The 497,446-nt window shown below is 40.6% G+C and overlaps 5 protein-coding genes and 5 long non-coding RNA genes across 23 annotated transcripts; 4 read left to right on the top strand and 6 right to left on the bottom strand.

The window, feature by feature from the left end:
* The first annotated feature begins 36,763 nt into the window (after nucleotides 1-36,763).
* GREB1L (GREB1 like retinoic acid receptor coactivator) lies at nucleotides 36,764-175,110 on the top strand. 10 transcript variants are annotated; one of them, XM_032708562.1, is made up of 34 exons: nucleotides 36,765-37,015; nucleotides 95,502-95,604; nucleotides 111,142-111,301; nucleotides 111,607-111,804; nucleotides 119,234-119,410; nucleotides 123,431-123,607; nucleotides 125,499-125,621; nucleotides 128,761-128,895; nucleotides 130,744-130,881; nucleotides 131,218-131,337; nucleotides 133,439-133,576; nucleotides 135,334-135,519; nucleotides 141,244-141,570; nucleotides 142,387-142,515; nucleotides 143,118-143,252; nucleotides 145,615-145,812; nucleotides 147,251-147,431; nucleotides 148,852-149,044; nucleotides 150,424-150,557; nucleotides 151,925-152,264; nucleotides 155,327-155,442; nucleotides 155,815-156,059; nucleotides 157,074-157,636; nucleotides 158,121-158,223; nucleotides 161,150-161,305; nucleotides 161,514-161,653; nucleotides 163,404-163,565; nucleotides 163,869-164,076; nucleotides 164,744-164,909; nucleotides 165,870-166,097; nucleotides 167,519-167,660; nucleotides 168,754-168,954; nucleotides 170,580-170,718; nucleotides 172,354-175,110. In XM_032708562.1, the coding sequence occupies exons 3-34, from the start codon at nucleotides 111,145-111,147 to the stop codon at nucleotides 172,515-172,517; spliced, it is 5,919 nt and encodes a 1,972-aa protein (XP_032564453.1). In that variant the 5' UTR covers nucleotides 36,765-37,015; nucleotides 95,502-95,604; nucleotides 111,142-111,144; the 3' UTR covers nucleotides 172,518-175,110. The 10 variants fall into 10 exon arrangements, with proteins under 10 accessions (XP_032564419.1, XP_032564453.1, XP_032564435.1 ...); XM_032708544.1 differs by having other exon boundaries at nucleotides 125,484-125,621; XM_032708555.1 differs by having other exon boundaries at nucleotides 111,142-111,313.
* A 650-nt stretch (nucleotides 175,111-175,760) lies between these two features.
* Nucleotides 175,761-209,290, bottom strand: ESCO1 (establishment of sister chromatid cohesion N-acetyltransferase 1). Of its 5 annotated transcripts, XR_004360598.1 has the most exons (13): nucleotides 209,181-209,289; nucleotides 206,786-206,887; nucleotides 206,444-206,642; nucleotides 204,524-205,895; nucleotides 203,758-203,869; nucleotides 202,520-202,583; nucleotides 200,282-200,396; nucleotides 190,944-191,075; nucleotides 183,061-183,150; nucleotides 180,295-180,438; nucleotides 179,264-179,451; nucleotides 177,753-177,910; nucleotides 176,651-176,756 (listed from the first exon to the last, which is right to left on the bottom strand). XR_004360598.1 is itself a non-coding variant. In XM_032708596.1 (12 exons), the coding sequence occupies exons 3-12, from the start codon at nucleotides 206,638-206,640 to the stop codon at nucleotides 176,609-176,611; spliced, it is 2,562 nt and encodes an 853-aa protein (XP_032564487.1). In that variant the 5' UTR covers nucleotides 206,641-206,642; nucleotides 206,786-206,887; nucleotides 209,181-209,289; the 3' UTR covers nucleotides 175,761-176,608. The 5 variants fall into 5 exon arrangements, 3 of the variants coding, with proteins under 3 accessions (XP_032564487.1, XP_032564495.1, XP_032564505.1); XM_032708596.1 differs by lacking the exon at nucleotides 177,753-177,910 and having other exon boundaries at nucleotides 175,761-176,756; XM_032708604.1 differs by lacking the exons at nucleotides 177,753-177,910; nucleotides 209,181-209,289 and adding an exon at nucleotides 208,683-208,888 and having other exon boundaries at nucleotides 175,761-176,756.
* Nucleotides 209,291-215,607: 6,317 nt separating this feature from the next.
* ABHD3 (abhydrolase domain containing 3, phospholipase) lies at nucleotides 215,608-240,208 on the bottom strand. The gene is made up of 10 exons (XM_032680371.1): nucleotides 240,186-240,208; nucleotides 239,697-240,108; nucleotides 237,966-238,129; nucleotides 235,305-235,487; nucleotides 233,538-233,583; nucleotides 230,630-230,742; nucleotides 226,769-226,942; nucleotides 226,060-226,108; nucleotides 225,810-225,975; nucleotides 215,608-217,706 (listed from the first exon to the last, which is right to left on the bottom strand). Exons 1-10 carry the CDS (start codon nucleotides 240,206-240,208, stop codon nucleotides 217,528-217,530), a joined length of 1,509 nt encoding a protein of 502 aa, XP_032536262.1. The 3' UTR covers nucleotides 215,608-217,527.
* An 11-nt stretch (nucleotides 240,209-240,219) lies between these two features.
* Nucleotides 240,220-242,213, top strand: LOC116789897. Its single transcript, XR_004358190.1, has 2 exons — nucleotides 240,220-240,836; nucleotides 241,605-242,213. It is a non-coding gene; the product is annotated as an uncharacterized LOC116789897 (long non-coding RNA).
* A 3,602-nt stretch (nucleotides 242,214-245,815) lies between these two features.
* LOC116780651 lies at nucleotides 245,816-251,870 on the bottom strand. The gene is made up of 3 exons (XR_004354554.1): nucleotides 251,850-251,870; nucleotides 246,591-246,662; nucleotides 245,816-246,458 (listed from the first exon to the last, which is right to left on the bottom strand). It is a non-coding gene; the product is annotated as an uncharacterized LOC116780651 (long non-coding RNA).
* A 416-nt stretch (nucleotides 251,871-252,286) lies between these two features.
* MIB1 (mindbomb E3 ubiquitin protein ligase 1) lies at nucleotides 252,287-325,839 on the top strand. Its single transcript, XM_032678674.1, is given in 22 exon segments — nucleotides 252,287-252,768; nucleotides 261,708-261,879; nucleotides 263,417-263,546; nucleotides 265,371-265,475; nucleotides 273,061-273,127; nucleotides 276,900-277,104; nucleotides 278,505-278,688; nucleotides 279,002-279,146; nucleotides 280,282-280,415; nucleotides 281,432-281,539; nucleotides 285,167-285,364; nucleotides 287,289-287,440; nucleotides 306,090-306,222; nucleotides 306,606-306,692; nucleotides 309,443-309,604; nucleotides 314,605-314,786; nucleotides 316,058-316,250; nucleotides 318,277-318,355; nucleotides 319,888-319,971; nucleotides 319,974-320,000; nucleotides 320,503-320,603; nucleotides 325,507-325,839. Coding segments are annotated over 22 exon segments (3,015 nt in total). The 5' UTR covers nucleotides 252,287-252,542; the 3' UTR covers nucleotides 325,648-325,839.
* On the bottom strand, nucleotides 295,349-298,858 carry LOC116782271. The gene is made up of 3 exons (XR_004355192.1): nucleotides 298,240-298,858; nucleotides 297,947-298,140; nucleotides 295,349-296,632 (listed from the first exon to the last, which is right to left on the bottom strand). It is a non-coding gene; the product is annotated as an uncharacterized LOC116782271 (long non-coding RNA).
* Nucleotides 325,840-386,018: 60,179 nt separating the features above from the next.
* On the bottom strand, nucleotides 386,019-392,845 carry LOC116780637. Its single transcript, XR_004354548.1, has 3 exons — nucleotides 392,682-392,845; nucleotides 391,947-392,021; nucleotides 386,019-386,675 (listed from the first exon to the last, which is right to left on the bottom strand). It is a non-coding gene; the product is annotated as an uncharacterized LOC116780637 (long non-coding RNA).
* Nucleotides 392,846-408,245: 15,400 nt separating this feature from the next.
* LOC116780634 lies at nucleotides 408,246-421,179 on the bottom strand. Its single transcript, XR_004354547.1, has 3 exons — nucleotides 421,020-421,179; nucleotides 411,178-411,368; nucleotides 408,246-408,751 (listed from the first exon to the last, which is right to left on the bottom strand). It is a non-coding gene; the product is annotated as an uncharacterized LOC116780634 (long non-coding RNA).
* A 741-nt stretch (nucleotides 421,180-421,920) lies between these two features.
* On the top strand, nucleotides 421,921-447,099 carry GATA6 (GATA binding protein 6). Its single transcript, XM_032699340.1, has 7 exons — nucleotides 421,921-422,037; nucleotides 423,371-424,299; nucleotides 427,647-427,813; nucleotides 431,108-431,233; nucleotides 432,622-432,709; nucleotides 432,845-432,951; nucleotides 441,018-447,099. Exons 2-7 carry the CDS (start codon nucleotides 423,390-423,392, stop codon nucleotides 441,183-441,185), a joined length of 1,566 nt encoding a protein of 521 aa, XP_032555231.1. The 5' UTR covers nucleotides 421,921-422,037; nucleotides 423,371-423,389; the 3' UTR covers nucleotides 441,186-447,099.
* Nucleotides 447,100-497,446: the final 50,347 nt, after the last annotated feature.

Raw genomic sequence — 497,446 nt, 5'->3', positions numbered from 1 at the left:
CGAAAAGTATTGGCTCGGCTCTCTCTGAGCAGGTACTGTTACTCCAATCCTCTTGTGAAAAAGCTAAGAAAGATTAAGCAAGAGAGATTGTTACTGAGCGTACATCTTTAAAAGGCATACAGTCTCAGAAAGAGAGAAAAGGCTAGGAAACCAGAGTTCCTGAAGTAACTACTGGCTTCAGAAGAGTTGCACAAGAGAGAAATGAGACTATATCCTGTTCACCATATTAGGCCAAGTTAGTAATGCATGAGCTCCCCTCACATTCAACTTCCGATTTAGTCATCATGAAACCTACAGGAGTTAAATCACATTAATTTAAGCCTGCCTTTGGTTCACCACGCTCTCTCCTTCTTTGCCATACACAACTGGCTCAGTTTAGCCTCAGCTCTAGTCCTCCAGACAGTTAATAGCACAGGCCAGTGCAGCTCAAAGCTCTGAGATTAAAACTGTGGTCAACAAATCCAGTCCGTGGGCAAAACATTTTACCATTGCTAAAGCTCATCTATGCAATAGGCTATTTGCAGGAGCTCCCTGCTTAAGGCAAGGTGTGATGGATGCTAAATCAGAGGTGATGATAAAAGTCACACTAGAATTGATCTCAGTGTGCTTGCAAAATCTGAAAAAAAGCTGCATTAGGTGATGAGTGCTGGTGGCTGTAAGCAGCTGATTTAAAGCTTCAGTCACAGTGGTGACTGCGGTGCAACCCCCTCACCTCCCTTGGGGGCTCAACTATGCACTGAAAAGGCTCCTCAAGAAATTCCAGACAGTAAGCTTGAGGTGCAAGGTGCTCTGAGTAGTGAACACATTAAAATGCTCTACTAATGGGAGAGACAAAGCAAAGAAACGTGAAAGATATAAGTCATATCATTTACCATGCTGAGAAAAGGCATCTCGGTACCTGATGAGGCAAAGCAGGAACTATAACAGAAGTAGAATAGAAATTACCTAGGCAATAAGAATTGCTAGCACAAGAAGACAATTTCGTATATAATAGATCAAAAGAGAATTTCACATGGATAGACTCAACAGAAGTAGTATCTTTCAAATATCTGTTGCCAAACATATGTTTGATATTGAAACATATATAAATATGTTTTTCCTGCATGTCACTAACTGTAATAAAGACGTGAGGCCTCAGGCATATGGCTTTGTCTATTACAATGTATCTCAGCTCCCCAACAAAGGGCATTTTATGCTGTTCCCTATTACAGAGCATTTTCGGGCACCGTAGTACTTCTTTTTGCTTACAGCGTGGGAAATTTCAGGAAAAACTGCTCCTGCTGCCTGTGAGTGGTGAGTGATGAGTAAGAAATGGAGCACCATTCCTGAATCTTTGTTGTATTTTCTTGAACAGGCTAGAAATAGGAAAAAAAGAATCACGTCTTGGAACTTCTGCAATGGCTCAGTTTGATGGAGAGGATCCGGTCTGAAAACAAACTTGTTGCAAGGCAGGAAGTAAACTGGATGACATTGTCTGTTCCAGTGCAAACACAGATGCATTTGCTGCCAGCAGACAAGGGCACAGTTGTATAAACAGCATAGGCAGTCCCAAAGTAACATCTGCTGTATCTGGAAAGGAGGAGACTGTGACCCCAGTGACAGATACCAATCCACATATCTGGTCACCATATGGTTCAGGCCAACATCAACCTCAAGTGCATATACAGCACAGGCTCCCTCTGCTTTTATGCTTTAAAAGTGCAGAAAAAATCCTCTAACCAACCTATGGCCAAAGCTCACAAAGTAATTTGAAATCAAAACATAACAAAATTCCACTGAAATGCTGAAAGCTTCATACCTCAGTAAGGACCATTTCCGTGGCAAATACTATTTTCCCATTAAAGCCACTTGGTGGGTACAGAAAATGTCAAGATGCCAGAAATTCTTCTTTTATCCTGGGAAAAAGCTTTTTATTTTCCCTATCCCAGAGCTTAAAAATGGCCCAAGTGCTTCTTGTTTGAAATCTTCAAAAAGCCAAACAAACTCCACTCGAAGTCAAAGAAAAACCATAGGAAAAAAATAGCCTGAAAAAAATTAAGGTTTCAGAAAGGTAGGAGTATATTAAAGCAGGAGCTAAAAATCATCTCCTGATGGTCGCATCTGTAAGGATATAAACATAAATAATGTATATTTTGTATCTATATATTTCCATTATATAAATGGAAATATAAATAAATAGATATATCAATTAGAAGTAGAGTGATTTCCATGATTTTAGATCTCTTTACAGATTAAGCTGTCATGAATCTGTCTTTCTACACTGCTATTGGTTTGTTAGCTATGAATGACCTATGAGATTAAGAAGTTTTCTTCTTATTTCACCAGTTCATAACCCTAAGTGCTCTCTCTTAGAACAAATTTTTCCCACCCCACCTTACTACTGCTTCCCTGACTTACACATATCACATTTCCTGTGATTGGATTCGTTTTGCAGTCCTTGCTCAAATAGTTCTTCTGAAGACAAAAGTTAAAAGTAAACTGGGCTGAGTTTAAAAGTAAACTAACTTTAATTCTCCTGGCTTTGGTTTTATGTATGCTGTCCTAAATATCTACACTCCCTGTAAATGCTTTCCTCTGCTGAAGAGTATGACAAATCCATAAAAAGCTGTGGTTTTTATCTTGGTCCTGGGAAATATTTAACAGTTTCAGGCTTTAACAGATAATTAACTTCTCATAACTTTGCTGGTATAAACAGAGAGGGCTTCATATGATCCTTTTCTGGGCAGAACAGCAGAAGTTGCTGTTCTTGCCACAGTGTAAAGTTTTGCAACACGAGTTATGTACAGCTACTTTTATACCATGAAGCTTCATGTGATTCTACATGGCTTGTCTTAAATTTAAGGCATTCAAATGCTACTAAATATTCAGTTTCTAAAAACTCATGTGTTTCATATCGCTGTCTTCCAGATATTAAAAAATAAATTAAAAAGTTTAGTTACTGAAAAAGAATTCAAATTCAGTGCAATTGCAGGAATTATAAATTAGTCAACTTAATTATTTTTGGTGAATTTTAGTAACTAAATCACAGATACTGAATTACTGATTTTGTTCACACTCGAGACATTTTCAAATTCTTCTATTAATCTCATGCCACTAGGCAATGGGTTAACTGTTATTTTATACTAACACTACTACTGTTGTTTTGTTTGTAGAGCTCTACTACTCTAAGAACACATCTGTAAGGTTTAAGATAGTCTAACTTTAGAGGACAGAGAGAATTTATATTTGATTTTTGTTATAATTCTGTTTTCATTTGGCCACAACAACCCAAAACCCAGAAATGAAAGTTTTATAGGTGTGATCATAGACAGAAAACTGCATGTATGAAAATGTGAGAAAGCTCTTTCTCAGGTTTAGAGTCAAAGTCCTCTTATTCTTATCTCCCTCCCTTCTTGAAGATAAAAGACACCAAACTTCCTGTGGTAAAATGCTATGCAAGTCTGTTGGGTAATTCAGCTCTTGATACTCAGAAGGTGGCAATTTTCTATCAGTTTTACCCCATTATTGTACTTTGTTATTATTGTTGTTAATACTATTACTACTAGTAGTAGTAGTACTAATATTATTATTACTATTAATTATAATTATTGTTACTTCAGGTAACTGCCTTAAACTGTTTTGAGGTGGAGAAGGGAGATGGGACAAGAGCAAATGCCCTCAAGTTACAGCAGGGAAGGTTTAGATTGGTTATTGGGAAAGGGTTCTTCACCAACAGGGTTGTCAAGCGTTGGAACAGGCTGCCCAGGGATGTGTTTGAGTCACCAACCTTGGAGATATCTAAAGCCATGCAGATGGGGCACTTAGGGACATGATTTAGTAGTGGACTTGGCAGTGCTGGGTTAACAGTTGGATTCGTTGATCTTAAAAGTCTTTTCCAACTGAAACCATTCCATGATTCTATAGACTCCTAGTTTGATGAAAGCAAAAATAATCTGACAAAGAGACAAACTAAAGGCCAGGAACAGGCCATTTCAAAACTTTGCTAGGTGCTAAGTAATACCTTCTCGATGGTGAGTTTTCAGGCAGAAGGGAAAAAAGAGCCAACTCAGTCTCCTTCTTCCACAGAGTCAAATTTAGCCCATCCACCAGGACTAAAGAATGTCAGCATTGTCCAAAGCTGCCTCTGTGATATAAGAATAGATGAGGCTCCTCTGTAAAGCACTGAATTAAAAAAAGTACAAGGTGATTGACTCATCTGTGGCCTGTAGCTATATGGATGTGTACAAAATTGCTTCCAGCCAATGGTCTAGAGCCTTTACCATAGAAACAAAAGGTAACATGGCAAACTAAGCTGTCCCTCAAGTCTCATACAATGAAAAAACATCACTGTGAAAATGTATATGCAAAGCAGTATTTGTAAAGAGTTACATCATCGCACCTTTGCAATCACTCCTCTTTGTGTGCCAAATTTTGGTGAAACTATGGAATAACTCAGAACTAAAGTGCTTTTAAAGAAATTATTGAAACTACAAGTACTATGTCCAAATTATTATGGAGTTTGAGTTTGTTTTAATGAAAACCTCTTGCTTACCTGATTTTATGTACATCCCAGCACTCCTCTGAGGTGGCCATGCCATCATTTTATATTCCTATGAAGGCAGCAACGATATGCTGCCTGCACTGTAAAATGTCCACAGCAACTTAGACCACATTCCCACCATGCTGACAGATGTAATGGTATAATCCAGCTGGCTGAAGCTTATCCCTTTGCCTGTCAATGTGCATACAGAAAAGGGACATACAACCCCACACCTACAGACCTACCTGAGTTAGTTTCTAGCCAGCCAGCTGAGGCACCTATAGTGGCACAGTCAGCCTACACTGGCCATCATGTTACTTGCCCAGGCCCTAAAAGCCTGTGTTGCTGCAGCTTCGTGCAGCTGTTCTTCATCCAGCTGGATGACACCATCACATCTGCTGAGCATGGCACAGACATGGTCTAAGTTGCTGTGGGCATTTCATGGCACAGGCAGCATAATGCTACCACCTTCACATGTGTAGAAAATGATGGCACCATCACCACAGGAGCATGCTGGGAACTACTTCAATTTGGATAGACACAAGATTTTTTCATTGAAACAAACCTGAACTCTTTAATAATTTGGATATGGTACTTGTAGTTTCAGTAATTTGAATATAGGAATCCATCCAATTATAAAAAATGATGCAGTTATAACAGTCAGTGGTCAGTGAAGTTATCTGTACTGTAGGCAAATATGGCAAGAATTTCATGTGGTCAGTATTTCTACTATTTGATGACCACATGATTATTTTTGGTTAGCTGTTACTATTTCTTTTTTGACTCACTCCTAAAAGGCACTGAAGCATCACAGTCTTATCACTCAGGCAGCAATAACTGCAACCATCTCTAAATCAGTTTTGCAAACCTGCATCCAGGGCATCCCCTCCCAGAAGGGTGTGTGCTCTGCATCTTGACTTCGAATCCCCCCCTGTCATGAGCCATGTGATCCAGCCTTTCATTTGGGCTTGTTGAGACTGGACCGAGTCCGAGGGGAAGTGTCTGCAATGCACAGGAAGTAATGCCACACCATGGGAAAATGAGGAAAGAAACATGTGTCTTGTGCAGTGGAGGAGACAATCAGCTATTAGCCACCATTCTTCTCAGCTGGGTGAAGGTTTTAATTCCCCACACCTCACTCTGGGCGGCCAACAGATCATTTCACAGCAGTCATCTTCATAACATCTATGTGAACATGATGGGGTGCCTTGTACTTCTGAACACACACTTCATTACTGTCTTTTCTCTGATCAGACTATTGCAAAACCCCATACGCAGACTCCCCAAAATGAGTCATGTCTGCCGGCAGGGATGTCTGCAAGATGTCTCTGCACAGAGGTGTGGAGCCATGTGGAAAGCGTGGGAGAAGACCACCCTGGCACAGCACAACAGCTTATTTATTAGGGAGAATGCCTTAGTGGATCAGAGAGGGGCTAGTGGGTCTGCCCCAGGCGGCAGTTGATTAGCTTCTAGGTAAAATGCAACTGGTTCATTGTGACTTCTAAAGCCCTACATACCAGTCTGGCTGCCATGGGGGCTGCTCCCCTATGAAATATGTCCCCCCTTGCATCTGCAGAGAGATGAAGCTATGCTCTGGAAGGGTAATCCTTCCAGAGGGACTCGGGACACCTGGAACATGATCTGCTCCGCACCTATGGGTCCCCCTCCCTTGTGACATGTTCTGATTTGTCTGATTTTAGACCTGCCATCTGTGAGACTTTTCCTGTATATCAAATCTGACACTGGAAGAAGGAGCTGCTTTACTCATACATAGTTCCAAAATCGTGAGTAAACTGGATGGTTTTTTGGCCCTATAGACATATGACTTTGTGCTCTCTATCTTCCCAACTTCATACACTAGCACAGCTAGATTTATAAGATGATCCTCTTTGCTTCAGACGCCTTATCACCAGCTGAACAAGAATTCCTTCCTTATCACCTGTTAAGCTGAAGGATCAATGTGTGTTGAAGTAGAGCAGCTATGTGGCATCTCTTGATTTCTGTCTGCCAGTAAATTAGCTGCATTCAGTTTCAATAACTTGGCTTTTCTCGTTATTTAAACGAGAAAAAATAGGTTGGTATGGCAAAATTCAAACCCTCTAAAGCATAATAGACTTATAAATAATGTCTCTATATTGAACAAGTGAAAAATATTTTTTTTGATTCCAGATTCCCTTTGATTCCAGAGCCTTCCACAACACGGTTACCTGAGCAATTCATGAGGAAGTTGTGATTAGCAGTGTGCTATTAATTGCTGAAACCCTCTGGTTTGCTGCTATTGTCCATAAAAGATAAAAAAATCTTAGGCAGCCCAGTCCATTTCTAGCCCTACAATTTAAACTCACTAAATTACTAGGACCAAATCTATATTCAGAAATTGTTCCATCCTACTCTATGTGCTTCCTCACTCTGTTTCCTAGCATCTCTTTCCAAGCATCTATTGGACAACTTACATGCAGAAAATAACATCTGTAAGACTTAGCTTGATTTTTTAAATGTTTATTCTCCTGTCAATAAAAAAAAAAGTTATAAAATTACAAAGGTCTGTGCAAACTGATATAGAGAAATGGTAATGCAAATTCACCTATCTTTCACACTCAATAGCTGTTTCTAGTACTCTGCCTTTGTCCTTAGGATTTAATTAAATCTCTCACAGAAAACAGAATTTGCTAGTACTTGACCTTTATTTTCAGAGCCCTGAAACACAAAAGGCATTTAGAACCAATGACAATGCACAAAACACAACGCACTCCATTTAGCGCTCAGGGCGACACAATGCTTATCCTTTATATGGAGAGACCCTGGGCTAAAAAAAGGATTAAAATTAAGCCACAGTATTCTTTTCTAGGTTGTCTCCTGAAGAATCACAACTGCTGCTTCAAGCTGATTATGCAGTCCCCACCAGCACATGATGCCCAGTGCTACCACTAAAGAAATCTTTTTCTCACTACATAAACTATATTGCCCTGCACTCTTTCTTTCCCTTCACTGGCTTCCTTCCTGTTGTTTAACTCCTCACTTCAAGCTCTTCACCCTCTGCTTAAAGACCAAACATAATCTCCCTGTTCCCATTTCTGCTCCCACTTCCCCTTCCTCCCATCCGGGCCGCCCACAGCCTACTTTGCTCCAGCAGCCTTTCTGCTTTTGTTTCCCAGCTGCTCTCTCCTGCATCCCTTGAGCTGCTCTTAACACCACTTTATATCCCTTTCCTACGTGGCTTTTTGCAGAGACACTTCACACTTTTTCTTCCTTTCCTGTCGCAGACTTCTTGCAGGGTTTTTTTTTTCTTCTTCACTTTGGTGTTAGTGGCAGAGATTAGGTGGATTTATAATAAATAGTGAGTAAAATTTTAATTCTTGCAGAACTCATTGAAACAAATCTGAAAACTAACACTCAGCTAAAGCAAAAACTGGTAGGAATCTAATTGAGGGAAACCATGATGCTCAATGGCCTTGAACTATGTAGAAGATGGTAATTGAATGAGGAGCTACAGAGAATAACTTTGCTTCTGGTCATGTTAACAAAGGAACAGTAAGCCATATATTAAATATGTTCCTTGAATTAGGAGGAGTTTCAAGGCTGAAACTCTTCTTAGCCCTTGCAGGGGTGACCCACAGTAGGAGAGAGGTGTGCTCTGCCTATAGCACACCAGCCTGGGCCCATAACTTTCCCTCCTGTTACTCTCTTACTCATTTACCATCCCACAAGCCTCAAGGAAGCCCAGTCATAGCTTCTTTTCCACCCAGTGGTGGGCTGCACCTCTGCCTGCTATTCATGCAGCTGGGAAAAGTTTGTCTGCTTCCCTAAGCAAAAAACAGTCATTCTTTTTGCCTTTTAGAGCACTGTTGCTCAGCACAGCTTGAAGTTCCAGGGTTCACAGCCTGGCTTTTACTTTAACTAGAACCTGTGCTTTTTTTTTTTTTTTTTTTTTTTTGTTATGTGGGAATAGAAGAAGCAACAAATACAAGCTAATATATTTGAGGGAAATACTTGAAATAATTTAAATTATATTATAACTGATTTTTTTTGCCACCAGTATCCTGCAGAAGGATCACCAGGTTTGTTTTGGCATTTTCAAACCCACTGTAATATCGCTCCGAATTTACACTGCTGAGGGGCCTCCTACCTTCTGGAATGCCTTCAGGGATGCCTGGTTCTAGCCCATATGGTACAAATCACATATTTTGAAGCCTTCTGTAGGGAAAGCAGAAGGTGTTCAAAACTTATGAAAATGAAGAAGACTGAGGGCAATGAATTTCACAGACAGGGTGGCACTGGTCCCATTTCCATCCTCCCTATTGGTTAAACTGGAAAAGACTATATATATTATATATATATATAATATATATTATATATATATATGTATATACATTATTCTGTAGGTCATTAAACAAATCCCCATGATCTGCACAAAATCTGAGGACTCTTAAAGGTCCCTTCCAACCCAAAATATTCTATGATTTTATGACTGGCTGTGGCCCTACACATATACACACATGTATATATGAATGACAGAATCCACCTCTGCCTCTTCTGGGGCCTCTTCAGCTGCTCTGCTGGCAGGAGCTGCTTTGAGGATGTGTGAATCACTAAGGTGTTCCCAATTTCTGCAGGCTGTTTTACCAGGTGCCAGGTAAGTTGCAAGGCTACAATCCCCAGCCTCGGGGACTCTCTCTTGCTCATGGCCCTCTGTCAGGCTCTGCACAAGCAGGGGCCCGACTCCACAGATGGATGAAGGAGGGAAAGGCAGATGTTCTCTTGAAGGAAAAAATGAAGTGTGAACTGAAGACACATCCTGTACCACGACTGCACATGCCTGCAGAAAATGCTCCACATTGCTCTGCTACAGAAGCTACCTCTCCAGGACTTGCATTTCCTTTGATTTTCCTACGACCAGAAATAGCAAATAACAAATTGGGAATCAAAACCTATACCCACCCCTGAATGCCTCTGCATTCAACAGAAACCAGTTGTTTTTCACCAGCATTTTTATGGTAATCTATTAAGCTATTTCTAGATTGCTTGAACCAAGAATAGCCAGGGAATGTCAAGTCCTTCTGTACATGGCCGTACCCTTCTTTCTTCTGTGAGAGACACACTTCCAGGCAACCATACAGGCCTCAACAACTACATCAAGTGTTCAGATCAGGAAATGTTATGTCCAAGAGGTAGATCACTTCCCCCCCTGCTGTGTCCAGAAACACGCAGTATTCTACAACCCAGCTCCTCTGCTTCTTCCCATCACATACGCCAGTCACCGTTGTTTTCCTTATTCTGTCTTTGTCCAGAGTTTTGACCTCTGATTGACTTTGAAGTTTACATACGAGAAAAAACAGTCAGGCAGCTGCTAAAACAAGTGAGGAGAGATCAAACGTTTCTGAAAGAATTAAAAACAAACAACTTTTATCTTTTTCTTTTGTGTTTACCAATACATTAACAGATCCAGATAGATGGAGAGATACACAAATGTGCATACATATATATTCAAATGATAACATTTAAAAATTACATTAAAAGAATATTGTTTAGATTAGGGCAGCATTGAAGGATAAGGAAATTAGGAAAATTAGGAAATACCAGATTAAGAGTGCTGTGCTAATTTATTTCTGCCACTGGGTGTGATTATCCTGTGTTGTACAGAATGAGGCATGCATCCTGTGGGAAAGTCTAAAATATGACTGTGTCATGGAAGGGTTTGTAAGAAAGCATATGCACATGGGGAGGGACAAAAAAAGATTGCCTAGAGAGTCTTAAATCTGCCATTTTCTAATGTATCTGGAACTGACACTGTAGCTTAAATTATACTATTTACTGACTGGGGCTTAGGGAATTGGATGTCCTAGCTTGTTTTCTAGGGAGAAAAAAGCCATTTACTGAGTAACACAAGCTGTCATTGCAGGTATAGGCTTTGGAGTGGGGGTACAATGTCAGGCATAAATAGGAGTTATTTGGTCCAGTTCCTGGAGCTGAAAGACCACTTGGTAGAAATTAACTTCTATTTCCTCTACCTTACTAAACCTTCTTAACCCTCATCTCTGTTAAATCCACTCCAGAAATTTCATTCTGCTTCTGCTGTACAATTTCTCCTAATGCTTCATCTACTATTACTGTGTCAGTGTCAGTGAGAACTTGGGTCTTTAAAACGGTGATGTTGCCCAATTACTATGTTGGCAGACTGCCCTGACCTTTCCTGGAGAAACCCAACAAGAGAAAAGCAGTGGTAGTTCCCAACAGTTTCCATTTCAATGACTCTCACACAGAAATTCACAGAATACAGAAAAATGTTGTCTCTGAGATGAATGACTTTAACTTCCAAAGGTCTGCCGAAAGTAATAAAGACATTAAACTTTCCTAAAGATGTCAAATTTCACAAATACCTAAAAAATATTTCTACAAATACCACATAAGTATGACTAATAATCTAAACCAGAATGTTTAAATTGACAATAAAGTTCTATTTGCTTCCTCAGGAGCTTCCTTTTCTTTTATTTTTTTGACTAAATAAGATTATTCTATCCTGTATAATGTGAACTCTAAAGTGCTCTAGAATTTGTGACAGAGACCAACAGTCTGTGCACTCTCCTGCCCCTTGATAATGCTCGTTTGCTTAAGATAATCTCCACAGTCAGCTAATTCAAATTTGCTTTCCTAAATGCTTAAATAGTGCCAAATTATAGGATAGAAATTCCACCAAATCACAACTCTCTGTGTATCATTTTGCCTTTTTGCCATAGATAAGCCATTGTCTCTTACATAGGCCATAATAAACTATAAAAGAGTCAGTTTGGATAAATGGAAATACATTTTCTTTTGTTTGGGTTTTTTTTAATGCTGAATTTCACAGATTGTTAACATAGTCTTTGTAGAGCAAAGTAGCAGTATAAACAGAAGTAGAATTAACTTTTCAGTATTAGCTTCAGAGCTGAAGCAGTTTGTGTACAGCTATCTTTTCCATCTATCCCTTGGGCATAAAGGCAGCAAAAGAATTCCTAAAGAAGGGAAGGAAATTGCGTTGGTCAAGATCAAATTGCAAGCATGCATAATTTGGTGTACTGATGACTGTCCACAAGATATCGCTGCAGGAGACTTGCCAAAATGTTAATTGTCCCAAGGACTGGAGTTTGATGCTTAACAAACATCTCCTCAGTTTCATTGTGGACGAAAGTTATGACAGCTGCAAAGACTGCTTGTCTTAGTTGAATGTGCAATAATGAGATAAATCCATGATTTTAAATGAAAATCTTCTCTGCTTGCAAGTAGAGATTATTGGTAGGGTTGTTGCAGAGATAGGGAGTGTCACTCCAAAGTTTCAGTATGTGGAGTCAGCGCAAGACTCCAAGGTTAGCTTTGTGGCTTCAAATTAACTCAGACTCTAGAGGAGCATGTAATTTTGTGTAGTTCTTTCCACTTTTGAAAATGTTGGGTTGTATGTTATAGACAGTCTCACAGTAGCACAGTGAAATCCTTGTGTCAAACAACTCAAAGCTGTTTTCATGGTCTTTATATGGAAGTCTGCAGGTTGCAAACCTGGCAATATTGCAAGTTGCAAGATGTCATTTGTCACCCCTCATCTCCAGATATATGAGCCAACAAACAGACAAGCTACTTGGTTTACTGTTTTCTGAAGCAAAGAGGTTGGTCAACAGCCCATTAAAAAGACTTATGGTGAATAAAATATTCCTAAGCACTGCAAATCCAACTTCTGTTAAGCAAGCCTGATATTTATCACCCTAGTGCTGAGCAATATACATACTGAGAAGAAATACCTCTCCATATGGGAAGAAAATTTTCTCACTTTGATAGCTAAGATTTCATCCCAGATATTAAGAAAACTGACTGTACCAATTTCTATCTTCACAGACCTAGACCTGCTGCTCGTGGAGAGAGTGTTATCCTCATAGCAGCCTAGTAATGGTCGTTCAGTTGGTCAATGATACAGGGCCTTTGTCTCTCATATTCCCTTTTCCACCAGATGAAGAAAAATCCTTCCAAATATATGTCAATGCATCTGATTCGCTGTAGTTGTTACTGTGGAAATTGTACCCATGGGATTGGATTCTGCTTTTGGCTGAAGAAGATTAAACTGCAGAGGGAATAATTGCAATTACTCGACAGCTATCATACATATGCTGAATTCCTGAAGCATGTAGGTGGTCAGCATTTCCCATGGGCACCAGTAAAAAGAAGTCAAGTCCTTTTCCTGTGATAATCCTAACTTCCTCCCAATATTCTTCTGAAATAAAATTTTGTAGCTAATGTTTACCCACAGCCTAAATCCATGATATATTCAGTTTCTTCTCTGTGTAAAAGTACAAAGAAAAAAATTATCCAGTATGGGATATATGAATTACTTTCTTGGCTGGTAATACTGGTATTTTTGCTATATTCCTAGACAGAGTTCTTGGAAACAAATGTAAGGTCAAATAATAATAAATAATGTTGAGAAAAAATAAATATATCAAACCAGAAGAATTACTGTGGCTGAAAGCTGAATCTTCATCAGGAATACATTCAGATATCTAAAAATAGTGTGCACTTCAATGTCTGTACATCTGTTTTGATGATGAGAAGTAACAGTCATATTATGGTCGTTCAATAATTGCTACTGGTTCCTGAAATGCTTGTGTATCTACAAAAGTTGCTGTCCAGCAATCTCAGTTGATTAAACAGTTAAACATTTTCTTCCAAAGCAAGAGAACTTGGCATCAGCCTGGAGCTCAACCTGGAGTAGGCAGGACAAGTTGTGAGGTGGGAGAGCAGCTGTTGATCCTGTTTTTGTTTCGACTTCTGTTTGCAAGGAGTTATTTATCCTACTACACTTCACAGGCTGCTCCAACTTGCCATAAGGCTTTTCTTTCTGTAGCATTCAAAAGAGGCAGGTCTGTAAGTTGTCTTCTCTGACTATTCTGACTAGCCTGCTCTTTTTTTTGTAAGCATACCCCATAGTGACAAAAGAGCTTGGGGTGGCTTTACTGGGCAGAACACATAGCTGTGCCTGCTCTTTCCCATGTGCATGCATGTCCCTGTGTTCAGCACTTCTTGGGGAGCTCATACCAGGGAGCAGCTTTACCCCCAGCACCAGAGCAGCTCTTAGGGCTCCCCTGCTGCAATTGCAGGGAGGAAAATCCCTCTCACCTCCTCTCTGGGGAATGCACAGGCAGCAGAAAGCAGAACCAGTGAGAAACTTACACAGCAGGGAGGCCATCCTCTAAGAGAAAAGTCTCCTTGGACACTTGGAAACATTTTCTTTCTAACCGCCAGGAAAAATACCAACATTTATCTATGGCACTGGTGCCAAGTTACATTTTGGCTTGCTCATGCTTAGGAACTTTCTGGCTTGGAGAAAGAAGGAAAGGAAAGCAGGTAGGCCACAAGGCTCCTTGTTGCCTTTTATTTTGTCCACCTTTGGGCTGTTGTCTTTCTCCTTACTCTGCAGCAATTCATATGGAGGGGGGGAAAGAAGTGATTGTGGCAGCAAAGCACAACAGAAACTGGAAGCAAGAACCTTCCTATTGGGGCAGAGTGACCAGCAACTCTGCCGAGAGCTGGGGATAATAGCTAGGGCATGGTAACCCACGCTAACAGCTTGGAAAACTACTTGATGTGCTTCCAGTTTTGCTGGCCTGTTCCTCCTCTTACACCTTCCTGGAGAAAGTGTGGATCTGCTGCTTGCTATCAGCTCTGCTGTGCACCTTGCAAGTGTTTCTCCATGCGCTGAATACTTGCCTCTGGGAGATTAAGAATTTTGGTTTGCATAAATAGTTCATATTTTATTACTATAACTTACCCAATCATAAATTGCACTCATTATTTATTTTATTATTATAATGCATTATGTATTTTATGTAAATATATTTGATTCTTTAACTCCAGTTTAGACTACTGGCTTTGCTTTCCCAGGAAGGGAGAATCCTTGTTTTGGGAGAATATACATTCACCCTCAGAGGAATTGCCAGAGGCTTGAAACCCAGTTGCTCTCCTCCTGCACCGTACAAAGTGAGGAAAATGCCATTATTCCCTTGTGCTGAACTGAGGATGAACAATAAAATCTGAGGAACACAGCCTGAAAAGGGGTGCATTTGTTTGCTCTCCTGTCCTAGTTTCCTCTTTGCTCTCTCTTACAGAAGATGTTGGTCTGGATCAGTTTCTGTTTTTCTGAAGGGAGCTTACCCTGGGACACCGAGGTAGCTGAGAACAACTGCTGAGCAAGGACATTCCCCACTTCAGTTTGAGCAAAATACTGTTTACCTCTTTCTCACTCATTTGCCTCTCCCATTTCCCTGTTTCTCACTGGAGGCAATGGCTGCCCGAGGCATGGGAGTAACAGCAGATCCCACAGCTGCAAGGGCTGTCAGACGAGGAAGGGCACACCAAGCCCCACAGACCATATCCAGGACCCTTGGAAGTCTGCCACGTTGTCCTGTTACCATGCCCAAAGCCCCTTAAACACAAAGAGATGCCACTGCATGGTCTGACATTCTTTGTACACATATCCCACGCTGACTAGGGCACTCTGGCATTTACTTTCAGGGGCCACTGCACAGCATGCTTATGAATAGCAGGAGATGATCCTCTTCTTACCACCACCACGTCCCTGCTTTGAGACACAAACAGAGGATCCCTTTGGATATCTGAAGAGGGGCGTCTCTAATTGTGGTTTCTGGTTCTAGATATGCTGGTGCCAGCACAAGTGTCCTTCATTCATGGGAAAGCAAAGCAGCAAGAGGCTCAGCAACTAGACCTGTAGCCTCCTGAGCTCAGAAAGTCTCAGTGGCTCAACTGTTAGCACTCTGACTTGGTTTTCTCTGTGTGTGTGGCCCCCTTCTGCTTGCCCACAGTTCTTTTCAGTCTTGCCTGTCTTCTTTGCAGGAGAGACCAGGAGGCTTAGATTAACAAGTTCTGCTTACACTTGGTGACATGGCTTGAGTGCTGGTTCATCAGGACTGGTTTCTGCCTATCTGCAAGGTTCCTTACTCATCACAGACACCACCACCCATGGTGAAACTCCAGGTTCTCACAGTGGACCATAAAGGAAACTACAGCTTGCCACTGGCCAGGCCAGATTCATCAGTGAGACACTTGATAGCAACAAAAGTAGGAGAGCTCAGGAAGGGGAGCCCAGCTAAGCAGCCCTGGGCATGGTACATGTATGAAGGTGACTGACCTGTATGCACAAAGCATCCTGACTCCCCATACTTGTATTTTTTGAGTCGTCCCAGTTTTAAATTTGACGTGTAAGATTTGCTGCACCTGTCTGTGCCAGTGTCATAGTGTGCACACAGTGAATCCAGCCCACCTATCATCAAACGTGCTATCCACTGCCAGCTGCTTTTGGGGCCTGCCTTTCCAATTGGGAGCCAGATGCTTTTGTCTGTGCACACTTGTGCCTTAAGATGGCATTAGAGCCAATGTGCTAAGGGTTGTTTGTGGTGGAGCTACTTTTCCTTTGAGTTGGTTACAAGACTGTTTCCTCAGATGGAACAGAAGCCAAACATCAGGAGATAGTTCCTTTTTTTATTCTTACCAGCTCCTGCCACCCAGAGCTCACCTTAAGAGCCTCTTAATTTCAGTGTTCATCAGAGGCACATTCCCCGGTTTCCTTCCAGACCAGAGGATCGACTATTCTTTTGTTCCTTTGTTTTACAGTTTCTCCAACTTTTCTGGTTTCCTTTTATATATTTCCTGAATATATGCACTGAATGTTGGCCATAGTTGTTTCTTCTCTCACACGTCTTGCATGTCTGCTTTGCTACAGTAGCTTGTAGACATGCTTGCATGTCTACTTGCTCCCGTATTTGGGATGGAGATTGCTACTCTTTGTATGGTCTAGCTACAGGGAGGTCCCCTATGGAACTGTCTTAAATGAAGGACAGCAGTTAGTCAAATACAGAGCTATTTAAAGTAAAAAAAGCCAAGTTATTTGAAAACTGGGGGAACAAGAGGGTGGAGAGCAGCACCCTGGAAAGGGACTTGGAGGTCCTGGTTGACGGCAAGTTGAACATGAGTCAGCAGTGCTCTGGCAGCTGGAAAGGCCAGCTGTGTTCTGGGGGGCATCAGGCAAAACATCGCCAGCCAGTCGAGGGAGGGGATTGTCCCTCTCTGCTCTGCACTGGTGCGGCCTCACCTTGAATAGTGTGTGCACTTTTGGGTGCCATCCTATAAGAAAGATGTTAAGCTATTAGAGAGTGTCCAAAGGAGGGCTAAGAAGATGGTGAAGGGCCAAGAGATAAAGCCATATGAGGAGCAGCTGAGGTCACTTGGTCTGTTCAGCCTGGAGAATGGGAGGTGGAGGGGAGACCTAACAGCAGCTTACAGCTTCCTCCCAAGGGGAAGCTGAGGAGCAGGTGCTTGATCTCTCCTCTCTGGTGACCAGTGGCAGGACCCAAGGGAATGGTAGGGAGTTGTGTCAGGGAGGTTTTAGGCTGTATATCAGGAAAAAGTTTTTTACCTGGAGAGTGGCTGGGCGCTGGAACAGGCTCCTCAGAGAAGTGGTCACAGCACCAAGCCTGCCAGAGTGCGAGAAGCATTTCAGCAATGCCCTTGGAGTTGTCCTGACCAGGAGTTGGACTCGATGATCTTTGTGGGTTCCTTCCAACTCAGGACATTCTATGACTCTATGATTCTAAAAGTCCGCTCACAACTGTCCCAGACTGCTCAGCCAAAGTTAAAAGAAACTTTTTGCTTTGATAACCCTGTTCTGTTTCACATATAGGGATGGCAACCTTTCACTGGAATAGAAAGATAAAGAAATATGTGTATGTGAAGCCCTCACATATTATAATGCTAAGAAGCATAGAAAGCCCTAGGAAGAAGCTACTGCTTTGTCCTCTGAAAATGGGACTGGGGTCGGGGAAAAATCTGATGCATTAAAACTCACTTCTACCCAACCTTGTCTTTCTTTTCCTACCAAACATTCAGCCCATCTCCGGATACTGTGGGACATGAGAGAACAGTTGTGACAGAAGTGGTCCCACCACCTCTAATGGATTACAGCAGCAGAGATCCCCTATTCACTGGGGAGAATCTACTGTGGGAATCTCCAGTTGGTTTAAGTTCACACTCTCATGCATAAGCAGAGCAAACTTGGCAGGCTGATCAGTCTGTCCCTTAGGAATATTGACAGATGAATGTAAACTCAACTACCTTGCTTTTTCATTCCAGTTGGGGAACTTGTGCTGTGTACTAAGTACATCAGCATCTGGAGTCACTTTGAACAACAGGAGAAAGCATTTTCCGGTGTCAAAAGTAAAATTTTGTACAGCATTTATAACTTGTAGAAAGTCAGGGGGCTGGCTGTGCTTCATTTCCCACCATCCTGAAAAAAACCAAATGAAACAAAACCAGTGTGGGAGCTTCACAATCTATAAGGGCTGGGGTTTCTTTTTTGTATAGCTAAATGGCTGATAGCTCTTTTGCCTCTGAGCCTGCAAAACTCAAAGATGTAAAATCAGCTCCTGAATTTTCCTTACTGTTCTCCCCACCACCGCCGTCTTCACTATCCTTTAACCCGGCTCATTACTGAAAGCTGAAAACACAAAAGTAAACATTAGTTAATGAGGTTCGCACCTGGGGGTGGTAAACAAAGCTGCTCTCCATGCCTGTGAGCTCTTGAAAGGAAACTCGCTGCTGTAGGAAAACAAATCTCAGCATAGTAAGAACAGGTCTGCCTGGGGTACAGAATGTGTGCAGAGAATAGGAAGAATATTTTCATTTTTCTGATTTCATAATTAGACAGGGAATGATGAGATACAAAATCTTTCCTAAATTTGTCCCTCCAATTAAAAAAATACATATTTGCCTTATCTTTGTTTTCATTATAGTTAGAAGCAGAAATTCATACTAATCTGATTCCTTACTCCTCTGTAGTTCGGGACATTTCAAATCCATATTTTTTATCCTGAGATTTTGTCTCAAATGGAGAGAATTGAGACTTTGTCTTGGACTTAGAGAATCAAGACTTTGTCTGAAATGCAATAATATGGCGTGTGCTAAACAAAACAAGTCTTTGTGTACCATTGTTATCAAAACATTGTAGCAGCAGGAAACAGCTAGACATGGACTTTCCTTTGCTAGTTAACTGCTACTACAGATCTGTTAAAGTTCAACTCATACTTTTAAATCCTATTGCAGTAGCCGAATGCTTTAGTAGAGGAAAAAAACAGTATTTGAGATGGTTCTTTGCAAAATAGTAATGCCTATATCAAATCCGTACATTTTCACCTTACCATTTCCTTCATTCAATCCTCACTTCTCTGAATGTGACTTTCACTCCTGCATCCAGGCATGACCTGCTTCCCATCTGCTTGGTGGAGCATAGCCGGCAACCAGGCGTGAGACCCCCGGGCAAACTGTCCTTCTTGGGAGTAGTCCATCAGGGCCAGGTTCACCCCTTCTGACATTGCTCACCACAGACAGACTCAGTCCCAGTCTTGAAGAAGCTGCTGTGAATTCATCAGAAGAATCACACTGCACAGTTTAATACCCATGGCAGAATCTGGTCTCTCTTGCAGTGCTCTCCCCTGCGCAGGACTATGGTTTGAAAGAAAAGCAATGTCTATAAAAGCAGACGTCCCTAGGCATGCATTCAGGGATGGATTTTCTTCTCTTCTTCTTGTGCCCAAATCAGAGTGAGGACTAAGTCCACCTGAAGACAAAGGAGCCAAAGGAGAATCAGACTGTAGCTCTGAGAAACACCTATTCCTATTGCTTCTCAGACTTTTATTACTGCAAATACATAAATCTTTTTATTAACTGACTTCAAAGATCATAAAGCCCTAATTGTGTGTGCAGACTAGTAATGCAGTGTGCTGCTGATGCATAAAACACGCCTAGATAGTACACAAATACACTCAGGCTGGGCTTAAATTTAGCTTCAACCACACAAAAGATATCTTTATAACTAAGAATGATGGGAAGAAAGATCTCATTCCAGACCAGATGAACAACTCATTTTTTCACTGATCCTGGATTTGGCTGACCTGACTTAAATGTGACCTAAGACATTTTTTAATGCTTTGGAAATTGCATCAACATACTTGGGTTGGAGATGCCACAGTCAGGGAAAAAAAAACAACAGGGATTCTATTTTTAAAATTCTGCTGTTCCTTTTTAAAATAGGTCAGTCAAGCATAACTTTTCCTATAGCTGTAATTTTTCAGGCTAAGCAAACTCCAGTAATTTCAAAAGCAGTGGGAACAGAGGGTCACTTGGGGCCAGCCAGAAAAAAATTAACTCTTTTTTCTTTTCCAGTAAAAGTTTTCATCAGGTTATTATTGGTGAAAAGAGTCAGCTTATAAATGAAAAGGTAAGCTTTTCCTTGCAAGAAAACACAAACCGAAAAGATATGTAACAGGAGCGGTTTCGGAGCTGTAAGGGAACATTAATGAGGGAAGAGAAACACCCAGGGGAGTTCAGCTGTGCATTTTCTTGGTACCTAGAAAGGATACTGAGAACTACATTTTGCTAAATGATAGCCTGACTCCCTTGAAAATTTAACATGAATAGTATAGATCTTTGTTTTGTGATTGTTTTGTATTGGGCAGCTAGACTTTTATGAGCTAGTGTATTAGATGATTTTTAGATCATACATTTTATACAAATATACAAATAACCCTGAAACACTGAAAACCCCAAGCTTAGGTGGATAGGCTGTCTTTGCCATTAGAATGTGTTTAGCACTCCCCTAGCCCAAATTCACACCTTTGAGCATTGGACATCCCACAGATAAAATCCCTTGGAGTAAAATGCCTTCTTTACTTAACCTGTCAGTTGCAGCTCAGATTTACTGATTTCAGTGGGGACTCCATCCACTTTTATCTAAAAGTTATTTGCTGTCCTCTTGGCAAGTCATAGGGTAGGTGACTTTTTTTCCCCACTACTTTTCAGTTATGGGAATGGCATTAAGAAGACCCAAACAAATCCCAAGTGGCTCCTAATGGGGTGAAGTAATGATAGTTTGGAACTGGAAAGACTTAGCCTCTGTAGTTTGAGAACCAAACTGGGGAAGCTAGGATGGACGTTCAGGCTTTGAAAACATCAGCTATCTTCTGTTTGTTTGTATCTACATTTACGTTGGGATAAACAGCTCTCAGCAGAAGAAAATGCAATTTGTTTAGGTATTTCAGCCAAAGGACAGCAGTTATAACAAGTCACTCCTTTCTCTACCTTCAAAGCCTTTGCTAGTATCAACAACGGACCTGAGATCAAGTCCTGATGCTTACATATCTTCTAACTGAGCCAACTTGACATTTAAGAGTTCTACTATTATGCATTAGACATTGTGAAATGTTGCAAACAGTTTCTAGTTAGAGCTTTTTTATCCCATTGATTATGAACAACAGTTACTTTGTTACACTGCAATGATGTTGCAAAGTCCTCCTTGAGAAATAAGCTACCTCATGTTGCAACTGCAGAGTGCCATCAGTGGATGGACAGGACACCAATGAATCTCAGGCCATCCAAACAGTTCAGTAGTGCCCTCTGAAACATCTACAGTTCCTTACTTGTAAAGAATTGTGTTACCTTAATAAATCACATAAAAAATGTTTAATGATATTTTAACTTAGACAACACTGAGCATGCATTGTTTCTAGGAAAAAACCAACCCAACAAAACGAAGCAAAACAAAGACCCAAACCAATCAACCAACAAAAAAAACAACAACAACAAAAAAAACAAAACAAAACAAAACAAAAAAAACCCCAACAACCAGATGTAAGGATTTGAAATAAAAAAACTTTGGTTGTCTGGAATGTATACCAGGAAGGAACACCTTGTGGATACAACTACGGTAGCTTCTGATGTTGACATTGACAAAACCAAAGGGAACCTTCTCCAATGTAACTAAGATTTCTACAAGTTGATCAAAACATGAAGAACTCTATGAGCAAAAATGTCTTTTAATTAATAAACAAATGTCTGCAGTATATAAGCTATTATAAAGAATAATTTTTAAGGGCTCAGTCAAATATGAATTTATTTCATGGTTTAAAATTGCTAAAGATAACTTTTAAATGAGAATGGTGTGTTTCATTTATGCAATACCATTTGATCAATGCAGTAATATGTTTTGATCCTTACTGGGGTCTAAGGACCATAGAGAGTGTTCTTTCACCTTTCTGACTCAGTACAGACCACATAGATCACAGCAGTTAGAGCCTGTGCAGAGAATTAAGAGATAAGGCAGTTAATAGCTTTTAATTCTGCTTTTGCCTCTTTGGCAGAGCTACAACAAGTAATTCCACTGGGCTTGATTCAGATTTCTTGCCAGTGATACTTGAGCACTTTTGTAAAATATCTTAATAGCAGAGGTTGAAAAGTGCAATATAAAGGTTAATTGTTCATTTTGTGTCTGTTACTGGAAAAGTTCTCCTGCTAAAAGAGAAAAGAAATAAAAACAATAATGCCTTCATACTTTTTTTCTTCCTTTTACTTTTTAAGTATTTATAAATTTTCATTTTTGGATTTTGTTTCTAAAAAAGCAGGTTAAATATTGTTCCATAACTACACTTGTGAATGACCCTAATTGGTGCAATTGAGCAGCTCAATGCAAACTAGTATTCAAAGACTGCAGAGGAATCCTACATGAAACACTTCCCTGAAAATCTAGTCACCTCAGGCAATGGCTAGTTTGACTTGTATAACCCAAATAGCACCAGACCACCAGTCAGATGAGAAATATGCAAAGAAAAATCCTGAAGATATTTTAAGGAGCTGTAGTATGGGGACAAAGTAAATTTGGCTTGAACACTTCTTGAATCAGATCAGAAGTTGGCAGTGACATACTGTTAAACATTGTGGTAAAAAAGTCACCCTTTTGGCTGAATTATGTTTTAAGCAATCTTAACTCTGTTTAGGTGGGTCTTGGGCTTGTTCTGATACTGTCAGAACAAGCGTTATCAGCCAGTTCTCAACTTCTTGTCATTTTTTAATTTCCAGGTTGTTGTTGCCAGTCACTGATGTCCTTTAACTAGACATTCAAATCAGAGCCCTTTTAATCTCTGTATTGCAGCCATTTCCAGCTACCTACCTCATTTTGCCTCAGATATCTTGCACCTCTTCTTTTGCATCCACCCTTTGCCTCCATCCTCATATGCTGGAGATGGTGAAGAAACACAAGATTATCACAGAGTCAGAGGCAGGTTTCTATCCACAAAGAGGCACACTACAAGTCACATGCACTTTTTGTATTTCCCTAGCCCTGTCTGCCAAAATCCAACCTGGACCCAGATGAGGAACTGCACACATGTTGGCAGCATACATCATGATATAGTTTACAAAGCCATTTCCATGTGAATATTACAGGGTAGACACCAAAGAGAACCTGAGCTGTGCAAGGACAGATCTTTGAAATGTGACTACAAGAAGTCTAGTGATAGGAATGGATGGCCTGATGCAATAGGGTGCTGCTGGTTCCTGAGGTGACCAGCTTATCCAGAGCCAGCAGGTACAATGGCAACTTGAGGGAAGATTCCAAGCCCAAATTTTGAGGCTAAATACTCTCTTATTAGAAAAAAAAAATCAAGGGATGTGAGTGGACAGTCCTAGGAGATGCAGCCAAAGAGGAGATAAGTGGGCATGCAGTGCTTTCTCTGTCTTTGGCTGTTGCCTACAGGAGGATGTCAAGATAAAAAAAAAAATGTATATAACCTGCCTCTGGTCCAAGGAAGGAAGCCTGTTTGAGAGCTCTTTTCTGCTTGCATTTGTTTGTTTGTTTGTTTTATTTCTTTTGTGGGGTGCTCTAGTTTTCTGGGCATATTGCCAGGGGTTGTGTGCTTTGCCAAGCGGCAGCTTCGCATTCTCAGGCAGGCAACATCCTGGTTCCGCCCTATCCTGAATGGGGTGTGCTCAAACACCTGCATGTACCGTCAAGAACGCTTTATTTCAGACAGAAGTTTGGAGAAAAGAAGCTAAACTAAACCTGTATTTCTCCCATGAACTGGCCTTATTTAGTGTACTGGCACCTATAAAAACAAGCAGTAGCTGGACACAGCAGTGTTGTATCCTTTGGAAAGATCCCAGGAGAAGAGATGCTCCCCCAGAGGTTCACAGGCTCTTTCCATGGTCAGGTTCACAATGTCCCCTCAGGCATCATTTGCTGTTGCTGCGTTGTGGCGTGTAGTTTGACTTGAGTGACAAGGGACTTCAACCGATTAGAAACAACGTGGATCTCTCACATTCTCCAGCAGGGCAGAGATGTCACCTGTGGACCGTCGCCCACAAACATTTACTGTCTCCAGGACTGGCCCAGTCAGGGAAAGAAAAAAACCAGCGATGCAAGGGTCGAAACAGAAAGGAAAATGGTTACTTGTTTAAGAAGCAGAGAAGAAAATAAAAACTGCTTAAATTTTACACCACCGCCCCGAAACAGGGACATGTAATTCAAAGGAAAGATGACAGATTTGCAGGAGTGAAAGCCAGGGAGCAGGGGAAGGCAGCTGGGGCGACAAGGGGAGGGCTCAGCCCAGCACACACGCAGCCCCTGGCCACCGCAGGGCTCTCTTCCCGCGCAGACGTGGGCAGCGGCCGGCTCGCTCCCACGAGGGGAGGAGTGCAACCAGCATGTTCAGGGGAGCGAAACTCACTCCGGTTACTGCCGCGGGCTCCTCACCCCCCGCCCCCGGGCGCTCAGAGCAGGGCGGCGGCGGGACGGGCCGAGCACCCCCCGGTCCTCCGCTGGGCGGCACTGCGGCAGCGCGGGTCCGGCCCCGGCGGGCTGCTCCCTTCCGAGGCGCTGACGCTTGTGGGAAGCTGTGAAAATTATATATATATATATACATATATGTGTGTGTGTGTGTGTATGTATGCATATATCTATAGAAAACCCCAAGCAAAAACCTGTACCAAAAAAAAAAAAAACAAAAAGTTTTTAGGGATCAGAGGGCAAGTTCCGTGGGAGGATGACGTCCATGGCGCTCCTTGCGTACGGCAGCGAATCCCCGGAGGCCCCGTCCGTTTGCCGCGGGAGCCCGGGCCGCGGGGGCGGCAGCCAGTGCCAATGGATCCCCCCGGCTCCCAAGGGCCTCCCCCCGGAGCGCTGGAAGCACTTTCTAATATGTCTCCCACACTGAGGCAGTGCCGATACTGGAGGGTATGTCAGGATTTCCACGGGAAGGACAGGATGACAGGCGGCACGCAGCCAGGAGAGGCGGCTGCCATGTAGCACCACAGAAGGGCAAGAACGCCGTAGAGATGAAAAGCAGCAGAAATACAGATAATAAGCATTTCAGGAAAAGGCTTCTCTGAAATGATAGGGAGAAAGGGATGTTAATAGTGTATTAATTGCTGTATGGGGTCGATAGAAGTGCCACCAGTGACTTAGGCAGGGGAGAAGCTTCAAGCAACCTAACTGTGCTCTAGTTAGGAAGCAGGTCAAGGCAATTTTTAAGACTTGGCCTCAGTTTTGACTCAGATTTGCCAGGGATTTTTGACTATGCACAATATAAACTGAACAAAGATTTGCAGTGGACCTATTTTGGGAATTTCAATGGATACCCTAGTTCTGCGTTTGGGAGAAAAAGCAATGGTGTCACTGCTGTGGAGGAAAGAGTAGGTGCATCCAAAGGCTCTGAACAACAGCCACTGATACCAGACATCCTAACATCAGAAAATGTGTCTTGTTAGCACCCCAGAACTTTCTAAGAGCTGACAGAAGAGTGCTTTGTCACTGAAACTCACTTTCAGAACTGGAAGTCCACGGGATCTCCAGGGGGTGAGAAAGAAGTTTATGCTGGAACAATAATTTGAAAGGTATACAGAACAACATGGGAAGTTCAGGCAGTGAACATCTGTCTGGCCTGTAGCTGGACATTGCCTGGATTCTTCTGGCCATGGGCCTGATGTAAGTCCATAGCCTGAAATCAGCGCTGCCCAAAATGACTGTGTTAATAAATACGAAGATAAAAGGAAGTATGTTATTTATGGCAAGTGACATGGATTTAAAGAAAGCAGATTTTGCTGAGATAATCTGTTACCTTTCTCAGAAGAGTACAAGTTATTTTCATATAAAACTGCTAGAAGCATGAGGCTTACAGTTTTGCGCAGCCCTTTGATGGAGATGTTGTAGCATATCAATATATCAGATAGTTCAAAATCCAGTAGTTAACTCAATCATTAGTCTCAATGCTAAACAATCATTGTTCAGTATCATTCATTGTTCAGGGGTGTTAACTGATGGAGCTCCACCTGGATTGTTTCTTGGCGATTTTCCATTTTGATCTGTGATACAGAAGAAAATGTAAACTCATCATATGGCAACAGACCAGAGGAACAGAAACGAAAATAGGTCACTGATGTAATCAGATGGTAAACAAAAAGCAAGCGTATAATATACTACTTTATTACAGGTAAACATGAATCTATATGTCTATGAACAGAGAATAAAGACAGCGATATCAAGATAGGAAATGATACTTTGAAGCAGTGGCTCTGGAAAAAAATCAGAAAAGAGGGGCACAGCAAACGAACAGAAACTCACACAACAAACAGAAACTCCCACTGAAAGGGGACCTAGAGGGATAACGTAATCTTCAGAAGTACAGGCAGAGGAGTTCTTGGTTGGGGCTAATGAAGATTTTGAGATTTGGCAGTAATCTTGCTGTTACGCTGAAATGTTGGGTCTAGTTCTTCTACGCTTGGGTCAGGGAGGACATTGCCACATTAGTGGAGGGAGAGGTCATTTTGCTGTGTTAGACCCAAAGCACGTGTGATGGAGCTCCTAATGGTCCGGGGACTTCCCTTATGGACAAGAAAATGGTATAACACAGCAAACATGATGCTGAAGTTTGTGAAAGCAGAGTTTTTTATATCTGGAAGACTGATTTCTGATAGTTATCAAGTATAACTTTCCTGGAACTGAAACCATTCAATATAACTAAATTCAATGAATAGAATAGAATAGAATAGAATAGAATAGAATAGAATAGAATAGAATAGAATAGAATGATTTTTCTTCCTAGATGGAAGTAAGTACCTTTGAGATGAAGGTTTCCATGCTTCACCCTGTGGCTGGGGACAAAATTATGTCCCTTAGGATAGTTATGTGAAACAGGAACACCTTATACACTTCTGAGGATAAATGCAGGATTATTTCTTTTACCAGACTTCTGAAAATACCAGATTAAATCATAGAATCATTAAGGCTGTTAAAAGACCTCTAAGATCATGGAGTCCAACCATCAACCCAGTACTGCCAAGTCTGCCATTAAGTGACCTGATGGAGTTTCCCTCCATTCAGGAGAGACAATGTATTTTGTCCATCAGGCACTTCTTGGAAAGGAGGTGCAGAAGGGTTTAGCATGTACATGTATTTTGCAAACAGCTCTCAATGATGATTTAATTACCTTCCATTAATTCAGAGCTCTTGCTCAGTTTGCTGCTGGGTCTTGATTCGAACACCGTGGAAACAAAATTGGGCAAGAACAGGAGTTCATGCTTTTTTCAAGGCTTTCCTCAACTTCAAGCACCCTTCCCTCTGCCCACATATCTTGCTGTTGGTCTGCTTTTGCACAGAGCAGCTAATGTTAATGCTTGCCTGTGTCCCTGTGGTCTGTGTCCCTCTGTGAGATCTACTTATATGCAAGGTCCTGCCTACATCTTAACACCTCACCACTGTGTTTTTTGTTTTTTGTTTTTTGTTTTTTTTTTCAGTTTAGGTACAGCAGCACAGCCTGTATTACTGAGAATTAAAAGTACCTAAAAATGTCCATTCTTTCTTACAGAGTCAGTATGCAGTTGCTTACTGACAATAGAACAAAGGGACAACTGGAGTGCACCTGCTCCAACCCCCTGCTCAAGACCAGCCGATTTAGCACATGCTACTCTGTGTCTTTTCCAGTCAAGTTGTAAATATGCCCAAGGATGGAGATTCCTCGGTCCCTCCGGGCAACCAGTGCTTGAAAGGCTTTTTTACCTAATGTTGTGATAGAATTTCCATTCTTGTTCCCCAACAGGCAAGTAAGTGTCAACTGGTGTTTACAAGGGAAGGCAGTATGCTTGATGGCGATGTGAGGAAGGACAAACGTCTTTGCAGGGAGGTGGCATTTACATTCCTTGGCTTGCTCTTGGTCTAACTGGTTGCTCAGCAACTCGTCTCCAGTGAAACCAGATAAGATTTGAGTAGCAACATTGTTCTCCCAGTCAGCAGGCAGTTAAATGACCAGGTAGTTGACCAAAGTGTTTGATGAAGTCAAAGTAGATTCTGTTTCAACCAGTACTTTAGTGATCATTGTGTTTGCCTGTCTCCATTTCATGTCCATCTTCTCGTGCCAGTTCTAGTACTTTCTGGTTTCCTCTCCCATAACATCTCGTGAAGGATTTTATAAACTATTCCTAATATCTCTCTGCATTTAGCTCTAACTTGCTGATAGCAGTGGACTCCTTCCTCAAGTCTTCCCCTCACAAGTGGGGGCTTTTTCTCCTACCCTCAGCTTAATTTGGAACTGAAAAGTTCGAGGTCTTGTGATTTTCAAGTTTACTTTTGCATAATGTTCACATTCCTGGTGCTGATGATCACATCAGATGTAGACAGGACCCAAGCATCAAGAGTATCCATGTCTGGCAACACTAAAAGTTCCCACCACAGCTTGGAGCCACCATCTGTAAGACTGCACATTTGGTACGTTAGGAAAAGTGTTACTCTCGGGCAGTCTCTTGAGGAAGTTCCTGCTGAGCTAGACAGCTGTATGCCCTATTTGAATTTGGGGGTGTCAAAACCCAAGAGGAATCTTCTGACTTTCAACTACAAAATGTTACATAAAACTGAACTTACCTATAAGGAAAAGCTTTCCTCATGGGCTAAGGGAAAACAAAACAAACTAATAAACAAAGCCCCAAACCAAACAAGGCAAAAACCAAACAAACGAAACAACAAAAAACCCAAACCCAAACAAAATACAACACAACAAAACAACAACGACAAAAAAACCAAACAAAAACCAACCAACCAACCAAAAAGCAAAGGAAGACAGAAATACTATACAAGTTCATAGATTGCTAAATATCATTAGTCAACACTGTAAGAGACTTAGATGGCTTTTTTTACTTCAGATGAACAGAAAGTCTTTTAAACAAACTGGACAATGCAGAGGGATTTGTTTTGCATAACCTGGATATGCCCTTTCTCTGGAGCTGCTGGAACACGGGCGATTCTATACAATAAACACATAACAAGGGAAATTAATAGAGATTAATTATTTTTATGTTTAAAATAATCCACAGCATTAATGAGTTTATGTTTTGTAGCCCTCAGGATTTTCTTGCTCCTTTTAGCTAACTGGACAGCAGCTGTTTTTGGAACTGTTTCTAAGTACAAGCAGACAGGTTTCCTTCCATCCAGACAGCAATTACAATCCTGTTTGTTTCGCTGTCAGGAGGTACCAAGAAATGTGTACAAAAAGTAATATGTAAATAAAACATGACCTGAAGCCCTGTGTTGCAGTCATGAGGATCCAAACATGTCTGAGCTGGGACTGGGGGTCATATTAGCTATTGTGGGCTCCAGGGAGAAGCGATTTAGGGAGTTAGTGCAGCAGCTTCCCCTGCTGACCAACCCACGTACAAATCTCATCCCAGTTTGCTTTCAAGATATAAGTAGGGACTCTCCACCAATTCCCTTTCATTGATGCCACCACAAGATGCACAGAAATGCAAAAGCCGTACAGCAAGTTGTTAGCAAAGGTAACTCACTGTGCATTTGGTAGTACCATGGGCTTGAGAGGTGGTAATATAGTAAAAGACAGCAAATGAAACTAATCCGAAAAAACAGCTGATTTCCTTGACACCTCGATGAATGTAACACAGTATTGAAACCAGTAGCTTTGTGAGGCATTAACCTAAATTAATCTCACAGGAAAGTTACACACAGATAAAGAAAAAAAAGAGGGGTGGTTGGACCAAAGTATTTATAATTAATACATTATAACCTATACAGAAATTTATTTTTACAAGGAGGTTTGTAAGCATATAGATACTGCAGCATTTAACTTGGTTTTTTGTTGTTTCTTTTTTCTTTTTTTTTTGTGTGTAGGGGAAGGTTTCTTTGTTGTTGTTTTTTTAAATTTTATTTTCTTTGGGAAAAAAGAGAAACATCTGGGAGATGAGTAGGTAAAATATTCTCTGTCTGCACACCTGCAGAATGCAGGTTAAGACAGCTCAACGCCAAGATCCTGGAAGCTGCCCAAGAGAGGTGTGGTGGGTATCAGACATGTTTCTGAAGTGCTGTGGGAAATATTCACTGTGGAAAAGCCATCTGCTGGCAGGTCACACCTCACGGCACACACCTACTTTTCTTTCTACGCCTTGAGAGAACTAAGACATCTCTCTGTATTCACATATCTCTGTAAATTCTTTTGGAGAACGTGGAGAATTTATAAATATGGGAGTAGATGTCTGCGTAGGCTCAGAGGTTTGCATCTGCAAGGCTAAGTGATCTGCTGTTGACAGCACTTGAGCCTGTTAAGAAACAGTGAATGCTGGACTGACTTCATTTACCAACTAAGCTTTTCATTAGCATAAAGTCTGGTCTACCATAATGTTGTGGACCTGGTTGGCAAACTGGGAAGGGAGTGACTGTTACTTCTGGCAGCTGCACAAGCCCAGGGAATTTACTGTAAGCTGCTTAAAGTAGGAATTTTGTCTGTGTAAAGGGATCAGTGACAAAATCGAGAATGGTTAGGGCTTGTGCAGTCTTATCCACCTCACCTCAAAAATATTTTCCATTTGTAAAAACCCTAAAAACTCAAACACATCTGTGACTTTCTGGCAAAAAAACCAAAACAAAATCACAAACCAAGATGAAGGTTTGATACTCTCCATAGATTCTAGGTAGTGAAAAACACTAAAAATGCTTTGCACTATAAACATTACACTTACGCCATGTGTAACTTTACACTAAAGCCATGGGTGCTGTAACTGTTAACATACTTGTTAGCTCATGTGCAGCCCCTCCTATGAAGTGCAGATAGCTATTTCATAAAAGGGCAACAAAAGTAAAGTAGCAAATGAACTCAATGCCATTCCCCCGCTGGATTCAGAATAAGTATCCCAACAAACATCAGCCGACACTGACCAGGACAGCTTGGATGAGGCTCTAAGAAACCTGGTCTAGTGGAATGTGTCCTTGCCCACGGCAGGGAGGTTGGAACTAGGTGATCTTTAATGTCCCTTCCAACCCAGACATTCTATGATTCTATGATTCTATACCAACTTTGATGAGATTCACTGCTCTTACTGATAACAGCTACAGAAAACCTTGCAAATTAGGAATTTTAAAAACTTTTACCATTGAGCTTCACTCATCAAGCCATGTCAGTGCCATGAAAAAAATCTACTCTGTAAGCTCTAAGTTTAAATGCTTATATGAAACTGCCACTTGTCCTTTTCTTGTACATAACTAGCAAACCAGGGGACTTACAATGCCTGCAAGTGGTTCTGTTGTTCATGTCAAATGGGGAACAATGGAGAAAATCTTTTTTACATCCCTGTGATATATGATCACAAGGAGACAGCCACCCAGTATTGGTGGTGTATAACTGTGCAGACTAATCTAGGACTCTTAGCTCCTTCAGAAGTCTATGAGGGGAATGAGGGAAGAGGTGTTGCCTTTTGAAGGTGTTCATTTAAGAATGGGTTGAAACTGCCAAGTCATTTTCACTGTCTATAAATAAAGACAGATTAGATCTTGAGTTTTAGACAGCTTAAAATTAGGCAAGACTGCCTCCTCTGTAAGTGAGCCCTATTTAAAAGGATTATTTCACTCTAGGCTATAAAATAATTTGATTAGATTATGTGTTTGGCGATGGAGAAGTCATTCAGGCATAAAGGCTCTAAGTTTCTGCAGTGTCCCTGAGGAGGCAACCCATGGTGAAAAATCCAGAGTAGAGCTGAGTATTTTATCAAATAGTCAGTATTATGCATACTTTTCCATTTTGTTGAGATTGTTTTTTCATATGGTCTTACACTTTAAAAAAAATTACTCCTTCTAATTACACACAATTATCTAAGTAGCTGTGGCAAAATTATTATTATTTTTTTTTCATATAATATTTCCTGATGAACAAAAGACTAGCCTATATCTAGATATCCATGAGGGGAGAAAGGAGTCATCAGATCTATGTACCTCATGAGTGTTGTACCTATGCATTCAAAGATACATGGAAATTCTTTATAATCTAGGTAAAGTGAACAAATCCAACTACAATCAGAAAACTCTTCTTAAATGATTTCAAGCAATCTGTCACCACACTTTTAATTTTCTTTTTAAAAGTGATGGGAGTATTGATAACATTTTGTTGTATAGTAAAAAATCAGTATGCATCTTCCCACTGAAAGAGGTCAAAATGGATTGTGCTAATTCCATAGTGTATAAAAACTATGCTCCAGTCATAAAACCTGAATTCATGCTGTATAATTAATTTAAATCAGAGACATTCAAAAGTAATGCACAGATTAGTTAATAAAAATAATTCAACTGAAAAATCAGTGAATTCTGAAAATGAAATATGAAATAAAAATTTGTACAAGAAAAAAGAAAACATGAAAACATAATAACTATGCAGATGGTCAGCTTTGACAAGTGGTAGCTTACAGAGTTTTCCTTAACAGAGAATATACTTTTTCACAGTAGATCTGATAGTACTAAATAGAGGGTGTCCTCTTACATTTACCTGAAACAAAATTGAATGTAACAAATTATTTAGAAAATTATAAAGAGAAACACTGTTGCAGCCTCTCATGCAGCACAACTACACAGGTGCCAAAAAGTTCTTCCTGTTCAAAGAATGCCTTTGATTTAGGCAGGGTAGCACATTTTCCCTTTAGCTGGCATACAGGCTGCTGTTAAGGACAGGTTTCTTAGCAAAGGAAATGACATCTTATTGTGTCTTGCATGATGGATGATGTACAGTTGCACATGCCTGTCACTGACTAGGTACTTATGCTGAATTTCCAGAAAAGCCTGCTGATGAGTTGCTCAATTTCTGTGGAGTGAGTAACAGAAAGATAAAGCAAGTATGCTCTTACATTGTAAGAAACACTCCTGTCTCTTTCTTCTTACTGTGCACCATCAAATTTTTTTTGTAGTAGTTGTGCTAAATACTCATGCTAAAAACATCGATGCCAAAATATGGATTTTAAAAATATTTCTGTAAAAGAATAGAGATAAGAAAGCTGACATTAGAATTACAGAATCAGGAGATCTGAATCAGGAGATCTGAATTCAGTTCCTAGCTCTGCCCTCAGACTGTCTGCATTAAAAACATCCAATTTTATGTACTTTGGCTCCCCATCTCCAGCACTGCATCTTGTTTAATCCTGTCCACCTGTTTCATGTATTTAGAATAAATGTTTTTTAGGAAATAACTAATTTCATAGATGCCTAGACATTAAATAGACTGAATAGAACTTTACAATATTACAACTAGGGAAAGGATAATTCACATCACAATAAAAAAAGGATAAAGTATAGTGAATCTTAAAAGATCATGGGTGATTCATACAGAAGGATGAAAGTTATTTGGAAGGCTCAAACCAGAATTACCCATCAGGATAGTGGGATTCACTTTAGCCCCAGAAAGAGAAGTTAAAACAAAGTCTGCAATCAGATTTTAACAATGACAACAGCAGGTCTGTGGAATTCAGATGCTTGATTCGGGCAAAGTTTAATACCAGAGGTTTGGTAGGCTGGATCAAATAAAGTATTGATATTAATGTTTCTAGGACAGAAATTACTGGGTTTAGTATGTATGAAATCAGTAATTCATGAATAACAAGAAATTAAAGCAGAGAGTTCTCTTGTGGGACTATTTGTTTATATTTGTTTATGTTTTTGAAACCTAATTTCTGAGGTAGGATACATCAGATTATCTGTGAGTATTTAAATGTAGCAGGCATGACAACTATAAATACAAGCTGGCGTTCAGAGAATGATCTAAGGTGAACTGACAACCTTCACTTGCAGGAGAAAAAAAGGTTGAAATCTGTTAGGAAGTTTGCCTTCATGGCTTGGAAGTGGGAAATGGTCAATTCCTACTATCCACAGTATTTAGAACACTGTATCCTGAAGGATCTTATCTCTGTTGCACTCAAAACCAGAAAACATGAAGTGAAGAGACTTTCATTTGAAGGCAGGGTGAAATGCAATACACAATGAAAGCTCAAGACTCAATGATGCCTATCAACTTCTGTAGTTCCACTGGTGGCCCATCAATCTTTGCACAAAATGTAGTATCATATAATATTCTTATATAGTCCTTTACAACAGAATATAGGTGATGGTATCTTGCCTTGTGAATATGAAAATGGCCAAAACCCAACCTATGATCAACAACTTTCTTCTATGTTGCCTAGTCAGTGATCAGAAAATGCTGTTTGCTAAACCAGGTGCTTTTTTTGATGCTGCCTCTTTATCACAATATTAATTGACCTTGCTTCCCAAAGTGAACCTCTAATTGCTGTGTGACTGCATGTCTGCTGTCAATAATTCCTAATGATTGATTCCAACTGCTCACTGCTTGAAGTTGTGCTTTCTTGTTCTTTCAAATGTTCTTTTGTTCTCAATGCCTGTATGTTCCCCAAACTGTGTGGTCTCTTCTTTATTTCACTCCAGCAGCTGCTTTGGCATTCTGCATCTTCTGTTTCAGATACTTGAACGGCTCCACACATTTGTGTTGTGAATATCATGGCTTCAAACCCTGAAAGACTTTTATGTCCCTGAATGTTCTTGTTACAGATTTTATCCTGCCATCTGATGTGCAATATGGCCCACAGATGGTACAGATGAAACCACCCTAAAAGCTGTAAATGTTGGTAGTCAAAATAGAAAGTTAGAAGAAAACATATAGTTAATCTCTTCCTTTTTGAAAAAAGCAAAAAAAATAAGTCCAAATAGGAAAAGAGTTACTGCATTAAAGCTACCAGAATAATTCTCAGTCATTCGGTAGATACCTCTAATTAAAATCAAAGAGTTTGAAGTTTCAAGGGAAATCTAGACTGCAATTACTGGGATTGCAGATATATATTAATCTAGATATAACTAAGTAATCTGGGTTAGAATTATCATATGCCATAGTAGGTGTTATACAGGCACCTTATATACTTTCAAATCTCTCACTAACCTTTAACAGTAATAATAGTTACTGTCTAGATCTGTCCAGAGTCCCATGGCAACATTATCTCGAAGAACTGATATTGCTTAATTCCATTATATTTTGCAGAGTATCAGTATTGGAGTTGACATACACAGCAAACACATATACCACTTAGAACTGACAAAGTGACAAAGTTTGATCCTAATGCCTGACCTGACCTGTCTCTTAAACTCTGCTTCAACCAAACTTCTAGCTTCCTGTTGTTAAGAGTCATATTCTTAGCAACTTTATAAATACAGATACCAAGATGGTTAGACTAATGGAGGTAGCATGTCTTAGGTGATCCATAGGTGAAGCCCAGCCTTAAGTATTCAAGAATGTAATTAGCCCAGTCAAAGCCAACTGATGTAGCTATTCACATAAAAATTGCATGATCTCAGAATCAAAGTAGCAAAACAACCTAGTTGCAATGCTTTATTTCTGAGGTACCTTGGTTTTTGAGAAGAACTGTGACATGACAATAAACATAAGGAAGTTCTGGAGCTCATGGTTATGACCAAGAGTGTGATTAATGCAGAAAAAGGCGAAGTTTGTTTAATGTTCAAAACCATCTATGTTATCTGTTAGACACCCATTTCTCATTTATGGATCAAGCAGCATTACTGCAGTGCCACACTGTTACTGTGCCATCTCTGCTTTCTCAGAATCACAGAATATTCTGTGTTGGAAGGGACCCACAAGGATCATTGAGTCCAACTCTTAAGCAAATGGCCCATACAGGGATGAAACCCATAACCTTGGCATTATTAGCACCACGCTCTAACTACTGAGCTACCTCCAAGAGGTGTGGACAGTTTTTCCCCTTCTACTTTTTAACGGGAAGTCTCATTATGTCTAGTAATAAGAACACTCACTATGTGAGTGCCAGATGGATGCTGGAACTTAATATTTTAACTAGCAAGTACAACAGAAAAAGATGTGAGAAAAGTACTGGACATCTTTTTCTCAGTGTCACACTGCAGCAGGTTACTGTCAAAGAAAATGAACAACACTACCACTTTTTTGTCACTCTGCTTTTTGTTTTTTTCCTCAGCTGTTGAGGCAGAAAGATAGGACACTGCATAGGATTGAGCCCTACGGTCCCGAGAGATGAAAAAGGCTTTTTGAAAGGCTCTCAAGAAATATGTCCTTTGAAAAGTGAAAAAGAGAGGAGATGGTTCATATAGTCACTTAATCAAAGGTAAAAGGAAGAAATGCAAAAGCATTTTTTCCCCATTTCAGTGGATATTTACCCTCAGAGCATCTGGTCGTATTTCTAGTCTCCTTCCCATGCTCCTGATAACTCTGAGCTTCATCTTTACACACACTAAGAATCCAAACCCACTGCTTCCCCACACACTCGGGCTCCATTTACAGCTGTAAATGTTCCAGATCCTTCTGTTTCCATTCCCTCTGACACACTTGGATCCTCTCATCTTTACCCGCCTTTCTTTGAGCCCTGTTCAATTAAATATCGGACACAAGTATAGTCAGAGCACCCTTCTCCATTTTGTCTCCAGCATCCTCCTAGCGTGCTAGGCCCCATCGGCTTCTACTTCACCACTCCTAGACCAGCTCCATTGCTAACTAAACTCAAACTCAACATAAGGGTATCCCCCTGCCCAAATTTCAGCTCTACCCACAGCCCTGACGAGCCCTCACCACAGGGCAATCTCTCATAGGGCAGAGCAGATGGCACTCCCAGTGCCATCTACTGCTGCCCCAGCCATTGAGCCATGCTGGACATCTGACAGGGTTTTGATGCTTCCCAGCTTGGCTCCCCTCTGTGCAGGGCCTCGTCCCTTCCTTCTCAGACTGGAACCACCCCAGTTCACTCTCTCCTCACCGAGCCCCGGCTGTCACGTCCCGGGCCTCACTGCTCTCCACCTGCCTCCTCCACTAACTCGCGTCCGCACCAGGGCCCGTTCCATCACTTCAGTCCCTGGCACGGCGCGGCAGCCTCCCTTCCCAGCCCTGCCGCCCTGGGGCACGGCCCGGACCGCCGCTGGACACCCCCGCACCTGAGCACCGCGCCCGCCGCCCCCCGACCCCTCTGCCCCGGCTGTCAGAGCAGGAGGGGCGGCACCTGCGGGTCCGCCCCATTCTCCTCCCCTCCCCTCCTCCCGCCGAGAGAGAGAGAGAGAGAGAAACCGAGACCCGGAGGGAGGGAGGGAGACGGTGGCACCGAAGGCGCCGGGCGGGACTGCCTGAGCGCAGTGCTCGGTGTGTGGGGAGGGAGGGGGAAATTAAAACAAAAAAAAATAATAAAAAAATTAAAACATTTAAATTAAAAAAAAAAAAAAAAAAGAAGAAGAAGAAGTGAGGGAGGGTTAGAAGGAGAGCGCTTCAACTTTTTCTCTCTCTGTCCAGCAAGGTAAGGGAGCGGCGTGGGGCTTTGCTTCGCCTTCTCGCCGGTTTCTGTGAGGGCACAAAGGTAGCGGGTCGGGCGGCGGCGGCTCCGCTCGCCGGGTCGCGCTCGGTGTTGTCACCCCGCGGGGCGCAGCGGCGGCACCGGTGGGCTGCGGGCTGCCAGCGGCACCGCGGGCAGCGCCCTTGTCACCGCCGGGCTGCGGGTGCCCACCCCCGGACGGGCTCCAGCCCTTTGTTACCGGCGTTTTGGTCCGGGGCCGGGGGAGACGTGACCCCGAGCCCACGGGGTAGGGTGGGGGTGGGAGAGCCTCGGCCGGGGGGCTGTGGGAGCAAAGCAGGCGCTGTGGGCGGACGGGCGGCGGGCAGCAGAGCCCGGGGGCGAGGCGGGGGCGGGCGCGGGGGGTGCAGGTGGCTGTGGCGGGGAGCGGGCGGGCGGCGAGCTCTCTCCCCAGCCCGGCGCTGCCGTGCCCGCCGCCGCCGGCAGAGGGGGCTCGGCCGCCTCGCCCTCCGCGCCCGCGGGACTCTTCGCCCGGCGTGAGGAGAGCCGGCCGTGGGCGGCCCGCGGGATGGGGTGTTTGGGGGCACTGCTGGACATGGGCAGGCTGGTTTTGAGGAGGCGAGGTCTCCTTCCCGGGCGTGGGGGGCTGTCCGTATGGCTAAGGGGCGGCTGTGTCCTCTGGGTACGCGGCAGCCCAGCGGGGGTCGGCTGCCCCTCGGGCCGTGTCACCGGCGGCCCGCTGGTGATGCTTTCACCGCGGTGGCGGCCGATCGGCAAAGCTTATTTGCTGTTGGGAAGTAAAGATAGAGGGGGAAGAAGCGGCCAGGATGGAGCCGGCTCCCCGCGGCAGCTGACAGATGTACGCAGGGGCCGTGAGGTACCGCTGGCGTCTGGCCCTTCCCTCCCGGCGCTTCCCCGGGCTTTTCCGAAACCTCCGAAAGACGAAAACTTTGCGTGAACCATAGGATTTCGGCCTGCCCAGCGGGTGGGCCGAGGGTTGCTGTTTGTTTAGGCCCCAAGCCTGCAAATATTTATCCGTATTCTGAAATTTAGGAATTATCAATTGTCAGATGTGTTTGAAGTGCAGGAGACTCCTTAAGTTAGCCGATGGAAAAATACTTCCCATGTCTGCTGCTTGTCAGCGTGTTTGCTTCAAATACTCTGAAGATACAAACTTTTCTACATAATTCCATTTGATTTTCTTTGAAACAGTGTCTCTTCCAACTTTTCCACTGACTGATATTTTAAGTATTAGTAAAATAATATTTCGTATTCTTCTTACTTCACTAATACTTTGTTATAAAGAGCTTTTTAAAAGACTGAAATAAAAGGCTGTTGAGAAGAAAGTGCTGTCTCTTATTTCCTGAGTAGGAATAACTGAAGCTTTATTTATTTATTTACCTTTACTACCGTTGTTTTAGCTGAGAGTGAAGCAAATAGGTGCATATTTCAGTTGCGGGTATAGTTACACATATGACTTCTGAGAAGACATCTAAGGCTTTCCACACTTTTAAATACTGTAATGCACACTTAAATTTGATTTTTGTTAAGGGATATACCCTCTAAAAGAAACAAGAGTGTGTCTTATACTGATTGAAAAATTTTTTACATGTGTGCTAGTGGGATTAAAAAAACAATCTTTACAAATATTAAACCTCATCCTGAAGAATATGTTTGTGAATAGGACAAAAGCGCTTATGGAACTGGTGGATTAACTTTTTAAATACCCTTTTGCAAAGGAATAAGGATTTGTGAGCATTCTGAGAGCTGTTGAGAAATATTTAGTTATTTCTTATTTTTAGCATTTGTAGATTTTGAATATGTGCCTACTTTTTCTTACATATTCTCGAGTATTTACAAAAAAATGCTCCAGAAAGTCGATGAATAGTGTTCAAAATGTGCTTACCTGTTTAAAGAGTTGGGGTCCAAGCCCTGAAAGTTATCTGTTAATACATGTAACAAATACTGTGTATGTTTCTGCTTACTATCAGTAGTGTTCGTACAAAACAAATTTTTGGCTAAGGTGTTTAACAGAAAAAAGAAACTTAATTGTAAAATCCAGTTTGTACATACTAGGAATTTTTATTAGTTGGGTTTGGCTGTAGATAATGTAACAATTAGAATTTGTGAGGGTTTTTTTTTGGTAAGGCAGTTTTTAAGCTCAGGATGTAATACTAAAGGAAATAAGCAGTAATAGACAACCGGATTACCAAGATTTACTGGGATAATTAAAATATGTGAAGTTTAAGATCTCATGAGGGCATCACAGATGAAAGGAGAGGTGATCTGACTGTGTGAAAAGTTTGTCTAGAATTCAAAAAAGCACATTTGGTTCAAGGTCTTCTTAAACTCATAGCTATTGGCATTGATATTTGGCAGTTCAACAAGTCATGTCCAAAGTATTTTGCAGATACAAGGGAAAAGAAAACTTGGAGTGTAATTTAGGACAGTCTAATTAGTTGCTATGGGATATAGAGAATGAAACAATCTTTTAAGGGAAATCTGTACCGTGAAGCCTATCAAATTATGAACACTGGACTGCTTATTCAATGTAAAACTAGACTCAATATAATGTCAAAAATATACTCTAGAAAATCTTATCATTGCAAGTTAAAAAAAAAAATTAAATGCATTTCTCTCTAATTTTCACTATTTCTAGGAAATTTGAAGTGGGCATAGGACTGTAAGGATTTTACTTTCAGTGGTGTAACCGATTTTGTAGTACCTTTCATTTTAAGCATTTTAGACTCGTTTAAAAAGTGCTTTTGTGCTTCGTGTGGTTCTGTACCATATGTTTTGTATTTAATTCTTTGAATGACTACTGAAGTGCGGCCAACTTTTGGTGAATGTGGCAACTGTTAACTAGCGCTTAGCAACAGTGCACAATAATCAAGACGGGAAGTGAGAAGAATACCGTGTCTAATTGAAACTACAGGGGGCATTTAGCTAGGTAGGACGTAATTAACAAAACGTGGAGCTTGGACATGATATTAAGGCATCACGTCTTGACTTGTAAAAGAGGATTGTGAAATCATTAAGGTAAAAAATATTTCAGATTTTTGGCTTTGTAACTCAGATGGATAGCCTCTTTGAGATGTGTGTGTTTTTCCTATTCCTGCATAATCATTTCTTGCACGCAATGCAGAAGACTCATTTTCTTTCGCTTCTGAAACAGAATTGTGAGAAGGATGACTGTTGGGAAGACCAACAAATGAAGGAGTAATAAGCTGTGACATTCTGACAATCATGTCTTTTAGAGAATTAGTCCTGTGAACTAGAGTTCATTAGATATAGTAAGCAATTAAGATATCTCTAATATTCTGGAACAGATTACAGTGGCAGTCATAAAACAACACTAAATTTTTACAGTTAATGTGTTATTTTCTCTGGGAATAATTGATTTTCTGCAAATCCTGTCTTGTCATTATGTTCCTTAAAGTGTTGAGAAAAGTATTGCTTGTAAGAATATGTTTTGAAAACACTTTGGCCTAATGTAATTTCAGTTTTATTTATTTAAAAATTCCAAACCTGATCATTTTGTTTCATGCTATTTTCTGTGTGGAGATACATTCATAGACCAATTTTATATCTTGTATATCCCAAATACATTTTACTTCTAAGAACTCTGAAAATATCCTTGTATAATAAGGAGGGAACTAGTAAGTTAAGTTTCAGTGAGTCATTGCAAAGGCTTATCTGCAACTGTGAGCAGGGCTAGTATAGCCTCTGTTAATGGATTTGAACTTGCTGGTAGGTAGTAGAGATGACCCAAAACCAAGGAGCCATTCTGTGAAGATGCTTGCGGTGGCAAACAATCAAGTAACATTAGATTCTTAATAATTAAATAGGATAATTAATGTTTTTGTCATCCAGAAGAAAAAATACAGAGTGTATATTGGAGGAACATGTGGATGCCAGTGTTTTTAATCACTGCAGGAACAGCCAAATTTTGTACACTGTTGTTGTTGGCTTGGAAGTAACAAATGGAATTATGGAGTTCTTATAGAAATGACAGACTGGATTGGTGGGCTGAGGCCAATTGTATGAGGTTTAATCAGGCAAAGTGCCTAGTCCTGCACTTGGGTCACAACAACCCCATGCGGCTCTACAGCCTTGGAAAGAATGGCTGGAAAGCTGCCTGGTGGAAAAGGACCTAGGGGTGCTGGTCAACAGCAACTGAACACGAGCCAGCAGTGTGCCCAGGTGGCCAACAAGACCAGTGACATCCTGGCTTGGATCAGAAATAATGTGGCCAGCAGGACTAGGGTAGTGATTGTCCCCTTGTACTCAGCACTGGTGAGGCTGCACCTTGAATCCTGTGCTCGGTTTTGGGACCCTCACTACAAGAAGGCCACTGAGGTACTAGAGCGTGTCCAGAGAATGGAAATGAAGCTGGTGAAGAGTCTGGAGCACCAGTCTTGTGAGGAATGGATGAGAGAGGTGGGATTGCTTAGCCTGAAGAAAAGGAGGCTCAGGAGGGACCACCTCACCCTCTACAACTACCTGAAAGGAGGTCATGGTGAGATGGGGGGCAATCTCTTTTGCCAGTTGACAAGATATAGGACAAGAGGAAATGTTCTCATGTTCTACCAGGGAAGATTTAGGTTGGATATTGGGGAAAATTTCTCCATGGAAGGGGCTGTTAAACATCGTTAACAGGCTGTAAGGGAAGTGGTGGATTCACCGTTCCTGGAGGTATTTAGAAGATGTGTAGATGTGACATGTAGGGACATGGTTTATTTGTGGACTTGGCAGTGTTGGGTTAATGGTTAGACTCAGTGATCTTAAAGGTCTTTTTCAGCCTAAATGATTCTGTGATGTTAAAATGTGGTTTAGTTTGCATGACTCCTGAAGTCTTGTCATATGGTTTCTGTTGTCTTGCTCTGTCACACAGTAATGTCACAACTTGTGTGAAATATTTTTGGGACATGAGAGACCATAAAGGATTGTGTAAATCATGGCTTTCATTGAATTGTATTTAATGTAATTCTCATTGAGTTAACATTAAGTTCCATGGCACTTCAGAGGTTTAAGAAAAAAAACCACATAGATCTGAAAATTTTGCATCATATACTGTCAAATGCTTTGGTTAATTTGCATTTAAATTCTTTTTTTTAGCAGTTATACTTCACTAGATAATAAAATATTCATAAAATACAAAAGATAGGAACAACCATATGTGGTGACATAAAATCACAGGAAGAGTAAAATGGTAGTCAATATGACAAGATCTGATAGAAACCTTCGATTAATACTCCTCATGTAAGGTTTTGGAGAGGTTATTTTGAGGTAGGTTTTTGAACTGATGGAGCTATGAACAGCAAAACAGTGTGGGTAGACCTAAGATACTGTTACTTAAGAGATTACCAGACATCTGTTGCATTGGTTCCATGAACAAGCCTGGGGTGACGGATTTTATAAAATGCTGTGCAGAGATCCTTCTGTTCTGTCTCCTGTCTCCATCATTGTATGTAATTAGCTCTTTTCAAGACCCTTGGCATGATCTTACCAGAGCACTTTGAAGCAAGTGAACAAGTTAGTTACTGAATGTAACTGCGGTCTGAAAAACCCCCCTATTAATAGTGGTGTTTTTCTTTTTTAAATGAAGACTTATCTGTACGTCTCACCAAAAGTAATAGGACTTCCCTAGAACATAAAGTGGGAAATTGTTACTTCGATGGCTGACTATTTTCAGCTGTTGAACATTTTACTAGTACTTCTGTCTTTTGCACTGAGTTCTGCTGCACATCCCTCTGCAGCACTGATTTCTCTGTTGAATGACGTGTACAGCTCCAAAACTTCAGAGAAATAAGTAGCTTTCTTTGGAAGACCATGTTTTTCCATAGAACCATACTAATTTTACATTTGGCTTCATAAAAAAGTATTAGTGTGAATAAGAAACACTTTTTTCCTCTTATGTTCTATGTATTTGAGAGATATTAGGATTTGGCCCTGCCCCTTTCTTTTACAATGCAACCTCCAACTTCAAAACTTGCTAAGGAGAATTTTTCTGGGAGTTTGATAGTTAAAATATGCTTTTAATTTGGTAGAATTCTCTTTCATGCCCTCTTTTATTTCTAGCTGCCTTTTAAAAGATAGAGATGGTTCACATGCAATTGTAATGCCAATGCTCAGTGAGACTGTGTATACTCAGGGTTGTATGGTCCCTTGTTGTGTCATCAGTCAAGAGTAATTGAGTAAGTAGAGTGCTTGGAAATCACTGTGTGCCTGATCCTCCACAGTCTTCCTAGTAAAGAGGAAATAATCACTTCTTTAGAAAGTGAAGTGTGGCACAGCATTCTGGCCTTAGTGAGATCCAAGCTCTTTGGAGCTTTCTCCATCATACCCCCTTCAGAGAGATGCTGTACTGGTAAGGGAGTGCAGATCCAAAAAGTTGAGTTCAGCTGCTTCTGATGATGTAAGGAATCTGGGCAACTACTTCTTTACACTGGCGTCACTGGTGAAATGGGGACATTCACAGCAGTTTTATGAGCATTCCTGTTGCCTGCCCATGCTACTGATTTCACAGAATGAAGAGCATCTGCGAGAAAACCTCATCTTGATGGCTGTCAGTTCAGGATTTGCAGAGAGCCAAGTGCTCCATTTCCTGTCCTGAGCCTTGTGTCCTTCTACTGCTGATTCAGTATTTTGTTGCTGTTAGTTCTCTACTTACTATCTCCTTGGTGATACTGTGTGGTTGTAACATGTTTTACAGTGTACGATTGCATCTCAGTTTTGCCATTCAGGAGAACAAGCTCTACTTTTACTGCTACAGATGATCCTGTCTCATTGATCATCTCCCTGTGGCTTGCCAGGAAGCCTCCCAAATACTGTGTTGCTTTGGAGCATTAGGTGGCTTTATTCTCCTGCCCTTTTACACTTTCAGTCCACATGGATAAAAGCTGTTTCATAAAGGAAGCTAAATCTTGTAATTTCTTTAAGCCACTTACATAGAATCAAATTCTTAATGCAACTAGGTGATGCCTTTGAGAAGACTGGGAAGAAGGTCTTAACCTTCTACAGTGCACTGCACCAAGAAGAGGGAAACAGCTTCCTACCAGTCATGTTGTATGTGACATTTAAGAACATTTCCTATTCTCATAAAAATACTTTCAAATATTTATTTGTATAGATGAAATGTTAAGACATTGTCACTCTTCCTAATCCTAGTCTCTTAGAGGGAAATTTCTGACTGTGAGAACAGTAAGAAATTAGGTGGATTAGCCAAGTGATCAGTACCATCCCACAGAGAAGCAATTTTGAAGAAAAACCTAAGGAGAAGGGAGGAAAAGGCAAAGCCATCCAAGAAGACTTTAATGCCTTGGATAGAGACACACAGAACTAACTACCAATGGGGTATTTAAAGCAGAAGTTCAGAGTGAAAAATGTGCATCTCCTCACAGTCCTTTTTGCAGCAGTTTCAGCAAATTTTGGAGGTTAGTTCCTGCCATTTTTTTTTTTCATTAGGAGAGTCAGCACGTGGTTTCTAAGACTCTTGAGGAGGATGAAGAGGACTTGCCTGCCACGTTGTTATTTCACCTTTCTCCTCCAAGTCCACAACCATGGTTACAGCAGATATGGGAGGCAAGGAGGATTTCAAGGGCAGGAAGATTAAAATGTTAGCTGTTACAAGCTTTTGTGTCAAGAGCTATGGAATATTTTCTATGAAATGATAGGACATTTAAACATACAGAGGGTTTTTTTTGTTTATGGCATTAACTTAGTAATGTTTTTCTTTCTTACTGTATGCCTGTGAGTGTTTTGGGTGCTACATGGGAAAATACATGGGCAGTTGCCTCCTCCAGAAACCTTCCAAGCTGTAGATTTGACAAACTAGAGAGGATAGTGTGTATATTTGTACATGTCCACATACATATATGTGTATATACGAAAGAGAAATGGACACGCTGGCATCTAATATCACACTGGTCAAGTATCTTAATGGGTCTTTAAATGATTCTTTTTCTTTAATGATTGATTGGCTGAGATAGTTTATACTGGTCTGAACTCTAACGTTGTGTTCACACTTTGCCTTTATAGACCAGAAGTTGTTAGTGTATAGTAGATGTACCATTAATAATGTTATTAAAAACAGTATGCCTTGGAAGATCTTAAACAAAGGCCATCACCAAAAAAAACCACTTTTATTTTAAACAGCAGATGTGACCTTGTGGCAGAAAAGCCTGAGAAGGAAGGAAAAATAAAAGGCATTCTTCTGGCTGCTCTCAGATATCATAATGAACAGTGTTTGCTTGCTGACTGTCCAGCTTGGTTGTTTTATTGAGAGATGTCTGGTGACTGTGCAGATGGATGCTCAATTTTCATCTACAGCAAAGCTGACTGGCTTTCTGACAAGCTTGGCTTTGGGGTGATTCCACTTGTCATGTGGATTTGGTGTAGAAAGAGGGAGGCTGTATTTGAGATAGGGGTTAAGCACTCCCCTAGACAGTGCAGTGTAGGTTTTCAGCTCCATTTGCTGTCACTGTAGTAAATCCATTTCTGATTATGTGCTAAGTCCAGACAGATTAACTGCTGAGTTGAACTTGTGAAGTTGCATGTGTGTGTTGCCAGAGTTCCTTCTGCTGAAAAAGGCAGATCTATATAACCTGTAGGTTCAGAACAGTTGAAAATTCATCCTAACATTGTTGCTTTGATGTCTGTTTGAAAGCAAAAAAAAAAAAAACCCAAACAAAAAAAGCAGGTTTACATCACTGTGTTTAAAGGATGCTGTCCCAACAGTGTTGGATCTGGGACTTATTTCAGTAAAAGACAGTATTCTTCCAGATGCTTTTCAATTGAATTTTCCTGTGAAAGTGACCTCAACTTTGAATTCAACAACATGCAGTTGAGGCTTTTAGGGCTGAAAAAGAGAAGGGAATGCAACAGATACTGCATAGTTTTGATACTTCTGATGTCTGATGATACTGGTATCACAAGCTTGTATTCTCTATTCTGATTCACTGTATAAACAAGTATGGCATGAACCTCAGTGTATAACCTTGACATGGCTGGATCTTTGCTTTGTAGGTCCCAGTGGTTTGTCCAAATTGCAAAAACTGCATATTGAGAAACAGATAAAGTATTTGCATTGATAAAACATTTAATTTTCTTTGAGAAAAACTGTTTTGTGCCTCAGCCTTTTTATTTCAAGAAAGAGACCTTTAGTTCTTGTTTCATTGTAGTCTGAGAACTATTGAGAATCTCACATTTAGATTTGACAGGATAATAAGTCAAAACTATCAGTGCAGATCAGCCATGAACCAAAATACACCAGAATAGTGTGTTGATTTCCAATGTGACCCTGCGAGAGTATGAGGTTGGACTTGTTGATCTTCAGAGGTCCCTTCCAACCCGAATTATTCTGTGATTTTTGTTGTTTGTTGTAAAGTGGGGCAGTACAAAAACCATAAAACTTGGCGGTATTCCCTATTGGTAAGATACAGCTTCCTGAGACAATTCATCTGGCGCAGTGATTTTGCAAAGATACTCAAGGAATTGGCAGCATGAACTGTTTTGATAACCTGATTCCCCCTGTCTTCTTTCTGGTCATTTTTCCACTGTGTGCCAGATGTACTTTCTGTATATTGTTAGAAATTAATGCTGATTGCAGATCCAGTCGCACACATCAGTGGAGGGGCCCTCTGAGTTCTGCTGCTGGCAGCTCTCTGCTGGTCTTGTCATGTTAGTTGATGGCAACACAGAAATGGTCTGGTGATTGAGGCATTGCTGGGCACATGTTAATAGGAAGGCTGCAAAGCTTGAGTGATTCTGTAAGAGATTGTTTGACCTGTCTGGGATGGAAGATTGAGCATCAAAGGGTAATAACGATACCCGGTAGATTGACATTGTTGCATTGTCTAAAATCTGTCTGTCTAGATTATTACTCATAATCAAACATTTTACTCTAAGGAAGCTTGAAATAAGCCCAGTACTATTACTTTTAAACCTTTTTCAGGACTAAAATAAAGCATGCATTAAAAGGAGATATTTGTTTGTTATTTCAATCAATTTTTTCTACTTCTTATTTTGTTAATTGGCAAGGTTTGGGAACTGGAGTTCTCAATGACGTGCCCTTGAGCATCTTTCTGATAACTGAGTTGCATATGTGTCCATATGTTTTATATTTCTGGACACAGTGGTTCTTATGTGATGATTCAGTGTGTGGGCAGCAGTTTTGCTCTAGCTGAACATGCTCCATGTGTAGAGGAAAAACAGCCAAGTGTGGAAAGAAGAGGGTTGTGCTTTTTGGTTCCAGTTATGAAGAGAGGAATAGAGTCTGGATGATAACATACCTTTTCCTGCTCCAAATGATTATCTGAATAAATTGTGGGAAATTGAGGTTTTACAAAAAACGCAGCAAGAAGGAAAGAACTAGAAATTGGCAACTGCATGTTGAATGTTCTTTGAGAAACTCCATCTTAGAAAGAAGTTGACTGGCAAGTTAACAAGGGTCAGAAAGCATAACTGTTTTATGATTCATAACTAATCCTTTGCCCCAAGGACAGAAACAAGTGTATTTGAGACCATATGCCTGGAAGGAGGTTAAATTCATTAAAACAAATCTGTCCTACCTGTTCCAAAGTGGAGTTCATGCTGAGAGGGACTGATAAATTTCTCCTTTAAAAATGCATGTTGAAAATGAGGTCTATTCTGTGTGTTGTCACAATGTCTTTCGATCTGGAATAAATCACATAAACTGTGTTTCTTTCAGCCAGTGTGCAAATATGAGAGAATATTATATAAGAGAATCTTATGTCCATACTGTCGTTTTGTGCGCCAGGAAAAATAGCCCCAAACTATTAATACATAAGGAGAAAATAGTTTTAAGAGAAAGGACCTCTTTTGAAATAGGTTGATATCAAAATGGTGAGTAAACAGTTAAATGCAATGTCACCATATAGGCTCATGAAGAATAATATTCAGATTGAGATTTTCTTTGTTTTGGAAATGAGGCTGGCAGTGTTCTATTTGCAGTTATTACTGACTTACCTATCCCTGATCTTTTGTAATTCCTTCTCTGTTTCTACAGATAAACTTATTTTTACTTAGCAGAAGTTTTAACTGAGGATCACTGTTCTTTATCATTCTATTCCTATTCCTAGGAGAGGAGGACTACTATGATTTGAATAAGATTCTTTTATTCAATTCATGTTTGGGTCCCACTTCTGCTACTACTGAATTACTCGTTATTAAGAAAACATGTTTTTGTAACTTTAGCTTAAGCTTGATATATCTGACCAGAGCAAGTCAGAGGTAACTGAAGAATATTCTCACGTTCCGAACACAGCCAATTGCTATTATGTTCCATGGCAAAAAAGATGGGGATTTGTTTGGATCACTTACAGAGACATGCTTTTTTTTACTGAAGAATGGCTTAGTTCAAGGTAAAGAGTCAAGTTAAAGTTAATACAATAATAGACTGAGTTAGAAGACCTAGAGTTCTAAACTAGCAGTTTGAGAGCTAGAGAATCTAAAGAAAATCTCTTGTGATTTTTCTAAGAAAAAGATACTGGAAAGCAGGTTTATCAAACCTCATTTAATAGAATCATGGAATTATTGAGGGAAATTTAAGTTAAACTTGTGTCCCTTTACATTTCAACCAAAAAACGTGCAATGTATCGAGGGATTTCACTTTGGCCAAGGAATAAGGAAGTTTCTTTGGTCACTGAAAAGCATGACAGTTTACTTAAGAGGGGAAATGGAAACAACTTCCCTTTCCCATCTTAGGTGGTTCTCTCTCTCTTACCATGGCAGAACAGTGTAAAGGACATATATGTGAATGTAAGAGAAAAAGCCTCTTCTAAAACTATGATAAATGCTTATGCAAAATTACAGTGTAGATTTTTCTCCTGGATAATGGTCGATATACTAGCATGTAAAGAGTATGGGGCTTTTGTTGCCATGGTACATTTCATGCCATTTACACTGATGTTCAAAAGAAACAAAACTCTTGTAGTCCGTAATTCATTTAATGTTAATGAGAAATTACGAACATGCATTAGAGAAGCATTGTAGGTCCATGTCTTATTTAGTCCAATTCTGACTGTGTTAGAAAAACAAGTATATTTATTCCTGAAGAACTCTGGGATAACTATCATTGCCTGCCTTATCAGAGAGACTAATTTCGGTGAAGAATTGGATTTCAACTACAGGTCTCTTGCTAAGCTGTGAAGAGGCCAGGAAAAACAGCTGTAAAAATGTTGATGTTGGCCATGAATTTACGTAAATAACAACTTGCTTTCCTTTGAATGCTCAGGGTGATATTACAATGTGGACTTGGGTCTGCAGAAGATCTTGTTACTTCTACATTCTGCCACTGAGAAATTGCGCGTGGCTTCTACACGCCTCAGTTTCCCTATCTCTAAACCAAGAGCGGTGTTTTTCCTGGGAGTTTTTGAAGCACTATATGACAGTAATGATTTGCTCTATGGCTGAGCCTACAGGGTTCTGAGTTCAAGTCTCCTGGTCAGATTTATGCTTCTGTCAGTAAGCTTCAGACCTCAAGGAACAAATTGTTTTTCTTGTCATACGTACAAACAGTTATTTTGCTTTTATGTTCAAACCTTCTGTTTAATTTCAATCAACTTAATTTCAGTTAATTGAATTTAAACATCGCAGTCTCCGGTTTCCCTGTGAGAACTGTTTGCCATTTGTAGAGAGCCAGGGCAGAGTCTCCACTGAGGTGGCTTTGCAGCGAAATGGATTCGAAAGTCCAAGGCCTGTCCAAGGCCCTTGGTCAGTTCAGCAGCCCGTGGCCAAGGCTCTGTTTACCCACCACCGAGGTGCTAAGCGGTATCTGCGTTGGTGTTACAGGAGCGTATGAAATACCCAGTGAAAATAGCCTAGGCTGTGCCTCGCAGTAGGTCTTCAGCTGGTTAAAGCAAGTAATAGCTGAAGAGAGAGCAAATAAAGCCCTTGCAGACCACATGCTGTCACAACCTTTCCCCTCCCCCCATACCCTCTCTCCTTTTTTTTTTTTTTTTTTTTTATTGGCCATATGTTTTAGTAGTCTAAGTATGTGTCAGTGGTAATCCAGGCTCTGCGCTTTTAAAGGATGATTACCCAGTTTGTTGCCGAAGTGAGACTTTTTCTTCCTCTTAATTTTTGTGAGGGTTGTAATTGTAAACCTTTTTTTTTTTTTTTTTGTAATTTTGTTGCAGATTACTCTTTGTATGGCTAAATTTAACTCCATCTGTTTTTGCAGACTGCTGGTCTGTTTCCAGTTTGTATGATAGGGGGGTCAAGAAAACCGGTTTGTTCTCTGGATGCTAATCTGAATTTCAGAGGCGCTGTCCTTCACCCCCGGGCTCTGTTCCCCTCCCCCTCTTCCCTGCTTTCTGCACGCAGCCTCTTCGGGTCTCTTTCTCCCCTCCATTCCCCACCACACTTCTTTCTCCCCCAGCCTTCCAGAACAGTAAATTTTGATTACCCTTTCCTACTCTTCCCATACTCCAATTATCACTTAAGGTGGTTGATGTACTAGATAATTAATGCTCTGAAAATTCTAATGGTTTGAAAGTCCTGTGGTCTGTATGCTATATTAAAGGTACCACAGTGCTTTTTTTTTGGGAATTAAGTTTTATGGATTTTTAGGAGTTAAAGCAAGTACAGGGTTTCATGATGAGTTTTAAAAAATGATAACCTCTCTTGTCAGGGTGTGATGAGGGTCTGTTGGTTTTATATAAAATAGTCATCGAGAATTCCCCTCTTTGGGGAGTCATTTCTCAGGTCTCCAGTGAACCTTGGCCAAACACAGAGGGGTTTCTAACTACCATTGGATCCCTGCTTGTAACCCAGGTTCAGGGTAGCTCTCATAGCATGGTTATGGTTAACCTCCTTTTTGCCTTAAAAAAGAGAAATATATCTAGCGGGCATGCAGAAACACGTTGTCATCACAGGGAATAAACCCTCCTACCTGTTATGTGGAAAATAAACAAACCCACAAATGTACCGCCCTACTAGACTGAAATGTGTGTGTGTGTTGGGGAGGAGGGGAATAATACGTAGGAAAAGATTTATGCCTTCCTTTGGGCTGTTGCTTGGTAACAGAAAATGCCTCTTAAGCCTATTTTTGGAGAGGGGAGGGGTGAAACTTGATTCAGTGACCATCTGTCCCAAACTGGTTGATTTCCTGTTGAGCTCTCCTTTGTTTCTGTCAAACAATTGATTCTTACCCTTTACAGATAAGAGTACTGTTGGTGACATTGCCCTGAATCAGCAGGTTGGCTTGTGGCAACCAAAAACCAGACCTATTAATTTTAATTTTCTTTTTTTGATTTTTAAGGGATTTTGGTTTTTCTGAGGGTACTAACTGTGGTTTTACTGGGGTTTATTTATCTGTGTGGTGGTTTGGGTCTTTGGTTTTTGTTTTCTTTCCTCTTGGGAAATGCCTGCATTAGAGAAGGCAAGTGTAATAAATGTAATTGAAACATTTTAAAAGAAGATGTAATAAGGCATTTTTTCAGCCTGAAATTGTTGGGAAAAAGCAGCCATGGTTTCGAGCCCATTAAACCTTGTGATGGTGGGGGGGAGCAGAAGTTAATTGAAGTTACTATTGAAGAAATCCCCACTGTTTCTGTGAAAACAAACCCCAGATTCTTAATTACAAATGGAATATTTGCTATTGTTCTTGCTTAATTGTCAGAAAATCATTCTCTGTTTGAGTACCTCCTGATGTTTGCTTAGTGGTAGGGTGATCGATAGATTTGAATTCAGATTATTTTTAAGTCATCTGTTTTATTAATGTTCCAGAAGCCCATATTTTTCCACAAAAGCAAGAGTGTTTTATGCATGCAAGGTACAAGGTGCACGCACATGAAAATCTCTGTGTGTCCTCTGTAGCTGTGATTATTTATTAAGCATTCCAGTACCATTATCTTCCCTGCCATGAATTTCAGCATTCAGAAAGCAGTTCATAGTTCCAAGTATCTGATAAGGGAAAATAAGGCATGTGTGACACAAGGAGACAGGTAATATCTGCCAAAAGATAGTGAAGTTCCCCAGTGAAATAGGAAAATGATGGTCACTGTTACTTCCTTCAGTCAGTGAAATTCTTTCCAGGAGCATTTACACAATGCTGTGTTATGGAGGAGTGTGAGAAGGAAAGACCTTCCATACAAATGTCTTGGCATCTTACAAGTCTTTGCTTATTTGAGTTTAGCCTACTTGTCACTCAGTAGATGAAATTTGGAGGTAATTCCCAAAAGTCACTTCACAGTCTTGAAGGTGTTAGAAAAGTTAATTTCCTTTTCTCTTCTCTTTTTCCCACATGCTTTCCAGATTGTTTTCCACCGGCAGGAGAGCTGTTGTCTGCCGCTTTCCAGCATGGTCCTGGATGTATGCGGGATTCAGCTCTTTTTGAATTTGGTGGCAAAGTGCCTACTGAACATTCATTTGGTGAAGTGTTGGGTCAGGGATACTTGTCAGATTTTTGTCCTATTAAAAGAAAGTTGCATCTGTGATTTGGCTTAATAAGCAAGGTTCATGTGAAACCATGTGAACAAGCCTGTGTGACAGTGCTGTGGCTCGCTGGTCGATCAGCCCTTACATCCTCCTTGTTGGTTGCCCATTTCCTCATCCCACCCTCAGCCTTTCCCCCCTGTTTTGCTGCTGTTTGTTTGGCATATGCTGGGATCTGGCAGAGGAACTTATCCACTTAAAAAATGATGTCTTTTTCTAGGTTGCTTTTTAGATCGGTGAATCCCTTGATCTAGCGCAGTGTAACACAATAGGGTGGAAGTGATCAGTACTGACTAGATTTTGTTTTTTCCCAAATCATTAATGTCAAATATACTGTGAAGTCTTTTTAAACATGCATCCTCTGTTAGGTAGAGAAATCCTGCTTTGGGATTGGTTTGGAAATTTTGTAAACTGGACAAGTGTACAGACATCGCTTCTGTAAAATTAATTGAATGTTCATATGTGCTGCTTTTTGCCCTTCTTTTGGTAGAAAGTGATAGGTACCACCAACATGCCTTTTGGGCATTTTCAGTCTGTTTTGAAATTACACTGAGATAAAAAAATCACTTGTAGAACTAGTGCCAACTAGGTTGATGTTGGCCTGGGAGCTTAAACTTGGCAGCGAAGGAACTGTTCTGAACTGGTTTGAGTACTGGTTAAATTCTATTTCTTCCTGCAGAATGAGTTTCTGTGAGATGGGGGAAAAAACCCACAACTTGGGAATTTTATTTCAGGTTTGAAAACCCTGTTGTAGATATTTAGAACACATTTTTGTATCTGGCATAGAGAAACTGATGAGTGGTTGTTCTGATCCAGGTTTTTTCTATTCCCGTAAAAGAGCATTACTAAGGTGTATAGCTCAAGTTGTAGGGAACTGACAAAAAGTCCAGTTCTTTCAGCATCTGGGGAAAGTAGCTGAGTTCATGGTGTGTGTAGATGACAGAGCAGTGAGAATACAGGCCCGCACTTATCTTTGTGCTTTCTCTGCTTGGGTTGTACTGTACTTCTCCCATTAGAACAGGTCTGGTGTGTCCTTTGTTCCCAGATAAAAGCATCTACAGATCTGCCAGTCAGAAGGCATAGCACCTGTGGCTTGCTTTACAGATGGGAGGGCAGTAATTCTAGAAAGGGAGGTCTGTACAAGACTGGCATCTGCTTGCATTCACCTTCTCGTGTTGCTGCTACAAGGATGGAATTATTTATGTGCATTTTTTCCCTTCTGAATGCAGTCAACTAGAGTCAGAGGAACTCTATTCAGTGTCAGGGTGTTGGGCAGGGGTTTTCTTTTGGGAAGGGTAGCACAGGGGTAGGATCATGATAACTACTTTTCATGTATGCTCTTCACGGATGTCATTGTTACAGTGTTCCTATTCTGACCCAGCCTCCATTTACAGAACTGGCATCTGTGTCATCCTTAATACCAGTTTGAGAAATCTTCCTCTCCTGTGATAAAAAGGCCTGTTTGTGGTATGCAGGACAAAGATTGGACACTGTAGCAATGTTACTCTTTTCACCCCAGCCCACATCCCCAACTCCAAAATCACCTGCATCAAAGCTGAAAATGCCAAGCTTCCCTTCTTGTAGGAAGGTCTGGCCATCAGCACCACTGACAGGCTTTCCAGGGAATAAGCGCAAAGCAAAGGTTTTTAGGGAGCCCTCTGTTTCCAACAAACAGCTTTCCGAAGCCACAAAGTTGAAACTTTGACTTTGGAAAAAAAACCAAAACAAACCCAAACACATGTCCTCACTGGAGTTACATGGCCGACTGTGTCATAGTCCATTAGAGCCCTCTTTTGTGTTTAGAAGTTATTGCTCAGGTAAACACTCACCTTTAGAAGAGCTCCGGGCCTTGGGCGTACTGGGCTGCTCTCATCCTTTTATCTTTGCTTTATGTTGGGTTGGCTACTGGCTCATCTGCTCTACTTAGGTCACTTCTGGAAGCTTTATTTACTTTTCACTCTCTGGAAGTGTGTTGCAGAAGAACAGTTGTTATGGTCCCTTCTGCCCTGTGGTCTTCCAGTCCTCTAATGTGCCTATTGGATAATTGCTGTGGGCGATGGGACTGATTAGTAGTTAGCAGCACTCTCTGTAAAAGATGGAAGTTTCTGGGGCTGCTTGTGACTGCTGCTTTAGCTGTTTTTTCATCTTCTTCATTAAAGAAGTGGGATGCAGGGAGAATATTCATGATGGTTAGATGAAATTGACTGATTTTAGGTTAACTTTGGTTCCATTTCTGCTTCTTCACTGTAGAATCTTTCTGGGTGTAGATACTGCTGGGAGAGAATCTGCCTTCTTCCTTGCTGGAGGAACCCTTTCAACGGCTGGCCAAGCAGTGGCAAGCAAGCCAACTCTGCTCAGGTTGGCAGTCAAGGCTATGCCAGGCCAGACAGAAACTCTGTGTGCCACCAGTCTTAAAGAAATGAAGCAAGATGGGGTAGATTAGAGGGAAACTTGGAAAGAAATTTTTTTATTATATATGCAAACTCATACCTGGTTTTTAATAATATTCTGAATTTTGTTTGTATACTAAAGAAATTAATTTAAATAAATCTTTTTAGGAAACTTTTTTTTATTTCTTAGAACTTATCATTTCCTCTGACATCCTTTCCTCCTAAGAAATATTTTATGGTTGTGCTTAGTTTTCCTCGTTGTCTCAGAGAACTGAGCCACCAAAAAAACCCGAGCAGGTGGCAGGTGGTTGACCTGAAAGCTGGACTTCTGAGGCCTAAGCTAACATCTCAAAACCTGGGACGGCCTTGGTTCTGCACATATCTGAATAAAATGTTCTGTTTTGTAACCTGCTGGCTCATTGCTGCTATGGATGTCCTTACCATTGTGGACGTGAGCTTGTTTCCCACTCAGGAACGGGGAATAGCAACTCCTTCATATATATATATATATATATATATATATATATATATATATGCAAAATGTTTGAGTGGATCATGCAGAAAGTGTTCTTCCAAATATAATAAATATATATATATATATTCCATGTATAATAACTGATTTGGTTTAATCTAGATATTCTGTTTGATTTAACTTGGAAGTTGCAGGAAGTTGCCTGGAGATACACTGCTGTTTTGCTCTATAAGCAGTACTTTGAGGGTGTAACTTTGGTGTTTATTAATGATGACATTAATATGATCCAATGTAGTGTAAAAAAAAAAAAAAGACAATCTGGACTATTGCATGTAAAACAAGTGTTGCCACAGTGTGATACTACTTTATATATGTATGTAAATGACTGCAGAAGACTGCAAATATGTGGAGGCTGTAGCTCTTGCATATATCAGTGCTGTCCTGGAATGGTAATTTCTGTGAATGGAAAAGAAATACTTTATCCATCGAAAAAGAAGTGAACCAATGTAAGGCAAGGTAAGGCTAGTGTCTCTGAACTACAATCTTTTTGATGTAAGTATTTTTGTCATCACATGATGACCAAGTAGGCCATTATTTTTACTTTTTTTTTTCTTTTAATCCCCTCCTGAGCAAAAGTATGTTCTTTTCCTTCCCTACTGTTTTCCTCACAAGTTTGAGTTTCTTGCTCATTTTTCCAATGGTTTTGACTGGAGCTTTTTTCCAGATGGTTTTCCTGAGTGACTAGATAGCAGCAAAGAGTAAGGGGATGGACCCAAAATTAAGCCAGTTAAAGCCAGCAGTTGGGAGATCTTTGTTCTGTTCTGTCTTGACCACAGGACTCCCAACAGACATTGGTGGGGGAGGGCATGGATCTCAATTCTTTATCTTCAATTTCTTTTCCTCCTCTATGAGTAAAGTGTAAATATAGTATTACTTAAATGAACAGCTAAATTCTACTTAGTGTTAGTGTTGAATTAATGTACTTTGTAAAGCCTGTAAATAAACTGTGGGTTTATGAAAATATCCTGGGAAGATATGCTGACTTTTTATTTTTCTTGCAGTATGCTTGTTTAAAGTGAATTAAGTCCCATGAAAGTGGCTCTTCATTTTACTCTTCTTTTTGGAATGCAATTTATTAGTGATATCCAGAGGGGTCAGCAGCATAAATAATGTTTGTTTCGAGGCTTGTTGGGTGCAAAGGAGGGGGGTTCATAGCGAAAAGACCTATTTTGTTTGGTGTGGCTGATCAGGAGTGAGGCTGGAATTGCTCATAGTTGTCATTCAGGTTTTGTTTCAAAGTCCAAGGACCTACTGGGAAAAACAAAAAGCTAATGAAAGCTGACTGTATTTCAACTCAAACCCTGTGGAATCCAGAATGATGTCCTGACACTCCTCGTATTCTTATTCTCCTGCATTCCCATGGTTACTAAGGTAACAGGTTTTTAGAGGCTTTACATCTTCATTGTCAAGTATTTGCTACACTTATTGTTGCTGTTTGCAGATTAGGGCAATTTAAAGAATGCCTTTTGAAATGGGGACCAAAAAATACAAAAAGAAATATAGTAGAAATAGATGTAATTAATCAATTACCTTCTCTTGTTTAAATTTTCACTGCTACTTATCAGAAGCTACATACAAAATGTCACACTGGTTTAGTGCTGGGATTTTAGGCATGGGAAAATGCTTTTTCAAGGCATGTTCATTACAGAACTCTGAATACAGATGTGAGGACTACCAGATGTGACTTAGTGCCTTTTCTGAGAACAGAATCATGGATAAATTGAAGTTCGTGTTTGCATCAGGGTATTGCCTCTCTGCTTATAGTACATATGAGACAGTTACCTGAGTCTCGTAAGCTGTGTTACTGCATCTATGAAATCATACTTTAAAAATTAAGCATCTGGGGAAAATTAGGAAATGATGTTTCCTAACAAAATTTGGCTTCATGCAGAACTCTTGTAGTCAAACACACTTATTGATGCTCCTCGGTGTCCATTTAGCTCAAGCAGAAACCTGATTGTTCACATCTTCCCTGGAAAACTTGTTTACAGAGGAGATACTCCGACTTGTAAATATATTCCAGGAATATGACATTTAAATTGATTTAATACCTGCTCTGGCTTCTTGAAAGTTAGTGCATTGCTGCAGCAAGCATCTTTGGCATCTGTGCTAGGAGAACTGTTTTTTAAAAAATTGGTGTAAATGTTGACTCTTGAATGTAGTGAGGTCTTTACATCATGATAATTTGTGCTGTGTGGCAGAGTTATGGTATGTAATGAGTCCTTTTTGCCTGACAGAAACGAAATGTTTCTAGTTGAGAATAATCCTGCCAGACCAAATATAGGTGTTGTTCTCCCTGTGTGTCTTTGAAATGAGTCTGTTGTCATATAATCCAGAGCCCTTTATTGGACAAACCCACGTAGTGGGTGAGATCCCCATGCTGCTGAAATAAATCACCACCAGTGTTCCTGCTGCCTTAAATTAGGCAAGACTGAGAGTATGCTCTTAGATTACTTTCTTTATAAAAGTAAGTTGTATAATACAACTTTATTGCTGCTCATTTGCAGCTAAATACAGTTTCTTTGGAGTCACAAGCAGGAGGGGCCCTGTTGAGCACCATTTTATTACAGTTTTGCAGATGCTGCTGACAGTGGTTTGTGCTCAGCCAGGCAAGTGTTTACCCATGTTGGTTATGACTCTCACTACACCCAATATCAGCAAGAGGCAACTTTTTTGAGAAAGGCAAGACTTAGTGTGCAGACAAGTACAGAGCAGATTACCCCAGAAAAAGAGAGGTAACAGATGGGTGGCTGACGCCACAGGGGTGAAGCCAAATGCAGACTGAATTACTCCCTGCAATGAAGGACAGAAAGTGCTTGGCATGCATCTCTCACAAATTATCATTTTTAGGTGTTTGTAGGGAAGCCTTTAATTTGATTAGGTCCTTTTCTTAACAGTTCTGCACTTGTGGTTGTTACATTGCCCTGGGCAAAGATGTGATTTGGCATCAAAATGTCTGTCAATATTTAACTTTATAATAAGCTGTTTATAATAAGATTTAAATCTTCCTGATACATACAAAACACTGAATGAAGGAATATATATGCATGTATGAAAATATGGATACTTCTGTGAGGTTACAGAAGGAAAAATCATCTTCTATCTCACTTAAAAATGTGTATAATGCATGAGAAATAAAGTATGCAACTCAAAAACATTACGCCGTGCACATAGAATTATAATTGTTTATTAAATTTTGAATTTTGTTTTCATGATTCTTTTCAAACTTTTTTAAACCTGTTGTCACACTTTCAGTGCTTCTTTTATTTCAATATCCTGAAGGTTGTAGAACAAGAGGGAAAACAAATTCTTTATACCTTGTGTAGCTTTTGAGAACCAAAACTGCTAGTATTCAATGTGTTGTAAGCTTACTAGGGGTGCTTGTAAATTCCTTAGTTGAAAAAAAAAAGTCACTAAAGCGTAAGCTTTTTAAGGACAGACTTGAATGCGGAAGGGTCCACAAGAACTTGTTTTTTTTAAAAAAAATAAACCAGAAAATTCAGCATGCTCTTTCACAAACTTGAAATAACCATTGAAAGTTAATGTGGAAGGAGGCTGTAGTACCCCTCCGGTAGAGTTTTTCCATTCTGTAATTTGTACCTTCCTTTCCTGTTGGAGCAGGGATGAACACCCACCCACCTCTAAGGTGCAGAGCCCTTCAGAGGAGTCCAGAGGGGGCCTCCACTATGGGGAGCAGGGAGGGTATCAGAGTACTTTGTGCATACTTTGGCATTCCAACTATAATCAAATATAATTTAAAAGCTGGACCTCAAGGAATCCTTGCACTTTGTGAATGAAAACCAACCTTGCTCCTTCCTTATTCTTCTACACCATCCTAAAAGCAGGAACAAGTCTTGCACAAAAATGTATTTTTCAATGTATTTTCTTGCTTTGATTCTACCTCTTCTTGTAATTTTAACATGATTTTTATCCCTTTTGCTCAGATTTTTCCATTATGTTTTTAATTTCTTCTGAAAACTTCTCTTTCATCATAATCTTAAGAAAGGAGTCTATCCAACAGAAACCTTTCTCTTCAAAATAATTGTTTTGGACAAACTGAAATATGTTAATACAATCATATGAAAGTTAAACTTCCATGAGTCATATGGGACATGGTCTTGCCTTCAACGTGCTGGTCACTGAGATTCCAGGACATTCTACTAAGTGCTTCGTAAGCAAGGGTGCCAGCCTTGACAGTGAATTTGAGATCAGAATTTTGCAACTTTGATTTAATTTTTTTGCTAAAATCTGTTGTTTGTTGTTGGGGTTTTGTTGTTTTTGTTGGTTTTGGTTTTGTTTTTTCAATGAATGATGTTTGAATGGCCTTATTTTTAAATAGCAGTCAAAAGGATTTAGTTGTTACATACCTTTAGATCTTCCAATATCCTTTAGTGGGGTAGAGTGAAAACAGAGAAAACAGGTGTTTGGGGTTTTTTTCATATAGTTGGGCTGTTAAAAGCAAATTAAACTTTGACTTGACTTAGCTGTTTGCATTCTTACATATCGCATGCATTTCTTCAGTTCTCTTAAAAGATTTTGAAGACTGGAAGTATGGGTAGAACCAACAAGATGAATTAGTTGCTGGAATGTTTAGTGTGTGCCAAGTTCAAACAAGGGAATAATTTTTATTCTTTGTGGATAAAAAAACCCTAATGCTTTAGCGGGTATATGATTTCTAGATTAATAGCACACTATGAAGCAGGTATGGGTTATAAATTTGCATAATCTGGACAAGATGCAAATTCTATTCTACTGACCCATCAGGCAGCCTAGCAGTTTGTTCCCATTAACAAAAATGGCTGATGAAGAGGCACAGACATTACAGGATCAAGCTATAAACTTAATTTCTTGTGCACTGGCAGCTCTTCAAAATGTTTTTTGTTGGCAAACAGGAAAGCTATTGCAGTGTAAATTAGTGTTTTGTCTTGCAGAGATGGAATGAAATGTAAGAATATTCTTTGGGTTTTGATGAAGTGGTTTTCTCGGGGGCACAGAAAACAGAAATAATTCATGAACCCTTTTAAGGCTGCAGCTGCATGATTTTAACCACTTTATATCTTCTTAAAGCAGCCTGAGATGAACACCATTTGCTGTAAGAAACAGCGATTGAATAAGATGGGGGGGCTTTCCTAATAACTACATAAAAGAGGGATTGATAGCAACCAGTACAAAACTATTCTTTTCTCATCCACTTTCTTTCCTATAAACTGACTTTGTGGAATTTCCACACACAGCCCTTGTAATGAGATGGTCTGTGGACTCACAAAGTGTAGAGCAGATTTCCTTTTCACCCTGAACATGCGTTGCCCGGGGTGGCTTTACAATCTGCATCCTTGGAGATTTTCAAGGCTTGACTGGGCAAAGCCTTGAGCAGCCAGGTTTGCTGTCACAGCTGATCCTGCTGTTAGTAGGAGGTTGGAACAGAGACCTTCTGACACCCATCCCTACCTGAATTATTCTTCTGTTATTGCTTCTATAATTCTGTTATTGCTTCTGTTGTGGTTCTGCAAGCAATGGTCTTGGATCTTCAGCATAGTAACGTTGAGGTGGATTAGAATTGGAATGACCCAATGTTATTGGTGGAACAGAATTTCTGTGTATTGTGAAGGATCTTTGTAAAGTATTAAAGTTTTGGGAAAATTCTTGAGGAATGTCCCATTTTTGACATGGCAGCTCTCAAGGCTGAGTAGAAAAACTGTAGGCTATTTAGTAGATATAAAGTAAATTATTTGTTGAGTACCCTCCTCTCTGACATTTAGTGTTATAATAGAAAAATTATTATAATGTCTCATTTATTCTGACTATCCAAACTTAATGTATCCAGTGATAATTATATAGACAATTTTAGTAATATTTACATTAACCTATTAATCTTTTTCATCGAGTATGTGGAGTGCTACAGCTTCTGGTTAGAGAGATATTGCTTGAATAACCTGAAAGGAGGAAAATTTGCTCTTTTTCAGCTTTGTTTCACAAAAATAAAATTCTCGTAAGGCCAAATAAGTACAAAAGTTTTGTTGCAGCTAACTTTGGTTTGTAGCAAGGGATACGGTGGAAAGCAGAAGGCCAAAGGGGTTGTCTTCCATCTGTGCTGAAGATGCGAAGTCATGCTATCTATAGGAAAAGAGAGATGACATTGCCCTTTAGCCTGGACTTAATGTAGGTCAGTTGGGTCACCAGATGACATGACTTTAATGGCCAAACTGCTTTTAACAATTGCCTTGGGCAGTGTTTAGTTTCACTGATCTTTGCCAGCCTTCGGCAGAAGAGAGAAAAATCCACCTTATCTTCTGTTTTTCACACGGTGATGGTTTAATCCCCTTTTGTACTGAAATTTCTCTAATGAAACCTACTACCTAGTACACACTTTCTTGTTATAGTTAAACACAGCATTGGTTTGTATGAAATTTCAGAATGAGTTGCCTGTGAGGTTTGTTAGTGTTCTTGGGCTGTTCAGCTACCATATGCGGAATTTCTAGTCTGCTTAAGACGACCTATGGTTTATTATCTCTGTTTCATGTGCAGCATCTTCCTTCTCGCTGCAAAGCACTGCAACAGAATCACTCACATACCATAGCAGCAGAAGAGGAAGGACAGAGCTGATTTCAGACTGTTCTACTACTTTTCCATCCTGATGATGGACTGGGAATATTCAATGTCTCTTTCTGAAATACCTCAGTATATATCTTAGAAAGTGCACGAGTGTGTGTCAGTTTTGTATAGATACGGTGAATGGGCTGTTGCTCAGAAACAATGTCTCAAGGTTGTAATGGAGAGTACTATTAACATACTAGCTTAATGGCCTGTGATGATGTGGGGGGAAAGACAAAGGAAAGCAAATATTGAGTCATTGGGGGGAAAAAAAAGAAGGAAACCAAAGCAAAAACAATGATTATACCAATCACATGCATCTTTAGTATACCTACATCTTGAAGGTCGTTTGCAGTTTGTCTACTTCCTCTTGTTTCTTCAATAACAGATACTAAAATTTGAAAAAATTAAGAGAAAGAAAATAAGGTGATCCAAGTGCTCTTATGTAGGGAACAACTACACTGACTAGACTACAGCCTGGGAGTAAGACATTTGAGGTCCATAAAATACTGTGGGGCAGAAGGCGATAGCTGTTGATGTCTTCTGGAGAGAAAGAACTGAGGAGCATCAATTGAAATTATCAGGAGCCATGCTGAATGCAAATAAAGTGTGATAACTGCCAGTGTGAGGTGGGTTGTGGTACACCTTTCTCTGGACTGTGCTGAAAGCTTAGGTGGTTTCTAAAGCAGCTGGATAAATTTATGGTTGCTGTTAAATGAGCCTTGAGTTGCAGGTCAGTGGAGACTGGGAGAACATTTTGGGTTCTTATTACTGCAGGAACATCATCAAGTCTGTATTATTCTCTGAAGATCTGTTGTTGGCCATTGTGACTTAGGGAAAGCAGCTTGTGGTTTGACACACCATGTCTGTTTTTAGGTTGTTCCAACCACCCTTTTGTTCTTCTTTGATTGCTGTGGGACACTGGATTGGACGAGGTGGGCTGCAGTAAGTGTTCCAGTTCTGTCCTTTGCTCACAGTGCATTTTCTGCAGGCAGTGAGCCAGATGAAACAACATATGGGTTTCTTTTCTGCACCATATTGGTTTTATAGGTAATAAAACTAAGTATTAACAAGCAATTCCAGGAGTGCCAGAATTGAAGAAGCCTGGTTTCCGATAGATTTGGATTTTTTGATTTATGAACTCTGATTTAAAATGTTTTCCTTACTTGGGATGTTGTTAGGATCAGCCCTTCCAATAGCTTGCTTTTGTACTGCTGTTACCTGTAGCTGAGACATGGTTGAATGTCCTGCCTAACTGGCTAAGTTTCCTCTTCAATACTGAGAGGCTGAAATATCTTTCAAACCTCTGTTCCTCTGTCTCATTTGCATGGAATTTTGTGTTTAAGAGGTGCTTGACAGAAAACATGTAATATGAGCCGTGTTTCTCTTGGAAACCAGACAAAATGAAATAGAACAAAATAAATAAAAATAATATGAATAAGCCAAATAATCCTTCATCTTGCCCCAAAGTAGTAATAATATAGTCCAAAAAGTCCCGTGAATATCAAAAGTAGGTTAATTATAATCTTCCTAAAGTTTTGAGTGTAATACAGGTTAGCTTCAGTGCTCATGGCTGTGCACAGGAACAGTGGGGTATGAGTGTGACATCCAATTTTTCTTACATTATTTAGTAAGCGACATGCATGCTGTGTTCTTGCTGGTTGTTAACAGCATGTGAATTATGAGGCCAAAGGGGTCTTCCTCATGACAATGGCTAATGTCTGTAGAAATGCAAAGGTCATGGTCATGACCACTTTTTTTTAATGCCAACTGGATACCAACGACAATTACTGAACTAGGCAGATCTTAAAGGGTCAGTTTATTGACTTACCTTCCCTGCTTTGGGAGGGGTGATGGAGTCAATGCAACTGTGACTTCTGGGCCGTGCCAGTTTGAGTTTGGCTCTGGATGGTTTTCCTTCATATTTCCATGAAAAATAGGTGCTACTGGTTCACTAGCTTTATTTTTCTGTGAGATGCTACTTGATTAGCAATATTATTACCATCTTTAAAAGAGAGAAAAAACTCAACTTCTTAAAACACATTTTGTGCTTTTGAGATAACTTTCTTTTCCTTCTAACCTGTAGTTTAAACTTTAACGGAGAAAAAAAATGGTGGTTTTGTACTTTCAGACTACGTGTATTAATGGTGACTGTAATATTTTTGAAAAATAATTTTTTAATCAAATTTCAATACAGACATCTTTGAGGTAAGATAAGGCATTGAAAACAAAGCTCTTTACTTACCCTTGGCTGAAAATATACTGGCTTTTAAACAGACATGATGTGTTTGGAGGGAATTGCAGCTGTAGGACATGTGGCTATGGGTTGTAGCTTCTCTATCCCAGCTCAAAATTGAATGTCTATAAACTTCAAATTGATCCTGAACCAATTCCTCTGTAATACAATGACCTTACATCTGTGGGGTGTTGAAAGTCTGCACTGCACACTGAAGTGTGTTTAGTCACCCCTTGTGATGATTAAAAATTAGAAATGGAGACACAAAAGCCATTATTTGTCTCTTTGGAAACCATACTTTCCAATTACTGTACTGGGTGCTTTTCTGGAGTAGTAAAATACTAAACTAGTATTTTGAGAGAGGGCAGGTCATACATCAGGAAGCTGAGTCACAGCTGGAATGGATACAGCACTAGGAAGTATCTTCCTTAATAGCCTGAGAAAACAAGAGCTATTAGATGACCTAATCTTTTTAATGTGAAACTTCTGCTCCTGTGACTTTATTTTCCTAGTTGCCAAGATTAAGTGTGGAGGTCATCTTCCTCCTCCCCCTCCCCCTTACACAGGAAAGTTTCCTAAGTGTAGAGATGATTAATTTGAACCTTGCCTGAATTTGTGGCCTTCTGATGCAGGTATGGTAGGATGTGATGGATGGTGGATATGATACTATAAAGTAATTTTATCGGTTTACAAAACTGTTGATTTATTACTGAAAAGAGGAACTTCTCTTTGTGATGAGAATCTTTGTCTTGAAAGAAGCTGGAAATTATGCAGGCAATGACTTTGTGTTTGGTAATAGCAAATCCATATGAACTTTGAAGTTAAAGGAGTTGGTCTAAAGCCAGATGTATCAATGAGATAGTCAAGTGTAAGCTTAAAAGTTCTTGTTTGAATCTTCTTGGAAGCTGGAGGGTAGTGGTGGCAAGACAAAGGTTAAAAGTCTTGCTGAGATTAAAGTTGGCAGTGAAGGAAGAGCAACTTTTAGAAACAAATGAGGAGAAATAGCAAATACTTTTGGACAGATTATTTTATTGTATTGCTTTAAGTAACTATAGATGAAACTTTTAATGTAATCTACTGAGATTTACAAGTGGTTTCTGTTACACAATTTGCTATTCCAGTGCTTTACCAGACTTCAGTCATTTGTGTGAAACTTGGGCTTGTTAAACAGCTGTTGCAGACTACTTTTTCCCCTTATTTCAGGCTGAAGTAGTAGGCAGTTTTTGGCGTCAGATACACATATGGAGCAATTGCTTTGTTTGCAGAAGGGAAGATATTAGGAAAGTGTTGCTCTTGCTTTTTTTTTTCTAACATCCTTGCTGTCTAATTATTTTGTGCTTGGCAGGAGGAGATTTAATCTCAAGATTGCATCTTTGCTGTCCCTTCAGAAGTCAGCCAAAGCTATCTCAGTTAAGAGCCAAAACTTCTAGTTTATTCAGGCTCAGAAACTTGCTAGGGCTTCACTGCTAAAATTCTGCCTCCCCCATGGTTCTGTTACAGCTTGTAGCTGTGCAACATTTAGTCATACTCCCTGATCGTTGCAACCCCTCTGAAGATCAGGCACTGAAACTGAGGGGGGTTTTAGGGTTGATGTTGTGTGTGTGGCTGCGTGACTTTACTGGTTGGATTTCAGCAATGTGCAGGTGGAAGCTACTTGGTTTATATGGTGGGGAAATGGAAATAATCATGGGGGGAGTAAACAAGGAGGCTGAGAAAGATAGGGAAGCTTGGAGTGAAGCATGTAGAACAAGTTGAGAAGCAGATTGGACTGGCCATAAAAGAATCTGAGGGCTTGCACATATTAAAAGAAACCAAGATAGGCTTCATGAGAAAGAAGTGTATGAGAATCAGAAATGGAAGTGAAGGGGCATTAAAGGCAAAGGCGGGCAATGACACTGAGAATATGTTGGCAAGGAGCCTGAGAACTGCTGAGGTGAGGGAAAAAGATATGATGAAACAAAATGTTTCTGACAAATTCATATACAAATATGGGATGTGGTTTGTAAGGAGTCTTTGGATGATGGAAGAGAGTTGCTGTGCTGGGATAAAACTTTAGGAGTGGGATGAAAATCCTATGGGATGATGAGAATTAACCCAGTATGGGCTAGTAACATGACTCAGATTAGAGAAAGGAACTAGTCTGGAGTTGGACAAAACAGCTGGGAGCAGAGACAGTAGGGTTAGATCAGACTAATATGTTTCCCCAGAAGTTTCTCCATTGTAATGCCTAAAATAGAACCAGAGGGTTTTTTAACATTGTTGCTTTTCTGCTGTGTGTTGACCCTGACTGGACACCAGATGCCCATCAAAACTGCTCTATCACTCCCTTACTCAGCTGGACAGGAGAGAGAAAATACAGCAAAAGGCTTGTGGGTGGAGATAAGGATAAGAGGAGAGATCACTTACCCATTACCTTCATGGGCAAAACAGACTCAACTTGGTAACTTAGTTTCAATTTATTACCAGTGGAATCAGAGTAGGTTAATAAGAAAGGAAACCATCCTTTTCCAGCGTTCCCATGTTCTGGTGCAGAGTTTGAGTCCAGTCTCAGCCCAGTCTATGGGCTTTGATGCATACTCTAGCACACCAGCACTTCCCACGTTCCACATTGCAGCCTGGCGTCCACATACCTACCTTGTCCTCAAAATTATTGTGTTTTTACTTCTTTGGTCTCTGACTTTGTGTTTTCCTGACCCTGACCATGACCTGTTTGTATCCCAGCAGCAGCCTGACCCAACCACTAAGCCAAACCCACTCATGTCCTAGCCACAGCAATATGTGATCACATTGCTGTGAGTATCTGTGGGAATAATCAAGCCCCAGATGGGGGGAGGAGGTGGGCATTGGTGAAGACAAGCAGCAGTCAAGCAGCACTGTCGGTATTCCTACAGATCAGTGAGAACCCTCACTTTTCCCATGTCTACTTTGCAAACGGGAGCAGGAAAGGTCTTTGGAGTTCCTCCCCTCAAATCACAGTGCTCCATGGGGAACACTGGCAACGAGGCAAGACCCTGTCAGTCAAAAGATTTATGATATTTACTGACAGTATGCATTTGGTTTGTGTGGAAAGGTTTTGGTGGTGGAGGGGTACAGGGGTGTCTTCTGTGAGAAGCTGCTAGAAGCTTCCCCTGTGTTCAGCAGAGCCAATGCCAGCTGACTCCAGCAGACCAACTGCTGATCAAGGCCAACATCAGTGACCGTGGTGGTGTCTCTGGGATAACAGAGCTGAAAAGGGGAAAAAGTTGCTGTGCAACAGCAACTTAAGTCGGAGAGAGGACTGAGGATATGTGAAAGAACTCTGCAGGCACCAAAGTCAGTGAAGAAGTAGGAGAAGGAAGGAGGTGCTCCAGGTTCTGGAGCAGACATTGCCCTGCAGCCTGTAATGCAGACCATGGTGAGGTAGGCTGTGCCTCTGAAGACCATGGAGGTCCAGAGCTCAGCAGATATGCACCTGCAGGCCATGGAGGACCCAACACAGGCGGAGGGAGATGCCCAAAGGAGGCTGTGACCCCATGGAAAGCCCGCCCTGGAGCAGGCTCCTGGTAGGACTTATGGCCCCATGGAGAGAGAAGCTCAGGCCGGAGCAGGTCTTCTGTCAGGACTTGTGACCCCATAAGGGACCCACGCTGGAGCAGTCTGTTCCTGAAGGACTGCACCCTGTGAAAGGGACTCTATGGTGGAACAGAGGAAGAGTGTGAGAAGTCCCACCTGAAGGAGGAAGGAATGGCAAAGACAATGAGTGATGAGCTGACAGTGCTGCTGGAGGGCGGGGAGGAGGCAGAGAAATCAGGAGTGAAGTTGAGTCCAGGAAGAAGGGAGGGGTGCAGTGAAGGTGCCTAGGTTTCACTCTGTAAGGAGAGACTGTGCCACAAATATGTTTGTAGTGTGTGGTGGTACCCTTGTGTTGTTCTGAGTATAGCAGGTACACTGGCACAGAGGGAAGAAAAATACTGTTGTGGTGAAATCACATTCTGAGCTGTGATTTTACAGAGTTTAATGAAGAAGGTCCTGAGAGCGCTGTTAGGAGACTAAAATCAGCTGGGAAACAGCTAAAGCTCTAAATTATTACAATGATACACTCAACTATTTCAGAAAATCAGAATTTCTAATTTTTTGTTGAGGAAAAGGAGGTGTGTGTGAAAGCTGATCTGAAATGTTAAAAGAAAAAAAAGTAGTTAGTGAGCTTTCATGTAGGTGAAACCAATCTCACTTACGAGGGCTAACTAGCCCCTCACTTTCATGACTGTAAGAACACTCATTTGATCTCCGCTGCTGGGAACAGAAAGTAGCTTAACAATTAGTGTGGGATGGGCTCATCTGTGGGTGGCATGTGAGGTAATAACAGCTATTGCTGAGGGGAAAATTCATGCCTAGTTATCTAGGCTGTTTTATTTTTACCACCACTATCAGAGTCAGTGGACCAGAGTCCTGGCTGGTAGACTCACTTATTGCTCCAGTTTAACCATGATGGACTGAATGTAGGATTTTGAATCTGAATTTCTATAGGACTACAGCTCAAACAAATCAAGTGGCTTGCAGTGTCTTCTGAAAGGTGGAAACTTGGGTAGAACTAAGCTCAAAGACTTGCATAAATAAATACTGATGTGCAGTTCTTTAGCTGTGGTGAATTCTGTTGAAATATTTAGTGTTAATTCAGTCCTGTGTGTGTGGAAGGGGAGGAAGTAGGAAAAAAAGTGACTTGATGTTCCTTCAGATTGTCTTAATGTCTAACATGGTCAGAGGATTTTCAGTGGTTTTCACAGTAGACCTTGGGTCACAGGAGATGCATAATCATTTTATTTGATTTAATTTGGTTTTCTATCCCTTAAACTTGATCATTGTCATTGGATAGTTTTTTGCATGTTTTGTTCAATTTTGAGGCACACACAAGGTGCTTTCCTACAATTTGTTTCACAAAACTGGATGATGTTCTGGTGTATGGACTTTAAAATTTTCTGGATTTAGGGTGAGATTGCCTTAAAAATGTAATCTCTTACCAGTATGTCAGATAGAATCTGAGAGGCATTTCTATGTTACATACAGAAAAATTCATTGAGGGAATATTTGAAAATAAAGCTATTTCTTTTCTTTTCTCCTCCTCCCAACCCCACTCTCAGCACTCTAGAGAAAGCCTATTCATGTATAAAGCTTCATTGTTCTTTCAGGACTGTATTTGGTCATATTGTCAATTGTGAAGGGACACATCAAACCCTACAATTTTTATTTCTTTTTTTCTACTTAGTGTGTCCATCTCTCCATGGAGAGAGCATAGAGCGTTGCACAGGATGGGATAGGGAAGGTAAACAGGGCTAAGGGAAAATGGAGTGCTTGATTAAATAAAATTTACTTTTCTTTTTTAAAGCCTGAATCTTTATTTCATGTTTTGTGTAACACTGGATTTAGAGGAACATTCAAAAAAAGTAAAAGAGAATCCATTCCCTAGGTTGTAAAAAAAAAAAAAAAAGAAAAAAAAAAGAAAAAAAAAGTGCTGTTTGCTAGGCAGCAGTCACAGGAAATGGTAGCAATTTTTTTTGAGCCTACATTCATATGCAATATAATAAGGTTCCAATGACAGTAAAATTTACTACAATATTCAGAAAACTGCCAATCCACAAATTTCTTAAGTATGAACATGTGCAGTTGATGGTGCTGTTACTTGCTGTATCTCTCCCTCCCCCTGCCCTTTGATTTACGAATAACTCTGATTCTCTTGAAAATTTTCTTCCTACCCCACCCAACAACTGCTTTATAGCTGACAAAAATAAGCCATTTCCTAACCTTATCCTCTACCTATAGAGGTCATAAAAATTGCTAATGGAAACGCTGTTGCCTTCTGTTGTGTGATTCTAATAGGAAACGGATCACTGCAATTTATGGGGTACTTACCCTTTTCGGTACGTGATGAATGGCTCACTTCAAATGATGTTTCCTCATTGATTTCCTAGTATTTATCAGCAGAAACGACAGAGCAGGAAGAACAGCATTTAAACATGAAGTTGATTTTGAAGATGTCATCTTTTCACTACAGTGTGAATTCATGGCAATATAGCATTTGCTGTAGTAGAGTAGCGAAAGAAGTGAAGTCAGTTTTTTACATTACTCTTAAGATTAGGTCTCTAAACCTACTTTTTGTTATGCTGTATTAGCTTTCTTGCCTGTTCTTTGGTAGGGAGAGTAAGAGGCTTACTCTATGTACAGGTTTTCCTCACACTGCCTATTTGTTGCCATGTTCTTGAGAAAGTACATGTGATATTTGTATGTGAGTAGTCTTTTTGTCTATGTTGTCAAGCTTTTTGGGATATTTACATTTAATTCACATGAAAATCTATATTCAAATAAATTCTATGTGATGTTTAGCAGATGTCTGAAATATTTGTATTACTGTGGCATTGTTTTATTTTACTGCATGGGAGTACATGAAGTATTAGAAGAATCCCTCTGAATCTGCTCAGTTTCTCTCTATTTGGGCTGGATTGACTCAAAATGAAAACTATCACTTCAGTTTCTTCAGTGTCCATACAACCTTTTTCTCTGTGTGTTGCTATGTGAATCACTGGGCAAGACCACATGTAACAAAGCTGGATGAGGGGCAGATATAGTCCTTCAAAACATGTTGGTGTTTTGTTTTGTTTTGTTTTTTAATTGCCAAGAGTAGAAAATTGATACATCCCCTCGCCAAGTAGGATGGCTTGTTTTATTTTAGAAGGATATTGCAGTTTTGCTGCTTATAAAACTGGCTTAAATGTCATTGACTTGACAATCTTTAAATACTGCAAATGGTTATAGCTCTGCAGTAAATAAAATTTTCATCTTCTTTAAATGATAGTGTTAAAACTTGTTTGCATTCTTCATTTTCAGTGAGTCCAATGTTAGCTAGCAAAAATGAGGTTACATTGGTTAGAGATAAAAGCATGGAATTTCAAAAGTCACTTTGATAGCTACTACTGCAATTAGGTTTACTTTTAAATGGATATAAATGGATATTTATTTTTTAAAAAGGCACTATGTGAAACCATTGAGATAAAATGTACCTATTCCAGAGAACTTGTAATAATTTTAACTTTCACTGTGTAACAGCAAATCTGTTGATCATTTTGTTACATTATTTATCTGTTTCTTGAGATTTGTAATTATAACTTTGCTATTTTCTTTCTTATTGTAGTGTGCTTTATAGATTTTTTGTTTCAACCCATGATGCAAACAATGCCAGTGAAGAACAAACTCTGCTGACTTTGAAGCCTCTGCAGTTTCCATTTTTTTCTCTTTTCCTGAGAACTGTTGCATAAAACTGCAAACAAGCAATCAGGCTGCATGCAGATGATTGACAAAGAATATTTCGTATTGTCTACTTCCATTGCTAAGCATTATAAATTGGCCTTCAAATGTCTCTAGTGTAAACATGCTGGATGTCGAACAAAAACGAGTGAAGACTATCATACCTTTCTGATCATATTTGCTCTGAAATGGGCTTCATATAAAGCATAAATTCTTTCTAAATGAAAAGGCACTTTTCTTTAAAAACATCACTTCCAACTGTCCTTTCCAAAATTAGTATTTTCAAATGTTCTGCACTTAACTTTGACAGTTTTTTCATGTCACACTGCAATTACTTTGAAAGAAAGAGCTCTGAGATTTTTGTGAGATGTCTCACATAAAAGAACAACAAAGAAAATATTTACAGGCTTTGCAGAACACTAGATAATATGTTAATTCTTATTCTGGGCTAAAAGTTGTCTTACAAAGGGTTACCTCCATTTCCATGGTGTTCAAGTGGAGCCACCACAGTTAGTGATTAATCTGTGCTCTCTTTGGAAGAGTATTAATAGGTTGGACACTGAGTAATGTGTGATTGTGTGAAGAATAGGTGCAGTTTTAGATCTTTGTAATGTTGCAACTTAAAAGATAATTGGAACTATATCTTTGAAACATGAAAATATTATCTAACTTGTTAGAAGGCAAGGAATAAACTATATTCTTTACCTTGGGTATGTGTAAGGATATGGGTGGAGAAAGGGAAGGAAAAAATATAGTTGGTTTTCTTTACTGTACTTTATCTCAATGAAAAACAACCATAATTCCTTTCAACATATCTACTTTTCTTTGTAACTTAGTGTTTGGTGTGCATGCTTGAGTGGCAGAGAACAAAATGTACTTTTTGAAGATAGAAGTGTTCTAAATGTTCATGATGAGAACAACATGGACTGAACAAGCACAAATCATTCAGACACCGCTTTAGACTTCACATGTTGAATTTAAGTGACTTAAAATTGGGCCGAAGTAATAATCTAAAAATACATGGAGCTTTTTTTTTTCTAAATCCAGCTTTTAGAATTTATGTTCTTATTGTATATCAAACAGCTGTTGATGACAAGTCTCTAAGTGACTGACCCAAATCTGAGTTTGATAGTATTTTGAGATGAACTGTTCCCAGTCTAAACCAGCCTTGTCTCTGACAATGATAAACATCTATATTTACAGTGTTGGCTTTTCTATTGCTGGTGGCATGGTCTGCATTGAAAATCTGCTGTCTAGAGATCCTGACGTTTTGGTGCAGCTAGACAACAGCATCTGAATCCTGATAGGCACAGAGCTGCAATGGGCACATTTGTAAGGTTGGAACAATGCTGGTTTTGAATAGTGTGAGTTGCTGGAAGACCTGTCAGGAAATTTCAAAACAAGGGAAATATGATAAAACTTTGATGGAATTATAATAAAGTTGCAATGGCTAAAGATATTCAAACCAATTTAGCTTGTATTTCTACCTTTTTATTTTCTGCCTCACATTGTCAGTATACGAATGGTAGAACTGATTACAAAATATGTGGTGTGGGTTCATGAAGTATTTTAGCAATGCTACTCAATTCTTTCATTACCTTTGCAGTAACTTTTGACAGAGCTTCATGGAAATGTAGGCCTCACTGAAAAATATTTACCTGAATTATTAAAATACTGTATAGCTAATAATAGTCTTATGAGAGTTTTGGATATGATTTGGATCTTCTGTATTCAAATAACTTGTATCAATCATCTTCAATTATAAATCAGTAGTTTGTAGAGAACTTTGAAAAAAAATTTGTATTATATTGCTGTTTGTCTTTTAGAGGATAGGTGAGAGAGACTCTTGTAATTGAGAGGAGTCGTGTTTTCATCAGTAATTCTACTGGGGGTTATTTTTTGGTTTGTTTTTTTTTTTTTTTCTGGGGAGAGAAATTAAATGGGTGATTAATAAGGCTGTGTTCTCTCTAAAAGCGATTATACTTTACTACCGGTCATGGTTGAAAGTCGTATTTTACAGTAATTTACAAAGCACTGGGTTTGGTTTTTTTTTCACTGAAGCTGAATATTTGAGGAGAAGATTCTGTTGTAAATGAGAATTGCATGTTGCTTGGAGTTCCAAAAGGGCAGGTTTCACTTAGTCAATGCTGGCTGTGTACCACAGAAGAGCACTCCACTGGGCTTCCTTTATCGGGTACCAGGTTCTGCATTGCCAGAAGGTGCAGCTGTGGCTGTAAGCAAAAAGTCAGAGGAACTGCATTAGACAGTGCTACCTTGCAGTTTGTTCCTTGCTACTTAGTGCTGTTAAATAAATATTGATTAGATTAGACCTGTTATATCTGCTGGGCTTTTATCTGTTTATTCTATGCCTTGTGTTTTCTTTCTGTGTTGTTTTCTGCTGTATCTGAAACAAGTGTTAGTTGTCTGTTGTTTAGTAACTTATAGTTTCCCAACTTTTTTTTTTTTGTAGACAATCAAAACTCCTGGCATATAAATGAGTTGGCAAAAAAAACCCGTTGCACAACCTGTCATGAAACTTTATCGCTCTCACTCACCTCTAGTACAGAAATACATGTTGTTTCCAAAAATGCAAGCTAACAAGTATTTGCATATTTAGTGCTCAGAGACATGACTTTTATTTTTGTGTATCAGAACTGTAATCATAAACTCTATAAAATTCTCTGCTTGGGTAAAGTTGATAGCAGCTTCTTGTCCACTAGTATAGGGATGGAGAGTCATGTCCTTTGCTCTATGAAGGGAAACAATTGGTAGCATCCCGCAAACAGATGACTGGTGAAACCCCCTTAGAAGGGTCAAGGTGGAGAAGCTGTCAGTCAAAATACTCTTTTTCAGTAATCTGAGTCATTTACCTTCAGGATGGAGCTTCTCCGCTGGAGTCAGCTTTCCCTTTAATGCCATTCCAGAGACTGACATATAGCTCCTGGTGTTAATAGGACTGCACCTCCATCTATCTGCAATTCAGACATCAGGATGGGAAGAAGTACTTGATCTGGTTAAAACTTGTCATGGTGCTCTAAATCATGACTTAGAGCCTTAAGCAAGTCACAAAGTACTAGTGGAGGTTGTTAATAAAGAGGGAAGCAAAGTTTCTATCAATAGCTTTTTCTTCACTGAGATATCTTTGTTGCCCAACTGCCCTTTGGTCTTCTCTTGCATGCTGTAATATGTGAAGAATACACCTCACTGTGTTATATGTTTTATACTCTGTTTGGGCCTGGCCAGGCTGGCCCTGCAGTCAGCTGCACAGCTATTGGGGAGGCTTTCTGCTGGAACTCCTTGCTTTGGCTGGTCTAAGAGATTGTGGGGCACTGCCACAGTGGGCTACTGCTGTTTTACTGCACTGCACCTTCTAGCCATGTCCAGCTGAGAGCAGCTATCCTTTGTTCAACACTCTGCCATGGGGTAGAGGCACACCTCGTGCCATACCTAAGTGCTTCTACTGATTAAAAATTGTCGTGCTGTACCTTGGATGAGCTTGTAATGGGGAAACCTGATGTATATTTGGGTCACTGGTATTAATCATCTTATATATTTTCTAGCAGAAGGATTTGATTAACAAATAATATTCTATTCACAATGGAACATTTTTCTGTCAGCACCAGAGATTAACTATTCCACGTAAATCCCTAGCATGGCACTGAAATTATTCTTGTATCGTATATCACAGCATCTATTGATAAGCCAAATGGGCCTCATCATTCCAAAGAAATTTCTTATTTCTATTGAAGAGTACCCTGCAATGCCTAAGAGGTATTTAGAATGGTGAGGAAAATGTTTGTACTCACTGTTGTGGCTATTACTTCCAAGAAGAAACCCTCAACATCTCTGCTCCATGAATTTGCTTTAAATGAATGTGCACATACTAACAATCTTCTATTTAATATGTACAGGGAGAAAGCATCAGTAACAAACGGATTGCCTTCTTTATAGTAGCAGTTTACTGTAAGGCATTTACAGTATGTAAATATCCTGATCCATTCTACCATCAAATAGAAACCCCATGTATTTCTACAGTTTTTTTCTGCAGTTCAATGCAAAGGTACCCAACCTTTGTCTGTTTAGAGAAGTATTGAACTTCGATAGACACTGACCCAAGATAGCAGGAGCTCCGTGTGAGCTATCCAGTCCACTGCTCAGAACACACTGCCCCACAAAGCTGCCTGCAGCTGTGGGTGGGCTCTTTCTGGTTCTTAAGCTGCCTCCTCCCTCCCCGATATCTTTGCTCTGCATGTGCTGGGAAGATACAGCCTGGTTTGGGCTGTATGTCAGCTGCATGCTATGTTAACAAAAGAAACAGATTCAATGGTACATCTTATCTTTGCAGGATCTGCTGCAGGTCCCAGTGCTCTCCCATTCTACCACCGGGGGGGAACTACTCCTTTACTTTCAGGCATGTAATGCAAAATTCATCATTCAGATACTGAAATTGTTATATTTGTTGTTAAACTTCACCTCTGATTGCCAGACCTCTAACTTGCTTTTGGCTTTTGCAAAAAGGAAGGGGAATAGAGACCTGTTAGATGAACGGTGCTTGCAATTCTTGCATAGTTGAAGTCTCGTTGAAATTATTCTTTGCAGTGCTCAGATGATCTTTAATGCCCTTATCTAGTTCCTGTGATGCAGTAATACTCTATATTGTGGCAGTAAACACAGTAAATTTTTGCCACTGACTTGGCAACAGAGAGAGGGAGTGTTCAGCTTAGGAGTAGAGAGCTTTTATGGCAGAAAGCTCTGTGATCTCCTTTACTCTGGGGAATTCACCTTTGGCTGGCCCGGGCATTTGCAAGGCTGCAACTTACCATTTATTGATCCACATTTTTTTCCCCCCTCTAGTTCTGACTCAGCATTTCCAATCTTAAGACAATGTGTGGGACTGCAATTCAGAAAAAAGCATCATTATTTCTGAGAGCAAACAAGGTGGCCTGGGTATGAATGAAAGCAGCTATTTTGGCAGCTCATACTGGGGGAGAGGGAAAGAAAAGGAGAGACAATCTTACATTTATTTTCACATCCCTTAAATGAAGATCTGCATTAATGGTGCTTGACATCTGCATCAGAGAATAACCTCAAATTTTGCACCCTGAGGTCCCCATATTCCTTTTGTTTCCTTTAGCCTTGTGTTCCACAGCCCTTTGTTCATGCTTGCCTTTCCTCTGGACTCAGATTGCCTAGCCTTGTGTCTCATCAACCCCAATCTGGTCCCTTCCAGTTTAGAAAGTCCACTTTCCTCTTTAGCAACATTCAGCAGAGACCTCCTTGCTTCTCCCACCTGTGACCCTTTTGCCTCTCTGCACTTAAGCACAGGTCTTTGGATTTGGATGGTTCTGTTCACCCATGCCAGTGTTCCCCATTTCTGCTACATGTATCATGTCCCAAGGACCAGAAGTTCTGTTGATTCCTGCAGCCAGATTGGGAAACAGCTTGAGGAAAAGTAGGAGACTGCAGATGGCTGTTCCTATTGCTGCCTTAACATCTGCAAGAATAAAATGCCAGTAAAGAGACAGGGAGATCTTTCTCTGGGTTGTGGCCTAGTCTTTTTGGCAGAAAGAACAAGTAGTTTTTTACATTTGCTGACGTAAACAATATTTAACTCCAGCTCCAGCCTAGCTGGTATCCCTTGGTATTTTGTGCAGTTTATGACAAGAACACTATGTTTGCTTTTTGAATGGCTAATTTTACTCACAGAGATAAATACTGGTAGTTTTTCTGGTGTAACTGAATGAAAGAAGACTGCTTGGAGAACTGGTCTGGGCCAGGTAGCGCAGGCAGTTATTTTTTCGGAGGGGTAAGTTCTGAATGAAATAGTCAAGGTCATAGTGGTGTAGCTACATCCAGAGTTACCAAGTTCCTGTGACTTGGATGAAGGTGTTTTTCTTGGCAACTTCAGTAAAAGAGCACTGGCTCTTGTACGCCTCATGTTGGTGAGGTAGAGGCCTGTAGAGTCTGTGGTCTAATTTAGTTCTTGGTCATCTATTTCAAATAATGAGTCAGACTTGCCCTGTCTGGCAGCAGTTCACAGAGTGCCATGCCCTGGTCCTCTCTGACCTGGAATGGTTCATGACCAGCAATTATCAAAGAATTAGAACTTTAAAAGGAGTGATTAACAGAATTTCTACTCTCTCTGTGAGTGCAGAAAATAACTGAGTGAACATATAATCATGCCCAAATATTTTGCTAATCTCTTTTTGGGAAGGTGAGGGAGATGACTGGAAAGAAACTACAAAAGAAATGTAAATATATATAATGTGTATGTAAGAAAAATATCTATATATTTTTTGAAATTTGCATATGAAGTATCTTTGTGAGAGGCATGCAAAATCTTCTTTACATCGGGACACCTGCACTTTGATTACACCAAATTGGCATCCTCAAAGATGTGTCAAAACTGCAGAGTTTGATGGGTTTTGCAGTATGTAGTATCCTCCTTTTAGAAGCCATTTTATAATGTTTTCTCCTTAGAAACTGAAATTCCTCACAATTTAACAGTCAAATATATTAGAACTTGGGGAAAGTAAGGAAAGAGGAGGAAATTTCAACTGCATTATAACAGAAAATGCCTTTATTTTGATTAATTTGAAATACCTAGCAGGCCCAGAATTGAGAGAGAAGGGAAATCTATGATCCTACTCATAAGGAAGAGTGAGAAGCAACCATAATTCAATTCACAAAGCATAATACGAGCAAAACTTTTTTTCCTTAACATTTTTTACTCTTTCAGTGCACATTAATGCTGACTATCTCTACAAATTGTCTGTATTTTAAATCAGATCAGTGTAATTAGCTAACTTTACTTATTAGCTTGAGCTGACTCTAGTGGTACAATGGTTGAATTGGTTGCCATTATACTTGTTAAACTGCTGTAAAGTAAGATTCTAACAATAGGTTCCTACACTTAAATAGCACTGTGAGCACTGGTGCCCTATCAATCAGCCAGACCTTTCCCTCCTGCTGTCTGCTCTGATAGACAGTTCTGCTGATGTGGGGACTCTGGAAGAAGAGATCAGGAAGAAGGGATGATGGATAAAGACCATCTCCTGTCTTGGGAGGAAATCAGAAAAATCCTTCCTTTGACTATCAACAAGCTGCTTTGTCAACATGTCAGAAGATTAATTATGCTCATGCAAGAAGTGAGAGCGACTGTTCTTCCCCCCTGGTTTTGGCGTAATGGGGTGGCATTCTTCTGAACTGTGGCAGAGAATTGCAAAGAAAGAGGCTTAAGAGATTTCAGTCCCCTAACATCACTGTTCCATAAGCGTTTGTAAAGCTCTTAGGCATACATCCATGGTACTGCGAAGTTCTGCCAGTAATTGATTAATCAAAGTGTTTGTTTCAAGTGCAGTATGGACTTGATCTCATGAAACATTTGGTGCCAACTGCTGTTAAAGTCTGTCAGCATTACGGGTAGTTAGGATTCTTTGTATAGAACAAACCTTCAACGAAAACAGATGTAGAAAAACTTTCCGCAGCATAACTGTGAATGTGAAAACACATAACCGTTCATTATTTTTTGAAGTTTATAAATCAATAAAAGGGAAAATCTTCAGTAAGTGTTTGGAGTATTTTATATTGAAGCTGAGCAAATCTGCTTCATGTTTTCTTTTACCCTTCATCCTTTTTTACATTTTTTAATAAATTAAGTATAAAGCATAATAAAAAATTAATGATCTTACCTTTTTAATTAATCTTTTGATAAATAAATTAAATGTGCTAACGAATTCTAACCAGATTAGGTTGAAGTAAAAAACAAAAAGTGTTTTTTCTTAGAAAAAAATATAAATCAGACACTTTAGGAGAAACGCTGTTTCAAATAGGAGGCTGTTTTGACTTAGCCACTCGATATCTTCAAAAGCTCCCTAAATCTTGAAGAAACTGTCATTAAAAGGACTCCTTCCATTTGGCCTGATCTTTCTAACTTAATCCCATGCTCAGATGGAGAGCATTTTTTGTAATCTGCTGATTTCACATAATTTTGTTTTTTTTCTTGAAAGGATCGAGTTTTGAGTTCATAAAAGGGAGAGTTAAAGAGCCACATCAGTTCATTAGTTTAGTTTCTTTGAAATAGTTTTTTCTGATTTTAATGTTTGCAATGCTAAACTATCAACGGGGGTGTTAGGGTTTAAGGGGTTTTTGTGCTTCTGTGCAGCCTTCCTTGAGATTAACATCACTTTAAGATATGTTGAACTCTAATAGGTTGTTGTTGAAACTGTAACAAACCCAAACATTTTGAACATGGATGTGCCTGACCTTGAAATGCTGCTGATAAAAGCTAATGCTGTTAAATTGCATGCCAAATTAACCCTCATTTCCAAATGCTTTGTGTGTGTGTTTCCTGTAGGATATGCTTTGATCCTGCCAAGCAACACTTCTTTTACAATCAGTTATTTTTTAATGAAGGAAAATCAATGAACAAGTTTCAGTACCTGATTTCAGCAGTAGTGAAATGAAATGTTTTCTTTTGTATCCTTCTACCACTATGCTTTGTCTACCGTATCAGATGTCTGACATGATATAGTGTTTTCGTGTAGAGGTAATGATGATTTTTAGCTTAAAACTTTATTTTCACATGTGTAAACCTCATCAAGGATTACAAGTTCATGTGAGAAAGGCACAGGAAACTGGCTAATGGAGTAGGCAAGGAATGCTTTCTGAAGCAGTTGTTTTGTTTGGTTTTTTTTTAAATCTTACTGAGGCTTAGCATCAATAAAGACAGGTTTTGATCTAAATCAAGATAAAAAAATGTTATTTTCCTCGCGAATACTTTTCCTTGAAGTATGCAGGTTCACATGTAGCAGTTGTCCGTTTTGGAGCACACCTGGTACTGTTTTGTGTTTGTTTTCAATTCAGAAATTATGTTACAGGGACATGTGCCTGTACAATGTACTTTTTTTTTCATTTGCATCTTTTGAGAAGTATGGACTTGGTACGGATTTAACGTGCCTTTTTGGATCAGCAGGCCTGTGTAACTCGGATGGTGTAAACTCCCACTGAAATTAGAAAACAGGCATGAGCAGAAACCACTCACATAAAGACACTGGCTTTTTGCTTGGTTTTATCTGCTGAGGACCTCGAGTGTTCTCATTTAAAATGAAAGTGCATCTTTTTATCCTCTGACAAATGAACTGCCATCTGCATAAATTCATTTGAAGGGGACATTATCTTCCTGTGTGAACTTTGGTGGGAAGTGCTTGCAGGCCATAAAGTGAATCATTAGTCTCCCTGGGCTGAAGCTGATATCTTGACCTCTCTCTCTGGCATCTCCTTCAGGATGTTTAGCTCCTGGTCCTCCCTCCTCTGTCCTTTCTCTGCTACTGTGTCTGGGCCACACTGTCAGCTGGACCCGTTCTTGTGCCCACCCACCTGCCCAGGCCAGGGCTGTGTCCTCTGTAAGGCCTCTGTAGCAGTATTACTCTTTCTTTTGGAGAGGGAAATACCACTATCCAAGTTTTCACCTTCCATCTTCACCATATCAGGAATGCGTTCACTGGACTGAGCAAACTTATGCCTGGTCTGTGTGAAAATTGTTTTCTGAGCCTGTCATCTTGACTGTGTTACCTTTCCTTTTGCATTCCTCTGCCAGCATTTTCTTGACTTTATAGCATTGGACCTAAGCTCTTTATCTTTTCTTTCAGGGCCCTCAAAAAAAAAAAACCCTGAGGGTTGTTTCTCTCCATTATCTACCCCTTGTGTTCCCTTGTTATTGAGATGTCAGCCCCAGGACCCAATCTGCCTAATGGGGCAGATGCAGCTGTCCTTGATCTAGGGCCAGCCCCATGCCAGTGAGCCCTGCTGGGTCTCAGCTCCCTGGCATGAGGTGCTCTTGCATCTGATGAGGCATTTTGGCTGCAGGAGTGAAAGTATGGCTGCATGGAGCCAGCTCAGCCAGCTTCCGAGCCAGGGTGGATGGGCCTTCTCCAAGCCAGAGGTGGCCAGTTGCTGTGCAGGCACCAGCTCTGCTCTGGGATGAGCCTTTTTTCCACCCTGGCTCTGACCTGACCTTACTGCTGTCAGGCAGAGCCACTCAAATGTCTCTGCTCTGTGGTCCCACTCTCGGGAGTTGGATTTTTCTGTTACCCAGTGTATTCCAGCACCTGCTTCTACACGGGGTAACTGTATTCCTCTGTGAAGCACGGTCTGGTGTGGATACTTTGGAAAGGAGCCAATCTGTAGGTCAGGGTATTGTCTTTCCTAGTATAAATACTCCCAACTCCAAGGCAACACAAACCATTACAAAAGTATATTGTGCTTTATGTACATGCTTTGGTGCAGGTGTTTGACCATTTTAGAGACTCAAGGGGGTGGGGTGGGGTGAAGGGTTGGGAGTGAGCAAGTCCAGAGCAAGAAGACTTTGGATTTTCCAAAGGCTCTGTTTTGTTTGTGAACTTTTAAAGCAGCATCCCCTTTCCACTCTAAATACAAGAATTAACGTTCCTTCAGTAAACCTTGATGCACAATTGTTTCTTTATGCAAGACCACATTGCTTTCCACCTACTTTGAAGGACCCTGGGTTTACCTCCAGGAAAAACCAGAGGCAAGGTTTCTAGTTTGTGCCTAATGGCGGGGTTTTGCAGTGGTGAATGGAAATGAGGGGAGGCCTTCCCTCCCAAGCAGCAACGGATGCAGATCGCGGGTGAGTGGATTGCTCATGGCAGTGCTGAAGGGGTGTCTGGAGGTCTAGTCCAGCTCCTGCTCTTAAGAGGTCTGCTGCCAGCATTCATATTACAATTAATTTTAGAGGAGGATGAAAAAGGTGATAGGGTATAACCAAAGGTATTGCTGTATTATAACTGAGAGAACCTTAGGAAATGCTAATAGTTAGAGGGAAAGGTGATGGATTTGTTTTTGCCACTTTTTAGCAGCATTTCTCTGAGAATTTAAGAGAAAATGAATTCTGCTGACGTGACCTTTTTTTCACCTCATACTGGCTCTCGAAAAGCCCGTGCTCCCAGAGCCGTCCACACAAACACTCACACAACTAATGAAAAATCCAAGTGCACATGCTCCAAGGGATACTTAAGCATCTCTAAAAAAGATTCTTGTTGCTGCTATTATGTTAGAGGGCCGTAGTTCCTAAGGAAAATTGATTTTTCTTCCCCGTTTTAATACCTTCCAAATGCTTTTAATCTGACCATAAGGAAAATGTGAGAAGTTCTAAATAACTAACTAGAGGCTTTTTGAAGCCAGGAATATCTTCGTTGTTCTCCTTTTGCATATGTTTTCCTGCCTCTAAGGGCTTTGTTAAAACTTAAAAATAATATTTAGAAAGTGATAAGGTATCTGATCTTGCCCAGTCCTGTACTTTTCTGTAGAAATTCAGGGTAATTGAAGATGCTACTTTTTTATTTTAAATTTGAGTGTGCAACAGATAAATGTGAGCTTTGAAAGAGGCTGTTCTGGAAAGGAAGTAACTTGAGAAAAATGGGCAACTTAGTAATTTTTTTTTTTAGCTTTCCTTTTAGTACAAAGTGTTCTTGTTACACTTGCTGACCTAGTTGTCTTACTGTTATTTCAGAGCGTACTTATTTTCTCTTTAGTATTTTTTTATTTCTATATTCTTGGAGGAGTAAGGTGCAGCAGTTGCCTTATACCTGACAGTAGATCAGTCATATTTCCTAAATGAGACAATTTCTGTCTAATACTATTTTATTTTTTTGAAAAAGGAGAACCTATATTTTTTTGTCTTGACAGATTAATGGCTGTGAATGACACCTTGCAATAAAATCAGCATTTTGGCACTGTCCCTGTTGGGTCTTTAGTATTTACAGGGGAGGAATCCTTGATCACCAGGTTGTTTTCTGTGCAAACACTGGGAGAATGCTGGGACCAACAAGGTTGAGCTGACCTTATGTGCTGGCCTGTTCCCTGCCACTGACTGTCATGTTTCAAAGGTTAAACTAACTGTGGATGAAATGTAATCAGTAGTGCACTGGATCCTTTCCAGAGCTCACTGGAGGAGTGCAATAACCGGCATTGTTAGCTCTGGGAGAGCAAGAGACAGAGGTCATTACCTGTGTGCGTCTGAGCATGAGGAACCAACTGCCTTTCCTGCTACCTCCCACATATGTTTACTTAAATCTTATCTGGAATTGTTATCCAGCTGGCCCCTGCTTTTTTTAAAAAATACATCTGTTTATTCTTTATACACTGTAATTTTCATCTTTCTGTTGCTTTCAGAGTTTCTGTGAGAAAAATACTTTTCTCTCAAATCCTATCATTAGATGGGATTTGAATCAATACCTGGGGAAGCAGAAAAGGCTGAAAGAAAGTACTGCTGTGTTTTTAGATGACAGTCCAACCTTGGCCAGGATAAACCAGACACAACCCTTAAGACAGAGATGTACTGCACCAGCAGAGGAAAGATGATCTCGGTAAATTTTTCTTCCTTCACTAGTGGGTAGCTAGGAAAAGAGCTGGTACAATAGAAAGCTGGCAAGGGACAGAGCAAGTGTGGGAGGAGGAGGTGAAACAGAAGCACTGAAGCAAAGATAGCAACTCTGAGAATTGATTTCCTGTTTCTTTCTATACTCAGCCACTCATTTTCCCCAACTCCATGTCTCATTTGTGCAGAACTTTCAGTCCTCGGCATTCAGATCTGCAGCAGGAGTCTGTTCTCAGCATGAGATAAAAAGGCTTTCTGAAAGGCACCAGAAGCATGTAGCATATGTAGGGGAAGTACTGTTGTTGTCACGTTAGGGACGTTGAAGCCAGTATTTGTTCTGCCTATTTAGTTTTTACACAATCTGCCCTCTGAAAATTTCTGTACAATAGCAATAGACTTAAGTGAGGAACAAAAAAAAAGTCTTCCTTTTGCATTCTGTGAAATATTCTTACTCCATCAAAGCATGTTGTTTTCTTTATAGATCAATGTATGGCCTTGAAAACCAATACATTTAGCAGAAATGGAGACTTTCCCCTTGAAAGAAGAGTGAGGCAGACTTCCGTTTCAGAGCTAGTCAGACTTTAAAGACCTGTATTATTTTAATATATGTTTTTGTATACACTCCTGATTGTTGTGCTATAATCAGCTGGTGGGAATATGAATGCCTTTTCCAGGATCTTTCTGTATTGGTTTTTCAGTTTATACTGTAGTTTCTAAAGAGACCCTGACAAAAGCAGGGGCCTGTACCGGTTTATGGGAAAGTCAGCTCTGTTTGGAGTAGCTCAGTATAAGTTGGTTATGATGTTGTGAAAAGAAAGTGCCATTATCCTCCTTAGTCCGCCTTTATCAGACTCTCTTAGATTTGTAATCACAAGCAGAGAGAGCTCTGGTGTTTCTATCAGTTTTCCTCTCCTGCACTTCAAGAGTAGAATGATCTTTTCCTTATTCTTAAGTCTTCATGAGATCTCTCTACTTCAGTGTGTGTGAGAGAGGACAAGGTGTTCTCTTTCTATTTACATTTCTTGTGAAATTCTTATTGTTGAAAGGCCTTTTCTTCCCTTGACCATTTTTTTTCCTTCATACCAGAGCACTGGAGAATGGGAAGAACTGAGTAAAAGTGCTAGCAACTGTCTTATCCTTGTGAATCCTGAGCAATATTATTTCCCAGTCCTGAGTCTTTAATTTGTCTTTCTCTATGCTAGATTTCTTTTTAATTATTCAAAGAGCAGCTTGGTTTCTCCACCAGCCTTTAGGTAAAACGCTTCAATGTCCGCTTTTGTAAATATTCCTGGACTTTTAGCATGACAAGTGGTGTCTGGATTAGGCATAATTTCTGTATGAATAGTTTCTGCTCTACTGACACAACTATTCTAAAGTTGGGTATTTGTGATCCAAAATTTTGCTCAAGTACAGCACTTCAGGGAACTCTGTGGGCATTGTGAAAGTCTTGATATAGAGAGCTTTTCAACAAAATCAGTTTTGATATGACAGAAGATGTAGAAGGTGATTAGCTCAGTTGGTTAGAGCATGGTGCTAATAGTGCCAAGGCTGGGGGTTTGATCCCTGCATGGGCCATTCAATAACAGTTGGACTTGATGATCCCTCTGGGTCCCTTCCAACTCAGAATATTCTGTGATTCTGTGATTCTGTAGGCCCAAACTGCAGTCACAGATGTTATAGATCAGCATGAGTAGTGAAGATGCCCAGATCTGTTTGTGGTTTTCCTATCAGGTCTGTAAGGACCCCGTCAATTTTCCAGCACATGTGGAGATCTTCTTTCTAGGGACCTTCTGTCAGCTCTGCTGAATGTCCTTACAAACAAGAAACCAATTTCCTCCACTTCCCAAGTGTTCAGTCAACTGCGTAGAACTGGGTCCATGGCAATCCCAGCAAAGGGAAGACTTGTGCTTGCTCCTGTGTAAAAATAACTAGAAATCCTCAAAGAGAGAAAAGCATTTTGGGAAGGCCAGGCCCCACTGTATCTTTATGCACAAGCAACAGCCGTTAAGCAGGAAGCTCTGAAAGAGTTTCTGTTTTGCTGGAATATTGTGGTGTTGAGGGAACCCAGACAACAAAACTGGAAATAGCCTTGCTTGGAAAAGCCCTTTGTAACTGAAAAACAAGGTCTGCTTGGATTAAATATTTAAAGATTTTTTCAATATTCTGAACTGATCAGCTTCTTTATTTAGAGTGCTCTTACATTTTTGTTAGAAAGATACTGTGAAAAATCTCTAACCATAATCTAACTTTTCATGACTAACAACCATATTATTTTCTCTTTGCTGTATAAAGGCCAACTGCATTGAAGCGGATCATTGTATGTGATTACTAGCTGCATCCATCTCTGTATTCAGGCTGGTAAATTGTTATAAATACAAATATTTAAGAGTTTTTCTGAATGGTGACAGGCTGAATCTCCTCAGTACAAGGATTCGAGATGAGCCTGATGTTCAACAGTATCTTGTGCTTCCCCTCCATGTAGATTTACACAGTATGTCTGTGTGCACATTTTGGCCACAAGTCATATCTCTTTTTGAAATCTCCTTCCTTCTTGATTCTGTTCCTCACACCTTTCACTGCGTTTTCCTTCTGTGAATTTATGAAGGCATGTTTGTGCGTGAGTGCTGTTTTGGATAAGAAGTTATCTTTAAAAGAACAGTAATAGAGAGAAGCTTCTACTCTATTTTCTCTCCATCCACCTTTGTACCCCTGGACATGTATGCAGCAAAAATACTAGGAGCAGTATGGATACCATAGTGGTACTCCAGAGCATACTGCTTTGGAACCAGGGGAAAAACACATGTGCACAGAATCTACTCTATATCAGTGAACTTCTGGGCTCTGATGTGAGTGTATTGGTACAGATGTCCTCGGAGATGCCCACACTCTATAAATAAAGGTCTGCATTATGTCTTTACCCTTTCAGATGTGTTTAATGGCTTTGTATTTTAAAAAGTCACCAAGTAGAAGAAGGTGTTTGCAAAACTTTTTAGCAAGATTTTGGAATCAGTGTATACCATATATTTGTATTTGGACACAGCTGTAGGTTGTCCTTTTATGCTGTCCCCATCAGACTCTGTTGAGCTGTTTTTCTGGGTATATTTTCTCTGCACTTGTCACTGAGAAGAATCAGCTCTGGATGCATATGCTTCATATGTGAAATCCCATCCTTGCTGAAACTAGCAAGTTTAGTTGCTGTATGTGTGCAAAAACCAGGGAAGAAACGTTGTGTTGCACCAAGGCCTGTTTCCTCATGTGTCAGGTTTCTGTGCTGTGTGCTAGCAATAGGAGATGGAAGGAGCACAGCTAGCAAGCTGAAATGTTCCCCGTGTGCCTCAACATTCCTCAGAAATTTCTTCTAGCTCATGGATATTTCACAGCAGGACAATTAACTGTCCTGTGAAGAAAGGTTTTGCGTATATAGAATTCTTAATTGTCTAAGACAAAATTGTAGCAGATTTTCCAATTTTAGCCTGGAAAGTTTTGCCTTCTCTCTCTCTAGTGTCTGTATATTCTTATGGACTTTCGTGTCTGAGTTTTGCAGTTTGGTCCTCTTGATTATAGTATGCCTAGACTTGTTTCAGGAAAAAAATCCTGGTTTAAGCTTCTGATAAGGAATATAATATGATCCTTTCTTTTCCCATATTGAACATGAGACATGAATGGGAGGAGATGGGGACTGTGGGGAGCACACAAGCTTTTTGTGTAATTACATGAGAATTTTATAATATGTGTGTTCTCTGCGTGAGACTTTTAAATACAGATAAAACTAATGAATCTTCTTTTTGTCAAACCTAGCAACACGTGTTAAGTCATCTAACTGAAATCTGTGCAACAGATGTAAAAATCATTATCAGACCTTTAAAATGTCATAAAGATTCAAAGACAAAGAGGCCAGTTTGCCTCTTTAAATTATATTGCGTTCAGGGATGTGTTATTTCAGGAGCTTTTCCAAGACATTGCACTGTCACAGCTTCATTGCTTCAAATGTCACTTCAAGTAAGAGCAGTTTTTATAGCTACACAGTAAACTCAAGATGGTTTAATGGAAATGATTTCTTCATGTGTCAAAATGACCCCTTTGTTTCTCATTTTACTCTTTTGTTGCCTGCAGCTAATCTGGTTTTTGGGTTATCAGATCTAAGCATCTTACAATGCTGACTCTAGCAGCGGCATTCAGCTGGAATGCTGCCTTTTGTTTACTGGTTTCACCAGGCCTCCAGTGCTTTCTTTGGTCATCTGGTGGCTCCACTAATGTGATTTGCACTCCCAGGCTCTGCAGGTAGTCATGGGCTTTTAAAGGGAATTAGTGGAAAGCCTGCCACCCTGGTTGCTAATGAATCCACAGGGTATTTCTTGTTTGTGTTTTGTTTTTCCAGATTCTTCTGGATGTTTTTTTTGTTTTGTTTGTTTGGGTTGGTTGGGGTTTTTTTTGTGGATTTATGGAATTTTTCTCCTCTCTGCTTGGACTTCAGTTTCTGAAGTCAATTTACCTGGCTGTGGTGTGGTGATACTTATTTTACTTTAAATGGAAGTACCAAATCCTATTATCACAGTATCCATTTGGGGTTTTCTCAGGAATTGTAATTAAGTATGGAAAAAATAGAGGGCTACACAAATACTCAAAACTTATTTGTTGCAATAAATGATACACAAAGCTTGTTCTTGGTAATAGTGGATGTGGTAAAAAGAGACAAACCTCCACCTTCATGAAAATTCTTACTATTAAAATAGCAAATGTTGGCATACATAGGGAAGTTAGTGTTTTGCTGATGAGACTTTCATTGGAATAATGAATTTTTGCAAGCACATCAGGAATAGACACAAGTTTATAAATGCCCTCAGCACGGTCTTATAAATTTGAGCCAGTGAAGGACAGTCAAATAAATAGTCTATTACAGTTTTTGCGAAAAAACAAGTTATACCGGAGGAGGTTTTTGTTATGAAAAGTGTATATACAAAAGAGGATATATACTCAAAACATGTGCTCTCTTTCTGAAGCAGAGGAGAGTTTCAGACTCTGAGGAGTTAAGTTGAGTAACCTGTCAGATGCTGAGTAAGATGCCATTCCTTCTTACATCCACAACCTCTTACTGAAGTATCCTTGTGGATTTGAGTGGGGATTAATAGAGTGATTAGGGTTTGTTTTTTTTTTCAGATTAGTCCTGCAGTTTTGTTAGGGCCAGTATTTGACTTGCACAAAAACAAGCACAATGTCAATGTTTTTGAAGCTTCAAAGTAGTCTAATTAAGACTCAATCTACAGTGGCAGGATGTCCATATTTCTATGTTTTCATAAAAGATTTTTCATCCATTTCTGTTTTTTTAGAATGGAAGATACCAGATCTGTGACAAAAGCAACATCTGAGTAGGACTTTGGAAATAAATGTGCCCTTTCCATGCAAAAATAGTTAATATAATTCTTACTCTTATTTACCTTGAGAGCAAATCTATCTGTTTACCCAAGTCTGAAGAATTTAGACTGATAAGAGTTGTGTCACTGATATATTGTTTATAGGGTTGGGTCTTAAGAGTAGAAGAAAGCTTTAGAAAAATTGAATTACAAAGGTGTGTTTCAGTCTTCACTTTGTGCTGTTCTGGGATCTTGGTGCTGAGGATTTATCTGTGCTGTTTGGAGAAGGTGTATGTTTAATTTATATATGTGTGTTTATGTTTTTAACATATTAACTGAATATCAGAGCACTAAATTCTGTTCAAGAATGTCAAGTTCCTGAATTGGTGTTTTTACTTCAGAAAAAATAATTTTGAAATTCAGGTGCAGGGGTTTTAATAGTGGACATATAAAGCAAGAGTATATCGATTGAGTTTTACTAGGCTGACAGCAGGACTGAAGGTCCTTGTGACCCAGAAGTTTGTGACCCATGAAATCTCCATTTTCCTTCTATTGGTAATGTATCTTGATGTACAGAGGACTACAAAATGCATCCTGGGTGACCTAACACATTGATTATCTACAAACAGAAAATTATTTTGGGCTTATTGCTAAAAATGTCTTTGAAACTAGTAAATATAAGGGATAGGCTTAAATTAGATTGTTTAAACAAGTGTTTCCTCAGCACAAATTCACTAAGGCAAGAGCTGATACTTACAGATATGAATAAGATTTGCCATATTTTCCTTTAAAATGCTGATTTCAGATGCTCGGCCATTTTGCTGATTCAGCTTCATCAGCTTGCATGCCAGTCCACAAAAATCAAAATTTCGCTCTGTAAATGGTACTTGCATCAGATTGAAGATGAAGGGCAGTAAGGAATTGGGCAGAGTTATTTCTAAAAGCAGCAAATAGCCAAGGTTCCTGAAAAGAAGCCTGTAGCACACAGGCACACCAGCAGGCAGATTTTACAGCTCTGTCCAGAGCACAGAAGGAAGATAAATCATTGCCATCCCCCTCTCATTTTTGAAATGGTTCAACCCTGGGGTTTAGCTGAAGGACTTAAAGAGTTTTTGAAGTGCAAATAGACTGGTGAAGGGTAAACCTTTTCAGAGTTTCATTTAGATGGATTTTTTTTTTCTATGTGGATTTCTGGCACCAGCTGAGATCTGGAAAGCCACAGGATTTTTTTTGTTTTTGATCAATCAAGCAAGCAGAACTTGCCATGGGGGTGTACATTCTCTGCATACATATTGATCCTATTGTGTTTAAAAGTAGTTAATTTAATCGGGGCTTTTTGAAACCTTCCCTGGTAAAACTTGCATTAATGAAGCTGTCATTTCAAGGTCATGTTTCAGTGTCAATAACTTAATGGTAATGACAGAAGTTACCTGTAAGTTTAGTATCAATATTTCAGTTATTCCATGATAAAATTGCATTGAATGAGGACTGATTTCATATGCATGCATGTGAAAATGTTCAGCTTAACTGAAAAATGTTACTTTCATTAAATGAGAGATTTTCAAAGCATTCTGGAGCTCCTAAACACATTAACACCAACAGTTGTGTTACTATTCACTGCTGTTTGGATCAGTACCCTTGGCCTGCCCTATTCCATAGGGAGTTTGACTCCAATAACCTATTTTACACCTTGTCTCTTCTAGCAAAATGGTTGTAATGTCGGAGGTTTTATTTAGGGCTCTTTCTGGTAGTTTTGGCCTTTTACCTCACATTTTGTTTTATTTAAAAGCAGCAGCATGCAGAAGACGGATTGCATATTAACTATAAACACTTCTCTCTACTGTGATAAATATTTGGAGATCCAGCCATGTACATCCGTGGCTGGATGTACGATAAGAAGACTGTTTGAGTGCAGAGTACAGATTTTATAAGGCAGGATGCAGTTTACTACTTTTTCCGTCCATATCTGATGCCAAAATCTTCAAGTATTTTGAATGAAAGCATTATATATTTTCAAGAGTTTTTCCTGTGAGGATGTGAAGTGCAGACTTTATTTCCTTTTTTGATTTGTTTGGGCTGGAAGGAGTTTCAGGAAATTTTTCTGGGCATCATGACACTCAAAGTACAGTAGAGTTGGTGGCGAAAATTGGATTCAGATACCATGGCAGAATGTGCTTGTACATCTCCCAAACTCATTCTCATTGCTTTTCTTCTTGGTAGTTGCAGTGTGCCTTGGACTCTGACATTTGCCGAGTACTGGAATTCCAGAGTAATGTGTGACTGAGCAGGCTGGCATGTGAAAAGGAAAGCAGAGTCTTGCACACAACTCTTTCAATCATGTATCAATAATGGTCTTCTGTAGAGTTTCCTATTTGTGTTTTCCCCAATTGAATGGTATTTTATCAAAGATTTCAGTGTCAGATCACTCAGTGGCTCAGAGAGGAACTCTAAAGGTGGTGTGAGGTCCAGAGCTGGGATTCTCTTTAGGAAGGACCAAACTGGTTGTTAGTTTATTTTCCTTATATTGGATGTCCAAAATGGTACAGTGTGGCATACTATGTGAAAACAGCCTATATCTAAAAATGGTGTATTTTTACCTTACTTCTGTATTTGCTCTGGTGGTTTGATGTTGTCTGTGGTATGACAGCACAATAGAAAGAACCCACATCAGAATAGGGACCTAAAATCGTAACATATCACAGATTAATAAATATGGCTAAATACAATCAGTAAATAAGGCTTAAGAAGTCCATGTTGTGATTTTTCGCAGACTTTACACTGAACAGAAGATGTTTGGTTAACAGGCCCCCTGTCTTGGTCTTTGTTTTACAACTCTAGCTTTTATGTCACATGCTGTCAGTCTCATGTACTGTAATGATGGTTATTAACGATGGTTATTTCCTGTAGTGTTTGAAAACTGAACATGAGATGCTTTTTAAAGCTTTACTGAGAGACAAGGGAATTCTTTGCATCTCACTGCAAAGAAGGGATGTCACTTCTGTGGTGCCACTTTTGCGAGCATGTTACTGGGAGAAGTTAATATCACGTTTCCTTTGTTGAGTAAGAGTTTTCTAGCAACAGCCAGGACTCTTCTCACTTCAGCAAGTCCCATTCCACCAGCTGTATAGAGAATTTCTGGACATATTTCAAGTCAGCAATCTTAGTTCAATCCTACTAGGCATAGAGGGCAGATTTTCATTTAGAAACAGACATTGTTCTGTAGATGGATATGTGGGTGTTGGCTGGAAAATCCATCATTCAAATTTAAATTTTTTCTAATTGGTATATGCTCAAATGTCAAAACACTGAGGGGTTGTTACCTGCAGATTGCAGATTTATCAAGCAGATGTGACATTAAAGTAATCTTACTCTGGTTACGGTATGTATTTGTCAAGGGCACAGACTTGCATGATGATTCTGAATTCCTGTGGAATTTAACTGAGCAACAGCTGGTCTGTAGGATGCGCAGATTTTAACAAGGTAACGTCTGTGTTTTGTCGAAGGACTTGTGTGACCTTCCACTGAAACTGTTCCAAAGGGCCTTCTTCCTCCATTCAAGTCTGTAGGATCCCAAAATAATTTTTGTGTGAAATTTCTCCATTCTCTCTGAGCCTCTTGATTTTATCATGGGTAAATTCTACAAAATTCTTCCATGGGCTATTAGGAAAAAAAAAAAAGGAAAATAAAAAGGCCACCAACATCACTGACTGCAGCTCAGGACAGAAAGGATACTATTTTTGGCCTTTAATTTTGTCAGATTCCTTTTCTCCACAGTCATTGGTTTTGTTTGGTTTGGTTTGGTGTTTTTCTTGGTTTGGTTTGGTTTGGGTTTTTTTCCACTTGGGAGACGTTTATGGTGCTGTGTCTGGCAGGATAACGGTGTCTTAGGGTTGAAGTTGTATTTCTTCCCGAGTTCTTAGAGGTGATGTTATCTTTTGTTCGCTCAACAGTATGGTCCTTCCTGAGAGCAAACTGTCACTTTAGGCACTGTAAGATGGATGAGTCTCAAGTGAACTGCTAGTTGAAGCAAATGGTGAAAATAAGAAAAGACAAGGGGGTTGGGGGTCTTCAGAGGGGACAGACAACAAGGAAGCACTGTTAGAAATCAAATGTAAGCCAGACGGTAGTGGGAAGAACGAGCCAAGATGTTAGCAGATCATATGTTAGCAGATCCTGCAGGTCTTGCAAATGAAGATTGGTGGCTGACAAATTCTGAAGAGAACTTCTGCATCTTGACAAAAATGCAGTTGGTTTGTTTCCTACTTCATTTGTAAATAAGAAAGGATCAGAAGGAGATGATCTGAACATCAGATGAAGAAATTTGTGTTTTTTTGTTTCATTGTATTGTAAGGTTAGGACAAAATAATCAGGAAAAGGATTAGTGATATTTTGTGTATCTTAAGTATTAGGTGACAGTCTGACAGTTTTGAATGGGCATGTAACAGAATAAAACCAAAGCAGTATATCAACAGTTTAGCTTTTGGAAAAAAAGTAAACTTAAAATTTATAGCTGATGGTGTTTCAGAAGCTACTTAATGTTTTTAAAGATTCACTGCATCTCTGATGTAGCTGAACTAACCAAGTGAGACTTTTTAACAGAATGAAAGTAGTGTAAAAAGCCCACATGTAAACCCTGAGAAAACTCCCTCGAATCCACTGACAAGCAGGTCCTTACCCCCCACCCCCAAGCTGAGCAAAGGTCTGTGTTTGCAAAAGCAGCCGGCAAAGGACAAAAGGCACTTACAGCCCAGTGTGTGTCAAGGTTTGGGAAGGGTCCAGGAGGATCTTGGCTTGAAAAATTATTTTGTCACACTGTTGGCATTGGTCCATAAGGGGAAGCACTGGTTGAAAGGCGAAGAAATTAAGATGATTAGAAGCTTTAAAGCTTCACAAATGGTAGAGTATCTCTCTTCTCAATGGATGTAAATAATAGATGAAAGACTGAGAGTGACAACAAAGGATCAGGGCCTTTAAGAGAATGTGTGCAGCCTGAATAGAGGTCTGTGGCCTAGGGCCAAAGGTCTTAGCTTTGAGTGTAATTAGAAGAAAATACAAAAATGTCATTACTAGCAGGTGAAATGTTCAGCACGTGTCTGAAAAATACCAATTTCAGAGCCAGGAGCTGTTGGAATTGGATTACTGACATTCTGCAATCGTTGGAGTCTCTGCAGAGCCCTACAGTTCGGTCGGGAGCTGCGTGTGTTAACCTTGTTGGCCATCTGTGATGGGTTCACTGTTAGCGGGGGTGCACAGGGCGGGGCAGCATCGGTGGTCCCTGGCAATAGAGTTGTTTAGAGTCTTGCTTCAGAACACCACAGTCCTACCTGAAACCTTGCCTGAGCCAGAGGTTATAGCTGCTCTCCTAAATAGACTGATTTTTGAAAATGAGACGAGGGGGAGGAAGCTTAAAGGCCTTTAATTTTAAAACCTGGAGTTTGAATTCTAGGTGTACAGCTGCTTTCTGGTTTTGACAGTGGGCCTGTGGCAGCAGTAAACCCTTAAAATCCCATTTGTGAGCAACAGAGAAATTTCCTTTAAATCTTTTGTCAAAATATGGTCTGTTTCTACTGAGAAATCAAATGAGTTTGTCTGCCTAGGAAAGTTTTGTCGAAGTCCAGCCAATGATAACTTAATTAAACCTTTTTTTGATGTTAATTACTATTCTGTACAGCCCTAGGTAATTTAGGCATTACTCTCCTGCCTGCTATACCATTTTTGCCATTCCTTGGGGTATTTCTGGTGTATTTTCTTTTAAAAACTGCAATTTCTATTAGCTATGTTTTCACTTCAATACTTTTATGGAAAGTCACATAGAAGAGCAAACAACCAAATCAGATTTAATTTTGAACACTAATCTCCAAGGTAGATAACTCCTCACCCATTTAGTTTGTTTCTTTTTAAATGAATAGTAAAATAATGACTTCTACTTTATAGTCTTTTTCTAAATGTTTCTGCAACAGTTAATTTTCTCATATTAATGTGCTAAATTCCTAATCTGTCGTAGTGACTGCAGTGCCAAAAATGTGTAAATTCTGTGATAAGCTTGTACTTCTGGTAGAATATAGAGAAGCAACCAAGCATTTTTCAACCAAATATTCCTATAAAGAAAAAAGTGCTTTTTGAAGTGGTTGGCCCTCCTTTCCCTATCCCAGTTCGGTTTTCACTCTAAACCAGGTTTCCACAGGCAGGTTTTGTTGGCTTGTTATAAACTATATGCTGGCATGAGTAATTCTAATTTTTTTCTCCCTTTTTATTTTTCAGGTGTTCTGGAGTTTTAAACGACTTTGCAGCAAGGCTTCACAAACTCTTAGCTGCATCCTTTAATCATGACTGCATTTCAAATAGGTTAAAAGGAATCTGAGAGGTACCGAGCTTGCACTTCCTAATAGGCAATATGTTGTGTGTTTGTTTTCAGCATCTGTGCTTTCATTTGCATTAACTGCATTTTAGGAACAATGTGGACTGTAAATAATGAATTTATTTTTGCTTAAAGCATATAAAAGATCCAAGTTCTTAAAAAAAAATCTTGAAATCCAGTTCATATAATTGAACAGCTTTCTCCGGAGAGGGCTGATTTGTGCTTCCATTTTTTCTTAAATGTTCACAATGAGGTCAATTTCATTATTTAATGACAGTTCTTTTGAAGCTGTAACAATTTTCTTCTGCTGTTTTACTTAGAGGCTCTGCAAATACCTAAGCCACTAGCTAAATATATGCTTTATGCTCTTGGAGGGTGAATGTTTGTTTGTTTATTTGTCCTCTCAAAGGGTTTAAAACAAACGGGAAGAAGAATGCAGATCTTTGTAATGATTGGGATAGATTTGCGCTTCCAACTGAGATTCTCACACGTCTTTTTTTTCCTGACTTCTACAAGGGGGGAGGCTTGTCTCAGTACACAATATTGGGCTCACATAGTTTCTTGTTGCATTTAAATAGCCAGCGAACCCAGAAGGCTGAAGATCTATTCCTGCTTTATGACCTGTTGTATCCCTGGGGCAAGGGCAGCCCTGAGCGGAGCAAGCGGGTCATGGCCACAGCCCGGGTTCTGAGTGGCGCTCGTGGGTTCCCAAAACCTGCCTGCCTGGCAACATCTGGAATATGGTATAAGTCTGGAAGAGGGGGGAACCTCTAGGATCTTGCTTCGCCAGGTGCTAGGAGGAAGCAACATTAGCCTTTTTGATAGGGGGGAGGCAGATTCTGTGGCCCTGAAGTTAGGCTAAACAATTGCAGAGGTCAAAGGACAGCTGAGTGCGGTCAATGAGACACCCTGGGGTGTATTTTGTTACTTAGTAAAAGGAGCAGCATCCTAAAACCCTAAAGGATTCTCTTGAAAATCTGTGTTGTGAAAAGGTTTTATGAGTCTGATGGCAAAAAGTGCTGATTTAGCTAAGGAATGCTTGCTTTTGTCTAAATGAAAGGCTAATCCTCACCAAATGTTGGCAGCTATTATAGTGCAGTCAATGCGGGTCTGAAAGGACAGTTAGAGTAGAAGTGTACTTTGGGAATCTCAAATGTTTATCGTTTTAATGGCTCTGAAAAGATTTCTGAGCTTTTACCTTTTATCCTAAAATTTATACCATGAGCAAAATATTTGAAAAAGTTAAATCTTCATTTATGATTTAAAAAGCTGCTCCTTAGGGAGCTGCACCTGCCCAGTTATTCTATATTCCCCGATAAATTTGCTTTTGATTTTCAGAGTACTGCCTGGCTCAAACTGTAACTTTTAATCTGCTGATACTTAGTAATTGTTTAAAAAAAAAGTGTGGGTTTTTTCCCGTCTTAAGTAATTTTTGCTGTTCTTGTTTCAGTGCTTACAAAAAAAAACCCAAAACCAACCAACCAACCAAAAAAAACCAAACCAAAAAAACCCAGAAAAGAATAGGTTTGGGGTAATTAATTCCTATAATTTGTTTAGCATTATCTTTCTTTAAAAGGGCAGCTTATTAACACTTAACATTTGTCATAGAAACAGATAAGAAATCAATGTCAGAGCCAAGACCTTGTAAATAACCCGCAAGGAAATGTAATAATGGCTGTCTTCACCGCAGAGTTGGTGGGGGAAGGACTGGGCATGTGGCAGAAAAGGTTCAGTGCTTTTTGTTTTCCTTTGAAAGGGGGGGTTGCTGCAAGGCACAGCCCGGGGCCTCCGAGTCTTTGGCCTTACTGTCTTACGAAAACACTCATTGTTGTATTAGGAAGAAAAAGGTGCTTGGGAGCCAGCAGTGGTGCCGTTTTTATAGCGACTAACCCGGTGTTTCATCATGATCTTTAAAAGGACTCTATAATAAGAGTGAAAAAGGAAAAAATTGTATAATTTTCAAGGGGTGGAGGAAAAGGAGCAAAAAAGTTGACAAGTAGGTTTGGTTTATTTTTGAAAGAAACCCACTTGCAAAATATAGCTCCTTGTTGAGCTTAATTTTTAAACTCTTCAGAAGTACTCTAACAGATGCTTAGCATTGATTTACATCAAGGTTAAGGCACCTTTAAACAAATAAAGTTGGGAATGGATAAACCTACTAAAACACAAATCGTCTATTAAACAAAGAAGATGTTTGTATAGCATTCAGGTTACTACAAAACTGACACATGTCTTGAAATTCTCCTGATAACCCCTTCTAAACTCATCAGGAAATGATAGCATGTGTGTTTGAGGGGTACACAAGGGAGCAGCCAGATAGGATAGAGATGGAAGGTCAGGCCATAACTTTGACTTTCTAGGCTTCAGCTTCATGCTTGTGCAATAAGGCAATAACAAATGAAGAAAGGACTAAGGTGATATACTTATCAATGAGGTTGGACTGGCATTTGCTATAGAAATTCAATGAGATGTCTCTTTGAGCCTATTTTTAGCTTTATCCCTGTAGATAATGACTGTCATATTTTACATATATATCAATATAAAATTAGGGGCCGTATAAAATAAACTGTCCAATAAAACTGCTTAGATAAGTACATATTGTGCTATAATGCTTAATTTTATTTGCAACTCCAGAATTTAACTACTCAAAGTATGTAAAATTAATTTAGATGGGTTTTTAAGATTTTTTTACTCATTTACCAGAAAAAAAATGTTCTGTACCTATAAAGTGTTTATTTATCTGGTGTTTGGTTGTTTTTTTTTCTTTCAAGTGGATTGTAGCCCACAGTGACACCTTTATGCATAAAATTTATAACCTGCTGTGGCAACAGTCACAGAGAAATATTTTGAGCCCTAGTTTCTTGAGAATCAGGATTTACTGGAAGTTTTATATGCATACTGTCAAGAATGCATAGAACTTGTGAATTTTTTGCGTTGCTTCCAGCTTTGGGAATCAGGATTGCCTCTGCTAGCATGTTTATGTTGCAGGTAAATTAAGCTCAGCCTGTAAACAACATTAATACTTTTGGGAGAAAAGAAAGTAGAGAAGCACATATAATGTCTACAAGAAGTCAAGTATTTTATGATCATAACCCCCATGTGACCAAAACCCCCATACACAATTGTTCTTGGTGGCTGATGAGTTGCATCACAGCAGAAGATAAGCATTAGAAATAGAAAATTACTTTCTTCTCCTACTAAGTGTTAATAGTATGTAATTTTGAATTTTTGCATTTCTAGTGGAGTAAAGATAAAGGTGGGGCTCTTTTTTTGACATAAATGGCATTATAAAAATGTCTTTTGTGGACATTTATCCTACAAATACGTTTTGAGATTCCTAAGTGTCTAGAAAAGGTAGTTTGAGTGTCAAAACTCTTCTTTTTAGATATATCCTTGAATATGATGTTCCAGTTCTGTTCTGTTGATTGCCTGTTTCTTGCAAATTTCATCTTAACTAAAATCTGGGATGTTGCAGAAGGCCCAGTAATGATGTGCATCTGTGATCTCAAACGTGGTTGCCTCTGGTAATTTCAGAGATTCTGGGCAGAGCTTTGTTTATTTTATAGAGGAATTTGTGGTATTCTGGGGAGGGGAGAAAGTAGAGTCAGCTTTGACACATGACAAACACATGTTGTGGAGAAGAAAGAACTCTACGAAGCACTCCACACTTGGAAGTTCATTTCCACTAAAATTATGTATGAGAAGCTCATTGGTTTTTCAAATAGAAATTCTATGAGCAATTTAGATACTGTTTCTCAGCAGCAGAGAAGTTGCAAAAAATGTCCGAATTGTATTAAATTGACATTACTTGTAGGTTTAAGCTGATAGTTATGGTTTTGACCAGTGCAGAGTTTGTACACTGCTTTGCTTTTTGCGCAGAAATGGCCATGAAAGCAGCTGGCTTCGCTGTGTTGGTTTTTTTTCTTGTCACTGCATCATGGGCTACAAGCGACTGCAGAAGAACAGTGTTAGGTATGCCTCTCTATCTAGAGACTACGTGGAAACTTCAGATAAGAAAATACTTGTTTGTTCCTTTCTAAAACATATTTAGAGTTCAAAAGAGCAGAAACATGATCATTTTGACTTATTTGAAAATGGTGGTTTTGGAAGAGCTGCGCAGGAATGTGCTCTGAGTAGACTTGACAGACATTTTGACACAACCCTCTGCAAAAGAAGAGGGTCTCGTTTCCACCTTTGCTGGTTCCTTTTTAGGGATGATGGTTTCCGAGCCTTGGAAACTAAAGGAGATTTATCTTTCAAACTTTCCTTGTTTTCAGACAGGGCTCTAGGGAGGAAAACAGTAATTTTTCAGAGAATGTGAGGAACAAACAACTTACCCAACCTTCTATCCAAGTGCATTAGTGAAGGCTAGTTTGATTACTTAAGACTGACTTTATTTCACCTTGATTTAATTTTATTTTTCAATCTAGAAATACGTGTTAGGGATTTGTTTAATAATCTTCCTGCAGAGGGAGAGGAACAAAAGTGGATGGTGCTTTTGGCAGGACTATGCACTCTACAGATGAAGGAAATGACATGTGAGAGGCATTTGGATGCAGGGTGTTATCTTTTATACAGAATCATGGATGCACTCTGGCTGCAGAGACCATTTTTTTTCTTTTTTTTTTTAATTGGTAGCCCTGAAATTACTTTCAGGTTGCATATTTGAAGAACTGCCATGGTACATCTCCAAATCTGCCAGCTTCGGAGTGGGGAAAAAAATTACTTGTAGCAAAATAAAAGGTTGAAGTTAACAAAGTTTTACTCCAGTGTTTCATTTTTACCCTATTATAGCTGTCAAAAACAAGAACATGCACCAGATAAGATGAATTCTGTGGAAAAAGAAAATACTAAGTGGATATTCCTGAAGAATTGGGTCATCTTTGTTTGGAAAGTTTTAAGAGCTAATATAATCTGTATTGCCATTATGCCTATTATTTCAAAAAGATTTATTTTTATTAGCATCAGTTAGTACATGCTTTTAGAGTTGAGAGTTTTCAGAACAAGTAACATCTCTGCAAAATTAATAGCAATTCATTTATATTGCTTGCAGTAAAAATTTCTTTGCCTCTCTTATTTAGTAGCTCTTCCACTTGAGAAAACTTTAAAGAGAAGAACATGGGGAAAACACCTTTATTGCAGACATAAATACCTAGGATGATCTTTCTTAAGAATTTTCTTGTTAATGCTCTACTTTACAGTCTGATGTTGAGATGTGTCAGAATGGATTACATTTTAGCTTCTATTTTCTGTATCTTAGTAGTGAATTTTTTGCTGCTTTCCTATCAAATAGCGTTATCTTGGTTAAAAAACTTTAAAAATGTCAAGCATAAATTCCTGTATAAATGGTAGCTTGTGCCTACAATAAATAAATAGCATAAGCTATGATGTTTAAATCTTAAGTTTGCATCCTAGTGGCCCAGGGATTTACAGTAATTTAGATACATGGTTTGCTAAGCCATAATGCACACTCCTAATCCACAGTCCTATTGAAGACAACACCAGGCAGGTGAATATGTACTTACAGTACTGAGTGATGAAGGAACTACAGGAGAAACAGTTAGAGAGAATTTGCAGGGAAAAAAATGAACACAAAGAAGTTGAGCAGACTCAGTGGTTAGAAATTACTTTAATATCATTAGCTTCATATGATGGTCTTTGTTAGTCCAGTCGTGTCGAAGATTTGGTCAGAAAATTCATTGAGAAAGCATTCAAAGTGTGCTTGGGATTGTAGGTGAAGTGCTCCTCTTCTACGTGCCCAGACCACATACGCTTAATAGGTCATTATCCCTTTCTTTTTCATGAGCAATGCCAATTGAGATGCCATTATTAATGCTCCTTTTTATGGCATTATATGGCTCTTTTGAAACACTGGTAACTTCCCCTGTCACTTTCTCAAGATAAAAGAAACCCCTCTGGAAACAAACAAACAAAAAAATCAAAAAAATAATTCATAACAGCAATCAGGGATAATTACCAGCATTAAAATGGTTGACAAATATGGACTTGTGTTTCATATTTAGAAAGATATGCTAAGACTATTCACTGAGCTTCCCAGTCATAGAAATTATTTTTTTTAAATGGTGTAATATTAAACAGTGTTCCATTGAAAGAAACTTTAAATCTCCATTGAAAACAGAGCTTTAAATCAACTGATGCATCTGAGATGATATAGTTTACTTTATAGATTATTGTAAACTACATAAATACACAGATTTTGTCTCTAATACTTCCGAATAATTTTTTTTAATTGGTGATATAATTGTTAGTCAATAGCTTGCAGTAAGATCTGCATATTAACAGAGTATGTGTTGTCAGTGAATGACTGTACACTTATGTATGAAAAGTATATAAAAATAGTAAAGTTTCAATAAAAATATGTTGGATTTGGGAACAGTTACCAATTTTGAATACATTATTTGGGAAACAACTTTGGGCTTATGTTATAACGTTAATTGCTTATATACTACATTAATTTTATCTTTTGTGTTATGAAGAGTGATAGCTGAATGAATTCATGGAATCACAGAATGGATTGGGTTGGAAGAGATCTTAAAGATCACGTAGTTCTAGCCATCTTGCCTCGGGCAGGGACACCTTACACTAGAGCAGGTTGCTCAGAGCCCCATCCAGCCTGGCCTTGAACATTTTCAGGAATGGGGCATCCACAGCTTCTTTGAGCAACCTGTTTCAGTGCCTCACCATCTTCATAGCGAAGAATTTTTTCCTAATGTCTAGCCTAACTCAATCCTCTTTCAGTTTAAAGCCACTCCTTGTTTTATCACTTCATACACTTGTGAAAGTCCCTCTCCAGCTTTCTTCTAGGCCCCTTTAGGGTGCTGGGGGTCTGCCTTGAGCCTTCTCCAGAATGAACAGCTTCAACTCTCTCAGTCTTTTCTCACAGTAGAAGTACTTCAGGCCTCTGATCTTCTCCATAGCCCTCCTCTGGACTTGATCCACAAGGTCCATATCTTTCCTGTGTTGGGGGCTCCAGAACTGGACACAGTTCTCCAGGTGGGGTCTCACAAGGGTGAAGGAGAAGGGCAGAATCACCTCCTTCGACCTGCAGACTGTGCTTCTTTTGATGCAGCCCAGGATACAGTTGGCTTTCTGGGCTGCGAGTGCACATGACTGGGTCATGCTGAGCTTCTTGTCCACCAAAATTTCCAGATGCTTCTCCTTGTAGGCACTCTCAATCCATTCTTCACCCAGCCTGTGTTTATGCCTGGGTTTGTCCCAATCCATGCGCAGGAACTTACACTTGGCCTTGTTGAATGTCATGAGGTTTGCATGGAATCACCTCTCAAGCCTGTTGAGGTCCCTTTGGATGACATCCCTTTCCACCATGGTAACCACATTGTAGGGTTACCTTCTACCAATGTAGAAGGTCACCAAATTTCAGGCACAATTTGCCCTAAGTGAAGCCATGTTGATTGTCACCGGTCACTTCCTTATTTTCCATGTGCCTGTTTCCAGGAGGATCTGTTCTCTGATCTTGCTGGGCGCAGAGGTGATTCAAATGCATAACTACCTGTCTGTGCTAACATGCTAAGTTGTTAGAAGAACAACTAAGTGCAAAATCAAAATTACACAATAAAAATATGCCTTGACCCTACAGCTAGGACTAAGTACCATTACTGATTTGGTTGTATTGCACTGACCTTAATAATGTGGTGAATAGTCATATTGATTTAGGGCAGAGAACATAAGTGGAGAAAGCTATGTGTGAGCATGCATGTTTTAAGGAAGCAGGCTGAGATTTTCAACAGTGCTCCTTAGTGATTTTCTTGTGCAGTCAGAATAGGCTAGATTCACGTAATTAACTCCTGAAAGCTTTTATATCATGAAGGATATAGACCTATACATGTAAGGTTTGTACTTCACTATATAATCTTCTCATTCTTAGTTATATACTAATGAACATTTCTTTTTGTGTTACTGGCAATTCAATTTTTATTAAGGCTTCTACTCTTTCATAGCCTTTATGGTCAGACAGTTACTTCCTGTCATTGTCTACAACCCTGTATCTTTGACATTTCGATGATAACAGTAGTGGATGCAATGGGAGAAAACTAAAAAAAATATATATTTTTCAATACTATAAATACAAAATATGGTTTATTTATGGTTTCTAATTAAGTTCCTTTTTCCATAGTAGGAAGGCAGAGGAGGAATAATTAGGTAAATGTTATATTCACAAAAGCTCAGGATTGAGGGGAGGGTTGTGTAAACAGATGCGGGTGAGTGAATGAGAGTGTAAAAGAGACAGTATTAATGTATGGGTGCGTGTTACTGGTGACAGAACATATAGTGCCTTTTTACACACAAATGCTCATTTGCATAAGTCAGCCTTTGCCCATGAAAATGAGCTATGCATTTAAAATAGTCATCAGAAGACATTCCTTTTTTCAAGTACCACACCAAATAGTATCAGCTACAATTTTGCTCCGTTAATGTTCCAGTCTCTTTATAGTATTTTTTTCATGTAGTTCACCATATCCAGGCAGGCATATATTACTTTAAATACTTCTAGCATAGCATCATTTATTCACAGAAACTAGTTCTCCATAATTTTTATGTATTGTGTAGTCAATGTAGCTGAGTTTGCATACATGAAATAGTGAAGTCACGTGTTTTCTTTCATCTGCTTGTTGCATCTGTTCTCTGAGGAAATGGCATCAAATGAAGTTTGGCACACACTTAATCTTAAATCATCTCAGACCTCGCTAGAGGAATGTGTTGAGCATCCCCAGTGCACAGACTACACTGTTCCATAAGTGTTCAACATACTTGGAATCCTTTTTTCTGAGTGAGAGTCATAACCTGGAAAAAAGTAAAGCAAGGTCTTTACAGTTCTTTTCACGAAGTCTCATGTGCAGCAATCTTGTCAAATGACTTGGAGCTCCATTTTGGGGATAAGAAGAGCTGACTTTTAGGTTTTAGATTTATGTAGTTTAACTATACAGACTTAACTCTAAAATAGTGTTTTAAAACTTCAGGCTTCGAAAAAGATCACAGCTAAAGATTCTGGGAGGGTATTATCAGAACACTTGAAAGATGAAGGAATATGCACTGTGTTAGGCAATAAACACAAGCGCTGACCTTGTAACTTAAAAATATTGAGCTGCCATTTTGTAAAACTTGATCTTAACTTGCTTAACTTCTGTACCATTGCACCTCTCAATATATTTTTTGATTCTATGATTCTATGATTTTGTGATCATTGCTGGTTTATTCTGCAAAGCTAAAAACTTCTAAATTACTGATTTTTTAAAAATGTAATCCAGACTTAATTTTTGTAGTATTTGGGGGTGATTCAAAATTGATAGCTACATTAATATAAGTTCAACTTAGTAACACCACCCTGTATTCAGGTGTTAATTTTACCTCTATTATGTTTATTGTTTTGTGAGCTGTGCCTGAGGACTGTGGGAATAGTCTTGGTGGGGAAGGGATGGAGCAATAAGAGCATAGCAACCTCCATGTTAACACCACTTTTGATTTGCTTTCTGTTTCATATTGTGGGTAAACAGCTGCCTTGTTCCACCATCCTGCATGTAGCTATGTTTTGTATGCATTTGTCTCTCTCTGTCCAAGAAAATTGTCCAAATTCCAGATAATCTGATGTAATACTTCAAGTACAGATACTATTGAACAGTAAGAGGAAGAATCTCGTCAGGAAAAAATAGGTGTTCTTGATCTTTCCCATTCCTCTGACGTAGCAGTGGCAACATCAGACTGAAAGAGGAGATTCTAAATTGTATTGGATGCTAATAATATTTTCTTCAAAATAAAATGAAAAATAAAAATGAAAGGAAACTGCACTGTAAATAGAGTCAGTGCAAACTACTAATTCATTTTTCTTGAAAGATGTTCTGAACGAGTTATTTGTCACTTGCAACATAAGATTGTAAGCTCTTTTAAATTTGAGTGTAAATATCCCTAACCAAGACAAAAGCGGGATCAGAATCTCAGGATCTTGAAAGAACTGGGTGGGGGGAGGAAGGGATCTTACAAAGGTTGTGAGATAATGGACCTGTTAAGGAGACTACTCCATCTTGCAGTCTTGTATTGACTCACACATAGGTCTTCCCCACTGAATGTTACAGTTAATGCTGTACATGGACTTCTGACTTTGAAGTCTATACTTGCAATTGCGTATACATTTGTTTTTGTCGTTATTAATTGACATCCTTTCTGCTACATGCATGTTCATGATACATCCCAGTGATACTCTAATGGGAAAAATAATACTACCAGAAACTGAATGAGAACGATGTAAAAAAAAAAAAATGCTAGTTGTACCTGAAGGAACCAGTTTCCAAACAATTCTACAGTGCAAAGAGATGCCTGGTCTCTCTTTGCCTGAGATAACCCTTTCAGATACAGGAGCTATGCTGGGCCCAGCAGTGCCTTTGTGAAGGAACTTGCTTTCTTTTCCTTTGAAGAGAAACTTTCCTGTGGGGTTAGGCCAGATCAGAAGCCAGATTATGTGTTTTGGAGGACACAATTACATTATTAGGTTAAACACAAAGTAAGGACTTGATAGAGCTGACTTAATGGAGGGTGTTTGCATCAGATTCATCATTCACTATCAGGTAATTGTGAAATTGCTTTAAGCCATAACAACAACACTCACCCCCTCCCTCATCCTCCAGTTCAGTTCCTCTCCTTTAAAGTCTCTGGGGTCATGACCCACCTGGAGGCCAAATATGTGGTATCTGGTGTACTGAATGATCTGCTTATATTTTTACTAGCAGAGCCTTCAACTCAGTGTGCAGTTCTGGCTCCGAAGAGTTACTGAGTAACAATCTGCTTTTCAGGGTTTACTTTTTTTTGTTTTTGTATGTATGTAAATGACCATAGTCACCTATTTTCTTAATTAGAAGTGGGTAGTGTTTACTGTACCAGTCTGCTGGACCTAGGCCCTGGTTCTTCTTGAGTATCCTGTGTCATGTTTCTGCGTACATCTCTTGAAACCTGGATGACTACAGGGAACAAGATTATTTGCTTGAATTGCCAGGGTTTTCTTGTACGTTCAGCTTCTGGGTTTGAACAAATGATCAGAATTTCCCTGGGTCCTTCACTGCACAGTTAAGTGATGCAGTATTAAAATCAATCCTCTTTGAAATTTTGCTTTTGTTACTTCTATTTCTGTCTACTTTGATGGAAGCTCACAGTAATCGTAGTTTTGCTTTCCAGAGTGAATGCCCATATTAGTTTTTTTTATTAAAAGCTATAACATGGATACTTTTTTACTTGTGGTCAGTAAATGATTGCCTTGTTCATGTATCTTTGTAAGGAGACAGACTGAAATGTGAGGGCTGCCTTCCAACTCTGTTGTAAGGCAGCTCTCACTCTAGCAAATCTCCTCTAGTTCAGTGATGGGCCACTGCAAAGAAGACTTGAAGTGGGATTGGGAAATTATCTTTGAAGAAGCATAGCAGTAGTGCAGATGTGTTGGGTGGTAATCAGGAGGCCTTAGTATCTGAATCATTGCAGAGTATTCTGAGTTGTGATAGAGCCTGGAGGTGCAGGTGATCTAAATTTTAGGAAATTCTCCTATTGTTATTTTATGTTCTACTGTAGATTTAATTCTGAAATTACTCTGTTTTAATAGTGTCTTCTAATCTCCATAGTAAGTTTTAAGGAAATTAAATAAAAAATGTCTGTATAGAGTGGCAAATTCGGTGAGGTAGAGGGGAAGCCTGAGAGTGGCCGTTACCAACTTGAACTTCCTTCCTTGTTATGGTGATGGGGAAGGAGAAGGTATAGCAGCTAAATACGTACGTACTTTGAGTATACTAAGATTCTGTGGAGTTCAATCCAAAACAGACCTCAAAAGGTTGCCGAGAGAAGTAGGCAACTTAAGAATTACACTGGTATCTTTCCAGTTGTACAGGTGAAAAAAGGAGAGGGTTGGAATATGGTATTACAGATGTACAGATTGCTCGTTGCTGGGAATCTAACCAGCTCTGTTCTGAGCTAGCTGCAATTAGTGCACATGTAGATATAGAAAAAATTATTTACCCTCATATCAAACCTCCTGCCCATTAGAAATCTCTCAGTGCATGAAGGCAGGCTCCAGCATAGTTTGGTGCAGTATTGTTGGGTATAGGACAGTGGACATGAGGGTGAGCACTGATGTGTCAGTGCTGATAGCATAAAAACAGGCGTGTGAGATCGGGGAGGAGCTGCTGAGTCAAGTCCAGCTCTGTTTTCTCTCAGACACTGCATCAGATTGTCTCAACTGCATTCAACCATGGAATGTCTCACATCCTCCCAAGCTCACTGATGCACCAGATGTGAAGAATTTTAAGAAAAACTTTCCTTAATTTTACTCTAGAAAGCAGCAGGGGTTGGTTTATTTGTTTCATTTTTACTAAACGACCTCATATAGGAATGTTGGATAGACAAATTATTTGGATAACTTTTAACAATGAGCATTAATTTAGTTATGTTAAATAATTGGGTTTGGTCACATTTAAATGTAGATATGGCAGATACATGTCTTAATAATAGAAATGGATTTTTCCTCTCTCTTCAAATTCCCCCAATTTATTTTTCCTCCAGACTCTTTGCTGCCTCCTCAAGCCCCCTCAAGTACATTTGAACATGTTTAAAACATATTCTGCTCTGCTATCTCCCCTGCTGCTGCTGAGGTGTGCTCACTGGGAGCTGCCTCCCGTTTGCACAGGGAGGAGGAAACTGAGGAGACTGAAGCACTTCCTAGTTGCACCAGGCGTTTAGGGATAGAATCAAAAGCAGAAACACTAAAGTGTTACTACCTTGAATTGGTGCTCCTGGCTTTTGGGGAGACTGGGTCAACATGGCACTACCTGAACCAGGCAGTAACTCAACCTGAACCAGGCAGTAGCTCATCGTTGGAGGGTCCTGCCACCTCCTCTCCCCCGCAGAAGGAGAACCCCCTACTCTCCCCCCCGCTCCCCACCTCCCCTGAACTCCAAATGAGGCCAGCTGCCCTAATGGCCTCAGGCGGTGTTAGGAAATCAGCTGGCCCATGCTGTTCTCCAGGGCTCCCAGCTTCCTCTGCCACACAGCGGGACCCGGGACCACTCTGCCCTCTGCTACCTCTGCCTGCCCCATCTTGCATAAGAATATCCCCGACAAGACTTCCTCCTGCTCTGCTTCCATGCTGCAGGCACAAGTGCTCACACAAGTTGTGGTTCTTGAGCTTTTCTTTACTTGATATTTCCACCTACAATCTTGTTTTCTCATGGCAAGCTAGAAACATCCTGCAGTGATATTAACCACCTTTCTCAGGCAAATCTGCGACAATCCCCATCCACAGGCAAATCTCCTTGTATAGATTCCAGGGAGGCAAATTAAATAGTCTTGCCTCACCAGCCTTTGTGCTGTGTGCATCCTATGTTTTATTAATAGTTTCCTGTCAAAATGAAAATTGTTGTCATGGATTGTATACAACACGTAGCTTGTAGAAAACACAGATGGATGAACAGACTTCAGGCAGATGATATGCTGTGGAAATTCTGATTCTTAAAGATTGATTAATTTTTATTATGGTATTTTAACTAAAGTCTTTTCATTTGAGTACATTCCCAAAATCTTAACTTAAGCACATCACAACTGACATAAATGGCACAGAAATGAGATTTTATGGCATGAAATTTATTGATGTAATAATTTGTCATGATTTCACTGACATTTACAGAAGTATCACTGATTTCCGTAAAATCAGGATTTCAGTCACTTAGCTGATTTTTATCAATTCTTTATTCAAAGGCATCTGACAGGCTTTAGTGTACTGCAGCCCTAATGATGCTTCAGCATAACCTTTCCCTACCTCACTTTGTAGTTGTGCATTTGTACACAGTCCCTACCATTTCCAAATTTAGTGAAAATTTATGGAAGAGAAAAGGGAATCTACTTTTCTTAAGTACTTTATTGCTGAAATGGCAGAATATGTCATGTAAAGAAATTGTGTTTATCTTGTATTGTCTCTGGTTGGGTTAGGTAATTGCAGTTGCCGTAAAATTTATTAAAAACCAGTCTAAATGAGAGATAGGGAATTATTTTCCTGAAGCTGCATGAAGTATCTGACTGAACAGGGAACTGAGCCTCTCTTCCAGGTTAGAGGTGAGGAATTAGATTTGTTTTGTGTCTATGTATCCAGTAGAATAGCAATATTTAGCTCTTAAATATTTGTCTATACCAGCAGACCTGAAATGCTTCTGGAAGTGGCTGTCATAATTATTGCCCTTTTCCAGGTGGCCCTGAGGACCTTGAGCAACTGAGTGATAAAGCAGAAGTGGAGCTGTAGTTATTCAAAATGCCAGCTTATCTTCTTGGCCAAGGTCTCTTCCTGGTCAGGGCTAGGTGACATCTAGTGAAGGGAAGTACAAAGATAATGTTATAAGGCTTTGTACTTTTCTATCTATTGATTTAGCCGGGAAAAACTTTGTTGAAATAAATTTCTCAGATAGTACAGTTTTGTATTCAGAATATTGAAAAATGTTAGATTACTGTTCTTTGGAACAAATGTCATATGGTATAATGATCTAGTAAACTGGAAAATTTCAGGTTTCAATGATTCTCTCTTAGCTCATTTTAAAACCTTCCATGGCCATCCTGTTACTAAATGTTTACATTTATGCGTCTGCATCCTAGTGCTGGGTGCAAAAATACAGCACTCAGTGGGCTGTGTAATGTCATCCAAGGAGAAGAAATGATCTGTTTGTGCTTGAATATTTAATGAAGTTCATAAATTCATCATTGATATAAACTTAAATATCTGCTTTAATGATTAATATTTCTGAGATTGCTATCACTATACTAGTGTAAAGCATAATTCAAAATAAAGACATTTCACTGTATTTGTTGCATATGGTTTAGAAGTTATTTATTTCTCTTTTTTTACTTACATCCTTTGTTGTAAGAGTATGATTAGATCCTTTGATGGATCAGACTACATGTAAATCATAGTGTTATACTGAAGACAAGAGGTGAAGACTCTGAAAGGACAGAGACTGACCTTCCACGTAATTTCAGTTAATATTAACAAGATCAAAAATTCAAGTTATTGGATGTCTCTGTGTATTGCTTCTCTAGAGATGATGGCATACTGACAAGTAAAATCATGTAAACGCACTGTTTGACAACAAGTGATGAAGCCCAACTTGATTTTTTAAATTTTCTTTTTTGTGTGTGTTATTGTGCCCCTCTGTATCCTGCTCCGAATACCCTAAAAAAACCCCTGACAATAATGGTTTTATCTACCCTCCATTAATTTTTATACCAGGCGGGTTCCTGAGGCTGTTGAGAGGCCGTGTATGAAAAGACACTGAGCAGCGTGTTGGAAATGTGCTAAAAGCTTGTTGGAACAGAAGGAGAGATTGAGAGAGAAATATGGATATGTAATACTAGTTAGAGGTGTTGTTTTCATAGCATATTTTCTTGCAAACTGTATATCACTGACATGATGGAAGATAGTAAGACCTCATTCTTCATTTGTGAATTGTGTATACACTTTCCCCTTATCAGCTGTTTCCTCTGTGTTTTTAGATCATGGGGAATTCATATGCAGGGCAACTAAAATCTGCCCGTTTTGAAGAAGCTCTTCATAACTCCATAGAAGCTTCTCTGCGATGTAGCAGCGTTGTCCCCCGACCAATCTTCTCACAGCTCTACCTGGATCCTGACCAGCCTCCTTTCTTGCCGGAAGGTAACCATGAAAGTATGGCACATTTCAGTTGTTTTTCTCTGTGTGAAAAGGGTGGGATGCGTTTTGGTTTGGTTGGTTTTTTGTTGCTTTTTGCTTTTTGTTTTTTTTTTTTTAAAAAAAAAAAAAAAAAAAGAAGCCAAAACTGCACAAAAGTTCAATTTGTGACACAAAATCTGAATCTGGGGCATCATTAAGGAGAAAAAACAGCATGCTGGTTATTTTAAAAGGAGATAAATGCAAGTACTGTTGAAAAGTTTAATTTTTGTTTTCTTAGCTTTTATTCTTTTTTAATTTTTCTTCTTCAGATGTGAAGCCAAAGGTGGAGGAGTTGGATAAAGAGTTAGTACATCGCTATTCACAAAATGGAAACCTGGACTTTTCTACCAACCAAGCTGTTAATGAAATGGAAGATGAAGAAGAGGATGAAGACATGTCAGATTCAAGTAGTCCACCAATCCCATATTCGCAAAAACCTGCCCCGGAAGGGTCTTGCACTACTGATGGTTGGTATCCTTTTCTTTATTGTACGATCTTTAAAACTAATTCTAATTATAATGTGCACTCTCCACAGTTAGAAACTCTTAAGCTAGAAGGCCTGAAAATACAGTTTATAGTCAAAGCCTTAAATCTGATGGGATATGGATTAGAAGGACTTGTTTCAGGACATAAAGTGTAATTTGTTATTTGAAAGCAGTGTCTAGGACTGACTGTGGCCCTTCATTAGTTTCTGAAAGCCCTTTATTTTCTGTGGTTATTGTTGGTTTACTGTCCTCAAAGAGGTTACCTAAGTTGGCGTCAATATGGCTGCTTCTCAGTCTATGCCTAAATTATTCTCAGAAACATTGGCAAAGCTGGATTTAATTACTTCCATGGGCAGAAGGAAGAGTTTGGAAAAAGAAAATGGAGAAAAAGCTTGCTGTACTTTGTGCTGCCAAGGTGATAAGAGGGGTTGGTAGCGGAAGCTTGTCTGTTTTGTTTTCCCCATATCCCTGTTGGCCATTGCTTGCTTACCTTGAGCTGACCTGATTGTTGCTCAAGATGAGCAAAATTGTTGACAGTACTATATTTTTTTTGGTTTTAAATTGTTAAAGAAAGGGTCAGGTCATTATGCATATACCTACTTGGACAAAGTAAAATTGATGTAATCAGTTTACCTTATCCTATAATTGTTCTATTCTGAAGATTTAACTTCCTCATAGAAGGAAGGTCTAGTTGTATTTATTAGATGTGTTTCTCATAAAAACATCCCCCTGTTCCCTTCAGACACTTGAAAACGAACATCTGTTCCCAACAGGTCCAAAAGCCCTTCTTGACATTTTGTTCAACATACCCCTAAATCATGGAATTCCTTGTGCAGAGTACATCAAAAGTTGTAATTTGTAAAATGGTTTTGTACCTTGCTGAAGCGTATGGTTATATGCAGTGATAGAAGTAAGAACTCATCAATGGTAATTCTTTGACATTTTTGGAGGGGAGAGAGAAGGAGAAAGTATGAAATTATGTATTCCTAGAAAAGTGTTCTCATTTGAGGACAAGTATCAGTCAAATCTACAAAATCTCCTGTGCAGAGCAGGAGCAGTACCTTTGCCACCTCTGCTCAGGATTGTTTTTTTCAGCTGCTCTTTCTGACAGGGTACTGCAAGGAGGTCCTCAGCTCTCATGGCAGTGCAGACTTCTCTCCTGTGGCTGCATATTGCATGTCACAACATTATGCCCAGTTACATTAATATGTACTCCACTATATATATATGTAATATTAAGCTTTTTAACATGTCCTGGAAAATCTGACCTTCCAGTGGGACTTCAGTGTTTTGATTTTTATCTATCAGTCTTTTATGATCAAAACACTCTAGAAGAAAGTTTCCTGTGTTACATCTCCAGAATTTCAGGATTGTTCTTTACTCGTTGTTAAGGTTACCATTCTGAATTTACAAAATCTGCCTTGCTCTTCAGTGTTGTCAAGGACCTGATTTAAAAAAGCAGTGGTTTTGTATATGTTTTTTTCCAAATACTGCTAGTGATCTGTTAGAACAGTTTTACATAAGTGCTCGAAACACACAGGTTCCCAAACATTGACACTGCAGACCGTATCTCAGCAAGATATTAATCTGATAGCTCATCTTTCATTGCATGAATATGCCCTTCCAGAGATGTAAGACAGGATCACTGCCATTGTTTACATCCCTTATCTCAGTTATTTAATTGGAAAGATAAATAATTTTATGAAAATATTAAAGAATGTTGATACAATAATTGAATTTGCTGTCCTTGGATACTTTAAGCTTGTCTAAGAGCAAAATATCGGTACTAGAACCTGCAGTTCATAGCTCTGGTTGCTGTAAACCCCGTCTCCCACCTTTTAGTGCAGATGGGGTGAAATCTTTTTTTGCTTTAAGGTATTTCTGCTGTTTGATTTTCCCGAGTTCAGGATGTGTGCCATAACCATCATATTATTTTCTGTGGTGACTTGTTCTGTTATTCAGATGGCTTTGTCAGTCACATGGGTGCAGAAAGTAGAACTTAATGTCTTTATTTGTGGGTTAAAAAAATAAGTGCCTCAAAAGTTACAGTTTGAGAATCCTTCTCAGCTGGTGACTATATTAGATCCCCTAATTCTCTTTAGCCCATTGGAAAGGGCAACTGCATTTGCCACTTGCCTTACTATTAGTCATACAAGGAATTCACTTATTTTCAGGGCCTTTTTTTTTCCTGCTCAACACAAACTTCTGTAACTAACTTACACCTTCCATGGAAATAGAATTTCAAGAAAAATAATTCTTCCTTTTCGTACAGGTACCTCAAATAGGTAACAAAATAATACAAGAAGCTGTTCTGAACCACTTGCTTGCTGTAGCTTTAAAAGAAGCTGTTTCTAATTTGTGGAATAACATTTTATGCAAGCTGTGGGAAGCAAAATAGTATCACCTTCCTTTTGTTAGTAAATCCTCAATTTACCTGATGCTTAAAGAAAGGCCAAGGTAGTTTCAGAAGCAATTAGGTAAGCAGGTACTTAACACCTGATCAGTTACTGTGAGGTAACAATGGCGAGTGACAGTGACCCGTAATTCGTATGCAATTCTTGGAAGCTAATTTCTTATGCAAATACCCCTTTATTGCAGTGCAACAACGGGCTGGTACCCCACCTGGAAACCTCTTCTTGTAATGGTGGGGAAAGGGAGGATATATGCAAATTTAATTTTTAAGAAGATTTCAGCATTTCTGGGTGTTGAGAGATGTGGGGATACATTTTAATTTTCAGAAAGATGGGACTGGATTACTTTATATGAAGTGATGCTAGAGAATGCAAATGTGCTTCTCAGAAGTAAAAACTAGTTAATTTTCCTTCAAAGAAATGCAGATAATGTCTGTAAAAGCCATTATGACTGTGGTTTTTTGGTGACTGCTCTTGGTATTTGCAAATCTTTAATCAGAATATAAGTGCCTGTTCTTAATTTGAAACAAAGCTGATGTCCTGTGAGAAGATGATTTATTTTTTTTAATGGAGCAGCTCAGCTTTGGGCTTTTGCTTTTTACTATTACATGTCAATAAAAAAATCTCATAAAGAGAAGTTGGTTTGGTTTAGTGGCTCATGAATTTTCTCCTCTTTGTGCTTGGATGTCCATAAACAATACACAAGTAAATGCAACACTAAAGTGCCATTCTTTCTTCTTAGGAGTTGGAAGTGTTAGTGCTGTTGACTTAGAAATTTAACACAATTATAAATGAATATTTATGAAATGTAAATGGATTTTGCACGTTCTAAGTGTTAAAAATGGACAATACAAGTTCTGCTAGTACTGAGGCACTGTGTCTTGTCTTTCCTAATGTGGAAATGGTTATTTCTAACAGATAAGTAACTATCAATGCAAAATCTTGCAAAACAGAAAAGTAAATAATGTTGAGGCCTCAGTGTTGCTTGCTAGTTAGAAAAAGACAGAGAGAGGAGTTAATCCCCCCTTTCTCTCCCCACAGTCAGTTACTTGCTTCCAAATCAATGTGTTTTGGATGGAATTTTGTCAATCAGTTTCAAAAAGCAGCAGAAACCTAAAAAAGTTCTTTTCAACCCTAAAAGCCAAGGGAAAGAATGATAACAAAGGTTCTTGAAGTGTACCATCTGCGTGTCTTTGAAGGAAAATTCAAGACTTTTACTGCACAGAAGCAGTATGCATCCTGTCCATATCTCCTGATGGAAGTAAGCCCCGGCTGTACCTGGCCAAGCTCTGTAGACCTCCCTGCTTCTCTTGTGGCAGCTGTTGACTAAACGAGAAGAGCTCATGGAGGCTCTGAGGGTCTGTCTGTGCTACGTCTCTCACCACTCACCTATCGGGATCCCTTTCCCTCTGCAGAAGGGGAACCAGAGGAAAGAGTTCAGTGTCAGCCCTGTTTCTTGTCATGTTCCCTCAGAAAACAAGGTTCTGGCAGTCACCTGTGAGTTCTGAGTGGGTAACTTCTTTTTGCTGGTGCTGGCAGAGAGGTAGAGATCCTAAAAGTAATGAATTTCAGCAAGATTTGTGAAGTTCAGGAGCTGGTTGTATGACATCAGTGTCCCCAGATATAAGGTCCCTCTGGCAGAAAAGTAATTATAACTCTCACACAGTCAGAACATTACAGAGGTATGTGCTGGCCAGCCAATCTACACATGCATACCTCTCTGATCCGGAGATGTCGCCAACAGCAAAGCAGAGGAGGATGCCAAAGGAGATTGTGCAAGGAGGAAGGGGAGCATGGAAGGAGTCTGAGAACACTTTCGATGAAGTAAAAGATGATGCAGAGGGTAAATCTCAGGTATTGTTTGCAGATTAGGTAGGATGCAGCATTTCTACAGCCCAGTCCTTCATATCCTAAACAATGGGAAATATGTAATATGTTCAGATCTACAGCCTCTCAGATAAGAAGCTGCTGTTTCCATGATAGCAGATTGAGATACATCAGTTTGTTTCAATGGCTACTGGTAAGATGTTACTGAGTAATGCTTGTAAATTGTTGAGATGTTGTGGTGCCTTTCTTAGGGTTTTGCTGTAGCTTCTCTCCTGAGGACTCAATGCAGAATGGTGATGTGCAGCTGTTCAAGTGTAGCTGAAGTTGTTTTGCTTCTAGGCTGGATATTAACTGAGTCTTTGTTTCCATTTCAGATGTTGTGGAGCACTGCTTAACTTCACTGGAACATCAAAAGAGGGCACAAAAGGGTGTCCTCTTGGGACACCCCAAGAGGCTCTAAGCTTCTTACAGGATATATGATATTCAGCCTTCTCACTGTTGTGTGCTCCTTCTGAAAGCAAGTCTCTATTGACACATAACAACACTGACAACCCAAATCTTGCTTTCTTTGGTGTCCTAGTATTGCTATTGCTAACAATTAATTCAAAAGCCTCACTGTTTGTGCTTCTAGGCATTTCCTGAATGTTTTTAGGTAGAGGCAGAGCTAGAAACTCATTGTGTAAAAGCACAGTTTTCAATCTGTCTTGAAATGTTATTGCACTTGCTGTTTCATAATACTTATCTGCAGATTTCCTGTTTACCCACATTGTCAGCAGTGGGTTTCTATTTTAAATCTAGATGTAGAGGGTTATTTTCTAAGCACGTCAACTACTTAGATTTCACTGAACGCCTAAAAATTTAAGGTCAGTTTTGAAAATTCTGGACATAATACATTTGAATAAGCAATTTTTATTTTGAATGTGGGGGAGTTTTTTTCCTAGGTTTATCTCTAACAGTTTCTTCTAAATTACATTGAAAAGTCTACATAATATTTAGCCTTGTACCTAGCCTTCTATTTGATCAAGGTGAATGTTCTTTTAAAGAATATACCTTAAAAAGAATTTACACAGAAAAATCAAGTGGCATCTAATAAGAAAAGAATAAATTTGACTTTAAATATTCTGGTTTAATACTTTCCCCGTAAAACACTTCTTAGTGACAAGTTATTGTTATAATCCTTTGATTAATACATGAAAATTTTAGGCGCTTCGTTTTAATTCCTGGAAAAAGGAATGTGTGAGGGGAAAATCCAAGACAACTTTCAGCTCAAATGAGCTGCTGCTGGAACTGAGCTGACTGAAGAATTGACCAGTCAAGAACTGGTTCAACAGACTCTGGGTGTAGGCACAAGACTGAACCTGTATTGGACCCTGTTTTCAGCAAGCTGCAGCTTGCCAAGAGATTCATGCTAGCTGCTTCTGTACTTTCCACTTCACACATGCTCTGTGCCTGGCACAGTTTTGAGATAAAACCAAAGAACATTAACTTTCATAATTTTTGAAGAAGTTTTAAACTAAGTTTTAGCATAGGAGCAGTGCAGACATACGTATTAATAACGGGTGACGTGGCTCTTGGTTAATCTGTGATCACATTGTGTTACCAGATGCTTAGGCAGTGTCTTTCTCCAGTGATTTGGTTTTGGGGTTTTTTTCCCTTAAAATTTCTGTGTTGAGTGAGGACTACATGAATAATATTTTCAGTTAAGTGTAAGTAAGATATATATTGATGATCAAAGTCTTAATAGATTTTACAGTAATCTCAAATTTAGTTTGATGTGTTTGCTTTTAACAGTAATATTGATTATTGTGATTATGATTTCCTTTATTTTGAAATATTGATTCATGCAGATACGTGCATGTGTTGTCTACATTACGATATTTCTATGCTTGTAGCAGAAGAGAGGTGGTCAGTGGGTAAATGTGTGATGCCTTTGGATATCCTGAAACATGGGGGGGATTCTGCCAGCTGCTGCTGGGAAATGTGTGCGGCCAGACTGTAGCACTGATCTTGCAGCTGGAGAAGTGTGAACTGGAGGAGAACACAACAAAAGAGTCTAGTTCTTCATAAAACTTGGTAGTACTTTCATTGACTTCTGCCTAAGGGAAATTAGAAAACCTAGTGTGATCATACCCATTCCTGTGGAGGAAGTCACATGACTGTTGCTTTCGCTCACACCTGTCCTTTCCTTTCTTGAGAGTAGAAATTACTCAATAAACTTGATAAGATGGAGTTTTACAAAAAAGTGGAATGTGATTTTGATCCTTGTAAGTCCAGTGTTTAAACTAATGGAAGAGTCTTTGAATGTTATTGTAAATTACTTAGTCAAAAAAATCTAACTTTGCAGTTGATTTTGGTTTGAGCAAAAGATTGGAACAGCTGGATACCCAGAAGTCCCACAATTGCACTAAGTTGTCCCATTCAACCTGCCCGGCTCACTCTGAGTCCTGAGCTCCCAGGGGCCCCACTGGGGTGCTGGATGGTGCTCTGGGCTGCCTTGCTGTGTTTTTTGTGCACCCCAGCCTGCTACCTGTTCATTGCAGGATGTGGAACAGCAGATGCTTGCTCAGGTCCCCAGTCTTGCCCGTGTCTGCTGCTGGCTTTAGCTCTACACTGACTAGAAGCACAAGGACCAACCCCACGTCCCTATTTCATGTGCATATGTGTATTTGGGTGGGGAAAAACCTAACTGGAGACTTGGAAGTCATGCAGTCCACTGAGACTTCAGGAGACTTAGTTGAAGACTTAGAAAAAACATGGTGTACATCTTTAAAACCAGTGAATTCTTCTTTTATTTGCTGGAATTTCATCATTTTTTATCATTCCTTTGTATTACTTACTGGTGTTTATGTATTGATGCCAGCCTGTTACAAGCAATAAAGACAGCATTGTTTCTCTTGAAAAGGCTGTAAACTAGTGTTTTGACACTTAAATATCTTCTGTGCCTGTATATGTTCAGGATCTCTTTAAAATAATATTATCTATTGTCTCTGAAACCCTGAGCTAGTAGATCTGATGCGATGTTATCTGAATTTCCTCTATTTCCCTTGAAAAGGGTATATTAAAATTCCCAGTTACAGTATCCATTTGTGAAGTCCCATTTGCTTTTTTAACTGATAAAAAGAAGAAAATGAAATCTTTTGAAGAGTAATCATTTGTTTTGCTTTGTTTTATAGGTTTTTGTCAAGCAGGCAAGGATTTACGTTTAGTATCTCTATGCATGGAGCAAATCGATATCCCAGCAGGCTTCCTGTTAGTAGGAGCCAAATCTCCCAACCTTCCTGAGCACATTCTAGTCTGCGCTGTTGACAAGCGGTTTTTGCCAGATGATCATGGAAAAAATGCACTTTTAGGTAAGAGATTTTTTTTTCTTTGTACCATAATAATTCAGAGAAAAAAGTCAGTTCAAAATTATCCAAAGTAATTTCAGCTAATAACCTTCTATTAGAAATGGTTGAGGAGAGGAGTGATATCATTAAATCTGTAGACGAACCCACCTTAAAAGCCCATTTTAAAACAAGTCCCTGATTCCACAATTAACCACAATTGACATCTCGGTGATTTCTGTGTGGGCAGAAGTCAACTGCAGCCCTGGCATTCTAAATGTGAACTATCCATATACTCTATCTCTACTGAAACTTACAGCTTTTTACTTTAAGAAGAAATATGCTCATGCAAGTATTGAAGAGGAACTATCAATTTTTCTGTGGATTAAGGGACGAATTCTGCCCTTGGCTCCACTGGGAACATTGTTCTTAGTAGGACCTTTGAGCGTAATTTGCTTCTCAGCATCCAATACATAAGGAAAAAACCCCCACCAATTATGTCATGATCGGTTACATTTATGAGCTTTAAAATTTTAATACAAAATGCTTCTTGGTGATTGAAGACAGGCATATGTGCACCTAGATTTCTTGCTGGGTCACAGCTGGTACACATCTGAAGAGGCTAGTAAAAGTGATTTAATGTGTTTTGGCTCCTTTAACCTGTTTTGAATTTACTCTCATTTCCCCCTGCAGTCATTGTGTTACCTAAAATATATTCAGAAAGACCTTTCAACAGAAAAGAAAGTACAGCAAAAGATAAATACTCTGATTTAACTACACTGCTCAAATTCTGGTCCAAGGCAGCAATTTTTTGTGTAACTATAGAAAACACCTTGGTTTTGTTACTTTAATGTTATTTCTCCCTTAAACCCATTTACTATGCTACTACACACTGTAACCTTTGGACTTATGACAGAAATCCCACGGGCCTGAGTTAGATAGAAGCTGTGGTGTGATATCCCCTCACTGGTTACGGCTGGGGATGTTGAATCATAGAATCAGCTGGTTTGGAAGGGACCTCTGAGATCATCAAGTCCAACCCTTGATCCACTACCACTGTGGTTACTAGACCATGGCACTAAGTGCCACATCCAGTCACATCTTAAAAACCTCCAGGGATGGAGAATCCGCCATTTCCCTGGGCAGCCCATTCCAATGTCTGATCACCCTCTCTGTAAAGAATTTCTTTCTAATATCCAACCTAAACCTCCCCTGGCAGAGCTTAAGATCGTGCCCTCTTGTCCTACTGATAACTGTCTGGGAGAAGAGACCAACCCCCACCTGGCTACAACCTCCTTTCAGGGAGTTGTAGAGAGTGAGGAGGTCTCCCCTGAGCCTCCTCTTTTCCAGACTGAACAACCCCAGCTCCCTCAGCCTCTCCTCATAGGACTTGTGCTTGAGTTCCTTCACCAGCCTTGTTGCTCTTCTCTGGACCTCTTCCAGCACCTCAATATCCTTCCTGAACTGAGGGGCCCAGCATTGGACACAGTACTCCAGGTGTGGCCTCACCAGCGCTGAGTACAGGGGGAGAATCACTTCCCTGGTCCTGTTGGCCACACTGCTCCTGATACAGGCCAGGATGCCATTGGCCTTCTTGACCACCTGGGTACACTGTTGGCTCATGTTCAGCTCTCTGTCAATCCAAACTCCCAGGTCCTTCTCTGTCTGACTGCTCTCCAGCCACTCTGTCCCCAGCCTGTAGCACTGTGTGGGGTTGTTGTGGCCAAAGTGCAGGACCCGGCACTTGGCCTTGTTGAACCTCATCCCGTTGGAATCAGCCCAACTCTCCAGCCTGTCCAGGTCCCTCTGCAGAGCACTCTTGCCTTCCAGCTGATCGACACTCCCCCAGTTTGGTGTCGTCTGCAAATTTGCTGATGGTGGACTCAGTCCCCTCATCTAAATCACCAATAAAGATATTAAACAGAACCGGGCCCAACACTGATCCCTGGGGGACACCACTAGTGACCGGCCATCACCTGGATGCAGCCCCGTTCACCAGCACTCTCTGGGCCCGGCCCTCCAGCCAGTTCCTAACTCATCACAGAGTACACCCATCCAAGCTGTGGGCTGCCAGCTTTTTCAGGAGTATGCTATGGGAGATGGTGTCAAAGGCATTGCTGAAATCCAGGTAGACCACATCCACAGCCTTCCCCTCAAGCATCAGGCGGGTCACCTGATCATAAAGGAGATCAGGTTGGTCAGACAGGACCTACCCTTCCTAAACCTGTACTGGCTGTGTCTGATCCCTTATCCATCCTATAGGTGCTGTGTGATTGCACTTAGGATGATCTGCTCCATAAGGGTACTCCATAAGGGATCATGGGGTGCTCTGGTGTATACTTCCAGGATTCAGAGGAGCTTCTCTCCTGAGTAGGGGAAGTGTCGGGAGTTGATCGATAAGAACTACCTGATAGACTGGTAGATGGTGTTTAGTCTGGTTAAATGTGGTACTACTTTCTTTGTTGGCACCTTCCTCGTGCCCAGCTTTTTATCTACCTACCATGTCTGGTATAATTTGATAATGAGCCTAGTGACTTACACCTCTGGCATTGCTGATGTTACGTATTTAAATGCCTCGGCTTTTCTAACTGGTACCTGTGAGCAAAGAACTGACTCAGTAGCTCTGTGAGACCCTGATAACTATTTCTAACAACTGTGGAGATGCACTAGTAGCTCCTGTGGGTTGCAAGGGAGAAGGGAAAGAATGATTCAGTCCAAGGAGAAATAGGATGAAGAAATCTGCTTCTTGGCACCCTCATCTAAGATGATAATGAAGCCTAGTAAGGCAAAAAACAGTTGCCTAATTAATGAGAGTTTTATGGAAAATGCATTTTGTCAAAAACACTGAATATCTTTCTCATAAAACAATGAATGTGGCTAACAGGTGAGTGTAGGAACCAGTATTCTCCAAGGTGCTTGGCCCTATGGAAATAATGGTGGTAGCAAGGATAAAAAACTGATTCTGTTACAGATCTTGAACTGATTCGTAAATGGAAAAGAACCCCAAACAAACAAAACTAAAGCATTTTCATGAGGGAATCTAATCTGCTAGTATTATTATAAATCATTATCGATGTTTCAGAGAGAATATTTCTTCATTAAGGGTTGAAAGAAATTCAGAGATGAGTAGAATGGCAAGTAAGCCAGACGAGTTTAATTGTTCAACATTAGATAATAGAGGGCTGATTCAAACAACAAAGGTTTTAAGGCAGACCCATTTCAGAATATGCCCTGTGCTTTGTTCTATGAAATTTTAGACTGGTGCCCTCTATATGCAACATTCCCATTAACATAGCTGTGAATGGCACTGGAAAACAAGGATGCTTAGAATGCTTAGTCTCCAGACCATAACTCAAAATTGCACCCCTTTCTGTGAAACCATCTTGGAAATACGGCAGAAAAGCCGTCTTCCGCCTTTGTTGCTAAATTTGTTACTTTCATGGGAGATTGTAAGTTTTTAAAACTATTCTGAAGCACTCCTAACTTTAGCCATGAAAATCTTGACATCAAATGATTGCTTTTAAGAATTTTATAAGATGTAAGGTCCAACTTACTTGGAAAATGCTTTGTGTAAGGAGTCTCAGAGAAAATTTATTAGAGGTTGATTTCAGTCACATGAAGTTGCTGCTATGGATTAGCCACTGTTTTGAGACACATGCATGCAGTTTGGAACCCATTGTTTTTTAATGTAGAAAAAACGTCTATTTTTTTGTCCTCATGGAAATTTCCTAGCCTGGCATCATAGCTCTCCCCCTGCCAAGTAATTATTCTCTGCACTGTGTGGAGTGGAAAATTTGTGGTAGGATTCTGTCATAAGTTAGTATGCCCCAGAAAGATGGAGGAGTTTCAGAAAAACTAAGACTAAAATCTGACTCTCTTTGGCCTCTTCCTGACACACATGTGCTGTGCAGGGTGTCTACAGCAGCTATCTGACTGAAGGCCTCCAGTCACTTTGAACTAGACGTGCAGGTAGGTTAAATGGCCTTATTCCTAGCAGATAGTACAAGACATTTAATCTGCATGTAATCTTCTGCTGCACTCTTCCAGGATTTTCCGGGAATTGTATAGGCTGTGGAGAAAGAGGATTTCGATACTTCACGGAATTTTCCAACCATATCAACCTGAAATTGACTACTCAGCCAAAGAAGCAGAAGCACTTAAAGTACTACCTAGTAAGAAGCTCCCAAGGCGTACTGTCAAAGGGACCCCTTATTTGCTGGAAAGGTAATAAAGGTACTCATTCAATTAGAGAGGTTTTTTTATATTATTGGTGTGATGTCGAATGAAAAATTGAAAGTTGTTGTTGAAAATGTATGCATTCAAAACTAACTGCTGAAGGAAAAATTCTCCCTGTTTTCACTGAAGTCTGGATTTTGCCAAAGAGGTTTATTTAAGTCTTAATAGTAGCCATGCAATTGTAAAAGTTCTTCTTCCATCTCCCATACTTTCAATGGGAGCCCTACATTTGCCTGTCTTAGGCTATGTAGTCATCTTTGTAGAATAAATAAGGTTATTCAATCAGATGATTCTTTTATGTGCCTGAAGCAAGGTGACTCACAGCCAGAGCTGCAACATTGGTTTTCCACTGATATTCATCTTAGCAGGTGCAATTCAATCTGTCTAATGCCTGAGGATAAGTAGCATGCCATAAGATTAAGAAAGTTCAGGTCACTGATCTCAGGGAAAGAAAAGACTTGCATGCTCCTGCCATTTACAGTGTTTTACACTTGGGCTTACCCTCTACCAGAGCAGCCTGTGCAATATTGTCACGTGCTAAAGAGATTACATTTGTGACCCCAAGGCAAGGTAGCCATGGGGTCTCTTATTGGAGGATGTAGGTATTTGGAGCTAGAGCCATGAAAAGACTCAAGGAGAGAATGGTTTACCTACTTGTTGTCTGCTAAGCTGGTTTGTATGCAGACTCCTGATTTTCTCAGCTGTGGTCTCACTCAGTAAAGACAGAGTTTGATCTGTTCCCTGTTGTTCCAAAAAGGTTGATGTGAGGAGAGGAGAAGCTCCACAGGAGGACTGACAGACATCTGAAGAGTCACATCCTCATGTGAATAGCAGCATGACACCAGAAAGAGATGGTTATCACCAAGCTGTATGAGTGATTATAGTTTGGATCAGTTAGTGGTTCAAAGTGAGCCTGCCTTCTGCTTCTTTTCTCTGTTACAAGTATAATTTACTACTGCTTTAGAGTGGATGTGGTTTTTCATCCGCATTTTTCACAAAAATGACATAAATATTTAATTTGGTAGTGAAGTTCCAAATACAGAAAAAGAAAACCTTATTTTACTTTTGCAGTTGGATTTCATATGTGTCCTGGTAAGTGCAGTCAGGAGTAATGCATATGTGGTAGAAGCAGATACTGGTTTCACTTTTGGTCATATGCTAATCCCAACTGTTCTGAGGTCCCATGAAAGTTTGGAAAATCAACCAAGAATCAGCCTCATGGGCATTATTTTGATAGGTTCTATCCACATATTGCTATCACCCATCTGGTAACCTTTCACCTGTTACTTCCATTATAGGTCTAATTAGAAGAAGAGAAATGCTTTTAAACACCCCCTTCTCTTCAAACAAAACCTGATTAGGTCTCAGCTTTAAAAATGGATTAATGTGTGATTTTCAAGGTCACTTTCTCCTCCTCCAATTCAGTTTTCATACAGACAGACACTCACAGCACTGAGATCTCCCTGAAGGTTTGTGGAGACCTACTACGAACCTGGGTTTCAGCACAATTTCTCCTTTTAAAGGGCAACCTGTATACAGGTTGTGCCACAGAAGTCACTGAGTGTTTCCTGGGACATCTCCAATACCTTTCAAATCTCTTGGAAGCTGTGAAATGAGGGCTCTTGCCATTTTGCAGCATCTGGTCTGTATTTGTTTGGCCCTCTGAGTGGCCCCCAGGGAAGTTTTCTTAATTAGAAGACAAAGTTGACTAAACTGCGAGATCCCTATTTTCACTGAATGCTGCCATTTGCCGCTGTTTGTTGTACGTGCTGTGTGTACGCTTCTAACATTTTGTCACCTTTTGCCACTGTGTTGCTGAACTTTGCTAGAACTGGAAGGCAGGCCTTGTTAATATGTACTGTAGCTGCTTCATTTGCAGAATGTAGAAGCAGGCAATCATCTGCTGCTAGCCTCTCTGCTAAACCAAATTCTTCGGTGTCACCGTCCACGACCCCAGAGGGTGGATCAGCTAATGGATACAAATCAGGGTTCACTCAGACAGGTAGGAGCTGAAAGTGCTGTAAAGATAACCATTGGGGGTGGTAAGTTACCTCAGATATTGGTGGTTCAGGGATGCTGTAAACAGCTGGGTATTTACCTCAAGCCATGTGTAGATTACAGTGGGGGCGATGCCTTTCAAAATTTGCTTTGGGAAAGATTAAGACCAGGTGAGGCTGAAGGTTAGCTTAGTCCTCATAACAACTGTTAGTTTAAAAGTATCAGATGATATTTTGATTAATTTATTTGATTCTGTGCCTCCCTGTGTTTCTTTCATTAATTTTTTTGTGGCTCTTAAAAAAACTTGAATTACACATTTATAAGGAGGTGTTTACTTGGTATGTAGACTAGGCTATTTATCTTGAGAAGGAAAATAATCTCCTTTTGGGGCTAGGGGAGCAGATTTTAGTTTATTTACTTGCTTATTTCTTTATTAAATTTTATTACACACAAAAGTGTACTTACAACAGCAATTTCCCTGTATGCATACAGTGGTTTTGTGTTATATGAGCTATTGTGTCTCACAACTATTCCAGAAAGCTCTTCATCATATACTTAAACAAGGAGAAGCTATAAAATCAAATAGACACTGACAAAGAAGCAACATCTTAATTTCGTGTATATATTTATTTATTGTGAATAGCCAAGGTGCTTTTCTTTGAGCTTTTTTTTCCTCATTGCTTTTTTGCAGCTTCATCTATGCTCCTGTATGTTTTTGTGTCTGTTTGTACTATTTCTTGAAAAATTAAAAACAGGAAAAAACTTCCTATTAATTGATATGTATGTCCCAGAACATTTATTTCTCTAGAGGAGTATGAAATGCAGATATAAAATAATATAGTTAAAAAATAATTTTTCCACTTAGAAAGTATGTTAAAAGGAATAACAAACAAAAGCTGAACATTCTTATGAAATTGTAATCACTGATTAGCATGTTCAGAGGCCCTTTCCCCAGGTGTCTCTGTTTAGGAAGCTATATGCTTCAGACTTTGGTTAAAATTAAATGAGAGTGTTGTTTAAACACATCTGCATTTCATTGCATGATCCCTGGGCTTCCAGATCCTGGCATGAGAACTGTGTAGATGCATGAGAACCTATTTATTTGAAACTAAAAGTAATCTAATATTTACACAACTTTGTCATCTATTGTACCTGCCAGGTTAATAGATACACCTTTTATATACTGCTTTCTCCTTATCACTCCCTGCGATTTTCAGTCTACTTGGTGTTTCTGTGTCACTGTTTGTACTCTTAGGTCATGCTTGTCACAATCTTTTCATCTCCTTCTACTGTTATCTTCTAGTGAAGATAATGCTACATTACATAAACATGAATCCCCTGTGTCCGGGAGAAGGGGGAAGAGCACCTTTTTTTCAGTGGCATGAATTCTGACGTGTCACCTACAATGGAGGTCTGATTTTTTCACTGCTAGGCTCTGCATAGCTCTTTGTACTTGAGTTTGCTTCTTGGTTGTTTTAAAACAGCACTTCTTATTAGCAGGTTGTTTTCTGAAATTGTTTTCAGTTCATTGTCAGCTCATATCCCTTTCTTCCTTAAAAATTGTGTAAATATTTCTGGTTTCTGCCCTTGTAAGTGAACAGTTCTAGAAGATACCTGTGGTAGACAGTTATGGGCACACAGGAACAAAAATTCAGTTTTAGGCAGACACGTGAGAGGGAAAACTTCAATTCAGGTGTTAAAAGAGTGTCAAGCAACTAGAAACAAGGTTTTACAGCAGCAAGATGAAGAATTTTAATAGCTGGTGGGACTACAAGTCCTGTTTAGGTACCGGTGTGATGTTTAAACATGTACCAGCCACATCTGCACTCACAGATAAAGTTTCAAGAAAACATATTAGAACCAGAGATAGGAAAAAACCCCACGACTTTAACACTACATATGAGCTACCTCATATTTAATGGCAGACCAGTGTTTTCCTCCAAATCTCCTGACCCGGTGGTCTATTTTGTTAGCCACTCGGCATATTTCCTGTGAACATGGACAAGATTTTCTGGTGGTGGAGCAGCAGCAGAGGCTTCTGTGTTTGTTCCTCATCTCAGTTACTCTGTCTGGCAAAGCAGACCTTCCTCCCCACCTTCCTTCCCCAAATGGTGTATGGCCTGAGGTTGAATGTATTTGGCAGATCAAGTTGCCCTTTGTCTTCTGTTTTCTTTAGCTGGCTGTTTTAGTGGGACTTCTGTAGGTGAACTTAGCCTATGTTGCCCACTTGTTGCAAACTACTTTCTGGACAGATCCTGAGTTAATATTCTTTAGCTCCAGTTATAAAAATTTGGATTTGTCACTGTATCAGCATCTGAATGTCAAAATTTTCTTGAAGTAAATTGTGAATATGAAATGCTTAATGTTAAAGTAGTGGCCTGCATGCGGAGAGGTTTGGAATCAGTTCTGATTTATGGGTTTATACTGCACAAGTATTAAAATTTGTTTGTTCTTCAGTTTATCCTTCTATAAAATAAGGTTTATAATTTTTAGCCTTGGTAAAGTGCTCTATGGAGTTGTCATTTGTTAATTCATGCAAAGTGTTTGGGCTCAGATACCTTCATTTTTAGCCAGATTTATAAATGGGCATACACTTTTCATAGCTTTATAGACAGTAATGCTTTAAGGAGGCTGTGGTTTTGGATCTGGTTTTTTCTGCCCCATGTCAAGCTCAGCTATGTCTGACAGATGCAGTAGCTTGTTCTTGAAAATATCAGGTGATGAGGATTCCATAACCTCTTTAGGGCAACTTATTCCAGTGCTTTTTCTCTATGCTTGCTGGTGGCAAGTTACATAAGCTCTTTGTCTTAGCTTTCTCATGTGAAACATGGGATAAATGTGTTTACTTGCCTATCCCACAAGGTTATTTTGAGGAGCAAAATGAATGAAAAATATTGTGGAAGAGATCAATCATGGATTCAGTAGATTATAAGATTCTATATAAACACCCAGCTAAATGTTTGTTACAACTCCTAAAAGACAGCAATACATAGTAATTTCTTAGGAGTGCAAAAAAGTTGTTTGCATTACATGCAGAGACGCGTTTAGATAAATGCATATGACTGCTCATGTGTATATAATAAATTTTATATATATGTGTGTGTATAATTTTTCATAATTAATTGAACAACTTCTATTCTCAGATTCTTCAGTATTCAGTCCAGCAAAATCATCTTCTGCTGTTAACTTAAGTGGAACGCAAGACCAATCCCGAAACAAGAACATTGTGAAGCCTCTAGCTCTGTCAGTTCAGCTTGTAGGAAAGACATTTACTGCAGGTATGGCTTTGCTTTCCACAGAGAAAGACAAGGGAATTATCAGCTTAACAGTCAAGAAAGGAGAGTGTCATCTTTTTGGTGGAAAAGAGAAGGGAAAACATTCACTAGCATCCTCCAGAACTCTCATATCTTGCAGTCTTTGGCACAGACATTTTTGCAGTTATTACTGTCCCCAAACTTGAGCCACACCTTGGCTTTCAGATTTGTCATTCTGGTAAGGATGCATGTGATATCCCTCTTTGTGCTTCCTAAGACATGTAAGAGAGCATAAATTTTACCTCTGGATATCCCACTGATTCTTGCCTTAGTAATTGAGAGCTGTGTGTACTTGTGCATTTCTAACAACTGTAGTTTTTCAACATACATTTAGTGGAATTTAATCTCATTTAGAGGAGTTTTAATATCTCTGCTGTTTTAATTACTTATTTCTGTATTTTGTGTTTAATGAATTAGAACATTCAACTGTGGCAACTAAATCCCTCGCTGATACTGTTGTGATATTCTGATTGTTTTTTACTTTAACTGGTTAGCCCTTTAAGCAATGAAACAAAAAAAATCATCACAGGTCAGTATACTTAAATAAGAATATATATCAATTTATTTGGTTTGTATATGCACATGAGCATTACATTTTATACATGATGTATTACATCTGCTATTTAATACAATATACATTGTTATGGTGCATAATATTATGTTGTATCTAATGAATCATTCTTTGTGTAAAATACCCTTTTCCCCTCCATATCTATGTAAGTGAATTTATTTTGTGCTGAAATTTCTTCCCACCATTTCAACCACTTCTGAGCCAGGTCCCCCATATCTGTCCATACTGAATTGTTGACTCAGAGTACAAATGGGAGCTACAATGGGCAAGTGAGGTTATTCATGTTTTGCAATTGGCAACCTGAGAATCTTGTGCCCAAATTTATTTGGATGTTGGCAGCTGGAGAGTTCCATGTGGCATTGTTTTAAGCCAAATACCCACATCTCTAACACTTCCTGCTGCAGCTGACATCAGCAAGCTGCTACATCGTCTCCTGATGTTGCTCCTGGAATATGCTCTTGGGAGCTAAATCCTTGTGGAACTGGCAGATAACAGCAAGGGGGTCCATGCCTGCTCTATGCAGTTTATTCCATTTTTTTCTTCTGCAAAAAGTAGGTTCTGAAAAAGAGTGAGAAGGAGCTCACATGAGAGAAGGTAACTTCTTGTGATCCTCCACTGTTATAGTTTCATTTCAAGGACTGGATGTAGAGGGTCTTGCCAGTCCTTGCTGGGACTGGAGGATTGTCTTAGGCAGAGGTAGCAAAATTAAGCATGGTTTGCCTCAGCGATGCTCAGACCATGTATACTTTATGGCAAACCGTCCTGTCTTCCCTGCACACTCTCCTTTGCTAAAGCATCAGATGAGAGCCCTGTTATGTAACACACTCCATGTGGATGACGGGAAAAAAGGTACACCAAAGTGGCTTAAAAATCTTTACAAACTCATTATGTGTATGTATTTTTTTAAATTTTCAGTGTCTAAAAGAAATGTATCATGAACTTCCCGATAATTTTTTGTGCGTGTAATGTCCTATTTAATTTTGGTGGGATTTGTTTTGGATTTTTTATTTTCCCCACCTATCCTCCTCACCGAGAAATCTGCACACCCTGTTTCAGGGCTAGGATTTTTCAGCCTGCCCCCAAATGTTTCTCTGCCAAGCGCGCTTCCTGCTTTCCCCGGAGTATGTTTCTTTCAGTCATGCATCGTGCCCTGTTCTTTTGTGTCTGCATGTGGCTGTATTATTTTGTTTGCTTTCAAGAGTGTCTCAAGCCATACACTCTCTGTATTTTATTATACTCAGCTCCTCTTTCATTGCGTGCCACTGATGTTGCTAATGGAAACGCTAATGGAGGAAGAAATAACGCACTGAATTCTACAGTCTCCCGGCCAATGCCTCACTCGACATCTCCAAGTCCTGGCTGTGCAGCTGGAGACCAAGGTAAAGAAAACCTCTCTGTTCTTTTATTCTAAGCTGCATTGGATGTTGAGCCTGAAATTTGTGATTTTGTTGTTCTTCCCGTCATAGCTGTTCCTACCATTCAGTCTTTACAGATCCATTTGCTTTTTGGCATGACCATTAATGATAATGCTGGAATTTTTAACACAGGTAACGATAATTTTCACATCATAGTCTGGCTTTGTGTAAATCTAGGTATGAACCTCTGGTGGTCTGTGATGTGACTCCAACTCAACACCAACGTGAAATGGCAATGTGGACTGAAATTCAGTCATTTGGGAGGGTGGGGTTTAGTTTAAATTTTTGCTTTCCTTCCAGCATCAATGTCCAGTACTGGACCACCAAAGAAACGTCACCGGGGCTGGTCTCCTGGGTCCCCAGTCCCACCTCCTGGTTTAGCAGTACCTGTTCCTACAATTCGACCTTCAACGAGAACAGGTAAAACTTGAATAATACTCAGATGTCATTTGTTAAAATGTGTTCTCAGCCAGACAAGTAACACTCTGCTGCGTTTCAAGTGTTGCACAGCAAACATAACTGAACTTGTTGAAGTAGTTAAGGGCACGATGGAGAGATTTTCAGATGCCCCAGAAAAGCACACATGTTGCCTGGTCCTTGTTATTGTAATCTAAGATGGGACACAGGGAAAGTAAAACTACTGGGGGAGAGAGAGGAAAGGAAGATGCAAATAATATTATTAAAATCCAAGGCTAAAAAGAAATCCAAAGTTCCCCAACTGTAATTCAGTTGTTCTAAAACTGTGCAGGTGTATGGATATATGAATACATTTCAAGGATTTTCATTAGCCTTCACCTTGAATGTTATGTCTCAGTCTGGTGTGGCATGCTACAGAAACTGTACACTCTGTTTCTGCACAGGAAAAACAGCTTTATATAATTTTGGCCTAACAAAGGACACTGATGTCCACTAGGTCATCTTCATTTAAAAGCACAAAGTGAAACCAAATGTTTGTTGTGCATGGAAAAGCTCTAGGAGGGGTATATAACATCATTACATGAAATAGAATTAATTACAGGTACTCACTAATATCCATGTTGGTACCTCTTTATACATAATTGTTAAGAAAACTGTTCATTATTTGAATACTTTTCAGTTCATAGAATCATAGAATCAGCTGGGTTGGAAGGGACCTTCGAGATTATCAAGTCCAACCCTTGATCCACTACTGCTGCGGTTACTAGACCATGGCACTAAGTGCCACATCCAGTCTCTTTCTAAAAATCTCCGGGGACGGAGAATCCACCATTTCCCTGGGCAGCCCATTCCAATGTCTGATCACCCTCTCTGTAAAGAAATTCTTTCCGATATCTAACCTAAACCTCCCCTGGCACAACTTGAGACCAGGCCCTCTTGTCTTGCTGATAGTTGCCTGGGAAAAGAGACCAATCCCCACCTGGCTACAACCTCCTTTCAGGTAGTTGTAGAGAGTGATGAAGTCTCCCCTGAGCCTCCTCTTCTCCGGTTGTGAGATTCAGCACACTTCGTAAAAGGGATTAATAAGTTACTTATTCTTACCTCTATAGAGTGAGATAATAAATATCCAAGGAAATAAAAGAGCCAACATGCCCAATGTATTTTTAACTATGCTTTGTAGAGCTTGGCTTTGAGATATTTTGGAATTGTTTTCAGAGATATTCATCATAGGAAGAAGGATTACATGGTAGTGCAGCCCTGTCTACCCGAACACCTCAAATCATAGCTTTTATCAGTTTCTAGCTTCAGAAACCTGCTGCAAATACATGATATAAGGCAATCTCCCCCTTTGCCTTGAGTTTGTCTTGAGTTTGCCTCCTCTAACCTTGTACCTCTGTTGTGTACTCCATTTTCCATGAGTTTTTAGTAGTGCTTTTTTTTCTGTTGGATAAACAAATTCCCCTGGAAAAACATATGCATTCAGTCATTCTGCCTTTGATGCTTTTTTGTTGATGGCATTGTTTGAAAAAACCACCAAATGAAGCCTGAGAAACTTGTGAAGCAGGCCTTACTTTGAAACCTGATTAGAGATGATGAAATTCTTGCACTTTGTTTCTTTTTACTTATGAAAGCTGCTCATGCTCTTTTGTGAGTAAAGCCTGATTTTTATTCTTGTAGCAACTATCTAAGGACAGCTTTGAGATTTTGTTTTTACTTTCCTTATCTACATATATTCCAGGTCAGAATTTGGAGCATTTTCTTCCCCTGTATTGAGAGGCAGTATTAAGGGGTGACCTACATCTTAGAGGTGCCCTTTTGGTTTAGTACTTGGCTTTGTTTAAAGATGCATATTCAAACTTGTGTTTTCCTCTCTCATTCTCACCAACAATACAGAGGCCAGAAAAAGTTTTATTTTAGGAATGGGGATACAGGAGGACATAGGCTCTTAATTTAAATTACTTAAAACTATAGCAGGAAATGCAGAGACCATTTGAATTTTATTACAGTTAGTGATTTGTGGTAATTTTTTTCTTATTTGTTCATACGGCCAAATCACAGTATGAGCCTTTTAGTAATGGAAGTTTCTCTTTTCTTTATTTTATAGAGCCTCTTTTGTCAGTCCCAGTTCCTCAATCCATGTTAACTGGAATTTTACAGCCTCAACCCATCCCAGCAGGGGAGACTGTAATAGTTCCTGAAAACCTGCTGAATAACTCAGGAGTTAGACCAGTGATTCTGATAGGTAAGTCTTACGCTGTGGATGAGATGCTGCATTTTGTGCTAATACACACTCCTTAGGAGAAAGAGGCTTTTTAAATTCCTTTTTGTTAGTTCTGGCATTCAGTACAATGCAAAGTCAGTTTGTCGCAGATAGTTTTCTTTGGTTACTCAACATTTGAAACTGAGAGTCAGGTGATTTCTGGAGACCTGATTTGCAAACAGGTCACAACTAGGTCAAATCTGTGCAGAACCACTGGCCAAATCAAGGTTTTATACAAATAAAATTTTTCTAAAATTCAAGAATAGAAATATTTCCAACTAGTGAAAATAGCTTTCCAGTATAAACAACTTATAAACCAAGTAAATATTTCCTGCAGCTTTTATAGTCCAGATCTTGAAGTCCCAGGATTTTACGTGAGAACTAGAAAATTGATTTGGACTGACTAAACAGAAATAAATCATACTAACTTTTTGTTATTTATAGTCCATACTTCTTGTAAGCAATTGAGATAACAGATCAGGCTTCAGGCTTTTAAAATCTTTTAGCTGTATAAAGTACATTTTTAACCCTTAGAAAGACGTTGGTTTTACTTTAAAAGTATGATTTGTAATGACAATATTCCTTTTAACCTCAACTATATGGGTATACTATGCAAAAAAATTTTGATGAGTGATTTTTTTTTTTTTACTATAAATTTCTTCTAGGTCCAGTATAGTACAGATGGTTGTATAAAGTAGCTTCAGTGTTAACAGAACATGCTTATCAATACAGTCTGTGGAAAAATTTAGCATTGCTGAAGAAATGGAGAAGTTCTCCAAGTCCTCACTTGCACAGATAATTCTAATACACACAATTCCTGGAGAACTAACTGGGTCATCTACTCTAGTAAATTTGTCAAGGATGGGGTTACACTTCTGGTTTGTTTTGCTTAGTGTTGTTTTCTGGAAGCCGATTTTAAAGCTCTAGCATGGCGCTCTAATGGTTTTCAGAGAAACATTTCCTTATTAAAGATGAGGGTGACTGCAGCCATCAGCTTAAGTGCAAATTGAATGCAGCCCTTAGGCTCTTGGAGAGCTGCCAGTAAGTCCTCAGTTAGGCTAAATGTTAGTGGCCCTGAAAAACAGTGTCCTATTAATAGTACAGAACCAGATGTACCCAAATGGATGGATTTGGCAAAATCTCTGTGGAAATTTTTTTTTTAAATGAGAAACATTTTGAAGGAAAAGATGAGTTAGCCTGTGCCCATGTGCTCTACCTTATAGAATAGCATGTTTAGTTGTTGATGTTTGTTTAACCTGCTTATGAAAACAGAATGGAAAGATGGCAAAAAAGTGAAATCAATCACAGCAATACCACAGTGGCTGAATCAATGCTAATGTGACTTATGCTGCTTTTATAATGTTAAGATCAATGTACTTTTACTTTCATTGATTTTTCTTCTTTGAACACTATATTATGGAGAATCTGTATTTAAAGGTCAGAATAAGACCCAAATAGATAATATTCTCATCTGTATTCAGATAACAATAATTATTATCCTGCTGGCACGCAGTTAGTGCTAGTTCTTGCAATCTGTGTGATCACTTGTTGTAAAAGACAACGAAGAATCCCTGGCCTATCTCATTTATTTTATAAGCAATTATAATGCCAAGAACAGCCATTGATGCAATGTGTTTTGCCAGACAACATTAAGTTCGGAAATGCAACACTGTGCAAGATTTCATACAGTGGCAAATTTCGTGAATTTCTGGGGGCTTTTTTGTTTCTTTTTTTCATAGGTTATGGCACTTTACCTTATTTCTATGGGAATGTTGGTGATATTGTTGTAAGTCCCTTGCTGGTGAATTGCTACAAGATTCCACAGCTGGAAAACAAGGATTTGGATCTCTTGGGTTTGTCCAGCAGTCAGCTTCTAAGTGTGGAGAATATGATACTCCTAACTATTCAATATCTTGTCCAACTAGGTAAGCAATTTGTCATAAGCACTTGGTTTTATTTGTAATAGTCCTTTTATTCTCCATACCGTCTTTCTGTCCCCTTCAAGGCCAATTTTCTGGCTACTTTTGTGGCTGGAAGAGGTTAAGTGGCTCCATCTAGCGTGTGTGACTTTGCTACTTTGTTCCTCAGATCGAAGAAGCAGAGTGAATTTAGAGGCTGATACTGCTTCTGCTCTCCATATGGGGATTGACCAGGTCACCTTTGTGAAATGGATTTGCAATGCAGATAACTCATTTGCTTAGGGTATCAAACCATCAGTTATCACAGCCCCTTCTAAGGACACTCGGTCTGTTTTATTCAGTTTTGTGACAAATGCTGGCAGATGTGTGATCGTTGTCATTGTTTTGGTGACAGCACTGTTTACATGAAAACCACATTTGTTATTCAGACTAAGGCAAGTGATTCAGTGAATATCTCATTCTTGTAAATGTTTTTGAAATGGACTCTTTGCAAGTTTGAGAGCAAACCAGCAAACCACATTTTCTTTCTCTTATTGCAGGCCCAGACATTTTCCTCTACCTTAAAGTAAAAAGAGCAGTGGTAACAGTAAGGTTTTAGAAGTTAATAATGCAGGATAGTGCTGGGAAACTTCCATGGCAGTCTCAGTCTTAACTTTTGTATTTAAAAAGATGCTACTTACCATGGAGGACTGTGAAATGACTTTTGTGAAGAGCATGCTGCATCTGTAATAGCTAATGGTATGAAATATGCAGATGTTTCAAAAGCAGCACAACTGGTGATAACCTTACAATTTGGGGAACAAATGTGCTCTGTGCAAGTTTCACCCATGAGTTTTTATGCCTTACTGCAGTACTGTAACAGACAGGAAGGAAGCCATGTTCTGTGTTGTAATACTCTCTAAGCAACATGATAGTTTTATCATTCTCTGTCTCAATAGTCCAGTGGATGCCATGTTAGACCTGACAGAGGGTTTATTTTTTACAGACTGAATGTTTTTCTGTTGCTCTTCTCTCAGTGGGCTTAAATCTCTAATTTGAGGTTTCAATCTCTGTAGTGCCTGCATGTTTAAACCAGCTGCTTCACACAGTTCTGGATTGATACAGGCAGCTTGCAAATTTCCTTCAGAGGAGCATGCAGCAAACTGATATAGCATGTCCAATTAAAAACAAACTCTTTATTGAAACTTATGAGTCAGTGAACCACATTCCATGAGCAAGTCTAACCTTAGATGGATGCAGCAAGTCTATACTTGCTGCAAACTAGAGCAGGCTTCATGCAAAGCTTCTGAAGCTGAGCTGTGTCTAGTGAGCACTATGCCTTCAGCATAAAGCAGTTCCCTTATTAGCAGGTGTTTAGTTTGGCTTTTGTTCTTAACTGTGCAAAGCTGAATAGTTTTTCATTTGACCTAATGTGGAAATGGGTGCCAGCACTGTAAGATGAAAGGACCTAACAAGGAGAAAAGTAAAAAACATTCTGCAGAGCATGGGGATGAAAACATGTTGCTGGTTTGAATATTGCTGTAAACTTAAAACTGTTGGAACTGTGACAGCTGTACTGAACTGTAGCCTTTGTCCCATTTTGTTACATCAAAGCAGATTAAAGATGATTGGAGGGCAGCCAGCTTCAAAAGTTTTTGATGAGAAGAAGAGACCAATACACACGTAAATTAACATTTATTCATGTGAGCCTCTTTTTTTTCTTGAGAAAATAGGACTAAAATATTTGGGTTTTTTTCCAGAGTATGTTGCGAAAGAATAAGATAAAAGCAAAGATAAAAAAGCAGGCAAAAGGATGAAAGATAGTCTTGCCTAATTTTTTCAGATCTCACTACTTCTACGAAATACGTTTGCAGATGACTGTGATCGTAGATCATAATAATACTACTTGTGAAAATGCTCCTTTTTTGAAAAAAGACATAGCTGAGAATTCCTTTCATTTTTCATGTAAAATTATGACAACATTATTGTAGGATGATGCTGTTGTGTTTTCAGAAATCAGCTGAGCAACTCATGATAATATTACGAATCAAAGCAAACAAAATAAATGCATTTCTGATGCTTTAGTCCTTTTACGAAGACTATACACAGTTAAAGCTGTGATTGCAAGCCATACCATTTCTATAAATAAATTCCACTGACTGTGATAAAGGAATAAGCAATAAAAGACAAAGAGATGTGTTTAAAATTAGTGGTTTTCTTAGTCTGCTTTCTGGACTTATTTGGATTTCACATTTGTTATCTTTGGCAGCATTCATGGTGAAGTATCCTCAAGGGTTTTTTTTATCATCAAAATGTCCATATTTGCAGTATGGGTTACATTTTATCATCTGTAATCATCAGCTTTTTACTATTGCACCACCATTTCTACAAACACAGTCTATACAGTGCTAAGGTCTGTGTTTTGGTTTTTCAGGAAGTTTCTGGACCTTCAGTTATACCACCTGTGTAGAATTACAAAATCATTCTCCCTCTTCTCTTGTTGTGGCATATTTGAATCACTTTGACTGTACATGTTGTATGTTGTGACACTCAGAGGTTTTTTGTAGTTTTAATATCTAAACGTATGCCCAGACTCAAAGCAAGAACAAGTCTCTGCCTTCAGTGGAAGGGATGGTCAGACACTTAAAGCAAGAGCTTATTCCAGGAATTCTCCTGGTCTGAGATGGTTGGAGGAGTAGTCTCTGTGAAGTTTGTCTACGCAGAAAAGTGTGTCATCCGGAAATGGATGATGCTTCAATATGTTGACTTAAACTGTACAGAATCATAGCACAGAATCATAGCAGCACAGAATAACTTAGGCTGAAAAAACTTTAACATCAGTGAGTCTGACTGTTAACCCAGCACTACCAAATTCACCACTAAACCATGGCCCCAAGTGCCACATCCACATGCCTTTTAAACACCTCCAGGGATGGTGACTCAACCACTTCCCTGGGCAGCCTGTTCCAATGCCTGACCACTCTTTCAGTGAAAAAATTTTTCCTAATATCCAACATAAACCTCCCCTGGCACAACTTGAGGCCTTCTCCGTTTGTCCTGTCACTTGTTATCTGGGAAAAGAGACCAACCTCCACCTGGCTACAACCTCCTTTCAGGGAGTTGTAGAGAGCCTCCTTTTCTCTAGCCTAAACAACCTCAGCTCCCTCAGCTGCTCCTCATAAGACTTGTGCTCCAGACCTTTCACCAGCTTCGTTGCCCTTTTCTGGTCCCACCTCATCACCTTAGTGTCTTTCTTGTAGTGAAGGGCCCAAAACTGAACACAGGATTTGAGGTGCAGCCTCACCAGTGCTGAGTACAAGGGGACAATCACTACCCTAGTCCTGCTGGCCACACTATTTCTGATCCGAGCCAGGATGCCATTGGCCTTCTTGGCCACCTTGGAACACTGCTGGCTCATGTTCAGCTGCTGTTGACCAGAACCCCCGGTCCTTTTCTGCTGGGCAGCTTTCCAGCCACTCTTCCCAAGGCTGTAGTTCTGCATGGGGTTGTTGTGACACAAGGGCAGGACTTGACACTTTACTTTGTCGAACCTCGTACAAGTTGGCCTTAGCCCATTGATCCAGCCTGTCCAGATTCCTCTGCAGAGCTTTCCTACCCTGTAGCAGATCAACACTCCCAGGCAACTTGGTGTCACCCACAAATTGCCTAAGGGTGCACTCACACAGAATCATGAATATTCTGAGTTGGAAAGGTCCTACAAGGATCACTGAGTCTAGCTCTTAAGGGAATGGCCCATTGGCATTCACTGCTAACTTGGCATTTTTAGCACTGTGCACTAACACATTGAGCTAGTCTCACTTGATCTGCTTGTCCAGACCATCAATTAAACAGACTGGCCCAAACACTGAGCCCTGGAGAACACCACTTGTGATAGGACACCAATTGGATGTAACTCAGATATTAATATTTTATGGTATTGTTTGCTTTGCAGTTTTGTTTTTTGAGGTCAAGATTATCATTTGTGTACTCATTTCTATACAGAAGCTTCCATGTTCCTTTTTAACTTTGACAGATACGTTTTTTAACCTTGACATATTTTTTTAGGAAACTATTCACAATCAATGTCAATATCTATCATTTTGTCTTCCATCTTATCTGATATTAGTTCCATTATTTTTCTGGATAGTTGTAGAGAAAGACTGCCACGACCCAAGTGTGGTATTAAGCACTTCACTAATTTCACAATATTTCCTTATCAGTGTCTTTCTGATAGCTAACCGTTTTTAAGTTTTTCTCATATAAATATTCTGAGGGAAATTCTGTGTGTTCCCATACAGGGAATCTGTCTTATCATTTGTACAATTATTTTAATGTTCTTGGTTTCATTTAATATTCTTGGACCCTTGTGTCTAAAAACCTTTCTCTTAGGTAGCCTCCCTCAATCAGCACAAGCTTGCTTTTATTTCTCTTTATTTCCCCTCACATTTTCGCGGGTTGAGATGTTGTAGATAAACTTCATTTCTGCAGAAGAACATTTTTCTCTGCCAATAAATGTCTAATTTTTTCTATTTTAATATCTTCAAAGACCTAGAAAGCATGTTTTCTTAGAAGGGAAAATATGTTTCCTAAAAAGAGAACTCTAAAGAGAGAATTATGACCATGCTGTGTTAAATTGGACTCTTCAGAATTTTTCAGTTTGCATCAAAAATGAAAACAGCCTTGCATTTACAAGTCTGTAGTTGTCCTACCATCCTATGATAATCAGATGGTGACACTTTCCATATGTTACTTCTCAAAAAGGCAAAATGACAACGGGCAGCAGTTTTTACAGATTCTGTTATTTACCCACAGCCTGCTTCTCACACAACCTTTCTGTTTCCTGCCTTGAAAGAAAACATAAAACCTAAACCAGCATTTCACATATCTCTGGTATTTAAGGCCCCCCCACCCCATTTTGTCATAGAAAAACAAGCTGCTGAAGTGTGAAGTTGCCTCCTTTGGCACTGATATGAGATCTTCGCAATTTAAGCTATGGTTACTTTTTACTCTGTGTTCATGAATGTTTTTATCTGTTCCTGAGTATCTTTTACAATGAGACAAATTTTCCTGAGCAAAATTTTAATTGAAATTGAGTTGGAGGACTGATGCTAAAATCGGATATCTTGTATTTCTGTTTTCCAATTCAAGTTCAAAATATAGTTTACAAAGTCTGGGGAATGTAAAGATCTAAAGTTGCATATTCTTCTTTATGTTGATGTTTGAAGATTTGCTAAATGAATTCACTTTAGCTAAAGAAGAGGTTAAACATGTTTATTTGCAACCATGCTTAGTTGATTAGTATGCATGATGAGAAAAACCAAAGCAAAGACCACTTGACAGGCTTTGTCCTGCTGCACAGTTGTGATTAGCCTACAAGTATAAGCATTTGTGTTTTCTGCTGTAAAAACATATGGCTGCAGGATTAATCCATCTGTTCCAGGCAAAAGGCACATATTTTCCCACTCCCTTGTTCATCCCACCACTTTCTGAATGCAGGAAAGCTAGGATTAAGATGGAATACTTCACTGTTACTTAAAAAAAAAAGGCGATGGTGGGAAAGAGTGGCTTCTAAAATGAAAAACCAAGAATAAGCTATGGGGTTAGATATCCATTGAGTAGTGAGTGTTTTTTAAAAGTATGAAAAATGTGGTTGAAGGAGCTTTTCAGATCAAGACAGACCTGTGATTATTCCTGGTTCAATAACATTTTGATATGAGATACTGTTCTTCTGTTTGTTTGTTTTCAATGTAGGTCCTGACCAGATACCCCTGAGGGAAGAATTTGAGCAGATCATGTTGAAAGCTATGCAGGAGTTCACTCTGAGAGAGCGATCCTTGCAAATGAGCGCACAGTGTATCTCTGTGTCACCAGGTCAACTCCCTTGGCTTGCCAGGTTAATCGCTAGCGTGTCTCGGGACCTCGTGCATGTGGTTGTTACCCAGAATTCCCTGGCAGAGGGCATCTCGGAGACCTTGAGGTCTCTCAATGAAATGAAACATCAGCAAAAGCTACCAGATTATGTAGTTGCCATTTGTGCATCAAAGATAAGAGGAAATGAGTTCTGTGTAGTAGTTCTAGGTGAGTATATTTGCAGATTGCTTACGATGCCAAATTAATTTTCTCGATTTATTGATCCAGTTTTTAAATCCCTTTTGTTCTTTTTGTTCTCCTTTGTGTTGTTACACTGCAATGTCACAGTTTATTGTTTCTCCATCAAAACCCGGAGTACTGATGTCCATGAGGATCTAGAAAAATATATTTATGCTACTCATCGCTGCTCTTTGAATGGCCTGAGACTTTGTTTGTGTGATTACCTTAGAAAATACCTTGAAGTGACCCAGGGACAAAGTAGTTGGTTTGTCTTTGTTTTGTGGAACAGCTGTGATATTGTACGTGGCAGAGTCTTCTGCAGACTGCTGTAAAGCAGAACATGCATTTTATCCTTTCTATCACCTTGATTTTAAATTCTGCATTGGTGACTGGCTCTGATGTTTGTGTGTGCATGAATGTGTCTGCACGGAAGTGAATTTTGACTAGTCATCTTTCCTTTGTAGGCAGATAAATCAATAATGCCAATTTTTTAAACTTTTTTTACTTTTTTTTTTCCCACACTAGGGATAATTACTTTTTCATATTTACCCTGAATCATATCATTTGTCACGCAAGTGTACAAAATGATGGGCAACAGTTTGCAAAGAGCGTGCTAAAATTATAGCAACTAATTCTTCAGTCACTAGTCAAGTAGACTTGAGACTACTCTCCCAGCCTTCTGGGTAAAGGCAGTGGAGATCCATGACTGAAGATCAGAGTGGCCCACATTTCTAGGATGAAATGATTGTACTGACAGTACACTGTATTAAGATTTGCTCTCACTTTTTCCCCCTTCTTCTCCAGGTCAGTATCAATCTCGGGCACTTGCAGAAAGCATGCTTACCACCAGTGAATTTTTAAAAGAGATCAGTTATGAGCTCATCACAGGGAAAGTTAGTTTCCTGGCATCACATTTCAAAAACACATCTTTAGGTGAGTGGTTCCAAGAAACAGAAATTCTAGCCAAGACAGTCATGTCATTAGGGTTGGTGTGTCTCCCGTCCAGCAGTTAAAATGCACTGAATACAGCTCTACCCTCTCCATCGAGAGCATTCTTTCCTTCTCTCCATTCCCTGTGTGTAAAGGAGTGCTTGTCTCCTTCACTTGTGTAGTGTCAGTTACTAATCCTGTAGCAAAATATTTTTAAGAGTTTCTGCTCTTGAATGTGATGGCAGGGCACCCATGAGTGCACAAGTTTTTGCCAAGGTTTTAGAGATTGTTTTATAATGTGTGTTTCTTTATAATCATCAGTTGTTATCAGCAGCTGTAAAGGCACAGAGCTGAAACTATTCAGCTGTGGTTCCTTTTTTTTGGAACCACAAAAAAATTCAACCATCAAATCAGTAAAATAAAGTAAAGAGAAAAATATTTTCCCTCCCTCTCTTCCCTGTATCTCCTCTCTTCTGTGTACCTCCATTCCCTTGCCCCTTCACAGATTTGACATCAGCTATGTGAGAACAGTTGTGTGTGTAATGTTCTACGTCCTTTGTCTGAAATGACTTCCAGATAATTTGGTGTTACTGATTCTGATCTAGGTGATGATTTGGACAAACTGCTGGAGAAGATGCTACAGCAGCGAGGGGAAAGTGTCATTATACCTTTTAATGGAGATGTTAGCGAGTGTGTGTCATCTCAGGAGGCGATTGCCATGGTTTCTACACAAGAACCAGGTAATTTCTCTTACGTGCAAGATGTGAAACAAGTAAGTAGCTTGTTAAATGTCAAAAGGCATACACCTCAGGGATACACCTCAGAAGAATCTAAGGGCATAATTGCAGTCAGTGTGTCAACCTTTAAAATACTAATACTGCCAGCTGAATGTAGCAATACAGCAGTCTCTCAGACAGAAAATCTCTGTAATAACCTTCAACAACTTTTTTTTTTTTAATAATTCCTAAGATAAAATATGGTATCTTCTGTTAGACGTTAGGCAGAGTAGAGATGTTTCTTTGTTACAGTGTGGATTCGTCTCACCCTTTTGCACCCAGAAGAATGTAACCTTGAGTTTGAGGCAGAGAGGAACTGTGTTCATGGCCTGATCTCCCAGGTGTCCTCCTGCTTCTTAACTTTTGATGCTCCTCACTTTCTGCATGTAAAATGGTAATACACACTACAGACCTGTGCTCTGGGGCTTAAACTTTTAGGGAATGTGTTTTAAGATCTTGGACTGAACATGCTAGGCAAGCATAATCTATAATTTGTTGATCTGTGTCTTATTCCACGTAATATGATGAGATGCTAAGGTGCAAAAGATGAGCTAGGATTTCTTGTCTAAAAATGCTTATTATAATTTCTCCATTTCATAATTATTTAATTATTCAAAGTTTTAACCATACTTTCCTTTTCGTGTCACAGAAATGGTAAAAGATGCACTGAGCTGTTGTGAACACTGAAATCCTTTTAGGTCTAGTATGAAAGAAAATTCAACCTCCAGTAAAGCCTTTTTTAATTTTTTTGTTGTTGTTGTTGTTTATGTTAGCTAGTTTAAATTCATTAGCTCAGTGCTAGGTCTGAATGAAAGCAAAATGGTTCATAGTCTCCACATGGATCAGGAGATCCAATTAGAAGGGCTGCCAGTTACTTTGATCTGGCACCCGCAGAAGGACAAGCCTTGAGCTTCCTCACAGGATTAATTTGAAGGGAGAATTATCTTTAGATTCTGAGGGTGTTTTTTCTTCTTACTGTTTGCTTTTATTAAAAGCTTTATGTTTTCTCAAACAATTATTCTGAGTTAGTTTTGTCTCTAAAATATGGCTGTACAATGTTTGAAGCCACTGAGAGTCTGTCTGAATAAAAATAAAAAAGCAGAAGTAAGTCTCCTAGGCAGCAAGATGAATATTTCTCCCATAGCAGATCTACTGCAATGGACACTAAGGCAGGTTTGAGCAGGAGATAAGTGTGTGCACATACACACACAAACACATGTGTCTATGTAAAACTAACATAGTAGAAAAAATTACTTAAAAAAACCCTGTAATGCCATTATAGGATTTAATTTGGTAATCTGCAGTTTGAAAATATTCAGTGGTTAATGAAACATGGACTGTTGGGCATAGAATTTACCTAGTGGAAATACTGTAATGGAAAATGCTTTTAATTATGAGGAAACATGAGTGCTCTGGTGCGTCCCTCAGTTCTCTGCATGTAGTGTTATACTGACATTTATTTAAGTATAAATAAATCTAAGACTAAAATTTTGTTAAAAGTCAAGGAACCTCCAAAGAAATAAATGCTCCCCTCCCCCAATAACTGAGATTTATTGCCTAGTTGTATTGCTCATTTTCCCCTCACAGCATGTATCACTACCAGTCAGTACAGAGACATATGGCTATCTTAGTCATGGCTTCGAGTGGGGCTCCGTACTTTAGAGCAGAGATGATGTACAAATGAACTTGCAACAGACCTGCTGCCCTGGTAGAGTCTTTTTGGCAGGATTATCAGCATAGGCTTGGTTTCCTCAAATTAATAGTGCTGGCTCTCAGCCCATTGTGCCCAGAGCACAGCAGCCTCAGCACCATGGCTGGTTCTCCCAGCAGGATTGATGGAGGGAAGCTCCTGAAAGAGAACTGCAAGTTTCAGGAGAATATTAGACTGTGCTCTCTCTCTCTCTCTCTCTCTCTCTCTCTCTGCTTTTTATTTATGTACACATGCACATCTTTACATATATATATATATGGATGCATATTATGTATGCATTGGTTCATTTAAGGGAATGCTTTTCACTACATTGGTATTAAGGCTTTCTTGGGTTGCACTGTTGAAAATCCTTGAAACACTTAGGGCATTTTAAAAAACAGGCAGTGCTGTGCTTTCGGTCATCTGATATATTACCACATTTTAATCAAAGAAAGAAAGTTGACATTTGTGATCTGGACCCAACTTTCCAGTGTTGAGATTTATTCTGGTGAGTGATTATTTTTTTTCTGATAATAGAGGGTGGGCTGTTTGGAGGGTCATGTTTATTGGGGGGGTGGGAAAGTAAACATGTTTCTTGTTGTGTTTTGTTTTCTTTTTCAAACAAACGCACTCCAGATTTGGATGTTGATACCTTCCAAATTTACCAGCCACAGCTTACAGTTGCCAGAAAGCTCTTGTCCCAGGTTTGTGCTATAGCAGACAGTGGCAATCAGAGCCTGGATCTGGGCCACTTCAGCAAAGTGGACTTCATCGTTATAGTTCCCCGTTCTGAAGTCCTGGTGCAGCAGACCCTTCAACGTATTCGACAATCAGGTAAAAGGGAGGGGAAAGAGACTGATAAACTAAAGTATGTGATGTTACTAAATCATAACTGGTACAAATGGGTTTGTATAAATGTATTTTGCATGTCCAGTATTAGCTTCATTAGTTGGTATAATTGATGAATTCTAAACATCTTCCTTTCATAAGAGAGGGGTCCAAGGTGTACCATGTAAGTGTCAAAAGAAATTGCCGTACTCATAGAAATCTAAGGAATGTGTGACCTGGAGAAGCATTAGCAAATGCCACTGTTCAGATCTTTTATCTCCTAGAGCTGTTAGTGCTGTTTGTTCTAGGTACACTTTTGTGCATACGCTCTCGTATGTATTAGCACAGATGTATGTGCAGGAAGATCTCTTATGAGTTAAATAAATGCCTGAGTGATACATGCAAATTGGCACACAATAATTGGCATCCTGGTTCAGATGGTGATTTTTCCTGTCTGGGCTTCTGTGTCAGGCCATGACTGGTGCCAAATGTTTCCAGAAAAAGAACAGGTTATGTTCCTCCTGAGAATGACCTCTGTCATCCACTCTGTTAGTGACTGACATGTTGAGATAAGCATAAGAGTTTCTCTGTGGAGAGAATTACTGTCTAACAAAACCAGGAACTATCTGTGTTAATATTTGGACCTTTGTTCCATTCCTTGTTTCTTCAGACATTGTACTTAATTTGCTGTTACACACTAAACCAGAGGTTTTCTGGTATCTATTTGCAGGTGTTCGCATCTACTTTATTTTTTTAAATGAATGAGTTTTATTTTACTTTTTTTGAAACTATTTTTTAAAATCATTAAGACCCTGGAAAATAAATCAGTGACTCAAATTTCAGAGTAGTTTGTTGCTACTTTAATTTAAATGCCATTCAAGGTTGTATAGATTATATCATGCCTACTTTTTGAATATGATGGCAATATAGCATTACAAAGACTGCTAAAGAGTAGTTGTATTGACACAAATGCTGCAGCATGAAATGCATGAGAGCGTGAAAAATATTATATGATACTAGCGAGAGCCAGTTTTATATAAATTTATGATTTTTGCAAAGGAAAGGTCAGGATAACTTCTTTTGACTCAAACAGTATTAATATATGAGCTAAATGTGGGCAGGTTTAGCCTAGAGTCATGGAGCATAGCCAACTGAGTGCTGCTCTGGAAATCTTCGTGGAGGCCTGATTTTTTTCCCCCCCTTTTTTGGCAAGGTGGTTTTTAAAGGTCTTCAGGTGGCTTTGGAGGAAATCCAGAAGCCAAGAAGTGCATTTTGGCCTCCACTATGAGTGAAAATGAATTTGGATAATCATCTCATTACTAGGGCTTATCAATGGTTTGGCTAAATCCTGATATTGGCAGACGAAGTGGCAACCTGCCATTGACCCTTCATATTTGGATGCAGTCAAAGGAAAAGATTTTTGTTGTATTCTTATTTTTGACAGGTGTCCTTGTGGACTTGGGCCTAGAAGACAATGGAACAGCGTATCAGAAAGCCGAGAAATACGTGGTTCGTTTAGACAATGAGATTCAAACAAAATTTGAAGTTTTCATGAGACGAGTGAAGCAGAATCCCTATACACTCTTTGTGCTGGTTCATGACAATGCCCACGTGGATTTAACAAGGTAGCTGCTTCAATCTACCAAAGGAAAACCCTCCTCTCCCAGTATCTTCAGTTAGGTTTTTCTAAAGACTTACCATCTTAGACACCCAGTGCTTTCTCTAGGCATTTTTAAGGTGGTTTGTGCCTTAAAATTGGAAATAATATTTTTTGTTTGCCCATGATATTTGCTAACTAATTCTGATTCAGATGAAGACAGGTGAGACTAGCTTCAGATTATTGGATCCCTAACAAGACTGTTTGTAGGAGTATGTGCTATGGTACTGAAGTCCAGGAAAAAGGGTTGAATTTTTCAACTTGCTTTGTTGTTCTTGTCTTTTGGTCCTATTCCTCTCCTTTTTCTGTGTTCAAACCCAAATGTCTCCCATGTTCACAAGCTGATCATGCTTTAATTCATGTTTTTATACTTGATGATAGTGTTGCTTGCAATATAAGGAGGCTTAGATAGATTTAACTCTTTTCATCATATGAAAGATGCCATATGCCATAAATACTGTAAGAAAAGGATTTTAAAAACCAGCTGTACTGAATTTGGCCAGCTTTAGGTCTAAACACAACACGTACACACATTGCAGAGACATTTCTTCACACTGAATCACAACCTTACCTTGGAAGAAGAAAGAAAGAAAGCAAGCTAATTATTCTGCTCTTTTTCCATGTGTAAACTTAGGAGAATAATCTTAATATGATTCAAACACAGTGTGTAAAGTTATGGGATTCATTTCAATATCAGAGATAGTGGAAGATATTCCTGCCCATGACAGAGGGGTTGGAACTAGGTGATCTTTAAGGTCCCTTCCAACCCAAACCATTCCATAGTTCTATAATAAACAAAATAATGTCCTTGAAGGACAGCTGAAAATAGACAAAAGCAAGCTGATTTTCCCCATCACATTTTTGTTACTGTCTTTGCTGTACTCTGAATTTGGAAGTCCTGAATATATCCTGGAAGTGAAGGTAGGTCCAGGAGCTGGAAATCAGGGCATCAGACTTTTAGGTTCCCCAGTCTTAGAGAAATTTGTTGTTTCAGGCTGGGAAAGCCACTGGATTTTGTAAAATCAGTACTATACCTCCACAGCTCATGGAACAGTGTTTTTCAGTGAAAGGGAGCTCATCACCTTTGGTTTACTTTTGGTTTCCTCTATCTGATGCTTTTTTTAAATTGGCACACTAATCTGCCTTCTCATCGTTGGCAGATTTTGATCCTTTGTTTAGGTGTTTGTTGGGGTTTTTTCCTTCTTTTGCCTGAGTCTACCCACAGAGGACACTCAAATGGTTTTTGACGTCTTTTACCCTTCCAAAGAGATTTTTTGAGCTGTGATTCTCAGTGGCATGGTTGATTGGAGATTTTTCTGCAGGAAGAGAGTAATCCATTGAATCTCAGGATGTCAGTAAGGCAATTCTTTGCATTTTTATTTCTACAGTGCCATTTCAAGTTCCCTGTCACATGGTGAGCCTAATCATGGTCTGGCTGATAGAGTTATTAATTGCAGGGAGGTGCTTGAAGCATTCAACCTCCTTGTTCTTCAGGTCAGCTCTTTTCCTTATGCCTTGCAAACTCAGCAGTCCAGGATCAGTTCTAGCAATGAGGTACATTGGATACAATCTGACACTGTGGTAAGTGCTCATTAATTTTAACTGTGAATTTTAATGTGGACTTTACACCTACCAGAAACTAGAAGACGTGTGTTTTAGGAGAGAGCTCCTCCTCTGCTGGAGTTTATTCTCTCAGATTCCAGATTCCCTGGGACACTGGTGGTAGAAGCAGCATTGACATGTAGGACCAGGAGCTACACATCTTTGTCCACTCACATAAGATGAGACCCTACTTTCTGTGCTTTGGTCAGACAAAGCTATGTGGACTTGCCATAAAGCTCTGGAGCTGACTTTCCCTTTTGAGGCAGTCTGACTTTTGACTGTAAGCTCTGTGTCACACAACCTGTCAAGTCTGCTCATTATCTTTCTGGTACTAATAAAATTTGTGTGCTAGGTTAACAAGTTTTGGTGTAGTGGGTGCTGTCATTATGCAGAGGAGAAAACCTGTTGGATATTCTGCACCATTAACTTCTTTTATACTTTCAGCTAGCTGATTTTGAGGATGTTTTGGCTAAATCTGCTTAAAAATAGCCTTTTTTCCTATTTCTTTTTTGGAATATTTATATCAAATTTGACTTTACTGTGCTGAGTGTACCATTGGTTTCTGTGAAGTGTATTAAAGTGATAGCTGTAAAAAAATAGTTAAAGTAAAATGAGGGAGTGAATGAATATTTTAAATTTGCTTTTTGGTTGATTTGGTTAATATATGCCATGAGGTGACCTTCTGTAAAATGGTCTAGACAATTTTTTGTTTCCCAAAATAAAAAATCAATAACTTTCAGTCTTCTGAAAAAAGGGGAGACTGTATGTGATTATTCATTCCTAGAAGTTACTGCTGATTTAAATGCACCAGAGAACATGCTGTGCTTCCAACAAAGACCTCATGAAATTTGAGACACAAATATTCTGCCTTTCTGATAGCTGTCTGCAGATTTACATTCCAGGAAAAAAATTATTAGTTTCTGGTTGCCATTAGAGGTGTATAGAATATGAAAATCGGGAACAACTTTGGAAATTAATAATCCTTCTCTTTTCAGGTTCTACTTTAAATAGAAATGAGATGACAGTTGTCAGTAAATATAAAGCCTGAGATAGGGAGTCAGAAAACAATTAGCAGGATTCTAGAAACCCCTGCAGTCACAGGTAGGAGATATGTTGAAAAATTTGCAAGGAGCAACACCTATCTTTGCTGGCCATAGACAAATAATAAGCTAAGTAAAAAAAAATTTGCATTTTATTGTATTCTTTGAAACAAATACATAGCATCACTAAGGCAGAATGGATAAAAGGAAAGGCTACTTTTGTTTGGGTTTGCTTTCCACCTATTTTTTTAAAATTAGACAAGAAATTAAATTTGTACCAGTTTTCCTTATATTTTTTGTTATTTGTGTATGGAACAGGATGATGCAGCAAGTGAAGACAAGCTATACTTTGGTTTGAATGAATACAGCAAATCCCTCCAGTGGGGAATCACAAGTCCCCTTCTGAGATGTGATGAAACTTTTGAAAAAATGGTCAACACACTTTTAGAAAGGTAAATAGTAACATGGGAACTTGGGATTCTGCTTATTTGGGATCTTAGATATCTTTATGAACCCCATAACAGGGGATGAAGACACGATGACCTTTGACACTGATCCTGGAATCCATGAATTATGTGCAATTTTTATTTTAGTGACAAATTTAGTGCTGTTGAAGAAGGAGGGGATATCCTTCATTTGTTTAGACAAGAGATTGGGCCTGTTCAGCAGCAATATGGTCTCAGCTGTGCTACTCTCCTCTTTTGGCTAAGCCCTGACTAAGCTGAGAAAGTACGAGAGGTTTCATAACTCACCATTTCTGGTGTCTCTCTTGTTGGGACTGCTAACACACTTGGCAGTGGTGGCCCAGGTGAGGCACGTAATTCCAAAAATGTCATTTTTGTTATTTCACTGGTTGGCTATGATTTTGGTCCCTGCAGCTCAGAGCTTGTTAGTACCCTGCAAATGCCCAAACAAGCTACTTTCCTGGCATATCTCCAAGGTATAATTTCAGTGCACACATTACAGGAATGAAGGAAACATTGTCATTTCCAGCAGTGTGGAGTTAATCAGCTCTGCATATCAGCAGGACAGATCCCTTCAATCCGTAGTTCTCATATCTTGATATTGTAACTGTAAGGCGATTGTTCTTTATGTCTACAATATCTACAATACTGGTTTTCCTGTTTTAATTAGGTCAACATAATAATTATAAATATACCTATATAAGTAAAATACAATATCAAATGTGTTAAATTTGCAACATAAATAAATAATTAAGCACACCATTAATATTTATTATTATCTAAAAATATGCAAGTAATTAATATGATGAGTAATAATAATAAGGTCAGTTCTTTAGGCTTCTAGTATTTCTGGTCAAATCCAACAGAAGTGGTCACAATGACTCTGTTTCTGTTCTTAAAATGTGGATGGGAGAAAGGGTGAAGGAGGATTTGTGTATGTACAAATAACAATATGAGATTAGGATGAGAGTAGAAATTGATGGCAGGATATGTTTTTGTGTCACAGTTTATCAATTCAGCCTCTGTTTTTAAGAAACTGGGCTATTCTGTCTGGGTGGGTGAGCCATTCAAGCCTACAAGCTGAAAACATTGCAGACATTTTTGTATAATAAGAAAGGCTCTATTTGTTTTAGTTGCAGAAGTGCAGTGGATACTTTTATGGCAGCAAGAGTAAAAAGTGTTTTAAAAATATATTGATTTAATGACTGGCTTATGGTATCCAAGGTGAATTACTGTACCTACTGGTTAACACAACACAAAACTTTCTTCAAAGCCATGCGGGCCTGGGCTTTGTCTGATTTTTAGACATTACTGTGATTTCGCATGTGCTAATGTAGAGCTGTATCTCCTCAAAGGTACCCCCGGCTGCACAGCATGGTGATTCGCTGCTACCTTCTCATTCAGCAGTATTCCCAAGCTCTGATGGCTCTCACCACCATGGCATCACTGAGAGATCACAGCACACCCGAAACGCTCAGCATAATGGATGACCTTATCACTTCTCCAGGAAAGGATAAGAATGGCTGTGGCCACATGCTTGTCATTAGGGTGCCGTCGGTGCAGCTGGCCATGCTGGCCAAGGAGAGGTTACAAGAAGTAAGAGACAAGTTGGGACTGCAGTATCGTTTTGAGATCCTCCTTGGGAATCCTGCCTCAGAGCTCACTGTTGCGAAACACTTCGTGACACGGCTGAAGGTAGGCAGAACCTAAATATTTGCTTGTATGCTCACTGTGGTCATCTGACTGTTGCAATTGCTTTGTTTATTCCCACATGTTTATAGGTTAATTATTCTATAGGAAAAGGATGCGTGTCCTGTATCTGTCTCTGTTGAATGTATTTCTGTACTTTTGAGCGTAAGTGATACAGAAACTTGTAACAAACCTGAATTGTTACTGGTCCATGGAGTCAAACACCAGATGTTATCTCACTTCTTAAAGTTGAATAACAGCATGCATCAGATAGGGCTCATCTCTGAAAGCAGAGCTCAGGTGTCTGTAGGCAAACTAACTATTTCCACCAACTTATCTGTCTGCCCAGTGTATCTGTTACCTGCTCTGTCCATCCATCTTCTGCCCTTCTGATAACTGGTAAAGTATGCTGTTTGTCATAGACTTCTTTTCTCAAACTCCTGCATGCTGAAAGCCTCTTCTGCCAGCATATATGCACCAGGCTAAACTTTTGCATGGATTTGCAGGAGCATGGTTTAACTAGCGAAACCCACTTCCTGAATGAACCTCACTACATTAAACAAAGTATGAATCGTTATATATTAATATTAGTATACATTAAATATGTAATAATAATATTAGTATACGTTAAACAAAGAAATGGGTTGCCTGCCTTAAGTATCAGGCTGCAAGTAGTACTGATTATCAGTCCTGAACCTTGCTCCGTCACAGAAAGATTCTGTTTCTACTCTAAGTTATACAGTGTATTCAAAACCACGCAGAAGAGGAATGAATTTTGTAAGCCTTTCTTAAAGAGCTTGGCTACAGCCAAAGGCAGATAAAATGTCCTTTAAAGAAGTTACAAATACTGCTTTATCAAACCTTATCTGCAGTGGGAGAGGGAAAAGAGGAAAGTGGTCATAAAATGAGAAAACGACAGATGAGATAGCAGCTCTGTGCTGATGGATTTTTTTGGGTAGGCATTAATTCCAACCTTAAATCATTCTGGATTGAGTTCTGTGAGGACTTCTTTGAAATCCTTTGCCGTAATGGGTTGCAACCCTTACATAATGCTGGAACAGCCTGTGAAACCTTTAGAGCAGATTGGGATTGACTGTGGAGCTGTTGCAGGTGAATATTCATGTAGATATTGGTCTGGAATAGAGGAATTTTATCAGAAAGAAAATGAAAAACCTTCTAAATAATTCTTCTTATTCCTCTCTCCAAAACATAAGATGCATTTTTGGACTAAAAAAAGCTGTAGGATTCTGGACTTGTTTCTTTCCTTGCAGGTTTCTAGGAAAAAAGCCCTCAAATCTGAACCATGCATTTGAAGGGAGTGAGGAATTTAGTTGCCCTAATATAAGCCTGTATTGTCTTTTTAAGTGGGGTGTCCCAGTAGCACTTCAATATTATAAAGGTTGCCTCTGAGTCCTGTGCTGTGCTACCATACCTGCTAGTCTGGTGCCTGAGATAGCACAGGATATCTGAAATGGTGTGAGCATATGTTTGGGAAACTGATTCCCATTATAAAATTCATCAGCCACGCTACTATTGAGTCTAATTTATTGCAGACAATTTTGGTTTAGTCTCCATGCTGCTTGGTATTTGTTCTGATGTCAGATGGATATTGAAGCTGGAGGACTAGAGCAGGTGGGGATATGATTGCTGCCTACTTTCACTACAAGCACCCGGACCCTTTTTTGGGTGTGTGTGGGGAGAGAGCAATACGAAGCTACTGAGTGCTTTCCAGTGAGGCCGAGGCTCAAAATGCTGGTCCCACCAATAAATGCTCTTGGCTTCAGGGAGGATGAGACTTCATCATAACCTTTTTCAGGGACAGGGAAGGAAACTTTATAGCTCTTAGTGACCCCAGTTGAAAAGTTTGACTTAACTTAACCTCCTTCTAAGAGGGCATTAGCAGGGTATGTGGTGTCACAGCAGGGCAGGGAGGGTGGGCAGCTGTCTCTGCAGTGCTAGTGGCTGGACTGTTCCCCTCTCAGTCAGATGAGCCTGCTGGCCAGCCAGACAGGTCATTCCTGTCCATCAGGGAGCCAGAGGTACAGAATGAAAGAAGAGATGGAAAACAATTTAAATAACTATTTTGCTGACTGGGGATGCTGTCATGGCGTAGCCTTTAACATGAATCAAACTGTTTGGGAGGAATTCAGAAGTGAGGAGCCCTGAGGGCTGCACCTCTCTGCCCTTCCTGAGTAAAATGGTCAAGAAATATATCTTCTGAATGCAAGTTTACAGCTCAAAGCTCCAGGCACTCAAGCTTCTTTTTAGGTCCTTATGCCAGCAAAAAGAAAATCAGTTTTGCATCTTCCTGTATTTCAATTTCTAATCATGCACTTTCACAGAAATTTCCATTATTGGAGAAGCAGGGTGACACACAGCCAGACTAACCTCATTGAGCCAGAAATTATCTCTCTGCTACCGAGGCTGCTTTACTGAGTCAGAAGATATTGCTAAGTCACTGGAGAAATAAATTTTTTCAGTAAGCTCTGCTGAACCAAGGGGACTGAAGGGTATAGTGACATGGGACCAACGCTACCAACCTTTCCAGTGCTAAGGGAAAATGCTGCAGTTTTGTGGTCTTGGGCCTTGGTAGACTGTAGGTGAGGAGTCCTTTCTGGTGGGATTAACCCCAGTGAAAGGTAAAATGTTTTTCTTTCATGCAATCTTTCATTATATATAATAATTAGGCAAGATTCTTTGAACCATTTTCACACTCCACTTGAAAGTCTTACTTTAGCTTTACATTAATTCAAAGACCTTTTGTCTGTGCCAGCTTGAAACTGAGGGCATCAACTGCATTTTTCTCTGACAGATCACACTAATACACCAGATGTATGTTTCCAGCAGTAAATAACATATGCTATACATCCTTTTGTTTTGTGTTTAATGCTTAGCTAACAGTTGGCTACCATAAAACAAATGCATGCCTGTACCCAAGGTCTCCTTCCAGTTGGCTGTTGAGTAAGCAAACCCTGCATACAAAGAAAAAAATCGAACTGATGAAAAAAACCCAGGCGAATATTTAGAAGAAGTCATTTAGAAGTCACTGGAATTTTCTCTGTTCACAGGCTTGGAGGGGCAATGAGCAGGATGACTGGATTCCTCGTACCTATCAGGATCTGGAAGGTCTACCTTGCATTGTTATTCTAACTGGCAAAGACCCTCTGGGAGAAACTTTCCCCAGGTGCTGTTATTACTCTTTCAGTATGATTGTTTTCTAGCATGTTTAGATGAGTTGGGGGGTGAATAAGTGGTTTGATACCATCTGGCTACTTTTTCACAAAAAAAGTGTATTTTTGAATACTTTATTTGGTAACTGTTTAAAGTTTTGGAAAGTGTAGTTTGTGAAAACTAATGCTACTATACTGTGTGGGTCAGTAAGTGTCTCTGCAAAGTACCAAGGAACATAACTTATGTGATGAATACTTAAAAATATTTTTATATTTATGGGATAATAAAATAGTTCGTGAATATTTAGTAAGCAATTACAAATAGGGAGTATTCTTCAAAGCCAGAGAAAACAAAATTTCATTTTTTCTTGTGTTGGGTTTTCTAGGTCGTTGAAATACTGCGACCTTCGGCTAATTGACTCAAGCTACTTAACTCGTACTGCCTTAGAGCAGGAAGTAGGCTTGGCATGCTGCTATGTCTCAAAGGAGGCAATTCGAGGGCCTATTGTTGCTCTTGACCTCAGTGAGAAGGAGCAGGAGAAGGCTAATGGTAGCGAGAATGACTCTGATGAGCTGCTGATAGACTTGGACCGACCCCAGAGTAATAGCAGCGCTGTCACTGGAACCTCAGGTCAGTTATTCTGCTGTTGGTCTGAAAAACAAGTTTTTATTCCTACATCACTGGAAGTTGAATGCAAAAATTAAGATGTTTACTCAAATGTGGGTTGCTTAGCTGTATCCTGCTGCAGGCTAGACAATGAAATGTTAGTTGCAGATTTTTCCCACGGTGAGCAAATTTCCCGTCTACTGCTAAAAGAAGATGGTGTTTCAGTGGGAGGGATGGTATGCCATAGTTAAGGGTGCCTTGTGATTTTTATTTTTAAACTTACATTTCACGTTTGGTGCTAGCTTTGTCCAATGGATCCTGAAAGGTCTTAAAAATCAGAATAAAAAAGGCTAGTATAAAATTCTAGCAATAGAAAAATGGTCTGTAACTGGAAGTAGCTATGGGTGAGAATGGATATTTGCCTCCTTGCCAAGACCAACAGAATGGTTGGGTCTTGCCCTACCTCTTCAGGCATCAGTGAAGCCTCACCTCTCATCGAGCTTTCTTTTCTTTGCATTCCACAAACACTTCTGGGTCCTTCCCTTTGTTTCCCTATGAGTTTGAGGTATTAAGACAGCTGAACTGGATCTTTGCCATGCATCAGATCTTCCCATGCACTAACTAAACCTGATTGGTATGGAGGAGGGAGCAAAGCCCAGTTCACATGAAATAAATGCTCTGTTCTTCATAGAAAGAAAGGTGAAATGGGTCCGTGTATACAGTGGTTTGTCAAACTTGACTTTCAGAAGGTTGTGCCATGAAATTCCAAATCCTAGATGCCAAATGATAGCTCTCATACAAAGCTTAGGATTGAAGCCTTGGACTCTGAACCTTGTAGCAGTAGGGCCTTTGCCTCTCCAGCAAGAGGGATAGATGGATGTCAATGATTTCTTTTTACATGGTGAAACGCTGACCTAAGCCCCAGCAGCACTCATTGAACAGAAGTATTTGTGGGTTAGCATTGTCTCACAGATCAAATGAATCATGGTTTTCTTATGTCAGTCACTATCTGTTCATTGTGTGCTCTTTGTTTCCCAGGTTCCCTGGCTGACAATGGCGTGAGCTCCTCAAGTGCGACAGACAAGTCTCAGAAGCAGGCACCATCGCTTAACTTTCAGGCTGTGGCACACAGCTCTGTAGATGAGGGAACTTACTCCAGTTTTACAGCTGGAGAGACCCTGAAACAAGAATGCGACTCCCTGGGTAACCAGATGGCGAGCAGCACCACTTCGAAACTGTCATCACTGTCTTCAGTCTCCCAAATGTTTCAGTGGCCTGCCCATTCCGCCAAAGACAGCAAGGCCCTTCGTGTTGCCCTGCCACGCATTGTCATCCTGTCCAAAGCTGCCTACTGTCTCCTGAGCTCGCAGAAAAGTGGGAATTTGCCTTCCTCCTCTTCCCTCCTGCCTCATGCTGATGTGTCTTGGCTGAGCTCTCTAAGGCCTCTGCTTCACAAGGACATGAACAGTGAAGAGCAGTCTCTGTACTACAGGCAGTGGACAACAGCCCGGCAGCACCACGCAGACTTCAGCAATCAGGGTGAGGCGTCTGGCGCCAGGAGCTTTCACCCCAGGCGACTGCTTTTGACAGGACCACCACAAGTAAGAGCACATCTCCTTCCTCTTGCCTTTTTAGCAGCCTGAGAGGGCCAGTGATGAGGACTGTAGGTCGTAGTGTAAAGTTACCCACAGTAATGTGTTTCAAGGTCAAAAGCCAAAGTCAAATTTTAAGGCTAAGTTCATGTTGGAAGTGTTAAGGAGAGGAAAGGTGATGCTGTATGTCATGTTTTAGCCTAAATGAAATACATGTGGATGGCACCTGGTGTAACATTGCCATGAGCAGGTCAGGAGAGAAGCAGTTATCACGACCAATTTCCCTGCATACAGAAGTGACACAGGCTGTGGACCAGTTTGTGCAATTGAGTAAAACTGTTCACCATAATGAGGAATATTATATCTTGCAATACTTTCAGGCAGAGCTGAAAACAGAGCTTTGGAGTAAGCCCAAAGGCATTTATCCCGAAATTTACCCTTCCATCGTAGTAGTTTGAGTTGGCATTTAGGCTTTTTTCCGTCTCTGGCTCAGGTTGGAAAGACTGGTTCATACTTGCAGTTCCTAAGGATTCTCTTCCGCATGCTGATCCGGTTGCTGGAAGTGGATGTGTATGATGAAGAAGAGATTAATGCCAGTAAGTATTTAGTAGGCATTCTTAACATGCATCATAAGGAGCCTGTGTTATGCATTATTTAGCAGTGAAATTTTTAGGCTTACTGAAAGACTATAAATTACACCTACTACATGTCCTGTCTATTGGTGTGTAGCTAGACTTGCTCTGGGTGTCTGCATATATTTCAATATAGATTAATAAAAAAATAAATTTTATATTTGACTTAGCTGAGAGCTATTAAATGTGTTTTGGATTGATATATTTGTATAGCACTAAAATGAAAGTGAGCACAAAACTGTGAATGTAAATGGGCATCTGCCCATGTTATCTCCCTTGCAAGTTTTTAAGAATTGAGTGCTTTTGAGCAGACAGGACATTTAACACTTGTGTTTATTTATAAATTATATACCAATTTTCAGTTAGACTATATCCTGTCTGCAATTTGCAGATCTTATGCTGAGGATAAAAGGCAAGAGGAGTCTCTTTGGATTTGTGCTCATTTGACAGATCTCACAGATCAACTAACTGCTGTGGCAGGACTTTCCTTGAGAAGAATAAAATCTTTTAAAAATTATTCCTCTTCATGGTGTTCTTTACAGAACTCTGTGGTTTTGTAGTGAAGTCTTTATGGTGTATAACTCTCATGACCATTAGACTGGCATCCTGAAAATGTATTGTTGTCAACTGGCATCCCGAAAATTTAGTTGTTGTCAAACCCTTGAAAAGGCTAATTTGTATTTCTCTTCATACAATGCTATTAAAGGGGGTGGCAAAGGGGGGAGGAGGGGGAAAAAAAAAAGTATTTTCCTTTGGTTTGGAGCTTTGGGGGTGGTTATTCTCTCATTATTTGAACTAAAGTACTCCAGAAACTTGGGATGAAATATCAAAATTTAAGAGACATTCTGCCTGTTGTGATCAGAGCAATGTGTCGCACCCCTACCAGGAATGCATGGAACTCCATCATGAGAGCAATTTGGGTTTGGTTGGGATTTTCGGCTGTGGTTTTTTTGCTCCCACTACTTCTGTTGGTATGCTTCTCCAGAGCACTATTTTCTCATTACTGAAAATATTATTTTATTCTCCAACCCAAAGACGTTTCTCTCCCAATTATAAACATTCTCCTTGGGACCAAAGAAAATATGAATTTAAATTAAAATACTTTTTCTCTTCTTTGAGGCTTGCTTCTTTGGTGTAGTCAGGCAGCTATCTTACCCTCTCTCAGCATTCATCTAGGTAGCCTGGATCTTCTTACAGGATCCTCACAAATGACAGGCCCTTTATTCTCCTTATCAGTTTGGTATTCTTGCCTGCATATCTATTTTCAATTTATCCTTCTGGTGCATGGGTGAGCAGAACTGAATGGGGTATTCTGAGGGATATTTAACCAACTCAGCCTACAACAGCTCATGTATTTCCCTGCCCCCACTGAAAGCCCTGTGATTGATGAAAGCTGTGATTGCGCTGGTCTTTTCCATTCTCCCATTTCACTGGCATTGATACATAGCTTGTACTACTACGTTCCCCAGCAACTCAGTCATTTCCAACTGAAGTGCTCCCAACCTGCTGCAGAAGTGCTTGCTATTAGTCCTTGATTGTACATAGGACTCACATTTTTTCTGCTAAATATCACCAAATTTTTGTTACAGTTTTTGAGGGCATTGAATTCTTTCTGGCTGATCTTTGATTCCTTCTCCATGTTGACAATGACTCTTAAGAGTGTGCCACCAGCAAACTTAAACAAATTTTTTGTTTAAGCTGGTGACATTAGTGGCAATATTAAACAGTGTGCCCCTCTACCAATCTTTTAACTTTGGTAATCTCCATCTGCCTTAACATTTATGATGTTACATGCTGCCATCTTCTGTTTAATCAACTCTTTCAATTCACTATCTTAATTTTCTTCAGTTGTATTAATAATTTGTCTTGTAGTATCATACCAAATACGTAAGTCCAGAAGGAGAAGATGCATTGCATTTCCTTTGTTCAGAGAAAAAGGTATCTTATAGCCATATAATGATAGTAACACAGGACTTCTTTAGTCAACTTGCGTTGAATTTTATCACATTTATCATTTACTTCAACAGCTTTAATTATTTCCTTCACCCTAATTTTGAATATTACCGAGGTCAAAGTAATGGACTCAGAGCTCTGTAGAATATTGTGACTTCTCTTGCATCAGACAGGGTAACATGAGCAGGTGCTCATCTGTAGACCCAACCTTCATTTCACCTGAATTCAGTTTTCTAAAATCACTAACTTCAGTTACACACCTACTTTTGTGTGTTCTTCCATCTCATTTTAAACTGAATTGGCTGATGTTCAAGCTGCATTCTGAACTTGTTTTCTTTAACCAGTGCTTTCTAATGTTCCCATTGCTTAAATTTGGTTTTCTACTTTGGACTTATCTCTGTTGGATCAAAGCAAAAACCTTTCAGATGATCCTTGGTGGCCACACCCTATTCTGTAATAGGAGCGTATTTTTAATGCCTTTATCGTGTACCACCAGCTACTAGTTCATATATTTATGCAGCCTCTTTCCTTGCTTTCATCCTTCTGTCTTTGAATATTTTGCTTCTCATTTACCTAGTGCTCTTAATTCCATCACAAAGAGGTTCAAAATTACACCTGTACCTTCTGCACAAATAGCACCATTCATTTGAGCATGTTATGCTTAAACCAGAGTGCATAATACTTCAGCTTGATGAGGGACAGAGCTGAAAAATACCTAGAAGGTTCCTTCACCTGCATGCAGTTTCTAAGAAATTGCCATTTCTTTGAAATGGCTTTGTATGGATTGTAATTTCAATGGTAACATTTATGATGTTCAAAGATGTTGCTGCATGTGTGTGTGTGTGGTAAGTTCCTGTGCAACTGAAAAGCAGCAAACATCACATAAATATCATTTGGTGGGTATCTGATACTGCTTACCTGAAGTGTGTTGTTGCAGATCATACAGAAAACAGTGAAATTACTCAGTCTAGCAATGACCACTGGCCAGACATTGAGATCTTCAGCAAAATATCTTTTGACCTGAGTGTACATGACCCCAAGTACAGAAATATAAGTCCTGTATACACAGAACAACTCTCAAGAGTGAAACAAGGTAAGCAAAATGCAAACTTTTTGAGGAATACTTTCCTACAAAGAATCAGTTTTTATTGGTTCAGTTGAACATATGAGATCACAGGAACCTTTAATCTCCAAAATTATATAGAACAAAACAATTTGTGGGTTCTTTACAGTTGCTCCTGGGATCACAATCTCTGGTTTTTTACCACTCTTAAATTTCTGTTTCTTTTCTTTGTGCACAGAAGCCAACAAAGAAGCAAAATCAGAGGAACCTAAGAAAAGGGAGACTGTGTCCATGATGCTGACTAAATACGCAGCTTACAATACGTTCCATCACTGTGAGCAGTGCCATCAGTACATGGACATTAATCCTGCTGCACAGGTTGGTGTTGAGGCCTAAAGGTAAATTGCATCCTCATTTTTTTTCTGTGGTCTCTCCAGGCATACTGCTCTTCTCTCAGGATTCGTGCTTCTACCTTCCCTGAGATGGAATTGTTTAATTCTTCCGTTCTCAGGGGACATATTGAGCTACAGACCCAGGAGCATTAACTGTGTTTGTTATGTTCTGAATGAGCAGTTCTCTCCAGCTGCCTCTGGCAAAGCGTGAATATTGTGACAAGTTGTCTCAAGCCAAAGCATTATTCAGCCTGCTCAGAGGGTTTGCAGTATCTCAGGGGAGAAGACTGTAAAATTAAGAGAGATACTTGTCTTACCTAAAAGCCAGCCATCCACATGTGTGATGGGACATGGGAAGGCCTTTCTTCCTCCTTTTGTAATTAACTGTGCAAGCTTCTCAACAGTAGCTTATGAGTCACTGCACATAAATAAAAATTTTTAACTGTTCAGTTAAAAAACTTCTGGTTTCTAAAAGTTACACTCGCAGGAGACTGGCAAGTAAGATTATTCCTGGTTAATAGCTCACACATTATTCCTTCACCACCACCAACAGTTTACTTGGAAGTTTCTTATCTCGAATCATTCTTTCCTTGCTTGCTAATCTTTTCCAACAGCTTGCTATTAAGCTATCACAGTGTGGACACACGGACATGGCAGGGTACAATGTCAGTTACCTCGGCGCAGCACCAGCAGGTCTGACTTAAACCTCATGCTTCATTATGTTGACAGAAGTAAATCCTCCCCAAGGACATCTGTTGTTCCCTCCACTTATCTTTGTGCATGTGGTCAAACATAACTAGTAGTAATAAATATAAACATCTATCTTATGTGCAAGTGTGAACTGTGTACATAGAGTCATGATAATTGAGCTCAGGGAAATTACACTTTCAAAGGGGAGATGCTGGACAGCAAGCATTATGAAGGGAGAGAGATTCTTAAATGCTTTAACAGAACCTAAATGAAGTCCCTTGCTTTTTCCACCTTTATTTAGACTAATTTCAGTTTTTCAGTAAAGATTATAGAAAACTCACTGGCAGGAGTAAATGATTCAACTTTGTAGTAAGATAGATGTTTCTGAAGGATGAAATCTTATCAGATATTTAGGCACTTTGTATACACTTACACGGTTCAGTGAAGCGCTGTGTAAACTTAAGCTCACCCAAATTCTCCATAGCCTTGTTAATGGCGTGGTCTGCTTTGGTCACTCAAAGGAGAGTATTGTCACAGGAAAGATACCATACTAATGCAGCTGTGCTGCTGCTGATCTGTCTGTATGGCAGTGCATGCTGCTTTGGGGGCACACCCCCATGCTACATTGGTCTTTGAATCTTTTGGGGAAATCAGTTTGGTCAGTTTGTTTCCTAGTATGTATGTGTGCATGTGTGTATGTGTGTGTGTGTATGTGTATTTATTTATTTATTTATTTATGCATATTTGACTTCTCCTTGTAAATATTGATAAATAATTCCTAGCTGAAACAGACTTCAGAGGAGCCCAGTTTGCCGAAGACAATTACTGGTACAGAAAGCTGATTCTTTCAATAGCAAGGCTGGTTACATGCTTAAATAATGTGTCTTATGGTGAGGAAAATAAGAATTCTGTAGAGTTAACTTCAGCTACTGAAAGAGAATGTTTTGGATGTTCTTCTCTGATGGCTTTCAGCACTGTGACTGTAAGAACAGGTTGCCATATACTCCTTATACCTGCTTGCAAATCTTTTTTTTTTTTGTATACAGGTATCTGATTCCACTCTGCATGCATTCACGTTTTCATCCTCGATGCTAGGAGAAGAGGTTCAACTGCATTTTATAATCCCGAAGTCGAAAGAGAACCACTTTGTCTTCAGCAAGCAGGGAAAACATCTAGAAAGCATGCGACTCCCACTCGTTTCTGACAAGGTGCATGTGCTGCTCTTATCCATCTGCTGAATGTAGTCAAGCAGAGATACATTTGCAAATTAATGGGGGGAGATTTTTTCCGTTTTCTTTTTGTTTTAAAGTTCTTTGTGTAATCCTTGCCTGACTGTCCTTAGAACTGGAGTTTTTGAGGACAATCATCCCTTTTTCCATTCCTAGTGTCCAGTTCATATGTGTTGCAATGATCAGTAGTATAAAATCTAGTATAAACAATAAGTAAATAAAAATCTCTATCAGGAATAGCCTGCCTTTTACCTAATGTTGCCAAAATATGTCCTGTTCCAGCAGAATTTGAATGCAGTCAAGAGTCCTATCTTCACTCCATCGAGTGGACGTCATGAACACGGCCTCTTGAACCTCTACCATGCCATGGAAGGCATCAGCCACCTGCACCTCCTTGTAGTCAAGGAGTATGAAATGCCTCTCTACCGTAAATACTGGCCCAACCACATCATGCTTGTCCTGCCAGGCATGTTCAACAATGCTGGAGTTGGTAAGAAACACTATCCGTGCATTGCTGTGAAGGTATCAAAATCCGTGTTGGACAATGGGGATCATGTTGTTGAAGGAAACATTGCAGCAGCTCTTCACATTCATGCTGTAATAATAGTGTGCAAAATACAGTGATGGGGAAGAACTGTCAGGGACATGTATTGATCACTGTTTTCTCAGTTTAAAATCTGATGTTTTATGGGCCATATTCACTCATTTTACTCAGGCCTGCTGTGTGATTGTCCATTCTATATGTTTTACACGTGATTTTTCAAATTGCAACTTTTTAGTTAGCTGAAGGTAAATATTAACTGCAACTGAACACTGGGGCTTGACCTTTGGAATTTGTTTTCATGGTTGCTGATTTTTTTCTGCAAAAAGTTTTAAGTAGCTTCAGCTTTAGAATCTCAGTCCCTTCTTGGTTTAAGTTACTTTATTAATGCCCACAAAATTGTGTTCTGCAGAGTGTCTTAAAGCATCCAGTCTTCTTGGCATCTGCCTTTTAGATTTACTCACACTGAAAAAGGGACATACTGATTTCTTCTTAAACTAAGATGTTAAGAGCACTAAAGTTCACAAAGGGTAATGACTGCAGATGTTCATGTAACCTTTCTCTGGGAAGAGTGATAAAATCTAATAAAGACGTCTTCTTTATGGTATTTTGTCAGGTGCTGCCAGGTTTCTCATTAAGGAACTTTCCTATCACAATCTAGAACTGGAACGAAACCGCTTGGAGGAACTGGGAGTCAAGCGCCAGTGTGTGTGGCCATTCATTGTGGTCATGGATGACTCCTGTGTCCTGTGGAACATGCACAGCGTCCACGAGCAGTCCAGGCAAGTAACCACCACGTTGGGGTCCTTGCACTGATCCAGCACAGAGAGCAGCACATCAGTGACTTAGGCGCGTCTCCAGCATCTGACAGGGTGTGAAAGAGCAGACAACTGGAAGAGCTGGGGAGCTGGAGCTGCTGGAAATGTACTCGAGATATTACCAAGCAAAAGCAGTTTTTGGCAGGGGCTTTGATGCAGTAACACCAGGCTGCCTGTCCAAAGGGCCTCACAAAGGTCATTATTCACTCAATCATTATTACTCAAGTAGCACAGGAATTGTACACTTACATGTATTTATGATGTATTTTAGATGTATTGTCTAAAATGCAAAAGTTCAGCTCTTTCACTCAGAGCAGGCTGTACCTTTGCCTTGCTGACCACCAACATTCAACCTCCTGCTGTTGAACACTTCCACCTGATTGTACCCTGACATCTGTGTCAGTACCATCAGCAAAGCTCTGCTTGTGTTTGTTCTTTGCTTAAAACCACTCTTGCTTTTAGTGACTACTTGAGTGATTTCTCAATATGTTACTTCCCTGATTTGTTTTGATTCAATTTATGTTTCTCAGCGAAAACAGGTATTTTGGGAACTTCAGCTTTTTAGAAGGCATTAAGCTCTTGCCCTTCTCAGCACTTGTACTGTCCATTACAGAGAAAATATCCTTCCAGAAATGATGTGTAAGGGGATTCCTTTTCCCTTCCTAAACTGCTGTGTAAGACCTTATTCTGCTGAAAGGTTGATTTTCTTAATGGCTACATTGATGGGATGGGATAAGATTAGTTGTCTGTTGTTTAAAAAGTCTGCATTTATGTATATATTTTTACAGCATTTGGAGTAAACATTCTTAACTGTTATTGGAATTTCCTGCTCCTTTTTTTACACATATATGTATATACATGCAGTGTATGTTATATAAAAATAATAAGGTATCTTTGTATGTTGTATATGATCATGTTTTGCAGCCGGTCCCTGGAACCTGGGAGTTTCAGCAAGAATGTGTCTCTGAAAAGTGTCCTCCAACACATTGAAGCCACCCCCAAAATTGTTCATTATGCAATACTGGGTGTTCAGAAATGGAACAGCAAGCTGAATACCAGGAAAGCAAAGGCTCCATTCTCTAGGTGCCATGTGCGTGATTTTATACTGCTCAACATAGACCTGACCCAGAATGTGCAATATGATCTAAAAAGGTAGGTAATACATATATATATTGGGAAAATAGTATGTTGACATGAGAAGAGTCTTGTCACAATATTTCTGAATGCTGTGGAGATAAACAGAAAGATCCTGTCTAGGTAATGAGTGCACAATCACAAAAATAAAACACAGAGTGATATACATTGCATCTGAATGAATAAGCCAAAAAAACCCTGGGAGAGACAGACCATGAGGCAAGGGCAGGGGAGGGTTTGAGAGAATTGAAAAGATGGGGGAAAGAACAAACTTCAGAAGGAAAAAGTAACCGGGAGACTAAAAGTAGAAGACAGGAGCCAAAATTACATCAGTTACAGAAGAGTGTGGAGCTTCCAGCATGCCTCTCTACCAGGCAAGAGCCTGTTGTGTCACTAATAACAAGCGTATAGGAAATATTTGAGCCATTCCTATGTCAAATGCTGTGAGGAGGGATTCCTTGTGTTTCCTGTAGAATCATCTATCCTCCCTGTTGCCACTTGGGTTTGCAAGAAAAGCAGATTAAAAAATAATTTTCCACTATTTCCTTCCTTCTTCTTCCCAGTCCTCACCTAACTTCATCCTAAAGCATTTGCAATAAAGCACTGACATAATGTGTCTTTACTGCTAGTTCTCATCACAGATTGAAGCAATAACCAATTCTTCTGCTCCCCAGATTAGTGAGTTCAAAATAAACTCTGTCTCTGCTGGCCACAGATGGCCCTGAGGCTTCTCACCCTGGGCTCCTGCAGCTGTTTTCAGGGATCCTGTATATTTGAGCAAGGAATCGTAGCCTGTCCATGCAAGCTGGTGTGGCTTCCAGAGCTCTTGATTTCACATTCTTTGTCAGGTTGAATCATGAGATGGGAATCAACCCACAGAAGTGAGCAATTACATTGTAAATAGCACAGGACAAATGTTACTTCTCAGCTGCTTTGTCTCCCATAGCTAAATATTTTTTAAAGCCACATTTATCCCCTGATTGCAGTTTATGAAGAAACATGTCATATCGAACTGGCTTGTTCAGAAATGGAGGTTGGTCACTGCAGAGCCTCGCTCAGTTCCAAAAAATATATATAAAAAACCAACAATTAAAAAGAAACAAAAAAGGAAAGGGTGGGCAGGAAATGGTTGATGTCGGTAAATGACGAGGATGAGAGGATGAGCCAGATTTGGTATGGGGAAGAACTATACAGGCACACTGCAAAGTGAAGACTAGTTTGATTTTAAGATGACCAGCAGTTGCTTTCCTACACCAGGAGCACATTGAAGGAATGAGTCTTCAGGGGTCCGTAGAGAATTTGTCCTGGCACCACATCAGATGGTCTCCAAAAATCTCTGCTGAGCCCATACCGGTGCATTTCAGCAGCGGGTGTGTGAATGCTTGCTCATGCACAGCAGCCACACAGCTGGTTTAGTGATCTTGTGTTTTAATGTCCAGGTATTTCTGTGAAGATGTAGATTTTAATCTGCGGACAAACAGCAGTGGCCTCCTCATCTGCCGCTTCAACAACTTCAGTGTCATGAAGAAACATATTCAGGTTGGAGGACAAAAGGACTTTGTCGTTAAGCCAAAAATCATGGTGAGTGTGGAAGTATGCTCCATAATACATAAGGGGTAAAATCAGGACCTGTTTCCCCTCAAAATAATGAATTTTCTAGTCTTTTAGATTTATTCTGTCCTTATTTGACATCTGACATTCATGGCTTGCTCTGTGGTAGGGCTGCCACATCAAAAATAGAAAATTATAAATATTTTGCCAATTATAAATTACTAACGAAAATCCTATTAGAAGATGGACTGGAATTGGAAAGGGTTTGGTCAAGCTATTCAGTGGTGTCTCTGATGGAGGAAGAATTTGCAGACATACACTCTGATCAAAAGCAGGTAAAGTGTACTGGACTCAGTTTAAAAAATGTTAGCACAGCCACTACCTTCTGGAGTTTGCTTGTTTGTGATGACTTTCAGTCCTTGCGCTTCCTGACAAGAAGAGGCCTGAAGAAAGGCTCTGAAAACTGGAACCTTTTGAAATCCACCCAAGAAATCCAAGTATTTATAAAAATATACCACATATTTTATGCAGAGTATGTTGCACCTATGCTAGCTTTGAACGGAGATGTATTTCAAAGGATTGGATTTTATCTAGGAATCTTGTAGTTTGTGTTCCTGGTAGTTTTAAACACATCCCACATCATCCCTCTTTTAAAAAATCACCTCCATACTTCAAAATTTAACTGACTAAACCCTGGTTTTGAATACTTTTGAAAGTAATTTTCTGATTTTCCTTTTTCTTGTGGTTGCAGTGGAATCTGTAGTGATGGATTGGCCTATGAGAAAACTCCATAGAAAACATTTTTTATGGATGACTCCACACAAGGAGTCTGTCATTTCCTGTAACACCCAGGAGTAAGACAGGATGAAGGCAATTTGAACTCCCTGTTTTCTATCCCTTTTTTAGGCAAGCAGATATCCACGGAAGTACTCAGCAAGCACAGAACAAGTAATTGATTTATTTCTATGCTGTGGTGCTGTCAAAATCGAGTGATGATTTTTGATCCTTTCCCCCAGCTTTCTCTCTCTACCTGCTCTGTCATGGTGATCCCTTCCCCAGGTAGAGGAACTCCTGCAGAGCAAATACACTGAGTTAAAAGGGGTTCCCCTTGGTTTCACTGCAGGTTTCGGACAGCGTGGCACCAATAATGCCTCTTCAGTATGTCTGTGCCCCTGACAGTGAGCATACATTGCTGGCAGCCCCATCTCAGTTCCTCCTGGAGAAATTCCTTCAACATGCGACATACAAACTCTTCCCAAAGGCCATTCATAACTTCAAGAACCCGGTATTGGCCATCGACTGCTACCTGAACATTGGGCTTGAGGTACAAAATATTTACAGGGATAATGGGGATGAGTAAATGCAAACTTTTACTTCAGTATCCTTCTTGTGTTGAAAGCCCCTTCTATTAGGAACCTTCAGCATCAAGGGGAGTGTTTGAAGACTTTGGTCTCCAACAGATTCTGCTGTTGGAGGTAAAGAACCAGTCCACTGGAGGAGCTGGTGATGAAGCCTCCAGCTGGCTGGTGTGGGTAGAGATGAGAGGTCTGTAATGAACTAATGTGACTGCTGGATCGTGCCAGGTCCTTCTCTTGGGTCACAACAACCCCATGCAACATTGCTATAGGCTTGGGGAAGAGTGTCTGGAAAGCTGACTGACGGAAAAGGACCTGGGGGTACTGGTCAACAGCCAGATGGAGATGAGCCAGCAGTGTGCCCAGTGGCATCCTGGCCTGTATCAAGAATAGTGTGGCTGACAGGATCCCTTGTACTTGGCATTGGTGAGGCCAAACCTTGAATCTTGTTTTCAGTTTTGGGCCCCTTACCACAAGAAAGACGTTGAGATGCTGGAGTGTGTCCAGAGAAGAGCAACAGAACTGGTGAAGGGTCTGAAGCACAAGTCCTGTGAGGAGAGGCTGAGGGAGCTGGGGTTGTTTAGCCTGGAGAAAAGGAGGCTCAGGGGAGACATTATTGCTCTCTACAACTATCTGAAAGGAGGTTGTAGTCAGGGGGGTGTCAGTCTTTTGTCTCTTTTGCCCGGTAGCAAGTGATATGACAAGAGGAAATGGCCTCAAGTTGTGCCAGGGGAGGTTTAGATTGGATATTGGGAAAAATTTCTCCATGGAAAGGGTTGTCAAGCATTGGAACAGTCTGCCCAGGGAAGTGGTGGATTCACCATTCCTGGAGGTATTCAAAAGATGTGTAGATGTTGCCCTTAGGGACACTGGTTTAGTGGTGGGCTTGGCAATGCTGGATTAACAGTTGGACTCTGATCTTGGATCTCAATGAGTTTTACCTAAACAATCCTATGATTGTATGATTTGTAAAGGAATTGTGTCTGTCTGAAATATTATTTCATACAAAGCAAAAACCTGAAAGCGATGCCATTCTTGACAGAACTTGGTATTCATCCTTTTTTGCTTCTCTTTTTATGAACACGGATTTCTAGGGAAACTAAGCTGCAAATACGTCTTAGATGTCTTTAGGTTGGGAGATTAGAATTTTTGAACCCAATGGTCAGTTCGAAGTGGGCCTGAAGCAGGGTGAAAATCTAGCAGGGGTATTGTTCTGACAAATTTTATGAAGGTCAGTGGCAACGTAGAGGAGATACACAACAGCTATCACAGCACTGAGACACAGGAGAGCTGCAGTGCTGCGAACCACAAGCTTCAGCAGTTTTAGTACTCATGGAGTTGCTTACTGTGTTTGACAAATGTATCCTTATTGGAGCAACCCATGCAGTCTTAACAGTCATTATAAGCAGGTAATTTTTAGAGAAGCAGAAAATGAAACTGAATTGCAGAGAGCCCTGAAATAACGTGTTGCAGACTTGGTGACCAAATCAGAATCTAGAAGTTTGTTATCACTAAGTTATATTCCATTCCACTTAAAGACATCCTTAGACCTTTCCAACATAAGTGCTTCCTTTCTTTCCCCTTTCTGTTCCAGGTGGCTATATGCTATATTAGTTCTCGCCCACACTCAGTCAATGTCAACTGTGAAGGGGTGTTCTTCAGTGGACTTCTGCTCTATCTCTGTGACTCCTTCGTTGGTGCAGACCTCCTCAAGCGGTTCAGGTTTCTGAAAGGTAATCTCATTGCTCTGCTGGGTATCCTGGGTGTTTTCCTGCCAAGTAATAATAGCATGGAGGAAAAGGGAAAGGCAGAGGAATAACCAGCTTTGTTAAACAGCTCCACTATTTTCACAGTTAGTGCTGCCATTGTTTTCAAAAGAAATAGATGGAGTGGTTTTTTTGGGAGTGTATCAAACCTGTTCCTGTTGGTAATAAGTGCAGGTAATTGAACCTTAGGTAAGCTTTGACAAAATACATTCATTAAGTTATAAGTGACATCAAATTAAATAGGTGCAGAAAAACCAGAATCCATGGAAATCAGGCAGTGAATTGTGCAGTCAGCAACCTGAGAGTTTAGAGCATAGGTGTTACTGATGAGGACAAGAAATTCTGCTCTGGCAGTCAGTCCATCTTCACTGCTGCAGATGAGGACAGCTCTTAACTGGAGGATTATAGGGTCTACCCCCACCAGAACTTAATAAACCTCATAAAAACCTTTCTTCATCTTTTTGTCTTAATACTAACGAAGAGCAAATTGCCATAGGTATTCAGTAATGCTGAAGTGTGTTGCAGAGCTCCAGTGCATTTGTGGTGCCACAGCTGACCTGTTTCCCATCTTGTGCTGACTGAGGATGGCGCGCATGCAGGGATGCCGTGGGGATGACCCTCAGCCAGTCCCAAGAACTAGCTTTCGAAGTTTGCTGCTGTACCCTCTTTGGCCCTCCAGGGCAGGGACAGAGGAGGAAGGCACAAAGATGTGGTGGGGGTTGGTGCTGGCCACTGCCAGTTTCCCAGAGCCGATGTGTGCCGAATGCAGCCAGAGAGGCCACTTTCTCTGTTGCTTCTTGGGCAAGAGGTGGTTTCTTCACAAAAATGGGCCATGGATGCTTGGTAAGAAGGACCTTCCCTTGCTTCAACTGAGCAGAGGAGGGATCCGAACCAAAACTTTCCGTGTGTCAGGTGCACGGGCTGGAGCACAGAACAGAGCAAGCCCTGAAGGTGTCCAGCCCTCCTGCTTATTAAATGTCTGTGTGTAACACCAGGAAGTTTGCACAATTGTTAGCCACAGAGAAATTAAGGACTCTTACAGTGCTTTACCAAGGGCAGCTCTCATACTTAAGGAAGTCATAGCAGATTTTTTTACGTCAGTTGTGGGACTGATTTGGCTTAGTAGAATTTCATTATTGACCTTGTACAAACCCATATGCCCCATGAAACAAACAAAAAGTAGGCTTTATTCTTTTGGCATAATTATCAGTAGTAATTATCAGTAGTAATAATCAGTAGTAATGTAAGGATCTTGGAGTCTGGTTAATGCTCTCTCTGATACTAGTAGTCGATGATATTAACACTGGCTGATTGTCAGACAGTGAAATTCTGTGATATGGAGCAGACCCAACACCATGTTTGCTTTTCCCTGTCTGCGCCTTCCTGCAAATTCACAGAATTCACAGATGGACATGATTTGCTGTTAGTCTTGAGGCTCACACAACTGATCCGAGCCTTGACTGGATGGTTATTGGTAGACCCTTCTAATACTACTTTTTTCCTACCTAGCAGCGGAGATTTCTTTAAAATATCTTAGGAAAATGAATGAAGGAAATGAGTTGTTATTGTACCCTGAGAACCTAATGTACTTTTCAATTGAAGGTGCCACCCTGTGTGTCATATGTCAAGACAGAAGCTCATTACGGCAGACGATAGTCCGGTTGGAGTTGGAGGATGAATGGCAGTTCCGACTTCGGGACGAGTTTCAAACTGCTAACAGTAGTGATGACGAACCACTCTATTTTCTTACTGGACGCCATATATAAGCCTTGCTAAGACACTGCTAAAGAAAAAAAGAACTTTTTTTTTTTTTAAAAAAAAAGTACAATCACTGTGGAGCAAAGTGCAACCGATATTTATCTAGACTGCTCTAAAGGATTCCCCACAATTCTGAAGTAGGCTTTATTCCTTGGGATAAATTACCACATCAGTTATGATTTAAAGGATCTTGGATTCCAGTTATTTTCACATCAGTCACAACTGCCAACACTAATCACACAGCCAACCAAGCTGTAGGATCTGGGAAGAAGATTTTGTTTGGTTGAAGAAGAATCCTTTTAATATTCAGCTGATTTAGGGGAAGAAGCTGCTCTCCTCTTGCAGCTGCTAGCTTGAATGTGTTACATGAAATGCACCCCAGCATGTGAGATTTATTGAAGATAGGTGGAGGAGAGCCCACCGTGTCTCTTCAGCTCTGTGCTGTGGTACAGGAATACTCAGGGGTTTGAAACTACAGTATAAAGTAGATATTTGTATTAAAAGGAATAGCCTTGTTCTCTGTGCAGTGTTAGTTTAAAATTTGTAATTGTGTACGTATTGAAACTGTCTTTGGCAAAATTTCCACAGGTGTTCAAAGTTTACTACTTAAACCTGAACAAATGGGCAAACACATGATAGGCACTGTGCACCCCAGTTCTCCTGGCAATGGTATTTTGCCCAGTAGGCGCCCCCTCCTCAACTCCAGGGATGAAGCAAAGGCTTCTCGTAGCTGCTCTCTCTTCACTTAGAGGCCAGAGTAACTTCCCAGCAAATCACCTTCAGTTTCTCACTCCCCTCAGAGCTTTGAAAACTTGCGGTCCATCCTCCTTTGCATATGGAAACGTGTCCTCCTGTCCGTCCGGTGCCTTTGTGGTGGGCTGTGCGCAACTCACTCTCCATTTCCTTTACACTCAGCTCCAGTTGGCTGCAGAACTGAGATTAGGTCTGTGGTACCCATAGATGAAGCAACATACCAAAAAACGTGCAGGACACTAATGATGCCTGAGCTGGATCCAAGGGAAACAGAAAGTATTCTATTAGTAGTTCCGAGGGGAGCAGGGGAGAAGTCCAAGGGAGCTGGGACTGCTCACGAGAGACTCTCCAGAAGCAAAGATGTGTAAATGCATCACCTAACACTGTCCTCCCTGTAAATCTGTAAATACTGGCTATGCAGCAGCCGCACATTATTCTACTTACAAGCGCAATACTCACTGATCCTTGTAAGGTGTTCTGGAAGGAACTTGGTGCCGTTGCATTTGTTTGTCAGGGTTAAATCGTAGCAGTCCCCTGTTCCCCTCGCACAATTGGCAGGCATTGCCTTGATGAGGTTTCCATACAAACACAACAATCTTTCTGCACATCATGGTCCCTTTATTAAAAGGAAAAATGCAGAGTGTTTTTTAAATGCTATTCATGAATACAAATTTACTCTCCAAAAAGCAATGAAATTACCACATCTTTATACCTGACCTGCAACTCATTGGAGAAGGACCTGCCAAAGCTGCATTTTTTTAACACATAGTGTTAATTAAGCAACTTTTTTTATCTTGTGAAAAGAGATGTTTACAGATGAAAAAACATAATATATTTGACAGAGGCCAAAGGAAAATGGTTTGCATATGTCTGTGTTGACGTAGCATATCTCCGATGCTGTAAATTTAGCAAATCTCAGATGAACATCCCATCTCTGTAAAGTTATTTTTTATTTTCCTTCAGACACAACCTGCCTTATCTATTTTAACACTGGGAAGAAGCAGGGATATAAAAGATACTTCTTGAAGCGCTTGATACACACATGAATGTATTCCAGTAGTTCTGGTTTTGCCAGAAAGGCTTAAGGCCAACCCCGACTCTTAGTGTGGTTTAGAAGTGTCAGGTATTACATGTTAAAAAATGGTTTTCTTTTTGTTTGTGTATTTGATGTTTGCACTAAGTTCTTAAAATTCCAGGTGCTGAGACTACTCGGAGGAATTAGCCTGCTGGTGAAGCAGTGCAAAATTTTCCTGAAGGTTGAGAGTGCATTTAGAAAATCAGCATATTTGCCTGCCTTTACCAACTAACAGTAAACCCGTTTCTTCAGTGCTCTCCCCTGCAGAAGCAAGGAGTTTTGGTAATGCTCTGGCCAGAGCACACTACACCAGCCCAAACAGCGCAGGCCTGTCCCATGGAACACTTTAACCGGCTGCCTATGAATTCCTGGGAAGGAGACCCTTGTTTGACAGCCAGATGATTGCTATCCATTTTGGTTTTAAGCCTCGCCATCAAGGCCATTCTTATGAATGTATTAAATTGGCTAGCATTATATCTTACCTGTAGATGTTCTTGTCTATTCACAGGTTAAAACTGAATGTAAACTAAGATTTAAAGAATCATATGCAGATGCTTTTTGCTTAACTTATGTAATTGCTTTTTGTGACTTTTGGAAGAGGGTTAAAAATGTTGCTTTCCTAGTGTAAAGTTTTCTTAACCAAAAACTTGGTGAATTTAGCTTCACTAGTCAGTCTACCTCATGTTATTGTTTATGAACTGAAACTGTCTGAAGTTGTGGCTATGGTATGTTTATAATGTGCTTTCATTAAATTTGATTATATTAAGTTACCATTTCAGACTGCCTCTCTCTTAATGGGTACTGCTCTTGCTTTCCAAGCCCGCCAGAGGATCACTTTTAGATTTCCAGTGAACTTGCTGCACCACTTTTCTGTCAAAGCCCTTTACAGGCTGCTCACAATCCCCTTGAAAATTACATGTGGCAGCTTGGAAACAAACAGACTCTACAGACCAGAATTCATCACCATTCTGCTACTCCAGCTTTAAGCACTCAAGTATTTTGTTTCGGAGGCAGTGCAAGTTCTTTACTTTAACTCTAGCCCAAGGTTAAGGACAGTACAACATAAACAAGTGTATCCCAATTGCACAGAGGTTCCAAAATTGAAACAAAGTGTAAGTTTAACCCTAATTCTTTCCCATCTCAGAGTTTTAAGCTATTACTCAAGGCTGAAGACATTCCCCTCTCACCTTACCACAAATCCTGTATAAGGACGGTATTGATCCGGAGCTACTGGGGCACTGATCCTTGGGGTTTGATACAAATGCATTGTCACTAAGGGAATTCCTATCCAAGCAGGTTTGAATGCCACAACTGTATTCTCCAGAGACTGCATCAAAACACACACTACCCTTAGCCACTTTTTTTCCCCCAGAAAAAGTATGAAATACACTAAAGATTCATTCACACTTAGTATCATACAGAGTAACTTTAAAAAAGCTATCAAGTATTTTATTTTTAATCTATCTACATTATGTACAGATCAAGAAAGGCCACAGCAGTTTTTCAACATACAAACCCTTTAAAAGAGAGATTTCTGAAGGAGTGACAAGTATCAAAGTGAAGTCCACTAACAAAGGTATATACTCAGTACAGTACTTGAAGAATGACGAGTACACCAGTCCTTGGGGTTTTCATTCCACCTTTTACTCCACAACTAGTCTGGGGGAGAAGCGGACAGAGGGCACAAGATTCTGATGCTGCTGACACCAAGCAGGTGCCCTGGCATCCAGCAGGGTACAGGATGCACCCCAGAAGCCACCGTGCAGTCCGTGAGGGTTGATGCCCACCACGACTGCACCGTAGCGCTTCTTGCCTCAATGCAACTGGGCACAGCCTTGAGCTCTGTCAAACAAGCAACGAGTAGCGGCTCCCCTGGCTGCGGGAGCTGGGGCAGGAGACCAGTTACAGTACCAGGAAGCACTGGTATATCACCTCATTAAGAACTTCAGCATGTACTCATCAGCGAGACTAGAGTCTTTGCATTAGTTTACAGTCCACTATGAACAATTTTCTGCTGCATGTAAACATGACTAACTAGATAAAATACAATCAAACTTCTGTAAAAGTTAATAAAATATCTTTCTTTTAAAAAAACAAAGTTAGCCTATTACTGCATTGTTTACAATTTTAATAAAATAGTACAACCTTTCGGTTGTTACCAGTCCTGAGTTCACTGTAATAAAAATGGCCCTGGCTTCTGCTGAAAGTCTGCACCCACTCAGCGCGGTTTGGCAGAAGTCTCCCAACAAAAATGGAATTCCTTCAGAGCAGTTAAGTCTGGTGCTGTCCATTGAGGAAGTTGTATACCAGGAACTGGCCGGTGCCACAGTACTGTGTTGCAAAGAGTTTTCCATCGGGAGTGGGGTCAGAGAAAGCGATTTCTTCCTTACTTAAGTATGAACCATATATGAAGTTGCTCCTGTTTAAAAGAGGGGAAAAAAGGGGGGGGAAGGAAAGGTTATTACCCTCAGGGAATAATAAAAAAATATTTATGCTACTAGGCCACAAACCATTAATGAAGTGACACAGACAATGAAAAGGAAGAAACTATTAGGAGGAGTTGGCTCTACTTATAGGATCTATCTCCTTCCAAACAGCAAGGAGGATCACTTGCTCTGGAAGGAGTTTTATAAGATTCTGGTGTTCTAGAAGGAATGCTTGTATAGAGTGATTGCATCAAGAGTTCAAATTCAGAGTTTTTTAAAAAAAAAATTTTAATTCATTCCAACTATTTTTGCATGGAAAAGAGACTGCTAGGGCTGTGACTACAATCACTAAGAACGAAAACACAAGCTACAAAACAAGTTGGGGTGATGATGGAGGGGGCTGAAAGACCAACCTCAAGGCATAATTCCTAAGTACACATTCAGTAATAACTATTTGCTGAACTTCATGAAAAATATTTTATGTTTTATTCTTATTTTAAGTAAGAATGGGAATCAAGAGATACTGTACTTCTCTGGCTCGCTATGTGAGCCAATTTAGAAAACTGCACTCAGGCTTTAAGACCTCGATTAGAGGAAGGAAGAGGTAATGTTTATCCTTGGAAACAGAAGAAACTCCCTTTAAACTTAAGGTTTTTAGTTTCTATAAAATAAACTTAAATGCAGTTGAAGACCAAGTATAAGGTTCACTCGTATGGACATCTCCATTAAATACTGAGGAAAACATAACAAGAACAAAATCTGTTTTAATCACTACCAGTTTTATTCCCTTCTCTTTCATATATTTAGAAAGATGATTTTTCAAGGTTCTTAGACTGTCTGACTGGGTTTTTGTGACTCCAAGTCAACTGTGAAAGCTTGAGTGAAATGGGGTAGACATTCTCAAAGTAGACCTAAAAGTCTGCTACAATGCCTTCAACATTTTGAAGTCAGGATTTAGATGGCTACTGGAATCATCCCATTCAAAGTACCTTTTGCTACCGAAGACATTTAAGTTGAAGTTTCACTGGCTGCTGAGCGGATCTAACTGCCTATTGCCATCCCAAATCAAGTCTCATTCCTTTCCTTTGCCTTCTGGAACTGTTTGGGCCCCCTTGTCTACACCAGCTCTAGAGCTCATCAGACCTTTCTACAAACCAAGAGAGCACCAGAGTAATGCAAAGCTCTTTTTGGTGAACTTGTTTTCTACTAATGCAGCAATGAGCTACTGGAAGGCCAAACAAGCACCAGAGCACAGCAAAAGATGAGGTGCAGTGCACAGCTAAGAACAAAACTGAGGCCTCACTAGCTGCAACAAACCATCAAAATTGATTGTAAAAATCCTTTAGGACTGTAGCTGAGGGAACAACTCCAGCATTGATTTGGGGGAGAAATCACAGAGTCACAGAGTATTCTGCTGGAAAGGACCCAACAAGGATCATCGAGTCCAACTCTTAAGTGAATGATCTCTATGGGGACTGAACCCGTGACCTTGGCATTATTAGCACCACGTTCTAAATCCTCCCTTTAGAAATAGTTTCTAGGAAGCTACTATTAAACACACTATTAAAAAGCTGTCAAAAATATAACCAAATAATCAAGTTACTACACTCATCTGAACACAGCTTTACAGTCAATAGTTCAGACAGAACATGATCTGATAAGAACTTTCTACTTGCTCCACCAGCCAGGGAAGATGCATTCTGCAGAGGAGAATAGCTTTGCTAAGCTCTCCAAATAATCAAGGGGCTGAGGACTGGCAGAGACATCAGTACCTGTGCTACAAAGTGCAGCAAGATGGCGCTTAACACAAACCTGACAGGAGAGCAATAGTAACATTTGGGTAGTTCTTGGCATTACTCAGAACTGATGTTTAAACTGCGAGGAAATGTCACTGAAAGAAACCTAAGGTTTGGAGAATCAGCATTTTTAACACAGATGTTTGAGTCCTTTTGTGGATCTAGCACTTAGCATTCAGTTGAATACACTCATCACTAGCTACTAAAGCTCCATGGAAATTGGACATATCTCATAAGGCTCAGTGAACAAACCACCAAACAACAATTGGAAGCCACCAAACTATATCAAATAGTTTGATGCACTGGGTCTCTGTTCCCTCCCTCTTTCTACCTCTAAGGAATGGACAATCACCAAGTGGTTCAGTCCCAGTCTGTAACACTTGGGTAATCTCACACTGACCAAAAACAGTCTTGCATCCTTTACTCATAACTACCCTGGAGGAACTTCCCCAAGCTCACTGGAAGTCTGCCAGGTGACTCATTACAATTGCACCTAAAGACTTCTGTTAAAGACAAGCTATTGCAGAATAATGATGTCAGTTTTTGAAATCTATCTAATACTGGAACTGTCAACTGTGCTCAAATCTACATCCTCAGTATCACCGGCAGCTTGAAAATACAAGTTTGAGACACACAAAGCAACAAATAGCTTGGACTGAGTTCTATCTAAACCACGTGTAACTGAGGAACTTTTTAAACATTACCTAAGACACTCTATCATCCGAGAAGCGATCTTCTTTCGACGCATCATGCTGAATACCCATATTCGACTAATCCCACAAATAGCAGGCTCTGGAGAGGTTGAACAGCACCATGCTTTCTGTCTTTCAAATATGACTTTCTCATTTTCTGAACTGACTTCTGGAACCTTCTCTTCTATAACTCTGTAGCCCTGCAAGTGATGTAAAAAAAAAATTGTGTCTTTATAAAAGCATCATTAATGACTTAAAAAAATAATTAATGTTATCAATGTTATTTCTTTCATACTTAGTTGCTAAAATGCCTTATTAAAAAGATTGTGTATTTGTGTCTCATTTAATTTCTCTTGATTGAATATTTGTGTCTCATTTAATTTGTCTTAACAATTTCAAAACAGGAAGAGATGACAGAGGTGAAACAAAAATACCCACCTCAAAAGCTTATCTGACTTAAAATAATAGCAACAAATAATCCATTTCTTACTACCACCTGTATTTAAGTGTTTGCCTCAATTTCTCTGACTTTGGCTAAGATTGTTGTCTGCTACTCCCAAGGGACACTAAAAAAGCAGTAGGACAGTTTACAAGGGAACAGACAGATTATGTTATGTGACAACGTTCTGACACTGCTGTTTAGTACTGCTGGTGGCAGCATGACTTCTTGTCCTGCCCTCTGCTTCTGTGTGCTGTGGAGCTGTTCAATCCCACTGTAATTCAACTCAATCATACAGAACACATGCTTTTTCATCCATACTGGGTAGGGAGCTGAACCTGCTTGTCAACAAGCAAGAGTAGAGCCAGAGCTAGCACAACATCTATAGCAAGTTCTTAGATGAGCAGGTCTGAGCCAAGTATGACACCATCCATGTGTCTCAGCTCAGAGTCAACCACATAAAAATGAGTAACTACATTTCAGAATAGTCTACCACCCAAAGTATCTTCCTCTGTGGAAAAGCCATACACAGAATGCTTATTTGCTATGAAGAACAATCACTAAGCACAGACACAGATTGCCTTCCTCCAATTCAGTCACTTACCCACTGGATATGTTCTGCAATTAAACAGCCGATAACTTTTTTGTCATTAGAAATAAAAAGAAGAGTTTTAGTTCTAGAGTAACACATGAGTGGAGCTTGCTGAAATCCCAAGTCATTGTCTACCATTTCTCTAATTTCTTCAACCTGTCAAAATAAGTTTAAATGCTGTGTAAGAAACACACATAAATGTACATTTCTATAAATTTACATTAAAATCACAGATTTGCGAAGATGGAGAATCTAGATCTAGAATACTGAAAGCTATTCCAGAAGTTTAGGATTATCCTAAGTAACTTGCAACACATTGGTCCACAAAAATGTTCCTTCAATAATACTCGTCTGGAAATAGGAAGAGTAGAGACCTCTCAGTCAACTTCCATTAAATTCAAACTTGAACGGTCAAAGGTTAATAGAGAAAATTCAGATAATCAAAGTGTGGAGTATGGTATTTTAGAAGTAAATGAGACCCACAGGAGAAGTTAAAAGAGTTTAGTTCACGATTTTCTGTTATTTTTAAAGTATTTAAAGAACTAATCCATTAAGGGTTTTGAGCACATGAAAGCTGACAGTGCCAAGGCAGGTAGAAAATGTATGCATTTGTTGTAAAGGAATAAGTAACTGTTGTCTCTTTCCCCCAGCTTCCTACTCTTCCACTGGGTTTGCAAAGAATAACTGAAACTAAAAATAAAATTTTGTTTATTATTAGCAAGTTTAGAAGAAACAGAAACTTCAGCATGAATGCAAACAAAAGCTTATGCATGAGCTGGTATTTTACTGGCGGATTCTTGTACCTACAACTGGATATTGGAAGCAGCCTCTATCATTCCTCTGTGAGACAGAAATAAGGTGGCCTTTCCCATGTGGTGCATTAAATGGCATAAGCTTCTTGAATGCATGTTGTAATTACATTAGTAACGCAAAAGTAGAATTACTGATGCTGTGAATATCACAGAATGGGTCAGGTTAGAAGGGACCACACTGGGTCATCTGGTCCAATCTCCCTGCTCAAGCAGGGTCATGCTAGAGCACATGGCACTGGATTGCAATCCAGATGGTTCTGGAATATCTCCAGTGAGGGAGACTCCACAGTCTCTCTGGGTGATCTTTTCCAGTGCAAGGTCACCCACAGAGTAAAGAAGTTCTTCCTCATGTTCATGTGGAATTTCCTGTGTATCAGTTTTTGCCCATTAGTACTGATAAAATGGAAATTGTGTAAAAAAAAAAAAGCTTTAAAAATAACTTTTAAAAGACATGGTATTAGTTACACTTGATTTTCTCATCTAACCTTCAGGTACCAACCACTTAATGACAAGTCCAATTACCCAGTTTGAAACAGTAAGTAACCATTCTTGAAATCAGGCATCCACAGTGGTGACAACTGTAAATTCTCTCAACTTTAGCCACACAGAACTATAGAGAACTCTATCCTAAATGGCTTAATTTGCTACAGTCTTCCTTTTTTCTGCACCACTTAGGTATTTTTTTTTCTTCAGCCATTATATTAAAAAATGAATGTGCAACAGATGTACTAAAATTAAGATTATACTACCAGAGAAGCAAACTTAAACAAAAAAACTTATCTGCATTAAATGTTGTAAAAAGAAAATTCATAGTTTCTTTTCAATTTAATAACTTGAAAAAATTCTTGTTAGACTAAAGAAAAACTCCTACAGTCATGCCACCAGCAAGAGCTCTCTTGGGCATCAATTCACCCTCCAGAGATCCCTTCCAACCTCAGCCATTCTGTGACCCTCTGATAGTAGTACTGTAAAAAAGTTCCTGTTAGTCACAGCAAATCCCAGGCTAACCAGAGTCAATGCCAGGCTACAAATGTAATGACATACTGAGATGTATGAACACAGGCCAGCCAGCAAGACACCAAAGTACCTTCCTGCTCTAAGTCTCTGCTAGAGTGCTGTGCACAGTTTTAGAGAGTTTCAAAAGAGACATGAGTCATGGTACAAATGGAAATAATCTAGAGGAGAGCATGACAATGAATAGAGCTCTAAAAAACATTACTTAGGAGTACTTAGGACATTACTTAAGACCCAGTACATCTGGTCCATTTCCTCAAAGTAAAAAAAGAATCAGAGTTTGTTCAGGCACAAAATAGCTGTGGCAAAGAGGGAAAGAAGGATGTTTTCCATAGCCACATCAGTATGATTAGTACTAATGAACTTAAACTGCAGTATGGAGATTATGGTGGACATTTAGGGAAAACTTCCTAAAATTATGGATGCACTGTAAGAGTCTGAAGAGGTCAGACAGATGCCTAGTAGTAAAACTTTTACAAAGTTGTCAGATGCAACATAACCTGAGCAGATCCTACTTTGAACATGGGAATGGACTAGACTTTGAGGTCACTTTCCATCTAAATCTGCTTTTATTAGAAAGTCACCTAGAGAATGGCGTCTGTATAATAAAGTTAATACATTTCAGTTCGTTTAAATACAGTAGGAAGTTTATATTACATAAAATATCTGCCAGACATTCAGCAAATATATTTAAAAAATGTATTTTAAAAAGTCAGTTGGTTAGTGCTGTTCCCACCCCTTACCCAGGCCCATCTCCTCTATGAACAGAGCAGCAGCACTTAAGAGACATATTTAACCTGTTTGTGGAAAAAGCTACAGAACCATTGCAGTTTTGAGTCCAACTTCAACTGTTCATGTGTAAATTATACAAAGTTTACCATTGACATTTTCATTATTTATATGAAAACATCAAACAAAGCAAAATATACAAGTCCAGTCCTTTTTGCCATACCTTTTTAAGTGCATACTTTGGGTCATCAGGAAGAACCATTATTATCTTTCCATCAGGATATTCAGCCAAAATTCTCTCCTTTTTCCAACCCTAAATAAAACAAACACTTATCTAAACCATATACAAGATATACTTTTACAAACAGAAATGGCAAATTATTGTTCTAGACACTGAATTTATGCAGAGACTTCACATTATTTAGCAGCTGCTTTGCTAGAGAAGGAAACTTCAGCTAGCTTTCTAAAAGAGCACAACAGATATAATATGATGTTACTTATACAATAATTTACACAGTAACCTAAGTTAATCTAAAAACAATTTGTGAAAGTGTCTTATAATTTCCCAACTAGATTTTTTTCCCCCAGGACTGCAACGCAAACTCAACTTTAAAACAGAAGTAGCAAAGTCAGCTCACATAACTGATTTCCAAACCTATGTAAATATTTTTTTCGAAGTCCAGTGAATGGGAAAACCCTAAGTTTTATTAAAAGATTTCTTTTTAACATAGTTACCTCCACAAATACACACTCAGTTTTAAAAGTTTGGCATGCGAAAGACCTCCAGGAGGTTCTAAGTGAACTGATTGGCATGCAGTTGCCCAAAATGTAAGGAATAGTTTATTTTGTTACTGATCATAACTGTTAAAGCCACAAGAAGGATACTAGAAAAAAATGTATAACTACCTTCTAAGAATCTAATAGGGAAGGAGACTACGTTGTGTGTATCTGAAGTATAAACATACTCAAAAAAATAGAGGTAATTAACTCTTCTTCAGATCCACACTCGTGGTGAATAATGAGCAGTACCTGCATGGAAAAAAACAAAACAAAAAAAGCCACTTAAATCTAGCAAGATGGGACTGGTAGATATTAGAACTCAAGTTGCTTTGATGGGACCTAAAAATACTGAACGCAGAAGTAACTTCAGCCACTAAAAAGGCTGATCTACAAGTCTTACTTCAAAGCAACTTTAAATAAAAAAGTTTTTGAAGAAACAATATTGATGGAATAATTCTCATTGAAATCTGTACCTTCCCACAAAATGATGTTTGACTAAAGACCAAACAGTGGAATTTGGCACTGTATGAATGCCATATATACTACCACAAAAAAATGTCAAGTTCAGTGTTATAATACTTGATCTGTACCTCATTTTATTCATCCTGATTTTACTCCCTTACCCCAAGCAAGACACGAAGAGAATAATTTTAGAAATTTACCTACTTGCTACTAGCCCTGGAACTATTTAAGTATTAGTTTAGCAGTTGGCATGGCAATGGTTCCAACACAGACACCATTTTAATCCTGTCTGCTTTTCTTCTCAGTAGCAGTTGCACAAATGAAGATCCTGCTTGAATTTATATACATTATGATCTGAACACAAAGGGCAGTAAACAGCAGTATTACAATATTCAGGGAAGTAGAAAAGTACAATTTGTGGGATTGTGACATGCCTCTTGAGACTATCAGAAAAGGCATCAAAAGGTTCAGGAAGGGATTACTGTTCTCCAATCTCAAACCCTACCTCTCTCAATTTTTGTATTTTTCTCTCTTTTGGCTTCCTGTTTGCCCTGCAAGAGCTTTTTATAGCCTATTTTAAACCAACTGTGACCATCACTCAGGAAATAAATACAACGTGTTGGATAATCCTGACAGTACAGCATCCAAACTGTTGCAAGCCTAATGCAGAAAATTCAACACTATATTTTAGATTAAGGTATCCTGTTAATGTTATAGCCAGGTATTTCCACAAAACGAAATCTGATAAAAAAATCAAACCACTTCTGAACATCATAGTGTTGTTATGCTTTTAAGCAACAGTATATTAGCACAAGTCTCAAAATAATTCTGTAAAATGCAATAATTGACTCTCTAATATGTAGGTTTCATTATTTTCATTATTGTCCACCTTTCATTATTGTCCATCTTCTTAAGTGCTTTGTATAATATGGGGACTGATGATATTCACAGGAAGGGTAGTTTCTAAATGGAAGTATTTTGGAATTTATTCAGAAATGTATCTTTTAGATGCAGCTTTCCAAAAAGTTTCTGCAAACTCTAAACTCATCCAAGATTTTTAGTGAAAACATTTTAAAGTCATATTGTGCTTTTATAGTCATATGCAGCTCTAATAATTTTAAAAAGAAAAACTATCACTTCACATATTTATCTGCACCTTTAGTGTCCTTACTGTTGAGTTTTTCTAAGCGATGAACTGTCCTTCCTTTAAACCAGACAAATGGAAGCAATGCATGAGACCAGTTACAGTTCTGTCATATTCTAACATTAAAGGAAAATGTGCTAAAGCTGCACAGTCCTATCTAATAGGACTGATCCTATTAGATACTCACAGTACACAAAATATGGTTTAGAACCAGTATATTGACTGTGGTCTGAAGATGATTGATAAGGTCTTATAACATACCTATTGACACTTTTTAAATAAAACCCCACTATTTTAACACTATTAAAACAAAATACTACAGTCTGCGAGATATTTCAATCACTGAGAAATAAAGTGATCTTTCACAGAGGCAGATGACAAGATCACCTTATTATAGTCTATGTCTACAATATATAATATTCTATTGCAGTGTCAGAAAAATTGCTTTTCCTTTCCTTTTAATTGATACTACTTTAGGACATTAAGACTTATTTACTGCTGAATCAGATGTCCAAACATTGACATATACTGCTTGTGATGAAATTAAAAGGAAAGCTACTGTTCCCACAAGGATACATGTTCTGCAAGGCCTGGAGTAAAAGACCATGATTACAGCACTCCTCCCTGATACTGGCAGTCTATGCCCAACAGCAGATTACCTCCAGACGGCAGCAGTAGGGCATATAGAGTCTAATCACCACAGCTGGGCAGACTGGTGTTGCATAGAGCCCTGATGGTATGTAATAGCTGTTGCAATACCCTCCTCCCCTCCATGTTAGGTCTATTTATCCTACAGGTATTTGTAATCCTCTGAGAACATAAGACCACTCTGCAAAACATAGTTAACACATTTTTAATCTACTTCTAACTCTTCCTACCAATTCAAACAAGAATAAAGGTTGCTTCTGCTTGTTTATTAAGGTGCAATGGTAAGAGAATTACAAAAGAAAGAAATCATTCCAAAAAGGGCAATACAGACAAGCAGTTGCTACTACATCATGAAATAGTACAGACAGTAGTTACCACTACAGTGTGTTGCTTTCACTGGGTATTGTGTACGTATATAATGAATGATGTACAATATAGTTGTAAAGACGGTTCCAACATTAATAGCCACTGTTCAGTGGTCTGTTTTTCATCACAGAATCAAAAAATGGCCTGGACTGGAAGGGACCTTAAAGATCACCTAGTTCCAACTCCCCTGACATGGGCAAGGACACCTTCCTCTAGATCGGATTGCTCAGAGCCTCATCCAGCCTGGCCTTGAACGCTTTCAGGGACAGGGCATCTGCCACTTCATTGGACAGCCTGTTCCAGTGCCTCACCACCCTCACAGTGAAGAATTTCTTCCTAATATCTAATCTAAACCTACTTTCTTTCAGTTTGAAGCCATTGCCCCTTGTCCTGTCACTGTATACTCTTGTAAATCATGACAAGCATGAAATCTTTCTAAAACTATATGAAGTTCAGCATCATCTCCAATTCCAGTATCCTATTAAACTTAGGTGCCAAGAAGTCAAATATTGCCTTTATTGTTTTTAACCTGAAAATCATAAGAAGCTCACAGATAGACTTGGGTGCAGTTACAACAAATAGTTGTAAACTTATCAATTAGACATTAGCTTTACAGAATCACAGCATGATGGGTCAGGTTGGAAAGGACCACAGTGGGTTACCTGGTCCAACCGCCCTCCTCAAGCAGGGTCATCCTACAGCAAACAGCATAGGATTGCATCCAGATGGTTCTTGAGTATCTCCAGCGAGGGAGTCTCCACAACCTCACTGGGCAGCCTGTTCCAGTGCCTGTCCACTCTCACAGTAAAGGAATTTCTTCCTCATATTCAGGTGGAACTTCCTGGCATCAGTTTCTGTCCATTGCCTCTTTTCCTATTGCTTGGCACCATTGAGAAGGCTCCATCCTCTTGGTACTGCCCCTTTAGATATTTATACACATTAATGAGGCCCCCTCTCAGTCACCTCTTCTCAGGGCTGAACAGGCCTAGCTCCCTCAGCCTTTCCTCATAAGACCCTTGACCAACTCAGTAGTTCTCTTCTGGACCTGCTCCAGGAGCTCCATGTCTCTCTTGTACTGTGGAACCCAAAACTGCACACAGTACTCCAAATTGTGGCCTTATCCGGGTTGAGGGGCAGGATCACCTTCCTCAACCTGCTGGAAGTGCTCTTTCTAATGCATCCCAGGATTCCGTTGACCTTCTTGGCCACAAGTGCACACTGCTGGCTCATGGACAGCTTGTCCACCAGGACCCCCAGGTCCTTCTCCACAGAGCTGCTTTTCAGCAGGTCGGTCCCCAGCCTGTAGTGGTGCCTGGAGTTGTTCCTCAAATAACAGTTTCTTCCACTTTCTTCAGCTCAAGATATAGGATGAGCTTGAAATGCAAACAGATTAACTGCATTCACATCAGGCATTTGAAGTTAGCAAATGCCCGTGGATTAAGTTTTTGGCTTTGCAACTTCAAAACATCATTAAAAATGCCTCGCTCTTACAAAAAAATTTACAGAAGTACTAAGTTGACATTATGAGGTATCACAGGGAGGGGACACAACTGATAGTGTGTGTATCACAGGAGATTTTATAAAACTGAACCATGTGTCAATCCCACAAAGCATCCATCCCAATGGAGTTAACACTTGATGTGTGTGTCATCACCCAATGCATGCACATGCTACGCAGGCATAACTTTTCTGGAGACTTTCAGATGTCTGATACCAGAAGAACCACGAGACAGATTGCTTCATTTGTCTGCAGTAGGAGACATCTCTCCAACTAATCTATTCCTGCTCCAGTGCTATCCTTGACCACCTTACCTTCTTGCTAATTCAGTTTGCACACTTCTATTAATAGCAAATGTCATCCTTCAGAAAAGCCATCAGTCTTTGCCAATCTTCTGTTCCCAAATTTAGAAGATGTCATTAAACTTGCCAAACTTCCCCTCTCTGCATGCAAGACCTACAATTTCCTTATTGTCTCTTATCAGCCATCCACGACAAAACAAGTGTCCCAATACCATCTCCCTGTTAGCCTGTCCTTCTTCTGGGGGCATAATGAAATTTCTAGAGACCTAAACAAAATTTTTTACTAAAAGAAGAAAGACACGTCTTTAAAAAAGAACAAGCAAAATTTTAATTTGTTGAAGGCAGTAAATAATTTACTATTTACAGGCAAACTACCTTCTGGCTACTCAATACTTTAAAAAAGCCACAAAGCAGCTGCATGCAGGTAGGCATGACACTAACAATAATGTCCATTTTCACAGTTCACAGCAAGAAGCATGATAATGCACAGAGACCCACTTTTTGTGAGTTTGTGAAACAAATCATTAATAGAACTACTAAGCACAAAATAGGAGACGCTCAAAAGAGAGAAAAACTGAGAAAAGTCTTCTCAAGTCAGACTGGGACCACATCATATGGCACGAAGAATGTGAATGACAAGAGAATGAAAAATGCTTGTAAGATACCTTAGAATGGCCTCCAAATCACAAATGATGCCAATGCCAAACATATTAACTACACAGAAAAGAGTATCTGGAGAGCTAATAAACTTAAATACCAACACCAGACGTTCCTGGACCAGAAAGTCTAACCAAGGAGTTACCGAGACTTTCTCTAGTACACTTTTTTTAATTCCATGATGCTATTGCCCAGTTAACACTCTGTCAGGGAAAGGAAGGCAGTTACAGCCTCAACACAGTAACTACATACAAATATCTAGAAACCTCTGAGCCATCCTCCCAACAATCCCCACCAGAAACCTCCTAGAAAAACCAGGATAAGTAGCAATCATTCTGGTATTTCTGGATGACTAAGAATTAACAAGTAATCACTTGGTGTACTAATTTACTGACAAGAAGGCTTATCTTAAATTGAAATTATTTTCCAAGAGGAGGTGAGAATGTTTCTGTCACAATACTATCAACCAAGAACCACTGACTGGATCAAATGACTAGTGACTTATCTATTTATCATGGTAAAAGTTACTCACCCACACAGAAAACTGAGTGTCAAACTGTTATGAGGAAAAAAAAAATCTGAGGGGAATTAAAGACTTAGAAGAACCCTTTTTTTGCCTTTTAGTCTACTGTTTCTACTCCATAATAACCATTTAAATCATTGCTCTGCAGCTGTCTAGAATGTCACAAAACACAACCAGAGTCTCAAAAGATTATAGAGATAGAGCTGACAATATAATATTTTGCTTGAGTACACATTGTTGGAACTTTTAAAAAGATGTCTAGCAACTGAGAAAACAATAGAAAAAGTTTTTCTCAAATTAAGAGCATACCTAATTTTATACAATGTTATTTATGACTGGTTTAATGCAGTCTGCTCTTTCACATTTATGTTAATTACGTTGTTACTCTAGACATGCATACAAGTGAGAAATTTCAGCTCTTCCGACTTCCAAAATATTCCAAACTTCAGTTCAGCTTCTTACCTACACGAACATAGCAGCTTTAAGCAGCTATTGAACTCATCTGCCAGCTTCTGTCCAAAAGAACTAACATCATCTTCTGTAAATTATGTTTACATCTTTGGTAACATTCAAGATCTGAAAGTACTTGGGCGGGAGGGGACAAACAGGAATAAAATGGGGAAACGTATTTTATGTTGCCATTATAATGTACTGCTTCCCATCACACTTTCTGCCCAGTCCCACCCTACAACGTAGCCAATGCGTATCAGACGAGATCTTTTAAGATGTCTGGACTATTCAGCAAAAACTAACCAAGAACAGAACAAATACCAGAACTATTTTACCAGACAGTTTCAAGCATGAAAGTTTTAGCTACGATGACATATCTTAGTATTTGCAAATAGTGAGATAAAATTGTGCTTGAGATTTAAGAGTAGCCCAACAGCCATTTGGTATCTATATGGAATGAATTGGTGGTCTCAGTTCAGTTATCCTGGAGGTCTTATCTACTCGAGTGTAGAGTACTGAAGGTAACATGTGTGATAAAGAAAACAGACTTTGTGGATTCTATTCTGGATTTCAGACATGTGAACAGGCATTTCCTATGTCTTGTAATATCAGCCACTGTGATGTAGCTGATTTTACAATATAATTGAAATTGTACACATTTTTTCCAATCTGAGCTTTAATATGAGAGATATACTCAGATATAGCATATATAATGAAGTTAATAAATAATAGTTTGTATTTTAGAGATTAAAATCTCACTATAAATTCAGTAAAGATTCAATATACTATGAAGTTGTATCAGCCGGATTTCTAGGCAGTCTCTCTTCAAACTACACATAATTAAAGGCAAAGTAATTTAGAAGTCATCTAAGATTACAAACATCATCTCAATTACAAAACCAGTACAATCAGCCCTTTATCTGGCTATTAAGTTAACTGCTGCAAACATCAGTTGTACTGAAACCTGTATTTAGTATTTTCAGAAGTGATGTTCCTTTGTTTTCCTATCACTACCCTGACACCTCCCCTAGATTAAGTAATTGTAGCAGAAATAATACAATGGTGATGAAACACCATTATCCTACTAACAATTTTTAAACATTACATATAACCTGTCTACCATGGCTGTTAAAAACATTTATTTCCCAAAGTGGATGATTTATGGCCTACTGCAATAATAATTTATTAAAACACAACTTAATGTAACATGAATTTTAACTAGTACACATCAAACAAAAGATACTGTTTATGCCTTTAAAAGAGAAGGTTTTCTTACCACATATCTAACAGCACTTATGAACTGGTTATGAAACAACAGGTGTTGGGTTTCATCCTCTGGATTTGACACGGTGTAAAGCATTCCACAAATATTACAGGAAATAGCACCAAATCTCTTCTGTCCTCCATCCTATTAAAAAAAAAACAAAACACCAAAACCAACAAATAACCCACAAAACAGGTATTTGTCCATTGCTTGCACAGTAAATACAGTTAAATAGAACTTTTATCTAATCAGATATCCCTTTTATAGCATGTCTCCTGGAAATTCAACACAAAGGCTAAATGGGGTGAACCAGGAGAACCAACAAGCACAGAACTTAGAATTCCATCTTTCAAAAACTAACACACCCTCAAAACGCACAGGCACCAATCACAGAGCAAACTCTACCTAAAAAAATTAGCTCCATCCCCCCCACTACTTTTGAACAAATGACTTTTATTTTATGAAACACAAAGAACAGAGAATTCTTCCTTCATTACACCATTTGCAGTAAATATCATCATCTTCCACAAAGAAAATTCCCGTATCCAGCCCCACACTCTTTGGTTTTCCCTACAGTTCTGCTGCTGCTGTTTTGGTTGTGAGTTGCTTTGAGGTGGGCCACAGGCGAGCCATTTTCCTGAAACTTTGGAAGGATATTATAAAAACCCAAAGGTTACAGAAATAATTGGTAAGATTAGCAATATATCTGCAACAGCTGATAACTAGCTTTACATTTTTTACGAAAACTAAATATTCCAAGGCAATTTTTCAGACACTGTATGGCAGCTACACTGCAAATGGAAAAATCATACCATTTTGCTCATGACCCTCTAGGTTATCCTCCTACTCTATAACCAACTGTTACCAAACTAAGGGCATCACTCAGTATGTATTGTTTTACTGTGTATTCATTACAAGTCTTACTAATTTGTAAGTATGCTCAGATTAAGGAGTCAGTGCCTAATAAAAAGTATCAGGTGCTGGGGTTGCCTCTTGTAAAGAGCAAAAGAATACCAGCTAGAATGAAGTCTCTATCCAAAAAGGAAAGTTTTAAGCTACAGCTTAATGTTCAACTACTTTTTTTTTTCTTTAACTACATTTGGAAATGGAGTTTATGTAACCAGCAAAAAATGTCACTTTTAATCTATTTTAACATATATCACAAGCAATGGAGAAACAAGAAATTATTCTATACTCTAAACAAGTATGCTACCTAAGCAAAAAAGATTTGAGAGTGTTTTTCAAAAGGAAATTGATCTGTGTGCACAACGCAGAAGAAAACAGATCACCTGAAATTAATTTTGTTTTCTAAGAGCTGAAAATATTCATAGCAAAAAAAGCCTACTTTCTAGAAGAAAGCATTTTGCAACGCAGGAAGAAGTGTTTACAAATCACTTCCTACTCCTTCCATCTTCAGAGATGTGTCTAAGGGCTAAGTGACTCTTCAATTCTCCACACAACAACAACCTATTTCAAACAGACATTAGTGTAATCTAAACTGCAGGTATCAGTTTCTTTCCAAGAAGAGACTGAAGGTACAACAGGTCAGACAAACTCAGAACTGAACTTCTCTTTAAGAGCACAAATGTGGAACTCAGCCAAAAGAAAGAAGATGAGTCTGAGAAGTCATTGCTTTAACTGTTTGTCAGTGAGTAGATTCCTACAGAAAGAGAAACAGGAGTAAGTTCATTTTCTGAAGGAAAAAGGAAAGATGAACCCTTAGGTTAGATTTGTAAAGTCAGATTAAGATGAGCTTTCTAAAAGTGCAAAAATTGAATGTAACACATTTTATTTTACCTGCAGATTTCCTTGAAAGCAGCAATACAGTTCAAAACAAAGCACCCATTCTGGCCACCAAAATATACTGTATTTTCAAGATTTATATGTGAAAGATGAAGAAAAGGCAGTTCAGCAGGAAGATGTATGCTGACTACTTAAAGATGAACCAACTGAACCAAACTTAGTAATCCTACCTTGAAGATGGGAAACATATCCCCTATATCTAGAGTAGGAAAAGTGAAAAGGACGTGTACTTCGATGCTTGGAATATATGCCAAAAAAGTCCACCATGTGAATTAGAAAATCAGCTACATAAAGCAAGTCTTAAAATAATTAGCACATGACAATACTGCATAAGTCTCATGAAACAATTTCTGTTCGAATCATCAAGAAGCTAAAGGTATTTAGGTCAACCCATCTATTAGTTTACTACCAAAAATCTCAAGCCCAAAAAAGCCCCCTAGCTATGCAGGAAGTCATCAAAAAGTTCAAGGCAAGGATATCCTCAAAGTTGTCTGACTGCTTATCCTATCTTGACTTGTAAACACATACGCTCTTTTGCAAGTTTCCAGGAACAGATTACTTCCCTGGAATAGTACTGTCATATTGTATTTTACAGTCTGACTTTCTCAGATGTTGCTAGTATCGGTGGCTTTGAGTTTTGGGGGTAGAATTTTTGTTTGGATTTTGGTTTTTAAGGATTTTACTGATGTTACTACTTTACACACATTCAGTTGTATCAATGGGCTACCCACAGAGGTTAATGCAAATGACATGCTATGTGAGTTATCAGAAAAACCACATTGTAGTATCTAAAGCAATCTTCTGAACTCTGTAGCCCTGACAAATGTGGACTATAGTTTAGGAAATACTTTACAGTATCCCAAGGGCAATAAAGAAGATTTTTGTATAACTGAAATACTATTTCAAAGCCACAGAACAGGACATAATGCTTCAGACAAAAATTAAAAGCAGCAGCTTTGGAAATCCAATGCAGATTACAACAACAACAAAAAAAGACATGCAAAATAATAAAGTTAGGAACTATGAAGAATGCACTTTTGTACTTCAACAAAACATCTAGAGGATCTGACTATTTTTAAACTGATGTCATTGCAAGAGCTAAAGTGGAAAGGGCATGTATCCAGAGGGAAAAAGAGCTCTCAAACAATAATACTGCATTAAGGGTTGCCAGTCCTTCCTAATGGGAAGAGATAAAAAACAAACACACAAACAAAAACAAAAACAAAAAAACACAACCAAAAAAACCCACCTAGGAGTACCTTATGCACCACATATGAGAGTAAATAAAGCTGGGATTTGAAAGGGGAGGGTTGGAATCTCCTCAGCAAACATCAGATATTGTGTACTGAAAAATAACCTGTTGACTTGCCAGAACTAGAAAAACATGTAAGAAGCTTGACTCTCAGAGAAATGTTTTTCAGAGCAATATTCAAGGAAACGTGCAATTTCAGGAACACAAATGTGTTACTCTGCTTAAAACTCAGTTTTCTAAAGAATAACAATAAAGAGCAAAGATACTTTCATTTCCTGAGCAAATTCTGCATGTGTAGATGGCAATTAAGTAAGCATTTCCAACATCTCAGGCAATCCTCAAATAAATACAGGATATCCACTGTTTCAAGGCTAACTGTAATTGAACATTGAGACAATATTGCCTTAATCTCCAGAAGGGCTTCTTAATTCTGTGTTAGACAGAAAGAAAAGTCTTACCAATATCTTCTTTGAGAAGGTGCATGTCTGCTGATCCTCCACATGTGGAGTAAGGAGCCCTGCAAGCAAAAAAGGCATTTGGTGCCTCTGTAGGAGATAAAAAGGGGCCCTTTTTGTTCTTTTTTTTTTTCCTTTCTCTTCAGGTACAGATTAGGTCATCTCCTTCTTGACTACTTAGTATTGGTTAGAGGAAGACTGTTTTTTCCCCCTAGTCTTTGCACAGAACAAAGAATAAATCCCAGCCACAGAAACAAGTGGGCTGGAAATACAAGAAGTGCAGAAAGAAACAACACAAAGATTTTGGGGCTCTCCACAGAAAATGAAAAGGTTAAAGAATTCTATTTCAATGAAAGATGCATTCAAGACTGAGGCTGCTAGGTAGATCCCCTTGCTGATCAGCAGAATCAGAAGACATGTCCCAACTCAGAAAAAAGTCCTGTCTTCATTTTGAACAAAAAACCAAATCAACAACAACAACAGAAAACAAACTCATTGCCAGTGTCCATCTTTCTGAAAAACTGTTTTAGCAAAAGGATACAAATCAACTTGAAACTTTCAAAACCGCAATGTATTTAATACTACTTAACATATTTCAAAAATGAAAATGGAGTCTTATTATTCATCATGAAATTATATCCTCACTGATCATTGGCTAAAGCAATATGAAAAAAAAAAAGGTAAAAAAAAAAAATCTGCACTGTATTTACAGTGGACTAGTAATCCACTCTCAATACATATGAAAATATTATTGAGGAATATAGCAGAGTGTGTTCTGATGCACACTGGTTTTAGCTGGGATAAGGTTAATTTCGTTCACAGCAGCTGCTGTGGTGCTGTGTACTGGATTTGTGACCAAAACGGGGCTGGTAACACAGGGAAATCTTAGCTATTGCTGCACCGTGCGTACACAGAATGCAAGGCCTTTTGGGTTTCTCACACTGCTGTGCCGGTGAGGAGGATGGGGGTGCCAAGAAGCTGGGAGGGGACAGAGCCAGGACAGTTGACCCCAACTGACTAGAGGGGTATCCTATGCCACCTGGCATCAAGTTGAACAGTAAGGGCCAGGGGAAAGAAGGAGAAAGGGGAGAGTGTTTGGAATTAATGGCATTTATCTTCCAACTGTTACACATGATGAATTCCTGTTTTCCTGGAGATGGCTAAACACCTGCAAGCCACTGGGCATTAGTGAGTTATTTCCTTATTTTGCTTTGCTTCGATGCACAGCTTTTGCTTTATCTGTGAAATTGTTCTCCCCCATCCTGCCTGGGGGAGCAGCTGCCTGGTGCTCAGTTGCCTGCCAGGGTCAACTCAAAACACCATGGTAATGGCCTTGGTGCCTGAATTCCTGTCTCAGCTCCCCAGCTAACCTCACAAAACATTCTCCCCCACCTTTGCCAGACAAAGCTGTGTTGCAGCAGTGAAGCAAAAATTGGAAGAAGTGATAATAAGAAAGGATGGCAGCCACTACCTCTCTGTTAGAGCAGAGGTATCCCAAGGGATAAGATTTGTGTTGCAAGAAAACTGACTGGTCTTAACACTTTTGCAGTAGTCACTGCCTTGTTTTCGCTGGGATTACAGGAAAGGAGAGAGGCAGTACTTAAGTAATGTGAACAATGAAATATTGCCCAAAAGCCATTCCCTAATTCTGCAGAGAAACTGCCCAACCAGACTGTACCAGTTTAGGGAAGAAAACAGAAACTTTAAATGATTGCTACGCAAATTTCTTCAGGCTCATAAGAAATCATTTTTACACTTATTATTTCCACTAACTTCTTTCACATATCACCTATTTCAGTCAAACAGGAAACCATATTCAAGTTAAACAAAAATATACGCATGGAGAAATTCAAGTATGATATCCAAATGTGTAAACTGAATTAGTGTGCACACCACTTCCATATATAGCCCCAATTCAAACCTCAGAATCAGAAGAACCTTCCATCAAGCCATCCTGATCCATGCATTTGCTGATACTTATAAAGATCAACTAAATTTAGTCACATTTGCTAGCATGCAGGCATTAACTCAGATCTCTAGACTAAAGGCAGACAAGTCTCCATAACTCTGTACTATCCTTTTATAACTTCAGTGACTTGTTTTCTCTGTTCATTCATTTTACACGATTTTTCATAAAACTGATTGCTATCATTTTCAAAATACTAGCTTAACTCAAAGGAACACATCTCCTCAGTGGCATAAAATGGAAGAAGTATCCCTGTATTTCATAGGTAATTATATATAACATTCCTTCATAGCATTATTGCTTTTATCAATCCTTATTTTTATGGTCAACATTTTGTTCTGACAGGGAAGCAGAATTTTTACAAGAAACAAGCAACTGACTTTCCTTGTCTTGAATGTAAAGCAAATCTCATTTTATGAAAATTGAAAACATATGCTTTGCATATTTGTATTTCTTTCCATTTCAGAAGTAAAAGGAACAGATGATTTCATATCCAAGTTCTCATATTTGCACATCAGACTGAAGTGAAAGTAAAGAACAATTTTAGCACATTACTCTATAAAACTTCCTAAGGAGCTTCATGCAATCTTTCAACCTACCAACTGAACATTTAAATGAAGTGTAAGAGGTTACAGTTCACAAATATTCAGAACAGACTACTCTCACAAACTCCAAGCCATGGATGTGGAACATAACATATTTTTAGCCTCAATCTTAAATTTCTTTCCCCTCATACTCTCTTCAGTCTGAAGCTAGATCTTTGCACATCACTTCAAACACCATTGTTTTCTGGCACTGTTTGCTTTGAAAAGTTTGTTGGAGCATTAGATTCTTTGCTGTTTTCAGCTGAAGTTCTACGCTCTGAACAGACCTGCTTTTTAAGATGTGTGACAGCAAACAAGTCTGAACAGAAACAACTCATCTTTTGTCTTAGTTGCACTTTTACAAAATGAAGATAATTTTATGTTTGAAAGCTGCTCAGGTAACTAGATGATGTGTATCAAGAAAGAGAATGGTGCAAGTGCAGCTATGAAGTATTTCTTCTACAAGAAGAATTTGTGTTATATCTGTTACAGTCAAATAGCCTTAAAGCTTGTTCAAGATTATATTACTTAAGAAAAAAAGAAAACTAATCTATTCATTATAGCAATCATAGGGGAGAAGAAGGAAATTCAGATGTATTTTTAAGGATTAAATATAAAAAACTCAAAGCATATTGTGAAAAACAAAGCCTAGTTTTACCATAACACCTCTCTAAATATAGCTCAGGAATGAAAAAGATTAGAACTCACAGACAATATTGTAACATTCCAGACTCTGAGCCTCAAATACTGTAAAGACAATTAAAAGGACGGATGCCAAACTTAAATACAAAAGACTAGGAAAACTCAGTAGCAAAAGAACAGCAAAAGATATTCCATCATGTGCTAGTCAAACAAAGCACAACTAGTTTTTCCGCTTTGGTTACAGAAAGAAAAAAGGATTCTGTACACACATCAAGATGGACTGGGTCGACAGATCTCCAAAGGAATCAGATCACACAGTAGAGAGCCCAAAATTGCACCTTTCAGGTATTTCATTTTTTGAAAAAGTGTAATAAAGTGCAAGTTAAATCTCTCTTGCTAAGAACAAAAGCATGACCTCCCAGCTTTGCTCAAGAAGGAATTGGAAGAATACGGAAGAATAATGAAACTGTTTCTCTTAAAACAACACGCCAGAAACTTGAAATAAAAATGATTTCTAGCTATTAACCATAAAAGTTTTTAGACACTATAAATGCTAATTTAAGTGATTTGACCTGCTCTCCAAAAAGGAGAAATGTCAACCTCAACAGTTTTTAAATCAAATTAATAATTTCTTCTTTCTCAGAGGATCATTAGGGAACTGCACAAACACCTTCGAAAATATTTATTACTACTAATAAAAAAAAAACTCAGCCATTCAGAATCCACATTTAAGAAAATCAGCATGGTTTTGCAAACAAAACTATTAATAACAAATTGTACCTTATTTTATTACATTTAATCCCAAATCTTTCAAGTATTTACCCTCCAAAAGCTAGAACAAACTATTCTAGGCATAACTATGTCTCATCTTCACAGTAACCAATGTCAAGGATAGTATTATACAAAAAAGCTTAAATAATACTTGAGTTCCTCTATATGTTTTGACAATGCTAAAAGAGCAGTTTACCCCAAGGTAAAAGAAAAACAAATCAGTATCTTTCCTAATGCTTTCTGTGTAAAGTGAAATACAGGCATTACCAAAATGCCTTATCAACACAATAAAAAGCCTGCTCTGAACTCAGTGAAATCAAAGTGAATTAAATTTGTATGAAGTGCTGAAATATATAAGATATTGTGAAGCTATTACTTTCACATTTACAATTGAAACACAGTGCTCAGTTGCGTTTTCCAAAAATACACATACAAAACCAGACACTAAATCTCTCCCATTTTTCCCAGTGTTCTTCATTGATGAATCTTTCTTTATACTCTGAAATTTTGCTTGGTAAATAACTTTTACTGTTGCATATCTAGGGAAAAGGAAATATTACTCTCCTAACTTGGGTGGAATACAAGGATACTACCAGCAGAGTCAGTAAGCTCCAAGAAATTTCTTTGTATGAACACCCCAGAGGAGAGCTACACAACCTCTCTTCAGTAACCAAGCGGGAAGTTCCATATTTCTTCTTGTCAAAGATCCTAGCAACTTTTCAGTCAAGTTCTATGACTCTACGAGCAAAAATTAAGTTAGCTTTACTGAAATGAAAAGGGATATTACTACATTCCTTTTAATATAGTTAAGATATTTAATAACTCACTTTAATTCTGTTGGTAAAATGAGTTTCAAAGAGGCAATAACTGAAATGTTAGATCCAGATCAGTTATCATCCTGTGGCTGGGCATTCACATGCCTAGATTTGTAACTTCAGGCAATTCAAGGACATGTTTATCCATTTAGCTCTTGGAAGCTCTGATTTTAAAATATTTCAGTATGGATATAAGAGTGTTCAGAATTCACCTGCTTCTATTTAGTCAATATTTTCATGTGTCTAATCCATTTATTACATGGAAAAATTACAATTTAGCATGACCTCCAATTATGTATGTGAGGGGTGTAATTTCCTAAGAAGCTTTCTTCCTTATGGCCTGTATTCCTCTTCCTCTGTAGCTTCCCAGCTCTACCCTTTCATTTCTCAAGGATTATCTGATATGTGGATGACTAAAAACACAAAACAAAACACAACAAAAACTCCAACTATCTCACGACCAAGTAGTGTGATTCTACAAGACAGAAAAACAACTGTCACTCCCTTCTCATTTTGCATTTTCTTGTTACCTGTATTTTGTAGCTAATAGCACAAAGGATAAGAATAAATAACCAAACCAGTATTGCTGCTAAATATTATGGTGAAAATAAGGACATCCACTGGAAAATCTTGAAGTGAATTTCAGAACAAAGGACATTTGAATGACACAGGAACAAATCCGTTGGTATTAATATTGCACGCAATCTGCCAGATGCAGCTCACCCTATAATTCTGAAATTTTAGGAAACCGTGATTTTACACATAAGTAAAGGTAAATTCATTATCCCTAAAGCAGCTGTATTTTCACTGAATAGCCATTCTATTTTAAAAATGTAGAAATTTGTTTTAACAAGAATCAGCTTAAGGCTGGTTGCCACCATTTTTCCATCAACATTGAATGACAATCTAGTACAGCTTCTACTTTCACCAGTCATTTACAATGGTAGTAAGTAGTAGGTATAAGCAATGATTTTTAGACAAGTCCATAAAGACCACAGCACTGCAAATTCAAAAGTAATTTCTTCCAGCCTCTATAAGCCTTACTAGAAGAGTATTACTTACTGTGATCAGCTGCTTATCACCATCTTTTCCTGCTTCTTTTAGCTTCTGAATATGTTCCTCAGAAGATGGTAAGTTACTGCATTTGGATGCTAATGAAGGATTTGACAATGGAACCCTTGAAATACAAATATATTTCATGTTAAAAATGGAACTGCTTATACATGTCATATTAGATATTCAAAGCCATTGTGGACAGTATAACTAAACTTTAATGAGATGCAAATCCAAATTTATTACCCAAAACATAGTCCTATATATTTTAATCTGCAATTCATATGAAAAATAAGGAAATAAAAAGATTAATCAAAAAATACAGTTTGCGACTAGACCAATTACAAAAGCTTTTGTTTTATTAAAAAATAAAAGAAAAATTATGATGGAGGGGGAGGTTAGTCACAACCATTAACACAAGCCTTTAACTGAGGCACTTTCAGAGCATGAGAAATGGTTCCTAACACTACATATTTCCTACATAAGGTCTAGGTATCATACACCAGGCTGATAAAGCAGACCATGTAAATATTCCCACAAATCTAAGTCAGATGTCAAATCTCTTCAATTCAAGTTTATTCCCTTCTTATGGCTAGCAGTGAAGGGCAGAAGAGGATCCATGGAACAAATGCATGGGTATCACTGGAATCTCCCTCGGTTTAAGCTTCCCCTTGTCACAGCTGGAAGAAACACTGGAAAGTACTATAACACATCAACAAAGTTACTCTATGAACTTGCTACTATATTTTGGGGGAAAAAAATGTCAGTAATTCCAGGTTTGGATAAAACTCGGGGAGATCACCAAAGCAAAACATACACAAAAATGCACACACTTCAACTAGGTATTTATGTATTTTCTGTTTCTGAGCAAACGAAGGGTATAGGACCGAACACTTAATTATGGCAGCTGCTGCAGCACAGGTAGCAGGTTAATCCAGTGAGCTTTTCAAAAAATAAAAATTCTTGCCACACATTTTTAAAACAGCATTTTTGTGCTAAATCAGAGCTAATTTTTTTATTCCTGTCATGTGCCCTAAAATTTGCATTTTTAAGTAGCTACTTCAAGGTTTGCCTTTTCCTGCTGCGACCTTTTCCTACAAAGCCCTAAAGAGAGCTACACTATAGATATGCACATAGGTAACATAGATTACTCTGTTATTGCAGGATTACCACAGAAAGAATGATGGCTTAAATCTTTGATAATGTGTGAAAAGTAGGGTAGGAAAGGTCTCAGAAGAAAAATATATATCCAAATAATAGTCAACCGATATGGGCTTGTTTAGATAACAAAGGTAACAAATTTAAGTAGATAACATAAAACTGTTCAACAGTTGAGAATAAAAATATGAAAAACCAAAAGTTACTGCAATGCTTATTGAAAATTCTTAAAAACCCCACTCATTTAACTAGTTTTGCATCTACCTTACCATCCACCTTATTGTGAAATCCCATAGTAGCAGAGTTTTTCAACATGTTCAAAAGGGTTGGTTAGTCAGAATTGTTTATCTGGCCTCGGATGGATGTATTGAAAATTAGCTCAAACATTCATTTTTGTCCCCATTATGAATATAGAAACCAGTAGCAATATACTAACCACTGTGCCAGCCAGCCTGTTGTTCAAGGTATCAGGTACAAAGAAGTTTTTGTATTTAGCTTGCAATTGGCTAAAACCAGAGACTGTGTCAGAACTGTTAAAAAATACAGCAGTCAACATGACCAACGACAAAACGCATATTTGAACTGTAAGAAAAATTTAGTTAACACTAAGAGCTTTTTTTTTTTTTAAATATGGCTGCTGATGACACCTTCATTTCACAGCAATCACAAAACAATTCCAAATTAAATCCCCTCTTCGCCACCTAAGAAGATTTCACATGATTTCACAGACTCCTATAATTTAAGGATAAGAAAACTCCTCCGGATGTAAGTGAAAACCATGTGGTAAACCCTTCCCATACTCTCTGGCTACGTGATTTAAGGAAGAGATCACTATAAAGGTTTTCCCAACTCTTAAATAATACTTTTAAAAATAAATGTGCAGTTAAAAATATCTTGTTTAATGATTTTCTTAGCAAAACAAAAACATTCCTTAACTACGGGGCAAAATGAAAGTCTGTTTTTACAAAGGACAAGTCACTTACTTGAAACTGAAAATTGAGCCTGGGAGACAACAGTTAGTCTTATAATAAATCCTCTCATAACTCTATGGAAGGTTACTGTAATTTCATAATATATGAAATACTATACCTGTTCTCAGTTTCAGAAGCTTGATTTGTAGATGAAGTTTGCGTCAACTGCGTGGGAGCCAAATCTACAATTAATCAAAGGTTATAACTTCATTATAAAGTTCTTAGTTGCAAAGGAAATTCAAGCTACACAAATAGTGATTTGCAAAAAACATATTCAAGACAATGCTGCAATTTGTTTGTGGCCAATAAAAAAAGATTCAACCCTGAGGCAGTCTTCAGATATTTCTCCACAATACTTAAAAAAAATACGATTTTCTTCAACATTTCCAGAGCAGTTCTGCAGAGCAGTTTGCCAGCAGCTAAACAAAGCCAGGAGTGAAACTACATAGGAGTTTAAATATGTTTATACTGACACACACATAATTAGCTCCATGTATAGTATTAGAATCATGTCCCCATCTGAGGCATGTTCTATAGCACTTAAGGAAAAGAAACAATCAGCAATAGCAGATGAAGGAAAAAATACTTTTTACATTCTCTAAGAGAACAAGTATATTATTCTGCCCTTCAAAAGTATCCTACAACAGCAGAAAAAAACCACCCAAATTAACTATTTAGCAAAGCTAAATAGTTAAACAGCGCACTCAAAATAAGGTTCAGACTAAAAAACAAAACTAAAACAAAACCCCAAAACAACCCTACCAACACCAGAAACAGAACAAAAAAGTTAATGAAGAGACAAGTTAGTGATCCATTGATAATATTTCTTAGTCAAATGTACTTCAGTCAAAATAGTCACGTTATACTCCTCATAAGCTTTGACAAACTGCATTCACGCGCGGGAGACTATGCAATAAAAACAAGAGAGTGATTACTCAATTAGTAATTTGGTCAAGATCAAGCAGAACAATTTAGAAGAAAGAAATGCAGATACTTATTCATAGGAACCAGAACAGAGAATTAAAAAAAAAAGCCAAGCCAAGAGAAGTCAACTGAAATATGGAAGTTTTACTTTAAGTTCTACTGCTTTATTACATGGAAAAGGAAAGAATTTGCTTGGGTTTCCCCTCTCTCTCCCACTTCACAGCCCAGAGATGAAAGAATATTTTGGTGCTGCTAAAGTGGTCTTGGGTGTGACACAAAACAATACAAAAACCCTGGTGAACAGTTCCAACTCCAGAAGTTTAGTTCTGCACCAGCTGTACCTTACTGTGTGAGATGCTCCTCTTAAAGAAAGGCTTATGCTTCCCATAGAACTGGTCAAAAGAAGTGGAGAAATTACTAGTAAACAGTTACCTTGAGGTTCACTTTCTCTGGGTTCTTTTTTAACTTGTTTTGGTGGTGTAGGAGCTGTAACACACTTTACTGGAGAACTTTCTGGACTTGATTCCAAGTGTAATCGAAAGTTCTAAACAAAGCAGGAAACGTTAAATAAAAAAAACCCCAAATTATTTAAGGCCTTTAACCTATTAACAAAACCACTAATTTAACTACGTATTAACATCTTGAATACAGCACCAGTTTTCTGATTCCTACATTATTTTAAGCAGACAAAATGCAACTGATTGGCTACTCCATATTGAAGTTTGTAGTACTAATTTAAAAAAAAATCTTTTTCATTTTATATATAAGCTTGTAAAATACTTCCTCTAGAACACAGCTGTCCTTAAAATCTTAAATTTTAATAGAAGCTCATTCAGATAAGGAAATGAGAGGGAAACAAATGTTCCTTTAATACACCTTTCCAGAACAGAATAGCTATGGAAGCTTAAGTCACGAAAAAGTATACATATCAATCTGTACAATCTCTGGCTCCAGCAGAAAATTTTACTGATCAACATTTAGCTAACAACAGAATTTAGGAGTGTGGAATCGATCATTTTTCAGCTTGCTATCATCCTATCTATGACCACACAACAGTAAATCTTTAATACATTTGAAAATTTTAAGTTATCGTAAAATAAAGTCATTGTTAAAATAAAGTTTCTGAATGCAGGATTCTCAGAAAACACAACAGATTTAGAACACCCTCCCACCATACACCATAATTAAAATAACTTACCTCATCTGGTCTTGGCTCACAGACATGTTTTGTCAAATTAGGCAACAAACCATTTTCTGCACCTTTCCTCGTGGGCTGTTTTGTTTCTAACGTCACTTCTTTAACTCCAGCTCTTTCAGCTGAAGGATCTGATTTCTCCTGCACACAAGTTGTATTTTCATTCTCAGAGAGTCTTGCTGACAGCTTGCTTTGTGCCTTCGAAAGCTCTGCTTCTGTAGCTATTTGACTTGCCTCTGAAACTTCAGGGAAATCTTTTAAGAAAGCAACCTTGGGGGCATTTGCAGAGTTTGAGTTGCTTTGCTTCATATTACTAGCTTTCAGCAACTTAATTTTGGTCCATTTAGAGTTTTTGTTTGAGGAGTTATTTCTACCATTCAGAGTACATTTGACGGGCATTCCTTTTTTGCTAGGGAAAAAACGTTTGCACTGAGTACTTTGACTAGGTTCTTTCTGAGCAAGCATTTCACTTTGTTGTAACTGCAGGTCATCCTGCTTTTCTTCTGTTTTGCTATCCTCGGCATTAGGGGAATCTTTTTTCACTTCTACTGTATCTGACTCAATCTCACCTGCAATTTCTTCACAAAGTTCAAGGATGCTCACCCTTTTGGATTTCACATCGTTCTCTGGTTGATCGGCCGCACTCGTTTCACTTACAGATGGCTGTGAAGTATTTTTTGGTTTTGTATGGGGTTTTATGTTCTGATGCGTTTGCTGCTTTTCCTTAGACACTGTCTTAGAATTTGGCTTAAGAGAATCAGTTTCCACTTTCTTTGTGTTGCTAGGATTAGGAGACACAGGGCCTGTTTGGTCTTTCTTAACTTCCTCAAGACTCTCGTCAGGACATAATGAGGACCCTTGAAGACTGCGTTGAAAGCTATTGGAACTATCCTTTTTATTGTCTGCTTTACATTTCTTCTCTTTCAGAGAGCTGGTCACCTCTACATGTATTTCTTTATTCTCATTAGTATTTTTTGGCTTTATCTTTGTGTTTTTCTGTTCCGTTTTCTCTCCAGCAGATTTAAGTGCTTTTGCTGGAACACTGTGACTGTTTCTTTTTGCCTGGCTACTGTGCTTAACTTCCAAAGCTTTTTCTTCTTTAACTTCTCTGTTGCGCAGGGATCTTGCTGGAACATGTACATGTGTTAACTGCTGCAGTCTCTGTGATCTCCTCATTACTGGCTCATTTGGCGCAATTATGCATTTTGACTTCGAAACTTCTTGCACAGATTTTTTCTGGCATGCCTCCTTATTTTTTGCAGATTTAGGCTGCTGCTGCTGGACTGTTTTGCCAGGTATTGTTTTATTATCTGAGTTGAATGCTGACGACCTTGTAGTCATGCGCATTCCTAGTTCAGGTTCATTGGTGTTATCACTGAAAGATTCAAGTAATTATTTTCTCAGCATCCAGAAAGTAGAATTTGTCATAAGATTCTTTTCATTCCTACTAACTTCTGCCTTATTTTTTATTTTCTTTCTTAAAACACTAGATCTTACATCCTCAATACTTTCAGAAGAATTTTCTCTGGAATCATTCTAAAAAGAGTTTGCTTCTACCTGGTTACTCTCAAGTGTACCCTTAATGGTTTTTATGCATGGCAAGACTGAACTATGAACCCCAGATGAATGACTTTTAACATCTCTAGCAGTTTTTAATAGTTGACACTTGTGGCTTTCAAAGGAAGCATTAGCTTAATTTTCACTTCAGAAACTTTTTTTGAGGAAGTCTTTCTGGATTTCAAGACACTTACAGGGTTCCAGAGAAAGATTACATAGCAGACAGCATAAGTCTGATCTCCCTACTAGTACTATTTAACTATTTAGCTGTATCTTTAACTCAGATTCCCTCTGCTTAGATTTCTTCCGCACCAATGTAACCTATGAAGATAACCTAGAACAATTACATAGTTTTTTGTCACTGACCTGTTTGATTTGACAGAGGTTTTGAGGACAGTTTTCTCCTGCACTGCACACTGATTAGGCTTTGACTTATTTGAGCCATGTTTTGTATCTGACACCTCCTTTTCCTTCTTTGCTGATGACTGTTTGCTGTTCTTGTCCAGCTTTGGACGTTTAGCAGAAGGCTCTACTAATGTAGACTTCCTTTTCTGAGCTGCCATTTCTGTAAAACACAACAGCTTTCAGAGTCTTTGTCAAAAGTTGTAACTTTTCACTTTCATATATTCACTTTTCCTTTTAGAGGCAGATCATGCTAACTGTGATCAGAAAGCAAATCTCAAATCATATTACACTTATTTTACTTACGTTTTTAAAAGAAGCAATTGATGTTTAGGCCAAAGTAACTTATCAAGGTGTGCCAAGAGCATTCCTTATGCATATGCTTACAAACAAGATGTTTCATGCCACCTATGAAAAATAAAAAATGTTTATGCAGTAAACACTTTATTAATTTCCTCCTCAGACTCTGAATTCCCACCTTCTTCCATCCCTTCAGACAATGCTTAGCTTTAAAGTTTCTTTGATATGGAATTAAAAAACAAACTAAGAAACATTCAAAAAACAACATATAAATTTTATTTTTTCTTTCCGTATCCATCAATTTTCAGCGTTTTGCTGTCTTAAGCATTACTCTTTTACCTTTCGAAAGGTGGCAGATAACAGCACCATTCGAAAGGAAGTTTCTCAGCCTTTCACCTTTTTCCAGAAAACAGTCTGCTGCTCTCTTTCACAGCCAACAAAAAAATGGGCCCACTGTCAATCCTGTGCCTCACGGCAACAGTGAATAAATCCATTAGACTCTACGAAGTTTTGTGGCTGCTACAACAGAACTTCACAGACATTAGCAACCATCTATAACTGTTCCTTCTAATATGACTTAAGCTACAAATCAGAAATGGAAAATGTAGAAAGTAGCATTGAGACATTTGCCTTGGGCAGTTAAAGACCATGTATGTCTTCATGAGAACTTCTACATCACCTTTTTCAATCAAGGATTACCTATTAATTTTTGTCACTGACAGATTGACAAAGAAATATTTCTGCAGCAGAACTATACTGCTTTTCAAATCTGAACTGACCTGATGTTAAATCTGACAAACTATTAAGGTCAAACAGGAACTTCGAGTTACCAGTTGCATAACACAGACCAGATACTTTCAGTTCATTACAACTACAGTACGACTTCCAGTATTGACAAATGCATGTCTTTCTCTAACAATTTGAAAGATACTTACATTCAGCTCCTCTCAATAATTATGCATTATCCAAAAGGAAAAAGTAAACAGCTGCGCTTCTCTTCTTTAGGCTTTAAATTGTCCTTAACCTCATTTGCATTTATCTGCTCATTTATGAAATGCATAACTAACCATGCAAAACTGATAATTTTCATTAAAAAACTGACAAAAACTCAGATTCCAGACACCGGTGCTGTCTGCCGACCTTTAAAGAAGCTGCATAGCAAGTAACTTATATTTAAGATATACTTTTTATTTCCATCCAGGGAGAAAATCTCTTAATAGCACTTTTCATGGTGCTATTTCCACATTTGTCCCTGAGGAGCAGGTAACAGAATTTGTGTGCCTAAATTCTAATAGCTCATGAGCTCCATGACACCTCGCAAGTCTACGGGTTTCCAGTAGTCGAAGCCAGTCCGTCAGAGCTGCGGCATGGCCACTTATCATGGAAATAACAGCTCTAGTTGCTGAATAAGCCTTTGGTCTTCTAGAGACTCTCGGAATTCGAGAACACCATGACACGTACTGCATATACCTGGACTTTCTTGGCTTTTTTCCAGAAATATACAGAGCTCTCAAACACATGACATGGCACACTCGGGAAAGACTTTCAAGTACAAACCAGAAAGTACAACCCTTCCCTCATCGACATCGCTTCTGAGGACACTGACAAATACACTCTCCTCCCACAAAGCTCTTCAACAGCAATTTCATTCCTACTAATACTTTGTACAACAGAGCAAAGTCGTTTCCAGACATTCCAGAACTGGCAGTCTCTGCCCTGGAGTAGTCGCCCTCTAGTAAAAGTCAGATCATGGAAAGAAGGGAAGACACAGAAGTGCAGGAACGAACTAGAACACGATCAAAGATTTTGGTGCAAGAAGTACAGAAGGAAAAAAACAAAGCCACAGAAACGCGAGTCCCACATCCTCCAGTCCTGACGGCAGGGGCTGAGGATGGATGCCCACCTGCTGGACAGGGCGCGGGGGTCTCGCACCTGAGCCGTCCCGGCTGACGGCCAAGGCAGAACTCGGGGGGACGGGAAGGGAAAGGCAGGGAAGGCCTCCAAGCGTGGCCCGGTGTCATCCGCCCCAGTGCCCCGCCGTGACACCCTCCTGGGGCAGGGCCTGGCGGGGAGACCGTAGCCCCGGCCAGGAGCTCCCGCGGCCAGCGCCGCCAGGGTAGGGCGGGGGTACCGGGATGGTGCCGGGATGGTGCCGGACGCCGCTGGGCGCCACCCTCCCCGGCTCCCTCCGGCGACAGGGCATGGCCGGCCCGCTCCCCCCGCGGCAGCGGCGGGCAGGCCTGGGGAGGAGCCGCCGCCGGGCTCTCGGTCCCGGGCGGGGGCGCGGGGGGCACCGGGCGCGGGGGGCCCGGGGGCCACGGGACCCGCCGGGGAGCGGGAGGGGCGGGGCGGGGTGTCCCAACTTCCTCACCCGTTCCCCGGTTTCCCGGCGGGCGCTTACCTCGCGAGGGTGTCAGGGACGTGCCGGCGGAGGCGGCGAGCCCGAGCCTCGAACCGCCCACAGCCGGGCACCGCCGCGGCACCGCCCCGTCCCGCCCGCCGCCGGTCCAACCTCCCGGCGGGGACGGGGCATCTTCCGGCGGGAATCGGAACGGGGAGGGGGGAGTGGCGCGGTTTGCGCGTGCGCGGCCGCCTGTGTGAGGGCGTCTCTGCCATATGGGAATGTTAAGCAAGGAATCCGGAGGCAGTGCTAATTAAAAAATGCATCCAAGGACTGGGGGATACTGACAACAGCATCTACTGGCAGGACAAGGGGGAATGGCTTCAAACTGAAAGTAGGTTTAGATTAGGTATTAGGAAGATTAGATTAGGTATTCTTTACTGTGAGGGGAGGTGAGGCACTGGAACAGGTTACCGCATCCCTGGAAGTGTTCAAGGCCGGGCTGGATGGGGCTCTGAACAACCTGGTCTAGTGGGAGGTCTTCTTGCCCATGGCACGGAGTTGGAACGGGATGATACTTAAGCTTTCCCCCGGGCGGCGATATCCCGGCGGCTCAGCCCGCTCGAACCGCCGTGCGTCCGGATGGGCTGTCCCAGGCTCGTCCCCTGGCATTTCCCTCTCCGCCTGCCAAAAACGAGGAGAGAAAGCGGCCCCGCATGCTGTGGGGCCAGCAGGAACATAGTGACTTCGGTGGCGGCCGGCGCTGTGTCAGTGACACCTCACAGCTGCAGCAACAGTGAAATGCAAAATGAAAAGTCGACTGAGAGGGGACCTCATCAATGTGTATAAATATCTAAAGAGGCGGTGCCAAGAGGATGGAGCCAGGCTCTTCTCCGCGGTGCCAGTCAATAGGACAAGAGGCAACGGGCAGGAACTGATGCACAGGAAGTTCCACCTGAATATGCGGAAGAACTTTACTGTGCGAGAGAACAGGCACTGGAACAGATTGGCCAGAGAAGCTGTGGAGTTTCCCTCACTGGAAATATTCCAGAACTGTCTGGGCACAGTTCTGTGCAATGTGCTTTGGGATGACCGTGCTTGATCAGAGAGGTTGGACCAGATGACCCACTGTGGTCCTTTCCAACCTGACCCCTTCTGTGATTCTGAGTCTCCCCAAGTCCCTGGTGGTGTTGCAGCAGTGTGTCCTCGCAGCAGCATTTCCTTAGCCAGCATTTCCTGCAGGCCCCTTCTCACAAGTATGTTTGGAAATGCCTCTAAAATAGGTTTGGTGCTGTACTGGAAGTGATCTTCTCTAACACGACCTTTGGAAACTTTAAAGATGCAAAGATACATTCTGGGGTTACTGGGGATTTCCTGCTGCTCAGCTGTGTTAGGTGTGCAGACAGCAGTCAGCTCCTTTGACATAGGTGCAGAACAGTGACAGCATGTGTCTCTTGGGTGTAAAAGCAGGACAGACGCTTGTCTGTGTCTTGGAGCCTAAAGATTATTGTTGGATGTGTCTTGGTCCTGTGCCATGTCCACTTCCATCTCCAGAGCACTGAATTCACTCACTGAGCTGCCTTTTTGAGTCCACTTGTCCAACTTGTTTTGCTTTCCTAAGTTCAGCAGTAACCTTGCAGGTGCCAGCTAGCTAGTTTTATTCTGTGTATTCTGCACAGTGTTTTATAACTCATTCTATGGCATAACCACGTATTTGTGATTTTTTCCATGGTCTGGGATATTTCAGTCCTTGCTACACTGGTAATGTGTTTATACCTCAACTAATGTTATGTTGTGGCTTCTTTGCCTCAGGTTGTTTCAGTGTCTGAGCCTGTGTCTACATTGGCAAATAAGAGAAGTTCTGAACAAGAGATGGGGAACTGAGGATCCAACATCCACACCACTGATGTGTCAGTCCAGACCAGCTTTAGTCTAGTCCTGTGGATGCAGTGACTGCTAGGGTTAGAAGATGTTGAGTATGTTCTGGGGATGTAACTGTTGGTTTGGTTTCCTTCAAAAGGAATCCATAATGAACACTCCAAGACCCTGCATGACAAGTGGGAGTGATCAGATGAATGCCTCATGCATACTTAGTGCGTTCCATCTGTTAGCACTAGGCTAGGGCTAACCTGAAGTAGGTCCTACCTGAAATGCATATAGTATGTGTGTCAGGATCTCAATATTCAGCAGCTTTGCTGTGCATATCCTCTCCTAGCAGTATGTTCTACTTGCCAATATAGACACAGTCTCAGTTTATTTGATCATGAATTCATACAGTGATGTGTATACCCCCCTGTGTCAGAACGACTGGAGAACAGCGTGATGAACCTCATCCAATAACTGCAGAAGATGGCAGAAGAAAAGGTTTTGAATGGTAGTAGGTGACAAAGTTTCTCTCAGAGATCTTTGATTTCCTGTACAGATTTCTGGTTACAGTTTGTTGATCTAACAAGACCACACAAGTATTTTAGCACTTGGTTCTGTAAATATTCGTTTGTTAATACCTGAAGACTTTAAAATGGGGTTATTTTTATAATATATATTTTATAATCTTCTAAATGTTTTAGTGATTTCTGTAGCTATCACATTCATGGGATTAATTGTTGGAAATTGCTGTCAAGTTTTCTGAATAGCATAAATTTGTATGCATAGAGCAAATGACCTGGAGATACTTTGTTCTGCATGTAAAGTTTTTTGTCTCTTTGTTAACTGAAACAAGGAACGGCCTGCTCGCTAAGTCCTGGATAGACTTCATTTAAGCACAGTTTGTACTGGACAAATGGAAATTTTCAGCAGCTGCAGTTTTTTTTAAAAGCTGATAGGAGGAGATGTTATTTATAACTCCCTGTAGCAGCTCCTCTTTAATGCATGATAATCTGCTGTGACTTTACAATGAAGGCAGCAACATGTGGTCTCCTGCTCTCCTACAGTAACCAACAGAATCCTTTCCAGATGAAGGGTATTTTAATCGCTGGGATGCCTGTAAATTTCCTGGAGGATGATAAAAGCATTTCTTTATGTTATCATTAACTTTACAAATTTAACATGATGTTTTCCCATCCCTCTTTCTTAGGAACAAGAAGCAAGTAAACATAGATTTTCTCACATCCTTCCACGAAATAGTAATTTGCTGTGCAGCAGGGAAGTAGTAAAGCAGCAGGCATTCTTATAAAGCATTAAATTCTGAAATTTGAAAAAATTCAGTCCATGGGATAGAATACCAGTAGATTTCCAGTTTTCCTCAGAAGGTGGCAGCATTTTGAAGCACTGATGTCAGTGTGAACTTGCTAGCAAATGTCACTTTGCTGAAAGAAACAACAGGAATTTACTGTCCTCGGAAGTTGTGGTGAATATGAACAGGAGTGCTCGGGCACAAATTTGCTGCAGAACTGGGAGGAGAAACTGCATTCACATAGGTGGAGTGTGTGGATAGGACAGATTTAACTCCAAAAGGATTTTTTGTTAATTTTGCCTTTTTTTAATTTACCAGTGCTGTAATACTGCTGGAGTGCTTCTTGTCTGCAGCTAAGTGAAAAATACTTGCTTCTAAGTTAGGCCTTTTTTCACATGAGCAATAACTCAGCTGATACATGGATCATCCCCACTAATTGCAGAGAGTGCCATGTGGCGCTACGGCTTCGGGAGGTGACTGTCTCCGAAAAGGGGAAATCTCTCCCACTATTTTCTCCACTTTCTTTCCCCACTCTCAGCAGTTTTCTCTAGCTTCTTACCTCATGCCAGCCTCCATCTAGTACCTCAGGGACTCCCATAGACAAGCAAATTTAACTTACTGAGCTAACAAAAAAAAAATAACCCAGTGGAAAAACTGAATCATATTCTGCCACAGTAAGAAAGGCTGAGGACCATATGACTGGAATCTGGGAGGATAAGAAAAGGCAGGGAGGAGCAAGATCAAGCCTTCTCCTTTTGGCAGGAGGGTGCTGTTAACATTGACAGCTGCTTGTGGAACTGCAGCCTTAGGGCGGGCTGCAGAATTACGGGATTGAGCTCTTGATCCCAAACTAAATCCCAGCGGTCCTGCTAGCACACAGATCTTGGAGCCCCAATTGACATGCGAACACACTCCCAGCCTGCCCTATTGCTTATCAGACATCTCATCTGAGCAAGGAAGCAGTGACAGACAACCAAGGGACAGTAGCTGCTTAAACCTTTCACCGGTAATTAACCTTGCAAGCACTGCCAGCACCTCAGAATGCCTCAGACAGGTGAGGTAAGGCCACATGGGAAGCTCATTTAAACCAGTGGGTTTCTAATCACTACATATATAGAACCTTTAAAGAACTGGAGGAGCAGCTGAGACAGCATAGGGCCCTTATTTGCCTCCCTTCAGCAGATTCAAAAAGTCCCTCTATCATCATCCAGGAAGAAGGGAGAGGCTGATTTTTGCATCTCCAATGGAAAGAATGAGACAGGAAAATTGGATCCCTCAGAGGAAGAGATGTTTGCCAATGAAGAACCGCTGTCTGTTTGGCAGATTTTTCCTTTTCTTCTGTTGGAATGAAAATGAAAAAAAAAATCCTCCAAACCAGGGAAAAAAAAAAAACAACAACCCCAAAAAAAAGTAGAAACATGGCTGAGATATTTCACAGCAGATTGGCTGCAGGAGTTATTTTGCTGGCTGTCAAGAACCACCACTAACCTGTTGTGGGGGGATCCAGCATGTATGCTGGAGGTCAGTGGCAAGGCCCCAGGGGAGTCTCTTGGGCTCTTTTATACATTTCTCTTTCTTATTCATTGTCTTGAGCATTCTAAGCATTTTTTGACCAGCTGTCATCCAGGGATGAGAACTATAGCAAGTGGCACAGGTTGAAGGGTGCCTGTGTGTGACAGCAACTTGATGACTTAGGGAACAAATGTTTCCTTTTTTTTCCTCAAGGCAATGATGTGTTGAGCTGAAGAGGCTTGGGGAGAGGTATGGTGTGCTTGCTCATGAGCACCATATGTACACTAAAAGTCCTCTTCCTTGCAGGTAGGAGTCATTGGCATGAGCCAGGTAGCTATAGGAGTTGTAGGGGAAGAGGCAGTTCCCCTCTGAAATTTCTATGTAGATAGCACATGGGACAATAGGGATTGGAGAGTGCCCTGACTGCCTGGAGTTAAAGAGCTTTACAGAGCATTTAGCTGAGAAAGCAGAGAGGCCATATTCAAAATGGGGAGTGTGTGGAATTTGAACAGCTCATTTTGTTTTGCTGTTTTTATTTTTGCAGAGAGGCAGGAAAAAAACTTGTCTGTTTTGCTCACATGCTGAATGTGAGAATTTTTTTTTAGGGGAATGGTGAGTCTAGGCCTCAGAGTGACTGCATCCTGCAACAGTCAGCATGTTAATGTCTGAAGGGTGACACTCAGTGCCATATTGACTGGACCATGTTGACCTGCCTGGAGTCACTGCTGCTTTATTGGCATTTTCTTGACACCAGTTCCTGTGGAGTTGTAGACTGTCCTCCATAGCCCTTTCTGCTAAGTCTTTTAAACTCTTCTGTTATGTGCCTGGGTTTCTAAAAAGAGCATTTATTCTTCTGTTGTGTGAAATATATGCCATGGGTTAGTTTCTCTGTATATAATCATAGGACCATATTTTGCTATTTCAAATTTTCGGTTCTCTCTTTTTTTTTCGCCAAGAGAGGATATAATAAATTATGCCTTAAAACTTTGCTCTTTATGGTCTGGTATTAAGACAGCTGAGATCACAGGTGGCTCTTGGATGACTGAAGGCCTCACAGATAAAAAGAACAGTACCATGCATTGACTCCAAGGGCAAAGTGAGAAGAGGTGGATGTTCTGGAGCACTTTTGTAATATGTCCTGTTTCAAGCAGGAGGGTTGAACTAGACAATCTCTAGAGATCCCTGCCAACTTCAGCTACTATAAGGTTCTGAATTAGGAAGAAAGTTTTCTTTAAGACATAGATGTCTGCAGCCCTTGTGGCTTGGAATTTCATCTTCATTCTACTCTACCTTTCCAGAGATGAGTACAATGATAACTAACAATTTCCTCCCACCTTCAACATTTCATATTCCTGTTGATGAATGGATACTCAGATCACATGAAAAGCCAAATTAAGACCCTGTAAATTCACACTGTTTTCAATAGAGGGCACATTGTGAATTTTGTCTCACTCCTGAAACTCTGTGTACAAGGTACACAGATGTTGCATAGCAAAAATATTTATGGCACTTGTTTCTAGCTTGTGTGTCCCTTGGAAGATCTGAGGTAAGTGACCGCATTATTTGTTTCAGAAAATCTGACTGGGAAAGCTTGAAGATACCCATAGTAAAACTGGATTGTTACCACTTTGTACACTGTATTTCTAACAATGCATTTTCCCTAATAGATTATAAGGAAAAACACTCGATATTTGAGGGGGAAAGAAACCAACTTTACAGATTTTTGTCAGATACACCTTTACAGATGGGGATTTGTATGTGGGATTGGACCTAAATGAAGACAATGCAGAGAGACAGAAATTCTGCCATTAATCATAGTACTTTTATTTAAACAGTAAGGTGTGATTCAATGTAAGTGGTTTTATTTTCATTCATACTTGATGGTGAGTTTTGAACAGTACTGTACCCCAACAATTTTACAAATATAATGCTAAATACACTATTTATTGCTCATTGTTTTTGCATGAACATAAAACCTGGAAATGAATACAAGAATAAATAAGGCACCCTACTAATATGCTTGATTTCATGTATTGTAGTAGCATGCACAAAATTTCATTTTGCTTTTGCAAGTCACTTTTCTCATTTTGCTTATTAAAGAAAAAATAAGAGTTCATTATCTGGGCAAGGACCAGCACTTGTCTTAAAAGTCAAAATTTTAAAATACTTTCCATTTTTTTTAATTCAACCGTCCACCTTATGAAACAGCTTTCGTATAGCATGTCCCAATTTCTTTTTCTAAAGACAAAAAGTATTTTTGTTCTTCCTTTGCTGTTACTAGGAAACATGCCTTGCAAGAGGAGTGTTCACGTACTGCTTGAGACAAAAGACCTGACTTGCTTTTTTTAGCCGCATTTTCTTCTTGTACTGACCCCGCTCAAAAGATAAAAATAAAAATGCAGAGGCATCTTTGCTGACTTCTCTTGTGTGGCTGGGCCCAAATCAGTGATCAGCAGAAGGCAGGAGCTCCATAGAAGCCGCTTAAGAGCCTTGTTTAAATTTTAGCATGCCCTAAATTTGGACTTCCCAACAGTTTCAGAATATATTCTGTCCAACTGTCCTTTTTCCTCACAGGCCCACGTTGGCTGTCACTGTACGTCAGGGCTGAGGAGAACAGCAATACCTCGGCCAACCTCACAGACCCATAAGCTGTGAGGGCAGAAATCGGTTTGCAGTGGCTTCAGTGATTTGACAACCTACTGCCAGAATGCTGACAAAATGATCAAATAAACAAACCAGAGCTGGGACTTTGACCTTCATCCCAACAGTTTGTTGCATTTTTTTCAGAAATGATATGAAACAGTACCAGAGACAAAAGGTTGGGATTTTTTTTTTTTTTTAATTTAAAGCAGATTATATAATAATTTCCCAATGCTCTAATGTTTATTCTTTAAAACTGAAATGTTCTTGCAGGGTAATATAAACATAGCAGGTTGAATCATCAAGTTTACCAGTTATATGAAGCATGTATTACTTATATGACAACACCCACGTTTACATAAAATTTGAAATGCATGATGTCTTTTAATTACATAAGTTATTACAGTACTGTTTTAAAGGAATATTTTGGTTATATGTAAACACTATAAATTAGCTCTTTAAAAAATAATCATATAAGACAAGGATGGCATTGACATAGTCTAAAAAACAATAACCAGCCCTAAATCTGAATATTCTCAGGGCAGAACAGCAAAAGCAGGTATCAATCTAATGCTATGGAATAACATGCTGAAATTTTGATTTATTTGCAGAATCGGTGCTTCTTTTTGTTCCCTCCTTTTGTTTTCATATTTTAAGATTTTCACTATCGGTGCCCTAAGGAATGGGCCAACTTGTACTATGAGTGACAGGATAATAGAAGCTATTTTGAGTGTTGCCATTCTAATATTAAAAGCCATCTAAATTAAGTCTCCTAAATATATATTGGTTTAAATTACAATCCTGAGGAATTATACTCTCTCTACTTGATAGTTTTGGTTAAGTGCAATTTGATGTATGCAGAATGCTGTTTCATTTAAGGTCATTCTTAGTAAGGCATATTAAAAATAAATATAAAAGTGACAACATAATATTTAGTTTTTTGCTACAAAATCTTAGGCAAAAATATTTTTGCATGTAGTAATGGACTTTATCCATTTGCTGGCTTACAGGAGTTAAAATTTGTGCACTAAGCTTAACTGCCCTTGTCAGAATGTGCCACTGTGCTATACTAGTGGTCCAAAGCTACATGCTTAAGATCTTATTTCCGTGCTCAAACATAGCTTGCACAAACTGCTTGAAGACTCTGTCCATGTAAGTGCACTTCCTTGGCCATATTCCTTCCAGAAAACCAATATGGCCTCCACACGAAGTCAGAACCAAAGCAACGTTTGCGTTTTGTTTGGCAGTTTCTACTGGTATAGCTAAAAGGGGGGGAAAAAGTTTTAAGTCCTTATCCTTCTGAGAAATGCCAGACATTGAATAATTTCTCTTAAACCTTTCTCATATTATGTCTGAATAAACAGGCACAACATGAACATAAGCTTAAATGTATCACAGGATTTAGAACCATAGCTGTGTTAAAAGCCATTTCTCTCTTCCTCATTAACTGACCTTACCTGTGTGATTTTTTTTTTTTTCTGGCTGCTGTAAAAGTTTCAGCTTCACCTTTCTTTCAGTCTGACTGATGAAACAGCACCCATGTTAATGCATACTTAGGATTTGCTGTAAACAGTGTAAGTAAAAGGACAATCAAGCCTGTAGTTTTTAACTGGTATTGCAATATTCAGTCTTGGAAAAGCTGAGGAACTGGGACCTTAATTGCAAATCCCATTCTTTTTGTATGAGACTCCAAACACAAAACCTTTAATGTCACAATAAGATTTGGTCTGTATGATATCCTATCAGCTAATATTAAGGATTATCCCGGGTTATTATCATTACATCTGATTTGCCATACATTTACACCTGCACATTTAGAGCACACAATGCAAACACACTGGGAGATGGTTCTTTTTCCCTGAGGAGCTCATAATCTAATACACAAGGTAAAGAGAAAAAGAGGAAGGGAAAACAATTGTACAAGGACACAGAAAGCTGCTCTGTGTCACCCAGTAGGTTAGTGGTTCTCTACTGAATAGTGACTGCTAGAAATTACTTAATTTAGAATTTAGATTATTAGAATGGGTATTACAAGGATTTTTCTTTTGCTGGGTTAGTTTTCTTGCTCAGCTTCCTGGTCTGGTTCCCTGTGTTAATACAAATATATGAATGGTGGCAGGCACAGTCAGATGAGACCTTCTATGAGGTGGCCATTTCAGTGGTGGCCTACAGTTAGCTCAGAACCATCAGTGAATGACACCTGAGATATGCACTGATCTGGAGGGGAGGCTTCAGTGCCTCCTGTTATGACCATGCATAAATGTGTGGCTTAACCAATGCTACACCTGAGCAGTTCCCTTTGTGAAGGAAAATAAAGGTCAGCTAGCACAGACTGACAACAGAGAAAGCATATGACTTTACAAATGGTGTTTTGGTGTGATGGAATGATCCTGTTACCATATGAAGTGCTTGACATAGCAGTGGAACTATATCAAGAGTGCAAACACCACAGATCCATAAAAATTAAGTTATTTAAGCAAATTCCTCTGGCATTTTAGGTATGTTAAATGTACTCCTGAACAAGCAGAAATCTCAATACATTTCAGTAAAGAATGCCTTACTAAGTTCCAGTTTTCAAGTAATATATGAAAGAGAAAAAAAACAAAAATCATAAAGATTTTTTGATTATTCAGGATTGACAGAAAAAAAAACAGCAAAAGAAAAATGAAGGGAGTAGCAGGAATTTCACTGTGTTGTCTAAAAAACCTTATGACTCCACAAGAAAATAAATCTCATTTTAAGTCATACACTGCTGAAGTAAAATTGCCTTGACACTACAACACAAAGGAGCAAGTTATTCAAAAAATCTCTATTGCTTCCTCAATTATTTTAAAGTATTTTTGAAGTGAGATTTTTAATCAGGTTCAGTCTGGGGGGGGCCCAGTTGTCCACATCCCTTCCTGACTGCAATTCCTTCAGAGACATCTCCCACTCACTCCTATTTCTAGGAGTCTATTCCTTTACCCCTTCATATATTTGCTATCTCAAAGGTCATTATCCTTGAATAGTCACTATCCCTGCATATTACTACCTTCTTTATAGATGTTCTTTACTTTCATTTGGATGTTGGCAGACTCACTGCTGTGTGCTTCAGATGCCTATTTGCCTTTGTTCTGAGCAAACTAGAGTAAGAGCAGAGAGTAACCCCTTCCTTAGCTGAAAAAGGACCCACAGCCAGAATAAGTCACACAAGAGCTTGAGTGCAGTGACTGTGGTGAACAGCTGTGCAACTTAAAATAGATCAGAGCAGAAGCACTGGACCCATAAAGTCAGGGGAGCGGTCTGTGCCTCAGAGGTCCTTACTAGCAGTGCCTGGAATGACATGCTCTGTTCCACTCCAGGGCCTCAGTATGAATGCTAAACCGACTGTCTGTGTAGCAGGGTTAGTGTCTTTTATGAATGTGTGTTACAAGGTTCCTGCCCATAATATAAGGTACGTGGCCGTGGCCTGGTGGAGCGCAGACTGGGCTCCAGAGAGCAATGGGGATTCCCTTGCGGAATACGTGAGGTTCTTTGCTAATCAGTGCTATCCATTTCTTCCACTTTGTCCCTCCTTTCAAAATTGTGTGCATTTTATAGATTCCAGCATTTACTAAGTGATTCTGATTCTTTAGTATGTGGAAGGAGCCACACTTCTTACTGCCTCTATAAGAAGTCCTTGGCTTTTCCTTTGTTCAGCTGGAAAATTGGAAATACTGTATACAGTATCTCAGTCTTTGAAAGCAGTGCTGAGGCAAGACTAAAAACAAAAGTCAATGAAGTAAAAGCCTAGGCTGAGGAATAGCACAGGCTGAAAACAAGAGATGCAGAAAACAGTGTATTATTTCTTGCAATCCAACACATGCATCATTTTCAGACTCAGAAAGTGCTCCTCTGGAGTTCTGCCTGAGTTAATCTGCTAAGCAAACTCTGATCAGCCTTTCTTGGATTCTGTGGATGAACACATTGCCATGCACAAAGAGAGTGGCTGCAATTCACGTCAGCTTCTGCCAACTGCATAGGGACTTGCCCACTTATCTGTACCAAGCCATCTGCTCCTCTTCCCTGCAGTAGCATGTGGGCCATGTTAAACAGAATCCCAACAGAGAAGTGGGGATCAGACACAAACCCCAATCCTGCTTCACGCAACGAATCAAACTTTCCACAACCATTCTGCAGCTCTCTCCCTGGTCACTGAGGGGACTAATAAAAAGGCTTTTGTGCAAGGGTATGGGGAGGAATGTGTGAGGAGGGACAGACTTGACCTCCAGTAATCAGAGAACTCCATCGGTCCTAATGGATTCAGGATCAACTGCTTACTGGTCTGAACATACCTCTTCACTGGCTAAGACTGTGCAAAGACATGACAAACACTCATTCTGGCAGACTAGTGTCAAAAGTGTAGAGAGAAACTGTTTTGCTGGGGGATGGGAAGGGAGATGATAATAAATATCCCCTCTGTTGTGCCAACTCAGCTGGGAAACCCCTTACAGGCAAAGATCACTGTGACCTCTGCAAAGCTGTCATTCAGAGGTTGCCAGCATAACCATACCTCCCAAATTGGTTTGCTGGTGGTTATTCATTCCTAAACTGCTTGGCAGTACTGCAGGGGGTGCCATGTGGTGCCTGCCTCCAAACAGCTACAGCAGCTCTTTCCTAGAAGCCTACCAATCCTGCACTAGGCTGCTAGTTATCTTCTGTGCCATGTAAGGTGCAAACCACACAGGTCTTCACAAATGTCATCTTCCATCATCCTATCCTGAAGTTGTCCCTATTCATCTGTGTAACTCCTCCCCAGCAGAGTTTCTTGCTCTGCAGCTTCTCGTGAGAGAACTGAATATGCTGTGTTGCTCTCCAGTGCCAAAATGCAAATGATGCTTGGCAGTGGTGTGGTACTTCCCTTAAGGCTGCTTCTAGGGACTGTTAGCCATCCAATAAATAAAAACACAGTGCAACAGAACAAATTCTGCAATGTAAAGGGCAGATGAATGGAGCACTGGATGTGATGCGCTCTAGGATATAGGATGGCATGCCAAAAGATACCACTGTTCATTGTTGTCAGCATGTAACCTTGTACTTCAGTTTCTACTGGCCAAAATTTGTACTGCTGTTTGATCCAGCAGGCACAGGTCTGTTATTTGTGATCACAGAACCACAATGTAAATACATATATGCAGAATTACTTAATTCAAAACAAAAACATACCTGTGAAGCTTAAATAAGTCACTGCTGTCAAACACTCCATTTTTTGATTGATTTCGCTCTATTCCTTAAACTTTTACCCTAATTGTTATCTGTCTGCCATTCCTTGGCCATTTCGTCTCTCCCAACAAATTCAATCAAATATGCTGTTTACATAACAGGATGCAAAATAACACCTAAGAGCAATTACTTCAAGTTTGGATTCAGAGGAACAGAAAAGGTTCAGAGAGTTCAATAAAATGTACAACTGAGCTTCAGACATGCACTTATTTGTCACAGTGGATCAGGAGGGAGCTGGCATGGTACCTAGCTTCAAGGGCAGGCTTCCAGCTCAGGCACAATGCTCACTAGCAGCAATTAGCTAGGCATTAGTATAGTGAAGTTTAAGTCAGATGCCTAATACACTGCATAAAGTTTCTGAGGAGAAAAATGCCACTTCGGATGAAAAGTTAAACGTGACACTGATAATGAATGCTATTGTTCCATCTTCCTGATTTATTTTTCACATTTACAAAATAAAAGGGCTTGACTTGGTTTTATTACATATTTCCTGCAACAATGGCTTGTTTAAATTAGTTATGGTGAGAGAAGTTTCATGCAATGAAGAAGGCATTTGTTTTTATTAGTTAGTATTATGCAATATGAGAACTGCATTCCAGAATTAAAACTACAGATACATCAGCTGCCAAGCTCTATGAACTTTAAACAGCAACATTAAGGAAATTAATGTTTATTAATTAATGCAAATTAATTGTTTCTTCCTAATACTGGATTGAGATCTAATGGTACATTTTCACAATATATTTAAAAATAACTGCTGAGAAGTACAAAGCGTACCAAAATGTACATGAGAAGAAATGATCAGGTTGTAAGAAGCAACTGAGGCAGCCTCTGCACTTTTTAAGGGAACTTCAGGTCCACATTGTGTAGTGACTTGGGTTTGTATCCCTCAAGCTCTGTTACAGGAAGATAGATGTGTCTGGCTTTATGGAGACTATTTAAACACAAAGGAATTCTGGCACGGCTTTCTCCCTGATGAGTTTTCTAGGCCTGTTTCCCAGCTCTTGGAAACTACAGCTATCTACAACAGAGGTGGAAGGTAGCTTAAAAGCTGGTAGGTATTACTGGGAGAGATGAGGAATGAAATGACCAGTTCCCAAAGTCAGTAAAAGGCTGGGGTCTGGATGAGAATGAATTTTGTGGCTTTGAGTCCATTATGCAGTTGTGAGTGGAAATTACCTCTGATTGTGACAGGCTTACATGTGTCCACACATTTTTAAGTCAGAAAAAAACAAGCCCGTTGCCAGAATAAAATCTCTTCCAAGAGTAACACCAGCCCTTTATGTTTGCTAACATAAAACAGTTCACAGAAGTGTCAAGATGAATGAACTCCAGTAACTAATGGCAGCAGATATAAACCCTAGGCTGCTAATCAGGGTGCTCTGTGTCTCCTATCAGTACAAGGATTCACATTGAGGGTGCCCAGCACAAACGAAAAAGGAGCCCAAGATAGACACACAGAAGTACTATTAGCCGTAAATCAACATTGCCTGGTGGCCCTTTCTAAGGGAAACTAGTCACCACAAGGACAAAGGGTTACGGCTAACAGCATTAACTCTGTGAACAAGGAACAAATGAATGGTTAACAACACAAATATTTTCAGGGAGAAAGGTTGCTTAGGGTCAGAGTTTAGGAGAAGATGGACAGTCATTAGAACAGATTCTAACACTTCTTGTTTCAGAGGTGCAGGTGCTCTACCTTACCTCCCTCTACACTGCGAGACTTCTAAGGCATTCTCATAATAGGTTTGATACTAATCTTACACAAGCAACCATCTCACTGTTCACCAAGAGTTGTGTTACTTTTAAAAACAGCTTCAAGGGTGGAAAGATCTGCTACAGCTGTACTTTAGGGCACTCATCTGTTGACTAGTCAAACTACACAGTTGCAGAACTTTTGAGGCTGTAGGAGACTTCTTTGAGGACATTTAGTCCAACACCCCTGCTCAAGCAGGGTTACCTAGAGCAGGTTTCCCAGGGCTGTGTCCAGTGAGGTTTTGACTATCTCCATAGATGGAGATCCCCCAATCTCTCTATGCCTCTCTATTTGACCACTCTCACAGTAAAAAAAAGTTTTCTAAGGTTCAGATTGAGTTTCATGGGATTGGATCAATACTTGGCTCTTGAGAGCTGGGGCTGTATTCTAAAATTAAAAGGGGCTGGAGAATCTGTACTAGCTTTCATCTAGCTAAGAAATGTCCCAGTCTCAGTGATAATAGGCTGGAAAAGGGACAGAGGCACACTGTCTGGTTCACTGCTGTTGTTACCATGCTAACTAGGTAGCTTACTCCTGCCACAGTTACTATTTCACTGCAGGACACAAACCACAAACTAAGCTAGAGCTAAGCATAGAGGTGAAGCCATTGTTCCCTCTCTCAGATACTTCATGAAAGAAACAAGGCACAGATCACCCACCTTGCAGTATGATGGGGAAAGTTATCCCCAGGGTCACAAGACCCATAAAATATTATCTTCAGAGTCACCAGTCAGATTTTATATCTGGACATAGATTTTAGGGTCACCCATCCATTCTTATTTCCAGGCCATTACAAGCTTATAAGAGAACTTGCAACTGTCCAATTTCAAGGAAAAAAAAATAAACCGCAGAGGCTTGTAAATACAAAGGGACTAATTCTGTCTCACAAAGTTCTTGAACCAGAAATTGTTAAAGGTGTATGTAGTATTCTGGAATAATACTGCTGTGTTGACTCAGATCTTACTGTTTTTTAAGCCTCTGTTTCAGCCAATGTAAGGGATAGGTAGTTTGGGTAATCCAGAGTTACCATTTTTTCCTTCATATTAGATGGCTGTCACCTCTTTATATTGTTCATGCTTTTTGTTCAAGAGGAGAAGAAATCAGACTGTTTTTTTCTAGTGCACACTACTGGAGTGGTCTTTTTCTCTTCATGTCATATTTGTCTCTAACAGGTCTTCGAACTATAAACAGTAACGCGTGTGCATGTTTCCGTATATGTTGTACATTTGCACGCAGATAAAACAGTACAACACACAAAGAGTCTCTTCCAATTCCTTCATTTTCCACTTGCTTAATATGTTTGCCTGCTTAAATTGGTTTCATGACTCACTGTGCAAGAATCTCACTTCACTTGTGGTGGCAGAAGAAAATTTCCCTGAAATAAATCAAGTGCCTTAACTAAGTTTTAAAGGTGTTAGGTGTTCACTGCTGAAGACTGTTGCCTCAACCAGCTGTTCATTTTACTGGATTTCCTCTACATTAGTTTCTGTTCCACCTCTCTTCTCAGACACTATAACCAACACACAAACTGCAGGAACTGGCATATCTTTTTAGGATAGGTAGCAACATGGCTTTGATCTACAGAGCAAAAGTAAAATGTTCATAATGATCACGTGTTTGGCAGAAAACAGAAGTCAAATGGAAAACAGAGTTTTCAGCCAGTTATTTAGCTAATATTGCTGGTTCATCTTCTAGTTAGATTCTTATTAATTTCAATGGGCCTCCTTCTAGGAGCTCACTTTGTGTATATCTCTTCCCTTACCCTAGATTTTGGCCTACATGCTAACTTAGATTTTTTCTTACTTTTAATTTTCAGGCACTGGAGGTGGCACTGTGAACAACAGCCGAGAATTTCATGTCATCTGAAACATAAGCGACTTCCAGATATTCTTTGTAGGGACTGATTAAAAAATAGCAATAAAAAACTTATTTTCACTTGCATGGAACTCTGAAAGTCTACAATCCAGACACCTGAATCTGAGTTCCTTTTCCTAGGTTCTCTTTGTACTTGATGAATAGAAATGGATGCTTCTGAGAGGGTACTACATCTGATATCTTCCTTACAGTGAGATAACTCACACCCTAAATATGCATATTTCTTTCTTTTGACTGTAAAGATTCCATTAATGGTTAATGAGGCCACCCCATATACTTTTGCATTTTGTACTAATCAGGTCTCTCCATCATCAGCTGTTTTATATGTGTCTTACACCTTAGGTAAACTGCAAATCTGTGGAAGTTTTGATCCTATGTACAAGTCACATTTAATAGACCTCTACATATAGGTCTGAGTTCATTCTCAAACCTATGTAGTTTGTCTTAATGACTGCATATACAGATAAATATATTTTAAAAAGCCTAAACTTACCATGACCTGGTGAGAAAACATCATCCACAGAGTTTAGACATAACACTGGAATTCCTACTGACTTCAGCTTGCGACATGGACTAGCATCTTCATAGTAATCATCAATTGAACGGTAGCCAAACATGACTGAAGTGAACTGCTTATCAAATTCTCTAACAGTTCTAGCCTGAAGTACAGAATTCAAATAGGGAACTATGTCAGCATTTTGAAAACAGCATCCAGCTAAAGCAGAAGTAACATTCTCACATACCTTCATCACAAGATCCATATCAAATAATTTCTCCAACATTTGTCGATGCCTAAAAAGAAGGAGAGAAAAATCAGAGGGCTTGTTTTTTGTTGTGTTAACAGATGTAGAAGTCCTCTGCTTTTCAGGTACATTATAGAAGTAACTTTCTAACAAGAACATGCTTGTTTTTAATTTTCTATCATAATAAAAATCTGTCAGGAATCCAAAAGCAGAAGAATTATTCATTCATATGCAGGCACATCTAGCAACATAGTAAAAGTCTGCATAAGCCATGAGAAAAATGCCATAGATAAGAGAACTTGATATTTGAGAACACAAAATACACTCTAGTTTTATAAAGCAAAAGATGAACTAGCCCTTTCTGTGCTTTTGCAGTCAGCATTGACTTAAAAGAATTAGTATATATACATATATACTCCTAAGTCAATATGTGCATGTCTAAAAATTTTAAAAATCCATTTACTTCATCTATAAATACAGAAGTACACTGGGCTTGTGCTGAGCCCCTTGAGAAGCAGATAAATTTAGCCATATTGATGACAATCTTTCTTGCAAAGATCCTTTTGACTTCAAAACTTACCGAAGAATGCACACAGAACAGCTATGCAAAGTGTTGTTACAGCATTAATTTTGCCAAGATTATTATACCTGCTGTAGATCTCATACTAACATCCTTCCACCTTTCTAAGTAGTTCAGAAGGCAACTCACCTGCTGATAGAGGACTGTAGACAAGTGGTCAAGTAATAGTTGAAAAGAAGCCAGTTTAGTGGCTTCTCCAGAGATTCTACAGATTCAAAAACATTCCAACCCGCAGAGAAAATTGCAGCTGCCATTAAAGGAGTGTCTCTGCCAGTTTTGCCCAGGTAATTTAAAAGAAGCATGCTACAAACAGAAATGAAAAACAGAAACATATATACTATCAAATTGTTTGCTTCAATTTAGAGTAAGTATAAGTCAGCCACCTTTTTGCCTGTTTTTCAATAGTTTCTTGTATCAGCCCTAAAGTTGTGCCTAATACAGCTAAAAGGTAGTCAATGTAATCAACACATGACTCATGAAGTTTACTTTCTCCTCAGAGAGGAGACTGGTGCACTGTATAGGGTGTGGGTAGGAATGCATTTAGAAATAAAGATGTACTAGTCTCATTTATATCACTAAAGGGATGAAAAGGTCAAACAAATGATTCTTACTCATGGAACAGGTATTCCCAAGTTGTTAGTAAGTTCTACCATCTTAAAAGGCCTTGGTCTTCCTGATGTGTTAAATCTGATAAATGTGCCTGAAAAATGCACTTCTCACTATGAAGAAGTCTCTTGAGTTGAAGGTAGTGCCATTACCCCACCTCACACACATGAGAGAACACAGTTGTTTTATAACACACAGTATGTAAAGAATGAAGTGTTGGACAACGAATGAAACTAGAGAAACAAACTTACGAGCCAAATAAATGACTCAGGTCTTGTCTTTCTGACCAATCGCAACTTACAGTCTCTACTGCTAATGTATACTTATGTTGAAAAACGGGAGAGTTCACAAGTATCTGACCCTTCAAATGTAGGAAAAATAAAATAGCAGGACACTGTAAAAGAAAAATACTAATAGAAAAGCTGTCTTTCTTTACTGCCTGAGACCTCAAAGTTTACAACCACCCTTCTAATACCAAGCCCTTAACACAAAGCATTACAGTTAATTGTTAATATAGCTCCCTGGACCACCAAGACTCTGTACCTTGGCTTCATCTTCTGTACTTTAGAAGACAGCAACCTTTAGCAAAGACATCATGAACCAGCCTGCTATCACAGAGACTTTGTCCCTGTGCACTACCTAGCAGATCATAAGACAGCAGTCCAACAAACCAATAAAAAAAAGTTGCAGTAGTAGAAGAATCCACTTCTCTAACAGAATGCACAGAGTGTATGTCATAGGGAGAAGGTTTAGGAATCTTTATGTTAGAAAATGAAGTCCCTTTCCAAAACAATTCATATTGAAGATCAATAGAACAAGTGGCCTTTAATTTACATTTATATGTCTGTGAATTGAATGTTTATTTTAATTCTTAACTGGACAAATCTGTCCTGTATAGATTATCACAGAATCACAGGATGTGCTGAGCTGGAAGGGACCCACGAGGATCATCGAGTCCCACTTGTAAGCCTCCACAAGCAAGGGATATGCTGGACTACAAAAGAAAGGTTTCTGCAACAAGAAAGGCTTCTCTAAATCTTTTGATACAAAAAATACTCAGAACAAACAGCATCCTCTTCTTTCTCCTCATCACTGAAGCCAGTCATTTCATCACAGAAGGCAATCAAATCACCTGGGCATGCTTTGTCCTTGATGAATGCAGTCACCTTCTTATCCTTCGTGTGCTTGCAGATGGCTTCCAGAGGATCTTTCCAAAGAACTGAAGGTAGGCTGACCAGCCTTTTGTCCTTCCTGGGATCACTATTCAATGGAGCAGGGAACCTACTGACTAAAGGTTTGTAAAAAAGGAGTGGCTACCTGTCTTCCCTGTCTTTACTGCTGAGCTCGGTTCTTAGGCCTACCAAGTCACTGTGCCTAGTGGCAGAGTATGGGAGAATGGCAGCAGAAGATTAAGTTAGGGCCCAAATTAGGGCCCAGTTATGCAAACCTGGCATAAACATGCCAATGGAACCAGTTGAAGTGCACCAAAGCTCCATGAGGTAGCCAATGTCATCATGAGACTGCTGTCTATCACTTTTGAAAGGTTGTGGCAATTGTTGAATATTTCTCATGCCTGGAAAAAAGAAGCACCCATCTACAAGAACTGCAAGGAGGAGGAAATACAGGCTGGAATGCCTAACCACAGCCCTTTGGGAATATCCTCTGGAAGCCATTTCTAAGCATGTAAAGGTAAAGAAGCTGACTAGTAACAGCCAGTATGGATTTATCAAGGACAAAGCATGCCTGAGCAACCTGATTGCCTTCCACGATGAGCTCATTGATCATTCGTTGATTAGGGCAAAGGAGTGGAAGTTGCTTATTTTGACTTTAGCAAGTCTTTTGACAGTCTCCATATAGTCAAATTGGAGGAGCATGGTTTGAATAGGTGACCTGCAACATGCATGGAAAACCAACTAGACCACTAGGCTCTGGGAGTTGTGATCAGGAACTTGAAGTGCAACTGGAGTGGTTGGTCCAGATACTAGTAGTGTTTCTCAGGAGGCAGTAATGGGGCCCATACTGTGTAAGTAAGTCTTCACTAACTGGATGATGAGATGGAATGCACCCTTAGGAAGCTTGCACCTCAAACTGTGGGGAACGGCTGCTGAACTGGAAGACAACGTTGACATTCTGAGGGACCTCAACAGGCAGAATGAGTTGGCAGAAACTTCATGAAGTTTGACACAGGAAAAATCAAAGTCCAGCACCTAAGTAAGACTAATGACAGGACAGAGAGCAGCTGAAGAAGACCTGGGCAAATAGAACAACGCATTCTTGCAGCAATGAAGACAACTAACGATATGCTGTGCTTTGTCAGTAAGAGCACAATGAGCAGGTCTGAGGAAATTATTTCTTTCCTGTATTTGACACTTATGAGACTGTGTTTGGAGTACTGTGCCAAATTTTGGGCTTCCCAGCAAATTTCTCACATACTGGAGAAAATTTATGTCTTCATACTGAAGACATTTGCAAAATCCCTGTAACATGAATGGAAAGGATTGGCCTGATTTAAAAGCTTCCAAGTTAATTATTTGGTTATCAATAACTATATTGCTTGAACAAACATTATTTATCCCAAAGCTCCTACAACTCATTAGTAGATTAATGTCAATATACAGGGCCATATCTGCCCACCCTCCATAAAATTTATCAGAGAGTGGGAAGTCTCAGGACTTTACCACTGTGTCTGTAGTATTTCTAATGAAAATTCTCCTCTTCTATGATTTCTCTTAAATAGGCTGCCTGAACATTTCTTCTAGATTCTAGCAGTGATTTTTTTTCTGAGAAACTGTGCTATCATTGTCTGTTCTAGCTGTGCTTTCTGGACAGCAGCCAGGACACAGCAAGTCTTAATGCCACATGCTCTATCAACCCATACTGGTTTCAATAACAATACTACTTCTTGCTTCTGAACCAGACAGAGCAGATACCCACATCTCTTCCAGCCTAATCTACCCACACACTGCAGAACCCAAACAGAGTGAAGACAAATCTTGTCATTTCATAGGTTGCTATGAAACATGGTATATTAGCTCTAGTTCCTATTTTTTATCCCTCTGTTCCAAAGACAGCCTCCATAGTTTCCAAAGATTGTACTGCCTACCTATTTGGCTGTCAATCTCTCTGCCATTGTTTCCTGTCTTTCTCCACCCCCCTCTAACTTTTGAATGTTGGCTAATTTTGACCTTCCCTGACACAGAGCTGAAAGGCTCAAAGACATCAAGAACTTTCTGAAAGTCTTCTGCATATTGACTGTTGGAGGCAGACCCAAGTTAGCTGCAGTTCAGTAAGTAATGCAAGTATTGCAGAGGAGTAATTTAAAAGGCTACAACAGTCTTATTTTACAACCACAGTTAAGCTGAGACTTGTGTTACATAACCTTACCCTCCCATAGAAACACCTGCTGCCATGAACGGAGCCGAGGGGTGCAAGCTGTGTACATGATGAATAACGGCCTCTAAATCCTCTGTGTTAGCTGCACAGTAAGTCCTTGGTGTCTATAAGAGGGGGAAAAAATGCCATCATAAGCTTTTGTATTATCCTTTAAGGGCAAAGCAAACTGAACAGTGGATCATTTATATAACAAGATAAATTTAGCATTTATCATGAAGCTTTGCTAAGTGGCAAATACAAACCCAGAGCGTTTCACGAGTAGATTGACAAAAAGTTATACATGTTATCATTACAAAATAAAAGAGATGACAGATATCTTCAGCATCTGCAACCTCCAGGTCATTAGATGAAATCTGAACAGAGAGCAGTGAGCTAAACTAGATAGAACTAGATCAGAACTAGATAGGCACTGATATTTTTAAAATACCCTGAGGAAATGGAAACATATCATAAAGGCTGCGATTTACAGAAAAGGAAGTTATAATGACAATTTTACCATCTTCACCCACATCCAAATGCAAAAGAAAATATTAGATTTCAAGTTCTGACAGCCAGCATTTAAAAAGTAACCAGTATTTAGATTCTACATCAAATACAACCAAACAAATAGATAAATAAATTCCCCTGTGACATTTACCTAATTTAGTAAAATATCCTATTAACTAAAGTAATGAAACACATATATTATCCCTTTTTTTGTCTATCATTTGCAACTCTGTAAATCCTGAATTGAGACTAGGAATGACTTCCACTGGCATCAGTAATATTTGGGTAACCCCTTCCCTGCTACTGAAGGATAAGCACAGCTTTTTAGCCTTATCTGCACAGACATCTGGAACAAGGCACAATTGAGGGACTATCTGGAGCAGTACAGGGGAGACAAGTCCATTTAGCTGCAATAAGAATCACAGTAAAACAAGTTTTTTTCTAACAGTGTTGTCCAGATTTCATCTACAGCAAAAGAAAGCTTTTAACTTAAGAGTTGTTAGTAACATGTTAATGATATTGATTTAACTATCGGCAGTGACTGACCTGCCAAACTTCAGTATAAACATTAAAACTAAGTATAAAAATACATAATTATGAATTAATGGAACTTATTTGTTGCCTGAAGCAACAATGTATTTCAAGGCCGGTTTTTAAAATTGTTTTCAGTTAAACAGCCAGGATATTTGTGGGTGATTTTAACAAGTTTAATGAGATGAAACTAATTACTTAAAATACATTTATCAAAAATATTGAAATGTTGAAGTCAAAGATCAAAAAACTTGAAAGAAAAGCTAAATCTGGATAATTAAAATTGAAGACATTTTTAATTTCCATTTATGTTGCATTGCCAGTTCTCATCCACATGAATCACTCTTCACTGTTTTACACCCTATTAATTATAAACAGTGTGAATGTGTTTTATTTTAATCAAATTGTCAAGTTTACATGGAAAAATAAATTATTTTTGGCAATTAGGGTCTAATCTATTCTAAGTGAAAGTGTATTTGATTAAAAGTTTATGGAACTAGAGAGACATCTTGCACTTTAACTTCAGTTAATTCCTGACAGTTTAACATCTCTCTCTCTCTCCTCATTGTATGAAGATATTTTAAAACACCACCTTAGCTGACACTGGCTGCGAGCAATCTAATACTTGATTATTCCACAGCAATAATTCACAGTAACTTTCAATAACCAATGAGAACAGCATTCTTTAAGTAACTATTTTTTGGTTTAAGTTTGAATCGATCTTTAAAGAGACTAGAAAAAGAACTGTTTACATAACTAATTTCTATTGCGGTGCTCAACCATGCTGCAAACTCATTAACTAGGGATTTTATATTAAAATGTAGAAACCCCTTTGCAGAAAATGTGATAATTTCAGCTGGTTTGCTTCACTGCAAGACCTTATAAAGCTTAAAGATGTAAATCCGATTACGGTAAAATACACACAATGCATCCAAACAAGAGATCTTTTCTCTTAATGATGCAGAAATTCATCAATAAGGACTTTGTGTGTCACAAAACTGCTTTGTAGATCCATCTGCAAAAGTATGCAGAAAACTACTCTTAACATGGCAATGTTTGCATTGAAATGCTTTATCTGATTATGGGAAAAAACATTCTGAGCTTTTTAAAGTTTGAAACTAGGGGATTAAAAAATGCAAAACAATACCAAGTATTATGCACATTCATTCCAGCTGCAGAACTGTCAACAAATCGCATATGAAGAAACAAAGCTTATTCAGCAATATTTCATCATGCCTTGTCCCTTGCTGCAGAAAATGTTTAGCTTCAAGACTTTTTCATCTGAGGAATGGCCAGTTATTTCTGAGCAAACATGATATGTCTGTCCCAAAGACAAAAATTTGTCTTCTGTAGCTGAGTTTCTGTCAGAATTGCTGAGAAAAATACAAGAACACATTTAAATTTTAGGATATGGCTATCCATATAAATCTGGTTCATTAATTCACTAACACACAGTATGGATTAATTTTAATGGCACAACTTTTTTACCATATCAAAATCTATTTTAAACTCATGTTGGCAACTGGGAAAGTAATTACAATTGCTTATATTTGGCTTTGTATGGTAAAATATACTGTAGTATTTTTTGAAAGAAAAACGTAAGGATTGTTCTTTTTAATGTTACAGATATTAGTAACTGAAAATATTTCATAAAATGAAACGCTCAGAAAAATTGTGTGTTGACCAGTTGACCTCTTAGAGTTTTAAAATAAAAGATGAATATTGGCACAACTGATCTACCAGATGGCTAGATTCTCTTCTCTGGATTTTCAACACATGCTGTGAGTTTCTCTCATTTAAATCCAGCTGTACAAATAGACACAAATGATTCCATATATACCACTTTTAAGTGAGAGATGTTTATCTCAGAAGTCATCCTTACCAAAAGATCCTCACCAGCAATTCCCCGGTTGTTAAAAACCACGCATCTAAAAATTGAGACAGTAAATTCAATTATACACATTGTATATTTCACTAAAAAGATAACTTAAACACACAAAAAAATGAAAATGCATAAAGAAAAATGAGCCAGTTCTATGAATAAGTTCAGCACATAAACATTTAAAGACCTACAGATCCTAGAGCCTGACCTGTGTAGAACAAGCTTTATAGCAAAATTGGGTTCACTGAGGTCAGTGGGACTCTATATGAGCTCCTTGATTTGCTGGTCAAGGTCAAACTGCAGGGTGAGAATCCCAGGGTTTACCTGAAGATGGTACAGACATGTCCTGCCTGCACTCTGCCATGAGCCAGTGCAGGGCTGAGCCTAAGCTGTGCTCTGAAAAAGAATGTCAGATATCCATGTGCAGACATCCTCCAAAGCTACATAATTGTATTAAATTGCAAGAAATGAGCCAAATCAAAATTATACTGAGAGCTGCATCTAAGTTGCAGGTTCTTGGGGATTTTTTTTGTCTGGTACAGCATAAGTTTCTGTTCTCTCCATGTTGGTGGGAGTCTCTGAATCTTCTAGCAGTATTACCATGATTTAAGGATCTATACTTTCTTAATAAATCTTTCTTTTCTATTACTCTAGCACCATCTCCCTGTAATAATGTTGTTAAATAATATATACATATTTTAGATGAGTTAAAGGTATGAAAAAATACTTTTTTTGGTATTTTTCTCAAATGTTGCTGATTAAAAATAAAATTATAGTATTCTCTTGAAATCTGACCTAAAGCTCTCCTTTTTAATGCTATACCTTCTTTTCTTAGGTGATCAAATGCAGATATTACTTTCAGGAATACTTTAAAACTTAATAGTAACAAGTTGTTGATTTCAGGGCTACCTCTGATATTTCTTACTGCTAAGTTTTAAAGTGATTTTAAAGGTACTTTGAACAGTCAAAGTGCTACTTTACTTTTATAATTTAGTAAAGCAGTTATCCAAACCTCCAAACAGAGAAGAGATAGCCAGACATAAAACCTCATATGTACATATTTGAAGAACTTATTATAGTCAGTACCAGAAGCCAATCTGCAAAGACAAAATGTAATATTCCAAATACAGGTTCTGGAACAATGACAACTTATTTTGACGTGCAGCAGCAGCAGCAATATGATTACATAAAGGAGTCTACTCATCGACTAATCCACTTATTTTACCCAACTCTGACCAGAAGCCTCAAGAACAAAACTAAATTACACTGTGACAATTAAGAAGCGACAGACCTCCTCCTTAAACACCAACAGTAAGAGCAGGCTAGCTCTCCTTTCTGCACGCAGGAATTTGAGGCTGCTGAATCAAGCAATTTTGGCATTCAGAAGCTGACCTCCTCCAAGGCCCACTGATAGCAACCCATCCATACAAGTTTTCTTGGAGCTGAATACAAACTCCTTCTCTAGAAGGTGTAAAGGTTAACACAAATGCTGATATCATAATTTAAGAAGCAGCAGTGAAAGCCCCATGCAGACTTAGCTTACTTTCACTGCACTCTCTCAGGCACATCTGTAGATACTAAAACAGCCCTTCCAAATGTACTGCCTGTTACATAATTCCACTGTGATTATTAATACTAATAACACTTTCTTACATAAACTATTGTATTTAGATCTCATTTGCCTTTGGAAGGCATCTTATACACATACATAATTATATTTGATCCTATTAGAAGCAGCAAAATACTAGCAATGAAATACAACAGCACCTATATCCCAGTGTTTCGCTTTGATGGATCATATGAAGAATGTAGGATTCCTTGCTCGTTCCTGTCAGGCCAGGCAATAACAGGACGGTGGGTCTTGTGCTGGCATCCGGATAATATAAGCTGTCATTATTATCAAACCAATCCAATGAAATCTGTCCTCCATCTGCTGTTTTAATGAGCTCACTGAAAGGCACATTTCAAGACAACACTGATTAGATTGAAAAATACATACACACTATTAAGAGTGCTTGCAGTGTACAAATTACCAGGTGTGAATTCTGCATTTTTCATTATGTTTTAATACTCAAAGTGCCACGTCTGCATGTTTACCATGCAGAAAGAGTCACACCTACAGCTGACTAGAGTTAGAACAGTCAATTTGTGGAGTAATTCCTGTTCACAGTAAATGAAGAGCTGGCCTTTTATAAACTGCTGCTGATGTACTGGAAGCCTGTTACTAATGTGATTTTTGGCACTGCCTTCTGTTTTATAAAGGCTTGTGTACTGCAGATTTCCTTTGGATCATCTGAGAATCTTTTGATAGCACACTGGACAATGAGATAAACATTTAACACATTTTTTTTCCTCTTTATCCAAAGAAGCAGAATATATAATGGATGGCACTTTGTTATGTTTTAAACATGTGGAGCACAGACACATACTACTGTATCTTCCACCCTGTATCTCCACAAACTTTGCTAGAATGCACTTTTAAGCCATATATGTTAAAAATGCAACAAATATTATAATATCTCAAGAAGTTAAGCATGCACTAAACAATGACAAAAAGGTTTCATTCCTTTTTTATAAACATACAGCATCTTCCCTCTTCCTAGCAATGAAGACACTGTTCGAGAGAGCTGGTGTAGCAACTACCAAAATGTATGCCTACCTTCCAATTGATTTTTCATTTTAAAGTCTTGGTAGCAACTACTCCAGATTTTAAAGGCAATCACCCTTGTTGGAATCTAGCTCAGCTTTGCCCTTTTTTGGTAATAGGAAGTAGATAAATGCTGGTGTGTACTGCCAACACAATCTCAAATGTGCAAAATAAGCATTGCCCCATGGAATTATTTCTTCCCTCACATACCTTGAAATAGAAATATGCAAGAAGGACTAGAAAAGTGGACATGGCCATGCCACTGAAATGTTCCCTAATTACTAAAACTAAGGGAAGCTGCTAAATGCTAAATCTATTCTACCATGCAAGCAGAGCTGAAACAACTTGTGTTGCATCCAGGTTCCGGCGCATAAAAGTACTTCTCCTTAGGTCTTGTGCCAAATGCCTCATTTGCCAGGCTAAGTCTCATTTCTCTGTGAGAGAGATCAGCTGAGGGCAAACAATAAATATAAGGGGTTTTTTCCCTCCTAGAATTTAGGCATCAAAGAACACAACATAAACCCCACAGGTAAAAGTTACTCTGAAAAATCCATGAAGTTTTGTATATTCAAAACAAGGCTGAATGTGGCCATGCTATGGTTAAGGTAGAATATGTTGGTTTAATGGACAGATACAGTGACTATATGACCTTTGCAAAATTACGGCGTTCAAACACCAGAATATTTGATACACCAGATAATTTGCTGACATCCAGAGAAACCCCAACAGGCTGCAGAAATGGATTAACAGGAGCTTCATGAAGTTCAATAAAGGGAAGTGCAAAGTTCTGTATCTGGGAAGGAACAACCTGTGTACTGGTACAGGGTGGAGGCTGACTATATGGAAAACAGCGTGGCAGAAAAGGACTTGGGGGTCCTGGTGGACACTGAGTTGAACATGAGCCAGCAGGAAAGAAGACCAACAGCCTGGAGGCTGTGGAGGCTTAGGAGTCTTGCCGCCAGGTCAAGGGAGGTGATCCTGCCCCTCTATGGAGCACTGGTGAGGCCACACCTGGAGAACTGTGTCCAGCTCCAGGCTCCCCAGTACAAGGAAGACATGGACATACTGGAGAGAGTCCAGCAAAGGGCCACAAAGATGATGAAGGAACTGGGGCCTATCTCCTCTGAGAAAATGCTGGGAGAGCTGGGACTGCTCAGCCTGGAGAAGAAAAGCAATGCGTTTACATACACGAAGGGAGGGTGCAAGGAAGATGGAGCCATGCTCCTTTCTGTGGTGCCCACTGACAGAACAAGAAGCAGTGGGAACAACCTGAAACACAGGAGCTTCCCTCTGAACATCAGGAAACAGTTTCAATGTGAGGGTGACTGAGCACTGGCACAGGCTGCCCAAGGATGTTGTGCAGTCACCATCCTGAGGGAAATCCGAAAACCATCTGGACATGGTCTGGGGCAACTGGCTCTGAGTGACCCTGCTTGAGCAGGGAAGTCAGACAAAGTGACCTCTGGAGGTCTTTTCTGACCTCAACCGCTGTGTAATCCTGTGAACATATAACCACATCAGTTTCTATATTGTCACTAATATTTCAGTGCTCCAAAACTCTCTGAGCTAAAATAGGGTCATTTGGAACACTGACCTTTTAAACCTACTGCATATTGAATCCATGATGAAGACAGTTTCAAGCCTATGATGGAGTTGTAAAGGTGGGCATAAAGCAAAAACACACAAGCACAAACTTGAGCAATGACAGTAGACGTGACATGATCAGAGTGAGGTAACAACTGGCTAGAAAATCAATCACTTAAAAAAAAAGGGGCACTTACTTCCTGTACTGTACTTGGGGTCTAGATGTGATAAAGGGGCGCAGGAGTGTCTGTACCCGACCTTCCCAGCACCAGATTGTGGGATAGTAAGTTTCTGTCACAACAGGGCAATATTCCTCGAGAAAGCGGCAGAAGCGGTCATTGCTGGCCACCAGCTGGGGTTTCTAGGAAGAGAGACTACAGTCAGGCATAGGCATTCATATAAAATAAACTAAAAAACAAATAAAGAAAGAAATTAACAATTGCTTAAATCCTCTCTGAGTAAACTGATTTCTTTCATAAAATCATTTGCAATGCTTTTTCCTTCCATGGTAAAGAGAAAAGAAAATGAAAATCAAATGAAATGCCAAGATGCCCGACGGAAAAGTGAAACCAAACCCACTAAACATAATGGACCCCTTACCTATTTCTAATAACATACTGATCTAGCTCTACTTTTACCAGCATTGTATCTTCACTGACAAATCAAAACCCCACCATCTCTCGGTAGGTGAGAAAGATTTTACCAAGTCCATTTTCTTGGTCTGCACAGCAATAACACTTAATTCGTGCATGCACTTTGACCGTGCACCTGCAGTACCTACTTTAACCTGGTAGGACACTCTCCTTCTATCTCATACTACAGTACAAGACTGCATCGGTTCTTCATCTCTGATAATGCTCTGCATGCAGAGAATTTCCTTACAGCTTCCATTTGTATACCAATTAATGTTAGCTATCTCTGTATAGCTAATATCTTATGTTTTAGCAATCATATTTCTTAAACTTCTATTTTACAGTGACTCTCCAACATGCAAGCATTCATACGGCAAAACCAGATACTCTGAGGAAAACCGTTACATATAAAGTGCAGTAGTGTCACATCCTCACTTCTTTTTTTCTCCTGTGACCAAAATCAAGTACCCTCTTCTCAATGAAGAGGAAGGCTATGTTCTCAGTGTTCTCTGAAGGACTGTGGCAATACTCAGGTCCTCAACAGTCAAAAACCTTTTGATATGCGTATTTTCAGCTGATTAAGCATTCAACGAGGCGCTCTCACCACGGGGCCACTTTAGATCTGATCAGGCTCACTGTATCCAAGTAATTTGCGATTGCCTAATTTACCTATGAAACCATTACTGATGAGAAGATGTACAAGAGTGCTCTAGCCCCCAAAACGCTGCCATAGTGGCTCCAGAGGTACTTAGGATGGTACCGACGGCAGTACAAGGACAGAAAAATTACTTTATCACCTGCCCTGCTAGTAAACCAAATAGGTCAGGTTTTTTTGTGGAAGGAGGGTTCCTGACCTCCCTTTCCAAACCATGGCATCCAGCCAAGCTCTCTCCCTGGTACAACTGCATTTTGGGGACGCACGAGGCCAGAGCCCCTTATCCTCCCAGATCACAGGAGCTGTCGCTCACCTCAGGCCGGTGGTCCCGGGGGTCACCGGAGGTCCTCGCGGAGGAAGCAGCCCCGGGGCGGGCGGGGGTGGGCTGCACTGGCCGGGGCCGTGCGGGGTTTTGGCCGGCCGGGGACCCCGAAGCGGCTCCTCCAGAGGATGGACGGCGGGTGTGAGGACGAGGTGGCCGCAGAACCCTACCCCCCAGCCATTCCAGATGCCGATCCCCTCGCCTGAAGGGCGGCCGGCGGCTCCCCTACGGGCGTGGGGTCGCGGTGACCTTCCCGGGACGGTTTCCCTGTCGGCGGGACACCTGCGGAGCCCGCCCCCCCGCCCGCCCTCCCGCTCACCTTGGCGATGCTGTTGAGGTAGTAGCAGGCGTAGGCGACGCCGAAGCCCAGCACCAGGGACAAGCCCACGCCAGAGCCGAAGAGCCCCACGCGGACCTGGCTCTCCAGGTAGAGGGAGAGCTCCCTGGTCAGCACCTTCCAGCCATCGCACACGGGGGGCGGCGCGGCACGGCGCAGCACGGCAGGGTAGCGCACACCGGCTGCCGCGGCCGAACCCACCCCACGGCCGAGGGAGGAGAAGGAGAGGAGGAGAAGGAGGAGCTGCCGCCTGCCTCCCGCTGCCGCTGCCCGCGGACCTCTCCGTGCTGCAGCGCCGCCGGCGGCATCCCCGCACCGCCCCCGCACCGCCCCCGCACTGCTGGCCGGGCCTGGGGCCGGCTCGGAGGGGTCACGACCGGGCTCGGTCGCAGCCCTGCCCGCAGGGGAGGCAATCCTGGGCGGCCTAGGGTGTCCCAGCGGCCGCCGCCAGCACCGGGTGCTCCGCGGCACGGCGGCCCCACGGCAGGTGCCATCCAGGGCCGCCCGCGGTGTCGCCTTGCCCCGGCTCTTTCCCTCAGGCAGGGAGGGTGTGGGGGGTCAGATAGGAGCAGCTGATGCAGGCGTGTGGAAACTCAGTCATTCCCGCGTAGGCAGCGTGTCCCCTTCCCAAACGCTGTTATTTGCGCAGGACAGGAGTTCTGTATAGTAGAGGAGGAAGAGGGGACATGGAGGCTTCCAAAGGCAGCACTGGTTAGTCAGCAATATCTCTCTGAATATTTTACGTGAGACTGAAGAGTGCAACTGCTTTTCCACTTACCACTGCTGTTATAAGGCATTAGTGAGGAACGGAGAGGTGTAGAGGTATGTCTAACTCCCAAGAGAATTTCTGCCTGCTCCCTTTTCAGCTATATGATTGTTGCTTGGAGGCCCTCATATGTTTACTAACTCAGATGCTCCCCCGTTCAGCTTCAGAAAAAGATGCACAGTATCTGCGTCTTTTCTTTGGCAAAGTCCTAGAGCACAGCTGATAACACAAAAATCTTGAACCGAGCATCTGCTATTTGAGATGTAGGCATGCAGCATGGGACACAGAAGTACTTTACCTCTCCTTATTTTATGGCTTGGCTCTATGAACTGCTGAAAGAAGACAAACCTTGCTTGGTGAGACTCTTCACTTCTTACCTTATCTGTGTTTTCTTGCTATAACGAAATTTTAAAATCTTAAAAAAAAAAAAAAAGAAAGGAAAAAGAGATATGGCCTTTTTCAGTTGTTCTCCCTTACTAGGACAGATCTTACCATAGAGATTCTGCTCTGACATAAAGCATTCTCAGCCCAACATTTTCTTGTTCACTATGAACAGGCACTTGGATATTGCACCACAGCTTAACATAGAGAAATACTGAAAGGGACTTCAGCTTTCCGTAGAGAAAAATGCTATCATCTTCATACTGTGTAACCAAACAGTCTGCTTGGTGCAGCAATGGGGGATTCCACTCCTGCTTTCACAACTATCATGGAACCCCATTGTAATATCTAAAGATTTTGCAACCAAATGGTTGTTTCTGATTGCTTTGCTTATTTGGATTTGGGATTTGAAACATCAAGCATGTTTTACTGTTCAATCCGACAAGCAGAAATCTTCTACTTATCACCTTCTTCTCAAGCAAAAGCAGTTTGTACAGTTTTAAGGATTTCTCATTAAAGAATCAGCATGATCAAAATATGCAGAGTACTTAATTGATGTGTTAAGAAAGTGAACTAATAAGAGCGTATTGCAGAGATCTGAAGAAATTTTAAAATATCTGTCCAGTCAGCCATCCAAAGCTTCTGGAAACATGGGGGCAGAGCTACTGCAGCCATTGAAAAGAGTATGGGAATTGGTAAGCAGAGGCACAAATGATCTAGGGTTTGTTTCTTTTTCCCTTCAGCTGTTACAAAAACAGGAATCCGAATGGGTGGAAAACCTACTGTCATCAACACGGTGCTTCCTCTGCTGATGGAGAGCATCCATATTCAGGTCTTGGTCCTGACTTGCTGGGAATGTGTGTTGGACTCCGCAGATAAAAGGATTTATCATGAAGGAACACTACAGTGTGAGCAGCTGGAGTGGATAGCTTAATTCACCGAACATGGAGGCTTCATCAACAACATGAATTTAGGAATCTTTGGAGAGACTAATTTGGCTGAACTGAGGACTAGACTTTAGGATGCAGAGGAACCTGCAATGTCCGAAGGAGGAAACTGGTTGTTCCTTGCAACAGATTGTTCTCCCGCATTCAAGTCCTATCCCCATTAAGCTGAAGAATCCTTGAGTCACCCAAAAACTAAAGAAAAGAAAAATCCCAAACATCTAAGAAAGAAGAGGACACAGACTGTCCTTGGGTCTAGAAGGCTTATAAGTGCATATACACGTTTGACTGAGAAGTGAAAGATGTGGCTGTTGATGATTAGAGAAAGCCTTTGGACATACAAACCAGTAGTTAATCAACAATTAAGAGAGATTGCATGCCTGAAAAAAAGATCCACTCGCAAAGGTTGATGAGGTTTGTCTTTGTATGTGACTCCTCCCTACCTTGTGTTGGTTACTCATGGGAATATTAACAAGGTCAGATATGTGACATGCCATAGGCAAACTGAAACAAATTACATGTACTGAGAAGTACTCAGCTTTTTTGGTTTGTTTTTTCTTCTACTATGTAATATGTTGCTACACTGGCAATAGCAATAATGTTAATAACTTCCTTCTATTTCAAGCAATCCCCATCAGATCCTCCAGTTCCAGTGTTGGGGGGTTTTTAAGTCTTAAAAGGTTGTCCTTTGACCTAGAATGCATTCTGCAGAGCTGATAAAGAAAAGGCTGTATGCTGCTCATATTACAAACACTTCCAAGCAATTGAGTAATTGCGTATTATATGTGTATGAAAAAAACAAGGTGGTCACTATGGTGTTTGAACTCTAACTGCATTTTTTTTCAGAGGAAGAGAGTTCTACATTCTCAGAGAGACTTGCTATTTGCACTGTGGTCTCTGCTCTCTAAGTGCTTCATGAAACGATTGCCTCAACCCACCAGTAATGGATTATAGATTAAGCAGAAACGAAAGGGCACGGGATTGTTCTTTCATGTTGTCTCCCAATTTATTTTGCTTAAGCAATAGATAATAATTGACAGAAGCAATTGAAGAGTTCACAGTTTGATTTGCCTTTTTTAACTAGGAGGCTGCACTAGGTTGTCTTTATGTTATTTTTTGTTAGGGGAGGCAGTTCTGTGATCATTTGGGGTTTGGAGTAGAGTCATTATGTTCTTACTGACATTCCAGTGGACAATTGCAAGCTGGTCCCACTGCAGTTCTCTGTAGTCCCGCTCTTGGAATGGATTTCAATAGGCAGCACTTCTGAGGTGGGGCAAAGTGACTTTAAACCTCAGGGTTTTAAATATGATGTTCTGTTTGATTTTATTTTTTTATATTTTTTTACCTTTAACATTCATATGACAAAATGGGGGAAATATCTTTTTTCAGTGTGACCTATCTTGGGAACATTTAAAAAGCTCCAAATCCATGCATAAAACATCTGAGAAGTTTTCCATTAAAGCAGGGAAGAAGGCTCTTAATGTTGCTAATATTTATTATCAGCAGGGGAACGGGAAAAAAATCGTGTTTGAAAAATTCAATTCAGCATTTCTTAAGCCTCCCTCATGTATATTATAGATTTTTCTTTCCTTAAAGTATGAATGAAGTAGGGAATTAATGAAGTCAGTGAAAATGTTCGATGTTGGAGGCTCTTCAAATTTCAGAGGAAGAAAGCCAGGCTGTCTTTATGTTGGTACTCTTAGTGCTCATGAAAAAAAAATCAGTAATTGTGGCACTAGGAATTACTGCTTCTGCTTGTCCCCTTCTTGAGCTTTGCTAGTCTTGCTATTATCTCTCTATTCCTATGCATCCTTATGTTTTTATTCCATGATTCTTCACTCCCTCATGAAATATTTCTCAGCCCTTTACAGTGGTAAAATTGGAAGGAACATAGGATTCAAAAGGAATTTTTTGGGTCATGTGTTGGCAGATGAGAAACTCAACATGACCTGGCAATCATTTGCATCCGAGAAGGCCAACAGCTTCCTGGACAGCACCAAAAGGATTGTGGCTAGCAGGGGAGATGGTTCTCCCCTCTACTTCGTCCCTTGTGAGACCCCACCTGGAGTACTGTGTCCAGCTCTGAGGTCCTCAGCACAGGAAAGATGTGGACCTGCTGGAGTGGGTCCAGAAAAAGGCCATGAAGATGATCAGAGGCTGAGCACTTCTCCTGTGAAGGCAGGCTGAGAGAGATGTTCATCCTGCAGAAGAGAAGGGTCTAGGGAGACCTTACAGCAGCCTTTCAGTACTTAAATGGGGGCTACTTAAAGAGAGCTGGAGAGGGACTTTTTACAAAGGCTAGTAGTGGTAGGACAAGGGGAAATTGGCTTTAAACTGAAAGAGGGTTGATTCAGAGATTTTAGTAAAGTTGTGGATGTTCCATCCCTGAAAGTGTTCAAGGCCAGGTTGGATGGGACTTCAGGCAACCTGGTCTGGTGGAAGGTGCCCCTGCCCATGGCAGGAGGGTTGAAACTGGATGATTTTCAAGGTCCCTTCCAACTCAGGTCATTCTAGGATTCTATGATAATTTGATTTAACTTCTTCCCTTAAACTTTGATTTAACTTCTTCCCAATTAAAATGTATTTCAATTCAGCAGGTGTAGCAGGTGTTGTTTCATTCTCTGTTTAGGTGGTTGAAGATATCTTCAACAGCTGCTGCAACAGGAAGTCTTCTCAATATTTGTCTCCCTTGGGATGACTCTTGCAGGATCTAATCTACATGAAACCAGTTCCCTGCCTTTGAATACAGGCGGAGAACTGCTAAATACAAAATTGTGGTTAGTAGAGCATCAGACCAATTTGGTTCATAATATAAAAATTCTAAAATATTTATTTAATATTAAATATTATTTAAATAATGTTTAAAAATTTAATATTTAAATAAAACTTTGTTTTGGGTAATGTAAAATGTTCACAGAAGAGTTACAAGGAATGTTAAAATGAGTTACAACGAATGTTTGCTATATAGCTGAGTGTAACTGTCACAAATGTCTATTAATTTAAAATTGATTGTTTTGTTCAGAAATCAAAGATCCAGGACATGTTGAAAACTGAGAATATGAGACAGTACAGTATAAAATAATTTGAAAGCGAGCAAATATATTGAGAGCATTTATCTTACCAATTTTTTTCATTAAAAATGTTAACGGAAGCTGCTACAGGACTTAGAGAACTTTTGTAGGAGTACAGTAGAGTACAGGGTGTTGAATCTAGGTTAAATTTCATCCTGTCTCCAAGGAATATTTACTGTAGCATAAAGTACATTTTCAGTTTTATTTACCTATTTTCATTCCTTCATAATCACTTCAAAGAGGATAAAAATTTGTATCTGGTATTTCAAACACAAACCCAAAGCATTTTAGAATGCTTTATAGTAATGTCACCCACGCCCAACCAAATAACTTCTATATACATTTGGTAAACTCTTGTTCTACCTACATCAACAGTATGGCTCCAGCTGAATTCAGCAGAGTCAGAAATATGTCCAGTTAATCTTTTTCCTTTAGAAAATTTCATACATTTTCTTTAGCATGTTAAGGGTGAAAATAATTTAGAAGTATTAGATACAAATTTAAATGAAACATATTTTAAAAATGTTTACTTTATGCAAAACATTTGGCCTTGTTCAGCAACAGATATTTTTTTTTAAATTTCTAGCTGTTCTTTTAATAAATACAGATTTCAACAAGTCTATTAGAGTGTACTGGAAATCTTACTTCTTAGAATTTAGAATTACATAATGATGTGACTGGGACTATTTTCTTGTGACAAAACATAGAACATTTAGATTCTGTTTGAGTTACTCGATGTTTGTTACCATTTTGGCAGATTATTAAAATTAAACATGGATATTATTCAGTGCTTAAGTCACCTTTTAGGTATTACTTAGTGCATATTGAGTGCCTTTGTAATACAAGACAGACCTGTACTTGACTGTAAGCACACAATCAGCCACAGTGACTGCAACAAATATTATCAAGCAAATGAATTAGGAACATTCTTAAAATATCTTGATGAGTCATGGAGACAGTTTATTTTCCTATCAGTCTAAAAATATAACCTAGCTGGTTCTGATTACATCTGAGAATTTTAAGTGAGTACTTTCTTTACAATCTTTGCAATCAGGAAATTTAATATCAGGAAGGAATTAATACCTTCTTTCAATGCATCAGTTAATTTAAAAATCGTCTATGAATAAAACACCAACATGTGGCTAGACCGTTGAAAATTACATTTTTTAATCCTCTGAGCTATGCTGAAGTAGGAGAATTTGTATAGATATTCAAACAGGGGTACATGGTATTGTAGTGTGTATGGCCTAGATTGCTACAGAATTTTTACTTTTATTTTGTCTTTGAATATCTAAACCCAAGCTTAACCTCACAGAGATGTTGTTTTCTCTCCACTTAAAATAGTTCAGCATAGTAAAACTTAAAGCATTAACCAAGGAAGAAGATTCCAGGATGCTCCTGTCACAGAAAAGTAATCTTCTTTATCCTAAAACACTTTTTTTTGACATGTGGAAGTTTTTAGCCAGATGCAGAAAAAAATTTCTTCTTTTTTAGCAGATCTCTGTGGGGTTACTGTTGTTTCACAGCAGGAAGATGAAGTGACGTATGTATTATCTGTTCTCTGCTCAGCTGTTTTTCCTTCCTAGAAAAGAAATAGCAGATAGAACCCCTTAGGGAAAGAAAGAGCATTATGGACAAGGTGGGTTAATACATTAACCCACTGATTACCAGTTTCATGGAGGGATACCAGTAGCAGAACGAAAACCAAACCCACCAAAGCAACTTGCTGTGTTGCATGACCGACTTGCTCACTATCTGGCATTAACAATATTTCAATCTGCAGAAACTAGGGAAAAAAAAATCAAAATCAATTACTCATGATATTTCTGAACATTGAGGAAGAAAATTAGATTGCGTTATGGGTAATGAACCTGGTAAATAAAGCTGAGGAAATACAGTGCAACAAGTTAAGAGGATTGGGTGAATTTTAGCATTAATGGATGGTTCATGGCCACGCGATGGCAGCAGAGGCTGAGGAATTAGGGTTGTTTTTGACTATAAACTACGGATAAACCGGATATGCCCTGAAGTTCCTAACTGGTACTTCGGGTTCCACAAAATTACATTATGTACATTACGTACATTTTCATTTTAAAAGATGTGGCATGTTCATCAGACCAGAAGTTTCTGTGGAGAGGGGTTACATACTTTTCTTAAAAAAAAGCCCACAAAAATTAAAGAAAAATACATTTGGGGCAATTTTTTTTTTTACAGTAAAACAGTATTTTTCATCTCATTTGCCAATAATTCCATCTTTCTTCCTCACTTGTTGAGTTAGTTCCACCCAGAAAAGTGGGTGTATTTCGATAAAAACAAGGCAGTTGCTTACTTTTTCCTAATTTCTTTTCCTGATACTTTTGTCCACAGGAAAAAACTCCATTATAAAACCCCCTTTGGGGAAACCATAAAATTAAAATCTAGAATGCCTTCATTTTTCAAGGAGAGGACTAAAAAAACTTGCTTGTTGAACTGAGGCGGCAGAATTTTTGGACTCAGAGCAGTATAAATAATTAAGCTCTTTGTATTTTAAAAAGAAAACGACAATCTTCTCATTATATGTAAACTAGATGCTCTTTCTCAACTCCTAGGAAGCTATTTATGTATGCCCTTCATATGAAAAATTATAAGAATTCAGGATTTGTGCAAGATAGTAAACAAAACCTCAGAACACCACAAGTTAAAAATTATCTTTCCAAGAAGTTGAGATTTATTTCTTCTGAAATATATAAAAGCAGGCCTTTCACATGGAATTCTCTACTGGAATAGGCACAGTTCCCTTTCTGCATTGCGTGTTCCAGATCCTACACTACAAGTTCGGGTTTAATCAAAAAAGACAGTCCAGAACTTCTACCAGCGTCTCTCTTCAATCCATGCAAATACTTATATTATGATTTTCTGCTGGAGCATGACATTTTACAGAAATCAAAGGCAACCAGGTAGAGTTTAGGCAAGCAGCCTTCTGGAACAGCTTAGATGGATAGAATCATAGACTGGATGTCCTCCAAGGTTCTATTTCCTGTGACTCTATGAGGATTGCCTTGAGGGCTGCCCTACCCTCTAGGAGGGTAGCAGCTGCTCTTACAAAAAGTCAATATGCTCTCCAACAATAACAAGATGTTTACAGGGATGTCATTAGGGTATGCACAGCACTGAATTCTGCATAAACCAGAGGTCTTCTCTCTTGGCCTCTCACTGGATTGCTCTAATATGGCAGGAAGTGGTGAGGAAGACCATAATCACCAGCTGGAGGATGGCATGACTCAGCAATATACACAATTTCGGGTAGCCAGAAGGGAATTCTGTTCAGTAGCTCATTTTGGGCATCCAGATTCCTGCACTGAATGCATGTGAGTGAGTCTTTGCAATTGCAGGCCAGTATGCCTAAAGCTCTCTGGACTCCCTTCCTCCAGCCTATGATTCAACTGCTCTGTCACAACTACCCGAGGTGTTCCAAGCGAGCCCTGCCTCACAGGGCAGGCAGCAGCACTGTTCAGGGAAATGCTTCTGCTGCAGCAGCTTCAGGCATTACTGCTCTGCCAGTCTGCCCTGGTGGCCTCCTCCTGTAACAGGAACGGTGGGAGAAAACCACGCAGTCCTATTCCTCTGCTGGTGCTAGGTTTGAGGAGGGTTATGAGCAAGTATGATTTCTAGACTGTAGACCCACAAAGCAAAGAAAGCAAAGAAAAAAACCCCATCTCCTAACTTTAGTAGTGAGGTTTTACATGGCATTTCACCCCCACAATCTGAGGACTGACAGATTAAATTACCTGGAGTATGAGCACATGGGTTCACAAGGGAAAGTCCTGTTTAACCAATTTGATACCTTTTTGTGATAAGGTCACACATCTAGTGAATGAAGGGAAGGTAATGGTTGCAGTTTTTCTGGATTTTAATAAGTCTTTTGATATTGTCCTTTACAGCATCCTTCTGGACAAGTTGTCCAATGGTGGGATGAGTAGGTTCACTACACACTGGGCAAGGAACTGGCTGAAGGACAGGGCTCAAAGAGTTGTGGCGAGTGAGGCCACATCTTGCTGGTGGCTGGTCACCAGCAACGTCCCTCAGAGCTCAATTCTCCTCCTGTGCAATGAGGGGCAAATGCAAGTTTAGGAGATGTGATAAGCTCTCAGCACACATCACGAGAAGAGAACAGTCCTAATGAGAGACCAGGGACTGAAAATCCACATGCATCTATTCTGTGTGCAACCAGCCAGCCAAGGAGCTAACCCTTTCTGCCTCACAAAAGGCCTTAAGCCAACAAGGGTTTTTCCAGCTGAAAAATTAATATGAGTTCTTTCCTAGAGGTGTTACTATGACTAGTTTCCCAGTCTAAAGAAAATGCTGATACATATCTGAAAATGCTGTATTTGTTACTTTTCTTGTCACAACATGTTAATCGGATCCAACTTCCTGTGGAATCTTCATCTTGTTTATACAGTTGCTTGTTTATTTATCTCTAATTTTACTTCAGCTTCTTTTCAAAAAGCTCAAAGCTCTCTTTTTTCTTTTTGCTATCATGTTCTGATTCTTCTATTTCCATCCTTCTGTGAATCTCAAATAATCTTCAGGTGCTTACTCAGAATTAGATTCTGTTGCTTATTATTCTAGTACGAATACTGATATATATTCTTGTGGCTGCTACCAGAAGAATATCATAAAGGACCACTAAATGCCCAACTTGACAAATAAATCTTTCCTCAAAGCTATATCCTTTTCCATTCTCTGTTGTCACTTTTTAAATCTCCATCTCAAACTGGTATTTATGGGTTATTTTGAAGGCTAATTCAAATAAAAGGTTTAAGAACTAAATACCCTTTTTTCTTACTGGCTGGTTAAAACCCAAGCAGGTCCACAGAATATATAATATAATGTCTGATTCAAAGAGATGACATTGTCAAATATTTGGGATTCTGGAAAACCTAATCATGTAGTCAATGAGAATTTTGCAACTTCCACAACTTTGTGGCTGTATAGGTCTAGAAATGACAGGAGATTAGAGTGCAGAAATCAGTCATGTAATCATTGGCAAGTGAATATATCGGATCAGTCTATCCAGTCTTTATTTTCCACCACACAAATAAAATGGTACAAGCCTCTGTATTTTGAGCAACAGAGGACTCCCTGTTAGCTGTTAGGGGAGCATTCACATTCAGTCCAAGAGATGCTGGGTTCCAGTTACTACCTATTTTTTTGTTTGTCTAAGACACCTCTGAAAAAATTCCAGGCATCTTTAGAGATTTTGTTTTTTGCAAGTAAATCATCGGATAGAAAAAGCAGGTGAGTAGGAGGAGACGCAGGGGATTTTGTGATAGACAGAGCATGAGTCGCTAGTAGGATTATCAGGAGAGAAGAAGCTCCAGGATAGTATCTACCCACATGCATGGCTGCTGAACTGCAGCAGCAGCAGCAGACTCTCTTGTGGTCTGTGATTTAGGAGATATTCTTCTTGGAAAAATAAATGTAACTCTTCTGATTCTCTCCAGGAGAACTAATTCCGATCTCAGACTTTGATGGGATTTTCTGGCATACATTTTTTATCCAACTGTATCAAAGAGTAATCAAAAAAACGTGCCCTGGGTTATCCTCAGATATGCATGAACCAAGGCATGAAAAAGTAGAATGAGGCAGATGGGAAAATTATGCCCATAAGAGCCTAGACAGATCCTTTGATAACCCAAGAACTGTCCAGAATTTCTGGGAAATTCTGCCATGCACCAGTGCAATAAGCTAGCACAAACTGTGGGTACCTTTACTATGAGGAGAAGCATATGCTAAAAAACCACACTGCCTGGCAATTGCATGCTCCTCTAGGGTGGTATCTGTGAAGTTCTGAGGTTTTCACTGCAGAAGCAGAAATTGGACACTGCTTGGGATCGCCCACTGTCAGGATACAATTTCATGTTTAAGGCAGCATTCTTTAGCCTTAGCATGGGTTAGGAAGGAATGAATTATGTGCGGAATGTGGTGGTAGTCTGGTGGTTACATGTTCATACTCTTCTTCTCTGCTATACAAGTGGTAAAAAACTACACAAAAGAAGTTAGAAAATGATCTCATAGACTCTTCTAGCCATATTAATAACTACAAAGGTGGAAGAAAGCATAGAACAGTAAAATACCCAGGACACGATGGTAGCTGGGCTGGGTTTTATCAGCCATATCCCTGATGACTAAGAAATGGTTTTCTTTTGTCTAGTTTATATTTGTCTGTCCTTTAAGATGGATGCTTTTAAAAAGGCGGCACAGAACATGGTTAGAGACAAAACAATTAGAGAACCCTTTTAAAAATGCAGAATCAGATTCTGTAAAAGATTTGTGAGGATATGTGCAGTTAAAGGAAATTCTTTAGTATCATGAAGCTAATAAAGAGGGTAGTTGATTAAGAATTGCATTGTAGGTATGTGCTTGACCTTTGAGCAGGTACATCATCCGGGAGAGATGCCCCACAGTGGGAAGGGAAGGTGGAGGTATCAGTTCCTCCCTTTGGCTGACTTGGGCACCTGAATACCAGCTAAAAATGCCCCTGAGCTACAGAAGCACAGCCTCCCCAGACTCACTCAACCTCAGTAGGAATGCAAGACTTCTGTCCACAGTTTGAAAAGAAAATGGGATTTCAGGACACAGAAGTAACTCAAAAAACACTACACAGATTTAGAATCACAGAATTGCAGAATCATAGAATGGTTTGGGTTGGAAGAGTCCTTAAAGATCATCTCGTTCCAGCCTGCCCTGCCATGGGCAGGGACACCTTCCACTACACCAGGTTGCTCAAAGTCCCATCAGGCCTGGCCTCGAACACTCCCAGGGATCGGGCATTCACAGCTTTTCTGGGCAGCCTGTTCCAGTGCCTCACTAGCCTCCCATAAAGAGTTTCTTCCGCATATCCAACCTAAACCTGCCCTCTTTTAGTTTAAAGCTTGCCATGGGTAGGGACACCTTTCACTAGACCTGGTTGTTCAGAGCCCCATCCATTTACCTAAGCTAGACCGCGCACGGCTTCGTTGATATAGTTTAATTGAAAATCCCTGTGCCGCTGTAGGAGAGGCGACACGAGCAACTTGTGGACGGAGGAGGAGGGCGGTACGGGAAGCCCGTCCGCAGGAACCGCTCCCGGCGCCGGCACCACCACATCGCCTCAGCGCCGGGCGGAGCGGCGCCGCAGCCCTGGACAGGACTCCGCGATTCCAGAAGGAATCGCCAGGCTGGCGAGCTGGAGAAGCCGCAGGTAGCCCTGCCGGTAGGGATAAACAACCCTCTGTTCCCTCCTCCGCTTCCTGCCGTTCCCGCGGGCGCAGCCCCGGGATCGGGGCATTTCCCGCCGCGGCTCCACAGGGGGCGCTCCAGCGCCGCGCCCGCCGCGGCGGCCGCGCATGCGCAGCGCGGTGGGGTGGAGGCGGCCCCGCCGGTCTCCCTGGAGCCGGCGCCGTTGCGGGCGCAGGTCCCGGATGTAGCGGCGGGAGCGGGGCCGCGGTGGGAGCGGGCGGGGGGTGCCACCGGGGCCTGGGAATGGGCGCGTAGGGAGGCGGGGAGGAAGGAAGGAAACGAGCGGGGAGAAGAGCCGGACGGAGACTCCCGCCCGGCGCCCGAGGCAGCCGCCCCCATCGGGGTCCCCCTCCGCCGCCTGCGGGCTGCGCGCCCCCTCCGCCCGCCCCGGGGCGCCGCCGCCGGGATGAGCAGCTCGCGGAACAACCGGGTGATGGAAGGGGTCGGGGCCCGGGTGGTGCGGGGCCCGGACTGGAAGTGGGGGAAGCAGGATGGCGGCGAGGGCCATGTGGGCACCGTGCGCAGCTTCGAGAGCCCCGAGGAGGTGGTCGTGGTGTGGGACAACGGCACCGCCGCCAACTACCGCTGCTCCGGGGCCTACGACCTGCGCATCCTCGACAGCGCGCCCACCGGTGAGCGGGGAGGGAGGGAGGGCGGGCAGGGACCCCCCGGCCGCGGCGGGTCCGGGGGCAGCGCCCCGGGGTGCTTTTGGGGGGGAGCTGGGGGTCCCCTCCCGGGGGCGGATGGCGCCCCTTCTTTCCCCTTTCCCGAGGTTTTGGGTGGAGGGCGGGAGTCATCCACCCTCCCCCTCCCTTCGCGTGGGTGTCCGTGTGTGTGTACACGCGAACTTGGGACAGATCGGTAGCGTGGGGCCAAGGGGAGAGGAGAAGTTGTCCTGGGACTGCTAAATTGGGGTAGACAAAGCAGAAGTGATCAGCCACAAACAGCGGGCTCTCGGTGTTCTTGGGGGGGCGGTGGAGAGAGGCAACAGAGAGGGGGATTCATCAAGGTTTGGGTTTGTTTTCAGAACCCCACCCTTCCCTTCTTGAATTTATGTTTTAGAGTGCTTTTGTGAAAGGGTGACAGTCATTCTTGAGTCCAGTATAGGGGGGGTTTGCAAAAGAGAAGTATAGCACCTTTTTGCTACAGATCACATTAAGTGGTTGAAACGCGGTTTTGTCTTGTAGTCTGCACGTTGCCTTTTATCTGTATTGCCAGACCAGCCGTAAAATAGCGAAGGTACTGGGGGGGGATGAAAGAGCACATTCGTTCATTCTTTTAACTATTTGACTGCTTGATATGTACGCTTTAAGTCCAGTCATTTTGGACAATGGATTTAGATCTGCACTGATACTATGCGGCAATGTTAGTGTTGAAAGCACTGCAGGGAAATGTTCGTTTTAGCACCTCTTTTTACGGTGAAAACTCACAAAGAAAAATATTTATGATGTTAAGTTTCATGAGAAATATAACAAGGCGATTTTCGGGCTAGACAGGATTGCCTCAGTGATGAAGTGATTGGACTGATTTATTGAGGTACTTGGTTGTACTGCTTTTCTAATATGTCTTTCATTTAGAACATCATGAAGAGACCATCTTTGTGCCAGCCATGTGTAGTATTACGGAAAGGAAAATTATAGCAGTGGGTTGAAGCTAAAGGACTTTTGAGGAGACAGAATCATGGAATTCACCCTAATTGATTACAAAAAGTATTGCTAAGAAAAAACCCTGCATATTGCATGGTGAACCTTTAATTTTTCTGTGGCTGGGCTTCTTCCTCTCTCCTGGATTCATGGTTGTTTTTTTGTTTTAAAACAAGAAGTTAAGAGTAGTCTTTCCAGTTGTCAGCCCTTGTCTTGCAGACATTTATGCTTTGAAAGTTTACTTGCATTTGATGTCCTGCAGAAACCAGCAGGACTGCTTCTGCTTAGAACTGAAGTATGTGCATAGATGTTGAATATGAGCCTTGAATGCTCATTGTTCTGGCTCTGCTGGATGTATTTGCAAGCAGACGGTATCCGGTTAACTGCATCTGGAAGCCTAGACTTAATACTCGGTTTTAACTGTTCTAACCCTGCTTTTTTTTTTTGTGGGGTTTTATTGCTTGTTTGGTGGTTTTTTGTTTTGTTGTTGTGTTTGTGGGTTTTTTTCCCCCAGTCTTTCTAATTTTCATTTCTGTTTATACTTTTGTATTAGAATTTTCACTTCTGTTTCAGGTAGGACTGTGTATATTGCTGTGTGGAAAACTCGTAAACACTGCTGTTGTCAGGCTTAGAAAAATGGTATTTCTCTTCCTGAGGTTTCTGGCCAACACGTGCATCATCCTTATGGAACTGTTGCATGGCACTACCCAGGGTTGCTTTTTGCTAGAGGGAGTTACTTTTGAGGTCATGGTTCCCTGGAGATAGGAAGAGTAAAAATGTGTGAAATAGTAGCACCAAAAGAGCAAAGTTAATGGAGTTAGGATGCTGTAAATTTGGATTGAAATCTTGGTTTTACTACTGATTCACTTTGTAGTCTTGTGCAAATCACTTCCCTTCTTCACCTTTTTGTAGTGACTTATGTTTTCTCCATGGTAGTTACTATCCATTGTTTGGATTAAAGGACTGACTTTGGATGATAGTTTGATACTATCTCTAGGGGCATTTACGTAAGTGGGATTAGGTGACAGGAATTTGTAATGGAAGTATTAATAATGATGCTGTTGAGCAAGGAAATATAGAATGTGGGGTGGCTTTTTGTTTGATGATACTTAGCAGGGTTTGAAATCAAGGCTCTTACAGTTTAAAATTAAAAAAAATTCTCTGGTTCACAAATTTACAGTCACGACATGATTGTAAGTTCATAGAGAAATTAGATATAAAAATATAGTAGTAAAAAGCAAAATTAAATTGACCGTTGTGGGGAGTTCGTTCTATGAGGTGTTAAAAATCGGTCTGGATTGTAAGTTCTTAAAAGTGGTGCTTGCAGACAGAGTTTGCTGCTTTGATGAGTTTGAGGCCTATGCAGCTGGAAACAGTAGTGATGGATCTGGAACTTTGTTACAGAAGTAGTGCTTGAAGCTCATTCTATTTAAAAAAAAAAAAAAGAAACTTGAGTTTCATACATGTCTTCATAAGTATGTATATGCCATAACAATGCTTCATAGACTTAAAAAATGTACTGTTCTTGTCTTTTAATGGTTGTAGGCTATTACTAGCATTGTGAGACTGTTAACTTCTTATAAAACTTAAATAGCCTTAGTACTAAGGTATTAGGACAGTCTTCTGAAAACTAAAAGCTCATTTATGATTTACATGAAGAATCTCTTGTAAGCTCTTTGCTCCAGATTTAGTCATCTGGGTAATGAGTGATTTGTGGTGTGAAGTTTTGTGGTGTTTTGGCTATGTCTGCTAAGGTAGCCATATTAGCTGCTTCTTAGTGTGGTCATATTTACATTGGCCAGCATTATTTTAAATGAGACAGAGTGATTGAGAGGGATTGGTAAACTAACGATCTGAATAGAAATGAGATTTCAGTTAGAAGAAAGGAAACTTCAGGTAGGTCCTCTATAGTGGGTTCCTCAATGGACAAGTGGTGGGATGTGATACATCAGCAGTGCAGTGTAGTTGCTTGATTACTTGCAAAGAAACCCTGTTATTTCTGTAACTTTTGCCAAGATCTAGGAGTCTTGAGTGTCCCCTTTTCCTGGTAGTTTTGTGGAAAAGAAACAGGAAGGAGTAGTTTTTGGAGTTGTTGAACAGAAACCAGAAGGATGTAAACTCAAGCTGTATATTTAGAAGGGAAGGCAGTCTTTTGCCAGTGGTAAAGGCCAGACAAGTAGCATGTTTGTAGAGAGCACGCCTGGCTACATTTGCATAACATTCATGAGCATTACAGGAACTCTTTTTTTATTGTCTTTCTGAAGATTTGCTTCCAGTAGAGCCTAGATCAAACTTTGTCATCCATTTCCTCTTTTATATGGTTGGTTCAAAGTAACAATGTTATTTTCTTACTGAAAATATTTACCCAATTGTGTTTGACCAAGGGAAGTTGGCATAGGAGGTCTGGAAATGGAATTTTGATGTGGAATTATCCCTCAACTAGAATGTGCATCAGTGCAGCGTGGAAAGCATTATGTGCTGTAGTCTGCTAATATTGAAAATTTAGGTGTTATGTGTTGAAGAGCTGAGTGGCTTTCTGTACTTGTATTAATGGTTTTTTGTAACCTGAAAAGTTGTATAATTCGTTATGAAGTCTTACATGTTGGAGTGTTTTAAAAAGCAGACCACCGTATATGACTTAGCCTGCATATTTGTTTATTTGTTCTTGCTTTTAGCACTTCAAGTGGAATTTAACGCAGATTGTCTTAGTCAAGATTTTTTTAGTGGCTATTTGTAAATACTTAAAGGAGCCCTCACAAGTTAAAAAATCTAATAGCTTCTTTAGTAGTGGTACTTGGGAGGCCTGTTTTTTTAATAAATATATTCTTTTACTGTGCCCTTCCCCCATGTCTCCTACACAGTAACCCTCTCCCTCCATGTGTATGTTGTGATACCCTTACAGATAAGACACATGCTTTAGCAAGTCTGGCATTTTGTGTTTATAATAATAATTGGTCAGCTGGCTGCTTCCAAACAGTGTATTTAATAGATTAGTTATGTTTGTGGGAACACTGATTTGAGTTTACATGCAGTTTGTCAAAATCTAACTGGTTAATCTCTTAAGAATTCTTTGTTTTCAGTTTGCCTGGACTCCGGCTGTAGTGTAAAAGTTGTCTGGAGTGGAAGAACAGGAAGAACAAAGCATTGCTATTTCTTTTTAAATTAGGATGGAGACGAATAAATTCTCTAAATAGTTCATGGTATCCCTTACCTGATGGTAGTGTTGTCATTATGATACGAAGGAATTTTGGCTTCTTAGAGTTCTGTAGAGAGTGGTAAGTCCATTGGAAAGCAGATTTTGTTGGTTCTCAGATGTAATTGGAGTCACTATTGGCGTCTTCTGTGCTTAAGAGTAAGTGATGTGGATACACCTTGTACATCTTATTTTACTGTTAAAATGTCCTTTTACTGGACAGCTGTATGTTGCCAGCTAATTCTGTTTAGTACAAAAGAGCTATTTGTAACAAATTCAAATAGCAATTTGAGCAGCATTGCTTCTATTTCTTTTCACATTTGCAAGAGTGAGCATGGATTTAAAAAAACTGTAGGAAAGGGCTGTAAAATTGATGTATAAATGAGAGGTGACAGAGGAATGGTGGGCTAAGTAATCCAGGGAGGATTTGGGAATAGATGACAAAAGTGAAGATAACCATGGCAGGGTAGAAAAGGTAGAAAACTAATATAACATTCAAATAGTAAAAAACATTAATGACAAATGGAGATCAGGAGTACTGGATTTTATGGTGTACTAGGGTTGGAGGGACCTTAGGAAATGGCAGCTATTTAAAAGTAATTAGGCACGGTAAAAGTACATTTCCTGTTATCTGGTTTCTTTTGGTTTTTTTAGTACAGATGATACAAAACCTGTTTCATTTTGAAATAGCCTACTTTGAGGAAATTTTGAAGAATAGTTAGAAGTTCAGTGTTTTCATTATCTCAGTTTAGAGAGCTAAAGTGCTGTTTTGGTGCACAGCTGGTCAGCTGCAGGGCTGCTGCTTGAATTCTGAAGTTTTTATGGCACTTTAATTTATTCCAGTAGTTTAATGAAGGCACTCTTTCCTAATATAAACTTTGTAAAGTTTGCACTTCTCAACCTTTCTTAAACAGCCTTGCTTTCAAAGAGCGGAAGCAGTTTGTGACAGATACTGTTTGCCTTTGGGTCAGGATTTTAGTTTGGCTTCAGAGCCCTACACTTCATCCAGTCTCCTGGTTGTTCTTGTATGTTGTGCTTTGATTTACGTCATGGGGTGGTTTGATAGCACATAAACTGCTTTGGTTTTTGGTGAAAGTAAAGTGAAATATATGATCTCAAGGCTGATCTCGGGTAGAGCCGATCTAGTCTGAAACACTAGGATTAAAGTTTCCTTCCCTCCCTCCAAGTGCATGTACTGCTGCCATGAGGTCCTCAGGAGTGAATTTTGGTGTGTAGATGGTTAGTGAGTAGGTGGAGACCACAGATGCAGGTTGTCCCCTTCCAGCCACAGTGCAGCAGGGATCCTCACTGCAGCTTGTGGGGGACCCCGTGCTGAAGCAGGTGGATGTGCCCTGAAGGAAGCTGCAGCCCAAAGAGAGCCCATGCTCGAGCAGTGTTTTCCTGAAAGACTGAAGCCTGTGGAAAGGACCTGTGCTGGGGCAGGTGAAAAGTATGAGGAGCTATAGACTGACCATAACCCTCCATTCCCCATCTTCACCAGAAGGGTTTTCAAGTGCTAGAACAGGCTGCCAAGGGAAGTGGTTGAGTAACCCTGCAGATATTTAAAAGACATGTCGGTGTGGTGCTTAGGGACATTTTTTAGTGGTGGACTTGTTGGTGTTAAGTTAATGGTTGGACTCGATGATCTTAAGGGTCTTCCAACCAAAATGATTGCATGATTTTGTCTACCGTGGGGAGAAACAGGGAGATAGAGGAGTTTGGAATGAAGGACTGCAGTTGTCTCTGTGAGGTAGGTAGAGTGTAGGGAGAAGATGTTTCAGTTTTTGTCTTCATCACCATCCTCTTTTTTTTTTTCCAATTAGCTATGAATTTAATTTTCACCAAGTCAAGTTTGTTTTACCTGTGATGGTAATTGGTAAATGATCTCACTTTTAGCTTGACCTAAGGTTTTTCATTTTATTTTCACTCCCTGTTCTGTTGAGGAGGGAGAGTGAGAGAGCAATTGAGTGGACATCTGACAGCCAGCCAAGGTTAACCAGACTTGTGTTCCTGTAATATCTTGTCAAACTTTAACCCAAATACGTTCTTTCAATCTTCTTGAACACTTGCTATTGATGTAAGTAACTTTGTATTATGACTGTGAATGAGAGTTTAGCTGTCACATTTTGTGATCCAATAGTAGCATCTTCTTTTACCCTCTTTTTTTTAAGCAGATGAAATTAAAAGTCTCTTAGTCCATTGTCACCAGAGGCATCCAAATCTACTTCTTCCTCCAGATCTCTAGAGCAGTGGTTAGACATTCTGTAACAGGATTACTTGCCTACTCCTGCTCTGCAGTTCTTTGTCATACCAGCAGTGTTGTGCAGCACCACGAAGAATGGGATTGGGAAACCAGTTCAGCTGAATATTTTTCCTCCTGACTGTTTTCCAGCCTGGTATGTTTCTTGATGCAGTTTACATCTCTGCTCTGCAAAAACCATTTACTGGCATAATGGAAAGAATGGAGGCATCATGGTCATGCGAGGCATGCACTGAAGTGGGTGTTGCTGCTGGAATCACATGTCAGGAAATGGATGAAGAAAGGCTGTATCTATCAGGGTGGTGTCTAGGGATCTGTGAGATACAGACATGCCCCTCTAGATCAGAGACTCCAAATACATTGTTCTCTTTTAAGTCTCAGGCTCTATGGCCAGTAAAATGACTTGAAACAAATATCTTTGTATGTTTTTTTTCCTTGATCTTTCCATAGTATCTTTGGCCTCTGGCTAGAAATATTTAGTTCTTATTTAAGTTTACATATTCTGTATTAAAGGACTCATGACTCCTGATTGATTCTTTTTTACCCTCTTTCCTGCTGCCTGGACAAACAGAAGAATCCTACAGCACCCAATTCCTTGATCCTTTCTCATCCAGAATAAATGTATTCCTTGGCCAATTGTCTTCCCCGAAATTCAGCAGACATTAAAAGAAATAAATTCCAAAGATGTGTAACTTCTCTGTTTATATGTGAAATACCAATTTAGCAATCAGTCAAAAATAAAAGCAAAACAAATACCACCCCTCAACCCCAAGCACCATAACTAGTTAGACTTTTAAAACAAGGTGACAAAAACACTAGCAGGATATCTCAGTCCTTTTAATGCACCTGTTCTTGAAGAGCACCAAAAAATAGTAAAATGCTTCAATACAATCCCCAATGCAAGAGAGACATGGACGTACTGAGTCAAGTGAAGGGCTGCAAATGTGTTTGCAGCAAAGGGATCTTAAGGCATATAGTACAAGGAAAGACTGAGGAATATGATGTTTAGCCTAGAGAAGAGAAGGCTCAGGGAGATATTAAGAAGGAATATAAATACCTGGTGGAGGTTGTAAAGAGGATGAAGCCAGGCTCTTTTCAGTATTGTCAACTGACAGGGCAGGAGACAATGGGCACAAATTGAAATACAGGAATTTCTATGGAAACATAAGAAGAAATATTTTTGCTATAGAGATGGTTGAACGCTGGAGTATGCTGCATTGTGAAGTCTGTTCTTGGTGGTGCTCAAAAAACTGACTGGATATGGTCCTGCGCAGTCAGCTCTAGTTTATCCTGCTTTGAGCAGCAATGGTTGGAAGAGACAATCTCCAGTGGTTACTTCCAATCTCAGCTATTATGTGATTCTGTGAAATGATCAAACAGGAAGGCATTTCCTTCAGTTTTGCCTCTCCAACTGTTAATTTTTCTTTGCTGCAGATGGTTCAGCTTTAGGACATAAGTGATTAATAGATTTATAGTGAATTTGGCAGTCATTTCTGAGAACATCCCTTCTGGAGGGGACAAAACCCATTCTTTTTCCTCACTGATTTCAGACTGATGTGGGTTTTTTGAAGGGGGAGTAACTGAAATATCTGTGTTACTCCAACTTTTTAGTGCTCATTTCTGTCTAGTGTTACTAGACTGAGTGCCAGTACTTCTTTCTTCTGTTGCTCAATTTTTTCCAAACAGCAGCAGAATTTGATTTTTTTAGAAATGAACTCGTGGCTGTTCACTGTATTCAGAATGCATGGATAGAAACTGTGACTGATCACTTTCACTCAGCTGTAGCTTGGCAAAGCTGTAGGAATAAGTAGTCTTGAGAACTCAGTTTTTGTGGAAGTTTGGGCAGAGCACATGCTGGTGGGTTACATTCAATCTGTCTTTGGCACATTCTTTTAAAAAAGAACAGCATAGCAATAAACTGCTTCAAAAATGGTAACAGGTTTTCATGAAGCTAATGGCATCTATCCAAGACAGCTTAATTTTTTTCCTGTATAAAAAAGAATGCAGATAAGCACTTATCTTTTCCACTGTGCAAAATGTGTAAGTCAGACTGTCACACAGTTTAACACAGTAGCCTTTGTGATATAAGGTGTGTTGATAGCCTTAATCCCGAAATAAAGTTCCAGATTGCCTGTATATTTTGATAAACGCACTTGTGACCCTTTAGCTTATAGCTAAAAGATTTCTTATTTTCTTTCTCTCCCTTGTATAGATGGAAGGAAACAAACATAGCTTTCTCAGCCTTTTAAGCTGAGAAAAGGTAGAGTGTTTCAGGAACAGTCTGACAACTGGAGATATGAAGCAAAGTCCACTATCTTTTCCCCTCAGTCATATAGGCCGATAGGGTATGACTAGCAGCATTTCTCTGTTGTTAACTTTTTAGTATGTAGTTTCACATTTTAATGGTGTGCAACAGAAATCTGTGTAGTGGTGTAGCGAAGTTGTTAGTCTTTTCATTTCCTTTTTCTCCCACAGGTATCAAGCATGATGGGACTATGTGTGATACTTGTCGGCAGCAACCTATCATTGGCATCAGATGGAAATGTGCTGAATGCACAAATTACGACTTGTGCACAGTTTGCTATCACGGGGACAAGCACCACCTGAGGCATCGCTTTTACAGAATTACCACACCGGGAAGTGAAAGGTAAAATGTAGCTTTTTCTTCATGAAATTAAGAAGGAACAGTTAATTAACTTTTCCGCTGCAGATTTGGTTACTTAAACTTGGATTAGGTAACACAGTGGCTTGAGGTTAGATTTGGTTACTGGTTGTCTGCCTTTGGGAGGGAAGGTAGCTAGGACAGATCCTGGGAGCTTGGAAAACATGGACATTTTAGAAACAACAGAGTACAGAAAAAAGGATATGATTATTCAGTTTTGCTGAACCTCATTGCAGTCTTCCTAGTGCTTGTCTGTAGCAAGCCAGTGTGAGAACAAGAAGAGAAAGGCCCGAGGAGTGTCTAGATGACCTTATATTGTTTTCTCTAAGCTGTGATTTACTGCCTAAAAAGTTAACTGTTTGAGGGAGGAGAAAGGGGCCAAGCAGTGTTATTGAATTTGAGGGATGTCCCATGGGAAAAATGGCAAGAGGCATCTAAGAACATTTGGATGAAGGGAAGCATAAGCTCTACCTATTTTAGTTTTGAGGCTGGGATATCGTATGGGTGGCATATCAATGTAATGTGTGCTGGTTTTTGTCTCAGTTTTGTACGTATTGAGAATTTCCTAAAAAGATGCTCCGAACAAGATTTCTTTGTGTTTTTGATAACTCTTATTTTACTTTGGAAAAAAATGGCCAACGTTTTTGTGTGCTCTTTGCATTCATTGTAACAATTTAACTTTTTCCCTTTGTGCCATCTGCTGGATGTTAAAAGTTCAGCAGGAGGCTGAGAGACTTCCTGAAGTGGTCAGGAAACAGTCTGAATGTCTGCTGAAAAATACTTTTGTCTGGCAACATTTTCCTGTCATGAAGTAAGAAGTCTTGTTGCATGAAAAGTGGTGGCTTTTGAGATGACAGAAACGGCAGGAAAATGTTTGTCTCTTTGTTTCTATTATTTCTAGTTAAATACTCATGAACTGTTCTGTTTGAGGTTTATCTACTTGAGTTCTGGTGAAAAGGAAGAAAGAAGTTTACCTTAGAAAAATCACATAATATGACAGAAAAAATGGATGCTGATATATTGACTTAAATAAACTAAGGCAAGGAGGGAAAAGAGATACAGCTCTTATTAGCATAATTCTGAATAAAAGTGGCAGGGCAATTGTGGGACAGAAGCATTGGCCTAGGGTGCATCTAAGAGAAAGAGAAGTGTGTTTATATGACTCTGCATGTTTCTTTAATGATTTTAATAATAACAGTACAGATCTATATATATATGTTTACAAGATGATTGCTGGTAGTAGGAAGTCTGGAGAAGGAATTGCTATTAGAATTAAAAAATAATTATAAACATAGAATAAATCAGACCTTGGAAGATCATGTTTTTTGTCTTGTATGCTGCTATTGAAGTTGAGAATTGAATGGATGTGATTCATGCACTGAAATCTGCAGATGTGGGGTTATTTTTTGTTTTATTTTGGAGTTATTTGCTTTCAAAATGCTCTCCTTCCTATCCCCAAAGATTTGTTTTGAACTTTCTTTATTATTTTGACATTTGTGGGTTCTTCTTTTAATAACTTCAGGGTATTGTTGGAGTCTCGACGTAAATCAAAGAAAATTACAGCAAGAGGGATCTTTGCAGGTGCCAGGGTAGTACGAGGAGTTGACTGGCAATGGGAAGATCAAGATGGTGGCAATGGGCGTAGAGGAAAGGTAAAAATAAAACTGGTTTTAATGAGATGCACCTTTGCATGCTCGTGTAATGGCCTCAGCAGCCTTTCTAATTGTAAAGTAAAAACATCATCATAAAAGTTACTATTTTAATTTGCTGGACATTTTTAAATCTTAACCTGTAATGCTCAAGCATTTAGAAAGAGGAGGGTATGTATACCGTAACAATTCTTTTACATTTAAATTTGCATTGTTATGATACCAGCACAAAATTTTTTTAATTACTAAATTTTTGTCATGGTGGTCTTTTAAGACTGACCTGTAAAAACATTAGGTCTTGAGCATATTTCAGCATTATTAGAGAGCTGGCATGAAAACAGAGCTCTCAAGAGTAGCCCTTTCTGGTCATCACTGCATTGTGTAGTCTTATTGCTCATGGGCCAGCGGTTTGTGTAACTCTTGCTCTTGGTTTTCAGTGCTGGCACCTGGGATTTTTGTTTTTCATCTAATAATTATAGGGACTTTTTCAGTTTAAAATTAAAAACTTCTCAAGTGTTGGATCTGGATATTAGATTCCTGGCTTAGGACAATATATGAGTGCTTTTGATGTAGTTCTATAGTAAAAATATTTGGATTTATTGAAAATAGTATGGAATGGTAAATTGCTAATTGTAACTTCTGCATATTTTCCATTTACAACTTCCATTTACCTTGAGAACTAATCAAGGTTTGTTGTAAGTATGAACATACAACAGGCAGTGTAAAATATACTGTACTTTATCACCACATTTAAGAATTGGATGCCCTTATGTCTTGGTGAACTGGTTTTGGGTTTTTTTTGGTTGAATTTGTTTTTAGTACACTTAAGCGGCATTTAAAAAACAGTGAAAAGTTCCTGGATATTATGTTTAGCTCATTTTATATTGTTGTTTAGCTTATCTTATATCCTAGACATTTAGGGAAGCTTTAGGACTTTTGGAGATTTCATTTTGAATTTTATTGAAAAGAAATAATAAGTTTAAATCTCTTAAAGCAAGGACTATTTAGATGCAGCTTTTTTCATCTTGATTATTTACCCCTTCTTGTGTCAAGATACTTTGAAATCTCTGAAACTTTGCAAAATAAGAGTCTTAGCCTTCATGGTCTTCTTTGTGTACTAAACTTGTATTAGAGGGATTACTTGCAAGCTGAAAATATGTATAAATGTACATAAATATTTTTAACAAGGAAAAGTATGTGGTAGATAGTAGAAACAGCTTTTAAATAAATACAAATAAGAATGGAGGCAAATTCTGGAACCTGATATTTTATTTCTTTTAATAATGGCAGTGTTCTCAGAATTTGGTGCATGGCCTCATGATTTCAGAAATGTCAGGGAAAGACATCTTCACTCTTCTTCTTTTGTACTGTTGCTAAACATATTGGCTCTGGAAATAAAACTTTGTCTCCTAACACAGTGCACAGCTACCAGGCTAATGCAGGTTAAGCCAGACAAATAGAAGCAATTAAAATAGTTTCCATCCTGTTTTTCATAGTAAAATGCTGCTTCTGATAAGAACATATCACAGTATTATAATATAATTTTTTACAGCTCAGATTTTGTTCTCTGCTTATGTAATCAGATTGCCTACCAAATATACAAAGAGAAAAATAGACCTACAAAGCATATATTCAATCTGCTCTCTTATTGAGATACCTGGGGAAGACTTGTATCAAACAGAAAACAGCTTTAGAATAAATTATATCAAATTCAGTAAAACTGCTATGTCTTGAATTATTTTGAAGAGATTAACAAGGTTTTAAGTTCAGATTGTGCTTCTAAGTCTTTGTTCTAGAAACAGTTTTCTTGTTTTTCAAACTGAATAGGTAACTGAAATCCAAGATTGGAGTGCGTCGAGTCCACACAGTGCAGCATATGTTCTCTGGGACAATGGTGCTAAAAACCTTTACAGAGTTGGCTTTGAGGGCATGGTAAGTGTAAAGGAGCACAAAGGGTAAGATGCATGGTGGGGGAAGGGCAGTAAGAATAACTTGTTGTGCTTTATGGTCCTGCTTTTGTAATATGCCTTGTCAGTTTGCATGCTGTTAGTCAGGTCATTGTGAATCCAGCTGTAAGGGTCATGCATATGTATTAGTAAGAAAGTCTGATCTGGGAATTTATATTTATAAAACATGTGAACAACTACAAGTTAGGAGCTGGTTTCAGCCATAGTAAATGTTTGCATCACATATGTGTTTATCTTACTGTGTTACTATTGTGCTTCAATTAAAATTCAGAAAAGAAGAACAAATGTAGTTATGAAATGTTTATAAAATTGATTGTTCAGCTCCTGATTTCTTCAGTAGACTTCAAATTTTGGTGTGACTACTGCAAAATTTACAATTTTTGAATTACTGTCAACACTTGAAATCCTATTGAGAGCAATTTTCTTTTTGTCAGTGGAAAGGTGTTGAATTAAATTACAACTTTATTTGCTTTAGCATTAAATTTTTCCGTTTCATTCTGAAGCTTCTCCAGCTACTTCTCCAGCTCTAGAGAAGAAATGGGTCAGACTCTAGCCTAAGTACCTTCTGTTGCTGGGTTTTCTTATCCTAATGTGGGTCAGGGAAAGGTTACTTCGATTATCAACTGCTTATAACGTCTAAATTAGCATTTTCTCTGCATATTTGTTTGTTAGTGCAGAGAAAGACCATGTTAACTTAACATTGAAGTACCATCTTGTCAGATGTGTAACAGTAATAATATGTTAAACAATGACTAGTTACTTTTTTGAATGTAAACTATTTGGCCTTATAGCCTCACTTAACATTTATTTTTATAATTAAAAAGAAAATCAATACCACTTTTGCAGTAAATATGTATTTTAGTGTCATGTTTAAAAAGCGTAAACGTATTTAGTGCAGGTCAGCTTTTCTGATGCATGAAGATGCTAAGGATAAAATATAAATCAGTATTGAATTATGTGCTTCATGGTGCCCAGGAGTTCTAAAGAAAATTCCTTATATACTGGCAAAAGGTAATTTAAAGTTGTATGTAGTATTCTATAGTATAACATTAAATCAATGTTTGATATCTTCCCTCCTATATTTGTTTGTAATACATGGAAAAGTAACACAGTTACAAAATCTACATGGAATGAGATACAAATCAGCTGTTGGGTTTTTTTGGGTTTGTGTTTTGTTTTGGTGGGGTTGGTTTTGTTTTGGGTTTTTTTTTTGTTTTGTTTTGTTTTTGTTGTTATGGCTTCTATATTACAGTGTTAAAATTTGTGGACTGCATAGTAGAAGTGCTGTGGAATCACTGAAGATTCCTTCTGGCCTCAGGAAAAAAATACATTTGAGATAAGTTATATTCTGTTTTGAAATAGTTATTCCCATAATAAAAAATACATTTTTTATTTGTAAATCAACTATATTCTGTTTCCAAACTTTTGCCACACACAGAAGTATAAAATATAAATCAAGTTTTGTAGAAAAACAAATATTTGGTCATTCAGTTAACAAAATAGCTTGTTAAAGTGTGTGTGAAACTACATCTATACACAGTATATTTAGGATAATATATAAAAATATATATGCAGATGTACAAAAGGGATAATTTGAGGCTTTTTATGTACTGCTTACATGATTGTAATCCATTCCTACAATAATTTTATATCTGATACTTTTATCAAATGCAAATTTCACTTCAGACAGACTGGATTCTTGGATGTCTGAGACAAAGTCATTTGAATGTAATGCTAAATTTTATAACTGATTAATAACTTGCTAAGTGTACAGTTCATTATGATTATTTACTCCTATTTATGTGCTATTATGTAAAGCTGACTAACAAGCTGTCAGCAAGTTCACATAAAGTTGGGGCAAACTTGTTTTGGTACTTGGAAATTGGTTGAAAAGGTCCAGAGAATGTCGAAAATCAACAATACTTGAGAGCGTGTGCCCATGTAAATACAGCTGGGAAGAGACCCCAACTTGCCAATGAATAACACTTGACTCATGCTAATGGAACTGATTAAAGAAACACAGCTCATTATTATAAGTCAGGGTTCTTGTTTGATAGCTGACAGGCTGCATCTGGTCCTCAAAATTAATCTATCTAGCCCGCCAGCTTTTCCTTGGGATAGATGAGGATTGGCTGGTGGGGCAGCAGGTGCTGGCTGAAAACTTGCATTTATTTCTGGTCAGATACTTGGAGTTTTTGAGTTTGTTGTTGCTGTGCTTACATATGAAGTGGTTGAGAGAGGTGTATCTTTTTTTTTTTTTTTGTGAAGTCTGGCATTTAAATCTGGGAGTTTCTGCTACCACAGGCCACAAATTCCCAAATTGAAATTTGTGTTTATGATGCTGTTAGGTCGAATGACATGTTTGATACATCCTTAGTAAAAAAGAAGTGTGGTTGGGTAATATGATTAATGACACTACTCACATTTCTATATGTACTCAGAATCTAGAGCCAAGCCAAGCTGTTAACCATGTTACCTGCTTTCGATATATGCGAATGTAGCCTTTTGCAATAAAGAGATACATCGTATAGAGTTGGAGAGTTAATGGGAAGATTGTGATGCAGCTTTTTGGGCTTGTGTCTAGGTTTTATTTCTTCATATCACACAGCTGAGAATGTAAAGCTGGTAACTTCTATTGGTTTTCAGTGGAAAATAGTTCCATCAGTAGGAGTGCCCTAAATTAATTTCATTTAGGAATCAGTTTTATGCTACCGAATTTCTTTGCCCTGTACCACTTCCCTTTATTTCTGTGATTAACCTCCCCTTCTTGTTTCTCATTATGGAGGATCATGCTTTCATTTATGTATCCTCTGAAAGAAGCAACTGTAGTTATCATCCATCACAGTGATCTGTAAGCCATCTGTGTTGGTCTGCTCTTTTCCATGAATTCCAAAATAGTTGAGTGCATAAGGGAAATTGAGAAGATTCCTTGTCCCTGTGTAATTGATACGTAATGTCTGTTCATCAGCTTTTATTTGGGTTACCCATAAAATTAATCTTTGAAATTACTCCAGAGGATTTTAAGAATTACTTGTTAACACTTCTTTTAAAAATAAAAACAAAGTAAGTGACTTGGTATACTAAACATTGTGAGTATTATAAAATAATAGAAATATATTTTCTGCTGCAGTTACAACTGTCAGATCTGTAGTGTCAGTCAAATCTTCAGCTCTCTAGTTTTTTGTCTCGTCCCCACTACATTGAAAATGAGGCATTTAGGAAGGAGCAACAAGGATTTTCATTATTTTACTAGTTTGGTGTCCTGTTGCTACTAGGTGCTGAACAAAATTGTTTTAAAACACAAAATCATGAATTTTTGGCCACCTTAATGCATGCAGCAGGTGTTTTTTATTACATGTGATGTAAATTAGGTGTCAGTAAAAAAGTTAAGTGGTCAGTTGTTTTGGAATTCAGAGAAGGATACATTTATGTATACCTTTGAGTATTTATTCTCCTGTAGTCTCAACCAAGTCAAGTTTTTCATCTCTCTGAATTGTGGAGAAAAATATTTCCATTGAGCAGAAATTTATTTACTGATCCTGTTCTGGTTTTATTTGTAGTATTTACTAACAAGGAGGACTGTATCTTCCTTTAAAAAAAAAGTTACACGTGCAAAGTTTTTATAAGTTTTAAATATGTATATTTTTGTATAATATGTATACTTCTATATACATATATATATAAGTATTTCTATTTATATAGTAGAAGGTTATAGACTACTCACTCAGGATTTGTCTGAGATCTGATTTCCTCTACAAGAAACTGATGTTATTGTTTCTGTAGCTCACACCTCCTTGTCATTTCAGTCACTGTCTACCGTCTTCTATTTTCTCCTTTCATTGCTTCACTTTCCTCAGCTTCTTGAAACCGAGAATGATTTGAGTTCATTAAATCTGAAATACAGCATGTCTTACAAACTTTTTGCTGAAACTTATGGATTTATGCAGTCCCTTTTTGCCTTAATCTGGTGCCAAAGGAGCATGCACTGGGCTTTCTCCATTTGCCTCCTAAGGACTGATTCCCTTGCCAAAAGCTGTTGTGAATTTAAAGACTTAAATTGACCTTTACTGGGTGTAGAGGTTTGCTACCTCAAACACCTGCAGCTATGTCACCATTCCTGCTGGTGTATCTGGAAGATCGGTATTAATTTCTCTCCTGATATTTGCTGCTGGTGTTATATGCTATATCAGCGCATCTAGATCAAACATTCCTCTCTTTCTTAGCAGCACACCTAGTTTTCTAGTTAAGTTTGTAGTCCCCCCTCCCTGTCTTTGATGGATGGCAATCTGTATTGATTGGAATAACTTAATAGTTATTCCAGGAGTCAGCTGTCCTTCAGCATCGTTTTTCTCTTCAAGGTCGGGGATGATGGTGCTATTACACCATCTGTCAGCACTGTTGACAGTGCTGTAATGTGCATTTTATCATTCTCTGAAGTTTTTATGAAGATGAATTACTGTTAGTTTTTTTCAGTGGTATAATTGGATGGTAAGTCCAAGTTAACTGTTATATTATCTGTATTTCCCATTTAATTGAGCAGGTCATGGTCTCTCTGTGATCCAGTCACGTAGTGCTGGAGTGCAGATTTTCAGCAAGTCAGAACGTAGGTGCTGGAAGACCAAAGTTCTCCACTGTAGGCAAAACCCATTATTACCCATTGCTGATGTGTATCAGCTGTTACTACTGACCTGCAGGTCCTGCTGTATAGTGTATGGCTCCCATGCTGTTCCTTGAGTTCTTATTATAATGATTTCCTGCTTAACTGGGGCTTCCATCTGTAACTACACAAATTCCATGAAATCTGTAGTTTATTTTTCTGTTTCTTGTTAGAATCCTATTTAGGATTCATTGAATGATTTCTCCACCAAGTTATTGTAGAAAAGCTGGTTTGTTCATCTCTACCTTGTATTTACATTAAACCCAGCCTCTAGTGGTTACGTTTTTTGGTGGTGTCCCCGTGAGTCTAAAACTTATATTTAACACTCTATTGTTTTGCTACATTCCCTTTTGCACTTGCATGTCTCATCTCCAAATAATCTGCTATTACAGTTCATTTAGAAGGCTCAGGGAGACTCATATAATTTGTAGAAATCCCAGTGGGGTTCTCTGATGTGCAAAGCCTGATGTGTCCAGGCTCTGATGTGCTTTTGCTCCGTCTGCACTAGGGGGGCCTCTTGCCATGCAGTCCCCAGGGTAGGATAATGAGGAACTTACCACCATCTCTGATTTTTTTACTTAAACTACTTGAACAGGAGAAAGCTTGGTTTCCTTTTCTGATAAATGTAATAACTGCGTTCTAGAAGGAAAATTGTAGTTGCTTACCCAGCTTTTGTGGTACTGTACAACTAAGTACAGTTTACTGTCTTAAAACTCCAGAATCTTGTTTGGATTTGGTTGTCTTTTTAAAGACATTTGCAGGCCTTTATCATGTTGTTATTACTTTTCTTAGTAGTACTGTTTGCCAAGGTGCTGAAGGAACTCTCTGTATATATAATATATAAGTTAGTTTTGTACTACCTAATCTCTGTCAGAGCCTCATCTTTCTGTGTGTTTTGGGTCCTCCGTCTTTGTTGAAGGCTTATGTAAACAAAGAAAAATACATGTTCCCTTTTTTGCAATACTTAGATCAGACTCTTGTTTTACTCCTTTGCAATATAACATTGACTGCATCATATAAGTGAAAGGAAGACAGATGTGAAGCTGAGGTTGAACACCAAGCTACCACTTGTTCGGAAAACTAAGTATATCATTATACTCCAGAAATAAACTGTGCATGAGGCACAGTAAAGGCAGGGTAAAATGTGAGTGCAGGTGTGTAGATTTCTGGGTTGGTTTTTTTCCTATAAGATTTAAGATACCTTAACCTGCTTCCTAATAATATCTACTGCAAGATAGTAATAAACCTTTTAATGAACATTTTGTTTCTTCTGTTAGGTTTTAGCCATCAGCCTACTCAGTGTATTAACACTTACTGTAACTCAAGCAATCTTTCACCCTGGTTTTGCCTGGCAGGGAGGAGAACCCTCTGTGCTCTATTATTAGTGCTCTGAAGAATGTGAAAGCAGCTCTTGCATGTGTACCCCTGCTCGTCTCCTTCACAGACAGCTGGTTGTTGCCTGACACGGAGGGTTTGTATTCAGTGGGTGACACCCAGTGCTCTCAGGCACATTCAATCCCTGTCTGTCCTGGGAAATGAATGAACTTGCCATCTGGGATGGTCAGCGCAGCCCCTTTGTCTGCGACTGAGTTAAACCCGGCACCTGCCCACCGGGTGGCAGCATCTTGTCACAGGCCTTCTGTGCTGGGCTGAGCAAGGTCTTTCTCTGGTTTCTCAGGGGATTTGAAGAGTGGCTAAATCTCATTATTTTCATCTGGCTGTTTTCACAATTTTTCCAAAGTGGCAGTTCATTCTTTGTAGATCAGGACATACACTGAATTTTGTATTGGTTCTGGCTGCTTAACAGTTAACAGTCACCAAGGGTAGTCTTGTGCTCATCAGTGCCTTGATGATTTGGAAGACTTCAGAGTTTTCATCTTAATGCTTTTGGAGGAGCGCAGTCTATCAATAAATCTGGGGCATGGGAAAAAGAATTGTTCAAGTATTTGTTTAGTTCTGGTTAATTATTTCATTACCACCACCTGTTCTCTACTTCCTCCCCCATCCCGTAGAATATTCTGACACATTTTGCGAACAGTTTCCTGTCTCCTCCTCAACTCATCGTGCAAAAAAATGCCCTTTGTTCAGTGAAAATTGTTATATAGGGAACAATAGCAAATGGAGGTCATTTGGATTTAAGGGTTACACAGGGAAAAGACCTAAAGGAAAGGAGAATTATAGAAACTCCTCTGGCTTTATGAATAGGAGTTGGTTATCACACTTGAAACTTCTTTTTCTCAGATAATATGAAGCAGTCTTTTTGGAGAATGAGCTTTAAAACTTTTCTCTTTAAAAAGATCATGTTTAGCTCAGCATAGTGGGAGGTTTGATTTGTTTTAAGTAATACCCTTGTATTCTGTGTATTCTTAATTGGAAGTTTTTCATTTTGTAGAATTTGAGTGCCAAGTTTTCTTCAAGTTAAACATGGATCTGTCAAAAAATGTTGAGAAGAATGGACAGCACTGGTAAACATTAAATGATCAGTACAGGAAAGGCTGTGCTCTTGAGCACTGACTGCAGATATTTGATTTATTTATTTTTTTGTTTCCTTCCTTGTGTTGACAGAATTCTTTTTAAAAGGAAAGATAACTTTATAGAACAATGCAAAGGAGCTTTGTGTTATTTTATTGTCTACCTTTGAGTTAAAAATGTCTCATCCTTTATAGCCTTTTATATTGGTAAAGATTATTTAAGTCTTGAGAATGTCAAGGCTGATAGATTGGAAAGTATTTGAGATTGTGTGCATCAGTAAGAAATTCATAGGACCTGGTTTTTGTACACATAATTTTCAGCCTTTCCTAATTAAATGTATTTCAGTTCTAGTTTCGTTGACTTGTGTTAACCTGAAGACTCAGTCAGTGAGGACTAAAGTTGTCTCAATCTCTCTCCATAGTCTGACCTGAAATGTGTCCAAGATGCAAAAGGAGGCTCTTTCTACAGAGACCATTGTCCTGTGTTAGGTAAGTTGAAGATTAATTATTAATGTATTATTAATTATTAATTTCTGAAGTGATGATAATTCTGTTTACAAGTCTTAATCTAATTCCTTGCACGAGTTCTTGAAGTATGACCAGCAAACACTATTGTTTTATTGACAGCATTGGTGAAAAGCAGAAAACAGTAAAGGTCTGTTTTGTTTAGAAAAATCACCAGTTGTCCAAGGTGTCCCTTAGCTATTTACTTTCCAACACTTCGTCTACTTGACAGTAAAAAGCGCAGCACTTTGACCTTTGTATCTTGCTTCTGTACTTAAAATTAATTTTGTCCTTTTACTCTGATTAAAAATAGAAAAGTAGTAATAAGGCCTCACTGGTTCTTTATTGTTGTGGAAGGATAGACCCACCCTAATAAGACCTAAAATCCAATCCAGCTATCATGCAAGAGGAACTGCTGGAGCCAAGGTGTTGTATTGGTGTTAATTATGCTAAAACCATCCTGGTTCACCAGACTTTGAATACACATCTGCTTTTTGAAGTCTGATTTGACAGATAAGCTGATAACTGGCCTGGAACTGTGTGATTAGCAGTCAATCACTTTATACTATAAAAGTATAAAGTCCCCTTTCATGCAGTCAGGTTCTCCTGACATAACCCTTCTTGGGATGTATTTGTGGAGATTCCTCCCTTGGGCTGGGGATGCCCCCCAAGGATAGTCCTCCAGGTAGAGAAAGAAAGCGATCTCCCCACAAGCATTGGTATGGATGAGTTACATTAGATCTCCACTTAATAATTACTTCTTTTTGCCCGCTTTAATATAACTGCTTTAATAATTGCTTTGTTGCAGTGTGCTGTACTACTTTATGCTATATTATACTCTACTAGGAGATTTTTAGCACTTACATTGTGTAGTAAATAGTTCTGATTAAGATCTTTTGTCTGATCATTTGTAATAATAAAATAGTTATTTTATATAAATATTCTCGTTTTGTCAATCATTAAAACCTGCAAGGCAGAAGTTGTTCAATCACACCTCTATAATCACTTAAATTTAAACCGTTGACATAATCCGAAGCTAAGATTGGATCCAGCTGCACCTAGACTCCTCTCTGAGAAGGGATGTAGAAAGCAAGGGAGTCCTTTCTGCACCTTGTGACTCAACAACAGGGCTTTTTAATAAATTTTGTCTAAACCCTCTACTCCCACATGCAACAATTGGGGAGGTAACCTTAGGTCCTTATTCAGGCTTACTTTTAGGGTGGCATTGTATTTGTATGCATGAATATTAATCACTAAAGATAGCAGATTATTCTTTGTTAAATTCTTCTCTTCCACTATATTAAGTTTCTCTTAATGGATAACAGTGAACTCAGTTCATCCTTCTTGGCACATGATGATCCATCTTCTCAGTCTGACTCTTTGTTATAACATCTTTTATTAGTTTTCTGAATGTAGTTCAGAGATACATTCAGGCTGGGATTTTAAATGTATGTTTGCATTAAAAACTAGAAAGTTATTTTTTAAACTTTATGATATTTGAAGTAGAGTGTAACTAATACTCCAGAAGGGACCTAATTAGTATGGAGTCATATGTATTTGGAGCAAACTACCGGAAATTGATTTTGTTCAATATGACATTGGTGACCTTGATGAGATAGAATACAATTCCAGATGATTTGCAGGTGATAGCAGGTTGACAGAGGGATGTGGTTGAGTAGAGCTTTATTCCCAAGAGCCTTGGGGAAGTGAAGAGTTTAGTGAATGGAGTTCAATCAGAAGTGTGTTTTTGCACTCTGGTTGAAATAAGCCTCTGTACCTGTAATTCCTAGACTGAGAAGTGAGAAGGCCTCAGTGAGCAGCCTTGCTGAGGACAACCTGGGTGTTGCACTGAATACCAAATTGAGTGAGACAGGAGTGTGCTGTCATTGCAAATAAGGCAAATTTCATAGTGTGCTATATTAGGAGTCTGGTGGGCAACAGAATAAGAAAAGTTGCTATCCTCCTTTTCTCAGTGGTGATGAAGCTGTGTGTAGAATTCCATGTCCTGTTTGTGTCGTTGTCTGGCCATTTCCTCTTCCCTCCTCTCCCAGTTTTTCGAAAACATAGGGAATCTAATGGTGTCCTGCTAAAGTGGTTAAAAGACTGAGAGTGCATGAATTGCTAGGAGAAGGAGCTGGGCTTCGTGAATCTGCTAGGAAGGAGGTTAAGAGGTAATGGACTCACCGCCTATGCCCGCTTGAAAGGGGATTGGAAATAATGGCACTGAAATGTCAGTGGTGGCAAATGTCATAAAACCAAATGGTTGTAGCCTTAAGGCCACCTTAAATGACTCAGGTACCCAAGCATTTTTCCTGTTACAATTACAGCTCTGTATTGCACCACTGGAAAAAGTTACTTGGTCAAGTTGTGGAACCTCAGTCCTTGAGAGCTTTCAGGACTCAGAAAAGCGAATCTACAGCTGTTCTCAGCTGGTTATTAGTTCAGCTTTGTGTGGGATATCAGACTGTGTGACCTCTAGAAATCAATTCCTCTAAATAATGCTTCAGTAATTATTTGCTGTGTTATATCTCTTCCCTTCTTAGGCTCCCCTGAGTCATCAGGGCTGTCGCTGGGATGTTTGCTGTCTAAGGTTTCCATCTAGCAAGTTCTATATCAATAGCTTTTCTGAAGAATTAGACTTTGACTTTGTCCTCTGCAGAAGGGACTGTTTTCCATGTTGTGTTTTTTGCTGTGAAGGCGAAGGTGTACCTTTCCATCTACTGTCAAGGAGTATTCTCTTCCAGGATACAAAGAAGTCAGTCATGGTCATAGAATTTGCAGTTATTGAACATGAGCATTTTTTCATGGCTGTGTTTTTTTTCTCAGCAGTTTCTTCTCCACAAAGGTGTCCCTGCTCATGATGGGAGGGTTGGAACTAGATAATCTTAGGGTCCCTTCTAATCCTAATGATTCTGTGATTCTATAATACTTTTCTTTGCATTCTGTCCTCTGGAGACTTTTAGTGGTGCAGCTAGTGCTGCCAGCATGTGGTGTGGACTTCATGCTCTGGAATCAGTCTCCTTCTAAATAATGTTTTTGTCTTTATATGTCAGGTATTTTGTTTGTACTTGCTTATTGTTATATACAAGGATCCTTTCTTCCTTATTACCTCTTGCTTGGAAGAGCCAAAGCAAGCAAACTCCTCTTGGAGACAGCAGTATTACTAAAGAAACTCTGCTCACCTACTCCTTTGCCACTGATGTTGCCATTGAACTCAATTTATGTGACTTCTGCCATTGTCTCTTCTGCTGTTCCATGGATGGCACCAGATACCATCTTTTGGTTCTGGCCGTGAGGGGGCCTGCAAGTGTGTTCTCTCATTAGTTAACACTGGTTGATATGTGTGAATGTATGCCATTTCCCTCCAGCTAGTGAATTTTTGCTGTGACATATCTTTTGAAAGCAAACGTTGTCCAGGGAGAAGGTTTTAATTTTAAATTTGCAGGATTTTTTTTTATGTTGTCACTTCCTCAGAAAGTTAAAAATTGTCGTCATTGGTCATTTTGGACATACTCGTTTAGCCAGTACTTTTTCCTTGCTCAGGTACTGACCCAATTCAAAACTTTCTGTGGACCTTCTGCTTATCTTTCAGTCTCTGAGTGGCACTCTGTGTATGACACTCTCAAAATTATCAGAGCTTTTAGGTATCTAGATGTCTAGCACCATATGATAGCTGTTACAATCTCAGTTAGAGCTCATAGTGTAGCATTTGCCGGTGTTGTAAACATTATTTTTTTTTTTTTGTATTCCATTTCAGGTGAGCAAAATGGTAACAGAAACCCTGGTGGCCTGCAAATAGGTGACCTTGTAAACATCGACCTTGACTTGGAAATTGTGCAGTCATTGCAACATGGTCACGGAGGGTGGACTGATGGCATGTTTGAAACTTTAACAACAACTGGAACAGTTTGTGGCATTGATGAGGATCATGACATTGTAGTGCAATATCCAAGTGGCAACAGGTTTGTTATATAGCCTTCGTCATTGCTTCTCACAAACTTCCTTTGTCTTCAGCAATTGTGGTCACTTGGTGTCAGAAACTTTCTCTGTTCCTTTTAGATCTGTTAAGATTTCCTTCTACAATGTGTAATGAGGAAATTTATCACCTTTAAAGATGCTCTAATGGGAAAAGGAAACTTGTTGACTCTCACTTGGTGAAAATTGAGTCCAAAATAAGAAATTATATTCTAGACTATCTCATTTCTAACATTTAGTGTTTTAGGCAGTAAATTCTATTTTAATTATGAAGTATCTATCCCATGGTTTCAAGCAGAATGGTAATAGCAATTCATTGTGGGTTTTCTGGAAAATTTGTTAAGAGAACAGGTGACAAACTTCCGGGGCATCTTGTCTAATACAGAGTCACCTTGGTGTGATCTATATCTAGCCTTTTATTATTCAAAGGAATGTTAGTTTATGTAAATAGAGACCAAGAACAGGAGGTCTTGATAAAGCCAAAACCACTTCCCGCAAGCAGTTTAGGTTGGAATTTTGATTAGATGCATCCACGCTAACAGGATTCAAACCCAGCTGTCCAGCTGGATCTAAGCTGATATGTCCACATGGTTTTGTATTGTCTCAAGTTATCTTTAAAAAGCAGCTGGTGAATGGAATATCATTTCAGTTGTATGTGATTGACCTGTTCAGTTTATCTAGAAAGGATTAACAGCGCATTATTCATTCAGGATTTCTCTCAAGATATTGTTTGTTAATATTGCAAACTAATGCAAAATAATGCTGTTTTCCCATCTAAAGGGAAGCAAGTGGCTTTTCTTCTGGCAGTCATGGCAGCAGAGCCAGTGAAAGGAGCCTCTCTGTATTGTGGTCTCCTCCCTGACTTAACAGCTAAATGCCTCTAAGTCACTAACATTTATAGTAAAAATTAGGATAGTTTGATTTAAAATTGAGGTGTATCTAGGATATCCATTTATCTGAAGAGTATTTTTAAAATTGAATGTTGCAGCTTTTGACCTGGGAGGGAGGGGCCAAAATTCCATGTTCTTCCCATGTTGTTTCCTGACAGTCCAGTCCTTTGCAAGACAGCTTGGATCTTCTGCTTTTCAACCAGAGTCTTTTCTCCCTGGAAAAACAAACAAACTGTATAGCTACTTGCTTGCCTTTAGGCAGGATATTTCTTAATTGCCTTTACAAATGTACATCTCTGAAGATTACCCTCGAAATATTCAATTAATGAGCTACAGACAAGTTCATGGACAAAAAAATGGTTAACAACAAATATGCCATAGTATGCAAGTGCAGAAAGTTTGTAGGCATACAAGCAGAAACTTGTCCAGCAGATAACTTTTAAGCATATATTTCACTTTATGTGTTTAAGTTCTACTTTAAATGATTCATTGTTTAGGTGGACATTTAATCCAGCTGTCCTCACCAAGGCCAACGTTGTCCGAAGTGGAGATGCTGCTCAAGGTGCAGAAGGAGGCACCTCTCAATTTCAAGTGGGTGACCTTGTTAAAGTGTGTTATGACTTAGAGCGAATCAAGCTTCTTCAGAGAGGCCATGGAGAGTGGGCTGAAGCAATGCTTCCAGTAAGTGGTTGTGTGTTTAGATTCGTAGAATGGTTAAAGCTTGTATGGTATTTCTAGTTATGATTGGTAATAATACCTGGAGGCTGTGGGAGTCTAAAAGTGATTTTCTTCTAAGTTAGAGAAAGTGTATTTCATCAAAGGCAGTGTAAAACTTGCTCAGATGTAGCAATCTGCTCAACCTGATGAAACTTAGCTAAAGGTATTAGCAACTGCACTATTAAACAATGGACTTCATGAAATTTATATAAAACGTTCAGATTTCTAACTATTTTACTTTTAACATTATTTGCATTTGATGTTTTCTTTAATGTAGACTTTAGGTAAAGTTGGTCGGGTCCAGCAGATCTATTCAGACAGCGACTTAAAGGTAGAGGTTTGTGGGACATCTTGGACCTATAATCCAGCAGCTGTCTCAAAGGTGGCATCAGCAGGATCTGCTATAAGTAATGCATCAGGTGGTAAGTTTGAAGAATAAACAGGAATGTATGTATGTCAAATAATTGTGTTTAATTAAAAATCTATTAATAAGTACTAGTCCATAGTTTGTATGCAAGGTTAATAATAGACTTGGAGTTGAGCTAATTGAAGTTGTACTTCAGAAAGATATAAAAAAAGTTTGCAGTCAATATGGAGATGTTTGTTGTTATTGTGATCAAGTACTTCTGTGTGGTCACAGTGCGGGTGTATCTTTGAAGGTTTGCTCTAAGGACTTAAAAATTTAAATAGTTGGAAGGGAGATTAGACTTAAATAGGGACCAAGGCATGAAGAGGGTATTACTGACAGTAGCAAGCAGACTCCTTGTTTAATAGGTGGTGTGAGATGGCAAGCATAGGTGAGGAATCTGTTACAGGTGGTTACTCGGAATAATTTTTCTTTGAAATTTCTATCTTAAAATCTAGTCAGATATCCTTTGACTAATTATAGTGGTAGTTTTTTGGGTCTGTGTAGTCTCATTCAGTTTTGTTTAACGTGCTCTCATTCATCTAATAAAAAGGCAGAGAGACTGTCCAATGTGTTTTATGTTCTGTTGGCTGTTTCACAGATCAATTAAACCAGAGTTTTTCCTTTTTTTGGTCATAGCTGGTTGTTTTTTCCTTTTCAGATATTTGCTTTAATGCCAAGAAACCTTTCTACATAGTTTTCTAGATTTTTTTTCTAGGGAGGCATAGATACAGTGAGTTTTCTGCAATAAAGGCAAAGTCACAGTGGCCATGAAACTAGCTAGAACAGTAATACAACTTAGTGTTTCAAATCACAGAGGACAGGATATACCTGAAGATAGAAAATATGTTATAGCAATACATAAATTCATGTTTTACTTCATCCATTCTGTATTTTGTGGGAGAGAAGCTATATGTAGTTCAATCAGCTTTGATTTGAAATGTCTGATGTGAAAGGCTCAGCTACCTAAAGAGTATAGCGGTCCAGTTCTTAGTTGGAACTCTGTGATATTTTACAGCTGCCATTTTATGGTAGTTTGTGTATTACTATGTATGTGTTGTTAGAAACATGACAAATGTGACTGGGTTTTTTTTTCTGTTCTTGTGGGATTATAATGGTAATCTTAGTTGTCCTTTGTTTAACAATTACAGAGAGATTGTCCCAGCTATTGAAAAAATTATTTGAAACTCAAGAATCTGGAGATCTTAATGAAGAATTGGTTAAAGCTGCTGCCAACGGAGATGTTGCTAAAGTGGAAGACTTGCTAAAGAGACCAGATGTAGATGTGAGTGGTCTGTTTTGGGAGTACCTCTTTTGGGGACCTGTAATACTAAGAGAAGTGAAGCTGTCCTGAATACTCCTTGCCAGTCAGTAGTGTGTCTGCTTAGAAGTAGTACAGTTAGTTCCAGTGTCTCTTTTCCCATTTGTTGACCTATGAAATGTGTGTGGGCTGTGTGAACATAGAGCTGTACATACTTTTTTGCTAGACAAACTTTGTGTTGTTCTGTCTGCAATGAATTAAAATACCTTTCAACCTCTGTCTGCCAGAGTTGGTTCAGAGAACCACTCACTCACCATTAGTGAGGGATCTTCAAATTCTTTTGTTTCAAGGGGGATAGAAGGAGGGTAGATTTGGGGGGATTTTTTTTTTTATGCTGCTGTTGTGAGTTTTCATCATGTTTTATTAACTCACAAGGTAGATCATCTAATCTGTTCTCTGTCAGATTCTTTTTACCAACTTGTCTAATCACCTAGTGTTGAAGAGTCTAAAAGAAAATGCTTAATAATTACAGGACTTGATTCAGGGAATTCAGATTTTAAAGTCACAATCAGGTATTTTTCTCACTACAGCAGTAGTAATTCTTGCAGATAAGAGACTTCTTCAGTTCTGAGGACTGATTTGTAAAGATTATGCAAAACACAGTATTTTGTTCTGACTGATTCCTGTTGCCATAAATTAGACAATGAAGTTAAATGTACTGTGGAGCAGAGGACTGGTATAAATCTCAGACCTGTTCTCAAAAATCTTGCCTTTACAGTAGCCCAAAGATGAAAGTTTTTAATCTGATTATCATTAATGTCTTAATGTTTGAAATAAATCCGTTTTTTCTTCTTTCCTTCAATCTAAAAATGAAATAGAGAAGACCTAGACCATCATCTGTATGTGCTAGAAAGGCAGCTAAAGATTGTTCATTCGATTCTGTGATATGTATGCTGTTGCTTTAAGTTTTGTACTGCTAGACAGTGTTGTGAGTATTTGTGTGTCTTACAACTTACCTCCGAGTACTGATACACTTCCAGGTGAACGGGCAGTGTGCTGGACACACAGCTATGCAAGCTGCTAGTCAGAACGGCCATGTCGACATTCTGAAGTTGCTTCTGAAACAGAACGTGGATGTAGAGGCAGAGGTAACCTAAATACTTCAAAATATACTTTGTGTGTCCTTAAACTTTAAACTTGGTTACGTACATAGCAATTCTAGTGGACTTGCCTTCTTTTTAAATGTCGGTGAGAGTGAAACCCTGATTTTATTACTGTGATTGTGTTCCCAAATTAGACTCCTACTAATGGTATTGTAAAGGGTTGGTATCTAATTCTGTAGCACTGCGGGAAAAAGCTGTTGTCAGATGCTGCATCTTCAGATGCTTGCTGTGCTTCTTATATACAGCGTCCAGTTAGGAGAACACTCTGAGTTCTTAACTAAGGCAAGTTTAAGCAGAAAGTAATAGCAGTATCTTTGAGTACAAACTGAAAACTCTGCTTCCAGGTTTTCAGTGCCTTTTCTTTTTTAACTTCACTGAAAATTGAAGGGTTTCTCTTGTTTAGGTGTTTTAGAATTATTGTTTATAAGAATTATCTGTCGGCCTACTGTGATATTTGCATTTTGAATTGATTTTGACTAACTTATTTACATGTTGAAATGTCACTGACATTGCAACCATTTCTTGTGAAGCACAAGAAGGATCTGTCAAATTTGATTTTCTAAGACTAAAAATTGAAGCCTAACAGAATGCTAAGAAACTAATTGTATGCCCAGTTATTGTTTGCATAACAGAAAAATAACGTTACATTCTTGGGCATTTGGCATTATATTGTATTTGATATACAGAAGTTATAAAATGTAAAAACATAAATGAAGCAATGATGTAATTCTTGGAACTAAAATTATTTTTATATTCACAGATACACCATTACTTTATAAAGATTTTTCTACCAAGTTCTAAAGATGGGTTAGATTCAATGCAGTACATACTTACTGTGGTCAGATTTTTGTGAAGTAGCTTTATTTTAGATAGAAGTAGTGCTTTCTCTGCAGTACATAGCATATACTATTAAAATTAGACTAAACTGCTTTTCATCTGTACTGTGGTATTCAGAGCTGCCATGTTAATCAAATGCTTTCTTCTTGGTATAAGGAAGGGTTAGAAGAATTAGGGAGGGAGGAAGAAGCACTGCTTAAATAGTGTCAAGACAATACACCTGGTAATCTGCTAGCACTGGAATTGTGAAGAGTTCATGTTTGCTTCATGAAGCACCATAACACTAGCATTAAAAAAAATTGCCAAGGATTTTATTTGAATTTTCAAGCCTTTTTCGTGTAACTTTGTGTTGCTTAAGTGAAGATGGTATTCCCACTCAATTATATAATTGCTCTAGATATTATAATATTAATAATTTACATAATATTATGAGATTAATAGTTATATTTTTCAGGCATTAAAAATATCAACTGTTTATAAGTTGTCATGCAAAGACTCAGCAGAGCCGTTACATTAAGGAGAGAGCAATAATTTAGCCTGTTTTCTTCACTGTTGTGGTCTGTGGTGTGAAAGCAATGGATAAAAATCCTTACTTTCCTTGCTTTATAGCTGAGTTGAATATATTTACACTTATAGTCATTACTGCAGTGTATTTATGTTCATGATTACGTTTTCTGGGGGTGCCCTCATGTTGTTGTCTCCTCAGTGTTTGTGTCTCTGAGGGCTTAATGTAGAATACAAGTGGCCTCTGTTTAGTCAGAAAACAGTTTGTTACTGACAGCTCAAAAAGCTTGATGTAGATAGTGCATAATAAAAATTTATAGCCTTCTAGTCTGCGGAAATTAATAGATATCAGATACTATATTGACAGTACCGACAACATTATATTGTTGGCATGTATAGAAATACAGTGTTTTTAATATTTTGATTTATATCTAAATATAAGTCTTAGGAGAGATGATTAACTAGTTGGTAGCTTTTTCTAGGTGTATTAATGCTACTGTGTAGTAACTACGTAGTGGGATTTAGCTCCTTAGACTATTTGTAGCTCCTTAGACTATTTGTTTTGATGCTGAGCTAAAAAAAAAGCCTGCACAATTTTGGACCTCTGCTCATTGAAGTAGGAATTCTGTACATTATGATTTAATAAAAGTCAGGGGTTTGTGTCTCAAAATTGGAATATGTTAAAACTAAAATATTCAATAATTATATGGGGTTTCATCAGTAAATATCTGTGTACTTTGCAGACTGCAAATATGAAAAGACAACTTACCATGTACCTGTGAAACCAAGTGCTCTGTAAATACAAATGTTGTAGCAGTTTAGCATTACTGTCACACTCTTGGTAAAGTTCACCTCATATTGATCCTTATAACCAGATGAAAAATCCAGAGAAGTTCCCATTTCTAATCCTTTCCCCTTCCAAATGGGCAAGCTTTGGCTTCTTTTGACTGTTTGTTCATGTTAGATGAACCTGAGAAGGAATCCTGCTATCTGAGAAGACAATTTGGTGGCATGAGTTGATTTGGAAGGCATAAAAGTATCTTTTCAAAAGCTGTTGAAACTGCTACATATTGCCCTGACCATCTTGAAAACTATATCCATGTTTTCAAAAACATAAATTTGATAATTAGGTGATAAGTCCTCTTCCACCATTTTAAATTCTGTGACTGGTCTCATTGGTAACTTGTAATTGTGCAAATACAGTTTATGCTAAGAGCTATTAATTTTTGCACTGATGTAAAATATATTAGAAATGTGTTATACATAATAAAAAGTACTTTTAAAAGATATTGTTGAAGAAGCAAATTGATAAGAGAACCTAAGCTTACTCAAGAGAGCTGTGATTTTTGACCAGCTTTGATTTTATCTTAAAATTTTCAGTGTTTCTCTGTTTTCAAAATTGAATCCTACAAATGCATAATAATATTAAACTGTGCACAAATAATCAGTTAGAAACTAGCTTATGGAAGTTACTTCATTGAAACCTGTTGTATAGCTTTGATTTTTACTTTTAGCTTTTGTGTACCATCATTAATGCTGAAATCACTTGATTAATATTCTAAAATGTTTCATGTACAGTCAACTTTTATGAATGTTAAAATAACCCAAACTGACAAATTTATTACTTTCATACCTTAATCCTCAGTTTGGATGAAACTGAAACAAACTGAATTAGAGTTTTAATTATCATCATAGAATCAGAGGTTCTATTTAATTTCAGCATCAGTTACAAATTTTCTTTGGAAAAGGTGGAAGAGAAAACTAAGACACATACAATAAACCCTAATAAATATTAACTTAGTTGTATGAACAAGGCAATTCTCATGTCTTACACCATGATTTGGAATCTGTAACAGCTCCTGGGTTACAGGAAGGACTACCCTGACTGTAATACTGTTTGGGGGTTGGATTTTGTTTGTGGATTTTTTTTGGTGGTTTTGATTTGGGCTTTTTTTGACAGTGGTTGTTTTGTAATAGAAACCCAAATGAATTGGTTTGAGTTTGATGAGCACATCACACAAAGATTCAGGGCAATTGTTGTATATGGTGTAGAATATTATATGTCGTAGAATATGTATATGTATATAGGAACAGATTCTTTATCCTCTATTGTGATTTGAGCAGTGATTTTAATTACGTATTTTGATGGGTGGTATGGTTGTCTAATTTTTCTTTTTGAATAAATATGTGCAATTGTTCAGTTTAAATTCACCTTCTTATTTAAATGCAAAGGAAATGTGAAATATACACACCTGAATGTTTCTGCCTCAGGACAAAGATGGAGACAGGGCCGTCCACCATGCAGCCTTTGGTGATGAGGGTGCTGTGATTGAGGTGTTGCACCGAGGCAGTGCTGATCTGAATGCTCGCAACAAGCGCAGGCAGACTCCGCTCCATATTGCTGTCAACAAAGGTCATCTGCAAGTTGTGAAGACTTTACTGGACTTCGGCTGCCATCCCAGTCTCCAGGTAAAGTAAATTTTAATGTGAGTTCACTTTGCGGCTGCTGAATTTTATGATTCGCTCCATGTAGGTGATAGAAAAATTATGGAAAGTGGAGTTGAAAGGAACAGACCTTGTAAAGTTGTCTGTCTCAACCTCTACCCCAAGGTGGGGATCAACTGTTATTAGATCTGTTTCTTTTCTTGATAGTTAGATTGGCACCTGATGTATTCTAGCCAGTTGATGTTAACTGGTATTTTCACATTGTAATTGTTAACTTTCCATCCAGATTAATTCCTCCTATATCAAAACCCACAACTACTTGCTCCTTCTGCAAACTACAGTTTAGCAGGTTGATGATATGGTGGAATGTTTCATTAAAAGAAGCCTTTTATTTTTTTCCCCAAATTGACCTATGATTAATAACTATTTAGCCGGATTCTTTTAAATGTTTAGCTTTTTATCTAGAAAGCCCTCATGCATAGGATCTCAAGTACCATATTTCACAGGTAGTTTTATCTATAATGAATGTGGTGGAAGCTGAAACAGAAGTGCAATGTCCTGTTGAGAAGGTAGAGTGGAAATGTGCTGTCAAATAAGCAGGTATCCATGCTCTGCATGAGCTGAATGCAGCTGCATCCTCTGCATTAGTAAAACTAATGAGAATGGGTAAGTTTGAAGAGGTTTGCATCAGGAAAAAACAGGTCTAATGGCGGCCTGGGCAAATACAGATATGCAGTAATAACACATTACCTCCTTGTTTTGCCATGTCCACAATCAGAGATTTTTTTTGAAGCTGTATATGCACATAAAAGAAGATGAGCAAAAACCTTCTAGAAATTAGTGAATATAGTGATTGCTTATTTATCTGTTTTCACCTGACTCTTTAAGTGCTGAAGTTGAACTTTATGTCCATCCAGACCCTATTTAGTATTTATTGAACAGTAAATATAATAAGGAATCTGATGTGCTGAGGCCAGTAAAGGGTGACTGCATATCGCTTAATGATGTATGAGTGGATTTTCCTGGCTTTAAATTATAGAGTTTTGTTGGAATTGAAAAATTCAATAGAATGGTGCTATGGTGCTCCATCTGGAAAATATAATTGTCATTGATAAGACTGCACTTTCAGATTCTACATGTGTGCTGAGGAACTGTGATGTGCAAGTGTGAATAGGTGATTGATTTGGTTGATGAGAGCACAGGTAATTCAGACTGAGGCATGACTGGAATTTAAATGGCCAACATTCTACTCCTCCAGTTAATTCACTGTGTAAATATTAGTCTGTTAACAATAAATTCAGAAAATATGATCAATTAAACCAAATAAAAGCTACAAAGCTACATAACTAAGTTTTGGCAAACTGGTTCATGCTGGTTCAAGTATTTCCATATTCTGGCACTTTTTCTTTGGCAGTTTTCGATTCTTACTGTAAAGATTTGTTTTTGTACTAGTGTATTGCTAAAATGTTCAGTTTCTGTGTTAGTCAGTTTGCAGCTGACTCAGTGTTGGTGACAAAAGGCTTCCTGACTTATATGGTGCAAGAATTTTACTGGAAGCATAAATGTAGAGATTTTGCCTTAATAGCTGCAAATAAGCTTAAATGGATGTGTCTTCTCACTGTTAGTCTAGGGCATAAATTGTAATATGGGCATCTGGATATGAGGCATGGAGAAGTCAATATCTACACCAGTGTGTTTAGTACTGTCGGATGGAAAGCGTAGTTCTGGCCGCAGTGTAGCTGTAGAATTCTGGAGCCCAAGGTAGGGTTACGCACTGAAGCATTTCCAAAACTAGAGCAAGACAAGAAGCAGCTTGCTCTGAACTCTGCAGTATAACAACATTTTCAGGTCTTGAAGAGCTGTTTTGTGTCTGTTTTCCTAGTGATATTAGCATTTTTTTTTAATGTGGATGCATGCAAAAATTGATGTAAATTATTTCTGGTTTTAGGATTCTGAAGGTGACACTCCACTTCATGATGCGATAAGTAAAAAGCGTGATGACATCCTTGCTGTACTGTTAGAAGCTGGAGCAGATGTTACTATCACCAACAACAATGGGTTTAATGCTCTTCACCATGCTGCCCTAAGAGGAAACCCTAGGTAAAGATTTCTTTTTAAGATTATTCTTTATCATTTGTAAAAGGAAACCAAGTGCACATGAAGGTAGAACTGTGGTATTCTTTCATCTTTGTAGTATTCTTTACATCTATGTAGTTGTATTTCTAAAATGTTGATGTTACTTAGCTGTGCATCTTTCTAATACTTGGATGCTGTTACCAGAATGAAGCTACTAGTCTGCTCAGTTTAATGCTGTATTCAGGTAACTCCAAATTCCTGGGGAATTTCTTGTCATGGCTGTAAAATTTGGCCAATAAAAGTTTTGGTAAGTTATGAAGTAAGATCTTAAAGATGGAATCTTGAGATAAGATTTATAAAAATGTTTCCCTTCTTGAATATTGGAATTGGCAAAGGGATTTGAGGTTTTTAGGAATACTTATTTGTGAGTAATTATTAAGCATACCACACAGTTACAAAGCGATCTGAGGATTGTTGCATTAAATTGTACTTGACAGATAAGAAACAGTTAATTACATTTTCTTACAAGTATGTATAGAAGGAAGTTCCTATTTTAGCTTTTATATAGCAACTCAACTGAAAAAGTTTGTTTTAAGGCATAGTTTGTTTTATGCTAGCGGCATACTATATGTCTACATTCAATCTTCAGTTAGGGTAGCTTTAAAAAACTATTGCGTAGGTAGAACTTAATGGAATAGTTGTGTTGCTGGTTTGTCATAGCTTTATACTTTTTTATTTTTTCCTAGTGAATTTTCCTATACCAACCGCTTCTTGCTAGTAAGCTAAGACTCCATTGTTAGGCGAGTCTGGGACTTCACAGCCACTTCATTGAAATGCTAAATAACCTCAGCACACCAGCTAAATTGCATAAGGGAAACTCCATCCCCCCTGTATCCAATGTTGGGGAGAAGGGAGAGATCAGGTTTTTTTCCTCTGGGGGTGAGACTTTGACTTTTGCGCGGACTCGGGGAGCAGTGTGGGGAGGAAGAGCTCTGGGTTCATTTTTTTTGGACGGGTCACTGGCTTCTTCGAGCCCCGAGAGAGGTCCCGGTTTCACCTCTGCCTGCTGCCTGGACGCCTACTGGTTGCTGCTGAAGACCAAAGGAGTTCTCGTTGGTCTCCTGGTCTCCCTGCTTTTTTTCACTGGACGGACTGGCACCTCCATCCCTTGTCAGCTGCCGCCTCCACAGCCCCGGGCCCGGCGTGGACTGCCTGGGGCTGGCGCTGTCTGCGGAGGGGCTTCCAACCACCCTCACTCTGGGATACAGCAGGATAGTCCTTGTGGGGGGTGCTCGGACGGGCTTCCAACCACCTCCACTCTGGGATACAGCAGGATAGTCCTTGTGGGGGGTGCTCTCCTCAGGGTCTCAGACCAGCTGCTGGGACTGAGATCCGCCTTTTGCCGTGTGGGCCCGTCTGGAGGTCGGCAAAGCGCTCCCTGGGTTCCCCCCCTCACCTGCCCCTCCCGGAGGGGCAGCAGCGCCCCCTGGTGGCTGTGAGTAAGGCACCGCAACCCCACCTCCCGGGGCGCCCCCTGCTGGGGGTGGTTATAACTGCGCCGAGGGACGGCGAGCACGCAGTTGTTTTGGTGGGGGTTCGGTAACGGAGCTGGTGCTTGTTCTGTTGCGTTGCACACATACATATATACATATATATATATATATATACATATTTAGTAAAGAGCTGTTATTTTCTCTTCCACACCTTTTCGACCGGAACCTCTTAATTTCAAAGTCATAATTACTCAGAAGGAGGAGTTTGGGTTTTCTTTCTCCTGTCCTTCCCTCCTTAGCAAACATTTCTGTCTCATTAAACTGAGACATGGTTGTTTATTACATTGTGGATAAATAGTATTTTTCAAAGCTGTCATTCTAGCAAGACTTCAATAATAATTTATCATACGGTGATGGAGGATTCAGTATAGTTGACACAAAAAGAAATGTGTGTTTACTTGTTTACTACTAAATTCTAGTTTTCAATCGAGTGAAGTTGGACAAATAAAGTTGTAAATTAGTATAAATTGCACCCATATTAGTGTATAGGATAAAAATCTGAGTTAATCTCTTAGAACATTGCTATCAAGGCTGATAGTTAAGCAGTAAATGTGAATATTTATATATGCATATGGAATGTAATTGCACTTCCCAAAGTAGAAGTAGTGGTTGGAAGTGTTGATAGGACCAAGAAATGTGTTTACCACTTTCTACAGTACTCATAAAGGGTCTTCAGGAGAACATGTCAAGGACCAAGTGAAGAGAGCATACTTTTGGCATTCAAAAGACAATTCTTTCAAGTCTGACTTGGTAACTTCTTCACTTAATGTGAATTCTTCTTATTTATGTAACAGCATTAGCCAAGAGCACTGTTTCTTGTCTCAGCTACCTAGGTGGGTTTTTTTTTTGTTTTTGTGCAGTGCTTTTCTTCAACTCTTGTGGTAGTTGGTTTGTGTGACCACGATCCAATATGAGGTGCAGGAAAATTGTATGGGAAAAAAATTGTTCTTCACAGGTGTGAAGATTTTTCTGTGAGTGAGTGTTTTAGGGGTGGCCAATTGCTCCTTTGATGGAGGGATCCAAGTTGTAGTTCACACTGGGTCAGTTTGATGGTTGGTAGATGTGAGGCATAGTGCAGTTTTCCCCAGAATCTTCTCTCCTTTACAAAAGTTTTTATTGGAAGTATAAGAAAATATTTCCAGTATTAGTGATTTGTACCATGTGTGAGTTCCCCCCACACATAGGGTTTCACTTGATATTTAATATTCTTTTTTGGTTGCAGTTCCATCTGAGCATTTCTGAAGCGTGCAGAAAGAGAATGTTGTACACATTGTATGCAATGTACTACATCACAGAAGTAGTAGTTTCATGTAAAATATGTAATGCTCACAGTGTCAGACATCAGCCTGGGAAGAAATGTCTGAAAACGAAACCAAAATAAATGTAGTTTGATTTCTCTCCCGCAACCAAAAATCATTGTAAGAGTTTAATTCATTTAGAAGTGGAGTTTTATATTCTTCAAGACTTTAGTGACATTTATTAGTTTCATTGTGGATTCTGTAGTTCTACCACTCACCTGTTTCTGAATGAAACCGAAGGTTTTATATTTGCCTCTGTTTTCCTAATCTGATACAGAACAATGGCTTTTACTCATCTGTTAAATGTACTAAGCACAAACTGTTTAAAACACTGTTAAAAATAACCCCTTGAACTTCAGCTTGTAGCTGCTATGGATCACAAACAGTACATAACAAATTCTGCTTGAAACCTTACTTAAGGACCTATTTTTCCTAATCTAAGCTTTCCTGCTCCACCTAAACTGGAGTTTTTGTGGCTCCCGGATGTGGTGCTTTATATGGATACAGTGCACTAAATTCCCCATATATGTATGGGGAATCTTCATAAATATATGAAGATATTATGTTATTGTCTATGTTATTTTATAAAAGTTTTAAGTGCATGGATACCACAATTAAGTGAAATAGATTTCTGTAGTATTTTTTACAGTGTATGTCAAATAGGTACTTGGAACCAATTTCATTTTTAGTGCAAAACCTCTTTTTGCCTGAATTCTTACATTTATGAACAGTAGGGATATAGATGTCCAAGAAAAAAACCAACCACAAATTATGCTGAGAAGAGTATTCCAGTGTTTTTCGTTTTTCATATCAAAACAAATATATTCTATTTTAAACATTTGAATATTTGATAAATACGATAAGAAAGATAGCAATTTATGTCAAATAGGTTAGATTTTACTCAGCACGTAATCTTCCATGATAGTTTGGCAGTGTTTTCCAGAAGTCAAGGTATAGTGTATTTTGGAGAGCATCCTATTCTTGCTAGAATATTTTTCCTTTTCTTATTTTGTTTCTTTTTGTACCCTGTGAATTGGTACTGAAGCATCTGTTTTTCATGCTACTGTATAATGGTTAAAATGTAGAATAAATGTTACTTCGTGCTGTAGGTAGCTTTAAACTTGTGCATGAGATAGAGCTGAAAAGAAATTTTAAATGGAATGTGGGGAAGTTAGATTTTTATTTAATACGTGGTTTCTTGTTCGTGATTTTTAACTGAGTCAGTCATATTAAAAGTGCATTTATTTTGGATTTTTTTCACAGTACTGTGAACCTCAAAACTTGACAGATTTTGCCTCTTCGGTGTTAATGACATTTTTTTCAGACAGAAAAAAGGAGAATAAAATTTGAAAATACTGTAGAGATTGGATATTTTTACCATGTTATCATCTCTTGCTTATGTTTGATCTGTTTGCATACCTGTGACTTCAGATTTTTGAGCTGAAGACATGACTGTGAAGTGTAGGCGTATTTTATATCCGTTGTCCCAGTTAGTTTTACATTTGCATTGTATCTTGTGAAGAGAGCTCTATTCACTCTGCAGCTAGGGTCTTAAATAGAGGCTGCTCTTAGCTGACCTGACTTCACACGTGTACAGTCAGTTCTCAGAGCAATAAATTCTGCTGGACTTTAAATTAAAAAATTAAAATCCCGGAGTAAGGTGCAGATCTCATGTATTGCTCTCCAATAGCAAGCATCTTTATGTTCATAAACTGACGAGTAGGAGACCGTGGTTTAAAATAGAATTATAAGTTTTCCCCGTGGTCTTCTTACTATTTAGGAGATCCTTACTTGTTTTTAGATTTGCAGATGGTTTGAACGGGTTGGCAGTGCAATTTCTAACTGTAGCGATTTAATTGAGAGGTGGGGTTTCTCACCTCTGCTTAGTGTTAATGAGTGTCTCCAGGACTCGCATGCTGTGTTGTCATGGAGGTCCTCAGAGACAAGTTGTGAGGTAACTAGAGTTGTACAATTATTTTCTAAACCAGTCAAAATGTTTTTTTGCTTTTGTATTTGCAGTTCTGACAGTAAGTGTGTAGGTTAAACTTATTTGAAGCTGAGTGCAAAAAGCGTGTTTCTAAAACCTCTTATTAAAGTATTATGTCAGAAAATGCTTTGAAAGAATACTTTTGTTCAAGTTGGTTTGGAGAAAGAATATAACCTCCATGAGCAGACCTATAATTAGATGGCAGATTAGCCTGTAGCTGTTGAGGTCAGTGACAAATTTATTATCTTTAAATAGTAAATAATATGCCCGACATGTACAAGATGGCAAATGCAGTTTCTACCCTGCAGAGTTTCCTCCCTCAGTTAAAAAAAGGGGGGGGAGTGGAAGGAAAAGAGGGGTGCCCATAAAATAGATCTACCCTATCAGTACTGTTCGTGATCGTTTCGTTTTGCTGGGCTTTTTGTTTGTTTTTTTTTTTAATCAGTTTTGCTGCAAAGGGCACCAGAGGAAAAATTCAAGAGACAATAAATCATTGGAAAATGTGTTTATTTCACTGCTTACCTATCTTCTTTATAAATGTTTTAAGAGATGAATTTTCACTGAATGTAAACATAAAAACAAATACAGACTTGAAATCTTAGAATACAGAATTTGCTACACTCCTTGTTACCTTCTGTCTTCAGGCTGTCTAGAATACTTGAACTGAACTGCAGAGAGGACTACATAATTATTCTGAGCAGGCTTTGTGTCCAGTTTTAAAAATATAAGAAATCCTGTAGTGATCAATGCATAGCTACAGCTGGTTGAAGGGGACCAAATCCATTGAAGAGGTGATTTGGTTCCATTTTACCAGCTTTAGCAAAGCATTGGAGTGCAGGGAGCTTATAATTCAGTAACACGTTTTTAAGCACATGAACAGTTCACAAAGAACATGTGGCTTTCTTCTGTGTTACACAATTTGTTGTCAATGCAAATTTTTAACTCTTTCACTAATTTGGAGATGGCAAAATGAAAAACTGTATACCAGAAAGACCTGTATAGATTTGTTCCATCCTTGAGTATTTCCTTGAGGATCTTTGGATGAGTCTCAAATGAAAATTACAGTTTTAACTTTTTCCTATCTGCAATAATGAAATTTTAGATTAGATTAGAAACTGAAGTCTTAAAATTTCTAATCATGTAGAGCTCCCTTACTTCTTTATGTTAAACTTCGCTGGGGAAGAAGGTTTCAGTTTTCCCCCCACACTCCCCCCCATTCATTTTTTGGCAGGTTCCCTTTTGCAGCTGCTTTTATGCTGTAGTTGGTTAGCACAAGTATAAATGTCAAGTGCTTTCAATTCCATTGCTATATCTCTGGTTAGTATTAACTTTTTAGGAATGATTATATAATACAGCAGGATAAATTTATTTTTTTTTGCTCTGATAGTATATGTAAAAACGCTCAATGCCAGAAAAATACAGCTTTTAAAGAACTGTCTGAAGTTGCATCTGATTCCTTCTAAATTGAGGTCCTTAATACATTTGTGAGTGCTCGCATAGCTTTTTTTTTCCCCACCCATCATATATTGAATTCTTTCTGAGCTTTGACTACAGGGGAAAGTAGGGGACAACCTTAGTTCAAACCATTCGCTTGTAATGAGTATGTCTAGGGTAGTCTACATCTGTTTGTTGCATAGTCTGATGCTGGTGAGAAGATTTATGTAAATATATTCCCAACGCCGTGTATCCTAATAGAAACATAGCAGGTGTGTCACTTGGACTTAAGCATTAAGATGGCTATAAAATGAGTTTCTATTTTTACCAGTTATAGAGGAACTGTTTTACAGATACAGCTGCTCAAGTGCACTTTTGGATGGCAATACAGTTTCATGTACTGGCCATATCGGGACAAAAAACGGCTGTGGAAAAAAAGCCGTGTAGCATTTGATAATGTCAGCATCTGTTATCCCTGTCAGTCACACAGTTGAAATGTTTGAGTTACAACTGTGTCAGCAGATGCCCAAAGTTCAACGTGTGCTCAGTTAAAATTGAACAGCTGATCTAAGTGATGGATGTGACATTTTAGAGTGACTGGATATGTATTCTTAGAGATATGCTCACATGAACTAGCAGGAAGCAATGTCAACATATAATTTTAACTTCTGTGTCACTCTGAACTGTCATTTTGTTACGGCATAGCAGTGCAATGTTATACAAGAAAGAGCATGGTATGACAAATAGTTACCAAAACCCTTTCAAAAAAAATTTAAGCTGTTAAAAAAATTGGTCTCATTATGTAGTGGAAGCCAAATCAATCGGTGCTGAGCACACAAACTCTTTAGGAAAAGAACTAAGCGCTTAGCAATTAACCCCTCAATGAAGCTTTTAGTAATACCAGATTGATTCTGTGATTGTAATCAAGTTCAGTAGCATTCCTCTATTCAGAAAAGCTACTGCAATTTGATTTGTTTCACACTAAAAATCAGGTTTTAATTTAGATGTTAAGATACTGTAGCTTTCATGTCAAAATATCTGCTTGTAAGAGAAATAGCTTTAAAACACATATTGATATTTTTCTTTCTTAAGCAGATAAGATAGTGGTTCAGATAAGATAATGTTTCTTCTTGTATTATATGTAGTTTCAGGTGTTAAAAATATCAGGCTATATATATTACTAGCTATTTGAGAATTATGTGAGTATTTAAAAATAATATCCCCATCTAAAAATCATACATTGCCTTTGTTTGTTTTTCTTGTTTGTTTGTTTTTTTCCTTCCAAACATTTAAGTAAGCAGAGGAGTACAGTTAGAATCTTTAATCTGGGCCAAATGTGCCTATGTATGATGGACATATCCTATTTAATAACTGCTTTTAGAAGGTTGCTGTCATGAATAGGAATGGCTGGATTGATGAACAGGGAGTTCTTTCCTCGTATTTTTTCCTTGTTCCTGAATTTGATGTTGTGTGTCTTTAATTAGGGATGATATGCACCAGTATATTTTAATTAATACCACTTTTAGAACTTGAAACAGTTGCAGAACTATTTCTCATGTAGTTCTTACAATTTTCTGGATGTTATGAAGTCATATTTTCATGGCCAATTTTCTAAAATTTGGATTTAAAATAAATGCAGCTTATTTGAAAATAATGTTTAAGAAAACTTACCTTTGAGATTGTAGTTGTCATTTGTGTTTTCATTTAGGAATCTGTCAATAGCTTTAATCTGCTGACTAGCAACTGTGGCCTAGAAATCTCTGTATTGTCACTTTGTGCTAAACCTGACACTGCACTTTGTATCGAAGAGCTCACTGAGCATAATAAGTGCTGATTTGGAGAAAATTCTAACTTAAGTCTTATTAAATTGCAGAAGTTATTATACTCAGTTATTTTGGCTATTATTTTCTCTAAATCACAGCTATGATTTCTCAGCTGCTAATACTTGTCTCAGTTGCAACCTGTGGATTAAATATTCTATGGTAGATGCAAATTTAAGTACTACCATCTGAGATACACAGAACAGGCTGTGATTACTAGAACAGTAGTTTGTTTTTGATGAGATACATTTTGAGAATCAGTCTTTTAAGTTTACTTTAGGATCTATTAAGTGAGGAGTACTGGTAATGATAAGTTTTACAGCTACGCTGCAGTCTTAATTGGTGCATTTCAAGATGACGTTTCCAGCCTTGTTTTGAATTCTGTTTGCAACTGATATTCTGCTTATCAGCTGTTAACAATTCTTCCTAGCCACTTTTATAGTCACTTAATTTAATGGTTTGTGATTTGTTACTAACAAGTATGAGTTATTTTGGCAATACCAGCTGACCCTTAGCAGGCCAGTTTGTCACATGAATGTCATTCAAACAAGAGGGAAACCTGTTTCTTCCAGCAGCTGTTTAGTTTCCTCTTACTGGTCGTTCCTTGCCTGCCAAAAATACATACTTCTTTACATTCCATAGCATTGTATGTTCATATGGGTACATAAAGAAGTATGTGCTCTGAGCAGGTACACATAGAGTTGCTCGACTGCCTGTCTGATGAACCTGAAAAGTATTTTGCTGAATTCTCTTGCTGTCATTAGGTAAAACTCATGCTGACAATTCTTTGGAAGAACGACGTTATGATTAACTGATGATAGAAAATAAACTTACTGTACTAACTGAACTTTGCAATGCAATTTACCTGCACAGTGTCTTATAGCTGGTTACAGTTCATTGTTTTGGGATGACATTGATGTTAGAAGTACCTTTCCATATTTTTTCAGTCTCTTGCTGTTTGTTCTAAGTGATCGTGTTTTAAGTGGAGAGGAGTTGAATGGCTGGTAGCTTTGCAACGTCTTTTCTTGGAATTTTTAGTTGTAGTCCAGTGTAAAAAGCTTCAACTTCCTCCCAGGTCTTCTGGCAGATTTTCATGCTGGGGTACAGTTTGCATCCTCAGTGTCCTGAAGGGAAGCATAGACTTGTCTAAAATGGCAGTTGTAAACTTATTTTCTTACCCCAAATCCCACTTATATGCTTTTTGCATCCTATCCGGTATTCTGCAAACTCTTTGCAGGTTTGTACTTAGTTACACTGTATTTCAAAGTGGTTTAAAAAAACAAAACAAAACAAACATAGACCAAACACAAAAGCACATGTCACCATTGATCCTGCTTATCATAAAGATGATGACATTGAATTAAGAAAACAACCAATAACTGCTGTGACAGGATTTGGATTGTTAGGCCGAAGGTCACATGTGAAAGCTAATACCTATTCAACACTTCTGCAAGCATCTTTTCTCGTTTTTTAAAACTGGCACTCACCTGCTTCAGTCAAAGTCTTGTCCACACTTGAAATATTTATGACAACTAAAAAAATTAACCCTGAACAAACAAACCAAAAGAAACAAACTCCTAAGATTCGTAAGATTCTGTGCGACTTGTTTTGGAATGGTAGTTAAATATTTGATGTACAGTATGGCTTTGACTTCTAAGGGACTGTCTGATATAGCTTATAGTTGCTTAATTTGTATTTCAGGACTTGATTGGGGTTACGGTAAAGAGTAAACTTTGTCTTTACAGCATCAGAAGGTAAACTTGAAATAAGCTTAAGAATTAGTTACTGTAATAGTCATAAGGAAAGCTGAGAGCAGAGGAAGTAAGAATTTCTGCAGCTCATGACAAAAACCTAGTGCAGCTGATAGAGAGCAAATCAGAGTGTAGCAGTAGCTAGCCCAGTACTACAAGGAGAATCAGCAATGCAGCATTAGAATCACAGCAGTCACATTCTAGTTTTTAAGTAGGTTGTTTTCATGTACATCTGAGATAAAGCACCTTGAAAATTTTGCTTAGACCTATTTGAGAACTCAGCATTGCTCTACTACACTGTTTATTAGGTTTTCTTTTTAAAGTTGGTAATTTTTTTAGTTGTGCATAGGAAGATAAGAATATATTTCACTGAAATGAACAACCAGTTAATGGCATTGCAATTTATTAGTTTATCTTCTTTAAAATGAATTTTACCTACCAAGCAAGTTGGGGTTTGTTTCTTTTTTTTCTTTTTTGCTATGAAATTTGGACTAACGTTTTCTTTCAACCTGCTCTTTACACTACAAATGCTTGGTACTTTAACACACTCAAAATTAAGCTGTTCCCAGAGTAGAGGGATTAATATAACAATAAGAAAAACATTCTAGTAAATAAGATACACATGCAGAAAGTCATAGGCATCCTTTAAACGTGCAGAATAATGCAGGTCTCCTGATGTTCTGTTACCTGTAAGCTTAGTATCATGCAGCATTTGCAGTTGGAAGAGAGGTAATGACCTAGAGACACATCAGCAGCAGCCATCTCATCCTGAGTGCTCTCTCACTCTATTCGCTGAATCAGCTCTTCGTTACATGGGAGGGGGAGGCAAGGGGGGGCGAATGTCGGTGCATACAGTACCTCACCACCTTAAATAGATAAAACTTAAAAGGAAAAAAAAAGCATGAAGATGGGTGCCTAATTGGCACCTTCTACCTTTCTTTGAATGCTAAAATATGGATGATGTTGTATAGAAATTATACCTTATGTCTGCTGGACTGAGAGTTAAGACTCCAAGGATAGATGCTAGGAAGCCAAGGGAAGGTGAACTTAGCCCACTGTCAGATGAAAATAATCACAGCCAAAAAGAAAAATAAAAACTCAACAAAAGACCAAAACGAAGCCCCCAAAAGTTGGAGTTGCTTCAAAAAAAAAATTAAAAAAAGGCACCAAAAAATAGCGATCGTCTCCCCCCTCCCCCGGCAAATATTGGTTTCTTCTAGTTCCTTAGATATTGCACTGCATCTTTTCTTGCTTGAGGTTATGTTTCCAGGCTTAACTGTAGGCAGGTCTGTGGTGAAGCTACTTTCCATCTTCAGAGGTCAAGTCTGCTAGCGAGGTCAGGGCTCCCGCAGACACACTACAGAAGACACTAACCGTATTTCCCACTTAGAGGGCACGAGCAAAACTGTTACGGCTTTATAGGCAGCTAAGCATTTGAAACATGCACTCCCAGGCAAACAGGCTCTCTTGTGCCTCTCTCTTCCCTGACCATATTTAGTCAACCATTGCAAAAAATAGTCTCTCAGCTGTCGATTGTCGATCCGGCAGCGAAGGGAGCCTCTATCCAGCTCTCTGCCTATTGATTGTGCAGCCTGCACTTCCACCGCCGCTTGGCCATTTGTCCCCAGGTTTTTTTAGCACTGCCAAATAAAGCTCTCTCTCGTGTTTCCAGTTAGATTTCCCAGGTTTTCACTGAGCTTGCGCTGCTACTAGTAAACCCTGATGAGGCTGTCACTATACTTAGAAACACGGGTGGGGGGAGGAGAGGAAGAGGGGGGGGGAAAGGCAGCCCTGCTAGTAACAAGGCAAGGACTTCATGCAGATATAGAACAATATATATCCTGTGCTGCCACAGCAGGTTGTGTAACCTGGTTTCTCGATCAGTGAAAAATACCGTGACTAACAACGTGTCGATTAACTTGAGGTCTGAGCGGCCTCAATCTAAGTTTTCAGGTGGAAATCATACAGTTATTTTTATAAATAAGAAGTCTATGTCCATTTGTAGCCCTGAATTTCCATATTCAAATCAAGTTAGAAATTATTTGAAAAAGCTTTAATTAGTAAATTCATATCATTGCATACCATTATGTTTAATAATTCCATAGTATTTTGTTTATAGTGCTTATCCATAGAATTACTTCTGAAGAAAGTAAATGCATGTGTAAATTAGGTGCTACTTTCTTTGAAAAATCTGAAACGTTTTAGAAGAAAAGAATTTAAAAAGAAATCAAGGGAACTGCTCACTGCATTAATCTGACTTTCATGTTTACAAAATTGGCTTGTGGCAAGACTAATAACTGCACATTCAAAATATGAGGAGGGATTTTCATATTCATAGGAAGTATATGCAATGTTTTCTTTAAAAAAGAATAAAATTTAGCCATTTAAATAGATCAGTCAGCAATCCGAATACTTCAAGACTTTTTCTGTGTTTTTCAGACAAAATCCTTGCTTGGGAGAAGGAAGAATGAAAAAGCTGAAAATATCTCAATCTAAAATTAAAACTGATTAAATGGAAATACCATCTCAATGAATATTGATGTAATTAGTAGTTATGAAGTTCAATACTGTAGGGTAGGGATTGTATTGCAAAGTACTGAGCAGACCACTGTCTTGGATTTATACTTCCCTTGGTTCCTCTTTTTGTGTTGATTTTGTCCTGTGCTTGGTAGCTGCTTACCCTGTAACCAGGGTACTACACCCGATTTCAGTGTAGTTTTCTGATAAAAGTCACATTTTTTCTTTTCTCTTTGATTTCATAATTATACACTAAAGACAAAATCATTGTGCAAGCAAGGTCTAAGCTAATGCAGAATACATTTTTGTGTATTCTTTGTAAATTTATATACCTCATTGTTTCTCTAGTTTCATGTATATTGAAATTGATTTTTCAAAACCAAGAGATACTTGAAAATCTGTAAAATTTTCCAGAATAAAGAAACAGTCTGTCTACTTAAAGTTTTACTAACTAGGCCATCGGTCAGATGTGCAATATTAGACTCTAATTTCAGGATACAGCATGCTCAGTAATACCAGTCTAAGGTATTAATCTATTCCTTTTTACTTGTTCCTGAGAGATAGGTACTTCCTTCTTCTTTCTTCCAGTGTAACACTCTTTACTGCAAAGTGAGTGTGGTGTGAACCAGATCAGGGAACTGATTTGGCTTGAAGTTGTGTGCTGACGTGCTCTTACGGTCGTATCGTTGCCAAAAATAGCACTGTCCTGCTCCTGTGTTACTTCTTGCACTATGTTGGTACAAATATTTCTTTGGCTTCACAGTGAGCAGACTTGGAGTACTATTCTGTATGAGAAATAATCCAACAGGAAGGGGTGACCTTTTAAATGCTGTGTTGGGACCACTTTTGGAGGGAGTTTTCTGAGCAGAGATGGTAATAGGAGGACAAGAATGGGATTAGTTAAAAGTAGTTTTGCTTCTGTTGTGTTGTAAAATACACATCAGAGTACGTAGCCCTAAAAGAAAACTTTGCCATAGAAGCTGTCTTTAAATCTGATCTGTTTCTTCAACTGTTTGAGGAGCTAACAGGAGGTGGGTGAACAGGCTTTAGCTCAGCCAGGGTTGGGAGTCAGTGGAGAGGAGTATGTGGGGGTGAAGGGTGGTGTATGTGTGTGGGAATGCTTCAAACCAGGATTACTGTAAAATATATTATGAAACCATGTCACACTGAAACAGTGGAAGCCTGACTTGGGGGAGGAGAATGGCAGGGAAGTAGAGAAACCTGTAGTAGAAAGTGCAGTGAATCATTACAACCCCTGGTGATATGATTAGTGATGAATTTATGCTGATCTAAGACTTTGCTTCTGGAAAGGGCTGTCTGCCCTCCCTGCAACTCTAGCTTCGTCATTTCCTTACTCATATTGCTTCTAGGGATCATGAAGTTGCAGAGTAAGTTGAATTATCTCATTGATCTGTCTGAAAGCAAACTTGCCAAATCAAGAGTCTGGCAGGTTGTTTCACTCTCTAGAGAGTGGTGTGTCTGTGAAGTTGCCTTTCTAATTTTTTACACCTAAGATCTGTTCTTATGAAAAACCCAACAGACCCCAAAAGGCCAAACAAACAAACCCACCACACCACCATCCAACAAACCCTCAACCTTCCCCATTTACATAACTCTGCAGTCAAATTGCAGTTGGTAGCAAAGAATCTTCTCTAGTTTTTCTTCATGTATTTTTTTAAGCAGGGTGGAAGGGTGCCTTTGCAGTTAAATGTGACTTGCTAAATGTGGAATCATTTTTATACCATGAGGTGCTAGCTTCATCTTGCTTACAAGTACTTTCATCTTGTAGATTTTTCCAAATAAATCTGTTATTGTGTGTCACATTCTCAGGTAATGCTGATGAGCATCTGTAAAAATTCTGAGTAAAATACTGCATAAAAAATTTATATGTAGGTTGATAATTAATAATATACCATATGCTAACTTCATCATAACAATGATTTTTTCTTTTTGTGTATCTGATGTTCGTAACTGGTGTTAAAACAGGTGCTCTGTGCAGCTAAAAATGAATTAGGGTACTGTTCAGATCTGTGACACATTTTTTGTTGCAAATATACAATTTATGCTGTTGAATTTCCATGGCAAGAGTTGGAATGAGATGATCTTTAAGGTCTCTTCCAACCTCAACTATTCTGTGTTAAGCTGTGGTTCCCAACTCTCTAAAAACATGAATTTAAAAAGAAAAAACAATTATTACTTGCATAGCAAGGTCAAATTAAAGATGCATGCAACAACAGCATTTGCTGTTATTCTTCAACATCTCAAATTAAATGTAGCACTGTATTAATGGGTGTTCCTTCTACCAAATCACTGTTAAAGCCTGGACTGTCATTTTATGGGGATGAATTATGTTGGGCTGTATAAGTCACTGTACCCCCAACAATCTTTATCAGCTTCCTGCTAAGCTGAAAATACTGCAGAACAACAAATACCATAACTTACCTGTTACAAAGTTTTTTTATTAGGGATGCTTTAGTAATAGTATATAAATAGCATAGTGATGGCATAATTTCAGTGTTTCAATAAGAGTTTTAACCGTTTTACCAATAATCTTTGCAGCTGCTCAGTCAGCCATGTCATCTGTGACAGCTGAATGCATTGAAGATAATAGTCTGAAAAGTTTTCTTCAACTGCTTTCGTGATCAGGGCTACCATTAGATTTGCTGATTTCTTGATCTTTTCAGTACAGCTACAGTGAAAGTAGCCTGTGGTCTCTTTTAGTGTATATGATGTGAAATCAAGTTTTCAGGACCACATCTGTGTTGTGATCTTAAAAGCAGAGCAGTACAACCCAACTTCTTTAATACTTCATTGAAAAAAGTGAATCAAGAATTACTGTGCAATTGGCAACATTAATTCAGCTAATGGGACCTTTTATGATACAGTGCATGCCTGTTCCAGTGAGTGCTGCTCTGAATGGTAGCCACTTAGCTGTCAAAATTTTGGCAGCGGCTCCAGAAAATCCTGCAAAAATTGAAAGAAACTACCTCTCAGCTAATGAAGAAGAGGGTGCAGCCACTGAGCATCAAAAATAATTTACTATTGTAGCATATTAATGTCTTGCAGAATTTTAAGGTGTCATTCCATGAAACAGTCCTTCTATCCTACTGTCCACTAATGTAGCATGGTCCGGAAGAGAGATATGTAGACTTTTCTTGCATAGATAGAAACAACCGAGTAGTTGCTGGCCCTCTGATGCTTTGCTGTGATAAATAAGATAAAAATCTGTTCCACACAGAAGCCATTTGTTTGTTTTGGTGGTCCTTCTGTTTTTCCAGTAAGACCAATTCATTTTAAAAGCACCAAAAATGTAGCAGGCATCTCATTTCTATGAAAGCAAGATACCCCCAAATATTTTTCCGTCAAACTTAAGATGAAAATTTTCCTGGTATAGACAGCAAACTAAATAGGAAAAGATTTGAAAGAGGATCTGGTAAGGCTAGCAGTTATGCAAATACTAGGATGAGTGATTTTTTTTGTAGCATACAAAATATTGAGTCAATTAGTTTCTTATTTTTCTTTCCAAGATGAGAGGTGTTAAAGAAATGACAGTAGTGTTTCTGAAATATATTCACTTCTTGAGGCACCTGTTAACGTGTGTGAATATACTTTAAATTTTATTTTATTCATCTCTGGATTTGGCAATTTTCTTATTTCCTTACAGAAGAAAAGAGTATCAAATATCATCTGAGTTGGTTGGAACAGTTCCTTGTTCAGTGACTAGAGAGCTACTTTAGAGAGAAGCTGGCTGTAATTAGATGTAATTGTCGATGCCTTCCCATAGCATTCAAGTTGTAGTTGCAATTGTAAGAAAAATTTCTTGACCTTGGGCTTTTTCTTAGGTTATTGTTGCCCCATTTTTTTCCTGGTCACTCACAGTGGTCATACTGCTTCTGTCAGTTTTTTTATTCTGTCAGGTATTTTTTTATTGTGTTTTTTTAGATGATCCACAGTAGGTACTTTAGAGATCTGTGGGGTCTATAGAAACACCGAGCCTGACAGGTGAAGATAAAGAGCTTACCTGACGTGATGTCCTGTAGGAAGCCACTGTAGAAAGACATGTTGTGCTGCTGGTACCATGTACTCTGTATCAGCGCAGCACTCTGAAGAGCTGGTGTGGTGGTGTGCCCAGGTACAGTCCAGATACGAAGTGAACCACAGTGTTTCAGACTTACTTGCTCCCTAGGGCAGCTGAACATGCAGATTTATATCCTAGGTTTGAAAATACTGCATCATTTCATTGCAAAATAAATTATGTTTATTAGTGCAACTAATATTTTTCTATTTTGCCACAGCTCGTGAAGCTTTGGTAACTTGTGCTTCACTAAATTATATCCTTAATTTTGGAAATTCTTGCATAAGTGAATCTCTCAAAGAATTAATATTACCAGTATTTGTTTTTTTCCCTCAAATATTCTAGTGGGTTTTTTTCCTAGCATGTGAGAGAGCTGTAGAAGGCGTTATGAATAGAAGCTGAGCAATGTTTCACAATGAGCAATGTACAATCTGTGAAGTGTTGTTGTCTTATTTTGCTGTGTTATAAGTGATTTGGACTGTGAGGAAGTGAGAAGCTTAGTTCTGCCAAGAAAACAAAAATCCTAAGAGATTGAGAATGGTTTCTGTCTGCTCTGAGGAGGGCAAACCTCCTGAACAGCCTGGTTATGAATTCCCCACATATCAGTTGGTCATGGTCTCCTGTGGGCCTATGTGATCCTGTGGCCTGAAGATGGAATTGGTTAGTTGGGGCTCCTTCAAACATTCTAATTCTGAGGAAAAAAGGAGTGTCACTTATGCTGCAGCTGCCGGGATGGTGTATTAAATGGGAAACTGAGGGTTTATGTTGCATACTCAGTGCAGTAGCAGGAGAATGTGCTTATGCTTAATAAGTCAGGATCTGTTAGGATAGCATCCAAGCAATGCACTCGAAGGAGTGCACTTTCTTACTGGTACAGAAGTCTACCTCATGGACTCTTTTGCTTTCCAGGAGGGCTCATTAGGATGAGCTGTCCCCAGAACCATAGCTATTAGCTTGTTTTATAGGAAACTCATTGGCTTGCTCTAAAAGAGAGTTTAGGATTGAAAGCACTTATGCAGTGTGGATGTTCAAGGTGACAGATCATTGCAATGAATTAGGAGCTCAGTTACTACTTGACAGAGCAGTCATTCCTACCTGTTGAGAATATGTTTTAGTATTCTGAGAGGCTCATTTTATGAGGCTATTTCTGAGTCTTATTGAAATCCCATGTTTCCAATATCAGATTGCTAATGAAGAACTGTTTAATTCAGTTATATTATCTTCCTTGAAAGCCATTGTGTGACCGAGTGGTTCCACTTGAATTACTTGGATTTTAAAAGTTTTAATTTTGTGAAGAAGCTCTGTTTCTTCTGTAGAGAGCATGTAGCTTCAACAGTAGGGAAAAATCAGATGACAGAAGAGGTTTCTTGGCACAAGATTATAGCAGTTTCTAGTTTTCTGTTTGTGTTTGAGGAACTGTCATAAGGGAGCTGCATATGCTGTTTATAACAATAAGACAATAAGGGATTTAAATTTGGTTGCTTACCTATTCCAAAAGCTCAGTGAAGACACGTAAGCTTAAGAAAACTGTATTTCTGAGAGAATATAAGATTGAGCAATTTGTTTATCTAGCATTGTGTTGTTAATACCCTTAACACTTCAGTCTTCGGACTTCGTGGATTTTAGTCTGTATTAATCGAATTGCTTAACCTCACCCTACCCCTGACCACTAGGCACTGCCAGGGGATGTTATACTCAGCCATTATCTGTTAGGAAAATATTGCACTAGTACTCACTTGATAGTTTCAGCATTTATTTTGTCTGTGCTTAAGAGATCTTACTACATTTTTTTTCTCAGAAACTGAGTTTTAACTGTTACAGCCCATGGCATCAGTTTATAAAGTGATGATTTTAAAGAAATCTAATGTAGTGGAACTTGGTCAATAATCACTTAAGTAAAGGATGCTATAAGGATTTTGAGAGAGAAAATTATTTTGTCAGAATTTGTTGGAATACTTTTTTAAGGTAATTTTTACAGCTAGATAACATCCTTCTGGAAAGCAAACCTGATACTTACGCTGTTTGTTTGGTTTGTTTGTGTGCTTTAATTAGAAGGAAGTGAGCATGAAATTATTGTGCTTTGGAACTTTTGATACAGCTTTTCACCCACTTTCTCTGAAAAAATACTGAAGTTATTTTAGCGACTTCTACATAGTTCTGAGAATTAATGTTGTTCAACTGTTGTTGTTCAGTGTATGTTATAAGTGTGTTTATGCCATCCCTGCATGTTTATTTCAGTGCCATGCGTGTACTGTTGTCCAAGTTACCACGGCCATGGATTGTTGATGAGAAAAAAGATGATGGTTATACTGCCTTGCATCTGGCAGCTCTCAATAATCATGTGGAAGTGGCTGAACTTTTGGTGCATCAGGTAGGACTCTTTTCTCAGGAGGATTTAAATGTCAAGCTTTGGTTAACCATCTGATGTGAAAATAGTTTGCTGCTTTACACCTGCAGTTGCAATGCAGAACCAGTAGAGCAGGGAAGGACATGTGTTGAGCTCTAAAGGTCAAACTTGCCTTTGAGATCGTTACAATGGCCTAATGGTGCAGAGGGACTGAAAAACTTGATACCTCATTTCATTCAACAGATTAACATCTGTACAGTGAATAATTAAAGTATTTAATCACTTCTGTTCTCAAATCCTCTAACCAGGAATCATATTCAGGGTCATATTCAGTGCCCTAATGGCCTGCCTTGCCTGTAGATGAATTGCTGGGATGATAACATCCTAATGCTTTAAATATCTTTCAGGGCAATGCTAACTTGGATATCCAGAATGTTAATCAGCAAACTGCTCTGCACCTTGCCGTTGAACGACAGCACACACAGATTGTTAGGGTAAGTATCTTTTTGCAATAAGCCATATGGTTAATGGTACTTGACTAAAGCCAATGGCAGCTGTTAAGACATGGATACTTCATGAACATTTAAAAAATTGTTTGACAGTATGTAACTGTTGCATGTTTGTGTGATGCGTTTTGTTTAATTCAGAAACCTGCTAACTTGCGCAGAAGGTCAGTCAGCAATATGAATGACATTTCAAGAATGCTAAATTTTTGTACACGTGCATTATGGTTTCCTCTGTGCAGTTGCCAATTCCAGCACCCCTCCTTGTTGAAAAAGATAGAATGTGTTCCGCTGTTACTTGTCTGATTCTTGTGGTACTGTAATGGGACCTTCCAATAGCGTTTTTGATGCCTCTTGGTGCGTGCGTAATTATTCTTGCTCAGAGTTTCTGCAAGTGGTAGCTAAACAAAAAATCTTTTTATGACCTTAACTACTTTTCCGTGTAAGAACATTCCCTATTCTTAGCTTGAGAGAGCCGTGAGCAGTAACAGTGGTACCTTATTGGAGAAAGGAATGCTATCCTTGTTCTTTTGCTTGCATGGTTGAGAAAGTTTATACTTAACTTTGTTACTGGCACAGGAAATGGGAGTCCGGCACAGCTTGCCCTTTTCTGGCCTGTGTGCCCTGTCCATGCAAGGACCTGTGTGGCTCAGTGCTTGCCTTGCTAATGTGGGCTTTTGAGGCTCAGAGAGAGCTTACTGCTGGAGGAGATGTTCCCTATGAATGGGTACATCAACCTCGCCTTGGCCCTTGTGTAATTTTTCTGTCTTTGCAGAGAGAGTCACCTTATATGAAAAACTGTTTCTTACTTAGGCCTACAAAGATTTGTACCCCTTCTGCAGACCTGTATCTGCGGTTCTGTTTAGCATTTTCTCTTTGCTGTAAAGGTTCTCCCTCTCCAAGGGCTGATGGGTGTGATCCCATTACAGTGAAACATGTGATACGACTTGCTACCAAAAGAATGGTTTCCTAGAGTCAGTGTCACTTGCATCTTGCAAGTTATTTGGCAGCTGTATTTGGTGAACTCTTGTGCCCCTCTGAAACTGACCCGGTACCTGGGAATACAATATTAATGTAACAGATGAGCAGGAAGGTAGTCCTGTAGAATTAGCATGTGTGTTAGACTTCCATGCTTATATCTGAGAATTTTTAAGTGAATGACCCTGTAGACTGTCCGTACTTCAGATCTGGATTAACTCTGAGAAGTCCTAAAATAGCTCGTGCAGCCTGGCAAAGAACATGTTGGCTCCATATTTCAAAATTAATTCCTGTTGGATACCTTCCAGGGCTGGGTTTGTACCCTCAGGCATCTGTGGAATAGTGGTCAAAGGTAGCGGGGTTCTTTTAAATGCCCTGCTGCCATGACAAAGAGTAGTGGTTTGTCTTTTTTTAAATTTTTTTAAGTTTTGTTTGGGTTTTTTTTTAACTTCTATAAAAACTTTGAATTTCAATGGTAGTCAAGGATTCCAGGTTGCTCTGAAAAGAACTCATTTACAGAATTTCTTCCAGAAGAAACTAAGCAGTAAAGAACTACTGGCAGACATAAGATATGAATATGATAAAGAAATTGCGACAGAGTAAATCCATTGGAGAGTGTAAAAAGTTGAAAGGAGACTGTTTCAAATATTAGCTGGTTTTCTTGGTTTCACTTGTAGAGGAAAAGGTTGGGGAAAATGGTAAACTGCAAATAATTGCAGGCATATACTTCCTGGAAAATGAGGCTCTGAATTCTTTTTAAGCTATTTTCCTTTTAACCTGTTCTGTAGTCTGAGATTCTTTGGTTCTGAGATCCTTGCAAGGATGCGGGTTCCAAAGAGGGAGATCCCCTTCATGTATTCCTGTTTCTAGACTATGCCTTTTGTCTCTGCTGCTAATCCCAGTTTTGCAGAGTATCACAAGCTCAAAACTGAAGTTAAAAGCTCAGCTGCTATCTGCAGGTTTCTGAATAGGAACAGTGATGGGGTTTAATTTTTAGGGTCAGTTGTTATTTATTTGTCAGCATGTGTTGATTTGTTTTGTTTCACAGCATATTTAAGAAAGTCCTGGTGCACTGAATTATGGAAAGGCTGTATTCAAAGGCAATTGGAATAGGAGGGCCTGTGCAGCCTTATGCTTGCTTTTGTGTCATGTGACCAGGAATGTGTGTCTAAAATTAGCCTTAGAGACAAGTCTTACAGTTCATTACTTTTCAAAGTGTTCTGAGATAGTTTTTAAGGGTGTCATTGGTTTTTATGTCTCCTGCTGAATCGGGGTAAACCTAAGTACATGTCTAACTACATTGCTAATGGGAGAACACTGTAAATTAAGTTGTAAAATTTAGCATGGTGTGAGAGTGGTGATTTTTGATTTACTTAATAGTAAAGAGTATATACATGTCTACAGTATTGCCCACTAGTTCTGTTTCTGATATATTGCTGTAATATGTTACATTGTAGACCCTCTTGAAAGAATTAAAGGCTTAGTGGAAAGAGTCCTTTAAAATTATGTCTTTTGTAGCACTCAGAGCGTAGGCAAGCCTTAGGCTTCTGCTGAAATCAGCTTGATATTGGGAACAGATAAATGCTTCAGTTGAGGGTTGAGCTTCAGGTAAATTTAAATAAACTCAACTGTGAATTGTAGCAAGATAAAAAAGTAACCCTTTTGGACCTCCTAGAGCATCCTAAACCATAGTTTCCTGAAATTAATTTTAAAAGGAGTAAATTGCCTTTTTTTGTTCTAATTTGGGTTCTCTCTTGTTTCAGCTCTTGGTCCGTGCGGGTGCTAAGCTGGATATTCAGGATAAAGATGGGGATACTCCCCTGCATGAAGCCCTGAGACACCATACCCTGTCACAGCTCCGCCAGCTCCAAGACATGCAAGATGTGGGCAAGGTAGATACTGCTTGGGAGCCATCAAAGAACACAGTAAATAAAACACATTTATTTATTCCTTTTTTTTTCCTGTGTATTTGTGTCTTTGTCTAGTTTGTCTAGTTCTGTACTGTTGAACTGTATTTGGCAATATGAGTTTACATGGACATTCTGCTTTAAACTGTGGTGTAGGCAGAAATCACATTGTTATATGTGGCTTTTCACGTGTAGTCATTATTTTTGTTACAGAAAAACAGGGTTATTTAGTTCAAAAATATTTCTACAAATCTCTCTTCCATAGTGAACGTGTATAGCTGCCAAAATCAAAAGTAGCTTTTTAGGAAAGAGAAATAAACAGTGTTACAGTACAGAATAAGACTGAAATAATTTTCTGTGATTCAGTGTCTTGCATGTCTTTACAGCCTTAATTGTTTACTTGCTTCCATAACTTTCTGAAAGTATATTCTGTTAGAACAATACCTTCTTAATTTTGTATGTTTGTTTTTATATATCTTTCTGACACACCCAAAAAGCTATGTGAACCCTATATGTAATGGTGAAGTTTGTGGTTTACCTGAGAGGCAAAGGAGAAATAAAATTCTGGAGCAATTTGAATTGAGAAAAACAAGAATTTTTTTCTGTAGATATTAAAGATGCACAACATAACAGTAGGTCAGATCTGCTGAATCGTTAGTTACAAGTGTCATAATATTTTTTCTAATTTTAGCTGAGGGTGATGGTTTTGCATTTCATTAAGAAAATACAAATACACCGAGTTTATTAAAAAGCTTTTGTTCAAAATAATAATTTCCCAGTACGACAAATGTTTTTCAAACTGATTACTTAATCTCACTGAAATACACTGGAATAAGCTTTGAAAGAAATTTAAAATGACTGGCATTTGTAAGAATACGCTTGTGTCCTTTTAAGTGAGAGGAGGAGAGCAATTACAGCTCAGTTGTTTCCATGATCTATGGACTCTACGAGAGGTGCCCAGACTACTTTGTGTATACAAATTTAATTGTGAAAGGAACGAATGGGAGATCCATAATTTTTTTTCAGATTCAGCATTTCATAAACTGGTTTCTCTGTTGCCCAGTCTCATTAGTGGCATCCACAATGAAAATAGAGTTGTTGTGTTAACGAGAAGCGGGGGTTTTTCCATCATGTCTTTAAACATCACCTTGGGGGGGGGATTTTGTGTTTTAGAGAATTGAGTTCTTTTTCTAGTTTCATTTGAGAATTATCCTTGGTTTAAACCAAAGGTGGTTTTTTTATTTCTATTAAAGTAATAAGAAAAAAGGGACTGGAAAGATACCACAAGAAACAAAGAAAAAAAAATCCCCTCTTGATTGTATCTCTGATCACCTAAAAATGTTTTAATGTTTTTTAAAAAATCATAGTTAGCCACTATCTCCAATATTAGCTTGATCAAACTGTTGGTCATTTTTTTGCACTTGTTTAGCTGCAGAGAAAATTTTTCCCTTAACTAAAAAATTTGTGAGGTTTAAGTGACATGGAGAAGATATGTGCCCTCAGAGAAGAGGTGAAAACTTGATTATTTTAATTTTATGTGGCAACATGCCACTGAAATATAAAAGATGGAGTAAAGCCTGGGTAAAATATACCTGTAAACTCTTTAAGATGGTCAAACTATCTTGAAAATGTCTTGTGAAAAACAATAAATGAGAACAATACCTAGACCTATTTATCTTTATTTAAATAAAGATATTGTAAAAATTCTGAAAACTAGATTTGACCAGTAAACAGTTTTAAATATTAAACCATCTTTGGCCCAAAATTGTGTGTCAAAGACAGAATCTAAGCTGTGCAAATACGTGCAGGCATCTGGACCTCTAAAACCATCCAAAGACACATTAGTAATTTGTCTTGTGTGGAATTGCAGACACAGGTGATGGATAATAAAGGAGAAATGGGATTAATAAATTAGTCTGGGTACCAGTAAGGTTTTCTTTTTGTAAATATGATAAATTGAAGGTTTGTTTTTGGAGGTTTTTTTATTATTCTTTATTAATTCCTTTAAGGGTTGGGAAACATGTCATATTTCATTAGTCTACGTGATAGCAAATCACCTATGTAAATATGTAGTACTTTTGACCTCATTTTTGCTTGGCTAAATTCTAATTAACTTTGGACTGCTGTCTTGAAGATTCCAACCTATTAAGACCTGTAAGATGCTTCTTTGTAGTATAGTACTTCAACAAATAATTATTCTATTTTAGTTTCAGTTGAAAAAACTGAGAAATAAAAATTTCACTTGCAGGATTTTAGGGTTTTTTGTATTTGATAAAGTTGATCAAACAGCAGCTTCATTGAAATTCTACAATTTTTTACTTTTTACCTTGACCACTATTTAAAATACAAACCAATATTTTTTACTGGTATCATGAACTTACTTTGTAAGTGGAAACATATGGAACGAAATCTTCAACATTGATTTATTTTTTTTTAGTAGTTCCTTCTGTTGAACAAGCTCCCCAGGGAAGTAGTCACAGCACCAAGCCTGCCAGAGTTCAAGAAGTGTTTGAACAATGCTCTCAGGCTCATGGTGTAATTCTTGGGGTTGTCTTGTGCAGGGCCAGGAATTGTACTTCCATGATCCTTGTGGATCTCCTCCAACTCAGGATATTCTGTGTTAAGTCCCCACCACTACAAAAAAAGTCATTTGAGTTCTTTATTACAGGTGCAGTGTTCCTTCCTCTAGGGTACCTTTTTATCCTAAATAAATGTATTATTCCCAGGTGCATTTAATGTAATTTATTTTAATATAGACATCTTTCAGACTTTTAAAATGCTTTTGCATGATACCACTGCCTAAATCCTAACTGAAAACAAAAAAACTCTAATGGAAGGTGTTTACAGTTTCAAAAGTAGCTCAGTAACTACAATTACTTAGATGATATTTATGCTATTTCTTGGATTACACAGAGACTTCTCCCTCACAGGTAAATTGACTGGAATTGGCCTGTGTTGCTGCATTTCAGGGCTGGACCCTTCCAGAGGAGGCTTTCTGCTGCTGGACTGTGCACTAAGACATAATGAGGCTCGGTTTTTTGTTCATGGATTTGTTTTGTGTTGTTCTCATTTTGCGTGCATGAAAAGTTGTAGGTTCCTGAAAAGTGTCATGGGATGCAATATTGTCTTGGTGTTTTCAAATAGTACGGCTTGCAGAGGCATTTTAGGACCCAAGGTTTTCTAGACCAATGTTGATGGCTGTTCCATGATGACTACTCTGCCAACCTGGGAGCAAATCACTTTCACTGGGTGTTGTGCTGCCTTGGCTGAATTATTGACGTGGTTCAGAGTACCTGGAGTGAAGCTAGATAAAATCTCTTCACTTCAGCCAGTGCTGTAATTGAAGTGCATAAAAATGGTTTGAATTTATAAACAAAAATTTTCTGTGATCTGAACACTGCAAAGCAATGCGTCTCCATAACTTACTGATTTTCCTGGTGTGAAGTCTTTCCAGCTGTACTGTTCTTACCTAATCATAAGGAAGAATGCAGGATGAGCATCTGTGAATTCATAAAGTGACCTTCAAGAGTCTTGTAGCACCTCAGTGATACTTATTGATATAAGAGTTTTGATTAGGGATAAGAACTCTTAACTAAAAGGAATAAACATAAATTGCTTCCCTAGGAAACTGGGTGGCTGTATGATGAGAAGGATAACCTTGCAATTATCAAAGCAGGGTAAAGACTTCTCATACAGTCTTCACATGCTGCAAAAAATTAACCCAAACCAACTCCTTTTCTTCATGAGTTACCTCTGAGGGATGGGATAAATAACTAGAGGGGTTTTGAAAACTGTTTTCTTCATAGTTCAGACTTCAAGATATGCAGCTGTTAGGGCTGGAGTGACAGGTATCTGGTATTTAAAATTTATTCCTGTATGCTGTTCTGTCTAAAATAGCACATCTAGTCCTCTAAATACTAAATGGTGGTTAATCCAGCCAAAACGACTTGATTTTTAGGGGGGCTTTTAGAAGACCAGCTACAGGGATAGATTGTACAAAATGAAAAATGGTGTCAAAAAGTGTCCATCAGTCAGTTGGGCACTTAAATAATGGGAAAGAAGTGCATACAAAATCCTGCCTCTATCCTAGCATTGAAGCCTTTATAATTCCGGAATTCAGCACTTAGAACTCCCGGAATTGGAGCTGTCCGAGCTGTGCCAAAGCTGTTCCTTTGAATGTAAGGTGGTGTAGTTTGCTGAGGAGTTCTTAGTGGTGCCAGCAGTTCTGTTTTTTTGTGTAGTCTGCGTTACACTTAATGCATTTTATCTGATCAAGCTTTAATACAAAAAGATGTTGGGAGCAGGCCCAGAATGCTCTGGGGCAGGTGAATCCTCTTCTTGCCGGGCTATGGTAGTGAACCTTCTCTCTTTGTCTAGATGGCCCTGTGAACTGTGCATAATAGGTACAGTAATACAAAAATAAATTACTAGCTGTAAAAGGGCAAAGTAGCATTATCTGATTAGGACAGGAAGGACAATGTGTGAGTTTAAAACCATCTAGGCTGAGAAAGACTCAAATTCAGTTGCTTTCTTGGGCAGGTAGGTTATTCACTAGACTAAAAGTAGGTGTGTATTTATTTCTCTGCTCAGCTATGTTTTCAGTCCAAGTGTGGTGTTGTTGGCAGCATTTTGTCTGAACTCGGCAATTTCAGTGTACTGAAGTGTGTTCTGAATATACCCCCTGGAACTTTGCCCTTTACAGTGCTTACACAGAAGGACAGCCCCTTCACATGTGAGTATAGGTGTGCAGGATGCTTCAACAGTCAAACTGTTCCTTGCTGAATTCTTATTCCTTGTTGAATTTTAGTTCCTTAAAGGAAAATTGAGTATAGCTGACTAAAAATTAAACAGTTGTACAATTGTTTTAATTTTAGTTCTAGAGATGCTTCCTTGAGCTTACAGGTTTATACATATATGTGTGTATGTGCATGTGTTCATGTCAAGCAGTTTTCCTTTAGCCAAACAATTCTTAACTGTATAGAGGCTTTCAAGTTGCTTACGTATTTATTTTCTTTCAGTTAATAATGGGACTTGGCACTCAAGGAGCAGAGAAGAAGAGTGCAGCATCTATTGCCTGCTTCCTGGCAGCCAACGGAGCTGATCTCAGCATTCGTAACAAGAAGGGTCAATCTCCTCTCGATCTCTGCCCTGATCCGAGTCTCTGCAAAGCATTGGCTAAATGTCACAAAGAAAAAGTCAGGTTTGTGTATTCATAAAATACAAGGTTTCCAAATCTCTGCTTTCTATAGATTAACTTACTTATTTATAACACTGTACCTTTATTAGCAATAGCATTAAAACATGCAAGCTGTTTTATTTTCTTTCAATTAATTCTTCATTTGCTGTGGTACATTGAATGCTATTTACAAATACATTAGTTGAAATTTACCCAAGTCTTACAGGACTTCCATGCATGTTATTATGGAAGGGAAGAGAATGGGAAGGTGACAATCTGCAGGTGGAGGTTTGTAGAGCTTCAGAAATAGCAGAGTGGGGGAACTCACAGGAAGAATAATTAGGCATTGTAACAGGTTGGCCTAGGAAGTTGTCAAATCTCCACACAAATCTCATATGAGAGTTTTAAAGGCTGAAATGGGTGAAGCCCAGTATAGCCTGGTATAAATTTAGTGTTGAAGATGCTTTGAGCAGGTGGCCTACTGAGTACCTGTCAGCATGAACAATTGTATGATTCTGTAAAAAGAGTATAAGGGAGTGGGTCTGATGTCTTTAGGAATTATGATTTCAGTGAAATGTCATGTTACCAAGTGTATGCAGTATGAGATGATTCAACTTGTCCTGGTTGTGTTCCCCCCGTGATTTCTTAAACGATTTTCATCCTTAATTCCTGTATGGAAATCAAAACGGTACTTTCAAAATGTCACGAAGAGAGGCTGTTTTTATTGATGTTGTCCTGGTAAGGAGTAAGGTGCTTATATTCTTTCAGAGCCTTTCTGTCTGTGTCCATCTATCTCGGCCTCATCCCTTGACTGTTCCCTCTCCACCAGCTTTTACGGGCTGGTGAGGGCTGTGGGAGCGACGCCCTCTGCTGGGGGAGCAGCAGCACAGCGCTCCGACCTGAACTCGCTGACCGAGCCTGGGCTCTGTCACTTGCTGGGCATTGAAAGGTGTTCAGGGTGAAGGTGTTCGGCTGCGCGGTTCTGAATCTACAGGGCATGTCTCTATCAATAAACTCTTAGGATGAGAGGGAAGGGCGTTTTACAGCTTTTTACGTACATGCTCACGACATGCTGTTCTGTGTCCACTTTCTCTACGATGTCTTATCTGAGCGTGTGACCTTGCACTCTGGTGACAGCTGTTCATTTGGGAAAAGGCAGTTCAGATTGCTTTATGATGATACAGTGATGCCTGAATACGTTGGAGTATATAAGCAGCCAATTGATGTGCATTTTAAATTAAGATTAATTTTTTTCTTTTAGTTCTTAAAAGTTTGACTGCAAGGTTTCTTTGTAGTGGTCAGGTTGGTTCCCGAAGTCCGTCTATGATCAACAATGATTCGGAAACCTTAGAAGAATGTATGGTGTGTTCAGACATGAAGAGAGATACGCTGTTTGGCCCATGTGGACACATTGCCACTTGTTCTCTGTGCTCACCACGGGTGAAAAAATGCCTCATCTGTAAAGAACAAGTTCAGTCTAGGACAAAGGTAAAAACCTCCAAAATTCATTGGTTCTCTCTCTTTTTTAATGGAAAAGAAACAATAATAGAGTGGTCCAGGAAATACATAATTTATGTGGTAGTTTGCCTTACACGTGTCTCACTGGATGGAATTAATTTTGCATTGTAATGATATCTTGTCCCAACATTGTACATTGCTCTTTTGTGTTTCCCTGTACCTCTCCCTGCCTTGCAATGTTTTTATTGTTCAGGTCTTCAGAGTTCCTAATACAGTCACCTGAGGATATTTTATTGAAATAGATTATTTCCCTCGTTCACGGTATTTTTTTCTTCACGTTAAGATAAATGACTGCTTTTTCTGAAGTATAATTTCCCTCAGTAATATTCAATTCTTCTGAGTTCTTTTATTCCTTAGGGCTGCTTAAAAGATCATTTGCCTGTAAACTGAGTTAATTAATATGTGCTTGTTTTTGAAGTTAATAATTACTTTCAACTTTCACCTTTTCTTTCTTAGGAATCACAAGTTTCGTTATGCTGTCTTTTTTCCTCAGAGTATCAACCAGTTGTGCCCTATTTTGGAGACCTAGTCTCAGTAGCTTTTATGAAAACCCAACTCTATTTTTAAAATTTTTTCCAAACATTTGACTAGTCTGCTTCTGCGCTGTGTTGGGTTTTTTTTTTCTCTATTTCAGAGTAAATATAAGAGTTGTAAATATAAATTTGTATTGTTTTTACTATTCACTCTCCTATTCTTATTTCTTATACCATTCACTATTCTGCGCTGCGTATTTCCAAAATCCAAATGTTAACATAGCGGGAGCTCTTTTTTCTCTAGACTTCCTTTACAATCAGTGAAAGGGTTCTGTCACTGGGGGATTCAGAGCAGCAAAGTAAGGCTTCTACCTCGAGTCATCCATCTAAAGAAGCTAATCTATGGAAATCAGCTTTCCCAGCTGAAGGCTAACCTTTGTGGATAACCTTCCCTTCATTTCTTTTGCAGAATTAGGTTGAGAGTGTGGAATATCTGGTTAATACTTCTCTTCTGTATAAAAAATTACAGTAATATCTGTTAAAAAGGCTAAGAAATTAATGACTCAGACCAACAGTTCTATGAACTGGAAGAAGTGGTCCAGGCTAGTATGAATGGAGTGGTATGTGATGTCTGTGGTCAAACTCTATATGCCCCATCCCTAGAAGTGTTCAAGGCCAGGTTGAATGGGGCCCTGAGCAACCTGCTCTAGTGAAAGGTGTCCCTACCCGTGGTAGGTGGGTTGAAATGGGATGATCTTTAAGGTCCCTTTCAACCCAGGCCATTCTGTGGTTGTATGGCATATACAGATACTCACAATAAAGGGCTAGAGAAACCCTAATCCAGAATATACCAGTAGCTTATAAGTGAATTTCATAGGATCGTAGAATGGTTTGGGTTGGAAGGGACCTTTCAAGTTAGTCATCTAATATCTAACACCCTGCAATGAGCAGAGACATCTTCAACTAGAGCAGGTTGCCCAGAGCCCCATCCAACCTGACCTTGAATGTTTCTAGGGACAGCGCATCTACCGCCTTTCTGGGCAATCTCATTATAAAATATTTCTTTCTTCTATCTAGTCGAAATCAACTCTCTTTTAGTTTAAAACCATTACGTGTTGTCCTTCTGCAACAGGCCCTGCTAAAAAGTTTGTACCCATCTTGCTTATAAGCCTGCTTTAAATAACAGAAAGGCTGCAATAATGTCTCCCCAGAGACCTCTCTTCTCCAGACTGAATAACCTCAATTTAAGTATATACGATGGAACAAAGAACAAGAAAAAATAAAGAAATATATACTGTCCTAACTGCTTCTCTGTGCCTGTCAGTGTACTGAGTGTGCAAAAATTGCTAGAAAATTTATCTTCTTAGAAGTTATCACACTGACTCATTAAAGTTAGGTTCTGAGGTGCTGAATTGTTTAAAAAAACCCAACTAGATAAAGCTTCTTGAAGTGCATGTGCCTTACAAATTAATGTAGAGAGCAGGAGATAAACTTTTCTCATATGTGTTTGTTGTTCTTTACAGATCGAAGAATGTGTAGTATGTTCAGACAAAAAGGCAGCGGTGCTTTTCCAGCCTTGTGGTCATATGTGTGCCTGTGAGAGTAAGTAACTTGACAGAAGCCCTTTCTGAAGTAATCGTGAAACAGAATACTTTTAATTGGATTGCTAAAAGGTCATCAGTAATCTGATGTCATGTCCAATTTCCTTGATAGCCCGGTGTGATGGTTAGAATTTTGACATTATTTGGCATGCTGGTAATAATTGGAGGACAAAGCGGAGATTTTCAAAAATTGAGGAAACAAGTGCTCTTCCATCTGAGTTATTTATTACAAAAGCCTACTGTATATCATTAAAACTTCTGAAGTTATTAGAATTAATTCTGTTGCTTTTTCACGGCTTTTTTGGGCATTCAGATGTGCAAATGGTGTTTTAAAAGAATACTTTAAATAAATATTTAGTATACTTCATTACTAATCTACAGATTTGCACAAGGGCTGTATTTTTCTCTAAAAGACACATCATATATCTTCGCAAAAAGCGCCAGTTGTGTTTCACTTTGATTTATCCTGTGTAGGAAAAAAACCACCTAGGAGATTGCCAGAAATCTTCTGGTTTTGAGAATATGTGGATGAGAATGCAGCCATCACCTTGTCTCCAGGCATTTCAGGGCTTTGTTGAAGAGTGATTTGCCTGGATAAGAGCAGTCCATATTGATGAGGACCTACATGAGAGGGAGGGTAATCATTCCCATGAGTAACTGCTTGCTTGGTCTTGCTGAAGAAGGCTGATTTCTTCCTCTCTTCTGGCTGAGGCAGCTGACGTCATTGACTATAGTTATCCTGATCTGGCCTCTTTCACTGTCTGCAGTTGAAAGATGATGAGAAAAGTGGTTTTGATTTGTTTCCCAGGAAAGAGGACAACAAAAAGATTGATTGCTGTGGTGAAGGATTTCAGCAGTGCAGTGCACGTTACCGAGTCTAAGCTGTAACAGGGACAGCAAAAGGTTTAACAAATGCAGATGATTTCTTTCCAGATTTTTTTCTGGACATCTTGTTCAAACAGGATAATGGAGAGTCTCCAAATTTGTGTAGTTTATACGACCCATTCTATTAATTCATAGTAACCTTTTGACATTTATGAGACATAATAATTTGCCTTTTGTAGATGAATTACAGCCTCCTTTCTAGGATTATATCAAAAGATGTAGGTTTATTCTTAGGGGTAAGGAGCAGCACTTATTTGCCCCTGGACCATTAGGACAGTTAGTGAGATTCTTTGCTCTGAAGGAAAAAGGTAGTGAGACATTCTTGGAAATTTCGATCTCAAATGTGTGTAATTTTACTTTTTAACTTCTGCAGTTCTAGTGGAATAGACATCCATTTGGAGAAAGAGGAACCTGTTCACTTGAAATACTTTAAAAGGAGATGAAGGGAATAGATTTACTTTTAATCCCAAACAGGATGTTTTTTATATGTGTGATTTGCAGAAAGTTTGTGCAGAAAGTAGTTGTTTCTATTATAAACATCTGATCAGTCATTGCTGTACAGTACTGTGATTAGACAAACTCACGTACAGAAAAGAAGAAAAATTAAGTAGCAGGATTCCGAGTTGATTTATTTCTCTGTCCTACCAGATTGTGCAAGCTTGATGAAGAAGTGTGTACAGTGTCGGGCAGTGGTTGAGCGAAGAGTGCCTTTCATAATGTGCTGCGGAGGGAAGGTACAGAAGATACCACTGATGATATTTGTGAGTGACTCCAAAGCCCATACTCTTTCATATTCCTCCACCAACTTCTCGTTCTCATTCTTCTAAATGACCTAAATACTTTCTCTCCTTTCTAAAGAAAAGTTCAGTAAAAACTGCACTTGTGCAGTTTTCAACACCAAAGTGAATCATCGGTGTAGATAAGTCTTTTCAGTGCTAAAGGATTTGGCTTTTTTTTTTAAACACGTACCCCAAAAATTTTACTTAGGAACTACTAGCAAATAAGAACTCCGAGACCATTAAGGGACTACAAGTGTCATTATTGTGGAAATATTTGTCAAAGAAGTGTTGCCACTAAATTCAAAGAAATTCTTTATTAATCGAGCTGCAGTGATGATGTAGTGAATTCAATTAGATTACCAAAGATGTTTGACTAACATTATTTCAGAAAATTAAAAAATTGTAGTTATGACACTGGAAATAATTATTCCTGTTTCATTGGATTGCTGCATAATCATGTATCTTTATTTTCTTTACATTACAGCAAGTGGAAACATTCCAGTTTTGCAGAAAGACAAAGACAATACTAATGTCAATGCAGATGTACAGAAGCTGCAGCAACAGTTACAAGACATCAAGGAACAGGTAAAAGCGCTGAATAAAAATTTTATGGACCACTAAACTAATTGGAAAAACCAATGCATCCTCTGTTATTTAAAGCAAGATGACGTGTTAAAGTGCATCAGCTCTTAAATTTTAGTTAAATGACCAGTATTTTTTTTGTGTGATGTGACTTGTATGTTCTCTGTGTACAGGGTTAAAAACAAAAAAATCAAGTGGCCAGGTTGGATAATCAGTCTGTTTAAGAACATCTGTGTTGGCGTGACTAAAAAAGGGTGCTCTGTCCAGTCAGTGTATTCTCTGCCTGTTTAGTGACCTGAATGTGTAGGTACAGCAGAAGCTGTTTTCACAGAATGGTGGTAAAAGTAGATTTTCTTCACTGTTCTGTATCTACCTGCATCTTTACTTGTTTGTTCATTAGCTGTCTTTGAACAACAGCTGGCAGTTAAGTGCCATATGAGGGGTATGATTCACATATTCTTCAAAAGATTGTGTAATTGCAAAGTTAAAACTTTGAAAGTACTATACAAAAAACTTGAATATTTGTAATTTAAATGTTATGATTTGTCATCTGTAATTATGTATAGTGTTTGCAGGAGGAAATTTATACAGATTAACTACAGATTGTATTGATTATTCATTGGTTAAGTTACATGCAATTCAGAAACCTAATGGAAAAATTAATTTTTCAGTGACCTATTTAAATGCATTACGTCTCTAAGTCTAGTTCCATTTGAAATGCTTAAAGTAGTTGTCTACATGCAGAACTTTGTTGTGTTAAATTACTGAATTGTTTCATCGCTTTTTCCATCTGTAGAAAAACTTGATTTTTAGATTTTTCAGTAGTAAAGGACCTGGAGTATCTGATTATTGTATGAACTTACTCTCTTAGAACCCTAACAATGTGATTTTGGCTTCCCTATGTATAACAAAATTGGAAGAGACTTTTCATGGATACAGGAAACAGGGGTGTTCTAACTTGCTTTTTCCTCTTACAAGGTTTACAGCAGTCAGTAATACTTCAGTGATGGCAGCATCACATCTCATCCTGGTAGTTGTGGCTTTCAGCTGTTCATGCATGTGAAAGCTAAGGCTACAGTGTTCAGATTGGCAGTTTTACAGCCCGTATCTCTAAATGCCTTAAATTTGGGAGCTGATGTGCTCGGTAGAATGTCTGTGAAGAGCTGTTCCTGTCATATGGTGACTGAGCCAGCACCCCAGTAGTGGAAATTCAAAACAGATTCCTGTGTAGCTTTTGTCTGTAAAAGAACATGCAGATGGAAAATTGTCATTTGAAAAATGCATGTCTGTCTTAACAGTAACACCTGTAATGTCTAGATATCTCTGACGTCTTAAATCTACTGTTTAGCTTCTACTTTGCTTTTTAGCATTGAATGGAAAGAATATGGTTACTTCTTTGGCATTTGAAAGGATATGTGTGAAAGATGCAGATGAATGCATAAATGCAAGTAATCTATTTTCTTCAGATGTATGTTTTTCTGGTTAATTTTAGGAGTTTATAAAAGATTACTCTTTGGGTGTGCTAATACTCTTAGGCACATGAAAAGAAAACTGTATTACAGTTTTTCTTCTTGATTAGATGTGATCTCAGGGGTTTTTTTCAGTTTTCCTTAGGTGCTCTTTTATTCTATACAATTTTGTCTTACCTTTGAGATTTGCTAGCCAGAAGCCAGAATTGTTCAATGCCTCTGACTAGAACAAGGTGGTTCTGGTCATTCTTGTGTGCATCTTGGCTTGAGACTCTTCCATATTTTCCTTAGTATCTTTTCTGCTTAGGTCTTGTGATCAGACAAGTTGAATATCATACTTGTCAGTAGCAAGTTGGATTTGATAAAAATTCATCATGTCATTTTTTAAATTTGTGTTTAAAGTGATGCACAACAGTCCACTATAACTGTGTATTCTTTTGATTTATGCTGTAACAATTCAGTCTTGATATTTTTCTACTTAAAATTAATTTGTTCTCTTTCAGCAGGTATAATCCTTTGTTTCAACTCATACCTTCAATGATAATCTAATATGTTAGTGCAGCAAGCTTTTAAAACCATTTCTGGTGGCAAGCAGAAGTGATGCTGATGTCAACAGAATCTCCCACATCTGATGACCACACCATTCTTCAGGGATTCCCTGAATGTGAACCCTTTTGACTGTAATTGCAATACCTTCACTCCATTTCATACATGATCATCATCATCTGTCTAATATCTTATGTATGTTCCTTCACCATACTTACATCACTTTCTTCCTCCTTAAAAATAAATTTATTTTGTCACTGTGCACCTGTATATTGTTGGAAAAACTGTTTTTAGTAAGGAGGAATTGATACTTCAAACAGTTTAAAACACCTTGTTAGTGGTAAAAAATTTTTTTGAATTGCAAAGCCAATTAAGGTGGCTATGAGCACTTTTCAGAGTCCTTACACAGAAAAGTAGTTCTCATAGAGAGCAGGCATAATGCCTTGTTTATAGTCCTTTTTTATTTCTTTTTCTTCAAAAGATAGTAGTCAAATCTTTCATACAGAGGCTTTTCTAAAAAACTAGTAGTACAATAGAAACAGATACTGCTTATTCTGTAGAAGTACTTATCAACTCCTAGTTAAGTAAGAAATTCTCCTCGGAAGCTGGAAAGCTTCGTTATCTGGGCTTCTGTCTCACTGGGAAACTGCTGAGTTAATCAAGAAAACCCTGTGTAGCAAACAGGAAGATTCATTGTCCTGCCAACTGTGTTCTCCTACTGTGTAAAAGTAACTTAACATTTAAGTTAGTATCATGTTGAGAAATTAAACAGCTAATGTATTTTATATTCTCTGCTTTCATACTAAGCAGTAGAAACTGGGCAATTTGCTAATACTGCATGCAATTGCAGAAAATATCTGTAAGATGAACATGTTAGGATTTCTGTGCTTCACTGATTGAAACAGTTAAAAGCTATAGTGTTTAAACAGATTTTAATTTTTAATATTTCTGAGTCCCTTGATCAATATTTTCATTTTTAAATGATGTTGTGTCATTTGGAGAGAAACAGACCCTTTTAACTTTAGTAATTCTGACATTATATTTAGACACAAAGGCAATTAGCTAAAACAAAGAATAAAGGCTACGAGTTGTTGGGTTTTTTCCCAAAAGATATTTGTTTGCTTTGTCAGTCCTTTGTCAAAGGGCATCATGCCAATGCTGTCAGGTTATAGACACTTGTCACAGAACAACTCCATGTGCATTGCCTTGGAAATAGCTGATACTTGAAGTCTGTGAGTTACTGAAGGAAGAATACTCTTAATTGTCCTCTTGGGATGTGAAGCTGGTGACTTAGTGTGAAAGGAAAAATGAGTGGGACTGATTGACAGATGCTCAGTATTGGGCAAATTTTTTGTTTAAGAGTGTTTTGTTATAGTACTATGGAAATCTGGCAAAGCTGGAGAACACCCCCCTTCAGGATTTTTTTAAACATAAATTGGCATAAGGTTTTGTACTTGTGCTACTCCATTATACTGGTATCCTGAAGATTAAAATAGGCATTTGGCCAGACTCCATGCCAATTTAAACTTTGTATAAGCAGAACAATGGTGATTTGGGTTTTTGTTGGTCTTAAACTAAGCTATCTACCCTAGGAAGCAATAAAGGCTGGAAGTGGCACTTAATGCCATGGTTTAGTTGACAAGATAGTGATAGGTCTTAGGTTGAACTTTATGATCTCAGAGTCTTTTCCAGCATAGCTGATTCTGTGAATACCTCTTAATTCCACAGAAACTGTGCTTTAAAGGTTATACTGAATAGGGTTCCTACTATGGATTTCTGTCTTTAGATGAACAAATTGAAGTAAACACCCAATGATGAGTATGTAAACAAGTTACAGGTGCAAGATGGTGATAAAATGAATTTGTATTTGAAATATGAACCCTCTCAGTATTTCATATTATGTACAAGATCAACATTTATATTTGTTAGATATGTATAGTGTATCTCAGATCTGAGATTTGACTTGGTGGACTATAGAATGGTCTTAACAATTATCATCTGTTGTAACATCTATTCATTTACTAACCTTTGATCAACTGTTATAAATGAAATCCTAATGTGGCTGCAATATGTTTATGGTGAAGGAACACGCCTTACCAAAATTTCTGCATATGACAAAAGGTGAAGGACACTGTTCCTTAGTGGCTTGGTACAAAATTAATTTTACTGTTGAAGAACTTTTAGAGATTTTGGGCATTGGCTGTCACTTTAATGTTCAGCAATTAAAATTGATTTTAAAAGTTTGCTGTGCTACTGTTATGACTGAAGGTCAGATATTTATTAAACTGTTCTTCATTTGAAACTTGAGGCGTTCTTTTGTTTGAAAATCTAGATAACTTCCACAAACAAAGTATTGAATATTTATATATATTATTGATTATGCAGCATTTTTATTGCTTCTGCATGTGTTCAGTGCTTGATGTTTTAAGGTAAGTATACGAATGGCCAGATAACCTGAGAAGAAATTTGTAAATCGTTACCCAAGCATTGCATATCTAAAACTGTTTGTGGTGTTTGCTCCCTGGAAGATTACTTGACATACAGGAGACTGTTTCTGAAGAATACTCAAGTTTGCAACATTAAGACAATGATATTGAAAATTTGGTGTCAGCCTTCTACTGGATTGTCTTACTTAAAGGGATCATATTTGGAAAAAAGCTGCATAGTTGTTTGTGTAGGAAAAACCCACGTATTTTAAATCAATATCAAGTAAAAATGGGATTAAAAAAAGCCCAAACTAATTTAGGTTAGTGGCTGGGTTATGCTATGGCAATCATCTTTTATGCTTAAGATGATGTATTTGTTGTTCTATGCAACATATAAATTGTTGAAATTTTCAATACTGTATAACTGCTGCCACTGACTGTGTAATCTGTCAAAATCTTTTACAGACTATGTGTCCTGTCTGTTTGGACCGCCTGAAGAATATGATCTTTCTCTGTGGCCATGGAACATGTCAACTTTGTGGAGACCGAATGAGTGAATGCCCTATATGCCGCAAGGCAATTGAGCGAAGGATTCTTTTGTATTAGATAGTGGAACCAGTGTCTTTTATTAGGTTGTGAAATATTAAGGTCATTTTGATGGTTTAAATCTCTGTAAGTTTAAAAGGCAGTAAAGGGTTCTAGTGAAAACATTTCTAATACTGTAGCACAGGTTCATTGCATGGTAATTGTTTAAAGACTGTGAACACACCAAATAAAAGAACAGTATTTGAACAGTCAGCTTTTACCTTTACTCTTCTAAAACATCTAAGGCTGAAGCTAATTTAAAGCAGTCATTTTTTTCATTTTCTTTTTGTCTTCTTCCCCTTAAAATTTAAAGGGACATTCTTGTTTTGGTTTTGTTCATGTGTACCATATACGTATCAGATGTCAGGTGATGTAAGGGATTTTTTTTTTTTATATTGTCAGTTACTACCAAACATAAATATTTAGGATTTTTTTTGCTTTATGCTTTTCTGGAGAATGTTGACACATTTCTTGTGATAGTTCTGATTCACATTAATTTCCATCTTGAAATATACAATCATGAAAAATCAATACAAATTATAAATAAGGAAAAATTAGAGTTTTTGCAACATTTTCTCTCTTTTTAAGTGGGTTTTATCATCTACAGGCAAACAGGGTCAAGAGCAAAAGAGAAGATTTAATACCGCTTATTCATCTGAGTTGGGTGTTAACACCAGAACTTATCTGTGAGCATTACTGGGTAATACTGCAAATGAAGATATTGTTGACAGAACAGTGAATTTTGTGAGCCTTGCTTAGGTGAGCTGAATTTGGCTAAAGGGGTTTGCTGCCAGTGATGTGACAAAGAGCTGTTCCTGACCCCAAAAATTCTAATGTCAGGAACTGTAGACTAGCAACTACATCCTTTCATCATTCGTGATGGTAGAAAATATGCTGATTTGAGGATCTCTTGTAGCTAAAAGGAATGTGTGCCTACTACTAAGTGATTCAACAGTTTTGTGAGTGCAAAGTTCATGTAGCCCTTTGCCATTGTGCAGACTTCATTTGGATGTGCTCTTGCAGGACAGTAAAGCAATCCATGCTGAAGTCATTTGGGTGCCTTACTTGCAGCTAAGATTAACTAATCACTTAATTCTCATTGCATATGTCAAAAATGTGGACAAAGAGATAGTTCAGGGAAAGATCCAAGTAAGGATAAAGGCATAAAATTGTGGTCTCTTCAGATAAATGAATCTTTCTTTTGAAGCTTATGTTGATATGCCTGAATTGTGCAAACGTTGGCAAAAGTCTCAGAAGAATGGTACTAATAAACTATAAAGACAGACAAACCTTTAAGCAATAAGATTTAAACACTGAATAGAGTTTCCAGGAATCAGCTACAGTGATATATTGGAAAAATGTATGTAGAGTAGCTTTTAACATTGCAAAGTGATGCAATACACAGCCTTTCTATAGCCATCTTTAATCCTGCGCCAGCATTGCAAATGTTACTCATTCTTTTCAGTGTTTTTTCATTGGACAGAATCACAATCTGGAGTCATTATAGTAGTCTGGTTTATTTTGTACATTAGTAGTCATCTGTTCTCAGATAATCTGTGTATCTGCATTCTTGGCAAAATGAAATAGCCTTCCCTTTTTGCTTCTTGGGTTCCCATTCTAAAGTACCAGAATCTCAAGGAGCTTTGGAAAGTTTCTGATATAAGGCTTTTTTTTCAGTTCAGCATTTTGCTATCTCCACTTGAACTCTGAGTGGACCTGAGTTTTCATGGCAATTTTCATTTGACCAATGTACATGTCACTAAGTTTGAGGGTGGTTTTGGTTTTTTTGGGTGGTGGTGGGGTTTGTTTTTTTTTTTGGGGGGGGTGGAGAGGGTGGTTTTGGTTTTTTTGGGTGGTGGTGGGGTTTGTTTTTTTTTTTGGGGGGGGTGGAGAGGACAGTTTTCTTTTGGTTTGATTTGGGGGTTTTTTGGTAGCACGTTTGACAGCTGAACTTTCTATAGTAGGCTTCAGTTTCCTGTCAGGCTTCCCCTGGAAATACTTGTATAATAGGATATACCATTTGACAATTGATTCTGAATTTTAGCCTGTAGTGCATCAGATCTGTACCTTGGTTTCCTCTGTCTCTGGTAGTCATATTTTGAAAATTGTGTCCTCTTTATTCTTTATGGGGACCTCTATAAACTGTTGTAGCACAAAGGCAGGGTGGATTTCTTCTTGATAGTGCAACTGAAACTTCAATATAGCAGTTGGCATTTTCTTAATTCTTTTTTAATGGAACAAGCCAGAATTACTTGAAAGTATTCCAGCTTATCATGAATTGAAAAATTCAGCTGAGTAAGAATGGATCTAAAGCATTCTGGGTAGGAAACTGGATTTGAATGTTAAATATTAGTTGACTGCAGAAGGCACATACCGTAACATTAGATAGGTGAGTTCTCTGTTAAGCTTGTATTTTTCAACAGAGAAGCTGTTGAAACACTCTCAGTACTTGAATGCCATCACAGTCCTATGGAAACAGACACAATGAAGGTATTGCTTGAGGAGCAGACTTAGTCTTCTGTACTGGAATGACAACAGATGTATGTGACTGCATAGGAGTTTGTGATTGGACTCATTTGGCAATGTTGTGTGCCAGTTGAAATTGAAGTATGTCAACTTGATACTGTTATGGTGCTACAAGAAACAGGTGAATTAGGAAAACTAGGTAAGTTAACCAACAGTTATATAATAGTTCAACTAACAGTCAAACTATTAGTATAGGCCTCTTATTGACAGGTGGAAGAGCTGTATCTTGTCTTGGGAAGGCTACACAGTGTTTGCCTTTCAAAAACCTAATGAGGAGAAATGTTTGCAAATCTAGTATCATTTCTTGAAATAGGTATTTATATTCACACATTGGATTCTGATGTAGAAGGTGAGCTGGTGTTGCTGAGGAACCTAGTGAGTTTGTTCACTCTTTTTAGTTTGGTATCATCTGTGCAATGTGCATAGACTAAAAGTGGGTAACACATAGTAGAAGGATGAAAAATGGAAGTTCAGTTGGAAGCTAAAGGGTGTTATAAAAAGTAGGAGAGTTGAGGATATATCACTGTGCCTCTGTCTTCAGCAAAAGATTAACATGTAAATCTCACCTGAGCAAAGTGATAGTGAGAAAAATCAGTAAGGTGTTTAATATACTGTAAAATCATAAAATGTGAGAGATGCAAGGTTTGTTTATTATGATTATCCCCCAGTATTTAATAGCAATTTTGAAATTAAATGGAATGAAATATCTTGATTTGTTTCTTGAAACAAGAAGGCACCTAATAATATGTATTGTTCAGATGTGAGGTGTGCTGAGATGTTTAAGTAAAATACTTTCTTTTCGTTTTAGTAAAATACATAAATACTGTGACATCAGTACACAGTGATTTAAAGTATAAAGACAACCTAAGAGTCTTAACAGAATACTCTAAATACTTGTAGCATGTTAACTTTTATATAACTGTGTTTTGACTTTTTTTCCCTCCCAAACCTTCTTATCACTTACTACACCCCAAGCTCATATAGCACTTCTCAAAATTTTGACTGTTACTACAGTCCCTTTTTCCTGAAGTGGATACCGAAAACTACACTGGCAAAATAGTAAACAAGTTACTTTGTAAATGTCTAAGTTCCATTAGAAGGTGTTGTTCTTAACTTGGACTGGGTGTGGATATAGCAGATTTGCACAAGTACTTGTGCCTTGTTAGCATAGTCTTACAATTGGTATTTTAGCCTCTTTTAAAGACGTGAAATGATCTTTCAAAAATAATCTAAGTACTTATTGTGTAGATATTTTCTAGAGATTAAGGTTTATGTATGTGTATTATCTTTAGCAGTATTAATTGCAGTTTGTGTAAACACTAATTGTTTGAAGAAGCTGCTTTAAGCTAGTGATCTGAGCTTCCTCTACAAAATTAAATGTACCAGAAATTTATTTTACTCTTCCAGTAGCAGCTGATGAACCGAAGAGCCTATCCTGTTCTTTGTGCTGCATGGGTCAACTTTTCACTTAAAAATCCCCAACAACACCTACAGCCTAACCTTTAGCAGTGCTACCTCCTTTCTGTCAAAGTGCTGAATTCTTCTCTAGCTGTTCTTTGTCTTCAGGAAGGGATGGGGAATGCATGAGTTTTGTTTTGCTTTGTTTTGATGTCTGAATACATTTTCTATGTTTTTTACTGACTGTATAAGTTGCGTACAATACCAGTGTGTGATTTGCCACAATGTACATTGTATAGCTTTCTTGCATAAGTTACTGGAATTCTTACTGTTGTCTTTTTGTGCATTTCATAACTTTTTTGTGTTGACAAAGCAAAACTGTTATCTCCAGAAGTTTTAGTATGTGTCATTTTTATAGCTAACCCTGTGGTAAATACGCAAGTTCTGACTCAGGGCTTTTTAACAACTTAAACACGTTCACAATATTCTTCAGCACATCTTGGAGAATAGTAGAGATTTAATGACTGTATAGTGCCTTGATAGAATTATTGAATGGGCATCAGCCATAGAGTCTTTACAGAATGCAAGTATCTTTTGATTTCAGTTAATGAGTTGATGTTAATATAATTGTAATACCCCTGCCATGGGTTTATAAACTTGTATATACTTTCTGTAAAGGAAAATCATCAAATTTAGGTCTTGTTAAGCTTTCTGAAACCTATTTGATTGTTGCACTGGTCATGGGGGTCTGAAGGGCATAACATTGAAATTTACAGAAGCAGCTTTTGTGTCAAAGACGTGATAAAATGTTCTGAATGTGACATTTTTAGTGTGAGAGGTCATTGTGTCAACAAACGTGTAAAATACCTGCTTTACTCTGATCCAGTAAGTCTTTTATAAGAGAGAGAAAAAACTGACAACAAATCAGTATGTTTGCATGCCATTTCATAGTTAGAAAACTGTTTTGGTCTCGTTTTGAGCTTTTAGGAAATACTTTCTTTGTCCCAACCTTAGTGTCTTTAGAATGCAAACTATTAACGTTAGGAAACAGGTTTTACTGAACCGCAGGAACATTTTTGCTTTTGTTAAAATCAACTTTGTATTTTCAGGAAACTGTAGATTTTGTCATGACTGTTTATTGGAGAATTTTAAGGTTGCCTGTAACAATTTCTGTATGCAGATAGCATTATATAATTGCTTCCTTTAAAACTGCTTAGCAAAGTCTAAGTTTTTCAGAGGAAATGCTGATGGTTAATAAAACTTGTCATATAAGATGTATACTGACTTTTTCAAAAACTTTGACTTGGAAGTGTAATTGGACCGAATTTTAATACTGATTTTTGTGCACACAGCAGTGGGAAAGGAGTGGTGGCTCATTTGTCTTCCTCCTTCTTGGTTGTAGTGATGTTAGATGTCACCATGGAATTAGAAAATTGTATGCTTGAAAGAATGTTTGTGAAATCAGTTACTTGTTGGCATACAGTATTTAAAAGTGCATCAGACTATATTGAGAAAGTTTGCAATCCAAACTTTTAAAAAAATCTGGTTCTCCTTTATCTCTGAAGAGTTTATAGAAGCATCAGAAGTGCTACGTGCCTTTGAATCTCCCATATACTCAAACATTGTTAAAGCAGCACAGTAGAATTGTGAGGGGTGGTTTATGTTGTAACAACAAAAAGGTTGATTTAAAATTTTTATGTGTGACATATGTGCAAATTTTTCTGTAAATATGCAGTTCATAGTACTGACTAGAGCTGCTGTTAAGTGTATGTTAGATTCTGTGTTTATGTGTAATTGAATTGCCTTTTCAGATCTGGCTACGTGAATGTGATCATTTAAACATCTGCCAGATACAGTAACTTCCATATTCTGAGACAACAGATGCTGCATCATAGTTTATACTTCTAGGATTCAATTTAATGGATGCATTTAAAAGTGTATGTAATCAAAGGCATCAAAACCAACCTAACTTAAATGACTTAGTGTTTTAATTTATCGCAGTGTACAGGTGAAAAAATGAACTGACAGAATAAAAACTTTGTTGCTCTCTTTCTCAGTTTCTTTTCATTTTTCAAGATTTCTTCAGCCTTGGTTTATATGACAGGTACGTATGAAGAGATAGTATTTTTAGATACTTTTGAAAAAACTTTATTTTAAAATAATTAGCGCAAATTGTTAAAATATGTTTTCAGTAGCCACTTGTTCTTTGCTTTGGGATTTACGAGCTGCTCACGTACTTCTCCATACCTATTCATTGAATGTGATGGGAACAGTGTTGGCACTGGATTAAGACTTGGTCTCTGTGGTCTGTAGGGTTTCAGCCCCTGCTGTTGGTTGCAGTGGAAGCTGCTGTTTTTGCTGATGTTTGATATTGATGGGTTTAGATTTTGAGAAAACTGCTTCATGCTGTACAATATAAATAATAATTATTCATTTATAATATAAGTACTGTGTAATGTAATTAATCTCTGTATAATGTGCTTTCCTGTTCTAACTCATTCCAGCTATATCCATATGCAGTCGTGCGTGACAGGGATAGTGAAAGTCCATGGAGATTCCTTTGGATTTGACATTTAATGAAATGCAGAGGGTAGTTCCTCATGGGTGCACTCTGTTGTATTTAGGGAAGAAAGGTTAGCAATAGTATTTGAATGAGAAGCATAGCCTTCCTTTTCAGTCCTTGTTTTTCCACCATATGGAAAGGTAATTTCAGTTGTCAGAAACAAAATTGTTGATCTTCTTGTGCTTTGTGCAGCCCTGTTCATGGCAACACAGTAGCATGCATTGGAAAGCTTTTACTTTTAAGAATGAATTGTATCAACTTTTCTTGATTCTTACAAGAAGGTTTTGGCTGAAAAATACTTTAGGAATCTAAATACTTTGTTCCTTTCTCAGGAATGAGAGTAGTTAGTATGTTCTTACTTTCCAGGAGATAATAAGTTTGTTTTTTTTTTTTTAAAAGTAGTCTTTAGGAAGTGATGCTGTGATAGATTAAATAGTTTAAGTTACATTAAAAATTGAGAGCTGTGCCTACTGGTAATGTATAAATTTTAGTCTTCGGCAGTACAAGACTTTAAAAGTCAGTGCTGTATCTATTATGGTTAGGATTTTTTGACGCTTACTTGAATGCCCTAAAGAAGCTAGTAGAAACCATGAATTTCTGCAAAATTGCCTAAAATCAGGAGAATACACTTGTGATTTTTTTTCTTAAAAATAAATGTGTGGGAGGAGACAAACTTAATTCTGAGCTGATTTCCCCAGTGACGCTTGTGCATCCTAAGATGTATGAGTATTTCTCCCACAAGGGGTCAGTAGCACCCTCTGTTTGAGACAAGTTTTTATTACAATTTCAGCACAAAGTAAACAAGGGATAAGGATAATGATGATTGCATTAATAAGTGGGTGGACCAGACCTCACTTGTCCCCTTCTTCAAGCAGCCTAAGTATAATTAGCTTATTTGCTGACTTCAGTAAGCACCATATTCTATCCTCTGACTCTCATGTGACATGAACATTGCTACTATTGATTAGGGCAAAGTTCCAGTGGAGTGTTTGCCTTTAGCTCTAGTTGAAAGTATTCATTTAGTCTAGCTTTTTTTTCAAAAGCATGCAGTGGAAGCAGAAAAAATTATATGAGAGAGCTCGTCTAGCGGGCAGGGGAAAAGAATTCTTGTATGAGTGTCCAACATAGTCTTAATGATAACCACACTCTCCCTAGATGGCTAGAGCTGATTAATATTTTCCACCCTGTAGTAACACAGCTTATAGTTAAATATGCTTTGAAGCCTATCAGTCTGCTCAGTGGAAGGAATGTCCAGCTTCTCAAGGCTTCCCTGAGTATGCAAGTTACTTGAAGGCAGAAGTTTGAAGTAACTCGTTATCTTTCTACCAAGAGGCTGAACAGACAGACAGCTGTTTCTTTCAACAAAAATTTCCAACCCTTGTACTGATGTTTCACAAATAGGAATCTGAGGTGGTCAGTGTTGTTCAGGTTGGCACAGGTTCTTATACTTGCTGAGTTAGCAAGGGGCCTTCCTTAACATTGTGTTTGCAAGTTGTTATTCTCTGTTTCTCGTCTATTGTGGGTTTTGCATTTCATGTCCTCAGAGCTTCTGTCCCCACTACTCAAATCCTCCATTTCAATTCTTTCTGTATCTGTATTTTTGATAGCAGAACTGTGTCCCTTCCTTCTTGGTGTATCCCTTCTGAATGTCATTCTGTCCCTCCTTTACGCTGGGGTTGGCTCAGTGCTTTGGCATAAGCACAGTGGGGACCTATCCTTGTATCTGACTCCATTCTTAATGTCATGTACTGATAGGAGGAATTCCTGAACTTGGTCATAAGAAAATTTCACATTAATTTATTGACATACCTTATTTCTCTTTATTGGCAGTATAAGAAAGAAGTTTTGGCCACCACCCGAGGAAAGGGTGGGGACACTTCTTTTGGTCTAGTTACAATTGTCCTCAGCCACATGAGGAAATTCAGAAACAAATGTTTCAGGGTTGTTTGGTTTTGGCGTTGTCTTTTTTTTCCCATGGGCTTCCTGAAATTTTCATTTTTGCTGTATCTTGGACTCAGTTTTTGGTGACAACTTAGGGAACATTTCAGAGAAAGTCACTCTAAATGGAAGTTACTGTCTTCTAGTCACGTGCATCTTGCCCACTTACATTGACCTGAGGAACTTCTGGATCTGGTTTGGGGCTTCTTGCTGCCTCCATAAAGAAGAAGGGAAGAAATTCTGCCTCTTTGAATTAAATTAATCTGAAACCACATTCCAAGTAATACTTTTCTTCTAAGATTCCATAATCCCTTCTGTGCATATACCTTACATTTTTAAGGTCTCGTGATATTCTATATGAAAGCTATATAAAATAAATAGCAGTTATACAGTATTTATTTCCCAATGGGCATGTCATATAGTTTGTGGACTTTGAAGTACAATGCTATTATTCTTCCTTTCTTCTTTTGTCTTTGTGAAAGACCTGTAAAATAAAGACTACTTCAGGTCTATCTAGACCAGGCTGCTTTTCCTAACACAAAGGCCTTGGGTTGTTGGATGGAGCCTTACAATTCAAAGCATCATGGTCAAGGGTTTTGACTGTATTTTTCCTTTCTATAGCATATGGCACTTAAAGCACCTAATTAATATTAGTCTTGGGTTTTAGTCAGGTGGTTTTGATTCTGTGTAAGGCTGAGGAAGCCTTCATGTCATTATTGTCCTCTGAAATATTCTCCCACCGCTTCATGTGGAGGACATAGTCTGGAAGCACTTCACACCTTTTTGTTGGGATAGAAAAGTGTATTAGTGTAAGGGCATGGGGAAACCTAAAGCTGAAATAGGTCCAGTTCTTCTAAATTTTTTCAGGTGAGAAACTCAGATGGCAAATTGACTGGGAGAAGAGTGATCTACTAAAGTTAAGGAATTCTAAATTCTTCTGTTCCCTCTCCTGACACCTTGTAGCATGGATACATTGAACCCTGCTGTAATTAACCCTGCCGTCTCTTGCATCTTGTATGTCCCACAACCCTGGGTATGTCCCTCCACCTCAAATATCCGTGGCTAATATGTTCTGTAGTTAAACTGGAACTATTCCACACATGGAGGAGGAAGGGCATGGGAGTTAAAAGCCAGTCCCTGATGGAGAAGTTGGGGATCTGTTGTTCTGTTTGACACAGCTCTCTTCCTGTGACACACAGAGAGGACATAACGGGGTAAGTGATCTTGACTTAGTTTTACTGTGAACTGTGGCTGTCTGCACACAGGCAGCAGCATAAAAAAGCTGCTGCAAATCAACTACTCACTAATGAGCTGTGTGAGGTGCTTGCCCTGCAGCAGGCAGAAGTTGGGAGCCACTTATATTTTAAAGTGTTGCAGCCAAGTAGGTTGAGTGGGCCAGCCCTCTGGGCACCTACCTGTCCTGAGCTGACATTACTTTATTAGTAAGTGGCATGGAAATGAATTAGATATGAAAAGCATATCTTCATTAACAAGATTGGGATACCAGACATTTATTTTAGGCTTTATCTGCTATCTGAATCAAATGTTGACGCCAAAATTTGGCAAGCAGTTTGTTGAGCACTCCAGAAAAGTTAGTCATTGGCTGATTTCATAGTTTTGCTTTGGAGGAGTTCTCAACTTGAGGACGTAGTCAAACAGTCTTCAGGAAAGAAAAAAAGCATCTAGACAGTATTTCAGAAGAGAAGTATCCCTTTTTTTCTTTTTTTTTTTTTCAGCTCACTGTACTGGATGGGAACTGTGCCTAGTTTTTAATTTTTCTTGCCATTTTCATTTAGCCAAAAATGCTGCCATAATTGCTACTTGCTCTCTGGATTAGCCAAAATCAAACATATATCCCATGTGTCTGTCCCATCTGTTTCTGACCACTGCAGTACCTCTCCCCAGAACATCCTTCCACGAGGTGTGAGTATGCACTTGTTGGGTATAGGAGAGCTTTTCAGGACAGGAGAGGAATTTAATGTTGATTTGGTCTGATCTTTTTCTTGCTGACCATCTTCAAATATCAAATGTAGGGATGCCTTCCTTTTTCCAAATGGCATGGAATTTTAGAGGAAATAAATGGTATCATTGCTTTATCATGAATTCTTGGATTTGGCATGTCCTTTCCTAAAAATTAAGCCTGATTGTTTATCAGGTACAGGTGTTTAACCATTAAAGTAGCTAGCTCTGCTTATAGGAATATTAATAGAGGTGAGCTGGATCTGGCAGATTTTTCTAGGGAACATAGGTAAGGGCTTAGCACATCCTAGGTTAAGCTCTTCCCTGCCATGGCCAAATGCTAACTCGGACAATGCTGTGTGACCTGCTGTGTCTGAAGGGTAGATATAGCTTAAGGCATCTTGATGGCACAGTAGTAGCTAGCAGTGACAACAGAAGTGCACTGCATCCGTGATAACATAAGATTTTTCAAGAGTTGGTACATCTGGCTTTTCTGGAAGGGTAGCCTGAGGTGAGGTCGGTAGATACCACACAGAACCTGGACATAGCCCACTGCGTGGTGCTTGGTACACTTAGTTCAAAACTCTAGAACAAGATTGCTAAGCAGCACTGTGTATCCTTGGATTGGTTGTCAGTGGATTAGAAACGAGTATCTAAAAGGCACCAGCTTTCCGTGTTCAAGTGACAGTGTCCCTCCTTGTGCTTTATTAATTTAATTCCTCCTGATACGGAAAGAATGAAGGGAAGTTAACAAGCCTAGCTTATTTTGCTACAAACTCTGTATATGCAGCATTGAAGATCTCTGTAGATAGCTTGGCTATGGATAGGAAAAAAAAGGGGGGGGAAGAGGAGAGAGGAGAGAGAGATCTTTAATGATGTGTTATGTTATTGATGGAATTTCTAACCTGGAGGAGAACTGCCTGCCTCAGAGCTGTGGGTAGTGTTACCCACAGTAACTGCTTGCTTCTGCATAATTCATTTTTATTTTTTTCTTCAGGAAAGATAAGCTGGTGATTCTATGAAGCGTGGTGACTAGCTGGGAAGAGCAGCATGGTTCTGCTGAGCACAGCTGCCAAAACTGGAGCAAGCCAAGGGAGATTGGTTCTTTTGTCAGGGACAGAAATGTAGTCTGACACAGCTTTCTTATCAAAGGGAAGGATTTTTCACTTCAGGAGGAAGTTTGGCTGGGAAGGCATTGGATAACATTTTTTTTTTTTCCAGCTCAGCGGGAAGTCCTGTATAAATTGTTTTTCCATTAATGGAATAGTTCTGCGTCTAACTCTCTGGAGAGAACATTAGTGGCTGTAGATGCGGAAAATAACATAAAGTTGACTAAAATATTTTTAATCTGAGTAGTCAGCAACACACCTTGTGTGCTCACAGCCAAGAGCTGTTTGTTCTTGGCTCGTGCCATGGAGCAGGCAAAAATAATTCTCTTTTTTTTCTAGTTTTTTTTATTCTAAGTATTTCTGAAATCTCCCTTGATCCTTTCCAAGCCATTGCGTTGTAGTTAAATTAAAACCTAGCCTTTTCTTCTGATGAATATCTTGTATAACAGGAGTGATTTGTTTGTGTTTCAGCCTAAACTTGGATAATTTTGTTTAAACATAAGAAACCTACGTGTGATATAGAGAAATTTCTGTAATAGAATTGAAGAAACAAGTTGTCTTCTAATTGAGGCCATTAGATTGTGATTGGTTGGATTTAATTTCTTGGTTTTCCCTTGAGTCTTTACTCAAGTCACTTACTTCTGTGTTTCCCCTCGTATGAAGTGTGAAACAAGACATTACTGCTTGGGGGTACTAAAAGAAATCTGATGGTGCGTGCAGGGAAGCCTACAAAAGCACTAATCAGTTCCTGAGTAGCTAAAATGCCTCCCCTGCCAGCCAGTCACACAGTGGTGTAACCAGTTCAGTTTAGTGTTATCCTGATGAAAAACTGACCCTGGTACTAGTGCTACTTCACAATCTTACCAAAGAGCAAATAGGCTTAAAATGAACTAATGTCTTCCACCACCCAAGCAATGGGAGTTATTAATTACTAGTAATTATATACAAATATATATTTTATTATACTTAACAAGTACCGTTGGACCATTATTTCCTTATTAAGCTATTAATGAAAAAGAGCTGTATTGAATAGAGGTACTGAATTATTAAGTGAACTGACAAAATGCCAGCTTTTGGGTGGCAACGTTTTTCTGAGGTTCTGTCTGTTCATGATCTTGCCAGTGTCCTGAATCATTTAGTAAGTACTCACTAAACTCGACCTCCCACAGCCAGTGGGTGTCACTGCAAGCATTGAAGTGACGGAGGAACAATTTTGGGTAGAAAGATAAAAGTTTCAAGTGTTATGTTTTATTTTTTTTAAGTTAGAAATAAATGCAGGAGAACAGTTAAATGCCTACTTGCTAACTTTGCAATTTGCCAAAACGTTTCTTGGAGATGCTTAAAAAAGGTTTGAAATGCTTAATTTATTTTTTTTTTTAATAAGTGTCCCAGATGGTCAAGGCCAGATCTTCTGACAGAAGTCATGTCACTGCCAACTTCCGTAACCATGCTGGCCCCAAGTGCCAACTTGCTTCCTAATGCTGAATGTTATGCACCTCATAGATGATGCCGGGTTAAAAAAAACCCAAACTGAACACCAAAGAACCCCAAAAAGCCTTTCCTTGAATCCTTTAAAACCACTTATATGGCATTCTTGGTGTTTGCAGACCAAAGTGCTAAAGGTGACTCTGATTTAAAGTGCCCAGCTTCCCCAGACAGCTGGCCATCCCCAAAACCAAACTGGTTCTGAAACAGGGGCCCTTCCAAGCTGGTGCCACGAGGAGATGTGCGTGTACCCTCCTGGCCAGCCCTCCACCTCCCACTGCAGCACAAACAGACCAGCCGTGCAAGCTTTGGATTGTTTACATGATATACATTACCTAGCGGAGCCTGCACTTTGGGAAGGGCCTCTCTTGCACAGGTCGTTGCTAAGGCCCGCGTTGTCTGCCCATGTTATCATGAGGATGACAGTTTAAACAGGCCTTATCACTGTGTATTCAATCAAGGTTTATGAGGGCTGATAAAGATGTCACCTAGTTGCTTTGTGTGTTCATTAAAACCCTATTCCCCTGTAGGACTTTGCTGTGTTACATTCTTTTTTTCTTTCTTTCTTTAGTGATCTTTAGGTATCTTCTGAAGAAAGAGGTATGTGTTGGAAGGGAAGGCATCATGCTTACTTGAATAATCCTAATATTTCTGCAGGGAAGAATTAAAACCAAACCCGCCAAAATTGGTAGCTTGGTTGACACAACCCTATCTGTATTTAATATCTTACATTGTCATAATCACTTATTTAATAGTTCAGTAAACTTTCCTAAGTTTAGCTTACACACAGCAGTAAAGCGACTTGTGTGCTCTTACCTGCTGTGTTGTGTTGCTGCTGAAGGTGCTCCGGAGGGTTACTTAGTTATGATATAGTAGACTGAGCTCCCATTGCAGCTTTTCCTGATAGTTGGAGCACATTTGCAACACAGAAATCGTTGACTTATTTTTCTGGTTGTATGTCAGAGCTGAAGAAATGATTGCAATAAATAGGTAGTCATATAAAATGTATCCATAATTTTCAGATTATCTGTCTGTGAAAAGTAACAGAATGTAGGCAAAGATTAAGTCTGTCTTGTCCTGTAAACTTCTTAATTTCGTTGTGGTTTTTTTTTCTTCAGCCCATGTCTTTTCCCTAACTGTAGTTTGAAATACATACATTTTCCTGATGGTATCTGATGCCATGTCCAATTCGGACAAGCTTCAGAAAAATCTCATTTCTACAGTGAGCAGAAGTTGCTCAGTTGCATTTTTGTTGGTTAAGTAAAATTTGTTTTAAAGCAAAACAGATATACAAAACCATAATGAAATACGATTAGTTGCAGCTGCTTGAAGTATTATAAAGAGAGAAATGTTAGAGGCATCTATTGGCTGAAAAGATTTGAAATATGTAACAGACTCAAGACCCTAGTTCAGGCAAAAATCAGTGGAGATTAAGCGTGTATGTTTAGGCTCTTTTGAAAAATAGGAAGAAACTGAATATTCAATTGATTCCTTAGATCCCCAGGTCATAGTAAATTCCTGTTATTTACACTGTAGCGTATTGGCTCTCTGCATCCTATAAACTTTGTGAATACTGGTGGCTGTTGGCATTTTAGAAATGATTCTTTCACTTAGTTTACAATTTTGCTGCTGCTGGCAAGCATTGGTCTATCAAAGGCTTTAATGCTGTGCATGTGCATTTCATAATAGAATGTTATTCTATGAGGATAATAACACTTACTAGAGATCAGTAATAAAATGAAAAACAGAGCCTCTCCACCATCACTTGTTAACACTTCTAATGATTGTTTGCCTATTAACACTAATTGGTTATATGCTTCCATTTTAGCCCTGTGCTGGCTGGCGTAAGCAGGAGGCACTTGTGTATACATAGTACTTATGAATAGCTGTGCTGGCCTACTGATCTCTGCAGTAAAAGTTACTGCAGCATGATCTGGTCTGCTTTTTGTGAAATGTTTTATATCAGAACCAGTTGTTGACCTCTGTCTTATCAATTCACTCTATCTATTTGCCTTTAAACGGTAGTCACAATACTCTCTAGAATATTTGCCTGGTGCACTGGTGTCCATTTAGCCTTGACTGTGGAATACTCTCTGGTCATCCTGTAGTACAGTACTTTTTGAAGCATACCTTAAAGCTGGAATTCGTTCTCAAGCTTTCCTTTTGCTTAAAACAGTTGACTGTGGGCACTCAAAAACCATAATTGATTTGCCTTTTGGTAGTATTCCAGTTAAGATGGAAAATTTCAAGGTTCCAGCCAGTCACTGAGTTCTGGAAACCCCATTCATTTGGTGAGCAATTTTGGCAAGGTGTGGAAGGGGAATCTGAAGTATGGCAACGAAAGATACCTTTGGAAGGGTTTCCAGTTTCTGTGCCCAAGTCCCACCCCAGATGCATGTGCTTATGTGCTAAATTTCCAGAACATGGTTACCATCCAAAAACTCAGTTGCCTTTGAATGTATACTGATTTCAGTTTCCTCATTTAAATCCAAAAGGTTTATGACAACAGAATATTAGGCTGAAAACCTGGTGATAATCCAGTATAGAAAAATAAAGTTGTTTAAATATTAACAATACCAAGAGATCCCTGATATGTTTCTAGCTAGCTGAATGGGAAAGCATTTTTAGCAGAGTAGTTGACTTTTTCCTTTTACTATTGTTTGGACCAGGCAATATATTCAGTTGTATTCACACAGCACTCATTTTGGCTATGCCTGGTAGTTGTTCTACCTATACTGTCAAACCTTGAACGTTGAGCTGACAAAAACTACACTTCACTATAGTATTTGGCATCAGCAGCTGTCTTCACAGACCTTAGGCTGCCATCACCAGCCTTTCAAGGAGGTTCAAGAGGTATCAGAGGGTTGTGGTCACTTTTCTGCTTCCATATTGAGAGAGGAATCTTGGTAAATCAGAAAAAAGAGAGGCCCTGTTGTGGGAATAGCCATGCATAATCTTGTGTGCCAACACCACTACCCTCCCAGAGCATGCTGCTGCCTTGTGAAGGGAGGTGGTGCGTGCAACACCGATAAAGCACAGTGATGGTGCCAGGGGTGCCATTGCTTTGCTGTGGTGTGTTGTGTGGTAGCCATGGCACCTGGTGATAGATGAATGTCTGCAGGCTGTTGCTATGTTGGGGTATGATTAGGTATTTATTGCTAACAGTCACGCTAGTCCAATCTAAAAGATGACTGAGGCCTCTGCAGATCTGTTGAGAAAACTTACTTGCGAGTTGTGGCATCCGTATATAGGTCAGTGTTTACAGACACTTGAATGCTCACCAGTGGTCAGCCTGGTTAGTCCAGCTCCTATGGAGAGGTTAGTAACTCCACGCACTGGGAGATTGCCAGCCTCTGCCCATGAGGGTGAGGTAATTGATTTTCTCAGTGGAGTAAGAAGAGGAAGATATTTTATTTCCTTCTGTCATTCTAGAGCAATTGCTTACAGTATTATGTGATTTGTTCTTTCCTGCCCGCCAGAATTATTTAGGGATATACAGTGAATGTAAGTTTAGGGAATAGGCTTGTTTCTTCTTAAGATATCTTTTGCAGATCTTCAAAGCAGACCTCAAAGACTGATGATTGAAAACCATTACTCTTGAGAGTAGAATGGCTAAATCCAATCAAAGAATTTATCCCACAGGTATTTGTGTACCTCCCTCAAATTCATAGAAATGTCAATAGCGCTGATTAATTAACTAGAAACTTTTCATTTTTTCTAATTAGTGAAATTACAGTGCCACAAAGTTCTGTTGTTGTAACCCTTATCCGTCTTCCCTGCAATGTTGCTTCTACTTGTGCTAATCTAAATGTAAATCATAAGCCCTGTGGGACAGGGACTGTCCCTTGCACTCTCTCTCTTCCTTTTGTGTGTTTTTAATTTAATTTATTTTTTTTTATGTTTGTGCACAATCCTCAGAGCAGAATTCCTATCACTTGCCTTACGTGCACCTTGATGATTCCTAAATTCATGTACTTAATCAAGACCACTCGTGGCCTCTCTGATTCATGGTCGAAAAGAGTATCTGTAATAAGCCAGCAGCACAGAATGTATTTTAAGATCTAACAGCATGTCCCACTGGAGCCTCCTCATTTCCCCCATGACCAGGAAAAATGAGTTGCCTGTGTGAGATCCCTGATCAACAAACTAGAACTGTTTGGGAAATGAAAAAGAAATGTATGGGTGGAAGGAGTTACAAAAAGCCAGAGAACACCCTGCAGTTTCTTCTCCCCCTCTTACAAATGGAGATCCTGCTCCTGCACAGCTGTGATGGTGGAGCCCAGGCTGGGAGAAGGCTTTGGGATGTGTAGGCCCCCAGCCATAGAGGAGTTTACGGGTCAAAATCAATACCTGTATGTTAGTCCATGTAAATAAATCATATGCCTGTAAAATACATGCTGTAGTTTGCTGCTGGGTCCTAGGGGAGAAGGAAAATAATTTAGCACAGCTGGATGCTTGTTCGTCTTCCAGACTGTTTTTATGGCTTAAAAGAATAGCTTCCTAAATCGCCGTCTTATGGAGAAGTGGGGAGTGGGGCTGCACCAGAGCACAAATGTAGTGGAGTGACTTTAATTAAAAAATCTGCTCTCTCACCTTCCAAAACATCCCTGTTCCCTCTAATGAAGGAATTTTTACCTAATCCGAATGAGCAGCTGTTGTCTGCCAAATGGCCAGTCTGTGCTCCTGGCGGAGTTTGCTGGGGTGAGCGTTCCCCCTCTCCCATGCTGCAGACAGCTCTGTGTGAAACCGCTTCCCTCAACTTGAACTCCAGTGAGGAGTCCCTGCAACACGTGGAGACTGAACTAGTCGTTGCAGCAACAAATGCTCATTTGCAAGGCTCCCAAAGACTCTGTAAGCACCCAACACAACCAAAGTTGAGGATCAGTTGGAGATACTGGGATGCCAAGAAGTGCTGCGTTGGTGCTAACCTCTGTGCTTAATGAACCAAGTAATTTATTCACCACTACCTTTGTCAGTGAAAAAAACAGGCTTTTCTGAGCCAGGGGAAGCTCTACGAATTATTTGAGGGACTTAGAAGACTGCAAGTGTGGAATCAGTGCTAATTACAGAGATGCTTCCTCCAAAGGACTTGTTGCTTTGGTGTCTCCAATCCATGTAAGGGAGCAAGCTGCTATAGGCTGGCTGCTGCAGCCCATGTCCTTAGAAACTACAGTGAGTGGGCTGTAAACATCTGTGCATTCAGCTCAGCTCTTTGAGGAAAAGTGGAAAACCAGTTCTGGTGTTTGATCTGCAGGGCTAGCAGACAAAAGATGCAGGAATGCCGGCCGGCCGAACAAAATGTTGGGTGAGCGGTAGTGGTGGCAAAGTTTTGGTTTCTCCTTGATTTCTGGTCTAGAAAATGCTTTGGTAGATTCTGGCAGTGGGGAGTTGAAAGGAAATGGTGTGGCCCAGGGTACATGGAGAACGTGGGCCCTTGTCAGATATATGTCCTCTTTTAAAAATGCAGATTGATAAATAAACACTTAAACAATAGGACTCTGCTAATCCTTTTACAAAGGGTAAATTGCTAATCTAACTCCCCAGCCAGAATGGCTGCTTCACCTTAACAATAGCTGCATTTATACCTTATGTTTTACTTGTAAACTGACATGTAGTGAATTGGAAAGGATTTCGGCTCACCTGCTTGGTGGGGGAGGGCGACTAATCCCTTCATGCCCTTCACACTCGGTAAGCAATGCTGCCATTTGATCACACTGAAGCAAAAAGGCCAGCCAAATTTTCAGCCAGTTTAGACTCGGTTGTGCTTGTGCTTTAACAATGCTGCCAGTGTCTCCGGTAAGGGCAGAGAGAAAGGTCTATTCATGGCACAGCAAGTACCCGAGGGCCTGATCTTTGGAGGCACTGGGCACCCACAGCAAAGGATGCTGAGCTCGCTGACGTTCAGCAACCCTGGTTTTCCTCACATTGCAGGCATGTTGAGTCCTTGCTAGTGAATATTGGCAGCAGAGCATGTGCCCATCTTCAGTGGCCTGCTCCTGGGTGACGAGGCCATCGGGGAAAACCGGCAGGAATGGAGAAGGGGCTGAACGCCTTGGTCCACCACACTGCCATGATAGGAGACTGGGACCTTGAAACACAGGCTGTGGTGGTGGGTTACCAGAGAGCTGGGTTGGTGCCAATGAGTTTATTGATCAGCTGTGTGAGTCTTTGCCTTGCCTGGCATTCATGCAGATGTTACTAGTTTAACAGAATTGCTTGTGGTAATATTGGGTGAGTGACTTGGAGTTTTGTCCTGAGCTGCTGCAGCTTCTTGTTCTTTCCTACCTGTTTGTTTTTTTTTTTCCCCCTTTTCTTTTATATTGGTCTCCAGCATTAGATCTGATCCAAAGAGATGGAAATAAGATTTTTCTTGCTGTATTTACTCAGTAAGGTGTCTCCAAACCCATAAGCCTGTTCAGGAATGAAGGAAACATAGACAATTCATAGCTGTAGAGTCACAAATTCAGGGCAATTTGATGCAGAAGGATGATTGAATGAAATATTTCAGTAGATAAGACCTGTGGGGTGCTCTCTTCCATGTAGCCAACTTTATATGAGGATAGAAGAGAAAAATTAGGGTGTTCTCTATTTTTTCATCCCTGAAGGAAATATATTTGTAATCTCCCAATGTTATGTGAGATTAACATCAACTTCTGTGTTTTTCAAGAGAAATTGTATCAAACATCTGGAAAAGCAATTCATATCACTTGTATTCAAGGAATTCTTTGGAGAGGGAGGCAAAAGCAATCATGGGCCAAATGTGCCAGAAGGACTGTGTCAAAGACTTGGAGGATCTTAGGCATTGCTGATCTGAGGTCTTCTCCTCACTACCTGGGGAGAAGTGTTAATGCAGCATCAGCTCAAAGTAGAGTCTAGCCAAGTAAAGGATGCTGTAGGTTTTATATCTGTTACCCCATTAAATTAAAGACTGTAGGAAGGGGGTTATTAGAACTTTAAACCTACTAACTCATAAAGACCTGCAAGTTTGATTATGTTTAATGCAGATTTTTACTCCCATAGCTCAAATTAAGAGTACCTGTTCCTTTTACTTTAGTTAATGAAGGCAGGGCTATCACATGTAACACCAATAGAAGATTTATAGAAAGAAGTTTTTCAATTTCCATTTCTGTCTCACAAAGCTAAGGAAAACTCACACATTAAATTATTGGTCATGATTTTTGTTTGAACTTTGACTCAAACTGTTGAATTTGGGAATTAATGTGTTGTTAATGAACAAGAAATCTAAGAACCTTTAATTAAGAAGGCGGCGTTAGGGGATTTTAATGCCTACCCCCTTGTCAATCCAGCCTCAATACTAAAAATATTCACTACAGACTTGAGGGAAAGAATTATTAAATACATGCAGGCAAGTGACCAAAGAACAAAAAAAAAAAGAGCAAAAAGTATTCATGACAGACTGGTACGTTTGTTTCCTTTTGTAATAGATCCTTATTTATAGATAGAAATTACACATATTTTCATCTTTCATAACTTTATTAAAATTTTGTAAAATTTTCGTTTGTGTTATAAAGTTTGGATTCTGCTAAAATTATTATTTAACATGGGTAAGGAACTGGCTACTAAGGCAACAACAATGACTTACCTAGGAGAAAGAAATAAGAGATTTTAGGGAGTTTTCTTGGCAGAGTTCCATAAAATTAAAGCTGGCAACTAAATTGCACTAATATTTTCACCAAGTGTCAATGTAGGAGGATACTGATGATCTGGAGTTGGGAAGCATTTTCCATGGAGTGGAATTTGGATCTTCACAAGGAGAATGAAATAACCACAGTAGCAAAAGTTGTGTGAAATGTAATACTGCAGAAGATAAGATCTCACAGTATTTAGGGAGAAATAATAAATGTTTTGGCAATGAACTGGAGTTGAAGGGTTCAGAGGAGGTGAAAGCTGGGGTGCTGTAGTGAGTCACAGGAAGTTTAAGTTGGATGGGGTACCAATGCAACCCTTTCCAGAGAAGAGGGGAGCATTGTAGCCCTACTGGTGAACCAGGTGCTGGGTAGAGAGGACTCATGTGAAACGCTGCTTATGGCTCTGGGCACTTGCCTTCATAGGAAGAACTGGAAACAAGAAACAGTCCACGTTGAAAGTAAGTGCAGCATAGGGCTAGTAGAACAACCAGGAGGCTGAAAAAACTGTCTTGTGAGAAGCTAAACCAGCTTCACTCACAAGGTACAGAAGGGGAAAGGTGCAAAGAGGAGGAACTGGAACTGAAGAACATTGAGTCTAAGAAAACATTAGTGGAAGTAAAGTTTCAGGAGTATACATGAGCATAAAATAGAGAGAGCCATGAAGTGTAGATTTACAAGTATAGGCTGCAGATTTAGGAGGAAATTCCCACCATTTGAGCAGTGAGGTTCTGGATGAACCTTCCAGGATGAGTAGCTCAGACAACCTGATGAATCTTTGAAGTGTTTAGTACATGTATTATCAGATTAGTGAAGACAGGTAATCAAGCTAGCAGCAGGCAGGGCAATATTCATTACAACACTGGCCTAGTTTGAGGGATCCTTAGGAAAGAAGAGCAGCAGCAGTCCTGAGCCAAACAAATTGTGCTGGAAAGACAGAAAAGATGTGGAGGCTTTAGGTCAGATAACACTTGACAGATGTTTTGTCTGCTTTGCCAGTAGAGTGGTATTAAGCAGCTCAGAATAAATGTATTCAAGTCTATTAGATGGTTAGTGCTTAACCTGGTGGTAGAGAAGAGACTCTTGTGGGAAGTGATGAAGGAAGACCACAGAGTTTGTTTCTGTAGTATTTCTATATTATTTTATATGCACACACACACATATATATATATGTAGTTTTCATGAAAAGCCTTGATATGTCTGGACTAGGAAGGTATTCCTGCTTCAGTATGCTGCGTTAAATGCCTTGTAGCCATCCTTGCTTTTGGTAGGCAGGGGCAGGAATGAGCTCTTGAGCTGATGAGAGCAACAGCCCCTGTCCAGTCTTCTGGGAGATGCAAATCTCTGTGTGGAGTAAGGTGACCAAGCAATGGTTGAGCCCATGCTTCCAACTCTGAGACTCACAGTCTGCCCAGCTAAGTCCCCTTTTGGACTGGAAGCACAGCTGTGTTGAAACCTGCTGTGAGACCCTAAAGACTCTTGCTAATAAAGCAACTGGACAAAGGTCAAACCCAGCAAGGGAGAAAAAAGAACCCAAACAACAAGAAACTAAAACCTGTGGGAACAATCATGGAAGTAGAGGAAGGAAGAATGTTTCCTGGAAAATAAAGAACCTCGTTGAACTTTAAATCTAGCCCAGACACCCAGAGTCAGCCCTGCTATGTTAGAAAAGCTTAATCCAGCAAAAACAGGGAAGGAAACAAAAAGAAGTTAAAATGCTGGAGGAGTAAATGATAACAAGTTACCCTTGTCTTATAGTCCTTCTCATCCTTACTGTTCTGCACACCACAGAGGGATGCTTTGTGCATCCGTATGCCCAGGCTACTTTGCTTCTAGATAGGAAAAGAGAGGGGAAATGGGTGCGGGGAGCTCAAGTGTGTTGTTCTGGATCATCCAGAAGAGGAGGAATGTCAGTTACTCTGGACATGCAGCTGAAACTGGCATACAAAATGCTGCACAGGAGAACCCCCACTCTGCAATCCTAAGCACACACTGCACAAAAGTTAAAAGCAATCACCAGAGAATTTTAATGCCATATTAAATGTTGATTCACGTATGGCTGGAGCCACAGTGACCTGAAGGGCTGATGTCTGATCCAGCTCGGAAGTGACAAATTGATCTGTAACTTATGCCGGTTTCCGTGCGTGGTAAAAGTCATCTGATAGGGACCAGCAGTGAAGGGTGTGACTTGGAGCCAGAGCCAGGAGCTGTGTCCTCCTGGAGTGGGCGTGCGCCTGGCAGCCTGAGTCACTGATTGCTTTTGGGGATAGCCCTCTGCACCAGAATGTTATCATCACCTACCCTGCTGAAGCAGACCACAGTAGCATCAGTGGTTGTTAACTGCCTGGAGTTAGGGGCATTGTGTTCAGTTTCTTCTGCTTGAGAAAGGAGTAGCTGAAGGGCTTTAGCAAAGAATTGCTCCCAGTCTGGTCCACACCAATGGTAAATAGCTTTTGCCTCTGATCACAAATGGCATCAAAAACGACTACCTTATTGCCTTTTTTTACTGCTGTCGTTTGGTTTAGATCATTCAAAAAATAAGGACTATTTCTTAGGAAATAGATGGAATTTTAAATATATATCAGATGTTTAGGCCAGATGCTTATTGAGTCAATGAATCATTCGCAATTGAGAAATATTTGCTCTTTCCACATGTTTCTGACATCAGGAGTGCTTTTGTTATGGAGCATATGGAGGAACAAGTCACTCTCTGAGCAATGGAGTGAACTGAATCAGATTTTCATCAGCTTTTGCTGGAGGGGATTCTTCAAGCTTTGACTGTTCCATGAGTGAACCATGCTGGTCTCTCTAGATCGATCTCTCTCTCTCTCTCTCTCTCTTCCCTTCTCTCTCCCTTGTTCTTCCCTCTATGGAGTTGTATATTTTCTCAAGCTCTGTTGAACTTATTAACTTTGAATTCAATTTGTCAAATTTGACTTGCCCAAGGTTCAGTTACATAGGATGCAGAGCTAAATACAAAATGGTCTACATCTTGCAGCCAATTCGTGATCATTTACGTAAATAAAGGGGATTGTCTTGAAGTGTGTGAACATTGATGAGAATTGGGACATCTGTGTCATCTCCTCACCAGGAACATTTCTCGTGAGTATCCAATAATCACTATCTGCCTTGTTTTCCCATAACTCTCAATCAAGGACAACATCTACAGAAACAGTGAGTTATATTATAAAATATCTTCAGGTAGACTGTTATACTTCATGAGTATATTATTATTGTCCTAACCAGGGCTGCAGAGGAAAAGAACAGTTTTGGAAATACTTAGATAGCAGTCTTTGTTGTAAATTAATGTTGGATATTAGGACAGTAAAAAGTCTTAAAATAAACCATGTGTGGAGTAATGGATTATCCACACAGGTTTGAAATGCCGTCATTCCCCTGAGATGCAAATATACTTATGTGCTGCATCTAGATGGAATATAATTATACTTTTTTATTTCTGGTTTACTTGTTGATTAGTATTGTATATTGTATATATGTATAGTCTATATATGTATATTGTATGTGTATATATATATATATATATATATATATATATATATATATATATATATGGTTATATATTGATGGGCTTTGGGAGTCATTAGGGTCACTGCTCTATTGTGTCACCTTAATTGAAATTAGCTGTAAAGTTTTGGCCAAAATATGAGTTTGGATTATCAAGAATCCAACAGCCTTTAGGACTTGCGGCAAGGAAGAGAGTAACAAGGGTTGCATTTATCTACCTTGCTTATTTAGTTCTGTGCATAGTTCCTTGATGCTATTTGGGCAGTAGGTCATATCAGCATTTCCCCAGAGCTATCTGCCCAACAGGAAATCATGAAAGCATTAGACATGTGCCAGCTGAAAATCCCCTTGCTGAAATGCTGTGGATTTTGCTATGTTTCTGCAGCAAGTGCTTTTCTCTGAGCTCATGCATTAAGAAACCTCCCAGACTGGAGCTAGACCAGAAAGGAGAAGCTAGACAATGTGGCAAAGATGACGTTTTGAAACGATTTCCACTTATTTAAACAAATCTATTACCTGTTTGAATACCTGGAAGTACTCCAGCACTTCAACAGTTTATAATTTTCTCTTGTCTAATTCCCCTGGTTTATTTTCCCAGGCCTAGTAGCTGCTGTCTTGAAATGTTCTCACTAAGAAGGCAGAGAGGTCCCTGTTTTCACACTGTCTTTGTTCTTGCAATTGCAGGACTTGGTATTATGGTGCTGCTGCATTACACCCCCATCCTAAAAGTCTACTAATGTTCAAGATTCAGATCTGCAGGATAGTAATGAAGGCTCTGGGCTGGTGGTGAGCAGTGGTAAGGGTCCTCATCTTGAGGAAAGGCTTTAAAACCTGATTACAGTGGGTGGTTCTCAGCATAAGGGACTGCAAGAGCTGAGCTACCTTCCTGAGACAGCAGAATAAGGAGCTGTTCAAGGAGTCTCTGGACTTTTAGAATGGATAAAACCCAAGGCTTTCTTAAGCAGTGGCTGGGCACACTGTGGCTTTGGTCACAGGGGAAGTCTCCGAGGTGTGTTGTGTTTAAGAGGATTTAAAAGCAGCTTCATATGTGCACACAAGTGCTCTGTGGCATAAGCAGCAATATTCATCTAATACATTAAAAAAAGAAATCAAAACCCACTGCAAGGGTTGACAGTTCCCCTTCCTTTGGGCTAGAAACCAATTTCTTGTTGTACTTTTAATTTTTCTCTCAGTAAAAAAAGCAACCAGGTGCAATGTCAGAAAGTAGTCCCTGTCAAGCAAAGGCACTGGCCAGTTTCCATGGGACTTTATTAAATAATAGAGTACCTCAGCAAAATATGACAGAAGTCCAGCATTACTGACCGCAAATAAATAAAACACCAGACTTTGACCACAGGGAGAAACTGGAGTTATTTTGCACACAAATCTCTGGCTCTTGAAGAGGCCGGGGGAAGGGAAATACAGTCCCTTTCATAACGTTAACCAGACCTGCTTCCTAGTCAGTGCTGAGCCTGCCATTTTCTATGTTTGGAGCTCTTTTCCTGAAAGTGGGAAGTGGGAATTCCAGCTGCAGGTATCTAATCTGCAATGGAGCACAGCAGGAAACACTTTCTTTCCAGCCTTCAGTATTTAGAGTTTGCTCTCTTTTCCCTTTTGCTCAGTTGCTGCCTAAATTTCCCATACCTTTAGAGCATATCTTAGCAACAGAATCCTGCACCTTGTCTTTCCCAATCTTTCTGAATTAATTAAATTACTTTTGACATGCTTTCTTCCTCAATTCACTTTACTAGTGATGTCTCTCATATCTCCTACCAGGTGGAAACAGCTCTGTCATTTTTTTTATTTTCTTGGGTTTTGGGGGTTTTTTGTTTGGGAAGAAGGAATCAAGTGTGCGTGGGGGCAGATGTTTCCAAAGAAACCAGTGGTTTGGATTAGCTCTTTGCTAATATACCAGGGCTGGCATTTTGCAAAAGATTATTCAACTGCTCACATGGTGGGGGCAGAGGTGCTTCAATGAACTCTGGTGAAATTAAAAACCTAAATCACTACCTGCTTTTGAATGAAGACTGTAGGAGAATGACTGGATTATACTGTTGGAAGTCCTAATTCCCACCCTGCCTTCCACCTCCATGTCAAACTGATTTCTGGTGGATTTTGCATCTACACATATTCTATCATTTGTGTTCTTGAGTTTACACCCTGCAATGGCAGAGAAAGTCTCATATGTGCCTTAGGAACACTTTTCTACTGCATTTTAGGTTGTCATTCCTCAGCATGTTCTTTCATCTGATTTTTGTGAATAAGGAGACACTTTCACATAGAGGAGCATCTTCCACTTTGAACACAGCTCCATTCAGGAGATACTGGCAGATCAATACAGCTATTTTCTTTCCCTTTCTGTAGATTATACAAAGATATAAACCCAATCTCATTCACGCTTTTGATGTGCTTGCCTGCCCCGCTTTCTTGTCCCTGCTTTCGCAGTCCTTGAAGAATGACAGGTCACCATTTGTCACTGTAAATGTAGCCTCCATGGATCCCTGTTCCTTAATGTCCGTCTACGTTCCTGCTCTTTATTTACAATAAAATGTCCATAACAAATAAAGGAGATGAGCATTTCTGGCAAATAGAGTCTTTATCACATGCCCTTACCCACATCAGAGGCTGAGGGAAGTTTCTTGATGCATGAGGTGTGTGGAAGGAGTTAACTGATTGTGAAATAGATGGAGACCTTACAGCATAACCAGAAAACAGTTCCTCACAATATCAGAGTTTGCTTTTCCTGCTAAAGACTCTATTCCCTTTTCTTTCTAAGCCGCTTGGCTATGGCTCTTGAACTTCTCTTCCTGACCAGTCATTGTAGAACTCTTAAAGGTTTGTAGAGGCCACACTGGAGAAGAAATCCTGTTCTGTTTGAAAACCACTTTTATTTGCATTTTCTTTTGAATGGTATGTAGAAAATTAGTCAGTCATGTGTGAGGAGAAAAGCTAACATCCCTTGTAACTAAGCAGTTAAATGCTCTATATACCTGGGCAAACAGGTTGTAGAAGCTTCAATTAACCACCTTTGACTGTATAGTAACTTCAAGTTTTCAACTTTCATGGCCGCTTGTTGGTGTTTGCAGAGCATTCCTATTGCATATGGTAACCTTTAGTCCAGCACAGACCTCCAGGAATAAGTGCAAAATTTCTGTCAATCCCCTATGGGGTGTATGGTTAATATTACACTATGGCTCAGGTCTTGTTTGTTTGTTTGTTTTTGCTGTGAGTACATTTGAGTTCATCAGCTCCCATTCACTATCAGCTTTAGGGATGCCTAAAAGACTATGTTGATGCTAAAATACAAAGCATCTCATTTGCAAGACAGTCACACGTAGGATTCTCATTATTTTGGATGCTGCAAAAACGTTTTAAAAGAAATGTTTTCTGTCTTCCTGCCCTGCGATGTGCTCACCATCTAAAGAAGGGCAACAGCAAAAGAGGCAGGACACAGAGGCACAAAGTAATCCTGCAGTGACTCAGGCAAGATGACACAACTGACAACTGACTGGACTAGGACTAGGACCCAGAAGTCCTCGGCTGTATTGCCTCTCTTGCCCACTATGTTCCCAGGGTGGATTGTTGTTTTAAATATGTTTATGAAACATCTGCATGTATAAAAGAAAAAATCATAAACCAATTGTAGTTTTCTGCTTTTCTATTCTGTCAGAAACATTGTTTTAGGACCACGGAAGAGGGACAGAAAAATCTGTTAAGTAACATCCCACAAGAAATATAAATCTCCTGAGAAAATAATGCAGCCTCTTCATTCTGTCTGATTTCTGAAAGGCTTTCGTCCCCTGTAGGACAGTATATGCTTGGTGTCCCAACATATTCCCAAGGAGAAATGCTGTGCTGAGCAGGCAGCGAAGCCCAGCTGGGATCCTGGCAGAGCATGAGAGGAGGGGTGAAAGACAGTGGGTGTCCTAGCTGGCTTGCTAGTGTTTTGACACTGTCACTTCTTTTCCTGCTGCTTAAAGGAGACAAGGGCAGCTGTAGGGGAATTTAAGGTTCTCTCTCATCTCCTCAGCCTTGAAGGGGAATGTTGCCATACCCGTGCCTCCTTATTTAAATTGTTGACTTCACATCATGTTTCGCCTTAGTGTCTGACAACTGTTTTTGCTGTTCAATGTGGCTTGAATACAGCATGGGGTCGCTCAGACAACCAGTGCTATACAAGACCCAGACTAGGCATAGTCTTTCATCCAGGATAGGACATCAATTCAGAATAGGACAGACCCAGGAAGGTTGGGGACAAAGTGATCACGGTGGCAGGGGAATGCAAAGGGCTCCAGCTTGTGCCTCAGAGGGAAAGTGCTCAGATGGCCAAAGCTGCTGTTGATGTCTGCTCTGTCCATTTCCCTGAGGTACTGCTTCAAGCAGGGGCAGAGACAGAGCTGTATCTCAGTCAAAGCAGTTCACAGCTTGCTGTACTGGAGCAGCCCTCCTTTTGTCAGCAGCTGAAGCCAACAGGAGTGTTGCTGGGGTGGGAGAGCTCATGTTCTTCTACTGTTGTCCTGGTGTGGGGGCCCAGCAACCTCTGGGACAGGGGAGGTGACAGATGATTGTGCTCTGAAGTGCAATCTGTCTGCTCAAATACTTTGACAGGGCCTTCTGTCTGCAGGTCTCTCAGCTCCCTGAGAACAATAGTGACCTAATCTCCAGGGAGTTTCCACCCACCTGGTACATTTTGTCCCTGCCTGACACAAGTGGGAGCTCTGGGCACCTTAGACAGTAAAGCCACATGCTTTCAAAGTTATGCACCCGAACAGCGGATGACCCAAATCTAAAAACCTCTTTTGAAAATCTGAATTCTAACAACACTCCGCACAGCTACAGCGAACCAGTGGGAAAGTTACTCTGCTCAGTGGTGCCTCAAAACAGGTGGTTACATGCAGTTAGAAGAAAATTCAGTCCCTCCACTGCCACACTGCAACAATTTTAGCATTGAAAAATTGATTGGTTTGAAAAATACATGTCCAAACATGTTTCCTGCATCATTCAAGGGTGTCAGCTCTTCAAGTGCAGATTGAAGAACTGTTGGGAGAGGTACTGTAAAAATCAGGCCATCATCTTTCCCTCTCGTCCTCTCCAGGAACTGTTTAGGTTAGGATAAAAGCTGAGTCCAGATTACCTTTTCTGGGACATTTTTCTGTGAAGACGTAGATATGAAATGGGGTAAATGTTGGCAAAGTATATAATCCGAGAGATTGTTGAAGGGACTGAGGTGTGGGGAAGTGAAGGAAGACAAACTGTCAGTGACTGATGACTTTTTTTGTAATTTCTAAGTCATGGGGAACACAAAGGTCTGCCTGATTGTGGCCATGTGCTAATTTAAAACATTAAGATGAATGGTTAAAAAATGTGTGCCTAAAACTAAACCCTTTAAAATCTATAGTTAAGCATTTAAGTAGAGAGGTTGCTGAAGTCTAGAGCAGGAGAACCCTTTGCTGCAGTGCATTTGTTGGAATTTTGCTGGACTTCTGCAAAAGCCCTGAGCATGCAGCAGCTCCTGCTGAAGTCCCAGTTAAAATATATTTCCATTTCCTCAAAGTGCTGAATTATGGACTTAAGAACCCTACTCCAGGCACCATTTTTTTCTGTGTGAAAGATCTGGTTACAAGTATAATATAATAAATTTTGCTAAAATAGATTTATGGCTTTTTTTCCTTTTTTGCTTGTGAATAGATGGAAAAAATAATTTTTTTTTTTTAAGTTTCTCAGTCAGAAGGGATTGTACTGGGAACTGTGCTAGGAGCTCTTGCCTCCCAAGCTATTCTCTGAACAAGTCTGTTTTCCCTGAACCAGCTGAGCTGGTGGGCCTGATCAAGCCTGGGCACTTCTGGCTCAGAGCACGCACTGAGGATGCACAGGAGCCTGATGCTCCGGGCCAGCAGGAAGTGGTGATGAGCCATCCCAGCCCTTTGAGATGAAGGAAATTTTTGAAATCTCCGTCCTCACATCCTTTTCTTTTCAGTTTTCAATCTTTCCCATCCAAACGGTGCCCGGAGCGCCTCAGCTTTGCCCGCAATGAATACCATTTGAGAAAAAAAAGACAAAATACAGAAAAAAGCCCATGGCCATGGCAGAACTGAGAAATATTAAAGCAACTTCTCTGACAGTAAAAATTCTGCAACTTCAGAAAGCAGCTCTGGTCCCTCTGGCTGGAGAGCCATGTTTTGCTATTCCTAATCAATAGCAAGTAGACACAGTAGGTGCCAAAGTGCTGCTTCTTCTGAGGAATCCTCCCACTCCTCGCTTTCTCCTGCATGCCACTTTGTCCCACCTTTTGTCACCATCTGTACATGGTTAGCTGGAGAATGTTTATTATATAATTTCGTTAACTTTCGAGCTGCGAGCCTTCTCGTTTGATGTGCCCTCCTGTTAATGCAAAGCACACCATTACTAGTTAATGATCATGAACTGTCATCACAGTCACTTTGAAAAGGTGACAGTGATGAATGGAGCCGGTGGCTCCCAGGGAGGTTGATCACTGAATGGACAGTAAAGTTTATTTAAGCCTTGGCCTGATAATGGCTCTGCATATTTCAGATGGGTTTTTTCCACTCAGTTCTGGGATAGCAGACATTCCCGAAATGATGCGTCCTGCTACCGCCCCCTCCCCACCCCCTTCATCCTGCTCTCCCATGTAAGAAAAAAATCTCCCCCTGTTTTTGCATCTGCTGCCCTAACTGCTTCCTGCTCTGTACTGCAGTTCTCCAGTCAATAGAGACGAAACCCCTGTGCAAAATTTCCTCTAAGCTTTGAAGAAAGGAAAAGCCCCTCTCGGAGCCATTTCCCGAGTGAATGCCTACAGCTGCTCTGCAGGCTGGGGAAGGGGCTCACACTCCAATTTAACTTAACGAGGCTTCTCTAGCAGGATTGCAGCCGCTTGCCTAGCATAAGGTTGTGGGGACGGGACTAAAAATAAAATCTGCATCTCGCTGGGCATTTCTAATGGCGGCTGGCAGCCAGCACTGGCAGGCCTTGGAGCTGGGAGTCAACCCGGTGCTTTCGGGTTGGGAGGCTCCAGGTCCCAAGATAAACAAATCTGCTGGTGAGAGTGACCAGTGTTAGGTCAGGCTAAGGGTCGCTCGAAGGTCAAGCTGCCCTGCAGCTTGGATATTTTGGTTGTGTATTTACCTTCCCAAAATGCACGGTGCACTGGAAGGCTCGCCGCTCCGGGTCGTGGAGCTGGGATCAATCTGCCAGTCGGTCCTGGGAGGGGATATCCCTGGGATGTCCCTAGGGAAAGACCCCCGGGAGAGCGGGGTCTTGGTGGTGTTACTGAGGAGAGGGAGGGAGAGGGCCTCTGAAGGGCCACAGGTCTTGGGGTAGGCAAGGTCTCTATGAGCAGGCAGAAGGTTCACAGGGTGATTTATGTCAGCACAGCCTCTTGGCTTTCATTTTAATATATGCTGTGTGAGAAACACTAGTGGTAGAAAACAGACACTGTTTTCTCAAGCAATGTAAAACCTGAAGCTTCATCACCTGACAGGAGTCCAGGCTGCCAGATTGCGCTGCCACAGCCTCACACATGCAGCAATCAGGTCTGGCTTAAGGAGGTGAACACTCTTGCAAACCTGAAGAAACAGAGAAAAAAATCGAAGATACTCCCCATTTTTCTCTTTCTGGCTTTTGAGTCTTTGGAAGATCTATCTGTCAAGGTTTGCTGTACAGTCAGGAAGGTTCGAAATGTATTTTTCCTTTTCCTTAGGCAGGAAAGTAGAGACTTTTTTAAAAAGACTCTCCTAAAAGTTTCAGGGAAGACATACCAGTTCACGTTTCAGGACCTTACCCTTGTTAGAAGGATGAGAAGGAGCCTGTCATCCAACGGTAGCTTCTGGATGACCTGCTGGCATGTAGTACTTGTATAGCATGATCAAAACCAGGAGGTGTGAGGTCTCAGCTGCACGAGAAAATCATATTAATTTACATAAGTAATGATTTGTCTAAAGTTTAAACACTATCAAGCTTTACTGTCAAAGCAAAGTAAGGACACTGCCACAAGGGAGCCACATTAACCAGCCTGTTTATAAACTGACATGGCTTTTCCTGGTAGACAAGTCTATAAACCACTTGCTGGTATCTCAAATGGCAAGTTATCATGCACATTTAGGGGGTAACAATGGGCTTTTAGGAAAAATAAATCAATGGGTGGAATTAATAGTCGCTTTCATTGTCAAAATAAATGTTTTAAGTGAGCCGCAGAAAGGGAGGCAAATTATTCTCATGAAGTTCTGAGGTTTGGGGAAGATGCCAGGGAGCTGCTGGTGGCAGGGGGCTGTCAAGCCCAGGCAGCATGGATGTTTGCAGCAGTATTCCAAAGCGGAGTCATGTCCTTTGGAGAAAGAGCTCCCTGTGGTCGGTGCGAGGCGAAGGGAGGGCAGGAGGCAGAGCATCAACAGGAGCGCTGAGCTTCACCGCCTGGAGACGCCTTTTTCCGACCTTCCCAGCACAGGGACAGGGAAGAAGGAAAGGCATCCTCATCTCCCTGCTGCCTCTCCCACCCCACGCACCGCGGGGAGGTGACTGTCCTTATAAATTTGGGTTGAGACATTTTACCCCAGCGTCTGCAAACATTTAGACACAGAACTGCTGCTGTTAACTGCCAGCCCATTGTCTGCCGGTGACAGTTTTCTCCGAAAGTCACTTACCAGGGGGTGAATGTTGATTGAGCAAATGAACACAAAGCGGCCGAAGCCGCTGGCTGCGAATTGTGCTGCTGTTAGTTTAAACAACTGGAATAGAAATGCCATTATCCGGGTGAGTTGAGAGAGACGGGTAGAATATTCACAGAGAGAAAAATTTGCCGGCAGTGACTAGCACAGTGAGATGGATGGAGTGTTTGGCCTTGATTGAGATGTCACCCTGCGTCTAGCTTATTGTACCCGTGCTCCCCTCTTTCCACTGGGATTCAATGTGAGGCTTCTCCCTCCCTCCCAGTCCTCATTGCTCCGCAGCATTGAACCTGTGCTGCTTCTTACCAGCACAGCCCTGCCAAACCACACACAGCCAGTGGATCTGCTCCAGTCCCAGCCTGTACATTTCCAGCCATCTATGTTCTGTCTGTTTTTTTCCCTGCTCCATTCTATGTGTTGGTTTATGCACTCTATGGCTGGTGTGCAGGCTAGCACAGCTGGCTGGTCAGAGGAGCTTGCTGGGCTCTAGCAAAGCTGGGATAGAAGTTCCAGTTCGAATGTGGCTGGAGGGAAGGCATTCTCTCACTGATGTGGTAACACCAAAAAGACTGCCTTCAGGGTGGAGATCAAAGGGTCTCTGCTCCATGCAAACTACTCAGTGAACCCCTTTGGCTGATGGAAGGGCCTTGGGGATGGGGGAAGAGTATCCAATGCCCATGTTACAGCTTGGACTCTGACAGGGCACAGGGAACCATAGCTCAGGTAAGAGGAATCTCCAAGGTCTGACTCACTATGCCATTATATGTTACAGACTTCATATGAGAGTGGCTTTGCCTTAGCTGTGTTTGCTACATCCTTTTCCCAAGGCCTTTTCCAGCCTCTGCCACCACATCACTGCCACATGTGAAGCAGCATCCTTGGGCATAGAAGTTTGCCCCCACAAAGGGTAAGGGGGCACAGCTCACAGAGAATGGCAGTGCCCAGATTGGGCAAACTCTTTGACTAACAAATTCTAAGAGAGGAATGAAAGCCCTGAGCCTTCAAAAAGGTGAAAAAACACTGAGCCAAATGAAAGATGTGGATGTTGTCTGATCCAACAGCAATGAAATGAACATTTAAGAGAGATGAAACACATGATAAATTAACATTTGTGTTAAATGGGATCTGGTCTGATTCCCATGGCTGGGTCGTTTGTGAGTGTGAGGCATCACAGCTGCAGATAGAGGCAAGCAGGACACATTATTCAAATTATTTTCTCGCTTGAATTTGCTCAGGAGATGGGGGATCTTCTTGCTTTGCAGCCTCATGGGAGTAGCAATGTTAATTTCCTGGTGTCTGAGTTTCACAGGGAGCAGGATATTTGATTATAGGAAGCAGACATTGATGGCTGATGTTATTAGTGCTCTTTTCCCAAGTTGGTGTGAATGCAGTAAAGCAAATACTGTATAAAAGTGAAAGTCTTCAGTGCTTCCTACCTGGAGGGCACATCAGTTTGACTTGCTATGGGAAGAATGTAGAACCCCACATTTTGTACCAGCTCTGTACCAGCAGTAATAGGAGCTGCTGAGCTACTTGTGGAAGCAAGAAATTAATCATATCTGAGGCACAGTAAGGTATAGCCACCAAGACCCTGAAGCCCTGGTTTGAATTAATTACTCCCACCACACTCTTTGCTCTACCATGCACAGACCCACACCAAAACCCTCTCATGGCCAGGTTTTCGGTGAGCAGTCAGGGTACTGGGGTAAGGGACAGGGAACTGGTAACATTTGTGTTCCTCTCCATGAGCGCTGTTGGGCAGCCTCACCTTCTGAGAAGAGCAGGTCTGCTCACCACAGTGGGGTGGGGAGGAGAAATTCTTCATGCTGGGATAACAGATATCACCAGGGACACCTAGTAAGCCCCCTGGGGTGCTTAGGGAGACTCCCATTTGCTTCAGCAGCACAGCACAGCCACAGGGCACAGCCTGCTGAGGCTTCATGTGAGTCTAGGTAAAATACTACTGCTTGTTAACACCTCCCTGCCAAGTATCAGCACTAACCCTGAAACCAGGGGGTTGCCAGTCTTCAAGAGGCTGTGCTGCCCCCTCTGCCTGCTCTGAGCCTGGTGTTTCCTGAAGCATGGTCTCAATGCCCAACTGATGGAAGGGATTCTGACCCTCTGCCTTGCACCGAAGTTTCAGACCAAATGATCTTTCCAGCACCAATGTTATCTCTTGTGGCTGGTACAATGAGGTGTCAGGGTAGCAGAGCCTGCCTGAGTGGGAATGATAGTCTATGTGCTTTGGCTGGTGGGTCTGGATGTGGAAGCTATCAGTACAGGGCAGCTTAGGGAGCATCCAGTCTGGGCTGTCACCCACACACAAAGGATCAAAAAAAGGAAAGAGGATTCCATGTCACCAGCAACATCTATGCCAATAAATTAAATGAGGCCAGGATGTAGCTGTTCTGTATCACTGAATTGTTAGCGCCGCATCTGCATGGTTTTGGCCCATGCCAGTTACGACCTCCCTGGGCTTTTGCTGTTAAGTCACTCTCCATCGTCTTTGAAAAATCATGGAGGACAGGAGAGGTGACCAGCGATTAGAGAAAAGTTAATATTACCCCCATCTTCAAAAAGAGCAAGAAGGAGGATCCAGGAAATTAACAGCCAGTCAGCCTCACCTCCATCTCTGGAAATGTGATGGAATAGATTGTTCTGGAGGTCATCACCAAGCATGTAGAATAAAAAAAGGTCATCACAAATAGTGAGCATGGATTCACCAAGGGGAAATCACACTTGACCAGTCTGATTGGTCATGCCATCTATGATGGCATGGCAGGATAGGTTAACAAGGATATTGTTTACCTGGTCAGGAATAACCCCAAATATCAGTATACGTTGGGGGCTGACCTACCAGAGAGCAGCTGTGCTGAGAAGGACCTGGAAATCTTGGCGGATGACAAATTGACCATTAGCTGGCACTGTGCCCTTGCTGCCAGGATGGCCAATGGGTTCCTGGGGTGCATCGGGAAGAGTGTGGACAGCCGGTCAAGGGAGGGTGATCCTCCGCCTCTACTTGACCCTAGTGAGGTCACATCTGTAGTGCTGTGTCCAGCTGAGTGCTGAGCCAGTTCTGGGCTCCTCAGTACAAGAAAGACAAGGAGCTACTGGAGAGGGTCCAGCCAAGGGCCACCGAGATGATGAAGGGTCTGGAGCACCTCTCTTATGAGGAGAGACTGAGGGAGCTGGGCAGTCTAGTCTAAAGAAGAGAAGACTGAGAGGAGATCTCATTAATACATATAAGTATCTCAAAGGCAGGTGACAAGAGGATGGTGCCAGACTCTTTTCAGTGGTGCCCAGCAATACGACAAGGAGCAATGGTCATAAACTAAAAGACAGGATGTTACACCTCAACATGAGGAAGATCTTTACGTTGAGGGTGGTAGCGCGTTGGAACAGGCTGCCTGGGGAGGTTGTGGAGTCTCTCTCTCCGGAGACATTCAAAACCCACCTGGATGCATTGCTGTGTTGCCTGCTCTAGGTGACCCTGCCTTGGCAGGCAGGTTGAACTGGATGTTCTCCAGAGGTCCCCTCCAACCCCAACTGTGACTCTGTGATTAGAGTGTTTAAGGTATGTGCAGCAGCTGTGACAACTGAGCACATTGGTTGTGGCAAGACTGTTTTTAGAGGTATGAGAACTGGCCACATGGCTGTTAGTGGCACTGGGCTGGCAGGCTTTGGGACCAGGGAACAGCCCTGGAGCATTTTATTTATTTAGAGAGATGTAACTATCCTTTACTTCCCTTCTGCAGTGTGCACTCAGCACTAGGCTGAGCTTGGTCCCCGAGGTGATCCTGCAGCAGGTAGGCAGCACAGTTTGGAAGAGAGCCCTGGCTTCAGGGAAACCCTTTTGGGGCTCTACACCCTCTGGTTTTGCACTCTGTTGTGTATTACCCCTTTGCTGCTTCATCTTTTTCCCAGAGCAGTCCTTCTCTCTCTGCACTGCCTGCTGCAGTGCCTCTGCACTGCCCTTGTACTGGGAGCTGGTGCTCAAACCTTCCAGTGCCTGTGCTCCCCTCTCCCGCATCCCCACACTTCATCCTTCTCCTGACCGACTGTCCACACCTACTCTTGTATCACCTCTTTATGAAAACACATCCCCTGCACTGCTTTTCTGCTTATGAGAGCCACACACAGAGTCGTGTCGTCACACGCATCAGCTGGCATGACCACACTGACACTGCCCAGGCAGGGGGACGGGCAGAGGACACATGCTGACATGGAGGTGTTACCCTGTCGCTGTCCACACTGAGACAGACAACACAAAGTGAGCTTAATGCTGTTTTCGTGGCAAGGTCTTCATTTACACCTCAGCTGGTATAAATGAAGCCAGGTTTTAGCAGTCAATTGAATCCTTTTACTTCTAGTGTGAAAGAATGTGTGCTCGATGGCTGGGACTGCCCCACACAGACCCATCCTCAGTCTCCTCCTTTTCTTCTGGAGGTAAAAAGTTCAGCTGGACTCGGCATGTAGAAAGGTTTTCAGTATACCCAGCTCGCCGGGGAAACACTCAGTGTGCAGCAAAGCATCCTCAGGCACAGGGATGCGAGCGTGCCTGCCCTGGGCTGGGCGGGTGTGGGCTATACATAGCTCAGGTCCTGGACTGGCAAACAAAGGGAGCCTGTAAGGCTGCTGGGATTTGCGGTTATCAGCGGCCACGGCAGGAAACGTCCCACACCACAATAACCCCAACTCCACCTTATGTCAGCAAGCCCCACAAACAGAAGGACCCAGCCGCGGGCTTTTGCTCAGGCTGGTACTGTACACCGGAGCTGGCTTACATGGTGAACGAGCGGAAAAACAACACGACTGGCCTGTTCTGATGGCAAGCAGATAAACCACCCGCTCCACTCAGACGGGTATTGTTTCCTTCCCACAGGCCTCCTTGCTGCCACCACCGAGCACACGATAAAGCTCTGGCTTTTTATAGGGCTTCTGTTTGAGTTTGTGCTGATTTCAATGAAGTCATTCAAAGCGAACATGTTTGGTGAATTGTTAATTCAAGTGTCCTGGAACACAGTAGTTAGGAAAAATGTAAAGATTATTATTAACCAGCTAATTCTGGGCAAAAATTCCCACCACTGCTTGCACTAGAGTTAGAGTTTCTTCAGCTTTCCACAGCAGTAAGCTTCGGAGCCAGTGCTGGCAAGGAACAGAGGGAATATGAGCAGATGTCAAGAGCTGTATTTTTTTGTTCTAAGGCCACAATTTTGGTCAAACTCTACCAATATTGCTGTTTTCCTGTCTGCCACCCAAGGTCATTTCTCTAGCCTGGATTCCAGCAGAAAAGAAACCAAACATTCACATAGGCTCTGTCAGGTACTACATCCCAACGCATCCACATATGGCTAGAGACAGGAAAGACCTTTTAGACCTGAATCCTCTTGTTTCTTATTCCTTAAAGTACTGATGATGAATTCAGATATTTTGTTTAATACATAATGCGTTAAGGTAGCACCATGGAATCGCTGTCCTGGGCCACCTGCTTATATTCTCTCCCCATGCTGCAGCACCCAACTGGCAGCCACACACACGGGCAGGCTCAGGCAGGAGAGGAAGGTGGGAAAATGTCTAGTGCACTTGGGCAGCAGTTTGAGCTTTTAGCTGGATGGTTTAACACATCAACTTTTGGGAAAAAACATAGTGCAGGTACTCTAACTGCTGACAGCCCATTTCCTTGCATTGCAGGAGTGTGGGCGTTTGCCTTAATTGGTGTTTCCTACACTATTTGAAGGCTGAATGCTCTTTCAGGAAAAATAAATGGATGACAGGCTCTTTGCAACACAAGCAGGTATTATTAAATGTTCCTCTCCCATGTGAAGCTCATCCATAGCTCCTTCCCTCCGTATGTCCTCCATACCCTTGTCCCTCACACACCAGAAAACATTGTCTTCCTTTAAATACTTCCTGAGAAGCTGAAGTGACTTCTCTCACTACCATGGTAATATCTGCCCTGTATGTACCTAGAATGATGTGGATTTCTAATTCTTCAGACCAGTTTGGGTTTTCATCTGTCATGTACTGCACATGCTGTTGTAACTTTTTTTCCAGCTCAGGTAGCTCTCTGAAGCTGGTCCATATTTTTTTGGACTGGATTATCTGCATCACCTTTTTATGTTTCCTCTGTTTGTGAATTGATTTGTTTCTGCTCTATTCCTCCTTGCCACATTCACCATGCTCACTGTAATTCTACCCACACTAAATCTTCATCTCCTATGAAGAGATAAATTTTGCTTGACTGAAATACGCAATGGGGACATGGGAGAATCTCCCATGTCCTTGTAAGTCACGTGTTTCTCCTCTTTTCCAAAGCCAAACAATACAATACAATTGGAAAAGACACGACAGCCTGAGCTCTGATGTGGTACAAAGTCTCTACTCTGTTGACACAGTCAGCAGCAGTGCTTGTTGACATCCAGAGTGCCCAAAGGTTTGGTTTGCTGTTGCTGCTCCTGCTGCCACTGCTCGAAGGGGGGAGGCAAACAAGCTTCACTGCCACAGGAATATGCAAAACCCAAGTAAGAAACAGTCCCTGGCCTGAGAAGCTTGCAGAGGGTGGAAGGGAGAGGAGGCACAGGGAAGACGGGCGCCAGAGCAAGGAGTAATTAAATCCAGGTTCCTGCTCATGAAGAACTTTCCAGGGCTCCAAGATGCCCACTAAATTAGACACCAACTCTAAACAGATTTTATAGCCCCTTTTACTTGATCAGTGAATATTCTGATAGTTATGACTTTTATTTTATTCTTTGTGTTTCTGTTGGTTTTTTGTTTGTTTGTTTGTTTGAGTTTTGGTGTTTGTTTGATTGGTTGGGGTTTTTTTTCTTTTTCTTTTTTTTCCCCTGCAGTACTAAGTCAATAAGCAGGTAATTTCAAGCTGTCTCCCAGTGTAAGCTCTTTCTTTGGATACACTGTGATCCTCCCAAGGGAAGGCTTTTATCTGGTGTCATCTGAAGCTCTCAGGCTGGCATATGAAGCTTGTGAAAGATACCAAGAGTCTTTTCCGTAAGAGACTAATAAAATTAAACACGGTGGCAATTTCTGTGGTTGGGGCAACATCTGCTTCCTCTGACATATCACAAGTGTGGAATATACCAGGCCAGAAGGGACAGAACTGGGAAAGAAAAAACCCTAAAAAATTAAAAAGAAAATACCCTTCAGCAGCTATAGTGTGTCAGTGGTATGTTCTGGCACCGAGGCTGGCCCAGTGTGGGCGTGTGTGCTTGTGTGCCAGGAATGCTGCCTTGGCTGGTGCTGAGCTCCCAGGAGCTGCATGTCATCCCTGTGGACCCAGTTGCTGCCTCACATACTTGCCACTGTGCGGTGCCTCCCCATGGTGGAGCAGAAGGAACCCCAGCCAAGGAGAGACTCCTTATGCCTTGGGTTCTCTCTGGTCATACCAACCTCACATGTGTGTGTGGCAGGATCCAAAGCATAAGGACTGTGACTAGCAACACAGAAATCTGGGATTATGTTTGTTATGGCCCTATGGGCATATATATGCTGATATAAGTGCATACAGGCTCCAGTCTCCTGTTGGATTAACTCCATAAAGTAAATTTGGATTCTCTGGCTATTTCTGTATCTCTTGCACTTTTGTCGCCCTTCATAGGAGGCACACCATGACTTCAATCCTCCTGCATCTCCAATCCTTCCCCCTGCCACAGGAAAGAAACATTAGGGAAAGTTTTCAGTCAGGTTCTCGTCCTCCTCCTTGTTAAATTTAGCATAAGCTTGTTAAGTGCCACCAGGAACAGCAATTAGGGAGCTGTGCGTTTTGGTTCATGGTTATCTGCAAGGTCAGAGAGAAGTACAGGCTGTATTAGTGAAGGTTCTTCAGTTCTCATACAGTTTAAACACAGAGGCATATGTTAAAAATAAGAAGAAAAGCAAGATGTGTCAGTTGGTCCTGACTCTCAAAAACCTAAGCCCCATTCTAACTGTCCCCCATCCTCCCAAATTTCTCCTTCCATTTGCAATATTGGTAAAACAGAATCAGCTACACTTAATGGAAGTTGACTTTGTTGAAAGCTAGGAAAGTCAATGAATAATGTGACACTGTGCAGGACTCACAAAATATGGATCTCTCTGGGGATCTTCAAGCTAATGGTATCCCTCTTGATAGAGAATGAGGCCAGGGGATTTTCATGCTAAGAGTGTTTTACTATCTTGTGTTCTTTTTTTTTCCTCTTCTTCTTTTTCATCTTTTCCTCTCCCTTTCTCCTTCCACCCACCCAGCATCACCTCCCCTTTGCTTTCAGTCCTTTCCCAAGCTCTGCATGCACTGCTGTGTGTGCTCTCCCAACTTTTCTCTTCAAGTTCCCTCCTTTTCCATACCAGATTGCCTTCACCCTGACTGCTTAGGCTCCCTTGGGTCTCTTGGTCTCCCTCCTGCCCTCACCCTGGTCCCTCTGTCCCTTATGCCAGATCTGCAGCACTGCTGGGGGACATCCCAGTGAGTGCTCCCTCTTTTACTGCCATACTGGTGGCACCACATGTAGGAAGCATGGCAAGAACAAACATTTTCTACAGTGTGAGAAGGGGGAGCAGGATGGAGCACCAGTGACATTACTCAGCACCCCTGGGGATGGCAAGCACCTCGCTCAGGCTCAGCCTGGCTTTGACTTGCCATGGGCAGCCCTCCAGCCTTCGTACCACCTCATTCCCTCTGTCTCCCTCTCCCTTTCTCTCTTCCCCTGCCTTATTCCGCGTCACTTCCATTGCAACCAGAATACGCGTGCTCTTTCTTTTCTTTAATGAGCCCAGTCTGAAAAGTGTCTGAGCGGTATTTTTAGCAGAAAGTTTGGCAGCCTGGCAGTCCTGGGCGTTTTGCCACCTTGAGTGAAAAATGTGCATCAGCCTGATAAGAATTACAATGGGGTGCTCAGGGGCCGCGAGTGGGGAGTGCCCTGATGGCTGACTTACCTGCTCCGTGGGGCAAGGGAGAGTGGCTGTGGGGCTGCCCCCGCCTGGACTCGCCCTCCATCCTGCACCCTGACGTGCATCCCTCACTGGCCTTTAATACATGTTTGAAGGTATAAAAGGAGGGGTTTGTGGGGAAGCCATGGGGGTTAAGTATAAGAAAGACATTGTATGGCTAGAAGAGGGATATTTTCTGGCCACAATATTGCTGCGGGTGGTGTGAACACAGCACCTTGCACCAAAAAGTTGCCTTGACGAATGTAGCAGCCAATATAGTAGCCTTAGGGTCTCTCTGTTCCCTTTCCTTCATCCCTTTGGCAGTGCTGGGGGCTGGGGTGGTGGCCCCCTCACAGGCACAGAGCAAGCTCTGGGAGCAGGCACTATTTGTCCCAGTGTTGTGGCTGGCACAGCTTGCTTGGATCTGTTGTTCCCTGACGTGTCAGGCAAAATATTTGCAAGTGGGAAAAGCCTGCCGTAGTGACTTCCAGCTTCAGTCAATACGGTGCTGTACTGCGGGTTTCTCATTTCAAAAATAAATATCACGTCTGGCTTACGTTTTTTAATATTTAGCTTCCCCCTCACAGTTCAAGGGTCTATATCTTCTGTGGAGAAATGGCGACAAAGTAATTAAATGTCCTGTGAAATGTATGCAAAAATGCCACTTTTTACAAGTGGGGCATTTTGGGAAAGAGGGAGATCATATAAGCCAATGCACCTAGTTTGCTTATCTAGCCTCCTCATCATCCTAGACACCTCTATAGTTGAGGAAGGGAGAGAAACTCCCTCAGGAAATATTTTTGAGGGTAACACAGATGCTCTAAATACTCTTCAAATAGACCTATCTTTCCTATTAATGCCCCAGGGGAGTAGCTGGCTGGTCAGTCAGGGACCCTCAGCTGCGACAACCTCTTCCAATCCACACCACTCTGAGCAGACCTGCACAGACCAGTCCAGGCAAGTGTGATCTCCATCTCCAGACAAATGGCTTCTTAGTCCTTCTGTGGAAAGTGGAATAATTTCAAAGGGAGCCAGGCCTGAGGGCTAGTGGTGAGGATGTTTATTTGGCACTGGGTAGGCATGGGTGACTGCCTGCCTGCAGGTGAGGGATCCTATGCCTGGAGCACGGAAATGGATGGAAGGATTGGAAGGGATCTCCAGAAGCATCTCTCTGCCCAAGAAGGGATCAACTGTACACACACTGTGTTGTGAAAGATGTTCTTAGGTTACTCTTAAGGGTCCCCCTTACCATTATTAAGGTTTTTCTCCCTGTCAATTAAGAACAGGGGAGCAGACATTTCCCGTCTTCATCTGTGAGCTGTTCTCTGTAGCTGAGGATTGTTACTGCATCCCCCTCAGTTGTTTGTTTCTGACCCAGGCTGCCCAGTTCTTTCAGCCTTCCCATGCAGGTTGCATTTCCCAGACCTCTGCTGTTTCTGGAGTCTCTCCAAAGGGTCCATATCTTTCCTGAAATACATTGCCCAAAAGTGGCCACCCTGTAACAGCAGTAGCATACCATGGCTGCACTGAACAAAAGGGTCATTTCTTTGTATGGGCAATGTTGCTTGTTATTCTCTTCCAATGTGACGTTTGCTTTATTGTTTTTGGTTTTGGTAATAGTGTGATTTAGAGTCTTTTATGCTGAACTGCTTCTTAATCAGCTATTTTTGCTTGGTTATTTCTGTCTAGTTGAAGACCCTTGCACCTTCTCCACTGAGTTTTTCACATCCTTTTTCTAAATCATCAAAACAATGTCTCTTTTCCCCCTTTTTTTCCCTTTTCTTAAATTTTAAAGTCCAATTCTCTCTCCCAAATGCCTGCATCTGCCAGATTTGCTGCTGCACTCTGTGTTCTCTTATACTCTGACAAATGATGCCAGGTAGAGCTGGCACAAGCCTTGTGTACCCACCTCTCTGTATCTTTCCCCTTTTTGACAATGAACCACAAACAGCTGCTCCTTGGACCACATTATCCAACCAGTTTTGGGTCAAAGCTGTATTTTTCTGGTTTACTTGAAAACATATGAGACAGCAGCCACCCCACCTCCAGACTGTGCTCAGAAGAGAAGGTGCTGCTGGCAAGACAGATGAGAGAACACCCTGGCACAGACAGCAGTAGGGATTGGGGGTTTTGTGGCTCAGCTTGGCCATGTCTTAAGAAGTCAAGTGCATCCCAGAGGTCTGAAGGGCATAATGGCACCTGGGCAGAAAAGTGAAGCCCCAGCCTTTGTACTTAGGTGTCTCTGGGACTGTGAAGGTTTGGTTTAGGCACCTATACCTGTTTGCTGAGACCAGCTCTCACAGTGCAGCTCTCCCTGTTAGGCCAAAGGGCACAAACGCACATCAAACTGAAATGTTTCAGTCAGTCATGTCCGTGTGCTTGGAGATGGCGTACTGTAAGAAAAAGGCTCCCAGTGTCCATGAACTGGCCCCTTTGTTTTGTAAAACTTCTCTGTCCAGGAAGATATTGGATACTGGGAACTTTTATCCCAACTTACCGATGAGAACAAATACCTGGGTGCTGGAAAGGGCTGCAGCCTACAAGACCACAACTCTTGAGCAGCTGCTGGATTTAAGTTACCAAGAGTGGCTTGTATTAAAAGCCAGGGGGTTGCTCCATGAGCCAGGAGTTTGAGATACTGTGAAACCTGCATCTCGCCTTCCCCTCACCCCTTCCTGGCATTAAAACCTTGAAGAGCTGCAGCACACACAACAAAGGAGAAAGCAATAGGAGAGCCGCAAGGTCACACATCTGCTGCTTTCCACACTTTCTTATCTCTGACATCACGGGCCTCAAGGTCTTTCTTCTCATTAAAACAGCTGAATAATTGCAAACTGTACACAAACTGACTAAACCTGTGGCCTTCTGCCTTAGTCATAATATGTGATGTCTGGCTAGGGAGGATGTTTCTTGGCAAGGCAGGGTGAAGGGGCTGAAGAAATAAGCATCTCTGTGTGAATGCAGCAGGAAGCTTCTGCTGCTGTCCCTTGGTCTGACAAACTGCAGGACATTCAGCCAGAGGAGCATGGCATCATCGATGGTGCTACTGAAAGCACCACGATGTGACCCCGTCCCACCCTCAGGAAACACAGGGCCAGAACCAGACTGACTTTGTGGAGGGCTAACTTGCAATGATCCCACTAGTGCTGCCTCTGCTTGAGGTTTACTTCATTAGCAGTGGAGAAGTAATAGGCCAGGGATGGAAAGGGGAACTGTGGACTGAGAGAACTGTGGAAAATCAAAGGATAAGGCATATTATGGATGAAGTGACCTTAAAAAACAACAGCAGAAAAGGGGGGAAAAGCACTCTAAATCAACAAGTCTTTTGTACAGCTTGGATTTGTTCAAGCAATGTCAGCCTAAACTGACCTCAGGACACTCTGTATCTTGTATCTCTTCATGTCTCCATCTTTTGGACAAACTCTTCTCGGGTTTGACCATTGCAGACACTCTTGCTAATGTCTCTGTGGCTGTTGGACCTCAAACAACTGTTGCTGGGATTTCTGAAAACCACACCTGCGACCCCCATCCTGCTAGTCCTGGTGAAATTCATTAATGGCAAGTCATTTGTCATCACTTCACGTAGGATGTAAAAGATCTATTTTTGTGGTCGTACATGCCTCCCTGCTTGGTGATTAGTGTTTAGCATCTGGGAATGCAACAATCTGGAAAAACTAAGGGATTAGTAAGTGGATGGGGGTGGTCTGCCCTGTGAAAAATTGTATGTGCACTGAAGTAAGTGGATAAAGATGCTTTTGAGGTTCCAAACATTTTCCTGCAGAAATAGAAATGATTGTGTAACACGTGGCTACTGACAGGAGCAGCTAAACACAAGTGTCAGTGGGTTTAGTCCTTCCTATGTTATTTGTGACGGCTGGAAGGCACCAGAGCGCAGTTCTGTCGGTCTCCCACCTCATGCTGTCCACACAGTTCCTCCCTGCATTTCCTCCCTCTGCTGAGCCTGGTAGCTAGCTGGTATTCTGCTCATGCTTCACTAGGAAGAATGTAGATCTTAGTCCTCACAGCACCTTTTTTTTTTTTCCAATTTGGCTTCAACTTCCAGCTCTTCATTTTTGTGTCTTTCCCTACCAAAACTAAGTGGGTTTTACTACACGATGCCAGGTCTTTCTGAATGAATTTGTGCCATCAGCAAGGCAACTCAGCCTCCTCTTAAAAAGCTGAACACTGACTGAGAAATGCTGCCTTTGATCTGTATTTTCCCACACATTCTCCACTTTTTTTGGTGTTTTTGGAAGTGTGGACACCAGACCAAGAGCCATAATCCACTAGCACTGTTTCCGCTCCCCTGTCTCTTCTTGGGTGAGACCCCATTACACCCTTACCATCCTACCAGAAGCACTAGGCCAGAGGCAGAGCTCCTTCTGATAACAAGAATTCTCCAGGTGCATTATGGGTTTATTTTCTTTTCTTTCACTGGGTCTTGACTGGTGCTGGAATGAGATTGCCAAGTTTCAAGCTGATCAAGTTTTTCTTGGAAATAAGCTGTCTAACAAATTTTCTCTTTGTGACAGGTTCTTAGATCAACATGCTGCTTATCTGATAAAACACTTATCAGAGATAACTTGTGGCACGTTTCCCTGGTACCACGGTGCAGTCTCTCTACTCAATTGCTTGAAGACGGTAGGAGATGCAAACAGTAAATAGCAAATGCTGCCCGTGCATAGGTGTCTTCAGAGTATCATTGCACAGTTTGGACAAACACCCGGTCAAATATGTACTGAAAAACAAGCAAAACTTGGCCAGAATTAATGGTCCTCTGGAATAATGATATGCTGTGGGAGTACTGTGAAGCATCCTGACACTCAGAGCTGGACTACTGTGGCAAAATTTATGGTTTCTCCTAGACAGAGATAGTTTATTCATGGATTACCAAGCCTTTTAAGTGATCTTCCTCTGGGCCCTACCTCTTGGCTAATGCTTACAGGCAAAGTAAAAAGAGAATAAAAAGTATGCAAACTAGCAACAGTGATGCTTGGTATAACTTCAGGATATATTAAATCCTGAGTGGAATAGTTACTCCTTCTGAAATTTCCAAACATTTCATACAAAAAGAATTCCCATTCTGATGGAACTGAATACGTTGAAACAAATCACTAAGTCTTCTGTATTTCATGCAGAGGATGAAATTAAAAACTGTTATTTCAGTATTTTGCTCTAAGTAGCTCTAGGTTCTATTCAACTACTGAATGATCATCTTTGGTAAAGTGAAGTTTCCTGGAATTATCCCAACAAAGCTCTCCAAAATATCTGTTCTGTAATTTAAAATAAAGTAGCAATTGAGGTTTATACTTTGGTGTCAAAATGGTACAAAATTTTATAATGGTAAAATAATCTGCAGAATAGAAATGATCATTTCTAGCCACTACTAATGAGAAGGAACAATAATTCAAATCTGTAAGAGCTGTTACACACAGAATATCCCTCAGATAACCCTATGGCTAATGTGTATCTGCTGATATGGGTACAGACACATCTCTTGTACATAAGTATAACTTCAAACCTATAGAGGCAAAACCACCATGATGTGACACCTCTTAGTCTCCTTCTCTTCTTTCCTCCTCACATTCCTCCAAACTCAAAAGCTGGAAAAATACAGCCAGAGCCAGCATGAGAATGTCAGGGATAAATAACTCAAGGAGTACAAACTCAATGGTAGGTCTTACCTGATGATCAAGGTGGGACTCCCATAAAGGTTTGAAAGATGTGCCCCATGCTCAGACCATCCATATTTGCCAAAATTTCCTCAGTGACTGGCCTAAACACTCAACTTGAATGCACTGCCCTGCCACCCCCAGACAGCTTCCTCACAGCTGAGCATGCTGGGGTTGTTTAGCCTGGAGAAAAGAAGGCTCAGGGGGGATCTTATCACCCTACAACTACCTGAAAAGTGATTGTAGCAAGGTAAGAGTCAGCCTCTCTTCCCAGGTTACAAGTGATAGGACAAGAGGACAATACAGCCTCAAGCTGTGCTAGGGGAGGTTCAGGTTGGATATCAGGAGGAATTTCTTCACAGAAAGTGTTGTTAAACTTTGAAATGGACTGCCCAGGGAGATGGTGGAGTTGCCCACTCCAGGGCTAGGCACATTTAGCAGGGGTTTGCACCTTGGCCCAAGGTGGCTTGGATTCCTCCTGGAGTCAAGTGGTTCATATCAGTCAGCTGCGGGATCTCTGCTCTGCAGTCTCCTGTGCTTTGGGGTCTAAGTTTGGAAGTCACTGCACCTAGTATGTAGAATCATCTGTGTCTAAGAAGTTTCAATACAGGCTATGTGGAGGCCTTTCCGCGCAGGAGAGTTTTTTTCAGAGCAAAGTGTTCCTGATGAACTCCTCAGCTTCCAGAACAGCAGATCCCTTGATAAATTCATGTAATCTGCTTTAGAGCTGACCCCTAAGTTTTCTGCGTACAGTGTCTCATCTACAAGATGAGAGGAGCCTTAATTATGTGTGTCTTTAATTATTTATTTATTCAGAGGACACACTCATTCACATTGTATTCACTGAGCTTTGGTCAAATCCCAAGCCATTGTCTGCCTGCACACAAGTATTTACCTAAAGGTATGGGTTTAAACTGATTAACTCACACTGGAGCAAGCGCCTATGTAGGCACTGATATTGGCTTAATACCTTACTCAGAAGTACTCCGAAGTTGGCTAAGGTCTTGTACAGATCCTCTTCTTTGAGAGTAAAGTGTTTGCAGAGTGGCAGGACTCAGCTTTACTGGATTGTACAATGGCTGAGTTGAACTGATACCAGGCTGACTGAGGTGCATGAAAGCAGCATGTCTGGAAGTGGGCTGCTGGAGATCTGGAGATGGAGGACCTCAACTGCATTCCTGGTAGTGGAGACCGACTTTGTTCTTTCAAAGCTTCCAGCAATATAATGGTATTTTAGATCAATGTGAGCAAGAGCTGCCTGTACCTTCACCTAGTGTGATGTGTCCTTGCCCTGTCCTGAAGCAAACTCATTTGCTTTGCAAAGCATTCACAGACACCTGAAAGTGGAAAGGGATACAAACCCACCCCTTCTGACCCAACTCCATTGCTAATGAAGCACACACATGTTTTCTGCCACTGGGGTTGCCTTCTCTCTTGGGTGGATTGGGGCTGCCTCCTGAGTAGTTTCATCCCACCCATCCAGGAGAGAGACCAGAGCAGTAGAAGAAGCACTCGACTTTATCAGCCCCATTTCTTCCTTCAGCTTACCAGCAAACGAACTCCCAGTTGGCTTTGTTTGACTTCTGGGGCTTATTGGATTTGTTGCTTCCTTTCTTCATTTTCATATTAAAGGCTAAGGTTGGCTGTGATCCTGCTACTGTAGCCTCCAGCTCCTAAGCTGATACTACCAGCTCTAATTGCTCAGCTGCCTGATGTAATCGCCAGTACCTATGTTGTGTGTGTGGCTGCAGGCACTTCATATTTCTCCCCAACCAGATGAAAAAAAAAAGAAGAACAAGAAGAAAAAAAAAGAGTGAATTGGCTGTAGGTCTGTCAATAGTGACTAATCAGGTGCTGTGCAATTAATTATGAAGAGGTGTCATTTTAAAACAATTCTGAGGTGGGAAAGAACAGGCCTGGGCCCTTTACCTGCTGGCACTGTTTGTGTTGCTAAGCCAATCCAGGCTGCGTCCTCTATTTCATTTACCTTTTAAACTATTGCCCCCGCATAAGTAAACACTTTCTATAAAGTGTGTGTGTGTGTGCATGCATGTGTGCAAGTGGGTGGAGGGTGATCTGGGAAGCTCTCCACCCTAGAAAAGAAATTAATGATGGAGAGGAAAAAAAAAAGAGCAGCATAATTTGGCAGTAATTTCTGAAGAACAGCAGAAGATAATAGCAGGTGGATGAAACAGGAATAGCATGAAACAGTCTGAGGCTGAGTTCCAGTAACCAGAATTGCTATGAGATATGGAGATGGAGGTGAGAGATGTTGTTGCAGTGCAAGTGCAAGCCCACCCTGAGCAAGGAGCCTGGGCTACCCGTGCTGGGCTCCCCAGCAGCCACCTGCTAACATGTGTCAAGGGGGCAAATCCCTGTCCCACCTAAACTGACTCTCCCAGGCTCTGCTCCCAGCAGTGGCCAACACATCTCCCACATGCTCCCTGGGGAATGCAGCTGCCAAGACCAGGATGGCTTTCCTCCTCTTCACCCTGCTGGCAAAATTAAATTGTCCCTTGCAAAGCAAAAGTCATTCTTCAAAGAGGATGGCAAAGGAACTGTTACTGTCCAGTGCCATGCTTAGGGCACTGACTGGTGAGGAAAGAAATGCATTCATGGAAATGACAATGTCTTTTTTCAATAGCTTAGTAGAAACAGAGTGACAGTTTTAAATGACTAATGTCAGTCCATTTTGTGAGCTGTCACTCACTGAGTTTATGATCACACCGTGTCTAGTGCTTGGAGTGACAGAAGACATGGGCTGGGAAGGCAGAACAGAGGATGCTGAGGGAAAGCCTCTGATGGGACCACCTCCTTGAAGATGCTGACAGTAAGAGATCTTCTGGAATGGGGCAAAGGGCAAGTGTCGTGGTGTCTAATAGGAAAAATTAGAAATACCTGTTCAAATTGTTTACCTTTCTAATACAAAAGCTTCAAAACACCCTTTGGTCAAAAACTCTGCCTGCAGCACTTGCAGTTCTGTTCCACGGGGAAAAAAAATAGGTATATCCCTGTGTGAGTGTGTGAGGGTGTATAATTACTAATATTGCTTTTTATTATAATAAATTGTGCTGGTTTAAAAGTTAACCAGCAGGGGAAATGAACTCAACTCAAAAGAGAGATTATAAGTCAGAATAACAATTTAATAAAATAATACAATAAGTACGATTATACAGACAAACAATTGGTCTTAACCCACAAAACCCAAATGTATAACCCAGCACCCTGGAGCATGAACAAAGTGGTGTTCCTTGGGCCCCCCCTGAGTCCAAAGTAAAGGGAGAGGGGAAAAACCTGCTGGTGGGAGAGCTGTTGCAGTCTGGTCAAAAGTAGTGATTGCAGTCCAGTCGAGGGTGGTGGTCTCAGTCTGGTTGAGAGCGGTGAGCTGCAGTCTTCCTCTGGATCCCACGAGTGGAAAAAAGGTTCCAAAACTCCAAGTTTATATATTCTCCAATTCAGGCAGGAATGCTCAGTCCTTCCCTCAGAGCGGGGAATTCCATAAAAGGGTATGAGGACAGGAACATCTTCCTATTTCGCAGGCCTCTACTGATAACAGTTTCTGGGAAATGGCATGGAAGGCTATAGAATACACAGTTTTGGGCTACACCCATCCAGTGATGAATCGGTCCCAGCTGTTCTAACTAGGACATAAATGTAGAATCAGATGGATTATTCTGGATAACAATTTATTTACTAGCAAATGTATTTTAGGAGCAAAATGCCAAGACAACAGAAGTTCTGTTTTGAACTTTTCGAAATCAATTGTGTTGACTTTGTTCCCCAAAATTAGTGTTCTTCACTTTATTTGTTAACATTTTAAGTGAAAAAAAATCATTAAAAGTAGAGGAAAACATTGATCAAAATGCTGATGTATTTCATCTAGTTAGAAGACTTGTAAAACCTTATTCAAAGTTATTTTCACAGTTTTGCCTGTATCTCAGGATCACTGCTGGCACAGTCCCCCTTTTCCCTAGTCTTTGAAAAAGTGCATTGCACTGGCTTTGTTACGAGTGAAACATTTAGTACGCTTAACCTCAGTTTCTGTCATAATTTTGATGACGGCAGCTACTGGATCCTGGTCACAGCAATTCCTTGTTGTAATGAAATGTGGTGGATGAAGCTGTGTTTATGTCAGAGGACTTTGAGATATGACCTGAGAAGGCTCAGTTTGTTGGGGCTATACAAGGTAGGGGTTGCCAGCCTGGTTTAGGTGAGGAGTCTGTTCAATCCTGTGTCCTGGTTTTGAAGCCTCAGCAAGTCTCGCACCAAGAGGGGAAATATATTGCCCAGAGAAAGGGCTTTACCCTGAATCATCCCGGACCCAAGTCAGTCCGTGTAGAAGGGCACCCATGGCACCATGCAATGGCTTACATGGGGTTACGCAGCAAACCAGAATTAACGGATGTAAAAGTGGAGGTTACAACATGAACATACACTCAGATACTGGTGTAATGAACGTAGTATAAATATTTAGATGTATTCCTACATTTAATTCTTAGGCTCATCATTCTTATGTCAAATGGTTTACAGAAGGCAAAACTGTATTTCAGTTACAGACATGGCTTCATAATTCTTCAAGTTAATTAAGGCATCCAAATGTGCTTCATGACTGTCGCCTCTGCACTGTAAACAGCACAAACCTATAGATAATTAGAAGCTTTTCGTATCAGTGACAGTAATGGCAGTTTAGGCATCCACAGCACATCTGTGGCTGAGTCTCCAGCCTAGGAGAAAAGCAGCAGCTACGAGCGTTGTTCGTACATCTCCTATAAACAGACTGTTGCTTGTGTCTTGTGTGCAGACATCACATACAGGAAGAATTAGTCATGGTTTGGGATCTCTTTATATCACTTAAGTGTAAGTGAGTGAGCTGATCTCAAAGCGTTGTTGTTTAGGCACAGGTCACACCAATGCAGTGCTCAGGTGTTCCTGGTGCCCAGTTTGTGACTGTTTCTCAAGCCTGCAGCTGCTCCATGCAGTGGGGACAAGGACAGTGAATTTCCCCAGGCTCAGTTGCTGGCATGGCACAGAAGTGCACCATTCCTGGGGAGGGTCCCCATGCTGGTGCAGATGCTGGTAGTGCCCACTGTTGTGCTGATGACTGTCCGGGGGAACAGGGATGACTCTGCTGGCCACGACCACGGTGTCAGTGTCAGACTGAGGAGTCTGTGGGTCCAACCTTCCCAATATAGCTGCTGTACTGTGCAGCTGGCATTGGCATCATTTATTGTTCTGTTTCTTTCTCTGTCTGGTGCTTTTATGCAAAAACTGCCTAACTGATTGCACAGGCAAGGGAGGAGAGGGGTGGCACAGGCAAGGGAGGAGAGGGGTGGCCTATTCCCAGTTGGGGTGTCACCTTGCAAAGGCGACAGGGTAAGCAGGCACCTGAGTGCCACCCACAGAAGAGGGGGGATCAGATGGGACCTCCCAGAGGGCCTGAGGCTGGGCTGTCTGTGGTGGTCCCACAGCCTCACTGGCAACTGGGATCTGCTTGGTGCTAGGTGGGGAATCCCCCTTTGCCAGGGGAATCCCTACCTGGCCACTTCATAGTGTTTTTAAGGACAGCAAGAAACCTTATCACATCTCCACATCAGCCCCAGATGCTTTACATTCCAGCGATGCTCCACAAATGTTCTGAACCCCACAGCATCTCTCCCAAGAGGGCTCACTTCTCACCACCTCTAGAGCTGTCAGCTTCCTGCATGCACCCAAGCCAAGGGGAAGGGAATGGCCCTGTGGCCCTGCTCTCAAGGATGTCCCTGCAGAGTTGACAGTAGGTGACACAGCCCTGCCCCTCACCTGTGTCAGCGGGACCGTGTGTGGCATCAGGTGCTGTGTGTGCAGGAAGGCTGGACTGCATGCAGCCAAAGTTCAGGCAAACAGTGGAGAGGAGAAATAATTTCCAACCCAGCGGTACTGAGGCCACTTTGGCCACCTTTGGGTTCCACCTTGAACCGTAGCCAGAGCACAAGGTGCCACTTGCACTGGTGTCTGTGCATCAGCAGGCTTGCAGTGGGGTATGGCTCTTGGGGAGTGCTCTGCTCCCAGAAGAGGAAATAATAATAAACACCTCCCAGAACATCTTCCACAGTGCTGACACCTGTCAGTCCCAAGCCAAACCCCAGTGCTTCACCATCTCCTTGCTGTGTGGAGTATCAGCATGCCTTGTCCTCCATCTCTCTCCCTCTATCTCCCATGTCTGTGCTGTTTCAGGGCTTCTTTCTCTTTAAGAGGAAACTCAGCGGAAGCCTAGCTATTCAATATTGTTTCGTATTATTTTGTTGTGAAACAATTTAATTTGTTTATGGTTCTAAAGGTCAGATTTGATTGTTGCCCAAATTTCTAAAGAATGCATCAGGCTGAATAGGACTTTGTGGCATGATCAACTGGAGAAAGAGAAGGGGGCTAGTGGGAATATTTAACTGGAACAGCAAGACAAACTTACCTTCAGCTCAGGTTTAAAAGCCTAGTCAATCATTACACATTTTTTATTATTTACCTGGTACAAAATCCCCCTGGGAGAAGAAGTAGAAAAACTCACAGGCCAGAATCTCTCAAATTTTTAGTAGCCTGCTTAGTATTTTTTCCCCCTGTCTCAGGACAGCTGGAGTGATATGGGTTGTGTTGGTGCCTGTGGATAGATGAGAAATAAAGTGGAAGCACATTGTGGTTGTAGCTCCGAACAGGGGTGTTTGTAACAGTAGAGAGACCAGGGCCGGCCAGGGACTTGGAGAAGGAAGGTAATTCTCACACAGTCATCAGAAGACAAAGGTTGCATTTACACCTGGCCAGAAGGTTTAATCATCTACTATTTCCAAACATTGCAGGCTCACAATCTGTTGTGTCTGAGATCATAAAACGTATCACAAACTGGAGACAAGAGACCTGGGGCTTGATTGACCAGAGCTTATCGTTTCTTTTTCTTCCTTCTTATTTTTCACTCAATTTTCTACCTTTTTGGGGAAAAAAAAAAAAAGGTGCTTTGAAAATTAATTGCTTTGATCAGAAAATTCTTGATGCAAAAAAAACTCTGAAAACCAAGGATTAATGGGCAATTTTCATTCTTCTCTGTCTCACTGTATCAAGAGTGTTTGGGAGACAGATCATCTACTTGCTAAAGTCTCCCTCCCAGGCTTGCAGGGAAAAGAAATTGTGGAAAAGGGACCATAAGGAGAGAATTATTCAAAGAGGAGCAGGTAGAAACCTCTCACAGGTTAGTTTCCAGATCCTACCACAAAAATAACTAATATTCAACCACCTGAAATAATGAGTGTAGGTGGCTTTCATCTGTCTTTGGGGGAAGGGTTGAATTATGATAAAATTGAATCTGGCTGTGATGGGAGGGTTTTTGGGTAATGTTAGGCATATTTTTGCAGTTTGAGACTGTAGTTGGTTTTCTCCTGTACCTGTAAGGTTGGTAAGGAGGTCTATCAAGCAAGACCAGGAACTCCTATGATAGTTTGGGGGAACATCACTTCTGCTTCTTTCACCCCATTGCCTCTGCAGGGTCATTGGTCTTTAGTGTCTGCCCATGGCTGTGGAGAGGAGCTAGGACTGACTGAAGGTGGTGTTTCTTACCTGTTATTCCTGATGGTTTATAGGAGAAAGGGTGGAGGAGCCATGTCCCAGCTCGGGCTCCAGCCTGGCTCAAAAGAGTTGTACCTGCCTCAGGGAGGGACCCGGGAAGAGACGATGTTGCTTTGCACCTTGTTTAGGTGTCACTTGTTTAGTGTGGATTCATAAAAGGACTTAGTATTGGGAGGAAGAACTGGCCCTGTTCAGCTGAAGGGTTGCCATTTCTGATTTCAAAGGGGGATGAATTTAACCCTTTGACTTCAGTGGGGTTTGAGCTCCCGGTTGGAGTTAAGCACGTGCTGTTTCTGGGTTGGGACCTTCCTCTCTCTATTTGTAAGAGGAAATAAACAGATTCAGTTGATTCGCAATATATCATCATCTACATGATGATGCCTCTGTGTGTTTTATGACTACCAGTTCTGTAACCTCCCCCTTTCAAAAAACAGAGATGGAGCAACAAGAGCTTCCCCAAGAGAAGTTCATTAAACAAAGCAGGCTGGAGAGCCGTCTGCCCCCGGCACTGCTGGGAGCCCTCAGAGTGTCCCTCTCCTGGCTAGGGCTGCCTGCCACCTGATGAGAGTGGCATCTTTCATGTTGTCTAGGGCAGCAGTCATACCCAATTGCATAATCAAGGTCACTGGAAAATTACACAAAACTTTGCCCAGGTCTATTGGGGGAAAAAAAAAGTAAAGCACTTGCAAAAAAAAAAGCCCAAGCATCCAAACTTCTGCTCATGCTACCAACTCGCTACTCTGTGTGAATGGCATGTACAGTGCCAAGCTGCTGCCTTATACTTTCCTGGGAACCTCGATGACAAAACAATATTATCCACATAAAGGCAATTGAAAATTTTCTCTGGTAGCCACATGAAATCAGCCCTGTGGTTTTCCCTCTCTCTCCTTCAGCTACAGTTTCAAGTAGATAACAATGATGTGCAAATACAAGAAGTAATAGCCTCATGCTTTGCATTGCTGAGTGCTGCCCTTCTGAGGATTTTAAGCCTCAGGACAGTGAGTTTGGTTTCACACGCCCTTAGGAGCTATCAAGTCTTTCCAAGGCTACTTTACAGATCTAGAAAACAGTCAGCTTGAAAATCTGTATATGAAAATAAAGAGAAGAAATTTCAGAATTTTTCTTCAGAAAAAAGAATTCTTGGAGAGTTTTCTATTATTCCTCTGACATTTTTATACTTCCATTTGTGAGAAAAAGAGAGTCATGGAGAAAGTCTTCTTCAAGAAGAACCTGTAAAGTGAAAGAAGCCAGGGCTAGAAAGTGAAACAAGGAAAAAGTCCTGAAAAATTGAAACATTTTCTTTTTTTCTAAGAAAAAACTGAAAAGGAGCCTCTGAATGCCTTGCTGGGCAGGTGCTGGGTGGCAGGGAGGGTATAGGTCCAGCCCTGTTTTCCCAGCTGGACTAGCCAGGGCCATGTTTCCTGGTTGCCCCCGAGCATTACTGCCCCCCTGCTTATTCAGTGGGGACATCCTCACATCAGGACAGGGCTTTCTGCAACACTCAGCTCTCTGTATTGCTTTGTTGGAGAGGACACCCCATACACTGCTGGTTTTACACCACCAAAATCTACATGCCGCAAAGGTCCAGGTGGTGGTGTGCAAGGCATCAAATCGACCCTTTGAAAATCTCATGCCTTTAACCCTGAATTTACATTTCTGACTAGCCCCTCTTGCAGCCAAGTAATTTCTGGGTAATTTGAGCATGTCTCCTTCCAATTTCTGTCCTGTAAAAGCTCTTCTTCTTAAAGCCTTTCCCAGCTTCCTGGGGGTGGTTTGATAACTGTCGGTATTTTTGGTCGTGAGAATATTGTTGGCAGAACTTTTAAGCTTCTCTTTCCCTAGACCCTGGTAAATTAATAGTTCGAAATCTCCATTGCTTCATAATTCCTAGAGTTCAGGTGTGCTAGAAACAAAGCCATCTTTCTCCCCAGAGTGGAAGGGCTCTCTCTTTCCATTCTTCACATCATACATGGAACAATGGGTTGTGTCTGTCTTAACTTTAGAAGCTTGGAAGTTTAATGAACACTTTTCCCCATTTTTATTTGTGAGGAAGCTGTTAATAAACACTCCCATCACTTTCCTAGACAATGTTACGTCACCTAAAAGACAAATTGACCCCCTTAATCACATCCTTATACCAGAGGATTTAAGTGCAGTATAGGAGTTGAAGTGAGGGCATGGTTCATCCTACTGAGTTTACCTTTTGCTTTTGTTCTGCTTTTTAAATTGACGTGGTGGATATAGATCCTTATACTCAGGATACTGAAATTAATAGGATTGTACTGCTTATATAATCTCTGATGGACACTTTGTTGTGTCTTAAAGTAGTTTAAATTGCCATCGTCTAATTGCATGCTGTAGAAAAAAAAGATCTATCCGAGAGAGCTCCAAAATGCCTGAGGGCACCTTCCCACAGCTGACAGGTGAGAAGTCAAGTATTCCACCTGATGTCAGCTACCAGTGCTTCTGTCATCAAAATAGAGTCACTTTCCAGTTTATTAAGGACTAAAACCTCCATTACGATGTAGTAGGTCAGTCTCTCCAAGAACTTACTGTTCCTCACTCAAGAATTTGATCCAAGTTAAAGCTAGGAGTGGAAAGCAGATAGGAGCTAGCATATGGAGATCTTCTTTTATTAAGAGAAACTGCAGCAGGCCCAAGGAAGTGCCTTGCTTAGCATTTGTTTCCTTCAAGGGCTGTTTCTTGTGGTTTAGGTCTTGAAGGCTTTCCTCTGCCCTCATGGGAAGGGGTGATTTTGGTGGTGGGTAGCTGGGAGCTACACAGAGCCAGCCATGCCTCCCTGTTCCCATTCCAGCCACAGAGTGCCTTTTTGGTGGGAATTTGCAGGAATATGGCAAAACCCCCACCTTGCCCACTGGGATAGAGGGGCAGCCCTGGAGTCATGGGCAGGGCAGGGGCCTAGAAAGCCAAAAAATTCAGGAACTCTGCTTGTTGGCTGCTTTGTGTAGAGATATAACAGTACCAGCTGGGATACACCCCTCTCACACATACCTCGAGCGTTTACTGTCACCCTCACAACATTTCCTGGATTAGCAGAATGGCTCTTCAGCTGTAATTTTTGTTGAAATATCTTGCTTTAGACCTAGAGAGCACCAATGAAGGCCTGAAATCTGTAAATCAGCTGCCCTTTGGAAAACAAATCACTGTGGTGGAGTTTTGCCAAGCTGATTTTCTGTGCTCATTCATTTTTAGTTTTCACTTTATGACCTGATTTAAACTGACTATGCTCCAAATGTACCAGTTGCATCCAAGATATGAGCCTGATTTACACTTTGAAAATGCAAACTGCTCCCTGGATGCATTTCCAGGAGGAAGAAATGCTACAAACAGGTTGTTTGGCAACACCCATAGACCCCATAGACCAGAGCTTGCAGGTTTCCTCTGCTTACCTGCTTGAGCTGGTGGGATGTTATTACTGAAGGAAAAGCTGTGATCTTCTCATTAGATAAAGTAAAAGTGGTGTCTTGCAGGGAGAAAATTACTTGACAGCTCCAACTATGATTGCCCAGTGGCAAACTAGAAGATTAGAAGATATGGTGAAATAAGAGTCTACAAAGGTAAAGAGGCACCTGGAAGAAGGGGTAACAGAGGAGACATGATGGAGAGGTGACATTAACATCTACAGTCAGTGAAATGGCAGAGGTGGAGAGACAGCATCTATGGCTTGTGAGAAGAATGGGAAGAAAACAATGGAAAATTTGATAATTATTTAATTGCCCATGTAGAACTCACCTCAACAAAACTGTGCCTTCACCAAGGACATCTGTAGGGCCAGTGTGGGATCATGTGGTTATTATAATGATGCTTTATTTTCATGTTAAAAAATACCTCTAATTACTAAGAACACACAATTATTTACATATATCATAAAGCTTATTCTTAAAGAAGAGTTTGTCTTCAAAGGGAAAATGAGCTGCCTTGTTATTAATATTGCAGTGTCCTTGTTTACCAAACTTGGTGAACAAACAATATCACCATAGAGGGAATAGTCTTATGTACGGAAATACAAAATCCAGGACTGATATATGTGCATGACTGAAAAAAAAAGAAGCTGGGTTTGTAAAATTCTCTGATTTCACATTCGTCCAGTCATAGGATTAAGGAGATTTAAAACAGACGAAAAAATTCACGTAAGAACAATTGTTATAGCTTCTATTAGAATGGTATCGTTGATATCCTCTTTAAAATGGTTTATATTGCCAAAAGCAGAATGAAGAAGCCTTTGTGTAAAATCGCATTGAGTCACCTGTGCTAAGACTGCGTAAAGTGCTTGGAAGGGACGCTGCTGGAGTTAATGGCACCCTGTGTATTCCAGCTTCGGTGAAATTCCAGATACATTTCTCCAACGGTGAATAGCAAGAATGGATCCCCTTTGCAAGCTCTTTTATGTGGATAAAAATTAGTAATGGCAATTATCCCACTTGTTAATCTGAGTAATAATCACATTGGCCCATCTCTGATGTTCCTACTAGTACTGCAGTTCCCATTCATGTAGTCAGAAGCAGAGGCGATCACAATCCCCAATTTGGGTATGTCCTTCCTCCAGGTGGATCCCTGGAGAGATTGTTATCTGCATTTCAATGACTCTTTCCTCCTTGCAGCTGTAAGCATCTCGAGCCACATCTTCCTAGCTTCTTCCTTGCTTTTACTGTTTCCAAGACGTCATCCTGCTGAGATATCCAGGAACTGAATGTGGTGCCAGGAGTGTTGTGAGTTCCCCAATAAGACGAGGGACTGCATTTTACAAGGGAATGGTTGTGCAAGGACGGGCAGGACAGATGGCTGAACTTGCAGAACGAGTTTCAGCCATAAATGCTCTGAACACCATAAACGTTCCGAGGCTTTTCTTTTTTTCTTTTTGAAAGCTGAAATATATTTGGGAAGTACTTGTTCAAACTACAGACTCAGTCAAATATTAACAAGTGGAAATGGGGGGGGGGGAAGATACTTTGAAGCGCTCAAGCATGTGTGGGTTCTTGCTGTATTTGCCTAACTATAATCACTGGGGCCACACTTGCGACAGGCTAAAATGTTGCTGTGAATAGAAAGTATACCATAAGGGTTCTCAAATATGAAAGTGGGGCTAGAACAAAGAGCAGGCACCAGACAGACTTCCCCTGTTAACGATTACTGGCCTGTCGCCCTGGTGCCAGCAGTCTCAGAAATCCTGTCAGGAGCAGGCAGCAGTATCCTGCCCAATGTGATGGCGCTGCTTTGAAACCCTGCCCACAGCCTCGCCGTATTCCTCGCTACTGCCTTACTGTGGGGTAATGAACTTTATCGCTTCAATTTTGAGAGTGTTTGCTTTAAAGATGATTTACCACACTTGACAATTACCAAATTTCCTAAATTCAGCCTGAGGCATTGTTGTTGTTGTGTATCTTGTGCCATGCAAAGCAGTACCTTGGCGGCAGCTTGCAGAAGGTTGCAATCTCTCAGTGTGCAGGAGGTTGCTCTCAACACATGCTGAAGGTCCTCCAATGATGAAAGTCCTTCAGTGCTGCTCCAACCCTCTACAGTCCTGTGGCTTGGCGTGTCAGTGGAGACATGAAAACCTTCTGACTGAAGGGTGGAAGAAAACAAAGCTGTAACCCAATCTTGAAGAAACGTCAGCACACCATTGAGTTAGAACTCTTCTTGCTGTCTTTGTGTGAAGGACATGAGCTGCAGGGCTGGTGTAGCAGGGACAAACACACAACTGAAAATTCTCCAGATGGAGCTTTCAAGGTTTTTTTAAATTTCTTTTTTTTCTTTTTAAACCATATTTTGATCCTGTTAATCAAGGACTTATGGTTTCATTTACATTTTGTTGGGAGAACTACCAAAACCTTTATATTAGAATATTTTACAACAATGTCAACAACATTTTCCTGGACTGCTGCTTAATGTGCTTTTATTATTTATTTTCCATGCGTTAATTCTTTTAATATGTTCTTATTAAAGTCTTCCATGTTTCAGTAATATTGTCTTTGTGTTTCTTTTGAAGGAGGCAAGTGTGTGTACTGAAAGATTAGATTATCCTGTTTAAAAAAAGAGAGAGAAAAGGGAAAAACGTCTTCAAAATGAAGTACATCAAAAGTAAAAGTAGGTGACAAATGTTAATATTTGCAAAGTGCTTCTACTTTGATCCTGCATTTCTATTTTTTTAAGAGTTTGACAAATGTGTCCTGTGGTTTGGCTCAAACCTCTTTGCCTAGTGCTTTACTTGACCCACAATCCATTTGATCTTCCACTTGTTTTTCCTTCTGTCCAGGAGGCCTCTGGACTTGATAAAGGCTAGTTCTTATCTTCCATTTGCTGCTGTTGAGAGGCATCATTTTTTATTTTTGATTGGATTAGGTTATTGTGCCTGTTTGCTTAAACAGATTCTAAAGAGATATTCATTTTGCTGTTATTGTTTGAGACAGTTCCCTTCCCATTTCCATGCCAGTAACAGCTATAGCAGATCAAAATCAGGTTTGGCTGATTGATTCTGGCACTAGATGAGAGGAAGACATGGATGCTGACTTGGATGGCAGGCTGCCACTTCATTTCTATAGTACAATTTCCAGGCATGCTTCATCCAGTACCTGAGCTTACAAGTATTTAGTATATCAGACACTTTCAGGGGCTCTGGGAAGGATTCCCCCGTATAAGGATCCTGTCGAGGTCTTTGTTTTTCCCAAAGCTACTGAGCATTGCCTCGGGTTCCCTCACCTGCAACCCAGTAGTTACAGCTGGAGATTGACAACTGGTCACAGATAACTAAAATGCAAGTGCTTCTACAGCCCCCAAACACCCATCTTAGTCTACCCACTGTGATCCCAGCCGCAGTATTGCCTGTAATGTGTCAGATCTTCCACTTTCACTGTGCTGCTTGCACGATCTCACTATTGCCCAGCTCAGTAAGAGCCATCCCATTATGCAACAGCCTGGGCAATCTGGAATATGCTCCTACAAATACTCATGTTGGCCATAAAAGTTGACATTTGACTTTATGGTCTATTTTATAGCATCAACTCCCTTGTTCTCCATCGAGAGCCCCTCCTCCCAAGAAACCATAAACCACAATTGAGGGAAATTTTGAGCTACCATTTCATCCAAGTAGCCACAGGATCCCCTATGGACCACTCCTCCAGCTCCAGGCATGGGAGCACCTCTCCATGTCTCATCCCCAGGAACCTCCCACTGTCTTTAAAGAAATGGAGAATAAAGAATAAACTGGAGTAGATGATGCCCTCTTATGCGTCAGTATCCCCCTGCAATCGAATGTGTCCCCATGATAGTGTTGCTGCAGGACTTTGGGTGCTGACAGTGAGGTCAGTGTTATTTATGCTGCTCCCAGGTTTCAGGACAGAGTACATCTGTCAGGGCTTCCATGTGCTGTGCATTTGTTTTCTGGAGACACGTTTAGGGTATCATTTGCATTGCAGATATGTCTACTCTGCATTGCACTCAACTTCCGCCCCCAGAAAAAGGTGAGATCAATTCCACTACCATTGCAAGAGGCATGTATGTTTTGAGTAAGTGTGAATATGACAAAAGAAGGGGAGCTCATTTTTAGGAGCAACACTTACAGTGCTTTGGTGAACTGCAGTGGTTAGGCAGGAGGTTATAACAGTTAAAAGACCTTTGCAGCTATATTTCTTGTCTTTAATGGGATATGACACCTGCCAGCTCTCCATCTGTTTCTTTCTCCCACAGAATACATGCCATGAAGTGAGTGAAGAAGAAAAGGTACGCAGCAGAGCAGATCAGGGTTCAGGTTTTCATGGGTACAACTGTCTGTCAACTAAAAAAAAAAAGCAAAAAAAACCCACATAAAAAATTCTGAGAATGAGGAAAACTGTGATGATGGCACTCAGAGATTCAGAAAGAGCCTAGCTAGGTAAACACTTCAACATCATAGTGGCCTCCTTTGTGTTTGTCTCTCCCTTTCCATTCCCTCATTTTTCATGCCGAGCTATTTCCTTTTGCTCTTACAAGTATATGAATCCTTCTCCTGTCAACTTTGTATCTTCTCATACTTTACCCATAATAAGGCACTCTGACTTTGAGGGGTGGCAGAATACTTTTCTTCTGGTGAGAACTATTTTGTTTTCTTTAAAAAAAAATTTTAAAAAAGGCACCAGGATTTTGCACGTTTCTTATTTCAGGGAATATCTGCAGCCAGATCAGCTATTCCTTTCCAAAACTGTTTTCACAGGCATTTCCTGAAGACAGTCTATCAGACAAAATGCTGACTTTAGCCTTTTCTTTGTCCTCTGTGTAGAGTTTTTGCAGTTTCTTTCTGGGTTTTACTGAAAGCACTTTTGCCAGTGCATAAGGAGATTCAGTGCCACTGTCAAAGAAGCTGTGCATGTCTCTGCTGGATGTCTAAACTCAATTTATGAATTATAGCCAAACTAAGTTAAACAACTAACCACAATTAAGGAATTAACTAGATGATTTTTTTTTTTCTAAAAAGACAGTCTTTGCAAGGATTCTTCAGCTTGAGGGATGCCTCTGATGGACGAAGGCTGCTGTAATGTCATTTATTTCACCTCTCAGTCTGCAGGAGTCCAAGTGGAAAGTAGAAATAACTAATGCTTGGGGCTGTGCTTGGATCCTCTCCACTGACTTGCCAGCCTCAGAATGCCAGAAATATTGTCAATCTACCTCTGAACAGGTCCAGTCAATCTTTAACTATTCAATTGCTTCTGAGGCTGGAAGTCTGCAGCTTTTCCATAATGGTTATCAGCAACTGAATGCAAGATATACTAAGTTACTGCTTAAGTACAGTGCTTTTTTGTGGGGAATAAAACACCCAACAAAATGGTCCAAACCATGCAAAATGGAGGATGTAGAATAATATATAATCATATTAAATGTTTTTTTAAAAATATGGTTTCTCACCTCCCCGTATGCTTTCTCCACACACTGTTATCTGAATATACAAATTTCCTCACATTTCCTGAGGTTAAGACCAGGCATAACCTTCATGCCTGGACACTAGTGTGCTCAGGAGTAATTGCTTGATTTGCATGAAGGTATCATTGCTAAAGGGAAGGGTGTACATGGGGTGGAGAGTCCTAAAAGGCAGCCCTGCCAAGGAGCTCCTCTTTTTCTTGGATGAATGAGCTGCTGCATTGTGTCTCTGAATGCTGAAGCTAATGGGAAACACATCTTGTAGAAAATGAGAAATTTTGAGTAATATCTAAGCATCTGCGTCCCAAGGGAGGAAATATTCCCACTTACTTGAAAGTTAGATGTTCTCTTTCAGCTAATTGTCCTGATTAATTGATGGCCATAGAGATTTATTTGCAAGGAGTAATTTAACCTAGTTTAGTCTGGACACTTATGCTAGGCAGAAAAGGACAGTGAGGAAGGCAGTGAGAAGAAGAATATCTGACATCTCCCTGAAGAACACTCCAGAGAGCTGTGCATGCTTGTACTACTGCATCTACTTAGCACTGGCATTTTGTTATCACCTCTGACTTTTTTACCTGCTGCAACCAAACTGGCATCCCAATAGTTCAAATTCTCTGTTATCTGCCCAGAGTCTACTGTGGTGCTGGTTTCCTAGTTCTGGTTATAATGTTGTCAGTATAAGTAAGTTCTGTAAGTGCACATGTGGGTTGATTGGACAAGGACTATTTGGTGTCTGAGAAGCTGTCCTGTGTCTCTGTGTGGTTATTTTTTACCTCTGGGTCTCCTCTTTCAGTCCAAGCATGGCCCTGCTTGGTGAGGGGTTTCCCAGCATCGTGCCTCAGACAATGCCTGACCCACGAGGGGCAATGCCAGCTGTAGCTATCACAGACGACCCCTGAGGTTGCTCTCATGTGCAGTGGCTCTTCTTGGCACTGCACAACATGGGGAAAGTCTGTCTTTTGCTTTTGTACTTGTAGAAGTGTGAGTGGCTTTTTGCCTTGGCACAAGCAGAGCCAAGAAACCTCCAGGGAGGGTGGAACAGAAAGAAGAAAAGTATGCGCAGCAGATTGTAGAATGGAAACTTTTATAAGCTGAGGTAGTTCGACGTTGTTATAACACCTGTCAAGGGTAGGAAATAATACCTTGACCCTTCCCTGGTCCTGCTCAGTCAGGTGCTGATACAGTGATGGATGTTACTTACACAGGGATAAGGGGGAGAAAGGAGGAGGGGCTCATTCTTTCCAGAGAAATAAGTCAGGTAAAAGGGGCAGATTTAGCGAGTTTGGAAGTGCTGGGCAAGAGCAAGAAAGGATAAGCATGTCAGAAATCATGTTAAAAGAAGGAAAATGAATATAGCTTAAAAATAAGTAAGTAAGCAAAGTTAATCTAAAAGCCCAGACTTGAACCAAGCTTGCATTGAAACTTGGAGTTTGAATGTGCATAGATACCTTACATGAACTATTTTCCATTTTAATGGAAATGCTGTGTCTGACCAGAATTAGTTTGCAAGGTGTAGCGCCATTAAATGTTCAAGCAAGATTTGTAGCCTGCCTCAAGATAAGAAATACTGGAAATCATATGAGAACTTGTGATTTTTAGTTTCATTTAGTTCCCTTTGAGAAACACAAGAGATTTGATCTTGATCCAGCAAGACAAGTAGCTGTGTCTGACTTTTAAGAGTGTGAGTAGCTCCTTTATTTTGTGCGACTAATGCAGAGGATCAGTGTTACAGCGAGTGTTACAAGACAGAGAGATACCCTGCAAAATTCTTCTTTCATGAGATCTTCTTAAGTATCCAGACATTTGTGAAACATCCAGAATGAGGTGAATGTCACCATCTTGTGAAGTTTGTCCTCATCTCAAGTTGCCTGGGTTCACCCTTTTGCCCAATAAGATGTCACTAATATAAGTTATGCAAGTAAAACTAGTGATTTTACTTTAATATCAACCTCTCATGAATAGCATGTTATTGCCTTCCTACAATTAATTGGTAACCATTGGTACTATCTGAACCTTGTGCATTATTTGAGGTACCTGCATATTAGTGTTAATCATTGACTGATCAAGGAAAATCTTAAAAAGGATGGGGAAAGGGATGATCTTCTGTCTGCCCCTTCTGATATTAGAGTTTATCTTTCTACTTGATGTCAAAACCAGTAGGTTTGCTTTTTGTTGTTCTTTTCTGCAGATGACTGACGTAGGAAGGGTCCATTACCAACTTGGCCACCTTTTATGCTCTTACCCTTCCTAGAATTTGCCAAAGTGGTGGCATACAGGGCAGGAATTTTCACAGAGTGGAGCCATGGGATGTTACACTTCTCTGAGCCCCAGCCTTCCTCCTTGCTCCCTCATCTCCCCTTTGCTGCCTCCTGTTGCATTTGGAGCCAAGAAGCTCAAATTACCTTCACTTCCCCAGTTTGAGTTGTATGACTTTCCTCTTCCAGTTGACTGCCTCCTCAGAAATGGGCAAGCCAGTTCTGCCAAACACCAAGTGGTGGAGGCTGTGAGGGTCCTGGGTAATCCGTGTCTTTTATTCAAGGCTTCCATAACTCCCTCAGGAAATGGCCTTTATTTTGACCATTAGTGCAGCCATAGCCAACGCCCAATTTGCCATAGATCTTTCTGCTTTGTGCATGAGAGCTCTGGGAGTTTGGTATTCCTCCATGCTTGGTTCTCCCATGATCTTAAACAACAACATAACATTTCAAGAAATAAAATGAGGTTTTTCTTTTTTCCCCGAATAAATGGTCTTCCATGAAATGTATCTGAAAATTTCCAGGAGGCCCTCTTGATTTTAATCCATGACAAACCTTATAGATCCAGTGGTTTTGTATTGAGAGCAACTGAGGAGATTCTGTCTGCTTTGCTACTTTCTTGCCTTACCCCACATCCTCCATTTTCCCCCTTGTATTATTACCTTAAACAATGCCTTTTTGGAAAGCGTACTCTTTCTGAAGGTGCTTTGTTAAAAAGCAAAACAAAAACACAAAACCAACAGCAAATAACAAACTTCCCTGAAATTCCCACAGAAACAAATAAGACAGCTTTGAAATTGGAAAGCACTGGCACACGGTGCCACTAAGCCCAGATGTTACAGCCCTGGGAAACCACAGTTGCCCTCCAGTTGTTCTGCTGACCTATTTTTCACCTTGCATTTGATGTTCTTCCATTGAGCCCCAAGGTTTCCAGGCTCAAACACCAACATCCACAGAGACCCGCTAATTGGCAACGGAAGACCGGAGTGTGTACAGAAATAATGTTCCCTCTGCTTCCTCTCTATGTCTTGTATCTGAAAGGGCTCCCAAGGAAGGTGGGTATAATGAGAAAGGTGCATTAGGCACTATATGCTGATAAATGTGTAGACAAAGGAAAGCTGAGAAAGGCTCCGCTGAACTGGAGCAATTGGCATGTACAAGGATGAGGGGTTCTTTCCCAAGACCAGGAGCTGCTTTTCCTTGTCCCTCAGCTCTCATGATCTTTCTGGGAAGAGAAAAAGTAGGTGCCCCATGTACATAGTTCCACATACCCTTAGCTAACCCTCAAACTGTTTTGCAGGCAGAGGACAGCTGAGCTCTCCTGTTCCGGCAAAGACCCTGAAACTACCTCTTTCCCTGCATCTTGACTCTCGGATAATTACTTTGTGGTGGGTGCCATCAAAGTAACCATGCCATGAGAATCTGTCCTCTTTGCGCTGCTCAGTGTTCATGAAGGACAGACAGATGGGGATCAAGGGGGGGAAGAAAAATGTAGTCCTTTCTCATTTCTTTTTAAAACTATACATGACTCTTAATGTCACAGTCTCACCAAGTATTTGGAGACTGTGTTTATTGTCTTATCTTTGGAAGGACTTAGGCCTACTGGATTTATTATATCATTGTTTCTAGAGGAATTTCTGTATTTTAAACTACCCTCTGGGCCCAGGGCTGTATCAAGTGTTCAGACACTTTCATTGTGTTCTGGTTATTATTAATATGTATTAATATTTTTGATGTCCTGCCACATCTTTGTTGTTGATATCACAGAACCTATTTCTCCTGTCAGATACTCCTGGGTAAAGCAGCTCATGTGAGTATCTTGCAGCACATACAATTTGTGTGGAGGTGATTGTATATGACCTTCTTTGCATTGTCCTACCAATGACCCCTGCTGTAATCAGGCAGAAATCATGTTCCTGAAGAGTGAGAGGTATTACTGCTTCCATGCTGGCCTGTTCCTGGGCCCCTGCTGCACAGACATTGTCAACAGTAACAAATTGCTCTGAGTTATGTGTAGCAGTTTAGTGATGTGGACCAGTTATTTATTAGAGAGGGAGCTGAGACATCAACAAAGGGCCAAAGTGTGAATAAAAGAAAAATTCTCAATCAAGTGAAACGAAGCTGCCTCATCTAGCAGGCTTCTTGCAAAACTGATCTCTCTTCTGGATCTCACCTTGTTTATCTAATGGGGGATCACATGCAGAGTTCTGAAAGTAAACCCCTTACAAATAAAGAAATATCCCCAAGGGCTGTGCATAAATGCCACGCAGTTGAACTAAATTGTATTTCCAGAGGTGGAAAATTGGTGATTTATTGTTTTGCTAGTCACAGTTTCCTAAGTTCAAACCTGGCTGTGATAGTGATTGCCTTGCTCAGAGGCACCTTTCAATTCCAAGATATATGATAAAAATAAGGGACCTCCTCCCACGCACTTGGAAGGACAAGACAGCTCCAGAAGAGCAAGGGCTTTGTCTAGTAAAAGCCAGGTCAATGGAGGTCACTGAAACAACCTTGATTACCAAGATCAGAAAGCCCTGTGTTTGCTTTGACTTGGAAAGGAAACTTCTAAGTTTAACACTGTGCGTCTATGATGTGGGCATTTCAAAAATGGAAGAAGAGCTCTTTATGGTGACCCTTTAATAGTAGTATTGATGTGCAAAAGTGATGCCAGTAGTCAACTGGTCTGCAAACATAATGAAGTTTCACCCTCACTGATTCAGTTCAGTTTGCCCAGAATAAACTTCTTTGTCTCTTTCTTCCCTTCAGTGGTGATATGGTTTGAAGCTGGCTCCCTGCCAAGTCTCCAAACCTTACCACAAGAAGTCCCATCCCGTCCCCCCCCACCACAAACCTCAGGGAGAAGAGGGAGAAAAAAAAAAACTAAGAAAACCCGAAACGAGAGAGACAGCTGAAGTGATATATATAAATATATTTACACTTATGTTACAATTGAAATATATACAATTTCACAAGGGAAAGGGAAGGGGGAAGGGAAAAGGGACAAAACCAAAATAAAATATATATATATATATCTCCCAATCAGTAGCCCGAGATCTAGTAACTAAGAGTTAGCAAAGAAATATCCCACCACTCTCCTTGGGACAACCGAGAGTCGCTCCGGGACGATCGCCGGCAACCTCCGCCTCCCAAGGTCGACAAGGCCTTACCAGGCCTCGCTCCCCAACACGGCAGACTCAACAGCAGGGAACCTGCACCTCCAAGCCGCCGGAAGGAAAGAGAGCAAAGACCTTCCCTCCTTTCTTCTTATAGTCTGGTTTACGTAAAAATCGTAGGGCATACGGGGTAAATCTAGACCCTTCCTTGGTTACAAACTGGTCACCAAGGAAGGCCTAGCCCAAACTACCACAAGTGGTCACCATAATAATGCTCAGTACATTTGCCTGATGCAGAATCCTGAGGGGTTGGAGATGCTCTGGAGAGGACACTGTCAGCTCCTGGAGAGCAAAGGTCTTCACAGGCAGATTGAGATGTGACAGTGATGTGACAGTAATATGTCTCAGACCTGTAAAGATCTGAAACAGAAGAGCGGGTGGGAAAAGGTGTTGATGCAAACTCCAGTGCAAAAAGCAGGCTATGCCGAATAAGTGCCTCTCTTTCCTGAGCCCCTGACTGGTCACCAGAGAGACTTGTGTTTGTGTGATGCACCACAATCAGATGGTTTTCAATTGGATCAGCAACTCTGGCGCATGACTCTGGGAACAGAAACCCAAGGAACTGATACTGAGCTCTTTGCTTAAGTTATGACTCCAAAATCCCACAGCACACTGGGGAAGTGACTTCCATCAAGATGGACAAATAAAGTAGACTGTCACATTTATAAATAGATGTTGGTCTGTGAATTCCGTTGGGGAAAAAATCAATATGACCTTAATAGTGGCTACAAACTGAATTTGGATGTACCTAACAACTGTGGGGATTGTGTCTTCAGCATAAAGGTTTAAAATAAAAAAGGAGACTGGCTTGGTTCAGATTGAATCAGCTCCTCCCCAACAAAAACACTACCAAGACCCTGGGCATCAGGTACTTGTTGCTGAGGCTGCACACTCATACGTTGCTCACCTGTTGGCCACCTGTATGCAAGGCAGGGGTTGTGCATGCCTTCCATGGAGACAGCCTCTAGCAGACCTCTTACTTGTGAAATTGTTCATTCTGTAAAAACAAATTTTTTAAAAATTTCTTTTTTAATTATGAAGTTTTTAAATACTAGATTATCTTTCTTTTTCTCTTTCTCTCTCCCTCCCCCCCCATTATTTTTTTACTGTGTAGTTTAATAAGTGAACTCTTTCAATTTCCCTCCTTTTGCCTCTCCCCGATGTTTCAAAATTTCCTCAGCTTTGGAGGTGCACCAACCAGTTAAAGCAAAAATAGGTGGATCCTGGATATGTTTCACTCACCAGAAAAGAAAAGCCTGGGGAGGAGGCCAGAAAATTTCCAAGTGTTTTACAACTACAGCTCCCAAAATCAGATGAAAAGAAAATCTGGTGAGATCTGAAAACTAGAAATAATGTTGAAAGTCCAACTCACCCCTGAAATAGTACTTTTATTTGGCCACTGTGAGCAGCAATGCATAACATGCTTCTCACCACCTTGTGAGAAGCTAGTGAAAATTTATGGGAATCTGCAGCATTTCCAGTCCAACATAATGGACTCTAATGCTTTTTTTATAGACATCAATAACAATGTGTCTAGATCCACCCAAAACCCCAAAGTCAAACAAGCTTTGAGATGGAAAGAGGAATTTCATTTTTCCTCACTTTCACTGCTGAGACAGAGAGCCTCCCTCCCTTTGAGGTAATTTAATTTTCACATTATGCTTTATGGGATATCCTTTATTTACCTAATGTTTTCCTGTCAAGTCTTTTCAGACTATGAATCTTGTATATTTTATATACACAAAGGTGACTTTTCCTTCCTTTAATGACCGCAGCTTATCAGTGCAGGCAACCGATACTGGACTCATAAATATGTCACTCTTGGGTTTGCAGCAGCCCCTTCTCCTTCATAAGACTATTCCTTGCTGTTTGCTCCTCCCTTTAGTTCACTGCATATCCATGGTTTGCTCATCCCCTTGATGGTGTTGGATTCATCATTGGCTGGTATAAATAAAACACTGATTTAAGCTATAGGTGAAAATCATTGTGAAAGGAGCACACAGAGGAACGTAAGTAATACAAGGTCGGTGGAGCCAGCGCCTTCCGACTGCAATTAAATATTTCCTGTAAGTCGGTGCCAATTGTGCATCTTGTAAGAACATTTGAAAGCGGGAGCTTGAACTCTAAGGGACCCTCTCGCCTCAAAACCTGTTTCCTGTTTAACAAGATTTAACAAGTACAACCAAACGTGTGCCATCAGCAACAAAAGTCATTGTAAACGGCTCCAGTGTGCAAAGGTGCTGGGTTTCCTCTCGGTCCCAAACACCTACCGACCCCATCAGGCTGTCACAGAGCGGCTGCAGCAGAGTGGCACAGTGTCCTGATGCCCAGGACTGGCACAGGCTCAAAGTTTTGCTAAGGGAGGAGGAAGGAAAGAGAGAAAAGGTAGTCTTTTTCAAGGGGGTCAAAGTTTGTTGGATGAAAGCTTCAAGACTTGGTCTTACTCTCACGGGAGTTTTCTGCAGAGGATGCAACAACATCCACTCTATTCTGTCTGCCTCTTCAGCTTGAAGCACAGCCTTCCTGCTACAAGACGTCTCAAAGACATCATTGTAATCAAAGACATCAGTGTGGTACTTGGAACAGGCTGTAGCCCAGGCTGAGCTCCCCGTCCAGGCAGAAAAGATGCCCAAAGCAGAGATCAGCCAAAGCCAGCTGTTGATTGTGCAATCAGATATGGGGAAACTGGTCATGAGAGCCCCAAAGTTTAGGGGGTCCTCCTGATTGTGAATGCAGTGGGGACACTGAAGACATGTTCACTGTGGCCAGGCACTGAGAACACAGTCCTGCTTCCTAGAGAGCTGTAAGTGATAGGAGATGTCTATACATGTGTGTGTGTGTGTGTGCGTGTGTGCGTGTGTGTGTGTGTGCGTGAGTATATACATATACACAAACACATTCATATGTAAGATAAATATACATGCAAAAAATGTGCATGCTTATATATTTACATACATCTAACTGGTACAAATTTCTCTGCACTATGTATATATCTCCTACCAGAAGCTTTTGTAGCATACTCTCTCTACCTCTCTCCCTAATTAAAAAGGTCTGGTACTTGGGACGAATCTTCTGGTTCTCCTGAGTAACAGCAATAGCAATGATGGGAGCAACAATCCCATAAGTTTGCTGGAAACCACAGAGGCATTCATACAATGAAAGATACATGTCTGACCAAATTTTCCAAGTGCATAGCCCACACCTTTCCTCTCATCTGCAATCAGCTACTCTTTCCACCTCTGCCATCCTTACAGTAGCCAACAACCAGGGCAAGGTCTGCAAGCAAAGGGAGGACAGGGATGGAAAAGAGCGGAAGAAACGATGTAAAGTGGAGCCTAATGTGATTGAGACAGCTATGTCCTTAAAACTGCTCACACACTGATCAAAGTCTTTCAGCCATGGATGTTAAAATGAGAATAATTTTCTTTAAGGAGTTCATGAACCTGATATATAAGAGATATTAAAAGTTATTTTCTCGTTGTCAGGGAGGAGGAAAAGCTTGGGAATTTGATGCAGACTCCTCAGCTATCTAAGTGGGCCAACCTTTATTCGAAATTATGGGATATAGTTCAAGTTCAGAGAGAACAGCACTCTTCTGAGAGAAGTCCCCTAGGTCTTCTCCTAGATTGCTTGGGTCATGCTCAGACGGGAGCCAACTCTGCCCTCTCTGTCTCTGCGATGCAGTGTCAAAACAATGGGCCCATGCTTCAAAGGAAGGTGTCCATAAGGTCCTCACCCCCCAAAGTGGAGATGTGCTGGCATCCCTTCATTGTGGCTGAGGAGTGGACAAACCATCAGATCCTCTGGATTGGTCTTTCCTCTGCAAGCTTCACCACCATGGCTTGAGTCACTTCCCACGCGTGATGTCCCAAGATTAGCCTCTCTAGTGCTGCCTGGAACCCAGGAGCCCTCTCTAATGTAGGATCAAGCAAGAACAAGGCTCAAGCAAGAGTGTTCAAACAGCTGGCCTGGACTTTATTGGAGCAGGTACCTGAGGACCTATCAATATCCTGCTTGCACCACCAGTTGTGCTAAGATGGCAGATGGATGCTGGGCTGTAGGTGGTTGTTTTCACTGCCTTGAGCCGGTCACGCCCTATGTGCATGGGTGATGAGAGGTCAGAGAGGCATCTCCCCCACGATGCACGCAGGCAGGCTCTGCAGCCGTGTTTGCTTTCCAGGTTTTATCAACCCAGACGTTGCCAACCACCGCATTCACCCCACACTGCAGCTTGGGCCACCATTGTGCAACTCTGAGGAGAGCATCTGAGGATGTCCCTGGGACCACCAGGCTCTGTCACCCTGTCCCAGGCTTGCTGACAAGAAGTCTGTTGCGCTATTTGCTCCACAATCCCACTCCTTCCTAAAAGCTGACAAGTGGGGAAAGCTGGTTGGTGCTGTGACCACTGCAAGCCAACAATTCCATCTGGGATAGAGCTGGAGTTTGGCTGAAATGGATATTGTTCCCAGTTACTCTCATCTAGACGTAGAATCACCTTCTGACACAAAAAGGGGGTGTGAGCCTTCTTTGGTGCCTATATGATGAGGTGTCTAGCTTCATCATCCTAAACTGACTCCAAAATCCCATGTGAAACCAAGACACTGTACGATGATCTGCTGACTTCAGCAAGGCCATCCATGCTGGCTTATCACAGCACAGGGGCAGAAGTGCAATGTTCTGGGATCCTGGGATCTGGCACAACAAGTAAGAGTTTTGGGCACTTCTCCAGGGCAGGAGCCTGCAGGAGGAAGGTAAAACTCCTGCTTGTGAAACCAGTGGTTCAGTCATGCAGCTTGGAGGAGATCTCACAAAATGCCCATGTGCAAAGCAGTGGCACAGGGGAAGACTACATGTCATCACCATCCTTAAAAGGGCTTTGATTTGCAGTAAATTTGCACCAAAGGGCCATAATAGAAGTGCTTCAGGCACCATTAAATCATGACAGCACCTGTAAACTGAAGCTGAGCTGGTTCATTCGGCATTAGATGCTGGATATAGGAAGGAGGCAAAGGAAGTATCTACCAGCCTGAGGAGCCTGATGCCTCACTAGATAATATACAGACAGTATAAAGAAGAAAGGAAAGCTGTAACATATTTCCCTTGTACATATGAGAAACTGAGGTACGTTGAGACCCTGTTCTCTGAGAGTGTGACTTGGATTTATATGAGGTCTCTGGAGCACAGCTGGGCATTAAAATCAGAAACTGTGTCTTATGTCTGTACTCAGGAGGAGGAGGGAATGAATTGACTGGCAAACATTTCCAGACAGACGGTGGAGCGGATTAGTACAAAAGAGGATGCAGATCTCGGCCGTTCAGCTGCCAGCAGAAAGGAGGGGGAGTATGGTTAGGCAGCTGGTTGAGAAACAGGTGCAGAGAAGGTTTCCTGATATCTGTGCTGTCATCCTGCTTTGAACCCTCAGCTCCCTAGTAAATCTTCCCTCTTGGAACTCTCTCATCAAAGTTTCATTTCCTCACGTTCCTAAAATAGTTCTTGATAAGCAACCTGTCGTGCTGGTAAAGCCCTTTTGGTTACTTTCCTAGAAATCTATTTTCATGTTTTCTCCCTGGGCTTCAGCTGCTTGCATTCCCATTCGGGGAAAAAAAAATGATAAAAAGAAATCCAGCCAAGGCTTAACACAACAAGAAGGTGAAATGTTTATGTTTAGTAGCACAGCAGGACCTTGTCTGTCAACTGAATTTCCAAGCAATGCCATAAAACTTGTACCTAACCATAGAGTCAGGGAGAAGAAAATATGAAAATATACTCTTACCATGTTAAAGATCTGCAGGAAATACAGACTTTTCACTTTCAGCGGCTTCTTGCAGGGCATTTTATCTTCACACTACAGTCAGAGATGGAATAAAGCACAGGTGCTCAAGCTGCTTAAGGCACAAGGGGAGCCCTTGTGCAAGTGCTCTTTCCATACTCAGTTCAGAGACACCCTGGGCCTGCACTGGCATAAGGCTCCTGGGCAATCCCAAATGCTGGGGGAAGCAAAATGGCAGAGTACATTGGGACTAAGGTGACTAAATGAAATTGTAACCCAGTCCACATCCAAATCATCCCCATCTCATTGAAAAGTAATGTGGAATAGCTGCTATCCCCAAATAATGAATTGAGCCAGAACTCCTCCCTCAGCTTTCTGATGCCCACAGCATTATGTTGTCTCATGGCTCTCGCCTGGAAAAGGTTTTGACACATCTATGAAAGTTTGCCTAGGGGAAAGTTGGCCTTCCTGCTTAGCAGGGCAAGAGACTTTTTCAGAGACTCATAACACTGTGGCAGCCCAAGACTATTACAGGAATGGGGGTGCTGGAGGGAATACAAAGTTTGTGGGTGGAGAAGCACTTGATTGATTGTGATCTTTTCAGGTCAGCTAACTAGCATTCCTTGGGGCAAGTGCAGAAGTCTCTGTATAAAAAAGCTACAGTAAGAGAATGAGAGGTGATTTTACTGGCATAGCACCAAAAAGGGATAAAAAGTTTGATCTGGAGTGATTGGGGTGCATTATAGTATAAGAGTGGATCATCTGATGAGAATATCCAGTTCTCTTCCTCTGAGTTCAGACAGAAGCTTTGCAACTTCTGAGGACCAGGAAAACAGGTATCAGAACTGTTGATTTTTCTTCTGGATGATATTTAACTGATTTTAGGTGTTTAACGACAGAAGAAATAACTAGTGCCAATTCTGAGGCTGTTGTCAGAGAATTTGTTTTCACAAGATGTGCCAGGACTATTTCATAGGATGAGAAAGGCTGAAAGGAAATTGTGCTAAAAGTGACCTGCTCATGGCAACCCTACTTCTAATACCTTAGCAGTGTGGGGCAAAACTGGAAGCCTGATGCAGGTAAGGGCTGTCTGGAGCCCTCAGAACAACTTATCCAGCCTGTTCCTTTGGTCCTGGTATCTTTTTCTCCTGGGAACCTCTTGGCACTCCAGACTGATATTGCAACCTGACACATCTGCCATTTCTTTCAGGGCTCCTCTCACTTGAAGATATAGTGGCTGGGAAGAAATTGCTGTTTCCCCAATGCATCAATCTTTCCAGTGCTGATTCCCTAACCACCCCAGATACCTGCACCATTTTTCACAGGTGACAGGCAAGGGACGTGTGTGCACAAGCATGCAGCAGGTCTGGAGCAACTCAGTGCCTCCAGGAAGCACCGGAGAGACTGTGCCTGGCTGTGTGGGCTTCATGAGGAAGGGGAGGCAGTGCCCAGACCTCTGCTCCTAGTTCAGGAAGGTACAGGAGATGTGAATTGGATTCTGAATGGAGATGTGGAAAGAAATTCACAAGCTTTAACAATATTCCTAAATAGATAAGTCATCACAGTGTATCTACCCCACTGGCAAACAGCATATTTCTGTTTGATTTTCATGTATTTCTTCCCACTCAAGTCTCACACAAACAAAAAACAGTGCCCCCAACTTAGCCCAAAGGTGACCTCTGGGCAATACAGCCTCAGAAGTACCCAAACTGCACACACCCTAAACATAGACACACATTTTTCTAGAGTCAAGAAGTCTTTTGTGTGGGTTTGCAGCAACTCAGAGGCATTTGGGAGGGAATCAACCAGGAACCAAGACAGTAATTCCTCTAGTGTACATCAGATCTTAACAAAATAGCCTTGTACCCTGCTTCACCCTTTGTGCTCAGAAAACCACCTTGTAACCAAAGCCTTGTTTCCCTGGAACCAGAGAGATCCACTGTATCACAGACTGTTCTAGAAAATCACATTCATTTGGCCTGACTACAAAGTATGGATCAAATCACCATCTCATTTGGGTTAATGGTAGCTTCTCATTGTTTCTCACAGTTTCTCATTAGGTCTCATGGCAGCACAAGAAAGCTCCATTCCAAAATGCACCTAGGAGTTTTATTTATATTATCTTAGAATTTAAACATTTCAATATGGAATATTTAAGCATCAGTACTGTATAATTTTCCAGTTTACTGAAGATGGGTTCCCTAGTGATGGCAAGGGGCTCCTCTCTGGTGCCTGAATACCATTAAGAATGTTTGTTCCCTCTTGTCTTAACCTTAATAATTGCAGTAAATTGATTTTAAATACTGAATCGGGAAAGCCTGCAGAAATTAATTACTTTTTTTGTGCATATTGCACATATTAAACATGCAGAATGAAGAAAATTTAGAGTCATCAAAGTACAATTTCCAAACAGACTTGCATCATTAAAAAGACATTTAGCCTCGACATTCAAGGTTAAGTTTGTTCCCAGATGATGAGGTAATTTAGTAAAATAATAAAGCTCCCATTAAACAAACCCTGTAATAGAACTGAGCCTTAGCGGCTGCAAAGGAAGGAAACTGTAACTTCTGTCAAAGCACAGAGATGAGATTAGCTTTAATAAAGCATTCCTCACAAAGCAGAGTGATAGTATATGGGAGAAGGCACATCCAAATAACTCTCATTTCCACAGTGTTTCCTCTCAGATATGGGCTTTTTAATTAGCCATCGGAAAGAAAACTGAAAGTGTACTTTCTCCTTCTCAGTTTCTCCCTGACTATTAATCTCTGTGCTGAAAACAGTGCCACCAGTCCATCTTATTGTTATTAGGTAGTGGAGACATAAAAGAACTACATTCATTGTTCTTATCGCAGCCCAGAGGTATTTCCTTTGTGTTATGAGGAGTATTTTGATTAGTTTTGGCTGTGTCTGCAGGGAAGACACAGTTTACATTTTCCACAGCTAAAATAATTTCTAGAAATATAAAAGTTCATTCCAGCACTCGGCAATATTTATTGGTGGGCTTTAATTGCTGAGAGGTTTCATTGCTGTGCCACAGCTGTTCGCTTTTTAACTCCTCTTGATTTCATGACTACATTGACAGTGGATTGTTCCTGGAGTGGGCTGCTGATTTTTAATGAACCATTTGTTTGATTCATCAAGGATGAAACTTTTCTCCCCTGTGAATGCATTATCCATTGACAGATGTGGATAATCACACATTTGCAGACCCACAGAGATCTTCCCTTGGGAAGGACCTCAGAGGGGTAACAAATCCATTTTTTCCTATGTCTTGCCTTCTCCTAGGGTGTTTAACCTCCTTTTAAGAGCACAGGTGATGGCAATTCTCCAGTTTTCTCTGGTGGATCTTTAACATTGCCTGTACCTTTCATCTACCAACAGAGACAAAATATTCCTTTTCTCTTTGCAGCAGCCTAATTTGTATATTTGAAGCCCATTACCTGAAGACCCCCTTACTTTTTCCTTCATTTGATGAATCAGCCTTGAAATACTCAGTTTCATTTCAGACAGTGCAGCAGGTGGGACTTGAGCCCACATGGCAGTTGCCACTGCCAGATGCTCTCACTCCTGCTTGTGTTCCATGTTCTCCTGCAGCCAGGATGGTACAAGGGAACCACTCACAGCGTTGTGCTGGGCAGGAGCTGCTCTGCCAACCCCATTTCCTACACACAGCCCAGGGTACACACACAGGTAGACAAGCAGTTGCGGCACTTTGGCCTTCCAGTAGGAAAAGCTCCCTGACAAATCAGTCACAGTAATTCAGGATAACATAGCTCTGTGGTTTCCCTATGGCTTTTTAACACATGGAGGGGAAAGGAAAGAGTAATGTTCTCCTTCTCCTTTGCTGAAATAAGATATGATGGCTGGGCTGACAGCCCCCTGGTAAGAGCCATGACAGCACCCAAAGCCCAAAAGAAAGTTTGCAAGAAACATTGTTGCTTACCTGTCCCTAAAGTCTCATCAGAGAGAGACGGAAAAAAAAAAAAAAATACGGTGCTTCACAGGTGTGTAGGTTTTGTTTGAGGGAGCTGATGGGAAACATAACCCACTTTTGGGTATAACAGGAGTAGCATACTCACATTTACCCTTTTCTTCTTGAGGCTGCTAATTTTGCATGACTGAATTAGCTGAGGAAACCAGATTTTAAAAAATCAAGTGCTGGCAAAGTTCCTGCTGACTCAAGGAAACTCGGGACTGCATTCTACTTTGGTTTATCTTTTGTTTCACTCACAAACTTGAAGGGAGCAGAAGGTTTAGGAGTGCTAACTGGGGATCATCAAAAGTCCCTAAGTTTAATGATAACCTATATTATTTTGCATGTGGAAAATGAAGAGGAAAAAAAAAGAAAAACAACCAACAATGTAAATGGCCCCCTGATTCATGGATTCCTGTCACTTTGGACATTTCCTACTCTGGCAGACTATGAATACAGCTGCAGATGAAGGATCAGGGTACACTTCACTGTAATATGTTTTCTGGCACTGTTATTAAGCCATCCAAGTGCTTTTACTCTAATAGCATCCAAGTTGCTATTACTCTAAACCATACAGGTCAGGCATTTGCCTCTTGAAGTGACACAAGCTTACATACAGCAGACCCAGGACAGCTTTACTCTCCTACCTGAGCCATTGTAACATCTCACAAGGGCTAGCAGCCAGACACGACCAACAGAGATGAAACTTGCTGCACCTCAGGGCTGTGGAGGCAACTGTCAGCACCCAGGGCTGACACTGGCACCCAGGAACTCAGCCACCGGGTGCCTGAACCACCCACTGCTTCCCTTTGTCACCCATATCTCCAGTCTCCATTGGATATTCAAGAACAATGCTCCTGATGTAAAGGCACTTAGATATTGTGATCTAACCCTGTATTTGTGGAAGTTCTGGAGCAGATTCCTTCCACTGTTATAGCATATGCCTCAGAAAAGTCTTTGTCTACTGAAGAAATCTCCCTGTGCCCTACGATCAAGGGAGCAATAAAAAAGGTATCTAAACAATGTGACAACAGTGCATAGTCGGCAGTGCTTGAAATCAAAACAAAGCCTTCAGGGAGCAAAACAAGCTTCCCATTCTGGAAAAATTCCTGATCTCCAGTTTCCCAAAATGCCATGGCAAAACATTATTATCTTGGATCTTCCTGTCTCTAGCCTGTGTCATTGAAATGGCCTGAATGAAGTTGCTATTTGTGGTGTGTAGCTCATGCAAAGCCTCTATCAATGAAACCACTTAATCGCTCTTCTTTGGGATATTACGCAACTGGCTCTTCTGTAGTAGTTCTTGTCAAGGCCGAGATCTTGTGACTCACTATCATGAGGGAGGCTTCTCCTTCCTGTCAGCCATAATCATAATCCACTCACTCTTGAGTCTCTGCTTGCTCCTGCAGAGGGGAAGACACCTCCTGACTTTGTTGCTAGCTTCAGGAATGCACCAGAAATTATTGTATTCAAATGAGGATAGAAAGGTAAGGCTCCTATAAGAAACTGCAGGATGGGGGTAATGGTAGACAAAATTCCTTATGCTGTTCATTAATATTGAGTCATTTATCAAATAACTGTTTGGGAAGTATTGCTACAGCTCAACTGGGAAAGTCTATAGCCAATGCTGTATTTCTAATAGATGCTAAAGTAGTGCCAGATAGCATTGTCACCCAGAGAGTTGCCTGTTGCGTCATTCGTAAATTTAACCCTTACCAGAGGCTACCTCAGGCTTGAGCCATTCTGTCATGAAACCTCATTGAGAAGCCCTGTTCATAAGTGCATGGTTCTATCCGTTCCTCTCTTTTAGTGTAAAGCAGGTATTTTAAGCTCTGTGGTGTAAAATTGTGTTTCTAAATGAAGGCTGGTATGAACAATCTCCCTTAAAATCTAGAAAATTAGTTGTTCAATTGATTCCGTTATTAAACTTTCTGTCCAACAACACACTGCTAAAATTCAGGTGCTCACTTCAATTCATGTTAAAGGCATTTAGATTTGAAGGTACTTAACATGTTGGATATAATAACAACAACAATTTTAAAAAAAAAGCAGACGAGCTGCCTTATACTGCATTTTTGCGAGGTTTCTGTAAGTGTGTGCTGCTGGCAGCTGTCAGGAATGGGATGTGAGGTGAGGGAGGTCTTCAAGGGCTCAGTCTAGCATTTCTTTTCTTGCTGCAGATTTTTCAGGTCTCTTTCTCCATACTCTACTGTCTTTCTCTTTTCACCTTTTTTCCTTCTAGCTCCAGCGGAGGCCCTCTCCTCCTTGCTAGGCACTGAGGCTGTGTACTGCCTCCCACACTCCATTTGAAGCTCAGTGTATTGGGTTATAAGCCATCTAGCAAAGGGTGTTCACTTCAGGTGGGCAGTCAAGCTGAATCACAGCTTTTGAAGATCTGCTGCTTTGGTTATACCAAATTTTGTGACAGCTCATGAGGTCTGCTTTATCGTGGCTGCTTCCTGCTGGCCCAGCAGCTTCAGTAAGACAAAGGGAATAGTAGTTTTACCTGTGAAGCTACCAAAGCAGTTTTCATCTCTTGCTCTGTCAATGTTTACTGGCTCTGCCAGCTACCAGAGCTTTTTCCACTGCATACCTATAGAAAAAAAAGTCCAGAATTTTTTTTTATGGGGTTCACCCAATCTGTCAGTCCAAGAACCACTTTTACAAGAAGTGCATGATGCACACCCACCTCAATGGTGGTGGAACAGAGCCCAGCAAAGCTCTGCAGGGTGCAGATGAAACATTCCCTGGCTCACAGTGAGACAAAAAGGTGATAAACAGCAGCACCTGGGAAACATTCCCCTTCCCACCTACCACCACCACCTTCTCTCTCTTGAAAACACAAACAAGCCAACCCAATTTGCATTTTTGTAGCTGGGAGTGATTGCTAGATTAATGAGCACTGCTATTTATATCTAAATAATCACAGTCCTAAACAACTGCTTGGAGGCATCAGTAGGGAAGGTATGTTTCTGGGCAATGATTTTATGAGGTTTGGGCAGCACTTGCCATCAGAAGGAGAAAAACACGTCTGAGTTACAAAAAAATGCTTTAGCATATTTTTGACAAACTAAGGGAAGCTGGAAGAAGAAAGTTATGCTAGCAGTGTATGCAGACTTGGCTTGCTTACCAGAGTATGCTGGCCTTAACACTGTTCAGAGGAAATACTTTCGCTAAGCAGCTTCCTTTAACTATCTTAGTTACCACAACCCTGCTTGGGACTTCAGCATTATGCTGTACTGCCCAAATACATAGGGTACCCATCATTGTTCCTCCCAGGCCAGAGTGTGTAAAGAGCCCTCGCAAGCCAGCCATGCCCTTGCTGCCTTTGGCCGAGTTTCTGCAAAGAGAATCTCTTGGCTTAGCGCGGAGCTTGCAAAGCCACTTAAATCTCTCTGACCCCTTAATGAAGTTTTTAAAAGGGCTTCATAAATCTTCATCACTAAGAACTGCTTAAAGCCCTGCAGGGTTTCTCTAGTGGCACTAACAACTAGAACAAGTAGACAGGCTCAGATATATTTATTGCATTCATCTTCATTATTCCATGGGTTTTCCTTCCTTATAGTCTTTTACACAAGCTGCAGCCAGGAAAGGGAGCTCAGGAGTGGGAGCTCTGATTCAACACTGACATGTCGGATCAGTTCTCTTCTTGGGAATGTTTTCTGTGCAGGCAGAACTGCATATTTGTCATTTATCCTTCCTTATTTAAATCACCATGTTGTTCTTCATTTGGGAAAGAACCTCATTTTTGCCTTTCCTGTGAAAACATACCGCAGGTCACAACCTGACAGCTCCAAAATGGATTAGTTGTCTGCCTGCCCTTCTGGGTTCTTTTTCTTGGAATTTTGGCTGACTTTGGTAATGGCTTTTTATGAGTAGCATCAGTATTCTCTGAAATAACTTGCAGCTTGATGGATATGTAAGGATTTCTAGGAAAATACATTGTTTTTTAAAAATTTTTTTGCATGCCATATATCGTGCTCTCCAGAATGTGTAGATTCTGTATATTCCATACAGGTTGTTTGGTGCTTTACCTCTGTGAAGTGAGGACAGAAAAGGCATGAAGGAGGTTAACGGATAAACAGAAAAATACTCCAATGCAGGTAAAGTCCCTGAAATCAGTGAGACCCTTTGAAGAAATAGTTCCAAGGCTAATTCTGAAGACAATGGACTAAAGCTCTATTGAGTTCTTAAAGGATTGGAGGTCTTTGTAGTCCAGCCAAGCTTGGGCTACTCCATTCCATCACAAAATCATGCTTTTGTGAGCTAGATGATTTTCAAGGTTGACTTTTAATTTGGCGTTTTGTTTATGACATGAGGATAGAGTAGAGTGCCATGGAAGTGCTCCTTTAGAGCCATGGCGATGTTATATTATTTTAAATTTATTTGCATTACAAGAAGATCTGCAAACCTCAGGGAGGACTGGAACAGTGCACATGGAGCAGAAGAGAAGTAATATGCTTGTGCAGGCAAACAAGGTCTTCTTACTGAAAAGTTTGACACTGAAGTCTTAAATCTGCCAGAAGTGCCAGTCATCACGATTAACAAAATCATCCAGTTTCCTAGTCTAGGTCAAGACTGGCAGGAAAAATAAAGGCTTATGAACATGGTGGAGACTCAAAAGCCAGACTGTGATGTGTATGTAAGGTAGGTTACCTGAGGCATTAAAGGAGATCTCCAAACTCACTTGAATTGGTGTTTCTTCCATTGACTTCAGTGGATTCTAGACGATATCATGCTATGATGGTGTCACATGTGAACCAGTCAGATAATTGGTTTTAATACAGGAAACTGTAGGATGGGTTATATGATGCATCGTATTGTCTGCTCTACAATGCATTGGTTAATAACCAATGTGCTAGGGACACACTTTTACCCTAATGGGTATAAGATTAGATATTATCTGACTTCCCCTATGCTTAAAGGCTATGCAAGTTCACCCAAGTGCTTACACAGGTGTTAACAAAAATTCGAATTGGGCTGTAGCTTTCAAGTCCTCAAAAGACAAAAAGCACAGGCAGGGGACCTGAAGAAGTCAAAGGGCCGCCATAGCCTGAGGTCCATAAAACGTCAGGAAGTTGGAGAGATAAGAAAGAAGATTTTGGCAAGTGACTCATGGCCTGTGCTTTAAGAAAAGATGGAAGAATCCTAAATCATGGCCAAAAGGACCTGGCAGAAGTTCTTACTCAGTCCTGAGTCACATACACAGCTCGATCCTTTGCATGTAAGCAAAACATTTAAAGCTGTGATCCTAGGTGGCTTCTGTCCTATGTCCAAGGCATTGTCACTGACCATATGCTGCTCCTAACCCTGTCCATTTAAGCCTTCCCCTGACTGAAAGTTAGCCATCTAAATGTCTGTAAGCCTCATGATTCAGCTGAGGCTTCACTTGCACTGTTTCCCAGTGATATAGCTCACATGACTGCAAATCACTAATGTAAATGAACCAGGCTGGGGTAGGAAAGTAACACTGGTCCAGCACTTCTGCACTAGGAATTTGGAGCAGAGGTGCCTTATGGCTATGAAAACAGACAGGAAAGGCAAAGTTTAAGTTCATACTGTGAACTATCACACCATAGTCCCATGATACACTGCCTTTGGCAGCTAAGCTGCTGCATCCAGCTCCTGCCCCAGATGTTTGTTCCCACCTCTAGCCTGCAGTTTGTCACCTCCTCAGTCATGCCAAAACAACTGTGTGTACAGCAGTTCTTAAATCAGCACACTGAGGTGATGGAAGTTAAAAATAAACTCTTTGTGGGAGGAAAAGAGGGAGAGCTATTTTTAATTGTAATAATTTCAATGGTCTTTCTTCCAGTGTGGGCTCACAAGGAATTTCATTAACACAACTGGGAGAAGGCAGTGGATTGCTGCACTGGCTGGCACTGGAGTGACTCCTCCAGGCAGAAGATTCCCTCCTGGCAGAGGGAGAGGATTTTTTAAGCCAGGATTGCATCGAGGCCAATGTGCTATAGAATTGTACCTTCCAATATGCACAATTATGTCTTCCCTGCCTGGTTCAAAACCAGACTCGGGTATCCCAGGCTCTCCATTTGCTATTCTGTCTCCTAGATCGTCTTAGCATTCATTTTAAAAATTATTGTATGCAAGCCAGCATTACTACTAACAAAAACAAATAAAGAGACACTGAGGTTTTTTCCTGTTTTATAAACAAATACCCCTTATAATCATTCTGAATACTAGCCTCCTCCACAATTTGTTATAGTACGGTTAGATGTCACCCATTAAAGTCTATTCAAAATGCACAGCAAACTGAGCATAAAAAACATCAGAAGAGATTAAAAAAATGTTTTATTTAAAAAAGTTCATTACATGATCAAGAAATGAAATACTTATATGTTACTTAAACAGCATTAGAAGTTTAAGGAAAAACATCTGAAAAGGGTTCAAAATGTTGCAGTGTAGCTACAATCTGGAAATTCACAGAATAATTCAGCAACTTACTTTGTTTTGGCCTTGGTCATTTCTGTGCTTTGATGAGCTTCTCTGTGAACAAGTAAGTGATATGTGCAAAGCCTTGGTTATCTCTTATGTTCAGGCATCTCAATGATTCACTTCTGTTTGAACAGGAAACACATCTACTTGCATCCAAATGTTCCTGCTACGTTTCTCCAGAGGCTCTGCACTATTGAAGCCTGTAAAATATAGACAGCTTTCAAACTGCTGTCCTCTTTTAAAATAAGTACTTTTTTATGTGTGTGTTTTCATGTTTTTCTGTGATATTGAGTGAGTTTCAAAGCTCTTCTCAGGAAAATGGGGCAGTAGCTTAACTTCCAGCACACAGGAAAATGAAGTAGTATCCTGAGTCCCATACCAATGCATCCTTCTTTGGGACTCATGATCCATGTGCTGGATCGCACCAGTCCCTGGGTGCTTGGGTGTATGGGCAGGATTCAAATTTAAATTACTAGGGTCTGAGTATGTTTAGTATATCCTTCAATTCTCTTTTAATAAAGAGAACCAAGGTGACTCAGTTTTGTATTTAGATGACATAATTGTCTCATGAACTCTGTACAAATTACCTCTTCTCTGTATTGTTTTTGCAGTGTATTATTTTGCTTGAATAATATGGCACATATCCAGTGAATATTGCAGTCAATAAAGTACCTTGGTTTATAGTTTGATGGCCCACAAATGAATAACTGACATCAACAAGAATAATTAGGTCACTACCCTTTTTAGCACCATCAGTACTCTTCATTTAGAACACTGAATTTATTTTTAATTATTAACACATTTCCTTAAAAGCTTATTTTTGTGAGTTTTTTTATTACCAAGAGGTAACCACAGATGAACTGTTTTGCTCAGCTTTCAATGAATTTGTGATTCTAAGGTTGACATTAGAGCGTAATGATGTAAAGGAAATTGCATTTTACTGCATTCTAATTAAACAGGTAAACTTGTTGTAGGCCTTTCTCCAGCGAAAGTCCCATAGGAGTCTGATCCTTCATCACTAGATTTTATTTTCTTCTTCAGCTTTGCACAGCAGGTTTCTCTCTTCCAAATAGAGGACTGATAAAATAATTTAATCTGTTAAACAACGTATTTTTGACACTCAGACTGACAGATACGGGAAGTATCATAGTGCTGAATAACATAAAGGATATGCATTGTTATTCCTCTTAGTAAAGTGCAATTCTAGGTGTGCTGGATTCTGCTTTTATGCAAAGAGTTGGGTTGGTCCAAGGTAGCCTGTGAGCCAACCAGAGCCACTGAAACCCCATGGGTTTGTTGGCCATAGCTTTGTGCCTGCTTTGGGGGTATGGACCCAAGACAGCACTTCTTCCTTGTGCTGAGGAAGAGCACATTTGGGGGCCGTGTTTTCACCTGGGCCCTGCTGCCGTCCAGGGATGCAGGGACTGAGTTGTACACCCCATCTTCCAAGCAGCAAGGACAATGGTGGGTCCTTCTCTCCTTGCATTGCACCTGGGCAATGGCACTCCCCCTTGTTACTGCAGCTCTTGCTGAATCCAAACTTGTATTTTTTCAGTTCGCTTAGCTACAGTCACAGAGCCCTGGATAGGATTGTCCCCATCACTCTCCCCCCTTCTCATACACTTAGTATTTTTCTCCAATTCTACCCTCAATCATAACAAAATGTTTAACATATCCTACTTTCACTGTAATAATGCTGGCTATATCCAAAAGGCCCAGACGACGTGAAGAATTCACCCAAAAATACTCACATCAGCATTCAGCCAAGCTCTTGTAGGGTTTGTCCTGCTGACTTGGTCCAATCCTGGTTAATTCATAGGGCTTCCTTTTCCAGTTGAGCTTTAATTGTTTGCTTTCCAGTTCTCTCCATGGGCTCAACCTAGTCAGCTCCATGCTCCACAAGTCCAAATGCTGAGCTAAGGTTAGCATATTTCAGTATAGAGTATTTTTACCCTTCCAGTAGCTACAGGTCACAATCATTAGTTTCTCCTATCTACACTTATTAAAAGAAACACTTGTGAAAGATATGTCACCGTCTGGACCTCAGAGGTACATGTAGTTCCAAGCAGGCACAAGAAAAACATGTTTTTTCCATTTCTTGCTAGCAGAAATTAGGTTAATTTCTTTGGAAAACTCCTTCTAAAGGAAACGTCATTCAACAATTCTGTTGAAGTTATCAAAAGCAAAACCAAATTGATTTGAAAACAGCACAGATCACAGATAGAGCTTGTGAGATGAGTAGGTACTACTCATAGGTAGTAAGAACTAAAATAAGAGTATAGCATTAATTCTCATTTTAGGCTGAATTATACTCCTCTCCAGTTCCATGAGTGAAATATCTTGGAACATATTCATGTTAGGCTCTACCTTTTCCAGAAAAAAAAAAAAGTTTTAAAATTTCAAACCAGAGTACAGACAGCAGTTTCAGCCAGTTCAGGGGTTGTTGCTTTCCCTGTGTTCTGCTGTCCAAGTTGAAAACAAAAGTTTTGCTGTAGTTTCTGGTGGCTAAGCAGGGATCAGGAGCTGAGGTTCTTGGCTTCTAGTTCAGGCATGAGAGACCTTTCCTGCCTACCCAGCTGTAAGCCTGTTACCAAACTGAAAGAGAGAGGAAAATGCAAACCACTTTGTCTGCCTTCTCAAGATGAACCTCGTTGCTAATTTGATTCCAAGTTGATTTTCTTTAAAGGGTGAAATAATTCAAAAAACAGCACAAAAACTTTATTTTGGATAAAATGAAACATTTTGATTGATACGAGCTTTTTTGAAGGCAAATAGTTTGGCTTAGTATAGAAGATGAAACTCTTTGATTTAAGTAATGCTACATAAAGCTGTTGTCACTACAGCCCAGCTGGAGATCTGTGGGGAGTGGTACTGCATAGGGTGTCACATATGGGGTGCTTGGAGGAAAGCCGAAAGTAGCTAGGGAAAAGTTGTCATCTCCCAGCACTCCCAGGCTCTGACAGTCCCACCTCTGTTGGATTTATCTGTGGCACCAAGAGATGCCACTGATGTCAGTGCTCACTGCTGTCCTTTCTGCTGGGGTCACTGGCCCCCAGAAGTAAACGCAATGTAAGTTTATAAGGGTGTACTGGTCATAGAGCTGGATCTGCCATCTTTAGTGTCCATGCAACAGCACGACATCTGCATCATAAAGAGGTGCTGTTAAACCTGACAGAGCCTGACATAAATCACAGAGAGCATCTACATTACCTTTATTATTAAGTTCATTACAGGAACTATGGTAGCTGCTGAGTTAGGGCTGATTGGGTTTGTTTGGGACCAACAGCTTCCAAGCTGTGACAGCAGAAAACTTGGCATTAGCTGACCAAATGTGCATCTGGAGTTTTTAACAGAATCTGCTTAAAGCCAACTTAGTTAAGTTAAAACCACGACTTGAAGGGCCAAGTGGCAATTCTTGTTGTGAACTTCAGAACAGATCCATTAGCAAGGTTTATTGCTTCAAGAGGAATTTCCATGGAGGTCTGTGGCACTGGCTTTTCATGCTTAAGTCATCGTGGGACAAATTCCAGCTGAATGAGTAGCCTTAGACAGTTTTAGTATCTGGAGAAATGAGCAGAGACACAGAAGCAGGGCTTCTTTGTAAGCCCTGTTTCACATGCACTATCAACAAAAACAGCCTACAGTAACATCACAATGCAAATGCACTGCTGCAAAGCAAATAATACATGTGAATTTATAGTAACACTGGGTTGCTTCTTTGGGGTTTTGTTTTTGTTTTTGCATTATTTCACAGGCGAATATTAAAGTTGTGCGTGGCTAAACTTACGTTTGATGGTCACCGGCAAATGCTAAAAGCATGATCCACATACCATCCATGATGGATGTGGATGTTAGTACAGGCAGAGGATGTTAGCAGCAACCCTCTGAAGTTATCCTGTAATACTGTTGCATGGTGTTATCTTTAGAGTTTACTGAAAGTGAGCAGGTCCTTTTTTTTTCTCCTTGGATATAGTAGTCACTCTACAGCCTACCATCACACTGATTTACTCTGAGGATTGTTACTTCAGAAAAAGGCTGCTGTCTTTATCCACATTAAGAATACAAAAAACCCCAACCCCCCACCCAAAAAAAACCCCAAACCCGAGTAATATCAGAATTACACCTATCTACTTTGTTACGGTGTTCCATCTGTAATACTAAAACTATTATGTCCATTAAGAAAGATAAATTAAGAAAGTGTTTGTATGCAAAAATATAAAAAATAACAGCATGAAAAATGCCTTATGTATATCAAACTACACTACTTCTTGCTCATCTAATTAGAATTAAAAGAAAGTCGTTTGACTCCTTAAATTTCAGTCATCTGAATTTTAAAATCGGTCAATAACAGCAGGGGAACAGTACATTATAACCACCTAGTTTGGGAACAATCGGCTTTTTAATTGTTCTTTTTACTGTTTGCAAATACTGGTGTCCTTTAATACTGAATTATAAATTCAACATGAGCGGCAACAACGACTGCATAAATCCAACCTTTTCCTAAAGTAATCGAAAGGTGCGACTTAATTGCACGCCCTCTTTGGTCCTGGAGGCTTAAGCGAAATGGATAAACACTGCCAGCGATTACATGAACGAAATGGAATTGCGATATTCCCACGGCAAACGTATATATTTGTACTTTTAACTGCAAATAGAAGGCTATGTCCGCGAAGCCATTAACACCTAGGGTAAGAAAGGCAAAAGGGAAGGCGTCGCGTCCCCGGAGGTGAATTAGCAGCATTGCTTATCTTCGGGCCGATGGGGATGGGACCTGCACGGCCGGGAACTGCCTCCGCGGCTCCCTTCGACACCTCCATCTATCAAACGAAGGGCAGAGCCAGCGTCTGCGGGGATGATAGGCCAAGGGGGGGTGCACCCATTTTGCCTGTCGGTGGGACCCCACACGTCTCGTCGGAAACCTCTCCTCATCTCGGTCTGCATGCTACCTCCCGTGGCATGCTTAATGCATACCTTCCGAAGGCAGGAGTCATCCACTTACTTTTGATAGCAACCCGGAGCAAGGCTATTAATAGGCTATCTAATTACCCCGATCTACTAACTCTGAAATCTCTGATTCTGTGATGTGGTTGTTTTGATTTGATTTTCCAATCCAGTAGGGCTTCCATTTATAGAACTGGTCAGACTCGCTCTGGAAGATATTATTTTAAAGTTTAAAATCAACTTTCATTCCAAGCAGGAACAAAGCCCTCAAATTTTGGCATTTCTCACGAAAGCAACTAGTGAAAACATTATTAGTTCGGATGGAGGGAAGCGATTTGCTTAGCTAAGATTGCGAATGTTGTTGTTTGGAGTTTTATTATTATTATTATTATTCGGCACTAGGTCTCAGACATTTCGATCAGGCAGGTAAATGGCGAGAAAAGCGGTTTCAAAAAGAAAGGCGAGAGTCTGTCGCGATGCCAAGAGAAACGGAGCGGCCCCGCCGGATCTCAGTATGGACACGCATGAAACAGAACTACTCCCGAAAAATGCTTCCAGGAGGACGCATTCATTTTGTCCTGTGGAAAACATTTAACTGGAAGATTTTTATCTGTTCTGATTGTTTATTTTATTTCCTGGGCAGAGAAGTAAGAAGACAACTAAGGCAGGGGAGTGTTGTACGGCAGGTTTCGGTGCATAAAACGATATTTCTTTCACGGAGTGCGGCAGTGGCAACAACCGTCCAGGGAGCAGCTGGTGATGGTGGATTTTACCTGTGTGGGGTGTGGGGTTTTTTTGTTTGGTTGGTTTTTGTTTTGTTTGGGGTTTTTCTGGTAGGTTTTTTGTTTGTTTGGTTGGTTTGGTTTTTTGTTTTTTTTTTTTTTTTTTTTTTTTTAAGCGAGAAAGAATGAAGTCTCTGCAACCTGTGCTGCGGGAATAGGGGCAGAGGTAGGATAGCTGATTGCAGATCGGATTTGATATCGCCTAACATCCGTGATAGGGAACGGGGGAGGATGAAGAGAAGCCCGGCGCTGAAGCGCTGGGGAGGAGAAGCGCGACTCCGTCGTGCTCCGCATCCCTCCGTATCCCTCTCTCCCACAACAACTTCTCCCAGCAAGAACACCCAGAAACTTTCCCCCGGGCTTTTCGTGTCAGATCCAGCAGAAGAGAGCCCTGAAAGCCTTCCCTGTCACCCAGGCAGGAAAAGACAGTGATCCGAGGGGTCCCCCATGGCTCCGGCCCGGGGAGCGCACCGGGCTCCCACCCCGCGGCCCCGGGCGGCGGCTCTCACCCTCCCGCCGCTCTGTCCCCTCGGCGAGGCGGCAGGACACAGGGTAGGGGCCTTTCCTTCGGCCCTTGTCTCGAAACGGGTTCCTTCACCCGAGGCACCAGAAGCCAATCCACACACAGAGTCGAAGTACTTGATTTATCTCTACAGCTGTGCGCAGAAAGGGGTTGCTGCAATTATTGTGTGTGTGTATATATATATATATATATATATATATATATATAGTATTCTTCACCACAAGACATAAGTGCAACGCAGGCCCAATGCTTCGTAGTAAGGGCATGGAGGTGCCCGTTGATAAAAGAGTCAAAATTAGGCCATTTTAGTCACCGACTCTTAAAAACCTTTAAAACTGCCGAGAAGCAGTACAACTAATCCTTAACTCATTTTCAAAGTCCCCGTGTATGAGTTTGGAAAGAGATAAAGCGCATATGCGCCCATTGGACAGAAGCATCTAAGTCATAACTATGTTTTTTAGGGTGCTGCGTGGGTCTACCTCCCAGTGACCTCGAGAGCTGGAGGGCATCGCCTTCGTCCTGTGCGCCCCAGCGGGGCTCAGCGTGCGGGTACTGCGAATCGCCGGCTCTAGGAGTCAGGTTACGCAGCAACAGGAGCCTCCTCCGCACGTTTTGTTGATTTTAATATCTCTCTCTTTTTTTTTTTTTTTTAAAGGTTGAAATCATTAACCAGCCGGACCTCGGATACTGGAGGACAGGCAAATAAAAAGAAGCTGTAGATCATTATTAAAAAAACCCAAACAAACAAACACACACACACACAAAATCCCCAACAAAACCCCAAAAACAACAACAACAACAAAAAAACCCAAAAAACAACACACACAAAAAACCCAACAACAACTCCCCCAGCCCCCCCCAACAACAACAAAACCAAACAAACAAACAAAAAACCCAAACCCAAAACAAACCGCAAAACCCACACGCTTGGACACCTATTGCATAAATGTCCATGTGGGCTCTCTGCTACCTGATGCTTATTTGAGCGTCAAGGGTTGAAAGACACCGTGGAAATCACCCAAAAGCACGCGGCAGAAGGTCACAAGTGACGGGGAGGCTGCTTACTGCAGTGGCAAGTAATCTTCTGCCCCACTCCCCACCGCTGGGCACGGCTTCAACACAGGGGAGAGCCGAACCACCGGGCAGGAGCGGGCAATGATCCTCGGAGCCTGGTCAGGGTGTCCTGTCCAGGACCGGGGCAGCCGCGGGGCCCGGAGTCTGCTATCTGCGTACAGCAAAAAGGGCTGGAGCTCAAGCCCGGCCTGTGAGCACCTAGCAGCCCTCACTAGGAGTTTCGGAGAAAGTAAAAAGAATCCCTCCTCATCCTTGAGAATTTAGGGGTCCCCCTTCCCGACGGGACACATCTGATCTGTTGCAAAGGGCACGTTCGCTATGCCCGCCCCCGTCCTTGCTGTGCTGTGTACAGGACACTGCTGCTTTGGAGGTCAATTTGATTAACCACTACCCTGAGCTCCATAGGGCTGTCCCGCCCGGCCCGAGGTGGAGGTGATGGGTGATGTCAAAGGCCCCTATCCCTCTGAAATGCCTCTTTCCCGGTGGATGCGGATTGCCCCGCCGGCTTCAGCCGCGGTGCCTGCGGCGGGAGCGTGAGCCCTGCTCGGAGCCGGCCGGCCGGCAGCTCCCCGCTGACCCGGGCGCGCCTGAGCGCTGCCGGTGCCCCCGATCGATAAGTCCGCTTCAATGTCACAGCGGCTGCGGGATGGAAACACTCCGTATCGTGGGGTGGCCTTGATAAAAGTATATTTTAAGTAGTGCGGATAAGCGAAGGGGAGAAGAGAGGCGGAGAGGTGCCGGCACGTCGCCCGTAATAACCGCTGCGCTTATCAGCCCGGCCTGAACTCCCCAGCAGTTTCTAAAGTACATTAAGTTACATAAACACGTCTCGGAAAAGAACACACTCCAACCTGCGATAGTCACCGAGGTGACCCCTCGTACCGCCTCGCACCCGAACCCGCCGGCCCCCCGCGGCCACAGCACCGCGGGAGCATCGCGGCCTGACACGGCGGGCGATGCTCGCTGCTCCCGGGGCGGCGGAGATGCGGCCGGACCGAGCCTGCCCCTCCTCCCTAGTGCATCCCTGCAAAGGGATCACGTTTGCAGAGACCCAGGAGTGGGGGAAGGAGCAACTGCTCTGCACTTGCACATGTCTGTCCCCCAACCCTTTTTTGGGAGGCTGAAGTGCCCACGAGGGAATTTGCCTTAATTGGATACGAAACTCTCTTTTTTTCCCCAATCTGCCTTCTTCCCTCTTTGGCCACAGGGATCAGGAGCGACGGTTACCTTGCTGGCACCACCTCCCCAGCGGTGTCTTCCCACAGCGAGCATCCCCCCGGCCGCAAAAATGCTCCCGCACATGCACCTCCGGGTGCCTAACCCAGGCCCGGGGCAGGACATACCTGAGAGCCTCCCGGAGCTCCGGGGCGAAAGTTACGTCAGAAGAGTGGGATTTGGGAAAGGAGTGACGTAACGAAGATTTAGGAACCGGAGACTATATTTGAGCGGTTCGAGAGCAAACCCGAAACGAAAAGGAGAGGAAAGGGGTGACTGAGAACGGTTTCCCACGCTGGTCCCAGTTTAAGCCGGGTTTTCTTATCGTATCTGTCGGAGGAAATAAAATGAAACTTGTAGCCCGGCTATAAGGTAAACAGGCTAATCGGCAGTAAAAAAAAAAGGAAAAAGAAAAAAAAAAAGAAAAAAACCCAAGGCGCCTGAAGTGTAAAACACGGGTCACTTTGGAGTCAGGGAAAGAGGTGCCTGCCTGGCCAACGCGGCCGTTCTTCTTCACAGCCACCATCAACTTTCGGGCAGACACCCCCCGGCCCGGGCAGGTTCCCACTCCCCACCCTGGGGTTACATGGGCACCGGCATGTGCCGCTGGCTTGAAAAAAACCCTCACGGTATTTCTCGCATTATATGCACCCTTACACGTGTTTGAAATACTCTCGAGTTTAAATGGAAAAGAGGTATCCAAATGACTGAAAGGAAATGCAGGGTTTAAAGCCGATTGCTCGGCGCTTTTCAGCACACAGATTTGCAGTGGCAGCACCCAAGCTGGGAAGAAGTGGTACGGGCATCGATTCCCGCGTCTTCTCCTGCTCTTGTTGCACATTTGCAGGTAAAAACCATGGGAAAATATTTTACGTTGCAAGTTGGGATCGGAAAACGAGCTGGGCGCTGGCAGACAACGAATCCCTGCCCACGATTGCAAAAGCTTATTTTCTATTTAATATTGAACCCACTAAAATACACCTAAAAATAAAAAGAAATGACTTCAACCTGGCAGGGTGACCGATATTATTTAAGGATATTATTTAGAGACAACTGACAAGAAAGAAGTATAACCTTTAATCGTACAATTTAATAGAGAAACGGTTTATCGAGAAATTGATTGTTTTCCGACCAAACGTCTGCCGTGCTATACGACAAAAATTAACGCGCATAATAAAACTTCCAAGTCACAATCGGTTCACCCACGCCGGCAGACGGGATGGCTACAGCCAGAGTTTTGCCGTACCCCCAGCACTGCACATTCTTCACCTCCCGTTCACCTTGCCTGGAAAGACCGAAAGAAAAGCTGTGCCTACCCCAGGAACGACAGCACCGCGCATCAGCAGGTTTGGGCTCGGTTTCTGTCGGGAGGGCTCATGCCTGCCGGCTGCCGAGAGCCGGGCTCTGCTCTAGTTCAGCCTTTAGCCGCCGATGACTCTTTCTGTACAAACTGATGATGACAGATATCCAACTGATAACCTCTGGTGAACGAAGTTATTTTAATTTCCAGTCACTTTCCTGCTAAGTACCATATCAGTTTGTACACAGCTGAGATAAGAGGGCTGGGGGGGGGGGGGATAAGAAAGAAACGGAGGGAAAATGCCTACCGCCAGCTGTTGGGATGGACACATCCCACAGCTTGCTTTGGCTTCACCTGACGGTTGGGGCAACTCAAGGAGGAGCCACATTTTTTACCCTCGGATAACTCTTATTTTAAGGAGCAAAAATAGGGAGATTTGGGGGAGGGAAACCTGGTTGCTTAGGGCGAGAGCCAAGCACACATCCTTCCGGGCCGCTGCCAGGGGATGCTCGCTGCAATGACGAGAGGCGTGAAGAAAAAAAAACAAAAAAAAACCCGCTGAATATTCACCATAAAGAAGATATTATCCGGGGAGGAGGGAAGAGTGTGTATTATTTCTGGGTAAAAAAAAAAAAAAAGGAAGTGTCATGGTTTGAAACCATGACAGGAAGATAAAAGACTGTGGCATCTGGGAGGGCAGTCCCTTCTCTGCTCCTTCCCGCTCCCCAAGGAGGGGTCCGTAGCCCTGTAGCTGCGGGCACCCCACCCCCGGGACTGCGGCGCGGCGGGCCGGCTGGCCGCCGGGACTGGCACCCCTGCGGAGTCCCGTGTTTGTTTAGGGCTGGCCGAGCCCAATCAGGGCCGGCTGCCTGCAGTTTTCCGGCAGGGCTGCGAGAGGCGCCTCCTCTCTCCTTTTTATACATGAACCGGCGGCCGCCACCGCCGGACTCGCCGCCGCCGCTCACGCCCGCCGCACTGGATTTACCGCCCGCCGCGGCCTCGCGCCCCGGCCCCATGCGGGGCATCGGCACCAGGTTTGGCCCCCTTCTCTTTTCTTGCCTCGCCGCGATTTCCCTTGTTCTTCCTCGCTCTTCTGCTCCTGCCTCTCCGCCCTCGGCCGCTCTGAGGGCAGCGCGGCGCAGCGGCGGCTGTGCCTTGCTGGGGGAGCCCGAGGGAGACTCTGTGGGCAAATATCCGATGCCGGTGCCTGGAGCCCTTATCTGCCGGAGTCTTATCTCCCAGTTACCTCGCAGGAGGGAGAGACGTATTTGGTGACTGTCTGCGAGGGGGCTCTGTGTGTGTCCTGTATTCTTGTGCCTATGGCTATCTGAAGAGCCCTGAGGTGGGCTGAGAGCGGAGAGCCTCACCGCCCGCTTCTCTTGCTGTCACTTCTCCGCGTCCCCTTTCACTTTCTGCCCCTTCTCCCTGAGGCTGGGCACCGGCCGCTCTGTGTCCATCTGTCTGTCCAGCCTCTCTCATGCCGGCGGCTCCGAACTGAGACCGGTCGACTCGAGACGGGTGTCAGCCCCGAGAGTTGTGCTCGGACTGGAGGCAGGCCCTTAGCCAGGACTGTCCGCTGGCACCAGCCTCCACGGCAGGCACATCCCACCCGGCCCGGCCCCTGCCCCGGTCCGTGTCCCGTCGCCGCCGCGCACACTTCGGCGCCTGGCCGTGCGCATCTCCCGTCTCAGGGGTGCCTTTGCCTCCTCCTTCTCCTCCTTTCCGTGACCTTGGGCTGGAAATAAGCAAACAAGCGAGGCGATGTGCGGAAAAGCTAACATTGCTCTCCGGAGAAGTAACCTTAAAGGGATCGCCTTACTAATTGTTTTCTCGGTGGAACCGAGTCAAATGACTCATTCATTGAAATAATCATAACAACGACAGCAGCCAAGGAAGGGGCTGCGGCACAGACAGGGAAAAATGTCCCTCTCCCCCCTCTCTCCCCACGCCCTCCCGCCCACCTCTCCCCGGCGTGCTTCATGTTCAAATCCGCAGCCCGGGATGCGAAAGGAGAAGGGAGCAGCCCGCCCGCAGCGCGGGGAGCGGCGTCGAAGCCGCAGCCCTGGCCCTGCGGGACTTGGCGACTCCCGGCCCGTGTTGACCTGGTCTGCCTGATCCCATACCTCCGGGGGGAGGGACAACAGCGCCGAGGCGACATGACTGATTAAGCGTTCAGAGGGTCCAGATAAGCCCTGATGAATCTCATTATGGGAGGGAGACGGGCTGTCCTGTTTGCAAACTTTGTTATTATTGTTTCTCTCTCCCCCCCTTCCCTGCTATTCTGTGTCCTCCTTCCCCGCCCTGCCCTGCGGACCCCCATCTCCACTCCTCCTCCTCCCCTCCTCCCCTTTCCCCCTCCACACCCAGCGGCTAGAAGGGGACCTGGATGGCCGTGGCTGAAGGCGGCTGGTGCGCGGTGAAGCGGTGCGCTGCGGACGCCGGTGTTCCCTCCTGCCCCTTCGCCACCAGGGAGCCGCGCCCGTCTCCTCCTTCGCCCCCCTCCTCCTCGTCCTCCTCCGGCTCCCAGGGTGAACGCGGCTCCTCCAAGACTCCTCGGCCGGAGACCGACGACAGTCACCGGCCGGCCCCGCCGCCACCCCCCGCCGCCGAAGGCAGGTCTCTGCTCGCCCCCTACGTGCACTTCGGGGCCCCCCACCCCTCCGGCCGGCTCAGCTGGGAGGACATTCTGCTCTTCGCGGACTTAGACCAAACCAACAAGCTGATCTGGTCCAGCCGCGGCCCCAAGCTGAGCGCCCTCGGCGCCGAGCAACCCGAGGAGATGTACCAGACCCTCGCCATCTCGGCCGCCCAGGGCCCCACGCCTTACGACGGATCTCCGGGAGGCTTCATGCACTCCACACCCAGCTCACCCGTGTACGTGCCCACGACCCGCGTGGGCTCCATGCTGCCCACGCTGCCGTACCTACAAGGCAGCGGGGCGGCTCAGCCCAGCCACCCCGGCGGCGGCCACGCAGTCTGGTCCCAACCAGCCGCGGAAAGCCCCTCGTACAGCACCGGCGGCGGCTCCCACCCCTCGGGCCGCTTCCCCTATTCGCCCAGCCCGCCGGTGGCCAACGGGGCCTCCCGGGAGCCCGGTGCCTACAGCAACAGCCTGGGCGCCAGGGACCAGTACAGCCCCCTGGCCCGGCCGCTCAATGGCTCCTACCCGGGGCCCTACACGTCCTACGTGGGGCCGCAGCTCACCCCCGCCTGGCCCACGGCGCCCTTCGAGAACTCCATGCTGCACTGCCTCCAGGGCCGGGCCGCCCCCATCCCCGTCCGGGCACCCAGCGCAGGTAGGACCCGTCGCCGGGGGCGCGGGCAAGGGCGGGGCGGGGTAGGGTAGGGCAGGGAGGGTCGCCGCATGCCAGGGCTGCCCGCTGGAGGGGCCACGGGGGTGCCGGAGTGCGCGGGGTTCGCTGGCAAGGTGGGACGGCGTGGGGCGGCCCTGGTGCCTGTGGCAGGATGGCAGTCCCGACATCATGGCTTTTTGGAGTGAAGGTAGCTCTCACTCCAACTTTGTGTTGGATTAGGAGGGAACATAGACCCCCAAAACAGCGTTGTTTGGACTACGGCGATCGGAGTTACAAACCCAGGGATCCCAAAAGGAATTGCCCGGTTTAAACCTAGTTTTTAATTTTTCCAAACCCTTACGTTCCTCCTTTTCCTATGTGTGGTTATCTGGCTGAGAAATGGTGACGAATTCACTGCAAATTGGTTTTTCTTGTAGCGTAAACGAAAATTACTAGGGCTCCTTTAACCCATTTTGGATTATTTCAATTACAAAACACTGCTTCGTTAAAAGAGAAAACCAACAAAGCAAAACTTTGGATATGAACTAGGAAATCTCATTTATAAACTGCTGTTAAAATACAGCACCTTCTGATGGGGTTTTCCTTTCGTTTCCGAGGTGTCCCGTTCTTATTTTTTGTTTTAGTGTGGGAAGTTCTTGGAACTTGGAAGTTCTTCATTAAATTAATTGTAGAAGTGGAGGCTGAGCTGCAATGATTTAGTCAGAGGTAGAAAGATTAACGATTATTGCAGTTTCTTTAGCTTTAGAATATATGTATGTATGTATAAATAAAGGTGTATAGAGAGGTGTGTGTGGGTATGTATACATATTTTTATATATTATGCATATATATTATGTATATGTTTTTATATACGTGTGTGTATGCATACACATGCGCATACACAGATTTGATCAGCACTTGCTTTAATCGTAAACTACCCACCAGGTGGGTATATTTTATAGACACCGTGATTTTCTTTCAGTGTAGTGTTGTGGATAATTACCCCATGGCTTTTTATCTTTCTGTAGGGGTATACTTGATGCTCGTCCCTTCTCTCGATGGTACCCGGTAGATTTAAGCATTTTAAGCTTCTCACTTGGTGTTTAATAACATAACAGAGAGAAGTAGTGGTGCTAAGAAAAACCGGGTCTCGGGGTGACACGGAACTTGAGTTTTTAACTCAGTTTCCAAAAGTTATAAAACTAGACGATGAAGGAAAAATAAATCTGTTGGGGTTTTCGTTGTTAGGCTTTTTGTTGTTGTTTCTCTTTTTCCGGGAGGGACATGGGGTTGGAGAATCTCGCGGAAGGGAGAGAAGGATGAGTAAGAAGGAGCAGAGAAGGGAAGGAGGCGGGCGCTGGAGGAGGTTGGGGCAGGAGTGCCAAGCCAGCCGCGGAGGAGCACACCAGCTTTCCCTGGTCCCGGGGGTCTCTCTCCTGCCCTTGTTTCCCAGTGCTGGGAACCAGTGGGGCACGAGCTAGCCAATTTTTCGATGAGGGAAAGGACGGGTGTCAGTGGAGCCGCATCGCGGTGTAACGCGGGGCAAAGCAGTCCGCGGTTCCTGGGCCACGCGAGTTTTCCGGTCCTACAGTGCAAAACGCGCCAGCAAAGCCGAAGCCACGCGTACTCCCTTTTCAAAATTGTAGGAAAATTGTCGGGGAAATTGTAGAGGAAATATATTTTTTTGGGCTATCTATTAGACAGTTTGACAAAGCTTGTTTAATGTTACTCGTAGAGATATTAAAACAGTATCTAACATTAAAACTTTATTTTGTTTTCTTTGAAGATAAATGTATTACGTGGTAAGAGAAAAAATTTTTTTAAATGCCCGAAAATTATTGTCACGGCAGAATCTGTTTCTGGAGGCACGAAGGCAATGTTATAAAGTAAATAGCTGAGAAAAATAACTGTTTAACTTCCAGCGTCCTTGAAACCTTAAGCATTTTCCTGATTAGTCTTCTATGGCGCTTTTAGTGCAAAGATTTATTAATCTTAGCGATGTGCTAAGAGCTACTCGCTGACAATGTCAGTTGAACTGTGCTCTCTGGACTGTGCCGTGTGCCCGTTCCTCTTTAGCGCCTAATAATTTGCAAACGAAGAGAGGAGAGAAAAGTATTTGGGTGGGTGCGGGCCAAAAGGCCGCTTCTTTCCCAGCTGAATGCCCGCCGTGGCACCTCAGCCCTGTGTCCAAAGCTGCTCGAGGTTTTAAACTCTTTTTCGCTATACAGCGAAACGTAAAAGAATAAACCAATGATGAATTAAAGCAGGTAGCGGAGGGAGAAAAAAAAAAGAAAAAGCAATCAGTGATGAAGCTCTTGAGTCTGAAACAGACATTCCCAGCTTCGACTCGACAACTGCTGTAGAAATCGAAAAAACATCTCCTTTTTTTATTTCTGCACAACGTGGCACCGTCCACGTAGAAACCGTGTTTATTCCTCCCTCCCCTCTCTGAAATATGGGGAGTTGAATCAGAACAGGGATTCGCAGAGGTGAAGGTGTCAGCTATTATAGGTGGATTCTCTTGGGTTTTTTTCCCCGTGCATTTAGACCTTATTTTCCTCTCAGTGTTCAGTAACTATGAAAGCAGGAGGCAGAATACCGCGTATTTTTCCATTTCCTCCGTTTCCTACCAACTAGCTCGAATTTCACCAAATAGCCGAGGCAAAGTGGTCGCTGCCCGTCGCTACCTTGGCACAGCAGAACCTCAAACTCTGCCTCTAAATTTAAAGCTTTACTAGTTGTGAGGCATTTAAAATAAGAGTCGGGGTAAAAAAGTTCTTGCCCAGCTTCGACCATGGGGAATATTGGGCAAAACGACCACTCCTTATATCCAGCTCCCAGGGTGGCTCTGCAAGTGGATATTCTGGCAGGCATCTAACTCCCCTCTCTGCTCCCCTCAAAAGCCAAGCGCACCTCCCTTTCCACCCGGTGGGCACCACGGCGGGGGTTTCGCGGACCCCGGCCGGCTTTCCCAAGGGCCAAATCCCGACGTGAGTGCAAGGAGGGCCTGGAGTGACCGCTCCGGCGGGCCGGTGTCCCCCAGCCCGTCCCGGGGCGCACCGATTCCGCTGGGGTTTGGAAAGCAAAGGCTGCGCCGGGGTCGGTACATTTAAATAAATAGAAGAAAAAAAAAAAAGAAAAAGGGGGAAAAAGGGGATGGATTTTTGTAAAAAATCACCTCGTATTCTCCGTCGCTGCCGGGGAATTGCTTTTCCGAGGGCTGAACAGCGCCGGTTGCTTGCCAGCTAGTCCTTCGTCGCGGCGGGGCCGGGGCCGCACTACGCGGGGCTCCGCTGGGCTCCGCGCCCGCCTGCGGCCGTGCCCCACCGCCTCTCCCTTCTGCCTCCCAGAGCTGCTGGAGGACCTGTCCGAGAGCCGGGAGTGCGTCAACTGCGGATCCATCCAGACCCCGCTGTGGAGGAGAGATGGCACCGGCAACTACCTGTGCAACGCCTGCGGGCTCTACACCAAAATGAACGGCCTCAGCCGACCCCTCATCAAGCCTCAAAAGAGAGTGGTGAGTGGGGAGGGAGGGGAGGAGGTGGGCGAGAGGAACTGGGCCCCAAGGAACCCCCAGTGAGCGCTAACCAGGGAGAAACGGGGGGCAAGGATGTGGGAGAGCAATCAGAGTGTATTAGCCTGGTGGTCTCCCCAGCTTCAAAACCGAGTGGGGCTCCTGACCAGTTTTGCAGGCCAAACTAGTCACGATGAGGAGCAAAAGGGCTGGCCGCCCTCTGGGAACCGCTTCGGACCCACCTTCAGGCCTCGCTCTGGCGAAATCGCCCTCTGCCTCCCCAGTGAGCTGTACATGGGGCATGGGCCAGCCTGGCTTTTTGAGCTATGAACCCCATCAGTGAGGGGGGCTTCAGTGACTTGGAAGAAATTTGTGCTAGTGATGTTGGGCATTTCCAAAAGAAAAAAAATCAAGGTTGGAAAGTGTTTGTTCAGAGGGCTAGGAATTTCTCCAGACCTGCTTTGTTTGCTGACAGCTCGATCCTTGGGAATGTAAGCAAGTTTTGTATATAATTCAAAGAAAACCAATTGTTTAAACAATGATAATAGCCTTTGTTTTGTTTTACTCCTAAGAAATGAGCGACAATTTTTCTAAAAATATACTCATAAAACTAGGGGGGGAAATAAATAGTACAAACCAGAAACCCTGTTTATAACTCAGGCTGGCACTGAATAGGCAAGGAGAAAATTTAACAAGCGGGAACTGCACATTATGTTTAGCAAATCTGGGTGGAGGTCAGCAGCGAGAAAGAATATGCTCTTCAGTAATGGCTGTTACCGAGTGAGCCACAATAAATCACGCCGGTATAATCCAAGCTGATGTTTGGACCCCTGTGTATGGAGACAGTGTATCAAACCCGTCAGCTTTTCAAGCGCCTTTCAGTCACGCCAGCTGCTTCGCTCCCTGACCATATTCCTTGTGTTACAAAGTCTACCGCTCTTTATTTCACAACCCTTTGAATTTAGGGTCCTTACCGGAGCGAGGGGAAACAAAACGAACGATGACCCGAGCAGACAGTAAGCGCTCCGAGAATCAAACCGCCCCTGCTTAAAGGCATTTTTTTTAAGCCAAAGAGTTAATTTAACTTTAAGCCAGACGTTAATTACTGCTAGGTGCCCGTTTTTTCTATCTGGTCGTTCAGTAAATTTCATGACACAAGGTGTTATCGCGGGCAACAAAGGCAGCAGCGGAGGGAACAGATCTGCTAATTGTCTCACGCATCAGAGCCCCACTGTGGCACCCTGGCCCAAGGCAGATTTCAAGTAGCTGATACTCGGCTCTAGCATTTCTCTGTTTCTTCTTCTTCTTCTTTTTTTTTTTTTTTTTTTGAGGAGGAGGGGTGGGGGTGAGGAGACTAAAGCAGAGTCAGACTACAGCCTGATTTCAGCCTGACACCTCAGCGAAATAACTCTGAAATAGCTCTGCGTAACAACCCCTACCGAGTACCCTGCCCATAACTATAAATCAACCGTGGAAATATGTAGGTGAGAAGAGAAAATGTTTTGAAAACGCTAAATATGTTTAGATTGCCCCGAAGTTTCTGATAAAATTCCTGCAGCAGAAAAGTCATTTTAGCTTCAAAACATGCCAAAATTCCCCTGTTTGTTTAGATGCGGGAATAAGCTAAAGCTATTGAAATAAAATATATGAAGATTTATACCAGGCTGCATAGGAAAGAAAAAGATTTAACAGAGTGAAACATCTGACAGCATTTCACTATCAAAGAAAGAAAATAAAGCATATGTGTTTAAGACTAGCTTTCTTTTACTCGATGCACATAAAACTATTGAATCAAGGGTGTGATTTGAACACTGTGTGCATACATATTTAATAGCGAGGTCAAAAATTTCATGAGACTTGGATTTTTAAGATTAAGAACTATATGTGTGTACTTCAGCCTATATTACACTTGGCTGGGTGGTTTGTTTTGGTTTCAGTGCAATTGATAATGGATTACTGATTCAAGATTACAAAATTTGTATTTAATCTGGAGCTCTTTCGGAGCCGCGGTGTAAAATCATGGCTTACTGCTAGAGACACTCAAACAGATAAAGTTAAAGAAACTCAGTTATTGCTCTGGAATATTCTTCGTTCTCAAAACATTTTTATCAGTTTCCCAAGTGGCAGGCAGATCTGCAGTATCAAAGGTGACCCAGTTACATCTAACAACCCAGCAGTAAATGATTCAAGAGGAAGGGCATTGTACCCTTAAGTTAGTAATTTCAGTTATAGGTGCTTTATAGTCAGAATAAGATTAATGCAATCCTCTAAAACTGACTTCTCCATGTAAACTTGTTCAGCTGCCAGACACAGAGCTAGGCACAGATTTTTTTATATTTTTTTTGACAATGCGATACTTTGAAAAAGACTAGATTTATGATGTAGCTGGAATTCTTTGCTTGTGATGAACGTAAAAGAGATCACTTGTTACAGGAACTTTTATAACCCATTCACCTTCATTTCACATGTTTATGAGGACTGCCTTCGCTTATGATATACAGCCTGTGGCCATAAAGCTCTAGGTTATACGGTTATTTCTGATATAAGATTGCTTCATCTTGGCTCCAAACTCCACGGAAGAGTGTCATAAATGGCTTGTTTGCCATGGGGACCTTGTTGTCACCCTCCAGTTTTTCTGCTGGCTGAGGGGAAGCTCTGCTCTGTAAAATGCACTCCCAAGGCACATTGCTTTTTGTGTGAGGATAAAATAGGTGACGATAAAAAGATCTTTTTACAGAGATAATGCTGTTGTACGTGTTACCCCTCGGATGCCCAGGAAAGTTTTTCTCAGCTGCAGTGCCACTGAAGGCAGGTGATTAAAGTGACTGATTTTTTCCAATGAGTTGAGATTATCAGTGGCAGGATCAGAGCTCACTCTTCACCCACCACACAGGAGAGAGTGCACTGAACTGGCTGGAAAGGCGGCACAGGAGTGATGTGCCTTCTCCTCAGCTGGATGGAGCTATAATGGAGATGTTTCCTCTCTGTCCTGCTAGAAGAAGAACCAATGCCTGGAGGTCTGAACACAGGTCTCTGGGTCAGCAGCTCCCAAATATGAATTGTGCCTCTGCCGTGACTGCCTGGGGTTGCACTCTCAGTACCTCTTCACATCAGCTTTCCACTCTCTGAAATGAGGATAATTCTGTCCTAATTCTGGGATGTTGCTCATAGATATGACAAAAAAAATCTCATACCATCCCCACACCATGTGTTAAAGTACTTCTTATAAACCATAAAGACATAAACCATGTGCTCCTGCCTGCCTGTTCATGCACGTTTGCCTGTGCTTACCTCCAGCCTTCGTCGCGGCGGCTGGGCTTGTCCTGTGCCAACTGCCACACCACGACCACCACCCTGTGGCGCAGGAATGCGGAGGGTGAGCCCGTCTGCAACGCCTGCGGCCTCTACATGAAGCTCCATGGGGTAAGTGGCTGCTTTGCTGAGGGAGATTTCCTGCCAGCTCTGGTGCTCCTTTGGGGAAGGGGGGGTCCTCCCGCTGGCAAGTACCTGGGGTCTTTGGGGGCTGGCACTAAGCATCCTCAGGTCAGGGAGATGTTTCTGTTGATCCTAATGGTCTTGACTCGTGGCTTGGGCCATGGAGTTAAAAAACGACGCATAAAACAACTGAAAATTGTGTGACATTAGAAAATACTTATACCACTTTAGCATGCTGTGCTTTTGACAAGTTATGTGTTTGCCACTATAGTCTCTCAACAAATTTTTATAAAGTAACAACCTCTGAATGAACAGCAGAGGTCTTTTTGCCACTGGGATTTAAAACAGCTCTTCAGTGGGGAGAAAAACCCCAGACCTTTAATAAGACAGTTTTTCATAGCTATGCCAACAAAACTTCAGACGTAATTCAAGCGATAGCTATGCCAACAAAACTTTAAATGCAATTTCAGCCTTTGCTAGGAAATAAAAGATGAAAAAAAAACCTCTATCCTGAATGTGATGGAGTATATTTTAGGTGATACCCCTGTGGATTTCGTTATGGTCAAGCAAGAAGTGTTTGAAGAGCAAGGGCGTTAGGAGTGATTGAGACATGGTCTAGGCCTCAAGAAAAACGTAAATTATGTCACTGGTTTAAACATTATAATGACAGTAAGCATGCACCTGAATTGTCTTTCCCCACACTGGTGTTGTCATTAAGTTAAAATATATTTTCAATCGATTTTTTCTGTATAATGATTATCATTGTGATGACACAGAACACGACAGTTATTTTTGAGCATGTATAAATTTATCAGTATAAATATAAATTTGGAAAATATAAATCTGTATTAGGGGCAGAACTGCTTATAAGAAAAATTACTAGGTTGATTATGGCCTAAAGGTTCCATCCTAAGATATTTACTGGTGATGATCTGGTTTGTGCAGCTGGTCCACAGGTTGAGGAGTATTTTTTCTTCTCATATGCAGTCTTCCTTTCCAGAATCAGGCACTGGAGATAATTCCTAACTGACTGAAATAAACAGTCAAAGATCAGATATACCCCATCCAGTTTAATTTCTTATGACCTATTCCTGAATGATGCTGGTTTTCCCTAAATGTATGCTGTTTTTCTATCTACTTTACATCAAGAAGTTTCCCTACTTTTTTTATTCAGCTGAAACTTCCCTTGAATCAAACCATTGCTTTGCCCAAATAAAATGCAAACTTTTTATAAAATCTGAACTGTGGCATAGGAAAAATTGAGTTGCTATAGAGGCATTTTCAAAGACCACACTTGATCTTCTAGTGTATTTTGATTTTTGATATTAGGGTACATATGCAACTCGATGATTGGTGTGGAAATTTAATTTTTTCAGGTTCCTCGACCTCTTGCTATGAAAAAAGAAGGAATTCAGACGAGGAAGCGAAAACCTAAGAACATAAATAAATCAAAGGCATGCTCTGGTAAATATAAAAAGAGAAGAAAGTGTAATGGCAGTAGTTTATAGTTGTTTTGGGTTTTTTTGTTTATTTTCAGGGGTTTTGTTTCTTCCCTGGCTGGAAAATATTTCTTTTTAATACGAATTCCCAATCTTTCAGGTAACAGTACTACTGCAGTTCCTATGACTCCAACATCCACATCTTCTACTAACTCAGATGACTGTAGCAAAACTGCTTCTCCCAGCGCACAGACTGCAGCCTCCGGGGTAAGTGTCTGTACCTGTAAGCAGGCTGATCACTGCGCAGTGTTATCACAGCTTTTATCTTATCTAGCAGAACAATAATCTAAATAAACTTTCCAGTTTTGTTAGCTGATACTGGAACAAGATTTTCAGAGGATATCACATATAGCTGTAAACAAAGCGACAAGCTGAAGTACTTTACAAACCTCTTTATTAAGATCTATATAATTGTTATGATTAAGTTAACCACAGCTTAACCCCAGACATTTTGTTTCGAGATGTTCAGGTTCTTTAATTTCAAAGGTTTTCTTTAGGAGGGAAGACAATAAATCATGCCCAGCTGATCCTTTCAAGAAACAATTGTGCATGTACCCCTTTTTTTCTGATATGATTTGATAAGAATTTATAGTTCCAGGCACTGCTGCATGTTTTTCAAAAGCTATTTCATATATATATATGCATTTTTACGCATTATCCGGAATACCTGGTAAACCCCAGCAAAATGTTGTCCTGCTGTATGAAGCGAACCATAAAAGCTTTTTTGTAAAACTAAAATGTGTGATTAAATCTCGATCCAGACCCAGTTGAAATCAGGCTGGAGTGTCCTGCTGATTGCAGTGCACAGGGGTTCAGCCCTCTCCCCACAGATAGCTCCTCAGGGGTCAGATGCTCAGCATCTGGCAGCACCGAGCTCCAGAGTGGCACCAGAGGACTGCTGATCATCCCCTGCTTTAGGTTTTATTTTATGTCTTGTACTCCAGCCATCTCAAACTTCCTTTCTTACTCAGTTAGCATGTGGGATAAATACTACTGCTAAAGTTGTGAAGCTTCATGTAGATTATTTTCTAACCCCTTCGCTAGACTTATCTGTATCCACACTCACTTCTCGGCCTTCTGTATCCCTTAATCTGCCACACAATTTCTTTGAAAAGCTTTCCTAATGTGGCTTTCTGTAGCTCTTTATTGACAAAATGGAGACATTGTTTATGATAACTATTTTTCAATGTCTTGGCGTTCCCAACATCCAAATTACTTTCAGTAGTTAAATTTCTGATGTGCAAAGTTTCATTGTACAAGGGGAAGAAAAAACCCATTTTTTAGTAAATGTGATTGTTTGTGGACTGACAGGGCCACCCAATTTCAGGGGCACTGGGTTTGGGGTTTGGATCCTATGAGACTAGGATATTACTAAAAGGGCTTGTCTTTGACATGAGAAAACCCTGTCAATCCAATAAAATAAACAGATCAGATCAAAGAAAGAGAAAGACCAACTGAAAAGTGAACTGTTTCAGTTTCAGAATGAGTTTCAGACTTCCCCAGTGAACTGCTACGCACTATTTTAGGCTCTCCCCTAATATCTGCAAAGGAAAAAATGTAGCCAAATTTTCCTTAAGTTTTCCTTACATTACCTTAAGCGGTACCAGTGACCCTGAGATTTATATAATGGGTAGAAATGGAGGCACAATCCCGGCTGAGACCAAGGCAGTGGTGTAGGCTGTGGCAGCACGGTCACGTGCTGCCTGGGGAAGGAGAGGCCATACAGATGAGATCCCATTTCCACTATGCTGTTGCCTTCTTGGCTGGCTAAAGCCTGACTTCCTTTCTGTAGTCCTTCTCCCTAGAAAAGTATATCAAACATGTTATTAATAATCTTTATGTTAGAATTGTAATAGTACCATTTTTAATATAATTCTGCTGTGTGGAGTTTTGTGGGTATAAAACCTGCACAGCTTTTTCCTCACCACGATTTGATCAGATGTGCCTTGCATATGCAAAGCATTTGCAAATACCCTCCCTGTCATGAAAAATTTCAATGAAAGGGAGTAATGGACAGAGGCTATGACACACTGTAGAGGGGAATTTGCAGCAGCAACCCAATATATGGGCATCCCCCCGACTCCCTCCTAAACTGTGTGAAGGTCTATTGATCTCCCACCCCTCCACCCCAGCCCTGTAACTATGTAAATGAAGACGTCTTCATGTTCTTCACTTGAGCTCCTGGCTTTGTCCAAGAATCTGTAATTCAAAGCACTGAGGATCAGGGAGACTGGAGGTTGAAATTAGAAGGAGGTGGCTGTTAAGACTGGATCCTGTTGCTCCAGACATAATTTGACTGCAAAGGATGCAAAATAATTTCTTAGGGACCTGAATCCCATGAAAGGGATTGAGCACTCATAAAGCCCATTGAAGTTGTCATGAGTAAAGAAAGGGGTGTCAGCATTTTAGAGTGAGGCAGCCTGTAATCTGATCACATGCTGAAGTAAAGATACTCTACTAGACTTCTGTTTTCCTTGATTATTTTTATTTTTCCCTTTTGAGGTGATCCATTGATAGGTCAAAGGTTTGTAATTATTCCTAGAATCGGCAATGGCTTTGCACAAGGAGAATAAACTTCTCCAGGTTATGTCAGGAGGGAAAAAACCCTCAGATGGCTGAATCCCGTCTCTGTAATCTTTGGTCACTTTAACAAGACCAGCATTGATTTCCAGTTACTGGTCCTGGTGACATAGCCGAAACACAGGCACCTGCTGGAAGAGAAAACCTGGCTCATTCCCCACGTTACACAACAGGCATGGCAACTTGTTTTTGTTTTGCTCGGTTTTCACTTCTCTAGCCTTTATTCGGTGAAGAGGGGAAAAATGCCAGATTGACATTAGGCAGAGAAATCTGATGACGTCTTAGAAACTGTTGTGTGAAATTCACAGCAATATTGTTGCTAAATGAAACAGAGAAAATGAATTCCTGTACTGGTAGAAAAGCAATTTATTATGCCTTTTATGGGAGGCTGCCAAAAAAGTTTCCAGTTATGTAGAAATCTAATGGAAATGAAATTCAGCAGAATTCATTTGTGTCAGTAACATTCACTTTTTGCCCTACCTTTCTTTATCTCTCTTAAAGTAAAATAAAGAAGAGAGGGCAGAAAAAGAGAAGGGCAGCAATTACTCTTGGCAATGTCTTTGAGAATATCCATTTCATGGAGGGAATCTTACATGATGCCAATTTTGAGACAAATTAGCAAGAACCTTAAATGTTGATTTTATGTTCTAACTGAAGTTTAAACATTTAAAAGATATGATTAATGAATTTTTGTGAGGGCAAAGTTGATTTCAAACATCCAAAAGTATAGAAGTGTTTGGATCGGAGACATTTTGTTGTCCCATTGTAAAGGGACTATTTGCCAAATTCACATCTGGATCTAGGATTTAAGCCCATTTCTGTTTTCCTAAGAAGTATAAGTACTGGGTGTCCTGTGTTACTAATATGGAAAGGGTCCAGCTGCATGATATATGAAGTTGCTTTACATCCCTGTAAAAAGATTTTAAGGTTTTAGGCAGTCTGCATCTGCATTTATACCTGGTCTCCCTTTGATGCTGCTGAAACTGTACAGAGAAAAGCTCCACCAAATAAGTAACTAAACAAAGGGCATGGTCTGTAGTGCAAACCTGTCCATTTCCATGCAGGAGCTCCAACAACTGTGATAACCAGAAGGACTTTATTCCCTTATTAGGATAAAAGGCAGTATGAAACCTGCTGTAAAATCTGCTTTTTATGGCAGGACATGGAGGCTCCTTGAGCCAGGCCTGATGTCAGGAAAGGCTCAGCAGCACCAGGGGAGCTCTTCGTTGAGAAGTCTTTCCTTTGTCCTTTGCCTCCAGTTTGGAGCTTTCTCAGAAGGACCATAATCATACACCACAGAATAACATAGGAGGTAAAACAAGTGCTTACTTCCCTTGGAGGTTTACTCAACCTCCAAGAACAAAGAGGATTGGCTCTTTGGTGTTTTAGGGTGGGAAGTAAGAGAGCTGACTGAGATGGCCTTGGCAGGTGGTGAGGTAGGAGGAAAACGCAGTTTTAACTGTCCCCAAAATGCCAAACAGATGGGGCTGGATTATCTGGACAGCTTCTCCTGCATTTGCTTTCTTTTGTTTTCAGAAGAAGATTCGTGATCTGGTTAGAGATGGTATTGTTAGCTCCTGTTAAGGCAGCAAGTGGGTAGGACATTCATGCAGGGGAATCAGGCTCCATGCAGTATGTCCTAGAGTCTGGATGAACCAGAGACTCCATCTCTTAAAACAGTGTACTAGCCACCTGGATACTGGAAAGTTGAATGTCCTCTTCAGATTATTTGACAATAAGATTTCAATTGTTATAGGATAATTTTGTAGCCATTGAGGCAGTTGCCACAAGAAAGACTCATCAGCCATGGTTGGTAGGACTTTCATCTGGAAAATGGGAACATGGTGCCTCAGTCCTGGTATGAATAAATATTTATCTAAACCAGGTGGAATAAGATCAAGAGGAGGTATGAGGAACATGGCAACCATACCAAATAGTGTGGTAGACAGGGCATTGTGGCAGATCTGACACTCTAATTTAAATCTTTCTTGGTCTCCTACCTCTTCTGCATTAGTCCTCACTCCTGAACAAAATGGGAAGCTACTTTATTCCCCCCCAGTTTCATACATGGAGTCATTAATTTTCTTTGCTCTGTGTACTTGTATCCAAAAGAGAGCATTTCATTTTTGTATGAAACAGAAGGAAGCAATCCATCTTTTTTGTTTCAGTAGGGAAAACCAAGGAAAAAGTATTTTTCCTTCTACCCCAAAATTCTATATGCATATGGACACATACCTTTTGCTTGGTTTTGTTTTATTGCCAAAGCAATAAAGTCAGTTACTCATACAGCCCTTGACAGCAGTGGGGTCATCAGTTTTCCAAGCCATGCTGGAAGTTGCCTCCCTTAGGAAATTAATGAAGTATTAACCACAGATTTATGTTGCTATAATACAAAGGAGAGATTAGAAGATATGTAAACTTACACGTCTGCCGTATAAACAAAAGGATCAATTGGACTAATGAGAAATGACAATTTTGTGTACTAAGAGGGTTGTTACATGAGAAAAAAAAGCCGTCATTTTGCAGTGCTGAGACTTGCTCTTCAGAAACCAGGCAGTGACAGTATTGGGAAAATGTGCTCCTGATGAGGATGGCAGTTATTGCAGGGAGGCTGAGGCTGGAAAATTAGGAACTCCACTGTTTGGCACAGCACCTTATATGCGAAAGCAGTCTTTGCAAATGTGTTTTGGCTGACTATGGTTATCATTTAAGTGTAGCAAAACTAAACTAGGCTAACTGAGGAGGAAGAGAGTCTCAGCTGAGACTCTGCTTATTACAGACTTAGTGTAATGTCCAAAATTCATGGAGCATTTTGAACCTGTGAAATGGATAGAGCAAAGGTCTATCTGGTAGTGCAAAGGTCTGGATCAGGGCCCTTCACCACCCCCTCCAGCTATCCTTGCCCAGAGCATTTCCCTCTTGCCTGTGGAGGTGTGGGAGAAGGCCAGGGGGAAAAGAGCCTCTCTTCTCTTCCTACTTTCTGTGGTGGGCAGGTGGTGCAGAAAGGAGCGGATGGAAGAAAGCAGGACTCTTTCAACCAGAGCTGCTGATGTTGACCAGCACAGGCTGAGCAGCCTGGTGTTGATCTGGAGCAGCTTCAGTAGGGATAAATTCGGCTCCAAGGTGCTGACAGCAGGTTTGGGTATGATCTAGGTGTCTGAATCCCTCTGTGGCTCTAGCAGAAGTCTCCCTGTGCACATGGTGGGCAGGTCCTCTGATCTGGACAACCTACCGGGGGAATGACTCCTGACCAGCTCCCGCTGGTTGGATAAAAAGAACCTTTGCAGATACAAACACAACCTTCCAGTTTGTTTGAGAGGCAGTGTCTTCCCAATGGGCTTCATTCTTTTTTTCCTCAGGAAGCTGACCAGCAATTGATTACCTATTCTATTACCAGATTTCAACAATGAAAACAAATGCATTACCTTTTTACTGATAGAGCCAGTTGTTGTGAATTAGATCTTGTTGACTTCAGCAGCATTGTTCAGTTTATTTATTCTAGGTGACAAATGTCTTTTAATAACTAAGTGCAACTTCTGTCATCTTCCATCCCTTAAAGCTGGAGAAGTAAAAGCAGAGGTAGGAAGGCTCAGAAACAGAGCCATGATTCAGTCACGTCCCTTTTCATGAGCTGAAGTTTGTTTTCCATGTCTCACTTTGGGAGCTGCCCAAGTTGCCTGGATTTGTCATGACATTACCGGGGTGGGGTTTCCAGGCCTGGCAGTCCTGCCCAGGTCCTGCCCGTTCTGGCTCAACAGAGGCAGGATCCGGCCTTGGTTGGGCAGGGATGGGCAGTCTTCAAACAGGACGTGCCTCCATGTCCTCCCTTCTGGGGTGCCCGAGGGAGGGGTACCTGATAATCCCACGTGGAAACTGTGGGTCCATGCATGCCACCTTTGCAGGGCTGAATCAGGAAAAGAGTGAATTACACTTTGCAAGCCTGGAAAAAACCAGGTACTGATAAGGTATTTGCCTACCGGAACAACAGTGGCAAATATGGGCAAACGAGAACCTTTCAAAGCAGCCCTTAAGTATTTTTAGCTCAAGTTGAGCAAACACTGCTCAACACTAATTTAAATCCTTCTTCCAAGGTGGGGAGACGACTCTGAAGCTGTTAAAAATTATGTATTTTGTGCTGACAGAAGTCTATTTGTTGTATTAGAAATAAAAAAAAAGGCTTTGGAAGGGTAGGCTGATGCAAGACCAAAACCAGATGAAAAGGATGACATGGAACCTGCCTCATTGAATTCTCCATGCACAGTCACAGAGAAAGAAAATACAGAGATTCATTATCATTGGTTGGCAATTGTATATTTGAGAGAGCTATTTGGCTGGTTTTGGGGGACGGGCAGTTTTTCCTTCCTTCTCTGCGTTTCTGGGTAGTGACTAATGGAGTGGGATTTGGGGTTGATGATTGGGTGGAAGAGTAGTGGCTGTCAGTCATTTTAATGAAAGCTAAAGAAAATATTGCAGTCTATGTTATTTCAGAAAAAAATGACTGCTAACAGTGAGAATCTCTTTCAGAAGGTGAGGTTTTCCTTGGGTTAAGCATGGCAAAAAGAACCGTGCACTACACCATTTGGAAATTACCTTTGAATAAATGAAGCCTTGCTTTTCCTGTGTCAGGACTGCTAGCTTGGCACAGGTCCAGGAGAGCCAAGAGCTCTGCTCTTGTAAAATGATTAAATATGTATACTTTTCACTTAAACAGCAGGCAGGAAGCTTCTGCAGTCACAGTTTAGGATAGCCTGTTTTTTTTTTTTAAGGAATTTCATCTGAAGGCTATCCATTAACAAGTAAATTAAGGTTTTAAAGTTGACATATCCAAGGGTTAATTTTGCATGAAGTCAGCTCTTAAACATTTCCTTTATCAGGTGAAAATGTTGCCCCTTCTCTGTCTGGCACAGTGAATTTTTCCTCTTTAGTAGATCTGCTCAGACTCATGGAAAAAATGATTGTTCCTTTGTCTTTGTAACTCTCCATTTCTCTGTTAAAATAAATGGACTGGTTCCAGTGCAGTTCAGAGGTTCATCTTCATGCCTACCAGGGCTCCCCTGCACATTATCTTGTATAGGCAGCGGAACAAAAAGGTTCCTGCTTCAAAGGCATAGTGTTTCTCCACCGGAGATTAAAGAGCATCTCCTTTAGTGTCCAGGGCTGAAGTGGTCATGGTTAGCATTTTGAAAGGTGAGGAATGATTTTAGGCATTTCAGGGTCTGAGGGACCCAAAGAAGGCTGATTTCCAGGAGGTGTTACATATCTACTGCTGGAGAATTGGGATGTATCAGGCTTCTCCAATTGTGGAGGAAAAACTACAGATGCCACCACTCCCAGATCACATTTTTGGTGTTGTCACTTATGTCTCTTCAGTAGGGGGCAGTGGGACACACACACACGGGCTTCTTCCACACGATCTGATTTCCAGGTTTTTGTGCGCATCACGTGCTTTCTTTTCCACCTCTCCAAACACAGATATCTCTCCCATCAACAGGGTTCAGTGACTGAGCTGATGTTGAGACATGGTTTTTTTCAGGATTTGGAGGCACAGGGGCAAGCAGAGGGCAAACTGTGTTTTTCTGCAGAAATCCTGGGATAATGGCTGTGCCCTGGGCCTGCTGTGCTCTCACTCGCACCCAGTGTGTGCAAAGCTCACCTGCTCAATGCCTCTCTCTTTGTTCTCTCCCTCCCTCCAGGCGAGCTCATCAGTGATGTCTGGCCCAGGAGAGAGCACCAGTCCTGAAAGCAGCAACCTTAAGTATTCAGGTCAAGATGGGCTATACACAGGAGTCAGCCTGACCTCCACGGCTGAAGTGACAGCATCTGTGAGACAGGATCCCTGGTGTGCCCTGGCTCTGGCATGACCTGATGTGAGTGAAGCTGGATCCTGGTGCTGCATGGCAGTCCCCAGACGTCCACACACAGTTTCTCCTGTGGAGCGGTTGCAGCAGAAGCAAGAGTGCTGGCAAAGACCATTCCTCTGAAATAGTTTTTGAGCCTTGGTGGCAGAGGTGTTTTTCAACCTCTGAAAGAGGCTCTGCCAAAGCATCCAGTTCCTCATCTATGCAAGAAAAATATAGGGAAAGCAAATGACCACCGGAGGATAGCTAATGCAGCCTTACAATCTCAAAAAAACCCTCAAAAGCCCCAAAACAAATTAAAAAAAAAAAAAGAAAAAAAAAAGAAAAAGAAAAAAAAAAAGAACATATAGACCTAGACCTATTGACGGATTCCAGAAATACATCTTCAACTTACCCAGCAGCGCTGCCTTTCTGATTGCATAGTTGTTTTCACTCTCTCATCGCCTTTTCCCCTAAGAATTTGGTGGAAGCCATCATTGTCGGGGAGGAAGTAGCAAAGACTTTAATTACCAGAGATAGTGAGATACTTTTTAATGAGTGACAGAAGTGCGTGTGGCTTGAGTTGGCACAGACTTCTTGCACTGAACATTTGATATCTTCGCCCTGTCAGACCTCTTCCCTCCTTTGCCCTCCGTCTTCAGTGTGCCTTGCTCTGCTCCTCAGAGCCCAGCTATGCCCCTGGAAGAAATCACAATGTTTGGTACAAGTCCCACAAGGTCCAGCTGGTTAAGGAGATTTTGGGGTTGGTTTTTTCCTGGTTTAAGATATTTACTCACTTTGCAAGACTACGATATAACTTTTAAAGTACACTGTGACTGAGATTTATGAAAGTTCATATTTTCTGGCTGAACTGTATAGAGTCAGTCAAAATTTGTAAACAGGGTAGCAATCAGATATTTTTCTTCCATATATACAATAATTTTTTTAAAGAAGTGCAATTTGCGTTGCAGCAATCAGTGTTAAATCATTTGCATAAGATTTAACAACGGTTTTTATACGAATGAATGTAAACATTTTAACTTAATGGTACGTAAGTAATTTAAAAGAAAAACTTAACTAGGCATCCTTAGGCTTTTTAGCTCAACAAAAATGCATCCACTTTCTGTATTTCCAGTTGTTAAAGCAAGAGTTTCAAAGAACAAGCCTTCTCTCAGGAAAATTGCCCTAGCCATTTGCTCAAAAGTGTTGTACAAAAATGCAAATGCATCCCCAAGGCTTTTTTTGCCATTGAGTAACTGTGTGCTGGAAAGAAACAAATTGCAATGAACCTTTACTACCTAACTGATATATTTGTAAATACTACAGAAGATATCTTGAAGGCATCTTGAAAATGTAGGATGCAATCTGTATAGTGTGACTGACATATAGTTAGGTTGGTTTCCATTGGTTTTTAAGTGGGATGTCATTTGGAAAGTTGTTTCATCAGAGCTTTAAAAATAAAAGGGTATCATTTTGGGATTTTTTTTTTCTGTGCAGTGTGCCTTCTCCTTTTTCTCAGACACAATTGTTATGCTACATTAAAAGCTATGGAAATGTACCTGATACAGGCGGCATGTCTGATGGCTGCCCAAAGGTCTCCAGCTGAAGTGCCTGCTCTGCCTATCTAAGTCTGCATTGTGTGTGGCTTTTCTGCAGCTTCCCTCAATATACCCTCTGATGATATGTAAAACTAGGGCCTTCACCTATGAATATAGGCTTGACATAGGCACACGTGAGATTTTTCTGACGTCTGGGGAACTGGGCCCATGCCCTGTGAGGACTATCATGGTTTTTCTTGGCCTTCACACCATAGCTAAAGGGTCTACCCAGTGGTGAGCGGACAAATACCAGAATGTCACCCACTGCAGACACAACTGCTGAGTGGCAGAGCCTTTGCCTGCCTGCTGGCATCCTCTGGTGACCAAAGGGGAAGGGCACCAAAAACTGATGGCACTGCTGCTGAAAAGAGAAGACAGTGAATTTTAGATACTGAGGGAAGTGGAAAACCTTTTGCTGGCTCTGAGAACTGGTCCTCTTTCTTCATTGCTCAGCTGACTGGAGCAAGACTTACTGCCATGTATGACATTTCCAGCTATGTCACCAGTACTGTTGGACTGGGAAGCCAGGATGCCCAACCTCCATACCCAGTGACCTGCAGAGTGGCTGCAATGCATCTTTTTGCCTCTCTGTGCCAGATCTTTTTTTAGGTGAATTTTGGTAGCTCCTTGGCCTGCAGTGAAGCTGTGCTGACTTGCAGCAGCCAAGAATCTGCCCCTTGGTTTTCAAACCTCGCCATTGAGGCTACCTCCTTACCCCAGGGGTATTGTGAGGACCATGGAATGAATGATGCTGTACAGCCGCAGCAGGAAAACAGCAAAAAGGAGTCAGGCCAAGCCTTACCTAGGGTTTAAGTTGCTGTGGCCAGCCAGGAGTGGGGATCACTCACCCTTCCTGGTGTGACCCTCGTGCCACACTTGGTACTGGGCTACCTCACATCCTTGCTGCGTGTGGGTTGATGTGGCCAGGTACCCCAGCCCTGCTAGCCCTGGGGCCTTGGATCTTGTGATTTACAAAAATAAATACCTATCTAAGTGCAAGGTGAACCATGTGGAGAAACACTGTGTTTAGAAAGCAACAGATGTGGAGAAGAGGGTGAATATCCTTTGTTTTGAAGCGTTTATTGACTAAAATGCCCTTACTTGTGATTTTCCAGTAAGCTGTTGCTAAGTGGTGTTGCAGAGTGTTCAGCCTTAGCTAGGGTCGGCATCCTTTTTTATTTCCCTTTTTCTTGCTGGGGTGAAATTTGGTGTGCCAATCCTGAAGAGCCTAGCACATAACTCATACTTGCTGGGTATGTAAGAGCTGCATTTCTGGGAGTTATCATAAAACAGGAGGTTTAGAGCAGCGTATTCCAGTTTTGTGCTGCTGGTTGCTGATGCTCTTGCTGGCAGCCTGTGGAAGGCCACATTGCTTTGAAACCCTGTGGCACAATTTAAGAGCACTCCTAAGAGGCCCTGCTCCCTTCTCAGCACCACCTTGACGCAGGGTCTATCTTAGGGTGGTTCCTACAGGTAGTAAGTCTTGCAGGGGACATATGAGCCTTCCTCTTGGATCTGACAATGAAAATGCTCTTTTAGGGGGAAAGAAACCATAGAACCCCCCCCATATTTCCAATTTTTTTTCCATCAACAAATCAAGAATGGAATACTTTGCCTCCTTGGACCAGAAGTAGTGCTATCAGGTTTTCAACCCTTTGTAAGAGTAAAGGGGGATGCAGTACCATGTTGCCTTACTGTATAGGTGCTGAGGAGCTCAAAGCCAGGTGCCTTGTTATGATTTTACATAGAAAAAGATTGTAAGAAGAGTACATCCCTACTTACCAAAACTCCTCTCCAAGTGTACTGATTGCTGGAGCTGCTACTCCTAGATGAAATAAAAGTTTCTTTTTTTCTTTTTTTTCTTTTTTTTTTTTTCATTTTAGTCTTGCTGAGCTGGCATAGCTCTCTGAGTGTGTGAGCTGGACTTTGCTGTGGCTCATACATCATCAGTATCACTGCTTTCCTCTCTTATCCCCATTTCTCTTCAGTGACAGCCCTGGGGTGGGCTGAGGAAGAACAAAGAAAGAGTTTGACCATGAGTTTTGGGTACTAGTGAGGCTGAACAAGCCAGATTGACCCCAGAGCATCTCTTTAGTACTGTCATGAAGCTTCAGAATTGACATTTGTGGGGAAAAAGAAGGCATATGGCTACTTGTCACTTTAGCACCTTTTCTCTGAAAACAGTAAAAATTAAATAGCCAGTGTCCCAAAGCATCTGCTTTAGGGTCCCCCACCAAACAGTACTCAAAGGCTCAAATTTGCTTGGGTGGCCCTCCAAAATAAGACTGCTCCTGGCCACGTGTGTTACTCTGGCATCCAATATTCCCTAGGTTCTAGATTCTGTTTTAGTAGTCTTCCTGACACCCTCAAGCGTAGTTTTTTTTTTCCTGTTCAAATTGCTTGAAATAAGTTGAAATCCCTACTGTTCAGAGTGGTATTTTTCAGCATGGCATTGAGGGTGTATACTGCTGTGGTTCGAGTGCTGTAGAGGTACTTGAGGGTGCAACAGCTGCTGGGTTTGGGTTGGTAAAGCAAAGAGAAGCAGCCTTGGATGCTGCCCAAAGGGAGTAATAGGTACCTGTCTGTTTCTAGAACTGCAAGTGGACTTTGTTTCATGTGAATGATCAGCGGGCAAGGACCTGTGTGTGAAGTAAGGAACCAAAGTAGCTGATTTCCTGTATAGAACTTGAGTAATATAGTATCTGTTCCTGCACAAAAATAATGTAACTTCTGCTTCTATCTAAGAGAAGAAGGGATTTAGGAGTAACACCCTGCCCTTGCTATTGTGAGCCTTAGTTGAGCATAGGCTGCAGAAACCCGAAATGGATTTCAACTCTTCTGTGTGCTCACAGCTCCAGATCTTCCTTTATCCAGCTGTCATGAACTTCATTCCTCACAGATCCTCCAGTTCCTAAATCTGTATACACTGGACATTCCAGGGTTGTGTCAAACACACTGAATTCAGTATTAAAATATAGGGCAAGGGTTATTGCAGTGGGCCAGCGAGAAGGAAACTGAGGGCTTGAGGAGCAGTTTCATGTGCCTTCTGCTCCACATGTTGCAAAAGGCTTGAGGTCTTCACTGTGTATTTGTAATGTGTTTTGGAAACACTTCTTAATCTTTCCTTAAAGAGATCTGATGGAAGTTGGTATCATATGTAGGAGAGGGGAGTAGAATTTCACAGAATCACAGAATCATTTAGATTGGCAAAGACTTTCAAGATCATCAAGTCCAACCTTTGACCTATAAATTTAGGTGTCTGGGTTGATACGCAGTCAAACAAGAGTTGTCAAAGCAATGTTGTAACCAAAAGCGCTAATCTACCCCTTGAACAAAGAATCAAGAAAACAGTGAGTTGGAGTAAGGAGGTAATTTTACTTTGGAATGCTGCATCCAGACCTGGCATCAACATTTGAAAAGAGTGTTTAAAAATTGGCAAAGGTAGGGAAAAGAACCACTGAAATAATTGATGAACTGGGGGAAATATCTAGTCTTGATAAATTTAAAGACCACAGTCTGCTTAGAATACCTAAAGGAAGACTAAAATGTGACTGATATAGTAAGTCCCTTCATGGAGAGAAAATGATAGGTGCTAGGAGGCCTTTGACCTCGTAGAGAAAGACGTGACAAGATCCAGTGGCCAGAAGGTGAAGCTGGATTAATTAAAACGATCGTTTAGCTTCAGCTGAAACAGCGAACATAATTAGTGATGGGAGCAATAGCAAGGGAGGAAGACAAGTGCTCAATCTCTTGTTGTCATTGCAACAAAGCTGGCTGGAAGACCAGCTTTAGCTGACCAAAAGTGACTGGGTTCAGGACTGAGCGGGTTACATCTGCTGCATCATGATTTATAGGCTGTATTAGTTTCCATTTTGTCTGAAACCGTATTACTTTTTGGGATGAGACCCAATGCTGAGATCTTGAATTTTTGTTGTTATTAAAAAAACTATGGCACTCTTCCTGAGAGCCGTGGTAAACACTGTGGTGTTTTGACCCAGTTTCAGCATAAGTAATTATTTTTTTGCTTACCTAAAACGTCCTACTTCCTCTCTAAAACTGTCCCACATCTTTATTGTTTCCTGTTAAATACAACCTGAGTTCTGTAGAAGAAAAGGCCATGTTTCAAAGTTGAACAAACGAGACATGAAATTCTGTCCCCTCTTATGGCATAGCAGACAGGGGCTGCTAAACAGCCCCTGCTCTTGGAGAAGCAGGAAGGAAACCTCTGAAGACTGCGGTCTGCAGGTCTTCAGTCTGTGACCTTTTGATGCTGTGAAGACCACAGCCTGAAGAAGGAACAGAGGCATGTGGGTCGTCTTACGAATGTAGCAATTTAAAAAAAAAAAACCAGCACGATGGGAGGTTTCTGTTAGTGCACTGAACCCCACTTGGGATCCAAATTCTACTTGTTCCTCTCATGGGAATACATAACACTTAAAATAATGCTGCTTTTTGTGCCTTGCTTGCAGAGGACCCGGTCTTGTGGCACGAGAGGGTGGGGATGAGCTTTGTCTGTTTGGCTGGTCATTCATCTGATCCCTTTGCAGTAGAGAGGAGCCCCAAACCAGCCAGGCAGATCCTGGTGAGTGCTCCCACTCTGAAGGGGTTTTGCACAAGCTTGGCAGACATGCCTCCCAGGAGTGGCCTTGCTGACAGGAGAGGGTGTGTGTGTTTGGCCAGGGGCCTGTGGAGGGGAGAGGGAAGGAGGCCTGATGGAGGGGAGGTGTGCTGTGCCTCAACTGCAGCATCTTTAGGAGCTGCTCATGGGCAGGCTCTGCTCACTGTAATTCAAGGTACCTGAGGACCAAGAAGCTGAAACTGGCCTTTTCTGAGCCTGGAAGGACCTCTGGCAAGCTGGGGATCCCCATCTTCTATGTGTGTGTGTGTGTGTGTGCGCGCGCACATGTGTGTGTGCGTGTGCACGTGTCTACGTTTTCTTAAAATTAGATCTTTTACTCTCTGGTTTTTTTCTACCATAATCCACAATTGCCTATGATTGTTCCATTTTACCTGAATCAAAGTTTATTAAAAATAGTGCTGGGATGATGGGCCACCTCTAGATCAGTGACAGAGATGAAAAGTTGCACCTATGAGGTCTGGGCAGACCCACCTGTCCCAACACTCTTTACACCTGGCCTGGGGGCACGTCTTTGACTTTTCATGAGTTGGACAAGAAATAAGGCATACCCTCTGTTCTTCACAGTGTTAATGAAGTATGTCACAAGATTCATTTAAGTTTATTTTATTTTAAACTGTTAGGAACTTTTCAGCCTGAAACAGTCTCCCAAAGACAGCAACACTCCCTTCTTTATAAGAAGATGATGTCCTATAGTTTCCAATAACTCTGACATGTCTTTTTCTTTTTTTTCCAGATCAAGGTGAGAGCCTGGGTACTGGAAAATAGCATTACAATTTTAACAAAAGGGAGAAAAAATTGCTCAAAAGTCTGACCAATAAAATGTTTATTCTTGTTGCAACCACCAAGTGATACCTTCAAGGTGTCACTCAGAATAGGCATGGAACAATTTTACTCTGTAAACTTCAGGAACTCTCAGAAAACTAAAAAAGGCGACTTCTCAGAAAGCATCGTTAGGATTAAATGTGCTCAAGGCAGAAGGAAGCAAAGGATGTCTTTAGAGCTCTCACTTTATTACCCGGTCTTATGCTTCGCTCTGAGTAGTGATAAAATTCCTGGGACTAAATGAAAGCTTTGTATAAGCAGGAAGTTCAGGAGAAACAGCTTGTTTTTCTAAGCCTCCATGATCAGTTTTCAGCAAAGGTAAGAGACTTTAAGCATAGATTCCAGCAGATTTGGGCTTTGTAAACAAGATACTGATGTCTTACCATTTCTCTGTGTCCAAACTCATCAGGGAAGATATGGACAGGCACTGACAGCTGTGTTCTGTACCTCTTCTCCATTGTAAATCAGTCCTGATCGCACTGCAGGATTAGTTTTTGGCGTGCATTTTTCCCTTATGCAGGTAGCTAGGGATGTGAGCTGGAGCGCTTGCATCAGGATTGGGCAACAGGGTCAAATCTGTCACTCGGCAAAACCCTTTCTTATCTAAAGCAAAGGATTAGAACTTCTGAAATGAGCCACATATAAGAAAACTCGGGGAAAAACTGAAAGAAATTCCTATTTCACACCTGTTGTGTACTGAGGCACTATGGTGTTTGTGTACACTCTGCTTTTCCTGTTCTGGGCAACCTGAAAGGTGGTCAGGATGCTTTAGTCATGAGTCAATGTACTCCATTGATGGGGAAACCTATGGGAGTGAAATGTTAACTCTGAGGTTTCAGCTGTACACAGCTGTGATAAATCTTAACCTAGCCTCTCTATTCTTATAGATTTACACTGACATCTTCCATATCCCTCCCAGCCTTAGGCCTGCTCTTGCTCCCCTTGCAGTCAGGAGTGGAACTCCGCACAGCGCAGTGGCATAGGTGAGCTCCAATTTATAAGGAAACTTCAAAAGAGACAAGCCCAGCCCTACATTATGGCCAGCTAAAGCAGGCAAGCACATGGGAAGCAGCAAGTAGCCTGGTTTGAGGTGAAAGCTGTGTTAGCAACAAAGGCAAGTTTGACACCTTTGTAATTCATGAGGCAGCTACTTAGATCAAGCCCCAGTCATTGGGAGGAGCCTTGTAAAAGGCAGAGGAATTCAGGGAAGGCTTCAGCCAGCTTTCCCAAGCAGTTTGAGCTGGCCAGTCTGTGGTTCAGGGGCTTGCCAGGTGCCAGAGCTATCAGGCAATCTTGGCCATCAGAAGCCCTGACTATCACCCGTACCTGGGGGAGGATATGTTAACCCTTTGCTGTTGGGGCATTAGATGTCATGCTCCCACCTCCAGCACTCAGGTGGTGGTGCAGGAGAGCGGTGCTCATCTGGGATGCTGCTGAGAGAACTTGCACTTCAGGCCCAGAAATTCAGTTTTGAGCAAAAATGGCCCATTTAAAGGATACACCCTGTGTTTAAAAAAAATGTGTGTGCTACCTACTCAGCATGGGTGGAAAGGAAGCAAGGTAGTAAGGGTCAGATGGAGCTCTGCTAATAAAAAGCCTTGCAACAGAAGGTAGTGGGAATATACCTTTTCAGGGAGAAGATTTCAGATTTAAGATTAGGGATAGATGCAGCACAAGAGAAAAAGCAGGATGAATCAGAAGCTGTAGTGTGATCAGAAGATCAAGCCTTTTCAGCAGAAGTTTTTGAAGATATTTAATTTGCTGTTCTAATTCCATGAGTTGAAAGTATCTGGTTTTAAAAAAACCAAAACAACACATTTTCATTACAGCCAGGCTTCTATGATAGGAATACAAATATTTTGCAGAACCTCTTTGGTTGAGAAAATGAATTTTTGGTTGTCTCTTCTATTGATAGCAAACTTCTTGTGGAGTTAAGGGAAATTTATAATTTGCCAGACTTCTTGTTGCAGTAATTTTGCAGTAATTTTGGCACATTCTGCACTTCCCTTGCTTGCATCTGAGAATACTTTTAGACACTGACAGACACAGTGGCTACATGCTGTCCTGAAGACAACTGCCCCCAAAAGAGAGTCCTCCAGAAGGGCATAACCTGGCCCAGAAAGTCTGAGTTTAGGGATGTGTAAAGGAAATATAGCCCAAATTAAATGATCTTTTAGGTAAAATCATTCTAAGCAGAGAGGAGACTTAGCTATGTAAGCAGACAAGGTAAAAGCACTGGGGAGAGACAGCAGTGACTATCTGAGCTATCTCAATCACCTAACCTCATCAGCCATGCTTTCTTCAGCCTCATCAGCAGGTGAATGTGGGCAAGAGGAAGCCACCGACACTGTATTTTTTGGCTGTCATCCTCAGCTGCAGGATGGCCCCTGATGCATGAACACTGAGGCCATGTCTCAGTCAGCAGGCTTGGACAGTGTGCATCCTGAGAGGGCTTCTCTGGCCCTATGGAGAAGGGCGGTTCATTTTCTAGACACAGATAAGATCGCAGAACAGATTCACTCCTCTGTTCTGTGTATACTATTACGCTTCTATGAATTAAGCATGCAGGCAGGGAAAAGGACAACATCCTTCTACTAATAAATACAGAGCAGATAACTGAAAGAATGAATGTGAGAGATTCACTGTCTGACAAGTTAAGCAGTGTACTTGAGGCCTGCAGTATGTTTTTAATTAGCATTATTATTTAAAGTGAGCAGTAGTGAAAAGGCTCCTCGAGTTCTCTGATAGCATATTCATTAGCTAATCAACAGAGCTATTATTTTCTCTGAAGTATGCCCTACTTTGTAGTACTAAAGTGCACACACTGATTTACTGGTAAGGGTATTTAAAGGGCATGTCATAAACACCACTGGCGTCATGGAATATTGCTCTTTAACCATCTTTCCAGTTAACTCTTCCACATGGAAAAATACGTTTTGCAGCTGATCCTCACCTGGTATCAAGTGTTCATTCTCCATCTTCTAGCATCACTGCAGTTTTGTGAACCCATGGCAGCAGAAGATGTAGTTTTACACTTATGGCTTCCCACACCCGTCAAGTATATGCATTTGAAAGTGTTTCACACCTCAGAATTTGCAAAATCTAATGGAAATCTAATGTATAAGGGGAAGGCCAGGTAGGTTGGAAGATCTATAGCTAAACTAGGCATTCCAAACATATATCTCTATGTAGCTGTACATGTGGGCTGCAAAATTTGGAGGATCTTCAGCATTGAAGTCTGAAAATTGGGGGTGCTTTGCATCCAGTGGAGCTGCTGGCTTGTGAATGCTGTAGTGGCATGTGGGTGCATAAGTGAACAAGAGAACATCAACTCAGGTGGTTCCTTCTTTTTGCTTGCTTTGCCTCCTTCCTTCTTCCACTCCTTCCCTTTTTTTCCTCCCTCTCTCACTCTGTTCCATCCTATGCATTTTGGTTTGTTTCTTCCCAGCTACAGGTTTGTCTCCCATATATTTTCTGGACAATTGAGGGATTGGAAAAAGTCTTTAAATCGACAGCACTGTATAAAATCACTTCCTGAATTTTTTCCACCCCATTTATTAGATTCTTCAATACAAGAAAGTTGTGTCTGTCTTTACTGAAGTTCATGTAGTGATATGATTCCGCATAGTGATATGATTCAGCAATAAGTAGGTCATAAAAATAGAATGAATAATCATCTTTCACTCACACAAATGAAAGAAGAAAAAAAAGATATATATCAAAAAGAAATAAAATGCAGAACACTTCATTTCAGAATATGGTAAAATATTTTTAACTGTACATTTTAAGGGTATATATTCCTGTTTATCTCAAAGATGTCTATTTCCAATGCAGATGACTGGCTTTATTTGTAATTTAAAGCAATAACCAATGTTCTGTTCTCATTATGAATTACTCACTTAAATCAGTATTTGCTCTCTGTTCAGATGAAAATTATCAAACACAATGGGATAAACCTACTTGTACAGCCAGGGTGCTCTCATGTTTTCCCATTACTTTTAAGATGCAAAATGCTCTGTCCTCCCTCCACTGCTGAGACATACAATGGGGTTTGTTATCTCCATTTTATGGATCAACAGGGATTAGAAAGCCTCTGTAGTTTCCCTAAAATTTCACAAGAGTCATTCATAGAGAAGACATTTACTGAGCACCTTCTGGGTCTCAGATGGCGTCCCCGATGGTGGACTCACCAGTACCAAGACACAGGCAGTGGTGTGCCAGCTCATATTACTATTTGGCATGGTTTTGGTTGGGACCACCTACACTTTCCCAACTACTGCCCATGGTTAGGGAAAAGCAGCTGGGCCAGAGACTGCTCCTGGTTTGGATTGCTGCCCCCACTGCTTTGGAGGGTGAGAGCTTAGCTAGAGGAACATGGGCTGTGCTTCGCAGTACTCCTCCTTTAACTGTTCCCTGGCCCATTTTATTTCCCAGCATAGATACAGCCACTTGGCATGCATTTGTGGTGTGTGTTGGTCTGCTGGCACGGAAGTGACATATTTCAAGACTTGTTGGTGAAGAAAGAAGGGTAAACATGATATGAAATATGGATGAGTCTTATGTGACCCTGAGCCAAGCCCTGCCTCAAGACTGGGGATATGTTTTCATGAAGGCACGTGATTCTCTGCCCATGCAGTGTCAGCACAAAGCAGAGATAGGCCCCAACACGTGACTCTTTAGTGACTAGTTTGAATGGAAATGTGTGATTTCTGAACAGATTTATTGTGCAAGCAAAAATGTATTTGCTAAAGATTACAGCAGTGTGTTTGCTCTGAATGCTGAGCCTGGGAAATAAAGACTGCCCTGTGTGACTTACCATAACACAGTGAAATAAGGTCTGTGGTGACAAATACCTGTTTTAACTTTGTTAGCCCTGTCCCATGGTCTGTAGTGCAGGGATCAGGCACTGGAAGCAGAGCAGAGCAGGAGGTGCAGAGATCTCTCCATGGCTCAGACTCCAGCTCCTGCATCCCCTATGTATGTGGATGATAGACCTACTAACCACTATAGGCCTCAAGGTCTGTGCCAGGAGTGGAACCTACATGCCTATTGCTCCCAGACCTTTCCAAAATGCTTCTCTGCACCATGTGTAGGAGGACGCTGAGGAGCTCCTTGGCCCACCAGAGTCCCTGGAGTCCTTCCCTCGTCTGTCCTGAAGTTTCTTTCTGCTAACTCCCTCTCAGAGTAGCAGGGACCCAGGAGCCACTGCTGATGAGAAACAGGACTCAACCTGGTCATTATTGCTTCAGATAGCCAATATTATTATTATCTTTATGTTAGTGGTATCATGTTGTATAACTGCACAGGTTTGGAAGATTTGTGCAGGAGTTAGGACTAGGATTCTGCTACTCTGACCATTATCCCTGAAATGCAGCAGCTAAGGTGCTGAGTCCTTTCCTCTTCAGAGCTGTTTTGCAAGGTGGGCTTATGAGCATTTCCACTGAGGATAACTCGTAGGCCACATTTCGTCTGATGTGCAACCAGCCTTCTTGGTCTGAGACCACGCATGTTCTGGGAGCGTGAACCACTTGGGTGGGTGGACAGAGATGTCTCAGGCTTTTTGATGAAGGAAAGTGTGCCATTGGTGGAATTTTCATAAGCCAAAATCCACCGTGTTTCTCTTGACTTTTTTTAAAGTTTTAAAGCACTCAAGTGACTGATCTGCAGCATGTAGACCTCAGTTTGGTTTGGAACTGCGATTCAGACACCCTTGCAGACAAAAATTAAAAACCATGATCTTATAGGCGTACTCAGGGTCAGTCGATAAAAATAATTCATTTGCCGGTGTGTTGGATCCAGTCACCAGTTCCATCAGTCACTTTCCCTGGCAGAAACACCCCTGAGACTTTTTTTTGCTGATACTCTGCCGCACTGTTTGGGAAGAGAAACACAGCCAATTGGCAAGTTATCTTGGCGTTGTCCTTGTACGAGGGAAAATGGGAGTTGATTTGGTCTGGAAGTCTGCTAACATTTGCTGCCATGGCATTTTTACCAGTCTTCATGACGCCAGCATATGGAGGAATGCTGCAGCACATGTATTTGAGGTGGTTTGTTTAGTGTAAGGGTGTCTGTAAGAGGAGTAGTTTCCTGAAAGGAACAAGTGGAGAGGCTGACCTTGCACCGATTCTGCTGACAGTTCCTGCTTGAAATAAGGTTGCCCTGGTCTAGTGCAACATCACTCACCTCCAGTCAAGGAGTTTCAAACTGTTAGGAGACACAAAAAGAGCTATATAAGGAATAACATGTCCACAGGGATCCCTCTGTACCAAACATGGGATCTGAGCACATGCAGGCTCTGAAGAAACTCAGTTCCAGACTGAAGGTTGCAGTGGGTTTATAAAAGAAGTCTTTTAGCTCTGCACATCTTCAGCCATCAGATTTCAAATCTAGCTCTGTATCCTACGTGAAGTTAAAGGCAAGCAAGTGAGAAATATCCCAAAATGGAAACAAAATGATCTCTGAAATACGTGTTTTGCAAGGCTAGCAGAAACAGCATCTGCATAGCTGTAACTTAAAAAAAATGAAAATCAAAAAGCATTGTTGAAAACTGTTTTAAGGGGCTGGGCAGATTCAGGTGCAAGGCAGGAGATTGAATGTTTTGCCTCTTTGCTCTCCTCCTGCTTTATGCCTTGGAAACCTACCTACATCCCGCCTGTTAATGAACATCTGCTTTTGATTGTCACAAACCCATATATTTCTGTAAAATAAATATACCTGATCTCCACTTGGGGAAACAGGCTATTGTTTCTGCTGTGCCAGGTTCAAACATTGCTTTTAAATCAGAGATGGACATTTTTTTTTTTCACTTCCCTACTAGTTACCTTTAAGTGCTAAATGACTCCATCAGGAATTAGCTTCTGTGTTTGGACTAGCTGCAGGACATGGGCTGAAATGATGCCTTTTCTTTGGTGTCTGATATGTACTGTGTTAAAGGACTATCTCCTGACTATATAGGCTGTTGGTGTCAGAAAATAAATACATCTTTCCTAAGCTAATTCTCTCTTAGTCCAGATGGACACTGGACTAAATGCAGATGACAACAATAGGGCTAAAAAGCACAGCCTTACCAAGTCCTGTGCATCTCACCTGGTAACACCGAGCTACTGTATTTACTGGAGCCATGAAAGTTGTTACCCTTGTGGCTCTCTCTCTGTCTGTGTGACCTCATGCCTGACAAGGGCTTCAGAAACCTGCATGATAACGAAATAAGAAAAAAAGAATAAATGTATGTGCACTGTCACCATGAAAGATGTACAGGGCAGGAGCTCCTGGTTTCCCAGAGCAGACAGACTTTTGCATGTCGTGACATGGTGTTTGCTACTTTATGACCTGTTGATCTCACCATACGGTATTAAAATCACCGTTTCTACACATGGGAGAAATCAACATCTATTGGTTTCATGTTGATTATTGGACTATATAGTCATGAGCATTTTTAGCATGATTATGGTCTTGCCTTATAACAGCACTGAGAGCAGCTGAGATTCCTCACCTTCACCTTTTCAGTCTTGGTTTCAACTAGTCTCTGTAACTAGTTGTGAAATAATGGAGGTATGAGTGATTTTCTGCTTGAGAGACTAAAAGGTCCAAGATTTAATCCCTCTTATTTATATATTTATTATGTCCTATCTAGATGGCAAAATAGCATTTAGCAGTCTAATTTTAGGGGAAAGGGGAAACATCTGTGCAAATGTACTGGTTCAGACCAAATATCCTTCTAGCCCAATACTCCATCTATAAAACTGCATACAAAAAACTGGCTACATGCTTGGGAAGTATAGGAACAGGACAAGTATGTATGCTTTCTTTTAATTCCCTTACACTCCTTTCAGCTCAGAATGTTTTGGACTTTCCTAGCCCCTGCTGTTTGTTTACATATTAGCTTGCAATGGATCTCTTGTCCAGAGCTTGTCCTGTTCCTCCCTGAGCCCATGTAAATCATGTGCATCCACAGTGTCTTTTGACAAGAAACTACACAGGTCTAGCACCTGCTGCAAGAACAACCTCTGCCTTTGGCTTGCCATGAACCCTGATGCTATTAGCTTCATTTGATGGTTCCTAGGTCAACTTTTGAAGATACTCTGGACAGCTGATCCTTGCCGAGCCCCTTCTGATAAATGACTGCCTCTAATACCTCAAAACCTGGATTCCTCAAGAGTATGCGGTCCACATGCTGAGGAAGGGCTGTGGGCATTTGGTACATGCAAATGTAGACTGGGGTTGAGTTTGTTTGGGGTCATAATGACATATAGAGATACATATGGCCCGGGATAGGGTCAAAACATCTTGGACAAAAGCGAGTGGCAAGAAAAAAAATAGCAGACTATTTTTATTCAGGCTTCATTTAGGATCAGGATGAAAAAGCATGTAATTTTTTCCCCCCCCCTTCTCAAGCATCCACCATTTTACACCACAATTCATGCAGCTGAAGAATACAGGGACTGTGCAGTGGGTAGTGAGGGAACACTCTGCCATTACTTACTATCGCAGGAACCGAGAATAATTCATGGAATGATTCCATGAACTATTACCTCAGAGTTCTCATTTGAGCAGCATAAGGGAAAGGCTAGAACAGCAACAGCCCTTACCTTCCCCTGCCCCCAAAGGCAAATGAAACATTAATGCTGCAGTAAAGCAGCAGAGCAAAGGTGTGTTTGCTGCACAAGGTTGGTCTCATAAAACTGAACTTTGCCCAAGACTGAACAAAACTGTAAGAAAGACACTGTTGACAATTAAAGACATGGTTTTTATAAGGAAAAGTTATTTATGACCTTCATCTGACATTTTATAAAGTTTTAATTTTGTTACACAACATCCATTGCTTTCATGCTTTGGCAGGAGAGACATCAGGGCATTAGGACAGATGCAATAACCACATTTTTTTATGCTTACTTGTTAGTGAACTACCTTCTCCCCTTTAAAGTGTTTTATGGTCGAGTGTCTCTATTTGCATAATTACTGCCACATCACCAGCCAATCAATTTTATGTGTTTCTCTCCCAAACCAATTTAAAATATGACATGTATATAAAAACATCACCCATGATTATACAGACTTCACATTTATTATTGCTTCAGGTCAAAGATATATGATAAAATTCCCCTCTGTTATTTCCCCTTTCCTTCCAGCTTCTTTAATTCACAACTCTGAACACTTCACTGTAGTATTGTTTATCAGCAATTTTACTTTTCTCCGACTGCAAGACATTAGAAAATAAGTAATGGAGCTAGTCAAAACAAAGCAAATAACTACCACAGGCAGCTACAAGCATGCTTTTTACAAGCATGTGGAATCACTATCAGCTGTACAGATTGATAGGCTTGTCGCACAGACATCTGCAGGAAAGACAAAAGTACTCCTGCTTTCTGGGTAAATTCCAGACTTAAAATAAGTGACTTCAATGGAATCTGGGTGCCAGTGACAGACAAAACTTGATGGTTCTATTTTGCATCTTGGTGAAATAAAAAAAAACAAAAAAAACCACCTCAAGTTAGATGACACGACCAGTACAAGAGTCATCAGAAGCCAAGATGAACAAATTCTTTTCTAGATTTTATGTATCAGATGACACAATTAATCTGTGTTACGAGTTACCCTGGCTGGATCTTTCAACTAGGCCATGTGACAGGAAGAAAATTCAGAGATACTAGAAACCATTTATAATAAGTACTTCTTGATTTCTTCATAGAAGAATTATTATAGAATAAACAGTCTGATATGTTCTTTAAAATTTTTTTGCTGATCCTTGCTAATCTTTCATCCAAGGTACACTACAATGGACTTGACTTTTCATCCTTCTTATTGTGGACTTACCGACTGTAAAAATCACTTCTGAACATTTGAAGGAAAAATGAAAAACTAGCTTGTTTCCTGGATAAAGTAAAATAGTAAGCATACTTATCAAAGTTCTCGGCTCCAAAAGATCCCAAACAGAGCCAAAAAAATATGTACTATCTCACGTCTGCTGACAACTAATTTATCTTGTTCTTCTTGGTGTCCAAACTTTTAGAGCTGTATTTTTGTGTTTAGATTCAAATTCTTATGGATCAGAGCAGAGCAGTTTGAAGTAAATGGCAAAATTCCCACTTCTTTTCATTAAACAAGAATTTACATCTGCTTTAATATAAGGTTTCTTCATTCTCAGTGCCCTGGTCTCAGTGGTGTAGTTCTCTGAATCAACAATGAGCTAAAGAAGAGCACAAAGAAACAAACTATGCTCTTTGCATGCTGCTAGAAATTAATCCAGTATGCTTTAAATAGGAAAACTCTAGCAGGAACTGGAAGGTGAGCTGATTGTTATTTGTGGTTTTAAAGTAGATTCTTCATTGCTGACAAAATTTTTATAGGCAAATAGCGGTTTCTTTCAAACAGCTTTCATGACAGCTGTTGACAACTTCCTTCAGAAAAGCCAAGCCTCACCATTTGACAAATAATGTGTTCAGGTTTATCCTGACATGGACAACATTATCAACAAGCTCCTGTCTTCTGCTTGATAAAAAAGGTTTAATAAAACAGTATTTGTAAAAACCATGTAGTGACAAAAGCATACAAGCAAAGACAAGGTGGATCATTTGACTGACTCATATTTGAGTGGAGATTAGGGGTAGATGCTGCAGTTGTGCTTACAGATGTCCATGCGCTAGCATGCACTCTTTTTCCCTCTCATAAGGGATGAAAGTCTGGTGGAAATGACGATTCTTAAACATCTACCATGAGATGCTGCTCTGATGGTCCTGAGATGACAGAAACATATCTATGAATTAAAGTCATCATGCTCCGAGTTGATGCTTTCTTTCCACATAGAGAAAATCGAACTTATTAACTTCTGAATTTTGTGGTTTGTGGTGTGTTCTGGATAGATAAAACCTGCACAGTCATGTGATATGAAGCTGACATGGGAAGCAATGGGACATTGTGTCCTGTGGTGGCATAAGCACCTTTCTGACCCATCAGGTGACCCACCGGCTATCCCACACAGGTAAGGCAGCAGTTCAGTTCCCTTGCTAGGCTGAGATGTGGCTGAAATGGCAATCCTGTCATTGAAAGATGAAGAGATGCTGGGCTGTGAAATTCTACCAGGGCAGTATTAATCCAAGCCTTGGCACAGACTGGTTGTGGAGTCTGTCACCCTGGGGATATCAAAAGCTGTCTGGGCACGGTCCTGGGCAGCTGACCTAGGGATGGCCCTGCTTAAGCTGAGAGTTTGGTACAGGTCAGCTCCAGAGGTACTGTTGTGGTTTAACTCCAACTGGTAACTAAGCACCACCCAGGAACCCCTTCACTTTCTGCCCATCAGGAGAAGAGGGAATAGAACTGGAAGGGTAAAAGTGAGAAAACTTCTGGGTTGATGTAGAAACAATTTAGTAACAATAACAATATTAATAATAATAATATAACAACAACAATAATAGCGATAACGTAATGAAAAGGAAGATAAATTAAAAAAAAGAGAGAGAGCAAAATAAAACAGAAGAAAGACAAATGGTACAAATGAAAACAAATTGGTCTCGACCAACCAAGTGATGAACAGCCAGCCTCCAAGCAGCTGCCCCTGGTCAACTTTTCCCCCAGCTCTATAGGTTAAGCATGACACCATATGGTTTGTGATACTCCTCTGGTCAGTTACAGTCAGCTGTCCAGGCTGTATCCCCTCCCAGCTTCTTATGCATCCCAAGTCTCCTCACTGGTGGGGTGGGGTGAAGAGGAGGCTGTGTATGCACTGCTCAGCAATAACAGAAACATCCCTGAATTATCAACACTGTTTCCAGCACAAATCCAAACTATAGCCCTATATTATGAAGAAAATTAATTGTACCTCAGCCTAAACCTGCACAGGTCCCTTGTAACCTCAGCCATTCTGTGATTCTGCAAGTACTTAATCCAAGAAAGACCACTGCCTTCCTGGTTGAGCCATATGGTTTTTTTCCTCTTCTCCAAGCAGTGTTTCCTACCATCTGCCAAATCTGCAAATGTTACCAGTGGTTTCACAGCCCTTCCTGGACCATGACAATGTGCTCACTTGGTTATCCCTGAAGGCTGGGGTATCATACACCTATCTGTGCATATATAGCAAAGTTCAAACATAGCAAACATGTAATGCAAAGACTAATCTGTCTTGCTGGTCATTTCCAAGCATAACACAAGCTCCTCTCCTCTGTTGAGCCAGATTCTCCAGGGTGCTTTTTTGGACTACTCTTTCTGGAGGGCTAAGCAAGAAACTGTATTAACAGGCTGTAACTCTATACTTCTCAGAGTAGTGGGCAGGGTCTCCTCAGGAGAGAATCCTTGATTCAGGGATTCACTTCCCCCTTCCTGTGAGAGAGCCCGAGTTTGTTGACTTTCCCAACACGTTGCAGAGCCTATCTATTTACTCAGGCTTTTTCTGAATGGGTGGGTTTGGTGTGGAGGATCTTCGACATTTCCTCATGCTTACATTTATTTGAAAGACATCCCTTTAAATGCTTACCAGTTCCCAGGCTTAACTAGTTGGCCCTGATGACTGCTAAAGAAATGTAGATGTACTAAGTTGCAAAAATAATAATAATAAAATAATAAAAAAGATATAACTCTCCTCCCCACATGAGCCTCTGTACCAGTTTTTTTAAAGGAGCAAACCAGACTTCCTCCTTCCTGGTGATGCCAGACATTGCAGGCCCAGTCATTGGCAGTGCTGGTACAGGAAGCATTCCTCTTCCTCAGGCACTCACATCCTTATGGTCTGAGGAGAAGCTGGCAGATGAGTGCAGCAGGGCCAGCCTTACCGACAGGAACAATCTCCTGTGGAGCACTTTGGAGATCATAAAGGATGTGCTGTTATTAACTGTGCTCCCCACCAGCTGCAACAGGACAACATGGGCCAAGGCAGAACCGATCCTCCTGCCCAGAGAGAGGAGGGAAGGAAGGATGAAGGGAGCAGGGAAAGGGAGAGTTTTGGACTGAGTTGATAGCAGAATAAAATATTTTTCAAGCTGTAAATCTATTAGATAAACTAATCTCAAGCTTTATGAGATTCCAGATGAAATACAGGAATATGCCAAGCCTCTCATTTTTATTTCCAAATGTTGAGTTAATTTGGATCCAAACTGAGCCAAATTTTGCCTTAGTGTAAGCAGGTGCAACTCCACTGGCTTGAACAGAGTTACACCCACTTACAACAGGGATGGATTTGTCCTGAAGTGATTTAAATAGGGCAGAAAAGAGCACAGATGTTTCCAGTGTTTCATCTTTGAACCATGAGACACATGAATTAAAAAAAAAGTATTCTCAATCTATCTTACACCAATCCGTAGCCTTGTGGAAGGCTGTATTTAAGTATAAGAGCTTACTGTCTTTCCTTTTTTTTTCATTTGCTACCACTTTCACCCACTTTCTTTTCTTCCTCATCTTTGCTTTTAATCCTTTAGTTAATCTGGGATATTTTTTTGGGAAAGGCATACCACAAGAGTGAAGGAGAGTTTTATTGTTGATTTCACCTTACTTAGATGTTCTATAATTTCCTTCAGATTTTGGTGTAATTAGATACTGGTATAATACTTAATTTGTGATTTTCACTGCAATTTTTGTAGGCACAGTGCTTTTCCAATTTTCTGCATTATCTAAAATACAAAACGAACTGTAATATTGGGAATTTCCCACCAAAACTAGTCACTGTTTCTTGCTTCCTGCTCATCTAATAGTAAGGCTGAACAGAGAAGTAAGCTTATGTATAGAAGATAATATATGATACATTGACCTGGCATCACTACTTGTTTTTTAGACAGATAATAGGTATAAAACCACAGATAGGGTGAAAACCAGTGTGGATACAACTATTTCCTTCAAGATTTTTGGGAGGGAGGACGGTATCTGTTGACTATTTAGCTTCGTTTTGAAATTTCTCCCTCTGTCTCCTGCTTGGGTTTTTCTGATCACAACACACTTGCCACTCACTGAACAGCCTGTCCTTTTGGCTCGTGTCAGAGGCAGGGTGGCAGGATGGCAGAATGGCAGGATGGCTGGCTGGCAGGATGATAGGTGCTGCCTAAGAGGTGCAGGAGGCACTCAGCTCCTGTGTATTCTCACAGATGTTGCAACAGTGCTGGGAGGGATCTCTAGCCCCTTCTGCAGATCACCTGGCTTTTATTCTTCAACCCAGATATTCTCAGTTCACAACGTCTAACTTTTCCTCTGTGCCCCTTTGGTGCATGCAGGATGGCTGTGTGTTATCCGCTTCCTTCCTTCATTGCCCCCTGCCACGACACAGCCAAGGGAGCCCCACAGTCCACGTCCCATTAAGGAAGGAAGCCACTAACCCACTGCCCTCTGCCTTTGTGGGAAACACTCTCTGAGCCTTAAATGGCTTCTTTTGTGCAAGGGGGGTAGTGGAAAAAAAAGTGTATGCATTAGGTTGCCTATTTGTGTCTGGTAACGGGTTCTTCTGACTAGAGGGCCAGCTATTATTTGAATGAGTCACAATTTTTCCCATTTCAGCATGTCTGTGAGCAGCCTCAGAAGCATTCAACATCACAGTCAGGGTGCCAGCAGGTCCCTGCCTGACAGTCATGGGTGGACCCTGGGGAAAACACCTCTGTGGTCCAATGCCTGGGCAATTACACCAGGCAGGTCTCCGGACAGTAATTGACTTGGTACTTCATCTAACACTGATGAACTTGCATCTCGGCCTGAGCAAAGGCTTTGAGTTCACCCACAGAAAACAGAAAGATACAGTTTTCCCATGGGGATGGTGGGATGTGCAAGCAGAAACACTTTCTCTACTCTGCGGTCTCCTGAGGTTCAGCTGACCCAGGCACTACAAGCCAGTGAAGCTGGCTGCTCCACTACTTCCCCCTCCTCCAAACAGCACGGCTGTCTAATGGCCCGACTGGGTGAAATTCAGGACTTTCAGGGACACATTTTCAGGGCTTTCAGAGGACACTCACTGTTAAGGAATGAACCCTTACACAACTAGAAAAATATGGACCTTCACAAGGTTGCATATGAGAACATCTTCTGGGTGTTCTCATATGACAAGACACTCTTTTCATACTGTAACTCCAGTAATTTACTCTCCTGGAATTTCAAGCAATATAGTCAAAGCAACATAGATAAAGGCTCCTGTGTCCCTGAACTGACAACAGCCTCTTTAGCAACAATAGCAGTTTCGGCTGCAGAAAGTACTTTCAGGTCTGGAGGATGTTAAGCCTCATCTTGCACTTCCCCTTCAGCCATCCCTTTTGTTATTCGGGTTAATATTCTTGGCTAGAGCAGCTCATGCTGAAGGAAGAGGAACAAAACATTCAGTCTTTTAAGTGATCAGCCTTACAGTTGTGGTTTTTTTTCTCATGCTGCAAAAATGTTACCTAGTCTGCATTCAGCACAGTACCTTAAAGGATTCTCAGGCACAAATGGATCAATGCACTCTTGGACTTCAGTAATACAAAACTGTGCATATGTCACACAAAAAAAGTGGTTAAAAAGAAGAAAGGTAGAAAAAGACCCCAATAGTTATACAATTTCTAGCTTTTCTTTCTGTAAGTTCAATACATTTGTAATAATAAAAACTTATAAGAGGCTGGGCAGATATTCAGAATATGATATTGATCTGCTACCAAACTCCCTTGAGATAAGTTTCCTTTAGAGGCATCAATTTTTATTTTTTTTTCTGCTCAAGATCTCAACCTAGAGTCTCCAGACAGTGTCATTGTTTGAAGGAAAACACAAGTGGATGGTAAGTCCTTCCAACTTGGGATGAAAAAATAGATTTGACAGGGGATGGTCCAGACTCCACTGTAGAAGCCTCACATTCTTCTGTGACACTCAAAAGATTATCATCTTGAACATGAAAGTAGCTTGATGATGTTATGATTTACGATAAGACCGCCAGTTCATCTGAAAGCAATTGGTCCAACTTACTGTCATGCAGACTGCTTCAACAGTTACACTGAGAATTTGCTTATGCATTTTAATATTTCATATGTTTCTTACAGGCAGTGGAATCTCAGACCTGGGCAGGATGCTGGTGGGGAGAAACGTATGATATCTGCAACACTGCCACACAGCATCCTTGGTTAAGTAAGAACTAGTCTTACTGCTCCATTTATTTTTCAGCCTAATCAAACTCAGTAATTCTCAACTTTCATTGATTTGGAATAATGTAAATAATATAATTTATTATCATGATGTATATTAATCATGATTATTATCATGATTAATAATTTCTATTAATTATTCTAGGACCCCCAGTAGAATAAGCTATTGGCCTGTCAAATCTTGATTCCTGTCTACAACTCCATGCTTCAGTGACTCTACTTTGGGTAGGAAGCTGGGCCAGGCAGCCTCCAGGGCTCCCTTCCAGCCTGTATGAATCTGTGAGTCTAAATGTGATTCTTTTAAAATGTATACATGCATTAGGCAGTATGCAGATCTTTTCTGACACCTGGGTGGGATTAACTTTTTAAGTCAGTCATATTAGCCCTCTCCTTCCAAATTCAATCGCGTCATCCAACTTGGCTCTTGCGAAGAAATACTTCCTTTAACATCTTCTAAATGGTTAATGCTTTTACTTCAGTGACTGCTGCCTTTGCAACTTTGAGGTAAAAACCTGTCAGCCCTGAAGTTAATAATGCATTTGTTCTTGTTTCCATTTTTCCTGTCAATAATGTTTTATTCTCTTAAAGACATGCAGGCTTTGGGGTCTCTGCGGTTCTTATTCAGTAGGTAGTGTCTAGTCACTGGGAAAAGATTCCTGGCATAGGCAGGGCAGGGGCACAGAGTGTTTCCAGAATACTCAAAAGTCAGTTTTAATACCCACCACAACATACACATGCTGTCTTCTCCTTCATTCAGAGCGTGCTTAATAGGCAGAGCAATGCTGTCCTTTTCCTGTGAACATGTGCAAAGCCTGTGGCTGGATTTTCTTCCCCTTAAACTCAGTCAAAAAGAGCAAGTTTCACTTCGCAAGTGTTGTCCAGCTGAAGGGCACAGGCAGAACAAGGAGTGCCCCCCAAGCAAAATGCTTGCCACTGCCTCTGGGACTTGTGCTAATTCCCATTTCCTTCGAGAGAGAACAAGGCAAACTCTGCTTTTAAAAGTACTGAGGTCTATTATATATGTGCACAGGTATTCAATTTACTGATAAATAGGTACACTTAAATCAGTAGTACACAGGCACCAATTCTGATACTCAAATAGGGCTGCCACAAGTGAAAGAGAAATTTAATCTCATATTTTCATAGATCTAATCTGTCCCGTTCCTCTTGTTTCTTTGAAAAATCTAATTACGTCTGACTTAGCAAAATTGGAAAATATTTATTACCATCATTAGTGGCTTGGGTTGAAACCAACTGTGAAATTGTGGGCACATTAACTTGCAGAGAACTGAGCAAGCCAGAAACCCTCAGAATCGATTTTCTAAATGGCTGCAGAGCCCTTTTACTAGATACAGAGCCACTGACATGTGGTCATACGGCTGACCTGGGATTTGGGGCAAAAAAAGACACAAGAGAAACTCTCAGTCCTCTTTCCCAAGCCCTTGCTTGTGGCCCTGTCCTGGGCTGAACCATCTCCCATATTCCACTGGACATAGGGCGACTGAAGCTGTCAGGGAGGGATGAATCCCTGTTACTTAAGATTGGGTTATTAATTCTGTGAAAAGATAAATCAAAAAGACAGACTAAATTACTATTTTCATTTTACAGACAAGTTTATGAAAGAAAGCTCTGAGAAAGGGAGAACATGAAAAGATCCCACTTTCTCATGCATTTCAAGATAGCTAATGAGACTGAACCATCTGCGAGATATTGAAAAGATTATTATTCCACGCCCTCACTCAACTGTCAGGTATCGTATTTATTCATTATCAATTGCTAAAATTCTTGAGCATAGTCTTATTGCTGGCCGTGCTTCCATCCTTCATAATTCATCCATTAGGCAATGTTTGGTTCTTCCAGAAATCTCCTGCAAGTGCTTGTCACAGGGAATTTTCCCATCATGATGCCATAGACAACATCATGTGAGAGAATTAAAGGCGTGCCCAGATACTCCCAGTTATAGACAGCTGCAGGGGTAGACAGGTGAAATGTTTTTTATTTGTTTTAATGATCACTGCAACAGGAAAAGTGAGACACTTAGCAATAAGTAATTATCAACAGTTGCTTGAGTATTGCCTATGGGGTGAAAAACTAGTTACGTACTTGGGCATTTTGCTGCAAGAACTGTTTTCCAAAATGTTTTCCTGCTTGTCTATACTAATGCCAACAGCATTTCACAATTCAGTCCATGCCCATGTCATGTCCACTCCTATTTACTCCATGTCTCAGGTATCCATCTGTTGAAAGAAAAAAAGTCCTTTTGCTCTCTCGTAAAGGTATTGGGAGGACAAATATATTAAAGACTAGGAGGCAGCATGGATGCTTCAGTTATTAGACCATACAAATCCCTCAGGAATAGAAAAAAAAGGTCAGTGAGCAGGAGGTAGAGTTTTCCAAGGTCTCACATTTCTGTTTCACCTTATTGTTGGTAGTTTGGCAGTGTCATTAAACAATGTAGATAGTTAATTATTTTTAGTCATGCAATGTAACACAGCAATAAAATTTTCAAAAAGAGACCTGTTTTAAAGGTCGATGACCTCATATAAATTGCTAAGTGTCAATAAATAACTTTCAACACGGGTGGAACAATATTTGTATGCTTATGGACAGAGCTATAGAGTTTAGCTTGCTCAAGACCATTAAAGATCCCACATTTATAGCTGAACAATAAATGTCATCAATGCAACTCATAAAACTATGCCCATTCAGACTTGATTTTTTCAGAAAAGGCATTGCCGGCTTTGAAAATTGAAAGTTACCATGAAAACAGAAAGCATCTTTAGATTTTGGACTCCTGGAAGTAAGTTATGACATGATTGCTTATTAAACTAGGAACACTGAGGAACTTTCTAACTTCAGTTTTCTAATGTACTAATATAATCTCTTGGACAGGAGTTACTCTTTTGTAAGATGCATCTATACCTGCTTTTTGTGCCACTAACAGAAATGTGAGGGGAAAGACATAAAATGGTCCTTCACAAGGACTTTCCAGCTTCATCCTCTGTTTGGATGCACACCTGCTGGGTGATCAACATGCGACGTCTTTATGAATGGAGGACAACATGTGCTGAATTATCTCATTGGTATTCCACATGCAATTTCAAAGCTAAACAATGTGTGTCTTTTATATGTGATTCATCCCCAAGGAATTCATGCCTTCATAGCACCTTTTCTAAAACAGGAAATAAATACATGTTGCTAAGTTACTTTCATGCTTTGAAAAATCCCACTGCCATTTCCATTGTCCAGTTTGTGTTCTGAGGGCTGTGCTCCATCACAGGGTTTGTTTTTTTTTTTCTTCCATAACAAATACAGGCTCTTTTTACCTTTGTCTCACTTTCTGGTGAAGGAAAAGTCACATAGATTCCCTGCCTGTTTTGCTTTTTGCATGTGTGCTCAATGTGCCTCACATCATGCCACTTTGCTGGGAAGTGCCTAGAAGATGCAGATGAAAATTCTCCAGGCACAAACAAAAATCCTTCAGGCAGTGAGGCACCAAGCCAGTGCTGGTCACCTTATACTCCTTGCTGGAGTACTCTCTCAAGAACATGTTGCTGTCTGGGCTGGAACACTTGATGTTCCAGCCAACGCCAGTGCTTTTGCCTAGCAGCTGAAGTAATCTGCATCTCAAGGATCCACTCCCCCATCTTTCCATCTTCAACTTGATTGCACATAAAAGTATGCAGTTTTTACAGAGTTACTTCCCATCTGTATCTCTTAAGAGTAGCTGTATTAAGGTTAACTTAGGAGTCATAAATAGGAATGGCTAATGTGATTGTACAAGCTTCCCCCCAGATCCTGGTCAATATTGTAACTCTGACCTGTAATGCACTCTCCCTGCAATTCCAGTACTGGGCGTCTCTTGAGCAAATATGGCTAATCACTTCAACAGGTTGCTGACTTTTATGAATTGAATTGCATAGCAAATAGCTGTGACAGTGTGTACAACATTGCCAGACAAGAAAACAACATCATTATGTAGGGAAGAATGTGCCCCAACACAAGAGAAGAGGAGAAAAAAAGTTTTATACTACTTCTTTTGAAAGAAGGGTGTTACTTGGGATTGTTACTTGGGGGAGAGGGTGTGGCGGTGTGAGAGGGAGGTTTTTCTTGAGGGTTTTTGGGCATGTATCTGGGAAGCTGGTACTGAAACGATGGATCAGATACACAGAGATTTTGGGTCTCCATTTTCCAAGACAGGATTTTGATGCTGGATGATGTGTAACAGTGCAATTAAGCAAAGGCAGACAAGAAGCAAATCACTCAAGATACTTGGCTACCTCAGCATTGGCAGAGATGAAACTCTGCTCTGAGATGATGGCTTTCTCCCAGTACCTGCATGGGTTTCAACTGCCTCCCTTTCATGACCCCTCGTGTCATCTTCCTCCACTTCTGCCCTAACCTTGCAGGCTCAGGTGCCCTAGACAGGCTTTAACGGTTAGGTTAACTATCCCATTAAATGAAACATCTTATTTCATCAATTCTGCCTTTGGTAAACTTGTCCCATTTCCATTTTCCACTTCTTCCCCCAATTAATTTCAATGACTTCAATTTTGTCACACCTGAAATACATTTGGCCACAACTTTCTTGCAATATGCAGACTGAATTTACAATATAGTAATTTAATATTCTGAAGGCTTTGATTTAGTTAGCCAGTCAGGCCAGCTAAGCTGTAGATCGCTTTCTACTGTACGTTCAAAGAGCATCCAGAGCAGTTGGAATACTCTGGAAGTCATTTCCCTGCAATTTTCAGCAATGTAATACAAATTCTTGGTAAAATGGTACATTAGTCACATATTACACAACTTGTCTCCCTCTAATAACTTATAGCTCATTTTAGCTGTACTAAAAATAGTGGTTATAGCCCTCATTAATTATAAGGATGTTGGATAGTAAATTGCTACAAAAAGCTCTCATGCCCGGAATTGCAGCTCCCTTATTTGTATTTGATGTCTGTATTATGAGACAAATAATGTTTCCTCTTCCAAAACCACAGGACCTGGTCCAGAAGGTCTGGCAAAACTCTCCTGCAAAAAACAGGAGACAGATTATGGGGACACACAGGCTTGCAGGGGTCTCTGATACCTGGAGTTCATGAAGTTCCTCTCCATTCAGCTGCCCTGAACACCAGGACATAAAGTTATTGCAGGGAAAGATTGGGAGAGCCGGGAAATCACCCTGTGGCTTTGAAAAAGGGTTATCTCCAAAGCAGATTTTATCTTTTTATAATTTAGAAGATGGAGAAAAGGATAGGAATGTCATTACAGGTTCAAAACCACACTGAGAATTATCTGGGCGCTTTTAATCTCCTACCCCCAGAAATGGACAGTCTACTGCCTCAAGGCTTCTTACACACATTGTCGTCCCACCTTCAAATTTTCCTCAGAGGGAAAATTGGGAATGTGGCAGATGATGGCAGAAAGGGCTGCAACAAGCTCCAGGGCTTGCCCCTGGTTTTGTGTCACCTGCTTTAGCAAGCTAAGGCAGCTGGACCCTGGGATTGCTGGTGTAATTTGCAAGCAAGATCCTGATAATGCTGTAGAGAGCACAACTTTGCAGGGAACCCCTGTGATTTCAGGAGGTTATCTTCAGCATGTGGGACTAAAGGTCATTATAATTGGCAGCGCTGCACCGAGATTAAACCAGCAATCTTCAGAAGAATTGTGTTTTGAAATCTATTTACACCAGTGGGAACACAGGCAAGTGTGAGAGAGATGATATTAGTTTACAGAAAAGTGACTGATGTAAAAAAAGTGAAATGGAAACAGCTATCACATTTCTAAAATAAAGTTACATGTCCACAGCAGCCTCAACTGACCTAAGACAGGCCTTGGCCATCCAGTCTTCTCCCAGATTGGAAATGAAATGAAGTGAATGGTATCCTGCTGGTTTAGCTCCATGAAGCAGCTTATCAGAAAGCTGGATGAGCACCTCCTGAGCTTGTGTGAGGCCAAGGCTGGGGCCAGGCAGAAGGGCAGGATATCACAGTCCTGGTGCCTCCCCCTGCCGCTGGTGAGACCTGCCCACCCTTCCATGTCACCAAAACCTCCTGGGCAGATGGCAGTTCAAACCCCTTGTAAAACACATCCGGTGTAAAGTCCAGCAACAAACAAACAAAAGGGGATCCTTTTCTCCTGTAGAAACTCAGAATGAAATGGTGGCACTTCTTTCCTGAGAATGTAACGAAGGAATGAAGTCTACGGGTCTGGGCAGGGTTAGAGAAATTCAGGGAGGACGTGTCCAGTAGCCAGTTTCTGAAAGCTGAGAAGTTGTGCTGGGAAAGGATGGTTTCATAAGATATCTGCTTTTTCTTGTGCATCAGTCCCTTTGGTAACAGGCCAGGGTATTTCTGGTGGGACAGTTCAGACACTGCCCTACTCATTGGCACCTTCTCCTTATTCGCTCTGATGGCTCAGTCTATTAAGGCACACACAAAAATTCTGTGGGTCCTTTTTCTGCAATTTTTTTCTCCATAATTCAGCTCCATCCTATGTCTCATGACATAGGGGTCTTCGGGTGAGAGTAGGGTTCTGCCACAGTATTAATATACCATAAGAAAACTCCCTAACTTAATGTCATTACGGTAAATTTCCTTGCTAAAATACAATGGTATAAGTTGGTATAATAAGGCACTCCAAACTTTATTGTGGTTCAGGGCCAGATCCAGAAAACTCTGTCACTGCATTCTTCTTTGTCTCAGATTTGATGGATTTTTCTCAATATTTTGGGGGGTTTGTTTTTGTTTGGTTTTGTCATGTAAGTATAGTGGTTACAAAACGCAGAATTTATTTCCTTTATTTCCTTTCCTTTTTCATTCCTTTGAGAAGACCAGTAAAACCAAAACTCCTTCCTGGAAACCTCTCCTTTTGTCTTAAAAACCCAGAGTTCCCCTATGTTAAAATAGGTTAAGCATTTGTAAAACAAGACCCCAGACATTCTCTTCATTAAAAGTGGTCAAAAGGCACAGCTCTGTCTTGGCATGTGGTGCAGAAAAGACTATAACACTCCAAAGCCTACTTCACATAAACCTCTTAGTTAATTGACAATATCTGCTAGGGCATTAGAGTAACGGGACCCATTCATGGGACATCCAAAGTAGACTCATTAGTTCTGAACTGTCCCATCCTGAAACCCTTTTAAATGCAAGGAGTTAGCTGAAATTTGAGCATTGTGAAGTTTTCCAGTAGCAAGTTTGAAGCTGAGCTCCTCCTGCTCTTTACCTGAGCACAGGGAACATTCCCAGACTCACTCCAGTGGCGGCGACTGTGAGTAGAGTAGCTTTGAGGAGAATTCCTCAAAACACCTGCTCAAGAGCCACTTCAGCTCCTCAGTCTCCCACTGCTCTCTACATCAGCGACTGGGAACAATTGCAAAACCATTTCTGCATGTAGGCAAAGGATCTGCTGAAATCTGTCAGATCTGGTGGTCCCTTGCAAATAGGCAGTGAACAGAGCCCAGTAGGAGGGCTAGGTCCTGTCCTCCTGCATGCCCTGCAGCATCACACTTGTCAGATGGACGATACCAGCATTAAAAGCAGGGAATATGTGAGGAAGGAGCTTTCAGGCTTTGAAAAACACCTCACAGAGGAAACCGAGTGCTCCTGAAGGCTAGCAAACAGGTGTTTGCTTTCTCTTTTCTGCAGCCTGGTACCAGGGTGCTGGCTAGCACATAGGGAAACTACTTTCTTTATTTGTTCTTCCAAGATTGACCAGGTTAGTCTCCTCATCCAACATGGTGAAAGAAAGTCATTTGTGTAACAGTTCTTGGGGTCAGCCTTTTGCTCATCCCTAAACTGTTAACCCTGACCTCATTGAATCCGTATCCTTACCTGCCTGGGAGCCCCGTTCAGGCTGGTAACAATTGCAAATGATGTTGCCAGAACGTCTTCACAGTTAGAGCTATTTCCATGCTTTCTGTGCTTTCTGGCACTGTACCTGTCACAGGACTAAGTGGTTCAGCCTTGGACACAAGTTGCCTAAAATTTTAAACACAGGAATCAAATAAGTTGTAATATGAGAAAGGAATATAAGGGTTGCCTTTTCCACCACGGGAAGACATCTTAGTGCCCCGTGGTGAAAATGTGCCTTCTGGTGTGGCCTTACCCACATTTTTGTGTAGTAACAAGCCCTTTTTCTCCCTAGATGAGCTGAGCAGGGAGAGTACTAGAGAGACAAGCCGCCAGAAGAATGCAGAGCAGTCCCCAAAGAGCTGTGGCCTGAAAATTAGGCAGAGGATATCTTGTAGCATTGTTTGTTTGGTATGGCTGCTGGATTTCCCTTCGCTGCAGGGCTTGTGGAGGCTTTTCATGTAGCACAACCAGCAAGGAGCATCTGGGGCAGTGGTTGTACCAGTTAGCAGTCCCTGAAATAAAAACTCCATACAACCTATTTATGTTGACTGCTTTAGCTAACAGAAATCATGACTTGCAATTCATTTATAACCTTGTCATAAGATGACCACTGCCTCTTCCCAGGCAGCAAGTTATAAAAGAGTCATTCAGCAATTCTTTGCCATTTAGGATAGCAAAGTAGGCCAGTTCCTTGTTGATGATGCTAAACTATCAGAGAAATGAGATCAAATCATTATGGGCAAGACACTGCCAAATCACGTTGTTACGCTTAAGTGACATCTCCAAAATGAACAGGAGCATCTCAAGCTTTTAAGCCTGAAATTTTAAAATGGAAAACATGTATTCAGCTGCTTAATCCTAGAGACCCATAACTGAAAATCTGCAGGCACCCAGGTTCAACGGCTCCCTGTGGGGCTAGCAGCACCTTATCACCAACCTTAAGTGAGATACCTAAACCCCCTAGGTGGCGGGGAGGTGGTGGATTAGGGTTTGGATCTACCTTGTGCAAGTGCTTTCTGCTCACAGGCATCTTCCAGCTCAGGATGAAGGGATTTTTGGACAGTACTTTGGAAGTTCTAGTCATCTTCCCTCATGATATGTTCAGTTTTAATCCCCAATGCTGCATTCTCAGTTCTGCCACTACTACCCATTACATATACTTGTGGGCAACTAGTCCTGGGTGTTTGCTAAGGTATGTTAATTGCATTGCATGAACACTATACCACAAATGAATGTTTTTAAATAACTTTATTTGGCGGGTTTTGTATCTCCCCTTTATTGACTTTTTGTAAATGACCTCCTGGCAGGCAGAATGAGACATGACATGACACCATAAGCCTTCATTGCAGTTCGTTCACACCACAATTCACATGCTATTCCAATGAGCCCGGGGCGTGGGAGGAGACAGAAAATCCACTGGAGTAGGGTGCTGGGAAAGTGTCCTTTATTCACTGTTAACTTCAGTGAGGATAAGGCAGTCTGAGAAGCTGAAAACAAGTCTTGTAACATGTGCATAACATTCCCTGCTGCTCGCTGGAAAAAATCTGCACTTATTAGAAGGAGTAAGGGATTCCTGACTGATGGAGGAACATGACTCTGCTCTCTGCTGAACTTTTAGTATTGCAACTGGTCAGCTTTAGAGAATCAAAAATAACTCTGAGACATACCTTTCTTACTGCCACCTTATGCTACATCAAGAACCATGGATTGCCTTTCTCCCTCACTTTATTCTCTCTAATCCTTACTTCCTTTAGAAACTAAGAGACTTATGATGCCTATTTCCATTTGCCCCTTCTATCAGACTATTATCAGTTAAAACCATTTAGAGCCATTAATGTTTCTGCTTTTACCATAACAAACAGCTTACTTCATGAGCTCATTCATGAAAACTAAATTAATTTTAGAGGCTAATAATGACAGATAAAGTGTGTGTTATTTTTACTGAAGGAAAGATGTCAAATTCTAGGCTTACTGATGGTGCTTACGTTTGAGCCGAGCCTGGGTCTCAGCCACTGGATGTTGGTGAGGTTCCTCTGATGCCATGCCAGTTTTTCCCCAAGGGAAATTTGTTCCTCCTTTTAGGTACAAGCATCTGCTTAATATGCTATTTATAACATATTTCTTTCACAGAATCTCATTTAGAGCTACAATTGCATTCAGAAATGCAATGAATAAAGTTAATATATTTCTGAAAATATTTTAAATGCTTTGGGAACGATAAAAGTACAAATAAAGGGATCTTTGAAACATTACTGAAATTAGGTTAGTATAAACAAGATCACATACAAATTCATTGGTTTCAGTGGCATTCTGGTTTCGGTGGCATTCAGACTTTGATATTGATACTGGTACAAGCAAGAACAAAAACAGGTCCTCAATGTTTTCCAAAGTTTGGAAGGACATCATGCATAAAACTTAATGCTTTTCAGACTTTGTAGTTGTGTACGCTCGCCTGAATTCTTCTTTTCTAATGGCCAAACCATTAAAAGGAGACCTTTCCTACCCCTCTAGCTCATAGCAGCATTAATAAATCAAGTGATTTCTTGCTGGCCAAAGTAAGTTGGCCTGAAAAAACTTTGTATAATGCAGGTTATAAAGCTGTGATCTTCTTTACCCTAATAATATGCTCCTTTAAACTGCATATGTATTAGTTGTTTAAAAAAACATAAAATTAATATTCTTTTAGAAGACAACTTATGGTTGAAAAGATGTAGCAATAGCTATGCATGTAATATGGTTTAACAATCTTAAATATTCCAGACAGGAAAAGTTTTTTGTCAAAGTCTCTGACAGTTTAAACTTTAAAGCTTCAGCAAAACTTTTAAACTTTTAAACTTTGAACCTGTTTGAACTTCATTTGATTTATGAATTATTAAATGTACCACTGAAATTCACCGTCTTTATTTTCATCTAGTAAAGATTTTTTGTTTAAAAGCTACAGATGAAGAGTGGGAACTAAGGAAATGCAGCCTGAGGAGATTATAGCCCTGTTTTATCAGAACAGCATTCCTCTCAGCTGTATAAAACAAAACCCCAGTAAAATATTTAGAAGTGGGAGAGATAAAGGGCTGAAACTGGTATATACAAAGGGTGGGGAAAATGAATGCTAAACTGGAAAGCCAGATTAGGCAAGATTTGGAAAATTAGATACCTCTAAATTAATTATTTAACTCTTCCTTAGCATCCTGCTCTGTTTTTCTATGTCAGGGTTAAGAGAAGGGCAGCACCAGGTTAACAGTGTCTTTAACATGAAGTCGAGGGCAGTGGGAAGGAGGAAGGCATTACTTTAGTGAGTTGCTCTGGAGGAAACAAATCTCTGGAAAGGGAAATGCCCTAAATGGCTCTCAGAGTCCTGTGCCAGAGCGCCGGCTGTAATTTATATCCCAGTTGACAGGGAACCTACTTAAATCACAGCGCTGACACCATATAGGTATAAAATGGAGAAGGTAAGTGGTCGGTGCCTCTGCCATAGCAGCATTCACATGCTGCTAATCACAGCTCTCAGGTCTCGTCCCAGCATGGTCTGGGTATTGCAGAAAGATCTTCCCAAAAATCTTTTGGAAAGTCTGCCCTGGAAGAGGCACCCAGGGAGCGTGGCGGCAGTCTGTGCACAGGCAGCGAGTATTTATAGCCTGTGTCTGAATGAGTCTGTACAGATGCAGTTTATCTGGGAGTGTTAGATACTGTCTGCGTGTTGATGATCCCTCACTAGCAGGATAAAAGGAGAAATAAATAGAAGATGAACCTGCCCATTTGCTGTTCAATGAACTGCAAAAGTCTGCTTTGCTGGGCTGCTTTGAGGTATCCTTAGCAAGGCCAGCTGAGTTCCCCGAGGAAGACATGCATCTCTCTGCCAGGAGCAGAGCTGCACAGGCTCTCCTGCTCTCTCCTGCTGGGGTACAGCACCAATGTGAAGGTAGTGTTCATTCAGCAGCCACCGGGAAACACGGGTTGCTCCAGCCCTCCTGTATGTCTTCCAGCAACTGTTGTCATAGGGCAATCACATTAATAGGGCCAAAGATAAAAGGGATAAAGCACAGAGGGAAAACTGAATGAAACTGGAGCTGCATGAGTGCCGTAGTACCCAAACTTGGCAAACATGTAATGTCAACAACATAAGTTACAACTGAGCTTCTGAACTTGTATTGAAAGAAATAGAAGACGAAGGTAAAAATGGGGAAAAATTGGGTAAGAGGGAGGGCAGAAACAAAGTACTCCTCAGCTTTCCATGCAGCCATTACAATAATCCAAGCAGCATCCAGCATCAGGTTACGCACTGAAAACAAGGTCTTAAATGGGAGAGAAACTTGATACATGAGCATTTTTCTCTAATAAGGAGCTTTCTGTCTGTTTATTTCCTTATACCTTGTTCAGGATGATGTCATCTTTCATGAGAAAAGGTAAGTGATTTTACCTGCTTCCAAGTGGAGCACAAAATCAAGGCTATTCACTGGTGAGCTGAACAACACTGGGACACTGCACATGAACAGACGCCCTATGGTGTGTCTAAGGTGGGAGAATCAGGAGCCTTGGGAGTTGATTTAAATCAGAGCACTTCAAATTATCTGATGTTGAGTGGGTTTTACTGATGGGCTGCCTTCAAAATAGGACTACTTGACATTTTTTTACTCTGGAGTGTATTTGCTTAGAAAATCTGAAAAACTGGAAGGCTTATGGATAAGGGGAACTGTAGAGAAGTGCAAAACCCAGCTACAGGACACTAAATCACAGACAGAGGTCTGGACACCAGTAACCACATTATTTCTGTAAGGGTATTCATGAGTATAATGCTTGCAATCACAGAACTGGGTATTTGGCACACATTTGCTTATATTTCCGAAGCAGAAAAATAATAGCTCCATTCTTTTGGAGTGCCAGATGAGTTTGTTCTTTTGTCCCAAGCCAGGGACTAGAGCTTTTCCTTAGCAAATATGTGCAGAGGCACTGGCTCAGGTAAATTAGAGAAAGTACTGGACTGCCTACTAAAGATGCCACAGTTGCATCCTCTACACAGCTGAAACTCAGCACCCCGTGATTCTGTGATGTTTCAAAATTAAATTACTATATGTGGTTTTCAGCCTTCAGCAACACTTTTAAAAATATAGCACAGAATGCTGAGAACAGTTTCTTGATTTCAGAGAAAATCATTCAACCTTATCCTGAAAATTAGGTGAATTGGCCAATACTTGTTTCCCGAGCAACTTGCACCTGGCCATGTGAGAGGACTGACTGGGTACACCACGGCAAGATCCTCTGTGGCCTTTTGTTCCATCATATTTCACTTGTCCTATCTTTAGGGATGCACCAAGACAATAGTAAACTCAAGACAGAGACTGGATTTAAAATCTGTGTTTTCTATAGAAGCTGTCAGAGAAAAAAAATTAACTAATGCCTAGCTCCAAAGCTCAGGAGACTGGCAACCTTCTCAGCTCTCAGTGTGGAAAAGCAGCTATCTCACACCCACACTACAATGCACTCTCTGAGCAGGCTCAGATAAAAGGGGCTTTCTAGACAAAATCATCATGGCTTTGGGTATAAACACATCCCCTCCAACCCCCAGCTGCTCTGGGATCAATTTCTCTACCAGCAGCACCGTTCAAAAGGTGATCCTGTGAACAGTGACAGAGGCTTACAAACTGATCGATGCTACCTTAGCTGTGTGTTTGGCAGTTCTACAGCTGAGGAGCTATTCCTCACAGTTTCACCCATAGTGTTATTTTAAAAATAAATTGCCACTTTGGCTTCCCTGTAGACTCACTGTTTTGTGTGCAGCCTGAAATTTCCATTGGTGCCCTGACCCAGCCAGGGTCTTCAAATCAGCTCCGAGGGAAATAGGTCAGTCCAGAGCAACCCGGTCTATTGCTGGAAGCAAGCCTATACTTCAGGAAACAACCAGACTAGGAAAAATAAAACCAAATCACAAACTAGAAAGCAAGAAAGAAGGAGAAAAAAAAAAAGGCTTTGCTATTAGGATTTTCTATAAAAATATGTGGCGAAACTCAAGGAAACTGTGTACATTACAGACATCGTAAAAGAAATATTTAACAGTGGAATTTTTGATTCACAGAAATGCATTATAATAGTTCTTCCCCAACACAAAAACAGAGGAAAACACACAGTCAGGGCAGGTAGAGAGTGGCTACTTGGCTGCTCTCAGCTTCGCCCTTGAGCAGTAGCAGAAACATGGATGTCAGGGATTAGACAACACAGCAAAAACTTGGAAGTAGCAAGGCTGAAAGACTGACAGTGCGAAAATTTGACTCATAGAGGACTTTTTTTTAAACTCTGAGGCCTTTCACCTTCTGTTTCTTTTGCCTTTTATAAGCACGTATGGTTTTCTAGGGACCCCTTTCCATGCTCCTTGCCCAAGAAAGCTGGCAGCCACTGGCATGGGCCCCTACAGAGATAATCTAATGCACCCATGGGTGCATGGAGGGCTGAAGGGATGGGAAAGCAAAGGGACTGGTGGCGCCTAGAGTTCCTGGTCCCCGAGGTGCTCCAGCCAGCCCACCCAAATGCGCATGAATTTGGACTTCAGAAGGGTGTGGGTGTGACAGGCCGGGAGGGGCTGAGGGGGCAGGGCAAGGGGCAGGCGGTCTCTCCTCCCGCAAATTTTGGCCCGGCAGCCTCTCCCCCATCTCCATCCCACGAAGCATTTGAAATATTTCCACCCTGAAGTGGACCCGTTTCTCCCACCACTTCTAGTGCTTGGCAAACAGCGGCGGCGGCCCAGCACACCCCAGCCCGGCCAGGCGGGACTGGGGAAGGTGGGTGCCGTCCCCCCGCGTCCCTCCCGGGCCCCGAAGCCCCCCCGAAGCTTGGCGTGGGCGTGCGCCTCCCCCAAGTGTGTGTTTTGGATGAGGCGGCGCATCAGCTGCCTGGTATCAGCGCTGCGGCTCCGGCGGGGCGGGATGGAGGCTGAGCAGAGCCAGGCTCGGGAGGGTCAAGTACAGGTTGCTGCGCAGGAAAGAGCCGGGGGAGGGGAGCGTGGGTCACTCCTCCCTCCGCTGTCTCTCCCTTTCTCTTTTTCCTTTTTTTCGGCCCCCCCCTTTTTTTTTTCCCTCGCCTCCCCTTTTTTCCCTCCCCTCCCCCCTCCCAGAGAAGGGGATGTTGGGACTATTCCATCAGTGTGGTATGTCTGTGTAAACATCATTAGCTCCTATGAGCTGACACGCTGGAGATTTTCATTTCTTCTTACAAATCGCTCCCTTCCACAATAAAAATACCATGCATATTAGGCTGGATATGTTCGGAGGGAAGATGGAGATGTTTATTCTCCTTTGATCTCTCACAAAGCAAAAAACAGTCTCAGATGAAGAATACCACTGGAGACGGGAGACAGAGTCTCCAGAGGGCACTGGGCTGCCTGAGGGCTGTGGTGCGAGGGCAGGTCCACCCGGGCACAGTGTGATGAGCCAGAGGTGTGGGGCTCAGCATTGCCTGGGGGCACCATTCCAGACTCCTGCCAGGACAGCTGATAGGCCCTGGACTTCAACAGGGCTCTCTGGAGGAGCCCAAATAGTCCGAGTGAGGCAAGGCTGTTTGTGAAAAAACTCATCTCCAGAATACATCTGTGAAAAATGGCTATAACTTTTCTCTTAAATTCTCTAGGGTGTCCAGCTGCCAGTGGGGTTACTCCACGCAAGGAGCTGTGCACGCGCTCAGCTTGGCCAGGCTCCGTACAACAGAGCAGAGCCCCGCAGAGCCCAGCAGAGCCAAGCCAAGCGTGCTATCTCTCTTGATCCATGTCTTATCTCCAGGAGCAGTTGTAGCAAGCAGGGAGCTCCAGCAGAGAAACTTCCCTCATCCACTTCCCCCTTCTGTCTGTTTGCCCTGGCAGAAAAGCAGCACTTTAGTAACCAAGAGACGTCCACACTCTTCTTCTTCCGAAGTCCTCTTTGTTTTGCTTGCCTTGATGCCTTGGAAGGTATTAGTTGCTTCCCTCTCCTTGGTCATTTTTTGCAGGGGGGAGGAGGAAATTGGTGGGATATTCTCTGCGTAGCAATAATAGAATCAGTGAGGTCCTTGCAACTGATTTTAGCATTATGGGGTTTTTTACACAAAATATAAAAATGGATAATATTAAGGACACAGAAGTCTGAGAGACCCAGGCCTTTCAGAACAAGACTCTCAGCTGTGCTGGGCTCGTTTCTCCAGCTGTGCTTTGCCCAGCTCACCAGGAGAAGGCAGCAATCTCCATATAGCTGTGGGAGTTCTTGCAAACCTTTGTGGTGAGGCTTCAGCCAATTTTTCTACATCCCAGATCCCAAAGGCTGTTTTGTTCCAGACATCCACCCAGATCTTAGGCTTCCCAGCCTTTCTCTATTTGTCTTTGCTAACATTTGCTTTTGTCTCTTCCTAGTGGTGTCTGTGCACCAAGCCACTGGAACAGCCACAGCCCGTGTAGTCAAGGCCATTCCCAGAGGCCAAGTGTATGGATGCTGGTCTGGACTCCTTTGTTCCCACCTGACCTCCCTGTGGGGAGAGGCAGCCCTTCTGCCGGGCTGCTGGGCTGAGTGGTGCTGGCTCATATGCTAACACAAAGCTGGTAAACACCAAACATCAGCCTCCTCCCCTTCGCAAAAGTGATCCCCTTCCAAGAGCATGCACGGCATGTGACACAGTGCAAATCCATTAGTCAGATTGCATTGGCTAATCTTTCCTATTTGTCCTTCGGCATTTTCACGCCTCAAACCTCCTCTCAAATCTCCAGAGTGAGAGATTGGGCAGAAACCCCCTTGTTCCCTTGCTCCCTTTCCAGTTCCCCCAGTTCATCCTCTCAGTAGCTGGGTAGGGTTGTGTCAGAGCATTCAGCTCTTTCCTCCCACACGCTCTTGCAGTGATTAATCACTGAGAGCTCAATCAGGGACCTTTGTTCATCTTGGACGTTGTCTTTTCCCAGGCAAACTGAAGTAATTTGTATCAAGAGCAAATCTTGAGAGGTTTCTCCCCAGACTCCATACATAATATGGTTGTGGGAAGTGGAAAATCCATGAATGTGAGATAGCAGGCTACTACTGCAAAGAAGTTTTGCTTTCAATTCTACCTATGTATCTGGAGTTATTTCATGGCCTTCAAGACCTCCATTTTAGAGAGTTAACTGGCTAACTAAGGAGAACATTTTGCTTAATAGGTGTCAAAAGTCAGAGGTCAAATGAAGTTATCATTTTTCCAGTGTCTGAGAATCTAGCCCTCATTCTTCAAATACATTTATATGTGATGTGATTGCAGTTGTGGGACCAACAAGCCTAGAGCCCAAATCATGACCAAAGAGTGAGGGAGTTAGGAATCCCCATTTCTCAGCCAGAGATGAAAAGCTGGAGGCTTTCAATCTGCATAGAAAAATAAATTATGAAAAAAATTCATCAATTAGGCAGAACAAAGTCATGAATCCAAAAGTCTTTTTTGAATTAATATTATTCCTTTTATCCAAATAAATACAAATGGGGAGCTCAAAATGTAGTTCTCTAACTGCACAGGAGGAAATGCCCATTTCCAGATCCATTTGGAGGATCTGTTCTCATGTGGCCAAACTTCTGATTCCTTTGATGTAAGGTTTTCTTAAAGGATAAACGTATTCATTCCAGCATCCCTAATACATTAATTGTGTAGTTAATGCTGAAATTTTTAGATTGTATGATTTTAAGACATCTGTTTTATAAGACCAGATGTTTTCCTTCCCTTCTAGGGCATGGAGAGTGACTTTACTAACCTGGCTACTGCACATCCCACTCTTGGTGTCAGACTGTTCAGCCCACTGAGTGATCCCACAGTCTAAATACCTTTGCAGCAGTGATAAGATGTCAGTTTTTCAATGCCGGGCATCCATGAATGACATCGCACAGAAACAATGTGCCCTCTTTTTTATCACCAGAGATGCCTGAATACCTAAAAATTATCTTGAGTAAATAAGAAGTGTTCACCTTTTTTTGTGGCTTTTGCATTTATTCAATGTTAATAGCTTAACAAATAGTTAATTAGTAGAAGTCTGAAACAGTAAATTTTTTAAGATACTATTGATGGAAAGACAATTTTTAATTCACTTAGGCTGACCACCACATGAAAATAAGACAATATTTAGTTTTTCCTAACCTGACCTCAGAGAAATCAGCAGCAAATCTCTAGCCAGAACTAATGACATCTAATGACAGATCTGCAGTGGAATCCCATATGAGTAACTGTTTGCTAATATTTGTACAGACCAAAGTTTCTTCAAAACATACAGAAAATAATTTTGGAAAAAGGTTCTTAAAAATCTCAAAACTGGCAAACAGAATTAGCCAGACCCTCTAGAAAAATTATTTGCAATGAATTCTTTGCTTGGATCTAATACTCATCCTCCTCCTCCTCAAGCAGTATTTTTAAAGTGAACAACCACAGATTTGTTGGTTTTTAATCTCCAGAGTTTTGGAAAAAGGGTTCACATAAATGAGTGCATTTTTCCTCCTCTTAATTTTGTATGTTGTTGTGAATTCCAATATAATAAATTGTGATTGAACTGGGCTCATCAAGCAGATCATCTATCACTTCTGTCCTTAGATTAGGAATTGCTGGCTGTTTCTCCTGAAAGGGTCACTAATGTGAACTCTTCAGGCAGTGGAAAGTCTTGTGGGTAGACTTATTGTGCTGACCACAAAGCAAATTGTAAAGAACTAAGAAGGCTTTTCCCAAGGCTAGCTACCAGCACATAGCTTATGGAACACAAAAATTATGGGACAATCAAAAACAAAAATGGAACATTATAGACGTGATTTTTTTCAAAATTATGTGAACATACATTAAATATGAAATATGATAAACTTTTCAATGCATATGTGAAAAACTACCAACTCTTATTTAGAGAGTTGCCTTTCAGTAACACATTCCTTTTCATCAATGCCAGATGCAGAGGGGCTGTCGTACTGTTTTGCCTTTATATTATTTTAATTTATTCTTTGGTAACTGCAAAATCACCAGCTACCTTGAGGTTTGTTATGTGTCCATTTTATTTTAATGTTTCCTGATTACAACTATATAAACTGTTTAGTTTCATGTTTTTTCATGGCACAAAGCTGTTCAATATAACTACTAGCTTGGAACTGCTATTCACATTGTTGGGAATGTTTCACAGTAACCTAACAAAAAACAGTTTTGCCATGTAAACAACCCAATGGCTTCACTAAGCTTTGTTAGGATGAACTGCTGAGCATCCCCACCGTTGCCAGCCACACCTACACTGTGATTGCAAGTCCCTCGTCTTCCTTTGTGTTGCTTCAAGTGGGGTCTGTCGACGTGCAGTCTCTGTTCTACCAGCATGTGTGCTCTAGCCCAGAAAACGAAATCATGCACTGCTTAACAGCTTGTTTGGCATGGCAAGATTGGTGGGAGCATTAATTTACAGACAGAAAACTCTGCCTTTTCTGTGACCCTGGATGTTCTAACATCGTGCTCCCTGAGCATGCCCAAGCCTTTGTGTTCCCTTGCATCTGCACTGCCTGTCAACCAGATGTGAGGGTACCTCTAGGCTGGGATTCCCAGCACTGGGTATCCTGTGGCTGTGGAGCTGGCAGAGGCAGCCCAGGGCAGCACTATGCTTCCCTTGAGCAGTGCTGTGGCAGAATCACAGACCTGTAAGTACCATGTGAGGTATGGATGCCCAAGGACTGAAGGCCTGACTCAACAACTGCTGAGGGGCAGCCAAAAGTGGTTAGGAAATGCATGCTTTGAAGACTCCAAGAGCATTTCCTTCCTAACAGGGAAGGGGAGAATGCAATTCAAGCTATGTATAGAATTTAAGGACAGAAGAAACCACACAGCAAGACATTGATAGGTTATGTAATATATAACATCATCATATGCAATCAGCACCGGTGATAATGGCCTTCTATATTGCTGAAATAACATCATTGCATTGTGTTTACTGAGCAGATATCAAAAGCAAACTTTAGAAATACAGTGTGGTATACCCAAAAATGACAGGGAGAGAAAAATTGCGCTTTTCCACATCTGCCTACCAACATCTCAGAGCAGCAGCTGAGATAAAGTATGTTCTGGTGTAAGCAGGAGAAAACAGCATCCACAATACCAGTGCGTTCTGGTACCTTTGTAAATCTGGGTGAGAGGTTTTCTCTGTGTTTCATCCTGCAGATGCACAGCCATCCTGCAGAGTGCTCAGTTGGAAAGTGGAGAAGCTTTCACTTGCAGAAAGATCCCTTGAAATGACAGCCACATACTCCATGCTCCGGAGCTCTCCGCAGAGATCATATCTCACAAATGGAGATGTTTTCCTCAAAGATAAATGTGCTTACTTGCTCCTACTTTCAAAAGATGCTAAGAAGCATGCTCAGGCCTTAACTTCAGTTTGACTTTCGGTGAATTGATGAATACATTGCTTTGGTGCAATTGCTAAATACAATTTTCTTCGTACCATTTACACTTTATCTTGCCCCTAAATCACTCTTTACTCTGATGTCAGAGTCATCAGGCTCAGAATGGAAATATAAAGTGGTGGTACCATTGTTGGTGGTGACAAAACTCCTGTGCACTTTGGAAGTGGCAACTGGGTTACTTTTATTGTCATTGGCAACATTTGTCAGGGCAATCATTATTTGGGATTGCTGACAGCATTGTCTGAAGTCAGTTGTTTGTGCCCTGGTCTGGGTCTTCTACTTTGAAATGTCTGGCAAGACCTAATCCCTGGTGCAGCATTTTTTTGACACCCCAGATTTCCCCATTAAATGGTGATAATTGTACTTTTCAGGTACTTTTCAGGGCAGGCAGCTCTCAAGCACCTAGAAAAACAGCTGCTGGCTGATACCCTCTGTGTGCAGTGATTGGCATGTCCACAACAGCCCCAGGCAGCGCTGCAATCTGTCTGAACGACAACCCTGCTTGAAGAGGTGTGACTTTTGATTTAGCTGCCCTGCCAGAAACGGTAAATTACTCACTGAAAGTGCTCCGACCCAGATTTCTGTCGAAGTTGTTATCTGGGCTGTTGGCCGCAGATGCCAGCACATGGAGCATGGCATCCTTCCTCTCCCAAGCTCATCTATTTTTCCCTGTAAAATTTTGTTCACATCTAAAGCTGTTTTTAACATTTTAACTGGCTAAAACATTTTTGCTCCTTCATGGAAAGCAAGGAAATATCATATGCCAGCTATACTCAGAGGTGATATCTCCTGCTAGTGAACTTCCCTGACACAACAGGTAGTCTGGGCAGCAAAAGGAACCTACAGCCACAGGAAGCAGCAAAATGCCCTAGAGCTGACTCTGGGGCCATTTCCTACCAAACTGAAAGCTCCTCTCTCAGCTTCACAGCATGGTTTTTCAGTTACAGGCAACCTTCCACATAAGGCAAGCTGGCAAAAAGTGAGGTCTGATGAAAGCACAGCACACTGTTGCTTCTCTGTGTGATGTGCCAGAACAAACAGGTGCGAATTTAGACCTAAACTCAGTTTTCACTAATTTTAAGTGACTTAAGGTGATTTTAATGACAGTTTGTTTGATTTGAACTTATTGTTCCCTGGGTTTTCATTTGGAAAAGCATGAGAATTACCCTTTCAGTGAGGACAGGATACATGTTACAAATGGCACTAGAGGATGGCACATAGCAGCCACTTTTTCTCCCTCCTCCATCAGCTTCCCTCTGTTGTCTCAATGGTGGCAATTTCATGCTTGTTAAAATATTATTTCCTAGATGGTTCCAAATATTGTTTCCTGGGGGAAGAAATACTAAAATAAATAGAAAACGCTTCTTTAAAAAACAAAAAACCTTTTCAGGCAAACAAACACTAAAACCTGCCACATTCAATTACGCAGACAACAGAAAAAGAAAATGAAGCAAAAACATATACTTAATTTTAAGCAAAAAAGTAATCCTGGTGAAGGGCTGTAAGCTGTAAACCACAGGGTGTCTCACGCTGTAGCAAGTGAAGCCCAGGCCCAAGGGGATTCTTTGCAAAGGGTATGAAATGCCTCTGCCGTTAGTTTTGGTTTTTTTCACATGCAGGCAATAGTCCTCCATCATTAAGTTTTTCTAAATTCTTCCAAACAATTTTACTGCAAGTACAACACAACCTTGGGAGCAGTCCTGGAAGATATCCGAATGTCCAGTTCTCAAAACAAGATTTCAACATGCGTCACGTTCCTCCTTGGACTATTTTGGCCAAGGGTGATAGGATCAACCAGAACTCCAGGTTACAGTTCATTAGTACATGACAGCTAGATTATCTCTGTCTGCAAGCAGGGCAGTTCTAGCCATATACATTAGGATCATTTAAACATTTGCAAAGGCACTGATCTTGATGCAATTTTTTGTGCCCCTGAACAACAATAGAAGCAGTTAGACCTGAGCTGTAGGTGTAATCAACTAGTTAAGAAGCTGACAATTTATAAATGATAAATTATGCCTCAAATGCAAAATTTCAGATGTGCAAGAGAAGAATCAAGTCAGGCCTAGAAAGAGCTGGGCTATTTCATATAATTTGACTTGGTTTTGTGTTGGGCTGGGAAATCAGAAAAAAAATGTGCTTTAAAATCATCTAGAGTTAGTGAAACAGATTATCAAGAGCATGGGTGATTAGTCACTGGGAATGCTTTACTCTGAGAAGTGGTGAGTACTCCAAAGCTTGATGTCATCAGATCAAGGCTGGACATCTTTCAGGAAGGTTTTGTGTCACACAAGAGAAGTTATTGGGCTCATCTTGGGATTGTTTCTACATCTGAATTGGGAATGTTTGACAAGAAACCTGAATGAAGTATGATTTGAAAATGCACTCTTCAAAAAGAAGAGTAAAAAGATGATTTTACATCATCATCAGTCTGGCTATCACCGTGTGTGGCTGCATTGAGCTGATCCAATCATCTCTTCTGTTGTTGTTAACGTTGCTTTATTTTTAAGAAAAACTAATCCCATCTTAGAAGAATTAAATTTCATTCTCGAAATTAAAATGTTGACACAGATAAGGAAAAGGACTGTTGGAAAGGGAATAGACAGTAAATTTTGCCTCTTATTTAATTCTTTCATCCACATTCCCATGGGAAATGTGTAAAGATGAGAAGCAAAAATTTGAACAATATACAGAAACTGAAAAAAAAGTAAAAAAGAGAAACAGAAGTGATATGTGTCATTGAAAAATATCCCAAAATGTTGGAAGAAACGGATCTTTTACCCCCCATTATCCACAGCCATTATTCTGCAAAAGCAATGCAAAAATATTTCAGCCTGTTCTAGCAATGACTTTGTAGAATTGACCCCCACACAGAAATCCAAAGCAATGTCTGGGGCTCAGATAAGACCCTAGTAGTCCTGTTTTGAAGGAAGCCTTTTGCAAAAGATGAATTCTAATGTTTAAATAGATGCAGATATCCCTATCTAAGATGAGACAGACATCTTAGTAGAAGTGCTATGTCTGAAGATGCTCTTTCCTATTTTTGGGTACCTATCATGGGTTTGATTTGGGGTCCATTGGGCTAGGTACAGTGTCAACTATATCAACAAGACAAAGCTTTGCTTGCAGGTTTTTAGTGGCCTTTACATTTATAAAGTTTTAAATATATAGACAGTATAGAAGAATGCCATTTGCTTTTAGTGCCAATTTCTGTAACAACAGGGCAGTCAGTATTCAATGAGAGAATAAAAAGCTGCAGAGTTAGACAATAGGGGACACATGGACTTTGTTTTAGTAACTCCAAAACTGTATTCCAGAAGTTTCTGAATTCTCCCAGTCTCAGTAGTTCATGTTGAAAAATGTGCTTGGCACATGGTAAGAAATGTGATTTAGAGTCACACCTCTGTTACTAGGTCTCCAAGCACAACAGCTGTCAAAGGTGGATTCATGTCTTCATTTTCCAGGTGCAGACAGGTTACATGAGCAAGACAGAACCCATGGTTCTACTCCACTGAAAGAAGTGTCCCAGACTTTTGTGGTCAAAGGCACAGGAGCTGCATGGGAAGTATGACTTCAAGCAGAGGAATTCCACATATGTACCAGAAGCATTCAGAGCAATACACAACTATCACAACAGGCCAAGTTTCCAGGGATGTGTGACACATACATCCACTCGAGGGGAGATTTAGTGTATCTGTTGTTTCTAAGGAGGTCTCAGACTAGTCCTTCTTCACTGCTTTATAGAACATTGCATAAGGCCACAGGACTTCCTCATGCTTCTAAAATTGTGTGTTTTCTTCATAGTCTTTGCAAACGCTGCCATCACCCCTGCCCAGAAAAGCGTTACCAGTCAGATGGTGTCCTGAAGACAGCAGCAAGGTTTGTCTTGTCTTCCATTTATCACCACAGTTGATTCTACATACTCAAAGAGGCATTTGCAGATGTACTGTACTTGCACAGATCATGGTAATTCATGGGAGTTTTGAGAGTTTGTATGTCTGAATGGAGTCAGAAAACTCAAAATCTGGGGTACAATCATAATTTCATGGATGGAAAATACATTTTTAGATCCCAAGTGGACTCTAATACTATAATGAAACTCTGAGAACCATGCTAACATAAAACTCATATGTATATACTGCAATGGCAACATTCTTTACACAGCATTTATTACTGCAACTGTGTTTTAAAGCACAACGGAATCACGTTGCAGAGGGTTGCACAGAGCAAGGCTGGGGTGCTGCTTGCTGTTAGCACTCTCCTAAATTAATTTTTCTCTTTTCATTTTTTTCAACATTTCTCCTCCCACAGCTTTGCCCTCTTTGCTTTCTGAACTCTCACAGATACTTAAACATTAGCTTTGGTGCTGACACTGGGTCCAGATCTTATGTGAAAAAGAAAGGAAACCTTCTAAAGGAATAACCTAAGTGTAACAGCAGATAAATTAGAAGTGCTCTCTGCTGTCATTCAGCAAAGCCATGTGCAGACAGAGAATTTTCACAGCTATTAAAAAAAAATGTGCTATTCAGTGCAAACTTGCCATCTGGCTCCTAGTGCTGGATTCCACTACAATGTGCTTCTTGAGATTGCACTCATCTGCCATCTTCCCCCTCACCTCCCAAGGCACTTAGGAAAACTCTTTTGGGAATAGAAAGTGAATTGTTTTATCCCAAACACCATGCAGCTAACTATACATGGTAATTAAACAAGGAGATATTCTCCTTCTGCCATTGGAGGCAAAGGTTTTCTTGCTAGTCATAAGTAATAAGAAGATATTTATTGAACAAACTGGTATACTGTTATTGTGCTGACAGCTGGGCAAAGATGGTAAATTATTAAAATAGAAAACAAGGTGAAAATATTCAAAGCTGAGGCTTATGCTGTTTTTAATGGATGCAGTTTTTCCAGATGATCACAAACATCTTTTAGCACAGAAGGGAGAGGGAACATTTATCTCTGATTTGAACAGCCATGAAGCCAGGTCAGTCCACCTGGAATGAATGTGGTTTGCTGGGAGAACTCACCTCCTATGGACAAGGGAGTAGCTTTTTTAAACCCAGTGGCCTCAATAAACTTCAATTTAAATGTTTGCAGGATGAAGCCCAAAGAACTGGCAAGGTGGGGGACTTTTCTGTACAGTTCCCATTGTGCATCTGGGAAATATTAACATTCAGGCAGAGGAAAGTGCTCTTGCTTGTACCAAGCACTGCTGAGTTCAGCTGTGGGAGACCTGCAAAATGCAAACCTCCCCAGGGGCACCCACTCACTTGGCAGCTGCCCTCTCCTGTCTGCAGTCCCAGATGACTCACACTCTCCTCACGCCCTCTCTGCTGCCGGCCCGATACTCCCTCCAGACTCCAGACAGTTTGCTGAGCTAGAAATTCCCAACAACGCACCACAGTTCATGCAGTTCTGACCCCGAATCTGAAATTCCCAGATGGCTTAAGCTCTTCTTTTTTTCTGACCTGAAAGTTTAGCTCCCTGATGATTCAAATGCACCCAGCCTTTTTTTAGCACGCATTTGAAAAGCTTTGATAATTTTCATTCACCTGCAGCTCCTGTCTCAATGTCAGAACTGTCAGCTCTAAATGACAAAAAAATATCATGAGGCACATGCTTCCAGCTCTGTTCCACTCTGTAGTCATGATGCTTACTTGAAGAATATAATGAGCTTTTAATTTAGTGTTTTGGAGCCTTAAAATGAACCAAAGCTATGCTTCCAGGACCTTAAAAAAAACTCAAAGAAACCTCAAACCAAAGTAACCAGAGATTCTTAAAAATTCTCAGGACTTTTGGCACTTAGCATCTGGCTAACCATTCAGTTAACAGGAAATTTGAAATTCTTCCTTGGTTCAGCTGATTCTTCTTCAAACATAAAACTACATCAAAATTTGATGGCTCCACCCTGCTCTCCCGGGGGCCTTTCAAAGCTTTCTGCATCTAAAATTTTGTATGCACAGCTCCTAAAGGAGCAATTCCTCGCTGATCCTAAGCTCTTGCTTGGGTTCTCAATTGGCTCTGCTTCTTGCTCCCAAGACTGAATTTATCTTATCTCACATATGGAGGTCTCTACTGGCTCCTGCTCATTGGTTGCTTTTCCTCAAGAGCTGACACTCCCCCATGGTTTTGTACTCTGCTTCCCAATCTGCCAAGTAATATATAGCATGTTATTCATAACTCCATAAGTGTGTTTTGATAGACGAGTTCATTGAATATCTTTGGTCCTGTTGATGTCATAGATCTGGTAGTTTGTCAGGCAAACAATCTTCCATGTGCCAAGACTTTAAAGTTTAATGATTAAAAACACGTTAGGAGAACTATATATCCTTGTATCATTTTGAAACTCCTCCCCATCTGAAGGATACAGAATTTTATGGATTCACATCAGTTATGATTTTGGTCCCTGGCAAAATAAACTGCCAGAATGTGTCTATCTTGTTAGCTTGCTGAGTTTCTAAGCTCATTCTCAACATCAAATTCGACAACCCCTAACATTGTGAGTCTTCAAGGTTATGCTAAGAAACTGCCAACTTTTGAAGTCTGCAAAAGAGAAAGCCCGAGTCTGCTTGATGTATAAGGGATGGAATGACTCTTTCTCAAAGAGCTTAGCTCCACCAGGCTTTACAGCCTAGTCCTCAACTGCTACTAAGCTCAGTAAAAATGCTGTGACATGGAGGGGACACAGGCTACAGACAGCAACAAGAATGAAAAGCAAGTGGGTATGACAAGCTCTGGCTCCTGCTGAAGTCCACCTTCATCACTTCTACAGCTGACACTTTTCAGTGTCCCTTAGCTAGCTGTCAGCATCACTCTTTCAGTGATACCCCTACTGCCTACATGACTATGTTGGGGTAGAGCAGAAACTAAGAGGAGAGGCTAGACTGCTGATAGTCCAAACTTGGCCCTAGTCTGGTGCTCTATGATTCACTCCCTCACTATTGTTGCCTATTAATAATATGCTTTTTCCAAGACACAGAAAATGAATTACTCATAGATAAGACACTGAAAATAAAATCTTGTCAGCACTGTATATTTAGAAAGTGACTGTGGGACAAATACAGGTCAGTTCTCCATTCAGTATAGAGTTAACATCTGAAAGGATTTGCCTGCTGCAGGGGACAGTACCCAGAAGTACTCACCACCTTTCCCTCTTGCCATACACTGGCTATCTGGACCCATGGCTGCAGCTTCATGAATAATTCCACAACATGGAGAACAAAGCAGACAGGTGAGATACCAACACTTCTGATGTTTTCATTCTGACTATGGGCAGTGAGCTTCCTGCAGGAGTTTCAGAAGTTTACTGAAGCTTTCCTGGTCTTCTGCTCACCTCTATTCCTTAATCCAATGCTTTCATGTTCCTTCTCTCCTCCTCCAGGAGGGCAGAGAGAGAAACAGGACTTCTGCATCTTCAGCACCCAATGTCTAACTTGAACTGATGATTTTCCTCAAAGTGTGTGTAAGGATTGCCTTTCAAATGCTGCATCTAAGGGACTGTTTTAGTGACAAAAATGGTGGATTTACTGGGATGATTGTGCATTAAGATTGTGGTGGAGATGTGAAAACATTAACTGCCCCTCTAAATTGCAACTGTGGACGTATTTCAGGACAAGATAGTAAAGTATGAACTGAAATTAACTTTCACCTATTATTGAACAAGTCATTTGTAGGACTTCGATGAAAAGTCCTTTCTATGCATTTTGCCTCTCCTAGCTCAGAAAGATGAACTCAAAGTAAGGAAGGTAAAGAAAGGCAAGGAGGGCAATCAGGGAATAGAGTACACTTCTTCTGAGGGAAGACTGTAAGAGCCTACTTAGACAAGCAGGAGAACTCTGAGAAGAAGAAGATCTACATATAAATACATGAGGTAAGTACCATTAAAGAGGAACACCTATTTAGAATAAGTAGTAATGCTACTTCTGATGGTTTTCCCTGCAGTAGTACTAGATCCTGAGTACCTCAGACTAGGCCAACATGATAGGGTCAACTTCAGAGTCATTGTTAAGTCTAGATGTGCTGAGTGCTTGAGTCTCAGCTGAACCTACCAGTAAGAAGTGAGTCCTGCTTCTCCTCACTTCCCTGCCTGCCTATCCATCTCTGTGTATGGTAGACTTTACACACAGAAAACCCATAAGCAGCAGTCAACAGCTCTCTGCTACTGATTTCTGGCCCTTCAGCATCCCATTTCTTCCCTTCAGCATGAGTGATGGTGACTGATCCTGACCTCACTAAACCTTTATAACCTGAATAAGTATATGACTTCCAGACTAACCAATGCAGCCTGCTGTCCTGTTCTAGATATGGCACTGAGGACAACTGATCACTCTGCTTCTTCAGCCCTAGGTATAAATCCTCCTGGCATATCGCAATGGTAAAAAACAATGTTAAAAGGCTTCTTTAAAGTATCCCTTCATGAACTACCAAGGTAGATGGTGGTCTGCTCAGCAAACAGTGTAACATTAATACCATTCCCTTTGTGCATGATGAGGGATTGATGGTGCTTTGACATTATAGATTGTTATTGTGACAATACCTAAAAATGACAGCTTGGTTTGTCTCCCAAACAATTTACAAACATTAATTGCAGGATCATACAAGAATGATGTGCTATGTTTACCAGAAAATGCGAAGAATCCTTCTAAGATCAACATCCTATAAGTAACAGATTTCTTCAGAAACGACCATAGAGTGCAATAAGGAGTGTTTCTGGCAGTTGTGTCCATAGAGAGCAATGGAGCAAGGCTGGGAATTTGTTTATTTATGAATGAAGTGTCTTTACAGTAACAGTGGAAACACGGCAACTTAAAAATAAAAACTACACACAGAGACACCTTACTGGAATGTATTTTAATTTAACATGAACTAAACTGGGAATTAATTCCTGCTGCTTCTTTGATGTGGCAATAGGCAAGTGAAAGAATGTTCACAGTTTATACATTTATCTCTGGGAGAGGCAACCCTGAATTCCTTGTGAAAAAAGTCTGTTTTTGCAGTGGGAATTCCTTTTTCTCCAAGACACTATTAAATTTTCTTTGCCTGTATTTTCTGTCCATCTCATGCACACAAAGGTCTAACACTCATGTAGAATAGAGGGACTTTTACCTACCCATGGTCAGTTATGCACTGCATGCGCAATGTCAGCTCCAGACGTTGACCTTGGGTGCTTTGGGAAGAAAGGAGATGCAAATCTAGTGCTTGTGTACTGACAGGGAATGGACAGCCAGGGAAATCCCAAGAAGTAAGTCATACTAGGCACACAGACTTGTCCTAAGTGGGTATGAGCTGCTTCTGTGACAGAATTATTATTGGAGTACTTACTTGGGAAGTTAAGACCTTGAGCTGCAAAAGGTCTGCACATCCACCTGCCTTTTCTGTACCTGTGGGCAACACCTTGGCACCTCAACAGACATTCCAGCTGCTGTCAAATCCTGCAAGTGTCTGGATCCCTTAGATGCCTTGATGACCCTTATGTCCTCTGTCTTGCTCCATTTCAGGTGACACAAAAGCACCTTCATGCAAAAGCTGTGGGAGGCGTGTCCAAGGCACAGGGTACTTGCCGGGGCAGAAGAGCCGAGGGGAGCATGCGCTGACATAGGTGACTTTATTGGTTAAAGAAGTCACATGGTGTTAAAGGATAAAACCGCGCCAAATTTGAAATAAACGCTCTTTGTTTCACCACCTCACGAGAAGCGTGATCATTCTTTACCATGTAAAGTACCCACAACGCTACAAAAAGCCACTCTACAAAGACCTCTAAGAAATTGGTGGTAATTTCTGTATTCTCAGTCAGTTCATCCAGTCACACTAGTGCTTCCATTTCTGTTTCACAGGGTGGAAAAGAGGGATGTCCTATACAAGCAGCTGACCAAATTTAGACCGCAGGAGGATTTTTGCCTTGGAAATTCAGTATGGGGGAGATGCCATCGCTGACTAAGTAAACAACATCATGCTCTCATGTCCTGGTTCTTGCTTCATTTTACTTTTTCTGAGGTCCACATTCAACATCTGTTCCAAACCCTCTTTATTGCATGTATCTGTGCCTCTTTTTTTTACACAGGGACACTGAGCACTGATTCATGACTCAAGTGTAAATAGACACTGTAGTGACTCTAAATCTGCACCAGTTTCCTTTGTTTTCATGTCATCCAATGCAGATGATGTATTTTTCACACCTGACATGTGACTTTAAATCAGTGGTGATCAACTTTTCCACATCCAGTGGCAGGGGAGGTCACAGATCCTGTCCAGACCTCCATCCCATGAACAGTACAATTGCCTGCCCACATGCTGGAGACCCAGTATATCTTGGAAACATTGATCTTACCCCTGAGCATATGGTATGGCACAGGTATCTCCTTGCCTGCAGTCTGAGTTGCTGCCTGGATCTGAGGAGCACCCAAGCAAAGGTGGCAGGAACAAGTTGCTCCTGTCTTTCCCAAAATCTCCTGTGGGCTGAGTGAGGAACAAGTGCGTGTGAACAGTATGTGTTCACATAGAAAGTTTTTATTACCATACCAAGGTATAACAGATACTCACCTGGAAGGATGTCTGTTCAGATGATGTCGTGGTCCCTTCACAGCAATGACCCAAGTGCCCTGCCTTACAGTATCCCATCTGAGCCCCTTGGGCAGCAGGCACAAGAACCATTTTTAGCACTTGCTCTCAGCTGTCAATGCTACCTCAGATTACCCAGATTACCTAGATTACTTCAGATTCTGATTTAGGCAGACCTTGGGCTTCTTCACAAGAGAAAAAAATAGGGTAATTTCAAACCTTACAACACAGAAGCAATTGTAATCTGTCTTCCAAGAGAGGCAGGGAATCACTTTGTTCAATGTCTTCCTTTTCCATGTAACCCCTTCTTTTCATCCCAGGCTGCTCCAATACGTTCTCTGTCTGAAAAAGCTCTCAAACAGAAAGTTAGGTTTCTGTTCTGTGGATTTGCAATGACCTCCAGCTGCTTCCTGGTGTTTCGGTGAGAAGTCGGTGGTTTTAGGGTACTAATTGCTCCTCATGAACTGGAGCCCAATGCCATGCTTCCGCAGGGGAGCACTCAGGCTGTGGTACAGCCCAGACGAGAGAGTGACAGAGCATGGCAGTTACAAACCTGCAGTTTCATCAAAGGTAGAACAGGGAAAAAAACAATAAAAAACTTCTATAGTGTTGCCTCTTCAAGTTCTCACTGCCACCAATAAATTATTAACCCCGATGATTAAATTAACATTTAAAAGAGTGCACTAAAGCAGTAAAGATGGGCTAGTTGTTGTAGTACAATTTCCTCATTGCGCATCCCCTCCTTATTCCGGGTTTCCTCATTGCACATCCCCTCCTTCCCGCAGTGCCAGCCCTGAGCGCTGACTTCTCGGCAAAGCCCTTTGGTGAGCACGGGCAGAGAGGAAGGTTAGGCTTGTTTTGGCAGTTCCAGCTGCATTTATCCCGGATAGCAGACGAATTTTATCAGGTGCCTTAAAGCCTTTGGTCTTCAAGAGGCAGGCCATTATTTCACTCCTCTTTACAAATAAGACCGAAGTCGTCAGTGGCAGAGGAGCGCGGCGGCTCGGGCGGGACAACCGGGTCCGGGGCGATGGCGGGCGATGGCGGGCGATGCCTGGCGGTGCCGGGGGATGCCGGGGCCGAGCGCCCCCGTGTGCCGGTCGCCCCGCCGCTCCTCGCCCCGCGGGGCCGTGCCGCGGGTGGGCACCGGCCGCGCCCCCGCCGCCTCTGCCCCTCGGCTCCTTCGCGTGCCCTCCCGAGAGGCGAGTCCGAGCCAGGAGCTGCCGGACAGGTCTTCCGATGGGGCGAGGTTGGCATCAAAGCCCTTTTCTCTGCGAGAGGGGGCATCAGCAGCTCGCGATGTTGGTTTGTGTCTGGGTAAAGAAAATAAAGTTAGTGAAGGATAAAGGCAAAATAAAGCAGCAATAAAGCCAGTCCTCCCTTCAGGGTGAAAGACAAACCAAAGAGCATCTTAGTCTGCTTACAAACTCCTGTTCCGGTCCTGTGAAGGGCATCTACAAAATCAGGTGGTCTCGATAAATTAATTTAGTTAAACTCAATTTCGTTCAGTCTTCTCGGTGCCAGTGGCTTTGTTTGCAGAACAAGAATACAGGCTCTGATTATTTTCCCTAGGTTTGTTTGAATTTGTTCACCTTGAGCAAGGTTTCTTGCATCCGAGCACAGACCTGCCAGCACACCCGTCCAGCAGAAAAAGGTATGAAGTTTTGTTCTTATTAGCAGCTTTCATACTAAAATCAGACATAGTCAAACACAAACCCCAGATATGGAATATAAATAACAAACAATACCCAGATTGGAAACTTTCTAGAGATTACATTAGACCCTGGAACAGGGCCCCTGACTCTGTCAAAGTATTATCTTGAGATTGTCAATGCATGCTTCAGGGTAAGAGTGACTTTGTCCCCGGAGACCCAAGGGAATATAACGAGTGACATCAGTCATATTTTGGAGACTGCAGAGCCTAGTGTCACTAAATGTCAACTAAATCTCTGTACATGGCTCTCTTCAAAGAGTCATTCCTGAAGTGCTGAAAGGTGAGAAGGGCTAACTAAGCCAATTAAAGAAACATTTACTAAGTAGGGGAAGGGCACGATGATCTACAGACCAGGTATGTACCAAACTATTTTGTTTTCCTTCAGCTTCCATCAAGACCAAAGTGGGTGGGAAAAAATGCCCCTTTACCAGAGGTAGGACATTAGCTGACGAAAGGCAGGAGGCTTACGCCAAAGCAATGGCCATTTCTTTTTCCCCTGGAGCTGATGTTCTGTCTGTTTCACCTCAGCATTCCTCATGAAGCCAGAAACAGCACCCCGGTCTGCCCAAACACAAAAACAAAACACCAGACAGGCTTCTATGGGAAAAGCAATGTTACAAGTGAAAGAGAAATTGCAACTGGAATTTACAGCAACGCTGTACCCACTTAATTG

This window comes from Chiroxiphia lanceolata, chromosome 1 (assembly GCF_009829145.1).
Source record: "Chiroxiphia lanceolata isolate bChiLan1 chromosome 1, bChiLan1.pri, whole genome shotgun sequence".
In the NCBI taxonomy this organism is placed as follows: domain Eukaryota; kingdom Metazoa; phylum Chordata; class Aves; order Passeriformes; family Pipridae; genus Chiroxiphia; species Chiroxiphia lanceolata.
This window is presented reverse-complemented; position numbering and strand designations above follow the sequence as displayed.

Excerpts from the sequence above, each read along its gene's own strand:
- GREB1L (XM_032708528.1), top strand. The coding sequence starts at position 111,145 with ATGGGGAATTCATATGCAGGGCAACTAAAATCTGCCCGTTTTGAAGAA. Across the intron at positions 111,314-111,606 it reads GCCGGAAGGTAACCATGAAA|ATGTGAAGCCAAAGGTGGAG; the intron begins GTATGGCACATT and ends TTTCTTCTTCAG. Across the intron at positions 119,411-123,430 it reads TGGAAAAAATGCACTTTTAG|GATTTTCCGGGAATTGTATA; the intron begins GTAAGAGATTTT and ends GCACTCTTCCAG.
- ESCO1 (XM_032708596.1), bottom strand. The coding sequence starts at position 206,640 with ATGGCAGCTCAGAAAAGGAAGTCTACATTAGTAGAGCCTTCTGCTAAA. Across the intron at positions 200,397-202,519 it reads GCTTCTGAAACTGAGAACAG|GGTTCCATTGTCAAATCCTT; the intron begins GTATAGTATTTC and ends TTGTATTTCAAG. Across the intron at positions 183,151-190,943 it reads TAAGTGCTGTTAGATATGTG|GGTTGGAAAAAGGAGAGAAT; the intron begins GTAAGAAAACCT and ends TGTTTTATTTAG.
- ABHD3 (XM_032680371.1), bottom strand. The coding sequence starts at position 240,208 with ATGGCACCTGCCGTGGGGCCGCC. Across the intron at positions 235,488-237,965 it reads CCCCAAGTACAGTACAGGAA|TGAGCTCATTAAAACAGCAG; the intron begins GTAAGTGCCCCT and ends TGTGCCTTTCAG. Across the intron at positions 226,943-230,629 it reads GCAGGTGTTTCTATGGGAGG|CATGCTTCTTTTAAATTACC; the intron begins GTAAGGTTATGT and ends TTCTGTTTGTAG.
- GATA6 (XM_032699340.1), top strand. The coding sequence starts at position 423,390 with ATGGCCGTGGCTGAAGGCGGCTGGTGCGCGGTGAAGCGGTGCGCTGCG. Across the intron at positions 431,234-432,621 it reads TCTACATGAAGCTCCATGGG|GTTCCTCGACCTCTTGCTAT; the intron begins GTAAGTGGCTGC and ends TAATTTTTTCAG. Across the intron at positions 432,952-441,017 it reads CACAGACTGCAGCCTCCGGG|GCGAGCTCATCAGTGATGTC; the intron begins GTAAGTGTCTGT and ends CCCTCCCTCCAG.